The 576,716-nt window shown below is 44.2% G+C and overlaps 1 protein-coding gene across 2 annotated transcripts; it reads left to right on the top strand.

Moving 5' to 3' along the window:
- The first annotated feature begins 250,335 nt into the window (after positions 1–250,335).
- On the top strand, positions 250,336–550,579 carry JAG2 (jagged canonical Notch ligand 2). Of its 2 annotated transcripts, XM_086937916.1 has the most exons (26): positions 250,336–250,592; positions 253,909–254,235; positions 334,569–334,623; positions 369,266–369,523; positions 383,289–383,349; positions 459,677–459,807; positions 460,172–460,291; positions 465,939–466,052; positions 467,015–467,128; positions 469,681–469,794; positions 471,070–471,116; positions 471,290–471,463; positions 479,989–480,139; positions 480,514–480,678; positions 480,874–480,987; positions 487,351–487,464; positions 491,164–491,277; positions 491,530–491,646; positions 493,460–493,487; positions 493,788–493,873; positions 509,050–509,163; positions 509,350–509,465; positions 517,323–517,571; positions 520,176–520,307; positions 539,472–539,628; positions 548,521–550,579. In XM_086937916.1, the coding sequence occupies exons 1-26, from the start codon at positions 250,518–250,520 to the stop codon at positions 548,958–548,960; spliced, it is 3,687 nt and encodes a 1,228-aa protein (XP_086794042.1). In that variant the 5' UTR covers positions 250,336–250,517; the 3' UTR covers positions 548,961–550,579. The 2 variants fall into 2 exon arrangements, with proteins under 2 accessions (XP_086794042.1, XP_086794043.1); XM_086937917.1 differs by lacking the exon at positions 469,681–469,794 and having other exon boundaries at positions 250,380–250,592.
- Positions 550,580–576,716: the final 26,137 nt, after the last annotated feature.

Below are 576,716 nucleotides of genomic sequence, written 5' to 3'. Positions count from 1 at the left end.
GATTGTGTGATACTTAGGCCCAGATTTACTCTACTTTGACGCAAGGCTTTGATGTACCAAAGTTGTTGCTCTGCCTTGCATCAAAGGGAAAGAGAAAAACAGCACCATATTTTATAATATATGCTGGAAATGCATACAATATGGTGCATGTTTTCGTCTCCCCATGCGCTGTTGCACTTTTGTCAGCCATGCTCCAATGCATACATCCTTGTGCCATAGTGCATGGGTGTGTGCATTCTCTCAAGCATAGGTTTTACACTGGAAGGGTTACCTTCCAGTCCACAAACTATGCTTTGAGGCTTTTCCTACTTTGTAAACGTGCTACACAATGCATCACACATGCAAAATTGGAAAACGGGCAAATATGAGAAAAAAAATCTTATTATACCTGCCTGGAGAACACGTAAGATTTTAGCACACATTCATGACTATCAATCTTTGTAGACAGGGACGTGTGTCTAAACCCATGGGAGGATGCATGGGAACGCCTGTCACCATCCATGAAATGCCCCCTTGCTACAAAATAATGCAAAGCAGCGTTGGAATACTTGCCCCACGCAAACCCTCAATTGTGATGTTAGGGTCTTGTGGCACACCTTCCTGGAAAAAATCAGTCAGAGTGATATGATGTCACTTTCCATAATGTCATTAAGGTCAAAGGATATGATATGTTACTTCTGCTACCCCTGACATTTTGGTGAATCAAAGCCCATGTCTCCATGCACTTTAAGAATTATGCTTTTCACTATGTGGCTAACTCATACTCATTTCCCAGTGACCAGATCTTTATTTGAATGTCTCAGGTGCTTTCTTGCAAAAACATAAAAGGGATGGATGGAATGCTTGAATTAATCTCAGCCACTGGCAATCGCTTGGGCCACATCTCAGTCTAGCTTTTTTCACCCACCTGTGCACCTCTGTTTGTACCCAGGCATCTGCAAATAAGCTACTTGCTTGAACACATTTGTTTTCTTTAGTCATGTGATTTTGATTGGTTCTGTCCTGACAGGGCCGATGTCGGATAGACCTTTTGTTGCCATTGCTTTAAAGTACACAACTAGTGACCTACTGCTCAACCTAGAGGAGCATTTCTCTCTCAGCTCAAGCTGTCGAGGGTTACGTGTAGCATTTCACCATGATATGGAGTTTTTGCTTTTAGGTGTATTGCATTACAAAAATAATTGTTTTTCTTTTATTTCATCGCTGCAGAAGGTTTTTATAATTTGTTTGTTTTGCTTGCTCACTGCATCTGCCTTTTTAAATGTTTTAATCAGAACTCAAAATTCAAGCCAGACCTGGTGGTTTTGCCAGTGCTTGTTTCTTTCCCTCCCTCCCCCATTGGCCACTCACATGAAGTTGTTTGTATACTATACCACCATCAGAACCCACGTCCAATGATTCAAGTAGCTTGCATTGCCTGTACCAGTGATTCCCTATTATAGATTCTTCTTACCCACCTAGCACTTTGTCCAAAAAATAAATGACCTTCTTTTTATATAAAATGTAACAATTTAGTTCTTGCAGATTGTGAGACATTTAGAAACAACTGTTTTATTATCCTCAAAAGGCTTTGTTAGCCTTAAAAGGGTTCAAAATCATGATACTTCATGCATATGAATTTGAAGTAAGTGCTTAACTTACAGAGCCAGAATGAGACTGGTTCTTCGAACCTCTTTTTCAGTTTGAAGTAATCAATTTATTTTTCATATTATGAATTGTATCATATCATTTTACAAAACTTATGTCTATTAATCATCCTACCTAACAAAAAAGAGCCCTATCTAAAATCTATACCTCAACAAAAAGGAATGAAACTTCAATTATTTCTCTCATTCAAAAAATCTCTCAACTCATTCAGACAAGCAAACACCTATTCATTCATACTCATATTGCACTATTTGCCATGGATACTTTCACACAACCAAGAACAAAGGAGACAGAAAAAAATAAAAAGACAACAAGAACCCCTAATTGTGTACAAACAATGAATAAAGCTTAAATCAGTATGCTCTCTTGGAGCCGACTTTATTGAAATTTCATTCCTTTTTGTAGAGTTGGGATTTTAGATATGGCTCTTTTTTGTTAGGTAGGATGATTAATAGACATACGTTTTGTAAAATGATATGATCCAATTCATAATATGAAAAATAAATTGATTAATTCAAACTGAAAAAGAGGTTCGAAGAGTCAGTTTCATTCTGTTTGTTCTGGTGCATAATGTTTTGAATAAGTTGCAGTACTGGCAATAGGTAGTTGTTTCTTGAAATATATAAGGCTTGGCCTTGCTGCTAACCAGCCAAACCCTGATTGTGTTCACCCTAACTTACAGAGCCAGCTTTTTGATCCTCAAAAAGCAAATCCCAATAATTCCAGAATCTTCTGGGTGGTAGAAGTGTTGTATAGCCACAGTAGCTAATCAAAAAAACACAAATGCAACTAATTCTTTCTAGTTTTCTAAGAGAGAATGAGAGGACCCCACAGTTTTAAAAACCCATACTTTAAATGTTATGCTTTGGGATCAGTACTCAGTCTTTCTTCTATGTCCATGTAATGGACATGCAGTAGTCCAGGAGTCTCTGAAATAAGTGTGCAGGAACAGCAAACAACGTATCCAACTCAGCTTGATATATATAAATTATAGTATTCAATAGACATGGTGAATGGATGACAGGTGTGATCTTACCCAATAGGATCTTGTCTTACCTGCTAGGACGTGTGCAGTAAGGGTTAAGCTGCCTTCTTGACAGGGTGTAGCTACCATTAATACTGAAGCTGCTAGGCTTCCTGAATGCCAGTGCCCGGTCAAACCCTGGGAAGACGCCTAGGCATTTAAAATTTCGGGGGCCCCCTAGCAAATTATCTCCTCATAACCAATGCACTGGATTGTTTTACAAACTGTCAGCTGTCAGAAGATGAGCTTTTCAGAGACAAACTGTTATGTGAATCTGATGTCTCTGGTTTATGTACTTTAAGTTGTTAATGAGCACATTACATTAATACAGTATTTTCTCTATAGGGTCTTTAATGTAAAGTTTTTGTTTCTTTGAGTTGATTCATTATTTTCTATCATTTGGAAACAATATTTAAGAAAGCTGGATGGCAATTTTTTTTTAAGATTGAATCAATATTATACTGATCCATTGTCGCGGGCCCATGAGCCTGTACCTACTTTGCCTATTTGGTAATACGGGACTGCTGAACGCTGAATTGTTGTATATCACAGTTAAAACAGAGCCAGGGGACCCACTTCCTTCCGTGAACTAAGGCCCATTGTACATTGGCTACGCCACTACTTCCTGTAGTATACTCTCTTACACTGTATACTAATGGTGCTGGAACAAATTTGTGACTGGGTCGATTCCATCAATGTTGCATCAATGAGCACATAGGGATTCTGAAAAATCCAAGCATCACACAAGGAACAAGTGTCCCAAAAGAGCCACGTCCATTCAACAGGAGAGTGGTAAGGGTGTAGTATGTAACTGTAGTGAATTTAAAAGCACATTGTCACAATATATTACTAAAGCATGGTGCGGTAGTACATTGTCATTTACAGAGACCATATTTTCAACTGAAATAACCAACATGTTTGCACAAACAGTTTAATTTATAAAGCTATGCAACACACATCCGATAATGTGTTGAAACTGGAGGGCATATTTAAAGTGACAGAGTGCTGCATTATCCTTCCTGGCTTAACTCCGCACTCCCCCACTTTAGAAACGCAGGGCTGCACCATATTTACAACAATATGGTGCAGCCCTGCGTTTCCCCCTGCGCTGGCACTAAACTTAGCAGCCTAGTGCCAATGCAGGCACCCTTGCACCATAGTGCAAGAGTGTCAGAGTTGAGCGAAAAATTGTTTATGTGCAGGAAGGTCACCATCCCTGCACATAAACAATGCTTAGATGACGTTTTGTAACTTTTATGTGTGCTGCTTAATGCAGTACACATAAAAGTTGCAAAACGTCATTTTTGTTAAATTGTTTATGTGCAGGAAGGGTCTCCTTCCTGCACATAAACAATCAAAGGCATTTTGCTGTTTTCATGCGTGCTGCATAATGCAGCTCACATGGAAACAGCAAAATCGAGGAGAAATAAAGCATTTCTCCTTGTTTCGCCTGTTTAAGACCAGGTTTTCCCTGGTCTTAATTTTGGCGCTGCCTCCTATTTACGCAACCCTTGTAAATAGGGGGCAGGGTCAAAATCAATGTGTGCAACACCCATTGCCCTCCCCTTTCACGCTAAGTGCAGCGTGAAACAGTGCCTTATTTACAAGGCTGTGTTAAGCCACGTTAAGTGGCTTAATGCTGCCTTGTAAATGAGGCGAAGCCCCTACCGCCACCACATGGGCGATAGGGCCTTGTAAATATGTCCCTAGGTTTCTGCGAATATTTGTTATTTGCACATCACCAAGTAAAGTGTCTTGATTTGTTTTGATCCTAATAAAATCTTTGATTCCATCACACTAGAGGATTTTTTTGAAGTGCTTCATTTGTGCTTTTCTTTTTATATTGAAATATGTGTAGACTTCATTTATAGTTATTTAAATATTGTTGTTTCATTCACACAAGCCAAGATTGTCACATATTTCACTTTACAAAATCCTCTCAAGTTGCAGTCAGAGAAAGAAACGTAAGCACCTATCTCCGTGTTAAAAGAAGAAGCAGCAATTTGTCAGAGGACTAGACTGGTTAATGACCTCTATCTTTGAATATAGAACTAGTCTGTCTAGATAGAAACACAATGTAAAGCCATGTTTAATGCTCATTTACCTTAAGAACTCCAGCCTTGCTATTTTGGGGGTGTTGCAGCCCCCCTCCGCCCGTCCACCATTATTTCAAGCGCTTATGGTTTAGTACACGCTATCTGGAATTCATTATCAAATGTTATCAGATATCAGATGCCCCACATTAGGAAAAAGCTAAATACTCGGTGGCTCGCCTTGAGGCCTCCGTAAGATCAACGTAAGGACCACGTAGGTAGACTGCGCTAAAAAGGTGCAATCAGTCACAGAAGGACAAGAGCAGAGATTACAATGTAAAAGCTGCGAGAAAAAGATTTTTACAGGAAATTGCCAAAGAGATCTCAACAGAAAGGTCATGTTTCCCTATTTAAGAAATAAAAAAAAAAACATTTTAACATCTAGAGAGGATATGTCTCAGACAAATATAACTATTCTTGGAAAACTAAACATCTCCATGTCCTTGGCGTGTGAAATGCATTTCTATTACTCATAGCTGTATAGTGAATTATTTAGTATGGAACAGCCGGTATTAGGAAATGAGGGAAACTTCCTGCTGCCGATTCTACCGGCGGCCGTGCTGCAGGTGGGGAACACTGGACTTGTAACGGGAAGGGGCCAACTTCCGGGACCCGGAAGTCGGTCTTCCAGAGCGTCTTGACTGGATGTGTAAATTAAGCCATTCACCACAATGTGTTTTTATTGCATATCCTTTTCCAGAATTAAGACTTTGCACGTAGCTAAGAGTTAAAGAGATGCTTCTTATTGTTTAACAGAAGGAAATGTGACAACAGTCAGATAATAATGGTATTAATATAATTATATCCAGCAGGCAGGTGACCATGACAGGAATTGTAGTTGAAATGGCGTCACGAGTAGAGAGGACATTGCCAGCATCATAGGAGGCGTGGTTAAAAACCATGCACTTCTAATTTTCTGTCAACTGTTCAGATGTACTTGCCTCCCCCCCCCCCCCCCCTCCTTCCGTCCATCTTGAATCTAAGTCCTGAGACTCGACCGGAATGTTACACAAACAACTGCTACTCTTCCGATATCCAGTAATACATATATATAATGCGACCAGGTGACCACAATTTGGCAACGCCTAACACACCATGTTGCAACAAAACTCTCTTTGATGCTCATCTAGGGTTGAAGGGTTACATCTTACACATGCCCTGGCTGTTTAAAAAGTGGACTTAAGCATCCCCTCACAGATATACTATTTGGGTAGGCCTGAGGGCAGATGATGTGCGATGCCTGGTGAACAATATGGCATGCTGCCTGTGGTGTTGTTGCAAAAACACTTTAAGTACTGTCTTAGTAAGGGCTTTGAGGCATAGGAGGGTAGGGCTGGCTTTAGTTTTGCTGGCACCCCCTGTACAACAATCTTAGTGAGCATCCTCTTCTCAAAAAGACCTTCTTCTTAGCTGATTCTCACTCTATAACCCTCATTCGTGCCCCTCATCTCTCCATAGTCCCTTACTCACATTTACTTTATTTCGTATATACAAATATTCGTCCCCATGTAGGACGTTAGAGCTCTTTACATCGCACAAACTTGTTATATAGGGACACTGAATCGTGCAAGATGACATCAATGTCTAGAAAATGTTACATAAGACAATGAGGGCTACTACAAAGTTTAGATGTTGCATGTCATTCATTCTGGTAAGCATTTTGGGTTGGGTGTGCTTGGTCCAGAGAATCACAAACTCAGGATTTAAAACGTAACACAGTGGTTGGCTACACCAATAGGAGTTTATACTACCCAAAGGAAACGTCTTTAGCAAACTTAGAAGGAAATATTGAGAGAAAAAAATCAATAAGGTGCTAAACCTATGTCTTCAATTAGGATATATTTTTCATTCTCATTATTTACAACTTTTCAGAAATGTCAGGGTCAATGCTTAGCACTTCACTTTTCAAGGTTATAATGAGAGATTTCAGCTATGAAAACACATGTTCAACCATACAGCGGTGCACCCTGACATACACAGCACTAAATTAATGTTGAAAAGGTCAAAGCTAGAGTCTGGGACGGGGGGGGGGGGGGTTGCTTGTGAGACGAAGTCACACATTGTGTGGCCACTATGGTGTTTCATTCTTCAGAGGTTGATAACATCTGCTATTTAAAGTATTCCAAAACTGCTGAAAATGTGGTAGCTATCAGACCATAAACAAGTTATTACCAGCCCTATAATACTGCCATATTAGCAGACACAAAAGGGGGTGATGATGGATGGAGCACCTGAACCAATCAAACACTCACACCCAGTCAACAGATCTGGGTTTAATCCATCACCGTTCTTTAGCCCACTCTGCCACCCCAGTTCAGACATGGCCATATGCAAATCAGTCTGACCCTGTGCCTCATGGGAACAGTCCAGTCCGAACTGCCAAGTCATGCCTTTCATGGACCGGAAACAAGCTTCCTAGGACCGGTTTTTGGCATTACAGCCGCCTTCAGCCAGGCTTGCTTGAATCCAGTGGCAAAGTGAGCAAGGGACTCACGTCTGAGCATACCCTGCCAACTTATGGCGAACAAAGCAGTACAAAAGGGGGTGGTGATGGACGGAGCATCTGAACCAATCAAACACTCACACCCAGTCAACAGATCTGGGTTTAATCCATCACCGTTATTTAGCCCACTCTGCCACCCCAGTTCAGACATGGCCACATGCAAATCAGTCTGACCCTGTGCCTCATGGGAACAGTCCAGCCCGAACTGCCAAGCCATGCCTTCCCTGGACCGGAATCAGATCTGTTGACTGGGTGTGAGTGTTTGATTTGTTCAGATGCTCCATCCATCACCACCCCCTTTTGTACCGCTTTGTTTGCCATAAGTTGGCAGGGTATGCTCAGACGTGAGTCCCTTGCTCACTTTGCCACTGGATTCAAGCAAGCCTGGCTGAAGACGGCTGTAATGCCAGAAACCGGTCCTAGGAAACTTGATTCGCTCTAAACTGTATGTTCAATATCATACACAACAACTCTATTTCCTTCAACAGGCGGAGTATCATCTTACACCGTGCTACTTGTTGGTTGATGCATTCAACTACAGTCATATTGTCCGACCAGAACACCACAGTTTGATTACACAGACGTTCCGGCCAAACAGTTAGTGCCACCCAGATGGGAAATAGTTCCAGGAAACCAATATTGTCTGTTACACCATTCTCCACCCACCATGCCAGCCAATGTTGAGCCACCCACTCATTACCGAGTATGGCACCAAATCCCACACTACCCGCAGCGTCAGTCCATAAACCTAACTCCGCAGAAGTAGTGGGTGGACCGGGCCACACTACCCTGCCGTTGAAGTCCTGCAGGAATGCCATCCAAATACGCATGTCCTGCCGAACCTCAGACGTCAGTCTTGTGTGGTGGTGTTTTTCTTGTAGACCTGCCATGGCCTGTGAGATGGAGTGGGAGAATGGTTGTGCCATTGGTATGACTCTCAGTGCAAAGTTCAACTGTCCTACTATCTGTTGTAGCTGATGCAAGGGCACCTTATCTTTTGCCAGACATTGCTGCAATTCCGTCTTAAATTTCTTAATTTTGTCTGCAGGTAACCAGAAACACCCTTGTACTGAGTCTAACTCAATGCCCAGGAATTCTATTGTAGTCGTTGGACCTACTCTCTTTCCTGGTGCCAGGGAAACCCCAAAAGTCCGCATGAGCACGCAAAATTCCTGCTGTGCCCACGCACACTCCCGGGATCCCCCTGACCCCAGGGTCAGAAATTCATCCAGATAATGCATGACATGCTGATGCCCCGTCACCTGCCTAAAAACCCATTCCAAACATGGTGATTGAGAAGATGCTGTGATCAGAAATTTTGCGTCTTACAAGTGACGTCGCTTTGCGTGTGCATGAAAATTTTGGTACACCACGTGTTTAAATTTGAGAAGTGAATTTCCTGCGCAATTTAGCCATCAGAAAGGAGAGCAAAGCGTGGGTTTGTGGCAACTTTTATGAAAAGCGGCACTATACTATCATCAGTTGGTGTAGGATATATGAAACAACCCAGTTTATCCTAATAGATGACAGTGGAATTACATCACTAGTTCTGTCTTTCTTCCCCAGGTTGAGCGGCTCTTTTTAAGGCTCTATATCTGGCAAGTCCTGAGGAAGGTGGCATCCCATCGCTCTGCAGCTACGGAATCTCGTGGACCACTGCCTTGTTTGATCCTGCAATATGCAGTCATTGTATTTGATCACCTATACTACAATGTTACTCTGTAGTTAAGCTCCTCAGATATATGTAATTAGTGTGAAGGTTGGTCTGGGATTGTGAGAGTGTGGTATGAATGGTGGTGTGTGAATTTGGTTTGTGTTTCTCTACCTGGGGATTTTCTTTCTTTATTGTTTTATTGTGGTTTCCACTGAGATATGACTATATTATTATTTGAAAAATTTTATTTGTGTTGAATTATTTATATATAGTTAAAAAACGTATAAAAAGAGTATGATGATGAAAACATTTTTGATAAAAGAAATGAAATAAAATATTATATTTTTGCTAATTACTTGAGTATTTGGTTATTAAGGATCTCTTTGAGCTCACGTTTTGTACTTGTATCAAATTAAGTGAAAAAGGAATGTAGGTCGAGAGGGAGACTTTTTTCTTGTTATGTTCTTATTTCCCCTCTTCTCCCTGACCTTGTAGGTTTTTCAGAGTGGGTCCCCTTCATATTCCACAGGAGACGGAACACCCCATGGGCATGCACATATCCATGTAGAATTGGTCTTGAAATTTAAAACCCAGGAGGTGAAAATCCAATGGGTGAACTGGCAGCAAACGGAAAGCAGACTCAATATCAGATTTGGCTAGCAGGGCCCCGGGGCCCAAACCCCTTAGCATCTCCACCACCTGGTCAAAGGAAGCATATTTCACACTACAGATTTCCTCACTGAAGGCGTCGTTCAACGAATTGCCTCCAGAGGCTGTGAGATTATGAATCAACCTGAACTCCTCTTCCTCTTTCTTGGGGACCACTCCCAAGGGGGGACAGACCAAATTGTGTACAGGGATGTAATCAAAAGGCCGAGCTATTCTGCCCAAGCTGAATTCTTTTGCAATTTTTGTTGCTGCCACCCCAGGATTGGTCCTAACAGAGAGCAGATTTTTGCAATCTGGTGTCCCTATGTAATCAAGTGCAGGTATCCTAAAACCATACAGAAAACCTTCTTGCAATGTCCTAGCCGTGGAATGATCTGGGTACTTGTTTAACCAGGGAGTCATAGCCGTTACATCAATGGGTGAGCGTGCTACATGTTGTGTCCTCACTTCACTCCCGTTTCTTCTTTCCCATATATCCTGATTTGTTTAGACATTTGGACTCTGGGTGAGATGGGTTAGCGCAGATGGAGCATGCATGCCTGAACTTACACGTGCCTGGGTTCCTGGTGCATGTCCACCTATTAAAATCCCAATATGTCCCCTTTCGTCCCTTCCCGCTACCTGGATTAGGGGCAGGACCCGTGGTTTGGGGTAGCCGAAAGGGCTGAGCAGATTGAAATGTCTGACCCCTGTTGAAGGTTTGCGCTGTGTTAGCAGGCTGTCCAGGCCCAAACTGATTCAACCATGAGATTGTATCGACGTGGTCCCAGGACAGGGATGGGTCAGATGCCCTAGCCTTCCTGAAGTTTCTATTGTATTCCTTCCACCCCATGCCCCCATATTTGTCATGAGCCAAAGTAATCCTACTCTGGTAACAAGCCATCTCTGCTTGTATGTTAGGGGAACGCTCAGCTGTTACTGCCATGAATACTGAGAAACCTCTAATCCAGTTATTCAAGTTCTCCTCTACCCTGAATTTCAACAATTTGCTACGCCATTCACTAGGAAGCATCCAATCTTTCTGTTTCCTTGATTCTTCCCTTTCATCCAGAAGCAAAGAGAACATGTTAACATAGCTACCTGACCATATAATTTCCTTTACCTCTCGTGTTACATGCCTAGCCAGGTTCTCCCTCCCGGTGCATGATTCACCCACGCCCAACAATGGCAATGTCACTTCCTTGCCTATTGAAGACACTCCAGCTTGCTCAGTCAGCTTCTCCTTCACCAGGCTGCTCACTGGCACTTCCTTGTTGATTCCTAGTGGGAGAACCCCACAAGTTGGTTGGGGAAGAGATGGAGTAACCGGCCCTTCGCCTGGCGCACCCCCGGTGTTGCAACAAACTTGCCACCATCTTTTTTGCCTCAGCCAAAGGATCTTCCCCTACCTCTTTTGTCCCAACTGATGTTGGCAACATCCCCGCCCACCCTAAGCAAGGGAGAACCGTCGCTAACTGTGCCGCTAAATCTTGTGGGACCTGATTGGCGCCTGCCGTAACACCCTTTAGATCCCCAGCCCGTTACTGATGGATCATGGGCCCGCTACCTGCCGGAACCATTCCTATGGGGCACCTGTGCGGAATTCCACCCTGCGGGCCCCCCCAACAAGGACCACTGGGACAGGGGCAGGGACCACTGGGACAGGCACAGGGGCCAATGGGACAGGCGTAGGGACAACTGGGACAGGTGTAAGCCCCCCTGTGGGGCCCTCCCACAGGAGCCACCGGGATTGGGACCCCCGAATAACCCCCCCATAGGAACCACGGCTGACAAACCAGGCATTTCCCCGGCCCCACCGAGGTGGGGCCTAACCCGCCTGGAGAAAGGAACTAATTCACCCCTGGGTTTTGGGGGCACTATGGTTCGCTTAGGCCTCCCAACCGCCTCACCCTGACCTTCAACTCTCTCTCTGAGGTCTACAAGGCTCTGCCCTATTTTATCAACCAAGGGACTCACGTCTGAGCATACCCCGCCAACTTATGGCGAACAAAGCGGTACAAAAGGGGCTGGTGATGGACGGAGCATCTGAACCAATCAAACACTCACACCCAGTCAACAGATCTGGGTTTAATCCATCACTGTTCTTTAGCCCACTCTGCCACCCCAGTTCAGACATAGCCATATGCAAATCAGTCTGACCCTGTGCCTCATGGGAACAGTCCAGCCCGAACTGCCAAGCCATGCCTTCCCTGGACCGGAATCAAGTTTCCTAGGACCGGTTTCTGGCATTACAGCCATCTTCAGCCAGGCTTGCTTGAAACCAGTGGCAAAGTGAGCAAGGGACACACGTCTGAGCATACCCTGCCAACTTTTGGCAAACAAAGCGGTACAAAAGGGGGTGGTGATGGACGGAGCATCTGAATCAATCAAACACTCACACCCAGTCAACAGTAAATGCTGTATGATTATGGATGATGTGTTAGATTCGGCTAGGAAATACCTTTGTACTAGAATTATGTTAATGTTAGCCATCTGACATCTGTACTTATCAATTGTAATCATTGTAATGCAAATGTTTTCTGCGTAATCATGTAAATACGTGTTTATCTTAACAATTTTTTGTTTAATTTTATGTTTAATAAATATGGCAGGGGGTTGTACGACCCCCACTTCCAAAGAATCCTTCTCTTGTCATTAAATAAGGTTTGAAAAGGGAGGAGGGGGTGTAGGTAGTCCCTAGCCATAGAGAAAGGCAGGGCTGGCATCGGCCACGCCACAAGTATGGCGTGCACACCGGCCCCCACCTCTCAATCATGGAGGCAAGCCTGTCGCTCAGCAATGATGCGACGGGCGCGCCTCGGCGCTGGTTGGTCCCCGGCACCTCGCGTGACCTGGAAGTGATACAATCACTTCCGAGTCATGCTAGAGGTGAAGGTCAGGCCGGTTAGAACCGGCCTGGCATGAAAGGTTTAAAAGGCATGGGAGCGCGGGAGTCTGTCTCTTAGAGGGTGGCGCCATTCTTAAATTGGGTCTCCTAGGGGAGGGACAAGTTGTTTCTCCTAGAACTCCAGGAGCAGTTACAGCCGGTTGGCTACATGAGTGCGGTGCAGGGGAGAGTCACACTTTCTGTAGGCTGGTTGGCCACCCTACACGTGCACAATGACGCCAGTAAACGGCGCAGAACTGCAAGGGCCCCCTTTAATGGAGTTAATAGAGTGGATGGGGGTAACCGGGGGGGGGAGTACCCTCACGGTAAACGGGCCCTCTGCGCATGCGCACTCCGGCTGGAGGGCGTGGTTAGTGATAAGAATCTGACACCAGTTAGTGACCTTGCCGTAGGCCCAAATAGGATACGCAGAAAAGCAAATGCTGTATGGTTATGGATGATGTGTGAGATTCGGATAGGAAATATCTTTGTACTAGAATAATGTTAAAGTTAGACATCTGACATCTGTACTTATCAATTGTAATCATTGTAATGCAAATGTTTTCTGTGTAATCATGTAAATATTTGTTTATCTTAACAATTTGTTGTTTCATTTTATGTTTAATAAATACAGCCGGGGGTTGTATGACCCCCGCTTCCAAAGAATCCTTCTAATGTCATTAAATAAGGTTTGATGGGAGCGTGGCCAAGATGGCGGCGGAGTAGGACGTGCTTTTGTGTCCCTCCGGCGCCTGGCCTTTATCAGCATTGCATAGCACCCTTCCCGGGCCTCGGTTGCCGCCGTTCGTGTGCCCTTACCTCTCCCCGAGGAGCTGTGCCCTGCTGCCGGTGCTCCGCTGCCCAGCCAACGAAGTTCCAGGGGCTGTGAGTGGTGCGGCCCGCAACGTGGCAGCCATCGGCCTGTGCAGTCGAGCTGCGGCGGGGAGCTTATGAGTGTGGCCGCGGCTCGGGTGAGCACCTGAGGTCCCGTCGCCGAGAACGGAGTGGCGACCGTAGGAAGGGGCTGTACTGGACGGCGCTCTGCGGCGGCGACCCAGGGAGAGCATGGAGACGGGCGCCCAGCGAGGAGGGAGCGCGGCCCCCGGCCCAGCGGCCTACGCAAGGCCGTGGCTTCTAGGCCTGCACGGCCCGGCCGAGACTAAGAGGAGGAGCGGAGTGATCTGCTGCACGGCGCCCGGTGAGGAGCTCTGGCGGGTGCGGGAACCGGCAGCCGTGAACACGTGGGCAGTCTGCCCCATACCTTGCCTGCTACGAGTTGGAGCGGCTCTTCGGGCGTGTCTGCTGAATTCTTCTAGCCGGTGAGAGCTAGGTCTGGGCCCAGCCATTCGAGCGTGTGCGTGGTGTACCCCGGTTGCGCTGCCCTGCGTGTGATGGTGCTGGGCTGCCCATGCTGAAATTGGACCTTTAGGGCCTACGGAGGCCCCCGCTGCCTGCAAGGTTCCCTCACACAGCGTGGTGTCATCTCGCTCTCCGGCCCTGATCCTTGTCTGATCGGGTGGCTGTTGGAGCTGTGGAGTGCCCTGTTGACACGAAGGGTTGCTGGGGTCGGCCTCTCTGCCCGGTGAGTGCTGCGCTTGGAGGCGTCGAGGTGAAGGGAGGCGTATTGGACTGGTGTGGGAGCCTGCTGGTCACGTGGACACCTGGCCCTGGCTGTGCGGGTGGTGCTGCGGTCCCTCCTGTGTCAGTAACGCAGCGCGAAGGAGGGGTCCGCGGTGCGCTATCATGGCAGCGACTAGGCCGAAGAAGGACAAACCGGGCAAAGATTGTTTACCGAAGAGTGCAGTGCAGGCCGTGTGACCAGTAGCTGACAAGTCCCCGGGACGGAGCCAGGCGGAGGAGCCCGCGACCAAAGCCTTTATGCTTGAACTCTTTGCTGCAATCAAAGAGGACATTATGGGGCTACGCACTCAGCTGACTGCAGACTTAAAAGATGTCCGCAGGGACGTGGACGGTATAGGAGAGCACGTAGCCACGCTGGAAGAGCACGACCTTGAGACGGGGGGACATACATCAGGTTCAGCAGGACATCATCAGACTGACCGAACAGAACCTCGACCTCCAGGCCCATGCGGAGGATTTGGAGAACCGGTCCCGCTGCAACAATGTCCGGATCAGGGCGGTGCCGTGGAAGGGCGAGGGAGCAGATCTACGAGAATATGTCGAGGCTCTCTTTAAACAAATCCTGCAGGACGATGAGGTGTCGGAGATTCGTATGGACAGAGTGCACCGTGTGGGTCGGCCGAAGGGTACGATGGCACCTCCGCCGGACATCCTCGTCTGTGTACATGATTTTCAACTAAAGGAACGCATCCTCAGGCAGGCGTGCAAAGTAGTCCCTCTGCAGTTCCGTGGACACAACCCGGTGCTCTTCCAGGATTTAGCAGCATCGACGCTGCAGAAACGCAGGGAATTTAAACCAGTCACGACCCATCTGCGTGATCGCAACATCGCATATTCATGGGGACACCCATTCAGACTTATCTTTCGCTGGCAAAATAAACTGGTTCAGGTCCGTTCACTCACAGAAGCCATGGATCTACTGGGCATAGAATGCACGGACCCTGGTGGTAGCGGGATCTTCAGGCGATGGCGACGCTCAGCGGAGTGGCAGAAAGTGGGCCGCTCTGTACCCAAGACGGGGCCTGACCCCTCAGTATGTCTCCAGGAAAGGGGTGCAGCTGTAGCCTCCGTGGCTCTGGTTCAAGCAAGCCGGGCCTATGGCGGCTGAAATGCCAGAAACCAGTCCCCGGAAGCTTGTTTCCTTCCCACTATAAGAATTGGCTTGGTAGTTTGGTTTGCCCTGTTCCCATCATGCACTGGGACAGGAACAGACTAATTTGCATGTAGCCAGGTTCTGAGCTGGGATGGTGCAGTGAGCTAAAAAACGGTGATGGATCAAGCCCTGATCTTTGGACTGGGTAAGAGTGGTCTGCTTAATTCAGACACTCTGTTCATCACCACCCCCTTTTCTGAATCTGGTTACAGAGGCAGCACCAACTGGCGTTCCAGAGGTGCGATGACGCCCGGGAGGGTACAATGCCGGCATCGGAGCGGGGAACCCCCTGAAGGTACTCTAGTACGTCCTGCTGGATGAGTGAGTCCCGTATCGGGAATTGGAAGACTGTGGACTGGTACCTATTCCCCTTGCCTTTGTGGCCTGTATTACGAACTTTCGTACCTCACTCTGTCTTTTCCTGCTCCTGTTTGGTTCTGTTGTTGGGGGGTTCGGTGTGTGTGTTGGGGGTAGGGGGGGACTCCTCATCAGATCTCTACAACATGTGTGCGTATGTGCATTTTTGCTACTTCCCTTCATGCCGATTGGTGTGTGCGCTAGGCATGTGGGCCGGCTGTGCTTTGCCCTGGATTTGCTCTGGGGAGCATGTGATGCTGATCTGGTTAGAGTGGGATGGCTAGGGAACTGAAAGTGGTGAGCCTCAATGTCCGGGGGCTAAACAATCCAGTGAAACGCTCTGCTGTCCTGCTCCTCCTTGAGCAATCTGGGGGAGATGTATGCCTCTTGTAGGAGACGCACCTCCTCCACAAGGATGAGCGTCGAATGCGAGACAGGAGATTCCCGCTTCAGTTGTGGTCCTCGGGCCCAGCTAAGAAGAACGGAGTTGCCCTCCTTTTCAGCTCCCGGATGCGATGTAAGGTTTTGACCCATCTGGTAGATATACGGGGGAGATTTCTGGCGGTGCGGGTGCAGTGGGGGGACACGACTTTCACCATTGGGTCCTTGTACGCACCGAATACACAGCAGGAGCCTTTTATGCGCACAGCTCTGGCCCAGGTCTGTGCTTCCCCTGACGCTCTCCTCTTGGTGGGGGGGGACTTTAATCTTGTAATGGATGAGACTCTCGATAGATCGGCGAATAGGCTGCACAAATCGGGGACCTGGTCTGCAGAAGTCTGTGGAGTGGTGTGGCTCACTGGTTAGAGGCGGCAGACCCAAAAGCAGAGAACGGCCAGGGACCAGGGTTCAATTCCCGACGCGGCAGGGTCGTGGACCAGGGTCAGCGGACTTGATAATTCTCGCATCGGTGCCTACTCTAACCAGGGATCACGCTCCGCAACTCTGGGCATTAGCTTGCCTCATCTCTACAACGGCCCCCCACATTCGCCGGGGATGCCTGGTTTCACCTTGGAGATACCCAGTAGGGACCATCTCACAGGGATAGCCCTGACGGGTTCCCCAGCGGTCTACAGCGCCACGACACCTCAGGGCAGCAGTGCGCTTTACAAGACCACATTACATTACATTAAATTACATTACATACATTACATTACAGAAGAGAAGCAATGGTTGTCGGATGGTGGTTTGCATGATGTGTGGCGGCTGCAACACCCCCAGGAGCGCGACTATACATATTACTCGGCCGCACACCAGACATACGCGCGCCTTGACCACTTTCTGGCTTCTTCAGCCCTGCTCCCCCACCTCCACGACACGGATATTGCCCCCCGATCCCTCTCGGATCATGCGCCCCTGACGGTCATGATTACCCTATGCGGCACGCGACCTCCCTCAGCTGGCTGGCGGCTCCATGCTTAACGCTGATTCTGTAGTGGCAAAGATTAGGGGCACTATCACACATTACTTCACCGAGAGCCCAATCGGAAATACGGCGATAGCATCTATTTGGGAGGCACTGAAGCTGGTGGTTAGGGGGGACTTTATTTCTTTAGCAGACACGTACGCCAAGCTTCGAAGAGATAAAAGAGAGGAGCTGGAGGGGGAAGTGCGGGGCTTGGAGTCTGTCCATAAACGTACTGGGGCTCGCAGGGTTTGGAGGGAGCTCGAGACCAAGAGGCGCATGCTGAAGCATCTGGATCTCGATAGGGCGGAATACGCACTGCTGCGCCTGCGTCACAAGTTCTACCTGAGTGGGGACAAGGGGGGTAAAATGCTTGCACATCGCTTGCGGGCCCAGGCCCAGTCCCATTCCATCACCGAAATCCGCGACCACCAATCCGTGTCGCGTACCACTGACTCCGAGATCGTGGCGGCCTTCCGCCGTTTTTACCAAACCTTGTATACAAAGGAGGGTACACCGTCCGTAGATGGTGACGATACATTGCGGCGGCTGGCATTACGCCCTTATTTGAGAATGCTGTCGAAGACCTGAACATGGAGATCCACGTGGAGGAGGTTATTTCTGCCATTGCCCGACTAAAGTTAGCTAAATCCCCCAGGCCCGATGGCTTCTCAGCACTTTTTTTTATAAAACCTTTTGCCGGGAACTGGCTCTGTTTTTGACCCGCCTCTTTAATTCGTTCCTGGACACGGGCTCGGTCACGCCCTCTATTTCTGATGCCGCCATAACGGTCATACTTAAACCTGGCAAGGACCCCGCTGATTGTAGTTCCTACCGGCCAATCTCCCTCCTCAACGTCGATGCCAAGCTCTTTGCGGGCATCCTTGCGGCGCGGCTTAGCCCTCTCCTGGATGGCGTGGTTGAACCGGACCAATCGGGCTTTGTTCCTACCCGCCAAGGTAGTGACAACTCTAGGAGATTGCTGCACCTGCTGGATGGAGTCCGCCGCGCAAAGACCCAGGCTTTCCTCCTATCCATCGATGCGGAGAAGGCCTTTGACAGGGTTGAGTGGGGGTTCCTTTTCCGAGTATTGCAGGCTTTTGGACTAAAGGGTAATTTCTTGCGCTGGATTCAGGCGCTATATGCGTCTCCGAGAGCGGTCGTGCGGGTCAATGGCTGTAGATCGGAACCATTTTCTATCACCAGGGGGACGCGGCAGGGGTGCCCCCTTTCGCCGCTCCTATTTGCATTTTATATGGAGCCCTTTGCCCAGCGTGTCAGGTCCCACCCCGACATTGTGGGCATTCGATTTGGAGCTGACGAGCATAAAATAAGTCTGTACGCTGATGATGTTATTCTGGCTCTACAGAACCCCGCTGCCTCTTTACGCTGCCTCTCTGCGGAGATTCGGGCTTTCCATGACGTGGCAGGCTTTAAGGTTAATTTTACCAAATATGAAATCCTAAACATTTCTGTCCTGCCGGAGGAGGTGTCTGACCTGCAGCGGGATTTTGATTTCCGCTGGATGCAGTCTGACATCACGTATCTGGGCATCCGTCTTGCGTCGACTGTGTCCCAGACTCTTTCCTTAAACTACACCAAACTGATAGAGCAGACTACCAAATCTATCTCCGCATGGTTGCGCCTCAACCTGTCCTGGTTTGGCAGGTTGGCGACTATTAAAATGACTCTTCTGCCCAGAATACTTTACGTCTTTCAAATGCTGCCCCTCACACCACCGAGGGGAGCTCTGAAGAAACTCCAGGGCTTGTTGAATAGGTTTTTCTGGGACAACAAGCGGCCCCGGGCAGCGTTTACAACAACCACACTCCCGAAAGCAGCTGGTGGTTTGGGCTTCCCTCATCTCACTGCCTATTTTCAAGCCACTTGCCTTCGCTTCGTGGTTGAATGGAATAGACCGGAATCGAGTAAGCATTGGTTGTTCATGGACCAGACTGTGGCGGGTTGCATCATTTGGTGGGAACTCTGGCTGCCTCGCAAAGATAGGGCATGGGGGCTATACTCCTCGCCGGTGACGTCACCAACACTCAAGGCGTGGGATCAATTGGCACTCCGTAGGGGTTGGACGACCTTCCCCTCACCCATGACGCCGATTGTAGACAATCCCGCCTTCCCCCCTGGCCGTGCATCGCCGGTCTTCCACCGCTGGCGGGAGAAGGGTTGTAACAGGGTGGGTATGCTTTTTGATCTTGAGGGGCTTGTCCCTTTTTCGGAGCTACGGTCTGAACATTCCCTACTGGAAGTGTCGGATGGTTTTGCTTATGCACAGGTGGCACACTCGGTGACGCATCCGGCTAGCGTGGCGTTGATGTCGCGCTCCCTCACGGCTTTCGAGCAATGGCTCCTGTGCAAAAAAGATGATCGGAGCCTTATCTCTGAACTATATGCCATGATCTTGCGTGACCCGCGGCGGCAGCGTACAAAGGCGCAAGTGCGTTGGGAAGTAGAGCAGGGGCGTCCACTCTCGCAGAGAGAGTGGGAACAGGTATTCTATCACGCGCACCACACTACAGCTAACACAGCGGGTACGGAGTTGGCCTACAAACTAGCGACGTACTGGTACTATACACCACCGCGCGTTGCATCCTGGGACAGGGCTAAATCCAGTCTCTGCTGGAGAGGGTGCAGCATGTCGGGCAATCTCCTGCATTTGTTATGGCGCTGCCCTAAGCTAGAACGATACTGGAAATCGGTTCTTGATGAACTAGATGCTGCGTTCCAGATCACACTGCCTAGGCTCCCCGAGCACACACTGCTAGGCCTCCCACATCCCACTTGTTTTCCACTGCGCACGCCGCTAGGACGACAAATTGCACTAGGACTGCTGACTGCACGACAGGTCCTGCTGGCGCGCTGGGGCTCCCCGGACGTCCCGGATGTGCGTGACTGCTTGATGCGCCTGTGGCATGCCTTGGCGATGGAACTTCTTTCCTTGAATAAGGAGGGTCCGAATATGCTACCCTGTGGGCCCCGTTTCTGCGACTTCTGTCTAAGGAGTTTAGAGAAGTTACATGTCCAAAGTACCTGCAAATCCTACAACTTATTCCCCTGGATCCGATGGGTGCTGTGCCGGTGCCCTAGCTTCTAGGGACGGATCTGTCTGGATCAGAGGGGTGGGTGTGATGCACTTACCTTGGCTGGTGGTTGATGCGGAGGGGGGTGGGAGGGAGGGGAGGAATGGGGGGGATCGGCTAGGGGGGGACGGGTGGAGGGTGGGGTGGGGGTGTTTCCTCTATTTTCATTCTTGGTTCTTGTTGGTTTCCACTTCTATGAAAATTGCGGACCCCGCTTCGCCGGTGGGGGGTGCCTATGGTTTTTACTACGCAGGACCGCCCTCCGGGTTGTAGGTCCAAACGCTGTTTTTACTCATTGCTTGCTTACGCCCTGACGGCGAGTCGATGTAGGCAGTTGGGCTGTGTGTGACGCTAACTGGCCGCATAATAAAATGTTTGATTCTAAATAAGGTTTAATAAGGGAGGAGAGGGTATAGGTAGTCCCTGGCCATATGAAACAAGTCTTTTTGGAAACCTCCCGGTCGTAACAACGCTCAAAGGTCATTCGAACTGCTGAACCGGGAAGGGAGAGACAAGAGAGAGTAAGAGGTGAAGATGAGAGCGAATGAAGGGACCGGAAGACTAGTGAGAAGCAGGCTATCTCTGTGGGAGTGGAGTAAATGCAGAGCAATCTGGTAACAAAAGTCACCATCAGGTGATCGTGGTTGCCCGTCTTTTATTTTCATGACCATTGATGCTATGGAAATAAAAGATTGTCAACAGCACTTATTTCGTGTAAAGTGCAACTGTGCGATGCAGAGTATGGCGCCTAGTGTGACGACACTAGTCGCATCGCCCTAAAGCCGGTGCTGTGTGAGGGTGGCTGAGCCAAGCACCGCCCCACTCACACATCAGCCATTCATCATCAGGGCCCTGTAGTAAGCGAGCAAACCAGCGTAAGCCAGTCCTCTGCCTGCTCGATCACCCCAAATGGACTCAAACAAGACTCATTCACCACAGACTGTTGATATTCAGGACAGTTCCGAGATAAGGGCAGTGAACACAGAAACCTTAGGGCACCACCACTAAGAGAAACCAAATCACAAATATATACCTTTTCATTAGTGGATGGTGTGGTGGAGGACTCTAGCTATATTTTACCTGAACCTCAAACACCCTTGTATGGTCGATTCTTATATGACATACTTTCATGCATAATTATGACTCAATAAATTGGGATTAAATGGCTGCCATGTTTGTTTTATATGCAAGGGACATAGCTGTCTGTTAAGGAAGTAAATTCCCCTTTCCCAAAAATAAAACTGGCGACAAGGACAAAGGAGAAAAGTCCTCTTAGGCCCCCTAATAGCGACCAGTAACCCCTTACTGAAATATCCTTGAGTGCTGCCATTGCCTGGGGATCCTGCAGTATGCCCCTTAAATTCCCTATTGTCCTGCAAGTTGCTCTCTCTGATCGATGAACTGGTATTTATTTTCAGAAGGTGAACATTCTGTTTTGCTTTCACATCACACTGTGGACCTCATTTACAAAGAATTGGCGTAGGTCAGCACCGCAAGTCATTTTGTTGTGCTGCCCTACGCCAATTCGAAAAGGCTGGATTGCACGGTATTTACAAGATACAGTGCATTCCTGTCCTTTCAGCCAGCACACAATTTGCAGTCAAGTGCCAACATAGGCACCCTTGCACCACGGTACAAGGAGCTTTTTTGTTGTTGGCATGATTGTTTTTGAGCGGGAAAGGGCACCTTCCTGCACAAATACAATCATGAGATGTGTTTTCCTTATTTTATGTGAGCTGCAGAATGCAGCTCACGTGGAGAGAGTTAAAAACAAGGAGAATTGCAAACATTTCTCCTCATTATGCCTGCCCTGCGGAGGCACACGTTTTGGAGCTGCCCTAGGTTTACATGATGTTGTAAATCTGGTGTAGTGTCAAATTCCATAGGTTTGCAGTGGGAACACCCACAGCAACACTCATGGAACGCCTCCTTGACCTCGAGTGAGGAAAGGCAGCGCTTTTCACTACCTTTCCTTACTCCATATCTATGAGGCCAAACAAAGCTACACAGGGTGGCTTTGCGTCGCCTCATAGATATGATTAAGTAGCCTGAGCCACCGAATCATGACTAGAAGTGACTCTCCAACGCTCTTGTAAATGAGGGCCTGTAAATTTAATTCCAACATGTGTTTCAACCTCTTTGCCATCTTGAATGGGGCTTTCTCAAGAATTCTATTGAACGGCGCTCCACTAAAGAACTAGGTGCCCAATTTAGTGTTTGGTGGCCCGAGTACTTATGGACGCCGATTCACCAAAATGCATGGGCTAGCGGAAGAAACAATACATGCCCTTTGATCCCAGTTACATCACAGGAAGTGACATCATGTGGCCTCTGATGTCTTCCTTGCAGTGCTGCTATGCGACCTTTGACCCTGGTGATGTCACAGGAAGTACACCACTAAAGGTATACATTCTACAATCAGTGCAACATTAACAAATTAAATACACAATTCAACCCTTTGTCATATCATCCCATGCCTCTTCCTTTCCCCATCTCTACCTCTCACAGCTCTGCCTCAGGATCCCTCTCACCTCCATAGCTGCATTATTCTTATCACCTTCCTTCCCCATCTTCCTCTAACCTTCAACTTTTTATTTCATACTCTTTATGTTTTTACACATCACCCTTTGATGTGTTCTTCTCTCCCAGTTCACCACTTCACCAGACGTTTATAAACAATTCTTTCTCTTATTCTCACAGTTCTCTTTCCTGTTCCCTCCTACTACCAGTTCTCATTACTATTGTTCACCTATTTCCCATAATATCTCCCTTTTATTCTCTCACCTGTGTATCTGACAGGTTTTCTCTCTTCTTTCTCTGCACACCCTTTGCTCTAATTTGGGTTCAGAATTTGCCTCTTACTTCCAACTTCATCACTCTAATTTGCTCAATTCTCTCTCGCCATATTTCACGTTCACCTACATCTTTCCAATTTTCCCTCCCAACCCCAACTGACTCATTATCAGCACCCTTCCCTGCTCGTTTAGACCAGCTGTCTTGAGTTCTCTCAGTTTGCTCACATACAATCTTCCCCCTTATCTGCGACATTTAATTGAAGCTATTGCTTGATTCACCCTCTCTCTAATCATCTACCATACCTCCCCCACCATTCCACCTACCTCAACCATTCTGTGACAGTTGTATGACTTAACAACATATAAACTTACAACATATATCTTTACCATGCACCCATTACCACGTAATGCCTTTACCATGCATTGCTTTTACAACCCAACCTTTACTATACAGATGCCATTAACACGCATACCTTTGCAATGCAAGGTAAGCAAAATCCCTATATACCCAGTTATATGTGTATGTGTGTGTGTGTGTTTCTTGTGTGTGTATATGTGTGTATATATATATATATATATATATATATATATATATATATATATATATATGTGTGTGTATGTATGTGTATATACCCATATGTATATATACCATGTTTTTAAATTGGCTGGAATCCTCAGGCCCCCCATTTTTAAATTACCTTTACCATCCCATACCCACACCTAATTCCTATAAAAAAAACATAAACCCCAACCCACCAGTAAACCCTAAAAACACTGTTATGACCCAATATTGCTACCAATCCCTAATCCCTATATATATATATATATATATATATATATATATATATATATATATATATATATATATATATATATATATATATATATATATATATTTTAGCAGGGCTCTCCTCACGATGGAGAAGAGAAAAATTGAGTCGCAACCTTCATCCGGTTTGAAGTATGTTAATTTATTCTTTTAAAAGCGGCATTGTCATGCTCAAATGCATTTCGCTCACTCCTGTGAGCTTCGTCAGCGAGAAGAAGAAGAGGCGCCGCAGGTTCAGGACATCACAGCTCACCACAAGACCCTCAATGTTCCGGTACTTCCGTTTTTAACCCCTTGTTGGGAACCAGTTTCAGCTGCTGTTTGGATTTGCTGCATGCTGGGTCTTGTAGTTGGCTGTTGCCTTCGGTGCGTGTTTGCATGTCGATTTTCGCCTCCCATGCCTGTCGGAAAGACCCTTGAAAATGTCCTTTGCAACATCTTCTGGGACCCTGACCATAGTCCAGTCTATGGGGGCACCTCACACCCTTTCGTGTTTTACACGTTCCGCAGGTTGGTCCAATTTCGGGTGTGAATGGCGCTCTGATGGGCGGTGCGTTTCTCTTGGGCCGGACCTTGGCACCATGAATATTTTAGCAGGGCTCTCCTCACGATGGAGAAGAGAAAAATTGAGTCGCAACCTTCATCCGGTTTGAAGTATGTGAAGTATGTTAATTTATATATATATATATATATATATATATATATATATATATATATATATATATATATATATATATATATATATATATGTGTGTGTGTGTGTGTGTTGTAAGAAATATTTGTGAAAGTGCTTGCGTTGTAAAGGCAATGTATGGTAAAGACATTGCATGGTAATTGATGCCCTGGCAGCTTCCCTTCACTGACATCAATCTTCCATAGTACTTCTTCCTCTGTCATGCTGCTTGTTCAGTAAGTCCCCTCTTACCTCCACCTTTCCTAGTTTTCATCTCAGTTCACTCTTGATCCTGTTTCATCTCACAATACTCTAGGAAATTAAAAGCTTGACATCCGCAGATGGAACTGTGGTCTGGGGAAAGATGTCAGCAAGGATGCCTCACCATCTCATGGACACCCGCCATGGAATGATCTGGGTTTGTTGCACTTCATGCACCCCGACAGACATCAAAGGCAAGCCACAGATTCAGGGCATTATGCTCCCAGCATCTCAGAATTACAGATAACCTGTGCATAGGTAGATCCGTGGGGTGGGTGCAATTACTGGGTATTACAAGGTGTAGGCTTAGGATACCTTCAGAAATGAGGTATTACGCAGGAAATCAGGAATATTACACTCTATTCACTTTGAAATTCCCTATTTCTATACAAAATTTCACACAGTAATTTCAGCTATTATCAGTGGCTGAAATATCCAAGTCAAATGTACCAGCTTCATGGAGTTACCACATATCTTTTAACCCCAACTAGGCAGGTTACCACTGCTACTGGCACTAAAAGGATTACATTGGGACTTGCAATAAGACCCTTTAATAATTTTCTTGCTGAAATTTTGTTCATCTCCGGGCAGCAGAGAAAGTTCAAATGCACTGTCCATGCAAGTGGGTTATTGGCTACACCTCAGAAAGGCTCTATACCTTTCTTGTAACGCTGTGTGTAGCCCTCCCTGTGTCCTGCTTTTGAAAGTGCCCTTCGCTTTAGCAGCAAAAGGGCAACAATCGCCCATGGTAACTAGCACCTTGGGGGCAACTGTAGAGATGTGTGTTACACCTTTGCATGACAGCATCATATTAATTAATTAGTTTGGGTCCTGCGTTTCAGAAAATAAAGTAATAATTTTTGTAGTTTGTTGGACAGTCTAATAAATTAAAATGTTCCAGTTTGGGTGGTGCACTGAAAAGTACACAGGACTGGTTAGAGCCCTGCTTTCTTTCTGCTCATGACACTACTTTTGCATCTCAGGGGCTACAAGAGGCTAGCCAGGGTTCGCATGGGTACCTTTAAGGACATCCATGGAAAGTCTTCCTGACCTCGCAGTAGTCTCCCATATTGCTTTGGCATCTCTCTTTTGGACTTGCAATTAAGGCCAAAAATGTAATCAACTCTTATGTGGTTAAAGGAAACCCTGCTCAAAAGTATCTCAATTGATATTCCCTGTCACCAAAAGGCCTGTCCCTCAAAGGAGGGATTCAATTTGCAGGAAAACAGGAGCATTGTTTTGCTATATAAATAATGTATCCGCTAATTAAGGAGGTCGGGCTGCTTAAGACTGAAGGCTGCCGTTCAGACTACAAGAAAGTCCCCTGCTGTTGTGGAGGTTCTCTTTTTCTTCCCCCTAATTTTTAAAGCAATACTTACCAACGTTTCAGTGAAGCTGCCACAGTTATAAAAACAAGGGGCCTCATTTATGAGCCCTTGCGGCACTTTTACGCGGCCGGTGCGTCACTTTTTGTGACGCGTCAGTGGTGTAAAAAATGCGCCTTGTTGCCCCATATTTACAAAGTGACGCATCTAGGTAGATGCGTCACTTTGTAAACCCCTGCGCCACATTATACCTGCGCAAGGTATAATGTATGCAAGGGGGGCGTATTAACGCAAGAAAGGGTCGTAGAAGTGACGCCGTGGAATCTATGAGATTTCACTGCGTCACTTTTAGTACGCTGTTGCGTCAAAATGTTGTGCCTGCCTCACAGCAGGCGTAAGACTGACGCAGGCCCTATCACATGGGGCTTTTGTTACACACTCCAGCAATGCGTCACTTTTGCGCTTACAGATACGTCATAAATACTGACGTATCTGTAACTCCTTGCGCAATGATGCATCATAATGTAGATATGACGCATCATTGGTGTCGCAAGGAGGGCGCAATGAAAAGTGACGCACCGCTGTTTTCACACAGCGATGCGTCACTTTTCATAAATGAGGCTCAATGTCTTTAGAGCCTCCTCGCAACTTCTCACACCTTAGTGATTAATTGCTACCAAAAGGCCCTGACTTTGGTTTGAGCTGCGCATATTTCCTGTGTGGAATTTACTCCACTCAATCATAAGAAGGCTGTTGTTCCTACACCTGGATTTACCATGTGCTGGGACTTCAAACTGTATTTTACCAGAAGGAAATCCTGCTTGTAAAATTGCATTGGGAATGGACTGCATTGCAGCCTGGACCAATTTCTCGACCCTGTCTCACTCTCAAGCAAAGTGTGGAGGAAGCATGTACTGGTCTCCCACAAACCAGCATCTTTATTTTCCCCTCCCACCCTTCTCCTCACCTTATCCCCCCCCCCCCTCCCCCACTGAAGCCCCTGTACATATTGTTCAGCTTCTCAGAGAAGACGTTACATGTGTGTTAGACCTCTCTGAAGGTGTGCAGAATTCTGCCACGTAATTTTGGGTGCGCACTATTATTCTCCATTCCAAGGGATTTAACTCAAAATTGCATGGTACTGGTGAAGTGGTACCACTGGATACCGAAATTTACGGGTGCAATGTTTGCGCCCTAACAGTACCACAGTACCAAGCAACTCAGAGTTGTGGCTAAAGGGTCATAAAGGCATTGAAATGTCATACATATTCACAATCAAGCTGGCAGATCACTTGGCAGATATGTAATGCTATAGGAGGAACATAAGCACACATTGGTTTGCAAATATTAAACAAATTATACAAAGAGTAAAATGAAACCACTTACTGGGACTGCAATGCTGTGATTCCTGGCAGGTTGCAAAAATGCTTCATTCTGCAAAAGTGCAGGTCACATAACAGAAAGAAACCCAGAGTCCAGCAACACTGGAAAGCAGGGCAGGCCAGTCTAGAAGCACACCAAAATCCACAGCCTGCAGGTCAAGCACACTCGTGCTTGGTGGCGGCTGGAAGCCTCAAAAGGCGTTGCTAAGCAACAACGTAGCTGTTCTGACAAGTTGAAACATTGAAATATTTCAATTTTGCTCTGTGCCCAGCTGCCTTTAGAAGAGCTTCTATAAAGAGAGATGCACGAAAATGCCTGGTCCTCGTTTCCCATTGCTTCCTTTGCAGCCTCTGAAGCAAGGTGTCACAGAGAAAGTGCCAGGGGTCTCAAGGTGCACACCAGGGGTCACAGCTGTGAACCCTGGTGACATCTAAATGTTGTCCATTGGGTTATTCTGTCACAAACGTGACGGATGTCCTGTCCCCTGTAATACAAGTGCATCATATCCAATGGCACTTTTAATATGGCAGACGGTATATCCATCATGTTTGTGATGGAGTAAGTATCCGCCAAACTCTAAATCAAAACCTAAGGGGTATATTTATAAGGTGGTTTGCATCGCATTTGCACCACGCAACGTGGTACATGTGCGACGCACACCTTAAGTAAGATTTATGAAGTCAAGCAAAGCCACTTTGCATGTCCCTGAGCAGCTTCATAAAGCTGCAGTAACGCAACGCAAAACAAATCACTGTGTTGCGTTACTCTGTCCTGGGAAGGGGTTCCATGGGTATTCCGTGGGTGTTCCCATGCAACTTCCATGGTTTTTTGATGATTAACAAAAAAGTTATGCCTTCCCAGGGGAGGTGTAAAGAAGAGAAATATCTCTATTTCTCCTTGTTCCTTCCTCTTTTTATGTGTGCAACACTCATAGAAGAATGTATGACGTTACTTAGCATGCTATTACTTAGCATGCCTTTACTATGAAGTTTTTACTTCGCAAATGCCTTTACATAGCTGTTTTTTATTTCGTATATCTTTACTTCCCAAAATCATTAAAATGCATTAAATAGGCATTATTAGCAGTACTTTACTTCGCAGGATTTTACTATGCATAAATATTCTTTTTTTTAATATTTTTCCCTACACAGCAACACTACCCTCCGGGCCCCCTACACTTCCCAAAACACCAAAACACTACCCTACACTACACATACACTACACCACTACCCTAAACCCTAAAACACTACCCTACCCTACACTACACATACACTACAACACTACCCTAAACCCTAAAACACTACCCTACTCTACACATACACTACAACACTACCCTAAACCCTAAAACACTACTCTACACTACACATACACGACAACACTACCATAAACCCTAAAACACTACCCCCTACACTACACATACATTACAACACTACCATAAACCCTAAAACACTACCCTACACTACACATACACTACAACTCTACCCTAAACCCCAAAACACTATCCCCTACACTACACATACACTACAACACTACCCTAAACCCTAAAATATTACCCTACACTACACATACACTACAACACTACCCTAAACCCTAAAACACTACCCCCAACACTACACATACAATACAACACTACCCTTAACCCTAAAACACTACCCTACACTACACATACACTACAACACTATCCTAAACCTTAAAACACTTCCCCCTACACTACACATACACTACAACTCTACCCTAAACCCTAAAACACTACCCTACACTACACATACACTACAACACTACCCTAAACCCTAAAACACTACCCCCTACACTACACATACACTACAACACTACCCTAAACCCTAAAGCACTACACCCTACACTACACATACACTACAACACCACCCTAAACCCTAAAGCACTACCCCCTACACTACACATACACTACAACACTACCCTAAACCCTAACACACTACCCCCTACACTACACATACACTACAACACTACCCTAAAACACTACACCCTACACTACACATACACTACAACACCACCCTAAACCCTAAAACACTACCCCCTACAGTACACATACACTACAACACCACCCTAAACCCTAAAACACTACCCCCTACACTACACATACACTACAACACTGCCCCACTTACCTCTCTCTGCCCGTGGTCCACTCTTCTCCTGCGAAGTAACGGCATATGCTAAGTAAAGGCATATGCGAAGTAAAGGCATGCTAAGTAAAAACATGCAAAGTAAAATACATTGCTAAGTAAAAGATGCTAAGTAAAAGAAGTGCGAAGTAAAAGATGCGAAGTAATGGTTGTTTACCCTCATAGAAAGCAGAAAATGCCTCCCAGGATTGTTTTTGTGCAGGAAGGTGCCCTTTGTTGCATAACAACAAGCCTGCATGCAACATAGGCACCCTTGCAACATGGTGCTAGGGTGTCTGCATTGGTGCTAGACTGCCAAAAGGGTCCTAGAGCATGGGAAAGGGTTGGAATGCACTGTATTGCCTTAAATACGACACATTCCCCTTTCCCTGTCACACAGTATAGTGTAGCAAGGTGACTTGCTGTGCTGCACTCCGTGACTTTCTCATAAATGAACCCCTAAATATTTTCCAAATGGCACTCAGTTACAATCCGTCCTAGAATCGTCTTACTCAATAATATCAACAATGAAAACCAATGTGTTATCTTCAGCTATCCATGAGTGAAGTAATTTCTCCATGCGAGCCACAAAAATGTCATTAGATTAACCTCAAATCTATTCAATTACTAGGGCCACATTAGCTACCTATATCAATCTATAACTGTCGCATAAAAACACTTGCGGACAGCACTCTTTTCTATTTAACATTCCCCAGAAAACTATGGATATGTACCCTTATGCTCCACTGTAGCATCCCTTATAAAAGGCTCCCACAGACAATATTTTAGCACTTTCCTACTGGCTAATTAATTAGAAAGAATAATATTCTTCTTGTTTCTTTTCCCCTTTATTTTTATAATGTAGTGCCGTCTTTAGCATACCAGCACTTTATTCTTGTGATCTAGTTTGGACAATTTAATAGATGTAGGGTAAGTGGTGACCTACAATTATGGTCTGGTAAAAGTGGGATGGTCACAGCGCCAATTACCCTCATCCTGTTTAGAATTTTATGGGAACCATGTTTCTATTCCAAACTTTCTACAATATTTGTTAGAGCAGCCACTATTGTATATAAGTAAGTTGTATTTGTATAGGGCACACCTAGCCAAAGGGAAACATCCTTAACTACGCAACTTTCACAACGCACTACCATTACAACAAAACTATTACAACGCAGGATCCATTACAATGCATGCCATTGCAACGCATGCCATTACAACGTAAGTATGGGTAAGTATTTAATTTAATTTTAACCCCTACATCATCCAACACTTTCCCTACTGTTATGCCCCCCTGGAGTTAGAATATAATTTTACCCCCTAAACTATCCAACACTTACACTAAAAAATACTTACCCATACTTACGTTGTAATGGCATTGTGGTACTGCAATTCTGGACCCTTCCGTTTCACCAGCCTCGGGGTCCAACACTCGTGTTATAAAATATCGTCGTATCATGACGAATTTGGTATCTACGAACCGGTAATGATTAGGACATCATCTCTATGCATTTGCGTCATGATTAAATGATGCTAACACCCTCAAATCTTGATTTGCGTCTCGAACCCGCAGACTCCATTTTGTAAACGGCATCCATCTTATGACTTGCCCTCATATAGTCAATTGATTAAAACCGAGTTTGATCTGAAAGGACACGTCCACCGTAGCTGACTTCCCCATGACCTGGCCGAGCTGACTCCACTGCCTCCGGCCAAGCCTGTTTGGGCAGCTCCTCGCCCAGTGGCCGAGCCAGATATCATCAAGGCACAACATGTCATAAACCCTTCACTACATACAGACCCTGTTTCCATACACACACACACCTGTCCATGATTCTTGTTTATGACCCGTTTTATGATGGGAGGGTGCTCGACCTTATTGGCATTTCATCGATATCTGATGGGAGTTCTGGATTTGGCGGGGTAATCCATCACAAACTGGACATCTGAAATATGTGCTGACCAGCATGACTTAGCTCTTTGTATTATTGTGGAAATATTTGTATTGCCATATCATAAACTTAAGAATTCTTGCCTGCAGCTGTTATTTATGTATATAAGGAGAAGTCTGGTTCTGTAAAAACGAAAAGTCTCCTGAGAACTTACGGCCCGTGTTGTCGTACTTCTAGGACGCATGTTACTTGGTTGCAGCCAATAAAACTCGATCACTGACTTCATCTAGAAGACTCTGTGTTTCTGTAAGTCCAGAACAGGGAGAACCTAGAGGTCTTCGGGTGTGGTCCCCTGGCACCACCGGGTCTCTAAAAACCCGGCACCTCAGTTGGCGCCCAACTCGAGGCGATATCAAGCGGTGACGGTCCAAGCCAGATGTTCGTGAGGAGCTTCGTGTGAAAATTCCGGAGGACGGCCAGCCACTTCAGCGACCCCTGCATGTCGACGTGGTTCCGAAGGTCTTTGCTGCGAGGTTCCCCGCGTCCCGACGGCTACGAAGGACTGCTGCCCTGACTATCGCCCTGTTTTGGACCCAGTGATCCTTGGTAGAGCGAAACGATAGACGAGTCTTCTGGTGACGTCACCGATCTTCAATATTCAGTTAAGTATAAGTGGAGCGTCTCCCAGTTCTTAGTTTGGTTCTTATTTTGGTTCTTAGTCTTGGTATCCCAGTGATACGGTTTGTATTGGTACTTGCAAGCACCAAAACCGAGGGATTCGTGTATTCACGAAAATATCGTAATTAGATAATCCCTTGAAGTTTGAAGCTAGACTAGTGAAGCGAAGATGCCTGGTCTCAGCAGACTTGGAAACTTGTTTTGTCTTGGTTGTAGTAAGGACTCCCGATTAGAGGATTCGTGTCCGGTTCCTCCGATTGGAACTCCAACATATGAGTTATATCTAAAGCACGGAGTAGGTCCTATCGCGTATAATGAGGTATGGATAAAATACACCCGCAAGGACGGTGTTTTAAAATGGCCCCAACATGGTAGTTTTGACTCAGAAATATTAGACAACCTCGAGGTCAAATTGTTCAAGAAGAAAGCCCGGCCGGCGATGTTTGACTCTTTTCGCTTATGGCGCAAAGAAGCCAAACAGAAAGAAATAAAATTAGCAAAGAAAAACAAAAGAGGTATGTCAATGGTACAAGCTGCCATCGCATACAGAGACAGCGAGGAAGAGCAGGAAAGTGAACAAATGCTCAGAAGCAAGAAACTAGCAATAGATAAATGCTACCCGATGTTACCACATGGGGGACAAGACTCAAAGGGAACATCCGAGAGAGATCCATTAATGTCCCATTTATTGAACTCACCACCCCCATATACATCGAGTATTGTGGGACCCCCGAGACGTATTGTTATACCGCGCCCTGGCGCACGAAAAGCAGCTCTTGCACAAACACCAGCTCCTCTTCAGCTGGTTCCTACTTCTCCGGCGCAGCCTTCTCAAGGGCCGCCGCCTTTGCTCCACACTCCATCTACTTCTACAACTTTGCCTACCGCTCCAACTATTAACTATGATACTACGTCTGCTACTGCCTCGACTTCCTCTGCTGTTGCTTCGATTTCCTCTTTACATCAGCCTGTCTTTTCTGACGCATCTGCCTCGCCGCAAGCTTCTCCTTCTGTCAGACAGAGAGTGACAAGTACTGTCACTGGTCTATTCTCGCCTTTCTTCGGGTCGCCTAAAAACGACCCCTAAAACAGAACGTAGACAGTTGCGTAGTCAACTACCCGACTACGAGGAGAGAGAAGTGCTGAACGAGTTAGCACGCAAATGGGTTACTGATACTGTAAGGTATGATGTTCAGTCTGTCATGAAAGTCTTCAGTCAGTGGGATCCGTCCACTCAGAGATATGTATTTGAGGAGATGTGCGTGTACCTCTGGGAAGATTTACGAGACAATGATCCAAAACGCAGACTGCAGGAACTAGCCCGCATGCGATTCAAATTTTACGAAGGCATGATTGTAGGTGCCGATGTTGAAAAAGCAATGGATCTGTTGTTATCTTATAGGAGTCAGGGAAACAGCTCTAGATCATTCGATGAGGATGATGTGTCTGGTAGGAAAAAGGCGCGACAGTACCCCATGAGAGAGGTTCCTCCAGTATGGAGGGAAGGTGATGCGAATGCACAACCACCTGTTCCACCGCATTTCCAGCGAGTATGGGTACATGTCCCCTGGAAAAGATCCGAAGTTCTAGCACTCAAACAGACATTACCTGATCCACGTAAAAACCCAGCAGGATATTACAAGGAGTTGTCACAGACTGCCAGCTCATGTATAATGAATTTAGCAGATATAGACATGTTGTTTGGGAATGTTGTTCCGCATCCTTTATGGAGTAAAATTCGTCATGCAGATCACGATCAAGAACTAGGTGACTCATGGGCTAATATTACTGCTACTGATGCTAGACAAATTGGTGGTTCTAAACCCGAGCCTTTAATAGCAGACCTTCCCGGTAGGATTATCGCGTACATGAAAACGTTAATGCCTGAATTACGTGTAAATTGGGACAAGCTATCTGCGTGCAAGCAGAAGAAGGATGAGAATGTGTCTGACTTTTTCACGAGATTTGAGGAGACTTTCACCGATCACAGTGGTCAGGACATGGCTACCGAGGGTGGCCAGAGATTGTTTGTAGACAAATTTGTACATAATCTGCTTCCTGAACTGTGCAATAAATTGAAAGATTCAGAGAGTGCTTGGGCTGTCTCCACGTCAGCACAGATTTTAGCCACAGCCCAGTACTACGATAATAGGCGCAAAGACGAGTTAGATAAGACAGAGAAGAAGACTAAGGAACTAAAGACTAAAGTTCTTCTCCAGCAAGCGTATCCGCCTCGCACTCCTAGTCAGCCCAATTACCAGCAACCACAGCAGTATTCGAGAAACGCGCAAGGGAACGAGTTTTCCCACCAGCGTTCTCCGTATGGCCCGAATCAATGTGCATATTGCAAGGAAGAGGGTCATTTCAAAAAGTAATTGTCAAGCTCTTGCACGACGCTTAAGCGGTGTTTCCGGCGCAAGAGGTAGAGGTGTTCAACAGGCTCCTAGAGGTAGGGGCGTGGAAATTTCTCCCAGAACACCACTTCTTTTCCGCCCCAGAATTCCATGAATAGCTTTGACCAACAGAATAATGCGTCTTCCAGGTCAGCTCAGTACTATGCAGATGACTATTACGCAGAAAACGAGAATGAGGGTAATAGTTGCTAGGACAGCCATGGACAAGGAGAGGGAGTTGTTTCAGTTCCAGTAGATCAGAATGGACCTTATGTCGAGGTGATTACATCCGGAGTGTCGGAGCCATTTCTGCTGGATACTGGTGCTACAAAAAGTTCAATTATGCACTCAAAACTTCCTGGCGCACCTTTGTCTGGCGAAATGAATGTTTCAGTAGGTTTTTCTGGCGCCCCTGTTAGAAACCCGATCTCCAGCCCTATGCCCCTTTCTGTTGGCCCATGCGAATTAGAAGCACCCCTCATTCTTACCACAGGTTGTGGCGAAAATTTGTTAGGTTTGGATTTACTGAAGAGATTATATGCGACCTTGTACTGTTCTCCTTCGGGAGTACAACTTACGCTTGGTAAGAGAGTGATTTCCCCGATGTATTTGTCAAAAGAAAGAATTCCGACTGAGTTGTCATCTCTTCCAGATGTACTTTGGGCGAATGGTTCTAATGATGTGGGTCACTTAGAGATAGCACCCTATGTCATAACAATAAAAGCTAATGTTAGGTTGCCACGTATTCCCCAATATAGAATATCAAACGAATGTGAAAAGGCTTTGTTAGCGATCGTCTACGATTTGATTGCGAAAGATGTCATCGAAGAGACTACAGGCAACATTTGCAACAGTCCTGTTTTGCCTGTCTTAAAGCGTACCGATCCTTCACAGCCCGTGTGTACCGATTTGTGATTGATCTCAGGGAAGTGAATACGATCGTTGTACCGCAGTTTCCAGTCATTCCCGACATTACTGCCTTATTGACAATGGTTCCAGCCTCAGCCAATTGGTTTTCGGTGATTGACCTGAAGAATGCTTTCTTCAGCATCCCGATTGCCGAGGAGAGCAGAGATATCTTCGGCTTCAATCTAGGAGGACGAAGCTTCCGCTTTAAACGCGCTCCTCAGGGCTACTGTGAGAGCCCATCGATATTCAGTCAAGCTCTGAAAACACAACTAGATACGATTGTTCTACCTAGTGGCGCGACTCTGATCCAGTATGTAGATGATCTACTGATCGCTGCAGATACTGAAGAAATCTGCAAGCAAGCCACGTTGTCATTGTTGCGTCATTTATGTGACATGAAGCACAAAGTCTCGCTTTCCAGACTACAATTTTGCCGACAAGAAGTAACCTACTTAGGTCACATCTTATCGAAGGAGGGAAGGAGACTGACCCCAGAAAGAATACAGGCGATTGCAGAACTGAGTGTCCCAAGGACACAAAGAGAAGTGCGTGCCTTCTTGGGCATTACATCGTATTGTAGACAATGGATACCGAACTTCTCACTGTTGGCCAAACCTTTGCTGGCATTAATGCGTAAAGACACACCCAATCCTTTGCCTTGGTCTGAAGATTGTCAGGCGAGTTTCCATGAGTTGCGTGAGGCATTATGTTCGGCTCCTGTGTTGGGCAACCCCGACTACAGCAAGCCGTTTACATTATACGTCCACGAGAAGGAAGGTTGCGCATTATCAGTCTTGGCGCAGCACTTTGGGGACAAACAACGCCCATGTGCATATTTCTCCGCGACTCTAGATCCCGTAGCTAAGGCATTACCGAGTTGCTTGAGGGCCACTGCCGCAGCGGCTGTCTGATTTTGACAGTCCGCTGGGTTAGTCATGAATAATACCCTGACCGTAATGGTCCCACATGCAGTAGATATTTTACTAAACAGAACGAAGACACAGCATCTGACTAGTGCTCGACTGTCCAGCTATGAATTGACCCTGTTAGCAAGTCACATTCACATAAAAAGGTGTGATACACTCAACCCCGCTACGTTATTACCTGTTCCAGCAAAGACAGATGAGGTCGATAAACATGATTGCTGTTTTAGGACAGAGGAAGAGACAAAAGGGAGAGTGGACTTACAGGACACTCCTCTCTCTGAATGTAATGATAATTTATGGGTTGATGGTTCATGTTTCAAGTTGCCGAATGGTGATACGACTGCAGCATATGCCGTGACAACATTACACACGATTGTAGAGACAGCTCGCATCCCCCACAATTCTGCGCAAGCAGCAGAGTTAGTCGCACTCACAAGAGCGTGCGTGTTGGCGAAAGGAAAACGAGTAAATGTGTACACTGATAGTCAGTACGCCTTTGGCGTAGCCCACAGTTTTGGAAGATTGTGGCGTGAACGTGGGTTCCTGACGTCGCATGGTGCAAAGATTCAACACGGCCAGCTAGTACACGACCTTCTCGAGTCACTAACCTTGCCCCTACAGGTTGGGATCGTGAAGTGTGGCGCCCATAGAAAGATCCGAGATGATGTTGGTCGAGGGAATGCATTTGCCGATGAAGTCGCGAAAGAGACTGCAAGGAACACAATGAGTCGGATGTATGTCGTAGGTCCTGCTAGATGGACCCCTGATGTGGGTATGTGTGAGGACACCATCGAAAGTGTGAAGTCCATACAAGCTGACGCGACTGAGAAAGAGGTGAATGAATGGAGAGAAAGCAAGGGTAGGTTAGACGCGAATGGTTGTTGGGTCGAACTGTCAGAACATCAGCGATGGTTGTTACCGGATGCTTATGTGCTCGCAGTGGTAACGATGGCCCATGGAATGGCACACTTCAGTGTGAAAGGAATATGTAAGTTGTTGGCCCCAGTATGGCAGAATAGTGGTATCCCAAAATGTGCAGAGAATCTGGTCAGAAATTGTATGATATGTTTGAAGCACAATCCCGGTAGAGGAACCCCAACCCCAGCTGGTCATTTCGCACCTCCAACGTATCCGTTCGAGGTCTTGCAACTCGACTTCATTCACATGGAGAGGTGCAATAACCTAAAATATGTCCTTGTTGTCGTTTGCGCTTTCTCCTGGTGGGTAGAAGCGTACCCCCTTAAGAACAACACTGCATTTTCAACTGCCAAAGCCCTTGTCAAAGAATTCTTCCCTAGATTCGGCATGCCTAGGATTGTCTGGAGTGATAATGGAAGTGAATTTGTGGGACGTGTAATGAAGAGAGTGTGTGAGTGTCTAGGCATCCGCCAGAAGTTTCATGCTGCAAACCACCCCCAGTCGGCAGGCCTGGTAGAGTGCTATAATGGCACGTTAAAATTGAAACTGGCCAAAATCCAAGCCAGCACAGGTCTCAAGTGGCCAGACGCCCTGCCTTTGGCACTCCTGTCTACCAGGATGATTGTCCATTCTAGACTGGGACTTAGCCCACACGAGATCGTGTTCGGGCGCCCAGCAAATATATGGGGAGTACCGAGGCCAAGAAAGCTCAGTGAAATCGAGCACCCTGTACTGTTTGACTATTTGCACGAATTGACAACTAAACTGCATGCTTTACATCAACAGGTCCACAGCTCCTCTCCACCGGCATCTGATGATCCAGGCCACGCTATCGAACCTGGCTCCTGGATCCTGATTCGCAACTTCAGACGAGCAAAGAACGAGGAGCCTCGCTGGACCGGACCTTTCCAGGTTTTACTGTCTACCCGCTCTGCAGTATGTGTCCACGGAAAGAAACATTGGGTGCACGGCGCCCACTGCAAAAGGGTCCCGTTGCCCCTTCCATACGACCGATGGGTCCAGCAAGGAGTCGCTGACTCCGAGACTGAGTTTGTACCACGTTTTGTCCCCTTCAGCGATGCACGACTAAAAGGAACTGGTACCGACAAAGAGAGCAATTGTATTTTGCAAGAATCTGTGCCACCGTCGCTGCAGTTGGATACTACAGAACCTGAAACACTGTTTGAAGATCACACCGTGCCTGGAAAAGAACGATATAATCTGAGGTCAAGACCAAGGAACTGACACTCTCGATCTAGTGCGATCTTCCCTTTTTCCCATGAACTATTTTTGATTCCACAGCTCTCTCGCCCAGGAAACTAGCGCATTCTTGATTTTTGAACCGCCATCCGGTTCTGCTGCTAAGGCCGCGGTTGAAGTCTGAGGAGTGCAGCCGGGGACGTCTAGGTCAACGGTTCTGGTCAGTCTGAGGGAAGCACCCCGGACTGGTCAGAGCGCACATCTTGGCAGAAGCAACCTCCCACCGCGGGCAGCAACCAGAGGATGGAGTTTCCGAGGGTAGAAAGACCTGCTAGACACATGAACTTTGAAAAGAAAATATGTATTGTAATGGCAAGAAGACGATTTCTAGTATTGAGCATCTCAATGTTGAGTAGTATAATAATGTTTTTGACTGGCTATGCTCTGTCCATCTTCCGAGTTCCATTCATACACAACACCCAGCTCACACCTCCTCCTACTGTTCCCACACACTCCTTTCACCCACTACCTGAACACGAGTCTGCCAGAAGACTAGAATTCGTAAACAACACATTTGTCCAACTCCTCCACCAGCACCAATCTGTGATGAACACTACGAACTGTTGGATATGCGGACTCATGCCACACACTACAGATAAGGGCATCCCTTACTTTGTCCTGCCATTTAGTTACTTCGGTTCTCTGTGGGCTTTCCAGACCATGTCCCTGTTTTCCCTTGAACCATACGTTCGAGGGGAAAACTTAAACAATAAGGCGCTAGTGGCAGGAATCCAAAATATGAGTAGAGACATCGACACAGTTAGAGCCATTCCCAAAGATGAGTTTACACCATACAGTAGATGGAACATCACCAAGTATGGGATTTCCCTGAGTGAGAACCAGAAATCAAAGAAATCCTCCCCAGTCGGGTAGTACCCCACCGTGGTCACTTATGTCTGCAAGGTATCGGCAGGGATCCCAAAGCTCAGTTGGGGAAAAGCGTATGCACAGAAACATATGTGTTTGCCTCCCGAACTTCCCCTCCATTCTTGGCGGCTAAAGGCACCTATTTTGTCTGCCATGACAAAGCCTACACATGGTTGCCCTCTGACTTCTCGGGCACGTGTTTTATCTCGTTTCTGCTGCCACCCACCTACACGGCCGGGGCAGATTACCACCGGACAAGGACAGTTAGGGGTGTCGTGAGTCAAGACGACACTGCGGGTCAAGAATTTGGAGACTTCGCAAAGGGTTTTCTGCCATTTTGGGGGCCTATGGTGAACAGCAGGAACATTCGCCAATTAACGAGAATAGTTGAGTCCGCCGTGACTGAAACGGCCGGTGCCCTTAGCAACTTGACAGCTGAGCTTCAGTCGGATCGACTTATGACCCTTCAAAACCGGGTTTCCCTGGATGTCATACTTGCAGACCGTGGTGGTGTATGTAGAGTGATCCAATCTAGTTGCTGCATTTTCATCCCCGATAATGCTCCGACAGTGTACCAGGCCATCTCCAAATTACACAAAATCTCTGATTCCCTTCACACAGAGAAAGGGGATTGGTCTCTGCTAGGGTGGTTCTGGGAACTGATCTCTGTCTGGGGATGGAAAACTCTGATCTTCATGGGGATGATCTTAGCCGTTCTGTTTATGTTCTGCCTGTTTGTACAGTGCGCTCCTGCAATATGTGGCCTCTGCGCCACTTCATGTGTAAGGAAGCCTGTGTCAAGGGACGAACTGAGCAACAGAATGATGCTACAGCAGCATCTCCGTGAATTCATCAATACAGATTTGGACTCTGACTAGCGTGAGGTATTGCCTAATATGAGGGCAAAAGGAGGGTCTGTGGTACTGCAATTCTGGACCCTTCCGTTTCACCAGCCTCGGGGTCCAACACTCGTGTTATAAAATATCGTCGTATCATGACGAATTTGGTATCTACGAACCGGTAATGATTAGGACATCATCTCTATGCATTTGCGTCATGATTAAATGATGCTAACACCCTCAAATCTTGATTTGCGTCTCGAACCCGCAGACTCCATTTTGTAAACGGCATCCATCTTATGACTTGCCCTCATATAGTCAATTGATTAAAACCGAGTTTGATCTGAAAGGACACGTCCACCGTAGCTGACTTCCCCATGACCTGGCCGAGCTGACTCAACTGCCTCCAGCCAAGCCTGTTTGGGCAGCTCCTCGCCCAGTGGCCGAGCCAGATATCATCAAGGCACAACATGTCATAAACCCTTCACTACATACAGACCCTGTTTCCATACACACACACACCTGTCCATGATTCTTGTTTATGACCCGTTTTATGATGGGAGGGTGCTCGACCTTATTGGCATTTCATCGATATCTGATGGGAGTTCTGGATTTGGCGGGGTAATCCATCACAAACTGGACATCTGAAATATGTGCTGACCAGCATGACTTTGCTCTTTGTATTATTGTGGAAATATTTGTATTGCCATATCGTAAACTTAAAAATTCTTGCCTGCAGCTGTTATTTATGTATATAAGGAGAAGTCTGGTTCTGTAAAAACGAACAGTCTCATGAGAACTTACGGCCTGTGTTGTCGTACTTCTAGGACGCATGTTACTTGGTTGCAGCCAATAAAACTCGATCACTGACTTCATCTAGGAGACTCTGTGTTTCTGTAAGTCCAGAACAGGGAGAACCTAGAGGTCTTCGGGTGTGGTCCCCTGGCACCACCGGGTCTCTAAAAACCCGGCACCTCAGTATGCGTTGTAATGGCATGCGTTGTAATGGATCCTGCGTTGTAAAACTTTTGTTGTAATGGTATGCATTGTGAATGTATGCGTTGTAACGTCATACATCCCTAGACAAAACAAAGCTGAGTGATATACTCAAAAGGCAAAGCTAGAGTCAATAAATGAATGCGAGGGGGTGGATTCTGAGAACAGAAGTGATCTGTTATAGCCCTGTGAAGGAGCTTCGTTGTCAGCTCTTTCCTAAATTGGATGAACATTTAGATAGTTTTACACTTCGTTGCCTCTGGTCTGCTAGTGTCAAGGCTGCAGAAGTACCATCAGCCATCAGAGATAGTGATCTTGATTTGTGGTGGTTGTGGTCATGATAGCTTTGTACAAGATGCATCTGGGTATGAAGAGGGTAAGAGCTGACATGGGGAACCAGAGGAGATGTCATAAGTGTGAGTTTATGCTGTCATATTTCTTCATCTCCTGGCGAGAGTAGAAGGCCATGGAGCAAAGTGTTACAGCAGTCCAGGTGCAAGAGTATGATAGTTTGAATGGGGTATTCTAAGTCAGTTGCTGGGTAGAATGGTTTCACTTTCTTTAGAAGAGACATCTGTTCCAAGGCCATCTTGTGTTCCTTGAGGGTAAGCTAGGTGTCCAGGGTGAATCCAAGTGGTTTCTCTTTGGGTGAAAGTTGGGTTTTGGATCCCTCCTGTTCCATCTCATATAGCCATTCAGTTTGGACTGTTGTCTAAGCTTCAACATCTGCAACACGTTTGGCATTGGAGTGTTGGGTAGCGGGGCTGGAGGTACGGTTTAGATGAAGAGCATTGTTGAGGCGTTGTAAAGAGGGAATCCATGGAGAAGGACGTCATTGGTGGGTGGTGGCCAAAAAAGATTGTCACACAAGGTGCCACCAGCACTAAAGCCGGTGCAGAAAATATATTGAATTTTTACATCACAATAAATACACTCAATGGTTAGTTTTAGTACTTTCCAATTGTGGTATGTTGCATCATAATGGTTTTAAGTGACAAAACATTGGGGGCTCATTTAAGTCACGCAGCACAGCGCAGCAAAGTCACCTTGCTGCGCTGCACTGCATGACAGGGAAAGGGCAAGAATGTGCTGTATTTAAGGCAATATGACACATTCTCATGCGCCGGTGCTTTTTTGGCAGCCTAGCGCCAACTCAAGTACTCAGGGTTCCTGTATTGCATGCAGGATTGTTTTTGTGCAGGAAGGAGCACCTTCTTGCACAAAAACAATACTGGGAGGCATATTCCTCTTTCTATGTATGCTGCAGTCTGCATCACATATAGAAAGAGGAAGAAACTAGGAGAAATAGAGGTAATTCTCCTCATTGCGTCTCTGAGCGGGCGTAACATTTTGACACATTCCCAGGTTTACCAGTCCTAGTAAATCTGGAAATGCGTCAAAAACCAAGGGTGTTGCATGGGAACGCCCACGCAACGCCCATGGAATGCCTTCCCAGGGCAGAGTAACACAATGTAGCGATTTGCGTTACTCCAGATCTATTAAGCAACTCAGGATCACGCAAAGTGGCTTTGCGTGGCTTCATAAATCTTGCTTAAGGTTTGCATTGCGCAGGTATCCCATTGAGTGGTACAAGGGTAACGCAAACCTCCTCATAAATATACCCTGTGGTTTATACAGATATGAACAATAGGGCATATTTATGAAGGTTTTGCGTCGCCCTTGCACCACGCAAGGGCGAGGCAAAACCTAAGTCTGAATTATCAAATCAAGTAAGGCGATATAATGCGCTGTATATTGTTAAGCACAGTGCATTCCTACCCATTCCCTATCACGCGGCTGCATGAATATTTGTTAAATATGCCCCTTAAAGTATATATGTTACATGGCAGTAGCCACAGTGTAGTTGTGCGTGAGTAATTAAGAGAATTAAGCGAAGGCAGAGGACCATTGTACTGATCTGTTATATGCAGCCCAATATAGCAGCGATATACAGAGCTTATACAGTTTAACAATGTATATACAGATCAGCGAAAAGATGGAAGATAAATAGAAAAGAGAATGGTCTTTTCTTATATAATGTCCGATCAAAGTACACAGAACTTATTTCACTGCCTTCTCTTTGTACTATACTTGTAATATCATCTTGAAACTTTGTTTTCTAAATGTGTGTACAATCAATAATGAATTAATATTAGATACATTGTAATAAATGTGTAATACTTTTTTGCACCTTTTTGTGGGATTTGTCTAATTGGAAGTGCCTTAGATTCATATGAAACATGAAAGTAAATGTTGCAGCCACCATTTCAGGACAAGGGTGAAATGAGGAGGGCCAGTTTGCTACTTGTGAGAGCACGGACCACCCCTGGGAGGATTGGCTGTCCACAGGGGAGTTGGGCACAGGGCCTGGCTGGCGGTCAGGCCCTGCAGCCAACCCTCCAAGGTGATGTAGGGTGCAGGTCCTGGCCAGAGGCCGGGCAGTGAGGCCAACCCTGCGAAGTACACAGGCAAAGGCCGGGCGCATCAGGGGTGTTGGCCACAGGTTGCAAGAAGGAGGTTGACTTATGCTCATGTTTGAATATGAACACCAGAAATTTGCTGAAAAAAATCAATGTTTAAAGTGACGTTATAGTTAGGTATGTACGCTATTTTCATGTTCTTCTATTGTGGTATTTTCCTTTCCCCTCTTTTATATTATTGTAGGTAGGCTCTTTTACTTATAGTTCCATATAGAATAATGTGATTTGAAATGTGACAATGATTCTTAGCAGAGAGCTGAACTGGTATTTGGTTACCTATGGCTGGAATTTTTGTTCCTCAGAATAAACTACATCTCATTACACCCTGAGACTGGCGATAACTTAGTCAACCCATCGATGCCAAAAGAAACTTCAACACACTCTTCAATCTTTATTGGACTCAGTCTTCTGACCTCATCACAAAAACTTCCTTTCAGGTATTAACTTCTCTCTTCTCTGGAAATTCACTGGATGTTGCTGCATTTGGATACTTCTTATGATTTACCCCGCCATTCCTTTTGTTAACCTTGCAGTTTTGCAGAGCTGCATTCTGTCAGCTGCACAGATATAACACTTTTGGGCGTGCATACGTAATTTACAAAACTCCAGAGATACAGTACCTGAAGTTAAAACAGGTAACATTGTACCCAGAAGACAGCAACATGTGGTTAAATCCAAAATAGTTTGTTTAAGATGCAGTAATCCTAATAATTTAGCCAACAGCAAGGATTGCCCTGCCATATGTGTCACATGCAGGTCATGCGGAAGACAGGGATATTTTACAAAATGTTGTAAGTCCTCTTTTTCCGAGGAAAAAATCACTGAAGTAGAAGTTATTGATATTGTGCTACAGATAGTGATTGACGTTAAATGCATTTTGAAATCACAATGTGAAATCCAGCAGATGTAGTATATGTTAATGAGATACGAGTATCCATGATGATGGACTTCTGGGCAAGGTTATCTCTGGTGTCTGCCAAGGATTATGATCATTGTTCCAAAGGTAAAGTCGATCTGTTCCAGCCTGATGTAACACCTTACAGAAATGGTGGCAAACCCATAGAGTTAATTGGATATTTTGAAGCCAAATTTGAACTTAGAGGGAATTGTGCTGAGGAAATGTGTATGTTTCTGTGAGAGGTGACACCTATTTAGGCTGGCATGTTGGGCATATATTTGAATACCAAACTCAATCCCCAAGTTCAGGTCAGAGCTGTGGAGACCATGTTTAATGTTTTTTTGAAGAGTTCCCTAAAGTATTTTCCTGACAAAGTTGGTTGTTTGAAAGGGTACACTCATCACATCATTGTGAAACCCAATGCCATTCCGGTGGTTTTCAAGGTGAGAAATACACCCATAGGTTTGCATAGCGTGTAGAAAAAGAGCTCACCTGAAAGAATAAGGCATCATTGAGCCTGTAAAGGCTTCACAGCAGGTTGCACCAATGGTTATGGCAACCATAGCTTCTGGAGATATGTCTGTGCATACACCTAAAAAATATCAATGCGGAGCTAGTAGAGGATACATTTCAATTGCTCAATATTATGGAAATTAGGTCAATGTTGGGAAATGCAAAGTTTTACTCTACTCTTGATCTCACGTCGGCATACCATCAGATTTTCCTTCGTGAGTTCCCCAAGAACCTCACAGCATTCATAAACCATTTGGTGTTTTCCATTTTAACAGGGTGCCATTTGGACTTTGCTCAGCAGCGTCTGTTTTTCAGAGGCTCATGTCTAGTTTGTTCACAGCAATGAAAAATGTAAAAAGAAAACCAGGAGGATGTTCTGATATATAATCAGACTTTGGAAGATCACATGAGCAAGGTCAAAGAAGTTTTGAAAGTCTTTGAGGAGAAAGGCATAACATTGAAACTCATCAAAAGTTGTGTCTGCCTTTCGGAAGTCAAATATTTGTGACATGTTATACCTGGTGAGGGGATCAAATTAAGGAAAAACTGAAGAATACTATTATGCGCCTACCAGCTCCCACTAAGAGAGAAGGTGTTCAATCCTTTTTAGGGATGTCAGAGTATTACAGTATTGTAATAAGATCCTAACTTATGTTAAAAAAGTGAAATTCACCAAAAACCAAAGTGACATTAGAGTTGAGTGTTGAAACTTCATTTGAGATGTCATCAGTGATCTAATCAATGATGTAATTTAACATGTCAAGAGCAATGTAATATGTGAGGTCATAAGCAGAGCATGGTAGAGGTGCAAATTATAGTTAGCTAAGTACAGTATAACTGGTGAATCTCAAAGTTTTTTGGGGGTGTTTAAATGTTATTTTTATTGGGTTTAAACACCTAATTATAACGTCACCTTAACCTTTGCTTTATTCAGTTATTATATATATATATATATATATATATATATATATATATATATATATATATATATATATATATATATATATATATTCACTGAAAAAACCATAGGTTTCAGGCCTTATATAGTTAGGAATTAGCATTTAAAAAGCCTTTAAAATTCACTCAAAAAACTATAAGTTTTACGGGTGTTATTGTTAGCTGGACATTTCACTCATACAAAACCATTGGAATTGCTCCTATATAGTTAGTTGTACTAACTATATTTCACGCACCCGCAATCTACTGCTGATGATGTCACATATTGTATTATTCATGACATGGTCAGTGACATCACTGATGACGTCTCAAATGACATCACTGATGACATCACTGATGACATCATCCAGTGAATGTGGTTTGCTTCGTTATTTAAATATGCATTATATATATAGCAATTTGCATTGAAGAATGAGGGGATATATAAAAATAAATATTTGGATGGAGGATTTAGTAGCAGTGTAATTGACTGTTTACTTGACCAATTTATAGTGTCTCACTAAATATAGTAAATAGTGACTAAACTGTGTGAATATCTGTATCACTGTGTCAGTTGTTGTGTAAACTGGTTCTCCAGTTGGTAACTAGCTATGTGAAAGTCTATATTAGTTATTCATTAGTTAACTGAGTATTTGTATGGGAGAGTGAATGTGTGTGTGTTTCGGTGGGGGGTGTGTGACTGCCCAAAGATGTGTGAATACTTGATTCACTAGATATAGAAGTTACAACTACATGTTCTAACAGTTGTTTGGGTGAGTGAATATCTTTATGGGTGTGGTGATGAGGAAATATACTTCTCAATGGTACATGTCCAACAAACTAGAAAAATAAAAGGCAGTGTATGTGTCAGTTGTTGTATATAAATAAGTATACATAAGACTCAATGATTGTGTGAGTGCCTGTATGGATAACTGTATACTTGTAATACTGATTTTATAATTCACTAAGTATGACTTACTATCTAAATGAATAGATGAAGTTGTGTTTGTATAAGTGAGTAGCTAAGTAAATATGTATGATCCATTGTTTGCATAAGTTAGTAGGATGACTTCATATGTGAATAGGATGTGTGCTGGTGTGTAATATCGATATAGGTGTATAAGTATTTTTGATAGTGTTCTATTGTTCATTGACAGCATGTATGAGTGAATCTACAGGTAAGTGATTAGATGTGTGTATACATCTATGAATCACTGAATGTGTTTTTAGATGCTTGTATTGCTGTGACAATGGATTCAAATATGATACTCTGTATTTTACAAAGAGTGATGAAAGATACGTGGATGATGTCATCATTGTTGTCATCAGTGATGTCATTTGAGATGTCATCAGTGATGTCACTGACCATGTCATGAATGATGTAATATGTGACATCATCAGCAGTGGATTGCGGGTGCGCGAAATATAGTTAGTACAACTAACTATGTAGGAGCAATTTCAATGGTTTTGCACGACTGAATTGTCCAGCTAACTATAACACCCCTAAAACGTATAGTTTTTTCAGTGAATTTGCAAGGTTTTTTAAATGCTAATTCCTAACTATATAAGGCCTGAAACCTATGTTTTTTTAAGTGAATTTCAAAGGTTTTTTTTAATGCTAATTCCTAACTATATAAGACCTGAAAGCCCACCAGGAATCTCCAGTATGAGCCAGGGGACTGAATTGCAGAGAGGTGTAATGAAGCCACACCCCTTTTTATACCTCTCTGCAACGCAGCCCCCGGGCGTGTTTGCTGAGGGGAAACTAATTCCCCTTGCATACTGGGGGTCCCTGGGGGCCAACTAGCCCACCTTGAACCTGCAGTATGCCCCTGGGGGCTGCATTGCAGAGAGGTGTAATGAGGCCACACCCTTTTTTACACCTCTCTGCAACACAGCCCCCGTGCATGTTTGAAGAGGGGGAACTAATTCCCCTTGCATACTTGGGGTCCCTGGAGGCCAACTAGCCCACCAGGAGCCTCCAGTATGCCCCAGGGGGCTGTATTGCTTTGCCCCAGTGGGCGGCAGTCCCCGGGGCAGTGTGGGGGGGATTGGGCACCCCCCACACTTCTTTATCACTATACCCCCGCGATTTGGTTCCCCTGGGGGGGTAATTTTTTTTAAACACACCTGGTTTAAAAAAAAATGGCCTTGGGGGACTTTGTGGGACCACCTTAACAGGCCTAGGGGGTCAGGGTGTTTCTACCCTGCCCCTTTTTGTGTTCTACACGTTTGTTTTTCTGCTTTCTTGTGCCTCAGTCTAATGAGCACAAGATGGCTGCCAACACTTCCTGGTTTGGAGTGTTGACAGACATTGGCAGCCAATCAGCATGGAGCTCACGCACGCGAAGGTCCACGCATGTATATATGAATATATATATATATATTATAGTTAGCTGGACATTTTACTCATACAAAACCATTGAACTTACCCCGTTATAGTTAGTTGTACTCACTATAACTTGCGTGCCCGCAATCCACTGCTGATGATGTCACATAATACATTATTCATGACATGGTCAGTGACATCACTGATGACATCATCCAGTGAATGTGGTTTGCTTTGATATTTAAATATGTATTATAAATACACTACTTTACATTGAAGAATGAGTGGATATATAAATATAAATGTGTGGATGGTGGATTTAGTAACAGTGTCATTGATTGTTTCCTTGACTAATTTGTAGAGTCTCACTATATATAATGTGTGGTTACTAAACTGTGTAAAAGTCTTTATTGCTTTGTCTTAATTGCTATGTTAAAGACTATATTTGTTATTGGTTTCTTAACTGAGTATTTATATGGGTAAATGAATGTCTATGTGGTTTGGTGGGGGGTGTGTGATTGCCAAAAAATGTGTGAATAGTTCATTCAGTGGGTATATGAGGTTAAGACTACATGTTATAACAGTTGTTTCAGTGAGTATATATGTTTATGGGTGTGGTGGTGATGAAATATTTCTCTCAATGGTACATCTCCAATAAACTTGAAAAAAAGGCAGTGTATGTGACAGTTATATCTAATTAAGTGTGCCTAAGACTTAGTGATTGAATGAGTCACTATATGGATAACTGTATACTTGTAATAGTGATTTTATAACACACTAAGTGTGAGTTACTATCTATATAAATAGATGAAGTGGTGTTTGTATAAGTGTGTAGGTGAGTAAATGTAAGTATAATCAATTGTTTGCATAAGTCAGAAGGATGTCTTTATAAGTGAATACAATGTGTGCTGGTGTGTAATGTTGAAATAGACGTACAAGTATATTTGATAGTGTTCTGTTGATTATTCACTGCATATAACACTGAATTTTATTTTCTTTATTTATTATTTGAATTTATTAAGCGCAACAGCCACCCAAAAAGTGTTTCCTGGCGCTGAACAGGCAGGTTCAATTAAATCTCTGTTTCAACTGCAAAAGAGTTACTGATTAAAAAGCCAAGTTTTGGTAGCTCTGCGAAATTTCACAAAATTCGTTTCAGTTTGTATGTGAAATGGCAGGGAATTCCACAAAATTAGGACCTAACAGAGCGAAAAATCTTCCTCCCATTCTGGTTAACCTAATTTTAGGCACTACAAAATAGGCCATATGGGCAGATCTCAGATTCCGGGAGGGTACATGAATGTGAACAAGGGACTTAAGGTAATGGGGGGCCAGGTCAGCTTTAATTTTAAACATGTAGGTAAGTGTCTTAAATTTAATACGGCTATCTATTTTGAGCCAATGAAGACTACGTAAAGGACCTGAAATATGGCTAGAGCGAGGAAGTTTGCACAGCAATCTCGCTGCTGCATTTTGTACCAATTGAAATCGCCCTATTACATCTTTCTTTGCCCCTAAGAAAAGAATGTTTCCTTAGTCTAAACGTGAGGTTATAAGAGCATGGACCACGGCTTTTTGAGAGTCTTCAGGCAACATCCACAGAATTTTCTTTAGCCAACGTAATATGACAAAACATGTGGCCGAGACCTTGTTGACTTGGTTTTGCATTGTCAAAGCTTTAGGTAAGTGATTAGATGTGTGTATAGTTCTATTAATAACTGACTGGGTGTTTAGAAATTTCTATTAGTGTGTCAATGGTTTCAAATATGGCACTTTCTATTTTACAGTGAGTGATGAAAGATTATACTAGTGTGTGATGAGGTGTATTTGATAGTCACATGGATGATGTCATCAGTGATGTCACTTGAGATGTCATCAGTGATGTCATCAGTGATGTCACTGACCATGTCATGAATGATGTACTTTTTGTGACATTCCGGTGGCGCAAAAGACTGAGTGATATTTATCAGGCAGGACTAAGCCACTTTTTGTGGCGTAATCCTGCCTGATAAATATCAGTCCCTTTAACGCAGTGTCCTGCGTTAAAGGGGTGTGCAATGGGTGTTGCTGGGGGCGTTCCCAGCAGCATCCATGGACTTGAGTAATTTATAGCATCCTCAAAGTCAGTCTTTTAAAAATTCCAAAGTATAGGACATGATAATCCAAATCCAAATGTTTCTCAAGAAAAGTCATAAACTGTGTCCGTGGGTCATATCTGCCCAAACGCTGATATTCCGAACGATTGAAAATGACTTTTCTTGAGAAACATTACCACTACTTACTCTCTACTACTCTCTACTACTCACTCTCTGCTACTCGCTCTACTGCTCTCTACTACTCTCTACTACTCACTCTCTACTCTCTATTACTCACTCTCTACTCTCTACCTCTCTAACTCCCTCTACTAGTCTCTACCTCTACCTCTCTACCGCTACCTCTCTACCTCTCTCTACACACACACATATACACATATATATATGCATATGCATTTATATATATGTATGTGTGTGTATATATATATATACATACATATATAAACATATATATTCTGCATATCTATATAAATACAAATATAAATGCATGCATACATATACATATATGCATACATATGCATGTTATTTACATGAACGTTTGAAAAACACTAGTAAAAGCAAAGCTAAAAAGCCACCTCATTACAAACAGGATGGCTTTAACTTAAACGAGGGCGAGATCTGTTGCAATTTCAATGCTTGTTTACTTTGGTTCCATCAAGAAGGCATTCAGATGTGTCACACATTTGCCATAAATTCTGAATGTTAGCACTCTAGTTGCTCATTAGATCACTGTAGTAAAGCTACTGCTCACCAGGGAAGTCTGCTGCTGGTATTCAAAGTGCATGTTTCAGTCTGCATGTCAGAATTGTTTTAATGAAATAGAAGAGGATTTGAGAAGTCACTCAAAATGTGCCCTAATTTTTCTTTCTGAAGCACTAATCATACTTTCTATGGCAAAATGAACTCCCCTTATTTTGTTACTTTTTAAATTAAATGTTTTCAGACTTACCACTTCATTCCAATCAAGATGGCTTCTGGTGTGCCATACTTTTGTCATAAGTAAGACTGTTAGCGCTCTAGTTGTTCTATAGAACACTCTGGGACATTCTGTCATTGGGCTATACTTGGGCTACATCTGGGTGAAATTTGGGCTACATTTGAGCTCTTTTGTCTCTGGTGGCCCTCTTGGGAGACTGCATGTCAGAATTTTTTAATGAAATAGAAAAGGATTTGAGAAGTCACTCAAAATGTGCCCTAATTTTTCTTTCTGCAGCACTAATCAAACTTTCTATGGAAAAATGAATCCCCTCCTTTTGTTCCTTTTTAAATTAAATGTTTTCAGACTTACCACTTCATTCCAATCAAGATGGCTACTGGTGTGCTATACTTTTGTCATAAGTAAGACTGTTAGCGCTCTAGTTGTTCTTTAGAACACTCTGGGACATTCTGTCATTGGGCTATACATGGGCTACATCTGGGTGATATTTGGGCTACATTTGGGCTCTTTTGTCTCTGGTGGCCATCTTGGGAGACTGCATGTCAGAATTTTTTAATGAAATAGAAGAGGATTTGAGATGTCACTCAAAATTTGCCCTAATTTTTCTTTCTGCAGCACTAATCATACTTTCTATGGCAAAATATACCCCCTCATTTTGTTCCATTTTAAATTAAATGTTTTAAGAGTTACCACTTTATTCCAATCAAGATGGCTTCAGGTGTGCCATACCTTTGTAATAAGCAGGACTGTTAGCGCTCTAGTTGTTCTTTAGAACACTCTAGGAGGCTGCAGTAGAACACAAGGAAATCAACTGACAGTCTCTGTCCTTGTTGGATGTACATGTTTTACTGAGAATGTCAGACTTCATTCTCACATGACTGAGAAAGATAATGTGAATTTACAGAAAATATGCTTTTAGTTTAGCTTATAGATCCCCTTCCAAACCACTGTGAGAAAAGCATTAGATAATAAGTTTAGATTTAAAAAAAAAAATTGTTTTGGGCCTGGGGGTCCTTGTGGGATCCCCCTGAGCAGGCCTAGGGGGTCAGGAGGGTGCTTCTACCCTGCCCCCTTTTTGAGTTCTACACGTTTGTTTTTCTGCTTTCCTGTGCCTCAGTCTACAGAGGCACAAGATGGCTGCCAACACTTTCTGGTTTTGAGTGTTGACAGACAGTTGACAGCCAATTAGCATTCAGCTCGCGCTCGGAAAGGTAAGCTTATAGTAAACTTACAGTAAGCTGCTATAGATATATATATTTTTTCTCTTTTGATTTTCTCAGGAACTACTGGATGGATTTTCACCAAATAAAGAAAAGGCACTTCTGCATACCAGTCCCTACCATTTTGCCAATTTCGGTGTAATTCCGTTCAGCCGTTCGGGCTGTAGCCGTGTCTAATCGTCCTATGGAAATTAACATGGGGAAAACACGTTTTGGGACCCCCCTTTTTTCTCGGCCCCCGCTTGACGAATCGCCCCAAAAGTTTCAGGGAAGGAGCAGAACTGAGCTGGCCAACATTTTGGAAAATTGCACGCAATTTCCTCAATCGACTCCAAAGTTATTCCCAATAGAATGTTGCGGATTCCCTATGGTAACTAGGTCCTAACTATATACACCTACTGGCGGTCGCCAGTAGGTAATATATATATATATATATATATGTATATATATATATATATGCGCCCAAGCCGTCTTACGCTTGAGGCAAGACAGCAATCACGGACACAAATTCTGCTGCGGTTTAACCTCCGTTCATTTTCAGGTCAGAATGGCAAAATAACACTCAACGCATTTCAGGAACACTCCCTTGTTCACGAGTGCCTGTTTTCGCGTTGCTTTCTTTTTTATAACACCACATGATTACAAAGTAACAAAAAATGAAGACAGACTTGCGTTTAGACCTTAATTAACTCAATGTGCTCAGTGACTCGTATTTACATTTCTCGTGCAACATTTTCACTAAGTGAAATAACATTATGCCTCCGCTCTTATTGTTAACTTTTTCAATTTTAACATAAAACTTCAATAGAGCTTTTTGCAGATTTGACATCCGTTTCAAACATCAATATCATAACGGTATTAAACCCATGTGGGTACAAAGAAATGTCTTTGCAACACACTGAAGAACGGTATTAAATCTTTCTTTGTTATATTCTCTACAAGAATGAAGCGAAAAATTTCTAGACTCGAAGAATCTTACCTAAAGCCATCCATTAAGCTCCTGCCCACTTGGGCTTATTTCTTGTAGAGACTATAACAAAGAAAGATTTAATACCCTTCTTCAGTGTGTTGCAAAGACATTTCTTTGTACCCACATGGGTTTAATACCCAGTGAATGTTATTTCACTTAGTGAAAATGTTGCACGAGAAATGTAAGTACGAGTCACAGAGCACATTGAGTTAATTAAGGTCTAAACGCAAGTCTGTCTTCATTTTTTGTTACTTTGTAATTACGTGGTGTTATAAAAAAGAAAGCAATGCGAAAACAGGCACTCGTGAACAAGGGAGTGTTTCTGAAACGCGTTGAGTGTTATTTTGCCATTCTGACCTGAAAATAAACGGAGGTTAAAACGCAGCAGAATTTGTGTCTGTGATTGCTGTCTTGCTTCAAACGTAAGACGGCTTGGGTGCATTTGTCCGAGGCTGCCTGCCTCGTCACGGACCGCCGCCATGAAGTGGCTGGGGGAGGCGCTGTGAGCATTGCTCACAAACTTTGACTATATATATATATATATATATATATATATATATATATATATATATATATATATATATATATATATATCTGTATATATATATATATATTCACTGAGAGAGAAAGGTATATTTTTCTCTCGCTCACCCTTTTAACAATTTAAGTATATAAATCCCAAAATGTCGAGCGACATCGTGAAAGAGAGGGAGGTGGCAGCCACAGGAATGTTTAAAGATATCCCTCATGTGAGCTTAACTTCACGACCTAATGAAGATGCAAGCACTGCCAAACCAGATTCAGTTCAATTTAAAATGAAAATTCTCGAAAAAAATATGAAAATGGAGATGTGCAAATGGTTGGAATCTAGGTCTCTTCAAAGTTATATCGAGGTGGGTAAAATCCCACGGGGACTTCGCATTCTGACCGCCCCCACCTATGAAGAGCCACACCCTGATCTAATGCGTGAGTGGGCAGAAGTGAATCTAGATTCTTCAAGAAGATTAACTTTACTGTTGATAAAGTATGCAGACATTGACAGGGCCCGCCTCTTGACTGAAATAGACACTCTAAATGAAGAGCTGGCAGCAATGGGGCAGGAAGATGAAATAAATAAACTACGTAGAGAAATGACATCCCGCTTGATGAAAGAAGAGGAGAAAATCAAAGATCATAAGACACACAAATTTTAACGTGACAAAGTTGATTATGAGGTGGGGCAAATATTTACGTTTGCTAGGAAATACAATGCTGTTCGCAAATCACATCAAAAACACGATCAAGGCACTAACATCAGACTTAACAGTCGCCAAAGAAGGGCAGATGACGATGCAGCCACAACATCTAGCGATCAGTTAACTTCAAACAGTGAAGACGATTCAGAATTAAGAAATACCCCAAGCAGCACATTTTGGGCCAGGCCATCGCCGGGGGAAGAAATTAATATTTTAGCTGCCCAAAGATTGGCAACTTTAAGGCCTATGACTCGATCCCAAACAAACGGAAGCGGGAAAACATCAAACGCAAACAGAGACGCAACGCAGCAAAACGGAAAGCAAAATCAAAACCAGCAAAGAAGGAAAAGGAGTTATTGGAGAAAAAAGTAACACAAACAGTGGTACATCTCCAAAATATCATTAACCAAGAAGGAAGAAAGCACCTTAAGTCTTGGTTTGTCTTACTGTCCCCCCAACAACTTTGATTACCCCAGCATCCGGATGGATGTATACAAGGGAATAAGGAAATTGAAATTGAAGAAACTATATGCCTGTGTGGCTCACTGGAGAAGTGTGGCTCACTGGTTAGAGGAGGCAGGCCTGGAAGCAGAGGTCAGCCCGGGACCAGGGTTCAATTCCCGGCTCGGCGGGGTCTTGAGTCCTAAAATGTCCACGGACTCGACAATTCTCGCTCCGGTGCATACTGGATTCATGGGTTCACACTCTGCGACTCTGGGCAATAGCTTGCTTAATCTCCACAATGGCCCCTCGTGGCGGGATGCCTGGCTTTCAGCTTGTGGATACCCTGCCGGGGTTATCTCACAGGGGAATACCAGGACGGGTTCCCTAAGCAAGCGCTTAGATACCGGGTAAATGATTTGCGCTATATAAATACTTGTACATTTACATTTACATTTAAATTAAAAACAAACAAATCAATGCAGAAGATCTTGAAGACCCTCCAATTGAAAGCACACCACCGGGATCAAATACAATTGTGGAACTAGAGGAGTTGTGGAATCAAGAAAATGTTCCGGCTGGAATGGGAGTTCCACAGAGTACCAACATATCCACCAAAGGAGCTGGCTTGACTAATTTCAAACCAAAATCCAAATATTGTCCCATCATGTTGCACGATTCTATTGACACTTTTCACAAGATCATCACTGGAAAAATAAAAAATTAAATAAAAAAATTGGTATGACTACCCAAAAACATCGTAACCAAGACCACAAGTATTTCCAATTAATGAAACAATTGAAAAACAATAAAGAGGTCGTAATAAGGAATGGTGATAAGGGAGGAAACATAGTCCTATGGGCACACGACGGGTACATAAAGGAGGCCATGAGCCAACTAAATGATAAACAATGTTATACACGCACAGATGTTACAAGACTGAAAGAAATGTATCGAACTTATTATAAGAAACTATCAAGCTGGCGAAACAAGCAGTTAATAAGTGAAAATGAGTACAAATACCTAAAGAATGACAATCCGGTTGTACCCACGATATATTTCATACCAAAAATCCACAAGGACAATAAAACACCTCCAGGACGTCCTATTATCAGCGCTAGAAACAGCATCTTGGAAAAAACTTCCGTATATGTTGACTATTTCCTGCAGGACTATGTCAAATCCTTACCCTCCTATGTAAGAGACACTAGCGACTTTATAAACAAGGTGAAAAACTTTGAATGGAATTCTGAATATATACTGATGGCACTGGATGTGTCTTCATTATATACAAGTATAGTGCATGTGGATGGTATCCCGGCGGTAGAGTACTACTTGAGAAACAGAGAACCAATCTACAAACAACACAATGAAATCCTGTTATCAATGATAGAATTTTGCCTCTATAACAACATCTTTATGTTTAATCATTTGCTATATTGCCAGATTCAAGGAGTGGCCATGGGGGCTATCTTCTCCCCGAGTTATGCTTGCCTCCATATGGGCAAATGGGAGAAGCTAGTCCTCATGGAGAACCACAGCGATACTATGTCAACTAAGGTAAAGCTGTGGCTCAGGTTTATTGATGACCTCTTTGTTATCTGGCATGGGACATGGGAGAAAGCAGTGAGATTTGAGGCACAAATCAACAAAAATGATTTAAAACTGAGGTTCACTGCGGAAATCAGTGATATCAGTGTGAATTTCCTAGATACTAAAGTGTACATATGTAACAACAAATTAGAAACTACTTTGTACCGGAAGAAAACAGCAGGAAATGTTGTGCTACATGCTTCTAGTGCTCACCCGCGCCATCTGGTGAACAGCATACCTTACGGCGAAATGCTTAGAATCAAGAGGGTATGTAGTACACGAGAAGAACTAGAAAAGGCCCAACAACTTAGCAAGAAAAGGTTTATAGAAAGAGGCTACTCTAGACAAATAGTAGATCAGGCCATTGCCAAAACAGAGATACTAGTTAGGAATGACTTGTTGGCAAAAAGCAACCAAAAGGATCAGGATTACGGCCACAAAGAAGCGAGGGGTACTGAGGAAGATAAGAGTTTTCGTCTTATAATAGGGTACAGTAAACAGCACAAGGCACTCCAAAAAATCATCCAGGGAGGTTGGCCCATACTCCTCAACGACCCCATACTAGGACCCCTGCTACCGCAGAGGGCGTCCATTACGTATAGCAGAGCTCCCTCAATGAGGGATTGTCTTGTGGTACCTGACCCTGAAATTATAACTAATCCTATCTGGTATCAGAATTTAAAAGGGTTTAGAAAATGAAAAACCTGCAAGGCATGCACCCATGGGATCAATACCAAAACTTATTTTAGCCCATTCAACTCCAAACCGAATAAAATAAATAAAATGTTAACCTGCAAAACGGAATATACAGTGTACGTCCTAACATGCCCATGTGGTCTTGTCTATGTGGGCAGTACCAAGTTACAAGCTCATGTTAGAGTACTCCAACACCTCCGCGCAATAACGAATATGGACAACTCTTATCCGGTGGCGCGACATTTCAAGGAACGCCACGGATCTAACAACAAAGGGTTGTCCTATTATTTAATAGATGCAGTTTGCCCTAACAGGCGCGGAGGTGATAGGGAAAGTAAATTACGTAAGTTGGAGACCAGATATATCCTGTTACTTGATTCTAAACATCCACATGGCTTGAATTTAACAGAGGACTTTTACACTTGTTTGGATTAAAACATAGAACTGGAATGTGCTAACTGATATTCCGTTTGCATATCCCCAAAAGATTAAATGAGAGGTGAAACAAATATCTGCCTATAACATCAGTATCTCCTAAGAAGTGGATATTGTGTAAATAGATGAATTTTAGGTCTCTTTATTTATTATTATATTATATAATTTTTGTACAGGTGTTTTAAAATATTTTTGGATGTTTTAACAAATATTTTTAAATATTTTTGAACATTTTACAACATTTTAGGTATTGTACTTTGCACATGTGAGACACTGATGTTATCAAATGAGATGAGATGCATCGATGTTGAAACTGTTTGAGGTAAACATGTATCTAGTGTTAGGATAAGGCAGTACTACAAATCCTCTCAGATAGGAAACCCGCTAATTTTCTAGATTGGTCAACTATGATGTAAATATCAAGTATCAGGTATCAAATAACACAAAAGTAAAAAATTGATGATAGAGTGATGAAAGAAAATAATAGTAGTAAATAATTATGGCAATATTGACAATAACAGCTTGAATTGCCCATTAGGTTCATGAAATTTTCCAAATGATATATACTGGACACAATTTTAACTTCACTAGCACATTAGACACTATTTAGAAGTCTTCTCTAAGGAAGGTGATATACAAAAAAATACCTCCAACAAGATATAGGTTTATGTATTTTACAAGAACATCTAAAAACGCAATCGATACCACTGCAATGGTACAGAAATTAATTTGCAAGGGGCGTGCCTTATCAATATTTGATATATGTATAAACTATTTTAGTTTTATAATTGGCAGCGGAAAAGTTAAAATACGAGCATTTTAAGTGTCTTTTCGGCGTGAGGCAGCCTAATAAAGTATTATTAATTGTATAGTATTTTACTGATATATATGTATTAATTCATGAGAAAATATATATATGCATATGTGTATCGTGTTTTATTGTATACAAACCATTATCTGAAAGTTGGAAATTAACGCGCATTCAGCAATGTAAACATGCGCAAAATAGTATTTTTCCATGTCCATAGAGAATGTAACTCACGTGATTCACTAATACTCTGCACTGTCACTTTAAAAACTGCTTCCTTGATCCAAGTCAATTGTCGAGTGAACAAGCGGCGTTCGCGCTGCGAAACACGTCCTGACTTTGGGAAAAGAAATATCTGAAGCACCGATACCGGGTCTGTGTCCTGTTTGCTGGCGTCAGCGCGTGATTGAAGACGTGGCGGCTATGCTGACAGGATTCCCTGATATATATATATATATATATATATATATATATATATATATATATATATATATATATATTCACTGAGAGAGAAAGGTATATTTTTCTCTCGCTCACCCTTTCAGGCTTAGAGTACTACATAAATTATGCAAAAAGGAAGCAGAGAACTCTGGGATGCTCCCGAGTTTAGGTGGAGAGCTGTTCCTGTATAGAGCCCCCTATAACACCAGTGACACTCTGAATGTGCTCACCTCAAATGTCTGTTTTTATAGCAATGTTTTTAAGCATAGGATTAGCACAGTGCCATCCATGCCAGGCTGGAAAGGCACACAGTATTTTGCCATGTCTACAGCAAAGACTTTAAGCATTGGATTAGCACAGTGGCAACCACGCTGAGCTGTAAAAAAGAAAAGCCTTTGCCAACAGTATTACAGTACTCACAGTATTACAGCTTTGGATTGGTAAAATACCATCCAAGCCTACCTGGAATGAATAAAAACAACGCCTGACACGTGTTATGTTATCATTATAACTCTTCAGAGGGATTTAGCTTTGTCCAGACACAATGGAGCATACAGAATACGTCTCAACAATATCCTTTCAGCCTTACAGTGCTGCATAAAATATGCAAAAAAGATGCAGAGAACCTTGTGAAGTTCCCAAGTTTAGGTGGAGAGCAGTTCCTGTATGGAGCACCCTATAACACCAGCGACAGTCTGAAGCTGCTCACCACAAATGCATGTTTTTCTGGCAAAGTCTTTAAGCATAGGATTAGCACAGTGCCATTCACGCCGAGCTGTGAAATGCCAAAAAAGCTTCTTACCACTCCAGGCACAGTTTTACAGCTTTGGATTGGTAAAATACCATCCAAGCCAACCTGGAATGAATAAAAGCAACCCCTGACAAGTCCAACGCTATCATTATAGATCTTCTGAGAAGTTTAGCTTTGTCCAGACTCAAGAAAACACCCAGTATAAGTCAAAACAATAACCTTTCAAGCTTAGAGAGCAGCATAACTTATGGAAAAAAGAAGCCGAGAACTCTGAGTTGTTCACAAGTTTATATATGTATACATACATAGATGTTTAGAAATAATGCACATCATCCAAACTGCGATGTAAAAGTAATCACAATGTTATTACAGCGATGCAATCTACTGCAGTGTAATTGCATACAAAGTAACGACTAACGTTTATGCTAAGGAAATGAATGTGATAGGGGTTTTGTGTGTGGTTGTTGGCACCACACCTACAGTGAACTGGACTGTGACTAATAAACATTTTCCGCTTAGTCCACCAAATAGCCTCCACATAGATTACTATTGACCTAGACTGAACCAAAGTCGCATATGCTTCTGAATACAAATCTTCACGAGCTAAGCAATCCATCCTGCTACTTTTATTATTAAAACCTTCATTCAAAGTTAACAGTTTCTTCCCTGGAAATACAAGCTTTTTGCGGTGTATATCCATTTTCTACAGTTATCATCCAGTCCTGGAGGAAGGTTAGAGAGGAGCAGTAATCTGAAGTGTTCTCTTCTTTTTTACTTTTTGTAGATGTCTCCTGAAGCTATGAAATGGGCACGTGAGAAAGTGCAATATCTGATCAGGTCAACGGTTTGAGAAAACCTGTTAAACTTGCCTCCAAATGAGCTGGTTCAACAAAGCTTTCTGCAAGCGAACTAGGCTTTTTTTTAAAACGAAACTAGGTTACATAATGTATAAAGAAATTGGTTTGTGGCCTGGGAGGTTGGCTGTATTTCACCTATATCTACCAATGCTTCAGTGGTATAACGCAAAATGATGGAGGCACCCTGCAGAATGTGGTGAGGAGACCCTTAAATACCCATGTCTCACAGATACTTTACGTTTTAGACTAAATTGGGAGCCCCTTGAAAGTTGCCCCCCTATTGCAGCTGCCTGCGTTAAGCCCGTGCAAGGTTTAGGGTCAGAAGATTTGACTCCAAATTCAGTAAGTATTAACTCTTTGCCTTGGACTAGAACAGACCACACTAAGTTAGTGAAGGGACTCAAAAGTTTGCTGTATTACCTGCATTATGAGAAGTACACTTGGCAGGTATTCTGCGAAAACTGTCTTTGAGGGCATATCTCGCTTACAAATCTCACACAAGAAGATACCAGCGGGAGATTCGTTCGAGCGGAACATGTTTTGCGGCCACAGAACACGTTGGTCTAAATAGTTCTTATCAGACATTTCTGCTAAAACCAATCTCCCACAGGGGAAAATATGCATAAAAGCCGAACCACAAAAAATGTGAAATTTAATAATTGGACATTATAGGAGCTTACCTGAGCGTCATAAAAAAATCACCCAGACCTATTTACTAGTTGATTCTGTGGAAAATGCTTATGATTTACATTTCATTAGTAAATTCAGCAAACTATTGCCTTCTTACAGTCTGATCAGGAAATCTGTTTTCCTTTCTTCCCTGGGTCATTGATTTGTTTTTATCTTGTCGATCTACTTCATTGTGAAATCCTCAGGCACTTAGAAGCAAGGTGTGTCATGTGAACACAGCCAGCATGTGCCGTCTCTTTGTGCTTGGGTTGAATCCACAGTAACAGACTGACACATTTGTATTATTTGATTAATTGCTCCTGAACGTAGTCACAGTGACTCACGCTCTGGGTGTATCAACATGAACTGCTAGGCAGGTGTGTTTACTGGCCACATCTCGAGCATGCAGTGAACGGAGTAATGGATGCGTCTTGCTCACTGAGCCACATTTAAGCATGTAATGGGTCTTAGCATGGTAAGTGTCTTTTATTTGGTGGAAAGTTCTTAAGGCTGCCGATTGAACTGAAAATGTTTAGTGCATTAAGTGGAAAATGGGAAATAGCTCTCTAAAAGTGGACCTTTTGCAGGCTGCAAATTCTGTAAGTAAATTGTGGATAATGCATTGCACATAAAAGATTGATTTTCTCAGGATTCTGACAAGCAAGTGACCATCTTCTGTCCTTTGAAGGACTCTGTGGGGCATATGTACAAGCCCCTATCACCACCACAGCGTCACTTTTTTCCGACTTTGTGGTGGCGATAGGGGCTTAACCTTATTTATAAGGCAACGTTAAGCCACTTAACGCGGCTTCACGCTGCTTTGTTAATAAGGCCCCCTTTCACGCTATGGTTAGCGTGAAAGGGAAGGCAGTGGGTTTGCGGTTGGCGTTCCACCGCAACAACCATTGATTTTGACGCTGCCCCCTATGTACAGGGGTAGCATACATAGGAGGCAGTGCCAAAATTAAGACCAGGGAAAACCTGGTCTTAACTTGGCGAAACGAGGAGAAATGCATTAGTTCTCCTTGTTTTCTGCTTTTTCCATGAGTGCTGCCTTGTGGCAGCACACATGGAAAAAGCAAACTGCCATGGATTGTTTATGTACAGGAAGGTCCTCCTTCCTGTACATAAACAATCTGTTAAAAATAAATGCCATTTTGTAACTTGCATGTGTGCTGCATGAATCAGCGCACATAAAAGTGACAAAATGGAATTTGACGATTGTTTATGCTTAGGAAGGGACACCTTCCTACACATAAACAATTCTCCCCTGCACGCAGACACCCTTGCACTATGGTGCAAGGGTGCCTGCGTTTGCCCTACACTGCTAAGTGTAGCATCAGCACAGGGGGAAACTCAAGACTGCACCATATCCTGGTAAATATGGTGCAGCCTTGCGTTTCAGAAGTAGCGGAGTGAGGCGTTAAGCCATGACGGCTAACGCCTCACTCCGCCACTTCCTCTTACAAATGCCCCTGAGTCCAACTTTAGTAAGCACCTTTCACTCTAGCATTTGATGTTTTACGAGATGCAAACATGCCTTTCTGCATGAGTGTGACGGGGTAAATCTCGGTGCTTACAAGTGGATATTTGACTTGGATAACTGAGGTAATGAATGCTTTGAGAGAGGATCCCAAAGGACAAGGAACTGAATACTGACCTCTTTAGTGTTTGGAAAGGTGTACAGTGAAGGAGCGACGCATTTGACAAATCGGCAAGCCTCATTTCTAGTCACATATTAGGATATTAGGGAGTGTCAGCACCTGCAACAGACACCTTGGTACCCACACACCCCTGTTGTCCCTGTACCAAAATATGAAACTTTCTTCAATGTATAACTTAGACAGCAGTAAACACCCTGGGATCTTGTCAGGAATTTCTAAGTTGTGCCTTTTGGTGGCTGCTCCCTGGATCAATGATGTGTTCTGATGGCATGGAAGTGGTTGTGGAAAATGATCGCTAGGTTTCCTGTTAGGCAAGGACTTACTAGGAACCTGAAGGAATCTATCATAACTGAGGGTGAGTGAGATGGTGCTTCAAAGATGGTCACTTTAAATTATAAAAGCTATGTGGCTTGTCTGGTGTAGAAAATGTGGAGTGACTGAAATCTTCCTCTCTTACTGGGTTGACTGCACTCTCCTCAACACCAAGCTAAGGGGCATATTTACAAATAAATGATGGATCGTGGGTGTTAGAAATGGGGGTCTCTAGTTGGCAATGGTTTGCATCTTGTTGAAGTAGGACCCTTCTTCCTAGTCAGGGTAAGGGGGATACACAGCTAAAATAACCCCTGCTCACCCCCTTGGTAGCTTGACACGAGCATCCAGGCTTATCTTAGAGGCAATGCGTGAAGCATTTAATCATAACACAGAGTAATACAGTGAAAACACTACAAAAGGACACTACACTGGTCTTAGAAAATTAGCCAATATTAATCTGTGCAAAACAAGACCAAAACGATAAGAATCCGACATAGACTTACTAAAAAATATAAATGAAACAATGATGTGTGCTCCCACAGCACACATAGAAAAAGCAAAAACAAGGAGAAATTAAAGTATTTATCCTCGTTGCGCCATTCCAACATCTGCTATTGCATGGAGTTAGTTTTTGATGCTTCCTCAGAATTAAACCTCCTTGTAAATCTGGGGCAGCGTGAAAAAGCAATAAGTGTTGCAATAAGTGCCCACAGCAACACCCATTTCATGCCCCTTTCACATAGTTAACTGTGTGAAAGGGTCCCATATTTAGAAAGCGGCGTTAAGCCATAAAAAGTGGCTTAATGCTACTTTGTAAATGTGGTGCAGGGCATTGCACCTCCGGAAGGTCAAATAAAGTGATGTTCCAGTGGCAAAATCCCCTTGTAAATATGCCCCTAAGCATCCAAGACAGGCATGTGCCAGGTCAGAGCAGACACTTGCATGCTTGCAAATGAAGGGTATTTTGAAACCAAGTTTAGCATTTCATTATTTAGGGCTCTCAGAAGGTGATTTTGTGGCGGTCACTTGGAATAAAGAAAAAGAGGCAATTAAAAAATGCAGGTCAAAAGAACAGCAATCAGGTTCCCATTACCACGAGGAATCAAACAATGATAGGGAGAAGGGAAGAAGCAGCAAAAAAATGTGCAGCAATTCACTGAAGAACACTCCAGTTCTAAGACCTTCATCAGGATATATAGAAATTAAGGGCATGCTCGAATCCTTGACAGTTATTCTTAATCATTCCAAGTTGGTTTAGTGACTTTTGATGAAGGTGGTTTGGTATCCATTAGTCTCCTTTCTGGCTTATTATTGTCCTCAACTGGGTTTGATGACCCGAAGTAAGAAAACATGATTACACATTTCAGGGACAAGTTAGCTCAAAGGATGTAGTGGTGTTGGGGAAGTACCATTTGATCCACCCTGAGAGGTATTTATCATTCTCGATGTGGAATCACTCTATACAAGAACTCCTTCGATAGTAATCCTGACAAGTGCAGATGGGATTCTCAAAAAAAGTGAAAGGCCTTACAGTGTAGTCATAGGCCTCCTGATGGACTTGATGAAATTACTTTAACAAGGAACCTTTTCCAGTTTAAGAACACTCTGTGCATATATGCAAGCCTTTTTTGCCACCGGAGCAACACTTTTTTTGACACATGGACAAATATAATTAATTTTTAGCATCATCATCACTTTACTTGTAGTTAGTCTTTCCCACCACAACAAATATAGGAGGGATCAGCTGTCGGACTATTTGAAAGTTTTGTTTTAACTTTGCTGAAATTAATTTTAACAGCATCTTTATTGGTGTTAGAATATAAAATTCCTAAACATTTGATACTTTTAGAGTTCCAGGTAAAGCCACTGTCTTTAAACATGTCATGAAAACAATATTTATTTAAAGGCATAACTTCTGATTTATCTATATTAAGTTTATATCCGGATACAGCTGAATATTTATTTAATAAACAAAAGAAATCAGCGATAGTAGTTGGAGGATCTAAGATGAATAGCAAAATATCATCCGCATAGGCCGTACATTTAACCACTATATCTATGTGTTTGAAAAAGGAAAAGCGGATTTTTCCCAAGAGGGGTTCTAGCGATGAAATAAATAAAAGAGGAGATAATGGGTAACCATGTCTGGTGCCTCTGTGCAGAGGAAAATACTGTGACAGCTTGTTATTAAAGAAAACAGAAGTTGAGGGTGCAGAGTAAAATAGGCGAATATATTTGCGGATGTGGGGGCTAAAGCTGTGCCATTTCAAAGCTCCAAATATGAAATCCCAATTAAAGGGTTAAAGGATTTTTCAGCATCTAAGGTTATGGCAGCTAAGGGAGCAGTGTATTTCGAGGCCATATGAATAATATTCAGAAAGGTTCTAGAGTTGTCAGAGATGTACCTTCCTCTCACAGATCCTGACCGTTGTTTACTGATTAGGTCGGAAATTACTTGGTTTAGGCGCAGAGCAAGTACTTTAGCAAAGATCTTCCAATCGGTATTAATGAAGGCAGTAGGTCCATAAGTTCCACAGAAGGATCAGTCTTTGTCCTTAAGAAGTAGGCATAACTGAGCCTGAAAAAACATGCCTTGCGTTAATTCTTCATTTAGAAAATAATTAATTAAAAATAATAATTTTGGAATGAAATGATGTGCAAATTGAGAATAGAACTGAACCGAAACTCCATTTGGGCCAGGAGCTTTATCCTTTGGAAGTTTGGTGATGGCTTTTTTGATCTCCATCTCGGATATTGCAGTATCTAAAGAAGAAAGATCTACCATATGATCAACTGGTTTAGGGATCAATAGGGAAAAAATTCTACTACCTTGGAATCACTAGTATGTCTGACCCCATGGTTATCAGTGATGACAGTTATCTTGGATTTTTGCCTCTTGATTTTTAGATAATTGGCAGTACTCTGCCCACTTTTATTTTGGCTGCTGAACAATTTAGTATTCATTTTAAGTAAAGTGCTGCAAGCACTATTGCACAAAAATGTATTATATTGTATTGTAGCTTGAATCAAACTGGACACTGTGTTTGTTTTATTAGAGGAAACACATTTGTGTCAAAGTGTTTTAATTTGTTTTACCAACTTTGAGGATTTTTTAAGGACTTTTTTCTTTTTGATTGCGACGTAATCTATAATAAAGCCCCTTTTTGCCGCTTCAAAAGCATCCCATATAAAATGTCTCTGAGTGTCCAAAAGTAGATTAATCGTAAAGAATTTATTTAAAAAACTGTAAATTGCACAGTAAACTGCTTGTTTTGTAATAGGGCATTATTGAATCTCCACCTATTGAATTGGGGAGTGTCTGTAGGAATGTCCAAATCGATTATGACTGGGGTGTGATCAGAAAGAAGGATACATCCTATTTCTGCATGCGACATAGACTGGAGAACATTGTGTGTAAGAAATAAATAGTGTATTCTGGAATGTGAGTGGTGAACAGGGGAAAAAAAGTGAATTCCAAAGCATCAGGATGGGAAACATCGACTAAATCCCTGGATGCTATTGATTTCAGAAATGCTTTCTGCATTTTAGTGGGGATGTATCTGGTCTGAGAATGACGGTTTAGGAAAAGGTTCACTAACTGATTACAATCTCCTCCTACTATAAAATTATCAAATGGACACGATTATAACAGGAAGAAAAATTATCCCAGAAATGTGGATCGACTCCTGTAGGAGCATACACATTAAAGAGCGAAAACTGGGCGTTGTTAATCTTAATAATCAGTAAGATCCATCTACCTGCATCATCATTCCCTTTGTTCATAAATTGAATAGGTAAGCATTTGTGAACCCGAATTATTACACCATTTTTGTTATGAAAAGCAGGGGGACAAAACCATATCCAACTCAATAGCTCCATAAGCAATCGATGTCCTGTTCTTTAAGTTGTGTTTCCTATAAGAGAGTGATTTGGTAGTTTAGTTTTGAGAGATAAGTCAGCACCTATGTTTTTTAACGGGATTGCATGGGCCTTTGATGTTCCAGGAAATGATGCGGAAAGTATTCATTTGAGATGCGTACGAAGATGATTAGACAACTAAACATAACTGAAAATATAGTATGGGCAACAGAAACCTTAAGAGGGTTGGTAAGGTGAAAACTGGTGGAAATGTAACCATACGAGGCTCCATACTGATATAAAAGATACATTAAGATGTAGAAAAGAGGTTAAGAGGACAAGGAGAAAATGAAGAAAGTGAAGGAGCTATAGAAAAGAAGGTAAATAGGGAGATCAAAAGCTTCCCAGTAATAAAAGAAATAGAGTATTCTTGATGGATGGGAGTGGAACGAGAGAGCAGAGGCCAACCAGAAGCAAACCTCAGAGAAATAGACCGTAATAAAACACCTAAGAGAGAAAAAGTGATAGAAAATGAATAGAGAAAATCAAAACTAACAAATAATGTTCAGACTTGCCAACAAGAAAATGAACAATGAAATGATGACAGGACTTAACACGAGAACAAGGAAACAATGGAGGACACAACATCTTGATTCATTAGTCCAGAAATAACTGGGAACCTGCAAGGAGTGAATTAGAGATTAAGAGATCCATAGAAACTAGATCAAGTTCCCTAACTTTTTCCTTGTGGGTGTGTATCAACTTTCTCAGATCTGCTGGGTTTTCAAAAGTAGTTGTTTTGTCCTTGTAAGTAACCTTGAAGAAACAAGAATATGTACGGCCATATTGAGCATTGATGGATCTTTAGGCTGGCCATAAGTCCAAAAATTCTTTCCTTTGAGTGGCTGTGGCCCTGGCTACATCTTGGCTGAAGAAGATATTATGTCCAAATTATAGCATATGTTTACATTATTTAGCAGCTGATATTGCGGTGACTGTAATTGGGGAATTGTTGGGGGAACAATTTAGGAGAAATTGCTTTTATTCTTTTAAAATTGCGCTCAAAATTCTGCCAAACTGCACCCTTCACTTTGGAAAAGAAATTTGCATTACCTTGCCCACACGCTGTTGGTTCTTTTGTGTGGCTGCTTTCATTTCCTTACTTTCTTAGGCTACCACTCTGATTGGTTGGTTCTTAGCCAATCAGAGGACAGCACGGGCGGAGCCTGTTGAGCTCCCGAGGCTTTAAAAGCTTGCTGGTGCTAGGACGCGCAGCTGATATTGCGGTGACTTTAACTGGGGAATTGTTGGGGGAAAAATTTATGAGAAATAGCTTTTATTTTTTTTAAATTGCAGTCACAATTCTGCCAAACTGCACCCTTCACTGGAAAATAACTTTGCATTACCTTGCCCACACGCTGTTGGTTCTTTCGTGTGGCTGCTTTCATTTCCTGACTTTCTTAGGCTAGCACGCTGATTGGTTGGTTCTTAGCCAATCAGCGGGCAGCACGGGCGGAGCCTGTTAAGCTCTCCGAGGCTCAAATGCACACTGGCGCAAGGATCGCATCCGACACGTGCAGCGGGCACGCCGCTGGCGCACCAAAGGAGCACCAAAGGCTAGCCCGTCTGCGTCCGTCAGCGCCTGGGTGTCGCCAGGGCCAGGGACCCTGCCTCTCTTAATGCTCAAAGACTTTGCTACTCTGGGGAAGAATTAAGGGCTCTATATAGATATGTGTGTGACTCATAGTTGGGCCCCAGATGAGTGACCTCCGACCTGTGAGCACTGCACGTTTAGACTGGTTCCCGTGAAGCAATCTACACTATGTGGCCCTATGACGTCATCATCATATACCTTTTTGAGCATTAATTGTCGCTCTCTGACTAAACACCATGCAAAAGTATTAGATCTTCTCCAAGAACACTCACCTGAGATTCTCTTTTTAACGGAAACGTGGCTATGTGCACTGTCCATGGCCATACCCGCTCTCGCCCTTCTTACAGGTTACGCTATACAGAGTATAGACAGAACTGGAGGGAGAGGAGCTGGTATCGCGATTATATATAAATCTGTCCACTCTTGTAGTCTGTCTCCCTTAGACCTCCCTGATACAAACCGCCAACTTTAATATCATAGGTGATCTAAACCCTCACTTAGAACTGCATGACTCCCCGGAGATTCTCAGTTTTATTGGGGACCTGGCAGCTTGTTAGCTGACTCAACTCGCCCCTAGTGCGACACATAGAGTAGGACATCATCTAGACCCTGTATTTTCCAATCTAGAGTCATTGTAAGTGTTAACTCCACACCCTATGATCTGGACAGATCATTTCCTCGTTCCAATGCAGCTAATGATAGTTTGTGCTAAACCTCTGCCCAACCAGCAGCCCTCACTTAAACAGCTGTGGCACAAACTTGATCAAGCAGACTTGCTTGCACCTCTAAACGCAAAACCTCTGATAAAATCAAACAATGTGGAAGAGGCTGATGCCCTCTTTCAAAAATGGATTATCCAAGCCCTAGACACGTGCATTCCCATCAAACTTACCCATTCCAAAAGCACTCGAGCCAGTGCATGGTTTAACGAAGAACTTACTCTGGCTAGAAAAAACGGTAACATTTTGGAAAGATCCTGTAGAATATCATATGACCTCCAGGCCAAAACATTATACAGAATAGCTATCAAATCATACCATTAGATGCTGTGCAAAACCAGAGCAGCACACTATTCCAGTCTGATCTCCCCTAGTACTAACCGTAGTAAAACGATATTCCCGCTGCTAAATGATCTGACCACTCCACCAGCGGAATCTGGCAATACTATCTCCTCTAATCAACACTGTGAGGAGCTGGCGACCTTCTTTCAGAAGAAAGTGGAAGACATTTATCTAAAGTTTGAGCATAATACTTCCCTCAGTGTCTGCAGAAGGGACGCTTATCTCGGCCCTAAATCTACCCTTCTTGCATCATTTCCCCCTATTCCCTTTAATGAACTAGAGAGACTAGTGGCTAAAATCAAATCTGGATCCCCTGATGATCCTCTAAAACCAGAGTCTTTCAGGAAAATTCAATCTGATCTCCTACCTGCATGCCTGGAGTTACTTAATCTATTCCTCTCCACTGCGATAGTGCCCAAGTCATGGAAACATGCTAAAGATGTCCCCCTGCTCAAAAAATCTACTCTCGACTGCTCCAAATTGGAAAACTACCGTCTAATTTCACTACTTCCGTTTCTTTCTAAGATTGTGGAAGCACATGTGAACTCCCCGCTAACGCAATTCTTAGAAACAAATAATATTCTTGACAGCCCACAGAACGGTTTCCGGCCACGGTATAGCACCGAGTCGGCCCTGTTAGCTGTGGTAGAACACCTCAAATCTGCACTAGATGCCGGTAAATAAGCAATGTATTCCCGTGCCCTTCTGATAATATAACATTGTGGTCTTTATTTTTGTGAATTGTCTAGTTCTTTTTGTCATCCAAAACTGGTCACTGGTTGTTTAGTGTGTATGAGTTCTTCAGGTGATTGTCTACAAACTTACCCAGCTGCTTCCTGATGGTTCTGACACTATTTCTGACCTTCTGGAGTGATGCGTGTCTGGAAAGCCATTCCTCTAATAAAGAGTTTCCTCAGCACCTTGGAGAAGCTCTACCAAGTGGCCATCTTGTCTCGCTACCGTACGCCAATACGGGCTTGACTTTAGACAATATCTCTCTCTCTGAGCACTCCTAATCTAACAGACTTTACCTGTAAAATGCATGTAGTTCCGCAACCATATTGGGGTATTATTCTTACACATGTGGATCGTTGAGCTTAATAACTGGATAGATAGTGCCATTAGTAATGTAGGTGCAAGTGGGTGTGCAGCGTAGGGAACACTGCTTGAGCTGATGCCAAATAACATAATACCTTCAATATTTTTCACTGCAAACGGTGAGCGTAAATATCACTACATTACGCAATACCTACTAAGTGATTCATTTTGGCATGTTAACGGCCTGATGTCAACTCTCTCTATTAGCATAGTCTGGAGACTCTATTAAGTCTTGCAGAGAGAAGAATGCAATACAACATGTAAAGTGGTCCACAGACTGGGGTGTTGGTCTTTCACCATATATAATATAGTAAGGAGGGTGATAATGCCATGTGAATGAGCTCTTCTAAACGAGTGGAGTAATGTGAAGTACTCAATATGTTCAAGGTGAATGCGGTCTTCCATTTTTTGGAGGAGTTTTTAATTATTAGTGGAATAGTTCTTACACCAACTAGTGGTATCTCTGTCAGCCCTTTGGTATGATGCTATGCAGATCATTAAAGAACGATGATGTTATATCTAATACGTGTTGTATGTTTTCAGAAGAAGTTGACAGACTGTTAATGCAGCATGTATGTGGTAATAGGCCAAATGTATTTTTACGATCTTTTCCAGAAAAGAAAAGAAATAGGCAAAAAAAGTGTTCACATTTTAAAGCTGCGAAAGAGCTCGTAATTGTAGTTGCCCTCTCATTGTTTTTTTTGTTTTTACCCCTCTGCAGGGGAAACAGGAATTACATGCTTTACGGGTTACTTCTAAACATTTTTACTTATTTGGAGACCACTAGATGTTAGTTATCAAATACCCTTCAGTTTAGGAATAGTGAAAGCTAAGGATGAGAATTATATAAATGCATAATAAGTATTTTCCAGTGTCAGATCTAGTGGCCAACTGATGAAAGTCACACTAGGTGGGTGAAGGGCCTGCACATCCATATGATGAATTTCAACATGATGAATTCTCATTCGGATTTTTTTTTAATAGAAAATAGTACAATAATGTCAGACACCGTGTGGCACTACGTCATTATATTTTGTTACTATTACTCCAAACCTCTCACTGAGAGAAAAAAACGTATTTGCTAGTTGGCGTGTGCAAGTGCAAAGCAAAGTTATGGTGTGCATGACTTTCCTATGACACCCCTAAGCCTGTGCAGCTGATCCAAGCAAAGAGAATTCAGGACCATAGACAGCATTACATTATACAAGTGTAATTGCAAAAAACAGCTTTCAACTTCAGGTTTATCAGTGACATTACAGATAGCACAAACTTCACACTTGTTGTCATTGTCTATCTGATCATTTGATGTCACCTTGAAAACAAAACCTGTTATTGACAAGTATCTGTCGATATATATTTTATATGTTATATAGATAGTGTGAAGCTTTGTTTACATATCTCCTGGAACTCAGATCAGCATTTACAGGGCGATTTTAAAACAACTGCACATGGGGGAGAAATTGATTCTTGATTTGTTATCCATGCAAAACATTACTCAATGCAATTCAATAATCTTTATTTCGATTTTAAAAATCATAAAAGATTACATACTATATAAAATATTCATACAACAATACATCAAGGCATGACCCGCCTGATTTAACACAGTTATAAATGGCAATCGATGTCCCATTAGCAATTTTCCTAAAGTTTAAAACAATAAATATTAATTTATAATTTATAAAAAATAAAAAAGCCCTCAACAATACCTTTTTGCCATAAATTCAGCAATACCTTTTTGCAATAGATTCAAAGTACTAATAGTACTTAAAGGCACTAGTTGCAAGGGGAGTTGTTTGCTATAAAAATGCATTTACTAACTATCAGAAGCAGGTACAAGGTTCCATGCCACTCAACTAAATAGTTTGCATCTGACTTTATATTTACTACTTAATTGGGACTTATTTTGGGAAACAATTAAAGCTTCAGTACCCTTCTCTTTCTTATTAAGTCTACACAAAAGAGGTATCTGCTTACACTAAATGCAATTGATTATGCAGTGTCTGTTTGAAGTATTCTTTCTGCCTCTTTGCAAGGTCTGATGCCCAACAGTCGACAGATGGGTTTAATCCATTTTCTCCTAGGATGGATGTAGGCAGGGCAGAAGTATAGCACATGTGCTTCGTTCTCTTCGGCGCCTGTGTGGCAGATATCACAACAGCCATTATTTGCATTTTCTACGCTACGCATCCATTTGACAGTGTTTGCATTGATTTGTAAGAGACCGTAGCGGAATTTAAGATAAAGAGATTTAGCAAGTTGTGGTTCTATTTCATCCATGAAAGACTTAAATGTACTACTTGGCTTCATATTTAGGTACCTTATAGATAAGGTCCCCAGTTTAGAGTTATGGGACAAAGAATCTTGGACAAACGTCCAATAAGTTTGTTTCAACAATTTTTTGATCCTATAGTCCAAGCTTCAGGGTCCTCCCAAAAGTGCTTTAGGCCCAATTTATAAAACCAGTCCTGAATGTGGTTTAGCCATGGCATACTTGTACTGTTTCTGATTCTGAAAATTTCCGTTAGGATGAACAAGCTCATCTGTAGCCCACAGGTGGACCCAAAACAATAATGGCCACAAGGCCGCCTGCTCATCAGCATGGTGTAGGTTTAAATCCATTACTACAAGTATTAAAGTTGCGCGTTTGGGAATACTTAGTAGCTTTCTGAAGAATGTATTTTCTTGTACCATAAAGGCATTCTTTGTTGCGTAACCCCATAGTTCAGCCCCATAAAGGCAAGCCGATAGTGCCCTGTACTTGTATAGTTCCAGAGCAGGAGAGACTGCTTTAGATAGGCTGTTCTTATGCTTCCTCATTATTGGGGCTGAGTTTTGGATTAAAATTGTTTTGCTTTTGCCCAAATGTGGTCTCCAGTTCAGCTTAGTATCTAGAGTAATAACCAAGTTCTGTCCTCTAATTTTTTACAATTAGATTTTTGCTAAAAAAATTGTGAGGGTTGACTGCCATATATTTAGTTTTAGTGGAGTTGATTTCCAGGCCCTTTTGTTCACAGTAGATTTCAAAAGTATTGAGTACGTTTTGCAGACCTTTGGGGGTTTGAGATATCAAGATCATATTGTCAGCAAATAGAAGTGCCGGTGCTGGTATCCCCCCAACTTGGGAGAATCTTGTTCGCAGCCCAAGAAGAATTCTGGAATGTCATTCACATATAGCGAAAACAGTGTCGGGGCCAGCAAGCATCCTTGTCTTACGCCCCTATTTACTTGTATACGATCTGTAAGTTCGCCATTGGGCCCCCATCTAACCCTAGCGAAATTACCCTTGTGCAGTCTAATAATCTGCACAAGGATTTCCCCTGGAACACCCAGATTCATTAGTGATTTCCACAGGAGATTTCTGGGCATAAGGTCAAAAGCTGCCCTGCTTGGTACTTTGTTAAAACACTATTTTCCCGAATCCAATTACTCAATTTGTTTAAAATTTGGTGAGCATAAACCTTTTGTAGACCATCGATTAAACTAATCGGCCTATAATGTGCCCGGTCCTGGCGGTCACCCTTTTTAAAAATAGTTACAATTTCTGCACCCGCCATGTTTCGGGAATTGGTGCACCAGAGGCAACAGTATTACACAGGAGGTTAATATAGGGGACCCATATCCCCTTCTCATGTCTCCATAAATCGCCTGGCATTTTATCTGGCCCATGTCCCTTCCCTGGTTTTATTGCACTTTTTGCTGCTAATGTTTCTGCTATGCTGAAACACAGGGTTGACTCACTTGAGTAACTAACAAGTTCATCAGTATTATAATCTGCGCCATTATTAGCAGTCAAATAAAGACTTGAAAAATGGGTTACCCAGGTGTTTGCATCAAGGAATAGGTCCTCTGTGGAAACCCCTTGTCTATTGCCTTTAGATATCAAACGCCAAAATGTCGCTTGGTCGTTTAATTTGCACGCATTTATAAGCTCGGATCAGATATTATCATCCCAGCTTTTCCTGGCCTTAGATAATACCTCCTTGTAGTACCTTCTCTTTCCCCTTAGGATTGCCATATTCTTACTTTTTACTGCCTCAATCAGATCTTTTTGCATTGCCACAGTCTTTATTATACCAAGGGTTTTCTAAGGTCGGTATATGATGTGTTCCCCTTTTAGATGGCTTTAAAATCTCACTTGGTAATGGTTCAAGCCCCTCTATCATATTTTCATGCATCTGCATGATTGGAATCTCTATTAGTGGCAAATTAATATATGGAGAGACTATTTCTATATAGGTCTCATAAATCTTTTTAACAGTCTTATCATTCCCCAGTACCACAGGCCATTTAAGTGCTCTTCCGTTATTTGTTATTAGAGGTCTAATTCGAGTGTGGGTAAAGTCGCTTCTCCCTAAAGGATTTATTTGGAAGAGAGAAGCAGAGAGCGTCAGACATAAAGGATAGTAGTCGCTCTCCAAACTGTCTTCTACCACTAAATCGTGTACCATAGGCCAGAATGGGATAGAGACCAATATATAGTCTATATGACTCTTAGAATTACCCTGCCTGCATGTTGGCTGACTAGGGCTATCTGAAGGGAGGCGCCCGTTACAGGCACGTAGTTCATGGGCTGTAACCATCCCCAATAACTGTGCCACAGCACATGTACAGGGCACTACCTGGCTGCTATACAGTACTGGAATTTTATTTGCCCTATCCTCGTCCTCAAAAATATTTTCAAGTCCAGCCACCGGTTTGAATTTACGATTAAAATCGCCCCCAATAATTATCAGAGCGTTCTGGTTAAACGTAGTTAAAATATTATCCAGGTGCTCAATGACATCCACTTCTTTACTGGCGGGACTTAGTCTACTATATATGCTGAGGATATACACTTCTCTTTTATCCGGTGCTTGAAACTTAACTCCCAATTTATCTTGACTAGGGGTGTTGATTTGCTTGAAGTCGGTGCCTAAACTAATTTTTACCCAAATGGCGAGCCGACCTGAGGGTCTTCCTCTCAGTGAGGGAGTAGCCGGTATACTAAAACTTTTAAAAACAATTTTATTTGGGCTTTCCACAGCCCAAGTTTCCTGGAACAAAACTATTTCACTCTGACCAATATGGTCTTGCCACATTGGGTCACTTTGATTTTTTCTTATCCCCGCAATGGTCTAAGATAGTAGCTTTATCTTTGTTTTACCCCCGTTAAGGCACAACTTATTTCTCTCTCCCTCTTGATTCTCGCACAACTTATTTTCTCACTTCTATTTTCTAATCGCTGTATATGCTCACAGTTATTACCCACATCATTAGCTGTATTGTTATTTAGTTTAGCTTTTCCACGCTGATTTTCTCTTGAATCTTTCTCAATATATGTTTGATTTAGATCTACTTTATGCTCTGAGAACCCGTCATAAATCTTACATGCGTTCTCATTCTCCCTATTATTAGGATTGGTGGTCAGGGCCCCAGATTGGATATTCAACGGCAATTCAGGGACCATATGTTTGGTAGCTCGGATACCTGTCTCTTTAGGATCATTTGGGGTATCACGATAGTTAGCTACAACTACCTCGGCATCATTCTTTTTAGAGCTGGAATCATTAGTGGTAGCTAGGTACACCTTATCCTGCCTGATTCCGGATGATTATCAATTTTGAGAATCTAGATCTGACAATGCCTGGAATCTTTGTGTGACTGGTAGACATCTCCCATCTGTATTCTCCCCTTCTGGCCTATGGAAATATTCGAAGGGTAGGTCACTGATCCTCGTTTTAGGTGTAAATGTTGCATCACGATGGCGTAATAGATAATGTACCACCCTTGGCCTATGAAAATTTACCACAATGCAATCACCTCTTATATTCTTAACGGTTTGCCCTATCCACCGTACTCTCCTAACCATTAGGATCTCATTGGCATCTGCTGGGTGAAAATTCTTATGTCTTGCCAGCCAGTCTACAGTTTTGTTCCTTCAATCTACCCAGGTTTCTTTCTGCCCAGTCCTTAATGCTGGAACCCCAGCCAAAATTAAAACATAAGGGCATGATGCTGGAGGGAGTTTCAATATCTCCTTGTTAGGGGCTAGAGAGTCCCTAGATTCATTTGTTATCTCGCTTCTAATAGAAGCACTAGCACGATTCGCTCCATCTAAAGTTGCCTCTGGCCCCTTTTTGCGATCCTGGGTGACTATTATCTTTGTCCCTACAGGTGTAATCCCCACGCTATCATTCCCAATATTTTTTGTAATTATTTTGTCATTTGTTTTGGGAATGATCCCTTTTTGAGCAACAGATAAACAATTACCCTTCATTGACCTTGTATCTACCCTGACCTCTCCAGTTCGGAACTGCCCCATGATGTTATTACTTAAAGTATTAACTGCAGACTCAAGTGTACTAATTTTGTCCCACAGCATAGAAAAGTGTTTTTCTTCCAAATCACACATACATGTTAGGGCTGTTAGGGCTGTTCCTAGTCCAGGGTCGTTTGTTCCCATGGGAAGATCAGTCATAACTTCCTTTAAGTCATTGATAGCTATATTCTTCATTGATGAGGGTAGAGTCATCTCTGTTTGGTTGCCAACCATAGCAGTTTTTATAGAAGAAGAAGTACCGACATTTGCCTTGCCGTTGGTTTTTCTTATCCCAGTATCCAGCTTCCTTTTGTCTACCCGTGGTTTGTTCTTATGTACCGTCACATTTTTTGCTACCTAGCCCTAGTAACTCTGTTCTGAGCTGCTGGAGTGCTAAGTATCACATCAGAAACAGATGGTGAGAGAGTAATATCAGATAAGGCACTCGTGACAGTTTTGGGTAGACTCCTGGTTGACAACCCCCGGTACAGGTGACGAAGTATCGTTGTTACATGTCTATGTAACGTTGCAGGATCTAAAGAAAGGCGCAGCTCTGTCCTATGCATCTCAGGGATTAAAATAGATTCTACCCTCCCTCACTAAAAAAGCATCCAATGTACTAGATACCCCCTTTCGCTTTTCCACATTCGTTTCTCAATCCCTTTTTACTCCCTTTATATGGAATAATACCTTTGATCTTCTTGTAACCCTCGATGTCCACAGCAAATAGATGGAATAAGCAGACTCCTCAGAGGGGTGGCCCCAGCCCAGCCTCTTCCTGCCGCTGACGGGCGCGGACGGGCCCACCCATGGCCCGGGCACGCCTGTGCACGTCCCGCGCTGCGGGATCCCTTGGGTGGTTTTAAAGCGCCTCCTGGTGCTACTCTATGACGCGGTAGGTGTGTGCCACAGGGAGAATGCTAGTAGTTGAAGTCCCCCGCCCCTGCGTCTCCTCTGGCTGGTTTTGCGGGAGTAGCGGTGAGAACAGCGTTGCAGTCCCCTCAGACTGTTTCAAACAAAGTGAGGCTGGTAAGTTCAAAGTGACAGCAGCAGAGCAGTTAGGAAAGGTGCCCGCGCTGCGGGAGCCCTTGGGTGGTTTTAAAGCGCATCCTGGCGCTTCTCTTTGACGCGGTAGGTGTGTGCCACAGGGGGGGTGCTGGTAGTTGAAGTCCCCCGCCCCTGCGTTTCCTCTGGCTGGTTTGCGGGAGTAGCTGCGAGAACAGAGTTGCAGTCCCCTCGGACTGGTACAAACAAAGTGAGGCTGGTAAGTTCGAAGTGACAGCAGCAGAGCAATTAGGAAAGCACTTTGGTTTGTGAGCTTAGAAAATATTACCTGCTGGAGATTTAAAGGTCCTGGTTGAAAGACCACCTATACAATTGGTCCTGATCTGTTATCATGTCTCCGGATCCAAGATACAAGATGGGAGAGTAGGCCCTAGATTAGATAGCAGGCCAGAGATTTACCCAGCACACAGTCACAAGCTAACAATCCGGTTACTGTTTGTACCTCTTGTCTACAACCTCATCTTCCAAAAACATGAAATCTTACCAAGAAAATTGGCAAATCACCAATCTGAGAAAATGTCTAGTGGTTAAGGACAGTGAAGCTGGTGTTCGTTATTATTATGTGCACAGATTCAGTATGGTGCTTTGGCCTATAGTGCAGCCCTCCAGAGATCCAGAAAGGGAACCACGGTCGCATAGGTGAATCTTTTGATTGTTCTATGCTCATCCATATCTTTGAGAAGATTATACCAGAATAGTTAAAGTAGATGGATGAATCTGTCTATACACAAGCAACTTCCACTAAGGGCTTTAGTAATCTTGCAGCTCTGCCTCTGCTCCTCTCCACTCATCTAAGACACAGCCCAAGACACCTCAATCAGTACACACATGCTGATCCACCACTATCTTCAGTATAGCCATCTCTGCAGCCAATGAAGCAGCAGCACCTTGAGGTACATGACAGGTCACTCAAGTAATCCTCCGATTCGGTCACTACTTAGATTTATTTATGCAGCAGGGATAGTCAAAAGCCTCACATGAATAAAGAAAATTAAGATTTTTAGTGGTCAGCATAGTGAATGCTGCTTAGATTTGATAGTGTACTGAATGGACATATTGAATGCCAGAATAGAACCAAATTGATCGTAAAAAGAAATACAGGACCTGTCTCATTCATGAAAGTTAAGAAAATTATTTTTGAAACTCTAGGCAAAATGCCCTTAAGTATTTTAAATGACATATTTATTTTCCAGCAAGGTGAAAGTAAAAGCTAGGATCTTTACAAAAGGAAAAATATTAAATACAACTGTAGCATTTTTGATGAGAAAAAAAATAGGTACATTTTTTTTTTAAGATTGTGCTCTGGTAATAGTAGTGATTCTTAATGTCCATTGTCATAAGTGTTCTATTCCCTAAGTGAATTGAATACCCATTAAAAGGAGCACTGAATCACTTTCTATTACTGAATTGAATATCCACTTATATAACGCGTGGCTACCCAAGGGCACCCCAGCGCTTATTGTGACACCTTGCAAACAAAGACCTGATCACGGAAAGAGAAAAGTTTTAAGCTGCTTCCTGAACTTAAGGTAGCTAGATTCCAGATGTAGATAGTTTGGAAGCTGATTCCAATGCTTGGCAGCGTTGTATGAAAACCGCCGACCTCCAGTTCATGACCACTTGATCCTGGGATCTGCGAGTAGCGTTTGTTATTGGATCTCAGAGTCCTATTAGGGCGATATAATTGCACCATTGACTGGAAGAGCAGAGGGCCCTTCCCGGAAATAGATTTATGAACAAGGCAAATAGCCTTAAACCTAGTTCTATCATGGATAGGGAGCCAATGCAACAAGCTAAGGGCAGGTCTGGCTGAGCTTCGTTTTGGAATATTCATAAGCAGGCGAGCTGCACAGTTCTGGACAATCTGCAGTATCTTCGTAGTTCCTTGTGGAGCACCCACATAAACTGCATTTGCATAGTCCAACTGGGGCAATATAAGTGCCTGGACTAAAATATAATTAAAGAACAAACTAAACAAACAATTTACAGAGCATTTTACAGGGCACTGAATATAAGGTATTGTGTCAAGCCATCAAAAGACTAGGACTAGGCTCCACTATCACTTTCATTGTTGTATTATCAATTATTAGCAAAATAATTTTTGACAAATATTTTGAATGGCTGGTTTATACCCAGAATTGTATTCTCATGTGCTACTAATTTTCCCAAAATCTTTGATAGAGTGATTTCGTACCAATTACTAACAAGCAACTAAACAAGGTTGTTCATACTCACTCACTCAATCAATCAGGCTTGGTAAAGTAAAACTACTCACCTGTGAGGGTCTCAAGGCATAATGCAATGCTTGTTCTAATAACCCCAAGGCATGTGTATTATGAAAACAGAGAGGATAATGTCACACTGTTCAGAAATATGTATCAGTTGTAGATGAGACAAAGGTCCCCCTGCTTACTAATCATGTGTATAAGACATTCTAATTCTATGGAGATATGCATGAATTTATCGTTTAGGTTGGAGAGGGGGGAGATAATCTATTTAGGTTGAACGAAAATTAAGTCATAAGGTTTATAGGTATAGATATATTGACATGGACTTCCATTTATCTCCTCTGTTTGGACATATGGAAATATACACAAATAATCCTCTTGACCAAAATTGCTTACCGTATTTCACTGACTTTTCTACCCAGGTCATATTTTTGTTTTGGAAAAAGATGTGACTTTTATTAATTACATTACCTGATGATAGATCAATCAAAAACTGATGCTAAAATGACTTATATTGTCCCATATTGTCCTATATTATACTGGGACAATATAAGTGCCTGACTAAAATATAATTAAAGAACAAACTAAACAAACATTTTACAGAGCATTTTACAGGGCACTGAATATATGGTATTGTGTCAAGCCGTCAAAAGACTAGGACTAGGCGTCACTATCACTTTCATTGTTGTATTATTATTTATTAGCAACATCATGTTTGACAACTAACTACAGGCAGTGTTTTATTAAAAATAAACATGTTGTCTATTCACAAAGATAAATTTGGTTGCAACTGGAAACCTATGTTTACGACCAAATTTACCTTTTTACGTGTGCAGAAATTCCCAATAGGATGCTGGATAAGGATAAACCCATTTACAAGGGCTGAGATCTTCACAAGGGAGTAATGTCCATAAACATACATCTGAATTAAGTGGTAGGAAGTGGGTATTCCAAGTCATGGTTTGCCATGAAAGTTTGGGAGCACCCACAGACATGCACATTTGTAGGCATTTTCAAACTCCTCTCCCTCCTACTTCAACCCTGGAAAGAATCTAAATGTACTTCAAACCAGGACTAGCACAACTCTGTTTTCAGGGTGAGGACTGGATCATCTTGTCATGGACTGGACCTTGAGTAGATTTGTTAACTCTCCTTCTTGATTGCTAAGGGTAAGGGTGACTCCTTCCAGTAGTGGTGTCTCCCTGAGCTTAGATATACACGTGAGTGGTGTCATGTGTCTCCTTACGGCAAACCCAATTATTAGGAAAAAAAACAGAAGGGTAAAAAACCTCTTTTGCAATCTTATAGTTCTTGATTGAAGATAAAGAGTAATGTATTAGCAATAGCTGCTAAGCTGGGCACAAAATACAACCCTGCTATCAAGGAAGGTGAAAGAGCCAAACAAAAATTCCAGGAGAAAATCCAAAGGGAAATCCAGCTGCAAAGAAGTAAAAATCAAGGTTGCAGTGAAAAATAAGGGAACAAATGCATTATGATGCATCCTTCCCTCGTAAATGCCTCCTTTATATATGATTCAAATAGGAACTGATATCACAAGAAAAGACTCAACTTCAACTTGGACCGGGAACCTCAGTCAGGTGTCTGCGTGAAAGGGGCGTGCAATGGGTGTTGCTGTGGGCATTCCACCACAACACCCATTGCTTTTTGACACTGCCCAAAATTGACAAGGATCTGTAAATCTGAGACAGTGCCAAAACTAACGCCACTGAAAAGTGGCATTAGAGTGGTCCAACGAGGAGAAATACATTTATTTCTTCTTGTTTTTTTGTTCTTTCTATGTGTGCTGCAATCTGCAGCACCCCTAGAAGGAGCATATCATCTTTAATGATTGTTTATGTGCAGGAAGGTGTCCCTTCCTGCACATAAACAAGCATCCCTGCAATGCAGGTACCCTTGCACCATGGTGCAAGTACCCTTGCACCATGGTGCAAGTACCCTTGCACCATGGTGCAAGGGTGTCTGCGTTGATGCTAGGCAGCTTTTTTAGCAAAGGTGCAAGGGAAAGCACAAAGGTGTGCCGTATTCTTGTGAATATAACGCCTCCCTGCCTTTTTTTCAAAATGACTCAGCACTGCTAAATTGCTTGCAGCGCTACACTGCGCTGCTTCATTTCTTTGTGAATATGCCCCAAAGTGTTTTACCTTGTTGGAGTGAACAGTTCATTTCTTTGCTTTCATATTGATAGCTGTCCTGCCCTGGTACAAAATGTGCACCTAGTGCAGATTGTGTAAATGGGGCCTTTCATTAAAGACATTCAAGTCTGTTGAAGCTATATCTGGGTATTTGGAGCCTTTTTCATGGTATTCTTTAACACACGCTGGAGTTACATGTGTTGGTTGTCTCTAAAGTTCTGAGGTTCTGAATATCTTTGCTAGAATTAGGATATTGACATCCCTGTTGGTCAGTTCTTGGTTTATGGGCTTCTGACATCTGCAGTCCACTTAACATAGGGCTATGGCATGCTAGACCTGACCTTTATGTCCCTGGGAACTGGAAAGAGCTGTCGCACTTTTATACCAGTAAATGTTGACAATGCAGATTCCCATGCTGGATTTTATAGCTATAGGTGGTAGATGTTTGATAAAGGAACACACATTATGGAGGAAGACTAGAGGAAGGTGTTTGCCCATCCTGTTTATTGCACTTTAAACACACACAAATCAACTGCCTTTATTACACTTTCCTGTTGCGTGCTCGTCTATCCAGGATATTTCTCTCATTCAGGGATCTGCCTCAATGGTACTGCCAAGAATGCTACTTTCTTCATGATGTTGTGAATGCGACTTAGTCTGAGTCTTTCTGGATGCAGTTGGTGGTAGTGTCTCCACTTTCATAGGTAGGATGAATTTGTATTGACCTGTGGTGTGCCTACTTGAGTTTCTGAGTGACCCAAAAGCTAAATTCCAAGAGCCTATACTAGGTGTTCTTCCTTGTAAAACACAGAATTGCCATGATATGGAAATTGATGTCAGCTAATAGGATCACTGAATCGACTGGGGAATTCTGAAGTTGGGTCACTGTCAAATGAATGGCGCTGAGAACAGTGGGAGGGAGGTACCACGGAATTCAGAGTCCCAGAGATGTGTGAGATCATACCTCTCGAATACTGGAGACATGATGTACCCCTTTAATGGATTGGTAAACCATATGGTTTGAGGGTAGATGGGCTAGGACTTTCTTTCCACATGTTTGAATTATAAGCCTCAAAGGAGTGAGGGAACTGGGGCCTTAGTTACATGCAATGTAGATTGGTGCAGCTAAATATTTCTTCTTACTTCTAAAAAAAAGAAAACAGAAGCACTGATTGCACTGAGGAAGCTTGTACTACTAGAAGCCTCATGTGCATAACCTCCCAGCCAGGTCACCTAGGGAATCATAGCTCCCGCTGAGGAAGTAAAAAAACAACCCCTTGGCAGCCCCTCCCAAGAACCCTGAAGGCAGCTCTTGGCTGTTTCTCAGATGGGCTTTGCAAGATTAAGCAGATAACTTCATTATCCCCTTCTCTGTCAATTTGCCCATTTGGCAGTGGCAACTGTTGAACAGGATAATCTAAATCAGGACTTACCATTTTGGCAATGATTCAAATACTAATACCAGATATGAAAGGGCTGTGTACGGTGACAATAGTTCAAATGGTGATAGTTAAGAGATAAATAGTATTAAGACCAAAACCAAGTTTAAATGAAAACAGTAAATCTTAATTTCACAGCACGCGTTGTATAAAAACATAATGTATAGATAAAATAAAAACAGTAATAATTTCAAGTGATTGTAGAAAAACATAAAAATAATTGATGTCAATGGAAGAAGGTAATATCTTAGAAATAGTGAGAAAACAATTACTGTGTACTTTTATGGAACCGCTATTGAGACCAAGGACCCAGAGAAGGCTGATCCTCTAGTGCACGTGTATGGGCATATCAAGTGACAAGGCAAGTTTAGTTAGTACTTTTGCACTTAGATTTCCAGATAAACCAAATATAAGTCCGGTGACATAAGACTGAAGACTGTGTCCAACCAGAATTGTAACGGTTCGGATAAGGTTAGTGAGAACACTCAGTGATAAGAATAAACACAAAGACCAAATGGCGAGTTACAAAAAGTCTTGTGACAGCTGATGCAAGATACATGGTCACCAGATGTTGTTGGGGTTTTCCTTTTTGTGATTTTTCTCTTTTGTATGTTTGTGTTGGCCAAACTGATGATTTTGACGAGCTGGATTTCACCAGGGTTTCACAAGCATGAATTGTTTTTCATATATCTTCTCACTGGAGAGATTGAGTGTTCCAAATTTCGATTTGTCAGACCACTGCCCTTGCTTATCCCTATCGCTAGGTATCTCCCAGACTCTCAGCACATAACCACCCACCTGAGGTCCTTGACTGATCTGTCTCATCCCTTAATTAACTGGTCCATGTAGAAAACTCACAACACAAGTGACCTGACCCTGCTATTAGAACAGATAGACTTGGACCTCATGTATGTCTGTAGTCACCACAACTTTGTGTACTACACGGGCAATTGTTTGTATCCTAATGTTCCACCATGGATCCCTGTTCCTTTGTTAATTATGTTCCCCAAGTACAAAACTACCAAACGTTGAATACTCCTGAATTGGATCTTTGCTATTTGTCTGTACAGTGGTAGATCCAGTACAGTCCACTCTTTATACTTGCTCTGATAAATCACCTAAACATCACTCAAATGCATTGATATGTTCCCATCTGTCTCTTATTTCTGGACTGTACTATGTTTTATCGTGCACTCTTTTATGATGCTTTTGCCTGGTGTGTTACCCAGCACTCCTATATATCTCAAGCTCACTCTTGTTGGCTTTGCTCAAAAGCCGACTGAGGCATAGTTTATGTTATTTTCTGTTATATGAAAACTAACTAGATAAATAAATAAAATATCAATGCAACTCTGGTAGAAGTTGTGAAAATTAGGGATTTGGATAAATGGTACTTTGCTATCAGTGCTTATTATGGTATAAATGAAGTAATGTTATCAAGCCATGGCTTGAATGGCTGTTAAGGGTCACTGGAGCTCGTTGGTGTTAGATCTGTTAGCCTTAGGGTGGCCTTCCCTGAAACCTTTTGCCTTCCTCCACCATTCTTGCTGATTTGGTTTTTGCTGGCCTTAGGACTATGCACACTTTACTGCTAACCACTGCCAAAGTGCATTTGCTCTCTCCTTAAAATATGGTAACATTGACTTATCCCTATTAGCATATTTAATTTAGTGTAGGATCCTAGTACAGTGGCACTACATGTGCCTAGGGCATGTAAATTAAATGCTGCTGGTGGGTCTGCTTCACTGGTTGTGCCACCCACATATATAGATAGCCCTTTAAACATGTCTCAGGCCTGCCACTGCAGCCTGTGTTTGCAGTTTATAAACTGCCATTCGACCTGGCAAAATAGACCTTTTGCCTGGCCCAAACCTTCCTTTTTAGTACATATGAGTCACCCCTAGTGTATGCCCTTAGATTGCCCAGTAAGCAGAGTGCAGTGTATTTAAAAAGTTGGACATGTACTTTTAAGTTTTACATGTCCTGGTAGTGGAAAACTCTTACAATCATTTTTCACTACTGCAAGGCCTACCACTCCCATAGGATAACCTTGAAGTTACCTTATTACATTTTATGAGCTGTAATTTCCAAAGGGGAGCAGGTGACTAGTTCATGTTTGGTGTCTTTTGAATTGTAATGAAAACGTATAACTTATGGTGAAGTCAGATTTTAGATTACAATTTTGAAAATGCCACATATAGAAAGTTGGCATTTTTCTGCCTTATCCATTTTGTTCCTGTAGCCTGTTTCTGGTCACATGTTTGGGTGTAGCTGACTGTTGGGCTTTGTATATTCCTCCTAGACAGCCACACACAATAGAGAGCTTTGGTGTGCCTAGATACGCCATAACTGACAGGATAGGAGGGCAGAGTTGGACCCAGCCTGACTTACACTTGAATAGGTTGTATCCTGCCTCCACACAAAGGGCTGTACAACCCCTGTAGTTAGTCTGGAACCTGGGAAGGCAAGGCAGGATGCCTGGTGACTTCAAAGATAAACCTCTAGAAGCTTCTCCCCACTTCAACGGCACAACTGGGTATAAATACTGGACCTCAGTCACCAACTCTTCAGTACGCTCTGGACCTATGGATACTGTGTCATGAAGCAGGACTTGTTTGCTGCTGAAGAACTGCTACTCTGCTGGACTGCTGCCCTGCTGGACTTCTGCCTTGCACAACTGCTGCCTTGATGTGCCGACCTGCTGACTGCTGCCCTCATGTATGGGTGAGAAAGACTGGACCTCATCTATTGAACCCATAATCCCAGAGTGACTCCAAGGACTAGTCAACTGGCTTCCTGATCTGAGGCGTCAGGGACACAACAGGCTTCCAACAATCTTGCTCTTGTGCCTGGACTGTGCCACCTGTGAGTCTACAGTGCTTAGTGGTGCCACTCCAGTCATGGACCCTTAGAAGTGGGCTTAGAGTGAACCCAGAGGAACCAACGCAACTCCTCTGCTGAACGGCACACCCCAAGCAGAACCAACACATCACTGTTACTGCATGGATTCGAACAGCTGTAAATACATGTGTTGCATCGCAGCACGTCGTTGCACGGAACCGCCACTACACAATGCATACTTGCCACAGCCCTACACATCCCTCATTGACTGCAGCTTCAACAACGATGACGGACTCCGCATCACTGTCTCAAGTTCCTTGAAATTGACACATCGCCTCTACAGTGCAAGCCCTCATCAACAACGCAGGTCATTGCACTGCAGCCTGGCTGCATCTCAGAACCAATGTATCGCTTTGGCTGCGCGACGCATCTTCGTGGATCCTCTCAACGCTCCGCAACCCAGGATTAAAGGTACTCTATTCAGCAGGCTTACTGGGTTCCTGTAGCCAGCCGTGCTCCATCTCAGTTGGCCTGAACTTGTGACTTTGTTCCAATCCTGCGCAACCAGATACCCATAGTCGGCACTTTACACCTTTTGGAGCTATTTTTACAAAAAACTGTAAAACTGAATATCTTTGGTTCTACTTATTTGGATATTTGTTATTTTGGTCTTGTTTTATTTATTAAAAACGACTCTATTGTTCTAAATCTGTGTGGGCTCCTTTTGTGGTGTGTTTTCACTGTGTTGCTGTTGGAAATGTTGCTCACACTCTTTACACATTGCCTCTGAGTTAAGCCTGACTTCTCTGTGCCAAGCTACCAGGGGGTTGAGGGCAGGTTAATTTAGTGTTTGCGTGTGACTTCACCCTGAGAAGATTTGTGGTTGCTGCTTGAGAAGGGTTTCACCCCACCCCCTCCCAGCTTGTTCCCAATTTCTTACAGTTGGGTACTATAAGAGAAGTGTGGAAGAGCATGAAGTGCATCATCATCATCATCATCATCATCATGAGATCCGGAGGTAAGTACATTTTGTGGTAATAGAATGTATTACCCCTTCACACAAACACCTTACGACCTGGTTACTGCTTATGTGTGGCTGTAGACTTCCATTTCTATAGCACAGTAAATTGGAAGGGAATCTCACCACGAGAGAGACCAGATCGGTATACTGTCCATCGGTGTCCACATTCAACATTTTTGGGGCTTATTTCGGAGCCCCTTGTGACACTTTTGCACCGCCGTTGCATAATTTTTTGTGACGCAGTGCAGGCTGCGTAAACAATGCGACACGTTGCGCCATATTTACAAATTGACACATCTAGGCAGATGTGTCACTTTGTAAACCCCTGTGCTACATTATACCTGCGTCTGGCATAATGTATGCAGGAGGGCGTTCCCCTGCAAGAAACCCTTGTAGAAGTGGCGCATCGAAATCTATCTGATTTCACTGCGCCACTTCTAGGACGCCGCTGCGTCAAAACCTTACGCCTGCCTCATACGTAAGCGTGACCCAATGCTATAGGAAATGTCCTCCCCTATGCATTGCTGGAGTTGCGTCATGCTTGAGATACAACTCCAGCAATGAATGACTTTTGCGCCGACGAACACGTCAGGATTCCTGATGCATCTGTCACTCCTTGCGAGATGGAGCGCCGCATAGTAAACCCTGGACATCCATGGTGTCGAAAGGAGGCCGCAGTGAAAAGTGTTGCATTGCTGTTTTGTCGCAACACTTTTCATAAATGAGGCCCTCAGTCTTTTGTGGGCAACAGTGACAATGCCGTGCATGCCAATAATGAATGTCAGAATGCATGCATATAAAATGCATTCATAGATGCAGATCGTTTTGTAAAAGTGTGTACTCATATTGATTCCTGCACAGCATGGCCAGTATTGTAAATTGCTTGGTATTAATGTAATATTTTTCAATTTCTACGCAAGGACCTTTCGACTATCATTTACTTTCACATACCCAGTTATCATTACGTTATACGTTATCATCGTAGTTTTTTAAATATTTTATTTACCCTAATTATACAAAAAAATCAAAACCTCCCCCACGTTGGATTTTGTTTTATTTAAATAAAAGTGCATATATTCATCGACATACCTACTGAAATATCTGCAACGTGTTCCCTAAGTTCAAGCTTCTGTTATTACACAAGCTATTTTTGCGAACTTTATTTTCTTGTCTGTAATACCTATTTTGTTCTTTTTGTATATCTCACATTTGTGTTTTGGGTAGCAGCAGTATCACCATATGAATCTCTTATATGTTTTATTTTAAGCTAACCTAACCTTTCGTATATAGTGTCTACGAAATAACACCTTTTTTGCTGCGGTGAAGATAACATATTCGGTGTTAAGTCTAAGCACCATAAGGTCAGATCATGGAGCACTTGAAATGGTTCAAATGGCAGACTTTTGTTTAAAGTGGTAGTTGTAAGCTGATCCAGCATTCCATAAAAGGCAAAAACCTGCTCCGTTCTTGAAGAATTGTAGATCTCGCTGGTTTTCGTCGAAGGAAACAGAAAGATGCCAGAGGAAACACAATCACCATGGAGGAAGGGCTTTACAATCCGTGCAGGAGGGGGGCATTATCAAGAACAAGGAAAGGGCTATAGGCTCTGGGTGTTAACATTTTGCAGCTGCCTTGTGTTTGTTTCAAGGCCTGCCAGAAAATATAGGCAGCTGTGCAATGCTCTGCTTTGAAACATGCTAAACATATCCCGCGACGCAAGCTGCAAATATCTATTTTTAGCGTTTTCTCGTTTAGCCAATTTTGCCCATGCAAGATTAATGGCATGAAGTACTGTATTTGCCGATTTTCTGCTTTCAGGTGGCTAAAAAGTCTTCTGGATATGCATAGTGTTAAATGTATACATTTGATAACATTAGTACAAATGTGACGCAAATCTTCTTGCGCAGACGCCATTTTGGTTGATGACTGATTCATCTCAACACTGCGAAAATGGAGGGAGGGGAGAAGGCGCTGAAATCCATAAAAGATCTGAGCTCTGTACTTGCATGCTGAGGGACTTTTTGCAAAAGATATCTACTGAATTTCAGCTTTGCGAATGGACTGCCACATTAAAGGTAGTAAAAGAAGAATTGAAAAAAACAGTGGGGTCAGCTTTTATCTAGCACATACTGATGCACAGGTACAGGCCAACACACCTACAGACACCCATTTACAAGGGTTCATCATGCCTACCTTACTCCCAATAATACTGCATGCTGGATTCTGAACTCAGTTTGCTCTTCACTTCTCACTGACCAGTGCAGTAACCAGTAGTCACTTTCTTTGCCTGCTCCACTAGGTTTAAGCTTTCTCCTGAGCCTCAATGTTTGGAATACTCATATCAGAGAACAATAGCCAGACTGTAGGGAGCAGCTGCAATCACAGACAGAACTACGATTTTTCATTCACCTATGGAAATAGTAATTGCACAATGTAAACTTAAATGCTGTGGGGTGATAGAAAACATAAAGGCCCCATCATCAAACCAAAGCCGTAATGGGGTTCATCCAAACAAAGCAATGGCTGAAGAGGGCTGGTGGAAAGTCCCACACTGTTATTGTTGCTGGTCTATTCTTATTATGTTGACTTGAGCCCTGGCTACATCTGCGTGTACCCTTGCCTAAGAATGTGACCACCTTCACCAACTTTGGTTCTGAGGTTGGTAAAAGGCCACATTTAGAACTCACGTTTTTTAGGTCTCGCCTATTCTATCCTGCAGGGATAAATAGGCAAGATTATAGTAAGGGGAAAAGAAAAGAGTACCTAGCTGCAGATCGCGTACAGTTCATGTGAGCTATGCTCGTGCACATCATCGCCAGCCACATCACACACCACCATTTGTCTGTGCCTCGGGATCAGACTTCAAAGGCTGCTGCTCCCCCACATCAGACTTGAAAGGAATGCACTCCCCCGCCACAGCCTGCAGCTTTGGGAGCAATTTCGCGGCTGCTTTGATGTTCTCAGTGAGCCGCGAGAACATCAAAGCGGCCGCGAAATGCTCACCATTTGCTCCCCCCTCTAATCTGTTTTGTTTTGCTTGTCCTCGAAATCTCCTCCCCTCGGTTTCACTTTCTCGTTATTACAACTGACCATCTTTCTTTGCCAAATGGTTACCCATTTACTGTTTAAGCGTATATCTTTGTTCCACACTAAACTGCCTAAACACGTTCAAATACGGACTACTACGCTTTATTTACTGTATCCTGGCCTAAGGTTAATTTGTGATAGACCTCTGCTCACACAACTGACAAGTAAGTGTTGCTGCATTACTCCATGGCAGCCGCTCCCGCTAACATTTGTCGGATGTTTTTTTGAAAACGTACTACTTTTCTTTGACAAACGTTTCTCATTCATTGCTTAAAGCGTATATCCTTGTTCCACACTAAACTGCTCAAACATGCTTAAATACAGACTATTATGGTTTGTTTTCTGCACCTTCTCCGGCCTAAGGTTAATTTGCAGTCTAGAGCGGTCGCGCTCCCTCACGCACTTCCTTGATGATCAATTGATCTATCACAGTTAAGAAGTAGTGTCCTCCTTCTTATTAATTTTTTTTCTTGATATGCCTTGTATATTGAGTTTGATTATGTAAACATGCAGTAGGTTGATCCTTCTAAATGAATAGGTGATAACTTTCATGTTAAAACCAGTTGTTTATTTATATCTATTGCGTAAAATATATGCAATCTCTTTTTTTCATTTTAAAGTTACAGTTTCCCATATATGTATAAATAAACAAATGTATTGGTGCTGACTTAACTGCAATAGTCATTGGAAAGAGAATTACATCGCAATGGATACTGTTTTGGGGGACCTCACACACCCTCACCCCCCTCACCCTCACATACCCTCACTCACCCTCACACCCTCACACCCTCACCCCCCTCACCCTCACAACCCTCTCACCCTCAAACCCTCACTCTCACACACCCTCACCCTCACCCACCCTCATCCTCACACACCCCACCCTCACACAACCTCACACACCCTCACCCTCACACCCCCCTTGCACCCCCTCACCCTCACATCACATCTGCTCACCCTCCCTCACCCCCTCACCCTCACACCCCCTCACCCTCACACCCACTCACCCTGACACACCCCTTCACCCTCAACCACCCTCACCCCCTCACATCCCCACACCCCCTCACCCTCACACACCCTCACCCTCACACACCCTCACTCACCCTCTCACACATCCTCTCACCCTCATACACCCTCTCACACTTCCTCTCACCCTCACACCCCCTCACCCTCACACAACCTCTCACCCTCACACACCCTCACAGACCCTCACCCTCACCCCATCACCCTCACACCCTCATCCTCACACACCCTCACCCTTACACACCCCCACACTCTCACACCCCTTCACACACCCCTCACCTCATGCACCCTCACCCTCACACACCCTCACACTCACACCCTCACCCTCACTCACCCCCTCACACACCCTCTCACAATCACACCCCCTCACCCTCACACCCCCTCATCCTCATACCCCCTCACCCTCACACCCCCTCACCCTCAAACCCTCACACACCCTCACACCCGTCACCCTCACCCTCACAACCCCTCCCCCTCACACCCCTCACCCTCACCCTCACACCCTCACCCTCACACACCCTCACCCTCACACCCTCATACCCCCTCACCCTCACACCTCCTCACCCTCAACCTCACCTGTCACCCTCACCCTCACCCCGTCACCCTCACACCCTCACAACCCCACACCCTCACCCTCACACCCCCACACATTCACACCCTCACACCACCTCACCCTCACATACCCCCTCACCCTCACACCCCCTCACAACCCCACACCCTCACCATCACACCCCTCACCCTCACACCCCCACACCCTCACCCTCACACCCTTACCCTCACACACCCTCACCCTCACACACCCTCTCACCCTCACACACCCTCTCACCCACCCTCACCCTCACCCTCACACCCCCTCACCCTCACCCTCACCCACCCCCTCACCCTCACACCCCCTCACTCTCACACCCCCTCACCCTCACACACCCTCACCCTCTCACCCTCACACACGTTCTCACCCTCACACACACCCCCACCCTCACACACCCTCTCACCCTCACACCCCCTCACCCTCACACACCCTCCCCCTCACACCCTCACCCTCACACACACCCTCACACACCCTCTCACCCTCACACCCCCTCAACCTCACACCCTCACACTCCCTCACCCTCACACCCCCTCACCCTCACCCTCACCCCCGTCACCCTCACCCCCATCACCCTCACCCTCCCACACCCTCTCACCCCCTCACACCCTCACATCCTCACCCTCACACACCCTCACCCTCACACACCCTCACCCTCAAACAACCTCACCCTAACACCCCCACACCCTCACACCCCTTCACCCTCACATCCCCTCACCCTCACACCCTTACAACCCCTCACCCTCACACACCCTCTCACCCTCACACACCCTCACCCTCATACACCCTCACCCTCACACCCCTCACACACCCTCACCCTCACACCCCCTCACCCCATCACCCTCACCCCTGTCACTACCACCCTCACAACCCCTCACCCTCAAACCCTCACACCCTCACCCTCACCCTCACAACACCACACCCTCACACACCCTCAGCCTCACACCCCTCCCCCTCACACACCCTCACCCTCACACCCCCACACCCTCACCCCCCTCACCCTCACACCTCCTCACCCTCACTCCCCCTCACCCTCACACCCCCTCCCCTCACACCCCCTCAACCTCACACACCCTCACACCCCCTCACACCCCCTCACTTTCACACCCTCACACCCCCTCACCCTCACCCCCCGCACCCTCACACATCCTCACCCTCACACACCCTCACCCTCACACAACCCTCACCCTCACACCCCCTCAAAACCCTCTCACCCTCACACACCCTCACACACTCTCACACCCTCACCCTCACACAGTCACCCTCACGTCCTCACAACCCCACACCCTCACCCTCACAAACTCTCACCCTCACACCCCCTCACCCTCACACCCCCACACCCCCAGACCCTCACATCCCCTCACCCTCACACCCTCATCTTCACACCCCCTCACCCTCACAACCCTCTCACCCTCACACACCCTCACCCTCATACACCCTCACCCTCTCACACCCTCAAACCCCCTCACCCTCACACCCCCTCACCCTCACACACCCTCACACACGCTCACCAGCATAGCATAACAAAAAATAGCATAGCATAACAAAACACAGCATAGCATAGCATAACAAAAAAAGCATAGGATAGCAAAACAGCATAGCATAACAAAACAAAGCGTAGGATAGCAAAACAAAACATAGCATAACAAAACAAAACATAGCATAGCAAAACACAACAAAGCATAGCATAGCATGACAAAATAGAACAAAACATAGCATAGCATAACAAAACATAGCATAACAAAACAAAGCATAGCATAACATAACAAAGCATAGCAAAACAAAACATAGCATAGTATAACAAAACAAAGCATAGCATAACAGAACACAACAAAACATACAGAACAAAACATAGCATAGCATAACAAAACATAGCGTAACATAACAAAACAAAGCATAGCATAACAAAACATAGCATAACAAAACATAGCAAAACACAACAAAACCTAGCATAGCATAACAAAACACAACAAAACATAGCATACATAACAAAACATAGCATAGCAAAGCATAGTAAAACATAGCATAGCATAACAAAATACAACAAAACAGCATAGCATAGCATAACAAAACACAACATAGCAAAGCATAACAAAACAAAGCTTAGCATAGCATGACTAAACAAAGCATAGCATAACAAAGCATAGCATAACAAAACATAGCATAGCAAAACAAAGCATAGCATAATAAAACACAACAAAACATAGCATAACAAAACATAGCATAGAATAACAAAACATAGCATAGAATAACAAAACATAGCATAGCATAACAAAGCATAGCATAACATAACACAGCATAGCATAGCATAACAAATCAAAGCATAGGATAGCCAAACATAGCATAGCAAAACAAATCACAACATAGGATAGCAAAACAAAACATAGCATAGCATACAGCATCACTCAGCACCACCACAGCACCACTCAGGGGCACCACAACATCCCTATGCTCTACCACAGTATCACAGAATGCCACAGCATCACTCGTTCCCCATCACAACATCACTCAGCACCACCACAGCATCAATCTGTGCAAGCATTCAACAACAACTAGTTCAAATATGTTCTCTAGATGTTTCAAGCTTTATTACAAATATACCAAAAAGATGTTAATATTTCACTCTGTTCTTGGATTTTCGTCACAATAAAATACACTGATAATAATCTTCACAAAAGTTATTTACAAAAGTTTAAGCTATTGCCATTATAAATTACAATAACTTTTATTTAAGTATTAATTATAAAAAAAATTAAAAGCCATTGTTATTTGTAATATCAATACATGTAAGTCACGTAAATACAACACATATTGCATTGCAAATGCTATAGGTGTCACATTTGCGAAAGTTATAACTATTGGCATTGTAAATGACAAAGCTATTAATTTAGCTATATTCAAAAACACAACATGAATAAAAAATGTGTCCTTTACAATACCAATATCTCAAACTTTCCTAATGCGAGACCTATTGCATTGCAAATGCTTGTTAAAGGTAGCTTTTGTTCAGTGTACAGCAGCTTAATATAATGCTAACATGTTCACTTCGGTGTGTTTTACATACAATGAATAACAATATTTGTTGAACTGATGCTTTAGATCAGCAATTGGTAGTACGATCAACAGCAGTTGCACGGGATTGATGGTATTAGTAGTGGTAAAACATTATTTTCTTTATCTAACAAAACGTGTGCTTTAGACGGTCTGTGATGTTCGTTATCAAAGTCAAATTGTATTTGAGTCCCTTAGTATCTCGCAGCAGCAGAGTGGTCTTGGGCACACCACATGCCACTTTCCAGTTGGTGGACTTGGCACACCCTATTTTAATTATATTACTACAGCTGTGGAGGAACAATGTACTTTAGTCTATGAGCCTTCAGGGTTCTTATGTATCACGTGCAGAGTCCAGAAGAATTAGTACTGGTAGGTGGCCTTCACCTAGGCCATTCAGAAGTTCCCTTTTGCTGTCAACAATGCTATTCTCATGCCTCTCATTGGTCTATCTGGATCGAATAATTTATGAAGCCCATGTTTTAGTTTTCTTTTGACTTCATTTGAAAAAAAGTGCCAAAATTGGGAGGGATACAAATCTGTCTATAATTATCTACATCTTAAGAACCAGCTAATGGAGTCTTTGGGAGCGGAGTACCTACTGTCCAGACACTCTCTTCTTGGCCAGGGATGTGCTAATGACATCAGTGTTTTCAAGGTTAGTTAAGTGCTTGATAAAACGTCTTTACACTTGATGATGGGCAGGGATAAACGAAGTTGAGATTTTGTTTCCCTTCCACTTTCCTTGCAGCCTCAATTCCCATGAGTTTAAAGTTGGAGAATAAGGAGTCGGGAGAGGTTTATAAGATTGGATTACAATAGGATTCTCCTTAGTAAGCTGTCCTATTCTTTCAAACCTTATATTTTCTATAAGTCTGGTGGCTTAGTGGACTAAGGCCTCCTCTGTAGGGGCCTGTGTTTGATCTCATGGTCACAGGTTCAAAGTCTGGCGGGTCCACTCACCCTTTCATCTTTCTGAGGTTGTTAAAATGAGTACCATTGAGTTGGATAATAATAAACACCTGTGATTCAGTGCCAAGATGCCCATGGTTAAACGTGCACTTTACAAACACGCGTTATAAAATAAATTATGAAAGATTTGTACAATTTATTAGAGTCACACTTGAGGTAGATCCCAGACCTTCACGGTTTGTCATCACCTTCCACTTCCCTGCCCATGCTTGTGTGGTTTCAGTTGTTGTAAATTCTAAGATTTCCCTTAAAGGGAATTTGGCCCAAGTGTGGTAATGTTTGTTGTTTTGGTATGGTTTCTTCTTGTGTTAGGAACAGCTGCTTGTGTCGGCTAGTCTACCTCTGAGGTTGCTGGGCATGTTGGTGCTGTGATTAGTTTAGCTGGGGTTTAGGGATATACTGCTTTTGTTTAGACAATATGAGGTCCCATTGACATGGCACTGATATGCTGTCATATCATGAACATTTTAATACAAACTCAGGTCTTCCTCTCCCCTCCCCTACGATGCAGTTCAGGTGTAATAACATTGTAGATGTACTTTAGAACTAGACATATGTGCATGACAAGGTGACATTGCTTACTACAGTCGGCATTCTTCATATTTTACTATCCAGATCGACTCTGGACGGCAGTGAAGGTATTACAGCATAGCAACCCAGAACAGTGCACATGCCGTACAGTTTTAGATTTATCATTCAACCACATTTTCACAGTTCAGTGTACCCCCTCCGTCGCGCAAATCCAGGAGCATTTGCCCCCACGTCCGTGTACCATACTCCAGTTTCTCGTCTTGCCTAATATGTTTCATTCTGACCTCCTCTTCTACTGCCCATTCCGATACATCTCGCAGCAACTCCCCTCGGTGGGCACGCATTGAGCTATTTGATAGCAAATAGCCTCTTAGCAAACAATAGCCCCAACATTAGGGACCTCATTTATGAAAGCCTTGCGTCACCGGTGCGTCACTTTTTCCCATGTTAAAAGTGACGCACCGGCAGCGCAAGTCCTTCATAAATGAGGCCCTAGGAATTTAAGGCTACTTTTCTTTTTAACACCTTGGCTGCAGCGCGAATTCCGCCGCAGTGCTAAAATTCTAATCAGTGGGTGTGGTGCGGACTGCCCCGGCCGTCGTGTGCACACACCCACTGTTACTCATGATGGCCGGGGGCCATCATGAGCATGGAACGGGTTAACAAGGGTGGGCAGAAGGCCCATCAATACCTCCTCGTCGGTACCCTCAAACTCTTAGTAGGTGGCTCTTTTTAAAGTCATCAAGGCCTCCCTCCAAACGGGTACGATGTATACATATGTCTACATAGTGCCTAGTGTCAATTTAGTGTGTTAAAGCAGGAGTGCATATTTAATATGCATGTGCACGTTTAAACACAAGTAAATGTAAAATGTCAATACATTAGATGCATATTACACGTAGCATACAGTAAAATCTTAAAGGTATGCATATAAGTATGTCTATGAACAACATTTTAGGCAATATATGAAACATTAGTTCTCAAATTACATACAGTGATCTTACTCGGTTGTGTCTCCAGTCCGTGTTTTCGTCCGCATCCTGCATCCTGCACTCGGCAGTCAGCGGTCAGCTGAGGCGAAGCAAGGCAGCGGCAGGCGAAGCGAGGAGGCGGTAGGCGCTGTTCCGGTCACAGCCCCCCTCCCAGAACCCCACCCAGTCCCTCATCACAGCCAGCTCTACGCTGCTCTGCCCCGGCCACGGCGAGGGTGACGTTTTGCTTCTGCCGCTCTTGCCGCCCTTGCTCTTGAAACCTGCTCCCACTGTCCCGACCTCCGCCTTCATTAGCGGCTGCCGTGGTCTGTGGTCTGTGGCCTGGTCCTGGACTGCGGAGGTGATTGCAGTGGTCCGTGCAGCGGCCCTTCCTTGGGTCTCCCTTGTGACCCCCCTTGTGACTCCTGTGCCCCTCCTGTGGCCAGTGGCCTTCACCCTTGGGGGCATAGTTGCATTCAATCACCATCTCTTCTTGACCCCTGCCCTCCGCCCTTCATCCACCACCCTAGTCTCTCGCCCCCTGCCCCCAGTAGCAGCCACTGCAGAGGGGGCAGGTGAGGTGAGGAGGGGCAAGGTGAGTGTGAAGTGTGGGGGGCCGAGGTGTTACTGCTGTGACCTAGAAGTCGCAACCCGGTAGAAGAGGCAAGACACAGCGGGACCTCTGGACCTCCGGATCTCAGAGACATCAGAGACAGCAGAGACAGCAGAGGCAGCAGACGCGCAGACACACAGAGGAACGGCAGATTCAAGACACCCAGTGGGGTAACGGCAACAATAAAAATAGGAAGTGGGAGCCAGCTAAATTTTGGGGAGCGAGTCCGGCTATTGACAGTCCAGTACGAGTCCCCGCAGAGGTGGTCCGTCTAGAACAAGCATTGCCAGCAACTCTGCCAGTGCGTTCAGCTAGCTCCTCTAGCTCACTCCAGCTCTCCTATCACTTTTTACGAATCACTTCAAAAAAATAAAACACAACTGGACAAATACGCTTATGAAAAGAACTATCCGCCACTAACGGAGGGACGCGCATCTACGGGGAAGACACCAGAAGGAGAAGGGGCCAAAAAGGTAACACTAGAGGACATAATGAAAGCGCTGTCACATGTGCAGACTACGGTAGGGACGATCTCCACAGATGTCACTCTGCTGCGAGCAGACTTTCACAAAATGACTGAGCGGATCAAAGAAGACGAGGTAATCACGAAATCTCTGGTGAAGGACACCTCGGAATTGCAAACAGCGATGGCACGGATCGAGGCCAAAAATAAGCAACTTAAGGAGAAGCTGGATGATCATGAGGGGCGCTCGAGGAGGAACAATGTAAGAATTCTTGCGGTTCCAGAGACGGAAGGCACAGAAGCGATGGACTTATACGTGGAGGAGTTGATCAAGACCAGGCTGCAGCCCAAGGGATTGTCTCACTTCTTTTCAGTGGAAAGAGCGCACAGAGTTCCCGGCGGCAAACCGAAACTGGGTACGGCCTCAAGACCGGTCCTGGCCAGATTATTCAATTTTAGAAACAGGGATTTCACCACCAATCCGAGTACATAACTCCACGATTGCCTTTTTTCCGGACTACACAGCTGACGTCTCCCGTCGCAGAAAAAGTTTCATGGAAGTTAAAAAAGCGCTGAGATCGAGGGAAATACCCTACTCCATGCTATTTCCGGCAAGGCTAAGAGTAGTAGCTGACAACAAGACATGGTTCTTTGAAACACCAGAAACAGCATACGACTGGCTGGAGGGATGGAGACAAGTAGAAGCACCTCGCCGCACGAACAGAAATCACCGGTGCCAACAGGAAGAGGACCAAGCTGGATCACAGGCGTCGGGACGGGAAAATCCAGACCGCTCACCAGGAACGGAGACGGACGGCAACGGACAGCGGCCAGATTCTTGAAATCCCGGTTCCCGCAGGAGTATCTGTTGCCACGAACAATGGAGGTCGGGCAGTCACTGGACACTGGACTGGGGCAAGCCGAGGAGGGCAGGAGGGGCCGCTGCCTCCATGGGACCTTTTACCCCAGCAAGCAAGTACTATGGTTTGGGAAAGGGAAAAGCACTCTGCTAAGTTGGAGCGCCGGGCGGTACAATGTCCATTAAGCATGGAGGCAGGGAGGCGTGGAGGGTGGGGAGGTAGAGTTCTGGGTTTTCTGTTTATGCACATTCAGGCAGGCTACGACGGTGTAAGCACACTAAATACACAACTAGGAGGCAGATACAGCTTACTTGCAAAATGGAAAAGACTTTCCAAGCTTGATCAGATTCCTCATGGCGCACAACTCAAAACCTAATACTCGCGGTGGGGAGACCCACTACGGATACTAACATGGAATGTAAGAGGGTTAGGGGACAACATCAAGAGGGGACTGGTGTTACAGGCCATAAAACGACAAGGCCCAACAATAGTCCTATTACAGGAGACACATCTCACAGGGAGGGCGTACCAAGCGTTGGACAGACGAGGGAACAAAATGGCAGTGCATTCCGAGTTCACATCAGGCTCGAGAGGGACGGGCATCCTAGTAAGGAAAGCCTCCCCATTCATCATCCTACAAAGCAGGGTGGATCATCAAGGACGTTTTGCAGCAATCCAGGGACAGTGGGAAGGCAGACTTCTAAATATAGTATCAGTTTATATACCTCCAGCGCTCCAGTAAGTTGCACGACCTGCACTGGAAGAATTTATCTTAGATTTACCAGAAGGGGACCTTATTATAGGGGGCGATTTCAACACGACAGTAGATGCAACAGTAGATAGATTCCCTGTTTGACCCCAGACATTCGGACCCTCCCGGTTCCAAGGCTTTCTAGAGGCAATGGGACGGATAGATGTTTGGAGGCATACGCACCCCACCACGAGTCAGTATACTTATCACTCCATGGTACACAATAGTCTATCGCGAATTGACTACTTCCTGATGTTGGGAAATCGAATACAAAATATCGAGAGCGCAGACATACAACCCAGGGGAATATCAGATCACTCCCCGATATTGTTAACTTTATCCTGCCAGGAGAAATCTCGCAAGAGAATATACCCCATTTACCCTAACTATCTTAAGATCCCCAGTATTCGGAAAGAACTTAAAAAAACAACTAAACACTATTTTGACGAAAACACGACATCAGTAGCATCACCCTCAATTCTGTGGGAAGCATACAAGACAGTCCTCCGGGGTCAAGCAATAACCTCCATCACTGGGTACAAACGGTCGAAACAGCGAGAACTGTCAGAGTTGGACACACACCCTGAAAATACGCCAACAGCAATATAGGGACCATCTAAAACGTCAGACAGTGGACAATATTACGGCGACAACACACAGAATATATGAAGTGGGGGACAAGGCGGAAAAAATGTTAGCATGGTTAGACAAGAAAGGGGGAGGTACTAAAGGAATACAACAGTTGTACACGTCGGAGGGGATACTTCAGACCCGCCCTGAGGAGATAGTCCACACACTAGCAGAGTACTTTGAAACAGTTTACACTCCAGACGGAGAAGTAACAGAGGAGGCGGCGTTAGACTCCCTTAGCCACATAGTAACCCGGACACTTACACCGGAAGCAGTCAATGAACTGGCGGCAGACCTCACGGCTGACGAAATACAGTTGGCCATAAATGCGATACAATCTGGAAAAGTTCTGGGCCCCAAAGGGATCCCCATAGAATGGTACAAAATCATGTCTGAAACACTTAGCACACCACTACTAGCAATGTACACAGAGTTTGACGAACACCGAACTCCCGTTAGATCAACGAACCGCGACGATTGTGGCGAATCCAAAGCACAGAAACCCCCCGACGGACTGTACATCATACAGCCCGATATCCCTTTTAAATGTCGAAGCTAAATTCCTGGCGAAACTTCTGGCTACTAGGTTAATGTCCCACCTCCCGTTGATCCACTAGGACCAATCGGGCTTTATGCCTAACAGAAACACAGCTCTCAATCTCAGGCGCGTACACAGGATACTGGCAAGGGTTCCGTTATTAACAGAACCAGCAGTGATACTATCGTTAGATCCGAAGATGGTGTTTCTACATGGTAGAATGGCAATATCTCTTTGCAGTCCTCTCTCATATGGGATTCGGCCCTAAATTCACAGCAAGGGTATGACTCCTATACACTGACCCGATTGCTCAAGTCACGGCTAACAGACACATTTCACACATAATACAGGTGGCGAGGGGGACGCGTCAGGGGTGTCCCCTGTCGCCTTTACTGTTTGCTCTAGTTTTAGAACCACTAGCAACCCTGATTAGAGCAACCCCGTTGCTGAAGGGAATTAGCTGGAGGGAGGGATGGGAAGATCGTCTCTCGCTTTATGCGGACGATATGTTAGTATACCGGATGGACCCGGAACATAGTATACCGGAGCTTCTTGCACTCTGTAATACCCATGGGAGAACGTCGAGATACACAATAAATTGGTCAAAATCAGTAATATATGTCCTGAAGGGTCCAGAACCCTCAATCGCCACTGACTGCTCGCTTGAACTAGCAGAAGACTCCTTTAAATATCTTGGTATATACATCACCAGGAACTCGGCAGAGTTCTTTGAAAAAAACCTGAAACCACCTCTAGAACGTCTAAGACGCGATGTTAAGCACTGGGCGTCTCAGCCCCTGACACTGCTGGGCAGAGCAGAGCTATATAAAATGATGGCACTGCCAAGATTTCTTTATGCACTTGATAACACACCCTACCCGGTGGCGCCGCGATACTTTCAGCAGGTAACGGCAATGGTTTCAAACCTATTTTGGGGAAATCGCCCAGCACGCATAGCACACATCAAGCTGAACAGAAGCTGGCAGGAAGGAGGGATTGCACTGCCGAACTTGTAATTGAAGTACTGGGCAGCACAGCTTAAAAACATCAATCAATGGATTCACGCACCCCAGGATGATTCAGCCTATAGGGCTGATAGAGCACAGACGGGCACAAACAGCATGCTGACAGTGCTCTATAACAGAGGGTTAGCAGCAAAACTGATAGGACCCACAAAACATTCAGCTACATAATGGTACACGGCGCAGGCGAAACTGGGTTGGAAAGGAGTAATAACTAAGCTCACCCCGCTATGGGACACCAAGGCACTGTGTCAGCTGAGAAGCAGTAGGGGCTTTACGCAGTGAGACAATATCGGAATATCCACGGTGGGAGACTTATGGGATAAAGGGACGGTGATTCCATTTACTCAACTCCAGCAACAGTACGATCTAGGTCCAAACGAAACATATAGATATGTGCAAATTAGACATGCTTTATTAACGGCAATCCCGGCAGACACTGACGTCCCAGAGGCCTCTCCGTTAGAGGACCGACTACTCACTGATTATATGCAACACAGCGCCACATCCCTTACATATCGGCAACTGATTAATAACCTACCAGACCCTACACTTAAATTGCGAGAGAAGTGGGTGGAAGATGTGGGCGGCATGGATGATACGGAGTGGAGTGAAGCACTGGCATCCCCGAGAGAGGTGGGAATCTCGGCCAAGTTCCGACTAGTACAGCTTAAAATCTTACATCGGATATATTACACTAGAATCACACTACACAAGCTACAGCGGGCTTAGCATCCCTACTGTCTTTGAGAGTGTGGGGAGGAAGGAACACTTTTACACACCATCTGGGACTGTCCATTTATAGCTGAATACTGGCGACAGGTGATGCGCACTATCTCGCAGACACTAGAGATCTCCCTCTTACCTGAGCCGCGAAAATGTCTTTTGAATGTATGGGACCCAAATGATCTCTCCCGCCATGGTCAAACTTGGGGTACAATAGGCATTATGGTAGCAAAGAGAGATATAGCGCAGAAATGGGGTGCAACAGAGCTACCCACATTGGCATAGTGGTGTAAAAATATGGACATGGTGATGATTACAGAACGCAGGGTGTACACAACCAGGGGAAGTCCACGTAAATAGAATCTGGACTCCCTGGGATGTCTTCAGGGGAGATATATGCGACCCACTGCCAGAAGACGACATAAACAGTTCTGACGAAGAGGGAGAAGGGGATTGAAGTAGGGTACCTAGGAGAATTTGATCAGGGTAACGACGAGAGTGATGTACTGCTTCCATTATAGTAAATGTGTACTAGATTAAGCATCATTGTGTAACTAAGCCATCAATGTATGATTAATGTCATGACTGCCATTGTGTAAGGTTGATTAACTTAAAAAATAAAAAATGTTAAAAACAAAAAAATAAAAAAAAACATCTTGCAACTCAAAAATAATAATAACGGTCATCAGTTCCATCAGTACCAGTTTTAACAATACACCAACACATAGGAGGGTCTGGAAGGACAAAAACAATAAAACAATAAACGTTAAGTACAAGGAAAGGATAAGGAAAAACTAGGAAATATTAGGAAATATTAGACACTCCGACCGCTCGGGACCCTAGAAAACCAGTCACCCAAGAACCATCTAAGGATCATTTTAGGATTATCTGGCATTGGCAAGCAGGCAGGCAGGCTCTTAATATATATTTTAAAAAAATTAAAAAACGTTTTTTCAAATCAACAACTCAGCAACCAATAAATTCACCAAAGAGAAGAGAAAAAAAATCTGTAAAAACAAGTAAACAATCAATAACATCTGCATTACGATACAGTAAAGCTACAGCAAAAAATCAAGGGCTCATATTAACCCAATTGATTGATCAAGTAATCGCTTAACTAACGCCATTCACCCTATTCCTTCAACATATCAACCAACCAACCCGGACCATTACCTTAACCAACCGATAGGAATAACCAGGAACGACAAGGAAGCCCTGCAGCTCTTTAAACAAACAAAAAATACATAAATAAATAAAAGGAAAAAAAGTTTCCAGGTTGAGGTCAGGACGAGTAAGGAAAGCTCCATCAAAACCCTCCAAAAAAGGTGCAAAGAAAATGGCCTCCTCACCCCACCAAACATCAGCAAATTCAAGGACAGCTTCCGATCCAGGGCCTGTACACATCTATCTAACCGCCGAGGAACAAACATCTGGCTCTAAAGAACAATCTAAACCAACAAAAATCAAGGCCTCACTAAGGGACTACTTTATGACCACTTTATGAAGCTAAATTCCTGGCGAAACTTCTGGCTACTAGGTTAATGTCCCACCTCCCGTTGATCCACTAGGACCAATCGGGCTTTATGCCTAACAGAAACACAGCTCTCAATCTCAGGCGCGTACACAGGATACTGGCAAGGGTTCCGTTATTAACAGAACCAGCAGTGATACTATCGTTAGATCCGAAGATGGTGTTTCTACATGGTAGAATGGCAATATCTCTTTGCAGTCCTCTCTCATATGGGATTCGGCCCTAAATTCACAGCAAGGGTATGACTCCTATACACTGACCCGATTGCTCAAGTCACGGCTAACGGACACATTTCACACATAATACAGGTGGCGAGGGGGACGCGTCAGGGGTGTCCCCTGTCGCCTTTACTGTTTGCTCTAGTTTTAGAACCACTAGCAACCCTGATTAGAGCAACCCCGTTGCTGAAGGGAATTAGCTGGAGGGAGGGATGGGAAGATCGTCTCTCGCTTTATGCGGACGATATGTTAGTATACCGGATGGACCCGGAACATAGTATACCGGAGCTTCTTGCACTCTGTAATACCCATGGGAGAACGTCGAGATACACAATAAATTGGTCAAAATCAGTAATATATGTCCTGAAGGGTCCAGAACCCTCAATCGCCACTGACTGCTCGCTTGAACTAGCAGAAGACTCCTTTAAATATCTTGGTATATACATCACCAGGAACTCGGCAGAGTTCTTTGAAAAAAACCTGAAACCACCTCTAGAACGTCTAAGACGCGATGTTAAGCACTGGGCGTCTCAGCCCCTGACACTGCTGGGCAGAGCAGAGCTATATAAAATGATGGCACTGCCAAGATTTCTTTATGCACTTGATAACACACCCTACCCGGTGGCGCCGCGATACTTTCAGCAGGTAACGGCAATGGTTTCAAACCTATTTTGGGGAAATCGCCCAGCACGCATAGCACACATCAAGCTGAACAGAAGCTGGCAGGAAGGAGGGATTGCACTGCCGAACTTGTAATTGAAGTACTGGGCAGCACAGCTTAAAAACATCAATCAATGGATTCACGCACCCCAGGATGATTCAGCCTATAGGGCTGATAGAGCACAGACGGGCACAAACAGCATGCTGACAGTGCTCTATAACAGAGGGTTAGCAGCAAAACTGATAGGACCCACAAAACATTCAGCTACATAATGGTACACGGCGCAGGCGAAACTGGGTTGGAAAGGAGTAATAACTAAGCTCACCCCGCTATGGGACACCAAGGCACTGTGTCAGCTGAGAAGCAGTAGGGGCTTTACGCAGTGAGACAATATCGGAATATCCACGGTGGGAGACTTATGGGATAAAGGGACGGTGATTCCATTTACTCAACTCCAGCAACAGTACGATCTAGGTCCAAACGAAACATATAGATATGTGCAAATTAGACATGCTTTATTAACGGCAATCCCGGCAGACACTGACGTCCCAGAGGCCTCTCCGTTAGAGGACCGACTACTCACTGATTATATGCAACACAGCGCCACATCCCTTACATATCGGCAACTGATTAATAACCTACCAGACCCTACACTTAAATTGCGAGAGAAGTGGGTGGAAGATGTGGGCGGCATGGATGATACGGAGTGGAGTGAAGCACTGGCATCCCCGAGAGAGGTGGGAATCTCGGCCAAGTTCCGACTAGTACAGCTTAAAATCTTACATCGGATATATTACACTAGAATCACACTACACAAGCTACAGCGGGCTTAGCATCCCTACTGTCTTTGAGAGTGTGGGGAGGAAGGAACACTTTTACACACCATCTGGGACTGTCCATTTATAGCTGAATACTGGCGACAGGTGATGCGCACTATCTCGCAGACACTAGAGATCTCCCTCTTACCTGAGCCGCGAAAATGTCTTTTGAATGTATGGGACCCAAATGATCTCTCCCGCCATGGTCAAACTTGGGGTACAATAGGCATTATGGTAGCAAAGAGAGATATAGCGCAGAAATGGGGTGCAACAGAGCTACCCACATTGGCATAGTGGTGTAAAAATATGGACATGGTGATGATTACAGAACGCAGGGTGTACACAACCAGGGGAAGTCCACGTAAATAGAATCTGGACTCCCTGGGATGTCTTCAGGGGAGATATATGCGACCCACTGCCAGAAGACGACATAAACAGTTCTGACGAAGAGGGAGAAGGGGATTGAAGTAGGGTACCTAGGAGAATTTGATCAGGGTAACGACGAGAGTGATGTACTGCTTCCATTATAGTAAATGTGTACTAGATTAAGCATCATTGTGTAACTAAGCCATCAATGTATGATTAATGTCATGACTGCCATTGTGTAAGGTTGATTAACTTAAAAAATAAAAAATGTTAAAAACAAAAAAATAAAAAAAAACATCTTGCAACTCAAAAATAATAATAACGGTCATCAGTTCCATCAGTACCAGTTTTAACAATACACCAACACATAGGAGGGTCTGGAAGGACAAAAACAATAAAACAATAAACGTTAAGTACAAGGAAAGGATAAGGAAAAACTAGGAAATATTAGGAAATATTAGACACTCCGACCGCTCGGGACCCTAGAAAACCAGTCACCCAAGAACCATCTAAGGATCATTTTAGGATTATCTGGCATTGGCAAGCAGGCAGGCAGGCTCTTAATATATATTTTAAAAAAATTAAAAAACGTTTTTTCAAATCAACAACTCAGCAACCAATAAATTCACCAAAGAGAAGAGAAAAAAAATCTGTAAAAACAAGTAAACAATCAATAACATCTGCATTACGATACAGTAAAGCTACAGCAAAAAATCAAGGGCTCATATTAACCCAATTGATTGATCAAGTAATCGCTTAACTAACGCCATTCACCCTATTCCTTCAACATATCAACCAACCAACCCGGACCATTACCTTAACCAACCGATAGGAATAACCAGGAACGACAAGGAAGCCCTGCAGCTCTTTAAACAAACAAAAAATACATAAATAAATAAAAGGAAAAAAAGTTTCCAGGTTGAGGTCAGGACGAGTAAGGAAAGCTCCATCAAAACCCTCCAAAAAAGGTGCAAAGAAAATGGCCTCCTCACCCCACCAAACATCAGCAAATTCAAGGACAGCTTCCGATCCAGGGCCTGTACACATCTATCTAACCGCCGAGGAACAAACATCTGGCTCTAAAGAACAATCTAAACCAACAAAAATCAAGGCCTCACTAAGGGACTACTTTATGACCACTTTATGAAGCTAAATTCCTGGCGAAACTTCTGGCTACTAGGTTAATGTCCCACCTCCCGTTGATCCACTAGGACCAATCGGGCTTTATGCCTAACAGAAACACAGCTCTCAATCTCAGGCGCGTACACAGGATACTGGCAAGGGTTCCGTTATTAACAGAACCAGCAGTGATACTATCGTTAGATCCGAAGATGGTGTTTCTACATGGTAGAATGGCAATATCTCTTTGCAGTCCTCTCTCATATGGGATTCGGCCCTAAATTCACAGCAAGGGTATGACTCCTATACACTGACCCGATTGCTCAAGTCACGGCTAACGGACACATTTCACACATAATACAGGTGGCGAGGGGGACGCGTCAGGGGTGTCCCCTGTCGCCTTTACTGTTTGCTCTAGTTTTAGAACCACTAGCAACCCTGATTAGAGCAACCCCGTTGCTGAAGGGAATTAGCTGGAGGGAGGGATGGGAAGATCGTCTCTCGCTTTATGCGGACGATATGTTAGTATACCGGATGGACCCGGAACATAGTATACCGGAGCTTCTTGCACTCTGTAATACCCATGGGAGAACGTCGAGATACACAATAAATTGGTCAAAATCAGTAATATATGTCCTGAAGGGTCCAGAACCCTCAATCGCCACTGACTGCTCGCTTGAACTAGCAGAAGACTCCTTTAAATATCTTGGTATATACATCACCAGGAACTCGGCAGAGTTCTTTGAAAAAAACCTGAAACCACCTCTAGAACGTCTAAGACGCGATGTTAAGCACTGGGCGTCTCAGCCCCTGACACTGCTGGGCAGAGCAGAGCTATATAAAATGATGGCACTGCCAAGATTTCTTTATGCACTTGATAACACACCCTACCCGGTGGCGCCGCGATACTTTCAGCAGGTAACGGCAATGGTTTCAAACCTATTTTGGGGAAATCGCCCAGCACGCATAGCACACATCAAGCTGAACAGAAGCTGGCAGGAAGGAGGGATTGCACTGCCGAACTTGTAATTGAAGTACTGGGCAGCACAGCTTAAAAACATCAATCAATGGATTCACGCACCCCAGGATGATTCAGCCTATAGGGCTGATAGAGCACAGACGGGCACAAACAGCATGCTGACAGTGCTCTATAACAGAGGGTTAGCAGCAAAACTGATAGGACCCACAAAACATTCAGCTACATAATGGTACACGGCGCAGGCGAAACTGGGTTGGAAAGGAGTAATAACTAAGCTCACCCCGCTATGGGACACCAAGGCACTGTGTCAGCTGAGAAGCAGTAGGGGCTTTACGCAGTGAGACAATATCGGAATATCCACGGTGGGAGACTTATGGGATAAAGGGACGGTGATTCCATTTACTCAACTCCAGCAACAGTACGATCTAGGTCCAAACGAAACATATAGATATGTGCAAATTAGACATGCTTTATTAACGGCAATCCCGGCAGACACTGACGTCCCAGAGGCCTCTCCGTTAGAGGACCGACTACTCACTGATTATATGCAACACAGCGCCACATCCCTTACATATCGGCAACTGATTAATAACCTACCAGACCCTACACTTAAATTGCGAGAGAAGTGGGTGGAAGATGTGGGCGGCATGGATGATACGGAGTGGAGTGAAGCACTGGCATCCCCGAGAGAGGTGGGAATCTCGGCCAAGTTCCGACTAGTACAGCTTAAAATCTTACATCGGATATATTACACTAGAATCACACTACACAAGCTACAGCGGGCTTAGCATCCCTACTGTCTTTGAGAGTGTGGGGAGGAAGGAACACTTTTACACACCATCTGGGACTGTCCATTTATAGCTGAATACTGGCGACAGGTGATGCGCACTATCTCGCAGACACTAGAGATCTCCCTCTTACCTGAGCCGCGAAAATGTCTTTTGAATGTATGGGACCCAAATGATCTCTCCCGCCATGGTCAAACTTGGGGTACAATAGGCATTATGGTAGCAAAGAGAGATATAGCGCAGAAATGGGGTGCAACAGAGCTACCCACATTGGCATAGTGGTGTAAAAATATGGACATGGTGATGATTACAGAACGCAGGGTGTACACAACCAGGGGAAGTCCACGTAAATAGAATCTGGACTCCCTGGGATGTCTTCAGGGGAGATATATGCGACCCACTGCCAGAAGACGACATAAACAGTTCTGACGAAGAGGGAGAAGGGGATTGAAGTAGGGTACCTAGGAGAATTTGATCAGGGTAACGACGAGAGTGATGTACTGCTTCCATTATAGTAAATGTGTACTAGATTAAGCATCATTGTGTAACTAAGCCATCAATGTATGATTAATGTCATGACTGCCATTGTGTAAGGTTGATTAACTTAAAAAATAAAAAATGTTAAAAACAAAAAAATAAAAAAAAACATCTTGCAACTCAAAAATAATAATAACGGTCATCAGTTCCATCAGTACCAGTTTTAACAATACACCAACACATAGGAGGGTCTGGAAGGACAAAAACAATAAAACAATAAACGTTAAGTACAAGGAAAGGATAAGGAAAAACTAGGAAATATTAGGAAATATTAGACACTCCGACCGCTCGGGACCCTAGAAAACCAGTCACCCAAGAACCATCTAAGGATCATTTTAGGATTATCTGGCATTGGCAAGCAGGCAGGCAGGCTCTTAATATATATTTTAAAAAAATTAAAAAACGTTTTTTCAAATCAACAACTCAGCAACCAATAAATTCACCAAAGAGAAGAGAAAAAAAATCTGTAAAAACAAGTAAACAATCAATAACATCTGCATTACGATACAGTAAAGCTACAGCAAAAAATCAAGGGCTCATATTAACCCAATTGATTGATCAAGTAATCGCTTAACTAACGCCATTCACCCTATTCCTTCAACATATCAACCAACCAACCCGGACCATTACCTTAACCAACCGATAGGAATAACCAGGAACGACAAGGAAGCCCTGCAGCTCTTTAAACAAACAAAAAATACATAAATAAATAAAAGGAAAAAAAGTTTCCAGGTTGAGGTCAGGACGAGTAAGGAAAGCTCCATCAAAACCCTCCAAAAAAGGTGCAAAGAAAATGGCCTCCTCACCCCACCAAACATCAGCAAATTCAAGGACAGCTTCCGATCCAGGGCCTGTACACATCTATCTAACCGCCGAGGAACAAACATCTGGCTCTAAAGAACAATCTAAACCAACAAAAATCAAGGCCTCACTAAGGGACTACTTTATGACCACAGTACCAGCAATAGCATGGAAGAAAACAACAAGCACCCTGGACAAACAACAGGTACCCCCCTCCCTGCAGGTACCTGCCTTTGTAGCCGCCGAGCTATTGCCACATCAAATTGCGGTTCTGCCACAGATCCACAGGGCCACTGGAGGGCCCGATGACTCGAAACAACAGAATCTCCTTGCAAAAGCGCCCTAGAAGCCCTGGACGTCAGTCAATCACAACAGGTTCCCTTTCAACCCCCAGCTCAACATACAACTCATCTAAAACAAGCTTTTCCCAACGTAATCATCCCTAGAGACGTCATTCCTTCAACTTTTCAACCATTTTTAAACTTAAGCCCGCTTTCTCCATCTATATTTTACTCCTCAACCGAACCTAAACATGACAAGCTACAAAAGAGTCCTAAAGCCTTATTATCACAGGACGGGGCCTATCCACAAGCCTTTTTCAGCAACCCAGTCCAACTAGAATCAGATTATCTTCTGGTCAAGGTGAATGAAAGGGATCAAGCCGACGAAACGGTCATCCGAGAAGGGTCAAACAACAACATAATTCAAAATTCTTTAGACCTATCGTTTTTTAATACTGAACCCAATGAGTCTGAAAGGCAGGACAGTTCTCCTTTGGCCAACCTTAATAACCTATGGTCCCAATTATTACAAACTTTTCAAACAACGTCAGCTGCACTAACATATCATTCAGACAAGCTGGATCTGCAGGTGCACCTGCTAAATACACTCGCAGTGCACACTGCCGGGATCAACCAAAAATTGGAGGCTCTAAACGGTCTCATTCAAAAATCCCAATCCCAAACTCAACTGGTGCAATCAGTGTGTTGCTGCTCCCCTATAATTGACTCCCTATCATCTCTGCCTCAATGTCTGAACTGGGGTGGTGTGGAGTGCAACAAAACGATGGATTTAGGCCCAGATCTCTGTACTGGGGTGAATGTATGACATTGTCCTGCATTCTGTCCATCAACTATGGTTTTTGCATTTGTCACTCCGAGTGGGATGGGTATGCTCAGACGTGAGTCCCATGATCTCCACACCACTGGATTCAAGCAAGCCGGGCTGAAGACAGCTGGAATGCCAGAAACCGGTCCTCGGAAGCTTGTTTCCGGTCTAGGGAAGGCATGGCTTGGCAGTTCGGGCTGGACTGTTCCCAAAAGGCACAGGGTCAGACTGATTTGCATATGGCCATGTCTGAACTGGGGTGGTGTGGAGTGCAAAAAAACGATGGATTTAGGCCCAGTTCTCTGTACTGGGGTGAATGTATGACATTGTTCTGCATTCTGTCCATCAACTGTGGTTTTTGCATTTGTCACCCCGAGTGGGATGGGTATGCTCAGACGTGAGTCCCATGCTCTCCACACCACTGGATTCAAGCAATCTGGGCTGAAGACGGCTGGAATGCCAGAAACCGGTCCTCGGAAGCTTGTTTCCTGTCCAGGGAAGGCATGGCTTGGCAGTTCGGGCTGGACTGTTCCCAAGAGGCACAGGGTCAGACTGATTTGCATATGGCCATGTCTGAACTGGGGTGGTGTGTAGTGCAAAAAAACGATGGATTTAGGCCCAATTCTCTGTACTGGGGTGAATGTATGACATTTTCTGCATTCTGTCGATCAACTGTGGTTTTTGCATTTGTCACCCCGAGTGGGATGGGTATGCTCAGACGTGAGTCCCATGCTCTCCACACCACTGTATTCAAGCAAGCTGGGCTGAAGACTGCTGGAATGCCAGAAAGCGGTCCTCTGAAGCTTGTTTCCGGTCCAGGGAAGGCATGGCTTGGCAGTTCGGGCTGGACTGTTCCCAAGAGGCACAGGGTCAGACTGATTTGCATATGGCCATGTCTGAACTGGGGTGGTGTGGAGTGCAAAAAAACGATGGATTTAGGCCCAGATCTCTGTACTGGGGTGAATGTATGACATTGTTCTGCATTCTGTCCATCAACTGTGGTTTTTGCATTTGCCCCCACAGACAGAACCTTCACACCGGACCAGTCAGCACTCAGGGCTACCTCAAGCTATGGGACACCCTCCCCAACCATCAATACAAGCAAAACCTGGTTCTAAACAATCACCAACCAAGCACCCAGCATTGGAAGCAGAGTAGCAGGGTCCTGCAACTCTCCAAATGCCAGCTCAAGAAACTAGTTTCCCTCATCTTCTTACTGTCGAGGACAACAAATCACGTACACAGAGTATAGCCACAGAACCTGGTCATAAGAATCTTACGAACTCAGCAAGCTGTCGCAAGTTGGGGCCCACAAATAAAAGTCATCTTTCACAATCCCCAATCACCCACCATAGGGAATTGCCTTTTCCAGCATTCACTATATCTACATCATCAAGAAAACCCTCGAAAGAAAAATCAAAGCGAACACAGTCTGTAATGGTTAACGAGCCTAATGAGTCCCCAAGCAGCCCCCAAAACACCAAACTTCTGCTCATTTCAGAATTTACTTCCAGAGGCCCTCACGACATCCTCAATCGAGGGAATATACTAAAACTTTTCAAATCACTACCAGACCTAAGCCACCTACAATCGAGAGACATAATCGCTATAGAATTAATTCCATCTACTGGATCTAATACGGGGTAAGCTACGCAAGTAAAACTGGTAACACCGGCAACCCGGGATTTGGTCTTGACGAAAACTGACCAATTTAAATCCTGGAGTATAACAACAATAATACCAAGTGCCCCTCGTTACCCCTCAATACTGGAAAACAACCAAGCCCCTACTTCCAGCTCCTCCTTAGCCCCCTATTCAGTACTGAGGTCCGCAAGAGGCAGCTCACCAACAGTAATCCCAGAGCCCGCAACCGACCAGCAAAACCTAGATGGAACAGATTGGTTATGGCTGCCGGGGGTTCTATCCAGAAACCAGACCGATTGAACCACCATTAATTATGGTCTAACGATCTGCTCCTGGAACATCAACGGATTTGGGCAGGAAAAACAATCTCCCGCCATCCTAGACTTTCTAAAAAAATACGACATCCTCCTTTTACAGGAGACATGGGCAGGAAAGAGTATTCCAATAGTGGGCTTCCTGGAGTTTATGACACCCGCCACCAGGCAGTCCAAGTTCGGTAGACCAAGTGGCAGTCTATCGATCTACGTATGAACAAAATTATCCAAATGCATTAAACAGATTAAATTTGTGGAGGTTTGGCTCACTGGAATAATTCTGGGAAGTTCTCTCACGGATCCTCAACTGCTCATCCTCAACGTCTGTATATCCTCCTGCACCACCAAGAAAAACCCCAAAATCGACAGCTTGATTAACTCCATTTGGGACCTAATTGGCAAGTATGGCAGCATACCAAGTATCATTTCAGGTGATTTCAATACTAATCTCTACTGCAATCTTGCCGACGACACAGGACCAGACCCTCCAAGAATCCCTCCACACTTTGCATCCCAGTCAATTCCTGTTGGAAACAAATGTTCAACATTGGATGAATATGTGACAATGCGGTACAGCAACTTAGGATTTACCTTATTGAATGGGCGCTTCCCCAGCAACATCCCGCCCGCATGGACCCAGTCAGATGGTAGATCCTTCTCGTTTTTGGACTTTGCTCTAGGGAGTAGAGAAATACTGCCCTGGATCAAGAGTTATCAAATTGCTCCACAAGGAGAGAGTGATCACCGGGCACAAATAATAACACTATCCACCGGCACTCCACACCATCAAGAACTGGCCCATACCCACTCAGGCAGCCTCACAGAGGACCTAAAGCGGATGAAGTGGTCAGATTCCATGGCCCCATCCCTGACGACGGAAAAAAGCAGAGCCCTATTACATCAATCCCTAGAGCTAAACACTCATGTCGTTAGTGGCTGGACCTCTCTTACAAACCGCCAGAACTGCCTATCAGGAGGGGCCAGAGAAAACAAATCCCTCAATTTTACATCTCAAAAGCCACAAGGAAATTAAGAACCGAGAGGAACCGAGCACTCCGTCTATCAAGAAAGAACCCCCGCAATAAAATGAACTTCAATAACTACAAGCAAGTCCAAGCAGCTTTCAGAATCGCTACACAAAAGGAAAAACTAGCGGCCTCAGATCAATTCTGGCTGAAGCTCATCTATTAAAGTAAAAATCCTAACCCGAAGCAATTCTGGTCTCTAGTAAAAAGGAGCAAACAAAGTGCAAGTGGGTATGGCAGTGCAAAAATTAGCAAAGCAGTCTAGAGTAGGTTTTTATCTCTTCACTTTGGAGACACCAACAAAAAACGAAGCTTGCACCAATTCCTCCAGCCCTGTAAACCCTATGATCTCTCCCCCGGGACTGGAGAGTCCCGGGGGAGAGATCATAGGGTTGCTGATGGCTGAGAATTTGCTCCGTCCATCACCACCCGCACCGATCAGACACAAATCGACTGCTAGCAGAATATTAGCCAGTGAGCTAGACTGCACAAGGCTTTAATTTCACCACAGCATCGTTGAAACCGATCTACAGGCCATTGTGCCACCACTCCTCAGGTCTTGAATCTTCCAGCCTGCCAGGACTGTGTACATACAATTTCCACATCCCCGTCTTGAAAAAGACCCGCCGTGACCACCAACAGGGGCACAGAAGGGTCGAAACGTCAACGCATTTCTTAGGTCCAGAATGACCGGGTTTCCGCATTAGGGAAGAAACTTCGGGATTCAAATATAGCTCTGGCCTTCTCTAAAGAAATATTTGTATACAGAACCCTGTTGGCACTGTATATATTGTTCACTTTGTCACTTTTTCACTATGCACAGCTGTCACTTAAAAGTATTTTGTACATAATTGGATTGCACGGTCCTTTTGAAATAACTATATCGCTCATAATGAAATGAAGTAATTCAGATAAACATTTGAGCACAGAACTAATTAATTGAGTACTGTTGTTTTTTCGTTTGTGTGCTAAGAGAGAATACCTCATATTACATTTAATGTACCTTGAATTAATGTCATTCCTACCTGACAGAACCATTTTTTCCTAATCTACTAAGTAAGGATGGTTTTTTAATATCTTGTTTAATACAGGTGAAGGAACCTGTATAAGTAAATTTACTAGTTCTACAGTAAGTAAATGCACTAATGTCAAGTTCAACATTTATTTGAATATTGTTAGACCACACGACAAACGTGGTAAGGAACATTTACATTATGAAATTGTAACGTTTAAAGGTTTATTCAAAATTGCACAGCACCATAATTATTGAGTCTCTGTAAAAAAACAAAATACATTTTAATCATGTTGCAATCTCCTATCACAACATTAAGAGAATCTAAATTTCACGTCAATACCGGAGCTAGCATTATGCATGTTTAAAGCTATGAATACATAGATAAGATGCATGCTGAACAGGTTTCAAATGAAATCTCGCAAAGACCCCAGGTTTCAACCAATCAGCAGCTTTCAAAATCTCTTCCAATCAGCACACTGAGCAAAACGGTTTGCTTGCCATTGCTCCTTTTACAGAATGTGCTCTAACACCTGCTTTCAACATAGAAACCTGGCCCAATGTGCTGTAGTCACAGATCTAACAGGATTATATGGTCATACATAACATATTAACAATGGCTTTACTCCATCTCTACAAAATGCCTTCATTTTACTCTCATATGTTTTCAAACAGATCACCACTCACAACTTTGGATGTTCATGGAAATGAGGATGAAAAGTGGTTGATGACATCGTTTTTGTTCTTTGTGAAATCTGAAACAACACCTCACCCGGGTTAGAAAATCTATTGCTTACCTCTAAAGATTAAATCTGAAACTCTCCCGAAAGATATCAGACATACCAAAGTTGCCAATGTACTTGATAACTGTTGTCAAGAAGAAAAAACTATTACAGAGCTAGTGTTCCAATTTCTCAATTATTAAGTTACACCCCACAAATAATTATATTTTGGTCTGGGTGTTCTATGCAGCCTAATGACCTTCATAACCCTGCAAACTAAAATATATCTGTAGGATGGTAGAGTGTTATGTGGAAATGATGGTTAGGCTTCACTTTGCAGTACTCTCACTGTACCCGAAAGATGTTTCTTGATTTCCCAATAATAAATCTTTAGCTCAGTCCTGGTAGAGGGGCAAAGAGCAGTCAGGCTTTACTAGAGGAACATGTGTTAGGCATTTCAGAGTACCAACATGGACGATACGTGATTGACACTACTCAAAAGAAATCTGACACCAATTTATAAGAATAAAGCAGATTTCTATATAAATTTACACACCAAAATGAAGCCAATCGGATATGCATAAGCAGAGTTATGGATATTAGAAGCAAAATTTAAATCAGGGCAAAACATAAATGCAAAGCATTGCCATTATGGTCAATGGTAAAATGCAGTAGTGACAATCAGTCACTTACAGGTCAAGTTGCATGAAACCCAAGGTGGGTAAAAGTGATGCGGGTCCCAGGACCAAGCCACGACAGTTAGTTCAATTTTACCTAGAGAAGCCTGGGTGCAGAGGTGTCCTGGCTGTCCTTGGTGCTGAAGAGGGAGCTGTGGGGGAGCTGGTTTTACCACTTACTCAATGCTGGTGAGGAAACAGGTGCAAAAAGTTGACAGCAAAGCAACTGCTGGCATCGGATGAAGGTGTTGGGATGTTCCCTCGAGGTGCAGTGTCGAGTAAAGGGGGTTTGTGCCTGGCCACCGACAAGCCTTGGCAGTGGTAAGCTCAGCTGAAAGTTATTTCAACGTTCGGAGGTCCGGGGACAAACTGTAGTTACCTGAAACTTGCTGGAGGTCAGGACTACGTTTCCAACAAGCACTGGACCATCTACTTTTGGGTGGTCTTTCGGAGGGCCCGATGGCCAGAGATTCTTTGGCTCTGGTAACTTGTTTTTACCTGTGGTGTGCAGGGGACTTGTGCCACTAGTCCAAGGGAGTCTAGAGTTTCTCGATAGGGTCTCTCTGTCTGGAGGAACCGGTCTTTAGTTCAGGACAAGTCGCAGTCGTGCAGTTCAAGGAAGGTTGCCACAGGTGCAGGGTATCATGCCTTTGGTTTGTACAGGTCCTGTTGTTGCAGACGCAGGTCTCTTCTTTGTCCTTTATTGCAAATCAGATCAGAACCGAGGTTCTGTTGCCAAGGGTTCCCCTTAGATCAAAGGTTTAGGGGCGTTAGGGGTGTGGGTCGAAGTGGCCAAGAGGCTACTAGTTCCAGCAACTAATCTGCCCCTGAGGAGACCACATCTGGGGGGGTGTCACCCATTCTATCCCAGACCTCTCTTCTGCCACTTTTAAAAATGTCAGATACCTTGCATAGCTGTACAGACCAGGTAGCCCACCATAGAGGTGTGGCTAGCCTTCTGGGAGTGTACACCTCCTGAATACCTAATTTTCCTACCTGCCCATGTGTAAATGTGCCTGGGGACAGGGGGAAGGTTGTTTCCTCTATGGGGATGATGCTGGGTTGAATATCACAGGTGATGAAGGCTTTGAAGCTCACCACCTTGATGTGCCATTCACTAGCGATCCTGTCAGGTTTGACCTTCTCGTCCAGGGCATTTTTTTGACTCCTAGCAGAGGGGCGTCAGATTCCTGTCTTGGCAGCAGCATATTTGGGTTGGCAACCAGAGCAGAGGAAAGGCTGTGGCAACCATCTGCCACAATTGCTAGGAGAAATCTTCACTGGCTCCCCGTCCAGTTTAGAATCTCCTTTAAGCTCCTATGTCTCACATATAGAGCACTTGCGGCTGGCCCTGCGGATGCACTTGGTACCCTGCTCACCCGCTATGTACCCACGAGATGCCTTCGATCGGCCAGGCTACACCAATTGGTAGTGCCCCGTGCTAGGTTGACCAGATGGGGAGCGAGAGCTTTTTCTATTGCCGCTCCTCAGCTTTGGAACTCCCTTCCGGTGGAGATTAAAACCTTACCCTCCATCGACCTGTTTAAAAAGGCCCTTAAAACCTGGGACTTCATCAGACCCTACCAATGAGATACTGCTGTCTGACCTGGCCAGTTCCTTTATTTGATGTAGGCGCCTCGACGCCCATTGGGCTAAGTTAGCGCGGTATAAGACACCATTCATTCATTCAACCAGGTGGACAACTTCTAAGGTAGCCACTTGGGAGCATTTCACATCGTCTTTGACACAAGTTTCATGTCAGGGGAGATGAGGCAGGTTGTTTGATACCAAATATGAGATATTTTGACTGTACCACAATGGAGATGGCGGCCTCAAGTTTGCCAGTTTACCATCCATCGTTATCCTATGGACCACTGATCATTTATAGAAGTTCTTAATGGAAAAGGCTACTATAGGGACATATAAATAAAATCCCCACGCATAATCAGGGGGGTGGGCCAGGATGCAAGCTCTAGTCCCAAATCCTCTAATAACTTTGGCTCATCTGATTTGAGCCATAGACCGTACCTATCATTATTCACAATTCTAGTTCTACCAAAGCCCATCTTCCACCGGCATCAATCAATCTCTGTTTGACTAACCCTATTCCGTTCTTGGCTAAAATGGCCACCCCTCTGATGTTGAAACTTTGTGAAGAACAGGCCAATAGGGAGTACCCCTTTGCCGTGATTAGCCCCCTTTTATCCCATGGTATATGCTTCTCTTGGAGACAGACAATATCCGTGGCAATAGATTTTATCATCTCCATAACCCTAGACTGCTTGTTCCTATCCATTAAGTCCCCTACGTTGACAGAGCAAATAGTAATCTTACCCAGTTGGTCTTAATGAGTGAGCCTTCTTAATTTGAACTTCAAGCCTTTTCCTCCAACCCTGGAGGGGACAATTTATTCCAATTTCTGTCATTATCCTTGTTAGTTTACAATCTTGCTTTGATACCTTGCTGATTTCCTCTCTGAGTTTTTTACCCCACTGTTCCCTGCTTCTCCCCTGCGCCCCGCCCAAAGAAAATCCTTAGCCACACAACCCCTTACCTCCCCTCTCCCCTGCCCACCCTGGCCCCTCCCTTCCCCCATGTCCCCCGCCCTCCCCCCTCTTCAGGAAGAATCCAGACCACACATCGGTCTGTTGGAAGATGAAAAGTGAATTGTCAACACCGTGAACTTTTATGCATACTATAGTGCAATAGTAAGGAGAAAAAGAATTTTAAAAAAGAAAGGGAGACAGAAAAAAAGAGAAAAACAGATAGCAGCCCCTGCTGACTGAGAATAGAAATACCCAGATACCAAGATCCAATCCTGACCGTTCCTGACTTCCCTTAGTCTGATTTTATCTCAAGCCATTAGGGTGCTCTGGCTTCAGCCCTGTCAAAAGCTCCTTGGCTTTTATCTCTGACTTAAACCACCTTGTTGCACCATGCCAGACTATTTTTAGGGAAGCTGGATTGTTCAGGAATGCATTGGCACCCTTATCCTGGAAGGGTTTAAAATTAACTGCTGAAGTTGCCACCTTCTCTCGACGGTGGCGTGACAAAAGTTCGGTCTAACAAAAAATGAGACATCACCTACATTACTCCTGGTCACGGGTCTAGCTTCATCAAAGAAGCCTGCCTTAACCCCTTTGGTGTGCATGACGGCCCCTGGCCGTCATGAGTCACTGTGGGCATGTGCGCAGGATAACCGGGGGCCGTCCGAATCCTGCCCACTATTTAAATCGCCCGCACAGGGCGAAAAATGCGCACAACGCCGAAGGGGTTAAAAGAAAGTTCCCAAAAAAAAACAGGATGGCCCTTGGCTTGGCCCCTTCCCTGAGAGAATGTCTCAGGGTAAAAGATGTCCTGTGAACTCGTTGGACCTCTTGCTGCCAGTTCCAGTCCAAAAGCTCCGGGAATGCTAGCCGAAAGAGATCTAGCTTATAGATCCTGATGTCTGTTCCCTTCTTCTCTTCTGGGATTCCCAGGACCCTCAGGTTATTACGCCGCTGGCGATTCTCACTGTCCTCCAGTTTCCATTTGATATCCGTGATCTGCTTCTCTTGATCAATAGATTGTGTAAGTTTGTTGGCCAACTCCGTCTCGACATTGCTGATTCTGGTTACAAGCTCTGTCAGGCAATCCCCTACAGTACTGCAGGTTTTAGAATTTTCTTACTGCGCCCTGTACTTTCCTTGCTGCACTCTGGGCTTTGTGGGTATCTGCCCGTGTCACTTCCCGGTGTTACATAATCATTTGAAGTGCAGTTTCTAGTGTCAGGGGATGTAAGCCGAGGCCACCCTGTGGTGTTGTAGTTTGGACGGTGTTTACAGAGTCAGTTAATAAATAGTCCCATTTCAAGCTAGAGGCCCTCTGCATGTGATGCCCCGTTTTCTTTCCCCCGGTCCGTCATGCTGTCAAAAAGCAGTAGTCCCCAGCCACATCTGGGTCGCTGTCATTTTCGCTTGAGGCGATAGAGGATCCTGAGCCGTCAGCCGACCAATCTGGGCCATCAGAGAGTGAACAAAAACAGTTGCTGGGGTCTATCTCAGCCTCAAGATTTGCATGTGAAGTGCCTTGATTGTTAGAAACAGGGGACATTTACCCGTTGTGTGCCCCCTTGGCTCTCCTCCCCCTGTCTGCTGTGCTCCCTCATTCGTATCATCCTGATTTAAAGATAATCTGTCATGTCCCAGTCCCACCTGCTGACTAATGCCTGATGTTTTAGTGATAGTAGGATTCAATACATCTCCCTCTTTTAAAGTAGCTCTTCCACCATACTTATGTGAAGACCAGCATCTTCAGTGGCCACTGGTCCGCTTCCTCACACCAATCCTTGGGAGAAACCTGTTGCCTGTACACCAGATTGTATTGAATTTCAAAGCATGAGGAAAATGTTGAATTTAAAATGGCCGGACAAGAAGCAGCTGTAGGAATGTATCCTGTGAGTACAGTAGAGAATTTACCTCCCGAGTTGATAGATACTGAAAAAAACAGAAATATGGGATCTTAAAAGAAACTGTTGAAAGTCCTTGCAATGTGCCTATCATGTGTCTACATAAGAACTATGGGAAACATAGGATTGTAGAGGATCTTCTCAAAATTAACACATAGTTGTTCCATGTTGTCCCGTGGTACAGAGTCTAGCAACAATACTATTTCACATTGCCTGAACTGCAGAGCGAGTTACCGTTGTGGATATCTGTCAGGCCCCTTTCTCTATTCCGTTGCATGAAAACAAACAATTTCTGTTCGCATCTGTGTTTAGAAATAGAGTTTTGTCATGGTGCTGAATTCCACAAGAGTATACAGAAAGTCCATCAGTCTTTAATCAGATCTTAAAAAGAATCTTGAGGCTCTGCAGATGTCTTGCAATTCAGTTCTTGTACAGTACAGTGATGACCTGCTTGTGGTATAAAGTATGCAAGTAGCCTGTAAACAGGACACATTTCTCCTCTAAACCATCTAGCTAAGAACGGACACATGGTGTACCCTAGCACATTGCAATACTGTCAAAAATAAGTCCTATTTTTGAGACATCTCATTGATAAAGAATGAGAAAGGTGTCACATGAGAAAATAGAGACAATTCTGAAGATCTGTCCACCCAGAACGCAGAGAGAAGACAAAATGTTCATGGGAATGGTTGGTTACTGCAGACAGGGGACACCCATTTTATCCCTAGTGGCCAAGCCTTTACTGAAACTAATGCACGAAGATGGGGAACAATGATTGCTTGAAAGATTTCCTAGAGCTGAAAGTCTCTTTACTGTGCCACAAAACTAGAAATGCCTGATTACAGTAAGATGTTTACATTGTTTTGCAGTGAGAGTAAGGGTTGCGCTCTCTCAGCACTTACTCACATACATGGAGAATCTCGAAGACCTGTGGCATATCTTTCTACAACACTTAATCCCGTTGCTGCAGAACTGCATGGCTGTCTTAAAGAAGTTGTGGCAGTTGGTGTCAGTATTGAGAGATGTGACAGCATAGTGAGGGGACACCCTGTTAGTCATGGTCCCTCATACTGTTGACATTTTTCTTACCTGTGCAAAAATGCAGTATCTGACAAACAGCAGACTTACAAGGTATGAACAACAAATACTTGCTTCCGAAAATGTTATTTGAAGATGTCCGCGAGGCAAGCGATGCGTAACTACTCGCACAGAAATAGTTTAGAAAGTGGGGCTTTTTAGAACTCCCAGTTCGACAAGCTCCTTGAATTTAAGTATAACTATCTCAGACTATGAGCTTATTGGAAGGATATTTGTACACCAATGTGCGCTCTCAACAGTACAATGACAGCGGTTAATTTATAATCACGAACCCATTAACCCATCATTTAAAGCGGATATAACATCTTAGATACCGCCCCTCTTGCTATGCTGGAATGTGTGCACGCCTTAGTTACATACTGAGGACAGTATTTTACAGCTGAAATAGATCTGTTGCTGGCACTTCTTGGTGGGTGATTCTAGAGTTTGAATTTATTCACCTTTACAGAGCGGTGCTTCACCAATGTCCTGAGCCGCAGCCAGGTGGGGTGAGGTCTGTACTTCTCACTAACCAGGTAAGAAGTAGTGTGTGAAACTTGAAAAGTTTCAATTTCTACAATAAACGTTATACACTAGTTCATACAGTGTGGTTGTTCGTAATCTTTAGATATGAACCTCACCCATGTTGATAATTACAACAGGTGTAAAAGAAGGCTTATTTTGGACAGGTGTCGAGGGATATGCTCATGCCATGCATTTTTATTTCAGTCCATCGCTGACTGTGTGAGAAGACTTGGAACAAGCACACCTAGAGGTCCAGGCGACATTCAAATATCAATGTTGTTCCAGTACTATTTTTTTCTCACTTTTAAAGACTTCTGTCACATTTGGGGGTTTTTCTGTTTGCAGTAGCAATATATTTTAGGTCCTGAAGAAAGCAAGGCTATTGGCCGTATTTGCTGAAACATGTCGACCACGTTCCATCACTAGACAGTTTATAAGTTTTCCCTGTCTTGGCTATTTTTAACATTGGTGTTAGGAGCTATACCCTATTAAAATTATTTTGTTGCTCCTTAAACCAATTTTATCCACCTTCTTTACTTTCTTGGTATTTCCTTGCACTGCACACTCTTTTTTACCCCGTCAGTTACTTTACCAACACACCTGTTTCTGACCCTAGTACCAACATACACTGACTAACAGGAAGGCTAATTTCTTTCTGTTAGAAAAACAAGATCAAGTACAGTGTTGGTCCTCAGAGCCCCAAATGATGAAGGGCGGTTCCGAGTGGTGACTGATGGGTGCCAGAGACCAGACACCTATCTTGACCTGGCACCTCTAATACCATTACCTTTCCAGTTATATGGCTAGAGGGAGCATTTCACCTTCACTGTCCTCAATATTTGCCTGTCGCACTTTTGACCCTCTGATACTTCTTTGTGGTATATATTTGAAGATGTCAGACACTCAATCCAGCTACATTATTACCATTGCCAGAGAATGAAATTGATAGGGATGAAATTGAACATGACTGCCTAGATGTTACAGATTTCTGCACTAAACCAAGGTCAGGCATTAAAGATGAACCTCTTGACTATGTAATCTTAGTGGACAGCCCATGCTTAAGTGACAACGAAGGATACTTGAGAGCAGCTTATGCAGTCTGCACAATTCAAGAAGTGGTGGAGGCCCTTCTGACTTTGAGGTTTTAGCACTGCTCAGGTGACAGAATTAATTGCCCTTGTAAGAGCTTGTTGTCTTTTAGCTCAATTGAGAGTGACTATATTTACAGGCCTAGGGCCTTAGTGTGGTCCTTGAGATTATGGCCACAAGGGGGATTTATGATCTCATTAGAAATGAGGAATATGTCATGAGATTATCGGAAGCTTTGCAGTTACCTTGAGAGATTGCAGTGGTTAAATGTGCAGTCCACTGAGCGACAATGATTATGTAATTGTTGGTAATTATTACGCTGATGAAGTCGCACGATATTATGCACTTGTGGCATGCACATTCAACGGAGTATATGCAAATGAGTCTGAGGAGGATACCACCTTTTCGATGTTGTTGATAGCGAAGACATTAAAAGACTACAAGAAGAACTTTCAGAGGCAGAACAACATGGGTGGATCAGAGCAGGGTGTGTAAAAAATGCAAATTACATTTTGGTTTCAGCAGATGGCAGATCAGTGTGTTGCCATATAGTTTGTTGTTCCCCATGACATGGTCCTGCACACATTAGAAGGGATGCAATGGTCAGGCTGCTAAGGCAGAATTGGTTCAATCCCAGATTCAGAGTTTTAGCTGAAGAACTGTGCCATACGTGTGTTACTTGTCAGCAGATGAATGTAGGAAGGAGAACCCCTGAAACACTTAACCATATTAGAAGATTAAGAGAACCCCTTAACAGAATGCAGTTGGATTTTATTTAAACACCTGTTGCAACGGGCTGAGATATGTTCTGGTTATAGTGTGCATTTTCTCCCAGCGGCTGGAAGCCTACACAACGCGGAGGAATGACAGTTTCAGTGTAGCTAGCTTCAGTTACGTGAACTCATTCAGTGGTTCAGATTCCCTGTTACTCTGGAGTCAGACAGGAGGGCTCATTTCAATAATTTCAATAATAAGGTCCTAAGAATGTTTTGTGTGTCTCTTCAAGTGGAACAGCGATTACACTGTAGTTATCATCCCAAGACTTCAGAGATAGTGGAGCAGTTAAACGCAACATTGAAGTCTCGATTGGCCAAAGCCTGCACATCCACTTCTATGAAATGGCCAGATGGTTTACCACTGGTTTTGATTAGTTTTTTAAATACTCCTGACAGAAGCACAGGATTATCCCACATAAAATCCTCATGGGTCGTGAAATGAGATTGCCTGCTATACCTGCAAATATGTTTGTAAACATCACAGATTACATGATATTCAATTACAGCCAAGGATTAGCTGATGTGATGTGTTCTGACCAAGTTGGAGCTGTCCCTGCCAGTCAACATCAGAAGCAGTGTAATGACCTTAATCCGAGTGACTGGGGTTTGGTGAATAAATATGTATAAAAATCCTGCCTAGTGCCAAAGTGGGAAGGCCCCAACCACGTCATCCTGATTATCAACACAACTGAAGCAGTGGCCCATGCAGGTAAGAGTGGTTGATTAGCTCTAAATATTTTATCAGAGAAAGGCGGAGTTTGCAAGATGCTTAAATCCCAACATTGCTGTTTGTATATACCCGATGAGAGTAGAAAGATAATATAATTTGCACTACATTCTAATTAAGGGATCAAAGATCAATGCAAAACCTGTACCGCCCATATGACTTTTTGGCAATAACTTCTGGAGGTATCCAGGTAGACTTCTCTACTAGTTTAACCACCCCATTCAACAGCATTTCCTCCAACATTTGTTCACAGCAGCACAGGCGACCAAAGGAATTCCCCTCATCTTGTGTTAAATGGGTATATAGCATTGAGATTTAACACTATTTTATGGACATACCCCTTCAAGTGACCTAGATTATTTTTTTAAACATCTTGAGCTCTCTCTATGTATCAGAAAAAGAAATGTCTCCTCCCACCATTATCTGATTAGATTAGGTGCTCTAGGATTGATGACCAGTTAAGATCATACTAGTGCCTCCAATCTAAAATAGGTGGACAATCCTCCGCAACATACACATTTCCCGTTATCTCTCAAATCAAACTTCACCGTTGATTGCATATACCCCACCTAATTGATGGTTTGCCCTTGATAGCTCCTGGATTAATGTCCTTTGGCAAGACAACGGTATCTGGCCAATGTTCTGCAAATAATACTTTGGCTCAATGTATACGACTATTACCAGAGTCCTCCATGAGTTCCATAGTTTCCCCATTGATCACAAATTTCAATTTCGGTCTGCACGTACTTCCCCTTTCTTGCTCTAAGTCCTGCACACTGAGAATCCTGTCTCTATGTACATTACCAATACACTCATCATCCACAGTTGCTATACTTTGCTTGTTCACCTGTTTATAAACAATAGCAAATGACCTTTGTGACCACATTTCCTGAACTCCTTATTGATAGCTATGCATTTACGGTAGTCAGCTGTGTGATAATTGCTAGCCCACCGATAACATGACTTGTTGTTCTGCGTGTTCTTTACCACACTGTTACCAGAATTAAATACAGCACTAATATTGGACCCTTCTTTATACACATTAGAAACCTCACCATTGCTAGCATCTTTTTTTCCATCTCCTTCATGCATAGTTCAGATTGGTCCACCACTTCAGCAATGTCAATAGCATCTTTAAGTGAAGGATTCTTGGTTACCCACAACCGTCCTTGCATGTTTATACCTTTACATTGAACGATTGGTCACAAATTAATTTGTCTGTCTTTATCCCGAACTTGCATTTAACTGATAGTTCTTAAAGCCTAGAGACAACCTCATCCATCGACTAATTTTCATTTTGAGGATGAGTGCAAAACTTATATCTGACCATTAGTAGATCAATCTTCTTAGCGAATCTAGTTTCAAGTAATTTCTTTGCCTCCTTATACACAGCCTGTATAGAATCATCATTTGGTTCAGTTACTACAGGTAAGTATTTAAATACATGTCAATCTTCCTTCCCAACGTGTTCAAAAGTAAAGCTTTCTTTCTAGCCAATTTAAATCCTTTCCATCCAGTGCTTAAATGTAGTTCCTAAACATCCCTATCCAATCTTCCCATTCCACTAGTAGCGGACCTGGTTGTGATAAAAATAACAGAAGTGAACCTTGCGATTGCCTATTGATATTGGAATTTTGTGGTTGCAGTCTGAAACAACAAGTACATTTTTCAACGTAATGCCCAGGTATGTTCTACAGTACAGTTGTAGTGCAATAGTAGTAAATGTGATTAAAAAAATTACCCAGCTAACATTTACCCCTGGTGTTCATATCACCGTTGCTGGAACCGAGGCAGGTGATATGCTTGATACCACTAACCTACACTCCAACTCCCCGTTGTTCACAAGTGACACGCTCCACATAGAAGTTGCGTATGACCAGAAGATATTGTTTTAACCCTTTTTCTACAGCCCAAAAATAAATAAATAAATAACTGCCCGTGTCTGTGTATCAAAGATTAAACACATCACAGCACATCAGGCGTATTAATACTACTCTTTAGATTGTGTAATATGGTGTGTGCATCACCATATGTGCCACAAGCCCAATTCAAGATGGCGCCCACGTACATTACGTACATCACAGTACATTCAAGTCTCCACACTTTAAGACTCACGTATGAGCACCACGTGGATGAGCACCTTGCTCATGAGCACGACATGCTTAAGGATACGGTGCTCGTGCTGGGCAGCTGTGCTTGCGCCAGTGATTGCAATTGGGACAATTATTTTAGAGTAAATACCAGAGCGGGTCTGACATTCCAGCTTTCATCCAGAACTCGCTGCAGTCAAATTTAGTCACGCAGTGACTGCCTCCTGTGATTCTTGAAATGAATGACGGCTCCCAAGACTCCCTTGGCTCCACAAACTTTAAATGGGTTTAGGGCTACCTGAAGGAGTTGCAGTTGCTGGCTCTTCCTTGTCGCCAATTTTTGCACCCTGCTCCAATAACACAGTATACCAGGGCAAGTTGTTAAACGTCTTTAAATTTCACTACAGCTCGAGTGTAACCATCCCTCAGCCAGTCAGCTTCCAACTGTCATCCTTGGAATGCTCACTCCTGTACCAACATTCTGAATATAGAATAGAGACAATGTTCTTTTTTCTTACATGACATTGTACATTACATTGTGCCATGCTTACCTACAACTGTATTACATGCCAATGACCTTCTAGGTCATCCTCCTCCTTTCAATGAGAAAAAATGATAAATATGGGGTGTCTTATATTTGTGAATCAAGAATAATACAGGATCACCTTCCACACCTTGGGCATTGGAATGGGTATGGACCCAAAGATTGTACATTTGAACCTTTCACAAACATTTATTCATCTCATTTATTGTGGCAGTTCTATTGCCATTAACCTGGTGACGATTTGATGCACTCCCATAGAAATGGGGTTACTATCAACAGCCTGACTAACAGTATGAGTCTGGGACTCATGCACTTACCTGATCGCAACAACTGCCACCAGCAAGCAGACTGGTCCTTCTCATGACTGGACATCATTTCGGGAGCTGCATTTGTCTGCTGTCAGCAGAATTTGTTGGATAATGGGCCCCTCAACAAGGCATTTAGTGGAGCTGGGCATGCTGCTGGACCTTAGGCTATATAAAAGGAATTCTTCCCTCACTCAAGCACTTCACAACTCTATTTCTGTGCTCCAGTACAGAAATTCCCCTTCACTCTAGTTTATAGTGATCCAGAATTGCTGCACTTAGAGCTCTGCTTTTCCTCCTACAACTACTTTCTTTAAAATGTATGTACACGGGGGTGTGGCCAAGATGGCGACCGGGACGGAAGTCTAACTGCGGAGCTCCTCGCCCTAATCCCCTGTAACCCCCCACAATAGCCCCAAAATAGCTAATTTGGCCCCCCTCACATCCTGCTTGAAGCAGCGCGGCCCGGAGTGCGGATCAAAAGCGGTGAAAACGCACTTACTCACCACCATCGCCAGCTGGAGCCGGAGTGAGCCGCGGTAGGGGCCGGGTACGAGTCTGGCCTGCTTCCACCCCGAGGCCACCCGTCCCACCTACAGGAGTCACAGCTGCTGACCGGAGCGAGCCCTCGGCACCAGGGGCCCCCCCGAGACACTGGGGGGACGTTTGGAAGAGAGTCTTCACCCCGCGGCTGGAGTGACCCGCGGCCCGGGCATATCGTGACTCCAGCCCCCGGTCTGGGCCTACACCCGGTGCAGAGCCGGCGAAGGAAGGCCGAGGCGGACCCGGACTGAGTTGCCCCATGCTGCCGGGTCATTGACGCACTACAACCGGCGCAGGGCCACCGCTGTCACCGAAACCACAGAGGGGCCGCAGAAACCAGCGACTGCACCCGAGGCGGACTGCGGCCCGGGTGCGCGATACTCTGGACCCCGGCTTGGGCCTGCTCTGCGGCGAGGATCGGTCAGTGAGCAACCACTAACAGGCAGAGAACCTCGTGAGCAGGCGTTAGAGGTGAACGCTTGGACACATCGAGCGCGATTGAACCCGCGCAGGCTCTCATATTGCCAGGTCTTTGGAAATTGCGTGGCGCCCCGCCTAAGGGCGCCAACTTGAGGCCCCGGCTTGTGCCTGCATGACGCAGCAGCAAGCGAGACAACCTCCGGGGGCCTAGAAGGAGAGGACCCACCCCCACATCACCACCTGGGGCGTCTGGGGGCCGACCCGGACCGAAGAGCCAGAGCCCCGATCCGGCCAAGCGAGGCCCACTACGAGAGGCCTAGAGGACGCCTGGAAAACGCAGACAGGTGGCTGCGCAGCGACCACATACTCAGAGGTGAGGAGTGGGGGGAGCTCGGGGGCCTGGTGATCGTGCCCCCGGCGGGAGGAGAGCGGACACCTATTCATTGCTGAACCCCCCCTCCACACCCACTGGGGACTGCTTGAGGGGACTAGACAGACGGCGAAAGAACCCAGGGAGCGCCAAAAGGTCGCATCACAGAGTCTTGCAGCTGGCCCCAGCGGCGGTACCCCACCTCAACCTCCGCTGAGACTTGAAGCTCGAGGGCACGGATCGAGCCCCCGGTGGGTATTCTAACACAATCAGCTCCCACTTGCGCGTCGAGGCGCTTCGTCAGGGCGGGCTAGAGACTGTTGCAATCTAGACGGCCCCCATTGGTCAGAGCTTTGAAGCCCGTACTCGGTGTCATATGCCTAACCGGCTGAAAACAAAAGCGAGCTGCAAAAAAACCCGCGAACACGACCCGATACTACCTTGACCAACAACGTTAGGCCCTATGAATAACACAGAGCACAAACCCGCAACTATTTCGACAGGAGCTGGGGACACTACGCCCGTCTACTGAACTAACTTGGCAACCTAGCAAGATAACATCAGGACCGCTTGCAGCCACGGGATCGGAGAGGTGACCTTCCTGACAGCGAGCGGCGGTGCAAATTAGACCACACTACACAGACGGACCGACCACGGTGCAAGTTCCAACACTAATCGCAGAGGGGGCCGACCGATTAATGAACGGCTCATGAAAACATCCACAAAAAGCGAGAAATCCCAAACACCTACGTCACCATCGGCATCGGCGGCCACTCCAAACAGGGACGCTGAGGACGCCCCTATCACGAAGTCGTTTCTGGAAACCCTCTTCAACACGCTACGTGAAGACTTCCAGACTTTAAAACAGGAACTGGTGAGTGAGCAGATGGAACTGCGCCGGGACCTAGACGGACTGGGGGAAAGAGTGGTGGTGGTGGAGGAGTCTAACCATGCACGCTGTGAAGATCTGGTGCACCTCCAACAAGAAGTCCTCCGTCTTCGGGAGCAGCAGGTGGACCTCCAAGCTCACACGGAGGACCTTGAAAACCGCTCTCGGCGGAACAACATACGGGTTAGAGGGGTACCATCGAAAGCGGAGGGGAACAGCGTCACAGTGTATCTCCAAGACCTATTCCGAGAGATCCTCAATGAACCTGCTGACTTTCCCATCCGCATTGACCGGGCGCACCGAGTGGGATTGCCCCGCCATGCTCCTGCCCCCCCTCCGGACATCTTAGCGTTCCTCCCGGACTTTCCCCTGAAAGAAAGGATACTAAGGGAAGCACGTCAAGCACAACCCCTCCGCTTCAGAGACTGTAAAGTATATTTATTTATCAAGTCTACCCTGAACTCTTTATGAGGCAGGGAGCTAAGCACAATACAAAACTCTTAAGAAAATACTGCAAGTTGCACAAATAACACAAATGCCCGAGGGGCACGAAAAACCATATACTCTAAAAGTGGAATGCGAAATACTAGCAGGTAAGTAACACGATCCAGAGGCTTCAGGACCGCTAGGACTACCTTACTGGGCCCTAAGGTTAGGAGCAGGAGGCCTAGGGAACTCGGGTGCAGAGTGTGAACTCTTACGCGGGATGCGGGACAAAGTCTATGGATGCTAGTAATTCTAAAGTTACTGTTTCCGGACGAATCCGACTAGGTAGACTAAAAACGAAAAAGGATCTGGACACTAGGATAGTGAACCTGCGTTGGAGCACCGACATGCTCGAGTTACCTAGCCCAGCACCCTTGTACCCCACCTCAACCTCCGCTGAGACTTGAAGCTCGAGGGCACGAATCCAGCCCCCGGTGGGTATTCTAACACAATCAGCTCCCACTTGCGCGTCGAGGCGCTTTGTCATGGCGGGCTAGAGACTGTTGCAATCTAGACGGCCCCCATTGGTCAGAGCTTTGAAGCCCGTACTCGGTGTCATATGCCTAACCGGCTGAAAACAAAAGCGAGCTGCAAAAAAACCCGCGAACGCGACCCGATACTACCTTGACCAACAACGTTAGGCCCTATCAATAACGCAGAGCACAAACCCGCAACTATTTCGACAGGAGCTGGGGACACTACGCCCGTCTACTGAACTAACTTGGCAACCTAGCAAGATAACATCAGGACCGCTTGCGGCCACGGGATCGTAGAGGTGACCTTCCTGACAGCGAGCGGCGGTGCAAATTAGACCACACTACACAGATGGACCGACCACGGCGCAAGTTCCAACACTAATCGCAGGGGGGGCCGACCGATTAATGAACTGCTCATGAAAACATCCACAAAAAGCGAGAAATCCCAAACACCTACGTCACCATCGGCATCGGCGGCCACTCCAAACAGGGACGCTGAGGACGCCCCTATCACAAAGTCGTTTCTGGAAACCCTCTTCAACACGCTACGTGAAGACTTCCAGACTTTAAAACAGGAACTGGTGAGTGAGCAGAGGGAACTGCGCCGGGACCTAGACGGACTGGGGGAAAGAGTGGTGGCGGTGGAGGAGTCTAACCATGCACGCTGTGAAGATCTGGTGCACCTCCAACAAGAAGTCCTCCGTCTTCGGGAGCAGCAGGTGGACCTCCAAGCTCACACGAAGGACCTTGAAAACCGCTCTCGGCGGAACAACATACGGGTTAGAGGGGTACCATCGAAAGCGGAGGGGAACAGCGTCACAGTAAGAAAATACTGCAAGTTGCACAAATAACACAAATGCCCGAGGGGCGCGAAAAACCATATACTCTAAAAGTGGAATGCGAAATACTAGCAGGTAAGTAACACGATCCAGAGGCTTCAGGACCGCTAGGACTACCTTACTGGGCCCTACGGTTAGGAGCAGGAGGCCTAGGGAACTCGGGTGCAGAGTGTGAACTCTAACGCGGGATGCGGGACAAAGTCTATGGATGCTAGTAATTCTAAAGTTACTGTTTCTGGACGAATCCGACTAGGTAGACTAAAAACGAAAAAGGATCTGGACACTAGGATAGTGAACCTGCGTTGGAGCACCGACATGCTTGGGTTACCTAGCCCAGGGGCTGCGGCTGCATAGGGTTCAAATGACGTTCGGAATCCTCGTTGTAGTCTATGGAGCCTGAAAGAAGATGTTGCTGGCAGGCGACCAGTGAAGATGTTCGGTGTGATCCAAGGCTGGATCGGTGATGGAGACGACCTGAAAGCAGAGGGGACTCAGTTCTCAATCACTAGCCAGTGATTGTGTGGGCACCAGGATGGTACCGGATGAAGTCACCGCGATTAGGTGAGTGGGTGACGCTGGACTCTGTAGTCACACGGGCCAGGAGGCGTTGTCGGCGACCAGGCTGGAGGTGTGAGCTGTCCCACGAGGGTGTCGGCTGTCGGCGTTCCTGCATCCGGGATTGGAGCAACAAGCCTTGGCAAAGGCAAGCTCACGCGGTGGAGTCAAAATGGCGTCTGGAGTGGACCGGGAGGGTCCAGGGTACTTCTTGTTGGACAAGGAGCAAGGGCCAGTCTAGAGGACCTAGACCAGTGGTGAAAAACGTTGTGGTAAATCGTCAGGAGGGCCACTAGCCAATGGGCAAGTGACCGGACAACGTGGCAAGCAGCAAAGAAGCAGAAGGGCCCCACGCAGATCTCGTGGATGCTGGGTGGCTGGACTTCGGTGCTGGAGCTGCTCTGGGTTGGGGCTTCTCAAACCCCCGTGCACTCACTCGAGGATCCCTCGGCGGTCGTGCTGGTTAAGCGTCGTGCAGGTTTTGAAGATGGCCGGTCCCTCAGGTCTCGTCACACCCACGAATCTCAGCTGGGCTGATGATGCAGGTAGAGGTCAGAGATGGCAGGGAATCTGGGTCTCGTCGAGCTGGTCAGTCTTGATCCGGAGGATGGACGTGCAGCAAACCGCAACCGCTTAGGTGGTGCCTGCTGGTGCAGGGTGGCTACTCCTTAGCCACAAGGGAGAGTCTTCAGAGAATGTCAAGAGTTCCTTTCGTGGAAAGTAGTTCAAGATTCAAGATGATCTAATTTGGGAAGGGGGCCCGCTCCTACCTTTATCCCAAGAAAAGGGGCTGGCACGCGACTAGGTCCTGCCCCTGGGTGGGACCAGGAGGGGGGTGGTTACACCCCTCTCCTTTGTCCGGTCTCTCCCTAGCTCAGGGGCTGGAGTGCCCCTGGAACTGGTTTGAGCCGGCATATGCACAGTGAGCACCGGGGTGCCACTTGCAGTCACCTTCCTCTCAGCCCTGTCTACCTGGGATACACAAAATCCTGTCTGGGATGGTGCTGGCACCGCCCCTGACAGGAAACCCTTTGTCCGAGCCCTCCTCGCTGGAAGGACTCCCAGCAGCAGGAGGTCAGACTTGTGTCTGTGGTGGCAGCATCCATTTTGTGATGCTGAGGCTCGAGTCAACTTTAACCGGGGTTCACACTTACATACATGTCGTGTCCCTCTAGAAGGGTGGAATGCTAACCCCGTCGCTAGAATTGGCGAGGGGTTAGTATTCCAATTCGTATGACACCTTACTCGACATGTTTTGATAATGCTATGCCAAAGTTAGCATTTGACCGCGAGGTACATAATGCACTTAAGAGTATATGGTATAGCGTTATCATGGAACAGCTATTAGGACTTGGTTCCGCAAGCTGCAAACGGGCTCAGCTCATGCCAGAGCACCATCTCACATAATTCCAAGCACTCTGCCTTCAGGATTGATAAGGCCTGCCATAGGAGTGACTGATGGGAATATATGTGTCCATTTTAGGCTTAGATATAGGAATACTATATCTAAAGCAAAGGGTGATTACACCACCTTGCCCCAGCTGTCGTGCAGCCAGTTGTGTCAGATTTGGATGGCCAGCCAGGGGTGGCATAATACATGCTTCAGCCCCTGGTAGGCCCTGGGTACACCTATGCCCTGGATACCTAAGGTATGCTGTACAGGGACTGATAAGGTGGCCCAGTACCAGTTGGTAAATGCACCTAAGGTACATGTGTGTCAATTTAGAGAGAGAACAGCTAGGCTGTGGGTCTGATTAGCAGGCCCACAGCCGGGGAAAGTCGTAAACCAGTGAAGCAAAAAGCAAAAATCGGGGGTGACCATAGGATTGCAGACCCCACTCTCCTACATAACCCCCCCCCAAACTTAGGGACATTAAACTAACCTTGACCAGGTGAGTCTTCTTGTTCTAAGTGGAAGTACCGGGAGAGACCATCTGCATTACCATGGTCAGTCCCTGGGCGGTGCTCCACTGTAAAGTCCATCCCCTGTAGGGAAATGGACCACCTAAGAAGTTTGGGGTTTTCACCCTTGATTTGATTTAGCCATAAGAGGGGCTTATGGTCGGTCTGAATCTTGAAGTGAGTGCCAAACAAGTATGGCCTCAACTTCTTCAGGGCCCAAACCACAGCAAAGGCCTCCCTCTCTATAGCTGACCAACGTTTCTCTCTAGGGGTCAGCCTTCTACTTATAAAAGCAATGGGCTGGTCATGACCATCAATATTCAGTTGAGAAAGAACAGCTCCCACACCCAACTCAGAAGCATCTGTTTGGACAATGAATGGCTTGGAGTAGTCTGGACTCTTGAGAATAGGTGCAGTGCACATGGCCTGCTTTAGGTCATCAAATGCCTTCTGACAGCTAACTGTCCACTGAACTTTCTTTGGCATTTTCTTACTTGTCAGGTCATTAAGTGGAGTCACAATGGTTCCATAATTTCTGACAAATTTCCTATAGTAACCAGACAGGCCCAAGAAAGCTCTGACCTGTCTGGGTGGTTGGAGGAGCCCAGTCCTTTATGGCCTGTATCTTGCTCTCCAAAGGTTGAACGTGGCCTCCACCTACAAGGTGGCCCAAGTATACAACTTGACTCTGCCCTATCTAGCACTTGGTAGCCTTGATAGTGAGGCCTGCCTTTTGCAGAGCCTCCAAAACTTTCCTCAGGTGGATCAGGTGGTCCTCCCTGGTGGAGCTAAAGACAGCAATATCATCTAGATATGCTGCACAGAAGTCATCCAGCCCAGAGAGGACTTGGTTCACCAACCTTTGAAAAAGGGCAGGTGCATTCTTAAAACCAAAGGGCATCACCACAAACTGGTAATGACCTCCTGGGGTAGAAAATGCTGTCTTGGCCTTGGCATCCTCAGCTAACCTGATTTGCCAATAACCAGCTGTCAGGTCAAATGTACTCAAGAATTTGGCAGAAGCCAATTTATCTATGAGTTCATCTGCTCTTGGTATTGGATGGGCATCTGTCTTAGTGACAGCATTGAGACCCCTGCAGTCTACACAAAACCTCATCTCTCTCTTACCATCTTGGGTGTGAGGTTTAGGCACTAGAACTACAGGACTAGCCCAAGGGTTCTCTGAGGGTTCAATGACTCCCAATTCCAACATTTTCTGTACTTCTTGTTTGATACAGTCCCTGACGTGGTCAGGTTGCCTGTAGATTTTACTCTTTATAGGCAGACTGTCACCAGTGTCCACCTCATGGGTGCACCAGTTTGTCTGACTGGGTGTCAGAGAGAACATTTGTCTGAAGGATTGAAGAGCCTGTTTACAATCCTCTTGTTGATGCTCAGAGAGGCTGTCAGAAAAGACTACACCATCTACTGACCCATCATCAGGGTTCTGAGTGAGCAGGTCTGGGAGAGGGTCACTCTCTTCCTCCTGTCCCTCATCTGTAGCCATGAGCAAGCCCATGTCTTCCCTGTTGACAAATGCCTTGAGCCTGTTCACATGAAGTACTCTGTGAGGGCTCCTGGGAGTTCCAAGGTCCACCAGGTAGGTGACCTCTCCCTTTTGCTCAATAATGGTATGGGGTCCAGACCACTTGTCTTGGAGAGCTGCTGGGGCCACTGGCTCCAACACCCACACCTTCTGTCCTGGGTGATACACAGTCAGAACAGCCTTTTGGTCATGCCAAGATTTTTGAAGTTCTTGGCTGGCCTCAAGGTTTTTAGATGCCTTCTCCATGTACTCTGCCATCCTGGAGCGGAGACCAAGTACATCGTCCACTATGTCCTGTTTAGGCTTTTTGAGAGGTAACTCCCATCCTTCCTTCACAAGACACAGGGGTCCTCTTACAGGATGCCCAAAGAGAAGTTCAAAAGGGCTGTAACCAACCCCCTTCTGTGGGACCTCTCTGTAAGCAAACAGAAGGCAGGGTAAAAGGATATCCCATCTTCGCCTAAGCTTTTCAGGTAACCCTTTTATCATCCCTTTGAGGGTCTTGTTGAACCTTTCAACAAGCCCATTGCATTGTAGATGATAGGGGGTGGTGAACTTGTAGTTGACACCACACTCCTTCCACATAGCAGTCAAGTATCCTGACAAGAAGTTTGCACCCCTGTCAGAGACAACCTCCTTAGGAAACCCCACTCTGGAGAAAACTCCAAGTAGGGCCCTGGCCACAACAGGAGCTGTAGTGGTCCTAAGGGGAATAGCTTCTGGATACCTGGTGGCATGAACCACTACCACCAGTATAAATCTGTGCCCAGATGCTGTTGGGGGGTCCATTGGTCCAACAATGTCAATCCCCACTCTTTCAAAGGGTACCCCCACCACAGGTAGTGGTATAAGGGGGGGCCTTTTTTGTGCCACCTGATTTGCCACTGGCTTGACAGGTGACACATGAGCGACAAAACTCTTTAGTGTCTTCAGACATGTGAGGCCAGTGAAAGTGTGGGGCAAGCCTGTCCCAAGTCTTGTTCTGGCCTAAGTGACCTGCAAGGGGAATTTCATGGGCCAAGGTGAGAAGGAACCCTCTCAGAGACAAGGGGATGACCAGCCTCCTGGTAGCACCAGGCTTGGGGTATCTTGCCTCAGAGTAAAGGAGTCCATCATCCCAATACACTTTATGGGCACCTGTGGCATTCCCTGCAGCCTCAGCAGCAGCCTGCTGTCTGAGGGTTTCAAGAGATGAACAGTCTAATTGTGCTTGTCTCAAGTCTGCCCTGGAAGGTCCCCCTGTCCCAAGAAACTCAACCTGTTCAGGCTCAAGTTCTTCTAGGACAGTTCCTTCTGGGGTCTTTGGGTCAGTCTCCTGTGAGAGCTGATCCTCACCTTGAGGCAAGGGGGAAGGCACTGCCTTAACCCTACCATTCTTACTCTTGGTTAGTGTCTGGTCCATTGTTCCAGGATCCAGCACTAGTTCAGCAGGGCATTTTTTGGCCTGTGACCTAGTCACAGCAAGGACATGTGCTGACAAACCTAACATTTCCACATGAGTCCTATATTCCACATCTGACCATAGGGAGGATTCATTGCCCAAAAGACAGTCCACTGGGAGGTTTTAACTAACAACAACCCTTTTGAGGCCATTTACCCCTCCCCAGGAGAAATTAACAAGTGCCATACTATGGGTGGTAGTGACATTGCTAGCGTTGGTCACTAGGCAGGCTCTTCCAGGATCTCTCAGCTATAACGCTTCAAAAGCGCAAAGATTTCAAAGCAGTCACCACGTTTCTGAAGGGAAAAGGGGTGCCCTACTCCTGGGGCCACCCGTTCCGCCTGATCTTCAAATGGGAAGGTACCCTACATCAGCTCCGCTCACTTCAGGACACCTGTGCCCTACTGGGTCTTGAGCTGCCAGACGACACATCAGAGGGGGACTCCACCCTGGGATCTTCCCAAGCTAATTGGACGCAACCCTCTGGAAACGGTTGGCAACAAGTACGGAGACGCCGCACACCTAAAACTCACCTCCGCCTGGATCCAGGGACGATCGCCAAAGACAGGGCCGCAGCCATCGAAGAAGTAGTTAAAGACACCGCTACTAAGTCCTAAGCCTGTTTCGGCCAGGGAGCCATACTTGATGCATTCTTTCTAAGTGGGGGGAGGGGGAGGGGTGGGGGGCCACATGGGTCACCACTGCCACAGTCTCCTTTACCTTTTATACCTGCAGGCCTGAACTGACTCTGGATAGGCCTGGGACTATGACTTTTGTTTGGGAGCCACAAGTTGGGGTTAGGGGGTTAGGGTGGGAGAGAGAGGAGGGTGTTGTTGGGCGGAGGGGGTAGGGGCTGTTCTGGGCAGACGGGAGGAAGGACAGGGGATCGCCTGGGGAGTTTTCAGGGACCAGGGTGGGGAGCAGTATCGAGGGGAGACAAGGGCGGGAATGAGGGAGGGGACCAGTATGCCGAGGGACGTCAACAGATCTCATGAACTGACCACTGTTCACTATATGCAACAATGGGTGTGATGCCACGCTTTGTCAAATCTGTGTCACTCCAAGATGACTGATACACTTAAGGTATTGTCTCTCAATGTAAAAGGCCTCAACAATCCGATAAAAAGAAGAACTGTCATTTCATACCTGGAGCATTCAGGGACAGACATCTGCTTATTGCAGGAGACTCACCTCCTACCTAAAGACTGCCACAGGAGCGGCTCCCGGGCCTTCCCTCAACAATTGTTTTCTTCACTCCCAACTAAAAAAACAGGGGTGGCCATGCTCGTGTCCCGGCGCTTCCGGGCCGAGTGGGGGTTAAGGTGGGAGAAATTAAAGGACGCCTCCTAGCCTATACCCTCCTCATAGGGAATAGAACAATGACGATCGGCTCCATTTACGCTCCAAACACAGGCCAGGAACCATTTCTAGAAAACGCACTTTTGGAAGCATTACAGCCTTCTAACTCTCAACTGCTCATTGGGGGGGACCTCAACTTAGTCATGGATACGAACAAAGACAGATCTGGGCACCGTTGTGGGGAGACGGGAGCGCTATCTGAAGCGGGTTGGTTGTGGCTGCGGGAGAGGGGCCTGCTAGACCTCTGCAGGTCGATACACCCCAACACGGTGCATTTCACATTCTACTCACATGTACACCGCACATACACGCGTTTAGATCACTTCTTAGGTTCCTCAGAATTAACCACCCACATCACTGATGTCTCCATTGTCCCGGCGGCCCTCTCTGACCACGACGTGGTAGAACTGACGCTCAACATGCCCAAAACCTCACGCACCCCGGGTTCATGGCGGCTTAATGAGACCCTTTTGCAGAGACCGGCCATTACTAAAGAAATCCATAAATGCATCTCAGATTACCTCGCCACTAATGATAACTCCGCGACTTCGGTGTCGGCCCTCTGGGGAGCCCTGAAGGCTGTAGTCAGGGGGGAACTGATCGCAATAGCAGCTGCGGACACCAAAATCCGCAAAGAAAAGAGAGATGACCTCACAGCACAGGTAGCCGAGTTGGAAAGGGTTCATAGCCGCACCGGCGCTCCGAGAATCTGGCGACAGTTGAAGGCCACTAGGGCCCAACTGGCCAGCCTTAATACTGACAGAGCGGAATTCGCCGCTCTCCGACTCCGCCATACCTATTATGTAGGAGGCAACCGCACCGGGCGCCTTCTAGCCAGTGCCCTAAAAGCCAAGACTCAGCGCTCCAAAATCACCACCCTCCTGGACGATTCCTGAGAGTCCCTTACCGAAGAGACACAGTTGCGGATGCCTTTCGCTCGTTTTATGCTTCCCTATACAGCGAGGATAAAGTATCGCCCGCCGACATCGACGCCTACTTGCAGTCAGCGGAAATCACACCACTATCTCGAACGAACGCAGAGGCCTTAGATGCTCCTATTCACCTGGACAAAGTCCTAGCCGCTATCTCCCGCCTGCGCCCGCTTAAATCGCCGGGTCCTGACGGCTTTTCATCGGATTTTTATAAACTCTTTGGCCAGATGCTGGCACCGGTACTCACGAGATTATTTAACTCATTCGAGGGCCCGAGTTCTATACCCCCGGATAGGTTTGCGGCGGAGATAGTAGTGCTGCCTAAGCCGGGCAAAAGCCCAACACATTGCTCGGTGTTCCGTCCCATCTCGTTACTTAATCTAGATTTGAAACTGTTCACAGGGGTACTAGCGGCCTGTCTGGGCCCTAGCCTACCGGGAATCCTTGAACCGGATCAATCGGGCTTCGTCCCGAACCGCCAATGCAGCGATAATACTAAAAGGCTACTGCATCTAGTGGATAAGACTCACTTCCAAAACTCAGACTCGGCGCTGTTGGCTATCGACGCAGAGAAAGCGTTCGACCGAGTCGACTGGACCTACTTGCAGAAGGTCCTACAACGATACCAGTTGGGCGATCGCTTTCAAGACTAGATCGCAAGCTGCTACTACCACCCTCAGGCTTGGGTTCGACTAGGAGGTCTTAAATCGGACCCCTTCGAGATACAGTGAGGCACACATTAAGGGTGCCCTCCTTCGCCCCTCCTATTTGCCCTTTACGTGGAGCCACTTGCGCAGAAAATCCGAGACAACCCTCGCATCAGCGGTATCACCTTCGGCCATGAACCTCACGTGGTGGGGTTATATGCTGATGATATCATCACCGCCCTCGACCGACCATCCCACTCTATACCTGCTTTCCTGGAGGAACTGGAGAGCTTTGGGGCAGTGTCTGGCTTCAAAATCAACCGGGGGAAATCCTTGATTCTGCCTCTGGGTAGCAATGCCCACCTTCGCACTCGGGCACCTGATTTTGGCTGCGATTTACACACGTCCGCACAGCTCCCATATTTGGGAATTACTCTCACCTCCTCCACGGACTCAACAGTGACCCTTAACTATAAAACGCTCGCCTCCCAGATTCGAGCCGATCTTGCACGTTGGTCGAAACAACCCCTTTCCTTACTGGGCCGCATAGCGGCAGTGAAGATGTCAGCCTTACCTAAGATCTTGTATGTCTTCCAGACTCTCCCGATCCTACCACCACCTGGCGCACTTGCTGACCTGCAAACCGCCTTCCATCAGTTCATTTGGGAAAAGAAACGCGCGCGACTGCATAAACAAGTGGCGCACAGAGCTGTAGACGAAGGTGGTCTCGGGATCCCCAACCTCTTGCAATATTTTCAAGCCTCACAACTCCGCTACTTGGTGGAATGGTATGGGCCAGAATCCGAGAAGAGGTGGCTATTTCAGGATAGAGCAATGGCCCAGACGTCACTATGGAAGATCCCATTCCTTGCTCGCCAACACAGACCACGATATCTTCTTCGATCCCCCATCACGCGCACCATTATTAAGACTTGGGACATGGTGGCGGTCAAGAGAGGCCTGACAACTTTCCCCTCCCCACTCACTCCGATCCTAGATAACCCGGAATTCCCACCGGGCAATGACCCTCGTGCCTTTCCACAATGGCGTGGAACGGACTGCCGCTCTGCCGGCTATTTCTTTAATCTAGAGGGCTTTCTCCCCCTCACCGATATTGTACAAGACTATGGAGTGACCAAACCTCACATGTTCCAGTACTTCCAACTCCGCCATTGGCTTTCGAGTCCGGAATGCGCTCCCCTAGTTAGTCGGCGACTGACACCATTCGAGAAGTGGCTGATCACGAAAGATTCGGCCCGGCACCAGATCTCAGACCTTTACAAGATGCTATCACCCGCGGCCGGCCCAGGTAAGACAGCGGGACAGAAACGCTGAGAATCGGAACTCGGCAGGGCATTGTCACCCAAGGAATGGGGGTTTGTATACTACAGATCTGCACACACCACTCGTAATACTAATGCCAGAGAAGCGGCTGTGAAATTGGCCATATACTGGCGCCTTACCCCGATCAGACTCAATCGAGGCAATCCACTTCGAAGCGCGTTGTGCTGGAGGGGCTGCGGCGAAAAGGGCACTTTGACCCATCTCCTGTGGGACTGCCGCGCACTCCAGGACTACTGGAAGGCGGTTCTAGATGATTTCGACTCCACCTTTAAAACTGAAATTCCACGCTTCCCCGCGTACACAATCTTAGGACTACCCAACGCGCTTACATTTCCTCTGAGGTCCCCTCGCGGTAAACAGATGGGCATTGCCATGCAAGCAGCGTCACATTATATCCTATCACTCTGGGGATCAACCACCACACCCACTCACACTGGATGGCTGCATAAACTATGGTTCACGCTGCGCTTACACACACAGCAGACTCCTTTCAGAAAGTTTGTCAGCCGCTTTTATCCCTCCTGTCCAAAGAATTTCACGAAATCACATGCCCAAAATATCTTCGCATTCTACGGCTTACAGGACCACCACAAGATCCTCCATAAACTCGAATACCCTGCAGCATACAGCTCTGAACGTGTCATAACAGAGGTTCCAGGCAAGCGGCATACTGGTCAGGGTGGGGGGAGGGAGGGGATGTTGGGAAGAGGGAGGGGGGTTTGGTTCCTTTTCTTGTTTTGGTCAGTTGACATTATTGCATGGCACCTTAATCACAGCATTGGCTCTGCATATCTGTGTTGGCATATTGTTCTTGCTTACTTGATGACATTTAGAGAAGACGTGCCTGTCTGTCTTGCTCGCTATATATGCCTGCTGCATACCTGCTGTTTTGTATTGCCTATCTTCGCTCTCAAAACCAATAAAACAAATTTGAAATTAAAATGTATGTACACGTGTATGTGGAATTGGCATTCTGTAAGCCTACAAAAAAGGAAGCGTTGGTTCTGCTGATGTTTGCTTGCTCTCCAAGGTGCTCTTCCACTTCTACCCACAAACTTTTATTTCTCTCCACAATCTTGACATATTTGTAAACTCTCCTTTGCTCCAGTTTGCTGACACCAAACCAGTAGTCTTGTCTCTTGTTGTGTAGTCTGCCACCATTCAATAATCTTAGGGCCAGATGTAAGACTAGCAAAATAGTGCCTCGCAAATTGCGACTCATTTGCGACTCGCAATTTGGCATGTACAAGAGTGTGTTTTACACTGTTTGCGATTCCCAATGGGGTAGCAAATTGCGAGGTTCATGAATATTAATGAGTCTCTTGAAATTTGCGAGCCCGTTGGGAATGGCAGGCCCTCCCAGGTATGTGGCCTGCTGGGCTCAGCAGACCGCCATGTGTGGGACTGCTTTTAAATAAAGCAGTTTTTTTAATGCATCCCGTTTTCCTTACAGGAAAACGGGATGTATTTACAAAAAAAAAATTAAATATTTTTGTTCCATTTTTTAAGGGCAGGAAGTGGTCCTTGGGACTACTGCCTGCCCTTAATAAAATTCAGAGCCTGTCACAAAGGGGAAGGGGTCCCCTGGGGACCCCTTACCATTTGCGACTCCATTACCACCCTCTTGAAGAGGGTGGTAATTTGTGAGTGTTTTAAACATTGGTCATTGGCTTTGCGGTTGCTATTAGGAGGGAAACGGCCCTTCCTAATAGCGAGTCGCAAAACCTATTTAGCGAGTCGCAAATAAATTGTGACACCTTAACCAGGCTTTGTACATGGCCCATTAGGTTTTTGCATGTTCAAACGGGTTGTAAACCCATTTGCCTATGCAAAAACGAGTCATACATCTGGCCCCAAATCTCTCTTAAGGTGGCTACCCTCACCAAAAGACTGAAGCCTCTCTCTGGTTCAGTTTTAGAGACAATAATAGTCCTATCCTGCCATGATATGACACATCTATCTGGTACTAACAATATGCATATTGGGCTTACATCGCAACTTCAACATACTGATCACTGGACGAGATCTGTTGAATGTTACTTCCCAGGCATGGTGCTCATGCCTGCATGACAGTTTAGGGAGTTAAACACTTCCTTCTGACATCAGGTGTGATATGCCATCTCAGTCTTTCAACTTTCACAATTTGAGTGCCATTAAATTGGGTAAAAGGAACGGATATTTTCAACGCTATGTTAAAACTGTGACTTTCAGCACCATGCAAAGAATAACATTATTATTGTGCAGAACAGAATGCTGGCCAATGTTCTACCAGTCTAGATACAGTACTGACCCATTAGAAGCACTTCATCAATGTTTTTGAAGATTGCAGTATTCAATTGTTTAGTGCTGTTTTGTTAAGGAGGTCATTGGAAACATGATTGTGTAGTAAGTGAACCAAAGCCATGAATACACACCAGTCTGTAGCTGATTTGCCTATGTTATGTAATGGCAGTTTATAAAGTGCAATGGCTACTCCAAACGGAGTGTCCCCACACTGAATTCCATTCGGGGATCAGATCACGAATGAGCACAAGTGAACAGTAACACTCTAGGGAGCAAGATTTTTTCTAAACAGCCAAGTTTTAAGTTGCTTCCTGAAAGCTGTTTCTGATGTCTCCTGTCTTCGGTACATAGGTAGAAAGTTCCACCTCTTGGGTGCCAGGTACCTGAAAGAACTACCTCCAAAACGTTTCCTATTGAATTTAGGAATGCAGACCAGACCAGTTCCAGCGGATCTCAGGCTGCGCATGGGTTGGCAGTAGTGTATCTTGGGGCAGAGATATTCTGTGCCCTTGCCCTGCAGTATTCTGTGGACATAGCATATGGCTTTGAAGGAGATCCTCTCCTCACTAGGGAGCCAGTGGAGAATCTCCAAAGCGCTACCTGTTGGAGAGAGTCTAGGGATGTTCAAAAGCATCTGAGCTGCTGCTTTTTGCACCCGTTGGAGCATATGAATGCTCCTCTTTTGTGCCCCAGATAGGGGACTTGCAATGGTCCAGTCTTGATGTTACAAGTGCCTGTACCACTGTCTTTCTTGCATTGTCCGGGATCAGTCCTAAGATTTTTTTCAGGAGTTTTAAGATCCCGAAACAGGTGCCCGTGAGAGCTGAGATCTTGTCAGAGAAGGATATAGTGTAGTCGAGCCAGACTCCAAGATTTTTAATTTTCTAACTCGGAGAGGGTGAAGATTCCAACAGCCTAGGTCACCACCTCGAGGACCAAAAGGAGGGTTGTTTTCCTACCACCAGTATATCTGTTTTGCTGGCATTAAGCAACTGTGATTCATCCAATTTGCCATGTTCTCCAGGCAGAGCTTGAAATCCTCTGCCGCTTTGCCGTGGTCCTGGGCCTTTAGGCATTTTGTTCTGGAGAAGTGATTCCGGTGGCTCAGCCAAAGGGACTGAATGGAGATAGTGGGGTATTAATCATACTCATCGTGTCTCCTTTTTTTCTTCCCCTGTTTGTACACTTAAACCTGCAGTTTGTGCATTTCATTTAATTTGAACTTCGGTCATCAATGCTTCAGGTCAGTAAACCCTTGCTGAAATCTCCTGAGTCAGAATTTTTCCAGCCCATGTTGCCTCACTCAAGTCTCCTTGGGTGTTAATGTATACTGCAACTTCTTCAACCTAACTGGGAATAAAACATATTTGGTGTTACTTTCACATACTCTCCACTTTGCACGCACATGTAACTCCCCAACCTATACTTTAGTGATAGGCAAAGGCATAATTGTGCTGTAACTCTGTGTCATGACATTTAATAACAAAACACTATCCACACCAGCGTGGGGTGTAAAGCATATTATTAACTGTAACATATAACTAAATGATACTTAAGGGCAAATACTTTACTTGACCAGGGTTTACATCTTTGACCTGTAGTAAATAAACACAAGCCTTAGACAAGACTATAATTCATTTCACTGTTCACTTGTTTAACAATAGCTTTTGGAGACCGATTTGGGTATAAATCAAAATAACACTCGCCTACTTGAAACCATCACTCTTGTAATGCACCGTCTGACTAAATGTTAACACTGAATTTCAGAAAGTCCTTGTGAATATCTATCACCCAGTTCTTAATTTTTATTCCATTTAGAATTTACATTGATTATTCCCACGATAGTCCAAGTCAAGTAACATGGGTGTTAAATTGCCTCTTTGATTACTCTGTTCCCTTCCTACATTCTGTTGTTATTAGTAGCTAGGATATGCACTTTCTTTAACCCCACTAAAACATTCCATTAAATGCAATCCTTCCCACCAGAGGCGTCTGTTACGTCATGGAAAGAAGGGGAAAACTCTGTTACTTCATTGCTTCCAGAATATAGATTCCTGATGGTTCACCTCTTTCCTAGTTGCAAGTGGGTCCACCTCTCAACCTGCTGCTCTATGATGGAAGAAGGGAGTTTGAAACTCGCCTATGTTTTCAGGAGCTTTGGTCCTTTCTTAGGATAAACCTAAGAGAGGCCTTGAGTAGTACTCTAAACTTCAACAACCAATCAGGGGCTATCTGTACAAAGGCATCTTCTGGGTCACGGAAAGGGTCCCATTGTCATAGGCCCGACTGAAACTCCACGTTTGCTACCTCTTCAATACATTTTGACTCCTAACTCCCAACTATCGAAACATTCTCCTTTACCTCAGAACCAAACTCAATGGACATCAAATGAGGCTTCAGCTCTAGCTGGCACTCAGAGATTCTGAACAACATAACACACACACACATTTTCTACAGTTAAGTACACAACTAAAAACATGTAAATGCACTGCCAAAAAATATACATCACAAATGTGGTTTGAACTCTGCTCAGACAGATTGTGCCCATCACTCTGGTTAATCATTCTGTGTAAAGGTGGGTGCTACACTTCCTAAGTTTCATTCAGTCATCATTCTGTTGCCTAATAATGTCTTTCCAGTTCTCTTGTGTGGTGAACAAGAACCTCTGTCTTCTGGATTTCCCTCTTTCAAGGTGGTTGTCTTGTTGGGCAACAGCTACGATTACAGTAGTGTGATGAGACAACTTTCTCTTTGTTTAGTTTTCTCTAAGCTCTGGGGTATGTGCTGTGCCTCATGCTCTGCCAATTCTTTTGTGAACAATGTATTTATGTGTAGTCACCACATTATGGCCTTGTTATAGCTAACATTTGCATCAGTCTCACCATACAATCAGTTTAGGGGTAAATCATCTTTCACTTTTTATTGATTTCCTTAGAGTATAACTTTCTTCTTGGGTCTGTCCTGGAAATCTCCAATTATCTCCAGTTCTCTTACTATGTGGGGGCGTGGCCAAGATGGCGGAGTGAGTAGACGCACCTACGGCGATCTCCTCCGGCCCGGGCCCCTAAACAGCCTTCTAATCGCTGATCCCCCCCCCCACCCCGTTGCTATCTGGCGGCGGCGGAAGGGGTGGGGGACTTGAGGGCCTCATCCCGAGAAAAATCGGAGTGCCGGAAGGCGTTATCGGCGAGCTCTGGACGCCGGGCCGAGATCTGCGAGGGCTACGGCTCTGGCCGGAAGTGCTGCTGGGCCCGCCTCGTGAAGCTAACTGAGCCTGGGGTGCCGCGCTGAGGCCGCCAAAACTGCCCGGAGCGGTGTGAGGCCTTGGTCGGGTCTGGCCGTTGTTACTGCGGGGCACGGCTGGTTGCTGCACGAAGTCAGGGGTGTACGGAGCAGCGTGTACGACTGGGTCCCGAGGCAGAACGTGGCCGAGTCGCGGCCGCAAGAAGGACTAGAGTGGCGCTGAGAGAGGCCACAGGCCTGATTGGACCCGAGCGGCCTAGTGGAGACGAGCACTTGTGCCCAGCGGGGTGAGTCCACTCGGAACTGGCTGTGTCTCTGGCCGCCATCAACGGGCCGATCCCTGCAGGGCCCCAGCTTCCCCCACGGAGGGCCAGGAAGGAGCTGACCGGGAGCCGCCCGCGCAGTGCACCGGCGCCAGCCCACTTGTGGTCGGGGGTACTGCCCCGGAAGCCGGCGACCGTATCTGGACTGGAGGCTCTGGAGGCCCGGAGCGGGGGCCGTCTTGGCAGGAGTCTTTGCCCCGCGGAGGACAACGACGAAGGAGGCGGTCGCCTAGTGCGCGCCTAGGTGGCCGATGAGACCGGAGGCTCGTGGACCCGTCAGCAGTGGTGAGCGGCCATAGCAGGGGAGCGAGACCCCATTCCCCTGACCCGATACAGTCAGGGAAGCGGGGAGTGGCGCTTGGCTGGGCGGCGGAAGGCTGAGTAGCCTGCCGGCGGAGGACTCTGCACGACGCCGCGGCCGCAGCAAGTGGGCCCAGTGCTATTAGTATAAAGTAGGGGCTGGTGGCAGGGGTAGAGACAACTCCGTCCGATCCCCCTTTAGCATTACCTGGGAGAGACTGAAGGCCTGTGGGCCGGGACTACCGGAGAACTACGCCAGGCCTACCGGTGGCCTGCAGTAGGCCCAGCTTGACCTTGGGACACATCTGGTCGCGAAACGCGAGGTCTTGCTCCCGGCCGGTCCGAGCAGGGGTGATTGACATTGGTGTGGCCCTGGACGTGGTCGGTGTGCACGAGGGCGGCTCGGCGCATTGAGGGAGTGGTGCCTTGCTCCGAGCGGCCCGGCTCGCCCTCGCTGCCTGAGGTTGGGCCAGGACTGGAGCGCACGGCTGGGCTCCCGGGGAACATTTGGATCAGGAGTGTGCAGACAGCGGCTGACGGCGTAAGCACGCAGAAGACTCAGAATACCAGGGCAGGTCGGCCGGCTGGTGGCTGGGTGGCGCAGCGGACGCTGATATTACTGGTGGTGACTGGGGAACACCATCCATTGCCCAAAATGGCCGGTAACAAAGGGAATAAGAAAGGTGACCGCACCCTGCCGGAAATGTTGAACAGGGGCACCGCACGGCAAGACCGCGGACAACACTCCCCGGGACAGTGAGGCAGCTCCCAGGGAGCGAGTGGAGGGGAGCCGCCGGTCACCAGGTCCTTTCTCAAATCGCTCTTCAGTTCCCTCCGAGAGGACTTCCAGCACTAAAGCAGGAGGTGGCGGGAGAGGTGCGAGAGGTGCGGAGAGAGGTTGATGGCCTGGGGGAGAGGGTGACCTCCGTAGAGGAGGCCGGTCATGCCCGAGATGAGGAACTCACGCAGCTTCAGCAGGAGGTGATTAGGCTTCGAGACCAACAAATCGATCTCCAATCGCACGTGGAGGACCTTGAGAACCGTTCCCGGAGGAACAACATCCGGGTCCGGGGTGTTCCTCTCGGAGAAGAGGGGGAGGATGCGGCGGGCTATCTGCAGGACCTGTTCAGGGACATCCTGGATGAGCCGACCGGCTTTCTTGTCAGAATCGACAGGGCGCATAGAGTAGGCCCGCGATGTAGATCTCAGGCGCCCCCTCCCGACCTCTTGGCCTACCTGCTGGATTACCCCCTGAAGGAAAGAATTCTCCGGGTGGCCCGCACCAAGTCTTCGCTGGAGTTCAGGGGCCATAGGGTGACCCTCTTTCAAGATCTTTCGGTGGTCACCCTACAGAAACGCAAGTCCTTTAAAATCACGACAGACTTCTTGCGGGAGCATGGCACTCAGTACTCTTGGGGTCACCCTTTCCGTATCATCTTCCGCTGGAATGGTACGTTGCATCAGCTGCGCTCTCTTCAAGACACCTGTGCGGTATTGGGCATCACAGCAACCGACGAGGACGCACCCACTCCACGCCGCCGTCGTGTCACCAGAGATGGCTGGCAATCAGTCCCTGGCTGCAGGCATTCGACTTCTTCGGCGAGACCTGACTCGCCTACTATCCGGGCTGAAATAGATAATGCAGTGAGAGGAGTTGCTAGAGAAAATGCGACTGGTGAAGTTGCATTGACCGCCTAAGAGGTACTCCGAGGGGAGATCGACATCGCTTTCTTGGAACTGCAGGTTTGGGGGCCTGGGGGAGTGGGGGGGGGGAGCGGGGGTTGCGTGGTGGCTGGACGTCCACTTTTGTGACTTTCCATAGACTTGCCTGTTATGGGCCGGGCTTGGACAATGGTTCCTTTGACTCCGTTTTTGGGGAGGTGGGAACGGGGTTTGGGGTGTGGGGAGGGTCTTGTTGGGGTGTGGGGGAGTTGGGGAGGGAAGCAGGAGTTGGGTGTTGGAAAAGGGGTTGTCCAGTGCACGATACAGGAATCTATTGCTTTAGCTGTCTTTCTTCACCTTGTTTTGACTAGAGTGGGATGGGGAGCGCATGCGGAGCCGAAGGGGGGGGCTGGACGGTGCATGAGACAGCCCACGGACACGTTGGGGTTCGTAGCTGGCAGCGGGTTACCTAGCGTAGGGGAATGTGGGTTCATATGCTATTTTTTGCCAGCTGTTCTGTTACTTGAGCAAGGGGGGGTACACACACCTTCCATGGCCTCAACACAGAATGCCCACGCTTTCACATACACTATCCATTATGCCTCCTTACACCTTTAAAGTCGTGACCTTGAATGTCCGGGGTCTGAACAATCCCGTCAAGCGACGGGCAGTACTCTCCCTGTTGGAAAATGCCCACGCGGACATATGCCTCCTTCAAGAAACGCACCTGTTGCCACAAGATACGCATAGGCTGCGCTCCCACAAATTTCCGATACAGTTCTACTCCTCTTGCGCCACCAAGACAGCAGGGGTGGCGATTCTGGTGGCCAGACACTTTAGGGGGGAGCATCTCCACAAGTTCACTGAGCTGAAGGGTAGGTTGCTGGCACACAGGTTCAGAGTGGGGGGATTTACGTTCACGATCGGCTCCCTTTATAGTCCCAACGACAAGCAGGAACGTTTCTTGCAGTCGGCAGTGGAAGGTATCACTGCCTCGCCAGACAGACCTATTATGCTCGGGGGGGATCTTAACATGGTTTTCGATTCTGCTGCAGATAGATCGGCGCAGCGCTCCCCGCAGGTCGGGGAATTTTCGGCCTGCTGTAAGGCACGACTTGCGGAGGTAGATCTCCTGGACCTCTGGCGTCATATGCACCCCACAGACAGGGACTACTCGTACTATTCCCACGCGCACAAGACCTATGCGAGGCTTGATCATCTTTTGGTCACTTCGCCGGTGCAGGCGCTGGTCTCTTCTGTGGACATGGGAGTATTGTCCTTATCGGACCACGCCCCGGTTGAGGCTTCGTTTTGCCTGCCCCCTGCCACTCACCCATCGAAGACTTGGCACCTCCGGGATACTCTGCTACATAGGAAGGTGGTGGTAGACCGTATTGAAAAGGTGCTCCGTGACTATTTGGCTCACAATGATAATGCCGATACCACTCGGGCCACACAGTGGGCAGCTTTGAAGGCTGTCCTCAGGGGGGAGTTTTTGTCGATCTCCGCGGCCGAAAATAAAGAGCGAAGGGCCAAGAGGGATGAGCTTACTGATAGGGTCCGGGAGCTTGAGTTGATCCATCGTAGGACAGGGGCGCCAAGGATTTGGCGGCAGCTCAAAGAGGCAAGGAAGCTTCTGGTAGCCTTGGATATGGATCGGGCAGAATACGCGGCCCTTCGGCTGCGCCACGCCTTTTATACTGGGGGAGATCGCTGTGGTAAGCTGCTGGCCAATAGACTCCGGGTCGCAAGGCAGAGCCAGATGGTAAAGGAAATCTCCGACCCCACGGGAAGTATGGAGACGGAGGATGCTTGTATCTCAGCCGCGTTCCGAGGGTTCTATGAGAACCTCTACGCCGGCGACCCACCGGACATTCCGGCCATGACCTCTTATTTGGACTCGGTTACCTTGCCGTCCTTGGAGCCTCTACAGGCGGACCACCTGAATAGGGATATTGGAATAGAGGAGGTGGTGTCGGCCATTGCCAAACTCAAACATGGCAAAGCGCCGGGCCCGGACGGCTACTCCACCCTCTTTTATAAGACATTGTGCACGTCGTTAGCCCCAGTCCTCACTCGCCTCTTTAACTCTTTCGCGGAACCAGGTGCCATCCCGTCAGATATCCTGAGGGCGTTCATTACGGTCATCCCCAAGCCAGGGAAGGATCCTAAATATTGTGGGTCCTATAGACTGATATCCCTCTTGAATGTAGATTTGAAACTCTATACCGGGATCCTGGCCAGTCGCCTGGCGCCCCACCTGCCCGGTCTAATTGACCCGGATCAGGCGGGCTTTGTCCCAGGGAGGCAGACGGTTGACAATACAAAGCGGGTGGTCCACCTGTTGGAGAAGGCTTCCCGGATTCCTGGTGAGAGAATGAAGCTGGCGGTAGACGCAGAGAAGGCGTTCGACCGAGTACATTGGCCCTTTTTAGAACAGGTGTTGGTGAAGGCGGGCATTGGAGAGAAGTTCCGCTCCATGGTCCTCAACTGCTATAAAGAGCCATCAGCCGTGGTCCGAGTGAACGGATACACTTCCGCGGCCTTCAACATTGAGAGAGGCACTAGGCAAGGTTGCCCACTCTCACCCTTGCTCTTTGCTTTATACATGGAGCCGTTTGCCCAAAGGGTACGGGTTAACCCGGCTGTGGAAGGGATACGGATGGGTGGATTTACCCATGCGATAAGCCTTTACGCTGACGATGTCATCTTCAGCATTGCCGGCCTGTATGGAGGAGCTGGCCGGGTTCGGTGCAGTCTCTGGCTTTAAGATGAATGTGGGGCAGTCAGTGGATTTGGATATCTCCCTAGAACCGGCTACCAGGGCGTATCTACAGAACAGATTCCCCTTGCTTTGGTCCTCGGAGGCGATACCGTATCTGGGGATTCAGATAGCGCCCACATTACCGGCTATGGTGTCGGCTAACTGCTCGGCCTTGGGGGTTAAGATCAGAGAAGAACTGGGCTGTTGGAATCGCGGCATCCTCTCCTGGTTGGGTAGGATTGCTGCCATTAAAATGACGATCTTGCCGCCGGTTCTCTATCTGTTCAGGGCCTTGCCGCTTCAACCCCCAACCGGTTGGATCCCACAGCTGCAGTCAGATGTGGCACGCTTCATTTGGCAAGGGAAAAAGCCCAGGTTGCGCAGGGCCCTCTCCCTTTTGTCTCCTGATGCAGGAGGTCTGGGCATTCCTGACTTCCGTAAATACTTTCAAGCGACGCAACTGAGGTATTTAGTAGAATGCTGCAGATGGGAGTCGGATAAGCATTGGCTTTTCCAGGACCAGGCGGTGGCGGGTCGGCCTCTGCAGGAGATACCGTTTTTGCACCGGTCCCATCGGCCAAAGAATCTCTACACCTCCTTTATCACTAGAGTGCCTTTGCGGGTCTGGGACGCTACTCACCTTAGGTATGACCTTACCTCGTTTCCGTCGCCGCTCTCGCCGTTGGTAGACAACCCGGCTTTTACTCCCGGAATGGAGAAGGGAGCCTTTACGCACTGGCGGCAAGCAGGGTGTAGAGCTTTATGTCATCTGTATGGCCCTGAGGGGGTCATCCCATTCACGCAGTTCCGTCAGGAATTCTCTCTCCCCGAGACCGAGAGGCACCGCTATATGCAGGCCCTACATTGGGCTCTTCAGCCACAAGTGAGAGAAACGGCGGATAGACTTTTCTCACCATGTGAGAGATGGTTGTTGTCATGTACGTCAGACTCGAAACTAATCTCGGATTTGTATAGGTTCTTACAACTACCCTCAACACACTTTCATAACCCCGGGAGGGCTAGATGGGAGCGGGAGCTTGGGAGAACATTGAGCCCCAGGGAGTGGGACCACATCTCTTATAGAGCGTGCCACTCGGCATACCATATGGGCCTCACTGATACATCCACCAAAGTTTCCACTTATTGGTACTACACGCCTGAGCAGATCCACGAGTTCGACCATAGTAAGGCAGACACGTGCTGGCGAGGGTGCGGACATCGGGGTACGCTTACGCACATTCTATGGGATTGCCCTCTTTTGGCTGCTTACTGGAAGGAAGTGCTGGACGAAATAGACTTTCACTTTGGTATTGAGCTCCCGCGCTTCCCGGCATATACCCTATTAGGACTCCCAAATGACTTAATGTATCCCCTCAGATCCAGAAGAGGTAGGCAGATCGCCATCGCCCTAGGCTCTGCAGTTCAGAACATTTTGATACACTGGCGCACTGTCACACCGCCCACCGTCACAGGCTGGCTCCACAGATTGTGGCATGTGCTGGGTATGGAAAAACTGTCTCTCATGGTGGCTGGGGACAGAGCACAATTTAATGACCTCTGGCAACCGTTTCATTCTTTACTGCTTACGGAGTTCAGAGAACTCACCTGCCTCTTGCGGCTCATGAGCCGGCCGTCGCCAGACCAGTGATTATGAGTCCATCCTTCCTGATCACCTATGGCCTTGAAGTATAGGTTAGATGACGATAGTGCACTGGACAACGGGTGGGGTGGGTGGTGGGGGAGTTGGGCTGGGGTGACTGGGAGTTGGGGCGGGGGGAGGTGTTTGTATTAAAATGATGTGTTGCGCCAGGTTTATGCACTTTCTCTAATGCCATGCTGGATTCCCATATGTGGCCTATACCCGCTGGGACTCTCTGGCTGACGTGGATTGCTCCATGATGATGTGTATTTGTCTTGGTGTGTCATGCTGAATAAAATACTTTAAACTTAAACATTTAATAAGCTCATGCTAACTTAACACAGTATATAGGCAAGCAGTAACTATATGACAGTGGCTTTGCAGTGGCATTACACGTGAATAATGTCTTCTGATGCTTATCCACATAGCCTGCAAGGTCCCTGGCCTTTCTTTCTTCTCCAAGGCGGATAATGTTGAAACTCAGGCAGTATCTCCAGTCTGTATTTCGAAAATTGTTCCTTTGTGTGGTTACTGTAAGGTATTGCCAAATAGCCTTGAGGAGATACCTTTTTGTAGCTGCTGAATGTTAACCACCCATGGCTCCGACTTACCACATATTGTCTTCCAGAAGCAGAAGTGTTTTGGTGTTTGTTTTATTATTCTTTTTAGCTTGCTGTGGCTTACGTTGAGGGCCCAAGCAGATGAGAGGCTGAGGTAGTGAGGGACGATGTAAGAAGGCTCTCATGGGTGAACGATTCCTTCCATGGATTTCCAGCCAGAGATAGTGGCCTAGAGAGTCCTTCTTAGCGAGTTTGAAACCTTGGCAGCAGTTTACAAAGGCAGCCTGCTGGCCCAGGTTTGTTTTACTAGGCTGAGCTCCAGCCTAATTTGTGCAGGTTAGGTATGGGCTGGCAGGTGGAAAATGGACTCAAAGATTTTCAATACTGTGTCCCCTCAGAGCCTCGCTCCCGTAAACCAATGTGGGGAGGACTTTGTCTTGTGCCACTTGCAAGATTGGAGAAAGTGAAGGACCCTTCATCTTCCTATGCAGTGAGCCTAAACCGACTCCCAATGCTTTGCATTTCCTATTAGATTCTTTTATTTGGGGTGCAAACCTTCCATTGGGATTGAATCACACTCCAAGGTACTTGTACGCGTTGGCTGATACCACCTCTTTTGCCTCCCAGAAACCAACTGTGGCTGTTCTGTCTTTTTCCTTGGCGTGATAGAGCTTGAGTTTTTTTCATGTTTATAGACAGGCCATTTCCATTGGAATATTCTATGGTTGCATCCAGGAGTCATTGAATCCCCACCTTTCTCCTGATGGTTTGAGAGTAGATTTGAGGGTAGAATTCCTCCCACTTTTGGGGCTTAATTGATATATTTAAAAAAAAAATAAAAAAAAGATTTCAGAGAGGAACAAATTTAAAAGGGTCAGTGCCATCCAGATTAATTGGGGGAAATCGCGCCTCTTCCCCCTTACACTCTCGACCAGCACTTCCCTTTGGACTATCCACTGGAATGGTGCGATGACGAATTCCGCTACCTGGGCATAGGCATTACCAATGACAGGGAGGAACTTCTCCGGCTTAATTATGGTGTAGCACTCACCCGCATCACAGACAAGATAACCCGGTGGATCAGGCTCCCGCTGTCAATGGCAGGGCGAGCCTCCTTGATTAAAATGGTCATACTTCCACAATTTCCCTATCTTTTCCTTAATATTCCGTACTATCCAGGGCGCCATTTCTTTGCAATGTTGAAATCTGAATCAGGCTGGTTTGGGGAGGTAAACGGGCTAGCTTGCAGTGATCGATACTCACCAGGCCTTATGCCACAGGTGGATTTGCTATTCTGGACCTGGAACTGTACTACATTAGCGCACAAGCCCACTATTTATATTATTGGGTGCGAGATCACCAGTTTATGCCCCACATAGCCGCTGAATATTGGCTTGCACACCCGATTCCTTTGGAAGGGATGCTGTTTGCTGAAATTCCGCCTAGTGACCATACTCGGAACTCGATGAATGCCACAGTCACTGCGTGGCGTCGCATAATGACCCTGATGGGAGCGGACTCCCTATATTCTCCGCTCTTACCCCTGGCCTATCACCCGGCTATGCCGTTATTACAGGAAAAGAACTTTCATAACCTTAAGGAGAGGGCTGCCCTTGCTACTTGGGGTGCCCTATACAATAATGGGCAATTCCGAACTAAAGATGACCTTTTCCGTGACCTGACTCACACGACTTTAGACAGCTTCCTATACCTGCGACTTCGGCAAGGAATCCGAGCCCTAAATGTAGATTTCCCAACAGAACCCCCCAAACTTGCACCTCTCCACTTATTACTGCAGCGCGACACGCCTACAAAATTAGTTTCTTTATTGTACCGCACCATTCAGGAGCATCAGGTACACCCTATTCCGCAGGCCCGATCGCGATGGAGTGAAGAACTGGGGGTTGAGATCACTGATGACCAGTGGGAGTTTTGTTGTCTTCAAACTGGCCGAGTTTCAGCTAGTAGTAGATTGCGCATTATACACTACAGATAGCTTCACAGGTTATATTACACACCGGTCAAAATGGATCGGTTTCACCTACGAGACTCGGACACCTGTGATAGGTACCATGCATCTAACGCAGACATGCTACACTTGGCCTAAAGTTGTACGGTGGTCAATACCTTCTGGGAAGAAATTTATGAGGCTCTGTATCAGATGACTGGGACACAACTAGATGCTACCCCACTAATGGCCCTACTGGGCTATGTTCTTCCTGCACCCCGTCATCTCAAAAATATATAGCGTTGGCGTTATTAATGGCTAAGAGACGAGTGGCATGCCGGTGGGGCAGGGGCAGAGCACCCAAGTTAAAGGAATGGCTAGACGATATGACTTATTGGCAGGAGCAGCTGTCCAACTATGCTGAGTTGCTGCCTCCTTCCTCTCGACCTCGTGACATTTGGTCACCTTTGACAGCATATCTGTCAGCCAAAACGACAGATACTGATGCAGAAATGTGGTATTGGGTTCTCCAGGCCTACATACTCCGCAGAATACCCTCTACACCATAACAGATGTTGGCACGGAAACTAGAAAATGCAAAAGACAAGTTTATTAAGACCCCATGGGGTGGTGGTACATTCCTACAGCACCCTTCGGTAATGCAAGAAGTATCACACCGAACATCGGTGCAAGTCCTTCTTTTATACAGTTTTACAGTAATGAAAAAATATAGGCGGTACACAGTTACAGAGTTTTAGGTACATATATGGTAATTGTTGGAACACAGCCAACTCGTGGGAGGAGCTATAACACCGCTGGTCAGTTTGGCAAAACATTCCTAAGTGATGACTGGTCAATCTAAACTGCGCATGTGTGAGCTTGACCAATACTAAAAATAGCCTGTTGCTGGGCAAACTCGAGTGGTCAGTGGTACAGAGGAAGGACAAAGGACGTGCTGACCACGAGGCAACGCATTCAACTAAAATGGCCGCCGATACATACAAAATGGCGTCTGACAACTAAAGTCAAGATAAGGGGAAAATACGTGTAGCAAAGCTTAACGCTAACTCGATCACCGTCAAATTACGACAGACGACCCTTTTAGCGTTTAGCTGAAGCTACCTCATAGTGGACGTAATCGGGGTACTCATCTTCAATATCAATAGACATGATTTGTGCTACTTCTTTATGAATCATTTGTTCATGTTTAGCAAGGCACATGGAGCCTAATACAGGGCCACACTGGATACAAAGGCATAAAAAGAATAATATCCCAATTATTACACATAGAATCGTCAGCAACTTCCAACCCCAGGTACTAAGTATTGACCAAAACCACCCCGAAAATGTCCATTTACCATTACCAGGATGTATCTCAGCAGCAATTTTATGTAATTTGGATATTGCATCATACACAGAAGGTGAATTCTGGCACGTATACACAACAACTACTTCCAATAATGCGGCATGCTCCTCCACGATCAGCTAATACTACATCTAATACCATTCTGTTTTGGAGGGTTACAATTCTGGTAATCTGAAGTTCCTCTGTTAAGTTTCCTAGAGCAAAAGCGGTATCATTAGCAACAGCTTCTACAACACGAGTTAACCGTCTTATTTTTCGACTGTTCAAAGCAGCTCCAACAAATGAAAAGAGGCCCAAATTAAAATCGACATATTGTTGCAACGCAGTGTCAGTCTGGTCAATGTATTCAAGGACTAATGCTCTCTTTGCCCTATTCAATATAAAGTCATGGTAAAGGACATAATTGTTATGATACATAGGTGGGGCAATAAACACAGGGGGTAATACAAAAGATATATAACATGTTCCTAACCATCCTATAGGGAGAGGATGATAGCCTTTACTTCCACATATAAAGTACGTATTTCGGGAGGCCACAAATGAAAAGCCATTTGGAGTGTCAAAGGTAAGAGTGGTGTTACATTCACTTCTGCCAACTGGGATTTTACCTTTATTACGAACACAGAGATCAGCTTTGGTATCGATAACAGTAATTACATGTGAACTGGACATATTTACATTCCTTTGATTATTATAAACTCGTGGTGCTGACATGTTGTCGGGGCGGTACTCCTCGCATTCAAACTTAGTTCCTTCAGCTTGCGGATAACCATCTCGATCATTGTAGCATATTTTGTTGAGTCGAAAAAGCAGCCCACCTTTCGTTGGCCATCGCAAAGTGAATAGGAGTGTGTACCAGGCATTGCAAGAGCCATTATGGGAAAACGGGAGTGGGATAAGTGGTGTGCCCCCTTTCTTTTGATGTCCAGGCAACATCCCACATACCCAGCAGTTCGAAGTGTTAGTCATATTGTGGGTGTGATGCAGAATCTGAATAAAACTGTTGTTCAAATAAGTTTGTCGGTGTCGCTCTTCATGATAAGGCAGAGTAAAATGGAAATGTTCCGATGGAATCGGGGTAGTTGGCAATAAATGTTTTCGTACCGGCACCACAAGTTCTACTACCCAAGCTCTCACAGCTATCACAACAATTGTCAAAACAAATAGTGCTGCACCAAGAATTCTCTTGTCTCGCACTGCAGAAGATGCCATAGTTCAAAGTTCAAAATGTCTCAAAAAACACAACTAAAAAATAAAAATATGAGTGCTGAGCTCCGAGGTAGCCGTTGGTTTCTTCTCCGAGATTCAAGACGGGTGTCGCTACACTTGGCAGAACAGATCCCCCCCCTTGATATTCCCGGCTTCCGTTTCACAAACCTGGAGCGGTAACTCAACCAGTCTCGCACAAAAACAACTGCTTATCGTGGTCGTAAGTTGTATCTCTCTCTTCCAGAAACAGTGTGGTCCGGGAAGGCTCCCTCCGATTCGGCTGACATTACAGCTGGGCTCTTCTCCTCGTCCAAGATGTCTCGATAATCAGACAGCACAGTTGGGCTCACCAGATCCGGAGAGACACGGCAGCAGTGAGTAGAGTGCACCCACCGCTTCCTGTTGGTGACTCGCACAGCCGTACGAGTTGCAAGCAGTACCTGCTCGGGGCCACGCCACCTCGGTTCCAAGCTGCTTGTTCTCTCGAAGGACCGGATCATGCCATGGTCCCCAGGATGAAGATTATGAGCCTCTCCAATAGAATTGTCGGGGAGCGCTTCTCGAACCTGTTGATGAATGGAAAGTAAATCATTTGTTAATCGTGCCAAATAATCGTTCATCATTATACACGGCACATCATGTAACAATCGAGGCTTAGGAACTCCCCATATATTCATAGGCCTTCCGAACACCACTTCATAAGGTGTGAGGCCAGTTCGGGAATGGGGCACTGATCTGATAGATAGTAATGCCAATGGCAGGGCATCCGGCCATTTCAAAGACGTGGATGCCACAATCTTTGCTAGCTTCAATTTCAGAGTAGCGTTATACCGTTCAACAAGGCCTGCTGACTGAGGATGGAATACAGCATGAAATTTCTGATGAATTCTCAATCCCTTCATCACGTATTCCACAATTTTCCCAACAAAATGAGGACCATTATCGCTCCACAAAAATTTACAAACGCCGTATCGAGGGAAGTACTCTTTGAGCAAAACCTTAGCTGTTGTCAACGCTGTATAATCCTTCGTGGGGAAGGCCTCAATCCATTTACTGAAAGCACACACCACCACTAAGACATACTTAAGGTTATTACAACGCTCAAGCTGGATGTAATCCATTTGCAGTACTTCAAACGTGCAGTAGGTGGAACAAACCCTCCTTTCGGAGTATGCGTTCCTTTTGCAGGATTGTGCTGTAAACATATCAGACAGGTCTATACCACTCCTTTGGCCATATTGGCAATCTCAGGATGCTCCCAAACTCGCGTTAGCAATCGAGTAATTGCAAGAGCTCCAACATGTGCCAATCCATGTGTCATTTGAACCATCGCTTGCAAGTAAGCTGCAGGCAATTTCCATCTTTCCATATCTTTACTTCGCCAGCAACCCTCATCATCCAGCACGCCCTCAGCTGCCCAGGTTGCAAGTTCTGCTTCAGACGCTGATTTCTGAATGTCTAGTATCTCCTCTCTAGCACCATGCCATCGCTCAGCCTGTGATTTCACCACATACATTGGTGAGTCATTTCGTAACATAGCCATTTGTCTTGCTATACTGTCTGCAAAAGCGTTACCTTGTCCCACTTTGTCAGTGACCTTTTTATGTGCACTGCATTTGATTATCGCCACTTTCTTTGGACAAAGTAACGCATTCAAAAGATCACGCACTAGTTCTCCATGCATAATGTGTACTCCATGCGAAGTCAAAAACCCACGCTCTCTCCAGAGTAGGCCAAAATCATACGCTACTCCGAAGGCGTACCGGCTGTCTGTGTAGATGTTCACACATAAGCCAGCACTCAATACGCAGGCTCTTGTCAAGGCTATTAGCTCCGCTGCTTGGGCCTATTTCTGTGGTATTCGTGCTGTTTCTACCACTGTCTTAAGTGTTGTGATCGCATATGCTGCAGAAGTTGTGCCATCTGGCAGCCTTAAACACGATCCATCAACCCACAGTTCCCCATCCACATCTGGAAGTGGCGTATCCTGTAAGTCGACACGACCCTTTGTTTGTTCTTTGGTAAAGAAAACACAATCATGGTGTTCTTCCTCTTGGCCCTCAGCAACCGGATACGGCAATAAAGTGGCAGGGTTCAGGGTAGCACATCTCTTTAGTGTGATGTGTGGTGCCAACAGTGTGAGCTCATATCCTGTTAAACGTGCACTCGTGAGATACTGGGTCTTCGTTTGATTTAACAAAGCATCTATCGCATGGGGAACTAACACCAACAATTTGTGTGACAAAACTATTCCCTCACTCTGCCGTATAGCCACTGCTGTTGCTGCGACTGCTCAAAAGCACCCAGGTAATCCTCGTGCCACAGGATCAAGTATTGCCGAAAAGTATGCGCAGGGCCTCTGCTTATCCCCGTGTGTCTGCACTAACACCGACAATGCACACCCATCTTTCTCGTGTACGTACAACGTGAAAATCTTTGTGTAATCTGGTGTACCTAACACTGGTGCAGAACAAAGGGCTTGTCTCAATTGTTCAAAAGCAGTCTGACATTCATCTGTCCATTCAAGGGGCATTGGTGTAGTTTTGGACAATAATGCTAACAAAGGTTTTATAATGTGTGAAAACCCCATTATCCACTGTCTACAAAAGGACGTTAAACCTATGAAGGCACGCACATCTCTCTGAGTACGGGGGACTGGTGTATCCAAAATTGCTTGAATTCGATCAGATGTCAATGCACATCCCTCCTTAGACAAAAGATGACCGAGGTAGGTCACCTTTGGTCTACAATATTGTAATTTTTTCCTAGTCACTTTGTGATTGTTCTGAGCAAGAAAGGAGAGCAAAGCAAGAGTACTCTCCTCACACTGTGCGTATGTGTCTGCAGCTAATAAAATATCATCAACATACTGGATAAGAGCTACTCCAGACTGCAAATCAAAAGAATCAAGCTGTCTTTTTAAAGCCTGGCTATAGATGCTAGGACTTTCTGTATAGCCTTGAGGAACTCGACCAAATCTATACGATTTATTATTTAACGTGAAGCCAAATAGATATCTGCTATCGGGATGGATGGGAATGGAAAAGAAAGCATTTTTAAGGTCAATTACAGAAAACGTGGTAGCAGTGGGGGGGACCAAAGTAAGTAAGGTGGTGATATCAGACACCACCGGGTACTGGGGCACTACAATTTTGTTGATTTCCCTCAAATCAATAATAAATCGATAGACTTTGTCATCAGTGTCTTTCTTTAGGATCGGAAGAATCGGGCTGTTACAGACATTGTAGGGAACTTCCTCCACTACTCCTGCAATAATCAAATCCTGAACAATGTGCGTCAGGGCAATTTCACCTTCCCTAGATATTTTATACTGGGGTACACGTGGCAAAGACACTCCCTCCTTAACAGTTATTTGAATAGGCGGAATGACCATCTGTCCCACATCAGTGTCTGATGTAGCCCATAACGTGTGTGGGAGAGAGGCTAATGCTTCAATTTCTTGCATAGTACATAGTCTTCCTACATTCGGGTAATTGTCATTCAAAATAACCTGCACTCCTTCAGGAGCGCAGCGTATTGTTGCTCGAAAATATTTAAGCAAATCTATGCCCATAATATTGTTTGGGGTATTCGGCGACAATAAGAATGGGCACGGGCCAAAGAATCTGTCAATGTAAAACGTAAGAGGTTGTGACAGTGGGCTAGGAGAGGGTTTTCCATCGAACCCTATGCATGTAATCGTTTCGCCAGACAGGGGAGCCCTTGGAACCAAGTTTTTAGACAGAGCACTAAGAGTAGCTCTTGTATCAACCAGAAACTGATCAGTAGAACCCAAAACGCCCGCTGATACATATGGACCTCTTTGATCTACTGGCACTTCAACCGATTCCACACCCCATCCTACGCAATCCTATGCGTGCACATAGTCCTGAGACTCCACGTTCTCACCCTCCGATATCTGGTACTGATTCCGTCGATCAAAAGTATTACGATCGTCCTGACCACGACCCCTCGCCTCAAACCTACCACGATCCCTTGCTCCACCCCTCGCTCCTGAATAACTATTCCGTGTCCTTCCACCTCCTCGACCACGCTGATTACGTTGCTCACGAAGCACCGGACAATCTTCAGCCCAATGCCCAAACTCTTTACAGTATGCACATTGATCCTCAGCAATGTCAGTACGACCATAAGACGTACCATACCCTCCTCGCCTGCCTCTATCGTTCCCTCTTGGCTGCGTAGCACGAACCTGAGCCAACATCACCTTCGTCTTTAACTCCTTCGCCTTCTTATCAGTACTTTCTTTAGCCTCTAATTCCTGTCGCTCATAATACTGAGCCATAGTTAACAAGGACGCAGGGGTCCCCGTGGTCCAGGAACTTTCACTAGTTTTCAATCGTTTTGCAATCTCCGGCAGGAGATTAGCCACATACTTATCAACAAACAAATGCCTACCCGTATCATCCGTTAATAATTGCCCGCTGTAATCATGAAACGCTTCTTCGAAACGTGAAAAGAAGTCAGATACTGACTCGTCCTGTTTCTGTTTGCAAGAGGCTAACATAGTCCAATCAATCTTTTTAGGGGGAACAAGCGTTTTTAATTTATTTAAAATAGCTGTCGGGAGATCTAGAATTAATTGGCAAGTCTTACATGCAGGCTCCCTATCTAAATCAGCTTGGGCTATAGCTTTCCAATCTGCTCCCAAAATCGCTTGGTCATAAAACTTACGAATCGCTCTCCACATATCGGGGGGCAGTATTAACCCAAAGAAAAGATCGATATCAACTAACCTCATAACACATGAAGAAATAGCCCCCTCCACTCCTTCATAGAAAGCTGCCGGATTTTTACGGGGATCAGGTAAAGCATTTTTCAATGCCATAACATCTGCCCTATTCCAAGGCGTATACACCCAATTATATATAAAATACCCTTTTGCATCCCCGGACGATTTATCATCACTGGTACCTTGACCTTTGGGGGGGACATACAAAGGTGCGGCTTCACGCATAGGCATAACATGAACTGTAGAACGCTTATCTGTTCCAAACATAGAACACTGTTTGGATGACTCCGTCGACCCCGGCGCAGGCACGTCTGCTGCTTTTTGTGCTTCCCGCAATCTGGACGCCTCATCCCGTAGGTGGACCAACCGTCGGAAAAATTCATCCTTATCTGTAATAACAAATAAACCTTTACTCATATTCTCACGATGAACTGATATATCCTTAGGCTCTAAATCAGTTTAATATTTCCTAAATCGTTCTACAACTTCATCTCCGAGAGCGCTTAAAAAATACAACTGTTCTCGCTCTGACCACTTACTCATTTCATTTTTAATCTCTGACATAGTTATTTTATTCAAATTAAGTTTGCAAGCAAAACTGCGCAACTCCGCAGCTACACCAGCACTTAACCTCATACTCTTACTCCCGTATTCCTCATTGTCCGAGTCCTCGTCCGGGGCCGTAGGCGAAACGTACGGAGGCGGGCACCGATCTAGTAATGAAAAATCATCAACTTCATTAGTAAGGACAGGATAAAGCGGATGTTGAATAGGAAATTGACCACTCGTTTGCAAATTACGTTCCCGTGCCTCCCTCTCTTTCTTTTCCTGCAACTCCTTCTCCTCCAGCTGTAAAGCCTTATCTCGAGCAGCCTTACGCTGCTCTTTTTCCGCCAAGGCTATTTCACGCTTCATTCGTTCACGCACTGCTTTCTCCCACATTCGTACACAATCAAACATATCTTGTCTAGACCTGCGCTGAAACAAACATTGCTCCACAAACTGAACCTTTCGTAAATCAAACGACCCATGTAGTGGCCATTGCAACTCGGGATCAGATCTGGTGTACTTATTCCATATTTACTGTATAATATAGGGGGAAGGCCGAATTTTACGTACATCTCCCGATTGGGAGTCCCCTCTGGGGGAGCCGGCTGAGATTCATTTAATCGATAAGTGGTACCATTTCCAAGACAGCACATTCCTCGAAGTGTGCTTAAAACAGGCATGTTCAAAAAGTATCACGGAAACGTGATACCACAAAAATGGCACTTAATATACTTCACACAAATGTGCCGTTCAAACACAAACAAATTTAGAGAAATATCTCTACATGCCTGCGTATGTGAAGTGCACTGCACATATAGTTCAAATCATAGGATCAAATGTTAGCTAACTCAAAACATATTCATAGAACCACAGTAAGCGTCCGCAGACTACCTTACCAATCACAAGCTTACCAAAATCTCAGATATCCAGGTTCCAACTGCCAAGGTCTTTGATCAAATCAGCCAAATCGGCACTGTAGGACAACTCGAACGAGCAGGATCTCAGTCGAGGACCGGCGCCACCTGGAAGGTCAGATCGGAAGGAAAGGAAAAAACACCGTGGGTGCCAAGACTCGGGTCACTCAGTGGCAGCGTACGCGTCCATGGCGAGTTTCCAATCCTTCGTCACGACCTCTCCTTCGGGCATCCGAGTCGCCGATGAGTCCCTTCGTGGTCGCCAATTTGTGGTATTGGGTTCTCCAGGCCTACATACTCCGCAGAATACCCTCTAACCATAACAGATGTTGGCACGGAAACTAGAAAATGCAAAAGACAAGTTTATTAAGACCCCATGGGGTGGTGGTACATTCCTACAGCACCCTTCGGTAATGCAAAAAGTATCACACCGAACATCGGTGCAACTCCTTCTTTTATACAGTTTTACAGTAATAAAAATATAGGCGGTACACAGTTACAGAGTTTTAGGTACATATATGGTCATTTTTGTAACACAGCCAACTCGTGGGAGGAGCTATAACACCACTGGTCAGTTTGGCAAAACATTCCTAAGTGATGACTGGTCAATCTAAACTGCGCATGTGTGAGCTTGACCAATACTAAAAATAGCCTGTTGCTGGGCAAACTCGAGTGGTCAGTGGTACAGAGGAAGGACAAAGGACGTGCTGACCACGAGGCAACGCATTCAACTAAAATGGCCGCCGATACATACAAAATGGCGTCCGACAACTATAGTCAAGATAAGGGGAAAATACGTGTAGCAAAGCTTAACGCTAACTCGAACCGTCAAATTACGACAGAAAGCCTGGCCGACTCACCCCCCCTTTTAAGTAAGGAACCTCCCCCCCATGTACATGACTTACCGATATTATGGCCATTGTTCGACACACGCAGCTGGACTGGGCACCAACGACCTTGAGGATTCCCCTAGTCACTATTTGCCATTGAACTCCTGATCGTGAATGTGCTCTCATGCTATCATGCTTCTTTTCTCCTCTAGCCCCCTCTCCCCCCTCTTTCCTTCCCTCACTTCCTGTGTGTTCCCCCCCTTGAGCTACCTCATCCGTGTATGGTAATACATGCTTTGTTTGTGAGACGTGCAGTACATATTGATCACCTGTGCTCTTCCTCTTTTTTCTTGGGATTTCATCAGCAGAATGTAAATGTAGGATTTTTTATTAATTCCTGTTTTACTAATACCTGTTACACCGTAGAGTTCCTTCACTGATTACTTAACGCGGCCGACCCGTAGAGGTTGTAGGCGACTTGCTGTGTATAGTACTGCTTGAAACTCTTGCTTCTTATAACTTCTTCTATTTGACGGAAGCCGGCCACCTCTGTGGATGTGTGCTGATAAGCCTGTGTTTGTTGAATCACTCACAATAAACTCTGTTAAAAAAAAAGGGTCACTGCCAGCACGCAGCTCTGTTTTAATCATTTAGTTGTTGGTATGGCCTTAAACAGCCGAGAGTCATCCCCCCACTTAATACTAATCCACAGGTTTGTGTGCAGCATTTGTAGTTCCCTTAAAAGACAGCCAGGTACATTCCATGATGTGAGTTATGACCATAGCTTGCTCCCGTTTACTCTGTCAAATGCAGATTTATGATCTATAAAACACAGATGATCAGGGTATTTGTAGGATGTAGGAAAAGTCACTCAGCAGGGAGAGGGCAATGATGTGAGTTACTGACCCTGTTTGTTTAGTAAAATCAGTGTGGTTCTGTGGGATTCTTTTATTTTTTTCAGAACATGTCTGTAATTCCTCCAGATTGGTCCCTGCAAAAAATTTAGTGCCACTAGACCAGCGGTACTCAAAGTATGGCCTGCAGGCCAGTTGCGGCCCGCCAGGCCTTCCCATGCGGCCCTCGTTTAAAACACCAGACAGTTCGGAATCAACTGCAATTTCGCCTGTTGTGATTCCTCAGGGCAGCATTCACAGGAAAAAGGATGAAGGAAGCATGCGCATAATCAGTGTCTCGCAAACTCACCCTCAAAAGGTCATCCTACTGCAGCATCCAATTAGAAACAAACTTGATATACAACTGTTGGTAGGTAGATAATATATCTTCTTTTATGGCAGGAGCATGAGAAGGAGAAACTGTCTAACTGCCACATTGAAGAGCTCCCTTGATTTGTTTGATGAAGTGGTTTAATGATTGTAAATAGATATTCCTTCTTGCCACATGTCCGGGCAAAGATGTGAATAAACATGGAAAATGAAGCATAATTTAATTGTCCTCTAATGTTGCTGGACTGTGCTTGTTTTCCATTTTACAAAAATAAATGACAGAAAAACATTTTTAAAATACGTTTGTCCCATATGCAGGGGGCTTGTATTTGTGGGCTGGCAACTGCCAAAGATCACTGATGACGCCAAAAATCAGCACGCAGAATCTAATGTTCAACCAATTACCACTGACAGGTCAACATGGCCTGTAGAACTTGGCAGGTTTTAGAATGGTTGCACGTTCAATTTTCATCACAAGGACAATGAGTTCTCAGACAGAGACACAGAGGCAGAGAGACAGAGACGGAGAGGGAGACGGAGGTAGAGAGAGACAGAGAGACAGAGACGGAGACAGAGGGAGACGGCAGGAGATGGAGGGAGACAGAGGGAGGCAGAGGGAGAGAGAGAGAGAGGGAATGAGGGAGACAGAGGGAGACAGAGGGAGGGAGACGGAGACAGCGGGAGATAGAGGGAGAGATACAGAGGGAGGGAGACAAAGGGCGACAGAAGGAGAGAGAGAGAGAGAGAAAGAGAGAGAGAGGGAGAGAGACAGAGGGAGGGGAACAGAGAGATAGAGACTGGGGGAGACAGAGAGAGAGAGAGGGTAGCAGAGAAAAAAGGAGGGAGACAGAGAGAGAGGGAGACAGAGAGAGAGAGAGAGAGAGAGAGAGAGAGGGGGAGAGACAGGGGGTGAGAGAGGGAGACAGAGAGAGAGGGAGACAGAGAGAGAGAGAGGGAGACAGAGGGGGGAGACAGAAAGACAGAGGGAGACAGAGAGAGGGAGAGAAAGAGGGAGAGAGAGAGAGGGAAGGAGGCAGAGGTAGCGAGACAGATGGAGGGAGACCGGGGTAGGGAGACGGAGGGAGACAGACGGAGGGAGGCAGAGAGTGACAGACAGAGGGCGACTGATGGAGGGAGATAGAGGGAGACAGACCGAGGGAGAGAGAGAGAGACAGAGGGAAAGAGAGAGGGAGGGAGACAGAGAGGGAGACAGACAGAGAGGGAGACAGACAGAGGGAGACAGGCAGAGGGAGACAGAGGGAGAAAGAGGGAGGGAAACAGAGGGAGGGAGAGAGAGATAGGTTTCAGGTTTAATTTTTGTCACAAGGACAATGAGTTCTCAGGCCGAGACAGAGAGGCAGAGAGACAGAGACGGGGAGGGAGAAGGAGGGAGAGAGAGGCAGAGAGACGGGGAGAAGACAGAGGGAGGGGGAGAGAGAGGGAGAGAGGGAGGGAGGGAGATAGAGGGAGACAGAGAGAGAGATACAGAGGGAGGGAGACAGACAGAGGGAGACAGAGGGAGGGAGACAGAGGGAGACAGACTGAGGAAGGGAGACAGAGGGAGACAGACAGAGAGAGGAAGGGAGACAGAGAGAGAGAGAGGGAGGGAAACAGAGAGAGAGGGAGGGAAACAGCGAGAGAGGGAGACAGACAGAGGGAGAAAGAGGGAGACAGAGAGAGAGGGAGAGAGGGAGGGGGCGAGAGAGAGGTAAAGAGAGATAGAGAGAGGGAGACAGAGAGAGAGACCGAGAGGGAGAAAGAGAGGGAGAGAGATAGAGGGAGGGAGACAGAGAGAGGGAGACAGAGTGAGAGAGAGAGAGAGAGAGAGAGAGAGAGAGAGAGAGAGAGAGAGAGAGAGAGAGAGAGAGAGAGAGAGAGAGAGAGAGAGAGAGAGAGAGAGAGGGAGATATGTGTATGCTGGGTCTGGTGGCTCAGTGGATGAATGTGTCTGCTGCAGGGGTCTGTGTTCAGCCACATGGTCACAGGTTTTTTTTGCTCTATCCCCACCCCCTCCACCACTGACCCTGTCCCCACCGGTGCAGACCTCGGCCCCAAACCGCACTGTAAGTTTGGCCCTGAGAGAAAGTTTGTGAGTATACGTGCACTAGACGGTAGTTCTCAGATTTTCCTATGTCTCCTCCTTTATAAACTGGCAAGATAACTGAGCCCGTCCATGAGGCTGGAGCCCTGACAATATCTAAAACAAAATTAAAGAGTGGTTCAAACTGATTTGCCCAGTAGGAGGGTTCCTTCTTGAAGATTGCTGGTGCAATCCCATTTGGACTCAGGACCCCATCCCTTCACCCTTTGTAATTTGATTCTGGCTGGTATGTGAGCAGATTGACAGTTTGGGTTCTTTCTGACTTTCTGGGCAGCTCAATGGTTGACATTTTGAAGGGGCATTTATCAACCTTAATAGCTTGGGTGTGCTGAGGCCTATGGAGCTGTTATTCCCCGTGCATTGCTCCTCACCTGCGTTTGGTCTTACATGCTTTACAGTTGGCGATGTGTGGATGGATCTCAGTCTGAAGCTCTTGCTTCTGTATTTCTCCTTCTGATTCTGTAGATGACTGTGATTTGCTCTTAAAGCGAGCTGCGCCCATCGGGTTGAAGAGCCCAGTTAAGAAGTGGACCCAGGTAGCTTCTAAGATGTTGGAGCTTGCCACTCTAGGCAGAGTGTTGTTGATGCTGTTAACAGTCCACCAAAAGCTGGCTGTGTTGTTTTTCTTTATATCACATATCGTTCCTTGCTCTCAAGAACTCCACAGGGCCCTCCAGAGTTTGTTTATTCGCCTTGTACTTTCCCAAATGTGATGATTCTTCTTCCAAGTACTAAGTATGGGGTCCTTTTGTGCTTAGTCCTTCAGTCTAGTGGTTGCTGTTGTTGCCGAAACCAGCAAATTTAGTTGCGAAGCAGTCCCACCTGGTCAGAGGATCCTGTGATACATTTGGAGAAGTGTGGCTCAATGGTTAGAGCGATTCAGAAAAGGGGGTGGTGATGAACAGAGTGTCTGAATTAAGCAGACCACTCTTACCCAGTCCAAAGATCAGGGCTTGATCCATCACCGTTATTTATCTCACTGCACCATCCCAGCTCAGAACCTGGCTATATGCAAATCAGTCTGTCCCTGGCCCAGTGCATCATGGGAACAGGGCAGACTAAACTACCAAGCCAATTCTTCACCAGAAAGGAGACAAGCTACCGGGGACCGGTTTCTGGCATTTCAGCCTTCTTCGGCCCGGATTGCTTGAATCCTGATGGTGCAGTGAGAAAGGGACTCATGTCTGAGTATACCCTGCCACACCTATAGTGGCCAAAAACGATTCAGAAAAGGGGGTGGTGATGAACAGAGTGTCTGAATTAAGCAGACCACTCTTACCCAGTCCAAAGATCAGGGCTTGATCCATCACCATTATTTATCTCACTGCACCATCCCAGCTCAGAACCTGGCTATATGCAAATCAGTCTGTCCCTGGCCCAGTGCATCATGGGAACAGGGCAGACTAAACTACCAAGCCAATTCTTCACCAGAAAACGGTGATGGATCAAGCCCTGATCTTTGGACTGGGTAAGAGTGGTCTGCTTAATTCAGACACTCTGTTCATCACCACCCCCTTTTCTGAATCATTTTTGTCCACCATAAGCGTGGAAGGGTATACTCAGATGTGAGTCCCTAGCTCATTGCACCATCAGGATTCAAGCAAGCCGGGCCGAAGATGGCTGAAATGCCAGAAACCGGTCCCCGGTAGCTTGTTTCTTTCCCAGTATAAGAATTGGCTTGGTAGTTTGGTCTGCCCTGTTCCCATGATGCACAGGGTCAGGCTAATTTGCATATAGCCAAGTTCTGAGCTGGGATGGTGCAGTGAGCTAAAAAACGGTGATGGATCAAGCCCTGATCTTTGGACTGGGTAAGAGTGGTCTGCTTAATTCAGACACTCTGTTCATCACCACCCCCTTTTCTGAATCATTTTTGTCCACCATAAGCGTGGAAGGGTATACTCAGATGTGAGTCCCTAGCTCATTGCACCATCAGGATTCAAGCAAGCCGGGCCGAAGACGGCTGAAATGCCAGAAACCGGTCCCCGGTAGCTTGTTTCTTTCCCAGTATAAGAATTGGCTTGGTAGTTTGGTCTACCCTGTTCCCATGATGCACAGGGTCAGACTAATTTGCATATAGCCAAGTTCTGAGCTGGGATGGTGCAGTGAGCTAAAAAACGGTGATGGATCAAGCCCTGATCTTTGGACTGGGTAAGAGTGGTCTGCTTAATTCAGACACTCTGTTCATCACCACCCCCTTTTCTGAATCATTTTTGTCCACCATAAGCGTGGAAGGGTATACTCAGATGTGAGTCCCTAGCTCATTGCACCATCAGGATTCAAGCAAGCCGGGCCGAAGACGGCTGAAATGCCAGAAACCGGTCCCCGGTAGCTTGTTTCTTTCCCAGTATAAGAATTGGCTTGGTAGTTTGGTCTGCCCTGTTCCCATGATGCACAGGGTCAGACTAATTTGCATATAGCCAAGTTCTGAGCTGGGATGGTGCAGTGAGCTAAAAAACGGTGATGGATCAAGCCCTGATCTTTGGACTGGGTAAGAGTGGTCTGCTTAATTCAGACACTCTGTTCATCACCACCCCCTTTTCTGAACCATTTTTGTCCACCATAAGCGTGGAAGGGTATACTCAGATGTGAGTCCCTAGCTCATTGCACCATCAGGATTCAAGCAAGCCGGGCCGAAGACGGCTGAAATGCCAGAAACCGGTCCCCGGTAGCTTGTTTCTTTCCCAGTATAAGAATTGGCTTGGTAGTTTGGTCTGCCCTGTTCCCATGATGCACAGGGTCAGACTAATTTGCATATAGCCAAGTTCTGAGCTGGGATGGTGCAGTGAGCTAAAAAACGGTGATGGATCAAGCCCTGATCTTTGGACTGGGTGAGAGTGGTCTGCTTAATTCAGACACTCTGTTCATCACCACCCCCTTTTCTGAATCATTTTTGTCCACCATAAGCGTGGAAGGGTATACTCAGATGTGAGTCCCTAGCTCATTGCACCATCAGGATTCAAGCAAGCCGGGCCGAAGACGGCTGAAATGCCAGAAACCGGTCCCCGGTAGCTTGTTTCTTTCCCAGTATAAGAATTGGCTTGGTAGTTTGGTCTGCCCTGTTCCCATGATGCACAGGGTCAGACTAATTTGCATATAGCCAAGTTCTGAGCTGGGATGGTGCAGTGAGCTAAAAAACGGTGATGGATCAAGCCCTGATCTTTGGACTGGGTAAGAGTGGTCTGCTTAATTCAGACACTCTGTTCATCACCACCCCCTTTTCTGAATCATTTTTGTCCACCATAAGCGTGGAAGGGTATACTCAGATGTGAGTCCCTAGCTCATTGCACCATCAGGATTCAAGCAAGCCGGGCCGAAGACGGCTGAAATGCCAGAAACCAGTCCCCGGTAGCTTGTTTCTTTCCCAGTATAAGAATTGGCTTGGTAGTTTGGTCTGCCCTGTTCCCATGATGCACAGGGTCAGACTAATTTGCATATAGCCAAGTTCTGAGCTGGGATGGTGCAGTGAGCTAAAAAACGGTGATGGATCAAGCCCTGATCTTTGGACTGGGTAAGAGTGGTCTGCTTAATTCAGACACTCTGTTCATCACCACCCCCTTTTCTGAATCAATGGTTAGAGCGGCAGACCCTGATGCAGAGGTCTGGCCCGGGACCAGGGTTCAATACTCACCTCGGCGGGTCTTGGGCTCAATTTCCTTGGACCTGATAATTCTTGCCTCTGTGCCTATTCTAATCATGGGTCCCACTCTGCAACTTTGGGCAATAGCTTGCTTAATCTCCACAACGGCCCCAACAGCGCTGGGATGCCTGGCTTCACCTTGGGGGTGCCCAGGAGTGGACATTTCACAGGGAAAAAGCCAGGAAGGGTTCCACAGCGGTATGCGTACAGCGCCAGGAAACCCCGGTTGGGGTATAAGGTAGCTTTACAAGTACAAATTAATTTTCATTTCATTTGCAGTATGGAGTGTTTCTGTAGCTCCATGGATACGCACGGCAAAGAGGTGGAGATACAATTGACCCTCTTGTTACTAGGATAATGTTGCCCGCTCGGGTAAGGGCTTGTGTTCTCCTAGGATGATTGATAGACCCATCTCCAAAGGGCGATGATTGCTGTCAATCTTCTTGCCAAGGCCAAAGGAGATTACGTGTTGCATAAGAGGTAAACACAACAGGGTGTAGTCTATCAAGGTTGCTCCTGCTTTGGTGTGATATGAGAGCCGTGGCAGTTTATCCCGGGTGAAGCGACCATTCAAGACTCGAAGTCCAAGGTGCTCCAGATTCTCCAGTAGCAGCTGGCCTTTCTTCTTGTTTTTGGGCTTTGTCAGTTTTTCTTGGTGTTGTATTCCCCAATAGTTACCTGAGACTATGAGATTGATGTCACCTTTCTCACTTTTTAAGCTCATAAGCTTTTCCATGAGTCACTGAAAGTTCCAGTCTCACTTTTTTACTGGGGTGGATGTAGATGTTGACTATGACGATGGTGATAGGAAGACCAGCAGAAGTTTTTAGGGCCAGCTCCACAAGTTGCAAACCCTCCTCATTGCCCTTGAGTTCTTTGCCTTCTGTTTCATTGGTTGTTGATAGATAGATTGTGAGACTCTCTTTTTGGTGCCCGTGTTTTAGAGCTTTAATTACCGGGGTGATAACATTCACACAGACTCCAACGCCCAGGTCTCGTGCAATAACACCACATGGAAAGAGCATAAATACAGGGGGGTCTTTAGGTCATCAAGTTTGCTACCAAGCCCATCGATGCTCCAGGAGCCTATTTGTAGCGAGTTTCCTCCCTCTGTGCTTTTATTGTCTCCTTATCATTGCAACTTTCTAGTTGTGTATAGTGTGCCTGCTAGGCAGCCCATTCAGATTCAGTGTCTTGTGCTTAGTGGGTGTCAGGGTAATCTATCTGGCTGACTTTTTGGTGTAGCCCGGCATTTTAATCCAGGTATTCCTCAGGACTGAGTAGACTCTTCTTGTCCAATCCGGCCTACCTTCATTGTGTTCGTGGTTGACTGCTTTGGTAAAATGCAGTCACTCACAGAACAAGACAGTCAACGGATGTGGTGGGTTTACCCATTGCCACATTCTAAATGCTTTGGTGGACTGAAAAAAATGCAAATGACACTTGAACAGACCAATGGATGAAGAGGACTGACATGGCCAAGAATGAAAAACTGTCTGAGTGGGATTCGTGGTGGGTGCATAAGGTAAAGTACTGAAGAATGCAGACAAAAGGGTCTGAAAATGCAGCTGCATTTTCCTTTCTTTCCAGTGCTGTGCTCATAGTATCAGTTGTATGGGGTGTATTCATGTTCTCAAACCTTTTTTTATCAGCATGGGGCTTAATTCTAGTCCTATTTTCCTTTTAAGCATCCTCCTCAACGCACCAGCCCAAGGGGCATTTCACATTCGACAAAAAGAGGTTTATGCCCAAGGACTCCCTACATTAAACCCAAATCATTATAATAAGCCTTCTAGATATAAACTGAACCCACCCTTTCGAATTTGCATACAGATCTACATTCACTTAACTGCTTCCTAGAAAAGGCATACTGTCATGTTCAACTATCAGTCAAACACGAGTCAAAGTAGGAAAACGGGGTTGGTGCAACCTGACTGATGACTCAAATGTGATAGAAGAATATGCTTAAGATTCATTTCGGAAACCCCTGGTCTATTTGATCGTTTTTTAGAATGGTCTGTGCCACCAAATACAAGGGCCAAGCATATGCAAATCAGTATTGAACGGAACCCATCCCAAAAGGCCAGTCAAGTCTAAACTACTAGGCAAATGGGAACAAATGTAACACCACATGCTTTCAGCCTTATTAGTAACCATCAGTGAGGTAAAGTGTGGGCCCTAATAAACAGCTACTGTACTGAACATACCAGTACCACTTACTATGACTTATTTAGACTGCCCTGATTAGTGGACGAAAATACCTGAATTAATCTGAAATACTATAAACCATGTCACATTCCATTGTATAACTTTTAATTTGTCTTGCCATTGATGGCAGGGACCAACCATATCCAAATCAGTCTTGACCTCACCCCAAGAGGGGACATAATTAATACTTGTGCAAAACACACACGGGCTTCTGTGTGCTTAATGTTGGATGGTGGCTTTCCCTTGGATCAGTCGGATGAGTCACTGTACCAGAAGAGAGAGTATCTCTACACACCAAACACTGATCAGTCTTGAGATGTAGGTCATCCCTTTGGAAGGCCTGATCTGTGCATCTTGGGAAGAAGGTGGCATGTGGGAGGAGAAACCTGAAGCGTTTCCCACCCACATATGTACCTTCTGCCAGGCTACCTCCTCCTTTTTTATGAGATGAAATCTCACAAAATTCGCAAAACATGAATTTTGTAAAATTTCTTAACGTTTTCTTTTCACTCACAGGAGACTGGTTGAGCAGCAAATATCTCACAAGTATAGTAAAACACATTTTCTCCCCGAGCTAGGCTCTTGCTGGTATCTCGCATAACTTTGTACAGGCGTTACATTTTCACGTGAAATACCATTTAAGTATATTTCAGAAAACAAGCATATTTTCCTCAACATTTTCACACAAAAAGTTATACTTCGCAAAGAAATTGTGATTTCACTCGCCCTTTTAGTCACCCACTTACTCATTTTGTACTCTGAAGAGCTAAACCCCAAGCGTAGGCAATTGCCTAGGATCGTATCATTTCTTATTGTAAAAACAGGAATTGGGAAACAGTAAAGAAGTAGTTAATGATTCATAAATGACCTCTGTTTTAATGGCAGCTCAGGACTTCTTGTAATATTTTATGGCAATAATTTCAAAACAATCCACTTTTAATCAAGCATCTATGCCGAAAAAAAGAATTCAACATCTATTTCACAAGGCGATAAACTTTGGAACATTAAGCTATTGACTGGTCCAAAACTTTTTTTCCTTCATTTTTTTACTAATGCTTCACGACCAAGAAATATATGCTTTTTGTCGGCTTTTTTCTGATAATCCTTTCAACTTGGAATGCCAATAATGCCATTGTATTTATGAGAATACTCCACAGCAAAATCTGCACTTTTCTTTTACCTCAAGATGAAGATAAACACAAATTACACAGTCTTTAAACAAAGGGCTAGGAGTCTCCATATTAGGCTAGAAAACTGCAGCTGTGTATTTGTCCTGTGAAACTTCAGACGGTCTATACGGTCTGCAGATCTGGACAACATTCACATCAAAACCGAGCCTCGCGACCAGTGTCTGCACGGAATGCCGACATTTTGTAATGGTGAGAAAGTATCTCTGTTCTGTAAACTTTCTGATGCCAGCTATGTGATTTGAAAATGCAATGGACGGTGATTATAAGGGTGATTTACATAAAGTTTACATTGGTACGAAAAACAGGATAAAAGAAATTTGCACTATTTTTCTATTTGTGTAACGGGTAAAGGAAAAACATTTTGTCCCAGTCCATATCGCAGAAGGCTTTTTAACCCCAGGGAAAATAAATTGAATGGAGGAGACATTGCTGAATCCAAACAACACACTTTCTTATAAATTATTTTTAAGTCTGCCACAGATATTTTAATATATTCAATTAACAGAATGCAAAAAGCACCAAGAAAAACCTGACGTTGAACTGTTTTTGCTACTCACATATTAAAAATTGAATTAACTGGTTTTGATTCAAAGATATTCCCATCTTACACATTTGGAAAGAAGAAAACATGGAGCTCAAACAACCAACGGTTGCCTTCATGTTTCTACGTTTTTAATTTAGATCATTCTACCCTCAGTGGGTGGAATGTTCTAATACCCTTAAGGCCATGTGCCCAGGGCTATACCGTTCAAGAAAACCCTGAAACCAAGTTATCATAACGAGGGAGAGGGCCTTTATCTACAAGTACAGCCCGAGGCAGAAGGATTATAAGGCTTTTACATGCACTTATTACATCTCGTCTTGACTATGGGAACATACTCTATTTGGGAGCCACGACTAAGGGCCTGGGGAGACTACAGGTTCTACAGAATGCTGCCGCTCGGCTGGCTCTTATGCAGCAAGGAGAGCGGCGTCAAAAAAGGCCCTTGACTCGCTGCATTGGCTCCCAGTTAAGAAGAGAGTGATGTTCAAGACGCTTCTCATCTGTCACCGTATCTCGCAGAATGTAGGTCCGGCTTACTTGAGAGACCTGGTTACCAAGTATGTTCCTAGCAGGTCTCTTAGATCCAGCGGGACGGGCAGCTGGTAATTCCCAAGGCAAAGAAGGACAAAATGGGAGGGCGCTCTTTCCGGGTTCTGGCTGCTCAGAATTGGAATAGGCTCCCTCTCAATCTTAGGCTTGAATGCTCTGAAACTAAATTTAGAAAGTTGCTGAAAACCTACTTGTTCACTGCTTAGCATCATGTTGGCCCTCTGTTTGCGGTAATCTGCCATCTCCTTCTCACCTAGCGCGGGGACACGCAGAGATGGCGTAACCATGCGCTTTATACATTTTTTTTATTATTATTATTATTATTATTTACAACCGCAGACGTATTACCCGGAGCACTCCTATTGAGACCCCATGCTGTCTCCACTTCCCAGGCCTACATTATTATAAATGAAGGGTGTAATACCGGTGCGGTAACTTGGCAGTTGGCACCTGAATTACAGAGTATCACCAATGGCTGCAGATTAATCCTAGGATTATCAGCAATGATACATACTCACTGTGGAATGGGGAGTAACATACTGAAATTAGCGTTGCCCCACCCATTTGTTCATGTGATACCTGAATTCAAGCCCCTTTTAGTTTTGACCTGATGGATTTGTAATATAGGCTGCAATGTGGCATGCGCTAATATCACAGTCCTCAGAATAACAATTTGGGCAGGAACTAAACTTCTGTTTCGGCCCAAATGGACATAAAGAGTCCCACTTGCAATGCTATTCTTTTTATATATATATATATATATATATATATATATATATATATATTCACTGAAAAAACCATAGGTTTCACACCAGTTATAGTTAGCTGGAAATTTTACTGACATAAAACCATTGAAATTCCACGTTACAGTTAGTTGGACTCACTATAACTTGCGCGTGTAATGCACTGCTGATGACGTCATATATTACATCACTCATGACATGGTCAGTGACATCACTCATGACATCACTGATGACACCATCCAGTGAATGTGTGCCTTTCTGAAAAATAAATATGTTTTATATATGTATATGTAAAGGTCAATGGAAGAATAAATGTTTAAATAAGTGTCTTAATTGATGTTTTAAAAAAAAAAATGATTGGTTAACTGGCTTATTAAGTCTATTTTAGTGAATACATATATTAGCGAATATTGTTTAAATATTTAAATGTTTGTATCAGTGTTTCACTTTGTGTATAAGTGGCTGCATGGGTTGGTGAGTAGCTACATGTGTGTGTATATGGGTTATTAGATGTTTTTTTAGTATCAGTATGAGTGTCTGTATGGTTTGGTGGGGGTATTACTTAGCACATAGATGCATCAATGACTGACTCACTGTTTGTATGTGTTTGGAAGATAGCTTATGTGCAGTACTGTATGGATGGATGCGTGTGTATATGTGTGTGTTAGTGAGTGAATGACTGTCTCACTAGTGTCTTTATCAGTAACTACATATGTTTTAATCTAGTATATGTGAGTATTGATGTATATAAGTGAGTATATGTGAGAGTGAGAGATTGTAAGAGTTCCTGTTTAAATAAGTATGTGTTTCGATAAGTGATTGTTTAAGAGAGTAAGTATGTGTAAGTTTCCTTAGAAGTAAGGTGGTAGTGTGTGTATAGCTGTATATGCATAGAAATGGCTGTTCAATAGTTTATTTGCATGTGTGAGTATGTGTGTGAGCAACTTTTGGAAGACTGTCGATGTGTTACAGGAGGTATAGGTGTATCACTACATATGATAAGTGAGTATATGTATGAGTGACTACATAGAACTGTTGGTGAATTAGTGGATGTGTATATAAATGGTGGAAATACTGAATTGGTTGTTGTAACTGGTATGGGTATCTCCTTTTTTTTTAAATGTTAGTTTCTATTTTTGAATATGTGTTTCAAGGGTTACAGTGAAAGGAGGTCTGTCACTCTGTCACAAGGATGGTGTCATCAGTGATGTCATGAGTGATGTCACTGACCATGTCATGAGTGATGTAATATATGACGTCATCAGCAGTACATTACACGCGCAAGTTATAGTGAGTCCAACTAACTATAACGTGGAATTTCAATGGTTTTATGTCAGTAAAATTTCCAGCTAACTATAACTGGTGTGAAACCTATGGTTTTTTCAGTGAATTTAATAGGTTTTTTAAATGCTAATTCCTAACTATAACTGGTGTGAAACCTATGGTTTTTTCAGTGAATTTCATAGGTTTTTTAAATGCTAATTCCTAACTATAACGGATGTGAAACCTATGGTTTTTTCAGTGAATTTCATAGGTTTTTTAAATGCTAAATCCTAACTATATATAAGGCCCCAAACCTATATGTTTTTCTTTGAATTTCAAAATGTTGTTAATAGCAAATGTCTATAGCTATAAAATGTAATATTTTTGAAAAAGAATGAATCCTATATTTTATTTGTATTTAAAACAATTTTTGTAATGTATATATATATATATATTTATTTTTTTTACCCTGGAGCGCTCCCGGGGCGCGCCCCGGTGAGTGCCCCGGAAAGCGTAGTCTTTTTAAGCGCCCCAGGGCGCTCTCCGGAGAGCGTCCTGTTAGCGCTATTGCCGCGAACGAAAACATCATCGCGACGTATCGCGTAGACGCACCACTTGATACGCACGGCGTAAGCGCACCCGGAAGCACTCGAGCGAATACGATCGCGCAACATAAAAAACATGTGACGCGCTTACGCGACGCGCCCGGGGGCGCGCCACGTAAGCGCGTCGGTCATGTGACCTGAAAATAACACTTTTTATTGGTGCAGAACAGTTTTGGTTTCATAATGATGAAATCCCTGGTCTTGTGACCTGAAAATAACACTTCTCATTGGTTCAGGCCTTTTTCTTTTCCAAATGATGAAAGAACCCACCTTTATTCCTTATTCTGACTTTGTCCTTTGACTTAGGAAGACCTGTTTGGCAATCTTTCAGATATATTTTGTACTTTCAAATGGCTTCAATAGCAGCAGCAGCTGGAGCATCTGCACCACCACCACAACCACCAAGAGGACCACCACAAGATTACATTGGTGGTCAACAAGAGGAGGAGGAGGAGGAGGAGGAGAGGAGGAGAAGATGGCTGCAAGAACACAATACCCCATATCAGCCAAAACCACACATTGTATGGGAGTTTTTTTCGATCCCAGAGGGAAAGAAAAAAGTAAATGCGGCCAAGGTGACTTGCCTAATCTGTGGCATGGAACTTTCCAGGGGAAACCCTAATAAGAAATACTCTTTCGGAAACAACACCATGATTCGCCACATGCAGCGCAGGCATCCAATCAACTATTCTGCTGCAGAGATGAGGGAACTGGCCAGTAACCTTCCCCAATCTTCAAGCTTCACCTCCCAAAGAAATCAACCCACTCCAACGGGACCAGAGGCAAGGGAGACGATCCCTTGCATTCATCCACGGTTTGCGGATTTTCGTATAACATGTATACATTGTGGTAAGACCATCTCCTATGGTGAACTGAGCATAAAGCTCATCGTCCTTGCTGGGGACAACCACAAATGCCCCAAAAAACCCTAATTTTTTCTTATTTTTTTTCTGCTCCAGTTGAGCCATTTCCAATTCCCTGTTTTTTCGTTTATCCCCATAAAAATACCCAAAAAAATATAAAATAGTTCATAAAAGCCAAACAAAGTACAAGATGTTCCAAAAACACAAAAAAATATAAAACAACAAAAAGAAGAAAAAAAAACCAGTTCTTTTTAGAACTACCTCCAATTTATAAAAAAAAGGCTACATTTTTTAATAACTCTGTCATTCTTCTTTCCCCATGGGCCGCTCCCCGGTCCGCTTACCGGTGCGCGTACCGGGCGCTCCCCCGCGCAAATCAAAAAATGTATATATATATTTTGCACCGCGGGGCCCTTTTATAGCCCCCGCATCAAACCTAGGGAGTCAGGGGGGTCTACCCTGCCCCCTTATGGTCATTTCCCCCTTTTTTTTTTCCACCTCTTGTGTCTCTATCCTACCGGGACACAAGATGGCGGCCGGTCCGGACTGTTTCAAATGTTTACAGACACCCGAGAGCCAATCAGCTTTCCGTGCGCACCTCGCGTGTCGCGCCCGCTGCGCTACCCGGTGCGCGTACCGGGGCGCGGCCATAGATATATATTTTCTTGAACCTAAATTACTCAAAATCCACTGGAGCACATATCTTGAGAAATAGCAAAGGCACATCGGGCTACCAGTCCCTACAATTTTGCCAAGTTTGGTGGAAATCCATTCAGCCGTTCGGGCTAAAAGTGAGTTTGACCGCCCCATGGAAATTAACATGGGGAAAACACGTTTTGGGACCCCCCTTTTATCTCGGCCCCCGCTTGACGAATCCCTCCCCAAACTTTCAAGGAAGGACCGGAGCTCCGCGAGGCAAATTTGAGGAAATTTTCTGGCAGATTCGTCAACCGGTGCCAAAGTTATTTCAAATAGAATTTTGAGATTTTGCATTGAAAAAAATCCTAACTATATCTACCTACTGGCGACTGCCAGAAGGTAATTATATATATATATATATATATATATATATATATATATATATATATATATATATATATATATATATATATATATATATATATATATATATATTATGTATTGGTTTTTCCCAAAAAGACAAGCTAAAATAAAGCAGCTTTGCAGAATCAAATATCAACAGCATAGGAAATCTCAACTCAAGCTGCATTTCCCCTCATCTCCCTTTCCCCCCCTCCACCCCCCCACTCCACCGGTGTGCCGTAGTTGCCCGCAGCATAAACACTAAAGGAATATCTAAGTCTCCAGAGGCAGAAAATTCAACAACAGTAGTGCAGTACAGGTAACATCCTTTCACAGGAGTTCAACGCTTGTTCCACAGTGCATGCCCAGATTTATACTCCTGGTCCTATGGCGTCAGTTGCCCCTTCTTGATCTTTCAGGGCCGATCCTCCTCGGAACCCGTCTCAGGTGCCTGTAGCCGTGCAACTAATGCCTCCCATGCCCTCGCTGCTTCCAGTGCCTTTTCATTAGTAGATCGCAGAGCCTGTTGTAGCCTAAGTGTATCTTCGCTCAGTGCCCATTTGAGGAATTCCGCTCTCTATCTCCCCACACTGGTCCCTCTCGCTGATTTTCAGTGAAGTGTGATCTCCCTCTTAGCTAATACGAGGCCCAAGTCTATAAAATGTGCTTGCCAATTTAGTGTTAGAGGTATGCGGGAACCAGTGCAATAAACAAACACCCTGATCCGGGTCTATGTTACGATCAGTTATTCCACACAGCAAATCTAGTAATTCCAACCAACTTGCAATGCTATTCTTAGTATGTAAACGCTGCAAAATTAATATGAAATCGGCTCATGCCACTTTAGCCTTGCAGTAACTTGTGTTTGTTCCATTGCCTGTTACACTAGCAGCAAAGTGGTGCAAACGTTCTGGCTCTTTCTTTTTTATTGCCCTGGTGTTCAGTTTCTGTAATATGTATTCAAGGTATATCTCACCATGTTGTAATAATTATTAATGATATTTATTGTTATGAAAGCGAACCACGAGTCTTTCTTCACTGGTCTTACGCTGTCTGGCCAAGGAAGGACTAAAAACCGTGCTAAAATGAAGGCCTACCCTGCCTTATGGCTAGAAAACCGCCCCTGAAGACATTTCAATTTTGTTTGAGAACTGAAAGCATTTACAGCGTTGCTGAGACATCAGGAAACTGTAGTCCCTTGTCTATTTCCAAGGAATTTGAAAGAGGTTTCATAACACGAATCTGCAAAGAGGTGGGAAAATTATTCCAGAAAAGGTAATATTAGGGGAGGCAAGTGACAGCGAAGCAAAGGCAAGTGGTAACCCGTTATAAGCCATTGGCAATCCAGAAATTGAAACAAGGGTGAATCATCTGGTAACCTATTAAATTTCACTTTCTGCTTCACCTGTCTACTTTACTGTGATATATCATCCGAGGGCGGTTGAGACCCTAAAGTAATCCACTTCTGAAATAATCTCAATACCTCCTTCCTGTGCTCTACATGAATGCAGAGGCAACATGATTATTTATTATGCTATTACCTTAGGACAACCTTTGAAAAGGAAACCTGATCTCGGCTTTAAATATCTTGTTACCATGGTGAACGTCTTCCAAAGCCCAACATGATTTAAAACATGCCTTTCTTTTTGACTTTTCATTGTTTCCCTAGTCAGTATAAATGAAATAGTAACATGCTCTATATAGCGCTTTGGGCAGCAGTGTTGCCTCTATTTAGCCCTGTAAACAGTAGGCGTTAATGACTAATTTTACCAGTACTCGGTTTACTAACCTCAGAAGGATAAACGTCTGAGTAGGCCTTTCCCTAGATAATATTTGCAAGTCACAGCTGATGTCAGCAACAAGCGTTTAACTCTTTGAGCCATTTGTGTTTTGTTTGTTTCTATAGCTCGTTTCTTGCATGCTGGGAGCTGAATGGGCTCTAACCGTGCGTCTTCTAGCCCTGTCAGCTGCTCAGAGGAGCTGAAGTAATTTTAGTGCCTTGTGAAAGAGGGTAAAGCTACGCTGGGCTTATCATTGCAGAGCTTTTGAACTTGGACATTTGGAGTGGGGGTGGGTGGTTGTTCCTAACAGCAAACTTTGGGTCAGGACTTAGATATTGAATTTTACTTTGACGCTTGCTAGAGTCCAGGCTGAATGTATGAAGACAGGGTTATTATGCTGTGTTATCAGCATGTTTGCATAGTGCCTTCCGCAATACTAGCTAGTGCATCGTAGTGATATTGGTGTCCTCGTCATACACTTCTTGGATTTCCATAGATCAGTTGGGATGGTTGTTTGTGTTAGTTAGAAGGGATTAATTAAATGTCTAGTTTACTAACTGTTCTTATTGGCTAATGTAAGAGTAACATTAGTTTAATTCAGATAAAGATTTACGTAGTGTGTTATGTTTATGGATCGGTGTCCCAAAGGATTTTGCCATTTTTTGGTCTGGCTATGGCCAGCTTTAGCTAGTTAGCAGATACTTTTTGGGCTAACTCTTTAAAATATGTCACAGAGGAACGTGGTTCTGTTCCACAGGAATATTTTTATCTTACTGCTTTCTATTGGCTATTCGGGGGATCTTAACATCTATAAAGTACACTGCCGTCACACATTCAATCCTTGATGTTATACATGCATTATAAACGTACCACCATTACCAGCATAAGAGATATCCCTAACAATACCACTACTACCGCTACAATTAACATACACCATTACCACCATCATCAGCTTTACCATCACAGTTACAACCACGATTATCACAATCATCATTAACAACTCCACCATTACCACCACCTCTACCTCCCCATCACCACCACCACCAGTGGTGTTCACCATATTGTATTCGATAGATTGACCTACAATTATAGTACTCAAAACTCTAGACTATCAATTTATTGTCAAGGTAAGTAGATGTGGAGTTAAGTATAGTTCATCTATATTTCTCTTTTATTTATCATAAGTGGGCTAAGACACTTGTAACTGCGTTACACACAGTCATGCAGATAACCCTCATAAACGCTATGTATTGAGGTGATGCGGTTTATCTTGATTCTCCGCCCCACATAGACGTTATGGCATTTATCATTGGGTCATCTATTGTGCTGTATGCCTGCCTCAAGCCTCAAAGACAAACTGTCAGCATGTTTCTGCTCCCCTTGGCCAAGCCGGGTCTATGGAGCATTCGTCAGGACAAATACAAATTTAAAATTATACTCACACCCTTTTTGTGTGGTATGTATGCGCTGCCCCCGGACCCGCTAGCACCAGACGCGGAATACGCCTTTCACTGCGGCCTGGGACTCAGAGGTCCGTTCCCCCGAGGACATGCACCCGCATATCAATGAGGTTTAACAGAACCTCCAGTATCAAACTACAGTGAGTACAATTTGAACCACTGACATACCACACAAAAAGGGTGTGAGTATAATTTTTAATTTGTATTTGTCCTGACGAATGCTCCATAGACCCGGCTGGGCCAAGGGGAGCAGAAACATGTTGACAGTTTGTCTTTGAGTGATATACAAGGACCCAGTAACTTGATCCAACTGTATACCCATATGTTACTTTTAACAACAGACCACATCCGCTCTAGAATAAAGTGAATTTTGGGTGTAGGTGTGATCAAGATGGCCACCGGACGAGAGCTCCTCCACTGAGCTCCGGGTTAGGGATAACCTTATTGGTCAATATCCCTGCACAACCCTGCCATCCATCACCCTCCTTCGCCCTGCTGCCATCCTGCATCTTGATACATCTATACAGCGCAGATTTGACCCCGCAGCCCTGCGCAGCCCAGCTGCAAGGACCCCTCTCACCTCAAGCTGGACCATCGGCCATTGTCCAGACGTGCTGGCCATTTAATGAATCCACCGGACGTCCCACTGCTGTCGGATGCCTCCAGCCGATCGCTGAATCCAGTACTCAATACCACGGACGGACAGACCCCCAGCCGATCGCCGAATCCAGCACTCATTGCCTGTGGGTGGGGCCAGACCGAGGATGTGCGCCCTGCCCTGAGACAGTGGTGAGTCCGTTTCCGTACTAACCCCCCCCCCCCCTCCCTCCTGCAGGCTACTTGGCCTTCTGGGCCCCCGACGATCCCAGACTGCGGTGCTGGGCAGGCCGCATCGACCGAGTCCATCGAGACTGGGGTAGCGGAAGTGGAGCGGACACCGACGGCATTTTTCCCAGCATCGGCCATCGGCCCTCGGACCTGTCGTCGAGTCGGGCCACACTTGTCTGCGCGTGTGAGCCCCTTGGGGTTATTCCGCCCTATGCATATAACTGCGGAAAACTGATATTGTCGTGGAAGACCTTGCAGCAGAGGACCCTGCGGAGCATAGTTCCTTCATGCCTGACCTAAAAATGGCACCCGCGTTGCCCCACAAGTCGATTAATGCAAGAGATCAACTACTTTGATCTGCTGATGTTTTCCCTGACCACGGAGAAGGGGGCACCGGATGTCCAGATCTAAAACTCCTATTTGGCAGCTTAAACTCCTCACTCTGCTTTGTTTGTCAGCAAAGAACACTCGACTTTCGTGGAGGGGACCCTGCAGGAACTGACACTGAAAGAGGACTCAACAAAAACAGAAAGAAAGAAGTGGACAAAAACAACTTCGGCCATCTTTGAATGGAGTGATGTGCCACAAGATGATGCTAATGCAGCTGTGCATTTACAAAGTAAGCCACAAGATGATGCTAATGCAGCTGTGCATTCAAAAAGTATGCTTAACTAACCCTAATAAGGAAGCAACGTGTATTAAAGCACAGAAAACTCACCTGGAACAGGTCACCGTGGGCAAACTAGGGTTGATGCAAATGTCACTATAAACAACGCCCCCCCCTCCTATTTTTGCCTACAATACATTTGACTGACCTTCTATTAAAGCCAATCCTGACCCATCCCTCTATGACTGTCAATCAACCTATTCTGCCGCTCGAGCTCCATCCAGCCCTGGTACCTGGAGACCCTCTCTCTCTACCGACTACCAGTGCCTCCTCCAATCAACCATGTCGAGTCCTGACCTATCCGTGTCTGGGGAAAATTCCTATACTATTATCTACCCCCCCAAACCTTTCTAAAACCGCCACTAAATCATTCAAGCACGCTGCCCTAAAAAGACACCCTGAGACGCTCATATCCGACATACGATACTGCGCGGACAGCGGCACAATTATCAATGACCTCATCTTCCACTCCAGAAGAACCGCCTCCTGGCGAAAAACCCTTGCGCAACTTCTCAACATTCGTTTAACCAAGAACAGTTCACATGGCACTAAGCTCACAATAGCACCCTCCCCAACTTTGCGAGCTGACCTCACCATCACCCTCTACAAAAACGGCATTGTGCTAATCCAAGCCTCAACCTACAATCTCCACAAATTATCAGACCTCTTTCCCCTGCTCAGAAACCACGTGAACAACTCCAACTGGGTATCTAATACTGGTACCAATGACCCACCATCACGTCACCCTAACAGACCCAAACACCCACTTACTAATCATATAAGGGTCCCCACCTCGGCTCACCCAATCCCCCCTATCATGCCTCCTGTCACTAACAGATCCAGCCAGCCATTTACCAGTCCCCCAAGGGTCTCTACTTCGGCTCTCCAACTCCACCCTACCATACCTCCTGTCCCTGGCATCAGCATTTCCCCCACACCTGCGATCTCCTCCCATCTAGTGCCCCCCTCTACCGAGAACACTGATACCCTCCCAATGTCCCCTGCCCCAGTGAGTGCCAGTCCCCTAACGCCCCCTACCCTGATCACCCCGACCCAGGCACCTATAAAGGAACCACCCCTAGATACCAGACCTCCTCCCCGCCAGCCCCCCACCAAAATCCAGAGCTTGACACTCCTTCTCCAAAGAACATGGAGCCTGCTCCAGCCAATGCCCTACCACTATCACATGCCCCTTCGACTGATCTGGTCAACTCAAACCCTTATCCCTTCATACCCCTTGACTATACCAATCTTGAAACTCTGCACTCCAGAGCGACCAAACTCACCCAGACCATTCACTGCTCCATTCTGGACCTGATGAACCTCCTTCACAGTGCCAAGACTTCACTAGCTAACCTGAAGTCACCGCATACTTCCCCCCACCCAACACCGAGCCTGCCAAGCAACCTCTCCCGCTACCCCAGGACATCTTCGCCCACGCAAACAACCTTGCCCACTCTCTGAGGAGGAATCCCAGGCTCTCGCCCTTACTTACAATGCACCCACCGCCTCCCCTAACCATCTTGACCTCACTGGAAATGAAATCCTAGCCATCCTCCAAGACTACAACTCTACCCCAGCCATCCCCTGTCCGCCAACCACCCGGCCCGAACACCCCATCAGCACGGTCACCATTAACCCGAACAGGCCAGCTACCCTCCACAACAGAAATGTGGTAAAAAGCAATCTGGCGCCTGTAGTTCTATCTGTCCAGACTCCTGACTCTCCCTCCGACACCCCCTTACCTGGTCTTTTAATAAACTGTTGGTCAGCAGTTAAACACGCCGCTGACATCGCTGACCTCGTTCTGGACAAAAACCTAGACCTAGCCATTTTAACTGAATCCTGGCTAAAGGAATACTATTCGCCTTGCCTGGATATACTAGTCCCGCCCAACTACAACATCGCCAGACTGGATAGACACGCTAATAAGAAAGGAGGAGGCATAGCCTGCATCTATCGATCCTCCTTGCTTATCACTGAACTCGCAACAGACATCTCAGACTCCTGCGAATACCTCGCACTCTCCGTCTGCAACAATTCAGTACACCTCTGTAACTTGCACATCTTTTACCACCCACCAGGTCCAAACGATGCTTTCACTGATCACCTTCTGGAAATCATGACTACAAAGATTTCCTCCAATGCCACAGAAATCTTCCTGGGTGACTTCAACATGCATTGGAATGACGCTAAAGATCCCTACGTCAATGCCATAAAAGACCTGTTAAATGACCAAGCCATGACCCAAGCCTGCTCTATGCCAACCACTCAAAAGGAGCCATCCTTGACTGGATCATTTCTAAGGAGTCCGCTGTCAAGCTTATCTCCATAGACCCCCTACGACTGGTCTGACCATCACTCCATATCCTTCATTTTACCCGGGACTCGCAAGACAAAGTCGTCTCAACCGGTGATTCCCAAGCGATGGACCAGAGACACTAAGAACCTTGACTTTGGGAAATTCGAGGCTCGATGCAGATCTGACCTACCCCGCCCCCTGCACATAACCAAGGTTAGCGATCTCAACGAGCACTACTCATCATCCATCTCGAACATTCTAGACGACCTTGCCCCTCTAAAACCTAAAAGAACTCAAATCAAGGACAGAAACCCTTGGTTCACTGGCTCCCTCAACATGGAGAGGAGAGCCCTCCGTCAGTTTGAAAGAAGTTGGAGAGAACACCTCTCCGCAGTGCATCTAAAACTGATGCGCCAGGCGAGAAATACATACAACAAGCACATCCTCAACTGCAAAAAAGAGTACTTCAGATCGGAATTAGGGAATGCCAAGAACAGACCCCAAAAGCTTTTTGAACTGGTCAAATTCCAATCTAACAAACTGGCTAAAACAACGAAAGAATCCCCCAAATCGCTAATATCTGCAGACGAATTCTCCTCCTTCTTCGCTGATAAAATCACGGCATTAGGAATTGAACTTAGTACTACCACCTGCGCCCAACCCGCTCCTGCTCTGTCACACTCTTCCACTCCTACCTCTATGGCCTCCCCTAAAAACAAAGCCCGCTGGACGGACTTCAAATACTATAATGAAGAAAAAAATCTCTCTAGCTTAAAACCAAACAATCACTTCAATGATCCGCTTCCTTCCAACTGCCTCACCACCGCCTCCCAATCCATCATCCCCTGTTGGACTGCAATTATCAACGCCTCTCTCCAGCAGGGCTTGATCCCGGACCCTTTGAGAGCTTGCCAAGTTCTCCCCATCTTAAAAAAACCTTCCCTTGACCCTGCCTCTCCTGACAATTTTAGACCTATCTCCAATATCCCGCTACTAGCCAAAGTATTAGAGAAGTGTGTTCAACAGCAACTAAGCCAGCATATTAACAACTTCCACCTACTAGATGACTTCCAATCTGGATTTAGACCAGGGCACAGCACCGAAACTGCTATGCTGCACATCGTGGACGATGCCCTCCAAGCCCTAGACCAAGGCAAAACCTGCCTTCTAATCCTTCTTGATCTATCCTCCGCCTTCGATACGGTCAACCATGAAAAACTACTTGAACGCCTCAAACTCAGGATGGGCCTGGATGGCGTGGTACTAGAATGGTTCAGATCCTTCCTCCACAATCGTTCCCAGAGATTCCTCATCAACGGCAATCTATTAGCTCCCGCCCCGGTCACAGTCGGAGTCCCCCAAGGTTCAACCCTCTCCCCTACCCTCTTCAACCTTTACCTTGAGCCACTCACCGAAGTTCTCCGCTCCGCCAACATCTCCTACCATATGTATGCGGACGACACCCAATTATACATCAACATCTCCTCGCTCAATGAGATCCTCTCCTTGAACGAGACCCTGAAATTAACTGTCCACTGGCTAGCCAATAACCAACTCAAACTAAATGCAAAGAAAACTGAATTTCTCCTAATCTCCCCATCTAAAACCAACCCGGAGATCCAGATGTGGATTAAGGCCATCACAGTCCTGAATTGCCCACCGACCATTGTGGACTCTGCCAAATCCCTGGGCATAATCCTCGACAGTAACCTCAATATGAGAGACCACATTAACTCGATGTTCAAAGCAGCCAGATTCCACCTGAGCTACCTCTGGAAGCTGAAACCTTTCAGCGATGCACCAGACTTAAAAACTGCAGTTCAAGCACTTGTCATCTCCAGACTGGAATACGGCTGTTCCACCCTCACAGGATTACCGAAGACCTCCTTAGCGCCTCTAAAAGCCTGCCTCAACGCGGCTGCCAGACTACTCACAGGTACCAGGAAGTTTGACAACATCTCTCCACACATGAAAGCGCTGAACTGGCTCCCCCTGGAGGCCAGAATCCAGTTGAAATTGGCTTGCACTGTACACAAGGCGCTTTACACAAACTCCCCTGCTTATCTGGCACAGAAATTAGTGATATTCGGAGGAAGCAGAAACTCCAGGTCTGCCGGAAACCTACTGCTTCAACCTGCCTCCTTCAAAAAAAAAGAACTTATAACAGGGCGTTCACCGGAGCAGCACCACAAATCTGGAACTCTCTTCCACCCTCCATCAGAAAAATCCCTCTTCTAGCACGCTTCAAAACTGAGACGAAAACCTTCCTCATGGGTAAATTCTTCGCCTAAGGCCTGCCCACAACCTCCTTATTGAGTGGGACTAATCTAAGACTAACGCCTCACATATCAAAAGCTACCCACGACGAATACATTTGGAACCTTGCTTTTGTTTCAGTCTATGCAATGAGTGCAACCATTCGTGTGGATCTGATTGTCCCTGCACCTTAATCTTTTTGCTCAACAATGTATACCGTGTAACGTTTGATCTGTTTGTCCCTGCACCTTAATCTTTTGTTTGCTCAACAATGTATACCGTGTAAAGTGCTCTGATACCCTCACAGGTCATGTTCACGCTCTATAAAACACAAAAATAAATAAATATTTAAATAAAAACCCTCCTATGTGGCTTCCCCTTTTCTCTGGACACTACTGCGCTACTCCAGAGTTGACCTCAGGCTTGAGGCAGGCATACAGCACAATAGATGACCCAATGATAAATGCCATAACGTCTATGTGGGGCGGAGAATCAAGATAAACTGCATCACCTCAATACATAGCGTTTATGAGGGTTATCTACATGACTGTGTGTAATGCAGTTACAAGTGTCTTAGTCCACTTATGATAAATAATACTACCCTGGGGAACAGACTAGACACCAATTCCTCCTCCCTATCTTCTGATTAAAAAAACATCTATATTTCTCTACATATGCTTATCTTGATGATATAGAGCCATCTGATACTGAGGATGTAATATTAATATTTGATATTTTTGAACTCAATATTGTATCATACGACCACACGCTATTGTTTTCGCAATTACTACCACCACCACAATTACCACTATGACCACCTTTACCGACACTATTTTGTGTGTATGTAGATCAATAATAAAAAAAGCATGGTCAAAGACAATAAGTTTTGCTTTAGCTGACAATGCAAGCCAGACCCAATAGATTTGCTAATGTTACACTTCCAGCTGAGTGGGTGTTTGTGAAATGCCTAGTTCCTGTGAAATCAACGCATCATCCCTGCCTGCACCAAAGCCGCAGTCCCGGCTTGCAGAGTGCATGATGCACCGACCGCGACTTACAACGCAGCCCTACTTTACCGCAGTGCCTGCGAAGAATTGCCACTGCATGCATCTGGAACACCGCCTCACAGAAGTCTGTGATGCATCATTCAAACTCCAATGCAGTCCCGGCCCTGCATGGCTACCAGTGATTCGACATTGACATCGCAGAATCAATGCATTGTGCTCTTGACATTGACGCATCATTGACACTGTGTCAACTTCAGGAACCGAGGCCTCGCGCCACCAACTGACACATCACCTACTCTGCTCACTGCATCGTCCCCAAGCATTTAAGCTTCAACAACCTTGCACTGCCTTCAGGAACGACACATCGCCTGCATCTGTGACGCCTCACCGCCTCATTGCCTCGCATCCAAGGTGCTGTTACCGTGTCTGCATGACTCCAGTGTCCAGCCTTCACTCCATCGCGGTCTGACTTAACTTTTGGATGTGTCCCAGTCAAGCGTGACCAGATAGCCCCAATTGGAGCTATTGATTTCTAAGCACCGCATTTTGATATAATCTTGCAAAATTCATATCTTGACATGTGTATGTTGGATTTTTGTCATTTTGGCCTTGTTTTACTTAGATGAATGTGGGCTATTCTTCAAACTGGTTTGGAGCATGTTTGTGGTGTTTTCATTGTCTTACTGTGTGTTTGTACACAAATACTTTACACACTGCCTCTTTAGGTTAGCCTAACTGCTCTGTGCCCAGCTACCAGAGGGTGAACACAGGTAAACTTTTAGTGAGTACTACACTTACCTTGACTAGGGCTGTGGTTCCTGCTTGGGCAGGGTTCATACTTCTGCCAACCAGAAACCCACTTTCTAACACAGAGAGAAAAACACAAAAATGGGAAAGAATGAAGAGGAGAAAGACAGAAAAACAGTGACAAAAAGAGAAAGCAGCGGTGAAAAAGAACTTGCAAGAGTGAAATAAAAAGGCATTGAGTGCCTGGTCATAGATTAAAGAGCATAGAGGTTGAATCAAAACTAAGATGCCTTGCTATTTGGCACCCCTCACGTTCAATAGCACCGGTCTTGAGTTCTCAGCAAAACGTTGTGCTCTTGTACTTATTCTTTTACAAATTAAGCTCTGGTGGCAGGTACTGTTTTGAACAATTTGATAAGCAGCTGCACATGTATGTTGCTGCATGCGTTTAGTGAATGCAAACTAATCTGCATAGCTGCCTAATGTACCCATATGTTCCATGGTCATCAGAGGCCAGGATGGAGATGGAGGGTGGTTTGCGCACATAAACTGCTGGAGCGAGTGGGTCATTTTTTACATTAGTCCTTAAATAACATATTGGCACTCAACATTTCAACATATCTCGGATCTGAGGGGATTACAGCATGGTTATGGCAAATGCAAGCTCTGCAGAACTGCTGGGAACAGTGCCAGATAGACTGTTTGTGTCTTGACTCAACGGCAGATAGTCAGGTACTTCACTTGGAATCCAGAAAGGTGACGTGACCAATGCATTTCTACATGGGTGGGCCTGAACTCCAAATTATGCCTTCCCACTTTTTCAGATGATCCTGAGAACTCTGGCGCAGATCACAAGGCAGAAGGCAGACTTGAAGTGGAAAACACAACTCTGGTTTCCAGAGCTTCTGGATGTCTCCATGGCTTCTCCAAGACCCCATTTGCCTGCAACCTAACATTCTGAGAGGAGGGATCATCTTCCTCTAGAGTCTAGATGAAGGTTCATTACAGTTGGTATTGTTCAGAATTTCAAGGAGAGATGGGAAATCAGAGATCTTTCGTGTCACGCTGAAAATCTCATCAAAGACTCTTGGGCACCAGATAACCTTAAGGCACTTTTTTCCAGTGTATCAAGGCAGATAAATTAGAACTTCCTTATCGTGGCCATCCTGACCACAAAGAAATATTCTCCCCAGGGGAAAATGGGGAAAATGGGGAAACTGGAGATTCACTCTCGCAGTTTGAGAAGTATTATAGGTGTAAAAGCCAACCTTGAAACAACTATTGACTACGGTAACCCCCTAAGGACTGACCACCATTATAACTCAAGACTACAATGTACATAAATTATATTCTGCAATTTGGACGATCGGAATCAGGGATGTTGCCCTGGAGTGGATTTGTTCCTTCTTGACTGGACGATCATTTCAGGTGTCAGTCCCCCCTTTTCACTCGCAGGATCATACTTTATCGTGGGGTACCGCAGGGTTCCATCTTGAGCCCACTTCTTTTCAATCTTTATGTGGGACCTTTGGTGGAGGTGGCCAGAGGTAGGGGGCTATTCTTGGTGTCGTACGCTGACGACACCCAGTTGGTGATTGCCTTTTCAAAAAATTGCAGTGCAAATTTGGAAAGTTTTAGGACGGATCTGTCGGTGATCTTAGACTGGATGAAGGCTAACTGCCTTCAATTGAATGCCAGCAAATCTGAGATTCTTCTCTATGGGCAAGACCGAGAGCTGTGGTCGGAGCAGTGGTGGCCTGACCATCTTAAACCTGCTCCGTTACCGAAAAAAGATGGTAAAGAACTTAGGTGTTCGGTTCGACACCTGTCTAACCTTCGAGAAACAGACAAGAGCTGTTGTTGCGGTTTGTTTTGGGCTTCTGAGAGGCCTTAGACCTTTGCTTGGTCTTTTTCCATCTGAAGTGCACCAATCCATCTTGCAAGCCTCCATTTTGGCGAGACTTGATCTAGGAAATGCTTTATATCTGAGCGCAAATAGAGCAAGTATTAAACGCCTCCAGAGAGTCCAGAATGCGGCAGCACGTATGCTAGTAGCACTGCCTAGATCGCAGTCGGTGACTCATGTACTCTTAAAGTTGCACTGGCTGCCCATCGAAGCCTGGGTTCACTTTAAGGTGCTGTGCATTGCGCATAAAATCTTGATGCACCAAGCCCCTATTGGGCTCTCTGGCTTACTGAAGCCCTATGTGCCTGGGCGTGCCTTGAGATCCACCAACTGTGATTTGGTTTGTGTCCCCCGAGTAAGGGGCGCTAGGGCGGGGGGGGGCCGCTCGTTTGGCTTTTTGGCGGCCAAACTTTGGAACTCCCTCCCAGTGAACATCAGAGTCATATCTAATCTGTTGATGTTCCAGAAGTCTGTAAAGACATGGTTATTCCCTGCCATTTAATAATAAAGGATGCTTGTTGTAACCCCCCCTGCTCCCTTTTGGTATCTGGTTGCGCTGGGACGCCTCGTCGCTGAGGCAGCCATGCGCATTATAAATCCTGTATAAATAAATAAATAAATAAATAAACTATTAAGTGTCTGACAAAAGACGGCACAGATTTCTCAGCTCTGTGATAGTCATTGCTCCAATGCCATAATATTTAATCAAAAGTAAGTCTGTTTTTTTTCTTGTTTTGCTACTTGGGCATTTTCTAGTTCTTAGTGTAGTGTTGTGTTAATAAATTTGTTTTTGATCTACACCTATATTATTTACTTTGATTTTATGATTCAGCTCGGTATTTGGAGCATCAGGAGGAGAGCCAGAACATACAATTTAATATGCTTGCTGGAAAAATGCTGCACAGACTAGGGTGTATTTTTCTTACAGAAAAACCCGTAGGAAGGTATCGCAACCAACAGACTTACTAATTGAGCAGGAATGGCAAAATATAAAATGTCATGCTCCAACCTCTCTACATGGATTCTGACAACTGCAAAAGCATCAAACGCTCTGCTGGGATCTCAGAGGGGAATTGGGAATTGGAAGAAGAGAAAAATGCACTTGGGTGGGCATATCAGGATGTATAAGAGTTCTCAGTGCGACTAGCAGTTGGACTCAGCATTCAATGTCAAGGCCGTTGACATCGGGAGGCCCCATGAGACGTAGGAGACCGAAGAGTAGATTAGCATTTAGCCTGTCGTTTTGGACATTTCTGCAATTGCCATTGTTCTTTTGTTGATTCAGTTGCAGAGCTTGTGGGTGTCTCCCCTTGACTTTACCCTGCCTCTTCGTGAGTAGGAAGTGAGATCCCCAGAAAATCAGCTGTGTGGTGGAGGTGCACAAAGTGGTGAGGCTTATTCTGATAATCAAATGAAAGGCCAAATGGGTAAGTTCATCTATATTTAATATGCTCCGTAGGCAGCTTCTCAATGATGGGTCTGAATTGTTACCAGCTTAAAAGTGTAGCAGGAGCAATGTCACCCTCTGAAAAGAGACACAATCGAGTTTTCTAGCCACCTGGAGGATCTCCTCTTCACCTTGAATGAGTGAAACTTCACAAGGGTATCCAGAGAGCATATTCCTGTCCCAGAGAGCAAAATGCCAACTCTGTGCATCCTGTCTACCTTGAAAACACTCATGGGATTCGTTTCTCTGGAACAAAAATGCCACACGGCCCTCAAAGACATGGCTGCACCTTTGTGTTGGAGGGTGAACTTCTGGATAAAAATGCACACTGGAGATGAGGGAACCCTTATTTAGGTTGGGCAGAAGCAGTGTGACTGCCACCCTATTAGTTTGTCACGACGTCTGACAAATTGACCCCCTTTATGATTATAATGATTGCACTCCACCTTTCACCTGTTACTTTTCTGAGGCTATGAGATGGCAGAATATAGTGATTTGGTAAAATGCTATGCCTAAAGACACGCCTTCCAGGCAACATCGTTTTTGTAAGCTAGAAATTAAGACCTTTACTACTCATGTTCTTTTACTGTGACTTAATCCATGAGTTTGGCATCTGAAATATTTTTAATTGGTTTTCCTGAAGAGATAATGATGTCAATTGATAAAACAATTAATTGAATTGCTATAACGAGAACAAACTACTATATTTATGTTGTTTTTTTACCACTTTTCAACTTTAAATGTTCTAATTTGTAATTATTTAAACGTAATATCAGTTCATGTGGATAAATCAACAATAAATGAATTACAATGATTAAATAAGAATCTAATAGAGTTTCCAATAAGGGGTCATGAGATTTGTGGGTTCGATAGGAAGGAGGTGGTGGACACCTGACACCATGACAGAAGCAGGTAGTCAGTATTAGGTTTGTCCACCATGCGTTAGCAACATTTATTTATTTCTTTTATTTGAAAAGTGTTATATAGCGCTGGCTAGACCAGGAGGTATCAGGGCGCTTTACATGAGGACGAGCATTGTTTCAGAGCATAGTTGCAAATTACATAGTTACAAGTTACACAGTTTCAGAGCATAGTTACAAGTTGTTGGAGCGTAGATACATGCATTAAAAACATACGTAAGGCAAAAAGCAGGTAAGGGGAGAGATTCAGGGGAGAGGGGATAGAAGCTGGAGAGGTAGACAAAGAATGAAAGAGGGAAAGAGGAGGGGGAGGGTGAAACACAACAGGGAGACGAGGAAAACCGTGTCCAACGTCCGGTGTGCTGTGATCCCAGAGGAAATGGTGTCATTCCCACACCTCTGCTGAGTGTGGCTCCCTTTACGCTGTGGACTTTCTCAGAGGGGTCTCCGAGACTCCAGGGCATACAAACTTGATCCCTCCCCAACAAGGGGAGAGGGAGTGCTTTGGCGAGGGGTGCCATTCCCACACCTCCGCTGCGTGTGGCTCCCTTGATGCTGTGGACTCTCTCAGAGAGGTCTCTGAGACTCCAGGGTAAACATGCTGGATCCCTCCCCAACAAGGGGAGAAGGAGTGCTTTGGTAAAGGGCACATAGTTACAATAGATAGAGTTGCAAAAGTCTAATACAGAAGAAACAAGTCCCCATGAGAGGAAAGAGGGAAGGGGACTCAGAAGCGGGGCAGATCAGCAGTGGTAGTTGCACAGTCAAACACAGAAGAACAAGTCCTCAAAATAGGAATAGAGGGAATGGGAGAGGGGAGTGGGAAGCAGATCGGTTCTGGCAGACCGGCAGTGGGAGAAAAGTACCATATGGGGGCCCAAGAGTTACATAAGAGATATAAACAGGAAAAAAAAATTGCAAATGTACAAATGGAGCGAAAGGAGGAAAAATTGCGAATGTACTAGTTATAAAGTCACTTGAGGAAGAGATACAAACAGATAAACTGCGTAGAGGAAGCTGAAAAAAAGTGCACTGTAAAGATTTGGTAACTTTGTGAGGTACCAATGAACCTGAAACTCATCTTTTGGTAGCATGTCAGCCGGAAGAGATTTTGGTGTATTTAATAGGGTCATAACTGCAAGAGTATAGTCATTATGATGTTTGATACTAACAACTGGTAGACTTAGGATTGTGCAGTGCCTCTGACGAGTGCCTTGTTTTAAGTCCACGTGCTGTACCCTGGTCTTAGGCAGCGGAGGCACATTGGGTAGATCCCTAGTATTATTCAATCAAGGTATTTCAGAGTGGGGAGCTTTATTTTTAAATGAGGATTACTCCTGATTGAATGAAATCAGAGCAGTTTGCCTGATGACTGGGAGAGTCCTTACCCAACTATAGTAGTCTCCATAAGGAGGATAGGGCATGGACATAACACATGCCATTACTCCCACCTCCCACTGTGCTTTCCTCTTCATAATCCTTTTTCCTCTGCATTTGGAAATGGGTGTTTTATTTTGTATTTTCTGCATGGCGCACAACGTGACTTATGGTGTGCGTTGCGTACCACAACTGACACATTTCAGTGGTTTTGCATGATTGAGCCAATGTACTGCTTTTGGCTGTGTGCCACAGAGGTTAGCCACATGGTCTTGCCGGGACCGGTGCACAACACGCAGCAGGTGGTCAATCCCTTCTATGCATAAAGGTTGTTCCACAGAGTTTGGTATTAAGTCAGGCCCTCTTTTCTTTCCAAATTTGCAGTTTTCGGTTTGGTAGAGCGAACCTAGGGCAAGTTTCTGTGACCGATGCCCCTCCTTCCAGGGGTCTGGCAATTCGAAATTATGATTGCAGAGCCCCAATAGTGAGGAATTGGTTTGAGGAACTTGACCTTGTTTGTGGATCTCAGGCATGAAGCTTGCCCAGTCAGTGGATCCTTTTCAGGATTTGCGGTACCTCGACACCTTCAGTGACACCTGGTGTCTGTGGTACAGAGACCATTACTGTGGACATCAGTCCGCATTTTAGGTGTCAGGTTATTGCAAATCCCAAAAAGGATCTGTAGACCCAATGAATCTATTAAAAAAATATTTAAATCATGAGGGACCCTTTTGATGGTCCGTCCACTATGACCAGTGGGCAAGCACTCTGGACAATACTATCAGTCGTGCATATAGGGAAATCTTCCATCTCCCTAAAAATTCTTCGCTCACCCAAATTCGTCTCGAATTTGGCTATTGAAACAATCTGTGGAGAGGAAAGGCCAATATATAAAAAGCTGGCGGAAAATTAAAGACTCGGAGCAAGGATCCTTAAACGCCAACTTATGGATTGAGCTTGACGCCAAAGAAATCTCACCTGCAAGGGCCTACCTAACAAACTCATTGGAGAGCCTAGGACTAAACACGCTCTGGGAAACAAGAACGGACTTTGGGACCTTTAAGAAAGCGGTGTCAAAGGTCATCAAACTGGTCTCCTCACTTGAGGACCGAGCCACCCTGACCAGGAGAGCGCATGGATGGGTTGTGCTTGAAGGGTACGGAGCCACAAAGCCAAAAGAATATCTATCAAGGGGCCTCACACAAAAAACAAAAAACAAGTTCCTAAACATGCGCTTAGGCAACATACCCATAGCACGTCATCTGGTACCTTGGAAAAGGCCTGATCCATCAAACGCATGTCGCCTTTCTCAATCTGCGAAGGAGGATCTTATACATATCATTTGTATCTGCAAAGCTTTTGTGGATGTAAGGCATTCCATGCTCCGGCCACTATGGAACCAGAAGGGCGTAAAACATGCAGGCAAGCAGTGATGCTCTGCTTTAACCCCGAAGAGACTCAGTTAAACTGTAGAACAGTTAAATACTTTGAAATAGTGGCCAAAAAATTAAATGAAATAACACAAGGATGCGAAAAACCAACCGCACCAGGGTAAAAGTAGTCTTCCTAAATGGCCCTTACAAAATGTTAAGACTGTTGGGCGATAATTAATCACATCAGGAGAACAGAGATCCCTGCAACAGCCTTATAACTATAAGAACTATAAGTATTAATAGCAGTGACCTACTCATTTATTATAGACTCCTTGAGATTTTAACAATGTGCAATATCTTCTTGTTTGGAAAAGTTTTTATATAGTCAAAAGACTTTTTATCTTTGTGTAATATTGTGAGTTTTTATTAACTGTGCAATAAACAAATTCAAAATCAGTGGGGTTAGGATGTGCTCCCATTTCTATTGCATTTGAATTCAGTATCTGATGACTGTACCCTGCATTCTTTATTGGCAGTTGCAAGAGACATTTTCTCTTGCAGCCAGTCATCAGAGCACTCAAATCTACGGTTCTAAGTTTGAAGCCACAGATCTAAAGGGATGACAGTAAAAAATGCTCCATCATCCAATCGGATTTCTTTGTATTTTTTTTTTATATTGGATTTGTGGATATCTGTGGACTGGATCCACAAACCCTCGGCAATTAAAAAGGCCAAGATATACAAGTGTTAAACTTTTAAAGCCCGCTGTGCACATTTTTTTCATGCTTATTCAAAAGAGAAAAAAATTACTAAACCTATTTAAACCAAATCAATGAAAAGTTCTAATTTCATGCCGAGTGTGATGTAAATATGTTCAGCCTTTATGGCTGTAGGCATGAGCAAAATTTCACACAGTAGCAAAAACTGAATATACGTCTTTTTTAACCTTCATTCTAACATTTTTAACTGAACGGATCTACAAGAAAACGTCATGCTGAATCTTGGGTATTTGCCTTAGAGATGGCCAAATTTGGTGCAGATCCATTAATGTGTCAAACGATACAAGCAAACAAATAAAGCAGTAAATGCCTTTTCAATAGAAAGTTGGTCTGAACCATATCTACACAGTGGCGTTTATCACAGTATTTTAGATAGATAGATAAATGGATAGAAAATCTTTTTTGCTGTTCAATAAAATATAATTTTTACAAAAGTGTCAACCACAATACATGAACAGGATATGGTGCGCTGGTCCTTTGCTGGCTCTATTAACAGCACAGCACTTAATAAAGATTTCAAATTACATAAAAAAATAAACACATTTGTTATGACTTGAATCCAGCTTATGATAGCAACTATTATAAGGGGTGGGTCCTCTCTAACTATAGCCTGACATTTCATGGTTGGCATCATTGTTTCCATGGATTTTCGACCTAATGTCCACAAATAAACCTGAATGTATATTTTTGGCACAATTTCAAGTCCAGCAATCGATCCCAGGTCCTTTCTGATACATTGGTCAAGAATCAAGACTATTATACTCTTATGATACACAGACTCTTGCCTGGTTACCAATTGTCCCACATTCCATTTACAAAAAAGATGTGTAAGATGTTAGAGGATGTGGCCTAAGGGCTAGGACGGTCAACCTCGAAGCGGTGGAACCGGGTTTGAGTCTTGGCAGGGATGCTCAACACCCTGTGATTCTGGGCAGATCACTTAATCTACTCGTGCCTAACAAAAATGAATATGTCCATCTGTAATGCAACTGGTGCTCGTGTAAAGCGCTCTGATACCTTCGGGTTTAGTTTGCACTATACAAAACTCAAGACAAAAAAAAAACCTCAAATTTTAAAAGTAGAGTTTCGGTGTGCTTTTGAGCAATTTGGTAAAATATCATATCATGTTCTTTTTTGATAAGAGGAAATAGGTAGTTTTACTTGATGCAAACAAATGTATTGCTACAAAGAATTCCTATGGGAAGTACTAAAGCACCCAAATATTAGACACCAGGCATATTTTTAGAAACTATTTTAATGCACCCAAACCTGCAAAGTGCGACTAATCCCTTGTGCATGTGTGTGTTGGGCCAGCATTTGAAGTCGTTTTATCTCAGCAGTTGCTATGAAAAGTTGCCCTGTGCCGGTTGTTCTTTCTTCCCAAAGAGCCCTTTTTGTCCGTGTCTTGATTTGTCCAGGCCCCTGTGCCGAAAACGCCATGGCGCTATGCAGAGGTCAGGCCGCCACTGTGCCAGGCTATAGTTAGTGACATACTTCTCCAAGGAAAAACAAAATAGACGCCGTTTGTAGAAAGGAGGAGACGCGTTATTAAGAAAACTTGAACAGGCTCTCCAAATTCTTTACTGACTTCTGGCAGTCAGCTAAAGCAGCAGCTGTCCTGCTCGGCTCAGCAGGGACTCCTGCACTTGGGGCCGATGGCTCCTGTGGCATTCCAAGTTTTATGTGTAACGTGAAGTCAAGTGGGAAGCAATTGTCGACCAAACGTAGGGAATCCAGCATTTACTTTCTCATGATATGCATTCTGACTGTATATGCTTCTAATCTCTTCGTGTAAAATAAATTGAACCATATTGATATTGTTGCTATTCTTTTACTCTTCCACCGTGGGACTTACATATAGGGAATGTATACAATGGAAATGTCCACATTAATTGAGTGTCTATTTAAACAAGCATTGGCAAAGTCAATATAACATGCCAGATACAATACAAAAGAGTTCATAAAAAGACAACATTGTGATGGGAATCCGTAAATGAGAAAAATAAATAAATGTGTGCTGAGCAGGTATACTTTACAGATGTAAAATAGTCCCTCATGTGTTCTAAAGGCAGGGGAACGATACGCCCACATAGACAGCAGAAGAAAGGGATGTATGTCGTTACAACGCATACTTTTACAACGCATACATTTACATTGCATTTTTTACACCGCAACATCCATTACAACGCATTCCATTACAACGAATTCTTTTAAACTAACTTTACAACGCATTCCACTACAACGCATACTACATTTACCACGCATACCATTATAACGCATACCATTACATTGCATGTATGGTAAGTATTGGATAGTGTAGGGGTAAACATTACTATTCTAACTCCAGGGGGGTGCAACAGTAGGGTAAGTGTTGGATAGTGTAGGGGTAAAAATTACCATTCTAACTCCAGGGGGTGAAACAGTAGGGTAAGTATTGGATAGTGTAGGGGTAAAAATTACTATTCTAACTCTAGGGGGTGCAACAGTAGGGTAAGTGTTGGATAGTGTAGATATGCGTTGTTACGGTATGCGTTGTAATGACTGCGTTGTAATGACATGCATTGTAGTGGTATGCGTTGTAGTGACATGCGATGTAATGGTTGCGTTGTAATGGCATGCGTTGTAATGGATGTTGCGGTGTAAAAGTTTTGTTGTAAAGGTAGTGCGTTGTAAAAGTTGCGTTGTAAGTGTTGTTTCCCGAAGAAAGATGAGACTAAATCCTAGTCTGGGCTGACCCACAATGTGATTGACAATGGCTCAAGCCAGTAATTAAATCTTCCTGAGCCAAAGATGGCTAAAAGAGTATGAACCAAAGCCCCTTAGTAGAGTATGTATACAATAGAATATGTCCGCCATGAAAGTTGCTAGTGCCATTACACGTCACACAACGGTTCCTGAGCCAAAGAAGCCTGTAAGAAAGCTAAATGAGTTAAGCATTCACTGTTGATATCTATGTACAACCTGCAGGCCACAAATTTGAAGCCTAGCACTGTTTATTCAGCTTTTTATCTTAAACACATATAATTTAGCTTAATATACCTGTTTTTGTACATTTTCAGTTTTTAAAAGACGATTTCTCCACCATTTACAGAGTCTACATTGCATACACCTTTGAACAACCTCCAAGATATATATGATTAATATTAATATAATTTATTGAGTGCACGTAGACTGGAGCATCTTGGTGCTGGGAATGAAAAAACTTGGGGCCAGATGTACATAGGTTTGAATTTGCGATTACCAAATAGTGAATTTTTGTGAGTCTCTATTTGGTAATCGCAAACACCCATGTACTGATGCGTCTTACACTTTGCAATTCCCAGTGGGTCGCAAATAGATCTACCTCATTAATATTCTTGAGATAGGTCTCAGTTTGCAACCGATTAGGACTTGATAAAATCACAGAGATGGGGGCCTTCTGGGGTCAGCAGACCACCATGTCTGTGATTGCTTTTAAATAAAACCACTTTTTTTTTTAAATTGAGCCAGTTTTCCTTAACGGAAAATGGGATGCGTTTCAAAAAGTAAAATGAAAACTTTTATTTTCATTTTTTAACAGTAGGCAGTGGTCCATCGGACCAGTGACTGCTGTTAAAAAAAGTTTTACAAACATTCACAGAGGTGAATCGGTCCTATGGGGACACTTTCCGGTTTACAAATGGGTTACCACCTACTTGAAGTAAGAATTAAAATGCTAATGTTTTGCAACCGCATTTCGGTTTCAAAACATTCACACATACCACTGTGATTCGGTATTAGGAAAGGATGCCCTTCCTAATACCGAACCGCAAACTCATTTAGGGCTTTGTACATACAAAACGGTGGGCGCGATCGAACCCATCTGAAAACCGGTCATCAGGAGAACCATATCTAGCGTTGGTTACCCCACTCTGGTTCTGAGTGGGCAATTGACTATGATACACATGCCGATCAAGCGCTGCCACCGCACTAACATTGCTTCCCCTCGAGGCCCTGGGTTCTACATTATAAACAGACGGGAGGAAGCTCCTCACTCAAAATGGCGGGCGGACACTCGATTTCACCTTGCTTTTAAATGTTAAGGTCCCCACTGGGCACGATAGGAGCGGCTGGAGCATCAGAGGAATACTATTGACTTACCAGCTAAAGTAACTGCAAATGTGGATGTGCTGCAATAGTGCTGGGGTTACGGGTCACGCTGGCCTCGATCTCTGCCTGTATTGAGCGCGCAGTGGAGTCGTGGGGAAGAACCAGCAACTGTCAGAAGGCCCTGTTGAAACATGTGTGCATTAAGTTCGAACACCATATCAATGCACGGATAAGTACGTGGCGAGGTGAACTGGGTGTCTATGTTGTGATATATTGTAAAGAAACTTGGCCTTGTGGCAGCGCAAATCAAAGTTATTCAGGTCACAGCAATGTAATGCAGGATATGCATTAGTCTACTGGGCAGCGAGCTAGCGGCCTAACGGAAAGGCACGAAACTCACGCTACGGAGCCAGACAAGAGTAGAAAAGCGCGAAAGGCGTTCACACGGACTGGATGAAACAGTGACCACAATGCAATCTATATAAACCCACAACAGAAGCATATTAACCGGTACAAGCACACCACAGTGTAACACAGCGGAGCATGAGACACCCACAGGCCATACTGGCCCACGTCGCTGCTCATGGCTTAAAGTGACACAACGAGATTGCTGCGAGTACTACCTCCTAGATCACCCTGATCTGTGGGCTCATGCCACTGCCGATTCCTGATTGATGCATGACGGAGTTTCTCATCACTAGGTAGAAAGCCTGTGCTACTGCTGCGGCGACCCCTGCATCTGGCCCTACAACGCTCCAGATGATACCTCCAGACACAACTGCTCAGTGCAGCAGATCCGTGATTAGTAGTACAGTCACTTCTCAGAAACCAAGTCCTCATCTGGCAACCATCTTCGAAAAGAGGCACCATGGGGGACAAGGAAACAACTAAGAATCTCAAAAGACTCAAGGCTGAACCACCAAATCCAGTATCGCCCATCAAAGGCAAGAAAGAGGTTAGCAAAACTATGGATATTATATTAAACAGACTTGAAGAAGTGCGGGGCCTAGCAAAATCTACGAAGGAGGAAATCGTGGCCATCAGGCAAGATATACGAGATACTAACTCTAGACTTACTGAGACCGAATCAAGGATCAGTCGACTAGAAGACACGTAGATTAAGACCTGTGGAGCTCTTAAACCCCTCACCATAGCCTCAGATCAAACGACAAGGAGACTGTCTGAGTTAGTAGATAGGAATCGAAGGGGGAATCTCCGCATATTTGGCATTCCGGAGGGCTCAGAAGAGGCTCATGTGTGTCCTTTCTGGAGACGTGGTTCACACAAGCAACCAATCTCACCTTCAGTCAACCGCTTGAGTTCGACAGGGCGCATAGAGTTCCAGGCAGAATCACAAAAAATGAAAAAGGCCCCAGACCCATCATCTGCAAACCCTTGAGATAACAACATGTGGAGCAAATTATTATCCTTTGTGCGGAAACATAACCATGTATTATGGAAATCCAACAAGGTCTACATTTCACAAGATTACAGTAAGGAGACTGTCGATGTGAAGAAGGCCTTTCTTGCCGTTCGCCCGCAACTACGATCTTTGAGACACCAATTCGGATTCGTTGCCCCAGCTAAATTCCGGGTGACTACCCAGGGAGTTCCTCTAATTTTCACGGATCCGCAAAGACTCAAAAGGCTCCTAGATGGCCCAGAAGAGCTGAATATGGACATGACAGCGGTGGACTCAGTAGCTGCCTCTGCTTCTGGCTATAAATGAATATCCTTTATCTGTGTAGATCTGTATTCTCATGTTGCCATGTTTCTTTAGTAAGCTCTCCTGGCTTTCACCATTAATGCTTGCATTACTTTCCGCACAATTGTCAGAACAATTACTTTGATATCATGCGGTTCTGAGGTATCTAACTCAATGATGCTATGTTGCTCTTTTGGCACTTTGCGGCTCTAGGGCATGGGACCCTTAATGGCTTGTTCGCTGATGGTACTAAAGATATAAGAGGCACTCGGCCATAGTAACTCAGCTGGTTCTAACCTGATGTTATTGCATTGCACTTGTTCCACGATTGTTCTAGCAATTATGGCACAACCTCCATGGATAATGGTGCTCACTCCGTACCCTGTGTATGGGACACTGCTATTGAAGTTGGCCCATTACAGATAGGGACATGGAGATTTGGGGTAGAGTTTCCACAATAGAGAGATTGTTATTAGCTGACAATCTACACAGGAGGGTTATGTTCTGCCATGCTACTATTTTTGTTGTACTTACGCTACATGGATCCATGGAAGCACAATGGTTCGGAATGTACTGTACCTAATACCCATTGTTTTCAGATGCTTGATTACATCTCACTGTTACTGTTCTCAGATGCTCAAATATTGACCTAGTTTCCAATTCTTAAGGAGATTTGTGTATAAGGCCATGGGAGGGACAATGTTGTTATTTTCCCTAGTCACCATGCCGATCACCTACGTTTGGGGAGGGTCGGTGGGATGGGAAGGAGGGGAGGGAAGGGAGGGAGGGGGGGGGAGGACAGGATGGGGTAAGAGTTTGACCTTTCTTTTGTTTTTTGCTTTTGCTTTTGCGTATCTTTTAGCTGTTGCATATAAATCCCAGGGTGCTCACACTGTCAATATTCTTGAGCTGCCGTTGGTTGCTCTGCAGTCTGTGCTGTCCTCACATTGATTGTTGTTCAGGTCTGGCTGGTACATCTGTTGCTTTACAAACCTTCACTATATACATATCGATGCACTTCAGTCTGGAAGGTCTGCAAACTATACAGGAGTTCGGACTATTTCATGGTAGTTGATCTCTCACTATATTCACATGACATCATCCACTATTGACACACCCCTTGGGGTTACGATAGTAGGAAACCTGAAAATACTCTCCCTTAATGTTAAAGTGCTTAATCAGCCTGTCAAGCGCCAGAAAATCCTGGATTACTTACGTAGGCAGAAGGGAGATATTGTCCTACTGCAGGAGTCCAAACTAGACGCTAAACAATTTAATACCCTTAGGAACAAATTCTACACTGAAGTGACAGGCTCGGAAGCGGTTGCAAAGAAGATTGGAGTTTTAACACTGATTGCCAAAAAGTGCAATATTGACTTACTTTCCTCTACGGCTGACACTAAGGGGAAGTGGGTCACAACCAAGTTACTTAAAGATGACACCGAATTATATGTCACAAACGTCTATGCCCCAAACACATGTGATTTAAAATTTTGGTCAGACCTCACAAACCAATTAGACACTATCCCTGACTCAGCTGTACATATCCTCGCAAGGGGACTTCAACCTGCCCTTTGACCCGACTCTGGACAGGGACTCCAGATGCACCTTCCGTAGCAACAGGTCGCACAAAGCCTTCACTAATCTCTGCAATCGGTTTCACCTAGTAGACTCATGGCGGTTGTAAAACCCTAATGGGAGGGAATACATATTTTACTCTTCCCCACACGATTTGTTCTCCCAAATTGATTATTTATTTATCCCAAAAAATGCCATCCCTAGAATAGAGGAGACGACTATAGAACCGAGGGTCTTATCAGACAACTCTTGTATATCACTCTCCGTCTCCAATGTGCAACCATCTCTTCGCCAAACTCTGTGACGCCTCAATGAGGAAGTACTTGAACAGGAACAATATAGGTTCACCATTGAAGCTGCTATTAAAGATTACTTGGAATACAATAATAGGGGGGGACGCCACTGACTTGACTCGCTGGGAAGCACTGAAAAGCACTGTCGGGGGGTTATTATTAAACTTAAATCTGCCATAAACAAGGACCACAACGCGTTCCTAGAAAACCTGGAAAAGGAAATTTCTATTTTGGAGGCTGAACACCTGAGAGATCGGAAGGAGGAAACGCTAAATAAGCTGGCTAATAAAAAGTATGAATACAATAAAATAGTGAGTGAGAGAGCAGGGGTGTGGTTGAACAGGAGGAAACTATTTAAATTATGTGAGTCAAATAAGGCTGGGAAAAGCCTGGCAGCCTATCTCAAATTCAAAGTTCAGAAAAATATGATAAATTCCATTACAGATCAATCTGGGGTGGCTTCTTCAGACCCTCTTAGAATTGCTGAGATATTTAAAGACTCTTACGAGCGTCTATATGCCAAAAACTTGGATGTTGAGGGGAGCAAGATTGAAAAGTACTTAGGGAATGTATGCTACCGTCCCTCTCCCTCGAAGATCAAGCAGACTTCAATAGCCCAATCACGATCCTTGAGGTTGAGAAGGCCATAAAGTCGCTAAAGTGTGGGAAGGCCCCCGGAGCCGATGGGTTTACTGCTAGGTTTTATAAATGCTTCTCCTCCCTGTTATCTTCTCCACTCCTTGACCTATTTTAGGAAATCAATGAAACGGGTGAGGTGAAGGGCACACTATCGGAGGCCATCATCGCTGTCCTGCCCAAAGATGGGAAAGACCCGACACTCCCCAAAAACTATAGACCTATATCGCTTATTAATCTGGACTGTAAGCTTTTAGCCTCAATCTTAGCCAACCGCCTCCAGAAAGTTCTACCCAAGCTTTTACACCCCTCCCAGGCGGGCTTTTTGAAATACAGGCTGTCCAGCGATAACACTAGGACCTTAGCACATGTCCTTGAGAAAGCAAAACTTCTTACCACCCCTACTGCAGCAATCACACTCAATGCCGAAAAGGCATTCGATAAAGTGGATTGGACGTATTTAGAGGCTGTCTCAAATAAATTGGAACTAGGAACATCTTTCACAAAGCTAGTCATGTCCCTTTATTCTTGCCCCTCAGCCAGAGTCAGGGCGGGAGGGTCGTTCTCCTCATCATTCAAATTACAGCATGGTACCAGACAGGGGTGCCCCCTCTCCCCTTCGTTATTCTTATTAGCTATTGAACTGTTTCTTCACCACATACGCAATAATAAGGACATTTCAGGGGTTCCCTTTAAAGACTGCACGATAAAACTAACAGCCTATGCAGATGATGTCTTAGTCGTCTCAGAGAAAGCGGAGGAGGCTATACCAGCCCTCATGTCTACTATTGAGGAGTTCTCGAAGGTGTCCGGCTATAGGTTAAATAAGGACAAAACTGAAGTTAAATTATTGAATAATCAGGGGAATAAGGAAGTGTTGGGGGACTCTGGCTTAACTTGGCAGCCAGGTTGTTTTAAATATTTAGGGTTGGACTTTGACAAGGATCTCATAGCTACCTTAAGAATTAATGAAGATCTGCTCCTAAAGAAAATGTCCAAATTACTCGATGGCTGGTCTCCTAAATACTTGTCATGGTGTGTTGGGCTGAGACCCTGAAAATTATGGTGACTCCGCTGGTGAACTATTTAGCCAGTATACTTCCAATGACCTTCTCAGATGACTTCTTACACAAGGCAGATAAGCTCTTTGGTGCATTTTTGTGGCAAGGGAAGAAGCCCAGGATATCAGTGAAGAAGCTACAACTAGCTAAAGAAAAAGGCGGCCTGGGTCTCCCCAACTTCAGAAATTACCAAACCGCGTCAGGTGCACAATGGTTGGTTGAGGATCCAGCATATACCCCGCTGTGGTTAGATATTGAGAGATGCCTCGTTGGTAATGTTCCCCTCCCTGCTCTACTCACTATGGATCTTACACACCTTCCAAACTCGAAATACATTTTACTGAACACAAGACGTGCCCTTTTAAGACTCGATCCCACAAAGCCGGCTTAAAATTTAAAATCTGAAAGAGACACGTTAGTGATAGATTCCTTACCTTAGAATATCCCCAGGCGTCAGACTGGATCCGGAAACTTTTGCGTAGCAATACCCCTGCGCGCCGGTAGGCGTCGTCTGCGGCTCCGCGTCCGTCGTCGGCGTTGTGAGCGCCGGGATGACGTCGTCGGAGTACTTAGACGGCGCCCATGAGCGCTGACGTCAGTTCTTCTTTTTTCCGCGCCACTAGCGCAGATCCGGAAGAAGCTCTACCCCCAGTCACTTTTTGACTGAAAATTTTGATCCTTTTTGATCTTCTCTTTAGTCGACTATCTCGACTATCGGTGCCAGGGATGCCCGGGTTCAAGCCTTGTTCGAAGTGCGGCCGACTCATGTCGGTCACGGACCCCCATCGCCGGTGCCTGAAGTGCTTAGGCCTCGACCACGACGATCGATCCTGCTCCGACTGCCGGGCCCTGACGTCGAAGGCTAGGCGGGAGCGGTCCCGCAAGCGTCTCGAGCTGAGGCAGTCGGCCCCGCGCCGCTCCAGGTCCCGGTCCCACGGGAGGTCGAGGGACAGGTCGCGAGGTCGGAGTCATCGACGTTCCGGGAGTGGACACCGATCGTCTGGTTCCAAGTCCTCAGGTAAGAGGCATGAGAGGTCGGAGCGACACCATCGATCCTCCGACCCGCCCCGACGCTCGCACGATGCGGCCGGGGACTCGGGCGACACCACCCACGCGGCTCCGCGGGAGTCGCAAGCGTCGCCGCCTGCCCCACACCTTCGGGTCCCTGGGCACGGCGCGTCGCAGGAGGAGGTCGAGAGGTACCTCATGGCCATGAGGGCCCTCCCTCCTCAGTCGGTTCCCGTGGCGCCTTCGGGCCGATCGGTTCCGTCTGGAGGTCCTTCCGGGTCGGGCGCTTCGGCCCCGACGACGTCGGGTGCTTCGGCCCCGGCGCCGCTGGCGACTTCGGTCCCGGCGCCGCACGACCTCACTGGATCCGGCTCCGGATCCGGGGCCTCGCCGGTCGACCTTACGACATCGCCGGCGCCGTCCCTTCAGGTGTCGTCCCCGGCAGCCGATGTGGTTGCCGCCCCCAATGTTTCCTACGGTCCTACTCAGGAGTCGGAAGGGCGCCGCTGGGCGCCGATTCCGTCGGCCTTTGGAGACTTTTATCTCCACGAGCAGGCCCTGGCTGTTGATCCTGGTCTCCAGGAGCCGGGTGACGAGGAGCAATGGGAGGGGTCCGAGGACCCTCTGGCACGTGATTGCCAGTCGCAGCAGGACTGGACATATGAGCTTGGGGAGGCCAGTGGTATTGACACCTCGCCAGACACTGGATTTACGTCGCCCCCGACTGTGGCTTCGGAGGCGGGTTCTGCTTACAGTGTAGTGTTGGCGAAGGCAGCTAAGGCCTTAAACCTTCAGCTCCCCGTCGCGGCCGTGAGGACTAATCTCCTCACTGAGGTCCTCAAACCGCAGTCCGGCTCCGCGGAGCCCCTTCTGCCGTTCAATGAGGCCTTGTGTGACGTTCTTCTGGGCACTTGGTCCAAGCCCGCCACAGGCCCGCCTGTGGACAGGAACGTGGCCAGATGCTACCGCCCGGCACCGGGCGACCCATGCTTTTTGTCCACCCATCCCACCCCTGAGAGTCTGGTCATCCAGGCCTCAAACTCCCAAACCGCATTCCCGTCGGCCCCGCCCGACAGGGAATCCAAGAGATATGAACAGTTCGGGAAGAAGGTTTTCTCGTCTGTGAGCTTAGGGCTGCGGTCTGTGAACACCGCCTGTCTCTTGGGCCGCTACACCCACACCCTGTGGGACATGGTTGCGGAGGTGCTGCCTAGATGCCCGGAGGAGGTCCAGGCTAAACTCAGCCAAGCCCTGGCGGACGGCCGAGATGCAGCACGCTTTTCTATCCGGTGTGGACTGGATACTACGGACTCACTGGGCAGGGTGATGGCAACGACGGTGGTGGTTCGACGCCACGCCTGGTTGAGGTCTGCCAATTTCTCGGCCGATGTCCAGGCCACCCTCCTGGACATGCCGTTTGATGGCCGTCGCCTCTTCGGCGACAAGGCAGACCATGCGCTGGAACGTTTCAAGGACTCCAGGGCCGCGGCCAAGTCCTTGGGCCTTACGGCCCCACGCCAGCAATCGGGTGCCTTTCGCTCCTTTCGTGGCCACGGAAGGGGCGCCCCACCACGTACCGTCAGCCACGCGCCGCAGAATGTACAGCAACGCAGTGGCGGACGTGGGAATCGCCGTGGCGGTGGTCGGGGACAGCGGCGAGCCCAGTCCACACCTCCCTCAGCAGCCCCTGCCTCAAAACCTTCCTAGTCCGAGTTTTCAGGCCCATGTGACGCCTGTGGGAGGCAGGGTTCGCCATCACCTCTCCCACTGGCACTTCGGACAGGTGGGTGCTGCAAATTGTCCGAAGGGGCTTCTCCCTCCCCTTCGAGTCATCCCCTCCATCCATGCCACCTCAATACCACCGTGTGTCGGGGGATCACTTGCAACTTCTGCGAGAGGAGGTTTCGGCCCTCTTGGCCAAGGGGGCCATCGAGCGCGTTCCTGGGCCAGAAGTAGGACGTGGTTGTTACTCCCACTACTTTCTGGTACCCAAGAAGGGCAAAGGGGGCCTATGCCCTATCTTGGATCTGCGGAACGTCAACGGCTTCCTCCGGACGGAGAAGTTCAAGATGCTCACTTTGGCTCAGGTCCTGGCTGCCCTGGACCCAGGAGACTGGATGGTAGCGTTGGACTTGCAGGACGCCTATTTCCACATCCCCGTCCTGCCGGCCCACCGGCGTTACCTGCGGTTCACGGTAGGCCAAGAGCACTTTCAGTTTACCGTGCTCCCCTTCGGCCTTACCAGCGCCCCACGGGTGTTCACGAAGGTGATGGCGGTGGTCGCAGCCCATCTGCGCAGGCAGGGGGTATCAGTCTTCCCCTACCTCGACGACTGGTTGTTGAAGGCGGGCTCGCCCCAGACAGCCGTCAGCCACCTCCAGACTACGGCCGACCTCCTGCACTTGCTGGGGTTCTCCATCAATGTGCCGAAGTCACACCTGTGTCCCTCTCAGAAGCTCCTCTTCATCGGAGCGGTTCTCGACTCGGCGCAGTTTCGGGTTTACCCACCCGAGCAGCGGGTTCGGGATATTCAGGCTCTGGTTCCCATCTTCCAGCCGTTATCCCGGGTCTCGGTCAGGTTGACGCTGCGGCTTCTGGGACTGATGGCCTCCTGCATCCTTCTGGTGCGTCACGCCAGGTGGCGGATGCGGGCTCTGCAGTGGGACCTGAAGTTTCAGTGGGCCCAGCATCAGGGCAACCTGTCCGATCATGTCCTGATCTCGGAGGGCACTGCGAGACAACTGCAGTGGTGGCTCACGGACCGCGACTGGGTCAGTGGCAGACCCCTCTCCCTACCCCAACCGGAGCACGTAGTTGTGACGGACGCGTCCCTCCAGGGCTGGGGAGGCCACATGGGAGAGGCGGAGATCAGAGGCCTCTGGTCTCCGGCGGAGTCCCGGCTCCATATCAACCTTCTGGAGCTGCGGGCGATTCGTCTAGCACTGAAGGCATTCCTCCCCTCTGTCCGGGGGAGCGTAGTGCAAGTGTACACCGACAACACCACCGCCATGTGGTACTGCAACAAGCAAGGCGGGGTGGGGTCGTGGACCCTCTGCCAGGAGGCTCTGCGCCTCTGGCAGTGGCTGGAACATCAGGGCGTGACCCTGGTGGTTCAACACCTGGCAGGCTCTCTGAATGCCAGGGCGGACGAACTCAGCCGCCGGTGCATGATGGATCACGAATGGCGTCTGAACTCGGACGTGGCGCAAGGTCTCTTTCGGCAGTGGGGAGAGCCTTGGTTAGATCTATTCGCCACAGAAGAGAACGCGCAATGTCATCAGTTCTGCGCGTTGGAATTTCCAAGGCGGCACTCGCTCGGAGACGCTTTTCGTCGAGAGTGGAGCTGCGGTCTGTTGTACGCCTTTCCGCCTATGCCACTTCTGCCCAGAGTGCTGAAGAAGATCAGGCGCGATCGGGCCCAGGTCATCCTTGTGGCTCCGGACTGGGCACGAAGATACTGGTATCCCGAGCTACTCAGCATGTCAGTCGATCCCCCGATTCGTCTGCCTCTTCGGGAGGAGCTTCTGTCGCAGCAGCAGGGGACGGTCCTGCACCCGAACCTGTCCAGTCTCCACCTACAAGCTTGGAGATTGAGCGGCGGCAGTTGAGGCCATTTGACTTGCCTCCTGAAGTCTGTGATATCATTCTGGCAGCCAGGCGTCCCTCCACAAAGTCGGTATACGCCTGCCGGTGGAACAGATTTGTGGCATGGTGCACAGCAAAGGCTGTGGATCCTCTCTCGGCACCCCTTTCGGAAGTGCTGCTCTTTCTTCTTTCCCTTGCCCAGCAGGGCTCTGCTCTGGGCACTCTTAAAGGGTACCTTTCTGCTCTATCAGCCTTCTTGAGGCTACCAGATCAGCCTTCTTTATTCAAGTCCCCTATTGTAAGTAGATTTCTGAAGGGCATCACGCACATGTTCCCTCCTGTTCCCTTTGTGATGCCCCAGTGGGACTTGAATCTTGTTCTCACTTATCTGATGTGTGCTCCCTTTGAGCCACTGCATAACTGTCCTCTTCGTCTCCTTACTCTAAAGACTGCCTTCCTGGTTGCCATCACCTCTGCCAGGAGAGTGAGTGAGCTCCAGGCTCTTTCTTCTTCTCCACCTTTCCTGTCTGTTCATCCTGACAAAGTGGTGTTACGTACGCGACCTTCCTTTCTGCCCAAGGTTGTTACGGCCTTCCACATCGGGCAGTCCATTACCTTGCCCACTTTCTTTCCGCCTCCACATCCCTCGAAGGAGGAAGAGAGGCTCCACCGTCTGGATCCAAAACGTGCGCTCTCCTACTACCTAGACCGCACACGCCAATTCCGGGTGGATGACCAACTCTTTGTTGGTTACGTGGGCGCAAAGAAGGGTAAGGCTGTGCACAAGAGGACCATCTCTCGGTGGATCATCTTGTGTATCCAAGCATGTTACTCCATGGCAAGGAAGGAGCCCCCGGCTGGATTGCGGGCTCACTCCACTCGGGCCACGGCAGCGACAACTGCCCTGGGCCGCGGTGTCCCCCTGCAGGACATTTGCCAGGCAGCTACGTGGGCCTCGCTGCACACATTCGCAAGACACTACTGCCTGGACAGTCAAGTCCGGAGGGATGGCTTCTTTGGCCGTTCCGTCCTCCAGGACTTTCTGGTGTGATATTGGTTCGCAGACCCACCACCGGGGTTGGTATTGCTGGGGTATCTATTCTAAGGTAAGGAATCTATCACTAACGTGTCTCTTTCAGATGCACAAGTTACTACTTGTGTAACGATATATCTGTAAGAGACATTAGTTAGTGATAGATTCCTTACCGACCCACCCATCCTCCCCGTTCTGCGAACCGATATCTAGGGTTAAGGTCATCCCCTTTCAGGGCCCTAGTTTCATGGCACCAGTGTTAGTTCTATCATGGCTCTGCGTATCTGGCGCGGAAAAGCTGTGTGTCAGAACTGACGTCAGCGCGCATGGGCGCCGTCTAAGTACTCCGACGACGTCATCCCGGCGCTCACGACGCCGACGACGGACGCGGAGCCGCAGACGACGCCTACCGGCGTGCAGGGGTATTGCTACGCAAAAGTTTCCGGATCCAGTCTGACGCCTGGGGATATTCTAAGGTAAGGAATCTATCACTAACTAATGTCTCTTACAGATATATCGTTACACAAGTAGTAACTTGTGCAACACCACCTCAGTAGCTCTGTGGCATAACCCTGCCCTTAAAATTAACAGGGAACCCCTCCATTGGGAGCATTGGTCCACAAAAGGTATTAATTTGGTGAGTGACCTCTATGATGGGTTGTACCCCCTACCGTTCTCCTCGATCCATGCCACACACCGTCTCACACCGATGGACTTTTATGACTTTCTGAAGCTAAAAGCACTCCTGTCCACTCGCTCTTTGAAACCCTCCGAGCCATGGCTTAAGACCCAGTTAACATGTATCAGAGCATGGGGTCACTTTGTTTCGAGAGTATATAAACTTCTCCTCCCTTCACCGGGGAAAGCCCAAAGGCGTAATGAAGCACAATGGGAGGCTGAACCCAACTCAACAGGTCTCACTTTTGACTGGAACACAATTCATACTACAGCCCTCTTGAATAAGGTCTCTCCAATATTATCACAGACCAAATATATGATACTCAACAGGACATATTGGACACCAAATAGGCTTTTTAGACTTCACCTAAGAGATAGCCCTGACTGCTGGAATTGCAATTCAGGTGTAGGAGATCTGCCCCACATGCTTTTTAATTGCCCTTCACTGGGGAAATACTGGGGAAGAATTTTTGATTGCATAGAACATATTTTCCACATTAAACCTGCAAGGGAATTTGTTTATGTCCTGTTGGGTGTGTTGGATCCGAATCTAGTAAATGATAATGACCGCCAACTGCTGGACCTGCTGCTCACCCTGGCATGTAAGGTAGTCTTATGTAAGTGGAAGAACGCTTCCGAGGTATCCTTCAAAATGTGGCAAGAGTGGATATCCTTTTTAAGAGGAGAGGACAATCCTGCTCTGCATTCCTCTCCTTGGCGTGCCTCCCATAAGAAACTTTGGAAATCCCTTGATGCTTCTTCCTTTTCATTTGATCCCCCGTGAGGACTCTGTATGTAATTGTAACACTGGTGGGTGAAATGCAGTCTACTCGTCATTGTATACTTAATGTTAACTTCCCATAATTTCTGTTGGGGTTCGACGGTGCTAATTACCTTTATTGGTATTAATCTCAATTGTCACCTGAATTGTGGGGCTTATGTGAAGAATGTAACTCTGGTAATGGACGGGCTCAATGTATATGTAACAGTACATGTTCATGTAACATTCGCTGATTTGGATGTCGCCTTAAGTCTTGATATGCATCACTATGTATTTCGTCCATTTAATGATTCAGTGTATAAATATGTTTACTTTTTGTTCTTCTTCTTCTTTATTCTTTTTTTATTTCTCTCAATAAAAATGATTTGAATAAAAAAAAAAAACAATAATAATAATTTCGATCGGAAACAGCCCAATTGTGCGAATCGGCCGTTTGCAACCTAATAAAAGTGTTGTACATCAGGCCCAAGACAGCAACACACAAAAGACAAGCCACAAGAGAAGAAACAGAAAGAACAAGCCCTCAGCATGAGGAGTTTGGGATAAAAGGAGGGCAGTCACTGTGCTCTTGTTAGCTCCAAAACTGGTGCCATTTTATAAACTTGAAACAAGACATGCAGTGAAGTGTAGAGAAAAAACCTTTAAGATTAACGTCTGAGAAGTCTGGTAAGGTGTCACTGGATGAGATGAATAAACCCCGACCTGACTTGTAAAAAGGTTTATGTGTTAGAACAAGAGCCTTAATTTGGAACCTTGCTTTTAAAGGAAGCCAGTACAAACTGTGTCTTGTCTGGAAAACATGATCTAAATTTCTTAGACCTTTCATCACCGTCATTTCCTGGATTCTTTATAGTTTCCAAATTACCTGATCTGGCAAACCTTGATTAATTACATCACAGGGCCTCAGGTGAGAAAGAACACATAATCCCATCACCTGTCCAAGCCCAGATCCATAGATAATTGGACAGATGTTCCTCAAAATATGAAGACGACGCCCAAACTTTCTGAATCCGAGCTAAGAAAGACAGCTAACAATCCAAGGTCACTACTAGATTTATTTTTTTAATAAAACAAGGCATCAACCTTAACCGCGCGAGGTGGCTGGATCGATTGAATGCCGTGCAGGGGGGAGGGATCCGGGTGGGATGGGATTGGGGCTAGTTGAGGGGGGGGTCGGGGGAAGGGTGGGAGGACTTGTTAACTGCATTGATCCCATTGTTCTGACTACAAAAGTAATGATGGAATGCGTTATTCTTTTCATGTGTATTGATACTTGGCAGATACCTCTGGGGTACAGAGATCTGTGGCTGTCTATGTGATCTGTCAATAAAAATCTGTTTAAAAAAAAAAAACAAGGCATCAAAGAAAAGCACAGGTGCACAGTGTAGAAGTGGATCGGATCCATATAACGATACATCATGCAGAAAATAGTAGCATGAGGGGGGAGGGGGAGGGAGAATAAAAAAAACAGAACAATTATACATGCACTTCCAAATTTTTGACCATCGGAGTTGGAATGGGAAGAGTACCAGTCAAAATTCAGAAGGCCAAACTGCATGGTCCCCACCAGTAATTAACACCTCAGTTGTATCACCATTCAATTACAAAACCTTACAGGACATTCAGTGCTGAATGCCTGTTAAGGAGCCCAAGACCTGTCCAATAAAAGTGGACCACTGCTAATTGAACTTAAGCAGTAGGTGCATGGCGTTAGCATGTGCTAAAGTTGCAAATTCAAATCAGCATATCAAGTCACACAGTGGCTAGATACAGTTTTTGAACAAGATGGAAGACAACAATGAGCCCTGTGTAATACTGCACTGCAGTGAAGCCTCCCAGGAATGGTACAGGATGTGAGACACATAGCTGGTAAGAAATTATACAAACCACTTGAAAGCCTGTCTGGCTATCCCAGCAGCTTAAAAGGGCTCAACAGGATATCCCAGTTAACCATGATTCACTGAGAAGTCAAGGTTCACACCATCTCTCATCCTCCTAAATATATATATGGTTAAATGGCTACAAAATACATTCAGTGTGAAAGTCAACATGTTCTTATCCAGAAGACTGCATTTGTAAAATGGATAGACAGACAGACAACCTGAATGCTGTTTCCCCATATGGCTGGAGAAGGAGCAATTGGGTGGTACTTTTTCTGGTCAGATGGTTTCAGCCCTGTTTTTCCATTAAAGGAGATGGGTATGAGGTAGATGTCTTCTGGTGAGCCTGACTGCATGCTAGTTCATGTTCTTCAACAAGTTAATGTTCATCAAGGGATGTTCTGGGATAGTGATCAGAGTGACCTGTGGCGGTTCTGTAGTAGGCATAAGGCAACTGCCCACTTGAGCTTTGTTCGCATCATAGGCCTTAATCATTGAGAGTGCTTAAAAAATACACAAGTTTTGAAGCCAGCACCATCTTGATCTTGCCTAACCACAGTACATATACTTCGCTACCTCTGAAGTTCCTTATAGACCCTTATGATGAGTGGTGTAATATATGCTATGTAAATGTCCAGGTCCTAAATTGTGATGTGCAAGTTCAGGTTTTTCAGTAAATGGTCATTCACTCTAAAAGGTGTTCATGCCCTAATTCCATGTCAGGACCAGAGGCGAGAATTATGTTTTGCTCCCTTCGCTTTCTTTTTACAGCAGTCATTTCATTAAACACCAAACAAAAAACTACCATTCCCAAAAACGCTTGGGAATGGAATAACAACAATAGCCAATCAGCTGCCAGCAATCCCAAATAAGGCCATTGTTTGTATTTTTACTGTCTCTTTGTTCCCTGCTCGTAGCTAAGATAAGTCACTGTTAGACCTGTCAGCCCTAGGAGGGTCTTCCCCTACATTGTTTTGCCCTCGTCGCCTCCCACTGGACCCCACATTTTGTTGGACTTAGGACTCTGGGACCCTTACCACTGCTAAACAGTGCTGAGGTGCAGGCGCTCTCTCTTAAAAGCATGGTGACCATAGTGTATCAGCCATAGGACCTGCTACTGCAGTGAGGCCTACCCTCCATCTGCATGCTATTAGTCTGCACGGTCTGAGACTTTCTGCAACTGTAGCCTATTGTCCCTGTTGAAAGACAGGTAGGAAAGAAAGGGAACACCTCAGAGCCTCCTGGATTTTTCCAGATATTTCCAATCCCCTAGATTCTTCCAGAAAGTGCCACCCCTCCTGGTCAATTGACCTTAGGGTATAATAGGGAGGGTTCTGGCCACACATCTCTGTTACACTACTGGACCTGGAGGAATCTCTACTGGAGTGAGCCCTACTGCGCCAGGAGGATTGCCACTTGTGAGGAGGCTGACTGCTCCCAGGAACTGCTGCCCCTACTTGCTGAGCTGCCCTACTGCCTGCTGATCCTGCCCTGCTAGAGAGAACTGTAAATAACACCTCAGAGTGTCTCCACCACAAACTGCTGACTGCTCCCCTGCCTGGTGGGGGATTCATAAGGACCACCACTTCCTTGCCTGAAATGCCTCTGCAGCACTGGGTGTGTGAGGTTAATTCTATCACCCCTAAATCACCGCCGCTGCCCAGGACCGAACTGTGCTTCGTAGCGCTGTGGAAGGAAAGCGATGTGTGCCAAAAATCATCGCTGGGGCCCCTGACGCACTGTAAACGCTGTGGAAGGAAAGTGCTGTGGGCCAAAATCGCTGCCGTTGCCCGGGGCCTGAGTGAGCTGTGTAGTATTGTGAGGAAGGCGCCGTGTTCTCAGAATCACTGCTACCGGCCTGGGCAACTGAAGAGAACTGCGAGGATATCCCTGCGACATCAGAGGCAGCGCCGAGCTGGGGTTGTAGCCAGTGCTGGACGTTGCCTAGCAACAGGGGGCTTGCCGATCAGAGATGCACTGCGGAAGTCAACGGAGCGCGAGGCCGCCTGACCTGTTGCCTGCGATCATCGGAGGCCAGCAACAAGGGGCTCGTCTTGGTGACGAGCTGGTCGGAACTGCAGGAAGGACGAAGGGTCGTCGAGTCCCCCCACCCCCCAGGCACATCCCATGACCAGCTGCTGCGGACTGGAGAGACTGAGGAGAGCGCACTGCCAGGTAACACACCCGGACCGGTGTCCAGGGAGCAGAAGTGCGTGGTTGCCTCGGGCAGGGTACGGGTTGGGGACTGTGAGACTCATCGAGTTGCCGGGGGCTGTGAGAACAAGTAGCGGGGACTGCACTAAGTTGCCCAAGGACTGCTATACTTGACTAATGGGACTGCTGGGGCTATGTATATCTAAATGCAGACATCACCCTAATAATTTGAACACCAGTAACAGTAGCGCAACTGCGGAGGGCACAGGACAGCTGTGGCACCGTCCTCCCGAACCAAAGTGACCCCTGTTCATAAAACCTGCCAGCGGGGATTGTGCCAAACTGCTGGGGACTCTGAGCACCTTCTTTGCAGACTGGGGATTATGGATTCTGCACCTCCTTGGCCCCACGTAGCTAAACAAACAGAGTAAGTGCAAAAGAGTGACACACCCTCCCTAACCTTCTGATCCGGACATTGTTGGTGCGAGCCTGCCTTAGACCTGTTATGTAACTTGCGAAATACTGAATCCACAGGCTAATTTTTTGTGATAACCTGCTTAAAGACCTTTCTCTGAATACCTTCACTAGAGGACCTGTTTTGCCTTATGCTTCCCCTCTGAAGGACAGTTTCTGCCAGACTATTTTGCAACAACCGTCCCAAAGACATTTTGCCTGGCAGTGCTGATTGTATATGGTGAAACCACTATTTTTGGGGATCTTGCATAATTTTCAGATAAAGATATTTTTACATTTACATTAAACCGGTGTGGTGTCCCTTTTGTGTGTGTGATTAACTATGTTAATGTTGGAGTGTGTTGCACATAGACTTTACACATTGTCTCCTGCGTTTAGCCTACCTGCTGTGTGCCAACCTACCCTATAGGAAGTGATGGTCCCTACTTGGACTAGGGTGCATACCCCTGCCAACTAGAGACCCCTGTTCTAACATTGGTGGCAGCGGTGGGATTAGGACTTGTGCTTGTGTAACACCACACAGTGACTCAGTGTACACCACAGTCCTACACCTGACTCCACTGAAACCTTTTTTTGTCTACCCTCTCCAATTGGCTTTATGATTTTTTAAATTCTCCCTGACTGGCTGCTCTTATTTAAAGTCCTTTTTGCCAAGTCCCATTGGTTTTCTCTACGAACGTCTGAGGTCCTACCTAGCAAGATGGAATTTGAGCTGGCTAACCTGGAAGCTTACACAGTGGCGCAGCTCAAGGAATTTTGCGAGGAGAAAGGGCTGTCCTTCAAGCAAAGCACCAAGAAGGCAGAGCTTCAGAAAGCCTTGAGAGCATGGGTAAGGGGACGGGCAGTGATCACAGCATGATGCCACAGGAGATCTGGAACTACTGCCTACAGATAATAGCGACAATTTATTGCCAGGGCCAGGAATACGCTCCAGGGCTGGCAGTAGTGTCTCAGCAAAGGGCTTGTCCTCAGAGGAATTGGTGGACAGGAGGGAAGAGAGACAGCTTAAGGTAGAGCTTGCCAGGTTAGTGAAGCAGCGTGAAGAAAATAGGCTGGCCCCTGAGCTCAGCCTGAAGGAGCTGGAAATCAGAGCCCTACAAATAGGGGCTAACAGCGACACATATGGTGGCAGTGTACCTCCTGAAGATTTACGTGAGTCCAGGTTCTATATGCCTAAAGATGTTGTGGCCAGTTTTAATGTGGGGGATGAGATTGACAAGTGATTAGTAGCCTATGATGTCTCTTTATGAGCCCATGGGGTCCCCGAAAGTTACTAGGGGGTAGCCTATACAGGTACATGCCTCTGGTGGGGAGGGACACACTCCTTACATTGGACAAGGCAGACCAGACCAACTATCTTGTTATATGGGGAAGCGTTAGTCAAAAAGTTTGGTCTTTCCCCTGAAAAGTATAGGCAGAAGTTTAGGAATAGCCACAAACTTCCCACACAGAACTGGTAGATTTCCTGGATTATGCTAGTAAAGCATTGGAAGGTTGGGTGCGGGGCTGCGAGGTAACTGATTATGAAGGGCTGTATAATTTGTTCTTGAGAGAACACCTTCTGGAGAAATGTTTTCCAGAGCTGCGCCAACACCTGGTTGACCGCAAGTTGACCGATCCTAGGGAGCTTGCTGAGGAGGCGGACACCTGGGCCAGTATTAGGGTGTCCAACAAGGGATCTGGGGTGGAACCCCAAAAGGGTGGACAGGGTTTCCACCAGAAGAAAGAAGGAGGAGATAAAAAGGAGTTCTACGAAGACCCCCAAAACAGATAGCAAGGGAGAGGGTTTGGATCCCAGCCCCATTCTGGCCACCAGAAGCCCACTTATCCTGACAAAGGTCAGCAGCCCAAAACTGTCCGGTGCTTTGAGTGTGGTGAAAGTGGACACTATAAGGGGGATCCCCAGTGTCGGAAGTGAGTACCACCTTCCACAGGAGGCAAAAACCCTGGGGTAGCTAGTGTAGCGCTGGGGGAGGAGCTGTCCCTAGATAATAGGGGTGAGTGGGTGGGGTTGACCTTAGTATCCCTGGGAGACAGTAAGATGGTCCCAAAGAACTGTTTGCCCTCTAATACCACCAAGTATAGGGAGTAGGTCACCATCAATGGTCAGGAGGTGGAGGCGCTGAGGGACACAGGTGCCAGCATGATTATGGTCAGGAGTCATCTGGTGTCCCCAGAGCAAGTGGTGCCCAATGCATTCCACCCAGTTGTGATGGCTGACAACAGGGAGGGCCACTATCCCGTGGCTCCAGTTCCCTTTGAGTAGGGAGGGGTTTCAGGCATTCTAAGAGTTGCTGTAAGCCCTGCCATGCCAATCGACTGTCTACTGGGGAATGATCTGGAGCACACTGCCTGGAAGGATGAAGAGCTCAAAGCACATGCGGAGATGCTGGGGTTACCAGATTGGGCCTGTGCTACCACACGGTCCATGGCTGCCCAGGAAGGGAGTCTACCAGGGCTGGAGCCTGGAAAAATGGCCCAGCCAGCTGCTAACAAGGGAAACGCCCAAGAGCATGAGGCACCCGCTGCGATCGCACCGGAGTCCACGGAGGGTGACGTTGCTCACTTGCGAGACTTGCCGATCCCTGCACAGTAGAAGGTGGAAGGAGGGCCTACCCGGGAGGAGTTTTGTCAGGCACAGAAGGAGTGCCCCGCCCTTGAAGGCATGCCGCGACAGGCCGAAGTCCAGGCAGTAGGAAGCATCTCTGGGAACTACCACATTTACTGGGAGGACGGCCTCCTCTACAGTGAGCCCAAGGCTCCTGTGCATGGGTCATCTAGGGTCTTATTGGTCCCCCAATGCTACAGGGCCTTCCTGTCGGAGTTGGCTCATGAGATCCCCTTGGCGGAACACTTGGGCCAAGACAAAACATTTGCTAGACTAGTCCCACATTTCTATTGGCCCAGGATGAGGATTTCCTTTGATACATTTTGCAAGACCTGTGTGTCTTGCCAAGCTAGTGGGAAAACAGGGACCAAATTGAAGGCCCCCCTGGAACCACTACCAGTCGTTGGTACCCCCCTTTAAAATGGTGGGCATCGACATTGTCTGCCCGATGGATCCGCCGGCCTCTCTGGTCACCGGTTTATCCTGGTTCTGGTGGACCATGCCACCCGGTACCCAGAGGCTTTCCCTCTGAGGACCATCACTGCACCTGCGGTGACCCGGGCCCTGATGGGGATATTTACCTGTGTGGGCTTCCCCAAAAAAGTGGTTTCGGACAGGGGCACCAACTTTATGTCCGCCTATGTGCAGGCCATGTGGAAGGAGTGTGGGGTGACTTACAAATTCTCCACCCCTTACCACCCCAGACCAACGGGCTTGTTGAAAGATTTAACAAGACCCTGAAAGGCATGATCAGGAGCCTGCCTGAGGGCCTGAGGAATAAGTGGGACATCCTCTTGCCCTGCCTATTATTCTCCTACAGGGAGGTACCGCAGAAGGGGATGTGCTCCGCCTCTTTGATCTTCTGCACGGTCACCCTGTCAGGAGACCTCTCAGCCTTGTGAAAGAGGGGTGGGAGAAGACTCCAAGGAGGCTCCCCCAATATGTAGTGAGCTACATGTTGGTGTTCCGCAGTCAAATGGCTAAGCGGTGGAAACAGGCCTCTGACAACTTAGAGGCCAGCCAGACAGTCATGAAGGAATGGTATGACCAGAATCCCCACCCTGTGGAGTTGGAGCCTGGACAGAGGATGTGGGTCATGGAGCCTGGAGAGCTCAGTGCCCTCCAGGACCGTTGGACTAGCCCTTATGAAGTACTTGAGAAGAAGGGTAAGGTCACTTACGTGGTGGATCTTAAAACCCCTAGGAAACCCCACAGGGTGTTGCATGCCAACTGCCTCAAACCCCACGAGAGGTCTGAGCTCACCTTGCTGATGGTGACTGATGGGGTTGAGGAAGAGGAAAGCGAGCCTCTCCCTGGCCTCTTTGCTTTCCACAAAAAGGAAGGATCGGTGGTGGGAGTGGTCCTCGCACCATCCGTGATGCCAGAGCAACAGAGCGACTGCCACCAGGTCTTAGAGCAGTACTCCTCTTTGTTCTCCTTTATCCCTGGGATTACCCACCAGTGTACCCATGATGAAGACACAGGGGACAGTCTCCCTGTCAAAACCAAGTCTTACCGGCTGTTGGATAAGGTGAAGGCCAGCATCCGGAGTGAGGTCACCAAGATGCTGGAGTTGGGGGTGATAGAGCCCTCCAACAGCCCCTGGTCTAATCCGGGGGTTCTGGTACCCAAGGCAGCCCCACGGGGCACCACACCTGAACTTAGGTTCTGTGTGGACTACAGAGGACTAAATTCCGTGACCAAGATGGATGCTCATCCCCTCCCTAGGGCGGATGAGCTCATTGACCGGCTGGGGGCTGCCCAATATTTGGGTACTTTTGACCTCACGTCAGGGTACTGGCAGATCGCCCTGACGGAGGGAGCCAAGGAGGAGTCCGATCTTTCCACCCCGGAGGGCCACTACCAGTTTCGGGTGATGCCCTTTGGACTGAAAAATGCTCCTGCCACATTTCAGTGGCTGGTGAACCAGGTACTCTCTGGTCTAGAGGCCTTTTCCCCTGCCTACCTGGACAACATAGCCGTCTTCAGCTGCAGCTGGGAAGAACATCTGTGTCACCTTCGGGAGGTGCTTCAGGCCACAGCAGGCGGGCCTGACCATCAAGGCCAGCAAATGCCAGATCGGGCAGGGGTCCTTGGTATACCTAGGACACCTGGTGGGTGGGGGTAAGGTACAGCCCCTACAGGCCAAGATAGAAACCATCCTAGCCTGGGAACGCCCCACAACCCAGACTGAGGTCAGGGCTTTCCTGGGCCTCACTGGTTACTACCGCCAATTTATCAAGGGTCATGGCACCATTGTGGCTCCCTTGACTGAGCTAACCTCCAAGAAACAACCTAGGGAAGTGATTTGGACTGAAGCTTGCCAAAAAGCCTTGGATTCCCTCAAGCAGGCCATGTGCACTGTGCATAGGGCCCTTGAATTCTCTAAAGAGTTCATTGTTCAAACGGACGCCTCTGAACAATGCATAGGGGCATAACTTTGGCAACTTAATAAGGAGGGCCTGGACCAACCGGTGGCTTTCATTTCCAGGAGGCTACTCCCCCGGGAACGACGGTGGAGTGCAATAGAAATAGAAGCTTTCACAGTGGTCTGAGCTCTGAAGAAGCTGAGCCCATACCTATTTGGCTCCCACTTCCTAATTTAGACCGACCCCAAGCTCCTCCGGTCGCTCATGCAAATGAGGGTCGAAAATCCTAAATTGTTGAGGTGGTCCATTTCCCTACAGGGTATGGGGATGGTCTTCAGGGTGGAATATCGACCCGGAGTAGACCCCGCCAATGCTGTCGGTCTCTCTAGGTTCTTCCGCCTTAGTGATGAGAACTCCCTAGAGGGTGGGCAGTTCTCCCCACTTTCAGCTGGGGGGGACACGTGTTAGACCGGTCAGTCCTAGGGTGGTCTTCCTCTACATTTTTTTGCCCTCTTTGCTCCCACTGGACCCCACATTTGTGTTGCATTTAGGACTCTGGGCCCCTTACCACCAGCAGGTGCTCTCCCTCAAAAGCATGGTGACCCTAGTGTATCAGCCATAGGCCCTGCTACTGAAGTGAGGCCTACCCTTCACCTGCTATTCTGCACCGTCTGGGACTTTTTGCAACTGTAGTCTTTTGTCCCTGTTGACAGACAGGTGGAAAAGAAAGGGAACACCTCAGAGCCTCCTGGATTTTTCCAGAGATTTCCAACCCCCTAGATTCTCCCAGAAAGTGCCGCCCCTCCCGGTCACCTGACCTTAGGGTATAATAGGGAGGGTTCTGGCCACACATCTCTGTTACACTACTGGACCTAGAGGAATCTCTGCTGGACTGAGCACTGATGCGCTAGGAGGATTGCCACTTGTGAGGAGGCTGTCTGCTCTCAGGAACTGCTGCCCCTACTTGCTGAGCTGCCCTACTGCCTGCTGATCCTGTCCTGCTAGAGAGAACTGGAAATAACACCCCAGAGTGTCTCAACCACAAACTGATGACTGCTCCCCTACCTGGTGGGGGATTCATAAGGACCACCACGCTTTCTTCCTTGCCTGAAATACCTCTGCAGCACTGGGTGTGTGAGTTTAATTCTATCACCCCTAAATCACCGCCGCTGCCCAGGACCGAACTGTGCTACGTTGCGCTGTGGAAGGAAAGCGATGTGTGCCAAAAATCATCGCCGCCGCCCGGGGCCACTGAGGCACTGTAAAGCAATGTGGAAGGAAAGCCCTGTGGGCCAAAATCACCGCTGTCGCCCGGGCCTGATTGAGCTGTGTAGAATTGTGAGGGGTTGGAGCTAGCGTGAGACGTTGCCTAGCAACAGGGGTCTCGATGATCAGAGAAGCCCTGTAGAGGTCCCAGGAGCACGAGGCCATCTGACCTGTTCCCTGCAATCAACGGAGACCGGCAACAGGGGGCTCGTCCCGGTGAGGAGCTGCTCGGAGCTGCAGGAAGGACGAGGGGTCATCGAGCCCTCCGGCGCATCCCACAACCAGTAGCTGATGCCCGGAGAGACTCAGGAGATCCTACTGCCCAGGTAACACACCCGGACTGGAGTCCAGGGAGAGGGAGTGCATGGTTGCCATGGGCGGGGAAAGGGCTGCGGGCCGGGGACTGTGAGACTCATCGAGTTGCCAGGGGCTGTAGAACAAGTAGCGGGGACTGCACTAAGTTGCAGAAGGACTGCTGTACTTGACTAACGGGACTGCCTGGGCTATGTACATCTAAATGTGGAACTCGCCCTGATAATTTGAACACCAATAACAGTAGCGCAACTGCGAAGGGCGCAGGACAGCTGGGGGTCTATCCTCCCGCACCAAAGTGATCCCTGTTCATAAAACCTGCCAGCGGGAATTGTGCCAAACTATCGAGGACTCTGAGCACCTTCACTGCAGGTTGGGGATTATGGACTCTGCACCTCCTTGGTCCCACGTAGCTAAACAAACACAATAAGTGCAAAAGGTGACACGCCCTCCCTAAACGTCTGATCTGGGCATTGTTGGCGCAACCCTGTCTTAGACCGGTTATGTAACTTGGGAAATACTGAATCCACAGGCTTTTCCCGCAACGGCTGTGGGACGCCAGCAGTCTGTTCCAGCGCGGCTCTCACAGGTTGCCATAAACGGACACATCGGTTCCGTTTAGATACCGGATATTATCACGGCGGCATATATTCTCTATTGCCTGACCAAAGACGGCAGATTAAAAGAATTGCCTTTATCCAGTTCACCCTTTGATGTCGGTATATCTGCGTATTTGACTTTCTGAAACATAACGAAACGTATGGGATTTATTCATTCCCTATTACCGGTTAGCTGATACGAACAGGCTTGGACTACATTGACGTCCCTCGTTTGTTTAAGCAAGAACGTAAACCGTCCATCTTTACTGGGCTTTTCCGATATAAATGTCTGATGAACTACTGGCCGGATAGATACATCCACTACTTTGGCCACAATTAAAGAAGTTTTCCCAATATGAAATGCCAATAACAACCTATTTTGATGAAATTCCACGGACTATGACTTATAAAAGATGATTTAGATATGTTTTTCGAACTCAACACCTTGTGGTATTGATATTTCTGTGGCTCCTGAAGAAGGCGTTCTGAAAAACGCCGAAACGCGCGTCGAATAGTATTAATTGTTTGCCACTAGTAGATGCTATGTTACATGCATTTTTTATGGATTATATTTTGTTTGAATAATTTTGTTGTTCATATAACAGATTTATATCATGCACTTTTATGAATTGTTTTTAACTATGAATATTTGTTAATATATTAAATGAAACTTACCTTTTTTAATTACTTAGTTTGGTGTCTTCCTTACGATTTCTCCCTCGATATATGTTGATAATATGCTAATTTGTTTACACTGGTTAGACCGGTTATGTAACTTGGGAAATACTGAATCCACAGGCTAATATTTCGTGATAACCTGCTTAAAGACCTTTCTTTGAATACCTTCACTTGAGGAACTGTTTTGCCTTATGCTTCCCTTCTGAAGGACGGATTCAAAGACATTTTGCCTGACACTGCAGCTTGTATATGGAGAATCCACTATTTTTGGGGATCTTGCATAATTTTCAGATAAAGATATTTTTCCTTTTACATTAAACCGGTGTGGTGCCCCATTTGTGTATGGGATTTACTGTGTTACTGTTGAACTGTGTTGCACAAAGACGTTACACATTGCCTCCTGCGTTTAGCCTACCTGCTTTGTGCCAAGTTACTCTATCGGAAGTGACGGTCCCTACTTGGACTAGGGTGCATACCCCTGCCAACTAGAGACCCCGGTTCTAACAGTCACATTTTTGTTTCCTTTCTCTGATAATGTGTTTTATTGTGCTTTAATTGCTTGGAGCTATTGGGGTGATATTTATTGTTTACTTGAGTGCACTCGCTTGGCTGGTGGGACTTGGGAACACAATCGCATTCCTAGATGGATGGCTTTCTTGAGCGGTTTGCATTGCTGCAGTGCGGTCCTTTGCCCTCTAGGTGGTGCTATAATCAGCACAGCTCCCAGCCTGCAGCGCCTGGCTTTAGAATCTCCTCAGTAGTGAATTCAGAGATGTGCACTGTGGTAGCCACTGGAGGCTTGCCAGCCTGGAGAGAGACACCCCGGCATGCAAACAAAGTCTGTAGATGCTGAATGGTGATTCTCTGTACACCCCTTTGGGTCGGTATTGCTTGATTTTACCGATGTCCCACAGGGTCAGTATACATTAAGAGGCCATAGTTGGGGACACAATCCCAAGCATTTTTCTCTGCAGATAACCGCATGGGGGGTTTTCCTGAACATAGACCCATCAAAGAGTGCGGCCTGCCCTACACAAATACCCTTACTGGTCATTGAGTACCAAAGCTGCAGTGCTGTGCCTGCTGATATTTTCCTTGGTATGTCCCTTGTGCTCAAGTCATGGAGACCTCTTTACAGCATACATATGGAAGGGCACCTCTTAGCTTTCTTACACTGGGATGATGAATTCTATGAGGTGGTAGATGCCTCTATCTACAGGGTAGTCTCAGGGGTCATGGGCCTTTTAGAGAAACGCCGTGCATAGCAAATCGCGCTTGAATGTGCCCAGGCCCCCAGGTTAGATCACCAGCCTGCAGGCACACCAGGGCCTTCTGGCCCCCCTGAATCGACGCAGGGCTGGATGCATTGCCACTGAAATGACACCATGAGGCTGGGATGGATCATGATGTGTTCACATGTCTCAGAAGGGCCTTCCTGGCCCAGGTCCCTCCTGCCCCTATCCCACCAATAGCACCTACTTGGCCTGTCCCAGATCATCCACAACTGGGTTTGCCATACCCTGATAATGATTCTTATGCAGACTCTGACGAGTGGCAGGCCCTCCAGGCCTTGGCGCCCTTCCCCAGTCTCTTACCCAATTGAGCCCACCTCCCAAGACGTGTTGGGGTTGTGCATGTTGGACCCCGACCACATCCTCAACTCTCGGTCTTCTGAATGGGCCCCAGTGGAGAAGGTGGTGAATTATGTAGCCGGACGTCTGCGAAAGCCACAGAAAAAGGAGGCTCGCGCCCGCCTACGGCCTGAATGCTCTCACCCTACTGTGGAGGGTAATGTTGCCTTGACCCCTAACATCGATCCTAGGATGGCCAGCTTTCTGGCAAAATGTATGAAATACCCCAAGGGCATAGATAGATCCTGCCGGTCATGCCAGGATAAGTTGTTGGATGCCATCGGGCACCTTACTAAAATGTTGGACATGGCAGAGGAGGCCATGTCTTCAGGCTCCCTTATCTCCTCTAAAGTTTTCTTGGATTGGGCGCAGCGTCCAATTATCTTTCTGGGGAATGCTGACTGCACGACGTCCATGGAACGTCGTAGTTCCTTGCTTATTAAGGAGGACCCGAGGCCTGGTGACCTTGTGACATCAGAGACGGTAGCGGTGGCCCAGGGTGGACTCTTTGGGGAGCCCTTTATCAAGGAGATGGACTAGTTTGTGGATACAGTCACAGCCTTGGATAAGGCCCAGTCTTCCATCCAGAAGATTTTCACCCCCTGTGTTTTCCAGGGAGCTGGTCGTGGCAGGGGCTGGCCGTGCTCCCCCCAATACCCCTCCAGAGGGCAAGGCTCCAGATGAGGCCATTGGCAAGCTCAGTCCTTCTTTGCAAACTTCTACCCAATGACAGGCCAGCGTTTCCACGGCAGCGTCTTCGAGGGACACAATACCTCCTCCTCCAAAACTGGTGAATGTTCACACTTCTTCCCATCGAAACGTAGGGGGCCGGCTGGAAAAATGTTTCCACATGTGGGGGTCCTTTACAGCAGATGTGTGGGTCTAGCAGACAGTTCAGGGTTTTCAGATTGAATTCTATGGCTCCCCTCAACAGGATTCCGATCCATGCCTGATACAATTTTCACTTCAGGCAGACAAACTCATTGACACAGAAGTTGATGCACTCCTGGAGAAAGGAGCTATATTTCCATAACAAACTCAAACCAAAAGACAACGTAAACGAGCACGGAAAGCCAGGAAGAACGCTTCCAAAACCAAACAAGAAAGTAAAAATTACCCTATATTTGCACAAAGAAGGAATAAGAGTTCAATAGATCAGAGAGAAGAATCAGACATAATAGAAGCAATAAACCAAGAGTCTGACACAGAAGAAAACACTGAACAGCTAAAAAACTCAAAGTATGCAAAGACAATGCCTAACACCAAACGAATTCCAAAAGACGATGGAATCACAAAAATAAATTCAGCAAATAAAACAAAAAGAATAGTGGGTGATCCTGCAAAACCACAAGGTGGTTTGGGAAATAAACAACAATTAGCACAGGTAAAAGTGCAAATACAAGAAAATCCCCAAGAACCTAAAACGCAAGACAAGCTAAAGTTGACTATAGGGGAACGCGACAGAATCAAATCTAATCAATCTGAAAAAGAAATTAAACACAAAACTCAAACAGAGCAATTAGAGCAATCAATGAGCATGAATACCAAATTAACAATCACGGTTGGAAACTATGAAGGGGCAAATAATGCCCCCCAGCAGGCAACTGAAAGGTATTTTGAGAGGATGACTTCAACGCATAGGCCAGTTGAACCAGCACCATGGTACCACAAAGAAGCGGAGTCATCACCAAGATCGAATCCAGTAGAAATATCCAGTGTTAAACTCCTAAGGTAAGTCACCCACCGTGACCAAACAGAGGAAAGAAGTGAACTCAGTCGGACTCAGAAAGCCCAAACGGTTCTCATAGAGACAGGTCATAAATTACTATTCAAGCCAGAATACTCGACAAAAGGTAAAATGGACACGCTGAACCGGGGGAATATACTAAGGCTATTCAAAGAGATTCTGAAACTAAGAGAAATAACAACCAACGACCTCATAGCAGTAGAGTTTGTTCAAACGAACAAGGACCGTGACTGTGAAATAAGTAGTATCACATGGCCATAAAAGGAGACAATGGACCTTATCTTTTCCACAAGATCTGACTTTGAGGCATGGGGCATAACACTCGAATATCCCACTCCAATAAAGTATCCATACGCACTATTAAACAGCACGGCTCCCCTAGCAACAAATATAAAAGTAAAAACATCTTCCATTTTAAGAGGAGCAAGAAATGAGACAATCACCCAACATATAAGGAGAGAACCCGTGTCTACCAGTACAAAACCAGGACTACTAAACCATCAACCAGACGTAGACCAGGACTGGTCCTGGATCCCACAAGTATTGAACTCGCATCGATCCTGATGGAAGCAGTTCAGAAGGAAAAAAGCGAGCAAGAAACATCATGGATCGAAAGAAAGTGGAAAGGAAAATAAGAATCTGCTCTTGGAATGTCCGTGGTTGGATCGTGAGACAATTGGCTTCCTGGGTTCTTTTGACATAATTCTCTTGCAAGAAACATGGAATGTTACCCCCAGACAAATCGCCGGATATGAGGAACACCATGTGATGGCGGAAAAAATAGCAAAATATGGTCATCCAAGGGGGGGTTTTGTCCACATTTATAACAAACAAGTTCAGTTGGAAGTCAGAAATAATGGACTCAGGGGTAAATTGGATACAAATCACAAAGTTAGAAAACAATCAATCAACAATAGAAGATGGGTGGAAGTTACTGATTTTAAATGTCTACATTCACCCTGAGAAGACCACAAAAATCAATAAACTGTTAGAACTTCTAAATTTAATAAAAACATTACAAATAACGCATCAATTCTACGGGATGCTGATTACAGGTGATTTCAACAGTAACTTGAAGAGAGTAAAGAATAACAAATGCAAAATCCAAACAATAAGGAACGAACTGGAATCATTGGGCCTAATGATGCTAAATGGAAATATAAAGGGTGACCAACCTGCAAAAATTGCTTACATGTGCGGAAATAAAAAATCCATAATAGATTACACATTAATTAGTAAAGAGTTCATACAACTGGTTAATCATTTTGGCATCATAATACGACCTGAAAGCGACCACTTCCCGCAAGAAACTATACTGAACTTAAACTCCCAACAAAATGCAAGTATTGCGTCAATAGCTATAATCCCGGAAGTTTACAATTTAAGGAAACTCAAATGGAGAGGCGCCATAATAAACACAATAATGTAAACAGTGTATATGCAAGTAGAAAATACACCGAAACCGGAACTTCACTTGCTTGCAAAAAATTGGGAAAATCTACATACACTTTTGCTAGAAAAATTTCCGGCAAAGCCAACAGCGAAACATGCATATGACGCCCACAAACTGCCATGGTATACCACAAAGCTAAGAGACAAAAAAAAGGAAATTGTAAAAAAATTAAGAAATAAGGCCGCAATAAACCGACAGGGAGTGGTTATAGACAATAGCGAGTTACAGAAAATGCGGAAAGAATATAAAAAAGATTGTGGAAATACAAAAAGGCTATACACAGGGATAATATGGGTAGACCTGCTAAGGACTAGTAAACTCCCAAATAGCAGTGAATTCTGGGGCCTAATCAACAAATTATCAAAAGGACCTGGTGTGCAGCAAAACATAGGAATAAGTGAAACCTCATGGCTGAAACACATAGACACCCTATACAACAACCATACGTTGCATCCTCCGTGCAAAGAATCAAGGAAGGAAACAAACAAGAGAAAGGACGGGGGAAATGAAGTAACAACATACAGAAAAGACAAATGGGAAAAAGAAACACCAAGCTGGACACCTATGGAGCCATCCCCATTGACAACAGTGGTTCTTCCAATTTGTGTGGTGTCAACAAACATTTACATTTTCCACTCTGCTCTTCGGGCACTCCTCTGCACCTTGGTGCTTCTTGAAGGTCCTCAAACCTGTAGTGGAACACCTCTGAGAGCAGTGGATGCGCCTCATTGTCTGTCTGGACGACAAGCTAATACAGGACCAGTCTCCTCAAAAGCTGTTGCTCCTCCTAAAAATTATATTTATTTTTTCCTGAGAACAGCATAAAGGGCCTCTGTGAGAGGCTGGTCTGATATATGATGTCCACTAATATAAATGGGCACTTTGCACCGGTCCAGACAACCCTTATGGTGATTTAGGAGGTCTTAGACAACCTTAGAAAGCTCTCTAAAGTGGCAGCTGTGGAGAGCAGCCTTTAGGCTTAGTCCAGGAGTGTAAAGCAGCTTGTTTTACCAGAATGCAATCTTATAGTATAGATTAAGTGAAAAGAACTATACCAAGTATTTATAAAAATATGTATTTATTATATAATACTCTCTAGAATGTTCAAGTATCTCCAACACAGAGATAAACACAATGAACACAATACTTTACTTTCAATATCGCTTTCATAGCATCCCAGACCATAGTGATTGGCGTGTCTTAGGTATCCTCGACCCCCAGGTAGTTCCCTGTCGCCTTCTATATCTGCTTAACGATCTCCGGTCTTCGAAGGAGGGTTTCACACATCCACCAGCTGCGGGATGCCTGATCTTGATGTCGGAGGGCAATGTCATACACCACCGCCGAGTGATTGGATAACGAACGAGGCTCTATCTCCACTTTATGGGAGCCCAAAAAGTAATCACGTCTAGCATATGATTTATGTGCGTGGGAGTAGAAGGCGTAATCCTGTGACTTTGGGTGTGTGTCTCACCACAGATCCCACAGTCCCATCTCCTGCGACAAGAGACCCCCCCCATACTGACGGCTCCCATCGACCCCTGCCTCTGTGTCAAGCTGTCATGAAACCATTGTTGAAAGATTGTGTGTTATAGAAGCCCATTGTGACATGACAGGCTATATTCCATCATTTCACATACACCCTACTGCTATTTAAGGTATCTGCAGCTCTCTTAAACAGGCGCATTACCCCAGCAAATTATCTGGTTTCAGGAGGGGGAACATGGCGGCAGGGCCGGACTGGGAGCCAAAAGCGGCCCTGGCAAAGTGCTCAGCCCCCCCTGGGGGTTGTGGGTGCTGCCGGAGTCTTTACCAGGGCCGGTTTTCGGCCGATTTTGTAATAGGGCCGATTTTGCAGCTATGCTGCAAAAACGGCCCTGTAACAAAAACGGCCCCCAGGTGCCCAAAACCGGCCCCCACCCTTGCGGCGCACCGGGGGATGCCCCGGTGCCCACTACGGCCAGTCCGGCCAGCTAGCAGAGTGGGTCGGCAGCTCCATCCATGCGAATCAGCTAGTATTGAAGATAGAGTTGTTACCTGCTCTCTTCAGTTGAATACCAGTTGCAGTCGGGGAATGAAGTTGGGTCTTGTGTTTTTTTCCCCCTTCTCCCATGTCCTCTTAGGGGACGATGTGCGGGCATTCAAACCTTCAGTTGTTCGCGGCAGCAAGCGAGCTCCTTAGTATCAGAGCAGTTCAATGCGTTCTTCCACGACGCTGAAATAATCTCGGCAGGTGCATCGCCAGGAGAGCCAGCACAAGCTGCGACAAACTTGCGGCAGATGAAAGGAAGCAGAATTGTAGGGCAAAGGCAGAATAGGATTGCTGGAGGTACCTCGCTTCAAGGGAGTGGGAGAATGGTTGGAGGATACAGCAGCACCAGAGTCTATGGAAACTGGGAGACAGTGGTTTGAAGTAAGGCTTCTACTTGGGGCTGCACCAGGAAAATATAAGAAGTCTGATATTGAAAAGCAGGCTGTGGGGGAAAAGTTATACACTAAGGTCAAGGACTTTTTTGCAAAGTGAGTAGGACACCCAAATTGTGACTAGCAGAGGGAAGGGTGGTTCTCAGGGCAAACAATTAGCAGGGTCTACTCCACGAAAGGCTACAAACTCTCGTCCACCAGAGTACCATTAAAAAGGGATCCTGTGTCAAAAGATAGAAGGAGTAATACTGCTGCTAGAGTGACACCCTGGGGTCCTTCTTTAAAGCTCAAAAAGTGAGGCTAGAGGATCTCTAGTCTTATCCCTTGCCGGCACACATGTTGTCGTCTTTCCTAAGTAACAAAAGACTTCCACTCAATGTATTTTTGTTTACGTTTCTTTATATTTCATTGCAGTTTAAACTCCAGTTTTTCAAAATTGTATCTTATATCTTCAAGATCATTATGAAATGTATTTCTTTCAGGCAATGTCTTTATGGTGTGTCCAATGCATTTCGGGCATTTACATCATGCCCTTCATCAGGGAATCGACACTAAAAGCAATAAAGTAAACGGCCATTAGTATGGCTCTTGGCTGTATGAACAGATATGCAAATTGAATAAACATTTCAATAAATGTGGTCTTCTAAGTTATTATGAAAAACTGTGATCATGCAGTAAAAGAATTGTGCAATCATGCTTGGTTCAAAATTATATCCGGGATGTGTGGGGACTGGTCGGGGTGTTTAAACACTAATGGTGAATGTAAGCGGAATCGACGTGTCACTTACATGCCTGCCTGCAAGGGTTATTTGGAATCTGTGGAGAGATTCAAAAAGCAGGTCAGCGCGTGTTTACTGAGGGCTTCAGTAAAGCACACAGGGATTAAGTCTATCGATAGTATGTGACTGACCTGGAGTATGATGAAAAGGAGTTCTGATCTGCTGTTCGTCTTCAAGAACGCCGGCATAGGATGCTTGCCGCGTTTAGATATTTTGAACTTGGCCGATCACGTGACGCGTCACGTGTTGGGAAAATGGAAAAAAGACTACAGGGGTCTAGGTCTGATCGAATAGAGAAGTAATAAAAGGAATGCAATATATTCAGAAGACTGGCTAGCCGGCATGTCAATGATAAAGGCTACGTAAAGACTGGAAGGTGGCAATATGGTGTGGTTGTAAAGAACCGGTGTGCAATAAAAAACGGGTGGAAAAAATTGCGTGAAAAGGGGGGGTTGGGGATCGAACTCATGGTGTTTGGGATGGGAGTGTGCTGGTGCTATCGGTGTAGCCACTGTGGTGTTGGTGGAAAATGAAAGAAAGCAAGTGAATTGTGGTGTCGGTGTCAGTTGATGCAACATGAACAAACACAGTAATAACAAGTACAGTCTAATTGAGCAATTCTTTACAGGTAACAGGAAAGTTCAATTCTATCGTTCAAACCCATCGGTTTTTGAGTCGACAGTTTCTGTATCCAGTAGTTCTCTCTTCTCAGGAGGTGTTTGTTGTTGTCTCTCCCCTCCATTTTGTGGATGGTTTCAAGAACGATAAATTTAATTTGTGAAACGTTGTGTTGTTCTTCAACAAAGTGTGAGGATAATGCTGACTTCTGGTTCTTGAGGCGAATGTTTGATTTATGTTCTGTTAGACGCACCTTAATGCGTCATTCAGTCTTGCCAACGTACATTTTGCCACAAGGGCATCTTATCCCATAGATCAGATTGCTGGTGTCACAGGTTGCATTAACCCTTAGTTTGATAGGATTGCCTTGCCTAGGATGGTGGATGATGTTTCCTCTAATTATGCTGTTGCAGTTTTTGCAATTAAGGCAGGGTTTGGTTCCAGAGTATACTGTGTTCACGGTGGGTTTGTTCTGTAACATTTCTCCCAGGTTCTTTGCCCTAGTAAAAGCGAATAAGGGTGGTTGGCTAAATGACTGTTTGAAGTCAGGTTCCATGTTCAATATTAGCCAATGCTTTAGAATGATTTGTTTGTATTTTTTGCTGGCTGTTGAATATTTAGAAACCACCACGGTCCGTGTTTGGTCAGATCTTACTTTGGGAGTTAGGAGTTTAGTTCTATCCATGTTATGAATCCTCACTTTGGTGTTTTCAACTAAGGTTTGTGGGTATCCTCTGTTCGTGAATTTGTTAGTCATCTCATTGAGTCTTATGTTGAGTGTAGTTTCATCAGAGGTAATCCTTTTAACTCTGGCCATTTGTGAGAATGGTAAGTTCCTAATCAAATTCGGTTCATGAAAGCTGGGGTGTAAGAGCATATTGTTTCTGTCTGTGGGTTTGACGTATAAATCTGTTATGAAGCCTTGTGGTGTTACAGATATTTTCACGTCCAAGAAGTTAACTGAGGTATCTGATATATCCCAAGTTAGTTGGATTTGTTGGTCTATTGCGTTAAACTTTATGAGTTCCGTTCTCAGTGTCTCCTCAGTGTCTGTCCAGATGATGAAAAAATCATCTATATATCGAATTATCATTCTTAGGTTGTTGGTCCATGTTGTCTTCGATAGGATGTGTTGATTTTCATACCATTGCATGAAAATGTTTGCGTACACGGGTGCGGCTGAATTGCCCATGGCCATCCCGGTGAGTTGTTGGTACCAACCTTCTTTGGCTTTAAAATAACTGTGGTACAAGGTGAAGTACATTAGTTCCATTAGGAACATCTGAAAATCTTGGTCCAGGTCCGTGTTCAAAAGTGCTGCTTCCAAGGCTTCAATCCCCATGTCGTGGGGTATACTCGTGTATAAACTGCATACATCTGCTGTACATAGAATCAATTTCTCATCTGGATTCCATGGTGTTTGCTGTAGTCTCAGTAAAAATTGTGTGGTGTCTTTGATGTAAGTTTGCATGGATTGTACTGTCGGTTGTAGGTATCTGTCAATCAGCTGTCCAATCGGTTCATGTAGGCTTCCTCGTGTAGAAACGATTGGCCTCATAGGTGGGTCCCTGATGTTTTTGTGAATTTTCGGTACCATTCTCAATGACGGGCTTCTTGGGTTAGAGGTTATGAGGAAGTTTTTTGTTCTCTCAGTGATGGTACCCTGGTTTTGAGCTCGGTCAATGATGGTCCGTAGTATTTTCTGATACTCTGGTGTGGGGTTATGATCTAGTTTACAATACGTGTTGATGTCATTGATGTGTTCCATCACTTTGGTGTCGTACATAGTGGTGTTCATGATCACAAGTGCTCCGCCCTTGTCCGCTTTGGTGAATGTCGTTCGGTCATTGGCTGCCAATTTGGTCAATGTGTCAAGGTCTTTTTGTGTCGTGTTCCTTGATTTGGGTTTGGTGTGTCTAATTTTACTGAGATCTTGTTTGACTATGTTTTCAAATAAATCCAGTGTCTTATGACTTGTTGGTGCTTGGAAGGAGCTCTGGGGACGTAGTCCCAGCAGTTGGTCTTTCTCTTGTTGTGGACGCTCCAATACTACGTTGTCAAAGAAGTGTCTGAGTCGAAGTTTTCGCATGAGCTTAAAAAAGCTCACTTCTAGTTCTAAATGGTCCGTAGAAGTGGTTGGTACAAAAGAGGTTCCTTTTTGGAGTAATCCCAGTTCATAAGTACTAAAGTCTTGGTCACTAATATTAATGACTAGTTGTTCTGTGGTTGGTTCTTTTTGGATCTTTTCTCCTTTTCCTTGTCCTTGGTTATTGCTGTGGTACTCCTGGTGGTCGGAGGGTCTCTTTCTTTGTCCTTTTCCCTTCCCTCTCCTGGGTCTCCTTTTTGGGCTTGGCCCTGTTCTAAAAAAGAATTGGTGTCTGGTGTTTTGCTGGTAGTGGGTTCTTCAGCTGGTATTTGCTCTTGTGGTGTCCGGGTTGGTTGAGACTTGCGTGGTTTGTTGCTAGGTTCGCTGTCGGTAGATGAAGTGTCAGTATTGGAATTGTATGGGCGATTCCTACGTTTCTGGGCATAGATGTCAGCCCATGTGCAGACTTCACCTAGTCGGTAATCCAAGGTGTCCCTTTTAAACTTCCGGATTTTGCGATCATTAATTTCTCTTGAGTGGTGTTCGATTTGGTTCTTGATGTCCTCCAAAGTTGTTTTTAATTCGTCTTCTGACATCATTTTAGATAGTTCTGTTGATGTTTCTTCAATTTCAGCTGTGAGTTCATCAAGGATAGAGGATAATTCTTGAATGATTAAAAGGATCAAGTCCAGCGAACATTTATTCAGAATCTCGTACCAGCGTTCTTGGAATTTTTTTAGAATGCTTACAAAGGGATGGTTTCAGTGCAATTCTTAAGCCACGTGGTATATGTTGATTACGGTGGTATTTAATGAGAGTACTGGCATGAAGTTGTTGGTTGGTTTTCCTTTTTGAGAGATAAAGTAACTGTTTTATGTTTTGCTCCTTAGACCGGCTTGTGGTTTCCTGTGTGAGTTCCTCCCTGATAAGTGAATAGATTTGGTCCACATCTTTGGCTTCAAACGCAAAGGTGGAGGCTCTTGCCTCTGTACTTTTCGATATATCCTCATAGTTGCTCATGATGTTGTTGTTTGTGGAATTTATACGGTGCTTGCTATCAATCCAGGGGACACTTTATGGGATAATAAGACTGAGGTCGGATGGATGCACAGCTCTGAATTTTGGGAGGTGAATATACAGTGTTAGGTAATGTTGATTTCGGTTTTGAGGTGCTCCGCAAGGTGACGTCGAGGGCCCAAACGGCGTCAAACACAATGCTCAAAAAGTGAGGCTAGAGGATCTCAAGTCTTATCCCTTGCCGGCACACATGTTGTCGTCTTTCCTAAGTAACAAAAGACTTCCACTCATATTGTATTGTAAACTAGATCATAACCCCACACCAGAGTATCAGAAAATACTACGGACCATCATTGACCGAGCTCAAAACCAGGGTACCATCACTGAGAGAACAAAAAACTTCCTCATAACCTCTAACCCAAGAAGCCCGTCATTGAGAATGGTACCGAAAATTCACAAAAACATCAGGGACCCACCTATGAGGCCAATCGTTTCTACACGAGGAAGCCTACATGAACCGATTGGACAGCTGATTGACAGATACCTACAACCGACAGTACAATCCATGCAAACTTACATCAAAGACACCACACAATTTTTACTGAGACTACAGCAAACACCATGGAATCCAGATGAGAAATTGATTCTATGTACAGCAGATGTATGCAGCTTATACACGAGTATACCCCACGACATGGGGATTGAAGCCTTGGAAGCAGCACTTTTGAACACGGACCTGGACCAAGATTTTCAGATGTTCCTAATGGAACTAATGTACTTTACCTTGTACCACAGTTATTTTAAAGTCAAAGAAGGTTGGTACCAACAACTCACCGGGATGGCCATGGGCAATTCAGCCGCACCCGTGTACGCAAACATTTTCATGCAATGGTATGAAAATCAACACATCCTATCGAAGACAACATGGACCAACAACCTAAGAATGATAATTCGATATATAGATGATTTTTTCATCATCTGGACAGACACTGAGGAGACACTGAGAACGGAACTCATAAAGTTTAACGCAATAGACCAACGAATCCAACTAACTTGGGATATATCAGAAACCTCAGTTAACTTCTTGGACGTGAAAATATCTGTAACACCACAAGGCTTCATAACAGATTTATACGTCAAACCCACAGACAGAAACAATATGCTCTTACACTCCAGCTTTCATGAACCGAATTTGATTAGGAACTTACCAGTCTCACAAATGGCCAGAGTTAAAAGGATTACCTCTGATGAAACTACACTCAACATAAGACTCAATGAGATGACTAACAAATTCACGAACAGAGGATACCCACAAACCTTAGTTGAAAACACCAAAGTGAGGATTCATAACATGGATAGAACTAAACTCCTAACTCCCAAAGTAAGATCTGACCAAACACGGACCGTGGTGGTTTCTAAATATTCAACAGCCAGCAAAAAATACAAACAAATCATTCTAAAGCATTGGCCAATATTGAACATGGAACCTGACTTCAAACAGTCATTTAGCCAACCACCCGTATTCGCTTTTACTAGGGCAAAGAACCTGGGAGAAATGTTACAGAACAAACCCACCGTGAACACAGTATACTCTGGAACCAAACCCTGCCTTAATTGCGGAAACTGCAACAGCATAATTAGAGGAAACATCATCCACCATCCTAGGCAAGGCAATCCTATCAAACTAAGGGTTAATGCAACCTGTGACACCAGCAATCTGATCTATGGGATAAGATGCCCTTGTGGCAAAATGTACGTTGGCAAGACTGAACGACGCATTAAGGTGCGTCTAACAGAACATAAATCAAACATTCGCCTCAAGAACCAGAAGTCAGCATTATCCTCACACTTTGTTGAAGAACAACACAACGTTTCACAAATTAAATTTATCGTTCTTGAAACCATCCACAAAATGGAGGGGAGAGACAACAACAAACACCTCCTGAGAAGAGAGAACTACTGGATACAGAAACTGTCGACTCGAAAACCGATGGGTTTGAACGATAGAATTGAACTTTTTTAATTGTATTGTTGGGCATACCAACTGAAGAATGGTAGAATGTTCTTGCTTCGCCCTGATAGTTAATTGGGTGGTATTATGTATCATGTTATGCTGAATAATTTATCAGAGGTTGGCTTGATGTATACGTTTGGGGCTCCTAATTTTTTTTTACTGCAATTGAAGATTTTAAAGGCTGCTGCAAAAATGTGGGATGGGGTTCAGTCCCTTTTGGGGATATCATACTACAGTAAATCGGACACCAGTGCGGTATTCACCTGGAACTCTGGAGAGTTCACTGAACATTCTGGCAAAACCCCTGAAGGACTCTGGAATAATGCGCTGAGGGGAGATGGTGGAAGCGAGCAAGGGCCTTTCTTAGGATACTTGTAGGACACTGAAGTAAACCCTATGGAGATGGATCTTCAGGATCCGAAACCAAGAAAGGAGGTTATCATGCTGGTGTGGATATATGGTTGCAGCAGCTGCAGAAGAATGCATGAGACCCCCTCACCTGGTTTGGGAAGGATGCCTGCCAAGTGTGAATGTGGAAGAGCCATGGCAAGTATCTATAAGCATGCTTTATTTTGTAATTAAATCTGCTCCATTAAGGAGAAACCACTTATTTACTTTACATAGAGTCTATTGGACCCTGGGGAAGTTGGCTAAGATTAAAGGTGATGGGGATTCCAAATGTAAGAGGTGTGGAGTTCGAGAAGGGGATGACATTCATATTGTTGCTAGCTGTCCTGTCTTGGAAAGCTTCTGGAGGAATGAGGGTAAGACAATCTTTGAGATCTTGGAATTGGGAGTGGAGGCGAGACCCAACTTAATTATGTTTGGTGCTGCACAGCAAGGATCTGTATTTTGGGGCCTTTTCAAGTTTCAAAGCCAGCTGATATTTTATTTGATCCTTCTGGCTAGGAGGGAGATATGTAAAATGAGGTGCCAGCCCCTAACCCCAACTTGGAGGGTGAGGTGGAACTCAGTAAGATAATTCAGGGAACTGCACAAAAAGATTAATTGGAATAAGAGGAAGGTTGCGCAAAAAGATTAATTGGAATAAGAGGAAGGTTGCGTCAGGGTCATTCTGGAATTTTTGGGAATCTTACAGAAGATCATGATGTCAGATAATTATACCTCTTGGTCATCTCTAGATAAATTGCACTGGGTGGTTCCTTGGCACCGACATGGATTGAAAACAGACCCGATAAAAGCACTAGGGGAAGATGAGACCAGGAGGGTGTTTGCTTATTAGAGGTGATATGAGGACAAATAATTAAAAAAATCTCTATCTGGCTCCTGCACCCAAATTAATTTCTCTAGAGGAGATACATTATTTCACAAGGCTATATTTCACAAAAGGCCAGTGCCCCTGGAAAGGCTAAATGCTGGAGCAATGTCTGTTAAAGGAAAGTTGTACCTGACATGTGATGACTCTGCCCCAGCACAATAGGCTAATCAAAGCACTATGCCACATTGTATGCTGGAGTGTCCTAATTGCACATTGCAACTGAATGGCTGGTAAGGATAGGTAGTGACACTTGCTTATGTTTCAGGAATAGGAAAGGTAATGAAAGTTGCTGGCGTGAGAATAACATGACTCAATGTCCTCTAGAGTTATGAAATATTTTCACACCGCAAATTCTCATTTGATATACCATATGTGAAAGTGAGAAGGGAGTTCAACTAATTCCCATTTAATTATTGGCCTCTCAGCTATGTCTGTAAAGTAGTGTTGGTGCCACAATTTACATCAGCTCCTCACACACTTACTATGGTGTCCATCATACCCCCACTGTTATTAAACATCTACTTAACTCCCTTACCAAGCCTGATTAAATAATTCAGCCCCACCTGTTACAGCTATGCAGATGACACCCAAATCCTTTTTAAAAATGTAAGGTCTGTAAGAACTCTACAAGTGAAAACTTGATGTCTGCTGTTGGCCCTTAAACACACAGATAATAAATAACCATCTAAAGCTAAATATCACAAAGACAGGGATTATGACCTGAAGACAATGGCAGAAATACCAGCCTACCACCATATGGCCTAAGGAACATGAGGCTCCTCCATCAATATAAAGACGAGTGAGAAACATAGGGGTAACCATGGATTCAAACCGTATATTTGACAAACACATGTTAAAAACATCAACGGAGTGCCTTCTACCTAATCAAAACACTATGTTGTATCCTTCAATACCTTTGACACCAATTGAAACTACAAAATATCCTCACAATCTTAATCTCCAAGCTTGACTATGCCAGCAGATTATACCATGGTGCACCTGCATTCATCATACGCAAAATACACTCATCTAAAACGCTTTTGCAAGTTTCTTCTCCAACTTCACCCAAGAAAACACATGCTTAAAGTCTTGCAGTCACTGCACTGGCTACCTATTGCAAGAAGGCAATGTTCAAGGCACTTTGCATTGTTCACAGAGCCAACACGGAAATGGACAACTATACCTACAAGTTAAATTCAAGCAATACAAATAAAACTGAACACTGCACTCCAGCCTTTACCCACTCATCATACCACATAACCATAAGAGGAAATGACAGAGGCCTAAATCACACTGACCTAAATCACACTGGAAAAGTTGATGAATACCACCAATACCAAAGGATCCTGTGCTTAAGTGGGCTCAGTGACGGCTGTGCCTGGGGTCAATATGACAAGTTTGCATATGGGAATCGGGAGATAACATTAGCTGATGAGAGGTGCAAAGTACCTTTTTATCTGACAATACTATCTCAGTAGGAAAGATAGGCAATGATGAATCCAACGTTGGGATATTTGCTGATGGATTCTTAACTTAGAGAAGGACAGCAACAAATGTGAACCTCCATTAATGTGCAGGGGAAATTAATACTGGATTAAGAGAGTTTTGTGGTGCCTTTTTACTACTATGGTGAAGGCACAAGTCAAAGATGGCCTATCATTGATGAACCTGCGTCGCTGAAACAGTTGTGTGCAAAACTGAACTTGCTGTATGAAGCTCCTGAAGCAGACAACCCTTGCTCTTGGCACAGTAAAGTCCACACAAACCATGCCCAAAAAATACACTGTCACAGTTTATTATTATTCTTGTTCTTGGAAGAAAAAAGCGAGTCAAGGGATCTATGCCGTCAGTCGTGGGTAAAACACAGATGTTCGAGGCCATGAAGAAAAACACATTGATGGCAATACATTTTAATGTTCTGCCTCCCCAATATTACACACCTTCAGTATATTAGTGTGATACAATAATCCAAGTTAGGATACTTGTCAGGATCAGAAGCGGGGCTTTAGGTACTTAAGTTTAAAAGGAGGCAAGGATAAACCTCAGTCTCTTATTTAATCTTACACCAACAATCACAAACAGCTGGGATTCCAGAATGCTCCTTTGTTTGATGACATCAGGTTGGGTAGTGAAACCTATTGTGACATCATCCACTAAATGGTCCCTTTAACTGCTGTTTCACAAAAATGTTCACTCGATATTTCAGCTTGCTACACTGGAACCATACACGAGAATTAAAACGGATATTAGGAATTATGCAGCTTGTTCAGGTGGATAAACAAGTGAGCCCAAATAAGGAGCTAAAACATAGGCCACTTGGCCCAAATTGTGCTAGGAATGATCAAGAAGGTCGGTAGGTACTGCTTAGAATGGATTTCTGTGATATAGGGGAGACTGTGGCATCTCATCCCATTCTGAAGGGGCTAACATTTTGCCTAACGCCACTGGGCAAAAGCATCATTTTTCTTTCATTAAAAAGAAGACCTGCCAACTTCAACAAAAACCTCACCCTGTGAGGAGTGGGCGGGGAGGTGATCGTATGATGGGAGCAGATCTCGTGTGTCACACGGTGGCATCGAGTGAGCTGGCAGATCTGAAAGAGCGCCGCGAAGATTCAGTATGTGGCACCAAGAACTCGCCCAATGCAATTTATTTAGTTGATAAATTCAGCTGGGATTGCCGGTGCATTTTGTTAAATTAAGTAATTAGGCTGACGAGGACTTGCCCCCACTCCTCTATAAAATACATGGCAGAAGAGCCGCCACCAGACTTGAGAAAGCTGGAGAATCATAAATACAACTGAGAAAGAGTTCACGTCTCATTTGCATTTTAAACCGAAGTTGATAAGCTTTTCAAAATAAGCCGATCTGAATAGGAATTTTGACGAGCGAGCTTCGCAGCAGATCTCGGTGAATAAAAGTGCACGTGTTGCCGGCAGGGGCCTCCTTCCCTTCGTGCACGGGACTCCCAACACCTGTCACAGCAGCCCCTACCTTCTCTGGGCTCAAGGGGGAGCTCCACGGATAACATATGTGAGGAGCGGCGCCCATGGAAACAGGATGCAACAAGTGCAACGGATCCTTGCAAACAGTGCGGACGGCTCGAACTCTGTGCATTGCAACAAAAAAAGGCATCAGGGCAGTAAATCCCAACGGACGATGGGTAGCGGTGCTGAAGACGGCTTCTAGCATAGGCTGCCTTTATGGCGCAGATAAGGGTGAGATCTTCGTCAGGTCCCTTCTTTTTTCTGACACACCTTGAAGCTGGTTAGTGAATACCCGACGAGCTTAGGGCGCACCAGTACACTAATAAGATCGGATAGTGCAGGGGCACTAGGCCATGTGTCCGGACTCCTCTCTTTGGAAGCCTTCATTGATGATTCTTCCTGTCCTCACGCGCAGATACTAAAATGAGTCTTAAAGCAGTCACACCCAATATGTCACCTCATTGGGAACGCCCATGTCGCCCCTAACGAGTGGTCCTACCCTCCTGATTGCTATGCAAGTAGGAACCCCTGTAGCGAAGCGATCTCGCGGCTATCAATTCTCCCCCCACCAGACACACCCTTATACCCTGTGGAGGTGTGGCTCCTCCCATTGTCATGACTCGCGGCGCGGATTGGAGAGGCGCAAGCTGAAGTTCCCGCCCAGTGGACACACCTCCTTCGGCCTGGATCAGCTGGCCCCACCCCAGCCCTCGCTGCGGGGCTGAGAATTGGTCGCGCGAGCTGTCAGTCTCCCGCCCCTTGTCAGGGTGGTTTGAGTGCTGCTCTAGCTGAGGGAGTCGCGGTCATTGACAGCTCTACGCAGCGAGCACGGTGACCGCAGCGGAGCCCGGGACAGAGGCCGGGGCTCGGCTCGGAGCAGAACTAGCACAGACACGGCTATGCGGTGGTACAGCGGAGGGGGACACGCTGGGGCAGCGCTCCGCTTGGGGCTCCTCTTGGCAGGCTGGATACAGGTGAGCGTCGGGGATCCCCAGGAGGGAATGACAATGATAGAGGCACGAAAAATCCTAGGCGGACAGCTCGCGCCAAGAGGTGTGGGTGACAGATCAGTGATGAGATTGTGAACGCTGGAGAGTAAGGGAGAGTTCCTAGGAAGGGAAAGTTGGTCACTGGGGGGATTTAGGAATCACTAGGGAAGTAAGCACTCAGAAGTGGTGGATCCGACCAAGGGAGAGACTGCTGGTCTATGCAGGAGAGAGTGACTCCCTACCACAATGGGTCGGACTTGGGTCCCTGGTGTATAACGGGGAGGTTCTTGCGGGGAAAAAAGAAAATATTGAGGTGAAACATTTTTTGGGATGTGGGGGCTTACCGGAACCTTGATCACCGAGAGAATATATTTCTAGTGGATTGGACAAGTTGCTTAGCGCACTCCCCATGTACGTCTGCTTATTATTGAATACACGAGTTGCCTACGATTTAAGTTTGCGAAATGCAGTGAGACTCCCCCACAAGGGCTTTTTCCCTCCTATCCCGTATGGACTTGTGCATGGAGCGGTCTTTTGAGGACGGTCATTAGTTCCAAGTAGAGTGTAGGCTAGCATGGTTTCTTGAAACCCTCCATCTGCAAACTTCGCAGTGCGCCGACCCTTCGACACAAGGCGTCCTTGTACGTAGTGTAACATCCAGTTCGATTTTCCAATCCCGGCTATCTATCTCTGCTGTAGAAAATATGTAAGCTCTTTTTAAGTGCACGCTGTGCTGCACTCCGGGGCGCAGTTTCAATCCACGCGTCGCTGGGAGTGATCCTTGCATCTGATCAGAGTTAAGCCCAGATTGGGCTGTCTGTTTAATAATACACTGTTTTGCCTGATTGGAACTGGGAGCAGTTGGTTACACCTCCCCCTTCGTTCCCACCTGCCCGCATTCTGGCTTACACAGCCCCAGCTTTCGTTGCATCTGGCTGCTTTAAAACGATTTGCGTGGTGCTACGTTACCTCCATTTGGACACGTTTCTTTGAGTGTGGCTGATGGTAAATTTAATGAGAATGTAACGTTTCCTCAACGCATGCTCCTACCCGCGTAGGGGAGGGTTTCGTCTAATTTAATAATATTTTCTTATCATCTAAATCACATAAACAAGTTGAGATGTAAATAGAGGTTTGCAGTTGCAGTGCAATGTATTGTCGTGTTTGTTTTTTAAACCTATGTTTGATTGTTCCTAAAGACACAAAAGCACAGCTTAATACGAAAACCTCACCTGCTAATTTATTCTCTAGCCTAGTGTTGGTATGAAAGCTCATGCGCACCTCTACAGGGGCCCTACTTCAGGTCTGTTCGGTGCTGGGAGTGCTCTCCATAGTAAGGGACTACGTTGGAAAGAGATAAGAGGTACAATACCATCTAAAATCTCGAGTGGAAAAAGTAGCTGATGTTAATTGTGTTCACCCCAGTCCTTTACAATAATAGTTTTTTTTCTTGAATGTGATTTATGAATTAGACGGTTTTTGATGTACATGGAGTGCCTTCTCCACGGGGTACTGTTACTATGAACTGCATTATTTGTCACCTCTTTCACCCCCCCCCGCCACTTCCAAAAACGTATCTGTTTGGCATCATGTTTTGTTTGCACAGTTCGTCTAGTAATTTAATTTACGCCCCCTACTACAACATATGCGTGGCATATACACTGTGCTTGGACCTCATTTTACATTATTGGTATTTTTGCTACTGCTCCTTAAGTGAAATGGTCCCACTGTCCTTTTTTGGGGATGCGTGTAGGCAGCCAGGGGGTTGGGATTAGTGTGGGTTCTTCATGTCCATGGTCTCGACTTGTTTAACAGTAAGTGTGTTAGTATTTCTAGAAGTGTTCCAACAGGATATAACTGGACACCTTTTTTTTTTAAATTTTTTTTTATATATAGCATTGTCTGAGTTTGGATCTAAATCCCCAGGCTCCACATCACTGTGTCAATGACCAGTGTCACTACATTGCTCTTTTTGTGAAGTGATGACTGTTTCCATGTAAAAGCTCCGATTTAAACTCGTTTTACTGTGTGGGTCAGTCAGTTAGGGCTCATGGCTGCTGTAAGGTATTATTTTTTGTAGGCGTTAACTGGTGAGGGCATCACTTGATTGTACTGTCTGTGAGATGGTTGCCCCTGCATGTCTACACGCCACAGCTCCAAAATACCTCTTTTGGTGAGACCTTGATCACACTTTTGTTGGCATGTGATTGCATGGGAAGGGCAGTAGTGCTGTAGTAATTACCCCTCCTCCCCTTGCCTGCACTGCTTTCTTGTTGTAGGCCTTCTTAGACATTGCCCTCGAGTGCATGCATCTTCGTATAGGCAGGCGACTCATAGCCTTCTTTACATTGTAAGATGTACCCCTCCCATGGTTCCTTTGCTTCTTTCATCCTCATGTGTAGTGCTAATTCTTGTTTAATTTGTATTTTATCTGCACTTAGACCTTCCTGTACTTCCCTGTTTACAAAAATGTGCATTCTGTATAGTGTCTCCCTGGTTCACTCCATGTATGAGGTACATGCCTAGCCATGCTTCATCCATGCTCCCAGTAGCTTATTCATTTTCTGCAGTTTCCCCCCTGGTTTAATGATACTTTTATCACAAAGTGGCAGTGTGGTCATTGAGTGTAGTATCCCTCATCATTTTATGTCCGCTATTCCCTGCCCCTCAGGAACTTCTATACCGAAGTGGAACTACATATATTTGCCTTTATTTGTATGTTATTGCACAGCTAACTACTGTTGGAAGCCTGTATGGCTATGTGAGTTTTTTTTATTAACACTTACTTGTATTAAAGCCCCTCCCCACCCCCGTGTTTCCAATTTCAACTGAATGTATTTCCAGTCAGTCATATCTAAGTTTATTTGATATGCCTGCATGTATATTTTAGGCCAAAGTGCAATAAAAACACAATTGCTGCATTTTCCCTTGTTATCCTTCCTTACATTGGCTTGAGTGGCATTTTAATATACCTGCTTCTGTGCCTCTTTTTTTAAAGTATCCTAGTATCCACCCTCCGGTATGTTCTACGCTCGGTGTTAGTAGAAATAGAATCCTTTTTGAGGTTGTAGCCCCCCCTCTCCCAATGGGCCTTTGGTTTCAGGTTAATACGTTTAATGGATTGCTGACTGACTCCCCCACCTCTGTATTTCCATGCAGTACTATAGAATGCCCACTTTTGGATGCATGTTCTCCATGCTTTGCTTACCGGTTTCAGGTTGATATTGCTGTTTTTTGGCTTTAATCCTCAGCCCCCTCCAAAGACTCGGCACTAACATGTCTCCTCTCCTTTTATTTTTAGGTCTCACAGGCGGCAGGTTATTTCGAGCTGCAGCTGGGCTCAGTGCGGAATGTAAACGGGGAATTGTTGAACGGAGAATGTTGTGATGACACACGGCCGGCAGTCTCCCCTAGGCCAGACTGTGGCCGCGATGAGTGTGACACGTACCTGCGGCTATGCCTCAAGGAGTACCAGGCTACCATCTCTGCCACGGGGACTTGCACTTATGGAGCTACATCCACTGCTGTACTTGGGGGCAATTCCATCTATTTTTCCCGCACCCTGCACCATGGCAAGAGTGGCGACGATCCAGGCACTTTGGTCATCCCCTTCCAGTTCGCTTGGCCGGTAGGTGACAGGTTGTCCTTGAAGGTTCTGAAAAATACTTGTGATATGTCCATGTCCCTTTTAGTGCTGGTCTACCTCCAGTGGAAATCAATCAGTCATTGTGGGGAACACTGAATTGGTAATTTTCTGAATTATTTATTACTACTTGGATGCCTCCGTTTTTTTTTTTTTTGGAACTAGGATCCATTGGAAAAAAAGCATGGGTTTGCCTGCTCCAGCTTCCCTTCTTCATGGGTACTAGAATTCCCTTTTACGTTTATTTTGCCTTCTCTGTTGCCATCCCTTTAAGCTTATTTTGAAAAGAGCATGTCATCATTTTGGGAAAGTAAGCAAGTCAATAGTGACCTTTTGTGGATCACATTTCTATTGGGAATGGGCATTAAGGACATTAAAGTGGGTCCGGTCATCACTGGAAAATGAAAATTTACTTTTCTGTTGGTAGTGTTCCTAGTTCATGGTAGGCCAACTCTTGGTTGATAAACAAAATGATATGTTCGTTGCCTACTTCACCTTTCTACCTCATACGTTACAGCTGACTTTCCTCTGGAGTCTCCCCCCCCCCCCTTATTTTCAGAAAGTACAAATGTCATATCTTTTTTTTCCGTCTGAAAGAGGGACATGTTTTAATTACTAAGATAAATATTTCCCATTCTGCTGTGTGCTTCTCCACTGTGCCTCAGGGCTTTAAGATTACATTTAGTCAGGCCATTCTTTGGGGGTGATATCGTGTTTTTTTATCACCCAGTGCCTGTTTGGGGATCAAAACCCTTGCTGTGTTCTCGGAATGCCTTTGGTGCAAGTGCCTCTTGTCTCGGCTGTCTTTCATAGGCAACCTAAATGTTGTATTGTTTATGGGGTGCAGACTGCAGATACATACAGGGAGGCTAGCATTGTGTTCCTTGATATGCAACTCTTACGTACCTACCTCATGGCTTCCTTGATTCAACTATGGTCAACCCTTGTTGGCCAACCGGAAGCATTGTTTGAGGATTTTGCACTGTCTTGTATATTTTATGGAGCTAATCATGGAACTTGAAAATGAAGTGTGTGGGATAAAAAATATGACAGAGCTTCCCTTTTCCACTGAAACATACTGTGTGTATGGGACGTTGTGTTTTTATGCAGAAAATATAATTGTAATATTTGTGGTTAAAAAAAAGATCAGTGTTGTATCTCTCAATTTATAGTGTAACCCACCAGGAGGGGCGTAGAATTTGAGCTCAATTATCCCTGCAGCGTACACTTTTTATGAAAGTCAAAGGAGGCGAATCCGTTATGCTTTATAATTGAAACTGAGGAATTTTATGAATGTGTTTTTTTTTGTCAATGGTTTATGATTTGCTTGATGTTTTCAGATTTCCTCTGAAAAACCAATACAAACGTTAATAAGTTATTTTAAACAAAGGCCCTTGAAAATGATATCAATCATACCTTCCAAATGCGTCTCAGTGGGATGGGTGGGTCCTCATTTGGCAAATACTTACTTGCTTGGAATGTTGGCCCAAATGACAAAAAGGTTTATTACTTTGAAATTTTTGACTTTAAGCTATATGGACTTAAGCCAGTTTCTTCAGTTGCCGTTTTTGACAAGCTCCACTTAAATTCAAAGTGTCTTCCTGATCACTTTAAGGCTGTCAGCCATAACCTATTTTTTGTTTACATAAACAGACATGTTGTGTTCTCTGATGTTTGCAGTCAACTCAGTAATCCATGCTTCCCATAGTCTGCTTCAAGTGTGTGCCCCTAGTGGGATGCTGAAATGTACTGATATTTCCACTGAGAGTTGACATCTCACTTCAAATAAACCCTAAATCTGTCTCAATTTTTCCAGTAAGGCACGTTGAAATGGAAGAAGAATCCATATTTTGACAAGTATGAAGTGCACCCTGTTTGGAGTACATAGTGCCGTCTGTTGTATTGAGAGTGCTTCCTGAGCCGTGTTAGACTTGATTAGTATGTCTGCACTTTGCTAGAAGCAAAGAACCAATCACTTTATTTTCGGGAAAAAACATGATTTTTTGTTGTTATGTTAATAATGGTCGTGCATTGAAATACAATTTTGAAAACATTTTTAATTTGAGACAGTGCTCAAAATGTTTAGTTTTGGAGGGATTGATCAATTTACGCACCATATTTAAAATGGAACATTGTTTTGAGTCTAGTCAAGTTTTGGTACTTATATGTCTTTTAACCGTTATGTAAAGTGAATGCTGTTTTTTATGGAAAAGTTACATGGTGGGGGATTCTGACCTCTACAGCCCCTGTTCTCACACCAGGTTCATATAATTAAGGTTGGTTATTTTAAATCCAACACAACTCTTTTTTTGTAGCATTATTATGATGCAAATGTTGTGTTAATTATGATATACAGCTAGGCTCGTTTTTTGCGCTATCAACTGTTAGTGCTGTGGAAATCAATTACATTATGGTACACATTGTATGGGAGGGAACAGTAGTAGAATATACAGTTAGCATGTTTTTTGTACAGGCAAGCTGATTAGATGTTGTAGGGCACTTTTGGTTAGGACTTCCAAGTTTCAGCATCCATTCGCTCAATCTGTTAAAGTTGTGATGGTGGAGGTTTTAAAATTGAAAATGGGGGATTGGTCACTGTTTTCCAGCTGGCAGCTTGTTAATTCACATGTAAAGTGATGCACGTTTTATTGTATAAGAGATCTGCACATGCTTCCTGTTCAGAGGAGACGAGCCATACTATGCCTTAGTCTACAGGTTATCTCTGCACAGTTGGTATTGGCTTGATATATCATCTGGATGTCTGAGGCACAGTTTGTTGTAGGTGTTACGTGGTGTTGCATGTAAACGATAGTGACCAGAGTGCTCTAAGAGCAGTTGGTATGTTGCCAGATTTTGCAGAGCTGGCAGAGGTTACATGGGGGTGGCACAGAGCCATTGTTTGCATTTCATTTAGTGGTCTCTTGCACAGGTTTGCAGCAGGCATACGTTTTGTAGGTTTCTAGAGAATAGCTGCACAGTGCAGGGCGATTTATGCAGTGGTCCATGTCTGTACAGCAAACAAAAATGTAATTCTTGGGTTGGCATTTGAGGGTTATCTGTGCGACTGACAAGAGGTTGCTTTATTGTCCTCGTCCCTAGCTTTAATCTCTCTAGTTTGTAAAGCTTTATGTAGTGTTTCCTAGCTTAGATCCACATGACTGGCAAACATGAGGGGAGATTTTTGGTTATCAAGTGTCTAGTGCTCCTATATTTTAGGGAATATCGTTTACAAGTTATATCCAAATAGCCTACAGAGGTTTCTTTTATGATGTTTCCTGTAGTTCCTCTGTGTGCTGGTAGAGCTTTATAGCAAGCAATCCACCTTTCACGTTTTGTTTTCCTCAGTGGGATACCCTGACGGCAACGAGTATGCCCGAACATGGTTTCCATTCTCATTGGTCCATAGGACTCTGTCTGCACCTGCTGATGAGCCCAATCAGGCCGAAACTGGTCTGGAGTGGCTTGTGTTCCTGTTCCGATAGAATATGGCCTGGTAGTACTGGAATGTTCTTATTAGAGTAGGAAAAAGGCTGATTTGCATATGGCTGCTGCCTGTCTGTAGTAGCATGGTAAGGAAAAAACGGTGGACTGGATTTTTCCCAGCGTAATTACCAGAGGTCGAGATTAATTGATTCAATACACCCATAATGGTTTTTCTTTTGAAGAGATTTGTAGGGCACTACCTGCTCTCTTTATATCTGGCAGATTTTCTTTTATATAGATGTTATTTATTCAAGTGGCTGGTCGAGGAGGCTTTTGGGCTATTCTGTATCTGTGTAATGGTTATGGGTTTGTTTAAGGGATGTTATCTTTTGCAGGGTAGTCCATATCCATGTAGCTGTTTAATGAGAAAGTTGCTTGTGTGCCACTAGTTAGGGGTGGCTTTCCGGAATGGCTGGTATCTGTGTAGGTACATTTTGTTAATAACCTTTGTAAGGGGCAACTAACACCATAGTTGTGGCTTCTTGGAGCCTAAAAAGACAATTGACATACAACAGGTTACACTATGTAGTTAGTCAATAAGAAATAGGAATATTTGTACTGCTTTGTGAACCACGTACATTGCAGTTTTAAATTGCATGGAATTCCAAAGCTGGACAGCTTGACCCGAATAAAGGCTGCATATCATACAGTTTTTTCTTTATTTGTGGACAGTGATATCGCGGAGGATAAAAAATTCTTGATGTTCAGTACAGTTGTTTTTTCTGAGGTGGGTTTTCTAAGATTATGTAAAGTGTAAAGTGAATTATTTTTTTTTTAAATGTATAACCAGTGTTCAAGTATCGATGGATAATGTCATTTTGTTGTTGTTTTTTAGATGGTGAAAAATACTGTTTTGGTTTTAAGTTTTAGTTTTTGTCGAAAGTAAAATTAAAGTCCCATTTTGGCACTGAACTTAAAATCGTTTCTAGAAAATATTCAGGGCATTGCTGAATTACATTTATTGGTAAAAGCTAGGCATCGTAGGACATTTGTACAGCTGAAAAGAGTGTATTTTTTGGGCCGAGCTCACATTACTTGTAGTAATGTTTTGCAAGTTGGCTTGTCCAGATAGTTTTTTTTTTTTTGGTGGGGTGAAGGGGGGTGGTGATAAATAATTGGCAGAGGGGCTTTTGTTGATTTGTACTTACTCAGAATGGGGATCAGTTATGTCCAGTTGTCAACTTGCCAGAGGTTGGTAGTTTTGTTGTGCTGAAGCCAGAAGTCTATACATGCGCACCAGGTCGAGGCTTGCTTGTCGGTATCTGCAGGTGGCGGATGGTACTTGGGTGCAGTGGTTTGTGTTTTGCAGGCGTTGATGTTAAGTTTTCTCGTGTGATGGTCTGTAAATGCTAGCCAATAGTAAGTAACTTTATAAAGTTGTTAACGTCAGGCCTGTTAGTAGAGGTAGGTTTTGCAGATGATCTATATTTGCAGTTGTGAGACGAGGGTAAACGTAAGGTAAAGCACGCATCTGAAACACTGACTGCAGTTGGCATTTTTAAATGGTTTTTAGCCAGGAGGCTGGGCATGATTTGCAAATAATTGTTTATTCAGAAGGTGATACTCGATATATTTTTTTGAGTAGTCAAAGGCTGGCGGCGTACCTCAGCATTGCTGACAACGGTCGGTTTTGTGGAACTGGACAGTTTTGGGCGCACTTGGCAGTGGGTGGTATCGTCACGCCTGGCTGGTTGGTAGGCTGGGATGTGTGTGTGTAAGTCTGCGCCACGCAGTTGGAAGGTGTACCGGTGGAGGTCTGCGCTTAGTGGCAGAGGTTGGGCCAAGAGTGTTCGGGCGATGCTGTTGTAGCTGCAATTGGAAGTGAAATAGTTTAAACGCTCTTGCCTTTCACTCCAGTCTTCTCCCTCTCAGCTTGGGGCGAGCCGACACAGGCGAAGAGGGCGGTTGGATTGCAGAAGGCGCGTTCATTGGGCGGACGCCACAGACGGCGTGCAGCGCGCGCCTGTGTTTTCGGAGGCGGGGGTGGAGACAGAGCGGCGCGTGCTGGCAGCAGTTGCTGTGGGTGAAGGCGCGCGCCCTCGCAGTCTGAGCGCGTGCTGTCGGCGACGAAGGGCGTGCCTCTTGACATCCAGCCCTGGCGCCAATCAGGGACAATTAGACTCACAGCGGCATACCTGTGGCGACACCTTTATGTGAAGAGGTATATCGCCACTGCCCTTTCGCCTTAACCACCAGCCTATTGTCTGGTCTGTCTTTGGGTAAGGGGGGAGTGGAAAAATACACTAGCCAGGGCTCCCTCGCCCCGCTCCCCTCATAACTACTCCCCAACATTTCGCCCAACACTACCATAGACTTAAGAAATTTGTTAACAGCAACCCCCGACTTGATGGGGCGGGAGTCACTTTAGTTGACTGTTGCGACACAAATGTTCAGTTTGATTCTCTGATCCGATTGTTACCAGCAACGACGTTACAAAACACGTAAATAACACTTTTTAGCTTTTGTGTTGCTCAGCATGCGTGAGTGCCCTTTCTTCTCATGGTGTACGTAATGATAGGAACGCGAAGAGGGAACTAAAAAATATAATGTCCGCCCTTTATGCACTTGACAGCTGTGTTTTATTGTGGTTTATGGATCGACTTCAGCCCAAGTTTAAACTCACTAGAAGGTGATTTGAACTGTGAGACATTTGAACAATTCTCAGCCATAACAATCTTTGGAGTTATTGAAATGCCATGATGACGAAGATTACCATATTAACATTAAAGAGGAATGCCATGCTAAAATAGGGAAACCGTTTTCATGCTAACATTCGGTTAGTTTAAAGCGTAGTACCTTTAGAGGCGTAGAAATCCAATGCTGGAGGCAAAGGGTGTTTATTTAGCTTCTGCTTTGCAAAGTTTACAGTTCTACATTGTGGTGTTTGTCCTTAGTTCTGATTCTGTTTTTTGTGTGTGGAGACACCCGAGGAGTATTTGAATCGGTGCACCAAGGTGTATACCCCGAGGGTACCTGGAGAAAGTTACTAATAGCGGTAGACATAATGATTTCGTAGTAGTGAATTTACTAAATACCGCTCAATTTTCACTCAGAAACATTTATTTCAGTTATAAGTGTTACTCTATAGAAAGTGTAATGCCTGCGTGTTATTGTAGAGTGTTGATCCACACCGATATACTTTGACAGTGACACTAAATATGTAAGCAACACATGTACTTCAGTTTCTCACGTAGTTTATAAATATTAAGTGCAGTAAAATTCCTGGTCTTCTCTTCCCAGTATATTTCACTTATAGTATGATTCCAGACTGCTCTCCGTGATGCCTATAACAAGCAGAAATGTGATCCTTACATTTTCACCCTCAATTAAAACAAAGTTTCTACTACCCTCAGAACTATCTAAGGATAGTATTACAAAAAAGTATATGATTTTACAGGTGGAGAATAATCTATTCACTTCCACCGAAATAACTACAAGTCAAGGCATAGACCACTGGGATTCGTTGGGGGGATGGGGCTGTGGAAATATTGAGTCGTTCCCTTTGCAGTTCTTAGCTGCATACAGTGGCAATATGCCAGAAATGAAATTGTCAAAAGCTTAGGATGTGCACAAACAATACTATTGGCGCTGAGGACTGCAGAACAGAAAATAAAACAACCTGCATTTAGGAGCACCACGGTTAGGCTGAATTAATGAAATTAAGGAGGAGAACAAGGTTCTCACCCTCTACTTCTGAATGATGGTGGTAAAGAATATTGAAAGGCAGTTAATCTCTTCCCAAATGCATTACTTGGAGGGATTCATTGGATCTAGGCTCTCAACAGGCGCCATAACCAACAGCTGTACTGTTTGGAGAACGGACCTTCCTGTGAGTATCCTTTGCACCGATAAGCTATTCTGACAAATACAGGCTCAACCTATCTAGACTAATGGACCAAAATGGTAGTGAAATAAATTATAGAAGGTGTATATGTCTTGGCAAGGCATAAACTTGTAATTTATTTGGAGTGTGCATTTGCAACTCACTATTCTCATGTTTCACTATAGATACTAACCATAACCTTTAGCTAAGACATGTTACTGATTTCCCTGGTGTGTCAAACGTTTTACTGATAAATGTAGGAATTTTCTTACACTGTTTCATTGCTATGTGCACTTAGGGAGGTTCTTCCAACTCTAGTAATAAAGGATGTGAATGTGAGCGAGATGCAGAAGGAGTGGTAGTGGAGGAATTTGGCCTTAAATAGAATCTTCTCTCTGTGGTGTCAACTGGAGATTGATAGAATCCAAATTGGTAATTTTTGGAATAAGTGACCAAGAAATATTTTGGTGCTTTCCTTGTATGGGAACCACAGTGCTTGGATGTTTTGCTTTCAACAGTACCATTTTGGAAACATACAGAAATTGAGAGTTGAGCTGCCTTAAAAAAATTAATAGAAGATATCCTCCATGATCTCTAGGTTTATGATTTTGGTGAAGGTTCTTAGTGACTGTGTATCTCTTAATTGATCTAAAGTGTTGGAATCGGTACCTTGAGCTTGAAAGCGACAGGGGTTTGGCATTGGTTTGTTCTGGATGCATTTGTATATTAGTCTGTGCCTGGGTGTGAAATCCAGCTTGTTCTATAGTTTTAACAAAGTATGGAATTGTTCATGTTGAGGCACATCTAGAACCTCGGAAACCGCATAAGGGCGTTAGCCCTCTTGGGACTGAGTCTGCGGAAGACTGTTCCACTGATTTCATTGTATCACATTGGCAGAGTTGTAAGGCATATGAACCAATGAGTACAGCTGTCAACAATGTAGATGAGTTGGTACACAAATTTGCATCAGTACAGAGGAGCCCAAAAGAATTAGGATTCTCCTTTACAAATATAGATCCACTGGGCTCAACAATCCTAGAAGTGCAAAGAGACTTTTTTAGAGACACTGGGAACTCTGTTCTAGAGTGCTGGGAGATGTATGGCGATAAGACTATACTGTTGATGATCATCTTTTGAACAGCTTGTTGCCTTAGGGTGATGGCAGGATATTGGCATTGATATATTTGACTTCTTTATGCATGGGAGGGCCGATACTTGCTGCTACACATGCACTCTGACCCCCCTTTTTCATTTTAAGGGGCAAATCCAATCTATTCCGGTCTCCTCTGCTGCAAAAAAACCAAAGATAATGTCCAAGAGAATGGACAAAGGAAGACCTTGTCCTAGAGACCCAAGGAAGGAAGCCTAAACCCATCAGTTCCATCAGTTGGAGCCATGTATACATCATTATTTTTTTACCTTTCTAAACAGTAAAACTGAACAGAGTTCAGCAGGGAAGCCTGCAACATGCATTTAGAAAGGTTGGCCAGATGTTTTATTTTGTAAGTTTAATACCAGTATCTTTTAATTGTGGCCATTGAGAGTATATTTCATGTTGGTAGTATCACACAGTTTTGTAGCAAAGAAAGTCAGAGCTTGGGCTATACGCGGCCACATTAATCTATTCTTGCAAGGAAATGAGTGATTTGCATCTTGACATGATGGGAATTGCACGAATTATAAAACTGGTCTCCTCGTTGTCCTGGCTGAATTTTTGTGTTGGGAGCGTGCCTGACTAGGCAAGCCACATGTATGTGATGCTGCTGCTCAAGGTCCACCAGCCTCTTAATATTCTTGTTGGCTCAGATTTTCTGGGAGCTGTGCATGTTTCCATTGGCCTCTGGAAAATGTCCTTACTTCCTTGTGGTTGCTTTTGCATGCGTATGAGAAGCTTGTCTTACAGGCTAACACTACCACAGGTTACTCTGCTGCTATTGCAAGACACATTCTTTGCAACTCTGCATCAATGCAGCATTTCCCACTAGAAGTTGATGTTGAATTTGACGATATTTAGAGAAAATCTATTGTCTGGTAGATACTTCAAACTGCACTGAGCATTCTTGACTAGGACAGCAGCATTTAGTATGGAAATGTTTGTGTTGAAAGATGAAGCATATTAGAAGAACGTGATGGTTGATGACTGTGGCGTAATGTAACTTGAGGGAAATCCCTGCAAAGTAGGGGCCCCCCATGCTCTGGATGAAGTCAGGAGCTCCCAGGCCAGGGACAGTGCTGGATGGGGTTTCCTTGAGATCTGGGAGGCCCCCCTCACTGCGGGGGCTGCAGGGGCTATTGTTACGCCACTGGTTGTTGAGCATGATCTTATGCTTTTTGAGTTATAGAGGACGTTTTATTTCGGCTCACACTGTTAATTCCTTCAACGTCCACTGCACTACTAACTGCTAGATTGTGGATGCAGTATCGTTATTCAGGTGGCCAATCGGCTCTATAGTCTCACATTTATATTTAATCCTAAACGTATTGAATTATGACTAACTAGAGCCAGTCTGCATAAAATTGACCCGGTCCCTCATTGTACACCAAAGGGAACAGCCTGGCACTATCTGGTCTGGTCTGATCTGATCAGATCCTGTGTTTACTTTCTGTTAAGTCATACATCACATCCAATCAACAATGCCCCTGCATGTAAAACCTTTCTCCTCTTGGATCACATGATCATCTCAACTCAAACAAGCCTTTGCTACACCTGTAAGTTGTCAACATGATAACAGAACTCTTGGTGTCCATGTCTTGCTGGCCTTTTTTCAGTATACAGCCAGTCCGACACACTATTGTATTTCTTTGTTTGGGCATTACGTTTTAGTGCACATACACTGAGCAATGTGCCTCACTGTATTCTGATGGAAGTACTGTATCAAAACGTTCAGTGGGTCCTTGTCCTGACAGTTAGCCACTTTTGGTTACACAAGAGCCAATCGTGACCCTGGAATGGTGAGGCTCAGGAAGGGTGTCCGTAAGGGGCATTCCCATGCTGTCGTTTGTTATAAGAACCGAAATAGGGAATTTATCAAGAGGTCATCAGGGAGCCTGCCTCTTTGTTGTAAGGTAAAGAGTTGTGGACTAATTAATATTGCAAGATGGCAAAACCGAGTTGGATGAATGGTAGGATTATTGATGTACTTTTAACTTGTCAGTACATTATTGATTAGTCCACTTTGTTTGTTTTTTTGTAGAGCCAATTCTGTAGAAATTGGGGTGTCTATTAATTTCTAATGGTCTTTCGTAGTTTATATGGAATATATAATGATAAATGGCAAGCTGCACACAATGTCCAGCACATGTTGTTAGTCCCTTTGTACTGTCTTGTTTTTCCTTTTAACCCACTCGTGAAACTGAGACCATGTTTTTATAATGTCTATCGTTGTAGGTTTCCCTTTTCCGGCCTTAGTATGACAAGCGGGAAGAGCACTGCACTGGGGCACTCGATGCTTGTAGCACTGATAACATTTCCAAGTGTGAGTTGAAATCCCATCTAGTAAATATTGTGCTGGTGAAATGGCTGCATTTTTTGCAGACAAAAAAACTTGCATTTGGTTGAATAAGTTTCTGTTTATGACTGCTACTGATTTAACCAACCAGCACAAACAACTGATTTGCTTAATGAACAGTGTGAGGGAAGATAAGTGCGCACAAACTTGCACTCGCGATACTTCGGTATGGGTCAAACATGATGTCCAAGGAAAGAGGGAAAGTGTTGTTTGAGAGCTGCTCCCAGCGGTGTCTTACTCATGTTCACAACCTACCATGGCCGCCTACAATCTATGTTTTGCCCCACTTCTGATTACGAGCTTCTATGCCACTTGACTCTCCTTTTCACCTGTCCTTAAGAAATGTATACCTTATAAACAACTTTGTTCAGGTCACTTGCATTCCTATAAAAGACTTTGCCATGTACCCTTATAGGTGCAATTGAATGTGTGCTTTTTTGGCATCCATTGCTATTGAAAGGTACACAGTTGCTGGTTTGGTTTGGGTGTATTGTGAGATGCTGTTAGGTATAGGCTCTTGTCCTAGAGGCATATTGTTTGTCTGTTACTTTTAAGTCATGGTCTCTGTCGCCACATTCTCTGGTACTGTTGGTCGAATTTTATATTGCTTCTCCTTGCCTGGTGCATTGATCATATTCTTTTTTTAATTTCAAAGTATTATATTGAGTTTTACAGACCAGTACATTCACTTTACCGTTACAGGGTACTAGCCAAGATTGGCTGGTGTTGTCACGATTACAAGTAGATGATGTACATGTTAGACTGTACCTCTTTCTAATGTCTTGCTAGAAGATTAAGCTAAACAGATATTCTACTTTTCTCCTGTTCTTGGCCTTGAAACTCTGAATGTTGTGGTGCTCCATTGCAAAAATTCCGACTGTGTTTTTTCTTCTTACAGTAGACCGGTATATGGCCTCGCCTGTTAATAGGATTGTATAGAGCCTAAATCTGAATATATTACTCCCGCTTTGCCAGTTAGGTTCAGTTAACTCTCTCGCCCCACATTACTGAATTGGTTGGAAAAACGTATTCAATTGCTGGAGAAAACACGTTCCCCAATTCTAAATAGTTCTAAAAATGGTAACTACATCACTATGCACTCCTAGATGAGGTAGGGATTTCTGATTCTACTTGTTAAGAGGTAGTAGTTGCAGCTCTGAAACTTGTAAACATAACCGATAAGTTAAATTGCACTTATTCAATAGAAATCTTAGTGTTGGTTAACAATATGCCTGTAGAACTGATGAGAACAAAATACAACTGGTACCCACTCTGCTGCTGTGCATTATGGCACATGTTTTTGTGCTTTCTTTTGTGGTAGAATAGTGGTATATTAAGAATACAGCGATGTCTTAATGGCTTGAAAAATGAAAGGGTTTTATATCAGTTTCTGCATGCTTGTGTCTCGCCCCTCCTCAGCGCAATATACTATAGTGTTGCAAATTGTCTAGTTACAGCACTGCTATCTGGCAACAACCACCTTTTATTGGTTGGGGTTCTAATTTTGAACACCTTGCACGTCGCATTAAAAGTGCTCGAGGCAGGAAAAGCAAGGAGGAGGCAGTTGAACACGGGCCAGGACCCTGTCTCATGTTTTGCTTTTGGCTCTACGCCCCCCCCCCCCCCCCCCCCCCCCTCATCCCCAGTTTAGTTATGTATGAGAGGATATTTTTGCTAGTCTCATTCACGATTACGTTACATATTAGTAATGAAAATAGTTTTAAACATTAGTCTCTAGATGTAGGCGACTGACTGTGGGTGTTGGGAAATTGCAGTTGATTTTGAGGAGCTCTATTATTAAACTACAGTGTGTAGGCAGCTGTGTTGTTTTTGTACTGGCACAATATTGACGCAGTTTGGGTCTTTTTATCCGACAAGTTCTTGAACGAGGAATCGCATAGTGGAGCATTACAGATGGAAATATAAGAAATGTACTTGCGGAATTAACTGAATTATTTTATAACTCTGCTTTCTGCACTCCTCGCTCAACCGGTACATGTAATGAATGGTATGCTCTATACGAGCAAGGAGACTCCACACGAGTCTAAAAGTAGGTTACTACGTCGATATGCTTTCCAACACCATTTCAAAGCGCTCCCTTGAAGTCCCTTTATAAAGAGTTTAAAATACGAAGGAACTCGGATTTCAGCTTCACATTACAGGTTTGCTTATGTGACTACTACAAGTTTCTAAAGATAATTATTCAAAGCAGTCTTTAGGGCACACAAAAGGACTGATAGGTTAAGAATACTCTGAAAAGACAACAGGTGGCACGCCCGTAATCTCCCAGCCATGCAGGCTATCATTTTACCACAAACTCTAGGATAAGTTACACCGTACAGGCTCAAGTGTGTTGCATGCAGAGTCACTACAGAGAATTTTACAGGACAGTTGACCTTGCATACAGACGTTTTTAAGGCAGCAGGGGCCAAACATATTCAATAATAAAAATGGGCTCATTACGTTTATAGGAAACACATTTCAGCTAAAAGATTACATTTATTTGATCAACTTTTTTGGGCCACTTATACAATATCTGTCATCTAGCGTGGTGTAAATATAGGGATTATTTATTAATGGATTTATTTTGCTGTAACCTTTTGTCACAGTGCATTCTGGTTTCCCCTATCCCACCATTCTTTTTGTACGACCCATGCATTTTTTTCATCCATCTGTGCGGTCAGTTGGTGTATTTTGTTTATTTTCATTATTTTTTGGCCTGCTTCTGTCTCTAGTTCTCTAACTGCCATACTTTTACATCCACCCCGCCCCCTTCCATCCACTCCCAATTTCTTTCTTGGCTAATTCTCTGCTGCCCAATTTCTTCCTTACCACCCACTTGTCTCCAGCTTCCCTGTCTGCAGTTCAAAGCTGCACACTGATTATTTGACTCTGCATTGGCTCACCCCATTCCTTTGATCCTCCAACTCACGTTTTTTTGGGTGGTGGGAGGACTGGGGGCTCCCCCCCCCCCTTTTTACTGACCCTTGACTTATACCCCCCCTTTTCTTGCTGTACCAGGGCCATATGGTGGACCCTTTATTTCCCAAATCACCTGAATTTCGAGACCAACTCTCTTATCCAGTGTCTCCCTAACACATTCCTTCCCTCACTTGTGTCTGTTGTGAGACATGTGGCTTACCAAATACATAGAGCGGTGTGGAGCCCTCCCATTGCTTAGCATTCGTTGGCTTTCCTGTCTCTATCATTTACCTGCTTCTTATTTGTGTCCTAGCTTGTCAATTATGTGCTTAGCCCTTCCATGGAACACTATCTCCTTACCGTTGAATTGATTATCTGGAATCTTTGTTTTCATTTCTTGCTTTTCAAGCACAAGTTTTTTTCTTTTCTATTAAGCAGTCCACGAGAGTGCATATGTTTTTAAAGCTGTCTCCCTTGTGTACATCTCTCTTGCTGCGCTCAGTGTTCTCTCTGACGCCTGAATGCTTCTCCCTGCCTCCTCCTTGTTGTGCTCACCCATATGATACTCCAGGTTGCCTTTCTGTATCCTCTGTGCTGCTTCCATCCATCTTCCCTTCCTGTCCCTTCATTCCTAACTTGTGTTGCTTTGGCTTCCTTCCTTCCATCTATGTGGTGCTTGGCCTCCCCCGCCAACCCCTCTCCTTGCCCAGTGTTGCTTTAGCTCTCCTCCTTATTTGCCTCCAACTCTTCCACTGCTTAAAAAAAGAAAAAGTGCATTTTCTTTTTAGCTATCGATCCAACTTGAATAAGTAACTTAAAAAAAAGTGTACGCGCTCACAAAATGATGCAGCGCTCTTGATGAAGGCTTTCATTAAAAAAAATATATATATTAGCCACGCTGCACAGCATCGGGATGCCATGCAGCATGGCTAAAGGCCATTTGAGATGCCATTAAGGGAAAAAGGCGAGATCAATGCTGGCTCGGAGGCAGTCGACTGGGGTGGCAAAGGGTGCAGCACCAGAGTGCAGGGTAAATCTGACCATGGCTATAAGGAAGACACTTGAATTTCAAACAACTTTACACATTTCATAAATATATTTTGCGTTATTAAAATTTTTACTTTGCAACATTAACCCCTCCCCTGCTGATGACGGAACCGCTCCGTTATCAGCCGCGGTTGCGCTGTGCTGATGACGAAGCGGTTCCGTCATGGCCCGGCCTGCGCGGCACTGATTTCACGCCTGCGCGGTGCTGATTTCACGCCTGCGCGGCGCGTTCTATTGAGCTGGCGGGGCCATGACGAAACGGCTCCGTCATGAGCACAGCGCAACCGACGCTGGTGACGGAGCGGTTCCGTCACCAGCATGCGCCCGCTGCTCGGCCGCCCTCCCCCTTAGCACTGCGGCGGAATAGCCGCCGCAGTGAAGGGGTTAAAGTAATTCACTTATGACTTCTAAAGCAATTTATTGTAAAGTGGGGGAGGCGGGTTGGTTTGGGTGGGTGTGTGTGTGTGTGTGTGTGTGTTTGTTTGTTTACCCTTAACCCGCTTTAACCATTTGTTGAAGGGAAAATGGAAGAATTTATTAACAAATATCCTTTTTGTGAATTCAACGCCCTTTGGGTTTATTTTTTTTTTTAAAGGAGTTGACATTACAGTCTACCCCGTTCCAGTGTATGTAAGAGTAGCAGACCTAACTGAAAATTGCTGAAAAAAGGCCTGTTTTGATTTCCACTAAATCACTTTCTGTGGATGTTTGCCCGTTCTGTTTACTGTTTCAAGTCTAGCTTGTTTAGGACATTTTTTTGCATGCATCGTTTTGTGTACAGGTTCCCTATAGAGTTGATCAGTGATGTAGATCTTAGGGTGCTAGATGTTAGAAATAAATAGATTCAATGTTTCCCTATGGCTTGTGGGTATATTCAGTGAGAGGGAAGGTGCCTCAAGCCATCATTTTGGCTTGATTTCTCACTCTGTTGGTTCACCTCAAACTCTTTGAAAACTGAAACATGACTTGCATACCTAGACTCCAGCTCCAAGGAATCAACTTATGGCTTCATGATGTCACCTGGGCAGAGCTTCGGTAGTTGGAGATCTGATTCTGTGGACTGAACAGGATTTCAGGAGAGAGTAAAGTGTGGTAAATGAAGATAAAGTGTGGTAAATGAAGATGTAGGGGGGACAGTAGTATAGCTGAAATAGGATAAGGTTTATTCTCAAGATAGGAGTCTCAGGTTACTGGTAAAGATGGTTGTAAGGAAGCAGGAAGGTATCAGGGAAGCCCCACCGGAAGCATCATCCTTGCTGCTTAGCCCATGACGATGCCACATAAAAAGCACCACAAATATTACCCTGAGGGAGCTGCAGCTTAATTTGGGCTGCAGGTTGTGGCCATCCAGGAATGAAAAGTACAGGGTTTGAGCTCTATTGGCCAGGGCGGATGGTCTTTAGCACAGTTTCTCTGGTCCCCTGCATTAGCCAACCGAGACAGTCTTGTCTACTCACCCTCCCTTTTCAAATGCTGGAGGCCATTACTCAGAGAACGCCTAAACACAGATGTCTTATGGTTATTTGTTTTTGCCATTGATGTTATTTGACGTTCTTGAAAGAAAGAGGAGTCACTGTGTTTAGCATTATGCCTGTCATAGAAGAGTGGTAATATTTGTTGACTTCCATCCAGTCCTTCCATCCCGTCTCTTCCATCAAGTAGTGCAAAATGTATTTGTTCTTTTATAGAAGCACTGTAGTCATTGCGATGTGCTCATTTGAAGCTGTTGGTTATTTCTAAGTGTACTTTCACAGTGCAAACCAATATTGTTGTGGACGTACCAATTATTGTAAAGCATATAAGTAAATTGTACGTGCAAAACAAGGTCAAATGAAAGAAATGTGTTTGAATGACACAGTAATATATTTTTCTTCTGGATCGGCAAACTCCCCAGTAACCCCAGTAGGTTAAAGAAGAATAATGGTAGAACAGTACTGTAGGCCCACCTTCGGCACAGTTATATATGCCGGCGTGCCTATGGAGGCTATATGGCTGCAGTAGATATGCTTATAGCTGACCACAGGGTAAGTCTTGGATTTGGAGATCTTGATCAAGCTTACTGTGTATCTTCTCTAGTAAGAAGGATGATGAAAGCAACAACAAGTGGCTGATTTTGGATGTGTGACTGAGCTGCTTCGACGTGCATTAGTGTGGAATCTTCCAGACATTTGAGTGGAGAGCTGGTCTACAAATGGAGAGAAGTCTTTGATGCAAGCTATTCTAAAAAAAGTGACAGTTCCCTTTTCCTAGGTTTGAAGAAGCAAGGCACAGGGCCCCTGAGGGATTTTAAACCAAGAGTCAAGGATGAGCCATATGTTGTATCCAGAGTTGCACAGAGATTAACAAATTTACATTTGTACCACTTTTCATAAAACAATCAATCAAAACATATCTCTCAAATGCAATATATCAAAGGTTATTTCACACAAGGGATTATACACAGGGAACTAATGAGATTGTGCACACAGAGGTATTTCTTACAAGGAATTTCTATTATATAATTTTATCGGCCATATATTTAAAAGAATTTTACACATTTATTTGTAAAAACATTAAAAACTTTAAGAAAAACAAAATGTAGCGAAATGTGTCGACGCGGCGTTTCGGTGATGTGAGTAGTCACCTTCTTCAGGACAAGATTTCAACTTTAAAAGCACTACAAAATTTAAAAAATATAGTTACTCCACATTTCCTTGGAAACAGAATACAATAATTTTAAACTAATCGGCCCGAAACCATACTGTTGTATTCTAGTGTGATCTATCAACGTTTTTAACATGTGCATTCTCATAAATCCCCCGGATGTATTCTGGGTGGTCTTCACATGACAATCTAACCACTAGGTACATAATTTTTTTTTATTTACAACCAGAAACATTTCTGCAGAGGGTAACAAGCCTACATCCAATTTGTTAATCTCGCAACCTGTTATGGGCAAACCTTCCTTTGGTGTCCCTCACTCAGAAGTACTAAATTTAGTCCCCCTTATGGGGTAAGGTGTTATTATTCAATTTTCCATATTTTAGGTTGAATTATGATTGCAGGCTTTAGTTTTAATCCATGTGCCCAATCGGTAACTAATAAGTTTATTAGATGTTTATTCCTTGGGTATACTAATGCCATACATACCTACAAGGTTTGTTAGATGATCGCTTTAATCAATTGGCGATATCCACACTTGTTTACAGATTCTGTAAATTAAACATGAGTGTCATCAGTTTATCAGGCTCTTGTTTATCTCTTTCGCCTATATTCTAAAATAATATCAATTTTACCTGTTTTCTGTGATGTTTCCAGGTAAAAAATGACTTTCAATTCTTCATGATGGAGCCCTTAAGGTCAGGAGATCTCTCTTCCTATACATCAAAAGGATTCAAACTGTTACTCTTTTTAATTGAGCTACACCTTTTATTTGCATCTCTGCTTCTTACGTGATCAGGTCTGTTAATTTATAAAAGAAGGTTTTTTTTGGCATGAATCTGTTTTTATTCTGAGCATATACCCTCCAATGCGTGGAGTCGTGCTTCCTCTTTGCAATAAGTATATTCTACTTTGCAATGGTGTGCATATTACCCATCCATGAGCCACTATTCTACGCTTTTTAAAAGGTCAAAAAAACATGAGTCTTTACCTGAATTTTATTATATGGTCCTAAGGAGGACGGTCGATATTTTCATAGCCCAAATATGATAAATTTCCTAAAAAATAGGGAGGGCTTTGTTACATAACCTCTTGGTGGAAGACACTTGATAAAGTGTCTTCCTCTGAAAATGCATCAGTCTTACCGTAGGAAATGTTTTTGCAAGGACGCTCGCTTTTTTCCTTTTTTTCGCGGCAGCTCTTGTTTTGAGCAATAAGTTTTATCAATTCTAGCAGGAGACAAGAGAGAGAAAAAGGAACAATTTTCTTCTCCATTTCCTGCTCTTGGTTGCTTAAGGCAGAGATTTAACAAGTTTGTTGCTCCTCTATGGGGTTTTTGTTCCCTAGGGGCAGTCTGGAGTTTTACTTACTTGATCAAGTCTTTACAGACGTCTTCAGTGGGCAACCGCATGGACCGTCCTTCCGGGCTGGAATGGCCCTAGTCAGTTTCCTAGCTGCTTTTATACCTTGTTTGATTGTTCAATTAAGGGTTTAATGCCTGTCAGCTGTGAGTTTGCGCGTGGTTGCAAATCCGCTAAAAGCAGGGCGGACATCTTGTTGTTCCTATTTTAATATTGATCTGGTTCTTGTTTTGTTTAAATTATTTTATTATTACATTTCATTGTGGTTGCTATCAACCTCGGAATTTACGTTGGCCTTATTTTGGATGCTATTCTTTTTAATATTGTTTCTCGCCAGTTTAGATGTTAAATTTCTTTGAATTTCTGTATGGGGATCCCGTGTTGAAGTCTAATAATCACGTGTCTCGAAGACAAACAAATCGGGTTTCACCATATAAGTTTAGCGGCCATCTTGTAGTGGCTGTTACCCTCTACAGAAATGTTTCTGGTTGTAAATAAAAAATTTTTTATGTACCTAGTGGTTAGATTGTCATGTGAAGACCACCTAGAATACATCCGGGGGATTTATGAGAATGCACATGTTAGAAACGTTGATAGATCACACTAGAATACAACAGTATGGTTTCGGGCCGATTAGTTTAAAATTATTGTATTCTGTTTCCAAGGAAATGTGGAGTAACTATTTTATATTTTTTAAATTTTGTAGTGCTTTTAAAGTTGAAATCTTGTCCTGAAGAAGGTGACGACTCACATCACCGAAACGCTGCGTCGACACATTTCGCTACATTTTGTTTTGTTTTTCTTACAGTTTTTAATGTTTTTACAAATAAATGTGTAAAATTCTTTTAAATATATGGCCGATAAAATTATATAATAAATTCCTTATAAGAAATACCTCTGTGCACAATCTCATTAGTTCCCTGTGTATAATCCCTTGTGTGAAATAACCTTTGATATATTGCATTTGAGAGATATGTTTTGATTGATTGTTTTTTGAAAAGTGGTACAAATGTAAATTTGTTAATCTCTGTGCAACTCTGGATACAACATATGGCTCATCCTTGACTCTTGGTTTAAAATCCCTCAGGGGCCCTGTGCCTTGCTTCTTCAAACCTAGGAAAAGGGAACTGTCACTTTTTTTAGAGTACCTAAAACCCTATCCCTTTTTCTTAAAAGGGTTTCTCCTTTAATTTTCTTCATTTGATGCAAGCTATGCCAGCAGGATAGTGTGCAAAGCAAAGCCACTGCCTGCAAAGTCCGTCATTTGAAGGAGGAACCCTCTTAGACAAGAGCCTCTGCTCAAGATGGGGAAGATCCAGGACTGAAGTGACCCAAGGACTAAAAGGCAAGCCACTAAAATTCATTGAATTGCCAGCAGGTAAATTCCTGATATTCTCTTGATCACAAATCCAACCATAATAAGGTGTGCTGAGGATTTAGGGCTTGAGGATTTCTAACCCTGGACCTAGCACCTCCTGGTATAAACAGTTATGTGATGCCCACTTATGATGAGCTTCCCTGTGGCTGAGTACAAGGTCCTGGGAGGTGGGTGGGTGAACTAAGTTTTTTTTTTTTTAAAGAACATTGACTTTGTTGCATATACAGTGTCCCACCACCATTGCAACACACCATTCATTTCTCTGATGGGGATTTGAAGAATAGCTTAATATTTTGGTGATCTCCCAAGGGACCCTCGGCCCCCGGCTATCCCTCCAATCACTTTTTGACTGTCTTTGACCCTGCACAGAGTCCCATTCCCCATCGGCTAGGTTAGTGCTGTACAAATATCACATGCATTCTTAGGAGAGGACATGCCTACTATCTGCACTACTGAGTTGCAGCCTCGCCGCTTAATGAGCCATCAGACAGAAATGGGTATTGGACACTTCTGGGCGCTGGTGTTGAGGGAAAGAGGTACACATTGAATGTTAGTATATTCATTACCAGTGAGTGGTTGTAGCCTGCTTTCTGGAGGGCCAAAAGTTGTTCTCGGGTATCCTCACCCTTGTGCATCGCTGGCTGTAAATAAGCTTTTCAGAGTCTGGCACCAAGCTTGTGGCATGTGATTCTGAATGAGCAAATACACAATAAATGTTTTTTTGGGCCCATAAGCAGGATGGTGGCTCTTTGATAGATTACTTAAGAATTAGTCATCCACAGTCTATTTTGCACACTGACTGGCAAGAGTGCCTTCTCCTGTGCAAGTTTGCTTTAGATCTTAACCACAATAAGATATATGTTGTTCACTAGTCAGAAAACCAGTGCTACAGTTAATTTACCCAATTTTAGGTCTCGCCTGCATGAGCATGCGCTAGTGCAGGCACTCTTGTTTGCAACAGATATTGAACAATGGGGTTGGCTCCTACCCATTGCTTACAATTCATTGGTTTCAGTAACATTCATTTGATGCCTTCTAATTGGGCAGCGTGAGCCGGCATCACTTCCTCCTCTTTTTGCAGTAGCATATACCAAGTACTGGTTGCTTCATTTAGAATACGGTCATTCCGCTGCTGGCGCTGTGATTGAGGTACTATTTTTCAGTTTCCCCTACCATCCTTGTCATTCTTCCCCTCCCACCCTTGTCATTCTTCCCCTCCCACCACTATCTGTGTTGCTTCATCCCCACCCACCGCCCACATCTGTGTTGCTTGATCCTCTCCCACCTCTCTGTCCGTGCTTCCCAGTGATGGTAAAGTTGCAGTTAAACTGAGGATCACGCATAAGAACTCTCTTGCTATTCACGACAGTTCGAATAGGTTCTCTGAATTATTAAATCAGTATGGTGTAATTTATAGTTTATTTTAAAGGCCTATAGCAGTACTTCCAAGCACAAATAGTGTGTGTGGAAGGGCTAACTTGACTGTTTTCAAAGATTTTGTGCTCCTTCAAAAAAGAAAATGCAAAGTTTGTCTAATATAGAACGTAGGGTTTTTACAGAAAATTTGTCAAAGCTGAAACAAGGATACATTTGTACTGTTGGTACGGTTGTTGGGAGGACATACAATGAAGACAGAAAAGAGGTATCTTCTACCTGCTCTTTGCTCCTCAACAGCTACTTTCAACCGTGGGCCCCTAAAGGTATCTTTCAAGTCCCTGCGCTACCTTAGACCAGCCAGATTTTTTTATTTACTGGTAAACGGATGCTTGTTGAGAATGACACTGCCTCATTCTGTCATATATGCAAGGAGTGGCTCAGCTGAACGGATGGAGAAATGACGGGTAGCTGGAGAATAACCTTCAGGTACCACACAGTTGTGTGTGTTTGCAGGATGGGAAGGTGCAGGGCAGGCACGGTGCGTCGATTGGGGCGCTGGGGCGTTGCCCCACTAGCCACATGGCCCTCATTCCAGATTGAATCCATGAAAGCAAGAAGCAACTCTCATCATCGTAAATGATTTATAATTATTATGGCACTCGTTCTCAGCGTCGGGACATGTCCGAGGCAGGCTGGCAGTCGGCCGCTGAAGGGGATTGGCGGGGCTGGCTGCGGCAGCGCAAGGGTTGAGTGACCGGTCCTGGCTCACACTGACAGCAGCGCTTGCTAAGCGCCGCTGCAAAAGTGTGCATGCTCGAATTTAGGCTGGTAATTTTTATGACCAGCCCGAACATGCGCACTTACAACCAGTCGGCCACCTAATGCCATCTGTACAGAGCGAGGGGGTACCCGCAAAAGTGCGCATGCTCGGATTTGGGCTGGTAATTTTTATGACCAGCCCGAACATGCGCACTTACAACCAGTCAGCCACCTGATGCCATCTGTACAGAGTGAGAGGGTACCCGAAGCCGAGGGTTGCCAGCAGGAGCCCCTTGTCTCCTAATGGCTTAATGGGCGAGCCCTCTCCGTGCCTAGCCAATCCTGATGCTGCTAATGCAGCGCCAGCATTGGCTGAGACACCGCCAGAGCCTGAGGCTAGGGCAGAGCAGGCAATACATATAAGCATTGGGTGCGGCTGGTCGCGGCACTGCCGCAGGCGCACTGTTATTGGCCATTCCCGTTATCATAATGGAAATTGCCAATCACAGTTTTATGACGAGCAGCGCATTGCTGCACGCACCCTCACCCATCACCGCGGCCCGCATTCAGGCCCAGTGCCACACGAGACACGACACAACACCAGACTCGTCTGACTGAACTCGTGCCACCAGTTTGTCCAGTGACGACGATCATTTCTCATTTGACTACATTGACATTCAGGCAAGTTTAGTACTTGGATTGGAGACCGTCTTGGAATTCCAGTGTAGGCCTTTCATAATTTTAGTTTTTTTGCTTTAGGTGAACTGGGTTGCATGTCTAGTTTGCTTTGCCCAGTAGTATATATAAAAAAAAAAATTCAGGTTCAAAATGTTAATGTACTTAATGTCTATAACCATACCACTCTAAAAGCACCAGGTCTCATCTGATCTCTATTTATTAATGTATGGCATTTTTTCACTCTAAAAGAGTTTAAAGTAACTGCGTGGCCAGCGTGGCAAAGATGGCGGCAGCACTGGATAAGGAGCTCCGCAGCCGGCCTGTGAATGATCCTTCATTTCTGCTGTCCATCCTTCTGTCTCCGGCACAGATAACACCAGGGGGCTGCGCCTAGGTGCCGTATTGGAGCAGATGAGATCCTGTGCAACTTGTTGTCTATGGAGTGTATCTGAGTCCTACAGCACCCTCTACCTGAACACGCTGGTGTCCGCTGGCCCCAAATCTGAGGACCTGGACTGGGCTGTGTGGTACAGGCTGTTCTCCCTCCTCCCTTCTCTGCTGGATTGCTGGGCCTTGGACGCCCCCCACAGTGGTGTGCTACGTTGGGGCCTTCCTGTGGGCATGTTGCCGATGACAACTGTGTATGGGGCCTGGAGGCCTGGGCAGTTTCCAGACCTGCTGCTGCGCACAGTGAGCAGTCATGGTGCCCCTTTTTGGATTGCTGGAGAGTAGTTCTCTGGAGGCCCTTGAGGTAGGGGCCACTTCCCGGTATGGGAAAAAATAGAACACATTAAGGCACACAACAGACCAACATGGCTCAATATACAATGAAGGGTGAGCCAGCTAAGGATTACCTGGCCCTGGGGGTCCCTCCCAAGGAGCAGGAATGCCACTGGACCCTACTGGAGCACAGATACTTGCAGCTTTAGCTGCATAGAGTGCTGCATGTGATGGATCTCACCCGGTGGTAGCTTGGGGGTTGCTTGAAGGCTGGGATTTGTATATTAATGGTGCCTTCCTCTCATTTGAAGATGCAAGTGAGTGTTATCAGCTGCCATCTGGCCAGTTCCTTCAATATCCATACGTTTCCCATCCTACCCGCAAACTGTGGGTGACTTTCCCAGTTGAGCTGGAAGAATTACATACATTGCAGTAGTTGCTTGACTCTGGCTCCACTAAGGGATTCATTTTGCACATATATAAAGCTCTGAAGGATGACTGCACGTCAACGTTACAAAGATCAAGGACCAATAGTTTGTAGACCTTCTGCTACCTCTCACTGAGGGGTAGTGGTGGTGAGCATTTGCGCAGGTCCGTGAAGTTGCCAGCAACGTTTGCTTCAGGCTCTCACAGTTCTATAATCTACACAGCACCTATCTGACATCTCACCGACTGTCTCCCTTCAACATGGCACACAAGTCAGTGTGCTTTACGTGTGGCCAGGAACCAGTGACGTTCCTTCAAATGACTTGGACCTCCGCGAGACTGCAGGATTATTGGACTGAAATACTGAAGAGGTTGCTTGACATTACGAGGATCCCTATCGAGTCCTCTATTAAACACTGTCTTTTTGGTGTGCTGCAGCATGGTTTACTGCACCGTCTGCACTTCCATGTGTATTTTATCTATCACTATATCAAACCAGATGCATGATAGCTGTGTGAAGAGGCCCTTCCTGCTTTCTCAAATTTGCTTGAAAATGCACAATTTTTCCTTTTTTTCTAAATTCTTGAAACCCCCACCCCCCTTAGGTTGTTTGGGCTCGCTCGCTTCGGTGCTGTATGCCAATCGTTTACGCCTTACCACTTTCAAATGTCACCAGCCGCCCCTGGTGCAGGGTTTTTTAATGTAGCGTTTAACGCGAGGATTGGGATGCAGAATGTGAGGTATGACTCGTTTCTGCTCAGGTGCCTTATATTGGGTGTCCTTTGAAAGGAGGGGTAGGCATAACGCCAAGGAATAACATGGGATGTGTTTCAGCGCCAGTGACTAATGTGTGCCGGTGGTTACAGGTGGTGGGCACTCGCACTCCTTTTGCGGGGCAGGGCTTATTTTTCGTCCAACTTTGACCCAGAGCAGGACAAAGATAGGGAGAAACGGAGGAGAAAGAAGAAAGATACGAAAATAGCCAAAAAAAGAAAGCAGGAATGAAGAAGAACCTGCAAGAGTTAAGTAAAGAAATAAGAAGTGGAGGGTACTAGAAAAAACAAACCATGAGGTGGAACCAAGACTTGGCAGCATTACAAGTCATGAATTCTCACTCTTCCCCGAGCATGCACGCATAATATGTGCAGAAAATTCCTGTTCCACGTGCCAGTTACAGCCGTCCATTAAGTGCAGTCAGTCCTTGTTAAGGTCAAATGACACACTTCATCGGAAGGCGTTTTTGGTTGCTAAGGAACGACTTTGCGTCTTTTGAGTAACGGGAGATATGCCCCTTAGACAGTGTTTCGGAAAGCAAGCGCCTGTGAAAGTTTCGCCTGGGATAGGATTTGTAAAGGTAGTTTTCTAAACCAAGTTTGTTGATCTAGTTACAGTCTGTTTACTAACATGAAGTAGATGTTATCAACCTTCCCTCTTAGTCCTAATGCACCATAAAGCGAAGCCCTTGCAAATGTTGGTTCTCCATCACAGTTCATGGAAACTGCCACTTCAAGTAACAACGGGAACGTTTTACTGTAACAACGATTAATTTAGCCCAGGTGTTGAAATTACAATAATTTGGAATATAGTATGGATCCTCGTTGGTTAAATCTTTTTTGTGTGTATTCGGCAGATATTCAGATCTTTTACTAGGTTTGAGATGTAAACGGATCTTGCTCCATTCATGGTGTACGTATTGTTTTCTGTGCACATGGCTGTGATTCAACCATGTCATAATCAGAACCTTTTTAAGGCATGGGGTAAGTGGACGCTGGTCCAGGGCTCCAGCCTTACAGGCGGTGAGCCCCAGATGGAGCCAACATTGTTCTGCAGAGTCTTGCCTTGATGACCTAGTACAGTTATTCAACAGATTATTTTATATACCGTTTTCCTTTTAAAACTTTTTTTTTATAGTGGGTGAGGTATGAGTCTATTACAGACATTTTGATTTGAAATGTTGTGGTTATGTTTCATGCAACATGCATAAATATTCTTCTAGATCAAAACAATGCATCACATAGGAGAAATGGCAGGGTGTATAGGAGATTATTTGTAGTATTATTAGTGAACTGCTGCTATGCTACAATAGTGAAAACACGTGTCCCTATCCCTGAATATTAGATGTTAAAACATTTAGAATTTGGAGTGTGCCTGTGCACTCTCAGTGACCTGGCCAAAGAGGGCATGAAAGAGCTGAAATTAGACCATGAATTCAAAGCTGTTCTAAACAGGGGCCCACAAAATACGTTCGGTCCAGGGCCCCCAAAATCCTTTAATGTCCCAGCTCTTGACCAAGAACATTTAGCCATTGGCATGATATACATTCTCAATTATATCTTAGATAGGAGTATTTTAGTCTCACCTTCTTTGTGTTGGCTGCTTGGATGCAGCCTTCCATTTCTATTGAAGTACATGAATAATTATACTTAAAAACACACTCTTTTATCATATATTATCATATATATTACTTCTTCCACTATGTACACAAATCAACAATTTTTTCATTTGTTTTGCATTGCTCCTGGCGTTTTTTATTTCTTTTACCAGCCCTGGAATTACAACTCTTTGCCAGTGCGTATTATGTTTTGTAACCGTTTTTTTTTCTGCCCTCAGTTGATGCCTCCATTAACCATCCACTGTTTCTTTTTTATATTAGTAGAAGATTACAGTTGGCACACAAATGATAGAAAGGAGCGCACTTGCAAACCAGGGTTGGACAATCCAAGTTCATTCTTTATATTGGCTCCGTAGCTTTTCACTCATTTGTTCATTTTTGTTTGGAGTAAATGGGGCAACCCCCATGCTTAAGAAAGCAAAGTCCATAGAAAGCAAACTCCTCAGGAGTAGTGTAAGAGCAAGCATTTTAGATTTACTGGACTGTACTATTTTGCTCTAGCTCATGTGCACCTCTGCCTAGTAAGTTGCAAGTGCTTATAAGTGGTGCCCTGCTGTGAATTCTGCTATCCTTTCATGTTTTTGTTTCATTTAGTTTTGCAAGCTTACTTTATTCCAAACATATGCACTTTACCTGTAGACAGCAGCAGTTTTGAGGTCTTGCCTATTGGCCCACTAATTGAGAGACCTATTGTGTGCTTACCAAGAACATAAACAGGGGCTTGGACCACGCCTATTGCTTACCATTGGTTTGCTTTATTGTCACTCGTTTACCCTACTTCTTATTCATGTGCCAGCTTGTCAGTCTTGTGTCCCTTCCATGGAGCATTGCCTCTTGATCGTCATTTTTGACTGGCTGGCTTCTATGCTTTCACTTCTTGCTTATCAAGCACTATATATTTCTCAGCCAAGCACTTAAATGTCAGTGCATGTATTTTTCCTCATTCTTCTCTTCCACTGCACTTTGTGTTGCTCTTTCCCCTTGCTTCTCCCTGCCCCTTCCATGTTGTGCTCACCCTCTTGTGCTTCCCCTATTGTTTTCTTGCCTGTGAGCATCTCCCTTGCCTGTTCCATATTGCTCGTTGCTTGTGATCCCCAACTCTGCCCTCTGTGTGGCTTCTGCACCTGCACCCTTCTCTCTCGCCTGTTGCTTCTCCTCACCCTCTTTTTTTTTTTTTTTTTAGCCTTTTATACAGCGCAAACGGGACCCAAGACATTGGGTATCAGAGTGTTTTTACATGGGCACCAGTTTCGTTACAGATGAACTCATTCATTTTTGCCAGGCACAGAGAGATTAAGTGATTTGCCCAATATCTTAGGATATTCAGCGTTGTTGCTGAGACACAAACCTGTTTCCCCAGCTTCGAGGTCGACCGCTCTAGCTGTAAGACTACATGTTTGGGAGATGTATGTTGCTTCCTCACTTGCGCCCTGCTCCTCCCTATACCCGTACTCTCGCCTCCATTGCCTGTACAGCCGTGTGCTTCACCCCCGTCCACTTCACGTTGCTCTCTTACTCATTGCTTCCCCCTGCACACTTTCTGTTGCTTCTCCCCCCTCTGGTCAACCATGTTACTAAAAAACAAGCGTCAACATGATTTTGTAGTTGCACACGCGTACCACACAGTTTGTTTCCCAGTTTTTAGGGCCAGGCAAGCTTTTCCTTGCCAGTGGATTGAGAAGTGGGGGTAGAGGGCCAGGAAATATGGCGTCCCAGTGGCACAGCGGGCAAACCTGTACATACCCTCGAATACAGTGAGGCCCTGGAATCTGGAGTGCTGTGTGGATACCTCCTGTCATTTGCTGTCGGTCTCACTTTGTGTGGGTGGTGAAGTTGCATATATCGCTCAAAGTTTGCTTCATGTGCAGTATGGTAATTTGCGCTCCTCTGCACTGACCCGGCTGGTCTCCCTCTCTCCCTTTTTCTCTCAAGGCCTGTGCCTCAAACCAGGCCACGGCTCCACCCTGCTGTCAGCCTTGCAGCGGTCATGTATCAGCCTTTTACACCGCCGGCCAGGAGTCACTGCAATTCACCTGCTTCTTTCAATGCGGTCTCTTCTCCAGTCTTGGGAGTGCCTCGGCTCACTGTCCATCACGCAGAATCTCTTGTGGCTCTTTGATACCCTTCTGGGGCTCAGTCACATGCACTTCATTTGGTGCAGGCTCCGAGAGGGGTCACCAGTCTTGCGCTCAAGGCAGCTTTGTCAGAAGACAGTTGGCCTCATATGTTGACCTCTCCTGCTGCGTAGACCCCGTTGCGATCTCCGCCTTCCGAAAACCCAGTTAAAAAGTAGCTGGTTCGCTGGTATCCCAGTGGCATACAGATAACCGATCCAGGGTGTTTTCTGTGGTGTATTGTTAGGGGATATTACCAATGGCTGGTTGGAGCTGCTCTAACAAGTGGCCATCTTGTTTGCGGTTGGCACGCCCCGCCAACATGCTTTCTTTAACCAGTGTAAAAAAAAATGTATCTGTATTTTGTAACATCCACTGGTCTCCTTTGTGTCTTCACCTACTCTCATAGTTATCATATTTTTCTTGCATGTCTTGAATCAAATTCCAACAAGGCCATCTTAAGCTTTCGAAGATCTACAGTAGTTATTAAGCACGATTAAATTGGTTAATAGCGGTTCTTATACAGTGGGCAAAGCCATGGTATTTAACACAGTAAATACATATGTTAATTTAACAATCTAGGAGTTGTCACTATTATTCTGTGATTTACTTTATTCTGTTTTGTAAAGCATCAGACTCTCATTGTGTTTGAGCTTGAGCATTAGTTAATATCTCCAACGATCTGTTTTAAATTGTGGATTTGATAGGTAACAGTTTTTAGGGCTGGCATAACTACTGCATCAGCTGTCTGTCAGGGCCCCTTTAATGAAAGAAATTAAATTGTAAGAGAGTGATTTGAGCCTGGGCATTGTGTGTTGGAAGTACCTTTTTCACATTTTAAATTTACTAACAGATATTCATCTTCTTCATCGCGAATGGCATTATTTTGAATCTTTCCTGCTGAGTTTGCACCTGGAAGCAGCCAGCATAACCAGGAAAGGATTTTGTGCCCAGTCAGATCCAATTAGCACCACCGGCCAGCCCTCCATGCAGTTAGGAGCTGTTGTGCATGGCTTAGTGGTGAAGCTGGAGACCACAGGATGGTTCCGAACTTCCGACCCTCTATGGATGACGGCAGAAGTAGATCTATTGCACAGGACCGACGCACGAATATCTGAGATGCTGTCCAGAGCCAAACAGCCACCTGGTTGTGCTTGTATCATTGCCTAAAATATCCGGTTCTGTAAGATGCATTTTAATGGAGAGATTAAGACGGTGGAATCTACTTTGCAATTTTAAAAGCTGCTGCACAAACACTATTGTGTATAGACTCGGCTGATCACAAATTGAGACGTATAGTACGGGGACGGATAACAATTTAAGTTTCATGGGGTAAGATCTCATACCCTCCTTCGTTCTCTGTTGGAGACACTGCTGTCAATCACATAACAAACACTGGGCATTCAAATATCATCACAGAGGTCTAGGTTAGGATGTAATGTAATGAAAGTGATCCTGCAGAGATTGTATTTTCTAGGATTCTCTTGAGAAAACTAATTAAATTTAAAATCCCGGGAGTGATCTTTAAAGAAACTACAGGGAAGAAAAGCTCATTATTGTAAATCCATTGGGAATTTAGTTGGAAAATGGTATGTTCTACTTTTGGAATCAGTAAAAGAAATATAATATTTCCTCTTACAAATGAATACATTAATCCAGGAAATAAAAAAAGAGTAGGAGAGACACATCATTATGCAACACCTAAATTAAAAAATAGCAAGCACCTTTGTATTTGACTGGTTATCAGGAACGTTATTTGATTTAAGTATGAAAATATAATATAATATCGTATGGGAAAAGCAGTCAGTTGTATGATCATTCCAGTCATGAGTCAAAGGTTAGGTACTCATCTGTTGTATGCATTTACCCTTCCTCAGGACAATGGATTTTGACAGCACTACCCTGGCACCAGTTGTGAACAAGATCACATTAGTGATCCAAGGAGTCCAATTAATGATTGTGATGGTTGGATGCCATCAGTATTGAAAACTGGTGCAGCTATCGACTTACCATGCTGAAAGAAATCATGTTGATTAATTTGAACCGCAGCCATGCCATGCCACAGCTTCTTGCATCGATCCTCTAAATGTAGCCCTTCAACAGTGGACTGGGTGAATTAGATGAATGGAATTCTATAATCAACTGATCATTAGAAAATGTTCACACTCTGCATATCAATGTAAAAACGCCTGCTATTTTTTTGCAAGTTATGAGCATCTCCTCTCATTCCATTTTGGATTATATATATTGTGTCCTAGTCGTCATTAAATCGACCATGCCAAACATTAATAACTGTTAAATTGTATTTCTATTATTCAATTTATTTTGCTTTATTCTTGATGGCTCCAATCCTGCTGCATGGTATTGGACACCACGTAAATTGCAACTCCATTCACTTGCAGTGGCATTTCTATTGTGTATTAAATCTAGTGTGAAATTAATTTCAAGCACTCTATCCAATACAAGTGATTAAACAAGAGTCACGTGATGGAATTCATTATGTTCACTTATCTAGCTTATCCGACTCCCTTGGTGGCAACCTATTTGTTTCCTTCTCAGTAGTATTCTTTATTCAGTATTTTAGAGAACGCTTTATTTAACCCAGTAGCTATAATTTATAATATTGAGTCTAGCACCTGATAATTCTGTATTAATTTATTTCGTCTGTGTCCTAGCTTGGAAACTACTTTTTATCATTGTGGAGGTGAACGGTTGATCTGCCCTTTTTTTGGATGTGCTTCTTCTGGCTGCTCTCATGCTTCATTTAAGCAAATTGATTCATTGAGCATGAGCGATATGGTACTTACTCCTGATTTGCTGTTTGCTACCGAGGCACAGAAACACTTTTATTTATGGGAACTCCACACACTATCCCATTGCTGTGCAAATAGTTAACCAGATTTAAATTGTCATTCCTTGATTTTCTATTCGTATTTCGTTCCTCAATACCATTTTATGTCTAACATTTTGTTTTTAACAATATATGTGTTATACAAACTTTCAGGAGCTTCCAGTCAGCTCTTTTCATCTGTTGGTCTGTTGTAGGGTCATTTACATTTTGTTTCTGCCCACTACAGTATGCATAGGTTCTGCCCACTTCCTCCACTGACTAACTTTACTCTGAAGGGCGGCATTCTGCTCTTGCAGTGGGCCCATTTATAGAAAGCTTAGTCCTCCACTGGTGCAGTGTGTGCTTTTAATACAAAAAGTATACATTTTGGCTTTTAGACAATGCTTGTTTTCATACAATGGAGCCCTTGTACAAAAAACATTCCCAAACAAAATAAACATTGACCGAGCCAAAAGGTCAGCAGCGAATACCCGACCTGTTGACTTTTCCAATGCTTATTTTATTTTCTGTGGAAGTGCAAGATTTTATGTTTTAGCCCACTTTTGTCTAGTTTACCTGTCCTCTTCAGTTGTTTGTGTCTTTATGTAAAATTATTGCAGCTTCCCAAATAGGTTAATTCTCTGTTACCTCAGCCAGATACCTTTAATAGATAACCTACTTAATTGATTCATTTAAATCACATATAATTATCATTTGCAGTTTCGGGTAGATTGAACACTTTCAGAATTCCCTAAGGGGCCTTTATTTCTCTTCCTGAATTAAATTACACCCTTATCGCCAAACCAGACTCCAGACAGCGACACTTTCTACCATATACTTATTAGTGGACACATCTTTTCTCAGATGCACGTACCATGGTTTTGTTCAGTGACACCCGAAAGATCGAGTTATATAAGTGGAACAATGAGCCATCAACGTTTATTGGTCCAAAGACTCGTGGGATTCATAGTCTTTGAATAAGCATGTTTAAGGCTGCTGAGTGAAGACATGAAAGAGTTCAGCATAATCTGAGCCTCTATTCCTGACCTAGAACCTGGTGAATCCACTGAAACCGAAAGAGGAGGAGCTGGTGAGTCACCAAGACTTTACCCTAGTTACTGGCAGCAGTGAGTTGCGAGCCCAACGTGTCTCACCACTGCAGCAGAGTATTTTATCTTATTTTGTATTCCTTGTTAGATTTTCAAATAATTTGCATACAACCTAAATTTAGTCTAGATCAGATTTAATATTTGTAAATTCTGTGCTATATCCAAATATGAAGGAATTATCTTCCTCCGCCTAGGGAGATCTTATTAAAAAGGAAGTCAATTAGAAGGAAAGTCTTTTGCGTCTCATACCAACCCTATCAATAAAGTTCAGTAAATTCCAAATGACAAGTTCCAGTTCGTGGACAGATTAATCAGCCTCTGTCTGCTCAGTAGCGTCAATGCCACAGCTGATCTGATGCAAACAGTTTCAGCCAAATGGGTTCTACTACATTAGCATTACAACTGGCAGCAGAATGCAGTATTTCGTCACAGTTCGCATTGTTTCTGGAAGTCAGCATCAACAGTCTCTGTAAGGCAAGATGGGCAAAAGGGGAGACTCCCCTTTGTTCAAAATTTAGGCAATTATACTCCATTGATTCCAGGTTTACACCCCTTGACATCACAGAATTTGTCAGACCACTCTGTCCCTATTGGCTGCTCAGGATAGAATGAGATAACGCAGTAGGTAAAAGTATACAAATCCGGAAGAATTAAGTAATCCATTACTCGCCATTTCCTTACGACCACTGTAATTTAGTCGTATGTTGGATTGTAGCATTTGGAAAGTGGACTATTTCATGCTCTCATCTCTTGTCTGTCCATTCTCAAGTGTTTGTTTAGGAAGTAACTTTTTTGTTGCAAGTCTAGTCAAGTAAGCTACAAATGTGAAAGAAGGCGATTAAGTGTAAGAACACTAGTGGAAACTTTACCAAAGGTTCCCATAGGCTTCAGACTATTCAATTCAGTTCATACTCGGAAAATGAAGCAAAAGGAAGCAAAGTTTTAGGCCTTCATGAAAAACAGCTTTTGCACGACTAAGTTGGACTGAAATATGAATCTCACATTACATAGAAAAGTTAATTAATTCTTCCATTAAGTGTATTAATATCATTTCAACATAATTTGTAATTAATTCATGTAAGTATAGTGTACTCCTAAAATGTTTAACAAGTCTCTTTAGCACTGTATATATTAATACATCATACAGAAGTTAAAATACATCAGAAATTAACTTTAACCAATGCAATTCAGAACATACCTCGTACAACACTTACTTTTCTTGTCAATGTCAGTGCTCTCGTTACACATTCTAGGGTTACTATCCGTTTACTAACACATTAAGCAATAGACATTTTTTGTTATCGTTTTATTTACCACGCTTATCTAAGCATAGGCTCACAAGTTACTAAAGTGTCAGATTTTCATGTCAACTTATTAACTGCATTGTTTCTAACATTCTGCATGCTTTTATGATGCAGTATCTAAATCAGAACTTCATTGGTGTGTTTCTTGATACATGGGGCCGAACATATTTTTGTCATTATCATGTAACTTTATCGCAAATCATTTCTGTGCAAGAATTGTTGTAAACAGATGAAAGACAACATCTCTCCTCCATCAAGCTTAAGTCTTAACATTTTCAAAAGCCCTGTTGGGCTGGAAGTGAATGGATTTCCCCTCATAACTCAGGCAGTCCCACCTGTTTATTTACTTGCATATATGTATTGCATGTCTCGTTGGAAACTCATAACTTTAAGCGAAATAATGAGAAGCTGGTGCTTCATTTTTTGGGTTGCTTTCTGGCCCCAGAATCTTACTTGTTGGATCGGACTGTACTTTGATTCTGTATCTGCTCTAGCCATTGGTAAGTGCCAGTCCCAAAAGCCTGTATATAGAGCCCAAAAGGCAAAACTTAATGAAAATGATTACTCCTTTTCCACATTTCCAAATTGGCAAACAAGATTTCGCAGAGTTGAGAACATTCCGCCCGGAAAGAAGGTCCAAATGTCGAACCAAGATTATCGTTTTCTATTGTTTGATGATGTATATGTCACAAATATCTTTAAAATGCAGATTAGGTTAAGTAGTGATCTGATGGCACACACGACTTCGTATTTAGAAAACCTGCTCTTCACAAGTATTGTGTAATTACAAATCCACGTCTGACGAGTACTCATTTTGTGTGATTCATTTAGTGCATCATACCTTTCAGCAAGCTTCACTTGCTTTCTGGAACTGATTGAAAAGTGAAACACTTCTGAAGTAGTGGATTGAAACCCCTTTGCATGCAAATGCTGTTGGAAAAAAAATCCACAAATGGATAAAGGTGTGTCTGGTACATGAAGTATGAAGTGAGTGTACTTGCAGGTTATGGTATCACTCCTCCATTATCATGCTGAAAGTCGTCTGATGATAGGGTTTCCAAGGTATTCTTCTATTTTGTGTTTTTTCCATGTTCCCCACTGTAAAACTTGCCTTACCAAGAAATGATGGGCTACTTGTATTTGAGACTTATTTGGTTCGTATAAGAAGACCTACTGTGTGGTTAAATGCCCAGCACAATTCCCAATCTCTTGAATATCATAGTGAATGATTCTAGGTCACGCTTCTTGTTGGTTGCCCCCCTGGACTGGAGTATTTTACCACACCGGTTAACTAAAGTGGTGTAAGGTAGGGGAGGGATATGTTAAAAACGTTTTCAGAATTGACATTCTAGAGTTTGTTAAAATTACAAACCTCACCTGGACCTGGTCTGTCTTGGTGTCCCAACATATTAGATTGAACAAAGCACACCCATATAGCGCATGTCTGTGGTACAGGAGATTTGTATAGTTCACAACAACGCTCCACTTTTCACAATACAGTATAGCACTCCAGAGCAACACAGCACACTAAAGTCAGTATGTGCCTAGCTCCACGAGTGAGTCCAGTTAAAAGGACACTAGTGTGGACCCTTAACCATATAACATTCTTCTTTTTTTTTATATAATTTTTTAAAACCTTTATTCAAGAACAATGCACACAGCTATTCAGCCTGACATCCCGGAGGCGAGGCAGCATTTCGAATCAGGGAAACAAAAGTGCAAGAATTGGTACAACAGGACGATTGAGGTTGATTTTAAGTTTTTTATAAGGGAAACATAGAAAAAATAGAGAAAAAGAAAAGGAGCTCCAAACCTGGCACAAAGACAGAGGCAATGGAATGTGAAAAACAGTGAAGCGTTATGAGGGGGCCAGGAGGGCATAGTGAGCACAGGTATGACCAACGGAACGGATTACTAGGAATGGGAAGGGAGGAAAACACAGGATAACAACGTAAAGTATTACAGTTGGTGTCTCCAGCTACGGTGACAGGTGTTTGTCCCGCGGGGCGGGGTCTGGGGGTACGCAAATGTCCCCTCTGTATGCATTCCAAGCCCCCCACCGTTTCTGCCACTTTTTAGGTTTACCCCTGGCAACATACACAGTCTTTTCCCGAAACATACACCAATCCATATTGGCCTTTCACTGTACAACCTTCGGAGCCACCATAGCTCCCCACTTCTGCGCGATGTCTCGTTTAGCTACCATGTTGCCAAGGGTCACCCATTGGGTCTGGGCCACGTTGTGATCTGTCGGACCCCAAATGTTAAGGAGGCATCTCCTGGCTTCCGCATGCACCGCTACCCCAGTCACCTCACTCATAATAGAGTGCACGCGTCGCCAGTAGGAGGCTATTGTGGGACATTCCCACAGGATGTGCATGAAAGTGGCAAGGGCGCCACAGCCACGCCTACAAAGTCCATCAACGGAGTAGCCCATGTGCACAAGTCTGGGACCAGTAACATAAACTCTGTGCAAGATTTTGAGCTGCACCAGTCGGAGACGGGAAGAGATGGCAACCTCCTTAGGGGAGGATACCGCACTCTGCCAATCTTCATCATCAATTTCTAACCCATCCCATGTCCACTGGTCCCTCACACCCAGGAGGAGGTCGGTACGGACATTGATGAGTTTTTTATAAGACAGTGAAATGGCGCTGTCCGGCATATGGCCGTCCAGCACCCTATCTTCCAAAGGGGAGCTGTCAGGAATCGCTCCCTCCTCCGGTTTGGCGGACAGCAATGCGTGCCTTAACTGGGCATACCGGAAGAAATCCGCCTCACCCAGCTGGAATTCTGCTTGTAACTGGGCAAAAGTCTTAACCTCGCCAAGCAGCAACATATCCTCCACCCTGGAAATGCCAATCAAATCCCACTTATCAAAGCCCTTGGTATGCCACAGTTTGCCCAGGATGTCCGAGTCGTACAATGGGGTCAACTCAGTCAGTCTATCCTTCCATCCCTGGGCCTTGGTGATTGCCCTCCAAATATGGACCGCGGTTTTCGTTGGACCAGACATCCGCCTGTCGAGAGACCTCGAGTAGAGCGCCCTGTAGTAGTTCCCGCCGCCCAGGAGCCACCGATCCATGGCCTATCCTGGGTTAATCTCCGGACCGTACAGACCGTGGTTGATAGCCGCTAACTGGGAGGCCCAGTAGTACCTTCGCACATCAGGTAGCGCTATCCCCCCATCGTACCACGGTAGCGTGAGCTTCGTGATAGCGATGCGAGGGCGGCCGTCCCAGAGTAGGGCGCGTTTCAGGCTCTCGATCTCGCCGAAGTATCGAGCTGGGACCGGATCCTGGGTATTTTGCAGGGCGTAGAGGAACCTGGGCAAGGACATCCTTATAAACAACGCCGCGCGCCCAAGCAGGGAGAGCGGGAGTTTGCGCCATCCCTCCACGTCACGCCAGAGGCGGAGAAGAGGGGGAAGCAAATTGTGCTCATAGCGCGCTTTTGAATTAGTGGAGATATAAATCCCCAGATACTTGAAGCCCTGGCTCGCCACCTGTATGCTGCAACCCCTTGGAAGGCGCGGCATTCCCCCTTTCAGAGCGTATAAGTGCGACTTGGTCCAGTTGATGACCAGGCCGGAGTACCGACCAAAAAGGCGCAACACGTCACAGGCCACAATAAGGGATTTGCAGGGGGAGGTGAGGTACAGGAGAATATCGTTTGCGTATAGAGAGACTCTGTCCTCGAAGTCAGGGGCCCATCTGATACCATGTAGGTCGGGATGGGTCCGCAACAGGGCCGCAAGTGATTCAAGCGCGAGTGCGAACAGGAGGGGCGACAAAGGGCAGCCCTGCCTGGTGCCCCTCTGAAGAGCAAAAGTCGCTGAAACTCGGCCATTGACAGCCACGTTAGCCAGCGGTTCGGCATATAAGAGTTTAACCCACCCCACGAATTCCGGGCCAAAACCGAGCTTCGCCAACACTGCCCACAGGTAACTCCACTCGAGGGAGTCGAAAGCCATCGTGGCATCCAGTGACGCCAGGACAGCCGGCTCCTCAAGCGTATGGGCCCTAGCCAGGGCACCGTGAAGTCGACGCAAGTTAAGAGCAGTGTTGCGGTGTGGAATAAAGCCCGACTGGTCCGGGTGCACTAAGTCGCCGATGACGCCAATCAAACGGTTGGCGAGCATTTTGGCAAGAATCTTAGGCTCCGCGTTCAAAAGAGAGATAGGACGATACGATCGGCACAAGTCTCTCGGCTTCCCTTCCTTGTGGATGACCACAATGGTGGCCAACCTCTGGTCAGGGGGAAGTAGGCCCTTCTCCCGCGCCTCCAGGAACATATTGCGCAAGTGTGGGGAAACCACATCCGGTTTAATCTTATACAGTTCTACCGGAATGCCGTTGGGACCTGGCGCCTTGCCGGACCTCAATGAGCGGATTGCAAGTGCAACCTCATCCACGGATATGTCCCTGTCTAGATCGTCTCGATCCGCGTCCGACAAGCACGGGAGATCGATGTCAGAAAGGAAAGCAACCGAATCGGCCTCAGACCGATCTGAGACAGAGGCATAAACGCCCTGAAAGTAATCTGAAAAGGATTCAGCAATGGCGCTCGGGTCAGTGACGACTAACTCTCCATCCTCTCCCAGTATCTCAGGGACGACGCGGCTGGCCCTTTCTTTCTTATCAAGCCAGGCCAGCAACTTCCCGGCCTTATCGCCCACGTCGTAAATCCGACCCTGCTGTTCCCTACCTAGGACGAGGGCAGCGTCAGTAGCCAGGTCATGGTACTCCGATTGTTTAAGGGAGAGGCTATGCAACAGGGCAGGCTCAGGACCCGCCTCCAATCGGGAGTCTAACTCCATGATCTCCGCCTCGATACGCACCATGTCGGCATCTCTGATTCTACGGGCCTCCGCTATAAGAGTAAAGGCCGCACCCCGCAAGACAGTTTTAAAAGCCTCCCACAGAGTGGCAGCCAATGTAACCGACCCCACATTCTCCGTGAAATAAAGGTCGATAGCCTTAGCCAGGAGACCACGAGTCTTGGGGTTCCGAAAATACCACGGATTGACCACCACAGGTCGCTCCGACATGACAATATTAAAGTCAAATGAAACCCACAGCGGGGAATGGTCTGAAATGCCCCTCGCCAAAAAGCGGGCCTCGGAGATCGCCGGTGCGTGAGCCGCCAGGGTAAGGACGTAATCGATCCTGGAAAGGCTACCGTGAGCGCCGGAATGAAATGAATATTGGCTCTGGGTGGGATGCAGGAGTCTCCAACAATCGACCAACCCCAGTGTCTCAAGAAAGGCGGGCAACCACAGTTGAGTGCCACGGAGGTCTCTAGGCGGATGTCTATCCAAGGATCCAGAGCAAACCGGGTTAAAATCACCCCCCACAATCAACAACCCTGTGGGCAGATTCAAAATGGCGCTACCAAGGTCCTGGAAGGTGTTATTCTGCAAACCCGGAGGAACATAAACCGAAACCAATGTCAGGGCACGCCCCTCCCAGCGCCCCGCAACAGCGGCGTACCGCCCCCTCTCGTCAACCATAGTGGAGTCAATCTCAAAAGGAAGGGATGTACGCACCATAACACCCGCCCCCCGGGACCCCGAAGAGAACCCCGAATGAGCCACCATTTTAAAGCGCTTCCGATTGAGCGCCCTACACGTGTTCCCAACTAAATGCGTCTCCTGCAAGAGAACAATATCCGGCATATGTCTTAAGCAATTGCAATGCCACCCCTCTTTTAATACGATCACCCAAGCCATTGACATTCCATCAAAGAACTTGCAATTTCCTACCCCCCCATCATCATGTCCCAAGTCCCACCCAACCCCCAAAAGCCTCAACGACAAGTGAAACAGAGCAGAGCATACGACCCATTGCCTAAGAGATAGAAGAAAACAAAGAGAACACACGTAACCATCCCCAACACCCCCCCCCACCCTGCAGCAGACTAAAAAGCCCCCCCAACCAGCAGTGTGCCTGTCGCCCCATGAACTAACTACAAAAAAGACCCTAGAGGAGTAAGGAACTCCCGCAGTCCCCCCCTGCCACCCTCCATGTAAAAATAGGATAAGCAAAAGTGCAAAAGCTTGGCATTATCAGTCACAGCGACGGGCACACCAACCGCTAAAGACAGTGCGAGAAGCACTATTCTTGAAGATCAGGGCCACCAGAGGCGCCTTCGGAGTGTTCCTCGTGTTCTTCTCGGCGGTGTGGCAGTGTCCAGCCAGTCACTCACAGACTCGGGCATGTCAAAGAACAGGGCTCGGCCATCACGCTCAACTCGCAGTTTAGCGGGGAACAGCATGGAGTACTTGAGCCCCAAGTCCCTGAGGCGCCGTTTCACCCCCGCAAAGCTTTGACGCTGTCTCTGAACGGCCCTGGTGAAGTCCGGGTAGAAGTTCACATCAGCATTCTGGAATTTAAGAGGCCCATGTCGCCTCGAAGCCTGAAGAATCACGTCCCGATCCCTGAAATTGAATAGTCGGGCGATGATGGGTCTCGGCGCGACACCCGTCTTTGGAGGGCCGCCAGGTATTCTGTGGGCCCGTTCCACCGAGAAAAAGTGGCTGAGTCCGGCTGGTGCGAGATGGGTCTTCACCAAGTCCTCCACAAAGAGATCGACAGCCGCTTCCTCCGCACCCTCCGGTATTCCAATAATGCGCACGTTCTGCCGCCTGGCACGTCCTTCAAAGTCCTCCAGCCGTCTCGAGAACTGGTCATTAACCGACCTCAGGGTGCGGACCTCCGCTTGCAGGTCCGAGACATCAGTCGTGAGACTGGAGGTCTTGATGTCGAGGGATTTTACTCGATCGTTAGTTTTGCCCAAGTCGGCCCTGATCAGGTTGAGGTCGATGGCCAGGGCGTCCACCTTATGTGCCAGGACCTCGTGCTGTTTATGCATCTCAGACCTGATGCTTGTGATGGCCCCCATGATGTCCCTTAAAGTGGGCACCGACCCTTCGGGCGAGCCTGCGCGTACGGAGTCCTTGGATTGAGCCACTACAGAAGGCGAGGTCCTTTGTTGGGCATATCGGTCAATCTTATTTGTCTGGGGTTGGATTGTCTTTCTGCTAGCCCGGTTCGCCGTTCTGTCGGGGTCACCCCTGCCGGCCATGATGGGTTCGGAGAGAACAAAGGGCGACACAGCGAGGACACAGTAGGCACTTGTGTAGGCACGAGGTGTAGCTTCCACGAGGGCCAAGTCAGCAATAGGCAACTCCGCAGCTACGTACACTCCGCCAGCAGGAACAGGAGATGCTCGCTTCGCATATCAGTCATGCTTCGTGTCGTCTCGATCACCGGCTGCCCACGGAACAATGGCGCATCCCTGGCACAAAGTTCAACACAACATAACTTTGCCTAGAAATGTCGGATTTGGAAGCGGAAAGCGGTTCCCGCGTCCGTGACCATTTGCCAATTGGAATCCACAGCTGTGGAACAGGATTTCCTCCAGGATATTGGCGGAGGGTCCGCGGAGCTCTGAGCTTACGCGGCCATCTTGCTTGCCCGCGAAGCTCCTCCCCCCCCCCCATATAACATTCTTAAGTACCTGAGGCAGTCCTCCTTGGTAACACATACCAGAATTGGTAAAGAGCTCTAAATCTCTAAATATATCTATCTATATCTATCTATATATATATATATATATTTATATATATATATATAAAAGCAAAGTCCTGCAATGTGGCTCCCCACACGTCCCTCAGGTACAGATCTACTCAACACCAGGTGGTTATATCAAAGGTGGCTTTATTTTTCCCTCGCCATCGGCATATATATAAATATAAATACTAGCAACCCGTCCCGACGTTGTCCGGGAGCAATCAGGCTTCTGGGCCCCCGCCCGCCCCAACGTTGTCCGTGGGAGCAATCAGGCTTCAGGCCCCCGCCCGCCCCGACGTTGTCCGTGGGTCTCCTGGAGCGCACCTGCGGCTGCTTCACCTACCTCAGCCGCCGCTCCTCCCCGCGCTCCTGAGTTAACCGCTCCTCCCCGCGCTCCTGAGTTCACCGCTCCTCCCCGCCTGTCCGCCGCTCCTCCCCGTCTGTCCGCCGCTCCTCGCCGCTCTTCCCCGCCTGTCCGCCGCTCCTCCCCGCGCTCATGTCCGCTGCTCCTCCTTGCGCTCCTGTACGCCGCTCCTCCCCGCGCTCCTGATGTCAGCACGCACGTCGCGGCCGGCGCTACTTCCAAGGGACTACTTTTTTTTTATCGTAAATTTTTTAAAGAACGTATCTTTTTTTATTTTATATAGCCTATGTCCATCTGCAGACCATGACAATTACAATGATGTATCGGGTGTTTGGATTGGCGCTGTGGTTCCCGAGTTTACCCACCTCAAAGGTTCCCAGTTCTCTCTTTATAATAGTAGTATAGATTTTCACTGAAAATACCAAGGTTAAAGCGATTTATAATTTGGTTAAAATGTCAGTTAAAACATAAAGTTTTTAAATTAACAAAACTACTGAAATTCATTAGTTACCTAGGGCAGCTATAACTCGTACCCCCATCATACACAGTGTTGTCATCAATGATTTTAATTTAAGATTTTACAGTGATGTTTTCAATGATGTCATACAACATGTTATGAGGGGTGTAATGTGTGAGGTAATTAGCAGTACGTGGTGAAGGCTTGAGTTATTACTACTTTAGGGCACGAGTTATAGTTCCTTAAAAATAACTATAACTAGTTAATTTTAATGGTTTTGTCCGTTTGAAATGATGTGCTTTAACTGACATTTTCCCCAACCTACCGCAGGTACCCAATACCTGATGAGATTTGCCTCTCGCTGTGCGCAACGTGGGTCCTCACGCCCCACTTCCCTTAAGAATTAAACTGGCCCTTAGAGATTCGATACCCAGGGCCTTCTATTGGCTCAAGGAAGGGGGCCCAATTCCCCCTCTCCAAAAAGTATATATACGTCATCCAGAGCCCGGGAAGGCTTACTCCTAAAAATGGCAGGGGCCCCCCTTTTTACAGCAGATCCACTGTATCGTTTTAAAACAAAATTGCATTTATGGTCCCAGGGGAGTCGTCATAAGGCCTAGGGTGTCGGGGTATCCCTACCCTGCCTCAATATTTTTCTATACATTTTCTTTCAGGACACAGGCACTGAGTCCCGGAGTCCTAAATAGCTCTTGCACCATCTTTATTGATTTGGCATCCAATCGGATTATTATCTTTGTGTTGTTGCATCTGTAGTTTCTTCACAATGTGAAATAAACATACATTTAAAACCTTAATTTCTCCCAAACTACTGAACAGATTTACACAAAATCACAAAAATCACACTTTCTGGGTAAAGCTCGACCTTTCTGCTAAATTTAGTGTCATTCCGTTCTGCCTTTTGGCTGTAGTTGTGTCTAATCTTCTCATGGAAAATTGCATGGGGAAAACACGTTTTGGGATTCTCTTCCCCCCCCCCCCCTTTTTTCTCTCATCCCCTTCTTGACATAAAAACACAAACCTTTCAAGGAAAGAGCAGAGGTGGAGGAGACCTATTTTTTGGAAAGTTTAGTGAAGATTCATAAATGGTACCAAAGTTATAAGCAAACCAATAAATCCTTTTCTTGTGGAAACGTGGTCCTAATTGTAATTACTAACTGATAATATATAGCCACACCCATCTTTCCCTGCTTATGCTGAATACTTTAATCACTGTATAAGGATGCTTCGCAAGGAGCACATTCAACTGAAAAACTGAGTGACAACTGTGACAATATACTTTTGCTAACAAGTATATTGTAGGCCAACAGTTATGGTCAACGATGGTGGACGATTCATTGCAGGGAAGACTTCCAATGCTGGCTCTGGCATAATTGTGGTATTTTCTAGCATGCTGTGGACCGCCATGGCATAATGAAACCTATGTCTAACATACTGGGCTTGATATAGCAGTAATTCTTAAGATATTGTGGCATCCTAGGCATTATGATGCCCACCTGTAATGCCGGCCCTGGTGTAAATATGTATGTTCTTGAATGCTGGTCCAATCTGTAATAGCATTACCTTTCAACTTATCTCACCCTTTGAGTCTCTGCTTCCAATCCTTCCCGGGGTGGCACTGAACTATAAGTACCAGCCTCAGCGGAGTCTTCCTTCCCAATCCGCTTTCTATTTCCAAACTCCGAGCAGTTCTAGCGCCGTCCCCCTTTAAATCACTCCAGCGGGCCCACGGCGATACACGCCACACGCCGGAGGCCGGGGAACGAATGCAGTTCAGTTCCCGCCAGAGTGGGTACACAAACGAATCCGTTAAAGAATTCTAGTTGTAACATGCTAGTCTCGGGCTTTGCACGCTTGTAATTCCATCTTCCATCTTTCCATCTAGTTCCGAATCTAAGGAAAGCAGTGCCCCTCTTGGATCTCCGGACTAAGTACCGGGCGTTCAAATTTTCAACATGTCTCTCACTCGTTCTCAAGTTCAGTTAGGACTGCATGCAGTGTATCCAATTTACAATGCACCTCGCTTTGCTCAGTTCGAAGAGCTTGGTTTCTAGTCCTCATTTCTACAAATTACTTTCGCAGAAATTCCATACTGCGTGAGGCTGCCCTCCACTCCTGTAGCCCCTGCGTGCTACCTGCAGGTACTTTTTTTCATATTCACTACCCTAGTCAGAGAGTACATCATTATGTTATCGCAACACAACACTTACACCAAATCCCTTGTTTTTACAGCAACGGATTCATCCAGTCCATGTCCTGAGGAGAACACACAATTTGTCAGTGGTTCGAAACGCGTTGACCCCCAGCCTGTGATAAGGAAGAAGGGTGCAACCAGAGAATAAACAACACCATTCTCATTACCCCCAGTTGTTCAATCCTCAAAACACCTAATCATAGGCGTATTGAGACAGGCAGGCAGTATCATTGAATCTTTTTGTCCGCCTGTCTTTTGGTATATCATTTGAAGGACTGGTGCTTGTGTTTAATGTCTCTTATGTTCCAATTGATTTGTATATATTCTTGTTTTTGGTGTCTCTGAATTTTGAGTATTTATTGTGTACAGATCCAACACTTTTATATATTGCGCACATTATTGTCTGAATGTTTACTTGATTGTTTTGATAAATGTGCCTTTGAGGACATACTAAGAAGTTAATGAAAAATTTGAACAAAATAAAAAAACAAAAACTTTTCAAACAAATTTGTGCAACACTCAGTACATACTGGCTGGGTGTCTCCTAAATCATTATAAAGCAAACCTGACTGGCTATTTGTTCTGTTATGTGAGATTGTTGAGGTCCAAGCCGGTCAGAGACAGGACCCAAACCTTTCTTGTTGCCCTTCTTGTTATAACGTGGGCATCCACGACACGGCGGCATAAGACTGGCCCTTAATTAATTCTGGTAATTCATAAGGTATTCTTAGTATCCCTAACATGATGGCAATATGCTGCCTCCGATATTCATGCAGTGTTGGTAGAGATTTCGGTCATAATGCAGTCCGAGATATCATCCTAGCAATGTTTGGTTTACTATGAACATCCATTGTATCTGTATAGTTATTTATTTTAAGGCATTGGTTTGGCCCTACCATGTGGCTGTCCAGCCGCTTTGCTCTACTTTGTATGGCCATGGAGTCGCTGATGTCCTAGTAATACCTACCCCCGCCCGCAACCATCAGTGTTAATAACAAAGTCCAATACCATCTCTTTAGTTTAGTGATTTTAAGACCCCCCAGCCTTATTTATTTTACACAGACACAAAACCATTGTAAATCAACAACATTTGCACAGTAACCACAGTATTTTTGTTCACAAGTGAGACATAACCTCAACAGAGACTCTAGTACATGGGGATTGCCTAACTGTAACTTGTTTGTTCCTGTGCATCCAAGAAAAACCATACTGTTGGAGTGAGATCATGACCGGGTTGGTGTCCCTTCCTCTTAAACCCCCTCCCCGTCCAGAGGATAAGTGCCTCCTTATGGGAGGACCCCACTTTCCTCTCCTGTACCCCTATCAGTAGCTCTGTCTGCCTCGTTGCAGGGGGCCCCTTTACCTTTAGGATACCTGCCTTTGGCACCCCTACACCCAAGTTCTTAACTTGCCCCAACTGCACCTGTGAGAGGGTGGTTGGGGGGGGTAAGGATCCCTTATCAGTGACCGTCCCCAACCCCAATGGCACTCCAGCCTCTTTTTCAACTTGCTGCCAGCACCCCTTGGATGGTCCAGAGACGTCAATACTATTTTGGTATAAATGATGCCGTAAAGTAACCGGAAGGGTCCTCACCAATCATGACCTCGCCTGTCAACCTGCTTAAATATTACCAATCTAATCACAACATAAATTGGATGCTAGAAAGAAAAGATGTTTAACAAGACATGTACACAAGCACATAATTTCCCACAATCCTGATCCAGTTCCTGGAAAGGGAAAAACGCATAAGTTTGCAGTCCCAAACAACCACACCCTTTGCGCGCCCTGTCCCTAAGCCCCTTGCTCTCTGGATGGTGGGTGGGAAAAAAGCTCTCAGCCTTTTGCGGGTCTTGGGAGGCAGGTCGTGAAATGCTGGCTGTCGGTTGGGTGTGGGAAGCTGTTATATACATATTATCATCCTGTTTCTTTCCTGTTCTCTCATGCTTGCAAGCACGAGAGAACCCTATTGTTGTTCTCGAATTCCGACCTTCAGTCGTGAGGATTCCTCGAACGTCATTCTGGACGTTGGCTTCCTCACGACTGGACGGCTCTGGTTGTGGGTGCTTTGGATGAAAATTGGATTTGAAATAAACCCATGATTGAACCTACGCAAGACTCAGCATCGTACTTAACATATTTTGGCGACGATCGGGATTTTGCTGCACCCACCGCCAGTCAAGTTTCCAAGACTTACCCGAACACCACCGTTGTTCGTCTCCTGTCTTCTGCCTCCAGTCCAGCCTCGTCTACATCAGGTCGTATACCTTTGGGCACTTTCTCCGCCCATTACTGTACTTGGCTCCCAGTGCGAATTTATTTCCATTTCCTGGCCTTTTCTCCGGTGCCGCTTGTAACTGTCAGTTGCTGCCTCGCGCTCCATCACGCGCGCTCACCTTCAACTTCCTGCTCGCGCTCCCTCACGCGCGTTGCGCTCCAACTCTCAGTCAAGCCCACCGCCTTTCGAAAGTCACGTCATACCGTAACCTTGACGACGCCGGCGGCCATTTTCAACCACTGCGACCTGCCAAGCCTTCGTTCAGCGTTACAATTCAGCGATAGGCACGCTTCGCTGGCTTTCATTTCATTTTCAACCACAGCAACTTCCTCGCTTTGCTGCTTTCATTTCAAGTCATTAAGCGACCACAGCGATAGGCATGCTTTATTGCCTACCATGTTTATTTAACATCATAATTTCACATTTCAAGTCATTAAGTGACCACAGCGATAGGCACGCTTTATTGCCTACCATGTTTATTTAACACCATAGTTTCACATTTCAATTCATCTTCAGCGATAGACACGCTTTATTGTCTATCACAAATTTTTACAACAAAGTTTTTTCAAACGCACCAAGTTATCTAACCATCATATTTTGCTAAAACATACTCTTCCACTGGGTTATAAAACATTTTCAAGTACAAATCTTTATCCTTTCATTTTATTTCACCATGGCTTCTTCTCATTAGTTTCAAACACCAGCTCCTTTTCTGCAAACTCCTGGAAAACCTCCTCTTGCTTGGCGCAACTGGCTCAAAGGTTTTGAAAACTATTTGGTAGCCATTGATGCTACTAAATGAGATCCTCCTCGCAAGGTTGCCATTCTTTATGGATGTTTGGGAGTTGCTGCTCAACAAGTTTTTGAAAATCTTCCTCATATTCCTTCTCCCTCTGGTGATTCCGGTGACAATTGGAATGTTTACCAAGAAGCCATTGCTCGACTCAATAAACTATACGACGATGAGCCCAGTATCGTGTTAGAACGTCATAATTTTTTCAAACGCAAACAAAGTGTTGATGAGAGCGTAGAAGACTATATTGCTCAACTCAGAATCCTGGCTTCTACCTGTGACTTTGGCGCTAGTACAGATACTTCTATCAGAGATCAATTTATTTTTGCTTGTTTTTCTAAAAAAATCCAGGAACGTTTGTTAAGTTGCAAAAATCCTTCTTTAACTGAAACAATTGATATTGCAAAAGGGATTGAACGAGCAACTTATTCCTCTAAAATTTTACAAGAAAGCATCCCTCAACCTTCTGTTCATTTGGTCGACCAAGCTTCTAGTTTCACTTCTATTGACCTTGTTAACAATTCTTCAAGACAACAAAACAGGAAACCCCTCATTTGCTACAGATGTGGGTCAAGAAACCATCTTGGCAATTCTCCCTCTTGTCCTGCTTCTGGAAAAAAATGTTCTTCCTGCAAGAAAATTGGACATTTCCCATCTGTGTGCAGGGGTCGCAAAAGATTTACTAGAGTTAATAATATTGAATTTCAAGAGAATGTAGAGTCTTGCTCCACCAGGCTCAATGATGTCATGTTGTCTATTGAATGTGATTCCCTTGAATTCTCTAAGATTAAGAGTCCCTTGTGTGAATTGTTGATTGGTACAATTTCAAACCAGGTCAAAGCTGATTCTGGTTCTCCCATCACGATTTTATCTGATCTCATGTTTTATGCTAATTGGAGTCAAGTTGTTCTTTCCAAATCAGACGTCAATCCAAAGGCCTTTGGTGAAAAGGACATCGATATGTTGGGTTTCTTTTATTCTAACATTGCTTGTCTTGGCAGATACACCTTCACCAAAGTCTATGTTGCTCTTAAGGGCAGGGATATTGTAGGTTGGTTTGACTTAGCCAGAATGGGTTTGATTCTCAAACCTGGCTCTGATCAACCCATTGCTTTAGGTGACATCCCTCATGACTACTACACTAGTCATGATTCTGGGAACTTCCATATTTCAGATCTTTCCTTTCCCATAGTCAAAATGGACAATTTACTAAGTTCTTTTCCAAACTTATTTAAAGATAAGGTTGGTACAGTTCTTTGTTTTAAGCATGAGATTAGACTTAAACCCAATGCTCAACCCGTTATTCACAAAGTTTGTCCCCTTCCTTTGAGCGCAAGAGATGAACTAAAAAGTGTTCTGAAAAATCTCTGTGATGAAGGAATCATTGCTCCCTGTGACTCGTCTGAATGGGTTTCCCCAATTGTTTTAGTTCGTAAAAAAACTGGGGAGGTGAGATTGTGCGCTGATTTACGCTCACTGAATAACAATATCATCGTGGATTGCCATCCCCTTCCCAAAATTCATGACCTATTGGCTAATTTGGTTGGGGCTAAATTTTTCTCCCTCCTGGACCTTAGGTCTGCTTATCACCAAATTCCCTTGTCCCTTAAATCTCAAGAGTTAACAACATTTATCACTCCCTTTGGTGCTTTCAAGTATCTTAGGCTCCCCTTTGGCTTGGCCTCGGCAGCCAGCATTTTCCAAAAATTGATGGACAACCTATTTCAAGACATTCCTGGCGTGCAAGCTTATCAAGATGACATTTTTTGGTTTACGCTAACGACTCTTCTCAGCATAATCATACTCTTAACACTGTCTTACAAGTGTTGGAAAAAGCTGGCATGACTGTTAGACACGACAAATGTAAGTTTGGTGTTCAAGAATTAGATTGCTTGGGTCATTCCCTTTCTCCCAATGGCATTAAACCCAAGTTCTCTTTAATTAAAGCTATCAGAGATGCCAAACCTCCCAAGGATCGAGATGCCCTTCGCTCCTTTCTGGGTTTATCAGAATACTACGCCAGGTTTGTGCATGGTTATGCACAGATTGTTGAACCTTTGAGAACACTCTTAAGGAAGGGAGTGAAATTCGTGTGGTCTGAAGACTTGCAGAAAGTTTTTGACCAGGTCAAGAAGATCATTGAAGACTCACCTGCTTTGCATCCTTTTTGCGACGGCTCTAAGTGTTTTATCACTGTTGATGCCAGTCTTACTGGTTTGGGTGCCGTTTTGGGACAATGGGTTGAGGGCAAAGAACATACGGTTGCCTTTGCATCCAGAACACTTCTTTCTGCTGAAACTAGGATCGAAAGAGAAGCCCTGGCTTGCGTTTGGGCTATTCAAAAATTCAAATCTTACATTTGGGGTCGTGAGTTTGAGATTTACACAGACCATAAGCCCCTTATGCATATGCTTTCCGACAGCACTTCTAATAGGGCTTCTGCCAGACTTGTTCGTCTTCTTTCCAAAGTCCATGAATTCCATTTTGTCATCAAACATATCTCTGGGAGTAAGAATTTCAGGGCAGATTGCCTCTCGAGAATGTCTTTAACTGATGATTCTATTGTTGATGATGGTATTGAGTGTGTTGTTGCCACCATTGATGCAATTGCTGAATGTCAACCCATTTCTGAAGCTCAATGGAATCTAGCTTATAAAAATGATGTAATTCTCTCCAAAGTTAAGGAGTTCATTATCAACCAATGGCCTGAACGCAGAACTCTGTCCTCTGAGTTAAAAGGTTTTGCAAACGTTTCTGAAGAACTTTCTTTAGTCAATGATATGGTCATGCGTAACGATTTATTTGTTCCTCCTCAGTCTGTTCGTGATCATATCATTCGTTCTGCTCATCAAGGTCATCTTGGTATTGTTAAAACTTGTCAACGCATCAAACAATTCTACTGGTGGCCTTCCATGGACTCTCACATTAGAAAGATGATTGATAATTGTACTCAATGCATTCTCTCTGATAAACATTGGAAAACCCTTTCCACACCTTTATGTCCTGTTCCCCTGCCGGCTGGTCCATGGGACAAAGTTGCTTTGGACTTTTCTGGTCCGTATGACGTTTTACCCTCTGAGAACAAGTTTCTTATTCTTCTTGTTGATTACCACTCCAAGTGGCTCTATTATTCCTTTTGCAATTCTGCTTCTACTGACAATGCTGTTAAATTTTTACAGTCCGTTTGTGATATTGAGGGCTTTCCCAAGACCATCGTTACCGACAATGGTACCCATTTTGTCTCACAAAAAATGTGCTCTTTTCTCAAAAGTCATGATATTTCTCACTACAAAGTTGCCTTGTACTCACCCTCCTCAAATGGTTTAGTAGAAAGGTGTAATCGCATTATTAAGGAGGGTGTTCAAACTGCTATTTCTTCTAGGCTAGATCCTTTGCCTTTCGTTCATGACAAAGTGTGGGCTTACAATACCTCCCCACACTCTACAACTGGTGTCTCACCTTTTACCTTACTTAGAGAAAGAGGAGTTCATTCTTTTCTCAATCCTAGTTGGTTGTATAAGGATTGTGATTCGTCTGATTTTTCTTTTTCTGTTCAAGATCATGTGAGTGCTAAACAATTGTCCATGAAATCACGTTTTGATGAAGGTAAACATTCTGTTGATCAGCCTTTGCAAAAAGGGGATATGGTTCTTATTAAGAATCCCAAAAGAGTTTCAAAAGGGAGGTCTAAATTTTCTTCTCCAAATTTGGTCACACAAGTTAGCAAAGCCTCAGCTCTTCTTGATGACAAAGGATGGTGGAACAAGCGGGCTCTTGTTAAGGTATCTCCACTCCAAGCCCACGTCATCAAGGAACATGCCACTTCAGATTCTGAGCACTGTGATTGGTTTGATTTGTCTTATGTTCAACCACCCTCTTCCAATCCAGTTGCTGAAACCTCCACGTCCTTTCAGGCAGCTGCTCCAGCTCATTCCCCTTTTCCCTCAGATTCTGTCCCTTCCTCTTCTGCTTTGTCACAGTTTACTGACCCCGTAGAATCCCCTTTACCACACGATTCGGTTTCTCAAGAGACTTCTGAAGTGGCAACAAAAAGAGCTTTTCGCTTGAAGCAGTTATCCTGCAGATTGAGAGACTATGTTTTGGAGTAACTGGAAGGCGCCAACCCCATCGGGGAATGGCGTCGTTAGTGGCAGCCAAAGGGCCGACCCGGAGCCGGATCACTTCCGGTTTGCGTGACCCGGAAGTGAGCGCCGCGTCAGGACCAATGGGAACAAAGGTCGAGGTACGCCCCGGAAGTGTTAGTAGGGCGCGAGGCTTAAAAGCCCGCGACCAGCCTAGAGGCCCCCTCTTTGTCCGCTGATCATCCAGGAGTCGGACGTCTCCAAGAGAAGACCTCGTGGGAGCATAATGTTGGAGTGTACAGCGAGAGTTAATCCGACTCGTGGTCTAGGTTAGCGGGCCTTGCAGTGTGTGCTAGATTTCTTTATCTTTACAGCTTTCGTGCTTATTTCTCTTGATTTTAAATATTGTTTGCAGGGGGGGGGTTTGCCGCGGTAAATCCTCGTGTCCTGGGGGAGGGCGAGCGCTGGCGCTCGATCATCTGATTCCCTGGGTCCGGGCCCATCCGCGGCGCGGTGGGCCTACAAAGTCGTTTGCGTTTCTCGATAAGTTTTAACGTCGTTTTTCTTTAAGTGCAGGATGCCGTCGAAGAAGGTACCGAAGGGTAAACAACCCGCAGCCAGGAATGAGGAATTCCTTGCCTTTACGGAACTGCTGGAGTTCACAAGAGAAAAAGGCATGGATTGGGTACTAAAGAATATGAGAGACGGGGCTAGAGCAGATGCGAACTCTCAGGAGGAGAGGGGGAGATGCAAAAGAGCGAAGCAGACCCCAGAAAAGCTTAGAAGCTCGGCAAGAGGCAAGCGGTCTAGGCCGACGGATTCACGACCAGTATCACCAGGTGAGGAGGAGGCGCCAGAGACAATTGATTCGAACTTAGGCGCAGATAACGACCCAGATGACGCCGAGGGGCAGTATGAGGCAACTAGGCCTACGCAGATAGGAGGGTTCCCCGTCACTTCTGTGGGGGGGTCCGGTCCGCACGGTATGTTACCGCCAGTAGTGGCACAGCCGGGTAGCGGAGTGTCGCAAGTTTGGGTTCAGCCCGGGGGGGTCGCTCAGTTACCAGGGATGCAATTATATGGGTCGCATGGTCAAGCGATAGGTAGCAGCCCGGTAAGCTCAATGTTTCCTGCCTACACAGCTCACGGGTCCCCCTTAGCGATGACTGCTTTCTCTAATCTAGGGGGTCCAAGTAAGGGCTCAATGGCGAATGCCGTAGTTGATGTTGCGGGTCCCTCTAATGGCCAGATGCATGGAGGGTTTGGGGGGCAACCAGCTAGTTCCCCATTATTAGCTTTCAGCCCTCTAATGTTCGGTTCTTCCTCAATGACCTTATCGCCATCCGCCGGGATAACTTGGCATGTGCCAGCAGATACGAAGGACAGGATACTCAGGGGCGAATACATAGAAGTGTTCGACCTTATCAATGCGGGGGTGGCGGCGGGAAAACCCAAAGCCGGAAAGGAGGGAGATTACAATCAGAAGAAATCATGGGTAGAATGGTCCATGAAGAATTGGATCACGGGATTTGCAATATATGCCGCTGTTATGCTTGAGAAATATCCGGTTTTAGGCCCGCAAATGATGAGCTATATATCCTTGATACATGGTGCGGCAACAGAGTTTCCAGGCCAGGGGCGGCTGAAATACGATAAAATGTTCAGGCAGATGAAGGCAGTTCACCCGGGTATAGCATGGGACCAGCGGGAGATTAATTTGTGGCATACAGTCTTCTATTCCACCCCTTCAACGCCTACCCCGGTACCCTCAACTCAGAGCCAGTCCTTTCGGACTGACAAAGGGGTCGGTGAGAAAAAACAGGCCTGCTGGCAGTTTAATAGAAATGAGTGTACCAGGGGGGTCGCGTGTAAATTCAAACACTGCTGTTCCTACTGCGGGGGTACCTCTCATCCCGAGATCAGGTGTTTTAAGAAAACTGGTAACCCCAAAGAACAGGCCAGCCACAGTGCCCCAAAAGGAAAGCCAACTAAGACCCCTGACAAAGCTACCAACTCCAATTAAACGGCATGTCCTGACACACCTCCTCAGTAAGTACGATAATCTTGGGGAGGCTCAATTCCTACTGCATGGTTTTACAATTGGCTTTCGTATCCCGTCTTCAGCCCCCCCTTCCAATGTCCCACCTCGCAATCAGAGCTCAGTGTTGCGAAATATGGAGGCAGCTCGAGATAAGATCATGAAGGAGGTAGCATTGGGGCGGGTTGGGGGCCCTTTCACAGAACCACCTACCCATAATCTGGTTTGTTCCCCATTGGGTCTAGTTCCAAAGAAGGAGGAAGGTAAATTTCGTCTGATCCATAATCTATCGAGTCCCCCAGGGCTCTCGGTAAACGATAAGCTAGACCCGGATCTGTGCTCGGTGAAGTATACCAAATTTGACACGGCTATTGAGAAATTGCAGGCATTTGGGGAGGGAGCCCTAATGGCTAAAGCCGATATTGAATCAGCCTTTAGGTTACTGCCCGTGCACCCGGACGACACCAGGTTCTTGGGCTTCACATTTGACGGTAACTATTTTTTGGATTTGTGCATGCCTATGGGGTGTTCTATTGCCTGTGCAGTTTTCGAGACTTTCGCAAGGTTCCTAGAATGGGCGGTTGAGCAGTTTCTGGCCTCGGACAACTCACATGCTGTAGTCCACTACCTGGACGATTTTCTGTTCATGGGTCCCGAGGGTTCCCAGTCGTGCAGGAAGGCCCTGCTGGGCTTCCAGCGCTTGGCTGAGGCGCTCGGAGTACCTTTGGCGGCGGAAAAAACCGAAGGCCCGACCACGTGTTTGACCTTCCTGGGCATAGAGATTGATACAACAGCAGGAGTGTGCAGGCTGCCAAAAGTCAAGGTCGATGCCTTTAGGGCCGCTATTGATGGCTGCCTGGGGGCAAGGAAGGTAACCTTACATCAGCTACAAGTTCTTCTGGGTCAACTGAACTTTGCTCTGCGGGTCATTCCTATGGGCAGGGCCTTCTCCAGGAGTATAGCGAGGGCAATGTCTGGACTGCGGGCCAAACACCACAGAGTGAGGCTCTCAGCTGAAGTTAGAGAGGATCTTATGATTTGGAGAAGTTTCTTGAGGGACTTCAATGGCACGGTGTTGTGGCGAGCAGCCTGTTCTTCTAATACGGATCTTGAGCTGTTCACCGACGCTGCAGGTAGTATTGGTTTCGGAGCTATATTCGGTCAAAAACGGTGTATGCAGTGCTGGCCAGATGACTGGATCGAGCGAGGCCTGACTACTAACATTTCCTTCCTTGAACTTTTCCCCATAGTGGTAGCTTTGCACTTGTGGGGAGATCTGCTGGCAAACAAGAGTATAGTATTCTGGTCGGACAACATGTCCGTAGTCATGGTGATTAATAGCCAGAGGGCTACCTGTTCTTGGGTACTCAGGTTGTTGAAAGAATTGGTTTTGCAGTGCCTGAGCCATAATGTCCAATTCACTGCGAAACATGTTCCAGGTGTAGAAAACAAAGCGGCTGATGCATTGTCTCGTTTTAAGTTAACAGAGTTCCGGGAGCATTGGCCCCAGGCGGAGACGTCAATGTCAGCCTTCCCAGCGGAGCTATGGAAGTTTGGTGCCCCACAGCCACCGAGTTGATATCTGCATCCTTGGCTCCAAGGACTAAGAGTATGTATCAGAGGTCATGGGATTCGTATATGGCATACCTGAGGGGTGTGGGTGTAGCGGACATCTTTGCCCCCCAGAGTGTATTAGGCTTCATCGTGCAGCAGAAAGAGCAAGAGAAGTCGGTAGCATTCATGAAAAGACAGTTGTCGGCGTTAGCATTTTATGCGGGTCTACGGGGGGTGTCGGATCCGACAAAAGATCAGAGAGTTAGAAGAGCAATGAGAGGTTGGGAGCGCCTAGCGCCCGGGGAGAAAGATTCTAGGAGGCCGATAGACGTAGAAAAATTGATTAAAATCTTAGGAGCTCTGCCGTTCGTTTGTTTCTCCCAGTATGAGACGCAACTGTTCCGGGTGGCCTATACCTTAGCCTTTTGTGGGGCGCTGCGAATTTCAGAATTACTTCCGACGTCCAAATCGGATAGGGAAGGGGGTCTGAAGTGCTCTGATATAATCGAGTCCAAAGGTGTCCTGCGGATGAGGGTGCGGAGATCGAAAACGGATCCGCTGGGTAAAGGTACTTGGTTACAACTGGGTAGAGTAGAGGGTGAGCCCTTCTGTCCGGCCAACTTGCTGAGGGTATTTCTCCAAGTCAGGCCCCAGGGAGCCGATGATAGACTCTTGATTCATGAGAATGGGTTACCACTTACCAGGTTCCAGTTCACTCGAGTAGTTAAAATGACCTTGGCACGGATCGGAGTTGATCCGGCCGAATTTACATCACATTCGTTTAGAATTGGAGCAGCGACAACGGCTGCTGGCTTAGGCCTACCCGAACAGGTAATCAAGAGGTTGGGTCGCTGGAAATCAGCGTGTTACGAACGTTATATCCGCCCGCAATTAGTCTGACGTATCTTTAGCTTGCGTTCCCTTTGTGAGAATCGGCTGACTGTATCTCTTCACATTTACTCTTCATATTTACTTTAGGTACCTCCCCTAAGAGAACCCAAATCTGTTGGTGTGGCCACTCCTTCATTCGCAGGGCCGGGGCGCACTTCGAAAAGACACTCATGGACAGGGTGACCATGATGCGAGGTTGTGACCATCATTGGGTGGGGATAGGCGGGCAGCGCCTGGCGGACGTCCCGAGGGATGTAAAAGCGGCTTTGGCAAAAGGCATGCCTTCACCAGATGTATTCGTGTTGCACTGCGGAGGCAACGACATGATTCCAGGCGGGAGGAGAGAAGTGAAGGAGTCCCTGTTTTCTACCCTAGCAGCAATCAAAAACATTTTCCCAGAAGCTATAGTACTATGGTCGGAAGTCATCCCGAGACTCGTGTGGGCTCGGGGCGCACCCATGAAAGCCATAAACAGATCTGTCAAAAGACTGAACCAATCGGTGGCGGAAATCCTGAAAAAATCGAGTATTAAAGCGATTCGCCATAAATTAATTCAGGCAGAAAGGCCGGAGCTATACGCAGAGGACGGAGTCCACCTGTCGGAGGCGGGTATGGAGATATTTATAGAAACAGTTCTAGGGGCCGTCTCCGAAGCTCTTGAGCGCAGGGGGGGGAGGTCGAGTCGCCAGTAAGCTCCTCGTCCTGTGGCGGGGTTCCGGACAAGAATACCACGGGAACTTCTTGTCTAGAGACAGTTAACTCTGAACAGGTTTGCTAAATCAGTATGGACTCTGGGCTGGCGGGAGAGTTGGGGCCGACCTGCTGGTGGCCTTGGCTTTTCAGCCCTACCCCAGAGGCCTCTGGTTGCCCAAGTGGGCGCTTTCCTCACCTGCGGCTCTGTTGACCAGAAGGGGGTTAACGTTAAGGGGCAGGTGATCTGGATTGTGGCCTGCTGGCGCAACCCTGAAGTCAAATAAAAGGCCCAGTGGAATGGGCGGTGAATGTATATATTGTATTATAAGTGCAAGTTTATTCTTAAATACTGTATTGGAATATGTACGAATAAATAAAGAGATTGGTGGGTCAATGAGGTAATTGACCGGAGAACTTAAATTTTAATAAACAAGCAGCACACTGCAGAAAATCAAGTACGACTCCAGAGTTTGATGTGGGGTTGGGTCCTTGTAAAGCATGCAGTGTGGTGGGGGGAGAATGCACTTTGTCTGCCATCTATTTGTATTTGCTCTTGTATGTTTTCTTTGTTACCCTTCTTAGAGGGGAAGATGTTATATACATATTATCATCCTGTTTCTTTCCTGTTCTCTCGTGCTTGCAAGCACGAGAGATCCCTATTGTTGTTCTCGAATTCCGACCTACAGTCGTGAGGATTCCTCGAACGTCATTCTGGACGTTGGCTTCCTCACGACTGGACGGCTCTGGTTGTGGGTGCTTTGGATGAAAATTGGATTTGAAATAAACCCATGATTGAACCTACGCAAGACTCAGCATCGTACTTAACAGAAGCTAAATGAACCGGAGCGTTTCAACCTCTTGTGACCCGGCTAGCAGGAACAAAGAAACCTGTGCGCCACAGCTCCTTTTAAGGGGCATGGTCCAGTCCCCCGCACTCTCAAAAGCACATTACTTCTTCTGGGATCGCATCTACTGCCAGTCATTGCCCCCGGCCAGCCCCCAGCCTGTAGGTGAGTGCTGCAACCGGAATCTGTCCCCTGGCTTAATGCCAGGGAGTCGCTGATATCCTAGTGATACCTACCCCCTCCCAACAACCATCCGTGTTAATGACAAATCATGACAGCAGCTCTTTGGGTTAGGGGTCGTAAGACAACCGACCGTATATATTTTACATGCACACAAAAAAAGCATAAACATTTACACAGTAGCCACACTATTTACGTTTTGGCACACAAGTGAAACCTAGCTTTAATAGTGACTCTAGAACATGGGAGTTGCCTAACCATAACTAGTTTTCTTCTCCTATGGAACCAAGAAAAACAGAACTGTTTGAGTGAGATCAGGACCATTTTGGTGTCTCTTCCTCTTAGCCCCCCACCATCCAGAGAATGGAGCCATCCTTATGGGAGGACCCTACCTTCCCTTGCCCTGCCTCGGGATCTCTTGTGCAGGGTCCTGTGTGCCCTTAGGAAACCTACCTTAGGCACCTAAAACTCCCCAGTTCCTTGTCCCCGAAGGGCCTGTGCTAGTTGGCGCCAACTGCTCTTGCGTGGATGGTTGACGAGTAAGAACCGTGTGTCTCAAGGGGAGGGTCCAGTGACGCCGATGTTATTTTGAAATAAAAGGATGCTGTTCTGAACACTACTGGTTGCCACTGGTACTATAACCGTAGGTGAGCGACCTGGCCTTCAACACCCCCTTCACTACCTGCTGGCACAACCTCTGGAATTTATTTATTTATTTTAGAAGCTTGTAAAGCGCGCGGCTACCTCCGGCGGAGGTGTCCCGGCGCTAAGATTACCTGAATGTCCCCCGAGGGAGTTACCAGGTTTAAGTCCAACTGAGAGGAATAAGAGATGCTGAAGAACATTATGACCGTTTAGAATAACATGTGGACTCTGACGCCCCCCCCTTCCCTTCACTGCTCACCCCTTGTCCCCTGCTACTCTTCACTGGCAGAAATGCTGCCCGGGGAGCAACCCAGTCCTCCTAGGCATCTCTGCTTCAGTTGATGGCCCAGTAGGCTGCCCCACCTGGGGTCCCTGTGGGTTCAAGAGAGCCAGAATCTCGTTAATCGAATCCATCCTGCATATCTCTCCCAGTACGCGCCCGCTTGGCGCCTTTCTTAGCTCCCTTGGGAATCCTGTTAGTGATCCTTCTTGTTAATAACCCAACAAATAGTAATGCCAACTATGTACTAGCACCCTGTTGCCGACAGCTGGGACGCTACAGAGCAAACATAACTTACCCCAAGACAATCCTTTCAAAGTTAAGCTAATAACAGTATTACACTGTTCCTCACTAGTCGCTCTAAAATATCCAAATAGGGCCAAAAACCCCAACTCAGCCCCCCCCCCCCCAGTACTTGCCTGGGCATAGCTCCTGTAAAGTAGTTTTCTGCACAAGAATGCCTACCTGCCAAAAGCTGCATTGCACCCCCTCTTCTCAGATGGGAGAAAAATCGCCACGCACCGTGACCACCCACAGCCAGATCAATCGGGCTCTCCACGCCAACTCTAAACTCGGTGCACGACACGAACTGCGCTGTTAAACCGATAAATCAGGCTTTCTATAATCCCAGCAGATACAATCCCTGTACCACAATCTGGTTTAAATGACAATCGGGCTCTCCATTACAATTAGCCCCCAAAATGGGCCTTCCTCTACCTCTTGCACGCTCTCCCCCCCATCCCCCCCCCCTGCCCCCCCGCACACCCACCACCTTTACCTTCCCTGCTGTCTGGTCCTCTGGAGCCGCCACCGAAAGATGATTAAAAAAATAAAAACAATATCCCGGGTCAGGCAAGAAGCTCCCAGGCGGCAGGGCATGAAATGCTGACTGGCGGTGGGGTGGCGGAGCAAAATGAGCCTGAGTGTGTCAACCTTTGCGATGTGGCGAGCAGGAGCAAAGCATTTAAGCGTGTGGTACGGTACCCCAAGGCCCAGGGAGCACATTACTGTTCCCCGGGAGCACATTACTGCTCCCGGGGTTGCGTCTACTGTGGCCAGGCACCCCCCGGCCTGCCCCAAGCCTATGGGGGAGCACTGCAACCTGTCCCCCAGCTCACTGCCATACTTGTCGGCTCTCCAGAGTTGCGAGAGGCTTGGCAAATGTCTGTTACATACATGTCCATCTGTGCATGGCCTAGTTAAACAATATTTAATAATTGGGAAACAGAGGGCGCTTGCACCTTACTCTTGATAGCGAACCACAACTCCAGATTATGAAATCATGTCAAATCAGTGTCCCTTCTGCAATTTATGTATCCACTCATTCACCCATGCACTGATTTATTTATCGGTTCTTCCATTAGCTCATTGTTGCATTCACCCGTTCGCCTTACACACAACCACCTATTCGCCAAACATGGAAGATGTACTTTCAGTTTTAAAACAAAAAACAGACCGGTTTACTTTTCTGTACTTGTTTTCTTGCAGTGAAAATTTACCATAGTATGCATCATTAGTTTCCTAATTAGACACAGAATTTTATTACATATAAGATGAAGACTTTTTACTTGTTTGGCAGGCTTAAGGAGGATTTTTCTTTCATTATTACGTTTAGTCTTGTTCTTACAATAATGTATTTGGAGTAGATGTGTGTGACCGCTGTTGACTTATTAACTATTGTTTTTAATCTTGGATGTTTGCTTTAAATAAAATAAGGTTTATTTCTTTCTGGTACAATTTTTTTCTAGAATGTTGTCACTTATGTGCTGTTCTGCCGTAAAATGAAATATATGTAGGTGTTCTCGATTTAAAGGAGTAATTAAACCACCTTCGAACTTTACGTGTTTAATTCCCTCTTGACCCTGCTTGAAATTATAATGATGTACAGCTTGAAACTCCCAAAGGAGACCGTAATATCCATGCCACATGGAGCTTGAGGGGGAAGGGAAGAACTGTTATTGACTGTATTAATTACTGCTTCCGCAGAGATCGCATCGAATCCACACTATGGGCACACATAACTAAGAAACTGACGCGCATGCGTGTTTGTGTGCCAGCTTGGGCGATTAATATTGAACAGGTTTGAGCGGTAGTTAAGATGGATCATCTTTAAAGTTAAATTATGTTTGCTGTGATAACATAAGACAGTAAAAGAAACCAGCATGTCTCAAGTTGGGGGTACACGCGGATAGACGGCGTCCACCGATTTTTTTCACGGGTTGGACACCTTCCGCCCTGAAGTTGGGTCCCGCTGAAACATGCAGAATTTGTCCCGGTGACACATTCATGGCCTGTGTTAGGCAGCATTGTGCAGGTGGCAAGGGGTCTTTGTTATTTTAAATTCGAAGCTGGTGCTAAAACAAAGGCCGAAGTCAAAGGCCGAAATTTAGGGGCATCAGGCCTACTTCTGTTCTACCGTCGCTGGGAGCCTCATGGTTGGCTGCAAATGCAAGGGGGAGGAAACAAAGGCACACTGCCTTTTATTACTTTACAAGTACCTAAGAGAGGCATGGTTTTCACTTTGTTCAGACCATGTATATAAGAGATGTGCATTCACTGTAAGAATGTCAAAAGTGTTGATTTATCCAAGTATTTACAAACTATTTTGTTTTATTTCCATTATAGTTCTACTTATGCCGATGCAGTCAGGGCCCTTTACATCACATGTACACATTATGCATTGACAATAAATCATGTGTGTAAATTAATGCACAGGACTTGTTGGATAAGGGAGTGAGAGTTATAAGGTGAGGGGGGGGGGGCACGTCCTTCAGAGCTCACTGTGCTATATTAAAAGGATTACAAAATGTGAACTGCACATAACAATAGGATCGATGTATAAAAAACAGTAATCCACTTATTTAGCTACATAAAATAAAAAACTGTTCTCTTCAGGTTAGATGACATGCTTTGCAGGAGACATTAACCTTCTATGCTACTTTGATTCAAAATTGGGACTTTTCAAAACCCAGATCTATCTAGCAAATGCGTTAACCTCCAGAGTTATTTTACCATTATTATTGTTCCCTGAGATTTACTGGGCACCAAAGATTTCTGTAGCAGGTGCCTTAAACCCATGAGATATTTTAAAATGCAGAATTTGCAACCAATTAAGCAGGACAGGTTTACTGCCATGTTTCATCTTCTTCTTTTTGAAAAATAAAGGTGTAAGTTGAGGCCCAGATTTTGTTTCGGGGTTGTGTCACATTTTTGGCACAACCCCGATGCAAAATCTCCTATGTTAAATCTCCTAGTGCGCTCAAATGTACTCATGATAGACCTGCTAAACATATGTGTGAGGTGTTACAGATGTCACCCACTGCACTGTAGCGTATTGTCACATGCCATGATGTCACTTGCATCCTCACTAACTTGGTTAGCCCCCCCCCCCCCGCTTTTTTTTTTTTTTTTTAGAACTTGTGCCCTGGAAATAAGTGTTTTCACCCATGCGACTTTTTGATGTTTCCCATGTTGGCTATCTCTAACAATTAAATAAGTTGTCTGAATAAATCCTATTTTCAAGTGATTTTCTTTAGTTTTATGGAGAAGGGCAACAGTTTTTTTTTTTTTTTAATTCTATAATTTTTAAAGTTATTTTGCTAGATATTTTTTAAAAACTCTGAATTAGAACACGTAGTTGCATGGTTGAAAAGGCGAGTGAAACTTAGTGCAAAAAATGTTGCAATTTAATTAATTTTAGCTCATGGGTAAGGAGGATAGTGGGTGGCATATGTTTCCCTAGTTTTACCTTTATAAAAAAACATTGTGCAAACCAGTTTTTGGCATACCACAAGATGACAGCATAGCCCTGCTGGTAATACAAAAGGCACTACAATTAAGAATACCAATCTCAATAGCGCTTGAACTGTTTTGCCCATTATGTGTTGTTTTTTTTTTTTTTTTACAAAGTCGGATACTTTATTGGTGTACTGAATTAAAAAAACTCAACAAGCATTGGCAAAGACAATAGGCCTTTACTATGCAAGAGCTAATGCCTTTGGCAATGTGTTTTAGCCATGTTGTACACCAGGGTCGCTGCTGTTCAGCATGGCTAAAAGTTAGTGGCATAGAGGAGAGTGGCATGGACTGGTGTTGCATAGAGGAGAGTGGAGTGTCATGGAGTAGAATAAAACAAATGTAGAGTTGAGGGGCGTAGAGTGGAGTAGAATATCGTAGTGTGGCATTGAATGGAGTGGCGTAGACCGTCGTGGACTGTCTTGAAGTTGTGGAGGGAGTAGAGTAGAGGGGTGTCATGGAGTGGCATATAGTTGAGTAGATTGTTGCGGAGTGTCGTTGAGTAGAGAGGGAGGCAGTTGTGTCGTAGAACTTATTGTCATTGAGCGGAGAAGATTATTTTGTAGTGTCGTAGAGTGTATTGTTGTCGAGTGGAGTTGCATAGTGTCGTAGAGTGGAATAGTATGTCATAGAGTGGAGTGGAAGGCCATAGAGTGGAGTGTCGTAGAGTTGAGTGGGGTGGCGTGTTTTGAAGTATGCATGGTGTGATAGCGCACAGCCAGGACAGGTAAAACATTTTCAATTGAAATGACCATTACATTTGCACAGTCATCACCAAGTGTTGTGGTTTGTTTTGATCATATTAAAATATTTGTTGCCACCACACTTCAGATTTACCAAAAAGTGCCTAATTTGTGCTTTCTTAATTCTAATGTATTTTGAAATATCTGCAAAGGTTCATTTACGGACACTTCCATTTTGTTGCTTGCTAGAAAAAGGCCTTTTCTTTCACAGCAAAGTTGTCACATAAATACCAAGCTACATTGAAAGACAGAACCTGACATTTGCTCTCTGTCTTTGAATGCACAGTAAATGTAACAAGAGAATAATATTTAAAGGCCTGTTTACAGAAAGTGAGTTGTTAAAACAGATAGAGCCAGCAAATAGAAAGCAGGCAACTTTGACTTACAAAAAACAAAGCCAATGTTAAGCAATGTCGGAATCCATTCCGAGGGAAGCTTTCAGAATGTCCCCATGAAGACTTTAGCAAACCAAACTGCTACACTGGCTGATAGGATAGGCTGCGACCTAAAAATGGAATACAAAATTTGGTGTCTAATCAACGCATTGCTTCAGAAAAATCTGCTGTTTGTTAAGCATTTCCCTATAAATATTATTTTTATTGAATTTCTGCACCACTGAGGAATTCAGTGTCAGGATGGTTCTACTCTAACCTATTACAGCCCCCAACCATTTGCTTCCCCCACCTAAAAACAAAAAGAAATTACACATTATGTATCCTTTTTATATTTTTCTACTTCAGAAATGACTTGGGAAGCATTTTGATTAATGCTAATTAAATTTTTAAGCACCCACATAGATTAGCATGAATTCCTTACATTCTCCAGCAAGATCTCTAAACCATCCCCATCTGCAACCACAACCTATGAACTCTCTTGCAAACCCTTTGTTGTAGGTATAATGCTTTTCTACTTTTTGAATCCATATGGGATTTCTATTACCAACCCAGATGAAAAAGTTTCTAATATTTGGTACGACAGGGAAAATAAAACAAACCACCAATAGGGATAACCAAGCTATTTGCTATTGGTTTGCATGTGCCAAGCATTTAGCATTGCCCATCCTTGTTTGTAAAGCACTTTAAAAAAAAAAGGAATATAATTTTTTTTCTAATACTGGATGAAATGCAACACATATCCTAAGGTATGTAAAATCTACATTGATTTTATTATTTTCAATCTTTATGAATGACATTGTTTATTTAACACCTACTTTTTACTCTGAAAACTCTGAATAAAATTTAAAAAGAATGAGGATGTGTCAGACATGAAATGATTAGACTTCCTAAGGCCAAATTTGCTTTCCATAGGACTCAAAACTTAAACAAATGCTTCAGTTGTTTCGTCCTTGGCAGAGTCCCAGGGAGCAGATTTATGGGCCTCCGGGTCAAAACACCTTTTTAGGTCGAGCCTGGGCAGCGCATGCACTTCTCTATAAGGCATGCAGTATTCAGGTGAGGACTTGAAGCTCCACCCACTCTCCGCCCATATTTTGTATTGGCTTGGGTCATTGTCCTTGGTAAATGCTGACTTATAGGCTTGTTAGCCCATCCTTAGTACCTACCGCCTTGTCTCATTTTGTAACTTCCCATGGTGACACCCTGTTACAAGTGTTCTTACCCGGTAGGCTTTAATTACAGCCTCCTAGCATTATTTTCTTATATCTTGTCCTGCCAGCGGCTGCAGGCAGGACACTCTCTCTCCTAATGCTTTAAAACCTTTTTTATAGCACAAACGCATTTGCAATGCAACAGGTCTTGCATTTGCGAGAGTTTAAGCTATTGGCACTGTAAATGACAATTCCTTTTATTTGATCTGTTTTAAAAACAACACAGAAATAAAAGGCATTGTCATTTACAAAGCCAATAGCTCAGCATTCCAAATGATTGTTTTCTATATTGCCCCGTGCCCTTTCTGCTCAAATGTGAGCTGGGTGAGTGTAGCAGCTGTCACCTCCCCCTGCTCCATTAAAACGTTTGTGTGGCAGGACTCAAACTTTTATGCAATATGTGAAATGCAGCTAATACAACTAAACCTGCTCTTTAGTACTACTCCTGCAAAAATATACGTGTTGCTGTGCTTGTTCGGAAAAGCTGGGAGGGGTGGGAGCAGCTTGAGAGTGTGTGTGGGGAGGTGCAGATATTTGGGAGGAGACCGCACAGAAGACCAATTTGCTCTCATGGAGTACTGACTGAAAGAAGAAAAAAATAGTTTCCTGAATATGGGCAGTGAAAGCATTAAAGTCTTCCAAAAGGATGATAAATAAGCTGTGCTCACATGGAGAGAGAGCACTAAAAGAGGAAGGAAAGCCTTCAAATAAGAAGTAAGAAAATGAGTTTGCCAAGAAACCAACCAGTTGTAATCAATGGACTTGCTTAAAGCCTATTGTAAGTTTTTGGTAAGCAGCACAGGTTATTTCGACAAGCTGACTGATTTAAGAGACCTCAAAAACATGGTGTATGTTTTTGAAAATCTATCGCCGTTCTGTGTGGTTACACCTTTGTAAAAAATTCCCATTCCTGTCACAGTTATCTCGTGTTGTTCTTGTCCTTCATCGCTCCACTTTGACAGTTACAATTTTGAATTAGCAGGACCACTTGAGGTCCTTTATCAGATGTAAGATTTTATCTACACTCGCAGCAGTGCCCAAGTTGCAGAGAAAGTAAAACCCGAATGTCTCGAAAAGTGCTGACCCTAGAAACTGGTGAATAGTAATTTAATGGCAGACAGAAAATGTAAGCAGAGCTGGAGTTAATAGAATTGAGATGTATTGCGGTTTAGTGAAAATTTCATGTGATTTTACCCTTTTTAGATAGATATCTATTTTTAAGCCAGGTTTATACTGCGGGAAATTCAGTCAAATCACTCTTCAGAGAAGGTTGTAGTGCCTATGTATTGGAAAGATTTGCTTAATCAAGATGGAAGACTAATTTGAATTAATTGAGTCAGATTGCCTAAGATAGCTCTGTTTAGCAACACCCTCTCTGTAGAGGTCTGTATGCAACCAAAAGTTCACATGTTTGACTTGAAGTAGTATCCTTTCAGCCTTTCTCCCTTTTGTGCTGAATAATATAAGCGCTGTTTGAGTTGAGCCTGCAACGTCGACGTATTGTTAAAGTACCAACTTTTTTCAGTGTATTAGATAGATAATCATGGAATTTCATACAGTTTATTTGTGGTTATAACAAGCAATGTATTATCCTGAGAGTATTAAACCATTACAATATTCCACTCAGTAGAACATGTTTTAATGGCCTCTGAGAGATTTTCTGCAGAAGGCACATTATCTTACTCAGCTGTATTACTTTCAAAGCCAAGTCTGCAAGGTCATTATTCAGTGACCTTGATTATGTAATATTATTTGGCATTCTTGGACTGTGTTTGCTCGTACAATGATGTGCATATTTGGTATGCAAGGTATTTTGTGTGTGGGCACAATTGACTAAATGCTTTTCTATAAAGTTCGAACCTAACTGTAAAGCAACTCAACGAGGGCATGAGAGTGGTGATGCAGGGGCAATTTATTGTAGCGGGGGCTTCTTTAGCTGGCATCAATATGTGGGGTGCAGTAGTTACTTGAGGACATTGTGTTCTCTGGAGATATGTCTTTTTATTTCCAGAAGTGGAGGAGAGGTGAGGCTTAACACATTGAGGTGGGAATAGACTTCCAGATCTTTTCCTTGCACTTATTAGTCTCCCAGCTAATAATGTTAATGTTAGGTGTTTCATTGGCCACTGGATATCTTGATTTCACCTGCCTCCTAGGGTGGTGTCTAGTGGTCATTGCCCAGGATTTGATGGAGTCAGGCAGGGTAGCTAGTGCAGTTGCTGAAATATTGGATTGGTCCGCTCGTAGTTTTCAGTCCTTTCATGATATCTTGCGGCTGCATGGAGAGTGCTCTTTAAAGGTGCCAGGTTGGTGTCTGAGATGTAGGTGAGGAGGGTATTGCATTCTTCCAGTTGTGATTGGACCATTCTTGAACAGCATTTCCGAAGTTGATTTTGAGGAGGTACACCTTAACTCTACGATAAGGGTTAGTAAGTGCTGGGCTATGAGGGTATTTCATGGTGATTCTGGAGTAGTTCATTCAGATGTTGAGACATTTGGGAAATAGTTTTTGGTCATAGAACAACATCGTAAAAAATCTAGATAGATTGAATGGCCTTTGAGAAACAGTTGTTTGTGCTAATTGATTATCTATATTTCTTATGTGGCGCTTCTGGAATAGGAGCTATTAGTAACCCTTTCACATAACAGCCATTCAACCATTGAGTTCTAACTTTAATTTTTGTATCAAGGTCTATGCATGCAAGGTCAATGATTCCAGCCTAGCCTCAATTGCGAGATTGCAGATAATTGTTGTCACTCAGTAAGGTTTCAGCGTTAAATCTGGAATGTTTGATGAAACAACCTAATGAGAACTCCTAATAGACAAATGTGTAAGTTGTGTTTGATGACCAACTCCATGAGTACGGATAGCCGAAACTGGTGACTAATTTGTGTGCCATATGTTATGGTAGAAATCTGATGGTAAGTTCAGTAGCGTAAATACATTAGTCACTCTTAAAAGCACATTTCATATTCTCCTTTCTACATTTTGGTAGTGTCGAAGATGGCTCTTATTGGGATCTGTGCAAAGCTAATTATTTGTAAAGGTCAATATTTATTTTTCTTTTAAATTCGATTGTACACTGCCCTTTTAATATGTTGCTCATATCTGGTTTATTATGAAAGTGTTTTCCATGAACATCTTAACTATGTACCTTAAGTCAGGCGATGTCTTTGCAAGAAGGTTTGCAGCATAATTATCACTTCAAAGAATGCTTCAGTGACTTCCAGAATTACTTCTACGTCTATTTAGTAGTCTGACTGTATAGCAACATTGTTTTGAGGGAGATCTGGTTTAGCAAAGACTGCCATAAACGTGTCTATGAGTGCAATAGTTGAGTAAAGTAGGGTACAGTTATTCACTGCTGATTGTTTCCCTTAATAACAAAATCTTTGTTATTTCCGAATTCATGAACTTATGTATGGGAATGCATGGTATCCATTGAAATTGCTGATCCAACTGTTTTAGCAAGCTTAGATATGCACAATTGCCACTTCACGGAGATTCCACATGCACAGTGGTAGACATTTTTGTGGAAATGTCTTTTGATTCATGACCTCCTCCACGCTTCATTTGAAAATATTTGTGCACCTTCCTGAACTAACTGCGCAACTTTTACACTTGGATCATTCATATGTCCTTTTGCAAGTTATAAGAGTTATAGGCGTTTTAAATACAATTGTTTGGGGCACCTGCAAACGTTTCGATGTGTGGGTGTTGTAATGAACTGCATTGTTCTGAAATATAGCTCCTTCTTTTATCCTATATCTCTTATGACTACAGAACTGGTGCATACTTTTGCACAACGGCAGCCTTTGTAGGTAACCTCTGAATGCAAAGCTGGCTTCATGAATTACTTCAGACTTCACATGACAATGCTCTGATTTTATCTCATTCACCGATCACTTACTCTAGCTGGCCTTATTAGCATTCTCTGTAGATATTTTTAATCAATTTCTGTAGTGTTCTGTTGCAATTCCTGTAGGGTGATAGAGCAAATATTTCAAAACCACATTTCATGACACTTTACCGATTACGACACAAAAATCTGAAAGTGAACATTTCAGAAAATACACAAAGTAATACAATAATAAAGACAAATGAAGTAATAGCATCATAAAAGCGTGCCTGTAAAAGTTTAAAAAGGAGAAAATAGTTTGCTTAGTAGTTAAAACACATTGATAGATTTTCATCAATAAAATTACTAATGAAGTGATTTTATTTTAATATTCACGTATGGATAAAAACTAATTAATCTCAAGTTGAGCGTCACATTTATTTTGCTTTTCATTTCAATTAGCTAGGAAGTTGAAACTTAGAGGTAATAGAGACAATGATTTTAAAAATGAAGAAACTATTTTGGTAAAATGGGTTATAAGAATAATTTACATGTATGAATGTTGGACAGTTGTGGCAATAGACCATATCCAACGCTAATCTTTTTCGTGTAATAGTACATTGGAGATGCATTTATTATTCTTCCTTTATTAGGAAATAATGATTTGATGCATTATATTTGATTCCAGTAAAGTTGAACTCATTTGGAGCTGAAGTATGCATTTTAAGCTTCAAACTTGTTCTTTCCTTAGCTGCAATTATCCGTTAGCAAGCATAATAATGTATTTATATTTTTACAGATGTTGCTTTATTTGTCTGTGCGTGTTTCAGTATACATACAAAGGACATTATTTCAAAGTTCGTGGTGGAATGCCTCAGTGGGAAAATCGACTTTCACCTGATCACAGTCTGTTACATTATATATTGTCTACCATTGACTAACCTTTGACACCCAGATAGCCAAATCGTACTCATGAAGTGTTTGGGAAAGAATTCAGGAGTAGCTAAATGCATTTTGTGACAATATACCTAAACTAATCTTATGATAGACTGACTAGTAGAGTGACACCACTTAATTATGGTGTCACAAGGACTATAAAAGAAGAAACCTCAAAGGAGGGGCAATGCCATACTTTCTGTTCCTGTCATGCAACTTAATGCCATACCTTTTTCCCTTCTGACAAGGCATCGCTATTAATTTTTCTTTAGGTAAACGCATTGTTTTATTTTCCATTCTTTGAGAGAGAAAGGAACTCCTTTCCTATGATTTCATAAGCATCCTTTAAATTATATCATGGTTTGCCTTGATGCTAATGCTGCTTCATTCATAGAGTTAACCTGGAAACCTTCTTTGCCAAACTTATTGAATTTTGCGTCTTTTTGCCAATGCTCATGGACTTGCCCATATGGGACTTTTACTTCTTTGCTTTGTATTTTAGATTGAACTGAACAATTATTTTGCCTCAAATGGTGATAGAAGCCTGTAATCTCGTATCTGATGTTTGTTTAAACCATCGTATTTATAACATTATTACAATAACTATCTAAATTACCCGAGTATTTTCATGTCCTGATGTTCTTTATTTGAAACTATATTGAAATACTCTCTTATCTAAATGCGTTGTAGGGAAAATCGGCAAATCTTTTCAGAATATCAAATTCTGCTTCCTTTATTTTGTGCCACAGTAGTAGAGCTTCTGGTTTAGATCTTACTTGTTAGACTTACATTCTTCCGAAAACTGGAGCTCCCCATTGCTATACTTTATTTTTTACAGTATAGTACTGAGAGTAGTGTATTATAATCTAATTTCAAACTTGTGAGTTAGTCACCAATTAATGGTCCTAATTGGGCAGCTGATGTTTGTGTTTCGAATATCCTAGTTCCCATCCCTCCTATTGGTGCAGATATATTTATCAGAGAGGCATTTACCTAAGTGGTGAGGGTAATGCGGTAACCCATCTAACTGTAAGGGGCCCAGTGCTGTAAGAGGGATAGGTGGGTAAGTAGTGAAGTGGTGGAAGTTGAACTTGTAATATTTATACCGCCTACACTGGATCAAGGGTCTTACGAAAGCTCCAGTACTTGTCTGAGAGGCGATGGAGCTGAATGGTGTATCGGATCACTGTAAGATTTACATCTATTTACGCATCTAAAGAACACACATTTCATCAACCCTGACTCATTCATGGCTCGTGTCGCTATCGGCTTCTGTATGTAGTTAATATATCCGAGGAGAAATTAGTGTGATAAACGCTTGAAAAGTGTTGAAGGAAGCCGCTTAACTATTCATGCCAGAGAAGTGACTGAAAGAACAAAGCACATCTCCGAATGTGCAATTCTTTCAGACGTTTGAGAACACTGCTGTGCCGATGTGCTCCGCTTACTAGAGTTACAGACTTGACAACTGTGCGTCGACATTTAAGCATGTTCCTAATCTGATGTGCAGTTCGCAGCAGAAGATTTTCAGAAGTAGTCGTGGTACAATGGGACTGGTGCTTCGCTTGCCAGAACTACTGTGCTGGGAAACAAGGAGAAAAAATAACCGCCCCAGTCCCATGAGCTATAAACTCTCTCCCTCTTCAGCTGGTAGGTGTCCTGTGGTGTTCTTCTTTTACCCACTGGGTTTAATGTGGTTTTGGGCATGTGGCTAACTTTACATATAATAAAGTACCCAAAATATTTTTTTGTAAACCCATTTGATTGTTATTACTTGATCTTGCATGAGCACATATCAGCAGACCATTTATATTTTCTGTTACGCGTTTTGAGGAGATTCATGTTGCTACAGTCTACGAATGGTATTCTTGTATTCCCCAGGGGAGACCACTAAATGTGATAGGTTGATGCCATGAAGAGATTTTGAATGCTTTGTATACCCTTGGACAGAATTGTTTGAGCGTGACCTGAGTGCATGATTTAGTACAAATGTGGATGAAGGTTACTGCTGACATGTAGATTTTTATTGCGTCATATAGAGGTCAGTTGTTTTGTTCTCGCGTGTGTGTGTGTGTGTGTGTGCGCGCTCTTTGACTTCAGTGACTGAAGTGTCATCTTGACTGGCCCTTCCTGGGCATGGTTGACTGAGAGCTATGCATCCCCAAGGTCGGTGACAGTTGTGTAAGCATAACAAGATTCCTACTTGTTAATTTGTATTATTGGAGTTACCCACTACATACATTATCAACATATAACCCTTACATTTTGAACGCAGGTAAAACGGATTAGTTGTCTTGGGCCATGAAAAGAGCAGATTTCAGAAGGGCCAGATTGCGGGACTCTACTGAGAACTTCGAGACTTCTCACTACACAGGCATTCTACTGTGTCAATCTAAATAATGTACATGTTATTCTAGTACCAAGAGACATTCTGACCTTGGTCATTGTGTATAGCATTGGAAGGATCTTAGTCTATAACACTCGTCCTTGATAAGTGTAGTAGGGGGCTATAGTGCTGGCACAATTTTTAGAGTGGTGGTGCTGCCATTGGTGCGACATCACTTAAATCTTAGGGATTATGCTAAATTCAAGAATCACACAAAAAGAAGCGTAGAAAATGAGCAATGCTGATTCAGCAGGAGAGCGGTTTGTAGCCCTTGGTGCATTTTGCTGCACTGTCACAAATGTATTACTTAAACATGGTGTGGTAGTGCTCTCTCATTTACAAACAGTCCAATTTTCTTTGAAATGCCAACTTTATAAATGTTCTTACTGATAAAATTATATAGTGCACAAACCACAATGTGTGGAAATCGAATTCCGTGAATAATTATCACTTACACATCACCAAGTAAAGTGCCTTGATTTATTTTGAGCCAATTACAATATTTGTTTCCATCACACTCCCAAATTATAAAGAAATTGCTTCATTCTTGTTTTCTAACTGTTGATATATTTAGAAATATTTGTACAGTTCAAGTTGTTGTGTTAGAAAAAAAATAACATTCTACAGCCTTTCCTTTCACACTCTGTGGGATTGTCACATAGTTCTGTTTACAACATCCTCTTCTTTGCAGGCAGAGAAAGAAAAGTAAATGCCAATCTTCATGTTAAAAAACATAAGCAGCAATTTGTCACGACATATTTTGAATTCTGTGAAAAGCTAGAAACAAAATTTGAAGGGCCGCTTTATTGCTCATTTACCTTCTGAACTCTGGAATGGTTATTTTGAGGGTGCTGTAGCACCCCTAGCAAGGTGGTTGAGGGGGGTTTGTTTGGTGGCTGATTTGGTATCTGTTGCCTTTAAACATAATATTGAAAATGTTATTAAAGTCATCATTTTGTTGAAAGTTTGTTACTTTTTGTAAAATGTCGTGACTTTGCTGTAATCTTAAAACCCCCAATATTCTTAAATGTGCATTTTTTTTCATTACAAAGTACAAAAGTGTTCGGAAGTAGGCTATGCTGAAGTTTCTTTTTTGTAACTAGTATTTTATTACATTTCAGGCAAAAACGACACATTGAAAAATGATCTTGAACAGCTTTGTTGCATGAAGTTCACCAGAAAATAATGAGTACATGTCAGGGAGATGTCTAATAGTACCGTATATTACAAATTTGTTATTACGAGGGATACTTATTCACTTACATTTTCTCAACCTAATAGTACTCTTAAGAGATTTCGAGAGCTTTCAAATTCCACATTTGGTCGTCCTTATTTGGTCGTCCTTAAAAGCTTTAATCTGTATGGCACGAGAAGCTCTAAAAACATTATGGTTTCTAAAAATATATATAAAAAAAGGGTAGGAAGGAAAGGGTTGCAGGTAAAGGTGGCAAATATTGACAATAGGTGAGACCAGAACAGCATAGAGAGTGGGTTAAAGGATTGCAAGACAAGATGCACACAGTGGAGGAACCACTGGACCCATGAGAGGAGTAGGAGCTTTACAGCAGTTGACTCTGCTCCAAAGCGAATGTTCTTTTGTTATAATCTTAAAGATCTGTAAGCTCTCTGGTTTCAGTATAAGTGCCTCAAAACCGTGCAGGAGAGGATGGCCTCTCCACTTTTCCATAAAAAATGAGTTTGAAATGGCAGTGGTTCGTAAATATCAGGAAAACTCCTCTTCAGATACATTAGGATCATTAAGGTTAAATGTTAAAAAAATGCTTTTTCTTACGTGTCACAGGATGTGACTCTTACTGTTAGACCTAGCATCTTTGGCGTGTTTTTTCTCCATTTCTTGTTCTGCTTCTAACCTCCTGTGTTTTACTGTATGGTGCATTTCGTTTTTGTGGTTTTAGAGCTCTGGGCACTTTATTACTGTTGATCAGTGCAAAAGTGCAAGTTCTCCCTGTATAAATTGTGATTATTAGTTATTCACGATTGCTATTTTTGATTTACTGGTAGGTCCCTAGTAAAGTGCACTGTGTGTGCTCAGGGCCTGTAAGTCTAAACCTGCTAGTGGCCCTGCAGCACTTATTATGCCACCCACGTGAGTAGCCCTGTAGCCATTTCTCAGACTTTCCACTGCTATGTCTGTGAGTGCAGTTTTAAACTGTCATGTAGTCCTGGCAAGTGCCCATCCCTTCCCTTTTACTACATGTAAGGCACCACTAAGGTAGACCCAAGGTAGCCTATGGGCAGGGTGCAGTGTATGTGAAAGGCAGGACATATACTGGTGTTTTTTGCAGTCGTAACTATTAAAAGGACTATCTCTCCCATTGGTTATCATTGCAGCTGCCTTGTAGCCTCTTACACGTGCAACCTTCAATTGGGAAGAGATAGAGATTTGGAGTTTAGGGTCCCTGAACTCACAATTTAAAATCTGAATAGAGCTGTGCCTGCCCTCATACAAAGCTGTCTTCACCCCCCTGTAATGTGTCTGAAGCCAGGTTAGGGAAAAGCAAGATCTTGTGCACTACAGAAACCTTCATTTTGAAGTATGCCAACTTCAAAAGCAGAAAACAGTTTAAGTACTGGAGCTTTGACACCATAACTTAAGAACACTTCTGGACTAAGTGGAGATTTTGCCAAGAAGAAGAGCTGGAGAAGCTGTAGGAGGCTAACTGCCACTCTGCTGGTTGCTGTGTTGTGTTGGCCTGCTTCTTGCTGCTTCTGTCTTCGAGAGTGAAAGGGCTGGACTTTATCTTCATCATCCTGCTTACCTAGGTTCTCAAAGGACTTGTGTTTGCCTGTCTCCTGTTAAGACGTCCCTGGGCCATCAAAGACTTCACCTGCACCCCCTGCACTCCTCTGCTGGGAGTTCTGACCTGCCATGTGGTGCCAATTCCATTCTGGGCCATTGGAGGTAGCTTCTGCTGCAAGAAAGGGAGAAACTCAATGCAGCGGTCTTAACAACCTGTTTTTCCCACCGCAAGCTTGCAGTGCGGTTGAAAAACCAATGCATCACCCTGGTGAGGCCGAAGAATCGACGTAGAGCCTGTTGTGCGGCTCCAACATTGCCGCAGCCCGGGCCCCGAGCACTGTGTCTTCGACTTAGAGACACCGACTCTGACGTAGGCTGGCTGTGCGGCTGAAGATTCAACACATCACCTGCTTATGGCTAGGAAAAGTGACACAACGCCTGTTTCGCCGCCACCAGATCAACCCCCAGCGCCTCCGGATTTTCTACTAAACTTGTGCACCAAGTTCTTCATTCACGTTGCCCAGCAGTAAGGAACCGATGCCTCATGTCCGGATATCAACGCATCACTTCCCTTGATAGTAAGGAACTGACGCATCACTTCCCCTGACAGTAAAGAACTGACGCATCACCTCCGCTAGCAGTAAGGAACTGACTCATTGCTTTGTTTTCCAGCACTTCACCTTCTCTGCACCTGTTTTTGTCTTTGAATTTTGATGCATCCCAGGTACTTGGTGTGAACAGTGATGTATCCATAATTTTCTATTACTGAACCATTTTAACCTGTTTACTGCTGCAATAATTTGGTCGCAGTGCGGGGTGTTCCGTTATGTGCGCGGGCCACGTCGGCCAACGGACGTGCCCAGCACTACTGAGGTAGTGCTCACGACGGCCGTTGGCCGACTGGCACCCTAAAAGGGTTTAACATTTTAAAAGTGATAGCTTTGTTCATGTATGTTGGATTGTTGTTCTTTTGATCTTGTTTTACTTTGATAAAGATTGGTTATTTTTCTAAACTGGTGTGGTGTCCATTTATAGTGTTTGCACGGTGTTACTGTGTGTTTATGTCCAAATGCTTTACACATTGCCTCTGAGATCAGCCTGACTGCTCGTGCCAAGATACCATAGGGGTGAGCAGGGGTCATCTTGGGTTTGTAACTCCTTTACCCTGACTGGAAGGAAGGGTCCATACTTGGACAGGGTGCAAGGCACTGCCAACTAGAGACCTCCATTTCTAACATTTATCCATATTTTTCAGTGGTTTAAAAGGCAGAGATGTCTGCTTCTTTAATCGTTGTTGTTTGCGGTTTTGCAGTAGGTTAAAAATGAACAATCTAATTAGTGTAGTAGATGGGTATAGCATCCCCAGCCCTACATTATAAGTATTTTGCCAGTCAATGGGGAGGAGTTCCATGACCATAAAGAGGAACCAAACTGACGGCTTCATTCCTGTATAAGATCATGGAACTTGATGGTGACTTGCAATATCCTTACAGAGTATGGCACAGGGTATTTTATTCCCTATAATATGCTGTCTCACTGTCACCCCTCACTCAAACTAGTTAAAATCCGTGGTGTATTGCTCTTTCATGTTTTTCGCAGACAAAATGAATAAAAACAATCTTTTGACAAAAATGAAAGACTCCAAAAAGCAGTTTGCATTTTTTTGTAAAAAGGTATACAGATCATTTTAATCTGTCGGATTAAAAAATAATTTACCTCAGACTAATATTTGGTAACTTGAAGACATTCGAATGACATATTTTAATGAAAAAAAATTACATTTTGCCATACATGTCTTCTTTCTGTTGATCACTTTTTCTTTTTAGAAAAATATATTAGAATTAAGACAGGCCAGTTTTCTTTTTACCTTGTTTAAGCTACAGCTGCAATTATGCTCCAAAACCTACCATTTACCCAGGGTGATGACTCCGGAGCAACCACGAACACGCCACCTATAACAAGGAAATTAGAGTCTAGCGTTTATTCAGAGATTGTTATCTCCCATATACCAGGAGTACATTTCATACAGTTAGATTGTAAAACCATTTTAAGCGTTCGCGTTCATCATCGGTACTAACAGCTCATCAGTGGCAAAGCTAGTGTAGGACTGGTGCTAGATTGTTCCTGGTGACTGTCCAGAATTCGGCTTCGCATAGCGTTTTAGTTGGCAAATAGCGATGCTTGCAATTCGTTAATTGAACCTTGATTATTTTTAAGATCCAGTAACACCAGCATGTAAAATGTCGGTCTGACCTGATGCAAACGAAGACACAGTTTTAGCATGCGTTTCCCAAGTCCTGCCAGAGTAGCAGATGATACACGATACTGGTGGGACCCAGCCTCACTGGAGACTGCAGGCTGTCGGAAACCAGAGCAGGGGCAACGGCCAGGAAACCTATACCAGTATGAATGTCAATTTAACCTTGAAATAGAAAATCTAAGTTGTTTCGTTTATAACTTGCATGCTTCCTTGAAGTGACACACCCATCAGAATATTTTCCTTTTTTAGCTGCTGGTCGAAAGATTTAGTTAATTTTAGAATGTGTTGTGGAACAAACAGTTTCCCAAGGGCATTTTAAGGCCGCGCTCGTGATGTACAGCTACAAGGCAGGGTTGCAAGGCTTTCCTGCTGATGTACAGCATGCTTTTAAAAGTAGGAAATCCGTTTCCGAGACTGTGTGTGTTTTTTAACCAAATAGTTAGTTTAAGCACGGCGCGAATCTACAGTGGTTTCATTCAAATAGCCTCGGTGCATGTGAGGGCTGGACCAGTACACAAGTGTACATGTCCTTATTTTGAAAGTGAGCTACTCAGCAATAACTATGATTTTCAATTTTCCCCAAAATGTTGTTCCTAGTGAAGCAATTGTAGTTGCACAAAGTTCAAATCAGTCTTGACCCTGTTCCTCATGGGAACAGTCCTGCCCGAACTACCAAGCCAGGTCTTCCCTTGATCACTATGCCACTGGATTCGAGCTAGCCTGACTGAAGAGGGGTGTTACCCCGAAACAGGTTCCAAGATGCTTGTTTACGGTCCAGGGAAGACCTGGCTTGCCAGTTCGGGCTGGAATGTTCCCATGAGGAGCAGGGTCAAGGTTTATTTGCATATGGCTGGATCTGAACTGGGGTGGCGAAGTGAGCTAAAGAACGATAATGGATTCAACTCAGATCTGTGACTGGGGTTGAGTGTCTGAAAAGTTTCAGCGCTCCGTCCATCATCTCCTTGTGTTTGCAATATAATATGTAAATCATTGCATCGTCCAGCTAAAAAAACTCAACTTGGACATAGGTAATATGGCAATACTACCCTGTTATCCATCTGTAAGGTCCTCCACTGAGAAGTCACCTTCCAAGTATAGAATCGAATATAACGCCACAATCTCCTACAGGACTACAATTTGGGCCTTTGTCCCTAGTGAAGCAATTAAACTTTTGATACTTCGTTATTTACTATGAATGAAGGTGATCCCTGCCTCTTGGTACCACTTGATCTATTGGCAGTGTTTGCCAATGTTTATGACAAGGGGCTGCTTGTAGCATGCATGTCAACTCATATGGGCATTCCTATCCTAGTTAACGAGTAAAGCATTGAGCCAATAGCAGACAAGCTCTGCATCCAAAAGAATTCCTCAAATCCCACCTTTTCTCAATTTCGGGTCTACAAGTGCTCAATCCCAGCAGCCATGGTATTCAGTTTTGTTACATTGAGTTCCTTGAAGTTTTGCTGGCCAGATACTGTGATGCATTATGAGGATTACACGCAACTTTATCTTAAAGTGTTCTGAGCATATCGCATCCAGTACCTTATACAGTAGATTTGACACCATCCAGTTATATCCTCTGTCATTTTTCTAAACCTGATCCCAAGTAAATCAAATTCATGCTTATTAGTGTCTTGGATTGTAACCACTAAATGATGATTATTGGCTGCTCGCCATGGAATTAGTCAGTCTCTCCCTCTCTCTCTCGCATTCTCTCTCTTTCTCTCTCTCGCATTCTCTCTCTTTCTCTCATATTCTCTCTCTGTCTCTGTCTCTCTCATTCTCTCTCTTATTCTCTCTTTCATATTCTCTCTCTCTCTCTCTCTCTCTCTCTCTCTCTCTCTCTCTCTCTCTCTCTCTCTCTCTCTCTCTCTCTCTCATATTCTCTCCCTCTCTCTCTCATATTCTCTCCCTCTCTCTCTCATATTCTCTCTCTCTCTCTCTCTCTCTCTCTCTCTCTCTCATATTCTCTCTCTCCCTTTCATATTCTCTCTCTCCCTTTCATATTCTCTCTTTCATATTCTCTCTTTCATATTCTCTCTCTTTCATATTCTCTCTCTCTCTCTCTCTCTCTCTCTCTCTCTCTCTCTCTCTCTCTCTCTCTCTCTCTCTCTCTCTCTCATTCTCTCTCTCTCTCTCTCTCTCATATTCTCTCTCTCGCTCTCGCTCTCGCTCTCGCTCTCGCTCTCTCTCTCTCTCTCTCTCTCTCGCTCTCATATTCTCTCCCCTTCTTATCTTCGTCTCCCTCTGTCCCTCTTAGGCAGCTAGTGTTCCACTAGGAATTGAATTAGGTGATTGTAAAAATCCCTAAATCAGAGTAACAAATCAATAACGTTGCACTTCCTTTTGGTCTTCCTTCCCTCGAATGAACCTCTTCCTCTAGAATGTTAGATTCACTTTCTCCTGTCCTTCGAAAAACTAACCATGATCCATCTCGTCCCGATCTAATCTTCCTGGACTCCCTTTGCTCTAGCTTTTAGCTGGTTGAACCACTTCGCCGCGGGGGTAATTCCCCTACGGCGCAAGGGGGGGAGGGGGATCCGCTGCGCCACTGTGCCACTGTGCTCGTGACAAGCCCAGCTCGTCATGACTCACAGTGGACCTGTGCTCAAGACAAGCTGGGCTCGTCACAGACCCGCCCACTGATTAATTCTCTCGCACAGGCTGGGAATTAACCGCGTGTGGGTGGGCCGCGGGCGTTATGACGAGCTCAGCTCGTCATGAGCACAGCTCCACTGTGACTATGAGCATGGAAGGGGTTAACCTGGCCGTACGATAACTACCGATGCCTTACAAACTTGTATCCCTTCGCCTCTCTCTGTCCAACCCACCTCATACTAAAACTGTATTAACTTGTTAACATGCATCTTCGAGTCTGAAAATTGCATATTGGGCATATTTATGAGCTACTTGTCTATACAAAAATATTTTAACCTGTGAACACGTAGTGCCAAATTATTAATGCCCTCTGGTGGTTCTGCAACATGCACTTGCTGATGCATAATTCTCTGTAAAGTGTCTGTAAAGTGTCACTACCACCCCTGGCCCACCTTCGGTTATGTCCATGCTTTGTAATACCCACAAAATTAAATGAAAAATATGTATAATTGCTTCCCTTGCATAAAATATATATTGTGGCTAGTGTGTGATGACCAATCCCGCAGTGTTAAATTAGCTTGCTATAAAAGTTTATGCCAATGTCTGGATTTTTATATTTATTTTTTCTTCATTTTCAGAGATCATACACATTAATATTAGAAGCTTGGGACTGGGATAACGACACTAAAACAGGTGAGGATAATATAATTTGTTTGTCTCTTAAGAAAATATACACCATAAATAAGATCATGTGCTTAATGGTGTGAAAGACGTCCAGAAAGGTGTTGTAGAAGCGTGGTTAAAAGGAATAGTTCCAGTGGGTTACGTACAGACTATTCTGTTGATCAGGTCCCTCCTGGCATATGTCAGCATTTTACCTTCATCTGTCGCCAGCGGGCTTTACTAAAAGTAGCTTCCAAAAACCCCATACTTATTTTTTAAATTGAGGATATGGAAACAAAAGGTCTCCTAAAACATAGTGATCAAACTATTCTATATATATATTAGTGTGTATCAATGAAAAAAATAGTGTTGCATTTCTCTTGTTTGTTTGTAGGTTTTTTTCAACCTGCTCCTTGCCATAGACTTTTTTTTATAACTGAAAACTCATTCTATTGGGACATACGCACAAAGTGTCCTGTACATGAGATTCTTTACTCCATTTGGGATGAGAGTCCCTGACTTGGTCCAATTGTCATAAATTGAGAAAAAGTTACTGGTGGTTACATTGGGGGTGGCTTTGTAACTATGCTAACTCCTTGTCAGAAGCATAGTAATAAGAGTGGGAAATGCCGGACTTGTTTTGCTAAGACTGTGGAAAGAGGTAATCTAATGAAGAGAATCATAGACCCAATTTTGAGGTCATTTGGCACAGCTGTCGAGTGAGAATGGCGGGATTTTGAATGTCAGTAAGCTTACATACTGAATTAGACCATTGCATATAAAGTGTTTGCACCATCTGTGAGAGATACTGGCACTTTTCACATACCATCACGTCCTAATATTGGAGAAAGTCATGCAGTCCATTAAAGTGAGGATAAAGGTTGTGAGACAGTCAAGGAGAATAAGAACTTTTTCCCCAGTCTGAGATTTTTTTTGTATGACCCTTTGGGCATGGTTGCAATGGTTTTGACTTCCTTCTTGTATTTTACGTCTTATACACATTCAGTAGTCTCTAGTTTTACCAAAAACAGTGGCTTTGTTTCCAGACAGAAGTTAACTTTGATGTAAGAGCCAAGGAGTTAATTTAATCTTTCATCTAGTTCCCCACTCTTTTTTATCATTGCTCTTCCTTTTCCAGTCTCCGTGTAATGGCTGCATCGTTGAGGTACACAGGTTGTTAGACATCACTATGGGTGTTTCAGCAACTCATCTGTGCTTTGCAGCACCCCTTGTTTCAGCTGTGCCAAATAGGCAATACTATTTTTCTGAAATTCTCTAGCCATGGCATGTTCTATCCACCTCAACTCTGCCTAGTGTGCCTGCATCCCAAGAGGATCTTAACAGACCTTATATTTTGTTATACCTGTTCACACTCACTCCTGGACCTAGATGTGACCCTGAAGTGCACCCGACTGTGCCAAACCCCAGCAACAAATCTCATGTGTGAATGACAGACCAAACATGTGAGGGACTTGACGCTGATGTCCGATATTTCCAGGTGTGCGAGTGTGGGTGGGTGGGTGTCTTGGGGGGTCGGGAGGGGGGGGGGTTATTTACATTTAGCCTAGGTCCTCTATACTTCAGTCTGCTTTGAGTAGACCAGGTCTTTAGATGTGTATAATAAAAGGTTTATTTCCAAATCCACCTTTTGTCACAGTGTTTGGGACCAGTGAAAATATTTCCCTTTTCAGCTTTAGCATATAGGATGAGAGCTTAGAAGTCACGGGGCTGCTCTCCTATAAAGATTTATTATTGGAACACTTTGAATTGTGAGAGTACAAAAATGTTTGAGAAAAGGTTTAGCCTGAGAGTAATTGGTAGTCCAAGGTTCCATGGTTCTGCAAGATGTGGAGAGGAAATAACTTTGGTGTGCGTTTACATTTTTGCCATGGGTAATCTTGTCAGCCGTACAAAATTTGCATTTGATTAAACAATTGTCTTCCAAAGCCTCTATCCCTAGGACTAATGAAAATGTGTTGAAAACACAAGCAACAAGCGAAGCTAAGCTTTAGTGCTTAGGTCGGTGTTTAGAGGAACACCCAGGTTAACCAATACTTATTTATAGCAGTTTGTCCAGGAGTTGCTTCTGTGCCACGAAAGGAATTTCAGTTTTAATCCTATTTATCTAGGTTGGTATTCATCACTATAAAACAACCAGTACCTTTCAGATCCTGAAGTCCAATAATCTGAATCTGTGAATCGTCAGAAAATGAGTGAAAGCAAGCAGTCGGACTAAGAGCTTCTTTACATGTATATAAAATATGAAGCGAGTAAATCATGAGCCCTGAGCCAATCTCTATAGGCCTTTTTCTATAGGAGAGTAGAAATCTCAAAGCTCTTTATCATGCTCAATAGATACAAACAGATCCATTGTAAAGTCTGTCACTGTTCATTGCAAATGAAGCTATAAGCTGGATGTGTATCGAGTGGTCCCAAGTGTTCAAGATTGCGGATAAGTGGTATGTGCATACACAAAGACCTAAACTTACAAGCCTAACATCTTATCCTTCAAATATTTATAGAGGACCCATCTTCAAACATTTGCACTGTGTAACACAACGTGAAATATATGTAGACTGTATTGCAAGCTGCCCAATAACGACTTATACATTTGGTGTAGTGCTCCGGTCAATAAATCGAGACGTATAAGGTCTAGAGTTAGGTACTCTCCATTCCTACACTTTAAGTCTCTGCCCTCTATTAGCACTAGCCCAGAACTTTGTTGATAGGCTTAAGATAAGAGGACTGGTATTCCCACAGCCACCCCAGAACCAAGTGGCAAAACAAACTTGGATTTGGATTTGATTTTTCCAATAATGATTCTCTCAGAAGTCTATCTGTAACTTTGTGCTCCTATTGCCTACAGTTTAGGCTTTCAATACCTCCTTTTTTGTATTCAGTACCAGTGCTGAGGTTAGAGGAGTTCTTAAAATTAGGATAGCTGAAAGATCTTACCATCAGTGGTTCAACTTTGTGGAATCCTGGAGGAGGTAGATCAGTCCAGCAGTGTGTCACATTGTTAATTCTAAAGTCTCACCCAGTGCAGGTTTTTCATTGTACAACCTATTGATCTTGTCCTAGACTAGTTTCTAATGTAGTGTCTGATCTAATGAAAGGGCATCTTAAAACATTCTGAGCCCGATTTAGAGATTTGTTGAGAGGGTTCTCTTTGGAATACATCTGTAAAAACACTGCCTCAACCTGCTCACTTACAGCAGACTGAGATGGCCAGAAATGAACTCTAACTCCTCCAGGAATCACCTCCGTACACTTGCTCATACCCTGTGGTCCGCGAAGGACGTACAGGATGATGCCCTCGTCCTCTCACTGGATGCTGAGAAGGCAGTCAATATGATTGAGTGAGGATACTTCTTTGCAACCCTGCCATGGTATGGTCGGGGGGAGTACTTTATAGCCAAAATTCGAGGGCTCTATGATTCGCCTACTGCACAAGTTAACTGTGGGAGCTTTCTCTCAAAAGTGTGCAGATCCACATCCATACAGAGCTTTCTCTCAGACTCATTCCCAGTCTGGCGGGGACACGCAGGGCTGCATTCTATCACCCTTGGTGCTCCTTCTTGCCCTAGAGCCCCTTGTGCCCTCTCTTCGTCAATCCATGCCACTCACCGGTATTACCAACCCTGGTGGGACGTGCACCATTTATCTTTACGCCAATGATATCTTGCTTACCCTCTCAGACCTCCTTTGTTCCCTCCCAGCCTTCCTGGACATCTCTCACGCTTTATGGTACTCTTGGGGTATCTGGTTAACTGGGACAAAAGCAAGGCACTGTCCATGCCACGATGACCACCAGTGGGGCAGCATTCTACTTATCCCTTCCAATGAGAGTCTTCATGCCTTGCGTACCTGGGGTTCTACATAAACCGAGGATTGGACCAGTGCTGAATAACTTCGATCCCCTGCTGGCACGTATGAAATTGGACTTTGAGAAGTGGACCTACCTCAGACTCTCGTTAAGGGAAAGTGTACAGGCAGTTTGGATGATAACACTGCCACAATGCACTTACGTCCTCATGCTGCCCCTACAAGTTCCGCTCTCATTGCTGCTTTCTGTGGACTGGAGCTTACGGTCTTTTGTCTGGTGGGCCTCCTGTCCCCGGTTAGCCAGTAGCTAACTCTCGACTCACCAATCTTGTGGGGCCCTGAGCCCCCCCTCGGTTGAGCTCTACACTCTGGCCCTTCACTTTGCACAGATCACATGCATGCTTCCTTGTACTACATTGAGCGTGACCCTACCAATCATGATTGTTTTCAACTATCACTCGCACTGGATCATAACACGAGTGGTGCCAACCATTATGACCAAAGTCGTAATGGATTGTCTTACCGCCACATTTTGTATCAAAGGGGTAACACATATCATCATATCTGACAATAGGGTTTGATTTACCTCTCAGGAAATACAGGATTACCTGCAGAGCTTTTCTAAAATCCACCTTACCACAGCTCGATATTGCCCAAGAACTAACCACATGGTGGAAAGAGTTAACAGGATGAGCAAAGAGAATTTGCAACTGGCCACCATACGAGAAGTACAATTAGAGAACTCCTTATGGGACAAGCTCTGGTCCTATCACACTACCCCTAATGCGGTTATGGGAGTTTCACCTTTTTCTGTCACTTAAAGGGAGAGTACCAGGCACTAAACTCAAACCCATCTGGTTGTGAGGGAGACAACCTGTATGGGTACAGCGAGATAAAATTATTGGAAGGGTACAACAACACCAGAAAAACTATACAGCATGATACAGTTCGAATCACAGAACTCTCAAGAAGACTTGGAATGTTGGAGATAAAGTTGTGGTACAACTTCCAGTATCACGTAGAAACGCACACACTGTTTTCAGTGCCTTAGTTTATAATGGAGGTGCGGACAAATGTTGTAGTCTTGGGTGATGGGAAGGTATGTAGCTTGGATAGAATTGCAATTTGTCCTAATGTAGGAGGCAGGAATGAGAATGTTGAGGAAAGGTAAAGTGGAGTTAGGAATACCACCCAATTAAAGAAGGAACCAAGTTGGCTTAAAGACTAGGTCGCCACATAAACAGTACAGGCCTTGGTCCTAATTCTGGGAAGTCTTTTCCCAGGTTTCTGTTTGCATCCTGTTAATTGTATATATGGATTTGCGTTTCAGCATAAGAGTTAGTAATGCCTTGTGTATAACATGTTTGTTTTAAAAGAAGGACATGTTGTAATGTATTTTATTTCCTAACATATTATACTGAAGTAAATACAAGCAATATAATTTTATTATTCCTGTTACCCTTTTGGTACCTTCCTCCTCTTGTCCCTTCCACTTTTCCAGCTGTGCCTTTGTCTCGATTGGAATGCCCGGGAGTGCACCTTAGAATGTTCAGGCTGCATTTTGTCAATGTTGTGAAGTGAGCTTGGAAGTGTGAGGTGAAATAAACACCACTTTCTACATTTGCCGATAACAGATGTTATTTTAACAGTAATGTTTCTAGTTTATGCAATGTGGTACCTGATGGTTGTCTATTGTGGAAAAAAACTCTCCTAGATTTCTTCTCTCTATAATGTATCTATTATTGTGGTACCCAGTTGCCTTGTATTATAGTTGCATTGCTGTAGTGTCTTGTACCCTTGATGAGTTCCCAAATTGCAAAGATAGAAGTATAACAAAGTAGGCTATAGACTGAGCATGGTACAAGGCATGGCAGTTTGTAGTGCAACCTGTATGGGAATTGTTTTGTTGTGTGTAGTAGTAGTAGTAGTAGTAACCAGAGAGGTGTTCTTATCTTGTAATTTGTCTCTGTACTCGAGTGTTAAGTGAAATCGGGTGAAGAATTGGGTGCTTTTGATTTGCTATTGTTGTATTTGAATGAGAGGGTGTGGGTTGCGGATGTGGGATATGTGGGAAGTGCTTCTGCTTCTTAGCTTGCTTGTTGAACAGTGGCATACTCCTCGTGCAGATGGAATTATGTTGGTGCACTAAAGCATGTTGTGTAACTGAGTAAAATTTAACTGTGCATCTGTGCATTTATTCCATGCCTACCATGCAGTACAGTCCTGTCCAGATCACTTCTGTCCCCGAACCCCCCCTCCCCAAACCATCAGGCAACCAAGTACATGCATTTGAATACAAAACAATTGAAACATTCACAAGTTAGAGCTTTAATCTTTTCTAAGAATATGTTGGGTAAGCTTAATATCTAATGTGCGCACATCTAATACCTGAGTCCTCAACATCTTTCCCCCAAACATACGTCTTGAAAGAATTTGAACCATTAGTAAACCTAGGAGCATTGAGCTCAGTGATATCTTTGGGGAGTCATATAATTCAAATTTAGCTATCCAGTGGAATAAAGGAGAAATCTTGAATCTTAATCCTCACTGCTGTGAGGAACCAATGTGGCCTCTCTGATGTCCGAGGTATGTGATTGTTGCTTGCCATGTCCTGCATCGTCATAACTGTGATTTTTTAGTTCCCTGAAGGCATTCTAGAAACTACTTAGATGGAGATTATACAATGAATTTCAATTATCCTGGAGTTAGTCTACAATGGCTGAGCAATAGTGGCCTTTGCCCCCACAAATGGGCACAGTTCGGTCAAGTCTCAGTTTTTCAACAGTTCGTGAACTTGCTTTTTTATAGTTAGGGGTCAAAACCCCAAAATTCTTGATAGTTTAGACCGCATTGCCCCACTATACATATTCTTATATGTAGAACAGCACCTCTTCAATTTTTCCAGATTTTAATCAAACCAAGTAACATTCATCCATGGTGTCTTGAGAAAAGAACTTACATCTTCAAGGTTCTGCCCAACATTTTCACTAAGGGAAACACAGATATTTATTATTATTCTGCATAAATACCTCTATTCTTACTTGTTCAAGTTATATAGCAGTCTTAACTATACTTATACTTTGAAAAGCACAGGACACAAATGTGACTTCTACACACTGTCATTCTTCACTTCCATTTGAGGTGGGCATGCATCATTCACACGTAACCAGAGTGATTCCCTTTGGTTAAAACTGCTCTGAATGAGTCCAACAATCATTTTGCGCAGCTACATTCTGATGAAGACTCTTTCGGAGGATACTAAGCTTCAGGGTGATGAAGGGAGAGCTTCCGTCATCAAAAGTGTGAGTGAGCTGTGGTTAACCACCCCCAGTAGTTGTTCCAATGGACCATGCCATTTTCTTTCTGCTTTTTTTTTTTTTTAGCAAAGTAGAGTTATAAACTCAACACTTGTACATATTGTCCAGAACGTGATCTGAGATTTTTTGAATTGCTGTTGTTTTTACTGTGGCTAGAAAGTTGCTTACCACCTTTGTCGGGGTAAACACAAATGTTTTCTCTTCATGAATCACTTATAGCCTTAGTGGTTAGTTGACAGGAGAGGTTTTAATTCATTCCTTAGTGATCTGCATCACTTTTTACTGCCCTCTTGCTGACATCTATGAGCTGAATTACTGTTTAGCTTTCACATTTCAGGTTCCTATTCTTCATTGTCACCCTTAATAATTCTTCTGTTTGTTATAGTTGCAGAACCACAGATTGCCACCCAACTTCTTTACTGCTCTTAACTTGGATTATAGATTTGAATCAATTGTTGATTCTGAAGATTTGAATAGTATGAATTTGGGGCTACTCGGTGGGGGGAGATTTTTAGAGTTTAGGGAGATCACAATGTATTCATTACAATATTCCTGTAATGGAGCTTTCCTTTCACACAAAATGCCATAAGACCCCCCTCCCCCCCTTCCCCCTTGAATTTCCTTGGGATATTTGTAGTGTATTCCTAGGATCCTGATGTTCAGGGATTGAAGTAGCTTCATGAGTTATGCAGCCTCTCAGTTTTTTGACCATGGTGACCATGTTGAATTTTGCCAAAGCTATTTGGCACAGTTTTATCTTTTTTTCCTCCAGTGTCAGGGTTCTGCTTTTTTTCCTCAGTCTGTGATATGTGCCACCACATCTCACCTTTGTCATAGACAAGTCTCCTGCCTAACCCCCAAGAGTGTGTTGTAGACTGCACAGTTTCTTAATACTGTAGGAAGGGTATGAAAAAAGTTCAGACCTAACCAGCTCTGCTGCAACGGGTAGTTCTACAGATAGAAACTTGTTATTCTTCGCTCTTTAGCCCAAACAATCCACCCTGACAGAGAATATAAAGGAAGCATTTTGCCTTTTGATGGATGCACTGGAGTTGCTTAGAAGGTATGCATTGATCTGCATAGGTAGGGAGATGCTTAGAGACATGAAAGGCCACAACACTTAACTCTGACAAGCTCTTTTTGTTTTTCCAGCTTTCGGCCACTGTGCAGTGCATTTTTCTGATAGTTTGGTCATCAGCTATTTGTCCACATGGTTTTAGGAATGAGTCTGGTCCACCTTTCATATATCAATCTCTAACGTAAAAATGTCTGAAATGAAAAAGTTTAGATTTCTTCTGCAACTGTGGATACATGGATAGTATTGTCTGTGTTTCTGTCTTGTGATTCTCTCTTGGAATATCGATCTACCATTTGTTAGATTTTGAAGTTATAAAGCATTTATTTATTACGATGTAACCTTATTGCTTTCGGCTGAGAGAGTTCTTAGCAGAACTGCTCAATTATAAGCCTCTGCTTCATTATGGCAATCATTTGTATCAACGCATGGCAAAATAAATGGTCTATTGAGTCTGTAAAGCATTACTGCTAATATGATTGTCGTTGATTGATCCCCTGGAATGAATGGCAGAGGCAACGTACTGGTGGTTCGATTCTATGATCTTCTGGATGTCTACATTAATCTTGTCAGCTATTTTCATAGATGCCATTACTTTCCCTGTTATAACATCTGCCTCCCTTTACAGTGTTTTTTGAGCGGATTGATTAGAATCCACTCTTGAATTATTTATCGATGGCTGCTTGTATTAAGACCATGGTTTATGTTTCAAAACGATTATTTATTTAATACTACCTTTGCCTTCTCTATGCCTGCGTTGTTACCAGGTTTGTTCATGTGTCCCTGTGTCTATTTATAACATTTATTCTTATTTTGCTGATACTTATTAGAAAAATATTAATAAGGTTTAACAAATAGGCATTTGTTGAAGGACAGGAGCATGCCTGGTCCAGTTGTCTTTGCTGTATTATGCTCCGATTCCTGGTGTTTGTTAACTTCTGCAGCACTATATTTATGTGTATGAAAGAGACTAATGCATACTAAAAGTTTAGCGAGGCTACCATTTAAGGTGAAAAATATCTGGTGTAAAATGTCAACCGAAGACCCCTCCACATAAATTGAGAACCACTCCGCCAACAAAATGGTTACCCACCTCCACCTGAACTTTGTGTGCGAGAACTGTAGGTTGAAATCCAGCAGGGCCAACTCCAACTTCTTGAAGTCTGAGGCCTATTAATTGGTTAATTACCATTTACTTTGAAATGCTTTGAAGTAACAGAAGTGTGGTAGGAAGTACTGGATATGAAAGAGTTGAAGTTATTATCTTCCCCCATCCTCTGATCTATGCCTGAATTTGTGCAGACAGAGTCACTCCTGAGGCGGAAGCCGGGAGCAACAGAAACTGATTTGATACTTGTGTGTCTCTTTTAATATTGTATACTGTGCTTTTAAAACGGATTTAATAATTTAGCTAAAACCTGACACCCACCTTAACCACGCCGATCAGCTGATAACTTGCTGAAATCGGTAAACGCTCGCTTTCCCTGCCGCCATTGCTAGGAGCGAGGAGCCTACAGACACGCCCATATCTGGTGGCCACGCCCCCTTTCTATTATAAACAGCGCGCGCTGACCACTAGCGCTGCCCTGCAGACAGAGTCACTCCTGAGGCGGAAGCCGGGAGCAACAGAAACTGATTTGATACTTGTGTGTCTCTTTTAATATTGTATACTGTGCTTTTAAAACGGATTTAATAATTTAGCTAAAACCTGACACCCACCTTAACCACGCCGATCAGCTGATAACTTGCTGAAATCGGTAAACGCTCGCTTTCCCTGCCGCCATTGCTAGGAGCGAGGAGCCTACAGACACGCCCATATCTGGTGGCCACGCCCCCTTTCTATTATAAACAGCGCGCGCTGACCACTAGCGCTGCCCTGCAGACAGAGTCACTCCTGAGGCGGAAGCCGGGAGCAACAGAAACTGATTTGATACTTGTGTGTCTCTTTTAATATTGTATACTGTGCTTTTAAAACGGATTTAATAATTTAGCTAAAACCTGACACCCACCTTAACCACGCCGATCAGCTGATAAACTTGCTGAAATCGGTAAACGCTCGCTTTCCCTGCCGCCATTGCTAGGAGCGAGGAGCCTACAGACACGCCCATATCTGGTGGCCACGCCCCTCCTACGCCTAAGCTCCTACAATAAAATCATGAACGCATGCCGGAAGCGCAGCGGACGTGCGCAGCGGGCGCGACGATGGCGCGCCGAAGCCGCGCCAAAGGGGTGCCAGTCTGCGCCAGTCCGCGCCGGACCCGCGCCCAGAGCCCTAAATCCTACCCAACCTCCACACCTTTCTAGTAAGTCTCTGAAATACTCTTCCTCTTACCTGACAGAGATTCGAAGCACCATGCTCCGCCAGGATTGCCCACTTCTTAACTTAGACGCGCATTCCGACGTAATTTACAAAGCTTGCCCTAAATGCAATCTCAAATGCACCCACTCCTTTACTCAGACACCCCCAATTCCTGGAGCACCACATAAAGATACCATAAGCATTAAATGCGCACTAGTGAATGCGAGATCTATGTGCAAACACAAAGAAGAGGTGGCCGAACTAATATCGGCACACAAATTAGACATTCTGTTCATAACAGAAACATGGGCCGACTTGGCTTCTGACCCCGATCTCGTGACAGCCGTCCCTGAGGGCTACTACATTGTCAGACAAGACAGACCGGCCGGAAAAAAAGGAGGCGGCCTCGCCATAATCCTACTGCAAAATCTAGCAGTAAAAACTGGAACTTCAGCCCTATCTCGGCTGAAACATTATCTTTCTCCATCACGCTTTCCCCCACCCAAGTGTTCAATGGAGTCCTGCTCTATCGCCCCCCTGCGGCCCGAACACCATTTCTCCAATCCATCAGCACTTTATTAGAAACTGTGCCAGAAGTCTCTGACTTCACAATACTCGGAGATTTTAACTTTCATCTAGAAAACACCCTAGACAAAGACACTCTGAGTTTGATTGAGGACCTTAAGGCAGCCGGCCTAAACCAGCTGGTCACCTTACCTACACACAAAGCAGGCCACATTCTTGACGGATTGTTCACGAATAACCCGGCCATTGCCCCCCCTACTGTAATTCCAATTGTATGGTCAGATCACGCAGTGGTGGTTTTCTGCGTTAGTGTTAAAAAACACAAAAACCAACCCTCGGCAAAAAAACAACAGAGGCTCTGCAGGGATTGGAATAATATAGAAACGATCACCTTAGCCGAAACTCTCGGAAACACTAAACCACCCCCAGTATCTGACCCTCAACTAGCAGCAAATAATTATAACCAATGGCTTACAGATACCTTAAATCAAGTAGCGCCTCTAAAAAGAGTGCGGTCTAATCGTGCAACACCATCAGCCCCATGTTTCTCCGAACTGCTAAGAATAGAGAGACAGAAATGCCGCAATCTAGAAAGGCGTTGGCGAGTCAACTATGACAACAACGACAAAGAAAGATACAAACAAGCGCTATCAGATTACAGGAAAACGCTAAGACAGGAAAAAAGCAAATATTTCTGTGAACAGATAGAAAGAGCACAGAATTCCAGTAAGCAACTATACCAGACCGTGGCTACATTAACAACGATACCAACAGCCAATATCACTGAAACCTCCCAAGACCTTTGCAATAAAATGGCCGACTTCTTCAGGACCAAGGTAACTGAAATTTTCGATAAATTTAACAACATCACGAATGAGGAACTGTCAGACGACACCAAGAACATAGAACTCACGTCCTCATCTCTGAACGAATTTATCCCCCCATCACTAACAGAAATAAAAGACCTCATTAAAACCACTATGTCAGGATCCCCTCTTGATCCATGCCCACCAACCATTATCAAACTAACATCTGATGTAGTAGCACCAATCCTGGAGAACATCTGCAGCACCATTTGTGAGACAGGAAAATATCCCCAAAACTGGAAAACTGCAATAATAAAGCCTCTATTAAAGAAACCAACTCTTAACACCTTAGAATTAAAAAATTACCGCCCTATAGCAGCTCTCCCTTACCCATCAAAAATTCTTGAAAAAGCCATAACCAAACAGCTGGCCAACTACATTGATCAAAATAACCTGTTGGATAACACCCAGTTCGGGTTCAGAAGAGGACATGGAACGGAGACAGCGCTCATCAAGGCCTCTGAAGAGATCAGACAGATCATGGACCAGGGCGGTTCGGCTGTTCTGATCCTGCTAGATCTATCAGCGGCCTTTGACACGGTCGATCATAACATCCTGATCGACCGTGTCAAAGCTATGGGCATAAAGGGCAGGGCTGTGGAACTTCTGACCTCTTTCCTAGCCAATAGAGAACAGTCAGTGAAGATGGGGAACTTCTATTCACCAACGTTCGTGCTGCCATGCGGAGTCCCCCAGGGATCCTCGCTGAGTCCGACACTTTTCAACATCTATGTGTCGGACCTGGCGAGGATCATTAAAACCCATGGAATGGGAGTGACTTCGTACGCCGACGATACCCAGTTGGTGTTGGCAGTACATAAGAACGGGATTGAAGTAGCAGCCAACTTTCAGACCGGTATGAGAGCCATTAGTCACTGGATGGACAATAATTGTCTAAAACTAAACACCGATAAGACCGAGGTAATGGTGTTTGGAGACCTAAAACCATCTTGGTCCCCGATCTGGTGGCCATCGGAAATGGGCAATCCACCTATCCCAGTTTCTAAGGTCAGAAACCTAGGAGTGTTGTTCGACAACAAACTAAGTTTCACCAATCACGCCAACGCAGTGGTCTCCTCTTCCTTTTTCACGCTACAGAAGGTGAAAAAGCTACTACCCTACCTACCACTGTCTGCAGGGAAAACCCTGATGTCCTCCTTGGTGTTATCCAAGGTGGACTACTGCAACGGGCTTCTGCTGAACGCCCAGGAGCAGGTCCTCAAAAAGCTACAAATGGTGCAGAACGCCGCGGCGCGAATCCTGACCAGAACACCCAAGTTTGCACCGATTTCATCAGTCATTTACCAACTTCACTGGCTCCCAATAAAAGAGAACCAAATTCAAGGCTCTGTGCATTATATACAGAGCACTGAACAGCCAAGGACCCGACTTCTTTAGGGAATCACTGCAGCTGTACGTTCCCAAAAGAGCGCTAAGATCAGCCTCATCCGCTTCACTATGCATTCAACGAGTGAGAACAGTCACCTGGGGAGACAGACGCTTCATGGTGGCCGCCTCGAGGCTCTGGAACTCCTTGCCCCATCACATAAAAACCAGCCCCTCACTATTGCTCTTCAGAAGGCAAGTGAAGACATGGCTATTCACTCAATAATGCTCAGGATGTGCCTCCTTGTCTGCCCAGCGCCGAGACACCATTTATGGTATTTGTTCGCGCTTTAGAAATTTAGAAATAAATAAATAAATAAATAAATACGTAGCTTTCTAGATGGGATTGATTGCTAAATGTATGTTAATTAAAAAAATAATAGAAAAAAACAGGACCTCCTATTTCAGCCACTGTGATTTTTTTTTAAAAACTTTTATATAGCGCGAACATGACCATCAAGGTTATCAGAGCGCTTTACAGATTATGCATCACGAAGGGTGTAAGCAAACAAAACTGAATAAACAAAGCCACAAATTCAAAGTCTTTGTCCACCATTCTCATGTGGAAAAAACAGACACAACAGGATCGACAGCGCAACAAGATCACAGCCTAGAATTGTCCAAGATACTTGTGAACCTGGTGGCTAGGCCAGAGTCAACAGGAATGGACGCAGCACCAGATGAAGGCGCCAGATTAAGGTAGAAATTTCTTCATCAGGAGCCCTTTGACTTCTTTTTTGAAGAAGACAGTGGAAGGGAGTTCCAGATCCTCATAGCCATCTCTGAGAAGGCTCGCATATAGGTCTTTGTTTTCTTGAATTTTTGTGGTTGTAGCAAAAGGGTGCTGTTGATTCTGGAACCTCTAGAACCACAGGAGAGCACCAGTTTCTGTGCGAGGTACAGCGGGGGTCTTGAAGTGGATGGCTTTGTGAGCCATGCATGCAATTTTTAACTGTATCCGAGATTCATATGGAAGCCAATTCAGGTCCCGCCTGTCCGGAGAGATCTTGAAGAGAGATGCATGCTGCTGAAGTTGGTGGTGTTACTGTCCATATCTTTACTATGATCCTCAGTGCCACCATATGCGTGGAGTTGACAAAGTAGATTGGAACATTGGAAACAGAAACTAGGGCAAATGGAAAGGCGAGGAGATAAAGTGATGAAAGGAAAAACATTAAACCTTTTCTTTTAGAATTTGGTTCACTGTTATGTACAAGTTAAGCTATGTTATCTTACATTGTGTTTGTTAAGTGCACATTCACCAAGCGGTTTCTTAGGTTTAGGGAACAGTAGGAAGTCCAAACCAAGCCAAATGCACATTACGAATGAGTGGAAACTAGTATGCTTTCCTAAAGAGCCATGTTTTCAGCTCTTTCTTACATTTTCAAATGATTAGTCTGAAGGCGTACTGTTAAATGCAGGGAGTTCCAAATTGTGGGAGTTTATACAAACAACCTAACCCCACCCGTTCTTTTCTTGTTGAATTTTGGAATGGTCACAAGATTGGAAGAGGAAGAGCGTAGTTTTCTAGCTGGTAAGTTTTTCACAATTTTTGTTTGTAGAAATTAAGGCCCATATCACATAAAGTCTTAAAGATAATACAGCAGGCTTTGAAGGAGATCCTTTGTTCCATCAGGAGTCAATGAAGGTCTCTCAACAGAGGAGTGATGTGGCAGTTCCAAGGTTGTTTAAAGAAAAGACTGGTTGCCTGATTGTGAACAATCTGCAATCTTTGTCATTGATTTTTAGGAAAGCCAAGATACAGAGAACTGGCTTAGTCAAGCCTGAAAGGTATGGTAATAATGCCATAACCACCAAGATGAAGGCATCGTCCGTGAGGTACCGGGATGTCTTTTCGGTTTTCCTAGGAGTCATGAAAAAGATTGAAAACCCAGAGCCAGTCTGAGGTTTCAACATGAGCTAGCTATCTATAATGACGTCCAAAGCTTTTGCTGATGTTGTTAGGCTGGGGTTGTCCCCCTTTTTGGAAAGCGAGGCAGAAGGGTTCCATGCGTCAGTTTTGTTATTCAAAATAACAATTTCAGTTTTTTGGGCATAAGCTTTAGGACTTTACTGCCCATCCAATCCCATATGAAAGGCATAACAGAATGGAAATTTCTCTGTGATGCAAAGTCTAAAAAGTAACTTGGAGTCATCAACATAATTGTATACCTTACAGTTCATATCACCCAATGCCTGGATGAAGGGTTTAATGTAAATGTTGAAGAAATGCAGTGATAAAGAGGATCCTTGAGGGACACCACAATCTAGGTTGGGATGCTGTGGCCAGACAAATACTGAGATGACGGACTAAGTGCAGTTCTTCTAAAATGATCTTATCCAGTGAAGGGATGGGCCTTAAAATCCCGTAGCCTCCACAGTGTTCGCAACAAATTGTGGTTGACCATGTTGAAGTCTGCTGATAGGCCCAGCAGGACTAAAACAGAGGTCAGACCCTTGCCACAATTATTATGCATGTCATCTACTACTGTAAGAGCATTCATAAGGACGCTGATTACAAGCGCCGGTGGTTGCTCTCTTGTTCTCCTGAGGCGGAAAGCCGGGAGTGTGTTTTTTAACCTGTTTTAATTTGATCTTAAACATTGGACTGTCACATTATTTACTTGCTGCACTTCCTATTTCCTTGCTCTCCCTCTTGGCACTTGAACTCTTCGTTGGAAGGCGCTGCAGCAGAGGTCAGCGCTGCCGCCATTCCGTCGTCGAGTGAGGCCACGCCCCTTTTTCGAAGCCACACCCCCCTACTGACGTTATCTGCAGCTATAAAACATGTGCTTCCATCGGAAGTGCAGCGGACGAGCGCAGCGGGAGCGCCGTTTGCGCGCCGAAGTCGCGCCTAAGTCCAGCCCGTCTGCGCCCGTCCGCGCCGGACCCGCGCCAAACGCTGTAACCCCTGCTCCACTTGCCCCAAAAATTCGTTGGTCCTCTGAACAACTTCTTCACTTCCGTCCTGATACCTGTGCCCCCTTTACTTGCTGTAACATTGCTAGCCTAGATACTACTGTTTATTCCTGCCCTCACTGTAACTTTTCTCTTCCCATAGTACCTAGACCTCGGCGTCTACCCTCTAAAATCAATGATCAGCCATCCACCATCTTAAAGGCCGCATTAGTCAATTGCAGATCTCTCCCAGCCCATGCTCATGACATATGGCTATCTCTTGAAACCCACAATTGGGACCTATTGTTTCTTACTGAAACTTGGTTAAAAGACTCCTCCAAACCGGACATCACTCTTGCTACTCCCCCTGGTTATCATTTCATTGGCATTAATCGAGACAACTCTAAGACCGGAGGAGGTCTTGCGATCATTGCTAAATCCCATCTCAAATTAAACCTCACAAATTCCCAACCTTGGCATCATCGAAGCCGCTCACTTTTCAATTATGGACCCTGCTTGTTCCATCTGTGCAGGCATACTGGTCTATAATCCCCCGGCCGTCACCTCTTCCTCCCTTATCACTCTGATTCACTCCATCGCCGATTTTTCTCTCAAACACCCCCATTTTACTGTTTTAGGAGATTTTAATATTCATATTGATAATCCCTCCTGCACACTAGCCTCCTCTCTGTTAGAAACCTTACAAGGACTCACCTTGCCTCAACTAGTGACAGGTCCTACTCATATAGCAGGCCATACCCTTGACCTCATTTTTTCCAATCTTCCTTCCCTCTCCACTCCCCCCCCCACTCCTTTGACATGGACCGATCATTATCTTATCCCTTTTTCTTTCACGGCCCCCTCCCCTCCTCCCCCTATCCCCCTTAATCGAGTTAAAGGTCGTAAATGGACCAAAGTTACATGTAACTCCCTGGAAGCTCATCTACATTTTCATTTTAACCAGCTAAATGACCTTAATTTAGAAACATTGAGATTCAATTCGGCCCTCTCGGATGCACTTGACTCGGTTTCCCCTCTGGTCCCCGTCACTTCCTCCAGATCCCGTCCTTCTGCCCATTGGTTCTCCCCTCTGTTGCGTGAGGAAAAGAGCAAGTGTAAACAGTTGGAATGGAGATTGAACTATGATCCTGTAGCCAAATTGGCCTACAAATCTGCCCTGAGTAAGTTCCACAAACTAACACGCTCGTCCATGAGAGCTTACTTTTCTAATTTGATTCAACAGGCGCAGAATTCCTCCAAAACTCTTTTTTCCATAGTGAATGACTTCGTAAATCCTCCTGCTTTGAAATCCCTCTTTACTCCCACTCAAGATCTCTGCAATGGATTGTCTGATTTTTTTCAAGAGAAGATAGTTAAACTCTCCTCCTCCTTTGCAGCAATGGCTCCGGATTTCCCTGATGATTGCCCTGGCCTCCCCTCTTGTTCTTTCAACTCTTTTAGCGAGCTAACTCCTGATCTCGCGTTAGCTTTATTACGCAACGTTAAGTCTGGTTCCCCCCTGGACCCAGTTCCTGCCAAAATCATGGGTAATCTCGCCCCTATCCTTGTGAACCCGTTTCTTTCCATCTGGAATGCCTCTTTGTCGCAAGGTCTATTCCCCTCAGTTTGGAAACAGGCCAGGCTGGTCCCCATACTGAAAAAACCTGGTGCAGACCCTCTGCTTTTTAGCAACTATCGACCTATTTCTCTCCTGCCTAAACCTGCCAAGATACTGGAGAAGGTGGTACAGAAACAAGTGGCACTGTACTTAGAGTCAAATCAGCTGCTACACGACTCTCAGTCCGGTTTTAGATCCGGCTATAGCACCGAGACTGCGCTGCTTGAAGTCTCTGAAATTATCAGGGAATCAGTGGATAGGGGCGAGGAGGCCATGTTGGTCCTCCTCGACCTATCCGCTGCTTTTGATACTGTCTCCCACAAAATACTTACCTCCCGCCTACAGCAGCTAGGGGTCGGTGGGACAGTGCTGGCCTGGATTATTTCTTTCCTGTCTAGCCGTTCCCAAAGGGTTACGATGCACCCTTTTGAATCCGAAGACAAACCCCTCCTGTGTGGAGTGCCCCAGGGCTCTGCCTTGAGCCCTCTACTGTTTAATGCTTATGTGGCTCCTCTGGCCAAGGTAGTTGAATCCTGGGGCGTCAGGGTGGTCTCCTACGCTGACGATACTCAGCTTATCTTTTCCTTTCGAGACCATTCTGACTCCCTCTTCTCCAACTTTAGAAACTGCCTTGGTAACATATGCTCCTGGATGTCAGCCAATCACCTTGCCCTTAACACCGACAAAACAGAGGTTCTCTTTTTCAGTAAAAAATCCCCCCCCCCTGCAACCCTCTGGTGGCCTACCATTCTGAATCCCCCACCCTCTCCCGTGAAGGCAGCTCGTAACCTGGGCTTCATTTTTGACAACTCTTTGTCCGGAAATGCCCAAGTTAACAAAGTTTTAGGGGCCTGTTTCTCTAAACTTCGCATGATCAGAAAAATCTTCCCCTTCCTCCCTCTATCCTCACGCAAAACTGTAGTCCAGGCCCTTATCATCACCCACCTAGACTATGCTAATAGTCTATATGCAGGTGCCCCGCACTATCTTATTGACCGCCTGCAAATAGTCCAAAATGCGGCAGCCCGGCTCATCGGTAACATCCCTGCCCGTACTTCAGTCAGAGCCTACCGAGAAGAACTTCATTGGCTTCCCATTTCACGACGCATAGACTTTAAAATTCTGATCCTGACATTTCGGGCTATCCATGGTACTGGCCCACTTTATCTGAAAAAGCGTCTCAAGATCTCTGTTTCAGCCAGACATCTCAGATCCAATAACCTTCGTCTTCTGTTGGTTCCTAGATTCAGGCTTTCTCGGACTGGCGGCAGATCTTTCACCGTCACTGCCGCCAAGCTCTGGAATAGCCTCCCCCTTGACCTCAGGTTCTGCGAATCTGAGCCAGCCTTTCGCCGCAAATTCAAGACCTGGCTGTTCACTAGGCGGTAGGACTTGGAACTGTCAACTCCTCACCGTTTCCCATTTTCTCTGTGAGATATGATCTTGGTTACTCCTCATGGGGACAGTTATGTAATCTTAGCGCCGGGACACCTCCTTCGGAGGTAGCTGCGCGCTCTATAAGCTCCATAAATAAATAAAATAAATAAAATAAATTCAGTGCCATGAGCTGAGCGAAATGCTGTTTGGTGTAAATTCAAGAATTGTTAGTTTTCAATGTGTTAGCATGGAATCTGTTTCACATATGCTTCTAATAATTTGCCAACAAAAGACAGCAAAGAAATAGGTTGGTAGTTTTTCAGAAGTAAGGGTACTTTGCCCTGTTGTGTTTTCTGTAAGGGAATTACTACTGCCGCTTTAAAGGGAACGCTTCCTCCAGACAGGGAAAACTTAATAAAGACATGAAAAGACCCGAAATTTCGGAAAAAACTTTGAGGACCATAGGGGGCAAGGATTATCTGGTGAACAGGACTTGACTTTTGACATTAGTTTCAGTTGGTGTTCTTCTTTAAGAGGGGAAAGGTAGAAAGAGTAATGGGGTTCCTGTCTGAAAGAAATTTCAGAAGCTCCCTGGTTGCCTGGCAGGATGCTATCTTTAATTGGTTTAATTTTTTCAATAAAATATGTGTTTAACACATTGCAAAATTTACTTAAAAGTAGAAGCTAAAGACAGGGACGATCTATCTGGTTTAGAAAGCTCAGCCACAGTTTTAAACACACCCTTGGATTTATTACCAGATTGTTTTATTTTTATACTAAAAAAAGAGTCTGTAATAATAGAGCTTTGTAGTCCTTCAAACAATTTTGAAAAATAATTTGATTATCAAGGACATAATCTCTGGGACATTCTTGCTCCAACTGGTGCCTGATCATTTCGGATTTACATTAGGGGGCATGTCTTATTACTAGCTTTTACTAACCAAAGGGAAACCTCCTTTTCTATTTAATGAATATCTTGGCAAGGCACAGTGTGAAGGAGAGCCATGCATAAATTGTCTTTGTCCACTCGAGATCCATTACCAATATATTTATTAATTCTAGTTGTTGTTGGTAATGTAGGCTATTCACGTTAAATTTGATGGGAACATGATCAGACCGGGAACAGGGAAGAACTTTTAATCTCATAAATTGGAGATTCCCCGTTCAAACTTGGTCAATAATATAATATTTGATGTGCATAGGTGTAGTCAAATGTTGTACGAGTTTAAGATTATTTAAAAGATCAGTAGGGTCTTGGGACTTCTGACACCTACTGTCATTAACACTGTAGTTTAAATCCTCCTATAATGCTTATTTTTGCCTGGCCTACTAAAAAAAGAGGATATCCGAAATTTGGATGCTTTCCAACTACAAACCAAATTCGGAGTCTTATGTGGATTGCTTTTATTTGTAAACCTGCCCCCTAGGTGGCGTGAGATTGAATGCTGATGTAACTCTGGTTGCCAGTCACCACCACACCAAACTCCCAACTCAATGCAGAAGACGTAAAGTTAATTGTTACTAACTTTTTATTTTTTATCACGTCTTAAATGTTAATTAAATTGATATGTTCAAACACAAGAAGGTTGAACTTGCAAACAGTGCTATTAGATGAATGCTTGTGTTAGAGAATGGGCGGTTCGACACCTGCGTCCCCATGGTACCCAGATTGGCCTCGAGAGCGTTACATAGTGTGACGCCTGCTATGCTTGAGCAGGCGCTCACGGAACATCCTTGCTCTCTCTCGGGGGATCCGGAAAGAGACACGGAGGCCCTGCAGCTATGGCTGACTGAGAGGTTAGATGACCTTGCCCCCAAGGTAACCCCCCGGTCCTCGGCGAAACGGCAATCTGCGCCTTGGTTTACAGAGGCGCTACATGTGGCTCGTAGCCAATGTAAGGTCGCTGAGCGGGCCTGGCGCCATCAATATGATGGGGAGGCCAAACTCGTCTATAGGGCGGCGGTGAAGGCCTATCACCGTGATGTTCTTGGTGCCAAGCGGGAATACCTTGCCAGGAGGATCGAGGCATCGGCAAACTCTTGTAAGGAGATCTTCACGATTGTGAAGGAGTTCACGTCTCCTACGTCCTATTCACCTCCGCCTGTATTACCTGATGTGTGGGCGCGTGATCTTGCCACTTTCTTTACCGACAAGATTAAGGCTATTCAGGCCTCCTTCTCGGAAAGCACGGAGGAGGGTTGTTGTGATCTTGGGGTAGGACTTGGGACATCGGCCATGCCTATGGCTATCCTGGAGGACTTTCCACCTGTCTCCAGTGACATGTCCCGGACCTTGTTGGCCAGTCTTAAATCTGGCTCCCCACTTGACCCCTTCCCCGCCAAATTCTTGGCTGGGATGGCGGCAGTGGTGAATCCCCTGGTCAACCCGATCCTCAATGCTTCCTTGAGTGCGGGGAGTGTCCCACGCGCCTGGAAAAGGGCGATGGTGATCCCCCTCCTGAAAAAGCCTGGTCTTGATGCCGAGGCTCTGGCCAATTATAGGCCAATTTCTCTTCTCCCGGCTTTGGCCAAGATCACCGAAAAACATGTTCATGGCGTCTTGTCGAACTTCCTGGAGGCTAACAATCTGCTCCATCCATCCCAATCCGGTTTCCGTCCGAACTTTAGCACGGAAACAGCGTTGGTGGAGGTCTCTGAGATCATCAGGGAGACCTTGGATGGGGGTGGCAAGGCCATGCTAGTCATGTTGGACCTGTCGGCGGCCTTCGACACCGTTCCCCATAAGGCGTTGCTTGCCAGGCTCTATGACATCGGCCTAAGGGGGACGGTGCTCAGATGGTTTACATCTTTCCTGGAGGGCCGCCGCCAGACGGTCTGGGTTTCCCAGAGCTCCGCCGAGATGCCGCCATTGGGTGTTGGGGTTCCACAGGGCTCGGTCTTGAGCCCGACATTATTTAACATCTTTATGTCCCCTCTGGCGGCTGAGGTTGAGGCTTACGGAGCCCAGATCGTGTCCTACGCCGATGACACACAACTCCTCTTCACATGTGAAAAAGATCAGACATTTGACGGGGAGAGAATCCGGGACTGCCTGGACAGGGTCTTCAGCTGGTTCCAGCAAAACTGTCTGAAGGCCAACTCCAGCAAGTCGGAGGTTCTTTTCTTCGGCTGTGCCTTCGATCCCGAGTGGCGGCAGTGGTGGCCGGCCGCCATGTGTCCTCCGGCACAATCATCCTTGGTTGCCAAGAACTTGGGTGTTAAGCTTGACAATAAACTCTCTCTGAAAACGCACATCCTTGGCCTGTCCGGCACCTGTTTCGGCATCCTCAGAATGCTCCGCAAGTTTCTACCCCTTTTGTCTGCGGAGCACAGACGGATTACGGTGCAGGCGCTCATCGGATCCAGGCTAGATTACGCTAACGCCCTTTTCTTAGGCCTCCCGGATTACTTGGTTCAGCGTCTGCAGGTGGCACAGAACTCGGCAGCCCGGGCAATCTTTGGTCTGCATAGACGAGCACGGGCTTCGGTGTTGCTGCAGACGCTCCATTGGCTTCCTATCCGGAAGCGGATTGTCTTTAAATCCTTGACGCTGGTGCACAAGGCTCTGTTTGGCTCAGGCGCAGGATACCTGAAGAAAAGACTAGCTTTTTATCGCCCAGTTCGCTCATTGCGTTCAGAATCCCTGTTCACTGCGGTGGTCCCACGCGTGAGGAAGGCCCGTATTGGGGGGCGTTCTTTTAGCCTCAAGGCTTCCCAGCTGTGGAATGCGCTTCCATTGGCACTCCGCAGCACTCCCAACTTGCTTCAATTCAGGAAGAATTTGAAGACTTGGCTTTTTAATCATTCTGTTTAGGTGGGTTTTCTTTCTTTCTCTTTTTTTGGGGTTCTGTCTTACTTGTTATGTTGATTTGACACTGTAAGTTGCCTGTGGAAAGCGCCGGGACACTCTTTTAGAGTAGCCGTGCGCTATAAAAATGCACCGTAACATAACATAACTGCAGATTTCTCACCTTGTGACTCTTACTAGAGACCAAACTAGAGACAAAAAATCTTGCATTAGCTCCTGTGTGTCCGGCAATGGTGCCATCAGCCTCATTTGCAACTCTGCCCTCCCTCTAGGCATGCATACAGAGCTGCATATAGGTTTCACCGTGCGTGGCGACGTCATTTCCTCTTTTGCTCCACCCTCGACATAGATTTGGAGCCTTGCATTTACTGATTTTGGGCTTTTTACACATTTGTTCTGAACTTTTGACAGTGTGTAGTCCTGTCTCTCTCTAAAACATCAGGATTCAAGCTTTCTCGAGTGTTGCAAAGAGATCAATCAATCAGGGGTTTATGAAGTGCGATACTCGCCTGTGAGGATCTCGAGGTGCTCGGGGTGGGGGGGTGGGGGTGGGGGGGGGGGGGAATTGCAGCTCTGGATCAGTCGAAGGGCCAGGTCTTGAGGGCCTTCCTGAAGGTGTGCAAGGTCGGGGAGTGTCTGAAGTTCACTGGGAGCTCGTTACAGGTCTTGGCTGCGATGTAGGAGAAGGCTTTCCCTCCTGTTCTATTTCTGCAAATGCGGGGAAACTGACAGGGAGAGGTCGGCGGAGCTGAGGTTCCTCATGGGCATGGGGAAGGAGACTCTTTCGGATTCAGGTCCTATGTTGTGGAGGGATTTGTAGGCGTGGGTGAGGAGCTTGAAGGTAACCTTCTTCTCGACGGGGAGCCAGTGGAGGTCGCGTAGGTGTTGCGTCATGTGTTCGTACCGCAGAGTCCGGAGGACGAGTCTGGCTGCGGAGTTCTGGATGGTTTGGAGTTTGTGTAGGAGAGTTCTGTTGATTCCGGCGTGTCCTGTGACAAATGCTTCCTGATGCATCTCAAGACCATTAAGGGAACGGAAAACCAAACTCTGTGACCAAAAACAGAAAAATGGGCTGGTACAATTCGAAGACTCAAGGGTGCTACAGTTCTTGCTGGATTTTTCAGGTAAATTGAAGGACAAGTCAAAGAGGAAACACTAAAAACATAAAATTCGTAGCTGTTTAGATAATCCCATTCCAGGGAGATGTTATGTAGAAAGCATTCAAAAGTTCGGCCTTCTGAGTAGCGGTGCTGCAGATTTGCAAGATGGTTTTTGATCACTGGGGCATCTGCTGTCCTTTATATCAGTTAGGAAGTCCAGACAAATTTCTACCAGTGGACTCCCCCTCGCTGTCAACTGACCCCATGCAAAGTTCCCCAATCCGGCTCTGTGCTCTACCGTAGGCTTTGCAAGTCCCTCCTTAATTGGTGCCACTCACTGCTATAGTGGCACTAGATCTGGCCCCATCTTTAATCTTTGACCCAGAGCATTCTTTTGCATGGGTTTGCCCTGTTACATTGCACCATTAATAATGTAAATAATCTAGTTAAGGAGTATTCTCGTCCAGTTCCTTTTCCTCAGTACTAGTACTGCCAGAAGCTGCATAAATGTTTTGCCTTAGTCGCTAATGATTAATAAGGCCTTGAGATTGTTCCACGTGATGAGGAGGCAGATCGCTTACTCCTCTCTCATTATGGGGATCCTGGCTCATACACTCCTCTTCAGAACAGTGGTTTTGATACTTTCGAAGAATCCGATCTAAATGTGCCTTTTTTGTTTCCCACAGAGAGTGCCTCTTTTTCCAGTGAAAGTTGGTACACCTGTGAAAGTTCTAGACTTGAGGCTTCCCAGAGAAGAAACAAACAGCAATATTCTACCTGAAATCTTGGACCCCGACTCTTAATGGCAAAATCCTTTCTACCTTTTTTTTGAGGTCCTGACTGATTGGTGGCCTAGTCAAAAACCTTTTCCATCCCTGCTAGTGAGTACTCCTATTGACAGGTGACACACCTACGTCGAGTGATCTGAAATTCCTGAGTCTGCATTTGACACCAGAGCATTTGGTAGTTTATATATCCACTAGTAGTCAATCTTAATTCTTCCCCTGCTGATCCACTGGACAGGGAGTGAAAGAGGGCAGATGGAATGGGCAAGAGGGTCTTCTCTGCAGCCAGTCTGGTGCTGCACTTCTTAAATGTTGTTTGCCTTCTGGGCCATGTCATCCTGGTCCCTGCATAGCCCGATAATTTCTTCATTGCTTTTACCCTAGCAGTTCGCGATGCTGCTTAATACAGTTATCATGCTGGTGTGGGTACCACTCATGCTATATTGCATGCTATGGGCACCAGCCTTGTAATGCTTTGGTGCATTGCAGGGATTTTCTAGGTACGTTCATGCTTCCTTCATAAACATAGCAGTACAAAAGGGGGTGGTTATGGACGGAGCATCTGAACTAATCAAACACTCACACCTAGTCAACAGATCTGGATTTAATCCATCACCGTTCTTCAGCCCACTCTGCCACCCCAGTTCAGACATGGCCATATGCAAATCAGTCTGACCCTGTGCCTCATGGGAACAGTCCAGACAGAACTGCCAAGTCATGCCTTCCCTGGACCGGGCTCAAGTTTCCTAGGACCGGTTTCTAGTATTACAGCCGTCTTCAGCCAGGCTTGCTTGAATCCAGTGGCAAAGTGAGCAAGGGTGTCACGTCGGAGCATACCCTTTGTACCGCTTCCTTCATGAACATGCCTTTTGATGTTGCCAAGAATTTTGTTGAGAAAGTTCTCAAATACCTGAAGGACAGCAAAATTACAACTTGGTCTCTGAAGTTATTTTCCCCTACTAATCAATTCAACCTATCAATGCCAGGAATTTTTAGGAGTATTTGAGGAGCGTTGTCCATTTCAAAAGTCAGCCCTCGCAACCTGTCCAACAGCAGGTGCACTCTTTGTGACTCTAGGGACAGACACAAAGACTAAGGATGACATGACAGCAACATCACCTCTCCTCCACCTCCTCTTCATCGGTTGCCACCAAACCTCTTCTGGTCCCTTGTCCATTACCCATTTTGGGACAGAGGGATTGTAATCCAGCATTGTCTGCCCTGCTAGTGCTTGATTACATCGGACCAATGAGTCATTCAGATTGTTCAGTATGGTTATGCCGTTACTTTCTTGGATATTACTCCACACATTCTTCCAGTTTACACCCAAATAACCGCAGGGGATAACGACATTCTCTCAAGAGAAGTGCAAATTTTACTAGCTATGGGTGTAACTGAGGAGAGACAAATGGAATGCTACTGTCTGTACTTAGTTCCCAAGAAGATTGAGGCCCAAGTTTGATTGTATACCTCAATTTGTGGAACTCGTTACTCCAGTTTGTGGTGGGGTCAGAACAATTTCAATACTCATCCTGCCCTTCAACCTTGCATTGGTCCCCAGACATTCCCAAAGGTCCCAACACAGGTTGCAATGCATCTTCTCAGATCGGAATACACATATTCCTGAAACTCCGCGACCGGTTGTTGAACCTGACATTACCGCAGCCTGTCTTGGAGCTCCTATGCCCAACAGTGTTCATGTTTTTCACCCTGGGGTTTTCTATTAACAAGGGAAAATCCAATCTTAAGTGCGTACAGAGCCTTTCAGACCACAGCCACATCTCTGGCAAAGCTGCTCTGGACCTTCAGTGGTTAATGTCTGATGCCAATCGTACTGGCGGCAAATTGTTTTCTTGGTCTCCTACAAATCTCACAATGGAGACAGACATTTGATCTTTGGAGATCACTTGAAAAACTTGGAAATTGGGGTCTCTGGGTTCAGACTGAGCAACACGGTCAAATATACCTCTTGGAGTTGTGAGCCATCCGGCATGCCCTAAAGACCTTTTTTGCCCATCATCCATGGCATAATGATCAGGGTAATCGTGCACAACACCACTTCAATGTGGTACTGCAACGAGGGGTGCACAGTGTGATCTTTTGCACTATATCTAGAGCCTGTGAGACTTTGAGGCATTTGCAGAAGCAGTAGTTCATGGGATATTTCTGACTGAGCCATCTGGCAAGATCTCTCAAAATTGGGGCAAGCACACTCTGGTATTGGCAACCACAAATGATGCTTCTCCCAAAGGTGTCTCAGGGTATCTTCTCCCTTGATACACTTTCAGTAGAACATCAGCCTGGTAGATTACACAGACTTGCAACTTCCCTCTTTCTATCCTAAGGCTATCTGGGGGCCATTGCGCAATTGCCTCCACAGGTAGGACCCAGACTACCCACCCCAGTGCCCTTCCACCGCCTCTCCTTGAAAAACAGCCATCCCTTTGTTTTGCACTCTTCTGTTTCTTCATAATTACTGATTTGGTTGTTTCATGCCTGTCTCTACTTATACCTTTGATGCCTTTTGGTTATCTTGATTATATTTTTGTGCATTAACAGGATTGATGACATCCTGGAGTTGTCTGCAAACTGTGTAGCTCTATCCTTTAGTTTGCTTTATTTTTTTTAAATCAATAAAGAAATGTAAAACTCCCCCACCTGTTTTATATATTTACTCAATTCAATTGTGTGCTTCATGCATACTTCAGCAAGGATTGGAAAGATGTACCAGGGGGATGTGCACACTCATTGGCTGACTTCCATTCAAATAGTATGGGAGTGTCCACAGATTAGGCAGTATTGTACGATGGTGATGGAATGGATCAAGGAGGCGAGTGATCTGGATGAGGTATTGGGGATGTGTTTACTTGGACTGTTAGCAAAATCTAAGGCACAAACCATATTTGTAATTTTCTAGATCTTTCCATGGTAGTGGCCAAAAGAAATATTGCCATCATGTGAAAGACAATTAAAGCACCTGATGGATTGTTGTGAGCAAATGGTCAATGGCAAGATAGTGGCCCTACATAAATTCGGAATTTAAAGGGACTAGTAAGGCACTTCTGGTGATGCATAGGATGTGCTTCTTATAGTTATTGAGGCCAAATTGGACACTTATCCCCTGTGAAGGAACTGCACTTGATTAGTTTACTGTGAAATGCTTGCCGTTAAGTTAAATAAAGTCAAGAGAGAGTATAGTGTTGGGATGTGGAACGAGCTATGAATGTGTGAGATGTCACCATGCATGTAATGGCTGGTGGTGGTCCTTGCACCTTCTTATCCTTACTGTATACTGGGAGCAAAGCATAGATCCTGTTATTATCTAGATGCATTTTGGGGGACGGAGGGAGGGAGGGTGGTAATGGAAAGTGGGGAAGTTTGATTATATATCAGTAAAGCTGTTGACGGTGTCCCTGGTTGGAATTGATTAGTTTTATAAAATCAATAAGGAAGTAATGTAAAAAAAAGAATGGTTTAGTGTAACTTGTGTAACTTACTTTTACTTCTGTTATGTTGTGTTCCAGGCAGACCTATTGAATGTTTGCAGGAGGCGGGGGTGTTTGTTTTCTAATATTATTGATGCCCTTTGACACATTTGCACGAAATTTGGCAGGAATTCACGTTTAGCTTTCTCTTGGTATAGCAAGTTACATACCATGCAGGGATACCAGGTTTCATGCAGATCTAAGAAGGGATGGAAGGTAAAAGTTTGAGTGGGATGTCGGGGAAAAAAAGCTTTGCCTTACTAAAAACTAATATCTGCACAACAGTTCAGATAGAGACATTATCATTAGTCACCCCACAGTCACCTGTAAAAGGTTAGAAAAAAATCATGAAAATGTTCCATTAAAAAAATTCTCTTAAAATTACAAACAGTTAATAGTTATTGTTCATGTAGTGCAAAACATTCATTTTGTCACCTGAAAAATCTAAGAAATACAATGCAATAACAACCGTCAAATTTGTTATACTTTGATTGCAAAACCTAAATACTTGAAAAGTAATCATATATAACATCACCAGTGGAATTAATGGTGAACATCACTGATGTGGTAATTTTATGCACTCGTTTTCTTTTAACTGATTTGTTTAACTGATTTTTCAAAAACGAAGGTCCGACGAAGGTAGCTGTGTGGTTGTGCGACTGTTTTAGAGTATCATAACCACTTTGCCAGTTTTTATAGTGACTGTATGGCTGTATAATAGTTGGTGTTGCCCTTTGCTGGTGTGTCTGTGTCCATCTGTTTGTAGTGGGCGCATATGCTGTTTGTGTGATCCTAGATTGCGGTGAGTGATAGTGCCTTGATGGATCTGTCATGGTGTATGACTGCGTGCATGCCTGAGTGTGTGTGTTTGATGGTTGTGTGGGAGTTTATTGGAGGGCCAAACATGTGTAGTTGACTGCCTGCCTACAAGTCTTTTCAAGCTTTACAACCATCCTCCAGTCTCATCTTTGCTATTTTGGTATTTTCAGTAAAAATGGCAATGCCTTGCAGACTGTGAAATACCATGTCCCTGGATGGGATATTTGGCGTTAAGTGGAAATTTGCATGTCTTCAGTTTGGGAAAGGTTGAGTTTATAATATTGTTCAGTGATTTGAAGAAGAATGTGCATCCCCTTAGGGTTCTGTGGTTTTTCATACTAAGTCACATCTCCCCATCATCAAGGTACAACCAATTCAAAACCATAGATCAGTCGAAACTCCTGTGACAAATATGAATCACAGCTTTCACTTATTAAACAAACAAAAAACATTTGCAAGCCCTGTGTGAAAAAGTAATTGCACCCTTACTCCTGCCTTATCATTTAAAAAGGTTATTTTATTAACCTGTTTGGTTCACCATTGCTCGTGTGCTGAGGACGGCTCCAGGCTCTCCCATCATCTGAGGCAGGAAAGCCCTCTGGTGTGGGAACTATAGGGATTTGCTTTAATTTATTTTAGCCTCAGGAGCTGGGAAGAACTTCCCCAGCTTCTGAGGCAATTTATTTTTGTCTCTGAAATAATTATCAACGTGTGTGGTGCTCTGACGTCATTTCAGTGAAAATGAAAGGCGCCATTTGGCTCATTTCACTTAGACTGCTTCAGTGATAGGGTGCATATATTAGAAAAGCGAGAATCTTGAGGACCGCCGCAGGAGGGTGATCCCCAAGCAAGGTTCCACCCACTAGACCACTAGGGACCATTTTAAGGGTGGGGCAAATGTTCCCTCCTCTTCCAGTCCCAACGGTCTTTCTGTCCCTCCCAACAGTGGGGGCAGATTGAGGTTTTTTTCTCCAATCTTCACCTAGGGGGATGGAGGCAGAAAACCCACTAGACACCTGGGATTTGTTTCTAAAAAGCAAAATGGATGGAGGAGACTCTTCCAGGCATCAGGCCTAGCCCCCAATCACCCAGACAACACCAGCAGTCTTTCTGTCCCCTATCGGAGGCAGCTAGGGGACAGTTTTCTCCAATCTGCCCAGGCAAGGGGCACCAAACCCACCAGACCACCAGTGATTATATTTGGATGCTTTTTAAAAAATTTGTATTAAATACAAGAGGGTAGTAGAGTTGGGCTAAGTCCCAATATCGTCTTACTTCTATGCTATATGACTGCACCTTTTGTGCTAGGATCAGCTGCCACCTTGGGAAACCTACCAAACCCAGACATTTCTGCAAACTAGACATCCGGGGAAGTCCAAGGTGGCATGCCTTGCATGGATCCCATGAAGTTGTCTTACCAGCAATGCCCTGCAAACCTTAAACTTTGCCTGAATTGCATATTTACCTTGCATTTCTGTGATGTGAACTTCTGGAATTAGCAGGCATCTACAAGATTCCTACCACCCAGCATCTTCCCATTTTCCCTGATGAAAATGCTACCCCACATATGTGACTTTGCCTAGTGCCCCCTATAGGCATAAATCAAACCAGGCTCAATGATAATCGCACTGCGAGACTCCCATTGACTCATGACAAAAATATGGGTAGGGGGTCATTGTATTGTGGAACCAAAAAGGTTGAACCTATGCCAACAGTACTGAGCATTCAGACAAAAATACATTTTGGCTTTTTTCATTGAAGAGATCACATGAAAAAAACAATGTTAGTAAACATGGGTGCCTGTGGGGTACTAATTCTTATTTAAAGAAGCAATTGTGCATTGACATTAACAGGGATTTTGTGAAAGAGGACAGTTTTGATTAACAATGCTAGAACACAAGTCATAAGGAGGACATAGAAAGGGTATCCATTAGCCTGGTGAAAGAAAAACAAATCCCTGGATATAATTTTTTAACATTACTCAAAATTATAAAAATTAATTGCTCAAAATTCATGCATGATCTATAGTAGTGAGATTGAGACGGCACTAAGACCAGTGGGAAAATTTTACTTTTAAGTACCTTTATCTAACAATATTAGGAATATTACATTTTTTTTGTTACTACACCTTTACAAATTTAAAATAAATTGCTACATCACGTTACACATCACGTTTCCTAATTTGTACACTTCAAAAGTAAATATGTTTGTGTCTAATTCATTCTATAACCGTTTTTAAGCTTTGGATCCATAAGCAAAAAAACTCTTTGTGACAGCCCATATCAAGTCAGGAGCTGTTGTGATTTTTGTGATCTACATTCTTTAATCGATAATTCAGTCTCCCGTGTACACCAGTCGTTCTTTAAGTCCATAATGTTAATTATATATTTTTCCCCAAACCCATTGCTACCCCTTCCATCTAAAATTATGACAGAAAACCAAAGTGGAACACTTTAATCTTAACTCAAAGTGTGGGTATTGGCTAAATACAATAATAATAATAATAATAATAATAATAAAACCATTTTAAAGCGCCTGGCTACACAAAACAGTGTGTCCCCGTGCTAAATACTGCTAAATTGCCCGAGGAACGAGGGAGAGTGAGCCAAAAAGGTGCAGAGGAAGGACGAGGGGTTATACAAGGGGAAAAAGGAATGTTTTAAGTTTACCCCAGAACCTAGTTTCAGAGGGTTCCATCTGAAGATCGAGCGGGAGTTCGTTCCAGCATTTGGAAGCTAGGTATCTGAACGAACACCCACCCATCCTAGCTCTGGGGATTTTGGGGAGTTTAAACATCATCGTTCCGGATGATCTCAGGTTCCTGATGGGGCGATGCATGGTGAGAAGATTTTTCAGGTAGTGTGGACCTTTGCCATGGGCGATGCGATGCACGAAGCAAAGGGACTTGAATTTGATTCGCTCCTTAATAGGGAGCCAATGGAGTTTATCCAGAGCGGTTTAACCACAATGACACTTTATATTATAACAACATGTGGGCAATATGGATTTGATTGAAATCTTATTCATTTCTGTCTCTAGTGACCGTTTTTTTCAGATCATGCTTAAAAGTAGTCTAGAAACACTTTAGATTATCTGAAGAATATCTGATTTGATTACCCACTAGACCTGTTTGGGAAAAGAGTGTGAAGTGTATGCTACATAGTACCGCTATGCCCTTGAGCTCCTATTAGAGTGTTTATAATTGTATGGGTGACATCAAATAACACATTTAATGAAGACTGTACTGGTGATATCTTGACCGATCTGAACACAATATGGGGGAATCTTTTATGTTTATTTTATTTTTATAAAGCCTTTTATTGATATTTTTAATATTAGACCATACATTACATACTGTGTCCACCCGTAGGTTCTCCCTCCTGGAACTTCTCTCCAGTTATAATCTACATCCAGTCTCCGGAGGCAGTGGGCTAGCTATCCTAGTGTCTCCCAAAAAATAACTAACCCAAAAAGTGAAAACCACCCCCAACTCTAACGTCTCTGAGACAGTCCGTCTGTGCTGCAGTATGTAGCTATACGCCGCTTGGGTAGCTACCCCAGTACCCCGATGTCCGGCTGATGATCAAGGCAGATAGTGGCGCACAATGTGTCGGGCAGATCACATGTTGGCTGGCATCAGGTCTAAGACCCACATGGAGTGTCACCTCCTAATGTCCAGCCCTTGTCTCTGTGGGCTTCTACCCCTTTGGCCATCACCGTACCTCCTTCCCAATATGTGAGAATCTTTGAATCAATCTAGATCATAGCTATTTCCAGTAACCAAATTGGTGCTGCAAACACAAGTGATGGGATGACCTGTGCTTTATAAGCAGCTATCAGTAGTTCGAAGAGAAGTCCCCGTATATGTGATCAAATCACACTGGGCTATTTAATAAAGCTGTGCATTATTATTTCCATCTATACATTTGAAGAGGCCAACAGCAACTTATTTTCAGACTGACCTCACAAGCAACAGTAATGTGACTGTTTCAAGATCTACTCATTTAGCCTTGCACTTATACAGGTCATATAACTATTAGATAATATCAATTGGATTTTCATTAAATGCACTTCATAATGGTTACTCCTACAATATTTCTGGACAGTGTGTATAGATCAGTGTGATTCCACGGTGTGTTCATTGAATACCACTGCATTATCCACATAAAACATTGCAGGGGATGTTCTCCTTACCCCAACTTCAGTTGAAAATAAGTTTCTGTTGAATTGACATGAGATGATCAGAAATGTATACCACCACTTCATAGCCATTTGTTTGCTACTTCACTCTGTTTTCAGAAAACACCTCAGCTGGTACTCTTGGTCCAAAGTGTTGTGCAAATGAGGTGTGCACAATATAACATCAGAGACTTCCATTTTAATGCCTTTCTTGACAAAACACTAAGTAAAACCAGCCCTTTAAACACCATTAAACACACAAAAGTTGATGGGAGGAGTGCTTGCAATATATCTAACCTCTGGCAATCGCTTGGGGTAGAATTGTAACCCATTGCTAAAGACCATTGCTATTTCCTTACTAATATCTTCCCCATGGGTATTGGATTCCAAAAATTTACTAAAGAGGTTAATTACTTATATAAAAATGTTGAATCATTCTCATTGGATTGCTCAACTTCGTAATAGTCTATGGTTAACAAATCTACTGCTTTACCAGTAGTTTTTTTTGCTAAGCGTCTTTGAACTGAACATTCCACATGTGTGCATAACTTACACTCCGTATCCTTGACTACAGAACTCCACAAGGTGCACAAACTCTTGAGTTGTAACCCTTTGTAATTCTTACAAATTATTTTTACAATACAGATGTATTTTTTGGTAATCCTAGATTGCCCAAACCTCTGAATGCCATTAGGTAATTCAGTTGGACAAATCTACAACTCTTATGTGTTTTTCTCACATCACTCATAAAATTCTTCCATTCCATTGTTCTTTATAAGACCAATTTGGACAAACACTAAATTGGCATAGAAGCAAATGTCTTTCAGTTGGTTGAAGCGTAACTTTCTGAACAAAGTAGTTCATGTTTTCTTTATATGCAAAAATAATTTGTGACCTATAACTGATACTTTGTTGCATGTTCCCTTATTTCTTGAGTTTTGCTTCAGTTCAGAATTCAATTCAATTTGTGGATTGGATTCAGGGATGATGTAGGTGATCACTGAAGTGGACATCAGATTAATACATTGAGCTAATCCTTTTTTTTACATCAATAAAACCGGAAACATTATGAACACTCTTCAGGTATGTCCTTATGTAGATGACTTTTATAATTTAATTTGTTCCATAATCAATTGTTTACCTTTTCGATTGTTAGCAATAAATCAAGGGTCTGAGCTTAGTTGCATATCCAAATAGTCCTTTTGGATGAGCAAAAGAGAAGAAAGTTCAGAGGACAAAATGCTTTGCGAATGCTAGGTGGCAGATCTACCGTTTTTGACTTTCTTTCTTTCTTGTTTTTTGCTTTTTAGGTGATGACCTTCTAATTGACAGAGTTATGCATGCTGGTGTTATCAATCCTGAAGACCAGTGGACCACTATGCCATTGAATGGACCTGTTGCTCATTTTGATTTCAAAATAAGAGTAAAATGCGAAGAGAATTACTACGGCACATTGTGCAACAAATTCTGCAGGCCCTGGGATGATTTTGTCGTTGGCCACTACACTTGCGACCACTATGGAAACAAAGTGTGTATGGATGGGTGGATGGGAACAGATTGTAAACAAGGTAATATTTGTTGCACCAAAATCACCCTGCTACATGGTACTGCTTTTATCTTACTTTAAATACTTCATCTGTGAGAATTCTTGCATGTTCAAGCAAAGCAGTCTCTTTTAAATCAAAGTTGATAACCTGGGAAAGCGGAGGATAATACTTCAATCTAATCGGTTACGAAGGTCATAACCTAGGAAAGTGGAGGGCAAAACTTAATTCTAATAGGCTAGAAGCCTAGGATTTTGCAGTCTTCACTTTTTTTTTTTTCAACTCTTGTTCAAATGGTGTTTGAAGAATGATTTTGGATCTCTTCTGACTTTTTAAACACAGGTGCTGAACATTTGAGAGATGATGGAAGTTGCACCTCCCCTTGGATAGTGTTGGGTACCATTTCCAAGCACTTAATACTTAACATCAGTTTGGTTCCTGCATCTAGCATTGCTATCTTTTTATTGGGGGGACATTGTGTTCCACAAAACTGAAGGGCGAGGCAAAGCTGAAGAAACTACAAAGGAAATAGAGGCCAGTTCAGCTGATTATTAATGCAAAAATGTAATTAAGTCAAAAGTTCCTGTATGCAAGTGCAGGCAAGCATTCCTTAATTATCTATCAGACAGGTGGGAAAATTAACCACATTGGTCTCTATAACTGAGTCCCAGATATTTTTGTCTCTGAGGCTCCCAAGCACACGTTCACAGACTGCGATCTATATAATCTCCATTTAGTGTGGTTCTGTGTATAGCGCCATCATTGGGTCTGTCACTTGAGTGTCCCGTTCTCTAGGTGACCTCAAAACCTCTACCTACATGCATCAAACCAACCGATTGTTGGAGTCTATGCAGGACGATTTAAATCCAATCTTAAACCTTTCCTACTTTTCTTCACAACAAGATGCAAATGAAACGCATACTTAAGTTATGCCTAAAGACGGCACCTACAACCACGCTCCATCTTGAGCAAAGTATGCTCACTGATGAAGACGAGTGAGTGCTTCAACTCACTAATAATACACAATCAGGAAAGCCCTAAAGTATACAGCCTCCACATTAATTTTTTTTGGTCCTGACAAAGGCCATAGACCCGAAGGGGCTGTTCTACGCCGAAACATGTCGAGCCGACCACTACATGTCGTGGACTAGTGACTCATCCACTACTCTGCTTTGTTTTTAGACTTATCCCAATCCCATTTTTTTCGCCCCCAATAAAGGTTTACCTACAGGATAGGAGATAATTTTAACTCACTTACCACTGTCAACATCCAGAGTCTCCCTCTTGGTGGAGGTTTTGTTGTCACTTGGAGAACGGGACACTGCAGTGACAGTGCAGGGAACAACACTGTGTTCCGAACCAAACTAAGTGGAGATTATACGCACCGTAGTATGTGAACCTGTAGTTGAGGGTCTCCGAGACAAGAATGTTTGAGACTCTGATATAGAGACCGATGTGGTTCATTTTCCCCCCTTTTTGACAGACCACCATTATCTCTTAGAAGCTGAATGAACCTCTGCTTCTTTCTCCCTTCATCTTTTAGATTTATACCAAGCACTCCTTCATTAACATCTACCTTTGTCACTCAATTCAATTTATTAGTTATTGTGTTGGCATTCTGCCATCCATTAATAAAACCAATATATGAGATGCAATCATAAATACTTAAAACAACATAAATCAATAACTTAGTAGTCATATTGGTCTAGAGAAACAGTAACCAGCGATAGAAGCGGAACGCCTATAAGACCCACAGCTACAGGTTAACGTCCCCTAAGGTGCGAGTGCTTGCACAGTAACACCTGGGAATGAGGAGCATAGGCACCATTAGAAACCCATCATCCTTCTGCTTAGCGATAGCATACCTCAGATTACATTAGGACACCATAAAACAGCGGTTTCCTACCAATCCGATTTGATTACAGGATAATATCAATAGTATCCATACGTGCAACGGCTTCTAATCAAGATCCTCCCCGGGTCCCAGTTTACAACTTTTTTAAAAGGAAATTTAGCACTACAGTACCCATAATTTTATACATTCATAACCGGCTTAGTCAGATGTATTGGGGATTTACTAGGTCCCTCCTACATGACCAAACTGCCCATAAATATGATGCGACTGAATAAAAAATACATTCATCATCCGTTCTAAAACAAAATGTTAAAACTGCTGCAACAGAATTAATCTCCTGTTCTCTAAGAGGCAGAAGCCACTGTTTACTTACTAAGACGTATTTAGTAAAAAACAGAAAAAAAGTGCAATGGATTGTCCTTTTCCCCAAAAATGCAGCCATAATATCCTTCGCTTGTGGGAAGTCTTAAACACTTAACTAGACATTTCTTGTCTGCAATACACTCAGCCTAAATTTAACATAAAGTGCAAGTTTTTGTTAAAAATAAATCGAATCCATATATAACATGTCATCGGGGCCAAGATTGTCACTAAAATAGTGCCACAGTAAACTTCCAGGTGTAATCCGGTAAACTTTCCTCTCCTGTCTACACTCGAAATAGCGCTCCATGATGATTGTTGCCATATCCCGAATTACGCTTCTCAGGTTGGTCCAAAGAGACCCCAGCTGCAGTTCAACTAATACACGTTTTTTGAGTGGGACAACCAAGTATTTCTATCTGCGCGATTCGCATTTGCAAAGGTTTAACATAGATCTCTGCTTTAGGGTTCAGAACAGGGCTAATCCAGCATAGTAATGGTTTTAGAGTTGCTATTTCTGCTATTGGAGTGTGTCTAAGTTCTGTGTAAAGTGCCAACATGGGGGTGTGCCAGGGCCCAGTTTTAACAAGGATCTGAGAAAATTATTCTCAGCCACTTATAGTGTATTTAAGTTTCCATACTCCCAAATCTTTTGAGGGCCAAGTAGTCTTATAGAGACAGAAAATAACTCTCAGAGTATTCCTTTTGCCGTTCTCCAAAATTGCGGCTATAATAGAGGAAGAAGAGACCTGTATGGAAATGAAACATAATAAAGGTTTTTCATCTTTTATGTATACACCAAACAATATTTATGATCTGAATCGCCAGTGGTACATTTGCAGAATGTTGAACATTTGAGAAGAGCATATCAAAAGGGACATCTTTTTGTAGCACAGTTTTTTCAAGTAAATGTACATGTAAGTTCTGTGGGTAGAGGCTTTAGAAATGTTGTAGGTTTTAGCACCCCATCAATACCTTCCCAACTAAGTTTACATGGATCTTTCTCTTCATATGCATAACTCAAAGCATTTACAGATCTTCTGATCAAGTAGAACTTTTGTTTAATGTGTCCACACACAGAATATGACATCATTGTAAGTTCATTTAGTCAGTGGAACTGATCTTTTGAACTCATTAAATTGAAGATTGTCAAATGTTTGACTGAACTCATTTTGCACACATGCACAAGGTATCAAGGTATTTTTCTACATCTTTAAAGTCAAATTCTTCTATGGCTGAGATACCCGCCACCCCCTCTCAACACAATCCCCAAAGAAGGGAAACCGGAAACAGTTCTTGAAGTTTTTGGAAGTGGGAGGGAGTGACCCTCCCGGCCGTATTTATTAAAACAAAAAATTAAAACATTAAACATTAATGTACAATTTCATACCACATTGCGATGTTTGGCTAACCTTAACAGATTCTCTAATACAGAGGTTCTCCTAGCCGAACTAACATCCTACAAAACATTTACTTGAAATATTGAAATTGTACATCCTAACGTTTAAGGGCCAACGGCAAGGTCGTAACCGGTGTCAAGATCCCTAACCCGACATACCCCCCCCACTTGGGAGGGGCGACAGCACTGAGGCGTACTCAAGTGCAACTACTACCAATTTCCCTTGACTTGACGGGGGCACTTATCAACTCGACGCCAGTTAAAGGTCGTTCGAAGACTCGTGTGAGGTATCTAGAAGGTATCGTAGACCTCCCCCCAACCCCACACAACTTACCGCATCTGCCGTCGCAGATGTCACTGGCCCCGGGAAATTCCCCAGGAGGGGGCTGTAACCCCTCCTACACCGGAAGGGGCCTTGACCGCCTTTCCTCTTCTTTCGGCGACCCATCCTTAGAAGGGACCGCCTCCCCGTTGAGGGGCCAAAGGCCACCTCCCCCGAGCGCTCCCATCCGTGTTGGGTGACGCCCACTCATAGGGATCTTCCAATTAGTGCTCACCGATCATGACCTTACCGCCACAGGCCGGATAGTTGACCGGCTATCCGGACCCCCCACAAAAACTCCTACCTAAAGGTCATGTTTCAACGATTTTAACCATGCTAAGAAGTCTCCTAAGAGTAACTCATTCCCCACCCAAGACAAATGCACACCATCCCCCAAATACATACTGTCATCATTAATACAGCTATGAGAAATAGAATGCAAAGTCCTGGAACGGAACAACCTACTCACTTTATTATTAAGCTTTCTAACCGAATGGTTCAAAGCAGGAATAGAGACAGCCCCCCGCCACACCTTTCGCGGAATCAAATGGGACCATGCAATCGTGCACCCCGGAACTCTCCTCGCCAACCAACTTACAGTGGAAAGCATTGCCTCCAGGAGTAGTCGTCTACCGATGGTGACCAGATCATTGCCCCCAACATGTACTATAACTATAGACGGCGGTGACCTTGTCCGCCCTAACAAACCCTCGAAAAATGTTTGAAACTGGTCAATACAGAGACCGCCCCTGCCGTAGAAGGACATCCTGTACCCGTATTCCCCAGCCACGTGAATCATGTCACCTGCTTTGAATACGTCTGCGGCACGCCTCACGTATGAGTGGCCCACGACCCACACCTCCTTTTTCACAGCCGGTGATGTCTGACCGCTGGCCCGGTGTAGGGTCAACTGCATAGTCCGCCCCGCCTCGTAGGCTTGCGTAACTGAAAACCAAACAAAAACAAGAAGCGTGAGTACATTATTACAGCTTCACAACATGTGCAACCGCACGTATCTTTTATAACAATTGGAGGACCAACGCCCCACTCGTTTAACTTGCTCAACATTAAGACCCCTGGCTGTAGCTTCTGTAGCAGCCCCTATCCGAAAGGAATGGGTCCCAAAGTCGCCCGGGTTCAAGCCCGCAGCGGCAATTGACATCGCAAGCACCCGCTGAAACTGAAATTTCGTCAGTGGGGTGGCGTCAGCGTGTCTTAACAAAGTCCCCCCCCATGATGCCACCCTTCGTGCTAGGTAATCCTCTAAACACTTTACCGGACATATGGGGGACCCAGGAATCCTGCGTATGATGACGCAGTCACCCATCCCGACTTGGTCAGTCTTGGATTTTACAAAGGAGACAGTCATTGTTTCTCCCCGTATCTGAACGTGTTCTCGGCACAAACCCCCCGCCACATCCAGTTTGTTCCTTGCAACCAATTCGCTTACCCGCATTGCTCCGTGAAATGCTAGCGTAAAAGCGGCTCGGAACAGCACCGCCTCAAACTGAGATGAACACGTGGCGGGGAGTGTGGCCAACAACTGGGACAATCTATCCAAACCTATCGGGCGCCTTTCATCTACTCTGCGACCCTCAAGGCGTTGCCACCCACGCAGCGCCTTCTGTACAACGAAAGACGCTGTTGGGTCCTGGATAGCATGTGCTCTGGCAACAAAGGAAATGGCAGCACGATGCCTCTGGGCCGTAGCCACCGATTTCCCAGCCCTACGTAAGGATATCAGGAAATTCACTACCCACTCCTCGTGACCCCAAAATCGCTCTCTATCACTCCCCAAAAAGTCTAAATAGGCCCGAAACGCCCCTTCGTATGCCTTCCTCGTCCTTGGTGCTAGACTCTCTCCCACGAGGTGACGAAGTTCGGGGCACCGAGAGACCAGAGAGCTTCGGGAAAGGGTGCCGGCTCTGGGTCCGCTGAGGGGAGGAAACCCGAAAAAGCCTGCATTTGAAAACGAGACAGTGCGTCAGCCGCCTGATTCATCACCCCCGGAACATGTTTTGCTCTGAATAGCACGTTCAACTGCATACATAGCAACACAATTTCCTTAAGCAGTCTCAAAATCAGTTTACAACGTGCTGCCTGATTATTGATGCAATCGACCACGGTCATATTGTCAGACCAAAATATGACAGAGTGATCTTTGAACCCATCGGGCCATGTTCTCAAGGCCACCAGGATGGGAAACAGTTCTAGGAAAGCAATATTACTCGTCAGACCATTCTTATGCCACCATGTCGGCCATCTTTGTGCCGACCATTTCGTGCCGAAAATGGCGCCAAAACCTATGCTTCCTGCTGAATCCGTCCACAGCCCCAGCTCTTCAGAAGACACGGCTGGTTCATTCCAGACGATTCTACCATTGAAGTCCGCCAGAAATGCTAACCAAATACGCATGTCCTGGCGGATCTCGGCCGATAGTCTCGTGCGATGATGGCACTCTTTAAGGCCGACCATCGCTTGGGCAATTGAACGGGAAAAGGGGCGGGCCATTGGTATTACCCTCAAGGCAAAATTCAACTGTCCCACCAACTGCTGTAATTGTTGCAGCGTAACTTTTGATGCATTTATACACACTTGCAGTGCAGCCCTGAACTTCAACACTTTCTCAGCCGGCAAACGGAAACACCCTTCAATGGAGTCCAACTCGATCCCCAGAAACTCGGTTAAGTCGTAGGACCCACTGTTTTACCCGGCGCCAATGGCACACCGAACTGTTTCATTAACACACAAAATTCGGCCAAGGCCCGGCCACATTCAAGATCCCCGGCTGCCCCAAGAAACAGAAAATCATCAAGGTAGTGCATTACATCTTGGAAACCTGTTTTCTTTGTGAAGACCCATTGTAGAAAACTACTGAATTTCTCGAAATAAGCACAGGATATAGAGCACCCCATTGGCATACACCTATCCATGTAATAACAACCCTGAAACATGAATCCTAAGAGACGCTGGTCGTCTGGGTGTACCGGGAGCAATCGGAACGCTGACTCGATATCCGACTTCGCCATCAGCGCCCCGGGCCCCAGGCGATTTAAAATGGCTACGGCCTCATCGAAGGATGCGTACCGTACCGAACATACTTCTGGATCGATTGCATCATTTACGGAAATACCTCGTGGAGCTGATAAATTATGAATCAGTCGGAACTCACCGGGGTCTTTCTTGGGGACTACCCCTAAGGGAGAACAAACAAAATTCTGGACCGGGGGTAAACTAAACGGGCCGGCGACCCGACCTCGAGTCACCTCTTTCCGGATCTTATCCTGTACTACGGTCGTATGCTGCAGGACGGAAAGTTGATTTTTACACTTTTCCACACCCTGAAAGTCCCCTACCGGGATGCGGAAACCATACGAAAAACCGTTCCGCAGCACCCCAGCAGAAGTACGATCCGGGTATTCACTGAGCCAGGGAATCATCGCCAGGGTATCAATTGGGGTAGGTAAAGGCGCCCCTCGGACTATATTAGACCTGTTTGGCACCTCCTCTCCCCCCGTTATCACCCGTTTTGGCTCTGCACAAGGACTCAGGATGGGACGACCCACAACTACTACATTCATGTTTGAATTTACACGATCCCTGGGGTCTAGTACATTTACCTCTGTTGTAATTAAAGCAGAAACCCTTTTTCCCGGTATTGCCGGTAGGTTTCGAGTAATCGTCGGCACCCGTACCTGATCGAAAGGGCGTCCCCGCATATTGCCGGGAGGATTCGCCAACATTACTGCCCACTAACGGCATTTTCAACATTCCTGACTCCTTCATTTTATCCCAAGTCAAGGAATCATAACAATCCCAGGTCAAACTTTTATTATGCTCCTTTTCCTTTCTAAACAGATTATCGTAACAAAACCAATGATTACCCTGGTGCGATGTCGAGTACCCCATGATTCGTGATTGATAGATTGGGAACTCGGAAAGCAACTCAGGTCTACGTTCCCCCAAGATTGATGTAAAGATTCCCCAAGCATTGCCCCAATTGGCGATATTCTCATTTACTTTAAAGGCGGCCATTTTTGCGCGCCAAACACTCGGATGCATGAGATCCTTCTGACTCTTTACATGCTCTACTTCATAGTGATCGACAAGCAGTGAGAAAATGTTCACATACTCCCCCGCCCAAATCTTTTCCTTAATTGCCAAAGGAACATGTTGCCCCAACTTTTCTCTCCGAGAGGGTGTTGACTCATCCCTCGCGATCGGCAATGGCCGCTTACCTGCACCTGACGCTGCCTCTGTGGTCGCAATCGTCCCTGGTGTCCTGTCCCCTACTGCAGCCGGCACGGGCACCTTGGCTGCTTCCCGTTTCTCACGCAATTGCTTTATCAGCGCCTGCGCATCGACAGCCGTGGCGCCCTCGTTACCTTTACCCAACCACGCTGCCAATTGTTCCGCCAGCTCGGGCGGCATATCATCCTCGGACACGGGGGTGACCACAACGGGAATTGGATTCCCCTCCTTCGGCACGGGAGTTGGAGCCTCAAACGGGGCACTTGGACCCGGGATGTCTTCACCCGCTGCCCCCCTCCTGGGCCTCTTGTGTTTCCCTCCCGGGGCTGCTCCCGCCAAAGGACGTTTTGGACCCCCTTCCTCATTCTTGTCCACCCGCTTCTTTAGCTCAGACATCTCCTTCATGAGAACGCGCAGCATCTGGTCAGTAGTCATGCGCTTTCCCACCTTCTTCGGCATTCTCGAACAAAGTAACTGTAAAACAAACAAGAACGATTAAAACGCTCAAAATTGGCTCTTCGTTCCGTCTCGAGCTCACGTACAGCGAGGAGGTGCAGCTTCAGAGCACAGGAACAAGAGGATGTCTTCTGGTCTTGCGTCCCTTTTTATCCGTCTTCAGGGCGGGCGTAAACCCGCCCCTGCCTGCCCCGAGGGCGTGGCCGGCCGCGTCAGTGTCTAGGCCAGCCCACTCTAGGGCGGGAAAAAGCGCGCCCCGGCTACGCCGCTTCGGGCATACCAGCCGAGACGCGCCTCCCGCCCAAAATGGCTTCCCGGGGGGATCGAGGCACTCAGCCATACGTTCGGGGGGACCGAGTGGTCGCCCCTTTCCATTCTGTCTCAGCAGATCATTTTAGAAACTTCTCAGGTTAAGCGGTTAAAGCTCCAAGCTTTGTTCCAGCTGTGCTCATCGTGTCATCACCCATAGGAGTATGTGCCTTGATAAGAACACTGGACATCTCTAGGTCCAGTATCTTGTACAGCATATGAAACTGGATCAAGTGTCTTTTCTCTCTTGTTCGATAATGTATCCATAACTCTGACAATCCTTTGCTTATGAACATTGCAACAAATTTAAGTATCACAATAATATCTGTGTCATTTGACAGTACAATGAGTCAAATAGAACCATTTCAAACATCCCAATCAATATGTGGCACAACACAAAGGTCAGCTTCCTCCAATTTACTGTTAACGTCTTGAACAATATAGCCCGTACCGTTGGAATATATCTCTGCAGGTACCTGCTCCTCATTTACAATAATTGCACTTGCAATAATTGGGTATTCAGTGTTTAGCAAAGCATCTGCACTGTTTTGGTGAGTTCTCTCCAAGTTCATCTCGTTCGATGTTGATGACCAGAATTCATCAAGTTGCACAGGTATAGGTTTCGAATTTTTGATGCAGGCAAGGTCAATTATTCTACTTGTAGACATTCGTCTGAGTCTCTCACATTCTTTGACAGTTCAATATAACTGTCTAAGACAATGTGTAGTTCTTACGAGGTGAACACTGACTTTGATATCTGTAGAACAGTATGAATAATCTCTCTGAATTTTGCATGAATAACATTTTGACCACAACAGCAGCAGTTTTCAATGAGGACAACTTTTAGAGTGGAAATTCTTCAGGTGAAAGGTTTTTGGTGTGCTCTCATACGAGTTTGTGCTTTACTGTTTTGATTGCAGTATCCCCAAGAAATAATGCGTTTGTTGGAAGAAGATCATGCGACAGAATGTCCTTGATAAATTCACCATATTTGTATGTTTATCCACATATTGTTTGGTCACGTAGTTGTGTAGTTGCACAGTCATTTCAAACTGATTTACTTGCTGCTGCATGAAATGAAGAAGGCTGTTTATTAAAACACTCCCATTCTATTACCTCAAGTTTGTGGTGAGAGACCCGTTTCACAGTGGTCCATTATTTTAAAAATTTCAATCCCTCAGAAAACATTGCAAATAGAAATTCACCTTGGAGCGGTTCTGTGATCTCTGGATGGTCTGTTCCAGTTTCATATCTGGGGTCGTAACTTTGAACCTTTCCTCTGTCTTTCACCACAAAATGTCTTTGGATGAATTTTCTGTAGCGTTATGGCTTTTCCACCTCTAGCTTCTTCACTCTTTCCAAATACCAGGACCCATATCTCAGGTAGTTTATGTTTTGCAAAACATAGTAACCAGTGACACCGCAGTCTTCACGTGTATCTCCCAGTCACATTTCCAATCAATATGTACAAAGTTTTTCACTAGAGCGATTATGTGTAAAACATTTCCCCAGTACTTTCAAAGTTCGGATTTGTATTCACATTCTTGGACAAACTCTATGAACTTAGTGTGTATTGAACATTGCCTGGCTTTGCGTTATGTCTTTTGAATGAAGTCCACTCTGTACCTTGTTCACTTCTGAGATCAGATATGCAAAACCTTATTTGTCGTTCTTGTTCCAGAAAGCATCACAATGCAGTGGTTAGATAGCCTCAGATATGATGAGCAACCCTTGTAACGAACAAACATAATGAGTTCTGCTCAATACTGACAAGACCGTTTTGCTTCCAAAGATTTCAGCTTCAATAAGTGCATCATCTTTGCCACAGCCACTGAGTTAACTTCCTGCACCCGCAGCGCTATGTTTGTCATGTGGAAATGCCCATCATTGGATAAAGATCAAATTCTATTAGATTGCTCATGTACGGAAAAACCTTCATCGCAGAAAACTGCAGGATAGGCTGGTATTCAAGCTGAGCATGCACATTTTGGATTTATTTTTGGAGCTGTTGTGTAGTTTGTGACTGCAGATGGTATTGTTGGCAAAAACCAAACCTTCTTCAGTGGGACGTTATTCTGGCGGATTAGAGCATGCATTCCAGCCCACAGAGGAACTTCATCCTTCAGTCAGCACAGAATAAACAATATGATCAGTTCATTTAAATCAGCTTAGCAGACCGCAGCATCAGGTAAAAGAAGATCTGTGTCCTCAGCCACATTGAAACTTTCTGGTAGATTAGGACATGTTGATGGCTTGTAGTGATTTTTATCACACGTTGGCAAGGTAGTTGGGTTATAAGTTTGCAGCTTTGTTTGTTGCCTATAGCGGGTGCAGCTTGTTTTCCAGCAGCTACTTCATTGGTACAGTCTTGAAAAACACCATGGAAGTGTTGTGTGCTGAATGTTCCAGACTAAGAAGAGCTGTCTTCAAAATAAAAATTATCAAGACCAGCAATTGTACATCCTTTCCTGGTAAAGTGACTTGGAAGTCGTTTGCTGTACGATTTACAAGATTTTATATCATGAGTTGCTGACAAGCTCCTGCTCCGTACTATGTCTTTGTAACATGTTGATACGCCAATCCTATTCATTGAAGTGATTGGCTCTCTACCTTTGCACTTGTTATAGATTGCGTGGACAGTCATCATATGTAGTGTTGCATAGTGTTTTGCTATGATGTCATTAATAAAATATGATGTGGAAAAGGAATTCTATTTGTACAGCATAAGTCTGTCAGTTCATGGTATTGCCTTTCGCTTCTTCTCTTATATCTACAAAGCCATCATCAATGTTGCTGGCTTCTGTTCCAAACTCAAGAACTTTAGTTTGTAACAGTTTTGCTTTGCTGATATTAAACAATGATGTAAAACATTTTAAGACCACATCAGGCATTCTTGTTGACTCCCATGTTGCGGGGCTATGGGGCATCACAAAATTTGTTATTCAGTCCAAAATTAAAAGCGTTTCTTAAAATGGTTCCTGCTGATTTCACTATATCCTGTGATCTTATTTTGGCAGTAAGAACTTAAGGAATCAAATCAGCTGAGAACACCATAAGTTGCTCATTCTTTTTGTTAGAGTGACAAAATGAATTCGCTCATTGTACATTCTCACCAGAAATCTACATTTCATTATTATGAATCAATACAGTTTCATCAATTTGACCGTTACTTCTCTGATCTCACTGAGTTGAGAGTGAACCCATAGCCAGCACTCGAGTGGCTTTAAAACTTCATTTGCTTTTTCAAAGAGTACAAAATTAACTGAAGGCTGGCGGTTACGGTGCTGCTGGGAGCTCATTGTACATTCATATTTTTGAATGCATGCACGCATGCAATTCGGGTAGGCATACAAATCAGGTGCAGATAAATTCACCTCACTGTTTAGATCAGCTACTCAGCTGGAAACTTCATCTTGAAAGAAACGAGCTGCAGATAAAAACATGTTTTCCCTTTCAGACGCACATACTCTGTACTTTGTTCTTTCGTCAATCCTTTTGGACCTTATTCTGGCTTAACCACAGATAACACATTGAAGATCCTTTGCTTTCAGATCAGTTTTGGAGGTGGGCGAGGGGTAGCCATCTATCTTCTAAGTGGATGGACGTTGGGTTTGGTTGTCGTCTCTTTCTCAGAAGACACCGATTCTTTTTGCGATTCACTGATTTCTGCTACTTTTTGACAATTTCTTTCCAAGCTTATTTCCATGTTATCCAACTTATAGCACCTGTTGTTACAATGAGAAAATATTTGACCCTCTTCACCGATCAGTTTTAATCTTTTGTGAACTTAGTCTTGCGTATTTCTGCTGCTTCTCAAACTCTTATGTTTAGGCGCAGTTGATGTTAGCTTTTCTTTTGGATTAGTTTGGTATATGACACATTTTTCTTTGTTGAAGCAGACCTCAATTTGTGGTTAGCAACACGCTGTCATGAGGTAAAGATCCTTTGCTACCACCTGCTTTTCTCAGGTTTATGAATTTGAATCCATGGAAAACCTGAAACAAAAACAATAATCAAATAAATTACCAATATAATAGCTGAAACACATTGTTATAAAGCCACAATTTTGGAAAATAGTGGAAGGGTTGCTCCGAGGAGTTATTTTCTGTCTCTATAAGACTACATGACCCCAATAACTATGTTTCAACACCAAAATGAAGTATATAGATCTCATTGTTTCTGAAATCATCACTACAACACACCCGCCATTTTAAAAAATGTTGTCCAGAAAATTTCTGCCCTGATTAGCTATGTCTACCCAAGCTAAAGGGGCCAGGACTATAGAGCTTTAACAATTATTTCCAGTAGTGCTAAATCAAACATTGGTACTTAAATCTAAGTCAAACAAGCTAGATTATTGATCAATTTTGACAAAAGCCCATGGCAGCTGAGGTCGGTCAAGCAAGATTAAAGGCCAACTGTTTGAGGCCCTGGTGGACAAACCTCTGTGTAAAAAATATAAAAAATAATAAAAATTATTTACTCACCCCATATGTGAAAGTTTGTTAAGTACACAGCATGTGAAACAGAATGTGAAGAAAATCAATGAGCAAACTGGGGTGCAGTCCTCTAATCGCTGTCATTCCGAGATGAAAAGTCCGTTCACCAGGTGGATCATATGAAATTATAATTGCAATTAAACACTGTTATCTCTTACTGTCATTTGAATGTTCGGTTGGTAATATATATATATATATTTTTTAATGCACCTTTGGATCATATACATATATCTGAATCTTTCTACATGTTTTTTGGGCATAATCTATAATTGTACAAAAGTAATTGACTTTATTTGCACAGCTAAGACCTTAACTCGAAAACTATTTTCTCTTTATAGCCATTTGTAAACAAGGATGTGATTTACTGCACGGAGGCTGCCAAAAACCAGGCGAGTGCAAGTAAGTTGGACTATGTCTTCTTTGGTTGAGGGCGTGGTCGAATATTTCTTTTATTGAAAATGTGTTTGTAAAAGTGTCTCAAGATCGAGATTACTTCTGACAAAGGTTCAAATAACTGACTACTTAAACGATGTTTATTGCGGATGTACCATGTTACAACGCATACCATTACAACTACCTACCATTACAACGCTACCATTACAACGCATACCATTACAACGCATAGCGCTTTGGGGTGCTGGATAGTGGTAAGTATAATTTACTATTCCAACTCCAGTCCCCGTGGACACGAAGGAAGGTGTTGGATAGAAAATTAAACTTATTCCCTATCCTAGAGCGCCCCCCAGCGCAATGCGTTGTAATGGTATGCGTTGTAAAAGTTGCGTTGTAATAGTAGGTAGTTGTAAAAGTTGCGTTGTAACGGGTGTATACCGTTTATTGCTTCGACTTGTTTCCAAAAGTTTAGACATTGTGTACAGATGTATTTATTGTCTTTGATTCACATTGTATAGATTTATTCTTATCATGGCGTTGGTGTTTGATCTTTATGTTTAATTTAAGTTAATTGTTTTGTTCATCTGTAGGAGTTATTTAATTTCAATTGTTTTTTGAGTGCAAAGATGTGTTACTGACTGATCATATTCTGCTGCTTTCTCTGCCATCTCTTCTTCCTCCACAGCAGTCTTGAAATGTGTTGTTTGTCCTTTAGTTTATGAATGAAAGATGATACAGTTTGGTAATGGTTGCGTAATCCTGAGTTGAAGCAGTTTAAGACTTTTGGATCTTAATTTGAATTCTCTGCTGCTGAGGGCTACACTAGTGCAAGTGCCTCTACCTGCCTTGCTTACTAATACTGGCTTTAGACCGATATAAAGCCGCTCAAACAAAAAAAAGGCACAAGGTTAAAAGTAAATGTTAAAAATAAATTACATATGATATTCTTGTTTCTATCCATCCATCTAAAAGTTCTTGCAGGAGTTATTTGTGATACAGACTAGTATACCCGTGAAATACACTAAGAATTAGACTATCTGAGAAAGTGTGTTTCAGATGTGTACTAAGAATGCTTGTTTTAGATTACTATTTTTACTGAACCCAATAGATTATGGAACATTCCGTAATTTATTCCCTATTCTGTGCAGAGGGTACTTCCTTTCTTGTGGACCACTTGGAGCATACTTTGAGTTATATAGAGGATTGTTTGCTTTTTAAATGTCGGAACTCTGCCTTTTTTCCTCGCTCTAAATGAAGAAAATGGGCAAATATTTTATGTATTTTTCTTTTACAGGAGTACTCTTACCTTTTTGATAATTTTTTTTAAATTTGTGAATAGAATTCCTCCTCTCAGTTAAATGTGATAAAATCCTTAAAATGTGTGTGTGTGTGTTTGTGGGCGTCACTCTGACTCACAATTTTCTTCGTATTTTCCACTAATTTGTGATGGTTTAACATTGTTGAGAGTGGTCTGCATTTAGCTCAGTCATCTCTGAAAGGACTCTAGATGATGACGTGAATTTTTGCTTGGAACTGTTGGGGATGCAAATTGGAGTCTGTTAATTTGTTATGTTCCTGTTAATAGCTATACTCTGGCATTGAATTAGTTGGCAAATTGATGCAGGATTGAAGTAGGTGTTGGCAGAGGATTTTTGTTTTTGATTGTTAAAAGTGAAGTTGCCTTTATTTGTTAAATAAGAATAACATGTTCTCCACACCAGTCTCCAGCAGTGACTAAGGGGCACATGCATGAATATTTGCATTTTGCGATTCCTTAATTGCGAAAAATAAGGAATCACAATTAAGGAATTGCAACTGCAATGCATCAAGAAATCGCTATAAAAATAGCGATTTCTTAAAATTCCTTAATTGTGATTCTCTAATTGAGAATCGCAATTAAGGAATAACTCCCCATCCATTCCTATGGGCCTAGAGGCCCATAGGAATGAATGGAAAGTCATTCTTAATTTGCAATTCACCATTAGAAATTTGCAAATTAAGAACAATTTCAAGGGTGCAGGGGTGTCCAAAGGACACCCTGTTGCACCCCTGAAATCTGCTTAGAAGTACATTTTGCACACTCACATGCCCCAAGGGCATGTGTGTGTGTAAAATGGAACTTTGAAAAAAAGCGCTTTAGTGCATTTTTCAAAGTTTTCGCAAACTTCATGGTAGTTTGCTCCACTTATTTGCGAATTTGCAAATTTTTAGAGTTTGATGCATTGCATTTAAGGAATCTCAATTTGAGATTCCTTAAATGCAATCGCAATTTAAGAAATCGCAATTTTGCGATTTCTTAAATTGCGAAAATTACAAAAATGTTAATGCATCCCAAAAATGGGAATTCCATTTGCAAACGGCCGAATTTTGCGATTCGCACCATTTACGAATGTAATTTCCTTTGATGCATGTGCCCCATGGTGCAATAAATAACAAGTGCTGCTAGTCTCCATTTTACTGGTGACTCAGTTTATTGACCTTTGAATGGTGAAAGGCTAAGCTTTCATTGCACGATTCAAACATTTAACTTATAGATCAAGGCAGGTTTCAATGGCGAGCATTTGTCTTGCTGAGCACACGACCAGCTGTCTCCTTGATACTGCAAAACTAGTCTCCACTCCCTTCTTCTGCAGAACAAACTACCTCATACCCTTACCTTCTATTGTTTCTTCAAGATTAACTGTTAGAAATGATGTGACATTTGCTTAACTGTTTTGATGTTTGGGCAATGAACAACTCGTATCATTTTATTTGTATTGATGACTTACTCTCTAAAACACATATATAATTATTGTGACTTCTTTGAATGGAAGCATTTTTTAGCTTTTAGTGAAAAGGTACTGTAATTGTTATTAATGCATTTTTATTATTGTCTAATGTTTTTTAAAGACTTGTATTTATATTTACACGTAATGCTCATCTATAAAAAAAAAAGAATACATTGACAATGCATTAATTGTTTTTAATCCTCAAATCATAAATACTAATATGGCTGTATGGGTTGTGGCTGAGGTTTATTAAAGCTAGGAAACCGTATAATTCACTGGCCTATAATCTGATTTTTTATGTTTGTTGTGCTTGAAATTGTTGCAATTACTTTTTAAAATAGCAAACAATTAGAAAATGACAAGTCCCACCATTGTTAATCTGATTTAAAAAAAACTGTGCAGGATAACTATTACATTCTGGTTGTTGTGTATTGCCTGCGGAAAATCTATGTGCAAAAATGTATACAGCAGTTGTACAATGCGACTCAAAGTGATACCTGCTGATATAGTATACACACAAAATAAAACGTATTAAAATATGTTGAAAATATATATTTAAATTAATATTTAGAGAAATTACACTTTAGCATAATATTTTTGTTAGTTCAAATTAAAGACAATATGGAGGATTTGTTGTGTTTCTTAAATACATGAGCTACTTTAGGTCCTTTAAAAGACTGCAACATAGAATTTGTTGTTTTTTTATCAGTGTTTTAGTTACTATTTTTGAGCATGGCTCTGCAAAGTTTTGACTGTAGTTGGGGCTAAATGATCAGATTGTATGAATCCGGGCACACTGTCCATTACATTTAAGACAAAAGGGGTAACTTAAAATAAACGAGCAATGTTTCAGGTGCTATCTTACCTGGCAAAATTTGCCACGTGAACGGTTTCGCGTTAATCCTGATAATCTTATTAGCTGTGTCTCATAATTTAATTAGTTTTGAAGTTGCTAGGTTTGGAATTTAGAGTTATTTGCGGGTTAAAATGAGTTCTAAAAGGGACTACAAAGGGAAGTTTTCTTATGTGAGGGGGTGTTAAGCTCTCCATACAAATTTCAGTATTTATGTTTTTAGAATCTAACTTTGATAACTTTGCTTCCTGTCTGAGAGAAATAACGAAAGACTTGTACCCAAGGTTTAACATTCGACTTTTGGGAATCATTACAGTGCACTAAAATTCAAGACTAAAGCTTTTGTGAGGGAATCATTTTTTAAAAATTAAAATCGAGATAGGGTGCCCAGCAGGCTCGGCTCCAGGAATTTGTTTTTGAGTGGGCCAAGGGTGCATTTGGGTGGGCCACTGAGGGCTTACTTAGTCATTTCTTGTGGTAGCCTAAAAGCCCTAGATTACATCATATCTACTTGCAAACACTCACCAGGTCAATTCTGTGTGTATACAGAGCATGTGGAGAGATATTTGAAAGTAAGAGCAATGTCTGGACCCAAGGGCAAACCCTCATATTCCAACAAGCCAGGCTTCAACCAAAGAACTTCCAGGCCCGATTATCCACTTTTATACTACCCCTCTCCTTTTCACCTTATCTCACAGCTGACTTTGAGCCAAACCCCCATATCAGCCACCATGCAGCTCCACTTTCATTATTCCCGTAAAGAACATTAGTAAAATCACCTTCAACCTTAAAACATTGAATATAGCAGTAAATATAATTAGCACACACTTTAATATGTTCCACAGTTGCCCTAATGACCTGACTGCTAATTAAATAAACAGAAAGGCCATGGCAGGGACGGCTTTAGCGCTAGAGCGAAAGTCTATTTTGGCTCCCCACCAATTACCTCTTTCTCCACATATACCATTACTACCACCCACCAACAGTGCCCTTCATCTCTCCATAGTCCTTCTTTCTGAAATGCATTTCATTTGTTATATAGCACTACTCATATCAATGTAGGGTGTCACTACTTTACACCACGCACACATTATACAGAGACAATTAATCATACAAGTATGTAAATCAGTCTATAGGGAATGCCACATAAGCCAATGATGATTACAGGGCATAGGAATCACATGTCATCCATACTGGTGGGTAGTATATTTCAAGAGGGTTTGGGCTGGGGAAGCACAATCTCAAAATTTAAAGCATACCTCAGTGGTTGTTTTTTTTGTTTTTTTTAGCAACATTGAAAGACTGGGGAAGGACTAAATATATAGTAGCACAAAAAAGGGAAGTTCTAACTATACCATTCATGTTTGTATGCAGCTCTTTGATGACAGTTCATAGGTCACTGTCCTATGTTAGGATTGTAACTTCTGAACTGCAAGTAACACAAGAAAATCTGCGACAAAGGCAGTAACCCACTGAGCTATCCACATAAAATACAGCGTATCTGCACTTCAAAACTACCAACACACAAAGGATTGCTCTCCAGCAGGATCATTAATCACCAGTTATCTGGATATTTTTATTGTTGTCTTGCATCCATGGCCATTATAAAAGCAATTTGAATGAAGCATACACAAAGTATGTGCCTTGCTGGGCATGTGCATATTTAAAACATAAAATCAAATAGTAACACGTTCTCTTACCTACTCCGTTAGTCAAACTTTGTGTCACAGCCTGATCTGATATGCAGCTGCAGGGGGTCAGGAAAGATGAATCAGAATAAACAAACTTCTTTTCTCCAGCTGAACAGAAAAGGATTTCCTCACTGCGAGGGATAAGACTCATGTTAGGGTGGGCCAGGCTCATGTTTGGGTGGGCCTAGCTCACCCTGCCCCCTTGCTAAATCCGGGCCTGGTGACGAGCGTGCTTTTAAGCATCACTGTAAAGACTTTGAACATTATTCTGGTGGTATCAGTCGGGTATTATAATTTACCAGACTTCCGCAGAAATCTTAAGGAGCCAGCGTGCCTTGGTGTTGCCTGCAGGAGATGTTTAATAGGAGGTGGGTTTTTTGGGAAAGTTGCTTGCTCTTTTTTTCTACTATATTGTTTGCACCATGCTGCGTTAGCTGTTTGTCTTGATCAAGGTTTCTTCCCTCATTTTTCTCTTTCCTGGTTTAAGGTCTGCCATCATAACTTTGCTTGCTAGGAGAGTTGACTGTGCCATGGCTGTCTGCCTATCACAGGCAGACAGGGTGTCTTAAGGCACTGGTCCTTGATACTGCTGATAACATCTGCTACCTCATAGCCACCTCATCCTTTGCTGGATTAGGGGCATGTCCACTACCATGCACGGGTAGCATTTTTTGTTGCAGCATAGAATTGTAGGTCTGTGCCTTGGATTTTGAGACCGTGTCTTGGATTTTGAGACAGTCATAGTCTTTGATTTCCCCACAACCTGGAATATAATCAGACTGCTCCCCATACACACACTGAAGAGGCATCTAAGCTCTTTTTGGCAAGAAGCAAGGTAAAAAAGGATTATATGTGGATTAGTATAGGGACATATGAGTTAATTTGAGAGGTGTACATGACTGTTATTTGGATTGAAAGGGATAGTGGAGGGATAGAAGAGGAAAGGGTCATGAAAGTGTTACTTGAATGATCAGAGTAGTAAAATGAGGTTTGGGATGAGCAAAAAGGAGAGATTGAGGTGGGAAGACTCTAGAAAGGGAATAGGGAGATCATTGTAGTAAAAAGGTTTGGGTGAGTCACATTGACACTTCCCCAGAATTCTAGAAGGGAAAGTGAGAAGGGTTAAAATAACACACAATCTTGCACCAGCTCAATTTATACAAAATATATATTTTTGAATACATTGCAACCATTTCATTTTTAGACACTAACATTTAGTGTAGTTGGTATGCACAGCTGACAGCTAACTTAATTTATCAAACCAATTGCTGTTCACGGACTCTTGAGTTACTATCATATAAATGGTAGACTGACATTCACCTACAAATTACATTTTTTTTTTACTCCATAAAATAAGCAGAACGTTATCTTAATGTGTTACTGTCCTTAAGCATTAACGTGTTATTAAATTATTATATATTTTACATTTGTTAAAGCAACTACCCATAGCATGTCTATAATTGTGTTGGCTTATCCTGTGCGCGTCATAAAACACCTTAATGATTTTCCATTCTGCTGATCTATTTTTTCCTCTAAATGATGTATTTTCGCGTCTGTCACCAGCGTTGCTTCGTTTGTTATGCTTTCCTGCTCTTTGAGTACTTTGGCTAACATTTCTAATTGAAGGAGGTGCGTGTAAAAGAGTTTTTATTCTTGTACAGGAAGACCAAAACAAAGGGCAAGGAAATAACAGGCATAGTTTTCTCTTCATTTCTCCTTTGCAGGATGTGCCGGTTTACGCACAGCAAGAAAACAAAGTTGCTGTTTTGTACTTTGAGTTTCTCTAAAGTATTTCTTTAGTCTGGTAAACATTTTCTTTGTTTACACTTATTTAGTGCACTTTTGCAAAGTAAAGAAATAAGAAAAGAACCGACAAGAAGTACAGTTTTACAGATCTTGTAAACCATTTGTGGTTGTCCTTTTTCTGGCACCTCATTGAGCTGAGTAGGCGAGTGGCCTCTTACAAGAACAATCAACTGCTGTAACTAACACCTTTAAATATAGTTACTTGCGTCAAGCAGGTAACCTAGGTAGACCACGTCAAAGCAGTTTGATCAAACAAGATCCGGTTTTCCAGGAAAAGAGAAGCATTTATTAACCTACAAATGAATCTTCCTGCCTAATACTAAAAATACAATGTTGGCTCGATTGATGGGCGTAATGTTTGTTGCAAAGGAATGGTAAGTTCAGGTTAATATAAAAGTTCATCCTGGGCTGTCTGTTCCATCCTCCATAATGCTGAGATGGATTTGATTCCAACAAGTTGCCATATTTGTGGATGTTCCGGTGGAAATTTGGCTTGGGGAATGTGGCTGCAGGAAAGATTAGGACAGTGTATTACTCAACTATGGGCCTTCTCAAGCTAGATATTGCCATTTGCCTTGTTATCTAGCAAAGTGCTACGCAGGGATTCCTCCTGCCCTCGTTTCTTATTTTCCTTGTGTTGATCCACTACCTGCAGCCTTCTGGCAATGTTAGGCAGATAAACGTATGTGGAGTGGGGAATACCAGATTATATTCTAATCACGGTGCAAAAATGGGGGGACAATTTTTAAGTTAAAGTGTAGACTTTTATTTGGGCAGGGTTAGCAGAATATTGGTAGAGCAGTATGAAATGAATCCATGCAGAAGCCGTCCTTCGCTGTATCCTACGATACCACATCAGGCTGAGTGAGCCTACACTGGACCATAAAGGTATTGTGTTTGGCTTAATGCACTGCCATGAGATATCTAATGCTAAGATGCAGTATGCATTTAGAACTCTTTGTGCTCCCTTAAGTTTCAACGAGTGCCACCTTCCAACTCAAAGGTGATCCAAATGGTTTTCCTCACTGTTTGCGTTCTCTACTCTGTGGACGTTCTTCTGTTTCCTTGCCACCCTTGTCACTGGTTTTAGTTCCTCCCCTCCTACGCTCCACCACATATCCAAATAGGATTGCTCCTCACTTGTTGTCCCAGCTCAAGCATTGTCTTTTTTTTGCCCTCTCCTAACCCATAATCTATGCCTGACTTCTATGACCATGGACCATGGCCGGACTGGCTACTGGGCAGTTTGGAATGCTGCCGAGCTGCAGGAAGATTTTACTGCAGTGGGGTCTGATTTCGTACATGGAGACCTGCATGTCCTTCGAAATAATGAAAAAACGAATTTCGTTTAGTACACGAAGGTTCCCATCAGCGAAATTACCCTCCAGCTAAGCAGCATTCCAAATTGCCTGGTAGCCAGTCCGGCCCTGCCATGGACTGTCGCTTTGCATATCTCTCTGCGCCTCACGCGCGTGTGGGCAGTCTTGGTTAGCTGGAGCACTACTGCAGTCTTCATATGCTCTGCCGCTGTTTGTTATGGATACCTGCATAAATCCACTTTTGTTCATTCTTGCTGTGGCATATTTTGGGTGCTGTGTCATGTCCGAATTAATTGTTGATGGTTTTTATCCCTTACCCTGTATATGACTTGGTCTCTGATGGTATACTTGGATGTATATGGTAGCAATATGTATTCAGGGAGTCCAAGTTATTCTTGTTTTTTTAAGGTTATGCGGAAGTAGGGGAGATTGTTTCCTATGGAATGTGTGCCCTTTGCTTGTAATGATTAAGGTAATTGCTGTCAAAATCATAGTGCCCCCCCAGGATGTTTCTTTCTTTTTCTTGTATAACATGGCATAAGTACAAAACCACCTCCTGTCCGATAGTTTAGAATTCACCATGATTTGTATCCTGTGATGGGAAAGGAGGAGGGGAGGAATCACTGAGATCTGATTTACTAATTACTTTAAAGGTTTAGCCACATCAGATTTCCAGTTGTATAATTGGCTGGAGAGGCATACTGCACAATGTACTGATTTCTGGAACCACCCTTGAACTGTCCTCTGCCCCCCCCCCCATCCGCGACCCCCCCCCCCCTTCCGCCCCCCCCCCCAACTCCAACCTCCTTATCCTCCGGTACCCAGTGTGCTATTTTAATGGTCTGGTAAATGCCCTACCTTATTGAATACTGAACTGCTTGGCTCCTGTCACCAGTGTGCTACTGGGTATAAACATGTAGTCCATCTATCATTAAAACTGTGAACCTAGTGTAGACATAGAATAGGATCGCACAAACTAAACTCTGATTTCCTAGCTCCTGATATTCGAATATGGTGTGCTGATTAGTCTAATATTTTTGTTTGATGAATGCTCCATCAGGGATGGAGGAAAACGGAGGTGCACCAATGGTGTGATGTGATCATCAATGATTAATGTGTTTGTAAAACTTGTTAAGAGAGCTGGTAGATTTTCCCACATAATGTTGCAATGTTATAGAATGCTTTCCAAGTAGCGGGGCCTACTATATTTTCCACAGACTACAGAAAACATCTCGGCTTGCCCAGCATATTGGCCACACTGCTCAGTGTTCCATTTTGGTATTTGTTTTGTATGCCCAAGTTTAAATGGAGTGGCTGAATAGATTGCCTGACTTTTTCATAGAATGTCATAGATATTGGTATCCACACCGCGGTTGATGCCTGGAGAACTCTTGGGGGGATTTGCTAGGAATGGTTTCCTCTGGTCTTGTTTGCAAGTTAAGCACTAGTAATACCTCCAGATAAACTGCTGTATTCGCCTAGCTATAAGTGAGGTCTTTTTGGTGTAAAGTAGTCCAACCCCTTCCTAATATCCTTTGGCTCTCAGGCCTACCTTTCATGCAGTGAGTCTTGCTTGAGTTCTTTCATAATGCCCTTCTATGCGATGCTGAATTCCTAAGGTTTACTTTTGCTGCGTAGTACAGTGTGCTCCTTGTTGCTCAAAGTCGATGAATGATAGTATTTAGTACAGTAATAGTTTAGGTGTTTTCCGTAAAATGTTTGACTTAAGGCACGGTTCTACATTCAAATATTCACTTGTGAAACCACACCTGTGTGTGCGCGCTGATGTTTAATGTCTAGCAATTATTTACAGAAACACTAGGTTCACACTTTTAATGATAGAGTTGTTGAAGTGTATCAATTCATTGGCGTTTTGTCTGCTAGCTGAATAAACCGTGTCTGAGCACTGTTAATTTGATGTTACTACGTTGCAATTGGTTCTTTGCAATTTTTTGTGATAGTTAATGTTTTTTACATTTATTTTTAAAAGAGCGTTCTCATACAGGGCTGTATTAGCAATAATCCAAATCTTGAGAGTTAACAGTGTCAGACAAGATAGACAACATTGCAGTGGATATTGCCCATTTAGTGTATAGTTTTTGCTTTGCCAGTGAGGCTGCTTATTTAGAATCACTTGCTGCTGATGTAAGAGATGTTGGTTCAGACCAGCCTGTAATGGATTTCAATTATGTAAATTGGCCTCAATAGTAATTCTAGCTGCCACAGCCAAGTGACCTTCTGCCAAAAGGGTCTGCTATGCGTTGTGATAAGTGTTTCCGTGTTTTAAACACTGTTGTTCACCTGGGTGTGGTAGATTAGGAAGCCAAAATAATCCCACAAGATTTCTACCCCAGTAATTGTTAGGATTACCATGTCGTAGATTTATAGATGTCCATGCTGGAACAGGATACAAATAAGCAGATTGGTGGTACAGAGCCGAAACTTAGTTTTAGCATTAAAACTCATTCAATTAGTCTTCATCCAAGAGTGAATAATGTTATATATTGCTTAGAATTAGGAAAGATCTGAGATAAAATCTCGAGTCAGTCTTAAAATGCGTGTCAATAGAGTATGAATCTTAAATTGAGTGCCTTTAGGAGCATTGAAATGATTGCCCGATAACTGAAACATCAAATGTAGGTCCTTAGGCACTAGTTGCCAGAAAAACTGCTTTATGTGACTTTGCTCAAATACTATGACCAAATGGAGCTCTACCCGTTACTGACTTTACCTGACACCCTAGCCATGTCAGACAGCCATTGAAAGAGAATTTGATGGTTAATGGTGTCAACTGCAATTGACAAAAGAGCTGCTATCCCTTGACCTAAGACCCATATAAGTGTTCTAGTTGTTGAACACTGGTACTGCAGAACCTCATGCTGATCATAATTCTGATCTAATGGCTAATCATTGAATAACATTGACAGAAACTCTATATTGTATATGACTGAATTACTGTTGTATGGGTGTATTGATTGTTTACAGTAATTAAATCTTTTGTGCGCTGCCTGTGTGGCATGAGTAGTAGACCAACTACTTAAGGATAATGAGATCAAGTTTGCTGCCATTTCCATCACAATTGAGCTATGCCATACATCGGCAGGGAATCAGTTGGCTTGAACTGCTCTCTCCTCATTGCGTAACCTGGACTACTTCATTTTAGTCAATGAGTGCAATAGACTGATCACTACTACCTTGTTGAAAAGTAACTGTTCCATGGTGATAGAGTGATTTTTAAACATCTTTTTTGTTATTAATTTACTATTAAGGATATAAACCATCCTGTTTTTTCTAATTGTGTTTTTGCCTTTAATTCTAGAGGTGTAGATACCTGTTGGTCAAGTATTTGAACAATATTTTGGTCCCTTTGTTGTTGTCTGTTCAATATAAAAGTAGACTGTTTCTTCTTCAAACTCATGCTTTCCTTAAGTACTTCCATCTACTTAGGAGGGGCCAGCTGATCAGTATCTTGTCCTAAGGCTCTATCCCAGTAATCCGGTAATAACGTCTCAGAGACCCATCTTCATACAAGCCAAAGAAGTTCCCAAGAAGGGAATTGTATCCTTTGTCAGTCGGTGCTAGTTTGTCCCTTCTTAAAGATCTTTTTGCAACATTAGTAACAAAAGTGAGATTTCACTCGAAAGAAGAACTAAAGGAAATTGAACTGCAATCCAACAATCTAGCTTGCCCAGAAAAGGGAGCAGGGTGTTAATCAATAGGTTGGAGAAAGCACCATGATGAGGGAAAAAACAACTGATCATTTGCACAGGTTATCTGCAATCAATAGCAGGAAATAACAGCTGGACATGAGGCACTTCTATCTTCTCTGTACTGCTGAAAAATCCGACCCACTATCATGATCTTGTTTATCAGAAATGATATGCATGAAAATTATCAAGTTCAAGTTCAAAACAACTTTATTTCGGTCAATATGACCTAAAAAGTACAACACAGTACAATCAATATAATTTAAAAAAATTGCACTGAGAAGAAAAAAGGAACAGTTGCATATATTTAAAAAGGAAACCGTATAAAAGTCTCAATGATTAATTCTGAAAGGGAGACAGAGGTCACTTCAAGGTGCAGAGAATAGATCCATAAAAACAAAATAGATAAAAAAGATCATAAGTGGAATGACCAACCTTATTCCCATATGTCCAATAAAATTCTTTTTTTTATACTTGCACTGGCTTCCCCAGGTCTACAAATCACTCCTGTACAAAAGTTTTAATGAGTTTTAATGACATAAACTAACAATTTGCCATTTCCTTGCAACCACAGAACTACTGCCAGTGACTATTTTGGTTCTATTCCAGACACAGAGCAAGGTTTTGTGTAAAATATCAGGGCCAACCGCCAGGTGATGTTATTCCCGGCTGTTAGAAAACAATTAATATTATACCCCCTCAATGGCGTACTTCATGATCTTAAACTGATTTCATAAAAATCCTACCAGTACACCACATAGAAAATAGGAAGCCTGCAACTGAGTAGACAATCGGTATACTGGTGTCATACTTCAGTATCCTGAACGTCTCAGAGCACAGCCTGCTACCAAGGTTCCTACAAATCTGCTTCAACAAACGTCTTCTCGCTTTATCATGACCAGGACAGCTACAGAAGACGTGGAGTACAGATTCCTCTGAGCTGTCGCATGCCGTACAATTCACTACTTGCAACCCCTTCCATTTAGATGTAAAACAACGAAGAGGGAGGGCCCCATGCCTGAACTGTAGATAAAGCTTGCTAGGAACTACAGGTTTAATAACATGTAGAGCCTGCTCAAAACATATTGTATCTTTGATTTCTAGAAAAGCTGATGTTAATTTGCCTGTATGAGTACAGCTGTGGAGCCGAGCCATCCTATACTCAGAGAAGTGAGTCTTCAGTTCTTTCTTTGAAATTAATAGACATGCAGACTCCGGAGCATCCCAACACTCCCCCAACCCCAAACTGGTTAGCATAAGTTTGATATGAGCTAACCTCAGCAATTTAACAGGTTCAGTACTTCTAGCAGTTCCTCCCTATAGGATAGAAGATCAGGTGTGGTCCACAGTCGACGCCAATACATTAAAGGTTTAAGATTCAGTACGTCTGCAATCGCCATTATCCCCAGATCTAATCGGAGCGGGATTAGTGCAGTGCTCCGTGGGAGTCTTAACAACTGTCTGAGAAACTGATTCTCGACCTGCGATAAATGATAAAGTTTGGAATGGCCCCATAATTCAGCACCATAAAGAGCACCTCCCCGCGCTTGGGCCCTGTATATTTCAATTGCTGGGCTGACCGGTTTCTGACTAGACTTGCAGAATACTCTCATGATGCCACCAGACGATTGTGCCAATTTTAAGGATGAATTAATAATGCAGGCCCCCCATTCCATAGATTCAGTAATGGTGAGGCTAAAGGAGGATACTCTTTCAAGAGGTTTACCGTTTAATGAGGGGTTAGGACGTGTACTTTTTGGACAATCAAATGCCATAAATGTGGTTTTCTGTAGATTAATTTCCAGACCTATTTCACTACAGAAAACTTCAAATGTATTAAGAACCCTTTGTATCCCCATAGGAGATTTGGATACTAATAGAGTATCATCGGCAAACATCCTTGCCGAAATTAATCGGGAGGCTAACTTAGGAGCATCAAGGTCTTATTCTGCTAGCAGGGAGTCTATCAAGCCGTTAATGTATAGGCTAAATAGAGTGGGGGCCAGCATGTAACACTGGCGTACGCCACACCTGATCGGGATTGATGCAGTCAACTTCCCATCCCTACCAAACCTGATCTGCGGGAAGTTGTTCTCATGGAGCCGTTTTATCAAATTGATTAAATATACTGGAGCCCCCATCTCACACAGTACTGACCATAATTTATCCCTCGGGACCAGGTCAAAGGCTGACCTCAGGTCTACAAATACTAAATACAGACCACCGCCCTCAAGGCTGACTGTCATCGAATACAACAATTGTAACCTAAGTACTTGGTCCAGGGTGTACTGCTTCTCCCTGAACCCTGCCTTTAAGGGTGATGGAATCCCCTTTTCTTCCATCCAGGTTTGTAGCCTGAGTAGCAAAATACGTGCAACGTTTTTTTGTGAGCTATCTATCAGGCTGATTGGTCTATAATTAGTTGGGCGGAGCGGTGAGCCTTTTTTTTTTTTAAATTGGAATTATTTCAGCTCCAACCCAGCTGGCAGGAATCTTCATACCCTGCAAAATTGCATTGAATAACACCTCCAAAAATAGGGAGCCCAGACAGTGGGTTCACTTCGAAAGAGATCCCCGGGAATCTTGTCCAAGCCTGGAGCTTTACCCGGGGCTATTTTTGCTAGAGCTCCCTTTATTTCATTTAGACTTATACCTGTACTCAAGCCGTCTTCCTCAGGGAGGTTAAGTTCCCCTTGAAAGGGAGAAGCATCAGTCCCCGAATAACTACCATCAGACGAGACACCCTTCATCATCTCTACCTCAGTGTAGCGAGATTCGAAGTGATCCCGCCAGACTTCTTCGTCCAGGTTTGTGACTACCGATGTATTGGGAGCAGAGCTACCAGTGTTAACCACAAGCCAAAAAGTCCTCATGCCCCTGTCTCCCAGGGCTATTCTCAATGTATTACATTTATCCATTTCCCACCCTTTTTTGTCTTCTAAAACAGCCGCTTTATATGGCTTCTTTGCAGTTCTTATTTGTGGGCGATCATTGGCTTTGATAGAAGCTACTAATGACTTTTTTGCCATACGGCAAGAATCGTTATACCAAGGGTGGGGTGGGGGGGATCCTACTGGGTCGATTTTTTTTTTTTTTTTTGGATAAAACAAGTTCAATGCAACTAAACCTAATCTAGCGTGATTAATCTCAACTGTATCTAAGTCTATGCCATCTCCATCATACATTTTTGAGGTTGATGCCGTCAGTAGCACAGGAAGTCAAGCTTCACATAAAGTACTCAATTTATCTACTGATTGACTGAAATCCGTCCATCGTACTCTCCGCCTAAAATTGGAGTTTACCAAACTAGAATCTATAGGGTTGTCCGAGCTAGACATACTCCCTGGGATGAATGGTTTTAGTTCAAGTACAAGTGCGTGGTGGCCACTATCCAGTCGTGGCATAATTTTAAAATCAATCAATCTTCCCCATGATTTGGAGTCCATTATGATATAATCTAATAAGGAACCATGATTTTTTCTGAAAACGTAAAACCATTACAAATACAAAACATTAAGACATATTTTACAAGTGCTATCTAACTAACTATGGATCAATTTCTGATGTCTGTCGAATCTTTTACAACCTTTTGGGTTCAATAGCGGTTGCTGATTATCTCGCAAAGATTAATTATTTGCGTACATAGAATTGTTATTTATTTTTCATACGAGGAGTTTGTTGATGAATGTTTGGTTTATTATTTATGTGATATTTGTTAGCACTTGTAAAATATGTCTTAATGTTTTGTATTTGTACATAGGTGTATGGAGTGTTCTTCTCGCCTGCCGATTGGTTAAATCTTCCTAAAAATAATGAACAAAAGGGTTAAATAAAATTCCCCATACAAACAAAGAGACGTTGTTATTTGTTTGTTGTCTCTTAAACTCATAGTGAGACCAAATAAAGAGGTGGGCCAGCAATATTTCTTTTTTCCACTGGCTCGTAATGGGGGAACATTTTCTAAAACAACCACTGGAGGGGTGGCTGCTGGTGGGAGGTGAAGGGTCGAAGACCCTGAAAATGCGACATTATATACCCCTTCTCCTAATTGTTGGGTGTCTATAGGATGGGTCGGTTGCCTTAGTGGGGGACAAGTATCACGACTGTTGACCTTTAGTGACACAGTTCTCATATGCATTCTGCCAACCACAGGCGGACTCGTGATTATCTGAGCGTACTCACTCGACCAATTCCCTACTGGCACTTCACAATTATCCTTAGATGTTAGTTCCTCTCGATTGCTGCTATTGATCTTATAGATGAATTAGAGGCAGTCTCATGCAGAGGTTGACAATTTGGGAGCATGGGATTGGCTGTAGCCGGGGCTGGCAAGGAGTTCACTAAATGATTTGTTGAGAGCTCCGATATAAATTTTAGATGGACTAAAAGGCCCTCAATGGCCGAGATGCTTGATGTAACCTGAGTTTCAAAATTAACTAGCTGTTCTTCAATCCGGGTCAATCTGTAGGTAATAGGGGATAGTAGAATTGACAAGGGATTCTCCAGCCTTCTCCACATGTCCTCATTAGGGTTTGTACAGAGACCCCACAATGCTGCAAAGTCAAAATCTGAAAGTGTTGTTACCTAGCTCGAAATACTTGGTATATCTAGTTGTATGCGTCCTCCATTTTTATTAGTCCTGGATGCTTTTGCTGTAGTCGGCCTCTGTGGGCCGTTTCCTCTCTTCCTTTTGATTGGTGGATCTGGTGAGCATTTATTATTCTTTGCTTTATTCTTTTCCAGGAATCTAGCCGACTATCTTAATGGAGCACTGGCTACGCATTGGCTGCAGGTGGATTTGCCAAATTATCCTGAGTGCTTAATGAAAAGGAGACGGAGATACTATTCTCATTAGGGGTTAAAACTATAGTTGTGTTTTTCTGCGGCTTAACCGGTGAAAGTGCTGTGGCAATTAGACCTAGCGACGATCTTTTCGACAAATAGGGGTCCAAAGACAAGCGGTGCTCAGTTAGCGCAATTTCCTTCTCCAGGACCGACGATGCCCTTCTTATAAACTGATCTAAGGTCCCTGTAATGCTTCCACCAATCGGAGCATCTGGCCTCCTTGCATCCTGCTTACTCATTGTTAACAGAAAGGAAAGAACCAAGGTCGGCCTTCGACAGATGATGAAACAAAAAACCAGAATGCACGGTGAAGATGATTAGACGTTCAATGTCAATGAACTAACCTTTTGGTGGGCGATGTTAGAGAATGGGCCCAGCCCCCCCTCGGACGGGCTCAGAAGGGGCCGCCCTTGGCCCGGGCTTGGCCCAGCGCGCGCCCGTACCGCAAATCGGGAGAGGCGATTTCTTTTATAGCTCCCGCTAGATTCCCAGGTGCGGGCGATTTGCAAACAGGCTCCAAGCAGGCTCCTGGGTCTTGTAGTCAAAGGATGTGGCACGACGTGGCTCCCAATAAACTTTTGGCAGATGCATAGTCATTGCCTGGCAGTGGTGGAACACAAATTTAAGCAAAAATAAATTCAAGCCAGTGTGGGGAAACATTTGTCTGCCAGAAATTATTAAGATGGAGAGTTTGTGGATCCTTAGACTGTTTGGAAGAGAAGAGCCTCTCCTTGGCATTTACATCGGTCTGTATAACAGGCCACAAAACAAAATTTGCTGATCTAATATTAATTGCATCCAAACTCCAGATGCCCAGGAACTGGGAACCTTGTACATCAACACTCAGTGATACTTAACCTAGTACACATGAATTGCGTGAGCCGCTTATGGCTTAGGATTTGATTTATATGTGTTAGACTAATTCTTCATTTCTTGTTTTTCTGTGTGAGGCATATAAAAATCACCACAATTTGCTGTGCAAACCTGCTTCAAATGAGGAGCTGATTAACGTTTCTCTGATTATAAAGAGGTAAATCTGCCTGACTGGTACAAATAATGCTTTCAAAAATAGCCGCAAGCTCATCTGCATGTAGGCAAGGGATTATGTTGGCATTTTTGCATTGTAGAATGATCACTTATGGAAAAAATTAACAGGAAGGAAAATCATTAGGAAGAAAAAATATTGTGAAATGGACAGGCAAATATATAGGGTTAAAACAGTGAAAGGAAGAAAATAAAAGGAAGGGTACATGTTAAGTAAAAAGCAGGTGGTGGGACTTTAAAAGATTCAAAAAGTGAAAAGGCTAGGAGGACATGGGCGGGAGAGTGCAAATATAGAATTTAAATCTGACGCAACTGAAATTTAAAATCCTGTAAATCCATGAAATTATTTACTCCAAGATTTATTCAGATGAAATTAGTATGGAGCCCATTTGTGCATTCAAGTCCACCATATAATATTAATCATCTCTTTTAAAGATATGTCATAATAGGATGTACCTGGCCAGTTAAAGCACTGGTCTGAATGAATCTTTTCCCTTCAGGTGACTCTTTGTTAACATTGACCTTGGACTTTTCCATTCTAGGCTGCACTAGCAGGTATGCATTATGTAGTTGCACCGCTGGTTCTCGTTTTCAGACTCCACAGTCCTATTCTCAGTCTCTGGTTGTAACTTTGGGTTCTCTATGTGAAGCTGCACTTTAAACTTGTCATTCTTGGCATGTGCTCTTAGGGTTCTACGTCTTGAGTGGCAATTCCAGATTTGCAGCCGCTTATTGCACCTGAAGGTCCTAAATCTTAGGGTACACCTCTGGCTCACCAGTGTTCCGGTAATACAACCAATGCCCTTCAGTCGTATATGAGTGACTTCTGTGCTTCAGAAAATCTACTGTTCAGCTCAACACTCAAATCTAAAACAGGACTTTTTGTGATTTGTTACCCTTCAATGCTCAGCTGAAAAAACTAAAAAAAAAAAGTGTAAAAGATTAGAGAGGAAGTGGAGGAAAGGATATAATCCCATTAATAAAAAAAAGATTTTAGAAAGTCAATTTATAACTGCCGTCATGCCATCGGAAAAACATATAAATCAGCATCTCCCTAATTTTCTAGAACATAATGGATTGCTCCTTCATGCTAATTGGTCTTTCGATCAGGATATAGTATTGAAACAGCCCTATTAACTGTGGTTGAGGTAGTAAAAATGTATCTGGACTATGGAGGCAGTGCTGCATTAATCCTTTTGGATCCAAGTGCCAAAGTCAGTTATTTATTTCAGCAAATGGCTTCATACAAGGATCTTTTATTTTCCAGAACAAGGAAACAATCAAGTAATTGCTGTTAGTTTGGCCCATAGGCTGCATAGGAATAACTGTCCTGAGACAGAAAAGACAAGTGGCACCTTGCATTTAAGAATCAACAGAAACTAGGCACTTCGCCTTTAAGAACCTCAGAGAGCCCTCTGCTCCCAGCATGCACCACAGGTGACAGTTAGGTCAGTTTTTTTTTCCCGCTCCTTCTGAGAGGATCCTGGAGCTTGAGCTCGACAGTTTTTTGACCTTTTAGTCAGAAATGGTTATTTTTCTCGCGGTTTAGCAATTTTCCTGTGCTGGTGAAGGTTTTATCTTCTTTTTCGGACAGAAATTATCCATCTTTTTCTGTCAGAATGCCAGCTCTCTTCAGAAAATGTCCATCCTGTGGGAAGAAGATGGCTGTTTCGGATCCACACTCTGTGTGTATTGCCTGTCTTCCTTCCTCCCTTCAAGTAGACTCCACTGCAAGAAGTTTTCCTCGAGGACTCTCAGAGATAGAGAGAGGATTCGCCTGCAAGCTGTGGCGGAGAGAGGACCAGCCCATCTGGAAAGTGGCCTTGGACATCAAGAGCCCTCCTCTGCTTCAACCCATCGACACAGACACCAGACTGCCTCCTCATCTTCAAGAAAAAGGCAGATTCTGGACTGTTCACCTTCGACGTCATTACCACCGTCGAAGAGAAGGCCTGCGCAGTCTCCTACGTCGAGACGGCGAGAGTCTCCGTCGTCGAGAAAGGCCTCGACGTCGAAGCGTCATACTTTGGGATCAAGGTATGGTCATGATAGGGCCAGTTGACGTCGAAGCATACATAGACGTCGAGGCACTCTCTCATCGTAGGTCGTCGTCGAAGAGTTTTCCGACATCAAGGAGGTATGAAGAACATTCGACGTCAAGGGCTGCTCATCGCTCGACCTCGAGATCACCACACCATCGAAGGCGGTTGACGCCGATGTCATCTCGACGTCATGACAGATCGAGGTCGAGATCTTCTTTTCAGAGAGTGGTTTCGCCGCTGAGGACTCAGCGCATATCGACGTCTAGGGAGAAACATTTACTGACGTCGAGGCCATCGACGTCGAGGGACAAAGAACCCGCTGTGACATCTAAGGAAGTTGCCGCAGTGCCTCAGTCTCCCGCTGGCTCTTCCTCTCCAGGTCTCTCCATTGTCCAGGTTTCACCGGAGAGCACCCCGTTGGTTGATGAAGAACCTCGACGCAAGACAGCTAGGCCCCTTAGCAGCCCTGGATCGGACTATTCCAGAACCTACTCGCCTTCCCACCGATCAAGATCTTCGGTTCAGACTCCTCGAAGGTCTCCTCAGGTGTCTCCTAGAAGATCAAGATCTCCTACGGCTCTGCCTTCTAGAGGAAGAACCCCTCACAGATCACGCTCTCCGCGTCCCCATAAGAGGCATACACTGGATAGATCTCGTTCTTTCCACTCTTCTCCAAAGAGAAGGCGACAAAGATCTCCTACCTGGTCGACTTCTTCTACTAGAACATCAATGAGGGATTACTCTCCAACATGTACATCTACTCCTCCCTCAAGAGTTTCACCTATTGACAATTTAACTACCGTCAATGAGGTATTGTGTAGAGGAGCAAATAAGCTGAATATAACTATGTCAGTGCCTACGGTTTCGGCCTCAGTAATATTTGAAACCCTGCATCACCGTACCTCATCTAGACCGCTGCTACCTTTGTTCCCTGGTATTCTTGATCTTACCAAACAGACCTTTTTAACACCTGCAGCTGTGGGTTCCGTACCATCAAGGATAGGCAAAAAATATAAGGCCCCAGATCAGGATCCATTATTCCTACGCTCTGACCCACCTCCAGATTCCATCATAGTGGCAGCGGCTAGGAAGACTCAGTCAACCATGTCTTCCGCTTCAGCTCCTCCTGACAGAGACAGTAAATTAATGGATTCTATGGGCAGGAAGATGTGCAGCACATCGGCTTCGTTCATGAAGGTCGCCAGTGCCTCCGCTCTATTAGGGAGGTACGACAGATCCTTATGGGACTCTCTGACTCGCTTTGCTGATAAACTCTCTAAAGAAAACAAACAGGATTTTAAAGAAAACTTGCAAGAAGGGGGTCTTGTTGCAAATCAATTGATCAGTGTATCTGCGGATTCTGCTGATCTAGCTGCCCATGGATATGCGCATGGTATCTGTTCGAGGCGTTCCGCATGGCTCAGATTAACTGGTCTCAAACCGGAAGTGCAGCACAAGATCACAAACCTTCCGTTCAATGGTTCTTCCCTCTTCGGTCCTCATGCTGACGAAGAGATGGTGAAAATGAAGGCTGATTTAGATACAGTTAAAGCCGTGGGCTTAGAAAAAAAGCAAATTTTTCGTCGCCGTTTTCGTTCCAGTGATAAACGCCAGTTCCAACAAAAGGGTCAGTCATCCCAATGGTCGTCGCAGGATAATCAGCAACAACAAAGATCCCATTTTCATCAAAGACGACCAGGGAGAGGAAGAGGCAACAACAGACAGCAGACCTCTACCTCAAAACAAGAAACCAAAACCATGAAGGGACACTTCCTCTCAACGTGTAGGAGAAAGTATTGCTGGCTTTGTGGAGGAGTGGAACAATATAACAAACAACAAGTGGGTATTAAATATTGTAAGAGATGGTTATCTTCTACGATTCAAGTCTCCTCCCCCTTCGATCCCTCTGAAGGGCGTTCCCACTTTGTGTCATCCCATACTAAAGGAGGAGGTGAGCAATCTTTTAATGAAAGATCCATAGAACATGTCCCAATTCATCAGAAGCGCCAGGGAGTGTACTCTCGATATTTTCTGGTTCACAAAAGAGCCCTTCTATGGAGTACAGGCCTATACTGGTTCTTCGACTCCTAAACAAATACATCCGAAAAGAAATGTTCAGGATGCTGGCTCTACATCAGATCTTTCCTCATTTACACCAAGGGGACTGGATGTGCGCCATAGATTTACAAGACGCCTACTTCCACATTCTAGTGTCCAGGAAACATCAAAAGTTTCTCTGGTTTCAGGTGGCTCGACGCCATTACCAGTTTTGAGTTCTGCCATTCGGACTCAAGTCTGCACCGAGAACTTTTTCGAAGTGCATGGCGGTAGTGGAGGCTTTTCTACACAAAAAGGGAATCTTCATTTACCCTTACCTCGACTACTGGCTTCTGAAGAGTTCCACTCCATCTGTGCTTCAGTCGCATCTGTCGTACAGCCTCAAGATTTTGAGCTCTCTGGGGCTAAGAGTCAATTACAAGAAATCGATTCTCAATCCCACTCAATTCACCACCTCGGTTCATCTCTGGACACCGTGGAATGAAGCGTGTGGACTTCGGAGGAGAGGTTTGCATCTATCAAGATGAAGTCTCGAGATCTGCTTCGATCTCTCCATCCTTCGGTCAGACAGGTGTCTTCTCTCCTAGGGTCCATGGCCTCTTGTATCTTCATAGTACCCAACCCCCGGTTACTCATGCGTCCCCTTCAACAAACTCTGGAGGACCAATGGTCAGAGGCTTCAGAAAGCTGGGAGGATAGCATAACTCTTCCCCAGTCTGCCAAAGACTCCATCAGATGGTGTATGATTTCACATCTGATGACAGGTGTTCCTTTTCTCCAAGAGACTCCCACTCAAACCATCGTCACTGACTCCTCCCTGCAGGGCTGGGGTGCTCATATGGATCATCTTCAAGTGCAAGGCATGTGGACTGACACGGAAAAAGGTTACCATATCAATTTTCTGGAACTAAGAGCTGTTCACTTGGCTCTCAAATCCTTCTTCCCATCTCTGAGGTCCAACTCCCTCTTGATTCAAACGGACAACACCACCACAATGTTTTACCTAAACAAGCAGGGAGGCACCAGATCCAGAGTTCTGTCCCAGGAGGCACAAACGATTTGGAAATGGTTACTTGCCAGAAATCTGACCATCCAGGCAGTCCATGTTCCAGGTTTCTTAAACGTCCAAGCGGACTTTTTAAGCAGAGACTTCATAGACTCTCACGACTGGGTGCTCAACCACAAAGTTGCTCTGAATACCTTTCAAAGATTGGGTTTTCCAAATATAGACTTGTTCGCAGACGTGACAAACGCCAAATGCCCCGTCTACGCATCCAGGTTTTGCCAACCAGGGTCAGTCGGGAATGCACTAGTGATAAGCTGGACCCAGAGCCTGCTTTATGCTTTTCCCCCACTGCCCGTCATTCCGGCAGTGATCACCAAATTTTACAAGACCAACTCCAGAATGATACTGATCGCCACGGAGTGGCCATGCCAGTGGTGGTACCCGGATCATCAACTTTCCGAGGTTCCACACCGGAGGTTGCCGTGTCGCCCAGACCTACTGTCCAGGAGTCAGGGAAGAGTGTTTCATCCCTGCCACCCCTCGCTGAGATTAACAGCATGGCTCCTGAACTCTTGAAATATGGGCATTTAGACTTGCCAGCAGACTGTATGTCTATCCTGAAGGAAGCCAAAAAACCTTCCACCAGAGCTTCCTACGCTTTTAAATGGAAGCGTTTCTATATATGGTACTTGAATAATGGACATGACCCGATTAAAGGGCAGGAACAGGTTATTCTGCCATATCTATTGCATCTAGCTAAGTTGGGTCTACAATTCTCTTCAATTAAGGTACACTTAGCTGCTATAACAGCGTACAGAAAGTCTCCTACGGTAGGTTCCTTTTTTAAGATTCCTGTAGTAAAAGATTTCTTAGAAGGATTAAAGAAGGTGTTTCCACCAGTGCGAGCTCCTTCTCCCCCTTGGGAGTTCAATGTAGTCCTTACCAAGTTAATGGGAGCAACATTTGAACCTATACACAAATCTTCCTTACAGCATCTGTCTTGGAAAGCGTCTTTCTTGGTGGCAATTACTTCAGCTCGTAAAGTTACGAGCAACAAGCTTTATGCTGTAAGGAACCTTACACAGATTTTCATACAAACAGGGTCGTTCTTAGAACTCGTCCTACTTTTTTGCCGAAAGTGGTATCTGATTTCAACATCAACCAAGGAATCACTTTACCCACTTTCTTCCCTAATCCTTCAACTCCACCTGAAAGAGCCTTACATTCCTTAGACCTTAAGAGAGTGTTGAAGTTTTATTTGGACAAAAGCAAGGATATCAGAAATATGGACCAATTATTTGTTAATTATGGTCCTATCCATACTGGTTTAGCTGCCTCTAAGCGTTCCATCTCAAGATGGATAGTCTCTTGTATTTCCTTGGCTTATCAGTTAGCGAATAAATCTCTTCAGGGGAGACCTAAAGCGCATTCGACAAGGGTAAAGGCCTCTACCACGGCCGACTTAGAAATATCCCCATAGCCGAGATTTGCAAAGCAGCTTCATGGCGATCTGTTTATACTTTTTCTTGTCATTACTGCTTAGATTCAGACACTCGGGCAGATGCTCAAGTAGGTCAAGCATCTCTGAGAAATCTGTTTGGTTAGTGAATGGTGGCATCTGTTTTTAATTGTTTGTATTCCTTGTGCTACATTGCTCATCCGCGAAGTGTGGGGTATGGGCTTGCTATTCTATTCACTGCTTGTGACTATTGAGGAGTATCCCCTGGAAGAGAAGGAGAAGTTACTTACCTGTAATCCTAGTTCTCTTCCAGGGGTATACTCCTCAGTCATAAGCATCCCGCCCTCCTACCCGGATGAGCAAAGTGGGTACAAGGTTTTTTCATATTGGAATATATGCCTTTGCAAAAAGAACTGACCTAACTGTCACCTGTGGTGCATGCTGGGAGCAGAGGGCTCTCTGAGGTTCTTAAAGGCGAAGTGCCTAGTTTCTGTTGATTCTTAAAGGCAATGAACCTGTTGTCTTTTCTGACTCAGGACAGTTATTCCTATCCAGCCTATGGGCCAAACTACCTGCAATTACTTGATTTTTTTCCTTGTTTTGGAAAATAAAAGATCCTTGTATGAAGCCATTTGGGTGTATGGTCTCTATTACAAGTAGTCTTAAATGTTCTTTATTACTACAAGTATTGCTGAATTCTTTTCTGGCTGTTTGTCCCTACTTTGGTTAGGGTTCTCACTTTGGGCTGCATAGTTACATATAGGTACGTTCATACATATTTAGGTGTATAGTTTTAAAAGTTTACAAACTTTAATTTCTGAGCATACACCTGTATATGTATGTACATATGTTTATATATATATATATATACTAGCAGCCCGTCCCGACCGTGTCTGGGAGCATTCAGGCTTCCCCTACCCCCGCCTGCCCCGACATTGTCCAGCAGCCCGTGCCCCCGTCCCCCGGCTGCCCCGTCGCCCGGCTGCCCCGACCCCCGGCTGCCCCGACCCCCGGCTGCCCCAGTGTAAGATGCGTTCACCTGTCTTCGTGGTGGGAAAAAGCAGGAGTATATGTGCATCTTGTGAACTTTCCTCAGCCGATCCCCGTCCCCCGCCTGGCCCGACACCCGCCTGCCCCGACATTGTCCCCGGAGGCTTACCTGATCCGCCGCTCCTCGCCTCTCTGCTCCTCACCGCGGCCTGAGACCCGCCTGCCCTGACATTGTCCCCGGAGGCTTAACTGATCCGCCGCTTCTCAGTTTACCGCTCCTCGCCTCTCTGCTCCTCACCGCCTGTCCGCCGCCGCTCCTTCCCCGTGCCATGTCCGCCTCTCCGCTGCTCCCACCGCCGCTGGTCTCACGTCACCGTTCCTCCCCCGCGCCATGTTCGCCGCTCCTCGGACACCTCTCCTCCCCGTGGTGACGTGAGCACGCACGTCGCAGCCTGCGCTACTTTGGGGGGGACTACTTTAAAAAAATATATAAATATTGTAAATAAAGTTTTATTTTGACATTTATATAGCCTATAACCATCTACACACTCTGACGATTTCAACGGTGTATCCGGTGTGTAGATTGGTGCAGTGGTTCCCAAGTTTACCCGCCTAAAAGCCTGAAAGTTCTTACTTTATTATAGTAGTATAGATATATATTTATATATATATATATATATTGGTATAAGCTCAGGGGTCCCCGAACGTGGGCGGGGATTATTCACTGCTTATGACTTTGATGAGTATACTCCTGGAAGAGAACTAGGATTACAGGTAAGTAACTTAACCTTCTTGGCTGTTAAAAGGCAACATATATTTCTGTTGTGATATGTCTGCTTTATAGTTCAGGATGACCATATGGTAAATGTTTTTTCCTGTGAGGTGAATTAACCTGATGGAAGAGCTACATTTGTTGTGGGAAAAATGTTTTAATACAGTGTGTGAATAATTTATAATGTTTAGGGAAATTTTCATCTTTATACTTTTTAATCACCATGGATTTTTCTCACTCAAATCTTCTAAGGGTATGCATTGGTGTCTAATGTGCTTGAGGACAGCAGCTCTTCAACTTCCTTGGATGTCTCAGGAGACCATATTAACACTGCCACGTTCCTAAGATAACCAGACTTGTTTTGGTATTTCTGTGGTTGGGCCCTGGGCAGGGATTCAGTTCTTGGCTTTCTCCCCTTTGCCTTATAGCAGAGCTGATATGGTCTCAACAACTGCCACTAGTGAACTAGTGCTGTAGATGCCTTTAAGTGTGCTGTACATATGTAGTGTACAAAAGATGGCTCTTGGATGACCGCAATAAGCCAAATGTACTAATCAATTTAAAAGTCACAAATGCTCATTTTCAGCATTTACGACTGTTAACATGCTTTTCCCGTTTTATGAATCCCATTTTAGTAGGTGGGATCATTTTTCTGTCTTCTGAAATTAGATTGCAAATGGCTACAGATTCAGTGTTTGAAAGCGGTGTATTCTAGACTTCCCTTCGAACTACAGACTCAGTATGTTATATTCTCAGAGTAGGTGGTAATGTATTTGCAATTGAGAACAGGTTTCCTTTGCCTTGATGAATATAAAAAATGTTTGTTGAAGAGTAGGCATTGGTTTAGGGAACCACTACTAACTCTTAGACAAACTTTAAACAAAAAAATTACTTTTTATTCTTCTTTTTAAATGCAACACCGTATCCTTTAACAAAAATAGGCTGTATTTTTTTAAGTTTGCTTTATTTAAAAGCAATCATAGACATAGTGGTCTGCTCATCGCAGCAGGCCACCATTTCTGCAATGGCCTCCAGTCACAGTGAGTTGCAATTTGCTACCTACCTCATAAATATTTGTGAGGTAAGTCTTATTGGGACGCACTACAATACAGATTATTAAGAACCTACCTATTGGAATATAGGTCGTTTCTTAAAAATCTTAATGTCCCACAAATATTGGTTGCAAAGTGTGACCAGTAATCTGCAACCATATAGTTGCCCATTATCTTTCAAAGTAATTTAGTGTGCCTTAGATCATAACTTTTCATTGGCTGCCTCCTGATAGAAACCTGTTTAAATTTTTCCTACTACATAGTTTGTCTGGACTGCCTCATCTTAATTGTTTTTATACATTTTGTAGTTGTTTTCTTACAATCCATACCAAATTTCTTCCATCTTTTCCATAAATACTGACTTTGTCCTGGAAAAACCTAAATATTAAATTTCGTAACATGTATTGCCAAGGATTTAGAATGTGTTTTCATCTGGTTATTGCGATATAGGTATAATGATTTCTGCATCATTCCATTTTTGGTTCCCTCTTTTTGATTTCAGGCTTCTTTTTATACTAATTTCTTCAGTGGCAGCTGGCAGGGAACGGGGGCTGGCGGGCTGGAGATGGAGAGAGAGACAAAAAAACAAACTATATAAAAAAAACACTGACCTCCTCACGGCTGCCATCTCTCCTCCGTCGTTGCTTCTCTTCCCTGCAAGTCCCAGAAGAAGGTAAGCCAATCACAACGCTGCATATGCTGCAATGCAGTGTTGTGATTGGTCTGAGCGCCAAGGTGCTGGCGCTCAGACGGGGACAAGGAGCCAGTCTATGTTCTCCACCAGGTTGTGCAGTAAGTACAGCCTGGTGGGGAAATGCAAAGTGTGAATGGCTGTTTAGCCAGCCTAAGACGGCCAGCCAAACCGTCATGCACATTTAGAGAGTGCCACTACTCCTTCCTCTGTGACACCAGCCCCGCTCCGCCCAAACCCAGCCTCGCATCTACGAAAAGTAAAATGATAACGGTGTTATTGTTTTGTTTTTCCTTTTGTCACTTCTCTGAGAGCGGGGGGGGGTTTGGGGGGCACTCCTCCGCCTTAGCGGAGCCACCCTTGAATTTCATGATGTGTAAACCTGCTATGTGGAAGTCCGTGGCTTATGGTTGCCTTCCGCATGCATGAACGAAGCACAAGCACATTTACTTAGTGGCTCCTTAGGCATATAAGTGCACCTTTGCATGTTTGTTGACGTCAGTTGCGGACATCAGCCCACAATGTGTGGAGATGATGGATCCGACAGACAAAGATAGTTTGAGACAGGGTCATCTTTTGCAGTTTTTTTCTGTTTTATTTGAATTTGTTTGTTCTTTAAGTAATTGTAATTGGACATCAATGCTGTTCCCTACGAAGATGATAGACTCTGAAAAGTTTAAATCCTGCTTGATTGCAGTCGTGCTTTTATTGTGTTCTAATATATTACATTTTATCTTAAATGAACTGTCTGAGTTTTCTATTTTAACCACCCTTATGGTGTGTGTCGCTGCTACTCTTCTTTTTTTCTTCCTGGCTGGCGTCTCCTGCATTTCCTTCAGGAAATGTGACAGAGCCGGCCTGCTGAGTATAGACGTCACGATGATCTCCTGGCCAAGGCTACTGGGAGTATTCGTATGAACTCCCGGGCTGTTATACATTGCCAGCCAAAGGCGTAGCATTAAGCGTTGTGGGGGGCGGGGAGGGGGGGGGGGTTGTGGATTGTGTATTGTGGAGGTAGACACTGCCACTGATGGTTGCGGAAACAATGACTTCATTTTATGTTATATAGGATATTTAAAAACCTGAAGAAAATTGCAAACCTCTTGAGAGGAATGATGTTGCTTTTGAAAACATGTCATTTCTTTCTCCTTTTTTAATTTTTTATTCAAGCTCTATTTTAAGGGTGTGTAGCCACATATGTTGACACTATTTTAATTGTCACGTTTGTTTGCAATTACGTGTCTTCTTAATCATGCAACTCTGTTAGTTTCTTTTTTGTGTTGCTGATCATCCAGTTTCCCTTAAGTTTTCTGTTGAGTTTGGTTTTAATCGTTTCTTATACCACACCATTCTATAAAATGAAGCACACTCTTCTTGATTTAATAAGGTCTGTAGAAAGTTAATGTTTGATTATGCGAAACAGAAGACAGGTAAAGATTTGATTTAGAAGGTTAAGTGGCTGCCATGGTGGACATGTTTATAGTTTATACATTGATCACACAAATGATCTACACGTTCCTTATCCTTACAGTGACCTCTGGTGTAACCTGGAAATTTAATTTCCATCTGGCAAATTAATATCCTGATTACAGTAGTTCTATTTTGTGATTCTCAGTCGGTTTTGCCCAATGGCCATTTGTGAAAAGCAAACCTAGAATTATATAGAACTTCTTCTCTTGCTGTACTTCATTTAAAAGTGAGCATTTGACAGATTAGGAAAATGAGATAAAAGAACTTGCTGTACATTTGAACTTAATCTAGTTTGTATCAATTTCTTTTTACAGTAGCGGTGCAAGTTAAAATAGTTTTTACTAAAGATATTCCAAAGGATTTGCGCAATATACTTTTTACTGAAAAACACATTTGAAAATTACTGTTCTCTCACTAAGTGCTTACTGCTAATTGGGAAAATATTCGGTTGGCAGAGTCTCGTTAAGGGAACACCAAAACATTTTGCTGTGTTTTTGAAGAATTGCAAGCAAACAATTGCAAGTGGCAGTCTATTTAAATTGGTGTTAATTGGGTAATTGTCAGTTTATTTTGTCACAAATGAACTTCCCCTGCAAAATTCTGTATATTCAGATTTCTGTACATCAGTCTTAAAATGCCAGATGTTTTGTCTTTGTTTTGTGGAGTATCACATTGGCAAACATCACAGATTTCTCCTGTCCAAAACTGTGCTTCTCAAATTTAGTATATTTTAGTTTTCTATCCTAGAACATTTTATGCACCGATCTATAACACTTCAAACATTTTATGCACTTTTAGTTATTGAGTTCATTTTGCTCTAAAAGACCTGTTTAATAGTCTACACAAATCTATACGTTATAAGTTTGAATGTATTGTAATACTGTAGGTATTGCATATAGTTTCCTTACTTTTTTTTTGTTTCACTATACTTGGCGAGCTTGACTATTTCACTCCCACAGTACAAGTTCAATTGCCATTTTAGCTTTTGTAGTAGAAGTATTTTTTAGCAGTTCAAGTCCGATGATGATCCCATCTGCATCAAACCTTCATAACATGCCAATGACCTAATTACCATCCATCTCTGTGCACTGGAGATCGCTCCCATGATTTTTAAGATCATAAATGGTTTCGCAATTGGATGTGCTATTGTCTTTTAAATGAAGCCAAATCACATCTTTACTAAAGAAATCTACTCTTGACCCTCCAAAATATAAGAACGGGGCCAACTGTCCATTTTCAGTATATTGTAGAACAAGGCAGTAGCAAGAAACTATAACTCATGTCTCGAATGAGAGCCTTTTAAGTGTTCACTGATCTGGTTTCAGATGAGATTTAGCTGGATGATTGCCAGGATGTTCATTCCTGTCTCTTGCTGTTATCTGATCTTTCAAGTGCCTTTAATATAGTTTTAGAGCACACTGTAGCGGGCTCTACTGGCCATTAAAGGCTCGCTCTTAGGCTCTTTAACAAGGGAGCTGTCAATTAACCCCTCCCCTGCTGATGACGGAACCGCTCCGTCATCAGCTACGGTTGGGCTGTGCTGATGACGGAGCGGTTCTGTCATTGCGCGGCGCTGATTTCGTGCCTGCGCGGCCGTTCTAATGAGCGGGGCGGGTCATGACGGAACCGCTCCGTCACCAGCACAGCTCAACCGCGGCTGGTGACGGAGCGGTTCTGTCACCAGCATGCGGCCGCCCCACCCCGTTAGCGCTGCGGCGGAATAGCCGCCGCAGCGAAAGGGTTAATGGCTGTTAGACTCCGCTACGGGGGGCTCAAAGGCTATTAGAACATTCTGCCTCTTGAGGGTAGAATGCTCTAATTTGTAAAACAAAGGCCTGATGGAGCCTGAGGGGATTGAAATCCCCTTGGGCTCCTTGAGGCCTTTGTTACAGCAGCAGCTGCAAACAAACATTGGAATGTTGATGCTCTGGGATTCAACCAACCGTTAGAAGCCTAGAGAACTCTTTTGTCTTCAATGGAGTGCTCAACATTCCAATATTCTTTTTTTTTTTTTTTAAGTTTGAAGTTTATTAAGGCATAAAGAAGTAAAGGCAGTACATGAAGAAACAATCATAAGTTATAAAAACAAGAAATCTCTCTTACAAAAGGAGAAATTAATCCAAAGTAACGTTTACAGAAAAATAATTTTGCAATAAAAAAAAAAAAAATTCAGGAATATATGTGTAGGAGGGAAAACATTGGAACTATATAGCGCAGAGGCGATATAAAGGAAACATAGGAAACAGTCAAATCTAGCATATAATTTAAGATAAACAATCACGGTGGTTTTTGAACTTCTACATTTCTTATTGGAGAAATAGGGGAAGGCCTGGTAATGCTGGATAGAAATTCAGTTAGGGGGAGCCATAGGAGGTCGCGTTTAATTGCTAGGGAAATTGGGGAAACAAAATTAGTGTCCAGTCGATGATTAAAACAAACTGCGTTCCACCAAGCGGAGAAGGAAACATCTTTAGCTTGTTTCCAATGTGATGTGATATGATGGAAAGCAATAGCTATCAGGAGATCTAGTAATTTGTGTCTATGGTGGGATCCAGAAAGATCGGGGGAAAGGGAACCTAGAAAAATGTGAACGATTGAAAAGGGGAGAGTGAAATTGAGGATTTTATGAATCTGGGACCAAACTGCTTGCCAGAAAAGTGAAATAGGAGGGCATTCGAAAAGCATGTGTTTCAGATCGGCCAAGGGGCAGGGACAGGACCAGCAAGTGGAGGGGGTGTCTGAGGAAAAAGATGATAGAGTTAAAGGTGTAAATAGTGTACGATTGTAGATAAAAAATAAAGTTTGAGTAGTGTTAGCAGCTCTAGATGTGCTGTGGATCTTGGACCAAATTTTTTCCCAGAGAGTAGAGGGCCACGTTTGAGATAGATCTTTTTCCCAAGCCAACTCAACTTTAGACTTAGTGCGTTCAATAGATGAGTGTAGAGATTTATAGATAAAAGAAGCAGAAGGGGTTTGGTCGAGAACATTCGAAATAGAAAGGTGTGTTGCAGGAATAGAGTTGGTAGCAGGTAAGGAGGAGAGATATTGGGTGAGGGAGGGGATCAGCAATAAATATTGTTTACGATATGAGGATGGCAATGAAAATTGGGTTTGAAGGAGAGGAAAAGGAAGAGGATGAGTATCAGAAAGAAGTTGAGAGATCCATTTCAAACCCCGTGAATGCCAAGATCTCCAATAAATTGAGCGGTTACGGATTTTAAGGTGCTTATTATGCCAAATAGGTTGGATGTGAGTAGAAGACGTAGAAGGATAAGAGGATAATAAGTAAGGTTGAAGAAGAGAACAAGTGTGAGCAATAATGGGCGATCGAAGAGAAGTTACAGCAGAGGAAAAGGAAAGAACTTCAGTGAATTCATAAGGATGAAGAAAGGATGATTCTAACGTCAGCCAGAGTGGAGGATAGTAGGGAAGGTCTGAAGAAAGCCAACGTAGGGCTTGTTTTAAAGAGAAGGCAATATGATAATCTTTAAAACTAGGAAATTTAACTCCGCCTAGAGATTTATCCTTCTTTAAAACAGAGATGGCTATTCGGGATTTTTTACCTTTCCATAAGAACTTTAATAAAATAGAATCTAACGACTTAAAGTAGTGATTAGAGATGCGGATTGGAATCATAGAAATAGTGTAGAGGATCAATGGAGCTAACATCATCTTGATGGAGTCCAAGCGACCCCACCAAGAAAGAAAAAGAGGATTCCAGCGAGTGATGGATGTAGTGAGTTTAGTAGAAAGAGAAACAAAATTGAACTTAAGGGTATCAGAAAGATTCGGGGCAAACCAGACACCTAGATATTTAATCTTAGAGGGTTGCCAGGAAAAACCAGATGTATCAAATAAATGCTTTTGACATAAAGGATTTAAGGGTAGAATTTCACATTTGTCTGTGTTAAGTCGATAGCCAGAGACCGTAGAGAATGAGGAAACTTGATTTAGGAAGGCAGGTAACGTTGATTGAGGTTCTGAGCAATAAAATAAAATATCATCAGCGTATACCGATAGCTTAACTTGCTGTTGAGGGCCATATTGAAAACCAGAAATATTATCATCTCGTCTAATCTTAGTTAAAAAGGGTTCTAGAGCCAAAATAAACAAAAGAGGGGAAAGAGGGCAACCTTGACGTACGCCACGGCGAAGAGGAAAATAATCAGAAGTGATTCCGTTAGCAAAAATGGAAGCGTGGGGGCTAGAGTACAGTAAAGAGATAAGAGAAATAAATTTAGGAGGAAAACCGAACCAACGAAGAGCTTGAAACATAAAATCCCATCCTATTCTGTCAAAAGCCTTCTCGGCATCAAGAGAAATGGCAGCTAGTGGGGAAGAGAGGGAAGTGGCCTTACTTAAAATATTAAAGAAAACACGAGAATTATCAGACGATAAACGACCTTTAACGAATCCAGATTGTTCGGGACCAATAAGATCTGGTAATAGAGGGTCAAGTCTGAGGGCTATAAGTTTGGCAAAAATCTTATAATCTGTATTTACTAGGGAGATTGGGCGATAATTTTTACATAGGGTATGGTCTTTATCCGGTTTGGGTATTAGACAAATTAAAGCTTCTTGAAAAGTCCCCTGAGAAGAACCAGAATTAACAAAGGAATGAAACAATAATAAAAGTTTAGGGAGGAGAAGGGAAGAAAAGTGATTGTAGAACTCGATGGTAAAACCATCAGGTCCAGGAGCCTTGCCACGACGAAGGATCGAAACCGCGTGTGAAACTTCAGAGAGGGTAATATCTAAGTCTAATGTTTGAAAATCAACATGAGAAGAGTGAGGGGAAGGAATATCTTGAAAATAAGCAAGTAGGTCAACAGGGTCAGGACTGGATTCAGGAGTGTATAAATTTTGGTAGAAGGAAACAAATTGAGCCAATATGTCTTTGTCTTTAAAGAAAGAAACGCCAGCTGGATTCTGTAAGGATTCAATCTTTGTTTTTTCTTTGCGGATCTTGAGGTAATTTGCTAGAAGCTTACCCATTTTATTTTGGCCACCGTAATAGCGGGAGTTACATTTAAGGAGGGAGTTTGAAGCCGCGTTAGTGGTAAATTTATTAAATTCAATTTTGGCAGAGATAAGGTCGCGAAGTGAAGATTCAGAGGAAGAATTATAATAGGTATATTCTAGTTTCTTAATTCTATCCAAGAGTTGAGTTGACTTGGTGACACTCAAAGGTTAAATTTATTCCCTCTAAGATGCATTCCCAATTTCTTAGTTCTATTCGAGACTGTGCTCTAGTTGACATTTGGAGACTATGTAACCCTGACCTTAGAGAGTATTCGTTTTATTCCCCCACTCATCACTCCCAATCCCGTATTGATTACCTTTTCCTCAGCAAGCCCTTAGCACAGCTAACTACTCACTCAGACATCGGTTCCATCTTAATTTCTGATCACGCTCCTGTTTACGTAGATATAGATCTTATCCCCTTCTCTCCCCATTCAGGACGCTGGAGATTTAATAATTCTTTACTACTAGACCCTATTTTCTGCACTAAATTTACAGCCTTCACCTCTGAATTCTTTGCTCTCAACCAACTCCCTGAGACCCCCTTTGTCACGGTCTGGGACTCATTCAAAGCAGCTGCTAGAGGTTTCATCATTAATTTTGTCTCTCAACATTCCAATATTCTAATATGTTTTACATGGCATAGTACTCCAACTGCTCACTCTCCACTCGCCACATTGCCCTTTAGTTTACCAGCATTGAAACAGTACTTTATAACTCTTCAGTAAATTCCTGATATCCAAGCTTCCCCTGCTTGTTTTGTGACCACTATCCTAAAATGTGTTTTGGGTTCTCAAGCTGCTTATCCTTTACATAAAGTTGCTTTGGTTCATGCTGATGGGCCCAGTAATACCTCCCTCATCTTTTTGTGCACCACACACCGCTTTAATGGCGAACTTCTGCTTCAAGCGTCATTGTGGTACCAAAACTACACCTATCCAAAATGTAATGTTTCTCTTGCACTCCGTTGATCGTTCCTTTCCATTCCAGCTTTCAGTAGTGCGACACTCTAAATTTGGATTCAATCCGATAGTAATTATACACACTAAATTATTAGTCCACACATACATTTCTTCAAGACACTTGAACTGTATATCTTATTGTTTTACAAGAAAGGGAATCTTTCAGCACATTGTCATCAGCACAAACTGCCGGGCATTGATTCAAACCCAAATGCTGTCCATGACAGGGCATCCATGCTGTGTATGCCCTGTCGTGGTACTTTCAAAAGCCTCACTTGATTTCTCACTAAAAACAAATATTAATTCCTGGTTTCTTTTAGTAACTGGAGCCAAAGTACAACTTACCACTTCCCCATTCTACTATTCATTGTTACTCAGAACTTGCATAGTTTTCATGATTTTCTGTTACATCTCTAAAGCAATTTACCCTAATCAGTGCCTGTACTTCAATTGCAAGAGGTTATAGGACATTGAGGATCACATCACACCTCATCTTAGAAAACCCATGTTCTTACTAAAAAAAAAGTTTCCTTGTGCTACAACCCAGAACCTGGAATTCCGCTTACCTTCTGACTTCCTAGTGGTCCATCTTTAGGCAATGTCTGGTTTCTTCTCTGTTCTGAAATGTTTCTCTGTGGCTCAGCTGCACCCTTGACTTCATGTAATATGAGTGTTGCCACCTCCATGAGTTGGGTGGTGGCCTGAGCGTTCCCAAATAATGCTCAGTATGTTATCAGGTTTAGTGATCTCCATATTATAAACATAAGATTATTCAGGTCTGTCACCAGTGCTTACTATGATTAACAGCTTCCCTTTCAACATCACAGTAGTGCCCAGTGTCATCTTTACAGCATTTCCTAATGGGCACATTTTTATGAATGTCTGATACCAAGACACTGTTTTGTGTTGTTGCTTATCATTGCTTGCCATTTTTTCCTATTGTCACATTTACCTGTTCGGAGAATGATTGCATTAAGACCTCGAAAGTGCTAAAGTGCCTGTAAATATTGAACCATTCATTGTATGCAGTCTCACCTTGTTGATGTTTGGTAGTGCTCGAGCCCAAAACAGGACTTCCCAAGCTGGTTCAAAACTTTCACATACACCGAATTACAAATGTCTTCATGGAAAATCCTTAGGGCTATGTAGAGTCAATGGACCTTTTTCACCGTTTGGAAAATTAGAGCATTCTTAAAAAGTAATTAAAACATCATGCACGTTTAGAATTTGCAATTAGTCAATGACTAGAAATTTAAATAGTTTTAAAATCTTTATTTCATCATAAGGTTAGAGTTTGTATTAATCTTTATTCAGTTTACCAATTTACAGAATTAAAAGAAGAGGTTTGAAATCGGCATTAAAGACGTATTTCATAAAGCAACCGATACACTAGTATAAGGACCTATTCAAAATAAAAACCCATAAGGAGTTCCATTGGAAAAGAGCGAACATAAAAGATTGAACTCCTCATGAAGAGTAGTTCTGGAAAACTCAGCCGAGTTTCCTGCAGTTGCAGTACCAACTGTATTTTAGAATAGTGATCTCTTTAGTAGCTCGATCACAAAATCGTAAAGGCAAATACCCTCTAGGCTCTCTAAATGAATCATCTCACCATAAAAAAGAGTCATGGGCATGGGCAAAAATCCAGCAGCAGGATCACCGGACAGGCAGAGGGATAGAGGTGTGTGTTAACTAGCTAGGGACACTCATTAATATAGTTTCTCATTCATATGTCGACTTCTGAAGGGGCCATCACTTAATATCCAATCAGAACCGCTCACAAGCTAGTGCCGTCAGTCATACGATGCATCTCCTTCCGATTGCCACAGTCTGCACTCTTCTCGTCATGTTGATATAGTTTTGTAGCATAATTGTTACATGAGAAAAGATTCCCATGAGAAACCTCTTGCCTAAGCTAAAAGACACACTATCGGCTTCAACACAGAGACAAAGTCTAGTTAGAAAAAATTAAGACATATCAAGTTATTTGGAACCAACATTAATATGTTTGTCACCATTTGTTCTTTACAGTTCCAATACGTCTATTATCATAGCGGAATGATCTAACATGTGGTTGCGAACTAAATGAACATGATAATAAAGTCAACACATTTCTAGGATGACATCAATGCTAGACGATTGTACCCAATACCTTACTGTGAGCAAAGGTTGAAAAGGAAAGCTATAGACCTTGTCACTGCACAGGCAAAAGAATAGTTTTTGGTGCAATAATTTGAAAAAGACACTATTATAAATGAAGCATTTCTAATAGCATCTTTCACGTCTACATTAGTTATAATGCGATATTTTTGGGTTAATTTATTTGTTCCACGAAGGTGCATTCACACAACTTTTGTGAGTCCTTTCTAAAGCGAGCATTCCAATGACGTGAAAACGTGTTCTAAAATGCAATTCTAACATAATAAAATATGTGGAATTCTAATTATGTGGTCAATTTTCCCAGCAGTGAGTAATCTGTTTTATTTTCCACGTTTGTTGTATGCAGTAATCTTTTGTGGCATATTTAAAAATGTTGTTGGTCTGTTGCTTATTATTTCTTGTATTTTACCCAATGTGGCTCTTTCCCTGACAGATGATCCGCGTTACTTGCTCATATAGATGTATCTGTATGCAGCCTGTGGTAGTTGGTGTTTTGACCTTCGGTATGTCACATAACTTTAGCTCTTTTTGACATTTACTCTTGCCTATCCCTTTCTAAAAATGTTGCCAAAATGTTTGTAAGCATGGCTTTGGAAGTGACCTCAGATACCTCTGGTAGGCCAGGTTTTGTATACTTAAATGTAGACTTTTTAATCTAAATCGTAAAAATCCAAAATGTTTTGCTGTGTTATTTACTTTGATACCTCTGGTTACGTGCAAATCTCTTCACTCCTAAAGGGATTGTGTGAGGAAACTGGCCTGTGGTAGTGGCAACCTTCCAAACTTGAGATAGGACTGTGGTTTATTGATCATCTTCAGTCTGGGTATACCCAAAAAGAGACCTATGTACTTCAATCTAAGTGTCCGCATTAGTCTGCCTTGTCATAGAGCAGTGATATATCATGCTCGTGGCCGAGATTGTTGATAGCAGGTGGAACCTCAACGTTCCTAAGATTGCTTTGGGTGTGATTTTGTGAGTGACTATCTTTGTATGAATTATTTATTTTATTTGTTTTCTTCTGTTGATGCATTTAAAAAGTGCTGAGTAGCCCTCAAAGGCAGTAGAGGTCCGTGCAAAGCAACAGAGCCTGCAGCCAACATGACGATACAGAGACCATGTGAAGAGGTGTTTGTCTTTAGGCAGAGGTGAACCAAAGTATATATTTAATACAGCACAGTATTATGTATTGCAAAGACTTGGTCAGCTAAGTGACAAAAACGTATGCGCATTATCTGGTCCACAAATAGTTTGAGCTAGGTGAATTGCAGGTATGTTTTTGAGATCTCTGCACAATAAAGGGATAGAAATCAGTGATCGGAAACCCGAAATCACAGTGGAAGGAGATAAAGCAGTGAAAACATACTGTCTAGGATGAGAGTGTAAAACATGGGCCTAGGAAGGCAAGAGTGTTATAAAGAGGTGAGTTCTGGGATGTTTTCTGAATCACACCAACAAATGGGTAGGCCCTTCCATTTTTTATTTCATTTCATAAAGCTTTATTCGGAACAAGAAACAAGTCCATAAAAGTACAAAATACAGTTAAAAAAAACGGTGGCAATACTAACGCAAACTATACAGATAGGTTAATAATAGTTAAAACTGCATACTTTTCCTAGCATTAATTGATTTTAAAAGGAAGGTAGCTGTGTAAAAACAGACATCAGGGTGATGAAGGTTAAAAAGCAGTCTCATGGAGTCTTTTACAGTCCTAACTCCAAACTTTACAAACACAGGTTTAAGATAAACAATCCGCAAGTATTTATACAGTTGACAAAACAAAAGAAAGTGCATAGTGCTTTGTAAACAAATGTTATCACATGGGCAGGGGCCAACAGGGGGTGAACACTGTTGTGGGAAGGCCACTAAATTGTGGACTATCCCAGTTCTCACTCTGGTCAACACATACCGGTGGGCCTTCCAAGTCACCTGCGATAAGTATGGTTGATAGCCCAAAAAATCATTTAAATCATGGTATAGAATGCAAGAGGAAAGTTCAACACTGTCTAGGTGCCGTCTGTTAGCTTGGTGATTTAAAAAAGAATTCTTGATTTCATGTTAGGCTAGAACAGAGGCACCACAATGGTCAGCAAAAAGATCCAGGCCAAAACCCTCCCGAAAACTGTCCACGTTATATTTTAACCATGTAATGTAATGTAATGTAAGGATTTATTTGTACCGCGCAACTATCGCTCCAAAGAGCATCTTGGCGCCCACTTGTGTAGCTGATAAGATAGAAATCTTACACTAGGGATCTGGCAATAGTGTCTGGAAGAGTGAAGATCCAGGTTTTTAGTTGCTTCCTGAATTCAGTTTCTTTGTCCAGCGCTCTTATGCGGGGAGGGAGGGTGTTCCATGCTTTTGCACCTAATATCGCAAAGGACTTGCCTCCACGAGTCTTGAGCCTGAATGGTTGAACTGCCAGAAGATTGGCATTGGACGAGCGGAGAATTCGAGTTGGGTGATATCTGGTGAATTTTTTCCGCAGATACAGTGGTCCACGTTGATGAAATGCTCTGAAGGTGATGAGCAATATTTTGAATAGAATTCTTTTAATGATAGGTAGCCAGTGTAGAGTTTTAAGGGCTTCTGTCGCTGATGATCTTCTGGGCCACTTTAATATGAGTTTAGCCGCCAAATTCTGGACCATTTGGAGCCTGTGGGTGACCTCCTTATTGGTGCCTGCATATAGTCCGTTACAGTAATCTAGGTGAGATGTAACCAGTGCGACCACCACTGTTTTCCTGGCTTCCAAGGGAAGGAGATCGAAGAACTTTCTCAGACTCTTTATAACACCAAAGCACGTACCTGCCACCTTCAGTGCTTGCTGTTTAAAGGACAGATTACTATCAAAAGTCACTCCCAGGTTGCGGGCCGTGGTGGCAGTATTAGGTGGAATTTCTGCTTTCTCAGGCCACCACAGTCTGGGTATGAATTCGTTGTTTGAGCCCATCGGTATTATCTCCGTCTTCCCGGTGTTACATTTCAAATGATTAGTTCGCATCCAATCAAAGGTCGCCGTAAGGCAGCCTTTGAGCTTCTCTTCCCAGTCTTGGTTGTCTTTGTCCATGGTCAGGATCAATTGCGTGTCGTCGGCATAGGCTATGGCTTCTATGCCAAACGAAGCAATCAAGCTAATTAGGGGTGCGGTGTAGACATTAAACAGTGTCGGGCTAAGACTAGAGCCCTGAGGTACTCCTGTCGTGAGTCTTCTCTCCCTAGATTGAAATTCTCCTAACGTCACTACTTGTCTCCTTCCACTCAGGAAGTTCTTGAGCCATTCAAGCGCCACGCCAGTGATGCCAAAGGATTTCAGACGGTCTATCAGAATGATATGTGAGACCGTATCGAAGGCCGCCGATAGGTCTAGTAAAATCAGGACGGCCTTCTTCCCTTGGTCTAGGGCTGTGCGGATGGTATCTGCAGTATACAAAAGAGCAGACTCCGTTGAATGCTGTGCTCTGAAACCTGCCTGGTTAGGATGCCATGCTTCACTCTCTTCTAAGAATCTGGTCAGTTGTTGATTGACCATGGATTCAGTGATTTTGCAAAGAGCAGGAAGTAAAGAAATGGGACGCAAATTAGATAATGTGGAAGGGTCAGGGAGCTGTTTCTTTTGAAGGGGTCTCACTGCCGCTATTTTCCACTCTGAGGGGACATTGGCTGTGGCCAGGGAGCTGTTTACAATGTCATTAATGACAGGGTTAGCGACCTCCACAATAAGGTGCAGAAGTTTAATAGGGCAGGGATCAAATGGAGAACCCGATTTGGTGCGGAGAATAGTCTGTCGAGATTCCTCTAAGCTGACAGGTTGGAAGCTCGTCAATTGTTTCTCTACCAGTCTCTTCTTTCCATTAGCTTCATCACTAGTCTGGCTAGGGATTACGAAGTCCCTGGTCAGGCCTTGTACTTTAGCTTCAAAGTAGTCGGCAATGGCCTCGCACAGAGTCTCTGAGGGCGGGATTTCTTGTGTTAGGAAGTCAGGTTTATTAAAACCCCTAACGATGTTGAAGATGGTTTTCTGTTTATTATTTGCAGCCTCGACTGCCTTACAGTAATAGTTTTTTTTTGCCAACTTAATATGTTCATGGTATTTTTTCCTGGTAGCGTTATATTTAGTGCGTTCTAGCATGCAGTAGTTCTTACGCCATCTGCGCTCTGCTCTGCGTAGTTCTCCTTGTCTTGTTTTAAGGTCTTGGTTAAACCATGGGGCTGACTGCTTCTTTTTTTTGCCTTTGGTCTTCCTCATGTTTCCCTGCCCCCCCATTCTTTTTAGTACGTTCATCCATTCCTTGAACGTATTAGGGTCCGTATTCCGAGATCCTATCTTATTAGGTCTACATTCCATTGCCCATCTAGTGAGGTCTGGGTGTGCTATTAGTTCCTTCCATTCTTCATGGGTGGACTGAAAGTGTTGATTATGATTTTTACATTTCTTGTTATGTTCAAGCGTTAGAGTGAACGGTATAAGCGCGTGATCTGTCCATACCTGAGGTTTAGGTTGTTCACATCTTAAGGTACTTATGTTAGTCGCGATACAGTCAAGCATGTGTCCTGCATCGTGAGTGGACTGGTTACCATTGATCACTAAGCCAAGAACTTCCATGGTCTCCCTAAATGATACAGCAGCGTTATCTGATCTATTTTCTAAGTGAATATTTACATCCCCCATGACCGTGAAGTTAGAGTACTTTAGTACCAAAGGACTGAGTGCTCCTCCTATTGTTTCTAAGAAAGCTTTACAAGATCCTGGTGGTCTATAAATTACTGCACCAGCAAAAGTGAAGGTGTCATTAATTTTTATGCAAAAACCCATTCCTTCAGCTTCTTTAAGATCCTGTAGCTCAAACACTGAGCATGAAAGAGTGTCCCTGTAGATGACAGCCACTCCCCCTCCCCGTTTATCTTCTCCTCTATCTTTCCTAAGAATGGTATAACCCGGAGGCAGAGCTTGTACCACATCTGGGGTGCAGCCTAGTTTCAGCCATGTCTCAGTAATGCATAGTAGGTCTAATTTTTCCTCAAGTATAAGATCATATATATCCTGAGCATGTTTAGGCATTGATCTAGCGTTTATTAGGCCTCCATGGGATCCTTTGATAGTTATCCAGGGACAAGCAATCGGATATAATTGATCTACACAATGACGTCTCTTCTTTCATCCATATCGAGCGCCAAAGCATAAGTGGTCTCAGGAGAATCAAATCGGAAAGATGGAAAATACCGAATTCTTTGTGCACTAAAACATTGGAAACTGAGCTGGGTAGACACAAAAGTCTCTTTAGAAAAGTATTCTCCTCTACTTCAAGCGGTCCCACCGGGACGTAGCCCCACATACCCGCTCCGTACAAGGCCGTAGATAGGCATCGGGACTGAAATATTTCAAGCATGTCATAGACACGCCTGTCACCCAACTTCGTGGCCAACGTAAATATGCCATTTGAACTCCTGGCCATCTTAGACCTTACATTATTGTGCTTGCTAGACCATTTGTTATATTTGTTGTTTGAAAATGTAACCCCTAGATAAGAAAAATTATCAACGAGTTGAACCTTCTGCCCGTCAGTGAAATATGAAAAGGGCTTCTTTCCGTTCCTCCGCCCACATTCCATTACAAAGGTTTTGGATTTGTTAATCACTAGCTTTCTTCCTTTAATAAATAGGGAAAAACCATCCATCAACCGTTGAAGGCCTAAGGGGGTGCGTGAAATTAGAACTGCGTCGTCCGCGTATAATAAAACTGGGACGCGGTCTCCATGTATTGTGGGAGCATCCACTGACATAGATTTTAAGGTGCAGTCCATCTCGTTGATACAAAGAATAAAAAGCAGTGGGGCCAACACACATCCCTGTCTAGGCCCTTCCAATATCTCTGTCCGTGTGCAGGGAAAGCCTGATTTGCCTAGTTTTTGGGATGTCTTTGGAATTTCAATTCTGGCAGGGATTGCTCTTCGTTCTGTGTGTGCCATTGGGCATATTGAGGTTATAGCCGTGGTACTTTGGTGTACTCAAGTAGAGCACGTTTTAGCTCATATAATGGACTTTGAACAAGATGTATGCAGTAAAGAGACAAATTAAAGTTCTTTCAAACTAGGGGAGCTGTACTGTGACTTACTTTAATCAGTTATTAGTCGAGACTAAAGAACGGTTTTAGTTGGTTTCATTAAAGAACTGTAAACAACTCCTTGAGACCAGTCAGTATTGCCTGGCTTCCATCAATATGTGATAACACACAGGTGCCTGGATGATGGTTCGCAAGTGTGTAGTTTGGAGGAAGGGGTTGATTTTTTTTATTTGCTTTATCAATTGGATGTGTGCTTTGTGGTTTTTGTCTTGATATGGTGGGTCATTGAAGGTCAGAAAGAGTTTGGTGCGCAAGGCCAATGATGTATAGAAGCATAGATGATTCTAGTGAAGCCATCTATGTTCATGTTATTGCAACACTCTTGGATGAGGGCTTGTTTTTTCTCTTAATAAGGGGAAACTCTGCCTTTGTTAGTTTGAACTATCTGTATTTTTGCAGGTTTGGACAATGTTTTTTTTTTTCTTCTTTTTATAAACACAAACATCAGCAAAATAATTGCACACTACAGCGGGTCAATTACAGTAGCCGGGCACACTTCATGGGGTAAAAAGGATAAACAATATACAAAACAATAGTGGAACGTCACGGAGATGGGGAGTCCTCAGGGACAGCACCAATAGGTGGTATACAAATTTCGCCTCTATAGCTGTTCCAAGGCGCCCAAATCAATGACCATTTCCAAGGGCGTCCCCTCGCGAGATACGTAGTTTTCTCCCTGAACATACACCCATCTAGGTCGGTTTCCCACCCCTCCAGCGAGGGGGCCTGATCAGCTTCCCATAACTGAGCGATATTCTGTTTGGCGATCAAATACCCCAGCGTGACCCATTGCATCTGCGAAGTGGTGAAGTCAGTAGGTTCCCATATGTTAAGTAAACATCTCCTTGCCTCCGGAGAAAGGGAAACTCCAAGCACTTCATGAATAGTATTATGTATGTTGCGCCAGTATGCGGTGACCTGCTCACACTCCCAGATAATGTGCATAAATGTACCAACTAGACCACATTTCCTTTTACAAAGCCCCAAGTCTGATAGTCCCATATGCACCAATCTAGGTCCTGTAAGTTAAATCCTATGTAGGATCTTAAGTTGTACCAGCCGGAGGCGAGCTGGGATTGCGACCTCTCTAGGAGAGGACACAGCGGTCTGCCAGTCTTCCTCATCTAGTTCTAGTCCGTCTTGTGACCATTTATCTCTAAGCCCCTCAACTGAATCAGTCCTGTGATTAATCAGTTTTTTGTAAATTAGAGAGATCGTTTTGTCAGGAAGATGGCCGTCTAATATCCTATCCTCCAAAGGGGAAGCCTCTGAGGGTTCCGCCTCACCGGACAATAATGTGAGGAGGGAATGCCGAACCTGTCCATACCGAAAGTATTCGGAGTGAGTGAGTGAGTTTATACTCCGTCTGCATTTCTTCAAATGATTCGATCCTTCCCTTCCCCCAAACATCCCCAACCGTGGAGATGCCTGGTAGATCCCACTTGTCGAAGCCCTTCGTCTTCCACAGGTTTGGAGAATGTTAAGCTAGATTCCGTGTTTGATGATGTCATTAGCCAAATTCTTCATACTTTATTATTCTAAGCCCCCCTGAGCAAAGTTATTGGCATTGTGCTTCCCTCAAGCTGCAATACACGATGTATTACATTTTAGGGACTGTGGAACATGTAGAATGGAAGCAATCTTATTGATTCCTATTGTCCAGTAGGAATCCCACTTCGACATTAGGTTTACAAGAGAGTAAGTACTTTTACCTCCTCGTTCCAGGCTTCTTCAGCCCTCCATCCCTGCTGACACCTGCATTGGTTCCCCAGGCCCACACAGTCTCCTGTCCTACTCCTGTATTTCTCTAGAGCTTCTCCATACTCCCTTCCTCTCCCTACTTGCTCTATTCTGACGGTCTTGACTCTTGCCGCACACCTTCCCCTGGGTCATACTGCTCAGTTCACCCTCATTGGATTGATTTTGTCCTCTCAACAAGCAATATGTCTCCCATTGACCAAAATGGTGTCTCTCACCCTGAAAACCTTCCTCATCCTAGAAAAGTGTTAGCTGCTAAATTATAAAGTAATCAGAAACCCCAAACACAAAACCCACTGGTAAGGAGTAAAAAAATAATTCACACACAGGCACTCCCCACAGAATGATAATCAATAATTGCCCTCCTTCCAGAACACTAGTGCACATGCAGGCTGCCCTGATCGTTGGAGCATGGTGGTCTCCTAGTCACTGGGATTCCTGTGGTGTAAGATGCAAGTGTTCTGTGCGGTACCAACATCTGTGTACCTCCTTCACACACTGCCCATTGACTGGTAATCAAATTTATCATATATATCACAATAGGCTTTGCAGAGCCGAATTTATTGAGTGTTTGAGTCAAAACACCTCTTTATAACCCATTAAAGGCACTGTGAGAAACTCTCACTGCCTTCAGTCTCTCGTCCAGAGATCTCAGTCATTCCGACTCATGGATGCCCATCCACACCCTGAACTCGCCTATAGGTAACTAACGTGTTGCGCAAGGAACAAACTCTCAGAAACACATTGGGCCCGATTCACAAAAAGCAATCTGAGACAAAAATCTAACTTTATGACTTTTGCTATTCGCAGAGGTAATTTCCAAGTCTTATCTTTACGTCTGCGGTCGGGCTGGAATCTCCGGTCCAAGCCTTATTCTCCGGTTCAAGCAGTACTCTCCGGCTCGGGTTGGATGAAGTGTAATCACAAAAAGGAACATTAGGGATATGAGATAAATGGTAGAGGAGGTCATAAAAATCAGTTTGGACAGCGAAAAGGATTTGGCCAGACACTACATCACATCCCATAAAAGTTTGCTCCTTTGCGCAAATTGTGGGCTGTATGTACCATGATGCAAGGGAGCAAACTTTTCTGCATTATGATGCAGTGTCTGGCCACTTCCTTTTCCCTGCCCAAACTGATTTTCATGACTTCCTCTAGCATTTATCCCACATTCCTAATGTTCCTTTTTGGAAAAATTGTGTTCCGGCCTATTAATTACACTTCATCTGGTCCGAGCTGGAGAGTACAGCTTGAGCCAGAGATTCCAGCCTGAATGCGGACACAATGATACGACTCGTAAATAACCTCTGGGAATACCAAAAGCCGTAAAGTTAGACTTGTGTCTCAGATTGCTTTTGTGAATCTGGCCCATCATCTGGGGAAAAAAAAAATATTCTTCTAAATTAAGTGCCAAATTTAAGACGTCTGCACTGAGTGTATGCAGGGAGCTTGCGCTGGTCTGGACAGCAGTTGCATGTACTAGAAGTGGGGCTACACAGAGGCACACACTGTACATTTCTTAAGCAAACTAGAAACTAAGCTGACCATCTCTAAAATAATTCTACTCGTCCATTTTATATTTTACAGTACTCGATTTAATTATCACCTCATCTACAAAGGCTCCTGTAGACCCCCCCCCCCCCCACCCCCTCTCCTAAGTCTCCCTAAGGTGACTGCAAAGTCTCCTTCTTTTAGTGTATTTCCTCCTCTTATCTCCAGTTCCTCTTCAGGCCATCTCTCAACATTTAACACAAACGTTTTCACAGAACGATTTCCTATGAAAAGAAGTCCAAAAAGCATTAATGTAGATGAACTTTCCACCATTATTGTGTGGGTTAAGCTTTCTTTCTACTGTCCTTCACAGGTAGTTGCGCTTGTTTGCCTACTTCCAGTGAGGGGAGAGATTCATTTTTTTAATGTGGAAGCATGTTCCATCCCCTTCCTGGGATGTGGCACGGAACGCCAAGCGAGCAAGTCCCCCTCCACTCCACAGATTCAAGACCACTGCCTTAAAGCATAATTGAGGTGCATCAGCATTTGGTGTCGGTACTCACTCTTACAACCGGTAGACCTCTTTTGCGAATCATATTTATATTAGTGTTTTATCAGCACAGGAATATCATTAGGATTGCGGCTTAACTTTTTCTCCTCACCCGGGGATCTGACAGTTTGTTGCCTTATTAGATGTCTACACTGATAATGGTTTAGGTAAGAATTCTCAGTAATTTACTCTTGTGAGTTTACACTCCAGTTTCCATTCACATATCTGTAAATAAACAGAAAACAACTCAGTGCACCAACCAACTAAATAATAATGGTTGCAAATTGAATTGTTTGCATTGTTTACTTGGATGTCTCATGATGGAACAAAGTCGGGGTATTTTTTTCTCCAGTCCAAATTCTTTGTGCACCCTGCTTACATTTGACGCAATGATCCTGCTTTCTTGGTGATTCTGCTTTGAACTGTTTGTGATCAGGGACAAACTGGCCATTTTAGCATATTACTGGTAGGCTGCAGGGTATTGAGCTACTTTCAGGAGAGTTTTTGCCTGCATGATCCAAACATACCACTCGTGGAACATTCTGTTTGCAGCCTCCTGCAGTGGGGGTCCCGTGTGAACATTTTTGTTGGTGCTCATTTAGGTTTTCAGAAGACCCGGACGAAATTTCACTTACGCTAACGATAAAATTCTCAAACTCACATGAGTGTTTGGTACATAAGTACGTTTTTAAACTGTAGTTTTAATATATTTTTTTTATCTCATTGCATTAGTTTGTTAAATGAATACTAGATTTGTGCGAAAGAAGGCTTTGACGTATATGACCGCACTTATTTTATTTATGCCAGAGCAGCGCAGCTAACATGCTGCAAGAGTTCTCGATTACTGCGTAAACTTCCGATGAGGATGTGGAGTTAAGCTGCTTTAGCACTGCTGGTGTAGGATGCAGGCATATATCCTGCTTGAGAGGAAGCTCTATATTACTCTTTCTTGTAAACGTGAATGCTTGACAGTTCGCCATATGCCAGTGTTATGACTTGAAAACATTGTCTTGCATTTGGCTACACATATTATTCCTTGTAGTAATGATTTTCCTCAGGCATTATTGGACAATATTTAACTTTTAAAAATTGGATTTCTTTAACGAATTGTGGAGTTGATCATTAACCTTAAAATAAACAGTTGGAATTGCATATAGTTGCTTCCTAGTAATCTTTATTAGATGGAATCATGCTGTTTTGTTACCTACTACACCTCGGAGACTGGCACCTCCTCACCTTGTTTGTGTATGCATTTAAATTCTTCCCTGTGCAGTAGTCTACCAACCAAGATTGTGGAGTGGGCAGTCATATACTGTGAGAAGGGCTGTGCCTTTTTGTTCTGATATTTCTACCGAGTTTCAGTTTTCTACCTCACAGACTCCGTTCCTTCAAGACCACTGAAGGTGCACTTTGTGTGATTTTTGTTGCCTTACGAGCAGAATATGAAAAACCCATAGATCAAAAATTGCCCCCTTCCAGAACATTGGTGACCAGCAATCACTCCCTGCGCAAGCAAGTTGCCCTGATCGCTGGAGTATGGGTACACCCAGAAGTACCATCACCCGTAAAGGATGACTACTGCCCACTCTGCTGTGGGCAGATTGCCCGTTAGTGATAATTGTGTTTACATTGAGCAGTAGTCTTTTTTCCTTTACCCCTGGGAGAAGAATTTACCAACTGACTCGATTTAAAATCTTTTCACACCCCTAACACATGGCTGCTTCAATTCACTCGACATGCATATTATGGCTTAACTATGAAGTATATTTCAGTAATTTGTTGCTAATCGAGTGTGCGATGAAAATGCCATCCTTTCAGGGACACAATGATTCTAACACAAGATGAAGGTTCACCTCCATGTTGCCTTTGTCAAAGGGACATATTTCATGCAGCTTCATCTAGCAGCATACGTCTGGATGGTGTTAGGAATCCACAAACTGCATCTGCACCATTTGAGAAAATATGATAAAACTGATTTTGCTGCTTTGGCAGCTCATTGTTCATATCTCCAGGGAGCTGCACTAAAATGGTAAACTGACTTTCTAACAGACAGAATCTAAACATTCACACTGGGCACCTTCAGATCTAAAGCCACAAAAGTTACCAAGGGAGTACCGCAAAGCTCTACTCTCTTTAACATTTATGTTACTCCCTTGGCCAAACGAATGATGAACTTGGGGTTTAGCCCTATTTCCTACGTGGACGACATGCAACCCCTCCTCACCTTTGACAAATCAAGCCCTGATAGACAACTCATCTTTTCAGTGGGTATGAAGACCATTGCCGCCTGGATGAGCACCAACTTCCTGCAACTGAATGCCGGGAAATCGGAGGTCATGTTGTTTGGAGGAGCAGCCTCCTAGGTGGTGGCCAGAGGAGTTGGGCACGGCCCCCTCTCCTAAAGAAGTGGCCAAGTATTTACGAATCCGATTGACCAGATTCTTATGCTTAAACTTCACGCCGCTTTCACAGCCGGTACCTGCTTTCGCACACTTAGCCTACAGAGTTTTCCCTTTGTTACCCTCCTCTACACGCAAGACACTGATGCAGGCCCTGGTGTTAAGCTGTCTGGACTATTGTAATGCACTGTTGGCCTCAAGCTACAAGTAGTTCAGAATACGGTAACCGACTAGGCATGAACGCCCGCCCAGAACGGAATCTATTTCACTTTTAAACAAACTCCACTGGTTCCCTGTAAGAAAGCGGGTGAAATTCAAGATCGGCTGCATTGTTTTCAAAGCCCTCAATGGTTTGGGCCCCTCCTACCTGTCCAACAAACTGACAAGTACACATTCCCCTTGGACCCTCCCATCTGGATCCAGGCTTCTCCTCTGCACTCCAAGAATCAAAAAGGTCCGTAAGCGTCGCAAAGCATTCACTCATCTTGCCCGACCTTTTGGAACGAACTCCCCCCTCCAGCTTTGTGAATGCCAAAGCCATCCTCAATTCAGGAAGCTTTTAAAAACTCATCTTTTCTGAGGTCCTCTGGTCTGGCTGTAGCACACAGTCATAAGCGCAGAGATACCCCTTTTGGGGGGATTCGGGCGCTATAGAAATTAATAAATATCAAATATCCTGCCAAATAGCTTGCCCATGTTTGAAAATCTGGCCTGCAACTCATTTAATAATACACACATCCTTGTCTTTTATCGGAAGCTGTCTGAAAATCCTAGAAAACACTCAAAGAATACAATTTAGTCTATGAAATGTATATTGGTGTGGTCCATTAGTACCACCTCTTCTTTTTGGTAAAAACCCAGGAAGATGTGTGCAATTCTATTTGGCTACAGCTTTGGAGTTTGAATGTGGCACTTCTGATGATTGGCTCCGACTTCAAACGTTACACCTAACCAACTTGTTAAGAACTTACCTTGAAACAACAGGTTATTCTAATAGTCTGAGCCTGTGGACCAGCTCTGCCTTATTAGTTTGAGGCATTGCTATACAGGAAAAGGACTTTAGATGTTGATTTTGTTACCCGTACCACTTCACCTCTCCCCTTTGGCCATGACCACCCTAAGACTACGATCAAAGCCCTGCTCTTGTGATCTACATTAAACGAAGAGAAAGTTGGATTTCCTTGTGTGTGCTGAGAAGCTTACCCCTAGTCAGCAAGGCAGGACCCAGACCTAGCTGACTGAAGCCTATGTGGAGTTAGTTTCCAGGAAATTCTCAGCAGAAGTAAACTGCAGCTTTGCCTCCTATGAAGTCTCTCCTGAACCCAAAAGAGGAGTTGTCAATCCTCTGATCTGTCAATTGAAGCGTTAGTTATGTGGCGCACGAGCCCTTGTGTGCCTTTTGTGCAACTTGAATGTCTCCATTGTGACAAGGGCACTGAACACTATCTAAGAAGATTGGTGAGGAGTGATGAAAATTAACTCTAGAAGCCGTACTGACCTAGTTTATTCGTTCCTGGGTTCTCACATAGTGATTTTCGGTCGATAGTTGGTCTGGTGGGTATTTCTTGGTAATTGATTCACATGGTTAATGCCTTTTCTGTTCTGCAGGATCTACGACAATTTATTTATTTTTATTTTTTTGAAAATTTCTTTATTGGCAGGATAAACGAAGGTATAGTAATCAGACCATAACATTCCGGTACATAAGCTTCATTTTTGCATCATATAATCACTCTGACAGGATGTACACATTTCTATTTTCCATTATGTTACTGTAACACCCAACCAAACTACACCCCCCCCTCTCCCTCCCCCCCTCAGGCACTACCCAGTCACTTTTACACCAGCCCTTGATGCCGGACATTCCTACACATGTATAGAGCGGGTGTTATAGTATCCCTGTTGAATGCGCACTAGGGGCATGTGGGGTTAGACACTGTCGTGTGAGCGCCGTTTTCGGCCGTGCACCTCTATATTCGTGCGATGGGTCCCACCTTTTGGTTGCCGCCGCACATGTGTCAGCCTGTGAAGTGGAGCTACCCTTAGTCCTGGTGTCCCATAAGTCTGTGAACCGTGTACCTACGCTCTTTCTCCGCTCCACAGGGCCCAGTCCCAGGAGGGTATATTCCAATGTGTTGTACGGTTTGGAAGGAACCAGCCTAGCTAAATCAGACTGCACTGTGGTCCAATAGTACCCCAGTTTAGGGCAAGCCCATAACATGTGAACCAGTCGGGCATCCTCCCCCCCACACCTTGGGCAAGTATTAGGAGTGTCTGGGAACATAGTGTGCAGGCGATGAGGCGTCAGATATGCTCGATGGAGGAGCATGAGCTGTATGAACTTAAACTTCTGGTTCCTCGATACCTTCTTGGGGTATCTCAAGATCCTGTCCCATTCCTTATCTCTAAGCGGTCTCCCGATGTCATGCTCCCACTTATCTCGCAATGGTTGTAGTGATATGGCCCTGCCCTCTCTTATACCATGCGTTATCCACCTGGTCAGGTGGCTGCCAGTCCCCATTAGATACTGCATCGTGATTAGCGGGTTCGTGGGTGGCTCCGTCCCGTCAGGGGCCCATGCCTGCGCTATGTAACATTTCACACCTGCGTGTAACAAGAACGACCTCCCGGGTGAGTGGTGTGTAATGCGAAATTCCTCAAAAGCCATCATCTTGCCATCATTAAAGAAATCCCCCACCTGGGTCACTCCCAAATCGTGCCAATCCGTCAGCATGTGTGTCGATAGTGTTCGCAGTCCGGCTGGTAACCCTAGTAATGGTATTGTAGGGGCGTAAGTTGTCGCGGGAGACGTGTATTTCACGGCCCGCCTCCAGTGCTCAATCGCAATGCGGAGCAGGGGGGGCGTGGATCTCGGGATCCCCGCCTTTGGGATCAACATGGCGTGAACCCTCCCTCTATTCCATTCTGAGTCAGACATATCGATTTCGTGCAAGTTGCGTCCTGCCAGCCAGTAGGCAAGCCATTGCAGTTGACATGCAAAGTTATATGCCCGGAGGTCCGGGACCCCCATACCACCCGCGGACGTGGGAAGCTGCAATTTTTTAAGGCTAATACGTCGCCTCCCGGTGCCCCATACCAGTTCGGTCAACAGGGTGTCAAGCGTTTTGAATATTGCGGCGGGGATTTTCAGCGGCAGTCCAGTAAAGTAGTACAGCAAACGTGGCAGGACCACCATCTTGGTAATAGTCACCCTGCCCGCCACCGCTAGCGGGAGCGTGATCCAAAATCGCACTTGTGCCCTCAGCTTCGTGATTGCCCTTCCCACGTTGCCCTCTAGCAGGTCCCTTGGATCTCTATACACTTGTATCCCCAGGTAACGGAAGGTGTGCTCCGCCACCTGGAATGAGTAAGGTGCAAAGGGAAGATGAGTGCCCATCCTGGCTGCAGAGAAGAAGAACCCATATGACTTGGGTTCACTAATCGTAAGGCCCGACATGGTACTAAAGGTGTTAAATATGCCGGGCACCGGGTCTAAGTCCCCTCCCAGGTCTCCGAAATAAAGTATAATGTTGTCCGCGTACGCCGATACCACATGTGTCGTCTCACCCCTCCGTACACCTCTGTGCTGCGCGGACTTCCGGAGTCTGCACAGTAGAGGCTCTAGCGCTAGTATAAACAACAGCGGGGATAATGGGCATCCCTGCCTGGTACCCTTAGCCACTGCCAACTGCGCCGATATGCACCTGTTTGTGCGGACCCGTGCAGTTGGATATGTGTAAAGCAGTTTCACCCAACTAATGTACTCTACCGGCAGCCCGAAGTATTCGAGTACCGCAAACATGTAGTCCCACCTGATGGAGTCGAAGGCTTGCTTCAGGTCTAGTGATACGCAACCTTCCGTCCCCGTCCCTCCCGGTGCACCTAGCATGATTTGGCTGAGGCGCCGCAGATTCATAGCAGTGCTTCTGCCCGGGACAAAGCCACACTGGTCTGGGTGTATGAGCGTCGGGATGTATTGGGCCAGTCTGTTCGCTAGTAGCTTACTTAATATTTTGTAATCCGTGTTTAGTAGTGATAACGGCCTGTAGTTTGCTATGCATAGGCCGTCCCTGTCCGGTTTCAGCAGTGACACTATTAGTGCTTGTAATGTGGTCTGTGGTAGACCCCGTGCCTTAAGTGCCTCCCCGTATACTTCCAGTAGTCGTGGTGCCAGAAGATCTATGAAGGCTCCATAGAATTCCACTGGAAGGCCGTCCGTGCCCGGGGCTTTGTTCCGTGGAAGGGCGTGAATGGCCTGTCTAATTTCTGCTATTGTGATAGGTCTTGCCAACTCCTTCCTTTGTCTCTCCTCTAGCCTTGGTATGTCCAGCCCCCTCATGAAGTCCCCAAGGGACCCATCTACCATAGGGTCGTGTGGGCCGTATAACGTCCCATAGTAATCATGAAATGCTGCGTTCACACTCAGCTGCGTTGTGGCCATGGTCCCCCCCTGGTCGAGTACCTCCATTATGGGCAAGTGGATCGGGTCGTCCTTTACCAGCCGGGCTAATAAAGGCCCCGCCTTGTCTGCCTGCGCATGTTGTCTACTCGTGTACTCACGGTAGTCAAGGATACGCAGCTCCTCTAACAGTTCTGCGTGTTGGATGTGTGCTTCCTGCAGGGGCGTGAAAGGCACATTCGTGCCGGCAGCTTCACTCTCCAGTAGTGCCAGGCGTCCCTCTACATCCCGGAGTTTGTCCATCACCAGATCTACGACAATTCATCAACTACCTAATCTTCACTGGTTTGAGACGTCCTGCACTGTTCAAGAAATAATTGAACCCCCATCTTAGTGAAAGATAACAGTAAAGAAACGGTAATAGTTGTCCCCAAGACTTGCATCCCTTGCATTAGGACTGTAGTGGATTTGCAATTATAATGACCTACTGAAGACACAAAATAAGGATGCAAACACAACCCGACCTAAAACAAAACAAAACCACATCTATTGGAAAGTTGAATCCTGGAAATCATCATTAATAGACGCCACAATTGCTCATGGTGGCATCACAATCAAGCACCTTGCTCATGCAGAAGGAGAATGAGAAATTGTGGTTTTCACACCTTGTTTGTGTATAGTTACACACCACCTGTACAGGCACCAGTGATCTTAAATCTTTATATCTTACCCTCATTTCTTGAAACAAGGGCCCCTTAGGATGCGGGGAGACTCGACCGTTCCCAGGTCATCTGTTTCAAGGTGAACCATCAGTCATGGTATCCACAACCTACCTTGTTGCCAATCGGTCCTTACGGGAAACTAGACTTCCACCCAGAAGAAAAGTCCAGGCTGATGCACCTACCAGTCTTCCATGTTCCTGAACATGGAGAGCGCTGGAAGGCTCACTCCATTAAGTTCGCTGACCCCAGGACCAAACTGTTTCACGTGCACAATGGTGTAATAACGTAATGCGTCGCGCGCCCACTGTGATGAGACTAGGCCAGAAAGTCACAATTTTGAAAGGTAGTTTATATTATCTGACAAAGTGGGGATATCGGACCCCTGTTAAAAAATATGTTTACCACAGAATCAATATTAGCAAAACAGAAACAATAGGTTTAGTTTGTGCAAGTCATTATGTTGTTCTAGTGGAGGCTAATAGTAAATACGTCAAATCTCTCAAGATTGATCGAAATGTCAGTTGTTGCATGCCCATAAAAATAACCGCTTCTGAATAATAATATAATAAGGGGGAGGTTGGTGATGGAGTCAGAACCTCATCTGTAACAAGGCAGGTTGCATAAATTCTCAGCAACCGCCACGGTTAGCTGGATCTGCGCCACCTCTGGAGTAATACGTATATAAGGGACAATTGAAACAAAATTTGTTTTTTAACTAAGTGGAGAAAAAATAATTCTATTTGCGTGAGTGGCGATGCGTGGACACATGAACCCTTCTCTTAAATTGTCAGGATGATGCTACTCATTGCATGGGTAGCTATCCATCATTGGTGCCTGTATAAGAGTGTGTCATCTGGATAGATCACCCCAGGGAATGTCATCCTAAAGGCAGTTTATATAGGTCTTTACATGGAAGGGCCACCTTTGTTCTTTTTCAAAATGCCTTTTCTGAACATTTTCTGTGTTAGGCAGGAACTCCAAAATCACCCAATGCCAGAGGCGGCTCCTCGGTTATGGCAGTGGAGCATCGCCCCACTGAAAAAATAAAATGTTAAAACTATTATGATTTTATTTTTCTTACTGAGCCAGTATAAATACAATTGCCAGCCTAGTCTTAGGGGCGGGTCATTCTGACAAAGTGTCATGTCAGCAGAAGGGAGGATGAGTGGATGGCACTGTAAATGTGCATGTCTGTTTGGCCAGCCGTCTTAGGACGGCCAAACTGACATGCACCCTTATTTCTCCAACCCAGGCTGTGTTGTACAGTCGGGTGGAGAATAGGCATAGGCTACCTGTGCATGAGCAGGTGTTGTCAGCCCGCTCAGACTAATCACTGTGCTGCTCTCATGCTGGTAAATAGTATTACCAGCATGAGAGCAGCGTCTGGATAGGCCCCTGGGAACCTGTGCAGTTTGCACCATTGTCTTGAGAGGAGCACCGAGGCGGCAGCCACAGCGGCAGGTAAGTGATTTAATTTATTATTTACCCCTTCCCACTCCTCCTTCCGTATTTGTGTTGCTCACTACTTTTAAATTGGAGCAGCTGCCACTATCCAATGCATATCATCCGGGGTGTGTTTGGATGTTACAAAATGGGCATTCAATTTGTCGTAATACAGTGACATCTCGCATTGCTCCTGTGTTCATTGATGTGGATTTTTATTGGTCTGATTGTCATACCAATCTATTTCAAATGGCACGGACATTTGATGAGATAAATGCAGTTTTAGGTCTCGCCTGTCGATGCGCATGCGCATCGAGCAAGCGAGACTATTGCGAGTTATCCACTCTTTATCCACACTGCAAGGAATCGTGGCGATTCCTTGCAGTGCACGATAAATTTAAGCTCAATGCGCATGCGCATTGAGCTTAAATGCGCGTGCACATGCCCCCAGCCGCCTACTCTCTCTCTCAGCCTTCCCACAACTCCGCCCCCTCACTACTTGATTGCACGGCCGCTAGGCCGTGCCTCTCCTACTCTCCTCCCCCTCCTCCTCTCCTCCCATGCCTGCCTGCCTGCCTCAACTCTCCGCCTCCCGATCTTTTCCTAGCTCCTGATCTTCTCCTGCCGGGGTTCCGATTTCCCTTGTTTAACAATGAGAGTAACACGCTTCGATTTGCCAATCGTTATAATCCTATGATTTATAAATAACTAACATTTTTTTTTTGTTTGCAAAAGCGCCATTTAAATTAAAAATAACCTTTCGCATCTCTATTACTCTACATCTACTAGCTATTAAATCAGTATCACGGAAAGGTTGCATAGTCTGGCTTCTGTTTCTATTACCATTGAAGATCACCTCGTTTGTGTCGATGATCCTCGACTACGGATTATACGCAAAGCTCTCTTCTGACCAACTGATGTGAAAACCGTGATCGCATGATCCGAAAGTTGTTATATTTCGGGAAGCAGAACTCAACGTGCTACAAAATCATGTTAAAGAGCAACTACTAAGGTCCATAAAGCCTGGCAACAACAGGACTTGTGACATGTTAGGCTGTAGCATTTTGCATTTATTTATGATATAGCGCGAACTTTACTCTGTGTCAGAGCGCTTCACAATAGGACCCGTTACATTACAAAAGGACGTGCTTAGTTCCAAACGAAAAATTAAATAGGCTGGTAGAAGGCTGTGTTATAACGTAAAGCGCATCATCTTCGGGAGTCTTGGTGTTAAATTGAAAAACAGACGTTACCCAACTCAATGCACTATTGTTTGTCCGACCTCTGAAGGATAAGTGGACCCACTAGGATTCAAGCCTGTCCCCATGAAGCCAAACACATCGCTCTTTGCAAATTTAGAACACATTAGGTCTCTAAAGTATCGTGTGTTTTAGTGTTTAGACGCACTGAAAGGTCTAACTTGCCCTCACTTACATGTGCCTTCGCAACAACAACAGCCACACTCATGCTTATGCGCAGCAGCTCCAGAGAATCCTTTGTTAAAACACTGGTCTCAAAGGCACATGTCTAATGAAGACCTGGAGAGATAAATGGACTCTGCGAGTGGACAGTTTCCGGCCTCACCGTAATGTCTTTACTGTGTCAGTCTCATCGCGCCAGCCATCTGTTCCCCAGCTTGGATCTCCTGGCTACTCCTCCCCTAATTATCCGCACATCAAAGGCTGCTCCCGCCCCCTGCTTCACACAAATGCTACCGAGAGCATTTCCCGCCCGGCCGCTTTTAATTTCATTTCGCAAGCAGTTCCCCCTCCTCCCTCTCCTGACTTTCTCCTGCCTGCCACACCAATCCAAACTGAGGCGCTGCTGCTCCAGTCCCTGTATTACTCCCACTCATCTATGATTAGGAATAAAAGACTGTCGGTTAAAAACAGTTTCAAGATAAAAATGGTTTCCCATTACTTTTGATGAATGTTCTGCATTTCCTTAACCGCCTCCAACTCTCCGACTTTCACATGCACATACCACTGCTTTATAAGCAGGAAATAGAATTCTACAGGAAACAATACTACCGAAGACCATTCGAGGGTGTGAGCTCAATGCCACCGAAGAGTACGTACAATTATTATACTTAAAGTTCAGTCAACTACCCTTGATGCACGGACAACCTTTGAAGAAAGTGAAAAGCATGTACCCTCACCCTCACCCTCACTCACCCTCAACCCCTCACCCTCACTCACCCTCAACCCCTCACCCTCACTCACCCTCACCCTCACTCACCCTCAACCCCTCAACCTCAACCCCTCACCCTCACTCACCCTCACCCTCACTCACCCTCACTCACCCTCAACCCCTCACCCTCACTCACCCTCACTCACCCTCACTCACCCTCACTCACCCTCACTCACCCTCACTCACCCTCACTCACCCTCACTAACCCTCAACCCCTCACCCTCACTCACCCTCAACCCCTCACCCTCACTCACCCTCAACCCCTCACCCTCAACCCCTCACCCTCACCCTCACTCACCCTCAACCCCTCACCCTCACTCACCCTCACCCCTCACCCTCACTCACCCTCACTCACCCTCAACCCCTCACCCTCACTCACCCTCACTCACCCTCACCCACCCTCACCCTCAACCCCTCACCCTCACTCACCCTCAACCCCTAACCCTCAACCCCTCACTCACCCTCACTCTCACTCACCCTCACTCTCACTCACCCTCACTCACCCTCACCCTCACTCACCCTCAACCCCTCACCCTCACCCTCACTCACCCTCAACCCCTCACCCCCTCCCCCTCACCCCCTCACCCTCAACCCCTCACCCTCACTCACCCTCACTCACCCTCAACCCCTCACTCACCCTCACCCACCCTCACCCTCAACCCCTCACCCTCACTCACCCTCACCCCCTCACCCTCACTCACCCTCACTCACCCTCAACCCCTCACCCTCACTCACCCTCAACCCCTCACCCTCACTCACCCTCACCCTCACCTTCACTCACCCTCAACCCCTCACCCTCACTCACCCTCAACGCCTCACCCTCAATCACCCTCAACCCCTCACCCTCACCCACCTTCACTCACCCTCACTCACCCTCACTCACACTCACCCTCACTCACCCTCACCCACCCTCAACCCCTCATCCTCACTCACCCTCAACCCCTCACCCTCACTCACCCTCAACCCCTCACCCTCACTCACCCCCACTCACCCTCAACCCCTCACCCTCACTCACCCTCACCCTCACTCACTCTCAACCCCTCACCCACCCTCAACCCCTCACCCTCAACCCCTCACCCTCAACCCCTCACCCTCAACCCCTCACCCTCAATCACTCACCCACACTCACCCTCACTCACACTCACCCACCCTCACTCACACTCACCCACCCTCACTCACCCTCACTCACCTTCACCCTCACTCACCCTCAACCCCTCACCCTCACTCACCCCCACTCACCCTCAACCCCTCAACCTCAACCCCTCACCCTCACTCACCCTCAACCCCTCACCCTCACTCACCCTCAACCCCTCACCCTCACTCACCCTCAACCCCTCACCCTCAATCCCTCACCCTCACCCACACTCACCCACACTCACCCCCACTCACCCTCACTCACACTCACCCACCCTCACTCACCCTCACCCTCACTCACCCTCACCCTCACTCACCCTCACTCACCCTCACCCTCAACCCCTCACCCTCAACCCCTCACCCACCCTCAACCCCTCACCCACCCTCAACCCCTCACCCTCACTCACCCTCAACCCCTCACCCTCAACCCCTCACTCACCCTCACCCTCAACCCCTCAGCCTCACCCTCACTCACCCTCAACCCCTCACCCTCACTCACCCTCAACCTCATGCTAAAGATTTAAAAAAAAACCCATAAACAATTCTAAAAGCACTAACTCTAATGCTGCGAGACCTATTGCATTTTTTAGTATTACAATTAGTGTGTTTTAGTAATATCTACACTCCTTCCGGTCCCAGGTCTTCCTCTTTTCTAGGGGTGGTTTGGTGACTCACATTGCAGTGTCTTCATGGATAGTTTCCAACAAATGGTGGAAGGCCCCAATATGTGGTTTAGTTTTTATAGGTCTGGAATAGACCAAATTATCTCGTAAAGTACTTTTAAAGGCAAAAAGCGGGCTATCAAACTTTAGACCTCTACTGGTAAGTTTATTCTATCGTTTGTTGAAGATCTTCTTTACTCCATTCGCAAAAGGGTGTGTATGTTGTAATACGTCAAGATAGGTTTATCATCTTTAGCCCTAGGTTCTAAAAGTGCTTCTCTATTGTGGATCTTACAAAGAAATTTCACGACCGTAACGATCCAGATAAGATCATTATCTGTTATACTAGATCAGTTTTGTGGTCTCAATCTGCTTGGCTTCATCACAGAAAGATTTCTGCCTCAACATCTCTGAGATTTTCTTTTTGCCACAAGTGTGACGTGTGCGGACAGCATGGTCTTGAACTGTAGTTCTAAGTGTCAACTGGTGGGCCTAAGGTACACTTTTAGTTTCTTTACCACTTGCTCAAATTGCCTACTTTCCTCTGGCTTGTGGCATTCCTGCCATGAGAGAAAATATTTTCAGAGTAAAGATAGTAGCCTTGTATACTCTGGTTTTGCTCATTCATATCTAGATCTTCAGCCTTGACTTGTTAGCCAGGAAAGCGGGGAGTGGTGTTGGATAGGTATGGCTTGGTTGACCAGCCACAGCATAAATGCAACATTAAAAGACTCAAAGGTCTGCTATAAAAACAGCTTAAATTCGATATGCAAATTAAAATTGCAATTTTGCTTTTACATTTTTTACCAACTTATATAGCACAATAGCTGGCACGACGAGCCAGCTTCCCCATTCAGAACTTGAACGTTGGTGAATACAGTGGGATTAAGGTGGGAGTGGTGGGGCTGCCTACTTGCAAAAAGACATCAGAGGCATTTGCTCATAACAGACACAACTTTGAGGCACATCTTAAACTGCAGCCGGCGTTCACTGATATCGATGTGCCACGTGGTCAAAAATCAGGCACAGTTGGAAGGCCTTGGAAAAGACCATTTTACCTAGACCACTGTTGCTGCGTCTGTCCTCTCAGTCAGTCACCCACTACAGCGATTTCCAGGCAGGGCCAGGCAAATCTCAGAATGATATCGAAAACAGAAAGAACATCCTCCCTTAGCGGCATGCAGGAGAATACAAAAACTTCAGAACGGCAGAGGAGCAAGCACCACCCCCTCTTCTACACATTGGTGAATGTAAGTGTATATAAGAGGGCCTCCTCTGCACTCTGGTTTTCAGCACTCTTTCCCTCCCTTTAGACTTGTGCTGAAATTATATGCAAAAGACTTTAAAAAATAAAAATAAAAGAAAGAAATCAAAAAGGAAAGAAAGGTGCATGTTTTCTGGGTGCGCTTTTCGTGAATACACAAATTATTATTGTGCATTCATGTATGGAGCACCAGCTGTCATCTCTTCTCACTACATTCTAGCAGCTTAGATTTGGAAAACATCTTAAAATTTCCGCCGTGTTCTTTTGGATGTCTTGTATTTTCTGTTATTGTTCACAAACAGCTGGAGATCCAATCTTTCATGCAAAATCGAATAATTTAGTGCAAAGGTTTCTTAAAATAACTCTTGAGAAAACTGACAGGACAGCTGCATATAAGACCAAACCCAGGTCCTGAAATAACATTTTGGAACTTTAGGACAACAAATTAGACAACCTTTAACCAGCTGTCCTTCCAGCAGCCTTCTCACCAACCTTTCTCTTTCGAACCAAGGCGTAACTTCAGAGGCTGTGTTCTACGCAAAGAAAACCCACGCCCTATGAGGAGATATTATATTGCTCAGTTGAAGTTTAGGACCCAAGTATTATCTTGTGAAAACTGCATATATCTGTGAATGTTCTGATGGCTAAATACAGACTGCAGGTATTTTCAAACACGGTGGTGACTTGCAGCGGACAGAAATTAGTTACCATGAACTTCTTTTAATAATCCACTTAGACTTTCTAGTGTAGTTTTCTCAGGTACTTGTTGACACTACTATACATGATATGCATTCCTTGCTTTTCTAGTTGCATGTCCTGTTATGGAATCTGAAGTCTGTGCCAAGAAGGGAAACCCACCCTCAGAAGTGCAGATTGCACACTACAATTGAGTTTGGTCCCTCGTTTATTCTCCCATCAAATGGGATAATTCAAAGAAGAGCCTAAGGAGTGATATTGATTTCTTTTGAGGGGAAGGGGCACCTCCAAGAATACGTCAAGGGTGTCATTGTGGACTTTACATACAGCTGAGGAATGTGGGTATGAGGGGTGTGGAGAGAGTATTGTAGGGTAAAAGAAGTGGTTTAAAATGGGTGTAGTGATGCTGGTTTTTAGTCATCTTTTCTTGTGGAGCTCACTAACCTAGTTATAAACATTATTGCCCGTATGGTATACTACGGTCCTGAGGAGCTTTCTTGATAAGTTTATAGAACTTGAGGGCAACATGTTTCCTGCCTATTGTAGCCCCCAAGGAGTCTATTGGCAATTCATCAGGACCGGTAGTAAAAGTGACTGATTCACCAATGCATTGTAGGCAACTCAGTAATCAGTCACACCATCAGTTACAAAACATCATTGTGCCTCGTTTCACAAACTGACCTGTAAATAAATTAATAAGGGTCTGATAGGAGTCAGAGCTCTTAGTCGTGATTTATTTTGTGGCGATGTGTGCACACCTGCACCTACCCTGGCTCTGTGGGACACAGAGGTACACACATTGCCACAGGAGGTTCTGGTATGATATTTTCATTGCCTTTTATATCTTTATTCATAAAAGGCAGGTTTATGATTTGCTCTTTATACCCAGTGAATCTGCTTCAGGGATGTGTTTAGAGTTCATCGTTCACGGTTTCTCAAAGGATCTCTGCTTCTTCTTGTGCTTTAGCAATGTTTATTTTGATGACTGGCACCTTGTTAAGCAAGTGATAGTTACATCATTGTGGTTTCAGATAGTTCATCATGATGAAATCAATAACTATCAAATAACTTCCTTGAAATGGAAGAATCTAAGCAGATAATGATATCTCATAAGCAAAATATTGGCTTTAAGCGGAAAATTCAATTTTTTGTGCAGTACACATGTTTGCTTGTATGAAAATTTGAAGAGCAAGATCCTTGATTTTAGTCTTGTCCCGGTTTTCAAATAATGAATGGAGTGGCCGCTTAGCATTATATAAGTAAACAGTAACCTCCACTAGGAATGCTCTCTTGTTGTGGTTCCTTTATATCCTGAGTCTTTTCACACTGTAGTTATTTGAAATTCTCTTCAAGGCTTTAATTGTATAATGGAGGCTTTTCAGAACAAGGCTTCTAGTGTGATAGCTATGCGAGATCGCTCTCTACACTGTGATACTGCTTAAATATTTTTCAGAAATAAGACATATGGCTTCAGTGTTTAGAGTGGTGTACGATGTACATTCAACATAATATAGATCTTAGACGTTTACTCCATTGAAGAAAAGTGGGACTTCTGTAGCTCATGTGCCCTAGAAGCATGAGGCAAGGGGCACATTTATCCAGCACAGACTTCAAGGTGCAGTCAGCTGCACAGATCTTTGCACCAAACAGATCTTCAGCCTTCTGCGATAGATGTTTAGCAGTGCTTACCATGTCCACCAGAATATAGGAACAAAGATACAGCCTGTCCCTTTATGTTTTACTAAGTTCCTTAATCCAGGATGGTGAATAATAACTGATATTTTAAAAAAGCAGACTCTACAGATGGTAATAGTTGAACTGAATATGTTGATAAATTGTTGAGAGTTTGACATTTTAGCGATGAAAGACGCCTCACTGAGGATCAGCTGGAGTCCCAAAGTCCATTCTTGGTCAATGTCACTTAGAAAATTTAAAACGTGACTGACCAAATGCTTGAACTAATCTTCGCCTCTGGGCCACATTTTTGTTCTCGTTCTGTGTAGATTTGTTTTCTTCTGGTAATCCTGTGTGGACTTGATATTGTGAGCAAAATTGACAGAAGTTTATAAAGAATTGTCTCTTACAAATGATGCAGCACCCAGGAAGTTTAAAGAAATGTCCCTGGCATGGCACATTCTTTCCAGTTTGAGCACTGCTAACACTTTCAAGTGACTCTTTGATTTGCTTTGCTTTTCAGGAGCATGAACGTTTATAAAATATTTACTTGTCTAAGGGACTGGAGGCTTCCCAAATCACCCTGTCTTGTTAAAAAAACGCATGTTACTTTTGAGGCTATTCAGAGAGGCGACAAAATATGGTGGTGTTCTTATTATATCAGAACTGTGTTACTAGCATCTCTGATTATGTGGAAGCTCATATTGTGCCAGGGTTTGGATTCCAACAAGGCTCAGATTTTTCCACCTTCAAGCAGATCTATATACAGGAGCTGGAAGTAGGTGGGAAGCAGTAGGTCCAGGGCTAGAATCCCCTGTGAGTTTCTGCACATCTAAAAACGTGAATCTTTAAGTTTATTTCAACAATTCCTCTCCTTTCTCCTCCCACATTAGAAACATTGGAAATTGACTCCTGACAAGGGCAGGAGTACCTCTTTTGTCATGGTGGGAAAAAAGATGCGCCACTTTGCAGTTTTTGGCATGAGTAATTGTAACCACCTCTGTTACAATCAGTTTTCTTTTTTATCATACTGCCATTACACATTCAGTCCTGTGTAATACTAAGTAATAAAGGCAACAAAGTGATGCTGACAGATCCAAGAACACCAGTAAAGAGCATGAGCCATGTTAAAAATGTGGTCTCGAGTTGGCAGTGGTTTGCACACTGTCAAAGTAGGGCCCCTCACTCTTGTCAGGGTAAGTAGATTACACACCTAAGATAACCCCTGCTCATCCCCTTGGTAGATTGGCACAGAGAAAACTCAACAAAAGGACTCCAGTTTAGACAAATAGCCAATATATTAATTTTTTAAGTTTAAACAAATTTCAGTTATGAAAAATCGAGGGTTGGGTGTGATCAGGGCAAAGTACCTTAGATGCATCAAAAAAAATTAATGTTGCGAGACGCAGCGGACATGAGGTGCCGAAAAAGCAGGTAACGCATCATTTTCTTACTGCTACACGGGAGGTGAGGCGTTGGTTCCCTAGTGTCGGCGGGGATGTGATGCGCCATTTTCAGACATACAGTCACGGCTCCTTTCAAAACCTACTTTACTGTGATAAAATTATTAAAATGGAATGTGGATACCACAGAACCGCAAATCGTCCGCTGAAAAAATGTTTTACTCCAAACGTGTTGGGACCAAATCAACATATAACAGTTAACACGCTGAGGAAATGCTTGAGGCAAAACAAAGGAATCGCACAGAAAGCACACAAAAATGTGAGCTTCCCAAGCAAACATAGTCGTTTTCTCCCAAACTTAACATAGCCGCCACGTAACTGACGAGGCTACGTCAGACGGCAAGCAGTTATGATTGGCCTGCGTCATTCAAAGTGGAGAGTGTGTCAACAAACAATGAAGCACAGGGGGCGTGATACCCAAAATAGTGCAGGGGCGGTCCTAAGTAAGGAGAAGACTTAACTCACCGCAGAAACAGTCTCAAAATCAGCATCAAAACACACAGCCACAAGAGCTTCAGCCTAGCAGAAGCTGTGGTAACTTCAAAGCAGCAACAGGTGACAAATTCCAAATCCATGGAAAATTTCGGCGGTTGGCTCCTGGTAACAGGTGTTAAGTGCTTCGATCACATAGAAGGGACGGAGCAAAGAGAAAGTAGTGAAACAGGCAAAAAATGTATTGAGCCAAAGGAGCCCACGTCTTGAAGATCCTCTCTGCACAAGTTCACAACTCCAACTGCCTGAGTTGGAGTTGGAAGCCATGGAAAAGGAACCCAGAACAGCTATCCCTATACAAAGATAAACATGTTGTGGCCAGCAGGTGCCACAGTACAAAATAAAGGTAGGACAAGTGCTAACACTGCAGTCTGTTTTGCAATGATGCAACTGTAGTCTGAACCTCTGCCATACTGCGGTTTCTACAAGACAGTTTGTATTCCCCTCTCTCAACAACCCCTCAACCTAGACACTGTAGCATATTATGAAGATTGGCCATCTTCCCTAAATTTAGCAATTTTATCGTCAAATGCTATTAGACCCGTTAGACCTGGCAACCTGGGGTGGTTTTTCCTGACTTTTTGCCTCTACCTCCTGTGTTTTTGATGCTGTGCTGGATTTCGTTTTTGCTGGCTTAGATGCTTTGGGCACTTTGCCACTGCTGATCAGTGTCAAAGTGCAAGTGCTCCCTGTGTAAATTAATATTGTGATTGGTTATCCCTGATTGGCATACTTGTTTTACCAGTAGGTCCATAGTAAAGTGTACTGAAATTGCCAGGGCTGGTAAATCAAATGCTACAAGTGGGCTAGCAGCTCTGATTGAGCCACCCACATGAGTAGCCCTGAAAAGAGGTCTCAGGCCTGCCACTGCAGTGCCTGTGAGCAGTTTGTTGACTGCCATGTCGACTTGGCAGGTGCACCCACTTGCCAGGCCTTACCCTTCCCTTTTCATACACATAGGACACCCCCATTGTAGGCCCAAGATACCGCCCTGGGCAGGTGCAGTGTATGTGAAAGGTAGGACATGTACTGGTGTGAGTGACATGTCCTGATATTGAAATACTGCCAATTTCGTTTTTCACTATTGAAAGGCTATCTTTGCCAAAGGACAGAATGAGGAATACTTTGTAACATTTTACGAGCATATCTTCCCATAGGGATAAGATAGAACAAGCATTGGCATAGCCAATAGGTCTCGCCTTTGGGACCTTATGTGTTTAGCCAGAACTTTTGGCTATGTTGTAGAGCATTGTGGCTGCGGTGCATTATGTTGAAAAGTTATAATAAAAAGTTTTAAGCAGTTTTGTTACCTTTATACAAACGAAGATAACATTACACACAACTGAAAAACCTGATTAAAAAAAGATTTGAACATAAAAAATGTCTTCTAGTTTTTTTGCAATTGCACTGCTGGCAACTTCTTCCTGCCTGTTCTCAGGCTTGTCTGTTATAACTTTTTTTGTTATGGGGGAGCGGAACATAAATAACGGGGAAGTGGAGGTTGGAAAACAGTAATTTAATTAGAACACGAGCAGCAGACGGACACTAGGGGAGAATCAACAGATGCTAGATTGCAAGCAGTGAGTGTGTTGGATCTGTGTGCGGGCAGTGAGTGTGTTGGGGCTGTGTGCGCGCAGCAAGTGTGTTGGGTCTGTGTGCAGGCAGTAAGTGTTTTGGGGATGTGTGTGCGCAGCAAGTGTGTTGGATCTGTGTGCGCGCAGTGATTGTGTTGGGTCTGTATGTGCGCAGTGAGTGTGTTGGGTCAGTGTGCGGGCAGTGAGTGTGTTGTGTCTGTGTGCGGGCAGTGAGTGTGTTGGGTCTGCAAGCAAGCAGTGAGTGTGTTGGATCTGTGGGCGAGCAGTGAGTGTGTTGGGGTCTGTGTGCAAGCAGTGAGTGTGTTGGATCTGTGGGCGAGCAGTGAGTGTGTTGGGTCTGTGAGTGGGCAATGAGTGTGTTGGGTCAGGGTGCGGGCAGTGAGTGTGTTGAGTCTGTGCGAGCATGAGTGTGTTGGATCTGTTTCAAGATCTTTCTCTTTACTGTTTTTAAATGTTAACATGTATGGTAGAAAATGTTAACAAAAACGCCATGCTTAAAAAACCTACTTCTAAATTTACATGCATTTATTCAGTAAAGTTAGATTTCTAAATGATAGTCCTGCATGTTTTTCGATAATGGGACCTAATGTAGCAGCGGAGTGGTAAGAGTCATAGTACACACATTTTCCAGTCCTGGCGTTTTAAGATAACACAGCACTACTATGCTGGAGGGAATTTTTTTTAATATAATTCCCAAAATACAATGCGTTGTGTCCAAAACAGCAGAGCTGGCCAAAGGCTTCGCATCTGCTTTACAGTAACGTAAATATTAAGAAGATAGGATCGTTAAAAATGACACTGTAAATTAAAAAGTCCCATTACTAAACGTGTACAAATAAAATGTAATTTTATATTTTCTGTAAATGCAAGTGTTTTAAAAACACCACGAGAGAGTGCTTGTGTGTCAGACAGCTAGTAGACAAAAAAGTTCCATGGTAAACAAGCTTATACCAATAACTGTGATGGGAAAGCATGACAAGAGCATATATACTAAATACAATCACAACACAAGCCTTGTTCAGCTCGTATAAAAGCTGTTTCCAAACCAAGCCTGGTTCGCGTTTTACTGCTCATAGTATTTCCAAATAATTACAGAATTGATAATCACATGATCAGTTATAAAAAGCAATTAAACAGAAAAATCAGGCTAACGTTTACAATGCAAACCCGGAAGTTGAGCACATTACCTTACAGGAGGCAGCAATTCAGCTGGACATCGCGTCCTATGAATGCAATTCCCATGATGCCTGTACTGGGGACTACAACTCCCATGGTACTGTGCTTAAATCTGAGCCATCCAGTGCATCCCAAACACGGTGAGTTTAACATTGAATGCAGCTAGCGTGTAGTGCAAAGAGCTGGAATCTCCGAGGATCTGCTTGCAGCACTCGTGTTAATTATGTTCCGCTTGTGGCGTAGCGTGTATTCGTGAAACTTGTAATCAATAAAATATGCAGGGACCGCGCCACACGGATTTGGCTCTGATGGCTCTTAAGTTTTAATAATCATTTCACAGAGAGTCGTGAACAAGCATTGGGCGTGCAGCAGTAAAGCTGCGCGGCCGTGAAAGCCATTATTTGCATTAAAAAAAAGCACGAGCCTCGCGCAGCAGCAGCGGGAGGGGGCATGGGCGATTTCCTTTCGTGAGCGTGCGACCATATGGCGCCACCATATGGCGTCGCGCGCTCCCAAAAGGAAATCACCAAGATGTGCACGCGTTGCATTGCAAGCAATGCAACGTGTGCACTTCTTTGCTGCCAAAGCACTGCCGGTGGCATTAGGTCCCCTCCTATGCAACGCAAGCGTGTTGCGTAGGACGAGACCTAAAAATGGAGTTTAGTACCCCTGAATTCAGAATTTGATAACACATCTTTTAGTAAAGATGGTTTTTAAATTCTGTGTTTAAAAATAACACTTTTAGAAAGTGGCTATTTTCTTGTTCAACCTTCCTGTGTGCCTCTGCGTGTTTGTGGATTGACGATCTGGCTTTGGAGTGACGGGCTGGGGAGTTGCAGTGGCTACAGGAGTCTGGAAGAGTCAGCACTAGGCTGAATAGGCCTGATCTGCATTTGGAGTGGTGGGAGGAGTAGCACCTGTACCTGAATAGGGCTGTGCCGGCCTTCCACAATGCTGGCTCCCCCCTGTGGTGTGTCTGGAACCAAGGCCCACACTGGCAAAGGATGTTGTTGTGCCCTGGCAGAGTGCCCCAGAACTGGTTTGAACTGGGCTCAGAGCCCCTTGCACAAAGATCACAAAGACATTTTGGGGTATAAGTATTAGACCTAAAATCCCTGAACTTTAGACTATTAAGAGCTGAAGAAACTGAGGAGAAGTACTGCCCTTGCTGTGTGTCTAGGGTTGGCCTGCAGTTGCTGTTTCTGCCAAAGAAAGGAGAAGGACTTTGCTGTGTGATATGTCCCCTGCCGGACGAAAGTCTCCAAGGGCTTGAAGAAGAGCTTACCTCCTGTTTTTAAGTCCCAGGAACAAAAGGACTACACCCCCAGCTCCCCTAAACTTCCTTGCTGGGAGTTCTGACCTGCCAGGAGGTGCCTTGAACTGTGTTGGGCATCTGGAGGTTGTTTCTGCTGTTGGGAGCTGGAAGAAACCCAAGAGAAGTAAGAAATCCTGTTTCCGTCGCTGTGACGCCGCGACCTGCACTGAGTCCCGGGAGCCGCTTGTGAAGTGAACGACTCGGCGCCCGGCCTGCACCTCAGCCCCGCTGCCCATCGACGGTGGCAGTGATTGGACCGTGCCCGATGCCAGCGCTCGCATCGACCCCCATCTTCGCCAGCACCTGCATCTTGTTATCACGGTGCCGACGTTGCATCATCGGCCATCTTCGACGTTGTACATCGTCATTGACATCGTTTTCAAGGTACTGTTTGTTTGGGGGCATGTGTGACTCCGCGCCCGATGCCGCGATCCTCGCAGGCGGTGCCGTACTTTGGAAATTGTACTGTCCTAACGTTGTGATGGCCCAAGTTGGTGCTATTTGATTTCTGCAATCTTATTTTTGCAACATCCTTTTTAAAGACTTTTTTCTGAGTATCTGTATGTTGGATATTTGTCTTTTTGGTCTTGTTTAGCTTAGATAAAGATATTTTATTTTTCTAAGCTGGTGTGGTGTCCATTTGTGGTGTTTTCACTGTGTTACTGTGAGTGTTGGTACAAATACTTTACACATTGCCAAGCTACCAAGGGGGTGAGCAGGGGTTATCTACAGTGTGTTTCCCCCTTACCTCGACTAGAAGCAAGGGTCCCTATTTGGACAAAGGTACCTACCACTGCCACCTAGAGACCCCCATGTCTAACAGCTATCCACTCCATATTGCACTAGAGAAGAGGATTATTTTGTTAGATCTAACCGTATTATGTATCATAGCCCTAACATTAAAAATATATATTCTGTTATGCTGCAGGATGTGAGAGCATGCTAATAAAGCCCAGGGGCCACCGTCGTCAATATGCTAATGCTTCTCAGTTAAAGGAGGGTGTTTCCTACTTGCAGTTGATATTTGTCTCAACGCTTTTGTAAAGTTTCCAATGGTAAAACAGTGGTTTGTAGTGTTACATGGAGTAAAAATCTGGAGCTATTTCAATTGTAAGCCTCAGATAATTAATTTCTTTGAAGATTGTTATCCTTCAGAAGCTTTTATAATTTTGGCATTGCTGCTTTCAGATCTCTAGCTGTGAATAAGGTTGTAAGCAAATGTTTCTGTTGCTCTTGTTCATCGACAACTGTTGGAGAAAGTAACACGAGCTGGTACCCATCTGGAGTTTGTCTATGTCAAAATGTTATGTGTAAAGTTAAACTTAATATGGGTATATGCTGAATTTTTTTCTGTCCACTAAGAAATTATTTTTCTAATGGCTCTAAAGGGGCAGATGATTTTTGTTATTCACTTTTGGCAAATATCAAATTATAGCCAAGCTTCAGTTGTCTTTTTGGTCCTTATGTGCATCGCGTGCACCAACCTCAGCAGAGCAACTCTGTAATGTTTAGTTTGGGGGTCTTTCCACCGGTAGCCTGGGTATAAGGCAGTCAGTAAAATATTTATTTCACTACGGTTCCGTAGCATAAAAGTACATGGGAATTTAAAACAAAAATAAAAATCCAATTTAAGGTCATTGTACTCCCAGAAAATGACTTTAAGTCCGCCTAATCGATAAAACTGTCTTGAGAAACCCACACCGCACTCTGAGATATCAAATTCTGAAGTACCACATCACATCGAGTGCAGTTGGAACCGTAAGATTTAAAAGATTACGTCTGATAAGAAAAACATTCATCAACAGACATAAAAAGGTTTTTAAAAATTGCTTAACGATTATACTGAGACGTGGGACTTTTCTAGGATCCACACTTACAATGGATGCATTAATATAAAATGCAGGTGCGTCCTTAAAGTGCCAAACAAACTAGGTGCAATCAAAGTGTCGTCCCCTGCAATAACCCTTCATGACAGGGCAAATCTTCTTAACCTCAGTTATTGCCAGATTAGGAGTCTGACAGACCAAAGGGCTGCCAAGTTGTTGCAGAAAGCGCAGGGCAGGTCTACACTGTCCTAAGTTATATCTTTTAAGGAGGAGCACACTAAGGGTTTTCTTATTGGTCCCATACAACAAACAGAAAAACATGATATGCAAGTTGGTTTGAGTGGAGGTTCCATCACACGGGCAGAAACCTAACTCCTTCACGGAGTAGAATTTATCAGGGTAACCCAGCATTACCAATAGGTAGTTGAGACAGAATCTTGTGAGCACAAAGCGATGCTGCTGTTTCTGGATTGCAGTCACATAGGGTTGCCCACCTACATAGGAGGGGTTTAGACTATAAGAAATACTGCAGTTTTATTCTTGTTAGACACCAATCTTCTTAAACCAACCTTGGCTAGAAATGTCTGCCTCAACTTTACCTTACTGCATGAGAGGCATGATGTTCGTGAGGTGAAAAGATCAGAGAGCCCTATTTCCTCCAGAGCTAGTTTAACATATGAGATACAAAGTTTGTTGAGGGCAGAATGTAATTTTAGGCAATCCTCCATCACTCATTGGTTTAGCGACGCAATTTCCCTTGTCCAGATTGAATGCCAGGGTAACAGCGGGGCTATCTTGATGTTATCTGTAATATAGGGAATACTTAACTCATCATGGCACATGGCTTTAAAGCAGCTGCATGGTAGTCCAAAAAGATTTTTTTTATAAAATCATCCTCAACACGATGTATCTCATGAACATCCACCGTGCCCCCGATGACTGCCACATATGTGGCTGTTGCCACAGATTTAGCTGCATGAATGGTCAACAACTCGTGCACAGGTTTCATCCCTAATTTCTTACTGCAGCTTAGCAAAGCCAGAATGTTCCTCTGTATTATGACCGCTCTGTTTGACACCATCTGCTTCTAAAAGTACTTTGCGTCAAAGACGATACCCTAGTATGAAAAACTTGTCGTCACTGACCCTAAAACTGTTGATGCAAGAGACAAGGATCTTCTTTTTTCTATTCCCACAGGTCAAAATTAAAGTTTTACTGTCGTTGACCTGTAGGTCTAGCTCCTTCATAAAAACTGTAAAGTCTCTATTAGACCCTGAAGCGCTCTTCCAGCTCTTGCCACGAGCACTACATTGTCCACACAGAGGAGTTTTCAAAGGGGATGCTTGCTGATGTACGAAACATTTCTGGCTCTCCCCACAAGTGCTTTCTTCTACTCTGTTGGTATATAGGGAGAAGAGAAAGGGGGCAATAACTCACCCTTGCCTCACCCCCTTTTAATATTGAACGTTGTTGTGTGTTCTCTCTCCTGGCTGTAGCACCCACAGGCCCTTCCCTCTGAGTATAACTGTCTGATGACGGTAATAATAGCATCCACTATACCCATCTCACACATGAGTGCCCAAAGCTTGGATTGTGCAACACAATCAAAGCAGCTTTTAGATCCATGAATGCCAGGAACATAGAATGTTTCTTGTCAACAGCATATTTGCCTATTACAATACTCTGGTTTAGGCTTTGATCAATGGTGCCTAGCCTCTTCTTGAAACCATACTGGGTTTCTACAAAAATGTTGTTGGGCTCAGCCCAGTCCTCCAGTCTTTGCAACAGAATACTACCCATTATCTTGGTGGTGGAATCAAGCTGTGATATGGGTCTGTAGTTCTTTCGGTGTGACTCATCTCCCTTTTTATAGATTGGAACTATGATGGAATTTTTCTTTGTCACCAGTGAACCCACTCATGTGATGGCGTTCAGCACGTTCACAAGTAAAGGCACCCATCAAGGTTGACCGTCCATGAAAACATCAGCTCGTAACCCGTCAGGGCTGGGAGCCTTACCCCTGCTACATTCGCCCTCTGTACTTCTTCAAAATCAAAAACCAAAAGGGTAGCATCTGTGCCTTGGTCATTGGTGTCACCAACTTCAGTAGACTCATCAGAACTCGAATATATCATTGAAAAATGTTTTATCCACCTTGATTCTGGTATATGTACATCTCTAGATGGGGCAATAGGGCCCCTCAAATAGGAGGCTATTAACACCTTCAAGCAGCCCGCACCTTCTTTAACAAAGCTAGCTGTCTGAAGGTTCTCCTATGCCCTCTCCTTCAGCTCCGTTGTCCTAGCTACCCCAGCCTCTTTATGTAATGCATGTGATCTTCTAACAAGTTCCCTATCTTCCGGGTCTGTGTGCAAGGCCAGATGTAAATTAGCCTGAGCTTTTGTACAGGGTGAATCAAACCAACCCTGACTATGCAGCTTAATGCGGCAACATTCCAGTGAGCGAGCTTGATTTATGTTCGACATAACATCAAGGAAAGTCGGGATAACCTGCGATGGGATCACTTTCAGGTCCAAGGATACAAAATCCTCTGCATGTTTGCAGTTAAAGGCACCTTCAAGCAAATTAGCTTTTGCCACCTTTTCCCTTCTTAATGCGAAGCTGTTTGTCCTCCCTTGCACCGGCTTAAGTTCTACCCTTGCCCTGGGTTTAATTACCCCCTCTAATTTCAGGCAGGAGGACTGCATCGCATGACCACGCAACCCAAGAATAAAACCTCTATAACTTCCAACCAAGTACACAATACCTCTGAAGCCATGATATAGTCTATTGCACATTCTCTATCGACCTCCATAAAAAGGGAAGTGAGAGTCCTCATTGAAAGGTTTAACCTCACCAAGAGACTGCTGAGGGCATCACCGCACTCACTGTGCTTAAAGTGTACAAGGGTATCCTCCTTGTCTATTAACCTGCACACTGGCTGCCCAACCTTTGGGCAATGATGAACCCAATCATCCACCCAAAGTAGCTTCAGAGCCTTGGGGTGGTTGTTGTCTATGGACCACAGGGTTGACTCAAAAGCTCACACCACCTGTGAGGTATTTCCATTAAAACAGCCTGGGTATCAATTTCAGCTCCTGTTGAGAACAGGTTTTCCTCTTTTAAGTGTGATGTCCTCACCCATTAAATAATATTGCCTTTCCTTTCACTTCCCCCATCTATAAAGGACTGCAAGTGGTTATTCCTTTTTTTGTGTGGAAGGAGTGAGAACGTTTGATGTTGCCTTGCAACATACAGTGAGTAGAATGAATCCGTTTATTGTAGTCAGAGTTTTTCTGCGTAGCCTAGGCAATGTAAAACAGTAGTTGTGTCTAGAAGCAACAACTGATATTTGATGACTGGAATTAAAGCTAGACATTTAATACGTTTTGTTTTAAGTTGTCCTATTGCAATTCCCTCAAGATTTGTCTTGTAGATATAGGAAACAATTACATTCTTTAGTTTAGATAATGTTTTTACAGGTGTAATTCTAGGAGGGCATGCTAATTAATTTTCCTTCTGCAAAGGTTTTGCTGATGGTTTTTATTTCGTTTAGGGTTTTTTTGACATTGTACTTTCTGTTATATTTCATGTGCATGGTTTGTTGCACTTCGTGTGTCTTGTAGATTATGATATTAATAGTATACATATTATGATAAATTGAATTGGAACAAGCTTTGGGGGATTGACATTACTGACATGGCCTTCCAAAATATGCAAATTGCAACTTTGGCTTCTTAACTGTGCCTTAGTTGTAGAGTTCAAATCTATGTACATCTCCCAAATCCAAAACCCTCCTAGAGCAGTGAGAGTGCTTAACTCTTAGTGTTAAGTACTCAAGAATTGGTTAACCTTATCAAAAATGTCAATAAAACTAGAAATTGTGTTACATAATGAAAGGAAACTCGATTTCAAAGATTGCATGGCCGCTACTATGAAAAATACTGTTTCCAGTATTTTCTTTATAAGCCGTTCTATTTAGATTTTCCTTAAAATTATAGTTTATAAGGTTTGTGTGTTTTCCCCCCTCTGTTTTATTCCACCCACCCTTTGTTAACCGGTACAACTCAATGTATATTGCTAAATGTTAGGCAACATTGATTTTATTGTGCCCTATGCGTTGAATATTTCCTTCTTACAGGTGAGTCATATAGCATGGTCTTGAATTCGTTAGCATACTGATGATCATTGAATGATAATGATCAGCATGCACCTCATTGACATTACTCTGTTTTTTTTCTGTAGGTGTCACTATGGATGGCAAGGACAGTACTGCACGGAATGCGTCCCCTACCCTGGCTGCGTGCACGGCAGTTGTCATGCTCCATGGAAATGCAATTGTGAAACCAATTGGGGCGGTATACTCTGTGACAAAGGTATTGTGACACATATTAATTTTTTATTAAACTCAATAACCATGTTTTCTTTTGGAAGCCATCGCCAGTTTAGTTACTACATTTTATACATTATATTTGATGACCGCTATGGTTTGAAAGTCCAAAATCATGAATTACCGATACAAACATCTGATATGTTTTGCAGTTGATAAGGGGAGGGCCTTTGCTTAGTGAAACCGATATGTCTAGGTGGTTTAACTCAAATATATTACAACACGAAATATATTTCAGAATGCATTCATCTTATTTTTATTAAACCTTGATTGATTGGCTGTGTTGCTGAATTTATGTTCCTTTTTTAATTTTATTTACTTATGACCATAGCATATTTTTCTCTGTCCAGACTTAAACTACTGTGGTAATCATCATCCTTGTTCAAATGGAGGAACCTGCATGAATTCTGAACCTGGCGAATATCTGTGTGCCTGCCCAGACGGCTACTCTGGAAAGACCTGTGAAATTGGTATTTCAATTTTGTACTTGAAATTGAAAGTAAACTTAAGTGATTGAATATTTTGAGTCAGCAGTCTACATCAGTGTATTTATCCTCTGCTGTGTATTTTGTAGGGCTCTCCTTTTTTGCCATTAATAAACTGAATTGTGCTTTCTTCCAAGTGTTTTTTAAAGATGTAAGTATTTGCCCTCAAAGTGAAACATCTTGAATTCCTTTTTCCAGAATATTCTAAACCGATAGTTATAGTGGTAAATTTCCTCCCAGTTCCTTGGTTATCCTGTTAAAACACAGGAGATCGAAAGCTTGTTACAAAATAGGTTTACAGTCTAATTTCTATCCTCAATAGGAGTATTAGGAGTCAACATGGTGGCGAATCCTGCATCATTATGTATCTTGAAAAATAGTTTTTTAAACTCACTGGTGCAAAGGAACATATAACATGTTTAGCTTTTTCCTCTTGGTCCTAATTTGTGTCTCCCAAAGTTCTTTGTAGTGTCCACCTGTGTGAGAACATGCTTTGCAGCACTAAAACGCCTATTGAAAATAAAGTCATAACATTTCAAAGAAGTGGAACAACAGACATAGTGCGATGACCTACATATGATCACCTATATATTTAACTTAAACACAGTGTTTTTATACATTCGATCTAGAGGATGTTTAATAAATACCACAATTTCCTTGCAGAAGTAATATGTTACTTGTAGTCCATGTTGCGTAAACACAGTGGAGCCTTGTGCAAGAATTCATCTGGAAATATGTAAATGTTTTCACGAGGGAACCCCAAGAATCAAAAGGGACCAAGTGTAGTTTGTATTTTAAGGAACAACGGTCCCTATGTAAATAGATAAGAAACAGTGCTCTGGAGAAAATAATAATATCCAGGAATGTGTTGGATGTGTAGTACAAATGTTATTCTACATTAAGCAAAATATAGGAGATAAACCCCTCTGGGGTAGTCCGCATCAAGTTTTAAAATCACGAAATAAACAGGCAAGGAACATTAGGTGACCATTAATGTACACAATAAAGGTCACTTGTTGATGGAACAGCACACTACTGCACCCCAAAGTCATATGCACATATTTAGAGGGCCGAATGTATTTTAGGTCGACGTTTCGATCTGTTTATAATGCAGGATCATCGTCAGGACAACATACATATATGCCTGATTACGTCATTTATATGCAGAGAATATAAATAATAAGCGAGAATAACACCTGTAGAAGAAAGTAAGGAAGAAAAGGGAAAAAACATATCTCATCATGCAACTTGTACAAGGATAAGTTATACAGGGAGGCGACATCGACCTCCTAAAACTTGTGAAGTTCTTTAGGAATATAGCACATGCCGTATGCTGGTAATAATAACTAATAATGTAGGAGGGCTGACAAAATAGGAAGCGCTTGCACTTATCGCAGCGTCTTCTAAGAAGTCAGTGGGTGGCTGAGTAAGACTGGGAGAATCCTGGATGCATAAATCTGGAATTTAAATAAAAATGAATTCTGGGAATCAAATACAGGTAGATGCTGCACTTGATTGTGTGTTATGAATTGCTAATACCAAGGTAGTTTCCAATCTACCATCCACAATAGGGAGCAGGCAGTGTCTGATACAGAGCAGCCAATCATAAATCCTCAAAAGGGGCATAATGTAGAGTCCCACGTTATATAATCTGTTCTGTCCAGAATCGGGGGATCAACATAGTATGGAGCACCAGTTAGGAAATTGGAGTGAAACATATTACGTTCATCAAGGTAGTATGACAATTTACAATTGGTAGTAATTAGAAGTGTGGGAGAAAGTACTCCTGGACATGGGGTTAGATATATATATATTCAGTAAAAAGGCAAAAAAATATCTGATATCTTAAAGACTGTAGAGAAAAAAACCATGAGATCCAAGAGAAGTTTCAAACAACCAGGGTGAAAAACATATGACGAAATATATACCTTCTAAGCTGCCCATGTATACCAAACTCGTTTTTTTTTTCAAGCAAAGGAATTTCACAGTATATTCATAAAGAATAGGATGTCTTAGATCAGAGCTGTCCAGTCTTCCATTCTGTTCAATCCCTCATGGAAGCTGTGCATTTTGAGAATCTATATGAGTTCCACTTCATGCAGAATTGCAGTGGTGTCACCTCCACGTTCAGGCATTTTCACAACTTCAATCAATTGCCACAGGATGTCATTTTCAATGTGTCCCAGGGTATTGAAATGTTCAACCAATGGAGCTGTGGGGACTTTGCATCTCAGATGACTTCTATGTTGGAAAATCCTTATTCGTGTTTTCTGGGTGGTTTGGCCAATATATATCAAATTACAAGGACACGTGATTGCATAAATTACATTTGTAATATTACAGTTGGAGAAATCTTTGAGGCCAGCGCGTACAGTATTGTGTACAAATTCTTTCGATTTAACCGCGTAGTCACACACACTCACACACACTGCAATCACTGCATTTGTGATGACCCACCAGTGGTGTTGAGCCCCAGAAATCATGTAGTGTGAGATGACTACTAGATGGTGGGATGCATGCTCTGACAATGTTTTTATTCTTTTTTTAAAGCAAAAAGAGGACGCCCCAATGCCAAATCACCCGTTTTTGGGGAGTGCCAATGAAAAACAATTATTTTCTTTATAATGTTTGAAATGGGTGAAAATGTAGTCAAACACACTATTTTGTCTGTTCCCTCCTTGGGTTTGGGAGAGAGTAATACCTCAAGTGGACTGTACCTCCCCCCTCTTTAAGGACCTGTTGATTCGTTTCCAGGGGTACCACTTGGCCAGTAATTTTGATTTTCATGTCTCAGCTTCCTTAACGTTTTTTTTTAAACTTTTTCTTTGAAACCTCAAAGTTTGGGAATACGGTAGGGAATCCCAAAGTGCTCTGGGGTAGTGGCTGGAATAAGCTGGAAGTGTTAAATTATGTGGTCTTGCGAAAGAGTGTTGTGTATAATTCACCCTCAACATTTCTAATCATTAGGTCCAAAATGGACATCACATTGAAGGGCCTCCTAGTGCCCAGTGCCGTTTTTGTATTGGTTTGCATTAATAGATCAAAGGATTGATAAGGAAAATAATTATGCTGTAGCCAACATTAGATAGCCAGTGCCTAATTTGTAAAAGTGAAATAAAAAATAGATGTACTGAACCAAACTTTTTCTGATGAGCCTGCTGTTTAAGAACCAGAAAACCCGGTCTGCCTACTCTTGATACCACTTAGTGTCCTTTTCCTTACATCTCCCTACACTTCTGGTCTCTTTTTGTCACTCTTGCAGTATCTATCATCCTAAATGTTTCACTTCATCATGTTTTCCTATATTTTTGTTATAATCCGTATATTCCCCTTTTCTGCCCTTCTCGGTTTTGTTCTGGGTTAAAATCGAATGATAAAAAAAAACCTTGCTTCCAAAAACCAGTACCAGAGCACCACATGAAAGCACGGGTAACTTAGGCACTGATAAATCCTTTATCACTTTAGTAAATAATCAACGCTTGTATCGGGTGTGATGCTCGGCTCCCTATATTCCTTGGCCCTGTATTGACAAACATTATAACCTGTATATAAGGGGCATATGTTACATAGTTATTCTTAGGGTCGTGTTAAGTATTATTGTTTTATAGCATCTATACAGCATTTCTCCATTTTTGTTCTATATTTTATACTATCTGCATGCAGCATGTTTTTTTTTTTTTGAGACGTGTTGAGATCTTTTCTGCACTTTCTCAAGAGGGAAAACGAATGCAGCACAGGGTGCAGAGAGAGAGTAGTTATGGTTGGTGGCGGTGAAGAAGACAGAAGGAGAGTGGAGGGTGAATCCAGTTCACCTGCTGTGAAAAACACTATCTGAGAGATGGTGAAACCAGGATCTCCTGGTATCCGAGATGATCCTGAGTATGATGGCTTGTCTGGTGGTTTGTTTCTGCCTCGCTGTACATGCTTGAGGTGATGTTGGGCAATGGGCATATATCCCATATAATCCATGGTCACAGTGACCCAAGATGACCTGTAAGTGATGGGGTAGCCCAAGTAGCGCTTTCAGCATCTGATTAAGGCCCCCTTTTGTGTTCTGACATGATGCAGATGCGACCTGTGATGACCTAGATGTGGGGGGGGAAAACTCAAGCAACACTGAAAAGATCCTTTTACGGGCTGATCCTGTGTCAGCCATTTACTCTGGCCTAAAATAGGATGAATAGAGTGGCGTAGGTATGGGATAGGGCCAAGTAGGTAGCCTTCTTTACGAGGGCCTTTACAGAGTATCCTAGTGAGAATTAATACCATAAACTGTAATTAGAGATAATTTTTACAATTCAGGACCGCAAACATAGGAAGCCCACTCATATAAGATGGCGGTTGCATCATGACATTGATGCAACAGTTTTCTTAAATGAGACCGTTCCCATAATCAACTGTATTCCCAGCCAAGAGAGTCCCCAACCTAGTGAATCCACCATCCTCATCCAAACACACATCTTGAATACGGACTAGTGCACCCCATCGGCCCCTAGGAAGAACTGTGCCTTCTGGCACAATTTCAGACCGATCTGAGGGGAAAATACAGAAAAACATTCATTCAATGAAACCTACCATACATTTTGACGATCCCATTCCCTCCCACCTACTAAAAGAGAGCCACCAATCCATTGAAAATAGTGAATGCATCTCTCCAACAGGGATCTCTCCTTGAATGCCTAAAGATGAGCCAAGTATCCCCCTTAGTAAAAGAAACGGGCACTGACCGGAATGACTTGAACAACCCCTGACTTTTCTCCAGTTAGCAACTCCTGGCTAAATTGATTAAAAAATGCATTTTAAGAGATGTCTCAAAATTCTATCTTAGTTCCCTCTCCAGTCCTAATACTTATATTTGTCTTCATTTTGTTCCATGAATACACAAATTGAGGCCTCCTTTTATGCTTGTAATATGAATAATAATGTTTAGGATTTTATAGAACTGCATTAGACAAATTTAATCCAAAGGAAACTTCTCTGACCGCTCCATAAACTCGACCATGTCTCTCTATTTCTTCAAACCTATGGAGATCACCTACTCAGTAGACCCATAATTCGGTCTGTAATCATACCCGAGTTCATCTATGTTACTGCAGGAGGATTAATTTACATATTTACTTTTTAATTAGTATCTTTACTTGTTACAGGTATAAAATGTTATTTATACAACACAAAAATGTCGGTAATATAAAATCACCACAATAAGAATGAGGTTACAGGCCATGTTTTCAAAGGGACTATTTGCTTGGGAACAAGATATGTTTTTCTTTCACCTTCAGGTGATTTCAATCTTGAGATTGCGACATGAAAGAATTGGGAATAAAATGTATGTTAATCTATTCCTTATGCCTGTAAGTGGATAGATGTGTCCTTTACATAACCAAAAGAATACTTATGTAGTGTATACTCCAAGATAAATCAAATTTTACAAACTCTGGTTTCACCAGTTACTGGGTTGTATTCACTTAGCTGGTTTAACATGAAGTTGTACTGCGTATGTCTGCTGCAAATATCACCTGCCGCATTAGGCTTTTTGTTTTATTGTTTTTTAATAAATGTGCTTATTCTAAGTGTTTACATCTGCTTCAGAAAATATTTGCACAATTCAATTTATGTTGATATTGTATTTTAGCGGAACACGCCTGTGTGTCCAGCCCCTGTGCTAATGGAGGAATCTGCCATGAAATCAACTCTGGCTTTGAATGTCACTGTCCACCAGGATGGAGTGGGCCTACTTGTGCGATTGGTAAGTGCGCTAAAGATTATTATGATTCAGAACTTTGAATAATGCATTATATGTAACATTCACTTTTTCCTTGTTCTCAGGATATATATGATTGATCAAGAGTCACTGGCAATCATTTGGCTAGGTCATAGCTTGATTATTTGTACCATCATTAATGTCTTCTCAAGCATGGAAAAAAAAAATGACATCCTGTGATAAAATGTCAGACAGCTTTTTATCCCCATAGTCTAACTTTTAGTAGCTTACGGGACTCGCAAAGTGAAGTTAGCTTGCATGATTCATCAGTTAGTGTACCATAGAGCAATCTTCTACCTCGAATACACACTGCACATTATTGTTTGACAGATCTAAACAATCTACCATATCGATTTAGATGCTTTGAAAGCATTTCGATCTCAGTACCTTAATATTCATCCCAGGCTTCTCATAAATTCTCCAATATCTGAATGTGTCTACGTTCGATTTAGTGTTTAGTCATTTTGTCCCACCATATACTTGATAATCTCACCTGAAATGCTCCACTATTTAACAGGCTGACATGCCAGTGACTGAAAAAGGGAGATCATGTCACCTTACCCTTGAATGGACAGGGCTGCCCAGGGCAAACTATTGCAAAGTTTTAAACTGTCTGGAATGACTGTCCCATCACTATTCCAAAACATGCAACCTTAAAGCTACAAATGCATTAGTACTCTGGGAAAATGAAGAATGCCGTTTGTAAAATGAAGATCTTTGCGAATTTAACCACATCTCAATATCAATTAGTTGAATGTAGGAAGTATTGACAGTAGTTTTACAGATAAACCAAAAACACCGAGATTTTACGTTCTTATTTACACGGTCTGTTAATTCATGCTATTTGGTTAGTGAGTTGGAAATGTTTATTTGTTTTTCTGTGTAGCATGCTCAGAGTGTTGTGCTGTGTGTAAAGTCATATTTGCAGATTTCTTTCTTTTTTATAGATCTTGATGAATGCATTTCAAATCCTTGTGCACGTGGAGGTACGTGTATCGATCTTGTTAATGGATTTGAGTGCATATGTCCGCCTCAGTGGATTGGAGCAACCTGCCATCTTGGTAAGTAATTGCTGTAGGTTACTCTGAAAAGGAAATGTTGACGTAGCTCTTAACAAATGAATAATGTATTGGCGTAAGAGATATGTGAAGCCTTTTAACAAGTTATCCTGTGACGATGGTTCCTCGAGATAGCTGTGTATTGAATGTTTGAACTGGATTGCTCCGAGCCAATTTGTTTGCAAGTACTGTTCGTCTAGCAAAAACTCGTTCTACATGCAACCATAATGATGTTTTAAATTGTCTTAATTTCGATGATAATTCTACATGCTTTGGTGGTGGTTACTATGGTGGCGGGTTGTATAATTTCTGCATTATGTTCAGGTTTCTGTTTTCATCTGAACTGATTTCAAATTTGGGCTTTCAAATACAATTTCCAACGTAACTGAGACGTTTAAATGATTTTGCCCATATTTTGGGGTTTGGTAAATTGTGGCATGATTATTAATACTTGTATGCATTTAACGGTTGAAGTCAAATGCAACTGAACACGATTAAGTACACATTTGCATGATACCGGAGTGTAGCACTATTGCATTTGGGAATTGTAAATTGGCCACAACTAATGTCTCTCATTTGTCCTAAAATTTGTTGGAATCAAGTGCCAGCAAGCGTGAATCAGATTTTTCTTTTCTTAGTCATCTTAAGCATATTGATCATGTTTTCTGGCCTTCCTAGCTCTACTGTTTTCTCTGACGTGGTGTAAAAAATAAAATAAACTGTACTCTCATAGATACAATAACAGCCGTCTTTATTTTACCCCTTTAAAATATATATGTCCTAAATTGCACCCTGAACATAATTTCCATGATATAAATGTTTCTTTTTAAAATTAGGTTATCGCATATTAAAGCCCAGAAGGCTAATGAAGTAAAGAGTATAGAAGTCGGTCTCCCAGAGATCCGTATTTAGAAGCGGATTTAATTTTTTACAATACTTTTTTCTCCTTCCCAATATTTTAACTTTTTAGACTTATAAGGGAACTTTGCAGTATTTGCGAAGATGTTAACCATTGGGAAAGCTCCCTTGTTTGTGAGGAGTCTTGGGCTGTGAGCTCAATCCAAAGTAGTTGAAATGCTCGGTTTGCTATATTGTATTTGTATTTTGAGCAACATAACAAATATTCAAGTAATCTAAATTATTACAGCGGTCGAATCCCACCAAATTAACCGTCTTGATAGCCTCACTTATAATATCCTGCAAACATTCTGATCAATTACTGAATCTTGTCCTGTGAAGCCTACCTTTCACCATTTTATACCAAATAATAAGCTTTGTTATATGGTTTATGTTACAAACTATGAAGAATTGATTAGTTCCTGCATTCCCTCTTCAAAGGCCAGTCCGATTTTTAATGCCCAATATTGATATTTTTTTTATCTATACTTATATTGTCATATATAAAACCTTTCTGCTGGTATTTAATTTGTGAGACTGGGCCTGTTTCTATTTCTAGAAGTTATGCCTAGTATAAATGTTTCTCTCTCACCATCTTGCTCAAGAGGCAGAATGTTCCTATACATTTTCCTAGCCTTCCCAACTTTTGTGCCCTCACTTTTATCTCCCAGGATTTTCACAACCCACACCGTGTGTAACACTTTATGCACTTGTGCCATTGTAGTACATGTAAATTCATGGTGAGACGCTTTCTTATGCCGTAGATGTCTGCTTCCCTTTCCAAATGCTTCCTCCGTACGGGATATGTTCTTGATGTGGGCTCCGGGAATTGCAATTTCTCATTGCTTCCCTTAATATGCCCGGTTTTTACCCACAATGTTCTCTTTTTAACTTGACTATTTGTCGTATAGTAACATAGTTTCAGAAAGCCTCAGCTCCCATTCTTTCTAGAAGAGAGAGATGTTTTTTCAAAATATTTTCCCAACCCTTACTGTCTCTTATCATGTTTGAATCTTCTTTATTATCACCCCCGATTAATCTACATCATTGATGGACTTCCTTTGATATTTTCACAGCGTCACCTTTTCTGTTACTATGTCTCTAGAAAAGGAAAATATGCAGATTAAAAGAAGGGTACTGGTGTTTCCCATAGGTTAAACGTGGTTTCTTGGACTCCATGTTAGGCACATAGAAGAAAATTACACCAGCATAAAAAAAGTCTTCCTTATCCTCGTTTGGAGACTCAATTGCTCGCACTTTAAAAAGTGTTTATTGATTTGGGAGCGGTTTTTCGTAGGAGCTGCTCACAAAAACACAGAACAGTATTTACTGATTGTCACACCTCTCCTTGCAATTCTTGCCTCCCTTTTTTTCCCTCCCACAAACAACGTTGTTGCTGATTATGATAATATGAGATGTTTCCGTTTGTGGCTCTGTCTACTATTTTCACTTAGAATGATCATTTCATCAGATTAAATCTGTTCATCTTTTGCTGGCAAATTGTAGAAGTCGATTTGTTTTTACAGCTTAAACATTTGTTGTGGCCTTAACAATTGTACTGTAATATATTGAGATACTTGCATGTGCATGTCATACCTGCTTGGTGGAATGGAGTCTTGCTGTGTTCTTTACCTGCTTTCTTTTGTCTTGTTTCACAGATGCTAATGAGTGTGAGGGGAAACCCTGTGTTAATGCTTACTCTTGCAGAAATCTGATTGGTGGATATTACTGTGACTGCATTCGAGGATGGACAGGAGTAAATTGTCATATCAGTTAGTATTTACTGAATGATTTTAATGAATTATTCTTACAGAAAATAGGAAAGAGATGCAACCATTACTTGTTTAGATCACATGGCCTAATTTGTAGACTTGTGTCATTTGAAAGTCCATTTACCAACTCTTGGGGATAATATTCACATTTAGCCTTTAATACAAAATAAGTCGTGATGTTGTGACCTGACATAACATATTTACTCGAGGAATAATTCAAGATTGTGAATCTATAACCTATCCAGTGCTGGAGAAGCACTAAATCTGACCCACTGGTGGAAGTTGTATATTCGTTGTTGGGTGTACCTGTGGCCACGAGCACAGATCAAGACATTTGTCATAAATGGCTCTAAATACAATATCATGTATATTTCATTGCCCTGTGGGGGGAGTGCCCTGCATGTCTCATTGCAGAACCACCTGTAAATCCTGTTCAAACTTTTACCAAGCATTGAAAGACGTGTGACTTGTCTGTTTGTGTCCTATGTTTATTTCAGCCTGTTTTGTACAGGTCTGAGTTGTTCATTTCACGTTTTCTAATTTGTTTAAATTCCGTTATCCTTGTGGATGATTTAATACCCAAGCGTTGCGATTTTGCAACCAAATAAAGCGTGAAAATACAGTTTTAAATAGTACATAACAGCTTGTGCGGTGGTCCTAAAATGCACTCGGTATAGCATGGTCGCCTATATCCGCTTACCTGTCAGATCCTGTGTTCTCCAATTGCCACTCCAACCACTTAGTGGCATTATAGGCGCATTTGCACAGTTGCTTGTTCTGTATTATTTTGTTTCTTTCTTTGTCTTTCTTAACCTTTGAGACTTTCTTATGAGATCTTTATCGCTGACCTGTTCCCCTTCATCTGTCCCGTTTTATATCTGTCCCTTCTTTCTCGAAAAATCAGGACTCAAAATTATCTCTCTCGTACACGCCGTACGGGCTTGATCGTGTATGTTCTGTAGTAGATGGGGAATAAAAAGACGTTGACTAGCAACCTGGTTTGCATTACTGTTCAATAATGCAAACCAGGTTGCTTGTTAAATTTTTTTATTTTTCATAACAAACTCTGAGAATAACACCTTCATACTTCCTTTCTCACTTTACCTCTCCTTCATCAACAAAAAGATGCTCTAAATCTTATTCACAACTTACATTTTTGGCACTGCTTGGTTTTGAATGTCTGTAGTTTGTGATGTTCTGCTTTGTTAGAACGATATTATGACAAATTAGTTTCGTTTGACATCAGTTAAATGACTTTCATTGTTTTGTCTGTAGATGTTAATGATTGTCGTGGGCAGTGTCAACACGGAGGAATTTGCAAGGTAATTTATAAAACCTCTCAAAATGCAATTTAGGTTACGTACAGAAGTTGATATATTCTTGCGTTTAATCGGCCTTTTTACCATAGTAATGTTTAAAAAAACACTTTCACGTTGTTGGTCTTTACTAACGTATGCAATCAAGTGAATTTTTTTCTCCTGCTTTGTGCAACCAGGATGAACTAAATGGTTACCACTGCATTTGCCCTCGTGGATTCATTGGAAAGAATTGTGAGATTGAACTGAATGAGTGCCTAAGTAATCCTTGTCAAAATGGAGGACACTGTGAAGACCTAGTCAATGGTTTCCACTGTCGATGCCCAGAGGGATATGCTGGAATATTCTGTCAGGTAAGGATGGTGCTGGGTCTTCTTGTTACATCATTGATCAGCTTGAGTTGTCGAAAATGGTTTATTTCAGTTTCTTTCAGAGTTGTTAACTCTACAGTATTACCGTTTATTTTAACACTACTTAGGTGTTCAGTCTATCCCTGTAAAACCAATTTTTTCTATTACATAATTTGTAGAAATCAAGTTTCTGTAGACTGTTTTCTTAGGATTTCCACCTCAGTAGACTGTGAGATGAGTCTTTGACTTTCCCAGAGCTTTATCTCTGGAGGCCTATTATAGAGGCGATTTTCCCCATTTACTATCATCGTTGAACCCACATAACCACCAGTGTCTGAGACCTCTATGCTTTGATTAAGGGCAGCATGCTATAGCCCATATAGCTGCCCTCATCCAGTCATTGGCACAGGTTTGTATTTCAAACATAATGGGAAATTCTCTTTTTTGAGTGTGTGGAGTAATACACCTAGTCCCACTCTTCTAAAGGGAGCAAGGGTATTACTTCCAATACTCATGTTGGGTAAATAAGAATGAACTGGTCCATCCCAAATTGGATCTCCATGATTTTAACAAATCCTTACCCCAGCAAGATGGTATCTTTAGCTTGGGTTCTTCTAATAATATTGGAAGTACATCCATTGTATAGTGTGAAACAACTGTGGGAATATAGAAGGCTCTGCATCTGCCAACACTTTGCCCCTGTTTCTTTACTAAGATTTGACCGCTGTGGCTGCCTTGTTCTGGCTCCAGAAGATCCACTGCTGCCCTTACCTGAACAATTTCCCTACCCAGGGTTTGTCAAGGGAAATACCAGTATCTAGGTTGGCCATAATGTTCAGTATACATTTTGATCATGATTTCTCAGTATTGTCCTAAAAAGCCTCTCCTACACCCTTAAAGATATTCCTGTTCATGGGTAGCATTTTTGAATTTCAAAAGGTCTTGGAAAATGTCGTTAGTTTAAACTGTTGACCACTTCTTTCAAGTAATGCTGGGATAGCCTAATCAAGCATGGTGAGCAAAAAACAATGGATGTAGGCCCAGATCTCTGTACTGGGGTGAATGTATGACATTGTTCTGCTTTCTGTCCAACAATTGTTCTTTTTGCCTTTGACCACTTCTTTCAAGCAATGCTGTGATAGCCTAATGTTCCAGATGATTGAATCATGCATTGGAGCGGTTTTCCACATGTAGTTGTGCAGGGGTTCCCTGTAACGCCGGTTGGCAGAGCAATCCGATAAGATTCTAGACATTCAGACCATATGCACTTTCCACCTTTAACACCAACCAATTGATGGTTACAAGCGTCTGGTGGGATAATCCTTCTGTCTACTTGAATCACAGGTACTGTAATGACCAACTCATCAGCGTTTGGTAGGGGGATGAGATGGGGTGGTTATAGAGGTGGAATGTTTAGGGCTCAATGCTGGAATTACTTGGACTCTGCCATCTCAAAAAGATGAATGAGATGAAAGCATTCATCCTAGCTCTAAAGATTTCCTTTTAATAGCCATTCCGGAGTGGTCTAGATGTACAAGGCCAAGGCACTCCTCTACATTTGAGAGCCAAGTCCAGGTAGTTCTGATGGCTAGCAATAGAAATGTGTGAGAGGGTATCAACAAGGGCATATTGCTGATGGGGTCTAGACTGAGGCGGTCAATAACCAGACAGTATCTTCAACAGTTTTGCCCCTTTCGAGGCTACTCCAGGGGGTTAGCATTCTGCTAATGCAAAGGACCACAGTCCACACGAAAGGCATTCCCGTCCTTCCTGTGCAGGGACATGGATCAAGTGAACAATATCCCGCCCACCAGGGCCAACAAACTTCTAGGCCTCTACAGCAACAGCCTTAAAACTGCTTTAGTTCCCACCTGGTCACAGACTACCATCCTGTGGGTGGTAGGATCAGATATTTCCTATAAAGGTAGCAAAATATAACATCTGTTAGGTGGGCCCTTCAGATCATCCAAAGAGACTGTGCCCTGCCATTCCTTTTAGACCCACTGCATGTTTCATCCCCATCAGAACACCTTTAAGAGGAGTGCATGTCCATGTTGCTCAAAGCAATGCTAGCTCTTGTGACTAAAGGAGCCAAGAAAAGCCTTCACTCCACGAAATATGAACTGGGTGTTACTCCTGCTATTTTCATGTGCCAAAGAAGAATGGAGACCGTTGTCCTATTTTAGATCTCGGCTCTCTGAACGCCTTCTTGAGGAAGGCCAAATTCAAGATGCTTACACTAGCCCAGACTTAGTCTGCCCTGAATCGAGGTGACTGCTTGATGTCTTTGTACCTGTGGGACCCTTACTTTCATGTATCTGTCATGTAGGCCCACAGACACTAGTTGCTGTTCCAGGTGGGCCAGGAGCATTTTCAATTTGGAATGCTCCTCTTTTGCCTCAGCAGTGTTCTCTAGTGTTAACAAGGGCGATAGCGCTGGTCGCGGCACATCTTCTGAGATTAGGGATTTTTGTTTTCGTCTACCTCAATGACTGGCTATTGAATGTGAGCTTACCACAGTCAGTTGTAGACAACTTCTAGACAGTTGTGAACTTACTGGCATCAAATTGACACCTGAATCTTTGTAGAGGCTCTCTTTTAATAGACTCATCCGGAATACAGTACAGTTTCAGGCCTTTTCTCCAGTATGAGTCCAGAATATTTAGGCTATGATTCCGGTGTTTCATGATTGTCTCTGAGACCTCTGGGCCTCTTAATAGTCTGCATTCTGCTCGTCTATTATGCCAGGTGGCATATGCAGACTCTTCAGTGGAACCTGAATTCTCAGTGGGCCCAGCACCAGGGGACCTTATCTGATTCCATCCAAGTTTTGGAGGGGACTGCAAAAGACTTGCAATGATGTCTCAACCACATTTGGATTTGCTTAGATCCCACCCAGAGCAGATGGTGGTGAAGGATAAATCACTGTTGAGATGGAGGGGTTATCATAGAGAGGTAGAGATCAGAGGGCTGTTGAGGTTTCTGGGCAGGTCACCTGGCGCGGAAAGCCTTTCTCCGTCCATCAAAGTGAGGCTGGTTCAGGTTAAGACATACCATACCATGAGGTTCTGTAAAAAGCAGGACTAAATGCGGGCCTGTACAAAAAGGCTCTTTGTGTCAGGAGCTGACTGGAGTGCTAGGGCATTCTCCTAATGGAGAGCCACCTAACACAATCTTTGAACGCCAGGGTGGACAAACTCAGCTGGCTGCAGCTGGCAGATCACGAATGGCAGTTACACCCTGAGTTTCTACTAGGTGTTTTCCAGAAGTGGGGAGAAACCTGGCTAGGTCTTTTTGCTACCATAGAGAACATGCAATGTCAAAACTTGTGTGCACTGTAGTTTTCAAGAAGGCTCTTGGGGACTAAATCCAAATGGAGTTGAGCCTGGGGCTCTTGCACGCCTACCTTCCGCTATCTCTCCTGCCTTAAGTTATGAAGAAAATCAGGAACAACTGGGCCCAAGTCATCCTATTAGCCCCGAATTGTGAAAGAACAGTGTTATAACTGGAACTTCTGGGCATGAACACCTATCCTCAATCATGATACCTCTTTGGGAGGGTCTCGAGTCACAGCAGCAGGACAGGGTCCTGCGCCCGCACCTCGGTGTTTGGAGATTAAGCAGTGTTAGTTGACAGCAGTCAGTCTCCCTCCCGAGGTTGCGGATGTCATCCTTGCTGCTAGGCACCTCTCGACAAAGTTTGCCTATGTCGGGCACTGGGACAAATTTACAGATTTATATTGCACCAGCAATACTGATCCAGATCAAACTGTTGGATGGCTTATTATTTGTTTTATCTTTGGTCCAACAAGGTCTTGCAGTGGGCACTGCTTAAGGATATTTGTCTGCCCTTCCAGCATTTTACATTTACCTGCAGCCCTCTTCGTTTGAATCGGCAGATGTGATAGATTTCTTTGAAAGACCTTACATACAGATTTCCTCTTACGCCTTTTGTTATGTTGCAGTGGGGCTTTATTTTAGTTCTTAACTTTACTAATCTGCGCCCCCTTTGTTCATTTGCACTGCTCCTGTTTAATACTACAGACCCTTGAGACTCTTCCTCATCACAATCATTTTTATAAGGCCTGTCAAAGAACTGCAGGTTCAGTCAATCAGTCACCACAATATACTTCCACCTGTTCCCAGGAAACCAAGTGCTCTGGACTGGATTATACTTTCTGCCAAAGGTGGTGTTGCCTTTCCTTATGTGGCAGTCCATCACTATCCCTGCTGTCTTTTCTTGACCAAATCCCTCAAAAGAATAGGAGAGGTTGCATCAGTTGGATCCCAAGAGAATTCCATACCTTTTATTTCAATGGGGCTAGGAAGCACTGGGTAAATTACCAACTTTTTATAGGGTTGACCATTGCTAAGAAGATTAGAACAGCCTAAAAGTATAATTATCCAAATGTATTGTTCTCTGCATAATAATGTGCTATGTTTTTTAGCCAAGACAGATCTTCTTAAGGGTCTTTAAGCAAATTCTGACAGAGCTAAGCCCACCTTTATGGCTTTGACCAGGGGCGTTGTAGTGCTACACATCTGCCAGGCCGCTACATAGGCATATGTCCACACTTTCATTAGGAATTACTGTCTTGAATATCACATCTGAAGGAAGAGCCATTTTTCCTGCTCGGTCTTGCAGGATTTCCTGGTGTGAAGTCTATTTCTTATACCCTCCACGTTTTGGGAAGTAGTGTTTTGGTATCTATTCAGAAGGTGAAAATGATGCTGTTAGAAGTATTCATCAAAAACACAAGTTACTTACCTTTGGTAACGTTATTTCTGATGCATGCTTCCATCTTATATCGGATTCCTCACCCCTCCATCGCCCCCCTGTCCTTCCCAACGTCTGTACATTCTATGTAGTAGACACCAAGGTGTTAATGAGGCAGCATGTCCGATTATGCACACTGTTGCGATCTCATTGTCACGGACAATACACTTCTAACGGTTGGGCAGTGCTTTCTTGTGAAATGACATCTAGATACAGTTCCGCACCATTGCTTCTGGAGGCAGGATGAGGCTACCACCATGTCCAGTGGCGCCACTTGACAACAAGCAGGAGCAATTGCTAAAAAGTTTCCGGATCCAGTCTGGCATGTAGGGGAATTTAAAGGTTGGAGAAGCTGCATATAGAAAGATTAGCCATAAAAAGAATGCGACCGGAGGCAAGTACCGTGTTTGTGAATTACAAACTACAGCGGGAAAAAAACGAGATGGCCATATAAGAGCAGCTCCCTTAAGAGGATGCAACTTTGTAAACCTTCACATGTTTCAAGATTTGTTTGAGGTTCAAGTTTTCTCCTAAGTGCAGTAACAAAGGCAAACTTTTAACCACTTTCAAGTAAGGCTGTAATTATGAAAGTATTCGGTGAACGTATAATGTGTTTAGCATATTTTTTTTTAAATGTTTTGAAGGTAGGTGTTGTGCCAAATAGCCTAAGGCGTGAGTGGGTTGTTTAAATTATCTTGGCTGGTTTTAAGTAGTGCAATCTTAAACGTACTGCATGATTGTACATGTTTGAGGAAACTGAGATGCTTTCGGTGAAAGTTCTGATGCACTGTAGATTCTTGATTTTAAGTTTTCCTTTCTGCGCTTCTTACCTCCATTTTGTCCCTGTGATCCATGCCATCTTGTCTTTTATGAACTCTCCCGTTTTGGTTTTTAATTCGAGTTCCTGCCGGCTTAATAACGACAGTATGGGTTCTCTCATCTCCATTTGCTTGCATCATTTAAGGATTGTAGCTTCCCCTTTTGTGCAATGCTGTTCAAAACTTCGCAACATCGGAATGTTTTGCCACGAAGATGTTGTTTGGACACATCTAATTAATTTCGCTTACATGATCATCTATTTCAAGTTATGCAAAACTGCACTTCATGCATAGTTTGCATTAATGTAGTCATGAGAAGGCAAAAATGATGATCTTGCAACTGGGAATGGATTTTTGTGATGTAAATTGCCCATGTACCAACTGAGTGATAATTTACCCCCTCTGGTCCCTTGACTAAATGGGGTTCCCGATAACATGACCTTTCTGCTTCACTCTTGATGTTATGAAAGTGTTTCTGGTTCCAGTGTCTGAGGGAAGTAAGTTCGCAAGTGGAGGAATCTGCATGGAGGGTAGACTTCTTATCAACCCTCATCCCCTTGAGGTAAATATTTATGTTCTCCTGGTTTCTTGCCGTTCTCTTCTATATAAAAAAAACATAGCTTTTATATCCCTGAGTTGTACGAGCGGGGTTTAACACAACTGGCTGGTGTCACTGCTCACCTTACTTATTCCATGAATAAAATCTCCCTGAACTGTCTGAAACCATACTGAATTTGGAGTTAATCATTTTTGCGTCAAAATGTCTTCTGCAGCACATACAATAATTAGCTTTAAACCCACCTCTGTGTACAATTCAGTTCCCCAAACATTGCTGTGTCTAGTAAGTTGGCTCATGTTGATTTTGTCGATTGGGAAGGTGTTTTGATGTGCATCCGGGGTCAGGCGCCAATCTTTTTGCAATTTATTTTAATGATGAAACCAGTACTTCTGTAGAGTTGAAGTATAACAACGTGTGAGGGGTAGTCTTCCCCCTCAAACTCAGACATACCGATCCAAATAGAATAAATATTACAGTTCTAGATGCACGGTTAATCACGGTTCTGCTGCCAAGCAAATCTTATACCAGTGTTTGGCTTCTATATATTATTTGAAAAAGATGCATTCATTTTAGACAATTTTGCAAGTCCGGTATGACTCCATTTGTTATGCAATAATCGCCAAAATAATCACTGAAAGGATTTTACCTCCAGGCTCCAAGTTATTACAAATAACCCAACATTTCTGTGTTAATTGCTAGCCACGCTGCCCTGTGCTATGTCGACCCAGGTGTTCAATAAGGACAATTAACAACCTGCACAATACCTAGATTTGTGCTGAAACAAATCTGTAGGGAAAAGAGACATTTGAGGATTTTTAAATGTAGGGTTTGTGTCATAGTATTGGTTAGTGTGGGAATGACAGCTGGAAAGCAACTGCACAGAGAGCCATGGTCTCAACGGGTGATGCTAAACTAAGCAGATTTCTTAAAATGATTTAATAAGAAGACTCTGGACCAGTCACTTTAATAAGTCTTTTTATGCAGCAAGTGTCCAGTGATTAAATGAGATTCACATTTAGTGAATGACGTTGGTTCCTTTTGTTCAATGTATTCATGGTGTTTTCCATTACTCCATCCAGTTCCCCTTCCAGGCCAGAACCATCTCCATTGTATCACTCCAAAGTAAGACTTTCAGACATGATCAGTGGGCTGCCCAAAATAGTGAGGTGCACTCCGTGGCTTCTCACTATCATTGGCATAACAGAAAGACTTGTGGCTGTGACTGAGAGCGCAGCAAAAAAATCACTATTGATGTAAGGCCACAGTGCACTGTTATTTCCCCTTGCATTAAGGTTGCTTCTCAGTGTACCTTTTACTCTTTATAAATTGTTCAAAATGAACTGTAAAGAAAACATCGGAGTGCTCATGGATTATAGAGGTTCACAGAGAGTCGAATGTTCCAGCGCAGCAATTGAACTGAAATAAAGCTCCAGCATCTCACCTCTGTTTGGCCTACAAGAGATTTTATAACTGGCACTTGTAAAGTCCTCTAAAGCTCTAGTTCGAGGTGTACAATTCAATGCATCCCATGATAGGAAATGGCCGACTAGACCAAAAAGAGAACTTTGGGGTTGACTTTGTAGACCAAACCAAAAGTCTGGAGTTTTTTTTATGGGCCTGCAGTCTCTGTAACATTCAACCTAAATCTCTCTGAAAGTGAATGTCAAGGTCCTCAAATGTGACAGAGATTAATACTGATGTTGATTCTGATAACTGGTTTATTATTTCTCTAAAATAATTTTTGCCAGCCTTTAACATCTTGATTTGCTATGCATTTGGCATCCCTTCCAGGAGATTGAAGTACAGTACTGTAACCGGGGCATTGCTTCTCACTTCTTTTGACATTTACTTTCTGGTATGAGTGAATGAATAGAGCTTTGCTGCCACTAGTTTCTTTGACATTGCCTTTTGCACATGTTCCAAACAGGTGCATAGCAATTTATTACTAAAACGCTGCATCTCGGGTACTCTCTGTTGAAATAACAGATTTTTGCTCATTGCCTACTAATTCCGTCTTTTTCTTTAGTCGCCTGCTCCTGGGAAGTAAAAACCTCTTTATGGTTTAATTACCCTTTTTTAGATTATCTTTTTTTCTTGAATTTTCTGATGGATTTTTTCGTTTTAAAAATGCTGAAGGTTCTTCAGACTTGAAGGCATGTGGTTTGAAGATTCTAGAAAATGTAGTGTTACATGTTTGAGAATGTGGTCATCTTGTGTAAGGGAGATTGGTGCAAATTGTTCAGAACTATCTGCTGAGTGATAAAGTATTCACATACACATTATCCCTGTCATCACATTGAACACTGAAGGCGATCCCGATCGTGAAATCCCATTTAGATTCTGTTTTTCTGACACCTAATTCTTCATTATTTTAGATGGACGTGGATTTTTGTGAACCAAATCCCTGCCAGAATGGAGCTCATTGCTATGCCCTAGAGGATGATTATTACTGTGCATGTTCCGATGACTATGATGGAAAGAATTGTTCTCGCCTTAAAGACCACTGCAAGGACAGCTCCTGTAAAGGTAAGCCTTAATTCACTCAAGATTGAGTTTTATATAGAGCTATGGTCATCATGATGTGAAAAATGACGCAGTTAGAAAACCTTATAAGATTTGGAAGAACGCTCTTTGAAGGAAACGTTCTAGTGAAAAGAAAATGTTTTTACTGCCAACCTTCAGACATGAATGTACATTAATTTATATGTATGCAATTAAGTATCAAAACAGTCAAAAAGCCAAGAAAACCCATTTGTAAAACCCTGTGAAGTTAGGTTTGATGTTGCCATTCTTTTAAACTTTGGAAGGAGATGCGGGGTTGACTTTGTTGGAATTAATAACCCTTCTGTTACTAGTGATTTTTTTCTAATAGGCAAATGTACCTTTCTTTCTAATTTTAGTTATAGACAGCTGTACAATAGAGATTTCCACTAATGCCACCCAGGAAGGCATCCGATACATCTCCTCTAATGTTTGTGGCCCACACGGACGTTGCATTAGTCAACCAGGAGGAAATTTCACGTGTGCCTGTGGAAAGGGATTTGTTGGGAAATACTGCCATGAAAGTAAGTTTTGAATGTCCATAGCGGACATGTTCATTGATCATCTTATTCAGTATTTTAACAAATTAATTATATAGCTGTTTTCAGCACAGTAATTTAAAATCATACTCCTAACTCGATTATGATAGTTTTTTTTCCTAATATACATTGTTGTATCCTAGTTATTGTGCCAACTGTGATTTTATGTTTTTTTTAAAGATATCAACGACTGTCTTGGGAAACCTTGTAGGAACGGTGGAACTTGCATAGATGAAATAGATTCTTTCAGATGCTTTTGCCCAAATGGTTGGGAAGGAGAATTCTGTGGCATAAGTATGTATACAATATTTGTGAAATATTTAAAATGCAGCTGCTTTTTAGTAGAGTTATAACATGTTTTCTAATGTGAAGTCTATATGTTTTATCCTTTTCATTTCACCTTCTTGATAACTTATTGAATGTTATTTTTTTGTATTTTTTGGTATACCTACATATATTTTTGTGCAAAATATTAACCATAAGCACCTAGTACTCTGGTGCTGTATGTTTTCTTAACATGATTTGTGCATACACTAAGATGCCTCTAAGACACAGATGACAAGCTTTCTTCTAAGAAAGCGAGAAAAGGTTATTGGGTGAACACAAAAACTCGGTTGAGGGTTCTGAACTTGAAATTATATTCAGTTTGGCCCAGTGGAAGCACTAGGTGATTCCACGGGGACAAGAATAGTGTAGGGAATCCAACTGGCAGGTTAGAAAAGAGTTCATTTTTCTTTTTGGTCTTCCCCAGCAATTGGCAATTAATGTAACACTTTTGTGGGTTTTTATTTTAATTTGGCACCAAGCATCAGAACTCCCTAAGAAATCACAGCCTTTGTGTGGGTTGCTGACTTGGACTCAACAATGCCCAAACAGATGGGACATGACTAAACTAGCCCTTCTTAAGTATGTAATTTTCTCTTATTTGGTATTTAGGCCTGAGCTGTAAGACAAAACGGCAAGAGAAATATGTGCAAATATGAGATGAGTAATTAACCAAGTGACAATAAGGATGCAGGAATCAAGAATTTAAGGATGCAAACAGAGGTGAATAAAAAAAAGAAAGAAAGTGCTAAAAATAAAGAACATCGGGTAAGGGTGTCAAAAGTTATTAAAGAAATCCTGTTCTGTAAACGACGATGAAGCAAGATGTCTGAATAAAAATTAATTAGAGCAGTAGAAATACTCAGAAAATCTCAAAATATCCTATTAGACTAGTACGAAAACCAAGCAAAACTAGCCCATAAGTGCACACTGTGGGATTGATGTTTGGGTTTAGGCTACTCAAGAATGTAACTTCTACTTTAGAAATGTTCTATACACTTCAGTGGTTCATAGCAAAAACCTATATTTGGAGAGTCCACACCAAAGGAGGATTGCCACAGTTTAGAGGCTCCGAGAAGTTTGGTTGAGATGAAAATCCTCATAGGAGATCAAAACTATTTTACTCACCCAAGGACATTGCATCTTTCTTTAGAGATGCTTAGAAATGTTGATGTTTTCAGTTAGTAGGAGACTCACCTTAAAAATAACCTACTGGAGAATTGATTTGACAACTAGATGAACTAGCCTCAATGCCAACATTAATTTATGTAGTACTCCTGTTTTTGGCCAGCTGTTTACCTTATGTCATCTACTGGCCCATATTAGTAACATTTTGCAGAAAAGAATAGTCACTGTAGTTTGAATAGTGGGAGTATGTGGACATGTGACCACTTGCATCGTATTTTCCTTGGATTCCTAGCAAAAGTGATTGATTCATTTATATATTGTTACCCCAGATCACTGTTGCTATACCAAGCATTCTTGGGGAGGTCTTGTGCAATCTGGCTTTTAGTATAAGAATGATGCACAGAAAAAACATAGCCCCCAGAAGTAATTTGTTTGACTGTGGACAAGATGCCCTTTTAAGATGGTGACCTGGTAGAGGAAGGTTCCCTTTTAGCAGAGAAGACTGCCACCAAAGCGCTTCACTTTGAAAAGGCATGAGGAGTTGGCATCAGAATAAAAGGTAGAATTGCGTATAGTTTGGTTTTAACCCCTTCAGTGCTGGCCCGTTTCCGCCCCTGTGCTGTAAACAAATGAACAGGGGCGGGCCATGACGAACCCCAGCCGTCATCAGCACACGAGCACCGTAGTGCATGACGGCTGGGTTTGTCATCAGCATGCAAGGGGTTAAGGAAGCTTCTGTGTGTAGACAGGTTGGGGCATTTAAGTAAATGTCCTGTAAGTCTAGTGTGCATCCATCCTCCTTGATGTAGGCAGGGAACACATTTAATGGAGTTCCTGCGTCCTTAATTTCTCGTGATTTTCTTCAGATAAGAGGTTCATTAAAAGTCTGCTTTTGGACCTTTCTCAACCAGGATGTAGCTGGTGTAGATGTAGTGTTTTAATATGTGGGAATGCACTTGACCTCTTTATTCATCAACAGGTTCTGAAATTCCTCTGCAAGCCCTCCAGAAGGAAAGCTTCCAGTTTTGTGATTGAATTTGAAATGTAGATCTTTAAATTCGATCTTTTATCCAGAACTGGTATTTGTCATTGGTAAAAGGGTCATCTGCAGTTGTCTTTGTCAATAGGGTGTGTGAGCATTTAGCATGTGTTCGGTTTGTATGCTCAGTTACCACTGCAAAACAGACGAGGAACATAATAGGTGCAACTTTCCTAAAATAAAGAGAATCTTTGAAGATGATGAATATGCTAGTTCTGGCCTTTTTTGAGAAATATTTTCTTTTATGTATTCAGCCCCGTCTTCTTTTCAGTCCCATTATCAATGTGATATTCATGCTGCGGAGAAACAAAAAAGCCAAAAATAATCTTTTGCCAAGTCTGATGGTTTAAGGTGCAACCTGGATGAGCGCCTCTTCGAAAGGCTATGGCAGTAAGCCAAAGTAGATGAGCAGACTGCAAAGCTGATGAGATGCCCTCATGCATTAGGTCATAATAAAGTCTACCCTTTTCTCAGTATACTACTACACTTTCTTCGGTAAGATAGTACAGAGTAACCATGTCACTCTAGCAGTTTCCTCAACCACACCAAACGCTTTCTACTGAACAGCTATAGGTGTGTTTGCCTACATTAAAATGTCTCCCACAGTAATGCTCGATTTGGTCGTAAACTAGTGTCAAATTATAATTTGATACCATGAAAGTCTCCTAGCCCCAGATGGTGACTAGGACTCCAACACACACTACTTTTTAGAAATTCAAACATTCAATGCAAATTTTTTGAGGGAATCAATTCTTTATAATTCAATTCTGTCACAAAGGATTTACTTGTGTTTCAATGTGATTTTTTCACAACAATCAGATTTGAAAAGCAACAACAACTTCTTGTATGCAAAACAATTACAAAAAACCCAATGCATTTCAGGACAATTAGTTCCTTCGTCAGGGGTATTCTGTGAAAAGAAAGGAAACATTTCAAATGAAGCACTTAGTTGGCTGTAAAAATGTAATTTTTATGTGATTATAATATTTTATCATGCAGCTCACACCGCAGTGACGCAAAGTGTCAGTGATTAGACAACTCTATTGTACTTACTCTCCGTTCAAAGCTATATGCTAGATCACCTGAAAGACAACAATGAAAATGAAGCAAAGTATTAATCAATTCTTCCTGATCATCTCTACATCAAAACAGGCCATCAAGCCCAATCTCAAGATTCAACATACCTGTGATTAGATAATCGATTTCACTACTGGAGATTTGAATGATTAGACAGTGTTACACCTGTTAATTGAAAAAAACAACTTTAGAACAAACCTAAGAGTCAACTGCCCTATCAGAATGTCAGTCACATATTGGTCAAGCTCAACTTTGTTGGTGCTCTGAAGAATTGCCAATGTTGAAGTGGCCTTGAGAATTGTATAAATGGGACTGTTAGTACCAATAGTATGGGGTCAATAGCCAAACTATGACATTAAAACTACCTACTTGAACACAGATGATAATGTGACCACTAACCGCCAGAGCGTTCCAATTTTGCCACTGAGTACACGTATGTGTATACAAACTCCCGAGTCAACCTACGAAATTAAAGACAATCATGAGGAGAAACCTTCTGAGTCGAATACTGTGCTCTTTCTATACATTGACACACTCAACAACAAGCGTGATGCGAAACCTACTACCGGGAAGTGGAACTCCCATGTGCTATATCCATTGGTTCCGTATTCATTTTCCAAAAAACTGCCCACACGCGCTGATTCACCACACCTCTTTCTGAATGAAGCTCACCTTTCAGAGCTTTAACACCACCGTCGGGAGACTTCAGCCGGACCAACTTCCTCGCCTAGTGAGGCAGCGCGATTTCGAGTAGCCATGACTGCTGCGTTTCCTTTCTGGTATTATTAACCACTCGATCACGTGATCACATGATCACGATGGGCAACAAAATTAAACAACGGACTGTATGTAAACTTCCTGACAGCGCGAGTATGCGTAGTTAAAGGGAACGGTACGAATGCATCTTAGGAAGCCAAAGTGTATATTCCCGGATTTCAATGTCGGCGCGAATAAATCTTCAGAACCGATGCATATATTTCTAAGTTCTGTGTACACATAAATAGTTTGGTGCTCGAAGATGATATACTAAGGTGGTGAAAGATTAGTGTGAAAACATGCAGTGGAGATTTTTTGAGCCAATTGCAATGCATTGAGGTAAACCAAGGAAATACAAAAACACAATGATTATCAACCAATACATTTTCGTAACTTAATCATGATCAATACCTTAACGTTCTCAATGCAAATAGATGGTCAACAGTACACCAAAGTAATCTTTTATAACTATGAATCAAAGGTGAGATGTCTGTGTGCCTTAGTGGTGTGTGTTTTCCACATAAGATGGGTCTTAAAGCGTCGTTGTAGTGGAGATCCCACAATGGTTATCTTAATCCCTGGTAAGGGTAGTTAAAGAAAATATGCCATTTCCAATTTTTCATTTAGACCTTTTGGCATGCAATCTTTTTATCCAAAAGACTTCTCTCTGTAAGAGATTTTTTGAATTGTCCGCACCTGGTATTTTCACAACTTGCTCTATGAGCTGAAATTTAAGTTGTGCGATGTTATGGTGTTCTTCTTCCCAATGCACCGCCAAACTTGAACTGCTGTTTTTTGTGCGTATCTTACTTTTATGTTCTGTCAATCTAATTTTCATTTTTCTCTCAGTTTTGCCTACGTAAAGCAGCCCACATGGGCATGTTATTGCGTAAACGACATTTTCTGAGTTGCAATTGGTGTTACTTTTAAGTTTTATTTTTTACCTAGTTCTGGGATGGAAGAACACCTCCCCAATTATGACCTTATTGCAATGTATGCAATTCCAACCTTTGTGTGTACCTTTTTTGCCCGTTGTTGGTGTGGTGATTGGTTGTTTTTTCTTTTTCGTTAACGTCTCCTTTAGGTTTTGAGCTCGCGTATATGCGAACAATGGTTTGTTCTGAAATAATTTGTTGACATCCGCTTCAGACTCCAAGAGTACCCAACTTTTGTTTATAATAGTTATTTTCTCTGTGGATGCTGTGGAATATTTCGATACGAACACCATTCTGCCCTGTGGTTTCTTTGACACTTTTTCTAGCAGTTGTGCTCTGGGTAAAAGTTTAACTTTGTTAAGCTGTTGGTTCAAGATTTCCTCTGGATATCAATGATTGTCCCGAAATGCATTGGGGTTTTTTAATTGTTTTGCATACAAGAAGTTGTTGTTGCCTTTCAGATCTGATGTAAGATTGTTTGTTCATGACGTGAAAAAAATCACATAGAAGCACAAGTAAATCCTTTGTGACAGAATTGAATTATAAAGAATTGATTCCTAAGAAAAATTTGCATTGAATGTTTGAATTTCAACAAAGTAGTTTGTGTTGGAGTCCTAGTCGCCATCTGGGGCTAGGCCACTTTCATGGTATTTCATTCATATGCTCCCCAGGCATATCACCAACACAGCACATATACCGCAATACACAGAAAAATGTCATTGTTGGAGTGCACTCTTCACCAACATTATTCATTAATTTATCATTTGAACCAGGACAATATCCTTTCTGTTTCTTTTGAGAAAAGCCATTTGAAACGGATGTAAGAAGCTAAAAATAGCTAAAAGAATTGATTGTTATACTGAAGCTTCAAGTAAAGTTGCAGTTTTGTTGCATGTGCTTATTAGGTTGTTAAAAGTGAAGCCTCCTACACTACTTCTGAAAAGTCGCTTGGTAGTCTTCGTCATAAACTCTGTTTGTTATGTAACAATAGGTCGCAGGGGCATGCATTCTAAGGCTGTGTGGCCCTGTCATGTTTATAATATATTTTGCTCTGGTTTCCTTCTGCCCCTGTACAGGAGAAGTACTTCTCGTCATCATCACAGTAGCATAACCTCACATTGTATATCTCATAGAGCCACACAGCTTCCCACCACACCAGTTTCCTTCAACCATTTGTCAAGGCTGAGAAAAAAACCTGAAGTTGTAGATTGAGCCATGTCTTTTGGAACTAGTGTGGGGCTAGAATGTATTTTCCATTTCAGAAAGAATACTGGAGCGCACTAAACTCAAAGAATATGTTATGCTTTACTGTGTAAGTCGCACGACTCATCTATACTGCATTGCCTGCTATAATTTGTATTTTACCTGTAATAATAGAGGTTTCTCGTCTCTACATAGATGTCAACGACTGTCATCACAATCCATGCCATAATGGAGGCCGATGTATTGATTTAGTGAATGATTTTTACTGCGAATGTCAAAACGGTTGGAAAGGCAAAACGTGTCATTCACGTAAGTGTCAGTGTTTTTCTAGTAAATAGTGGTTGTGGAAGAATATACTTTATAATTGAATTGATGATGGAGGTGACTCTTACACATTGACTTTTTATTTTAAAGTATTTCGGATTATAGACCTAGGTCAACACTAGTAAAAAAGCTCGTTGGTGAGATCGGACACTGCTCCATTCCCTTCACATATTTCTTAATTGTCCTTCCCAGTAAGTATCCTACACATCCTTGCTGGGCTCCTCTTCTTTATGGCAATCATGTAGGCATTTGAAACTGATTTTTTAGGTGAAATGTGATTTGTAATACAATGAAGAGTAACTTCATCTCTTCATTTTAATGCAGAACGTTTCATAGAAAAAATGTCAGTTCACCCAAAATGAACTTAATCTGAGCGACCTTTTTGACCAGGCTACCTCTGCATTCTGTGCTGAATATATATATTGTCCAAGATATTTAATCTTGAAAGTATGAAAAAACAACATTTGCATTTGGGCACTTTGTGTAAGCTTTGAAATGTAATGGTGTCACTTCTGCCATACCCCACCCATGCATGCTCTCATACAAAGTTCACATCCATTTTTAAAATGTTGTATTTAACCAACAGAAATGTTTGGTCCTGTTTTACTCATTGTGGCGTTGCCATTCCTCTGCTGTGTAGGAGGGGTTTACCAGAATTTGTACCGAAACCTTTACACACTAATAGTTCAGTACAGAAGACTGTATTTTCGTTTATATTTTTTTTATCGTTTTCCTGCTCTTGTCACCAGGTTTTTACTTTACCTCACCCAGTGAATTAAGTTCACCATTATATTGCCTGTGGGGTAACAGCATACTTGTGTGATGAAGAGTAAAACATTGGAAAGCGGATTCACATTATTTTCCCGATTTGTTATATTCATGTGGGAGGAGCAAGTCGTATGTCCAGACCCCAATGTCAACATCAGTTATTTTATTTTTATTTTTTTTAAATTGAGCCTTTACTGTCTATTCCTTTCTGAAAAATGTTCCAAAAGCCCTTCAAAAAATCATGAGTATAAATGTGAGGTTTCAGTTTTAGCACTCATTTCGCTTCCCTTAGCCTTGTGGTTTTATGTAATGCACAAAACCAACGTTCATATCTGCTTCCTATCATTATCATCTACTTGCCAAGAAAATAAGGAAAGAAGCCCTGATCTATACTAATTTCCTTGGGTGTTTTGCAGTCTCTTGAGACTCTTGATCCCTCAGCTTTTACACTCTGTATTTGGCAATTTGATACCTCTTTCCTGAATTTCTGGACTATATTTTCAAGCTCATGATAGCCTTAACTCTAGGACAAGATGAATCCCACCGTACCCCCACCCCACAAAAAAGCCCTTCTACATCCCCCTCTTTCCCAGTTTGAACACCAAACCTTTTGTTATGAAAGTTTGATATACAACAGCACTTGTCAGTCGTATATTTATATGCTGGACTTACATGCTAGCTCTCAAATGGTACATGCCACCATGGCCCTGTATGGAAACTTGTAGATTTCAGGATAATTCTGTATAGACACCTTGGAGAGCTGCTTTTTGGCTCTTTCCTATGTCCTTCCTTTCTATAAGACCTCTGTTGTTCTCTGCAGTATTGTTTGCATGACTGCCCATGCAACATTTCAACCTTCCTACACAAACACAGCAGTGCTGCTACCTACGCTGTCCCATGGTTTTCTGTACAGCTTGCTGTGTCTGGGTCCCCTTTCAGAAAGTATGTTCAAATTAGCCATCTTGTGTCCGAGTCTAAAGATAAAGTTGACCGCCTACGTAGAATGTTATATCCCAAATGTTGCTTTTTCTGTCTTGTCTGAAATATTAGCTGTTGTGTATCTTACTTGCTACCACGGTTTCTTAATATTGTTGCACCGTAAATTAAGGAGTGTTTATGGTAGTGTCCCTGGGATCTATGTAGGGGGTGCTTATGGCCACTTTTTGCATTCTTGAGTCACTTAAGTATTACCAAAGTGTCTGCTGACGCTTATATTGTCCAGAATACAAATTGCATGGGTGTTCATCTATGCCCATCAGCTTAAGGTGATCTTTTTTGTTTGTATTGCAAGAGCACTTTTGAGTGGGGTGCATGTGGGAAACTCAGAGCCTTGCCCCAGGTGGCTGCAGTAACACATTGTGACCCAGAACTGAGGGGAAAGGGAAGTCAGTTCCCCCTTCCGAAAGATGGGCTTGGGTGACAACTTGTTGGTGTCTCTATAGGCAGGACCTGCCTGTCGGCCTTTTGTAGGTGGGAGCCCTTAAAGCTCCTCTAAGGGTGGTTTAATCAGTAAATGTAACATTTCTTGGGTGCCTGCAGGCCCTCCTCTCGGGTCTCAGTCCCCTGCAGAGAAAGTAAGAATGCAGCTGCATGTTTGCTGTCTGTGGGGTCACTAGTACATGATCCGTAGGGAGCAATTCTATTTTTTCCACATATGCACACAGCCAGGGTCTGTACAGGGCACGTCCTGTCACGCTGCTCAGCAGCGAAAGCAGAGGCATGCACTTGTTTGATAATCCAGGCCATAGATACAAACATGTTCTAAAGAGCCTCAAAGTATGGTGTGTGGTGAGCCCGAGGGCCGCATTGATGCTAGCAGGATGAGAGTGGGGCTTTGTGGGTGGTTAAATGTTGCAGGATACTTTATTAGATTATTTTCCTTTATTTCAGTTAGCCTGTAAATAAATGCTGCCCCATTTATTTAACATCTTTCCGAACGCTAGTCCTTTCTGAAGTAAACTGCAGCTCAGTGCTGCATGTGCAGTTCAGGAGGGCCCCGGGCCCTACTTTGAATATCACTGATCCAGGCAATGGTGTTGCTGTTGCCAAACTCATTGAGGTTCTTTGAATCCGGGACGAAAACTTGAGTGATGTTACATAATGTGAATCTGCATCCAGAAGTATTGAAACTGTCCTCAGCAGTGAGCGTTTAACTCCCCGAACTCTCACTATGTTACCTGTCCTCATTTACTGGGTGCATTGTTTATCCATAGAGTCTCTCCTTGGCGGATACATAGCGCTGCTTGCTATACAATAATTTAAACATGTCTCTGAACCGCAATCGCCTCACCCAACATCTCCCATAGAAGTTGTTTAACACCCACCACCTTTCTAACAGCGTGCCAAGGTAGTGGTCGTGTAAGTACTTCCCAGCCTTGTTGGGGGTTTGAAACAGTACAAATGTGACACTATAACACTATTCTGGTTAGTGCAAATAAAGCTTTGGTCCCTGCTTTTCTACAGCTTTGAGGGGATAGTGGGGGTGCATCAGTGTCCAGGACTGCCACAGCCCATGCCTACTTGTCTTTTGCAGTTCACCTTTAAAGAGCACACTGGGTAATATTTCCCCGTCTAAATATCTATCCCAGTTAGTTTCCAATAACCCTTCGTATATTAGGCCTATCTGACTTGAGTCGTGTTAAAAGCTTAAAACCTTTAAGTTTTTCTAACCTGAAGGCGATCTCCCGTTGTAACCTCCTTGCACGTTTTGTATCCACGGTTGAAGTTCTAAATCGCAAAGAACTGAAAATCTCTCTAGCTTGTATATTAGATTCTGCCCATTTTTAAGTGATTTTTTTCTTTTTTGTTTTTGCGGTTTGGGGAGAGAACGGAGATTGTGTTTACGGTTTAAGATAAGTTTAGTGAGAATTTACACAAAAATGTACTTCTATTAACGTCTGTTTTTCGTCCCTTTAGGTGAATATCAGTGCGATGCCAACACCTGCAGCAACGGCGGGACATGCTATGATGCTGGAGACACTTTCCGCTGTTTATGTCCTCCAGGATGGGAGGGAAGCACTTGCAACATAGGTGGGCGCTCGAAATATCCTTTTCCTTTAAGTGAAGCCCTGTAAAATGCCTGGCATAGGGGAAAATCGTTAATTAGACTAAAGTATCGCGTTTCTGTACATTGGCTAGTGGAAGCGTGGAATGTTCGCTCCAACACGTTAATTCTGCAGTTGAGCAACTAGAATGTAGCCTTGTGATCCTCATAGACAGGGATTAAAACTTTTCACCTGTGTTTGAACTATGTTTTGTTGTTTGTGTTTGGTTTAAATCCAGCTAAGAACAGCAGTTGCGCTCCCAACCCCTGCGTGAACGGCGGGACGTGTGTGGGCAACGGAGATTCCTTTTCCTGCGTCTGCAAAGAAGGCTGGGAAGGCCGGACCTGCACACAGAGTAAGACGTGACCCCTTTTCCCCATCCCTGCACCCCCGCAACCCCCCTTCCATGCGGATATGAGCAGTGTCGGGTACAGAACGTGTTTGGGCCATTAGTTCGTATGCCAACATACTTGAGTCATTCTGGGTGGGAGGTAGCTAGAGGGTACGATGGCTCATGTCTAATGAACTAAGATTACATTGTTTTGCAGGCTTCGCGCCTGCCAGCACAAACCTGCACTTCCTCCCTTTATGTGTTCCGTTTTGAGGCTCGTCCCAAACACATTGTTTTATGTTCTTAAGAATAATTTCTACTTGGAACGCTTTTTTTTTGTTTTGTCTTTAAACCGTAGACTTTGGCAAGGGAGGTTTCCCTACTGCTTCCTGTCAAGAAATTGAGAATTGGCGGTTTTATGTTCTTCTGTACAAGGTTTTATGTATTTGAGCAACATACCAGCGTGATGATTTATCTAGGTGGGGCACAGCATAAATTGCTATTCTGTCAAGAATTAACATGTTTGAATCCGGGCTACATCTGTTCTGCAGTGCTTCGTTTCTTCTTTCATTTAGATATTACATTACGTCTACCTGTTTAAAATTGTTATGGAGTGTTACTCTTTTAAGGAACATTAGACCTTCTAAACCGGATGGGGCTATTATTGCAAAGAAAAAAATATCAAGCGTAAAATTCCAATCCAGTAAATTGTGCAGCTGCTTGTGGAAGCCTCCAACAGCGCGAGCCTGCTCCCAAGAGAATAGAGTTGGACAATTTTAAGACACAAAAGAACAGTGCCATTGTAGGTGTCGGTCACATCCTGCGATTTACGCGTTCGTCTGACATCCCAAAGCGCTTTTTTTGTCTTTGTTATGCAGTAACCTGCTGAGAAAAGGGTTCAGAGGGCAGCCCCCCACTAGTCAATTCAGTTCTTTACAAATTTCTCCAACATTAAATGCACCTGCAAACACATCATCAGAGTAGGCGAGGGTTTATGTAATGGTGTGTGTATATATATATATCTATATATGTTTTAAGACAACACAAGTGCCCTTAGAAGTCTATCTATCTCTCTCTTTGCCAAATAATCACTGATCTAAATAATGTAAAACCAGTTTCCTATGTCTTTTTGCTCATTCTTTCAGGTTTTAACTGCAGAACATGTAACAAAATAAAAATAATTTTACTTTCATATAATTGTCTCAAATTATGGCAAACCATGTAAACTAGATAGTGAAATGACACCTCTCAATGAGTCTATTATTAAAGAGTCTATTATTAAAGAGAGCAGTGTATGTTTATCCATAGGTGGAGGAGATTCCATGGTGAATGGACAAGCAGAATACATTTGAGAGAGACTCTCTCTCTCTCTCTCTCTCTCTCTCTCTCTCTCTCTCTCTCTCTCTCTCTCTCTCTCTCTCTCTCTCTCTCTCTCTCTCTCTCTCTCTCTCTCTCTCTCTCTTCTCTCTCTCTCTCTCTCTTTTATTAGTTCTGGATGTGGTGTGTGTGTTCTGTGGTGGGCCTGTTTTATACACCTTGTTCAGCTCAGTTTGACACAACCCTCTAGAATTTATGTGCCCAGATTTCTAATTCTGGAGCCTTTCTCAGTGAACAGTGCCAGGGTTAATTATAATTGAATGGTAATTGAGCCTGTATACTGCAGCGACTCAGTTTGTTGGGATACATGAAGGGTCTTAGTGAATATGGTACGGCAACTCCCGATTATTTTCATTATGTGTGTATGTATTTTTGTTTCTGTTTTTCCGATAACATAAATGATGTTTTTAGATTACATTTATGATTGACAAGCTGATATTTTTGCCCCATTAATTTGCAGATACAAATGACTGCAACCCGCACCCTTGGTAAGTTGTCCAGCACAAATATTGCATGTCCTAAGTTTTGGGCTTTGGGTAATTAATCAGATTTTATATAGCACTTAAACTGATATTTTATTCTTTTTCGAGCGTTTCATTTGTTATGGTATCAACCATCTGAAGTGTTCTGTCATAAATAATGAGGTGTGCGTTTATATGATCTAAATTTAAGCAAACTGAATAGCATTTTGTGCAACGCAATTTGTTTTGGCTTTTACTTATCTTTATCAGGCATGAGATTTTTTTTTAAATTCATGTGAATAACTTTTATTCTTTTTATTTTTACAGTTACAATGGAGGCATCTGTGTGGACGGTGTGAATTGGTTTCGTTGTGAATGTGCACCAGGCTTTGCTGGCCCCGACTGCAGAATAAGTGAGTACCTGTATTGGATAAAGGGCATGAAAGTTCATGCCACTCTGACCCCCAGAGGCTTTGCTGCCCCCTCCCATTGACCTTTCTTGCAATGAACATGGCTAAGTTTGACCTCAAGGGATGAAGGGGAAACTAAGAGAACTAGTCATCTGCACACTGTGCATTTCATCCCCGTTCGAAATTAGTGTAATTCGTTTCTTTTCACACCTCTTTCCCTCTTTTGAAACACTGCGAAATCTCTTAGACACGGTTGCTAGCTTGTGAACGCTCTTTGGAGTAGGTTTTTACATGCTTTTACTACTGCTATCATTGACTTGAGGTGCAGTAGCTTAATATGAATTAAGTTATATTGCTGGTTTGCACAAAAGTATTTAAACTACTTTTTAAAGATGACAATGTCAGTGTAGGCCCATCTATACTCGCATACTATACTTTTTTTTACTTTTTTCGACTATTGTGCGGGCTTCCTGACTCGTACTCCCATTACTAAAAAGCAGGGAAACAGTGGGAGAAAGGCGCCAGGAAAATACGTGTGTGTTAATGTCTTTCTTGTTAGGTTGCCTCTTGGATAACTGGCATAGCTCAAGAGGCATGAAGTTCCCTAATTTGGGGCAAGCACTGAGATGGTGCTGACTTTCAAGCAGATGGGTCTAAATCTTAAAACAGCCAGGAGAAATTTAGAGAGTGAGTAGGGAATCCATTCTTCTCTGATGACCCGCAGTCTATATAGATAACAACTGCAATGAACAATGCATCGAATTTTGAAATCAGTGGGCTTAGAGACGAGCAGCCAGCGCAACTTTTTGCGGGCCTAGGTTAAGTTTGGGGCCGCAAAGCAGTTGGTGTAAGGTTCTGATTTTGCTGGACTTCCTTATGCCAAATTGAGTAGAAGGCCTGAATAAAGTGCATTGCCATAATCCACTTTAGACTATACATTTATTGACTAAGAGCAGAAGTAGAGGAGGCAAAGTTTTTTTTATGTAGCTAGAGATGATATTAGCTCCTAGTAGTTAATATTGTGAAATGAGAGGCGAGGAAAAGCCCTCACCAAAGGTAAAATGGAAACGATTTAGCAGGAAAAGTAGGAGGGCCATGATTGAGGCTAGCTGGAAGAGTACCCATTTGTATTCTTATCCCTAACCAGCCGGACCGACTTTTTTACTTGTTTCCCACCCAGAGAGGAATCACTAGCAGATTATTTCCCAAAGTATGAGGTCATGGTGGTGATGAGCAGATCGAAGAAGGAAATATTCTGAATGTCTTTGGCATAAGATTATAAAATGGAACTGAACGCTCTAATGAGCTGGGCAAGAGGTTGGCTATGGGCATTCGATAGGCTGTTTAACAGTAATGATCCCTGTAGAACACCACATATAATATAGAGCATGAAGGTAACAAAAAATTCTGGGGTCTGCCCTTTAATATATAGCGCAACCACTGAAGTAAAGTTCTTCAAAGTCCTACTGGGGCAATCTGGTGATCGGAATCTTAAAAAGACCAAAGAGGATCAACTCTGTGGTGTTGGTCTTGCTTAAGATGCAGGTCATGGAGAAAAGCTTTCAAAACCAACGCAGTGGTGCTTAGGTGACAAAGTGCAGCTTGCTGGCATCTAGAAAATTAGTCTCTTAAAAATGGGTTGACAAGCCATTGATATCACTTTTCGGCCTTTTAGCAACCACTGGAAGTAGTAAGAATTCCTGTGTTGTAACATCGTTTTTTTTTCCTGTTCATAAGTTATTACAGTCGCCTCTTTCTTGGTGCGGGGAATAGTTTTAGACTTGCAAAATCACAGGAAACTCATGGTCAGCCTTGTGGGTGTTTTTTATCAGTTGTTGGTCCAGCCCAAAGAATTTAAGATTGATAAGTATATCAAGACATGGTGAAATTAGTACTCTGTTCAGAGATGACCCTGAATATAAACTGCTATGCAAGCTGAATCTCATCAAGGTGATTTCCCACTGATGGACAGAGTTTCTAACTCAAACCCCAGAACGTAAAAAAAAAGCCTAAGGTTGATTGGGTTTCCATTCGGAGGGGTTATGGCGTGCAATTTGGGCTGCTCTGTTTCTATTATGTATGGACGGCTTCTATTCAGCGAAGATTTTATTTTGAATTTTGAACTGACTTTCTCTGAGGTGCTCACTTGAGGGCCATAGATTGACAGGCATTTAAAGTAATGTGACAGACCATCACTGCGGACTTCCGGATTGCATGGAAGGTGGAAAGTTTGTTGAGAAGCCCTCTTTGTTTTTTTATTTTATTTATTTAGACAGTTTTGTATAGCGCGAACAAGACCCTTACGGGTATCAGAGCTCTTTACAGGGCACATAACGGTGATTGACAAATACATAGGAATACGATGGTTTAAGCGAGTACATACATGGTAAACATTTTGCGACTAGCACATATCAACAAGAATATATAAAAGTTCAAGTGAATCTGGATAATAGGATCGTATTCACTTCTTTTTTGAAGAAAGCAGCAGACAGATTCAATCTTGTTTCTTGGGGCAGGGCCTTCCATTCCCTGGGGCCATCCTGAGAAGGTACGATTGTAAGTTTTTTTTTCTTCTAGAAACGTTGTGGTTTTAGTAGAAGATTATCAGCGCTCCTAGTAGTTCTCTACCACCCGATAGTACTAGTTTTTCGTCAAGGTATCTCTGTGTTTTTTGGTGCAATGCCTCATGAGTCATGCATGCGATTTTCAACTGGATTCTGGCCTCAAAAGGTAACCAGTTGAGAGCACGGAGGTCAGGGGAAATGTGGCAATTTCTTGTGGAGCCTGTGATGAGTCTGGCAGCTGTATTGATTGAGGCTCTTAGCGGAGCAGTTGTTGATCTGGGAAGGCCGCAGAGAGCGACACTCCCGTAATCCACTCTGGGAATTACTAGGGTTTGGACTGCCTGTTTAAAGTCATTTGCAGGTATGAATGGTTTCAGTCTTCTTAGTGTGTTCATCTGGAAATTGGCTGCTTTAGTAAGCTGATGTGTTTCTGCATGTTTAGATTGTTATCCAGAGTTATTCCTAGGGATTTCGCAGACTCAATAATGCGAGGTTGCCCATCGAGTGCAGTTAGGTGCTGCATCCATTCGCGGATCGTGACTGTTTGTTTGGGGGGAGCGATAAGGAGGTATTCAGTTTTTGGTGTGTTAAGTTTTAAATGGTTGTTTGCCAGCCAGATCTGTGTTTTATAGAGTGTTGAGTTAAGGGACTTGATGTCATCAATAGAGTCGACCTTAATGTAGAGCTGTGTGCGTACATGTGATACTGGATGTTTGGGGAGTTGAGAAGCTCAGTGAGTGGCTCCATAAACAGATTGCAGAGTGTAGGGGAGAGGGAGGATCCCTGGGGTACTCCCAAGGTGGCTGGGGTGGGATTGGATAAGGATTAGTTAATCTTGAATTTTTGCGTTCTGTCTTGGAGGAAAGAGGTGAACCAGTTTAACACTGTTCCAGATAGACCCATTCTATGTTTTAAGAGGTCTAATAAGTTGCTGTGTTTGACTGTATCGAAGGCTGAGGATAAGTCAAGTAGGATTAACAAACAGGCTTTGTTTTGATCCAATATTTAGAAGGCGTCATCTATGATGTTGGTCATGGCTGATTCGGTACTATGCCCCGATCGAAAGCCCGATTGGAACTGATCTAACAGATTGAAGTAGTCGATGTGGTTACTAAGCTTCACGTGGACACATTTTTCGAGCAATTTTGCCAGGGTCAATATGGTGGATATAGGGCGATAGCAGGGATGTGGAATTTCTATAGCCCGACGCCCAGGACATATTGTTTAGGGTTACGGGCAACAAGTCTTCATGTGTATTTTGTCCTTGGGACAAGAAGGCCCAAACCCATGCAGCGCAAACCCTTTGGCTGCTAGTTCGCAGTACCACATTGTTGATCAGGGAAGGGCACTGTCTGCAGTTAAGGTAATATTTTTGTCCATATGTTAATGTTGTTCAAACTTGTTTTTGTGATTCGTTAATTGAAAGCCTTTATGATTAGGGTGAGCTCCGACTGCACTATTGACAGTGGTTACAGTATAAAAATGTTTAAACACGTTTTCAAAGTTTAGTAATATGATATGTATAATGCTCCTAGAATGCTCTCTGATTTGATGCAAATTCTTGAAGAAGCTTAAAAGAAAGATTGATGATTCTTTGCTTTCAAAACAAAATGTTCCTAAAAAAATGAAAGAAGGCAAACAAAAAATCAGCTAAACTACAGTCAAATTTCAGGTACCATTTCTTTGCAGGATCATTCAGTAACACGTGTTGATGCATGCTAGTATTTCTCAAAAATATTCATAATGGAAAATCAATGTAACCTGTTTCAATAAGATCATGGGAAACTAAAATAAACAAGCATTGGCAAAGCCAGTAGAACTGAAATTGGTGGTCAGCCTTTTTTGTTTTGGCAGTGTGTGAATTGTTTTGCCATGGTTTTTGTAAAACCTTACTGGTGTGGGAGCTGCCTGGCCCTCACCATTATAACAAACATTGGAAAAAGCAAAAAACATTTTTGACTAAAAAAGCACACACTGCCAGAGTAGTTACTGGCTCTGAACAAAACAACTCTGTGTGCTGATATGCTCCTTGTGAAAGAGCAGAATGCTGTCACTCACAGTGAAGCCTGCCAATACAGAGAGAGAGACCGAATTTTAATAAATGCCTAGAATCATGCTCAACGCCAGACCAAATTGGGGCCCGATTTTTAAAGAAAGTCTCAAAAGTGCACCCATGGTATATGTCCTTGCATTAAGTGCACCTAAACAGCTATTGTGAATTCCCAAGAATTTACAGAAGTAGGACAAGAAATAGTACTCCTAGAAAATATTTGTGATCTGCACTTTAACATGAGCAAATATGCATGTGTAGATTTTGTAGTGTAGTTCCTATTTTCCCAATTGGCTCTGCGCATTGGAATAACATAAAGAGCAGTGTAGACGTAGGCCTGAGGTCATCTAGGTCTCTACTATGTTAAACTTAATTTAGGTTTGCGCCAGCTAGCTCAGAGGTCACTGGAAACTTTCTTGAATGAATAGGGAGGGACAAGCTCCCTTGGCTTAGACAAGAAGGGATTCAGTTTCCGACAACCGCGTAAACATGACAACTTTGCTCCCTCAGAATAAGAGTATATCTCTAGAGTTGTGTGAAAACAATAGACAGCTATTTCACTCAGTCAGCAGTGCATACTTAGTTTCACCAGAATGCAGAGAAATAGAGAGACGGGCGTTTTCAATAAAAAGGTGTTATTTATTGAGCAGTCTTCCTTCTCATGCAAGAGAAATGAATTGCCACAATTGCAATACTTAAAGTAAAGTGCGTACAGTAAAAGTAGTACTATGAAATAATACTGTAAAAGCATGGATACGGTTTCTTAGCCATATGATACTTTAAAATGGATAAAATATATACATGCATAAATACATTGACTAACGTACTCAACTGGTGCTTCTAACTAAGCCTACCCCGGTGTACCTGACCTAAGCCTAATACTTGGGAAGGGAAAAGTAAGTAGCAGTGTGAAGTTAAGTTGGTTAAGATAATTTTGCCAAGAATCTGCACCAAGAATTCTCTTAAGGGTTTAGTCAACTCCATACCTTGGTAATAGAATGTGGGAGGTCTGGTATCTCTTTCCTCAGGACTTGATATCCCAGCAACCTGCAAGGGTAGGCTGGAAACACCGGAGCTGGATTTTCTCGGCTGGAGAAAAAGACAGCGTCTCTCTCGGTAGGTCAAACAGGAGGGGCGGCTTCCGTGGACACTCGCATCAGCTGGGCTCTCGGGCAAGTAGATTGCCGCTCTGCTCCAAACCACTGTGTCTTTGCTTAAGGCAACTGTTGGTATTTTATACCTGAAAGGTGCCGGGTTTGACGTAAGGTTGGACATAAGACGTCACCAAGAACTAACAGTTCTTGCAGGACTTCAGGAGTTCTTGTTCAAATCAAAACAAAAGCAGGGGGGTTTTCCCGGGCTGCTGGAGGCTTGGTTTGTTTAAAGAACGCGTTGTGCTTTCTATGAGTCGATGGGAGTAGCTGTGCTGTGCTTTGGATTGCATGGGCTATTACTGAATATGAATCTGATTCTTATGCCTTTATCAGGATATTATTGATTATAACCTCACAAGGGCATAAATCGGGAATATCAAATTAGGGTCCTAGATATGAACACGACAATTTGCTCATGCGAAAATCTTGAGTGTTTGCAATTTCACTTTCCTCCAACCTCTTTTTTCCAAACTCAGTAAGAAGGTCTATGTCTGCCATTGTCAGGAGTACATTTCCAACACTTTTCAGTATGGGAAAAGATTAGAGAGTAGTTGTGGAAAACCCTTAAATCATGCAAGTTAGTAGGTTTGCACAGACTCAAAAGGGGTTTCTAACCCTGGTCCTATTGCTTACCAGTACCTTCAGCCCCAGAATGTAGATCTGCAGAAATGTGGCAACATAAGAGGATTGCAAGTATTCAAACACTACTATGGTATGAACCCTGGCATAATCAGAGATGCGTTATCTGAGATCTTATATAATGTGATTGCTGCCATAACTTGTCACCACACTACATGGCACCAAAGGGACACGTGGATTTTGCTATAGGACAAGTAGATTTAGGGAGCAATCTGCCCCATGGACAAGTAGATATTTTATTAAATTTCACACCCCTGGCGATAGTTATTCAAGTTGTCAGACTGAGAAGTGACATTTAGGTTGTGGGCTGGAGGTTGAGAGTGTGAAACAAGTGGAAGTAGGTTTATTGAGCTAGTGGTTAATGCAGATAAGACATTTCTCTAACAGTTATTCCATTGATCACTTCTGCAGACAATATGAAGTTTGGAACAGAGAAAATTCATTATATTGCTCATTTTAACGCCTGGGCCCCTGTTTTTTTGGAGAGAGTCCTCACTCCCAGCACTTTGTGTCCTTTAACCCTTTGTCCATCTGCCCTCTCTTTTTCTGGTGCCTCCCCTTCCTCTGACTCTCCCCATGCACTGATAGCTTAGAAGAATACACATACTTTACGTATTTTGCACAGGTAGTTTGTGTCCAACACTAAAAATCAGATGCTATTAACTTATATAATGTGCATTAACTTCTTTTTGCTACATTAAAACAAGTGTTGCTATTATATAAATTGTTGTTAAGCATCTCAATGTTTGAAAGTCCTAACCATGTACTCTCGAGTCCAGCAGGAGGGATGCAGCCTTCCACCTCTCACCACACCCATTACCGTCCACACACAGTACACTATGTTGGACAAATAGTAAAAGCCGGAAGGGAAATTTGATAAGAGTGAAAGCAAAGAAACTGCATATCACCAGTCTGCTTCTTTACTCTGCTAAGCATGAACATCTGCAGATTGAAATGGCAAATAGGAGATGTTTTGTAATCTTACCTGAATGTTCTGCGTCTAACATAAAATGTGAAATGATATGCCTTAAAGGTATCTATATATAACGAATATGGATTAAAAAATAATAATCTAAATGCCCATGGACAAAATGCAACTTAAATCTACTTGCCCTACAAAGAAATGTCCCCTTGTCCCACCGAGCCCATACATCAATTATATTGACTGGCACGAGAAATAGAACAGAATTTTGTTTTAATATAACTGACTAGCTATAGCAATGCTTTGAAAAATGCTTGAAGCAAAACGTAATATTTATTACTGAAACCGAGTGGCATTCTTTGTTCACCCAAAAAGTTCTGACACACACCAGTAAGTGCTTCTGGACTTAAGGTACTGCTATTTGGACATCCTTGTCTACAAGCAAGTTGCATTCCAATTGTATGGCCGTCCATTTTGCAGTCAAAACAAAAAAAATATAGAAATTGTGTGCAGTTGGAGAGGCGCGCTGCCTTTCAACAGATTCCTGCGGTATTACTCAAATAGTGGAGGATACATGCAGATATTAAGATGGTGTACACTATTCGTGGCTCAGTGTATCATCCTGTCAGAGACACTACTCAAATATCACAATTGGAGTGCTGCATGGAAGTACTGTGCCAGCCTCCGCTTCCAAATGATCATGTAGTGCTAGAGTTTCATGTTGCCCCGGTTAAGAAGCACACTGTCATGCCAAATTCATGTGTGTGTCAATTAAGACATTGCCCAGAATAATGCAGGGAGTGCTTCCTAGCAGTATGATACAATGGTACACATGCGTGCATATTGATCAGTTATTTTGGGATGTTAAGTAATTGGCATGGCAGTGTGGCTTTAAACAGGAGCAAACATGAAGCTCATACTACATGATGTTTATTTCCGGCAGTCTATTAACTAGAGCACATGGGAATTTAGCATGGGAAAAATGTGATTCCACACATTTATTTTTCATAAATCAAGTCACGTGAAAGAAGCAGTTATCGAATTTGTCATCTGTACCTGAAACACCTTCTACAGACATTCACGCACACACTTCCTGCACGGACACTCACCCTGCATTCACCCCTCCATATGCAGTCCCTGCATATACACCTCCCTGTATAGATACACATCCCACTTGTAGACAAACGCCAAAAGCCTAGTAGATAGACACGGAGGGAGACGCCCAGCACAGAGATACAGCCAGTGCAGAAACACGCACATTTTTCATTAACACACTGTTAACAAGCACGTACCTTCATATATGAAGATTCTGTTGATACGCACATACCCTGCAGACCTACACAATGCACATTTTGAGAAGAAAACAAAAACCTCCAGCAGGCCAAACCTCCAGAAAACCAACCTCCCAATAAGTAGAGGTTGCTGCTTGCAATGAGGGACGACAAAGTAGTTCCACAAAGTGCTGTTTTGAGTGTGGCCTGGCCCCCCTGAATGCGGATGAAGATATGGGGGAAGGGTCACACAAAGTGCCTCTCTGCCAGGTGCAGACTGACCAACTAAATCTAACAAAAACTAGATGGGCTAGGCTGCCCTTAAGTTTAGGGGTTCAGCATATGCTGATTGATGGTTTCCATCTTGTTGGCAGAGATTTGCTGTACTTTATGTTCGCATTCCTCCTTATCAACGTGTTCAAAAAGTAAAATATGGTTCTAAAGCAGCAGTGAGCAGTGAACTTTAACTCCTTCCTCCCTATACCATACAAACAAACACAGCCTCCTTGCAGATAGCTCTGAGCAAAATAGCATCCCCATCAGCCATGCCCACTTCCTTATCCGAATCTGAACAAAAGCAGTCGGATTGTTTGGATTGAGAAATCGCGAGTGTTACTGACAGGCAGGAAATCACGAACCATAACATGGGCAAAGTCATTCATGTGTCAGCAAAGCCTAACATGCACTGGCTGTCTGATTCTGAAAGGTTTGCATAATGTGGTCCTAACTTGGAAATAACTGGAGCATAGGCAGTGACCTGCAAGAAATCAGCGGGTTATCAAAAAAGAACGGAAGAAGCCACACATTTTCCAGTCTAAGAAAGAGTCATTCTACAAACAAATGTTAAGAAAACCGCCAGATGAGGAGTTTGTAGAAGGAGAAGGTTTCCAAGGGAGTTGTGACAGAGACGTCCATCAATGCCAGACTTTCCGGATAATCACGGGCTATGAAAATGAGTTATTATGAGATTATTTGCATGTACATTTTATTTACGTGATGGTCATAAACCTCTGGTATGGATTTGGCTCTTCCGGAGTTACGTTGGAGATGATGAGCTGTCTAAAGCCCTGTGTTCTTTACTATAGCAATGTTGTAGAAATTGGTATGCCTTCGTAGCGCAGAGCAGTTGGATTTGATCAGCATAATTATAGCCTTTGGTCTTCGAACGGTATTTTCAGTTCAAATATTATAATTTATTTCCTTTAATCCGCGTGATGGTTATCTCTTGCTACTCTTGGGGTGGAATGCAGTCTAGCTCAAGCAGAAAGAGCCACAATCCCCTTTGTGGCATTTTCCATGCTTTTGTAAGAGGTTGACCAACGATGAAGTCTGCTGCACATCACTGACAATCTTGGGACATGCACAGACCAGGTGCAGAAACAAAGGTAGAATCAAAAAGATGGAGACATGCCTGATGTTTCTAAGCACAACTGGGGGTACCATAGACAGGTGCCTAGTTATTTCCTAACACAGCTGTTTTTCAATACAGTTTGGACAAATACTGGCCTGGAGATCAGCACACTTTCAACTGTCCATGTCTATGCATCTAATCACATTCCTTGCTAGAAATGCAAGGCACATCTAATTGAGGTAGCTAAAGATAGGATCCTTTACATTTTTGAATGCTAGTTGAGATGGGGGTGGGGTGGGTATCCACATCACTACCCAGAGGGTTGGAGCTTGGACGTGTTTGATTTCTGAGAGGTAAATATTGTATGTCTTCTAGAACTCCGCACTTATTCCGTCACAGCCTCTTTTTCTCAGAAAGAATGTGAAATGGCAGCTTAGACCTGTTTACAAAATGCTGGATCACCACGGCATACCAGCAGAAAGCACAGTTTAAAAGTGATGGCTTGACATACTTGCAGTAGATTCCTGCTCTGCTGTCCTAACTGAGTACTCATTTGATCTAATCTTAAAGGCCTCCGCTTCCTGCTGGTTTATGGACCTCCTGTTTGCAAATTTTTATTGTCGGCCCTGTAAAAAGTCACAAAATGTGCTTGCAAAGGCATTTTGGTGATATTTTCGATCTTGCTGTGGTGCCTTTCCAGTCACCTCGTAAAGACACTTGGGTCTATCCACACTTCAGCACTGCAAATAATCATAAACAGGATCTGGATCATTTGAAATCACTCAGTGGGGAAAAAATAAATTGAGGATAGGAGCCTAAGGTGATTGATGAAAGGCCCAGCACGTAAGGCGCATAGGGCTTGCTATAAAGGCCCTTTTGTGTTCCACTACCGCCTGACAGCATGACCGGCGTGAATGCAACTACATCTCGATTGCTTAAGAGCAGTAACGTTCCACAGCTCTGTCCATTTACTGTGTTTCAATGTTTAGTTGTCCTTTGGACAAAATAGACATTAAATCTTCTTACCCCGCACAGAAGTCAATTAGTCTCCGGCATTGGGCGTTCTAAATAGCCCACCCCTAGTATAATCAACTCTGTGTTCTTGATATGAAGCTGACGGTCCTGAACCCAAAATATGACAAGATATAAGTGACTGCTAACAAACTCCTCAGCCTCCTTCCCAATAAGTACTTCTTCTAGCTCCATATGTATGTATGCGCCTCCTAATATTGGTTAACTTAAACACCGAATCGTCCTTGGTCCATCTAGAAATTAAAGTATATTGATTAACATTCTTCGATTCCTGTTCTTAACCACTTATGTATTCCTTACTAAATACAATATGTGCCTTAAATGCACATTTTATATTATATCAAATACTTGATTCTGAAATCCATTCTGTTCGTTCACAAAAGAATCCAGCGTTCCAATGAATGTTCCCAAAGTCTTGAACTACTAAAGTCTAGGAAGAAAAATAATTCATACTCCAGTTTCCAACTTATCTTGTTATCGAGAATACTTTTCTCAAACAACTGCTTTTCAGCAGGTTCTAGAAATCTTAGTTCTCTTTCCAACATGAGTTACAAATCCACAATGCGAGGATGCTTGCCTAGCAAGGGCGCTGCGAAGCATGAGGTAAATTAAACTCAAATATTCAAAATGGCAGTCACCATCCTCCAACATAGTAAAAGTTCAGGGATTCTTGTGAAATATAGTCCCATAGTCCGGTGTCATCATTTAGCGACTTAACCACACTTGCAACGCCTTTCTCATGCTGTTCTGACTGTTTGCAAACACTGCAAGCCATTATGCTCTTGAGCAGACTAGGCGCGGGTGAGTTTGGAGTATAGCACCTTCGTGCCAGCCGAGTCACCACCAGCGGCGATCCCGGTCTCCATCGCTGCTCCTGACAACGCTGTGAAATCCCCCTGTTCTAAGATTAGGGTCTCTACTTACCTTGAAAGAAATGGACAGTTCAGTGAGCAAGTCAGATTTTGTGAATAATGATGCAGGATTTATTTCTATTATGTGTACCAAACCCCTTCTTTAAACCTCAATACATGTTATCAATGTATGTAAAATCTTACCTTTTTTAATTGTAGACTTCTTTGCATCATGCACCGGAATATTTTGTTGAAATGAGTGTTAAGCTTGCACCTTCATGTTAAACGGGCAATACTGAGGCGTCATTTGGCAGCTGTAGAATTCAAAGCATATCCTTTTTCTACATCTCACCTGCCATTGAGTCAAGGTAAACGTGTCCCCACTGTGCTGCTCAGTGATTCTTCTGACAGGTAACTAAGAGGTAACGAAGAGGATGGTTCAGTGATTTGTGGTCTGGAGTTCATGAGTTTGAATCCTAGCAGGGCAGGCCAGTCCTTCCACTTCTGAATTAATACCAGTAATGATAATTATGGTGCTTACAAACCGACATGCCATAAAAAGCACAGTACAATAAAACATAGACAACACAAGCAGTGGTAGTACCCATCCTTCTCATGTCAGCCTATGAGACTTTCAAACATCTACAGAAACATTTACCTTAGCACTACTTTTTACCACACGTCTTATTTACTTTCAAGGCTTTAAGGGCATGTGTTCCCCTATTTAGATTTCCCCCATTTCCCCCCCATTTCCCCCAGTGGACTGGAACGTTTTTGCACACCATTCTTACAACTTGGCTCATTTAGGCCTCGCCTCCATCCTTGCCCCTCCATTTCGCTCTGGTTACCCAAGGCTTTCAATAGTGCTTATTTTAGATCGAGCCTAGTCAGCACACATGCACTGTCTGCAAGAGCTGCTGTATTCACTATAAGGAGTATAATCCCGCCTGCTGCTTACCATAGGTTGACTGCAGCGTTGCTCTTCTTTGTTGCCTCCTCATTGGTTCACCCTCCCAATACTGCACTTATGTTTGGAGCTCAGGAGCACCGCTCAACGACATTTATTTCCCTTAATTAGTGGCCATCCGCTTTGATGCAGGAACTATTTCTTCTTTGCCAAGCCCGTTTATGGGCAGTCGCTGTTTGTTTTGTTTCGCTTCAGCTGCACGACTACTGCAGCGCTTCATTATAATTAGCAGACTGCAGCGTGCTTCATTAATCAGTGTGACTGCTGCAGCACGTCATTATTATAATTAGCCACCAGCCTCTGCGCTTCTTCTTTAATTACAGCGGCGTGTGAGAAAACGTTGATCTTTAGTGATTATGAACATTACACTGTCGCCAGGGTGGGGTGGGGTTGGGGGTGGGGGGGAGACGTTGCAGCCTTTTAAGGGATGACAGATGTAACTTTTGGCATCAACGGCTTTGCTGCTCTCCAGAACTGGAGGCTGTGCGCAAATGCTGACAGACTTGTCTGTGGGGCCATTGCACCTCGCTACTACAACCTAATATTCAAACATAGCTAAAGTGGTATAGGAAGCGCAGTCCGACCTCTGCAGTGAGCCCTCAGCATGTTCAAGACACCCGTGCTTTATTTCAATCCAGTGCTATTCAAAGATGAACTCTGTTTACCTACCACGCCATGTCAAGAATTAATCGACCTGGCAAAAGTGGCTTTACCCTGGTGCTGTAAGGGGACAAGGTAGATGATGTCTGCTGTATAGCCATAATTGCGCAGTCGGCTTTCATCTTGGTTCATAGCTGCTGGCGAACACTCCGGTCCTCCTCTGTCTCCTGCAGAACATCTATAGTGTATATATCTCTACATGACGCACACAAATATAGCATACATCTCTCCATGAAATCTCACCTACAACTTTCAGGAAAACAGAACCAGTACCCAACATGCATGTGTAATTCTCAGTATGCACGTGAATATTATCTGTTAATGTGCTTGTTTGATTGTGCTTCTGTGTGTGTGTGTATGTGCATACTTGTCTGTGTATATCTACGTGCGCGCAAAAGCATGCCTATGTGCGTGTGTGATTGTACTTTGATGTGTGCATGTGTGGGCATCTATGTAGGACTGTGTGGGTGCATCCGTATGTATTGTGAGTGTACTTTTATATATATGTCCATGCGTAAGCAAGATGGCAAATCCACTGCCAGGATAATCCAGGCCTGCTGGCATCAAGAGGGCTGCAAGGTTGCTGTCTTGAACTCCCCTTCCACAGACCCTAAAGTGTATAAGGAAAGGCCACATACATCCTGAACCTGGTCTGTGTTTTGCTTAAAAATGAAAGGTAGCCGCAGAGCTCAGTTGAAAACACAGACTGATCAGTTGGTCCTGTATCATATCATGCCCCAGCAAACCATCCCTGCATACATGTGTGTGTCTGAGTTTGCACATGTGCGCAGGGATGTAGGAGTGCCTGCGTATGTGTGCTTGTATATGTGCATGTGTGTGTAGATGAATATCCCTTTGGTAGTACTCTATATGCATACTTGCTTATGTGTATGTCTATTTGCGCGTGTGTCTGTGTTTTTATGTATGTGCTCGTGCCAGCATGCATGTGTTCATGAGTGTATGTATGTATGCTTCTGTGTTTGCTTGTTTGTGTATGGGGCTGCAGCTGGTTGTGTTTCCGAATGTGCACATGTCCGTGTGTGCGTTTGTGTCATTGGCATTTACAATACCAATAGCTCCAACTCGAACAAATGCGAGCCCTATTGCATTTCTAATGCTTGTTTTCTTTTTAGCTTTGAGTATCCAACAAGCAAATTTCAGGCCTCGTGCCAGGCTGCTCTCATATAGACAGTGTATTTTTAAACACGTTTAAAGTGCAGTGTGCATCAAGTATTTGTTGACTGATTAAAATCATTCTGTCTTTAGTAAATGATGGAAGAGCTTTTTCTTTTTTTTAATTCTGCTATTTCTCGTTGTGTTGCATACACAGACATTCATCTCGTTTTGGGACCTGGGTGGTCATGCCGTTTTCTCTAATGTGATTGTAACACATTTGAAACCTACATGGACGGCCCTTTTTATTCACGGTCTTGTAAATCATGTCATTAACGCAGAGCTTCAGCATTCTGTTTACATCACTCTGGTGGTGTGATGGGCATCTCTGTTCACTATTGGGGCTGGAAGCTGCTTTGGGCCAAGGGGTGGTTGAACAGAATGCGCGTCCTTTGAATGATGTGCACTGCACGATTCTCCCAAGCAGAACACATGGAGTCTAAGCCTTTTGAAGGACGAGAGGGCGGTTGTTTCAGCTTGCAGAGTAGCTTGCATGTCACACTTGCCTTCATGAACTTCATCTGTTTTCTCTTTTGTCATTCCAGACATAGATGAATGTCAGTCCTCCCCATGTGCGTATCTATCCACGTGTGTAGATGAGATCAACGGGTTCAGGTGTTTGTGTCCTCCTGGAAGAGCTGGGCCTAGATGCCAAGAAGGTAATATTGTAGAAGAAAAAAATCTTGCCGTGCATGATTACTAAACTATTTTATCAAACTGCTCTATTTAAAATTCTCTTATGATGTTTTAAAGATAAAAGGCTTGGCACTGGATTTGTAATTTATTTGGTCCATGTAATATTTTTGGTTCGAAACTGATCGTGTATGTTCTTTTATTCTGTTAAGTGATTGGCTTTGGAAAACTCTGTTGGCTGAACGGAGTACAGTTTCCTCATGGAAGCAGATGGGAACAAGAATGCAACACCTGCCAGTGTTTGGATGGCCTTGTTGAATGCACTATGGTATGGCTTTGTTTATTTTTTATTTTTAGCCCTTTTATCGTTGGAAGAGGTCACGGTTTTGGGCCCATTACAGCTTTTAATAATAAAAAAGCTTTACAGTGTCATTTGTGTAAGTCTTGCATAGTTACGAAAAATGCACGTTATCAGTATTTTATTGTATCTGCTTGAAATTGATTTTCTCGAGGGAACATGGCCAACCCGGTTAAGATGGTGGGCGCTCCTTGCTGAGCTACTGACCATCTCAACGGAGAGGCTGAAATCCTCTGTGTTGGCGGGGTCCTGGGGTGACACCCACCTTCCTACACGTCCCCCCCCCATGCTTGGGGAAGGACTTGCCCCCCCCCCCCCCCCCGACTTTGGCTGTTGTGGATTTGTTCTCTTGGGGCGACAATTTTCTGGGGGGTTTCTGTTGGGGTGTTACAAGATTTTACTAGTTTTGCTTCTTTACTCTGTTTCTTACTTCTGTTATTTTCTGTACTGACCCACTCTCCTTCGCCTGCCCTTTAGAATCATCCCCAATGACCGATTCCGCTACATTGTTTACAGCCCTCTCCTGGAATGTCAATGGCTTTAATTATAACATCAAGTGCCAAACTGTATTTCAGTACTTAAACGCCAATCCCCTATGGTGGTTCTCCTGCAGAAAACACATTTGCTCAGTAATCACTGCCCTGTCCTGCAGCGAAGGGGTTACACTGGAGTTTACCATGCCAGCTATCCGACCAGTTTCCTGGGCATTGCCATCCTCTTACACAAGCGTCTTCCCCTGCTTGTCACGCAATCCTTTTGTGATGTTCTCGGTCGCTTTGTCCTGGTGGAAGTGACATGAAGGGTATCCATTTGACAATTGCCTCCATCTATGCCCCATCCACGTTTCTACCCCCTACACTGCAGACTCTTGCACACCTACTCCTTCAATCCTTCCCTAACCCCACTCTCCTGGTGGGTGACTTTAACTCTGTGATTGACCCCCACATGGATTCCTGGAATCCCTCTGCATGCCACACATAAGACTTAGTAGACTGGGCATCATCGCTCGCCCTTTCCTACACCTGGCTCTTGCTCCACAATCAGACTAAGGATTACACTTTATTCACATTCTTATGAATCCTTAATGTGGCTTGATTTTCTTATCAAACCCTGCACTGACGCAACCAGATTGATTAGCACTCTCATGCTCTCTCACTCTCATGCTCTCTCGTTCACTGACTGACCATGCTCCAATCACCCTGGCCCTTAGGTCCTTCAGGCACCAGGAAATAAGCCTCTGGCGCCTCAGCGCATGGTGGCTAACAGACAATAGCTTTGAAGACTTCTCCTGGCACAAATCTCTAACTAACTAGACATCAAAGCACATTCTTTTGACTCCCACTACCTTGTGGGAATCCCTGAAGGTAATCCTTTGCGAGCAGATAATATCCAACCAGACAGCTGGCCGTTCCCGTTGATTCAGTGAGTTGTTGTCCCTAGAACAAGAACGGCGCTCGGCCTATGATGCAATTCCTATCGCCTGGCTGAAACACGCTGCAGACCTCAAGAGGCAGACGAGGAAACACAGCGGAGGGGCGAACACCCCCACAATCTTAGGGGGGCCACTATCTAGATTATCCTCAAACCGCAGAAACCCCTAAAGACCTACCGACATTGCTAAATATGGAATCCAATATTCTTGCCAAATTGTTGGCAAACCAATTCGTGAAAGTCGTCTCCTCCCGTGTCCACCCTGACCAGAAAGGATTCATGCGGGGACTCAGCACACGACACTGCCTCCGATGGGCAAGTAACGCAATTGCATTGCCTGAGGTGAGCTTAGACCGTTAAGCCCTCATCTCGATAGACTTCGAGAAGGCTTTAGACTCTGTTCTCTGGCGGGCTGAGGTTCTCAGGCCTCCACTTATATTACTGGGTTAGCCACCTCCTCCTCATCAATGACTGATTTTTTGCAGGCTGCAATGACCCGTCCATTGCGAAGGAACTCGGAAAACTGGAAAATCATGGGACCCTTAACCTTCTATCTGGTCACGCTGCCCCACTCCCCTGCCTCTGGTTACTTGCTCGACGCTGCTTGGAATCATTGAAACGAATCAGGTGGCACAGGATGCTGACGGCGATGATGCCGCTTTGGGCTGGGTCCTGGCTTTCCCAAACAGCCACCTTGAGGGCTTTCGGGTTTGGGATTCCATAGGCAACTCAACACTAGAGGGAACTCTGAACAGTCAAATTTGTGTACACCTTTCAACACCATACAGATTATCACAAGATGCACAAGACACAGTTCTTTAGTTTTATTACAGCTGTGACCCGCCCTTGTGGTTTCCCTTGACTCCACATCACTCCTCCCATGGCACAGCCCTTTAGAGGCCCACCTGTTGGAATCTGGTTTAATCAGAAAGGGCATCTTCAGCCTCTACTGCTCACTAATAAATAATACTCCCGGCCCATGATAGATCTGAGGGAGAGATGGGAAGGAGATCTGGGCCCCTTCAACGACGAAGACTGGTGGAGACTAACATGACCCCTAGATCTTTGGCAATATCCATGAGACTCCATCTCATCCAGTTAAAATACCTCCACCACGTGTATTACAGCCCCTCATGGCTGCATAGGATGTGAGGCACTCTGCCACCACAGTGCTGGTGATGTCTGCACCCAATGGGCACCTTCTTCCATATGATAATGGACTGCCCGATCATCCAAATATACTGGTCACGGATTTACACTACCCTCTCCCAGAAGCTGGTCCTCTTCGGCTTTCTGGACAAATAGGGTGTGTGTCGCCATAATAGACAACTGGTTGGACTGGGCTTCTCATCATTCCAAAGCAGGGCATTGCCTGGCATTGGCGCTCTAAACTGCCCCTGCCAGTCCTCCAATGGACCCGAGGAATGGACTTTCCTGCTGCAGTGGGAAAACTTGTCCACAGATCCAGGAGATGTCTGTATAAACACAACACAACAGAACATGAAGAGAGGAATGGCTGACATACTCTGAATCTCTGTCACCTGTGACTTAGTTCCTTTACACTGTCTTTGTATTTCTGCCAGATAGGCATGGCGAGATCAGGCGTACTACAGCACGGTTTTATGGTACGTTTTGAGGGTTTTTTTGTTCTTTGTTTTGTTATCTGAATTTGTGGGCCCAAATATAAGGATTGCTGTTGGTACTAAAGAAAAAGGTGATTTTCTGTACTAGTTGGGGTTTCCTATGCATTGCCCGAACTTTAAAGTTGATTTCTTAGGTGTATTCTAGGACACTTTACAGTTCAAAAGCGTCACCTTTTGGTTCCACTGCTGCTTTCCTAATAATTCGGCAATGTTCCTTTAATTGTAAGTAATGCCTGCCAAGCAGTAGCCTTCTCTTTATCCAACAAGTCATTATTTAACTGTTCTTCAATTCTCAATACCTTCACAGACTTAATCGCCTACTTCACCTCAGAGATTGCTGTTTCGATTGATATTGAGCTCTTTGTGCATCTCCCTCCTTTAGGTCTTTACCCCTCCATTATCCTGTTCCCCTTAACCTAAACCTATCCAGCTGAATTCCTTCCCGTTCTTGTTGCAAGGAAATTCCCCATGTGCACCATCCAACCACTTTGGGCTTAAGTTGCTTAAACTTCTTGTTCTGTACTTCTACGTCATATTTTGCCTTACTATACTTTTTTTTAGCCAAGGACTGGCTCCTAGGCCTCCTGCTGCATGCCTGCTGTACTCCTCCACCTACTTGATAAATCTACTGCAAATCCCTAGTTCCCTGCCAAGGATCTCACAATCTCCATACATACTCCATCCTTATTAGCACAATTTGCCACTTCTTAATTATTATTTTGGCAAAGATTCTTAAAATGTGAGTGTTATCTCAAGCCTAGCCAATGACCAACTAGATAACACTATGCAACAAAGTTTAATCATTTGTCTTTTGAGAGGAGTTAAATTGGAATGGTGAGAATGTTTTATGGAACTGAATGAGTACCATTGAGCTGGGTAACAATAAACATCTGTTGTTCAGTGCCAAGATCCCCACGGGTGAACGTGCTTTACAAATACACAATATGCTGTGTTATTCCATATTGTGGGTTTTTGGTTGCAATCCAGCTCTACATCTTGAAATACAATTTTTTAATGTGAACAGTATTGTTAATGTCAGAGCGGAAGTCTAATTACTGAAAGAGCTGATATTTTTAGCAAAGTTAACCTGTGAGCCAGAGTAAAAAATATTTCAGGGCTTCTTCCAGTTAACACATTGTGAGAAAATGCCCCTTTTTGCATGTTCACCCCCATTTGTTGCTGGATTTCATTGCTTATTTTTAGACTCTGTATACCTGGGCACTGTTGTCCAGTGATCAGTGTATATGCTCTTACCTCTAACCTCATGTAGAAATTGTCTAATCTCTGATTGCCATATTTTAGTCTCCCATAAGGACAGAGTATGTGATGTAGAAACGACTCCCATAGCATGGAATGCAAGGGTCACCTGTAGACTGTAGTACTTATTGTGCCACCACTAAAGTGAACAGGAAAAAGTGCCTTTAGTCTTGCTATTGGTACTTGCTGCTCCAGCTCAAACCTAGAGCCCGACTTGTCAAAATAACCCCTTTGACAGAAGAAAATCTTCCTTTTAAATATTCATAATTATCACCTATGTAGGCCCTGTAGCCTACAAAGTAGGGGGCATGATATTTAAAAGTGGGACATGTTGAATTGTAATTGGCTGCCCTCTACCCTGGAGACTGGATGGTAGCGTTGGACTTGCAGGACTCCTATTTTCACATCTCCGTCCTGCCGGCCCACCGGCGCTACCTGTGGTTCACGGTAGGCCAGGAGCGTTTTGTTTGCTGTGCTCCCCTTCGGCCTTTCCAGCACCCCGCGGGTGTTCACGAAAGTGATGGCGGTGGTCGCAGCTCTCCTGCTCAGGTCAGGGGTGTCAGTCTTCTCCTACCTCGACAACTGGTTGTTGAATGCGGGCTTGCCCCAAGCAGTTGTCACCCACCTACAGATTACGGCCAACTGCCTGCATTTGCTGGGGTTCTCCATCAATGTGCCGAAGTCGCACCGGAGTCCATCTCAGAAGCTCCCCTTCATCTGAGAGGTTCTGGATTAAACGCTTTTTCGGGTTTATCCTCCCAAGCAGCGAGTCCGGGATATTCAGGCTATGATTCCGATATTTCACCCTCTATCCCGGGTTTCAGTCAGAATGACCCTCTGGCTCCTGTACCGGATTGTCTCCTGCATCCTACTAGTGCAACATGCCAGATGGCATATGCGTGCTCTGCAGTGGGGCCAGAAGTTCCAGTGGGCACAGCATAGGGGCAACCTGTCTGATCATGTCCAGATCTCGGAGGGTACTGCACAACAGTTGCAGTGGTTGCTCACGAATCGTGATTGGGTCAATGGCAGATCCCTCTCCCTTCCCCAACTTGAGCGCACAGTGGTGACGGATGCGTCCCTCCTGGGATGGAGAGGCCACTTGGGAGAGGCGGAGATCAGAGGCCTCTGGTCTCCGGTGGAGTCTCGGGTCCATATCAGCCTTTTGGAGCTTTGGGCGATCCGACTTGTACTGAAAGCATTCCTTCCCTCTGTCCAGAGAAGTGTGGTGCAGGTGTTCACCGACAACACCACTGCCATGTGGTATTGCAAAACACAGGGCGGGGTTGGGTCCTGGACCCTCTGTCAGGAGGCTCTGCACCTCTGGACATGGCTGGACCATCAAGGCACTACCTTGGTGGTTCAACACCTGGCAGGTTCTCTGAAGGCCAGGGCGGACAAACTCAGCCGCCGGTGCTTGATGGATCACGAATGGCGTCTGAACTCGGACGTGGCGCAAGGTCTCTTTCAGCAGTGGGGACAGCCTTAGTTAGATCTATTCGCCAACGAAGAGAATGCGCAATGTCATCCGTTCTGCCCTTTGGGATTTCCAAGGCGGCACTCGGTCGGCGCTGCATTTCATCGCGAGTGGAGTTGCGGTCTATTGTACTCCTTTCCGCCTATACCACTTCTGCCCAGAGTGCTGAAGAAGATTCGGCGCGGCCGGGCCCACGTCATTCTGGTGGCTCCAGATTGGGCACGAAGATACTGGTATCCTGAGCTACTCAACATGGAGATCGATCCCCCCAATCCGACTGCCTCTTCGGGCGGATCTTCTGTCGCAGCAGCAGGGGACAGTCCTCCACCTGAACCTGTCCAGCCTCCACCTCCATGTGTGGAGATTGAGCGGTGACAGTTGACGGCCTTCGATCTTCCTCCCGAAGTCTGCGATGTTTTTCTGGCAGCCAGGCGTCCCTCCACTAAGATGGTATACGCCTGCCGGTGGAACAAGTTTGTGGCATGGTGCACAGCCAAGTCTGTGGATCCCCTTTCTGCCCCTCTTTCCGAAGTCCTTCTGTTCCTTCTTTCTTTGGCCCAGCAGGGCTCTGCTCTGGGCACTATCACAGGTTATCTATCGGACATCTCCACCTTTCTACGGCTTCCAGATCAGCCATCTCTTTTTAAGTCTCCAGTTGTTAACCATTACCTGAAGGGCATTACGCAAACGTTTCCTCCCGTTCCGTTCATCATACCTCAATGGGACTTAAATCTTGTCTTGACATAACTGATGTGTATTCCCTTAGAGCCCCTTCATAACTGCCCTTTGCGTCATCTTACTCTCAAGACGGCTTTCCTGGTAGCAATCACCTCTGCCAGAAGAGTGAGTGAGGTCCAGGCTCTTTCTTCCAAACCTCCTGTCCTTTCTATGCATCCGGACAAGGTGGTTTTAAGGACCCGTCCTTCTTTCTTGCCGAAGGTTGTCAAACCCTTCCACATTGGACAGACCATCACTTTGCCCACCTTCTTTCCACCTCCGCATCCTTCAAAAGAGGAAGAGAGGCTCCACCGTCTGGACCCAAAATGTGCGCTCTCGTTCAATCTGAAGCGCACACAACAGTTCCGGGTGGATGATCAGCTCTTTGTTGGCTACGTGGGCGCCAAAAAAGGTCTGGCCCTGCACAAACGGACCATCACTCGGTGGGTCGTTCTCTGCACCAAAGCCTGTTATTCGTTGGCTAATAAGAAGCCTCATGTGGGGCTGCGTGCCCATTCTACCAGGGCAACAGCAGCCAGTACAGCCTTGGGACACGGCATTCTCTTGCAGACATTTGTCAGGCCTCGCTGCACACGTTTACCAAGCATTACTGCCTTGAGAGTCCAGTCCGGAGAGGCGGCTTGTTTGGCCGCTCTGTTCTCTGTGACTTTCTGGTGTAATGTTGTTTGCAGACCCTCCCCAGGGGTTTGTATTGCTGGGGTATTTATTCTAAAGTAAGGAATCTATCACTAATGTGTCTCTTTCAGATGCACCAGTTACTACTTGTGTAACGATATATCTGTAAGAGACATTAGTTAGTGATAGATTCCTTACCACCCCACCCATCCTCCCCGTTCTGCGAACTGTTGTCTAGGGTTAAGGACATCCCTTGCAGGCCCCTAGTTTCTTGGCACCAGTGGTCAGTTTCTTGCATGGCTCTGCGTTCCTGGCGCGGAAAGCCGTGTACAGAATTGACGTCAGCGCGCATGGGTGGCGCCTTAGTAGTCTCCGTGACGTCATCTCCGCTCTTATGACGCAAGCGACGGACGCGGAGCCGCACAACGCAACCTACTGACGCACAGAGGTACTGCTAGTGAAAACTTTGCAGATCCAGTCTGACGCCTGGGGATATTCTAAGGTAAGGAATCCATCACTAATGTCTCTTACAGATATATTGTTACACAAGTAGAAATTTGTGCTTACATACAGGATATGCAAGAGCTGGGAAACCAGCTAATACTAAAGCAGATTATTATAATGGACCCATGATAACCACGTTTTATTGCTTTTTTGATACTTTAGATGTGGTGCGGCAGGAAACCGTGTTTGTTGGAAAGTCAGCATGAATCGGAATCTCTGCAGTGTCCCGCAGGACAAGACTGTCAAGTAAAACCTTATGTAAAATGTTTTCAACCACCTTGTTCTAATTGGGGTGAATGCAGTGCTCCAGACATTCTGCCAGAAAGTATCAAGTGTCAACCTAATTCTGGATTCCTGGACAACAACTGTGCCAGAATTACATTAATTTTTAATAAAGACAAAGTCCCCCAGGTGAGGCCACTCTTTACCTAATCACAATTGAAACCATGATCATGTAATGATATCTTGTGTTTGATTATAAACCACATTTTAGGACACCTACAACTCGTATACGTTTAGATTCGGCTTTTGATTTGTACAGCAAATAGTGTTTCTATTCTTTCTTATCTAGGAGTAAAAACTGTTGCAAAGTGGCTGATAAAACGTGTGGAAAGAGTTGTGAAATCTCTTTTTGAACATTGATCCATTCTCATGTTCCCATCTTTCAATAATTTAATGCTCTTACTTTCAACTTAATTTTTTTCGTGCACCAGGGTACTGTGTTGTCATTGACAGCACTTTAATGGTAGGTCCGGAACAACACGCTCTTGGACATAGCTTCTATGGCAGCTTTGTCCCTATGTGACACCTTGCAAAACACTGCATTTGTTACAAGCTGTCTGTAGCACCTTACAAAAAGTAAATATTGACTGATGCTAATTATGAAAACCTTAAGAAAATTAAGAATTTGTTAGAGTCAGTGAAGAATGCGGTCTTTCGGAAACTACCATGTCCATCACAAAGACCTTTGCAAAAACAACAATTGATGGACAGAATGCAGAACAATGTCATACATTCACCCCCGTACAGAGATCTGGGCCTAAATCCATCTTTTTTGGCTCACCATGCCATTCCAGTTTGAACCCAGCCATATGCAAATCAGGCTTGACCCTGTGCCCAATGGGAACAGTCCATCCCGAACTACCAGGCTAGTTCCTCCCTGGACTGAAGACAAGCATCCTAGGGCCGGTTTCGAGGTTTCACACCTCCTCAGCCAGGCTAGCTTGACTGCATTGGCATGGAGAGCTCGGGACCCGCGTCTGGGCATATCCGTCCCACTCGGGGTGACAAATGCAAAAACAGCCATTGATGGACAGAGTGCAGAACAATGTCATACAAGACCTGGCATCAGTGGTTAATTTGTAAAAAGATTAGTGCCTGGGCTCTAGTCGGGAGTCAACTTTGCACCAGCCCATTTCTCCTTTTAGCATTGCCTAAAACATAACCAAATACTAACCATGAAAGTGGGAAGAGGATGTTGCTTAATGGCCAGAGCTGCCAACTTCGGAGCTGGGAAACCATGTTAGAGTCTCTGCATCGGCTCAACATTCTGTGATTCTGGGCATATCATTTAATCTCCCTGTAAATGAATGTATTCTTGACTGGTGCTCAAGACCAGTGCGGGTGTTGATGATCAAGTGCCAGTACTTAGCACCAGAAACCACCAGCTCAAATTAAGCACTACCTGGCATTGTGTCCTGCATTGATATTGTTCTTTTGACCAAAATTCACTTGAGAGAAAGCCAGCTGCAAAGGTTTTTGATATGGGACAAAAAGAGATGGCGCGCCATACCAAGCATATAGTTTATTCAAGCAAGTCTTGGTGTATCTTTGGCTGTACAGATACAGTTCTACAGTAGATATGTACTGTACTTCAAATGGTAACAAACGCCTCTCTACTTTTTCTTCATAATTCTAATTGAGGTGTTTGATGGGTTTCCAGACACCTAAATAGCATCCTAATTCTAGAGAAGACAAATCTTGAATCACAGCTTACTGTCCAACTACATCGCTGCGTCCAGTCTGTCTTTTCTGGGCAAAATCACTGAGACATTTGTCTCTCTAAAAATGTCATCCTACAACTCTGAACATCTTGCAAGACATCAATCCGGCTTCCACCCTGACTGCATCATTAAGAAGAACACTCTGAAGTGTCTAGACAAAGTTAATTGGATACTGGATAGAGAAATTCATGCCTGGTAATGCTACTTAATTTTACAGCCACGACCACTGATGGCTACACTCTGTACTAAGAAACTGCTTTGGCTTTCGAGAAACCTTTGAACTAGGTTTGCTCTTTTATATCACACCAATCCCAGCTGAAGAGATTGGATGCCATTGAATGTCCTCTGTGGTCTACCCCAAGATTCCATCATGGTATCCACTTTTTCCAATGTATATTTCAAACTGCTGAGCTCACTCTGCTAAGATATAGGAGTCCTCACCCATCAGTACGTGATTGCCCTCCAACTCTATTTAAAAAACCCTTAATTGCACTATAACTTAACCAAGCAAACCATGCTTTTCAGACTCGAAGACTGGACTCCTGATAATTTCATGAATCTTCACCACAAAGGTGGCTAGAAGAAATTTCCAAAAGGCAAACATTAAAAACACAAGTTCTGGTGCCCACAGATGTGCCTAGCCAGAGATTATAAGACTTTTAAAGGCGTTGTTGGTTCAAGTGTTGGATCAAGTGTGAAACTGATGAATTTTCCTTTATTCACAGAATATGGAAGGCTGGGGGCTCAAGAACATTGTTATATATGTAGAATTTATCATTATGGACTTATCACCAATCTGCACATCTTGCATTCTGTTCTATTTTTTTCTCTGTTGTTTCATCATTCCTTCTTGTTAGGAGGTAAACATGGTGTGACACACCATGTGTTTTGACAAGTGGCATAAATATTTTGATTTTGCTATTTATTGACTTTGTGACCTGTATTCTGCAAATATGTGCAAACTGTTAGTGATTCCCTACTAATGTCATTTAACATTTTGGTGTTCCTGCAGGGCACTACTGTGGAAAATATCTGCTCTGAAATAAGGTATTTACCTGCTACAAGGACTGTTTCCAGGGACCGGTTGCTAGTAATTCTGTGTGACTTATCCTATACTACAGAAAAAGCAGTGGAAGTTGCAATTGTAAGTAACATATGTTTAATCTACTTTAAGTTAAGATTCATAAATATCTGTTTTGCTAAGGCATGTCTAATTATTTAACATATTTTTATACAATCATCAGAATTTGCTGTGCATTAAAAGTTATTTGTAGTTTTTTAGGTCTGGCGTACCCAAGTCCTTTTGAATGTAATAAAATTATATATACCATATACCTTCCGATTGGCTTTCCTACAGCTCTGTTCATCTATTGGTCTGTCAGTGTGGCATACACATTTGTATTCCGTACACCACAGCATTTACCTTGGGATACAGGTTCAGCCCACTTAAACCATTGGCTTACACCTTGGAGTGACAGTATTCTGCTCTTGCAGAGTGTGCACTTATGAATAGAATGTAGGCCTATGTACACTTATACAAATAAAATTGCAATAATTGGCAAAGCTAAATGTTGGCAGTCAACGCTAGACCTATTGTCTTTGTTATGCTTGTGACCAAATTCACGTCTCCCTGATTGCTAGGAATTGAAGTGACGGTCATGTATAGACTTTTGCAAAACAAAACACTTGCCAGTGCTGAGGAATTAGTTTACATACACTCTTAGACTGGTGTACATGACAATAACATGGACACTTGCTTTACTAATTGCAACTTTTTAAATTATTCTTTTTGTATTGCATCTATTCAGTTATGCATCTTTTTGCATGGGAATACGAAACAATTTATGTACATATATTTACACACAAACATAAAATACACATAAACAAATAATGCGGTATTTACAATTGGTTCACAACTTACATGCAACTCATTCGTGGCCATCCATTCATACAAAACACACAAACGTACACACTGGTCCCAGTGTCAACATAAACTTTTTTTCAATTAATGAATTGTCTGTTTTTTGCTTTCTCTAGCATTAGATGGTACACATTGTGAAAAAAAGCAATACAGTCTTTGTGTTAGTTCATCATAATTATTTGAACTCAATCAGGGGAATGACCCGGGACCTGGTCGGTCGACGCATTTCGAACCCTGTCGCTGGTAGGGTTCTCTTCAGGACCAAATTACAACTTCAATGTTGGGTCGTGGCTCCAAAATGTAGTGGTATTCCCAACAGTATAAAGAGTAGTTTTAGGGAGAGTGGAACTGCGCTGGTTAATGTGGGGAAGTTCCAAGGATTCGTAGAATGCTATTCTGTTTCGATAGTGGAGCTCCGCATTCAATATCCAATTTCAAATGTGTCTTCGCTGGCGGGGAGGCGTCCTCCGTATGCGCGGCTCTAAGTCCAATTGTCTGTGTCTGCTTTAGATATGCTCCGTATTAGTCATCAGAGAGTCCTGCTTCTAGCGCTGCTTGCTCCAGCCCTCTCGGTCTGTTGTGGCCACAACAGACCGAGAGGACTTAGAGCCGCACATACGGAGGACGCCTCCCCGCCAGCGAAGACACATTTGAAATTGGATATTGAATGCGGAGCTCCACTATCGAAACAGAATAGCATTCTACGAATCCTTGGAACTTCCCCACATTAACCAGCGCAGTTCCACTCTCCCTAAAACTACTCTTTATACTGTTGGGAATACCACTACATTTTGGAGCCACGACCCAACATTGAAGTTGTAATTTGGTCCTGAAGAGAACCCTACCAGCGACAGGGTTCGAAACGCGTCGACCGACCAGGTCCCGGGTCATTCCCCTGATTGAGTTCAAATAATTATGATGAACTAACACAAAGACTGTATTGCTTTTTTTCACAATGTGTACCATCTAATGCTAGAGAAAGCAAAAAACAGACAATTCATTAATTGAAAAAAAGTTTATGTTGACACTGGGACCAGTGTGTACGTTTGTGTGTTTTGTATGAATGGATGGCCACGAATGAGTTGCATGTAAGTTGTGAACCAATTGTAAATACCGCATTATTTGTTTATGTGTATTTTATGTTTGTGTGTAAATATATGTACATAAATTGTTTCGTATTCCCATGCAAAAAGATGCATAACTGAATAGATGCAATACAAAAAGAATAATTAAAAAAGTTGCAATTAGTAAAGCAAGTGTCCATGTTATTGTCATGTACACCAGTCTAAGAGTGTATGTAAACTAATTCCTCAGCACTGGCAAGTGTTTTGTTTCGCAAAAGTTTATATTGGCTCAGCCTTGCTGAGTATAGGAGCCAAGACCCTTTTTGTTTCCTAGGTCATGTATAGAAGCACAGTTACTGTGCAAGATTTGATTAATTTAAAAAAAACCTTGAGAGACTTCCTGGAAACCCTGTTCGCAGACCAATATCACTCGCTATATCCATCTACTACAATGGGAAAATCATTTTGTAAGGGAATAATAAGATCTTGGCCTTGGTCGCCAATATCTTTCTCACTCTCAGACCCATCACATCTGACTCGCATCCTATCCCGTCAGCATTTTCTCCCTTATGCTCAACTCTCTCCACCTCAGCCCCCTAGCAATCAAGGCTTCGCATCTCTGCTTCACCTCCCAACTCACATTTAACCAATCACAACACCTCCTACACGTCCTACGGCCACCAACCTCCCAGCTTCACACAACAATCTGCCAAACACCCCTTCACTATCCAGTCAGCTACTCACAATCTCCATGTCATCTCAACAGTCCACCTGCCCACCTACCCATCTCTTAAAAAGCAACCTCTCTCCCTCAACTATCTCCTAACCTCTCCCTCAATTTGCTTTCAAACACCCTTCATCCCATGAATATGTCCCCCGCCCCTTCCTCCACCATGCACCCTTACCACCTGAAACATTCTAACCTAAATTCTCCACTTAAGTCCACATTGCCCAATCCCCCTCCCCCTCTAACTTTTCTGAATCACAAGCACATCCCAAAACATGCCACGAAGGAAGGTACAATACAAACCTCTAATTTCCCCGTGTATAGGATTGACCTCTGGCTTGGAACTCCCATCGTCTATATCCTATCTATAATAAAAAAAGCAAGTAGACATCTGTTCTCAGGCCTTTTCTCATTTCAGCAACTCACTTTCATCCCATAATCTTCCCTCAACACCTGGCGCAGAACAGCCCATTTCTAAACCTTATCTCTAGGGACAATCACTCCCCAGACCTAAACAGGCATACTCTCCATTCAAAGCCAATGATCTACATAACCTTGCAGACAGTTATAAAAACACCAAATCCTCCAACACAAAATATCATTCCTTTCCCCACCATCATCTCAAACCAAATTCCCCTTGATCCATAACACACATCCAACCATAATCACTACCCATCCTCCAGCGTGATCCAAAGTCCCACTGTAACTCTCCAGTTCTTCCCTCATTTATATGAGTCAAATACTGCCTTCAAATCCCAGGCAGTATAATTGACCACAACATTAGCATCATGGCCATCACCAAATCTTGGCTCTGTGATACTGCAAACAATGAACTCACTCAGAAAAACTCACTAAGATGTGGGCTACTCTAATACACATTTTCAATCCTTTGAGTGTTTAAATCTAGAAATCTCCTCCACTAACCCTAGGATAAACGTGATCCAGTTGGCTTGCAGCAAGGGGACCCCCAAGGTTTGATTCATTCTCCAGTCCTCTTCAACCTCTATCCCAAACCCTTGCTATATGATCTTCAGGGACAAATTGTAACTTCCAATTGTATGCTGAGGACAACCAAAATCTGCCTTAAGGTCTTATACCCTGATGACTTTTCCATCTAGGCTTTAATCCTTTTTAAGGTGTTGGATAAGAGAGCTAACAGCACCTCAAACTAAACACAGTGTAAACAGCATTTCCTAATATCACTCCAAAGAAAGGTAATCCATCAATTCAAGACTGGATGGACTACACCTTGAGGGCTGTCCATCCATCATTCAGAATGCCAAAACAGCTTTACACTTGACCGACATCTGAACCTTCAGATTGAGATCTCATCCATGGCTAAGAGTGATGCTATGGGGAATCAGACACCTCATCACAGAAAATGACCAAATATCAGTGGTACAGGGGTTCGCACTCTCAAGACTCGATTAAGGAATCTTCACAGGCATCCCCACAATTCACATGTCTGCTCAGAGCAGTCCTACATGGTTCAGCTCTCTTAGTGACCAGGCTCAAGCAGTTTGATCACATCATCCCATTCTACACTCCATTAAGTGCCTTCCCATAGAGGTAAGAGCTCATTTTAAAACTGCCTGTCTCTCTCATGAAGCACTTCACTCATCTTCTCCCACGTACCTAACAGAGAAACTAGAAGTGGCAACTGGGGCGCAAGACCTTCTCAATCCCTTCTCCTGGAACCCCCTCATCTTCATTCGGGAGCTTTAACCAATCTTTGTCCAAAAGCACCACAACAATGTTGAATGTCCTCCCACTGAGCCCCCACCTGACCACATCATGACACCTTCATAAAAGAGCTCAAAGCACTTCTCTTTGAACGATACTCTTGCCTCTTCTCGCTGTCTCTGGATGCATCTCAGTTTCACCAGGCACAAACTATTAATGAACATTGCGTGGTATAGTGTCTATCCCACCGACTCATCACCTACTTTTCATTGCCGTTTTGTGATGAGTATATGTAAAGCGCCCTATGGCCCAGAACGAGTATTCTGGAGCTCAGTCCTTGAGGGGTGTATATTTGTATTATCTACTTACTATTGATATGTTTCGTTTTCATTGTAAACCGCTCTGATGACTCCGGGCCAGGTCTGCGCTATATAAAAATTTGAATAAATAAATACATTTCAATAAAAGCTGAAAGCTGTATACTGTCTATCTGAAAGAAACACGTTAGTGTTAGATTCCTTACCTTAGAATATCCCCAGGCGTCAGTCTGGATCCGGAAACTTTTGCGTAGCAGTACCCCTGCGCGTCGGTAGGCGTCGTCTGCAGGCGTCCCCTGCGGCTCCGCGTCCGTCGTCGGCGTCGTGCGCCGTGATGACGTCGCTGGAGTACATAGACGCCGCCTCCGCGCGCTGACGTCAGTTCTTCTTTTTTCCGCGCCAGTGGACGCAGATCTGAAGAGCGGTACTCCGGTCTTTGACCAAGTTTTTCGATTGTCTTTTTCTCTATTGTGCCTGATAGGATGCCAGGATTTAAGAATTGCGATGACTGTGAGCGCACGATGTCGGTCACAGACCATCACCGCCTCTGCCTCCGGTGTCTGGGCCCCGACCACGACGTGGACTCCTGCGTCGACTGCCGGGCCCTTACCAACAAGGCTAGACGGGAGCGGTCCCGCAAGCTACTGGAGCTCCGGGTGTCGGCCCCACGTCGGGACCGGGAGCGGTCCCGGTCCGGCCGGAGGTCGAGAGAGCGTTCGAGGGAGCGGTCGCGGAGCCGCGCCGGGCGCTCCGGAAGTCGACACCACTCGTCATCCTCGTCAGGTAAGAAGCACAAGAAGTCGGGGCGTCGTCATCGTACCCCCGACTCCCCCCGACGCTCGCGCGATGCGGCCGGGGGCTCGGGTGACCCCAAACCCGCGGCTCCGCGAGAGTCGCCGGCGCGGCCTGCCTCATACCCTCCGGTCCCTGGGCATGGTGCGACGCCTGAGGAGATCGAGGCGTTCCTCATGGCCATGAGGGCGCTCGCTTCTCCGACGGGGCCTACGGCGCCTTCGGGCCCAGTGCTACCGTCTGGGGGCCCTGGCGGTTCGGGTGTCCCTGCCTCGGCGCCGTCGGGTGCTCTGGCCCCGGCGCCGCCGACGGCTCCGACCCCGGCGCCGCAGGGGCCTTCGGGATCGGCGCCGGCTGGTCTTCCGGCCTCCCCGGCGCCGTTGCCATCGGGGTTACCCCCGACGCCGCCCCCGCGCGGCGCCGGTTCTCCGCTGCCGGTTCCGGCCGGCGGTGGGGTTCCGACGCCGGCTCCGGGCGGCGCCGTCCCCTTACCTTCTCCGACGCCGGACGCGGCGCCGGACGGGCGTCGCTCGACGCCGGTCCCGGCGCCGATGGGGCCCATGAACCCCGAGGAGCCGGTCTTCATCATTGACTCCGAATACGGAGAGGATGAGGAGTACGGTGAAGGTTGGGAGGGGTCCGAGGACCCTCTGGCTCGCGAGTGCCAGTATGACCCAGACTGGACAGGTGACTTGGGGGATGCCAGTGGTTTGGACGACTCCCCTAACCCTGGTTTGATCTCTCCTCCTTCCGTGGCATCGGTGGAGGGAGCTGCCTATTCTGTGGTGCTGATGAGGGCTGCCAAGGCCTTAAACCTTGAGCTCACCGTCGCGGCCGTGAGGCCTAACATCCTCACCGAGGTCTTCAAGCCGCAGTCATGCCCTCTGGAGCCTCTGCTGCCGTTTAATGAAGCCTTGTCTGACGTTCTGTTGGGCACATGGTCCAGGCCCGCTTCAGGTGCGCCTGTTGATCGGAACGTGGCCAGGCGCCACCGTCCTTGTCCGGACGACCCCAAGTACCTGTCTACCCACCCCACTCCTGAGAGTCTGGTGATCCAGGCCTCGACCTCCCAGTCCGCATTCCCGTCGGCCCCGCCCGACCGGGAATCCAAGAGGTATGACCAGTTTGGCAAAAAGGTCTTCTCGTCCATTAGTTTGGGCCTGCGGTCTTGCAACACCGCCTGCCTCTTGGGCCGCTACACCCACTCTGTGTGGGATACGGTCGCGGAGCTGCTGCCAGAATGCCCCATGGAGGTGCGGGCTAAGCTCGGTCAGGCTGTGGCTGAGGGCCGAGATGCAGCGAAATATTCAATTCGGTGTGGTCTTGATACGACCGACTCGCTGGGCAGAGCTATGTCTACGACGGTGGCGATTCGTCGTCACGCCTGGCTGAGATCCGCCAATTTTTCGGCTGATGTCCAGAATACCCTGATGGACATGCCGTTTGATGGCTGTCACCTGTTCGGTGACAAAGCGGACCACGCGCTGGAACGCTTCAAGGACTCCAGGGTCACGGCCAAGTCCTTGGGTCTCTCGACCCAGCGTCAGCAACCGGGTTCGTTTCGTCCCTTTCGTGGCCAAGGAAGGGGCGCCCCCACACGTGCTGCCAGCCACGCGCCGCAACAATCCTTCCAACGCGGTGGCGGCCGTGGAAACCGCCGTGGTGGCGGTCGGGGACAACGGCGGGGTCAGACCACACCTTCCCCCGCAGCATCTACCCCAAAATCCTCCTAGTCCGTGCTTTCGGCCCCATGTGACGCCAGTGGGTGGCAGGGTTCGCCATCACCACGCTCACTGGCGCACGATCACTTCGGACAGGTGGGTGCTGCAAATTGTCCGAAGGGGCTACTCCCTCCCCTTCGAGACCTCTCCTCCAGCCATGCCACCGCAGAACCACCGTGTGTCGGGGGACCACTTGACACTTCTGCAGGAGGAAGTTACGGCCCTCTTGGCCAAGGGGGCCATCGAGCGCGTTCCTGGGCCAGAAGTAGGGCGTGGTTGTTATTCCCACTACTTTCTGGTGCCCAAGAAGGACAAGGGGGGCCTACGTCCTATCTTGGATCTAAGGAACGTCAACGGCTTCCTCCGGAAGGAGAAGTTCAAGATGTTGACGTTAGCTCAGGTCTTGGCTGCTCTAGACCCGCAAGACTGGATGGTAGCGTTGGACTTGCAGGACGCCTATTTTCACATCCCCGTCCTGCCGGCCCACCGGCGTTACCTGCGGTTCACGGTAGGCCAGGAGCACTTTCAGTTTATCGTGCTCCCCTTCGGCCTTACCAGCGCCCCATGGGTGTTCACAAAGGTGATGGCGGTGGTCGCAGCCCATCTGCGCAGGTTAGGGGTTTCAGTCTTCCCCTACCTAGACGACTGGTTGTTGAAGGCGGGCTCGCCCCAGACAGTCGTCCACCACCTTCAGATGACGGCAGACCTCTTGCACGACCTGGGGTTCTCCATCAACGTGCCGAAATCACACCTGTGTCCCTCTCAAAAGCTCCTTTTCATCGGAGCGGTTCTGGACTCGGCGCAGTTTCGGGTTTATCCTCCGGAACGGCGGGTTCGGGATATTCAGGCTTTGATTCCCATCTTTCAGCCGCTATCCCGAGTCTCGGTCAGGTTGACGCTGCGGCTGCTGGGACTGATGGCTTCCTGCATCCTTCTGGTGCATCACGCCAGGTGGCGGATGCGGGCTCTGCAGTGGGACCTGAAGTTTCAGTGGGCCCAGCATCAGGGCAACTTGTCCGACCACGTCTTGATCTCGGAGGGCACTGCGAGACGACTGCAGTGGTGGCTTACGGACCGCGATTGGGTCAGGGGCAAGTCCCTCTCCCTTCCCCAACCGGAGCACGTTGTCGTGACGGACGCGTCCCTCCAGGGCTGGGGTGGCCACTTGGGAGAGGCAGAGATCAGAGGCATCTGGTCTCCGGCGGAGTCCCGGCTCCATATCAATCTGTTGGAGCTGCGGGCGATTCGTCTGGCACTGAAGGCATTCCTCCCCTTTGTCAACGGGAGTGTAGTGCAGGTGTTCACCGACAACACCACCGCCATGTGGTACTGCAACAAACAGGGCGGAGTGGGGTCGTGGACCCTTTGCCAGGAGGCTCTGCGCCTCTGGCAATGGCTGGAACGTCAGGGCGTGACTCTGACGGTTCAACACCTGGCAGGTTCTCTGAACGCCAGGGCGGACGAACTCAGCCGTCGGTGCTCGATGGATCACGAATGGCGTCTGAACTCGGACGTGGCGCAAGGCATCTTTCTGCAATGGGGAGAGCCTTGGTTAGATCTATTCGCCACAGAAGAGAACGCGCAATGTCATTAGTTCTGCGCGTTGGAGTTTCCTAGACGGCACTCGCACGGCGACGCCTTTCGGCGCGAGTGGAGTTGCGGTCTGTTATACGCCTTTCCGCCTATACCACTTCTGCCCAGAGTGCTGAAGAAGATCAGGCGCGACCGGGCCCAAGTTATCCTTGTGGCTCCGGACTGGGCTCGAAGGTACTGGTATCCCGAGCTACTCAGCATGTCAGTCGGTCCCCCGATCCGCCTGCCCCTTCAGGAGGACCTTCTGTCGCAGCAGCAGGGGACGGTCCTCCACCCGAACCTGTCCAGTCTCCACCTCCATGCTTGGAGATTGAGCGGCGGCAGCTGAGGCCATTTGACTTGCCTCCTGAAGTCTGTGATGTTATTCTGGCAGCCAGGCGTCCCTCCACTAAGTCGGTATACGCCTGTCGGTGGAACAGATTTGTGGCATGGTGCGCAGCAAAGGCTGTGGATCCTCTTTCTGCCCCTCTTTCGGAGGTTCTTCTGTTTCTTCTTTCTCTTGCCCAGCAGGGCTCTGCTCTGGGCACTATCAAGGGCTACCTTTCTGCCCTTTCAGCCTTTTTGAGGCTTCCTGATCAGCCTTCTTTGTTCAAATCCCCGATTGTAACTCGATTCTTGAAAGGCATCACTCACATGTTTCCACCTGTTCCGTTTGTGATGCCTCAGTGGGATTTGAACCTGGTTCTAACTTTCCTGATGTGTGCTCCCTTTGAGCCCCTTCATTCTTGCCCTCTCCGTCTCCTGACTTTAAAGACGGCTTTCCTGGTTGCCATCACCTCTGCCAGGAGGGTGAGTGAGCTCCAGGCTCTTTCTGTCCAACCTCCTTTCCTGTCCATTCATCCTGACAAGGTGGTTCTGAGGACTAGACCTTCTTTCCTGCCCAAGGTTGTTTCGGCCTTTCACATCGGGCAGTCCATCACCCTCCCTTCCTTCTTCCCGCCTCCGCATCCTTCAAAGGATGAAGAGCGGCTCCATCGTCTGGACCCAAAACGTGCGCTTTCATTTTACATGGATCGCACACGCCAGTTCCGGGTGGATGACCAACTGTTTGTTGGCTACGTGGGTGCGAAGAAGGGACGGGCGGTTTGTAAACGAACCATCTCTCGATGGGTCGTCCTCTGCATCAAAGCGTGCTACTCTTTGGCTCGGAAGGAGCCTCCTGTTGGGCTGAGGGCCCATTCCACTCGGGCCACGGCGGCTACTACTGCCCTGGGCCGGGGAGTCCCCTTGCAGGACATTTGCCAAGCGGCTACGTGGGCCTCGCTGCACACCTTTGCGAGGCACTACTGCCTGGACAGTCAAGTCCGGAGGGATGGCTTCTTTGGCCGTTCTGTCCTCCAGGACTTTCTGGTGTAGTTTTGTATTGGTTCGCAGACCCACCACCGGGGTTGGTATTGCTGGGGTATGTATTCTAAGGTAAGGAATCTAACACTAACGTGTTTCTTTCAGATGAACAAGTTACTTACCTTCGGTAACGATATATCTGTAAGAAACATTAGTTAGTGTTAGATTCCTTACCGAACCCACCCATCCTCCCCGTTCTGCGAACTGATACCTAGGGTTAAGGTCATCCCTTTCAGGGCCCTAGTTTTTACATGGCACCAGTGTTGGTTCTCTCATGGCTCTGCGTCTCCTGGCGCGGAAAAGCTGTGTGCAAAGAACTGACGTCAGCGCGCGGAGGCGGCGTCTATGTACTCCAGCGACGTCATCACGGCGCACGACGCCGACGACGGACGCGGAGCCGCAGGGGACGCCTGCAGACGACGCCTACCGACGCGCAGGGGTACTGCTACGCAAAAGTTTCCGGATCCAGACTGACGCCTGGGGATATTCTAAGGTAAGGAATCTAACACTAACTAATGTTTCTTACAGATATATCGTTACCGAAGGTAAGTAACTTGTTCGTTTTGGTGACTCCCTGAGATCTGAAAATGCAGAATAAAAGGCATGATTTTTGTGTGTAATCGCAGCAGTCTGCTGAATCGGGCTTGGGAACCAATGGGCCGCTCAAAATGTACCAATCATTTGATCGTAGCTGGGCTTTCGTTTAAACACATGGAGACTTTTTAGATAAAGAAGCATGCTCAAAGTCCATCACTAAGCATTAACAATAGATCCACATAAACCTATTGCATATTTGAAAGTTTCCAAAGGCACATTTTTACAGGAGCTTTTTTTGGTTGGGGATTTCCTTACTTGTTAACTTATACTTTCTAAACTATCTGTTTTTGCATGTCAAAGTAGAATATTATTATTATTCATAAAAAAGGAAAAGTTTAAATTTCCTGCGCACCATGAGACCGACTTTGTTTTCCTGTTCGTGAAAGATGATGATTGACCCTGCATGTCTAAACCACCATGACCATGGATTTTAAAATGCAAATTTAACTCCAGTTGGTGATGTTCAAAACTGTAGTACTTGTGTTGAAACAGTTCAATATATATATTTTTTTTAATGGAAGGCTCACTCCGCAGACTTTTGTTACAACTTTAGTTGTTTAATTGTTTTTCACATACATGGTCATATTGGGCAAAACTAAGAAAACTTTACACCTTTTTTTCTTTGTGCGTTTAGTAGTTTTTATATTGCTCCGCATTAGTGCTAGATCGTGATAGTGGGTAATATGTATTGCGTAAAGAAGTTGGTTGATATGTATCTTGAAAACTGAAGGTTGTCAAGCTGTATGATTATCTAGGACAACATTTTACTCAGCTGGATGAGTTGGTCTACAAAAGTGGATACATTGCTAGTTATTCTTCAAAAGATAATTTAGTGGTAGAGCTGCTAGCCCCACTTTAAGCATTAAGAGTACTGGGTATGATGCAGAGCTGCGTGATAATAGGTGATAATGACTTCACTCGGTTTGGGAAAAGGTTTCTCCAACCGCTGGTAATATTTACCTATGTTAGCACCCAGATAATTGTGGTTCTGCTATGCTTATGGTTTGGTGTGGAGTTACTTGTGAAATCACCCACAACAGATTTATTCCAGATACGATTGCCTCCAGAGTCGTGAAACTTCCTTTGCTTCAGTACTTCAGGCATACTTTATCTGGTAGTAGTATAACAGAATATTGTGACTCAACTTAAAGGACTGCCCAGAGGATGTATTGGTTATGATAACAGGACTAGCCTTTCTGCATGACCAATAAAGAGAGCAACTAATTTTGCCATTAGATCTGTTGCTAAATACCCCAAATAACTTGCTGATAATTCTTTGAATCTCAACACAAAGCTGATTTAACTGAAGGTCCTATTCACCACTCGCTAAAAACGAAATTTAAAATTCTATCAATATTCTATCAATTAAATGTCTGAAGAAAATATAAGAGGGAAACTTAAAGTTGCAACTATTGTAACTGTTTCCCCCTTGATACAGTGAATCATGATTTTAAGCCAATACTTCGACTGCTGAAACTTTTAAAGTGTTGTATAGAAGTTCATATGTTTCGTTTTTGCTATTAATGAAGTATGGTAGCTCTGAAAGGATAGTTTGAGAATTTCTAATGTATACTGTTAGTCCCAGTGAAGTGGTGGATCCAGTTTTATGGAAAAAATGCTTGAATTCATCTCAGCCACTGACGATTGTATAATATTTCACCCACTCCAGACCGACATCAGCCATATGCAAATCAGTCTTGGGTAATTTAGAACAGGCGGGCAGCTCCAACTTCACTACCACCTCAGCCGTACTGTCACCCGTCAGACTAAAAGAGCACCCCAAGCCCTGCAACAATCTGTCACTTTCCAGGAGCCACTACCACATCAGCTCTTGTAAAAGCACAAAACGTTTGGTGCATGTCCATGATGTTTCTCATGGCCGCGCACCAGACATATTTGTTTAAAAAAAATCAAACTCACAAAGACTGTAGGCCAATCATCTGTGGCCTGGGTGTGCAGTGTTAAAACTATGAAGATGACCTGTCAAAATAGCCCCTTTTTTACAGGTGTAAACCTTCCTGTGAAATATTACAAAGTCGTCCTAAGTAGGCTTTACTTCCCATAATGTAAAGTGCATAGTATTTAAAAGTAGGACATGTAAACGTTTAATGTGAAACATGGCCCCAGAGATGTTTTCAAAGTCCAATTGACTGGTGAAGTCTGATGTGTAAATAAATAAATATATATATATATATATATATATATATATATATATATATATATCTATATCTCAAGAGAAAGTCCTGAACCGCTGAAACTCAAGCGGCACCAAGCAGGTACCGACCTCTTTCTTCTCCAGAAGTCAAGCGTTTCAATAACGGGCCATTCAACACGATGAAGTGCAAGCAGTCATTATTTTATTTGTGCAAATTACGGGCAGCTGCCCTCCCTGATGCGTTTCGCTCCGTCAAGCGGAGCTTGATCACATCATATATATATAATTACATTTTTTTAATATTTTTAGAAAAGGAGGTAGTTTGATAAAGTTTGCTTTTCCCTGCTTTGGGTGTGTGGGGATGTCTGTACCTACCACCCTCTAATAATACCCCAATTTTTTTACGCCATTCTAAATTTAGGGTGTATGGCGGGTTATCATCAATGAGAGGGTCCAAGAGGCTCCACGATTTACAGGTGGTCAGTCATGTATGAAAATGATAGACAGCAGGATGTGTGAGCACACCGCTGACCTCTCAGGCAAGGTTCGCCCCCTGGCATTCTGATACATGCAGTCTCTGATAGCTCACTCCGATATTTTCGAGTATTTCGCCAAGGTTGGCACAGATAGTGCTAATCTCTAGACACGTATTTCTGGTGTATTAATCGTCATCAGTAGAGAATAAAGTCTTGTATTTTGGGGTTTGCTGAGTAGGCTGTTAAACATTATATTGGGTCCGGTAAATCTCACTGGCACGCAGGTGCTTCATCCACAAGCTCGTCAGCTCAGTGACTCACGGGAGTGCTTTAAATAGACAACAGGATGTGGGAGCACACGGCTGACCCCTCAGGCAAGGTTCACCCCTGGAATTCTGGTAAATGCAGTCTCTTGTAGCTCGCTCCGATATTTTCGAGTATTTCGCCAAGGTTGGTGCAGATAGTGCTGATCTCTAGACACGTGTTTCTGGTTTATTAATCGTCATCAATAGAGAATACAGTCTTGTATTTTGGGGTTTGCTGAGTAGGCTGCCAAACAATATATCAGGTTGGTACCTCTCACTGGCGCGCAGGTGCTTCATCCACAAGCTCGTCAGCTCAATGACTCACAGGAGTACTTTAAATAGACAACAGGATGTGGGAGCACACCGCTGACCTCTCAGGCAAGGTTCACCCCTGGCATTCTGGTAAATGCAGCCTCTTGTAGCTCGCCCCAATATTTTCGAGTATTTCGCCATGGTTGGCGCAGATCGTGTGTGGGGATATCTGTACCTACAACCCTCTACTAATACCCCATTTTTTTACAGCATTCTAAATTTAAGGTGTATGGCGGGTTATCATCAATGAGAGGGGCCAAGAGGCTGAAAACTACTGTGCAAAGAGCACAGTCCACGATTTACAGGTGGTCAGTCATGTATGAAAATGATAACTATGTTTTGATCATGAATTTGCAGTAGAGCTCTATTCACCGTCATCCTGAAAATTACGCTTCATCAATAATGTCAGACGTAACCAGTAGCATATACGGACAATAGGAAGATCTGTGAGATTCAAGGATTGGACATCACACCCTCCCAAGAGGAAGGGTGGTGGCTGAGGCACATCATTGGAGGAAGGGCTGAGGAGGCTGTAGGAAGAAGGCACCTGCCAATAGCAGTACCTGAAGGGGCGTAAGTCACAATTACAAGAGTATGTGGCCAATTTTAGAAGTCGAACTGCTATTCCTGCCATAATGGCCAGCCTGCAGAGCACTAGTGAGTGAAACCCTGAGGGCCTGTAGTGTCGGATGTCCAGGTGCACAAACACAAGACTGCTAATACCCTAAAGCATACAGAAAGTGTCAAGAGCTGGCGTAAGTATCAGGTGCTCTGAACGAATGGGGGCGTGGGGGTTAGACACAACATGTCATCTCCGGGGAATAGACGCCATCAGAAATCCAGGGTCCCTGCAGGCTTTGAGGGAATCTCAGACCTGAATTTGAAAAAACACGGGAAGAATGTCCAAAAATAGATGCAACCACCAAGAATGGGAGGTCAACAACAAAAACCTCAGCACATGGGACTGTGGAGCTATTCACCAGCAAGTGTTGTGCGCTTCCTGCATGGCCTACTGTAAGTTTTCCTGTCTTAGCCTAATTGTGCACGTTGTAGGTCTCGTTTTCCTTTGCACACGTTACTATATAAACACGCTTGCTTTTGTGCCACATTGAGCTTTCACATGGAACCTGCATATGTTTTTGGGTTCTGTTCTTTTCCTGGGATTTAGTTTGATGAGCACACATGCAAGGGGTCTTGAGACAATAGCTCTACATCTGCTGAGATGTAGGCCATGCAGGAAACACAGGAACTCTTCCATTGGCCTTTGAGGAGCTGTGTGCATAGGCACATGGATCACAAGATACAGGCTCTTTTGACACGGACGCAGGTTGCTTTGTCACTGTCTCAGCATCGGTTGAGACCTGAGAGCATGGTTATTCTTTGGCACTCGTAATGTGGGCAGTTAACCAATCATTCTGTGCGGAGTGTGATTTATCCATGGAGTCTTTGGCCTACGAAATCGCAAGAGACATTCTGGATTCCTCGGAGGTACTCTTAATTTGATTATTTTTGCAAATTAACATTTCCTTCCAATTGTAGTTTTCAGTCATCTCTGGAGCAAGGCTTTGAGTGTGTTTACTTTCAAATTACATTTATTATATCTAGTATCTTTCCAAGTGCTATTTTCCTGAGCAAAGAGAGGGTCTTGTGTGTTTCTTGCATGGCACATTGTAGTTTTCCCTATGTTATCCTTCTTGTGCACGTTGAAGGCCTCATTTTCCTTTGCATGTGTTACTATATAAACATGCTTTTGTGGCACATTGAACTTTCACAAGGAAACCTGCATATTTCTTTGCATTCTGCAATTTTCCTGGGATTTAGTCTGAACTCCCTAGACTAGGTCAAACAACAATGTCCCTTGTAATTCTTTCTGGCCAGGCACTAGCACCTAGACATAATAGAAGAATGCAGCTTTTGTTTATGTGCCCACATATATAGATGAGCACATGAGCCAAAAACACACATGGAAAGAGAGTTCTGAGACATGTGCTTAGATGTAGATGCTTAGATGTAGAACTTCCATCAGAGGATGCTAAGGTAAGGGGTCAGCCAGTAATCTAAGAGATCATTTATATATAATCATTTGGCTTCAGTAGTAAGGGAGGAGGGTTTTGGTTCCTCTGTTCTATAAAATGACAGGGCTTTTTATGGTCTATGGATTATTAACCATTCTAACAGTAAAAGTATGTTTTCGTTTTCTAATTGTGTCACGTATACTGCATTTCAGAGCATGATAGTTTAAATAAATATTCTAAACTTCCTTTGTGTCTCCTGGTTACCCTATTGTGGACAAGTACAAGTGAGAGAGTGAAAGTGTGTGTGCTGTTACAGCGAACCCTGAGAAGGCTGAGTGTGTTGTGTTCTGGGATGCCAATTCACTTGTTTCTCTGGTAAGACTGACTAGAACTCATGGATACTGAGGTGGTATGGTGACTCAGTCCTTACATATTGATTTTCTATGGTTTCAGGCATAGTTATGTTTTAGAGCAGAATTCTTTCAACACAAGCATGTTGAGAGTGAAGCAACTGGCCATGTAGCCACCCATGCTTCAGTAGGTCCTGTCTTTAAAGACATTATATTGGAATTTGATGACTGATAGTATGCTCCACGTGGTCAAATTACTTTGAAATTTTGTTTTTGACAAATGGTTGAGTAAACAATTCCCCACGGCTCATGGTGGAACAAACAGTACCTTTGAATACATTCAGAAACCATATAATTAGAAGGTTATAGTGCAAGAAAGAAATACTCCAGTTCAAAGCGTATTTACGGTGTATTGTGTTTTCAAAATAAAATACAACTCTTGCTTCCACGTTACTTCCACCCTTTTCTTAAAGCCATGCCTTCCAATCCAGTATCCTCTTTTCATGGATCCATTGATTTTGTTTGAGTGTTATTTCAACATTGAAAGGGAATTTTCTAGAGGATTATTACAGATTCTTAGTAGGGAAAGTATTTCAGAGTGGCAACCACATATATCATGCATGTCCTTTGCAAGTTGAACAACTTTTTTTGTTTTTGGAAGAAACCTACAACTCAGGTCCTACTAAATACAGGAGGGCAAGGTGGAAAGAGCTGCAACTTTCACATTCTCTCTCGAGAAAGTCAGGAAGGGTATTATGGGGATAACTAAGAAAAAGCCCCCAAGTCCTGATGGAATTCTACATAATCTTTATATTAACGACATCGCGATTTGGGCCCCAGTTTTGACCACCCTTATTAATGCTTCAGTGATGGTAGGCCCCCTACAGTCATGGGCGCTGTCTATCATAGTACCCGTTTTAAAAAAGGGGGATAGAGACAGCCCTCATTGTTATTGGCTCATTTCTTTGTTTAATTCAGCAGTGAAGATTTTGGGGCGCATTCTCCTGGTTAGACTTTCCGCATGAGCTGATGAAAATAACGTTTTATCTGAAGTCCAGTAAGGCTTTTGCTCAGGGAGGTGAACAGTAGATCAGAGCTTGAACCTGTATTTTGTCCTAAGTAAATATACTGTTGCTCGTCCCTGCTCAATCCACGCAGCATTTATGGACCGCACATCTGCGTTCGATAGGGTCAGTCAAACAAAGCTGTGGCAGATCATATTGTCCATGAGGGTGGCTTGGGACATTGTTCTATTTTTAAGGGATCTTCACAGGGACACCATGGCATTGGTATGCTATTCTAAAGATTTAAAATGTACCTCTGCTTCCATATTAAAAGAGGAGTACGACAGGGTTGTATTTTCTCCCCATTTCCGTTTAATTTCTACATTAATAAACTAGAACAAGCACTGGCTGTCACAAAATCAGATTGTCTGCAAGTGGGGTCCTGTTGTCTGCCGTTGTTAAATGCGGATGATGTGGTTCTCATGGCCTAAACCATTGGAGACTTGCAGGTTCCGATGAACTCCTTTGCTAATTTTATAGAGGAGCTGGACCTATCAGTTAAAATAGAAATATATTTTGTGATGGTTCTGGGTCCTCGTTCTACAAAATCGTCTAAGTTTAATTTTGGGCCCTGTGTCCTTCCAAAGACTAGGGTGTTTTCATACCTGGGCTTGCTGTTTGATTCTGCAATGAGCTGACACCCCCTTATTAGTAGGAAGAAGGAGGATTTAATCTGGGCAAACAGCTGTTTTTAATTTTGCCTCAAGGCTGGGACCTTATTGCAGATTTACAGCACCAAATGTATCTCCAAAGTAGTTTACAGGAGTGAAATCTGGGGACATGTTAAACAGGTTGAATTGCAGACAGTGGAAAATTCTTTTTTGAGACCGCTCCTGTGTGTCCCCCGAAGCGCCCCTAAATTCTCAGTGCATTACGGACATTCTCGGAGGGTTACATAACCGATATCACGCCCTTTTACCCTCTTTCTCTGTGGATGGATATATGGATAAGGCCCTAGATTTGAAGGAGATTTTAAAGGACTGTTTGTCCCTCGATTACTCAGTTCATATCCTGTGGCTTAAGTACATTAGGGACTCCTTTCAGAGTTTAGGCAATGGAAACTTATTTAGTACCCCAGACGTGATATGTAGAGCTGACAGCAAATAGGTAAAGAACACTTCTTTAGGCAGACATTCATGGCTAAAGAAGAGATTGCTCTAGCGAAGCGCTGTGCCCAAGGATATTATGCTGAAAACTGTGCCAACCACAGAGCCGTACCTTATTTTTGTTAAAAGTAGCTATGATCGTTTTTTGTTACCGATGTTCCGGCTAGACTTATTGCCCTTTCTGCTGACTTATCCTTGTAGTAGGAGTAGGGGTTACAAACTTACATCCTGCAGCTGCGACAGTAGGCCTCCACAGGATATCCTGCACTTTACTGTGTTTTGTAATTTTTATGTGATGCCCTGGATGGCGTACATTATTCCTATTCTTAAAAGGGCAAATTTATCTCAAGTCTGATCGGCCCTTATGTATCTACAGTTGTTTCTGTGAGATTATAATGTTTTATGCATTTAGTTTTCTGAAAGTTACTGTAAGGTTGAGAAATAAGTGTACCGTATTGTGTCTGCTCATTCTGAATTGTTTTTATGTTTTTATATTGTATGTACATTTTTATCTGTATTATTGACGATTGGATTTTAACTGATGTCTTATTTTATGGTGCTTTGCTTTTATGTTTTTTTCTTTCAAAAACCGAATAAAGCTTAATTTGGTTGATTGAACTCGTTTTGGTAAACGTTTCTGCGATCCATTGGTTTAAAAGAATGGTAGCATGACATTATATTGATGACCCAAATTGCTAGAGGCTTATTTTTTCTAAGTCGATATTAAATATTCATATGTATAATGCCAACACCTTTTTTGTCGTAGTCTTTCTTTTCACATCCAAATGAAGAAGACAACAACATAATTCAGAATGCAGCGAATGCAGTAGTTGGCGCCATCACCAAACGACAAAACAGTACTGTCATGCTGGCAGTTACAGAAGTGAAAGTAGAAACCATTGTTGTGGGCCCTTCATCCTCGGGTAAGTTTAAATGGTTACTGCTGTTTGCAGAATAATCTCAAAGTATGTTAGATAATGATGGCATAAGAGTAAAAGCAGTTTGATCATTGTTTACATTTCAGACTTTACAACTTTGAACACTGAGCTGGCAGGTTACAGAGAAAGTAATATTCCTATAAACATAGGTTATGTGATAATGTAAGACAAGGTGTGCCTTGAACTGGTTTCCATGACACACACCACTAGTGTCTGCGCCCAGCGCAGTTAAGACGTTTTAAGCCCAACTTCTTTAACAGATGGGGGCCTGATGTTCAAAGCCATTTTGCGGCTGCAAAGTATGCGATTTGCAAAGTTACAAGGTTTGCAACCTCAGAATGGAAATCTAAGAGACCCATTTTGGGATTCAGTAGCATGTCTCCATTCTCAAAATGGATTCAGGAACTGATAGCAAATTGCTATCTGAAAAGGCTGTGTTTAGCGCGTTCCTTCCAAATACCAGTTAATTATGGTATGATTAATTTTTTTGCGACAATACTCGTCACAAAACATTGAAAAGTTACTGAGTTGGGGGTGATAACACATTCACAAAAATGAAAGCTTCCCATTGATATACCTTCTCCTTGGTGAATGTAAAAAAAGGTCTGTTTTTATAGGGAAAAAAGTAGCTTTTGAAGGCAGGTTTTTTTAAAAAAAACAAAACGGTCTTTATTTAAAAAAAACGAGTTCCATTTAAATATAATATAATCAGAGACATTGTGGTCTGCAGGCTATAGCTGGCCATCACAGGGATGGTGGTGACTCACAATTTGTGACCTATCACCCTCATTTATATTTATGAGGTATGTCTGATTGTCACCCACTGTGATTTGGAATTTTGTGAACCACTCTTTTTGTACATGTACATGCGTACGTCTGTGCACAACTTGTGACCACTTATCACAGATCGAGATTTAGGACATCAGTTCCTTAGTCCTTTAAGTTAACTCTGCAAAGGTAAGCTTTTCTGCAGGATAGTAGGTTAGGATTGAGTTCATCAGTTAGTTGATTTCATATTCTTAGTGTCCGGCAGGAGAAAAACTGATGCAGAGGTTTGAATTTTTAAATTTTGGAGATTTTCATTAGGCTAAATTTGCCTCTCATGATTCTTCCTCCTTCAATGATGTGGAGTTCCTTTTTCAAAGAGCAATGTAGAGTTAGGGCCCGATTACGATGCGGGCACGAAGGGCTCCAACCGTCGGTCAAAGCCCTCCTGCCCGCATCATAATCACTTATTCAGATTCCCTCCCGACCAGCCGCTTTCGACGGGCTCAGTCAGAAGGGTATCCGAATCAGCTTCCTGAATTGCTTACGACATGCTCAGAGAGCCTGTCTGCCATTCGGAAGGCCCACAGTAATCCCCCAGCCGGCTCTTTCCAGCCGAGGGATTACGATGGCAGTTTCCCACTGCATTTTTGTGCCAGCCTTTCCAGCACGAAAAGGCATTGGGAAACTGCTTTGGAGGGCCCCCATGGGTGCTAGGCCGCCTTATGGCCGCCTAGGGGGCACTATGATCCCTACACCTGGTGGAAGGCACCTTGAGGTGCCTGCCACGGGGTGCAAAGATGAACTGCACCCCTGATCTTTGCTATGAGAGCATGCATTCAGTTCGGAACGCATGCTAGTATAGCAAACTATCCGATTGCGACAGAACAGGGTTCGGTCACATCCTAATTTCTGCTCTGAAAAAGACGACTGGAGGTCATTTGGTTCCAGTTCTAGAACGATGCCAGACAGACTCTGGTCCGTCCGGCATCATAATCGGCCCCTAAAATGGAGATCTTTGTTTGTAATGCACGCCATTTAAAAGTTGCATGCCTCCCATGTATTTGTGGTTGCTATGAATATTGAAGTAATAATTTACAGAACAGAGGACTAAAACAAAGAGGACCAGACGTGCAGTGGTGATACAATTGGACTCTAAATGACAAAATTCTCAGGGTACGGTTAAATCCTCATGCTATATACAGACAAAGGATAGTTCTGTATCTGAAAGAAACAGTTAGTTATAGATTCCTTTCCTTAGAATTACCCCCAGGCGCCAGCTGAATCCTGAACGTTTTTCGACAGCAGTACCCCTGGGCATCGGAAGGTGGCATCGGTTGACTCTGCTCCGTTGCTGATGTTGTGGTTGCCGGGATGACGTTGCGCTAGCTACATGTATTGCGACTTATATAGCGCACGTATCACCCGGAGGCATCAAGGCGCTTGCCTTGGGAACCCGTCCTGGCTTTTTCCCTGTGAGATAACCCCTACTGGGCATCCCCAAGGTGAAAGCCAGGCATCCCGCAGCGGGTGGGCCGCCGTAGTGGAGATTAAGCAAGCTATTGCCCAGAGTTGCAGTGTGGGACCCCATGATTAGAATAGGCACCGAGGCGAGAATTATCGAGTCCGTGGACATTTTTGGGCTCAGGACCCTGCCGCGTCGCGAATTGAACCCTGGTCCCGGGCCAGACCTCTGCATCAGGGTCTGCCGCTCTAATCAGTGAGCCACACTCCTCAACTTAGGTGCTCCCCTGGAGTGCTGACGTTGGTTCTTTTTTTTCCGCGCCAGCAAGCGCAGATCCGGAGAGAGCCGTACCCCCAGTCATTTTTTGACTGACTTTGTGACCTGGTGCACAAGGGATGCCCAGCTTCAAGGCAAGCGGTTCTTGTACCCAACTGATGTTGGTGACGGATCCGCACCTCATGTGCCTCTACTGCCTGGAGTGCGACCACGACCCCAAGTCGTGCTCTGACTGCCCAGCCATGGCCCCGAAGTCTTTGCAGGAGCGGTCCCGAAAGCTCCTTGAGGCCCAGCAGTCGGCTCCACGTCACTCAAGGTCCCGGTCACGTGGGAGGTCGAGGGACCGATCGCGGAATCACCATCATTCTAAGTTTTCGCACTCTGGTCAGGTAAGTCGAAGCACAGGAAGAAGTCGAAGAAGCATTGTCGCTCTTCGACTTCCCCTCGTCCGTCGGCCGGCGCGATGAAGGGTGCGGGTGGTGCACCTCCTGTGGCTCCACATGCAGAACCTTCAGGGTCAACTCCGGCCTGACCAGGAGTGAACCCTGCCCAGCTTTGTCAATTTTACGAAGCGATGCACACCATTCTTGGGCAACTCGACTCCCCCGGCACACCTTCAGGCCCCGTTGACTCAGCTAGAGGTCCTAGGCCTTCAACGCCGGCGGCTTCGGCCTCTGCACAGCAGGGCCCCCTTGGATCCAGGCCTGGATCCGAATCGCCGCCTGTCTCCCTCATTACACCTCCACCGGCGCAGATTCCACCAGCACCACGTCCGCAGCCGACGCCGGCTGGGCTCCTGCCTTCTGCTCCAATGTGGACACAGAGTGTCAACTGACGCCTGATCCGAAGTTGATGGGTACTTTTGTCTCTGTGTTCCACCCTGGCCCTTTTCAGCCAGATTGGGAGCCAGAGGAGGGTGAGGAAGCCTGGGAGGGGTCTTGTGACCCTTTAACAGACCAGTGAGATTACGATCCGGACTGGAGAAAGGAACTGGGGGAAGCCAGTGGTCTGGATACTTCCCCAGACCAAGGCATGTTGTCTGCTCCTACCGTAGCTACGGAGGAAGGAGCACCATACACAGTGGTGTTGCGTAGGGTGGCCGAGGCTCTCCACCTCGAGCTACCTACGGTGGCAATCAGGGCTAACCTCCTGACAGAGGTCCGTCAACCGGCAGCGAGCTCTTTGGAGCCCCTGCTGCCGTTTAATGAAGCCCTCACAGACATCCGTTTGGGCACGTGGTCCAGGCCCAACACAGGGGCTCCTTTGGACAGGATGATTGCCCGACACCACTGCCCAGCCCCGGGCAACCTACTTTCCTCTCCCAACACCCCACCCCTGAGAGCTTGGTGGTCAAAGCCTCTAAATCTAAAGGCGCCTTCCCTAACGCTCCACCCAATAGGGAATCCAAAAAGCTGGACGAACTTGGGAAGAAGATGATTTCTTCCTCCAGCTTGGGGCTGCGGTCGGTAAACAACCCATGTCTGTTGTCCCATTATTCCTACTCCCTGTGGGGTACGGTGGCACAAGTGCTGCCTCAGTGCCCGTAGGAGGCCCGGGCCCTGCTCTCCTGTGCAGTTGCTTAGTGGAGAGATGCAGCAAAGTTTAACATCGCTGTGGGCCGGATGCCGCCAACACACTACGCCTGGTTGCGTTAGACTGATTTTTCTGGGGCTGTCCAATCCACCTTTACGGACATGCCCTTTGATGGCCGTCGCAGTTTCGGCGACAAGGCAGACCGCGTGCTAGAGCGCTTTATGGACTTTCGGGCTACGGGCAGGTCCTTGGGCCTCTCCACCACCCGCCCTGCACAGTCTGCCTTCTTTTGTGGCTAAGGAAGGGGTACCCCACTATGTCCCACCCAGAGCCACAGGCCGGCGCAGACTGTTCAGCCCCAGCACGGGCGGGGCCGTGGGAACAACCAGCATGGTTCTGGGGGCCAGAGGGCGGACTAGTCCACCACAGCCCCTTCTACATCAGCCTCCAAACCCTCGTAGTCTGACCTTCCTGGGACACCAAATTCCTGTGGGCAGCAGGATCCGCCATTACCTCCCCCACTGGCGCACCATCACGTCGGATAGGTGGGTTTTGCAGATAGTCCGAAGGGGCTACTCTCTCCCCTTCAAAACTACCCCTCCCTCCATGTCACCTCAGTACCTTTGCATTGGTGGAGGATGACCAGGCCCTTCTCCAACAGGAAGTTTCAGCACTGTTGGCCAAGGGTGCCATTGAGCGCGTTTCTGCCCCAGAAGTAGGTTGTGGTTTCTATTCCCACTACTTTCTGGTGATCAAGAAGGACAAAGGCCTGCGTCCTATCTTGGGGACGTCAACCGCTTCCTCCGGAAGGTGAAGTTCATAATGTTCACGCTCGCTCAGATCTTGTCTGCCCTCGACCCTGGAGACTGGATGGTAGAGTTGGACTTGCAGGACGCTTATTTTCACATTCACTTCCTGCCGGCGTTACCTGCGGTTCACAGTAGGCCACGAGCACTTTCACAGGTGTTCACGTAAGTGATGGTAGTGGTCGCAGCTCATCTTTGCAGATCAGTGGTTCCAGTCTTCCACTATCTCGACGACTGGCTGTTGAAGGCGGGCTCACCCTAGACTGTCCTCTCCCACCTCCAGAGTATGGCCGACCTCCTGCATTTGCTAGGGTTCTCCATCAACGTGCCAAAGTCACACATGAACCCTTCTCAGAAGCTCCTCTTCATCGAAGCGGTTCTGGACACGATGCAGTCTCTGGTTTATCCTCCCAAATAGCGAGTCCGGGATATTCAGGCTATGATTCCGATCTTTAAGCCTCTATCCCGGGTTTCGGTCAGGGTGACCCTGAGGCTGCTGGGCCTCATTGACCTCCTGCATCCTGCTGGTTGAGCATGCCAGGTGGCATAGCAGGCTCTGCAGTGAGACCTGAAGTTCAAGTGGGCGCAGCATCAGGGGAATCTGTGAGATTTTGTCCAGATCTCCGAGGGCACTGCACAGTAATTGCAATGGTGGCTAACGAACCAGGATTGGGTCAACAGCAGATCCCTTTCCCTTCCCCAACCAGAACACACAGTGGTGACAGACTCATCCCTTCTGAGATGGGGCGGCCACATGGGAGAGGAAGAGATCAGAGGCCTCTGGTCTCCAGTGGAGTCCGGGCTCCACATCAACCTTCTGGAGCTTCAGGCGATTCATCTTGCACTCAAAGCATTCCTTCCCTCTGTCCAGGGAAGAGTAGTGCAGGTGTTCACAGACAACACCACCGCCATGTGGTACTGCAACAAACAGAGCGGGGTGGGGTCGTGAACGTTACGTCAAGAGGCATTCCACTTCTGGACATGGGTAGAACATCAGGGCATATCCCTGGTGGTTCAACACCTGGCTGGTTCACTGAACACCAGGGCGGAAGAACTCAGCAGCAGGTACATGATGAATCACGAATGGCGTCTTCACTCGGAGGTGGTGCAAGTTCTCTTTCAGCAGTGGGGAGAGCCTTTGTTAGATCTATTTGTCACTGAAGGGAACGCGCAATTCTCTCTTTGAATTTCCAAGGCGCCACTTGCTAGGTGACGCTTTTCGTCGCGAGTAGAGTTGCAGTCTTGTGTACGCCTTTTGGTCTATACCACATCTGCCCAGAGTGTGAAGAAAATCAAGCGCGACTGCGCCCAAGTGATTCTTGTGGCTCCGGATTGGGCACGAAGAGTCAGGTATCCTGAGCTGCTCAACATGGCCATTGATCCTCCGATCCGACTGCCTCTTCGGGAGGGTCTTCTGTCGCAGCAGCAAGGGACGGTCCTCCACCCAAACCTGTCCAGCCTCCACCTCCTTGCATGGAGATTGAGCGGCTGCAGTTGACGTTGTTTGACCTACCTCCCAAAGTCTGTGAAGTAATCTTGGCAGCCAGGCGTCCCTCCACTAAGAAGATATATGTCTGCAGATGGAAGAAATAGGTGGAATGGTGCACAGCAAAGGCTGTGGATCCCCTTTCTGCCCCTCTTTCTGAGGTTCTCTTGTTCCTCCTATCTTTGGCCAAGTAGGGCTCTGCTCTTGGCACTCTTAAGGGCTACCTTTCAGCCATTTCAACCGTCCTCAGGCTCCCTGATCAGCCTTCTGTTTTCAAGTCCCCTGGACATTACTCATCTATTTCCTCCTGTTCCCTTCGTAATGCCCCAGTGGGACTTGAACTTGTTTTTTATATATCTTATGTGCGCTCCCTTTGAGCCACTTTAACTGTCCTCTCAGACTTCTCACTTTGAAAACTGCCTTTCTGGTGGCCATCACCTCTGCACGCAGGGTGAATGAGCTACAATTTCTTTCTTCCAAGTTGCCGTTTCTGGCTGTTCATCTGGACAAGGTCGTCTTCAGAACTCAACCTTCCTTTCTTCCAAGGTGGTCACTTCTTTTCATATTGGCCAAGCAATCACTTTGCCCAACTTCTTTCCGCATCCTTCAAAAGAGGAAGAGAGGCTCCATCGTGTGGAGCCAAAACGTGCGCTCTCCTTCTACTTGGATCGCACCAAACAATTCCTGGTGGACGACCAGCTCTTTGTTGGTTACGCGGGCGCTAAGAAACGTCAGGCCGTGCATAAACGGACCATCTAAAGGTGGGTCGGTCTATGTATCAAGGCATGCTATTCTTTGGCGAAGAAGGAGCCTCTAGTGTGGCTGCGCGCCCATTCCACCAGGGCGACAGCAGGTACTACTGCTTTGGGACGGGGAGTCCCCCTTAATGAAATCTGTCAGGCAGCTACGTGGGTATTTATGCACATGTTCATCAAGCACTACTGCCTGGACAGCAAAGTCCGGAGAGACAGCTTCTTTGGATGTTCTGTTCTCCAGGACTTTCTGGTGTGAACTTAGTTCGGAGACCCACCTCTGGGGGTTGGTATTACTGGGAAATCAATTTTAAGGTAAGGAATCTATAACTAACTGTTTCTTTCATATGAACAAGAAACTTACCTTCGGTAACGATATATCTGTAAGAAACATAGGTTAGTTATAGATTCCGTACTGCCCCACCCATCCTCGCTGTTCGGCGAACTGACTTCTAGGGTTAAGGACTTCCTTTCAGGGCCCTAGTTTTGTGCGCCAGTGTCTTGCATGGCTCTGCGCTTCTGGCGTGGAAAGTCATGTACAGAACTAACGTCCGTGCGCGAGGGCGGCATCTATGTAGCTACCGCAACGTCATCCCATCGACGAAGAGTCGATCAAGGCCACCTTTTGACGCTCAGCTGTACTGCTGACGAAAAACTTTACGGATCCAGTCTGTCGCCTGGGGGTAATTCTAAGCTAAGGAATCTATAACTAACCTAAGTTTCTTACAGATATATCATTACCGAAGGTAAGTAACTTGTCCTTGAGACACTAAAAACCCTTATCAATAATAACTTTTTTTTTCCTATCGCAAAAGGCTACAAATTTCCAGTTTTGTGGTGCTAAAAATTACAGGGGTTACTATTGCCTTAGTAGTCTTGGGGAAAAAGCAATGATAGCCTGGAATTTATTTTAAAAGAGATGACAAAAATGATTTTGCACTCATCCACTGAATGTTATTTCATTAGCTGGTGTGTATATATGACAGACATGGTGCTCTTCTTACATCTCCTAAATATGTTAAAGGACAGAAAGAAACTACTCTGATTACATTTTATATTGTGTGCTTTTATATGACGTTAATTTGTCACTTTATTTTAAGTTTATTCATTATATGTATTTGTTCTGTCATTTTTTTGTTATATAATCCTATGAAATTGAATCCATGGTGCTTGTTTTCCGTTCCTGCATCTTTTACATTTGACTACTGTGTGACAGAGATGCCATCTATCCAGTCCTCAGTATGTGTTTGAAATTGATACTACTTATCAGAGAAGGTTTTTCCTTTCAGGATTTATAGCTCTCAGTCTTATGCCAACTCTTGTTAATTTTACTCTACTAATACCTGCCACCGTGTTCATGTCTGCTGTTAGGTTTATTCCATTAATATGCCTTTAATATGCCTGCAACAAAGTAAGAGTTTATTTGTGTCACCACACCAAATTATTTTCCGACACAAGGGGAAAATAATCGTGTGATATACTTGAGATGGCTGTGTAGAAGAGAACACAAGCTATTGTGTTTTTGTTACGAAGGACAACCGATGATGGTTGCTTTCTCAAGATTCATCCAGATTACAGTCACAAAGTAATTTATTCTAGTAGTAGTGCCAAATGGACTTAATCTAACATAACAACAAGTCACTATTCATGAGCAGATGACATATTTGCTCTCTTTGAACAGAATTGAGGCACAGTATTGATTTTTTTTATCATTCACGGGCATTACCTTCGAGTTGATACCTTTTTTTAAATACATTTCCATGAACTTAATGATTTTTTTGATTTTTTTTGCAGTGTATTTGGTGCCAGTACTATGTGCTGTGTTCGGTGTTGTATGGCTGACTTGCATTATCATTTGTGTTTGGTGGACTCGAAAAAGAAGAAAAGAGAGGGAGCGAAGACCAGAAGAACAAAATAATCAGCGGGAGTCTTTAACTCATATAAGGAATCCCATAGACAAGCCTTACAGTAACAAAGACAATCAGTATGAATGCAAAAGTTTCATCTCTCATTCACAAAGAACTTTTGATTCAGAAGAAGAGGAGAAAGAGGAGCACCTAGAGGGAGAGGTTATAGTAATAGATGAGGACAAAAACTTCTCACATACGTGCCCAAAAACCTTTTTAAAGGGGAATGTGGACACTTCTGAGAGCTCCCAAATAAAAAAACCACATCGGACAAGCACCAGCAAACTGGACAACAGATGTGTTAAAAATGTGAATGAATCACACTGAAGGAGGTAAAGACTGCATTTAACAGTAGACATTGTGCCTACACTACAAGATGGGGAGGGGAGAGAAAAGGCGACATCTCCATTGCATTAAGGACTAAAATATCTGGAGTCAATGTTAATTTTTTATTTTATGTAAAAATGTTTATTTTTTATTGTTTCTTTAGCCTTTGTATAAATTATTCAATGACTGTCAGGTAAGCAAAAACGGAGTGTTCTTTGATAGTTGCTATTTTTGTAAAGTTTACTTATCTGCTTGAAAGCAGAGAAAAGAAAGTGTGACTGTATTTTCAATATATTGTGTAAAGTTTATTACAAGAGATTGTACATTGTTTACAGAATGTATTTCCTTTTATTACATGTTATAATTTAATGGTGGCTTTAAAACCTCCTGGTTGAGGAAAATGTGTGAACTTGAACTTTTTTCTTGACTTCAAATTTTTATTAACGGCAGCTCACTGCACTTGTTACGTTAGTTGCTTCTATAAGTTTTATTAAATTTGCCTTGCATACTTCGTAACAGGAACAAACCCAATAGAGATCATTCAACTGTGGTTAAAAAGTGACCTTTTATTTACTTCAAAATACTATTAGGATTGCAGTATTGAAGCATGTGACAAGTGCCTTTGAGAATAAACTTTTCTATAGCAACTGTCAAAGACTGCCCTACTGATATTGCAGAATTACAAGCAAACCTAGAGGTGCATCTCATAGATACACTGTTTATTTTCTAATTGTGAAAGTGCATTTTGTAAATATGTAAATAATAAATGAATCGCTCTGTATATTTGATTTAATAACTTAAAATATTTTGGTCTTTTTTTGACATGCCATTCCTTTTTAATTTATGTTGCTGAAAACGTTTTATGACTTTCTTTTAAGACCTTTTTTCCTTTTGTATGATGTCCAGATTTAGAAACCACCGTTAATATAATCAATGTTAGGAATCTGTTTGTATTCGCATTGTGACAGAAACCATTATGTGTAAATAGATTATAAAGAGTTTATTTGCCTCCTAGTCCGATTTGTCTAGCAAACCTATTGTGCTCACAGCACAACTGCAAAACTTAGCAACCTAGGAAGGTGATTCTCTTTCCTTTGTGAATATGTTATTTACATGTGGTATTACATTATGTTTATTTTTTTATTTTATATATTTTGTTGCTTTCAGTTCAGGCCCAATGAAGGGAACAATATTTTCCTCACTCTTTTCTGTTAATGTGTAGTCCTTGAACTCTTTAGGGAAAAGGTTGGCATACTCAAAAGATGGATTACCTCATGAGATATGATTGATCGTAACTAAGGCTTGTGCATTTTGTTTTGACCTTTTTAAAGCCTTGTTATTGTTACTCAGTGGGTAAGCTATAGGTTTATTTTAATTACTGGAAAAATGGAAAAATGTAACACTACATATGTTTAGTTAACCTACCAGTGAAAAGAGGTTCTTATCTGAAAGTATAAACTTTGGCCAATGAACAACATGAACATGAATGTTTGAAAATAATTATTTTATACATAAATGCAGAAATAGCTTTGCAGGAACTTCTTATGTTTAACGCATTTTGTTTGACATGTTCTTAAAATAACTTTCAGAAAACTATTTATTAAAGCATTTTATAACAATTTTCATTGCTTTTACCTTTTTTGTAAATAGGTTTATCAAATTATTTTTTGGCTAAGGTAGCCATATTATTGCTTTAGAAACAGCACACATTGTGTCATGCATTGACATGTACAAGAACATGTATATAGTAGTGCATTTAGTTGGTAAACTGTTGAACTTTGCACATATATTTATATATATATATATATATATATATTATCTTTCAGTACACACAAATGAGTATTTCACCTTCCCCTTCAAGCTGGACTTTCAGAGTCAAAGTAGGTTTATTTCAATTAATTAAAATCATTAATATTTTATAGGTCAACGTAGTGATTACATTTCAATACTGTTGAAAACATAAAATAGAAGCGTGGTGGGCCTTAAACTTATAAGAACAGATGTTTGACATAAAGTTCAACAAGAAATCTAGCATCATACTTCTCCAATTGATGACCATTTTAGGTATGCCCTCCAACGCCTTAAGTGATCATCCCGGTGTTTCTGATACAGAGTGCAAAGGTGTGAGTGCGGGCCTTGCTATAAAGTGCAGATTTGAAACTAATAGTGAACTGGTACTACTGGTTCAGTTCTGTACTTTGCTAAAATCTAAGCGACTGTTGACCTCTCACCTATCTGCAATCTATTTTATGAAAGATTCAATCGCCTTTCATGCAAAAGAGTAGTGCATGGCAGACCGATCTGATGCCGTGTTGGTTAAGGATGTAATGCAACAAAGCCTTACTTTCAATGAGTAAAGCAAGGCATGTGAATCAGAGATTCTTATTGTTGATGGCGAGGTTTTCACTTTTTTATGAAAGGCCTCGGATGCCATTTTGGTATACAGTCATTGAGAACAGTCCCGGTAGAAAAGGGAGCAATTTTGTTCTATAGAAGCATTTAAGTAAGACATTTAAATAGTTCTGCGGTAAGGGATGTTTATAGGTGTTAATATACATCCATGCCTGGCTTCTTTTGCTGAACTTTTGTTCATCTCTGCTCCATGAAATCCTCCATTTGTTTACTCAGACCTGTTTTAAAGGTGTTATGGGGTACGGCCGTTGCCTCATGTATTTTTGCTAGTGTTGGATGCTTTGGGCACTGTGCCACTGCTGTCCAGTGCCACTGTGCAAATGCTCCCTGTTGTAAATTGATGTATAAATCAGTGGTTTCATGTTTGGCTATTTGGTTTACTTGTCACACCCTAGTACAGTGCACTGAGTGTGCCCAGGGCTTGTAAATCCAAATGCTGCTGGTGGGCTTGCAGCACTGGTTGTGCCACCCACAGAAGCAGCCATGTAAAATGTGTCTAAGGTCTGCCATTGTAGAGCCTGTGTGCAGTCTGGTACTGTCACACTAACTGGGCAAGTGCACCCACTTGCCAGTCCCTAAACCTTCCCTTTTCTTCATATCAGTCACCCCTATAGTAGGCCAAATGGCAGGGTGCATTGTAAGTATAAGGTAGGACATGCCCTGTTGTGTGTGGCATGTCCTAATAGTGAATTACAGGCATTTTTGTTTTTCACTATTGCAAGGCTACCTGTTCTCTATTGGCCAGAATGGGCTGTTAGAAATATTAAATTTTATAATCCTAACTGACTCCGAGAACAGAATGATAACATACATCTTTTAGTGAAGTTGATTTTAACATTCTGTGTTTGAAAATACCACTTTTAGAAAGTAGGTATTTTCTTGTCTTAACCTTTCAAGCCTGCCTCTTCTAGGTTGTGTCTGGAGTTTGAGTGACAGGGCTGGGACCTTCGAAGAGCCAGGATGAGTCAGCCCAGTGGTGAATAGAGAGATCTGTATCTAAATGGGAGGGAGGAGTTGCACCTGAACCGTGAATAGGGCTGTGCCTGCCTTCCACAATGCTGGCTCCACCTCCTGGGGTGCGGCTGATGTCTCTGCCCTGCACACTGATAGAAGAGAAGGAATCCTGTCAACAAAGTGCTCCAGGAATGTACCTGCCTTCCACAATGCTGGCTCCACCTCCCGTGGGGTGTCTGATGTTTCTGCCCTGCACTGTGAAAGGAAAGGAGAAGTCTCGTAAACGGACTGCTTCAGAACTGGTTTGGACTGGGCAAAGGCCCCTCTTCCCTCAGAGAACAAAGGATTTTGGGGTATAAATATTGGGACCCTGATCCCAAGAAATGAGATCACTTTTGGACACTCAAGAAGAAATCTCTGCTGAGGAGAGGAACCTGAAGAAACTGAGGAGATACTATTCCTAAGCTGAAGTGCTGCTTAGGGGATTGGCCTGCAGTGGTTGCCTTACTGCCAAAGAGAGGAGAAATGAACTCTTGTGTACTTTGCTTTCAACTTGTGAAGGATCTCCAAGGGCTTGGAAAAGAGCTTGCCTCCTGCTGAAGTCTCAGGGACAAGAGACTTCAACCCCCAGCTCCCCGGAGCTCTTTTGGATGTGCCTGCTACTGTTTTGGGCCTTCTGAGAAACTGCGTGTCGCAACGAGCTGGGCACATCTGAACAAGGGTATCGCCGCTGGAGTTGTCGCACTGCACCGCATCGTGACAAGCGTATCGCAACGAGGTAAAGCGTGTTGCCATCGCTGTTGCTGCCGTCGCACTATTGAACAAGGGTGTCGCCGCTGGAACTGTCGCATTGCACCGCATTGAGGAAAGCGCCTCGCATCCCCCGAGAAGCGCGCCCCCGTCAGAGCTGCTGCCATCACATTTCTGAACAAGGATGTCGCTGCTGTAGTTGTCGCATTGTGCGGAAGCTTCACACAAACATGGGAGAAGAGTGTCGCAGCTGAAGCTGTTGCCGTCGCACTTCTGAATAAGGGTGTCGCCGCTGCAGTCCACACATCGAACTGAGAACTTCTCACATCCCCGGAGTAGCGTGCTGCATCTGGAAGATCTTCACGTCTTTATTTCTTTGCACCGGAACTTTACCGCATTTCCCTCGCGGCGACATTGCTTGTCGTGGAAGCGCTACGCATCATAAGGTACATTGACGCTAAGTGTCGCATCTTAAGAACGGAACTTAACTAAGCTAAAACGACCATCTTAAAGTAATAGTATAGTGTATTTTTGTTGTATATGGTCTTGTGGTAAATCTATATAAAGTATACTTATTTTTTATATAAAACCTTGTGTGGTGTCCATTTGTAGTGTTGTCACTGGGTTACTGTATGTGGTCACAAATGCTTTACACACTGCCTCTGAGATATGCCTGCTTGTGCCAAGATACTAATGGGGTGAGCAGGGGTTATTTAGCAGTGTAATCCCCTTTTTACCTGGTCTGACTTCCTTAATAAAGAACCTTTTTGTTCTAGCTCTTGATCGACCAAATTCCAATCGGATCTGAGATGGAGATGTACTTTGTGGGAGGTGAAATAAAAGATGAAAAATCTTGCCTAAATCTTGCCATCTTTCCATGGAGAGCTTCAGTTCCAATACTACTTGTTGGAAAGGAATGAGCTTCAACCAATCAATCAGGGATTTATAAAGCGCGCTACTCACCCGTGAGGGTCTCAAGGTACTGGGGAGGGTGTGGGGTTGCAGCTCCGGTTCAGTCGAATGGACTTTATGACTGTTAAAAGTGGAGACAGAGTTGGGCTATGCAGTTTGTGTTGCAGGGACTGGAATGCTGCAATCAAAAAAGCGGTCCTAGTCTTTATTGAATTTGGGTGTAGACGATGAGACAAACATTCTTGCAACATAACCCAAGTTATTTATGATTTGTGCTCCTAGAAACAGGATTTCTGCCTAGAGACCAGCTTTTTTTCTTTCTAACTTTTCTTCCTAAAACCACACCCTGTGTTTTTGCGAGATTGGCAGACATTTCATTTACAGCGCAGTAGATATGTAGATTGTTTATTAACCTTTGCAATTCTATTCCAGTCAGATGTATGAGGACTACATCATCCATATATTGCTAAGAAGACACCTGGCATTGACCCAGGCTCAGCGGATGGAATTTGTCTGCATACAGGTGTGTACCTAAATCTGAAATGAAAAGAATAACAAACGTTGGGGCAAGGACACATCCTTGCTTCAAGCCACTTTAGTTAGCATTTTGTAAGACAGCCCTTGGTTCTGGCCAAGTCTGACTTGTCCCTGTTGTGGTGTATTTTTGTAATTGGCCCGCAACGTCTTTGGCAGGATTTACCAGCCAGCTTTCTACAGAGATTGTTCTTATTTGCGTGGTCAAAGCCTTTGCAAAATCCTCCAAACAGGCATACAACAGCTGTCTTTTTTTAAGTGCCTTTCTTGATGATCATCGAGAGCGCAACCATCCGTGTTGCTTGACATGGCTCTAAATCCCATTTGATTTGGTCTAATTAGATTTTCTCTAGCAGCCTAGTCTTCCAGGTCTGTTAATAGCAGACCAGCAAAGTATTTAGAGTCTGTGTCTAAAAGTGCACTCATACTATAGCTGTTTGGGCTGGCTTAAGGGCCTTTCTCATAGATCGGTTGCAGAATGGACCTGCGCCATGATTCTGGTATGGCCTTGGCAGATGACCAGAAGTTAAACAATACATGGACTCGTGCACTCACAATTGGGAGCCCGTTCCGGCCTGGGGCACCATCTCCTCAGCCTTTCTTGATTTTTTTCTAAGCCTTCTGTCTGGAAAAACGATAAGGGAATGGGAGATTGTTCTTCAGGTGCCAGGAATGAATTTGGGTTTGAGCTGTGATAGAGGGAACTTATGTTGCACAGCAATGCTTCTTGAGTAACATTACCTATCATCCCTCTAGGATCTTAGACTAGCCAGTTTATTAAGAACCAGAGAGATTATTGTTATTACTATTACAGGCTTGCACAATGCCCATCCAATCCTTGTCATTTTGTGCCCTTTTTGCCTTCCAAGCTGCTTTTTTTTAAGCCTTTCCTAGCTCGTAAAACTTTCTGATTTGTGCCTCAGAGTCTTGGAAGTGTTTGATTGCTTTCATCTCTTTACTAAGACCCTGATGCTGTGACTTGAGTGACCTCCGAAACCATGCTTGTTGCCTGAGCCAATGCATCATCCAGGGCTGGTTTGGTGAGTCGGAAAGTTTGCTTTTAATTCTTCCTGGGACCTCCGTCCTTCTAAGATGCGATATTGCGGGTCCCGGATGGAGGTTGTACTGGTCTGTTTCCACTCCTTGAATTTATCCAATGAGTGGATGTTCCATCTGACCGTTTGCCAATGACTACCTATATCTTGTGTTCCAATTTCTTTTACGGTTTGGACCTGGTCATTGAAGTTTCTGATATTTATCTGCGGTAAGTGGTCACTCTCACATCTGTAGACTATGCTAAATCTCACAATTTTCTGGAAGAGAGAAAGCGACACAAATGAATAGTTGAAGATTCTTTCTGCGTTGTTTGTTTTTGTGTGCTGCTCGTTGGCACGTCTCCCGGACTGCGCCCGTTAATTAGCCGAAGCCCAAAGCCTACAGAGAACATAAAAAACTCATGGCCAGGTTTATTGATATAGCCAAATTTAGACATTTTAATCGGTACTACCCAGTTTATGTCTGCACTTATTAAGCTGTTACTTCTTCTCTGAAGATTAGCCAGATTAAGATTAAAATCTCCAGTGAGAATTTGTGGGGGTCCTCCATTAATAGCTTCTATTTCCATGAGGAGGGTTTCTATAATTTTTATATTCTGTTGTTTTTACAGTGAGTTAGGATTAATGTGTATGTTAAGAATAATGATCGGGTCTGATGTTTCGAAAGTTCCAGTTGTGGATTAAAATCCCAAGCATATATTCTCGAACAAAGCTCTAAAAGGTTTAGATTGAAAGTCTTGGCAAGTGTCCCATAAATGTATAATCCACCCTTGGGGTGACCATTTTTCTTGGGTTTTTCAGCGGATGTAAAAATTGCCTCTTATCCCCCCTCAGCAGTTCGTCACCTTCCCAGGTCTCTTGGATGCAGACAATATCGAAGCTCCTCAAATTATTTTCTAATTCAGGATCTGAATTACGTTTTTTTTATTGCTGTGATATTCCATGGTATATTTGTCGTTGACTGGGAATTTCTTCGGTAGATGCTTATTACATAGGGTTTTGTTAACTTGAGGTGTCCGTTCTAGGTGAGCCTGTTGGTCAGAGTACTTTGTTAGCGAATGTGGTAAAATTTTCGTGCATACATAGTCAATCCATTTTATTTTGGTTTAGAGTGTTCATAGCCAGTTCCAAGCAGCTGTTTGTGGGTTTGGAGGTTTAGAGAGCCAGCAGCTGTGACCTAGTGACTTATTCAGCCGTATTGTTAGAGTCTATTGAATACGTTTTATTAATTCCACTTGCTCCGATCTCATCTTTCAAAAGTGGACTGGCTTTTGTGTATCCCTGAGGAGCAAAATGGATTCCGTTCTTCAAACAATGGAGGCTGTTTCATTCAGCTTGTAGCACAGTAGGTTATTTTTGCTCAGCCATATATGAGGCTGGTATTCCCCAGTCTGCAAAGACTGAATTTCGACAAGGCCAACTTTGCTATTGCTGCTGTCGACCGGGATATTATTGTATCTTCATGGGGTGTTTCCCGTCTAAAATTCTTCTGCTTCTATACTTAATGTAGACAGATGTCTCAGATCGTCCTGTATGGCTAGGAGTCTAAATATATATTGCCTGTTTAAGACATCTCTGTTACTGCTGGATTTATATTAAGGTTAGAGCACAGTTTAATTTTTTTCTTTTGAACTCATTATGCTATCCTATCCTCCTGGTTGAAGAGTGCCAATGTGTTGTGAGGGCTTGCCCTCTTGGCAAGTATGAGACTATGGTCTTGATGTTGGAGCCTTGATTGAGCCATTTAAGGAAGTAATGTGCATCACATTCTTGTTACAAGATTAATCGGGTGGTTCTAATCCTACTAATTGATGTTCGACTTAAACGGTCTGCTTTATTCCCTTTTATTGGGTTGATATTTTTGAAGTGGTGTGAAGTCCTGTTTGTGTAACACCACCGGTTGTTTGGAACTGTGTAGAAAGTTGTGTATGAAGATGTGCCCCATTAGACTCCATGGTGCCTGTCGAAGAAGTTGCTAGGTTCCTTTATGATTGTTGAAAGGGGTTTGTCATTTGCCTCGCCCATGTTCCTGGATTCCCGTTGTTCTCTTCCAGGGGATACTCATCAAAGTCATAAACACCGAATAATCCCCACCCATGTGCGGGAACCCGGAGCATATACAAAAATACATATATATGTGTATTTTTAGACAAACCAGTACGGATTACTTCTAAAACATACATATATACATGTATCATACATAAATATGCAGCCTAAGGCACTTCCAATAGACTAATATGCCAAAATTACATGGATGTTTTGGAAAAGAAAATAATCTCTAATATAAACACTACAACAAAATACATATACTGCACTAGTATGCCAAACACAGCCCTTTATTTTCCGAAAAAAGGCAAGTAATAGCAGGTTATTAGCCCATAGGCTGCATAACAGAGAAAAAATCACAGTAATAGAAACCATTGGCACCTTGCCTTTAAGGATTCTAAGAGCCTGGACATTATGCCTTTAAGACCTCCAAGACCCACCCTGCTCCCATGATGCACCACAGGTGACACGTCAGTTCATTTTTACGGCTCCTTCTATGACGATCCTGGAGCTTGAGCTCGTCTTTTTGGCTATTTCTAATCAGATTTTTTTTTTTCTTATAAGCAACATTTTTGATTACTGGAAGCTATTCTTAGTGATTTTCTGACTAAATTACATCTTTTTTCCTGTCAAAAATGCCAGCTTTATTCAATAAATGTCCTTCCTGTGGGAAGATGATGGCAAAATCGGATCCACACTCTGTGTGCATCGTGTATCTACCAACTTCACCCAAGCCTGAGATATACTACTACTGCCAGCATTTCTCTGAAAGGACTCCCTGTGATAGAGAGAGGATAACGCTTCATGCCATACTGGAGAGAGGATAAAGCTTCATGCCATACTGGAGAGAGGAAAGGGTCACTCTAAAAGTGGTCTTGGAAGCACTCCTGCTCCCAAAGAGCCCTCCTCTCATGAAGAACGCAGAAAACGACGTGGATCGACATTTCCAGCGTCAAAAAAGAACAGGTCCTGTCCGTTCGGCGTCTGGATCAACGTCGAGAAAGCAGTCAAGACATTTGTCGAGGGACAGATCGTCGTCGAGACGACTAGAGCCTCCGTCGCCTAGAAGTAAGTCGACGTCGAGGCAGGCTACTGCGGGATTGAAGTATGCTGGTCAGGAGACACGTAAATCTCCATCGACGGCGAAACACCCGTAGACATTGAGACATCTGTCATCTAAATCTCCGCCTCCTTCTTGAAGGTCGGCGTTGAGATGTTCGACAGCTAAAACTCAGCCGCGAGCTTTTAGGCTGATAGTCTCAGTCTCCATCGCCGTCGAGATCCAGATCAGCGTTGAGAATACGTTCGACATCGCAAGGCCTCTTCCTCTCCTGGTATCCCTATAATCCAGGTTGGAGAAGTGTAGAATTTCAAAGAAGGTTCCATCCTTACGATCAATGATTTTTCAGCAAAGGGTTCAAACCCCTCAGTGGTCCTCTCAGCAACAACATCAGTCAAGGTCCAACTACCATCAGAGAAGACCTGGTAGAGGAAGGGGATCAACAAGACAGCCAGCATCTTCTTCGAAACTGCCAGCTAAACAATGAGTGATGGCTTCTTCCTTTCCGTTAGCCACTCCGGTGGGAGGAAGCATCTCTTTTCACCTGGCAGAGTGGAAAGCAACCACAAACAACAAGTGGGTTCTGCATATTGTGCAGAATGGCTATTTGCTCAAATTCAGATCCCCTTCACCGCCAGTTCCTCCACGAGGCATGTTCCTTCAAAATCGCTTGTTGTTGCAGGAGGTCAACAGTATTCTGCAAAAAAAATGCCATAGAAACTGTTCCAGTTCAACAAAAGGGACAAGGTGTTTATTCCCGTTATTTTCTGGTGCAAAAAAGAGGTCCCACTAGAGAATACAGACCAATACTCTACCTGAGACTCTTGAACAAATTCATCCTCAAGGAGAAATTCTGGATGTTAGCTCTGCACCAGATCTTCCCGCATCTACATCACGGAGACTGGATGTGTGCTATAGACTTGCAGGATGCCTACTTCCATGTTCCGGTGTCCAGAAAACATCGAAAGTTTCTTCGATTCCAAGTGGCCCATCAACATTTCCAATTCAAGGTTCTCCTATTCGGGCGCAAATCAGCCCCCTGACCTTTTTTCGAAATGCATGGCAGTGGTGGCAGCTTTTCTTTGCAAAAGAATAACTTTCATTTACCCTTACTCGGACGACTGGCTCCTGAAGAGCTCGCCACCCTCTCTGCTTCAGAGTCATCTAAAATACTGTCTGCAGCTCCTGGGCAAGTTGGGGCCACAGGTCAACTTCAAGAAGTCAATCTTCAATCCCACGCAGAAGATTCTCTACCTGGATGCTTTGTTGGATACCGTAAAAGCAAGCGTGTGTCCTTCGGAGGACAGACTATCCTCAATTAGGGAGACATCTTGCAATTTTCTCATCTCTTAGCATACCACAGCCAGACTGTTTCATCCCTCTGGGTTCAATGGCTTCGTGCATCTTCACCGTTCCAAACGCCAGATTGAACATGCGTCCTCTGCAGCAAGCGCTGGAGGAACAGTGGATGCAGATATCAGGTCTCTGGGAAGACCATGTGTTTTTCCCTCAGTCAGCCAAGGATTCCATCAAATGGTGGCTGAAACATTTTCACCTAGTCAAAGGACTTTCATTTCATCAGGACCTTCCTGTCCAGACACTTGTCACGGAGGCGTCTCATATGGGTCCTCCTCAAATGCAAGGACTTTTGTTAGAGGTAGAGCAAGGATATCACATCAACCTGTTGGATCTGAGAACGGTACACCTAGCTCTCAAATCACTGCTCCCCACTCTTCAGTCCAGCTCCATGTTGGTTTAAACAGACAACACCACAGCAATGTGTTATTGTTCAAGCAGGGGTGCACCAGGTTGAGACCTCTCTCTCTCTGGAAGCGCAGGCCATCTGGAAATGGCTTCTCACAAGAAATGTAAGTACTGTAGCCATTCAGCTTCCAGGAAATCTAAACACCCAAGCAGATGCCCTAAGCCAGGACTTCATTGAAGCTCGCAACTGGTTTCTCAATGGTGCGGTCACGCAGGACATTTTCTGACAATGGGTAGTGCCAGACATAGACCTGTTTGCAAATGCTTTAAACGCCAAATACCCCGTCTTCGCATCCAGGTTCCACCAACTAGGCTCACGTGGCAATGCTCTTTTGATAAAATGTAGACATTGCTGTCCGCTTTTCCACCAAATCCGTTGATTCCTGCAGTGATCAACAAATTCTACAGGTCCAACACCAGAATGATTCTGAGAGCTCCGGAGTGGCCTCGTCAGTGGTGGTACCCGGACCACCTTCAGCTGTCAGAAGTTGCTCACTGGAGGTTACCATGTCACCCAGACTTGTTGACCAAGAACGGCAGATAGATATTTCATCAAAATCGATCATCCCTGGGATTGACGGCATGACTCCTGAATTATTTAAACAATACAAGGGAACCCAGGGCACAATGAACTAGGGACCTTGGGTAGGTACTTTTTTAACAGTGACAGTGGTCCCTAAACAAGGAAAGATGAAAACAAAAATAAATATAGACTAGACAGTGCTATATTCCATGTGTCCAGCCGGACAGTTTAATTTCTCGTGATCGAAATAGAAAAGTAATACACAGTGTGATACAAGTGGGACACCAGCCAATGTCCTAACTAACACACTAAGGGAACAGAAAAAAAGGGAATTGTAGGCAAAGTAGGGTCATCTGAGTATCATAAATCATAAGCAGAAGATCTACAACAAACACATATGCATGTACAAAGTCATTATTCAACTATGCATTTAGTGCGCTAGGTCCACGACCTTTCGAACCATATGTAATCTTAGGTTCATCCTCAGGACAGTAATGAATGCCTAAAGAACACTAAAATAGCAGAAGCCCACTATGTGGGAATAATTTACCAGTACAAAATTACACATATTATCAAATTGGGAAAGAAACGGGGGAGGTAGTGGGGAAAAAAGACATAAAAAGATAAGACATGTCAGTTTTTTGGCCCATATATAGGCTGCAGCAGTTATTTACATCAAGTAGCCTTCCAAAGTGCAATTTAGAAAGGTAACGAGTAGATGTTTAGTCAATGCGTGTAGAGAAAGCTCCAGATTGCCATATACAAGAGTAGACAGTTCCTACGTCAAGCATGCAAAAGAGCTAGCAGTCGCACCGTAATGTGCACATAATGGTGACCAAATCGTAAGTGCAATCACTTATTATAATGGCGCAGTACCGTCGTATAGTTACAGGGGGAGACGGTGCCACTGCGAGTGGTCAAGTGCGGCGTGCATACTGAGCAGGTGAAAAAACGTACTGTGCAGTTAAACAATAAGTGAAAGAAAGCGGCGCAATGTGGGTGATGATGGGTGGACAGGGGGGATGGTGCTTACCCAGGGAGCGGGCCGGCTCGGTGTGGCTCAAAATGATGTCACAGCCGGGAATATCAATTTATCTAAAAAGAAAGACATAAGAATGAAGGGCGTGTGGTAGTGTGGAGAGGGATATAGGTGAAAGGGTAAGAACACTTACCAAGGGAGCGATGTCCCGTCCTGCAGAGTCTAGAACGGAAAGGATTAGCGCAATGAGTCAGGCGTCCGCGCTAAGCTAGATGGACTTAAGTATCGGTGTGGAAACAACACGCTTACCGCAGAGGGATCAAAACGTCGGTTCTCAATGGGAGTCCTTGTGCGTTGTGGTTGATACTACTCGTTACGAGTTTACCAAACTGGACCTGGATGTAATTGTTCCAGGAATGATCATATGGTGCAGGGCCATCTTGGAGTGGGAGCCATGGGTGAGCCAAGCCAAAGGTCGAGAAGCGGCTAATCGGTGCACATCAGAGGGACGTGGCGGCCATATTAATAGTGGCGAAGGGGGTGAGAATCAGAATAGTGACATGCTGGTGTGAACAGTGAGCGGGAAAACGGACTGCAAACGTTTTGAGTGTTGATAAAGTGAAAGTGACATATATAAACAGCAATACACATGGCACTGAATGGTTCAAGGTAAAGATATGCACATACGACATATTGAAGATCCAAGTGTCATGCTTGGGGTAAAGGGAACCAGTCGTGGATACAACCCAGCACATAAAAGTCCAACAAGTGACATCACAGGGGTGTCAGACTGTTAGAATAACAAAGTCCAATCCAGCATAGAGGGTCTGAAAATCAGATCAAAGAAGTCCAGTCCTCCATCCGGTTGAGGCCATTATGGAGGCTCTGGGTCTTGGGAATCCAATGTAGTTCCTCCTTGTTCAGGAGATGTTACAGGTCACCACCACGTGGTGGAAGTTTGATCAAGGAAATGATTGTCCACTGGAAATCCAATTCAGTGTGAGAGAGTTCAGTAAAATGGTCCACCAATGGGGCATTCAGAGTTCTGCACCTTAGATTACATATGGTTCGAAACGTCGTCGACCTAGCGCACTAAATGCATAGTTGAATAATGAATTTGTACATGCATATGTGTTTGTCTTCAATTCCCTTTTTTCCTGTTCCCTTAGTGTGTTAGTTAGGACATCGGCTGGTGTCCCACTTGTATCATACTGTGTATTACTTTTCTATTTCGATCACGAGAAATTAAACTGTCCGGCTGGACACATGGAATATAGCACTATCTAGTCTATATTTATTTTTGTTTTCATCTTTCCTTGTTTAGGGACCACTGTCACTGTTAAAAAAAAAAAAGGCATGACTCCTGAAGTCCTTCAGTATGGACATTTAGACTTACCCTCTGAATGTATGAACATTCTCAAGGAAGCCAAGAGACCTTCCACCAGGAAATCCTACGCTTACAAGTGGTAACGTTTTTATTTGTGGTGCAGGAGCAACAATCATGATCCAGTGCAGGGACAAGAGCAGGTGATCTTGCTCTATTTACTACATTTGGCTAATTCTGGTCTGGGATTCTCTTCCATAAAAGCTCACTTAGCAGCAATCACTACTTGCAGAAAGTCTCCTACACAGGTGTCCTTTTTCCAGATTCCAGTAGTTAAAGATTTTCTGGAAGGGATAAAGAAGGTTTATCTACCGATTAGGTATCCAGCGCTACCTTGGGAGCTTAACGTAGTTCTGGCTAAATATTGGGTGCTCCTTTTGAGCCAATTCATAAGGCTTCTCTGCAGCACTTGTCATGGAAAGCTGCTCCCTAGTCGCCATCACCTCTGCACGCAGGGTCAGCAAGATCCAGGTATTGTGTTGTAAAGAACCTTATACTGTTTTTCATGCAAACAGAGTGGTGTTAAGAACCCATCCAAGGTTTCTGCCTAAGGTGGTGTCGGATTTCCATATTAACTAGATCATCACCCCCTGCCCATCTTTTTCCCCAACCCCTCCACTCCTCCTGAGAGATCACTTCACTCTCTTGACCTTAAGAGGGTGCGGAAGTTCTATCTGGACAAAACTAAGGATTTGATAAAATCAGACCGGTTCTTTGTTAACTATGTTTCTATAAATACTGCGTCTGTGGCTTCTAAAAGGCCTATTTCTAGATGGATTGTTTTGCTCGTATATGCTTCTGCTACCAACTAGCCAATAAGACCCTTCCTGGCAAACCTAAGGCCCATTCTACCAGGGGAAAGGCCACTACCACCGCTCACTTCAGGAATGTACAGCTTGCAGAAATTTGTAAAGCAGCCACGTGGCGATCTGTACACACTTTCACACACCACTACTGTTTGGACTCTGATACTCCAGGCGGATGCCCAGTTTGGGCAAGCCGTTTTGAGAAATTTGTTTGGGTGATGCTATCTGTGAAATGTTGAAGTATTAATATACTTCTACTGCTACTCGTCCACAGGGAAGTGGGTATGGGCTTGTTACTTTATTCAGTGCTTATGACAATTGATGAGTATCCCCTGGAAGAGAAGGATAAGTTACTTACCTGTAAATCCTAGTACTCTTCCAGGGGTATACTCATCAAAGTCATAATCAACCCTCCCACCTCCACGGCGAGTGTTGACAGTAGGGTATTATTTTCTATGTTTCTACCCATATTCCTCTATTGTTGTACACTGTAAAAAAGAACTGACCTAACTGTCACCTGTGGTGCATCCTGGGAGCAGGGGGGGCTCCTGGAGGTCTTAAAGGCACGGTGTCCAGGTTCTTAGAATCCTTAAAGGTAAGGTGCCAATGGTTTCTATTACTGTGATTTGTTTCTCTGTTATGCAGCCTATAAGTTAATTGCCTTCTATTACTTGCCTTTTTTTTAACTGAAAATAAAGGGCTGTGTTTGGAACATTAGTGCAATATATGTATTCTGTTGTTGTATGTATATTAGAGATTATTTTCTTTTCTAAAAAATCCATGTAATTTTGGCATATTAGCCTATTGGAAGTGCCTTCAGCTGCATATTTATGTATGACACATGTATATATGTATGTTTATACGTATTTGTCTAAACACACACATATATATGTATGTTTGTATATGCTCCGGGATCCCACACGTGGGCGGGGATTATTCAGTGTTTATGACTTTGATGAGTATACCCTTGGAACGGAACTAGGATTACAGGTACGTAATTTATCCTTCTGAGTCTGACGGTGAGATTCCGGTTTGTTTAAAAATAGGAAATAATTTAGCTGTGGTTTCTTTTAATTCTAGTGCTTTCGCATTTTGCTCCTGTTATATGGTTTTCTTTTCTTGCTTTTTGTCCATTTCCTCCATGAGGAGTGTTGGCCTTTAAAACAGAGGTTGGGGTTGGGTTTTTATTTGAGAAGACCGCTGATTCTGATAATTATAGGTTTTTTATATCAGTTGAGCATTCAATGGGGTTGAATAGTTCACTCCTGTTTTCATTTGCACAGTCCCAAACTCTATGCACTTCTGCTACCACACAGGCATTTGTTGGAGATTTAAGTCAATCAAACTTTACTTAGGCAATTGCTGCCATAAAAGCACAGTAATACATTACTTATAAGAACATCAGCATGAATATCATAAATATGTTAAAAAAAAAAAAACAGGCTCCATATTCATTCTCTAGCGTTTTAACCCTGGATAAAAGGAGGGTGACCAAGAAGGAAGAGCAAAACCCCTCCAGTGGATAACCCTCAGGGACATATAAACATTCAAACATGTCGTGCAAAACCAGTACTTTAGAAGCAAAATCTAAAATATCGTTTAATACAATAGGTTCTAAAAATATAAATAAGCTAAAAAACAGATAAAATATATGAGCATCAATTTATATCATTAAAATCTGGAAATTGATCTTAGATATGGCAACAGCCTCTCAATTCCTTCTCCTAGCTTCTCACTAAATATCTGCGTTTGCACCACATTGCGAATAAATATTTTATTATAGCCACAACAATGACCGGGTGTGTGTCGTACTTAATTAGTCTAAAAACCTCTCCGTAATTTCTTTTGCCCATGTTCTTACACAATTGGAGAATCCATTTAGATCTAGCCATATTGTACGCAGGGCAAAAAAAGATCACATGGATTTCCGTCTCTTCTAACTCATGGCACCCGGGACATAATAATTTATTAGTGTCCACCCAGTTGTTAGTGAATGCGTAAAGGGGGAGCCTCCCGTGCCGGAATTAAAGACACAATTCCTTGGCTGCAAGAGGTTGAATCAAGTCTAAAACCGGCACCAGGCTATAGTGGAATTTCACATCCAAAAACCTAGAGGTTAGACTACATGAATTAGTCGATTGAACAATACTTATCAATCTATATTCTTTCAATGCAGAGGTAAGTGACTGTTTAGAAGTAGCAGGACAAGACTCCTCGGGCACAGACCACAAGTCATTCCTCCCAATTTTGCGAGAAGTATACCAAATAAAGGAAAGACAGGGGATCTTCCCTGCTCCCAGGATTGGCATAACCGATTTAAGTTCCTCTCTATAGTCTTCCAACTCTGGCGTGCTCCGTAGCCGACGCCAGTAGAGGACTGGACGAGAGGCGATCACGTCAGCAGTGGGATCAATACCCAGGTCCATCCTTAGGGGGATTAAGGGGGTACTTTTTGGAAGGCCCAGAAGTTGCGTTAGGAAATTATTTTCCGTCACAATAAAGCTTTTAGTTAAACAGTGGCCCCAGAGTTCAGCACCATATAAAGATGTTGCCCTGGTTTGAACCTTCTAAATTTCGTCAGGGGGGGCCAATGACCTTTATGGCACAGCTTCTGTGAACTTTTAAAATCCCCCACTTGCTTGGATTAGTTTCAAATTCGCCTTGTTGATCTGCAACCCCATTCCATTCTCTTGTTTAGGGTGAGACCCAAGTAATCGAAGATAGGGACCCTTTCTATGGGCCTAGAATCCGTTTTAGGATTTGGGCAGTTGGTAGAGCCGGCATGAAAGACCATGTACTTTGTTTTCTGTATGTAGACCTCCATATTCCTTTTCTTACAAAACGAGCTAAATTCATCTAAGACACGCTGCATCCCCATAGGTGTTTTAGATAGGAGCAGCTTGTCATCCACAAACATTAGTGCTGGTATTCTGCAGTTAGAAAGTTTTGGAGAGTCTGTCCTTAACAGCTAGAAGATCCTTGATAGCCCATTAAGGAAGAGGGAGCAAAGAGTTGGTGCAAGCACACAACCTTGTCTCACACCCTTCTCTACAGGGAATGGTGCTTAAAGTTTCCCACTTTTCCCAAATCTTATTTTGGCAAAGGTACCTTCGTGTAGGTGTTTAAGCTGTTGGCAAAGGTAAGCTGGAGCCCCCATTTCAAGCAGTAGCCCCCACACCTGGTCTCGATCCACCATATCAAACGCTTATTTGAGATCCACAAATGTCAGGTAGAGAGAACCACCCTCCAGTGTTATATTTTTCCAATACATAAATTGTCATCTAAACAACTGGTCTATAGTTGAGGTTTTAGACCTAAACCCTGCTTGTAGGGTAGTAAGTATATTATGGTCGTCCATTCAACTCTGCAGTCTTCCCAAAAGAACACAAGGAAAAATCTTTTGTGAAACATCGATTAGGCTAATTGGCCTATAATTTTCCGGTTTGAGAGGGAACTTTTTTATAGATGAGAATAATCTCAGCCCCTGCCCACGTTTGAGGGGTTGTCAAGCCATGGAAAATCGCATTAAAAAGGTACTGCAGATATGGGCCCCATATTAATAGTTCAGATTTGAACAGGTGTCCTGGGATCCTGTCCAGCCCGGGTGCCTTGTTTTGGAGGACTTTGGCCAGGGCCAATGTGACCTCGGCCAAAGAACAGAGTGGTATGTCTTCTCGGAGGACGATAATAGAGTAAATGACAGGAAGTCCTGACTCAATGGCTTCTTTTTGGGGCTTAGAATACAACAATTCAAAATGAGATCGCCAGACCTCTTCACCAATGTTTGGCTCAATTGCACTCCTGCCCTCCGGTCTACCATTCTTCACCAGGTTCCAAAACCCTCTTGAACCTTTCTCATCTAGGGCTTTCTTAATAGCCTGCCATCCGTCAATTTCCCATTCGGATTTTGCTTCTAAAATATATATTTTTTTTAAATGCTCTTGCCTCCCTAATACATACAATATCACCTTCTCGAAGTTTTGTCAGCAGGGCAATCTTTGCGTCTCTACATGCCCTATTATACCACGGGTTATTACTTCTTTGTTTTTTCCCTCTGTGAGCTGCTGCGCTAAAAAAGAAGTTAGCAAGGGTGTTAACCAAAGTCAAATGGTTTTCCCCCAGCACCTCTAAAAAGTCAGTGGCACCATTACTATCTACAATTAAACTTGCCTTAACTAAAAGAGGAGTAATAGATTTATAAAGGGAAGCCATTGCCTCTGGGGATTGCAAAAAAGATCCCCAGCGAATTCTTCTACCTCCATTAATAGCGATTAGATCAGAGGGGGGCAGGAAGGTCACTTCACTTCCCACTACCTGTTGACCTCAGTCCAAAGTGGCAACCAGCGGGTTGTGATCACCTTCGACACGAGTCAGCACCCGAAAGTTGACGATCCAATGCCAAAATTCCACCTTCACCAAAATATAATCAATTGTAGAAGTTTGGCCATTTCTTTCAAATGTGAATTTCCCCGGGTTGTCAGCTAACTGGCGACCCTTACATGCCCTCAATGAATAACTAAGAGTAAGTGAGGTCAACTGCAAAACTATAGGGGTCCAACCCTTCATCGGGTAGTGGTTGCATGCTGGGATTCCCCAAGTTGAATCTTCATCTCTTGTAATAGGGTGTGTTAAGGCATTCAAGGGTTTATAGTGGCAATCAAAATCCCCACCAATAATAGGGAAAACTTGTTCAGGCAATGTCGAAAGGAGGGCAGATAGACAATTTAATGTCAGCGAAGTTTGCCCATACCTAACCGGGGGAAACGTCGTTTACGACGCAACTTTTAGCACGCAGTGCTATTACAAAGCAGACTTTAAAACGCATTCCATTACATCGCATTACACTGGGGGGCGCTCTAGGATAGGGAATACTTTTAATTTACTATACAACACCTTCCCTAGTGTCCACGGGGACTGGTGTTGGAATAGTAAATTAAAATATTCACTATCCAACACCCTTTAGTGTAATGCGTTGTAAAGGAATGCTTTTTAAAACTTGCGTTGTTACAGCATGCGTGCTAAAAGCATGCGTTGTAACAACGCGCATCCCTAACCGGGCGGGAGTAAACATTAATAATGGACACCTTTGGAAAATGTATGAGAGAAAGGATGATACATAAAATGTCAGGGGATTGGGTTTCTATCTGCTTTACTGAGCACCCCAAATGGACGCCAACCCAGATCCCCAACCCCCCCCCCCCCCCGACGGTCTTCCCCTAAGACCCTGTACAGCCACTTTGGAATAGGTTGCAAACCCAACTCTATGCAAAGGTTTTGGGCCCAAGTCTCCTGGAACAAGCAGATCTCGTGGGTGTCAATGAATCTTCCCCCCAATCGGGGAGGTCCAATTTGGGAGTCAACCCAGCTAGATTTAGATTCCAGGACAATAACCTTAACCCTTGTGGAGTATGTTCCTTTGGGCTCCTAAGGACTAAAGCGGGATCCCCTCTTTTAGGGGCCATAAACGAGATCTCATCAACTGGGCCGGGGATAGTTTCAGCGATAGCCTCATGGTGTCTAACGACTTTCCCATCAAAGTTCTCCTTTGGTATCAACTCAATACCAATATCTAGACCGATATTAACCACTGCTTCCTGGTGTCTTTGAGCTACTGCGGCCTGGAGAAAAAGTGTGGCTTCCTCACAATCAATTGTATTCGGCTTGCTCCACACCCCACTAGGCAATGTACAAGCTGTAGCCTCCTTGCCATCATCTATAACTCCCTTAGTGGGTACTTCACTCGCCAATACCCTGGTTGCGGGCGATGTCTGATCGTAGACCACAGCTCCCTCACCAACAAAGGACAAGCCTAACTGTTGGGCTGCGGGAGTAAGATGTTGATTACTAATGGTCAGTCAATCTACTTGATCTAAAACGCTAAATCTATTACTAACAGGAAAGGCGACTGATAGCGGGATTTCATAGGAGCCACGCCCATGATCTAAAATTCCTACCTGGTCCCAGTTTTCCCATGACTATCTAAGAATGGGTGGGGGGAAATCACAGGATAAAAATAGGTTAGGGGGAGGGACTGAATCTGTGTTGGAGACCGTGCCAAATGCCAATCACATATGTGTTCCACTGCCCGCCTGTCTCTAAAATTTATCAATATACAATCACCCTCAATATGTTTCTTTCTTTGCCCCACCCAATTAACTCTTCAGGCAAATAAGATTTTGCTGTAATCCTGGGGAGGAAGAGGCCTGTTAGTGTTTAACCAGTGTGTGCATTTGTTTTTAAGATTAGTATACAACTCCTCTTTACCTGGTTCCAACACAGGGACCCCAGCTAACACTACAAAAAACGGGATTGATGCGGGTGGTGGATCCATACACGGCAAACTATTCTTTAGTACACTTTGGGTCTGAATGCTCCTAAAGGAAGCACAATTTTTGTCTTTTCTCAGTGGTTCAGGCACCAAACTGCCCCCCCTCTCTCAAAATCGGTAGATTTGTATTCTCATTACCTATTCCCCCACCATATGACATATTCCCCGGATTCACAATATTAGCAACATCAGCATTTCCATTCAAAGGAGGTAGAGGTAGGTTGCAAGGTAGTGGGTTGGATGGATTAGTAGTGTCCAGGGGGTTACATAATACATTTGCTGTTGATGCAGAGAGCCCAAATTCCCCTCGCAATGCACTAGAGTTTTTGACCTGATTACGTGCTGGAGGTAACTCAAAGAGCGAAAGCCTTTCCTCAATCGAAGAAAGTCTCTCATGAAGTGGAAGGCACGATTTAATGAATAAAGCTTCCATTTTGGCCCAGAAATCCTCTCCTGTTTGAGTCACAAGGGGATCGCCCGTATTTGGAATAGTCCTACCCGCTACAGGAGTTGGTGAACAAGTTTCAGAAATAGATGGCACTTCTGTGACATCTATCGCACTAGTCCTTGTGCATTTTTTAATTTGAGCATTTTTGTGTTTCTGGGGGCCTCCACCCCTCTTTCTCTTAGTTACAGGTTCTCGGGATTGGGCCGTCTGTTTTGATGATGAACTACAAGCAGACCTCGTTGCGGCTCTGGGCATTGCAGTATGAATAGGCACTTTATTTGGCAGAGCAACATGCAAAATATTTAGTGCAGGTTCCTTGGGAAGGGGAGATGTTTATCGAACTTACTGAATCCTGCAGTGGCCGGTTGTCGCCTCCTGCAGAAGCAAGAGGATCTACAGCCGAAACTATAGATTGCTCTGGTGATCTTGCATGAATTAGCCTGCCCATGGATGACCGTTTTGATAACAAAGGGTCCAGCGATAGACGCCGTTCTGGCAATTCTATTTCATGCGCCAGTACCGATGATGCTCTGATTATGAAGTGATCCAACGACCCCACTATTGATCCACCTGTGGCACAGTTCCTCCCTTTTCTACCTCTAGACGTCATCATGAGTTGGAGGCCTATTCAACAATAATTCCAATCAATAGTGCCGGGTGTTAAAAATAGCACTAATAAAGAACCAAGCTCGGGCCCTGACCTTAAGATGCAAAGCTGGTCAGAGGGAGGGCCTGGCCCGTCTCTTCCGTTCTCAAACGGGTCCGCCCTTGACCCGGGCTTCGTCCGGCATGTGCCCGTGCACGTCCCGCGCAGCGAGGCGTTATGTAGCGGCTGGGGGAGGGGCTGATGCACCTCAAGCGGCGTGGCATGGATAGATTTCTCCTGGGTCCTTGAGTTCCCAAAGTGCGGCAATCCCCAATTAGCAAACAGCTCTTGCAATGCGGCACCCGCGCAGTGGGTGCTGCGAGGTGTTATGTAGCGGCTGGGGTGGGGCTGATGCGCCTCAAGCAGCGTGATGTGGACCGATGTCTCCTGTGTCCTTGAGTTCCCGAAGTGCGATTGTTGAGTTCCTCCTGCGATTGTTGCAGATTGTGACCTATTCGAAGTTGGCTGTGGTGGTTTTTGTTGGGTTCGTATTGACTCCGTGGTAGCAGTTCTTCTAGATGTGTCACTTATGAGTGGGTGAAGGTGAGCCTTTATGGATTTTACTTCCTCAACCAGAAAGGACACAATAAAGGGAAACTCCTGTAATGTTTCCACTGTAGGGCTGCAAGCACACTTTTGATTTGACAAAGATATTTTGGTATCACCAAGTAGTTCCTTTATCGTGAGATGCAGATATTTGAAACGAGAGTCAATAGCTGCTCTGTATTGAGATAGCGACTCTAGCAGATACATTTGCATGTCTGATTGGTACAATTGAAATTCTAGTGGTTTTGAAGTAGCATCCAGCGTTTGAAACCGCTATATCCAAATAACCTGCTCTAATGTCCTTCTGTGCTCAAATGAGGTTTGTATTCCTGCTGTAGTGCATGAGGTGAAGTGATTTCAGCTTTCTGTTTTGCTCTCATTCATGAATTGTGACAAGATACAGCCATTGGGGGATATGTCTTGTCAAATTGGCTAGGGGACAAATCGGTTTTGAAAAAAGAAGGGGGATGTTAATTAGGAACTTCAGTTACTGAGATCAGGGATGTGTTTAGTACAGAGGACAGTGCAAAAAGCTGTTCTGTAACCATTACTTCCTCCCTGTTCCTGGCAGGCCATGCTCTGGTTCGTATTGTCTGAGATCTCATTCAGTTTCAATATTAATTTTTTTCATATATTTGGGATGTTGGTCCGAGACTGAGTTTTAAATAGGAGGTTTTACCACGGTGAGATTCTTTGCGTCTCCTAAAAAGGTGCCAAATGAGACCGTCTCTGCCCACTGTCCTCCCTTGCCCCTTAGGCACCAAGCCTCTAACCTCACTTAGGCCGCCACCCAGACGATCCAGAAAACGCTGCGCACTGCCCCTGTTCAAACCACCAGCATCGCCCCCCTCTCACCATAGCAGTCACACAACACACCCCAATGGGACCTACTAGTACCTGTGTACGAGTGGGGTCCGCTTCAGGCAGGGTGGGTGACCAGAAGGGAGGGGACAGCACTCAGTTGGGAGCCCAGGAAGCAGGCGTTGAGCAGTGTACAGGAGGGTGGGGTGATGGCGATAGGCCTGATGACGACTGCCGCAAGAGAGCATCATCATATGCTGCTCCTGCTCTTGCAGCGAGGGGTTTGTGAGGTGTAGGGCCTTGAGGACCCAGGCACATGTTTCCGCCAGTAGGAGGAAGCCTCCGCGCTGTCTGCCGCTGATAGGTTGGCAGGAAGCGTACCCTGTTCCTCGGCTCCCTACTTCTGTGTGGGGATGCTGTCTGGCGGCTTCAAGGCAGGCCATGGTCTGGTCTGACCGAGCGCTCAAAATTGGACTTTGAATGGAGCTTAAGCACCATTCATGCAAAATGTATTCCTCAATTTAATTTGTAAAGTGCAGGAATCACCCCCGAAGAGGTATCTCCGCGCTAAGGAATGGTATAGGTAGGGCCAGGCAGGTACCTGTATAATGAGAAGGAAGTTTTGTCTGGAACTCACAAATGTAGGCATTGTGATAGCAGCTGCAACTGTAATGTGTGTTTTGAACCTGGCATGGGGCTCAGTTATAGTACCTCTATGTATGAGATTTTCCTTCTGAAAATATTGCTTGAAGTCTCCATGAAGGTGCCGGTTATCTGATGTCACTGATTGTGGGCAACCCATTAGTTGTTCCTGACTTTCAGAGGCTTTTTTAAATGTTTTATTAGAAGGCTGGCATTCCATAGTTTATTATATGAGCTGTGTTCAGTGGGTGCAGTTATGTAAGTACATATATGCAAATAATACTTCCCCTCCATTGGGTCTTGCTGAGTCACATGCCTTGAATTCCTCACCGGTTCATCAGTGGGATATATATATATATATATATATATATATATATATATATATATATATATATATATATATATATATATATATATATATATATATATATATATATAATATTACCTACTGGCCGTCACCAGTAGGTAGTTATAGTTAGGACCTATTATGCATAGGAAATCCACAACATTCTATTCCCAACAACTTTGGCGCCGATTGATGAATCTTTGCGAAGTTTTCTAAACTTTTGGCCAGCTTTGGTCCGCTCCTACCCTGAAAGTTTCACATTGATTCGTTAAGAGGGGGGGGGGGGGCAGAGGAAAAATGGGGCGGTCCCAAAACTTGTTTTCCCCATGCAATCTCCACAGGACCTTTAGCCACAGCTACAGCCCGAACCGTTTAACGGAATTACACCAAATTTGGCAGAGAGGTAGTCTTCAGTTCAGACTTGTGCCTTTTGCTTAAATAGTGTCAATCTGTTCAGTAGTTCCTGAGAAAATTACAGTTAGTCATTCATATATCTATGGGCGTGGTGGATCCCCAGAATCTGCGCGTATTGTCATCGTACCGTAAGCGCACCCTTCTGATCATGCGCTGAATGCTAATTGTCTGTCAAGTGGTTGTCAACATTCAAAACCAGGAACTGTTGGCAGCCATTTTGTGCCTCAGTAGAAGCGAGGCTGAGGAAGTCAGTGGAATATGTGTGCAAAACGTAGAAAGGGGGCAGGTTAGAAACAATTTTACTCTCTAGACCTGCTTAGGGGGTTTTAGAAGGACCCCCGGGGCCCACAACATTTTTTTTTTAACCCGGCAGGTGCGTGTAGGGTGCACGGACTCTGCCTTAAAAATAAATAAAATAAAACTGAGCTTTTTTTATAGTTAGCCCCCAAAAGGGGGGGGGGATAAATACCAGGGGCAAAATTATTACATTTTGTTCTCTCTTTCAAAATCTAAATCAGTTTGCTTTTCCACATGGGGAGCTGCATTTTTGTAGCTCCCCATGTAGAAAAGCAATGCCGGCTCCCAAACGCGTAGAAGTTGTGCACCAAAGGCGCTGGAGTCGCGCACCCTACAGATTATGAATCGTGCAGCCAGCGTGTGCACACCAGGGGGTCGCACTGAGTGCTGCGCTGGGTGCGCGACTTTTAATTTTACCATAAAAAATCGCCCCTGTCAGTAATTTATAATATCTCCAGGGACCCTATCTCTCGGGTCTTATAAAAAATGTTGGGGACCGTGAGGGGAGCTACAATGTCCCCACGATCCCGCCAGCTCCCCGTGTCCTTCAGGAGTCGGCATTGCTTTTACGCATGGGGAGATGCTAGCTTGCATGTGGAAAAGCAATCTGGTTTGGATTTTAAAAGTGAGAACAGATTTCACTGCTGTGTCTTTCAAAATGCAAACTAAGTTTGCTATGGGAGGGCAGGAGCCGCGAGACATCCGCCTTCTGATAGCAAACAGCAGTGTCCCCACCCCGCCCCGGGACACTGCAGAAGCTGGCCCTGGGGCATGGCGGTCCCCAGGGCCCTTGTGGGGTCCAGGCGGAGGGCCACGCAGTCTGCCTCCCACAATACACAAATCCCCGGGGGGTGGTGGTTCCCGGGGCTTGAGGGGGGCCGTTTAGGTCTCCACACTTCTAATTTTGCAGGGGGGCCTTGGGGCCCCCCACAATCATTTATTTTATAGCCCAGGGGGTGGCTCTCAGTCTTGTATAGGAAACAGCAATGTTGAGAAAATCTTCTGGTAAGATAACAAAGGATTTTGAAGTCCATTTTCGGTGTTTTTTTTGTAGTTAGCAAGCGTTAAAGCGACTACAATTTTAACTCTGTCTTTGTCAAATATGCCATTAAGTTTTGTAATGTTGACAATCTCGTGTTCATTTAAATAGGCACAAAGTATTTATTGAAGTTTATTGTGAATCGTGAAACAACACTGGCAAGTTGTGATCATTAGAGAATTGAATTAGTTGTGTACTTGTTTTGCTCGTAATGTGCATAGGGGCAGATTTACAAGTTCATTGCGTTACTTTTGCATCACTTTTAAAATGGAAAAAGTGACGTGAAAGTGGCGCAAGGGGGTTGTATATCTGGTACACAGTGTTTTGTTTTGCTTTGCTTTCCTTTCTGTAATGTAGATGATCCTGGGTAAATATAACTGCTTCTGTACAGCCAGTACCTTTCAACCCTACCCCCAAACGGCTTTCTGCATGTTACCATAGTAACAGTTCATTGAACACTTAAATGAGCACAGAGGTTAGAAGTTCACCACACTATGTTTATAATCGAAACAGTTATTGTGCTGGAGTTTTAAAACTTTTCCATAGGAACCGTAAGTCGTAGCTATAGACTCTGGTAAAGATCTGGTTAAGGGTTAACCTCAGAATTATACTTAAAATTTTAAATATCATTTCTATTTTTCAATGTTTTCCAAGTATATTAATATTACACTAAATAATAGCGAAATGTTGTCAGAAAAAGAAGCCTTATATATTTTTTAATTAACTTTTATTAAAACAACAATAAATAACTAGAAAGGTAACTTAAAGATAACAATATAATAAATAAATAGAAGCGTAACTTTAGGAAAACAATATAATTAACAAAATGTGATATGGACTCCAATAGAAGTAGGGTAGGTAATCTGCAAAACAAAATTGAAAATAGGTGTTTAAAATTAGATCTATGTGACTAAATGAGGTCAAACATTACAAGTTAAGGTAATACTTGGCAATCATTTTTAATTTGCACGTCTGCAGTGTGCCTGATACATTCCACCTCTCTTATAGGCCCGCGTTCAAGAAGTGTCTGTACAGAAGTGCCTACTGCGTCAGATTTACACTATGGTTCA

This window comes from Lissotriton vulgaris, chromosome 9 (genome assembly GCF_964263255.1).
Source record: "Lissotriton vulgaris chromosome 9, aLisVul1.2, whole genome shotgun sequence".
NCBI classification, from domain to species: Eukaryota; Metazoa; Chordata; class Amphibia; order Caudata; family Salamandridae; genus Lissotriton; species Lissotriton vulgaris.
This window is presented reverse-complemented; position numbering and strand designations above follow the sequence as displayed.

What these genes read in the sequence shown, in the direction of transcription:
- JAG2 (XM_086937916.1), top strand. Translation starts at nt 250,518, where the DNA reads ATGCGGTGGTACAGCGGAGGGGGACACGCTGGGGCAGCGCTCCGCTTG. An exon ending in GACTGCAACCCGCACCCTTG is followed by an intron (nt 493,488 to 493,787) that starts GTAAGTTGTCCA and finishes TTATTTTTACAG; the next exon opens with TTACAATGGAGGCATCTGTG. An exon ending in AAGCAGTGGAAGTTGCAATT is followed by an intron (nt 520,308 to 539,471) that starts GTAAGTAACATA and finishes TTTTTGTCGTAG; the next exon opens with TCTTTCTTTTCACATCCAAA.